This window comes from Bacillus rossius, chromosome 3 (genome assembly GCF_032445375.1).
Source record: "Bacillus rossius redtenbacheri isolate Brsri chromosome 3, Brsri_v3, whole genome shotgun sequence".
Classification (NCBI taxonomy): domain Eukaryota; kingdom Metazoa; phylum Arthropoda; class Insecta; order Phasmatodea; family Bacillidae; genus Bacillus; species Bacillus rossius.
In genome coordinates, this window is record NC_086332.1 from 4887848 (window position 1) to 5389286 (window position 501439).

The 501439-nt window shown below is 40.8% G+C and overlaps 4 protein-coding genes and 1 long non-coding RNA gene across 9 annotated transcripts in view; 3 read left to right on the plus strand and 2 right to left on the minus strand.

The window, feature by feature from the left end:
- LOC134530123 (uncharacterized) overlaps positions 1–116639 on the plus strand; it is a 290742-nt gene extending 174103 nt beyond the window's left edge. Inside the window, exons 4-10 of one of the 5 annotated variants that reach the window (XM_063364731.1) lie at positions 87003–87191; positions 88919–91661; positions 96666–97316; positions 98792–100448; positions 103963–104105; positions 105775–105844; positions 114397–116639. In XM_063364731.1, the coding sequence (XP_063220801.1) occupies positions 87003–87191; positions 88919–91661; positions 96666–97316; positions 98792–100448; positions 103963–104105; positions 105775–105844; positions 114397–114466 (5523 nt within the window). In that variant the 3' untranslated portion in view covers positions 114467–116639. Of the gene's footprint in view, positions 1–87002; positions 87192–88918; positions 91662–96665; positions 97317–98791; positions 100449–103962; positions 104106–105774; positions 105895–114396 lie in introns of all 5 variants that reach the window. The other 4 variants (XM_063364732.1, XM_063364733.1, XM_063364734.1 and 1 more) reach the window with 4 other exon arrangements.
- Positions 116640–152464: 35825 nt separating this feature from the next.
- LOC134530007 (uncharacterized) lies at positions 152465–152902 on the plus strand. The gene has a single exon (XM_063364533.1). The coding sequence runs from the start codon at positions 152465–152467 to the stop codon at positions 152900–152902; it is 438 nt and encodes a 145-aa protein (XP_063220603.1).
- Positions 152903–161525: 8623 nt separating this feature from the next.
- LOC134531385 (uncharacterized) lies at positions 161526–173781 on the minus strand. The gene is made up of 3 exons (XR_010074981.1): positions 173696–173781; positions 173480–173613; positions 161526–161593 (listed from the first exon to the last, which is right to left on the minus strand). It is a non-coding gene; the product is annotated as an uncharacterized LOC134531385 (long non-coding RNA).
- A 1191-nt stretch (positions 173782–174972) lies between these two features.
- LOC134530008 (uncharacterized) lies at positions 174973–486278 on the minus strand. The gene is made up of 3 exons (XM_063364534.1): positions 486087–486278; positions 283906–284111; positions 174973–175071 (listed from the first exon to the last, which is right to left on the minus strand). The coding sequence occupies exons 1-3, from the start codon at positions 486145–486147 to the stop codon at positions 174973–174975; spliced, it is 366 nt and encodes a 121-aa protein (XP_063220604.1). The 5' UTR covers positions 486148–486278.
- On the plus strand, positions 232595–235431 carry LOC134530124 (uncharacterized). The gene is made up of 2 exons (XM_063364736.1): positions 232595–232948; positions 234439–235431. The coding sequence occupies exons 1-2, from the start codon at positions 232804–232806 to the stop codon at positions 235275–235277; spliced, it is 984 nt and encodes a 327-aa protein (XP_063220806.1). The 5' UTR covers positions 232595–232803; the 3' UTR covers positions 235278–235431.
- Positions 486279–501439: the final 15161 nt, after the last annotated feature.

Here is a 501439-nt window from a genome sequence, read left to right on the forward strand (position 1 = left end):
GACCACAGTATGCCCACGGTCCCGACATCGGACCACAGTATGCCCACGGTCCCAACATCGGACCACAGTATGCCCACGGTCTCCACATCTGACCACAGTATGCCCACGGTCCCGACATCGGACCACAGTATGCCCACGGTCCCAACATCGGACCACAGTATGCCCACGGTCTCCACATCTGACCACAGTATGCCCACGGTCCCGACATCGGACCACAGTATGCCCACGGTCCCGGCATCGGACCACAGTATGCCCACGGTCCCGATATCGGACCACAGTATGCCCACGGTCCCGGCATCGGACCACAGTATGCCCACGGTCCCGGCATCGGACCATAGTATGCCCACGGTCTCCACATCTGACCACAGTATGCCCACGGTCCCGACATCGGACCACAGTATGCCCACGGTCCCGACATCGGACCATAGTATGCCCACGGTCTCCACATCTGACCACAGTATGCCCACGGTCCCGACATCGGACCACAGTATGCCCACGGTCCCGGCATCGGACCACAGTATGCCCACGGTCCCGGCATCGGACCACAGTATGCCCACGGTCCCGGCATCGGACCATAGTATGCCCACGGTATCCACATCTGACCACAGTATGCCCACGGTCCCGACATCGGACCACAGTATGCCCACGGTCCCGACATCGGACCACAGTATTCCCATGGTCCCGGCATCGGACCACAGTATGTTCACGGTCCCGAAATTGGACCACAGTATGCCTACGGTCCCGGCATCGGACCACAGTATGCCCACAGTCCCGGCATCGGACCATAGTATGCCCACGGTCCCGACATCGGACCACAGTATGCCCACGGTCCCGTCATCGGACCACAGTATGCCCACGGTCCCGACATCGGACTACAGTATGCCCACGGTCCCGACATCGGACCACAGTATGCCCACGGTCCCGGCATCGGACCACAGTATGCCCACGGTCCCGGCATCGGACCATAGTATGTCCACGGTCTCCACATCTGACCACAGTATGCCCACGGTCCCGACATCGGACCACAGTATGCCCACGGTCCCGACATTGGACCACAGTATGCCCACGGTCCCGGCATCGGACCACAGTATGCCCACGGTCCCGGCATCGGACCACAGTATGCCCACGGTCCCGGCATCGGACCATAGTATGCCCACGGTCTCCACATCTGACCACAGTATGCCCACGGTCCCGACATCGGACCACAGTATGCCCACGGTCCCAACATCGGACCACAGTATGCCCACGGTCTCCACATCTGACCACAGTATGCCCACGGTCCCGACATCGGACCACAGTATGCCCACGGTCCCAACATCGGACCACAGTATGCCCACGGTCTCCACATCTGACCACAGTATGCCCACGGTCCCGACATCGGACCACAGTATGCCCACGGTCCCGGCATCGGACCACAGTATGCCCACGGTCCCGATATCGGACCACAGTATGCCCACGGTCCCGGCATCGGACCACAGTATGCCCACGGTCCCGGCATCGGACCATAGTATGCCCACGGTCTCCACATCTGACCACAGTATGCCCACGGTCCCGACATCGGACCACAGTATGCCCACGGTCCCGACATCGGACCATAGTATGCCCACGGTCTCCACATCTGACCACAGTATGCCCACGGTCCCGACATCGGACCACAGTATGCCCACGGTCCCGGCATCGGACCACAGTATGCCCACGGTCCCGGCATCGGACCACAGTATGCCCACGGTCCCGGCATCGGACCATAGTATGCCCACGGTATCCACATCTGACCACAGTATGCCCACGGTCCCGACATCGGACCACAGTATGCCCACGGTCCCGACATCGGACCACAGTATTCCCATGGTCCCGGCATCGGACCACAGTATGTTCACGGTCCCGAAATTGGACCACAGTATGCCTACGGTCCCGGCATCGGACCACAGTATGCCCACGGTCCCGGCATCGGACCACAGTATGCCCACGGTCCCGGCATCGGACCATAGTATGCCCACGGTCCCGACATCGGACCACAGTATGCCCACGGTCCCGACATCGGACCACAGTATGCCCACGGTCTCGACATCGGACCACAGTATGCCCACGGTCACGACATCGGACCACAGTATGCCCACGGTCCCGACATCGGACCACAGTATGCCCACGGTCCCGACATCGGACCATAGTATGCCCACGGTCCCGACATCGGACCATAGTATGCCCACGGTCCCGACATCGGACCACAGTATTCCCACGGTCCCGACATCGGACCACAGTATGCCCACGGTCCCGACATCGGACCACAGTATCCCCACGGTCCCGACATCGGACCATATTATGCCCACGGTCCCGACATCGGACCACAGTATGCCCACGGTCCCGACATAAGACCACAGTATGCCCACGGTCCCGACATCGGACCACAGTATGCCCACGGTCCAGGCATCGGACCACATTATGCCCATGGTCCCGACATCGGACCACAGTATGCCCACGTTCTCAACATCGGACCACAGTATGCCCACGGTCCCGGCATCGGACCACAGTATGCCCACGGTCCCGGCATCGGACCACAGTATGCCCACGGTCCCGACATCAGACCACAGTATGCCCACGGTCCCGACATCGGACCACAGTATGCCCACGGTCCCGGCATCGGACCACAGTATGCCCACGGTCCCGACATCGGACCACAGTATGCCCACGTTCTCAACATCGGACCACAGTATGCCCACGGTCCCGGCATCGGACCACAGTATGCCCACGTTCTCAACATCGGACCACAGTATGCCCACGGTCCCGGCATCGGACCACAGTATGCCCACGGTCCCGACATCGGACCACAGTATGCCCATGGTCCCGGCATCGGACCACAGTATGCCCACGGTCCCGACATCGGACCACAGTATGCCCACGTTCTCAACATCGGACCACAGTATTCCCACGGTCCCGGCATCGGACCACAGTATGTTCACGGTCCCGAAATTGGACCACAGTATGCCCACGGTCCCGGCATCGGACCACAGTATGCCCACGGTCCCGACATCGGACCACAGTATGCCCACGTTCTCAACATCGGACCACAGTATGCCCACGGTCCCGGCATCGGACCACAGTATGCCCACGGTCCCGACATCATACCACAGTATGCCCACGGTCCCAACATCGGACCACAGTATGCCCACGGTCCCGACATCGGACCATAGTATGCCCACGGTCCCGACATCGGACCACAGTATGCACACGGTCCCGACATCAGACCACAGTATGCCCACGGTCCCGACATCGGACCACAGTATGCCCACGGTCCGGCATCGGACCACAGTATGCCCACGGTACCGACATCGGACCACAGTATGCCCACGTTCTCAACATCGGACCACAGTATGCCCACGGTCCCGGCATCGGACCACAGTATGCCCACGTTCTCAACATCGGACCACAGTATGCCCACGGTCCCGACATCGGACCACAGTATGCCCACGTTCTCAACATCGGACCACAGTATGCCAACGTTCTCAACATCGGACCACAGTATGCCCGCGGTCCCGACATCGGACCACAGTATGCCCACGGTCCCGGCATCGGACCACAGTATGCCCACGGTCCCGACATCGGACCACAGTATGCCCACGTTCTCAACATCGGACCACAGTATGCCCACGGTCCCGACATCGGACCACAGTATGCCCACGTTCTCAACATCGGACCACAGTATGCCAACGTTCTCAACATCGGACCACAGTATGCCCGCGGTCCCGACATCGGACCACAGTATGCCCACGGTCCCGGCATCGGACCACAGTATGCCCACGGTCCCGACATCGGACCACAGTATGCCCACGTTCTCAACATCGGACCACAGTATGCCCACGGTCCCGACATCGGACCACAGTATGCCCACGGTCCGTCAGAGTCAACAGATGTTAACCAGGCCTTGCGCTTGCTTGCCAACTGCACTTCAGCACACCCGCATTTCTGTCTCTATCAGTAAGAATACATGTTGTATTTTGACGCAAGTAGCATCTTAATACACACCACACACTTGTAATACAAGCATAATGTGTAATATGTATGATATGTCTTTGTTTTGGTATGTTGGCACAGTATGAAGTGTGTGATTTGGTGTTATACAATTTGTACTTTTCATTAGCTGTTAGCAGTGAACTGTTGGTCCCATGCTTGCACAGATGTGTGTGGGCTGCAAAACCTATTTTAAGTGGTATACTATTCCTGGAATATCAAATACTGTGCATTAAAATTAGGACATTCAATTTTGATATTAACTAAACAATCTGTCAGCAGCAAAAATGGATAATTTGTGACATGTTTTATTATGCAGCTTGGGAGCACTGTATCGCTCATTATTAGTCTGTGGCCGTGAAATATTCCTGGTGTTAGTTGTCCTGTGGAGCTGAAACGTGTCCAGTGGACAGCTTGGTTAACATTCGCACTTCTGATTATTCATTCCAACTCCTGCGTCGCTGATTGGTCCACGTTAGTGCGGAGTCCTTTGCGCAGATGACAGTCACGCTACTTTAGAAGCACTGAGTCTCTGCCAACCTTCCTACCTGTTCATGACACATACGCTGGAATATAGCTAGCAAATTGTTTGAGGATGAAAAATTTCCTTTCGGCACAGCCTGTAGGCTATGTATGGTAGATTTCGAAGTTACTAATTGTTTAGAAACGTTCCGGAAACTTCTGTAACATTCCATAAACTTCTGAAACATTTAGGAAACTTAATGTACAAAATGTCTTTGATGTTCTCCAATATTCCAAAAGGATCGATTGAACATTTTCTTAAATTCCATGCTGTGAAAAGTTTCAAATGTTTTTCATTTGATGTATCCAGTATTTTTCGTATAATTTTCTCGATGAGAATGACAAGGTCCAGGAACTCTTACCTGGCATTGCACAATTATTTAGGATCTGTTTTGTGCTGCTAGTGAAGACATCGATGAAAATAACATACGATTTTTTTTTCCACAGGCTAATAAACAAACATATTATTTGGCTCCTTGCGATAAAGCTTGAAATTATCAAAAACTTATCATAAAAATATTTTAGTAACGGATTATAAACTTCCTGTCCTTCAAGCCCCTTTTTCCCACGCCTTGGAGTATTAATTAGTTGTTTAAAAATAGTTTTTTTCAATAAGAATTATACATAAAAATCAGAAGGTTTAAAATAACTTTGAACGAATGTCATACTATTACTTCGAAGGGAGGCTTTTTTTTTTACCTTAAAACACTTTTATTTCACCCCCTGCCTTAATAAAAGGCCGTAAAAAACTTAGTTTGATCCAAGGTTGTAAGATTTTTATTAGAAGGCTTTCAAGTTACCTAAATGGATTTGATAGAGTAATAGTAAGGAAGTTATAAATTTTTTAGGAAGACTTGTTTTTTTATTTCAACCTCTGTTTTTTACATCCCCTTACAGAATGATTGTGTGGTCAAAAATTGTTTCAGACATAGTTTTATAAAATGTTTAGAATTTTTACAATAAATTGTTATGGATTTGATATTTTACGTAGGTTGGGAGTTATGATTATTTTTGTCTTTCTAACGCTGTTTATTCCACCCCTAGCATAAATATTTGCTTGTATGAAAACCTTTTTTCGGAAAAGAGCTGTATATAGCATTTGGAATTTTAACAATAAATTGTAACGGTTAAGGTAGTTACATACGATTTTTTATTTATCCTTAAACCCCTGTCATTTACATCCCTTGCAGCAATAGTTTTAGTCAAAGGTTTTAGGTAATATCGATGAAATTAACAAACAATAATATAAGAAACAATTTGATATCGTACATGGTAAGAAAAAAACTTTTTTGGGACGAAAACTGTGTTTTTTTCTAGCCTTACAATGATTTTTATTTATACTAAAATTATTTTAGATAAGTTTTAGATCATATTTATAAGGTTTACAAAAAAACGCACTAATTGATAGTGAGCATACTAAGGATTTATTAATTGTTCTGTATTTCAACCCCGGTTTTTTCCACCACCCATGCAGTTATGGTTGGTCATATCAAAAATGGATTTAGATGATGGTTTTTGATATATTTTTCATATTAGAGAATTATAGATTTTTCTTTTAATTTTAACAAAATCTTTCCTATTTCTACCTGTTCAGTCTTATTTTGTCCATTAACGAACTCGACCGAAATTTATTCCATTTATTTATTTAAGTAATTATCAGTTTGGAAGTGATTTGTGCAAAAATACAACAGATCGTGTTCATAAAACGTTATACCGTGGTTTTCCGAAATCCATCTGAAAAGAGTAAGCCTATTCAAATGTTAGGTAATCCCTTGAAAATTTTCGCGAATTATCTAACAAAAGCTAAAATTTTGTGCAACTTTTGTGATACACGAAAGAAGGGGTCAAATCGCTAGTAACTTAATCAGGACTGTTAAAAAATTGCAATCAATGAAATATGGGCTCCAATATGCAGAGGGTCATGGAGTTTTAGGCATGGCCTTACCAATGGGTGTTCGAAGTAAATTTTTTTTCCATAACGTTACGTTTGTGCTACTTCTGTGATTGGACCACAGTTTGTCTGGAGTACTGTGAGTTCTACGAGGAATCCGCAGTCAAAATGAGTACCGAACCACCTGTATTCCAGTTGAGGCAAAATGCAAGCCAGCAGCCAACGAGCATGCAGACGTAGATCCCGTTTTCTTGTTAACTCATCGCTGTTAGCCATTGCTAGAGACAGAAAAAATTCGCGCTTTCGATGACCTCTATGATAGACTCCACAACCTTCTACATACTCAGACAAATGCCACTTGCTCATTGGCTATTGCCTCGTGACACTTGTCAACTGGGACGCTTGCGATGCGATACTTTTTTGGTTGAAGGTTTCCCATTGGCTAAAAGTCCTTCAGATAAACTGTACGCCAATCACAGAAGCAATATAAATGTACAGTTGTTTGGATTCTAGCATATCGTGAAATGAATCCGCTGATTTTTCCGGTCTCTAGCCATTACGGCCCTACCGCCCTTGGACCACACGGGCGTGGATACGAATCGGGAAAGCGGCCAAGAGCTTTGGCTATGACGAGAGGCTAAGGCCACCCATCCCAGCATCTTCACCCCCTTCGCCCACCCAGCTCACTCAGCTAACCAGACAGCCTCAGCTCTCTTCAGGGTCAGGGAACCCTCCGAGCTTGCTCCAAGCCACAGGAGCGCCGCTACCAAGAGACAAAACCTACCCAAGCTGATCCAGGGCCGACAAGGAGAACTGCAGAGCTCGCAACGAGGGATCATCCAGCACTGCTACCAACCTAGTTGGTGTCTGTACCTCGTGTCTCGAAGCCCGAGAGTGCAGAGTGCTGTGGAGTCTATCCTGGTGGTGCAGACAGCCGCTCCGCCAGTTCGCGAGACAGACGGGAACACTTTCTCTCCGACCGCACACCCTACCCCTCCTCCCCACCTTCGGCGGGGGCGACACCGACCCACTCCAGCGGCCGGCGAGCCAGTCTGGGTCCGCGCGCCGGCCGCGCGCCTCGTGGTCCGAGTGCCTCGCCAAGTGCACCTCACAGCCGGCCGCTGTGCACCTCATAGCCGGCCGCTGTACACCTCATAGCCGGCTGCTGTACACCTCATAGCCGGCTGCTGTACACCTCATAGCCGGCCGCTGTACACCTCACAGCCGGCCGCTGTACACCTCATAGCCGGCCGCTGTACACCTCACAGCCGGCCGCTGTGCACCTCATAGCCGGCCGCTGTGCACCTCATAGCCGGCCGCTGTACACCTCATAGCCGGCTGCTGTACACCTCATAGCCGGCTGCTGTACACCTCATAGCCGGCCGCTGTACACCTCACAGCCGGCCGCTGTGCACCTCACAGCCGGCTGCTGTGCACCTCATAGCCGGCCGCTGTACACCTCATAGCCGGCTGCTGTACACCTAGTGCCTCGCCGAGTACACCTCACAGCCGGCCGCTGTGCACCTCATAGCCGGCCGCTGTGCACCTCATAGCCGGCTGCTGTACACCTCATACCCGGCCGCTGTACACCTCATAGCCGGCTGCTGTACACCTCATAGCCGGCCGCTGTACACCTCACAGCCGGCCGCTGTGCACCTCACAGCCGGCTGCTGTGCACCTCATAGCCGGCCGCTGTACACCTCATAGCCGTCTGCTGTACACCTAGTGCCTCGCCGAGTACACCTCATAGCTGGCCGCTGTACACCTAGTGCCTCGCCGAGTACACCTCATAGCTGGCCGCTGTACACCTAGTGCCTCGCCGAGTACACCTCATAGCCGGCCGCTGTACACCTAGTGCCTCGCCGAAGACACCTCACAGTCGACCGCTGTGCGCGGGAGCCCCTCTGGACGTGTTACACAGGTACGCTCTTCGCAACCTTCACCTAGAGCTCACGAATCTTCCAGGGTCGGTCGGTAGTTTGCGGTTAACCTAATAATATATTTGTTTATTGACTAACGGCGAATTTAAGGCGTTAGGACTTATCTTACAATCAACCACAGTGCTCACACCACTGCACAAAAATCATGCTTCATAAACTTAGAATACATACTAAACTAACCTAACAGAACTAAATTTCAGACATTAAGCACTACTAAAGAACATAAACAAACGCGAGTTAATAACGTTAAACATAAAAAAAGAACTTAAAACAGGAATACAGCAGTTATGTGATTACAAAAATTACACATACACGGGAGCGGCTTTGGCTGTGGAATCATTGGCAATTAGGGACCGGAAAAATTCGCGGGTTCAATGACCTCTAGGATAAACTCCATAGTTCTACGTACACTCGGTCAAATGCCACCCACGCATTGGCTGCTGTCTTGTGAGACGTCATAACGTAGCAGCCTATGATTCGATAAAGCTTTGGTTGGGTGTTTCTCATTGGCCCAGAGTCATCCAGGTGAGTGGTGAGCCAATAGCAGAGGCAGCACTGAGGTATAACTATTTGTATTTTAGCCTATCGCGAAATGAATTCGTGAAATTTTCCGGTCTCTAATCATTGGCGATAACTAGGGCCAGGTATTTTTCGCGAATAAATCTTAAAGCCTATTAGACTGCAACAAGGTATACCCGCACCAGTGGTTTCTCCCTTGTGATTGGCGGCCGTCTGCGGGAGAAGTCATTTCCTTATTTGACCGAGCCACTCAGGAAGCGTTTGCTTCCGCACTGAACTACTGCGATTGGTGTTGTAACAATCGACATTCGCCTGAAAGAAATTCGCCCAATCACGAAACACAGACGATGCTACAGTGTTTTAACTTATAACTAATCTGAGAATCTTTTCGCAAAATAAGCATGGCCCTAGCGATAACCTCACGTTTGAACTTGGGAGAGTGTTTCTGAACTTGGCAACTCTGCAGGGAGCCTGTTTCAGTCGCGCGCTGCAGAAACGGGGAAGGAGTATTGCGTCTGATGGACGGGGATACACAGTTTGTGGGTGCTGCTCATGAATCAAAAATAATAATCAAATTATACAAACAAAATATTAATAAAAGAGTGGATTCTTTTATTCTCCCATGTCTGTGTTTACCTTGTTTGCAAATAAATACAGAACTTGGAAGTCGAAAATAGTTTCTACGAAGACACAGTAATCTGAGCTTATATAATGAACTCTTCTTCATTTATTTCAGTTTAATTACCCTAAAATCCCGTAATTTTACTTTAATTTATAGCAGTGTACCATAAAGTGTGTACCTACATATCTGTACATAGTGATGCATTGTGTGACTGGACCACATGCTAGAGAGCCTAGAGTTAATGTACCTACCTACACATATATACACAGTGACGCATTGTGTGACTCAGCCATGTGCTAGAAGACCTAGAGCTAATGTGCCTACACATATGTACGTAGTGACGCATTGTGTGACTCAACCACGTGCTAGAAGATCTAGAGCTAATGGTATCTCTGTGATGTAGCTTGTTTCAAATATCCCATCTGTCGCTTGCAAAGCATCGCATGACGGAACATTGTCAACCACACGAAATTGTTCACAACAACTTTAGGCTTGAGCAGCAGCGAACAGAAGGTTACCTAGAGATCATTGGTGGGCTTCTGAGAACTGTCAAATTTGAGACAAGAAAACATGACTCGTTTAGCCGCTGGTCAAGCCAATCCATTTGGTTAGGTTTATAGATGGCGATGCACAGTTTACCGTCTTTCCAGTATGTGCAGGGCTGTAGAATTTAGCGGATTATTTTTCGCTCCAGTATAGACTTAAACACTGTACTGTTTAGAATGGATATGTTATTCTCGGTAATGGCCCATAGATAGGGGCAGGGAATTTTCGCGAAAAAATCTGAACGCCTACTAGACTGCAACAAGGTATATCCACACCAGCGGTTTCTTCCTTGTGATTGGTGGTCGTCTGCGAGAGAAGTCGTTGCCTTGTTTGCACGAGCCACTAAGGATGAGTTTGCTTCCACACTGAATTAGTGTGATTGGTTGTTGTAACAATCGACATGCACCTCAAAGTAATTCACCCAATCACGAAACACAGACGATGCTACAGTGTTTTAACTTCCATCTACTCTCGGGATCTTTTCGCGAAATATTTCATGGCCCTACCCAAGATAGAGACTGGAAAAATTCGCGCTTTCGATGACCTCTAGGATAGACTCCACAACCCTCTACATACTCAGGCAAATGCCACTTGCTCATTGGCTATTGTCTCGTGATAATTGTCAACTGGGACGCTTGCGATTCGATACTTTTTTGTTTGAAGGTTTCCCATTGGCTAAAAGTCCTTCAGATAGATTGTAAGCCAATCACAGAAGCAATATAAATGTATAGTTGTTTGGATTCTAGCATATCGTGAAATGAATCCGCGAATTTTTCCGGTCTCTACCCAGGACGTGTTTGCTTCCGCATTGAATTACTGTGATTGGTGTTGTAACAGCAGACATGTATTTGAAAGAACACCTCTACCCCATTCACGAAACACAGACGATGCTACAGTGTTTAACTTCCAGCTACTCTCGGATTTTGTTTTGCGAAAAAATTGCATGGCCCTAGGTATTGGTGTCTGATGTACGTGATGATGCAGTCACTCTGGTTTGCAAAAACAAGCTGTAGCCGCATAAACGTTAATGACAGATGACGAGATGAATATATTGTCCGTGTCATGTTTTCTCGTCTCAGATTTGACAGTTCTCAGAAGTAGTAGCCTACCAATGGTTTCTAGGTAACCTTCTGTTCACTGTTGTTCTGCCTAAAGTTGTTGTGAACAACTTCGTGTGGTAGATAGTGTCCGTCATTCGATGCTTTGCAAGCGACAGTTGGGAAATTATAATAAACTCGCCGGAAGGCGCTTGAGGTGTAGTAGGCTGCCATAATTGACTTAAATTAACATAAACTGGAAAAAATAAGTTATTTTTAACATCTTACTTTCTATGCGTGGTTAAAATAAATATGTTTCGAGTAAATTGTCGCATTGAATAGTAAGTGGCTGTATATGAATGTAAATTTGTATTTTCTCAGAAAGCCAATTTCAAGGAAATCTACATAAAGCTTTCTGACAGCTTTTACGAGAACTTGAGACACTGCATTGGCTAATTTAGTTGTGAGAAACCACTTAACATTTTTGTTGGGATTTTCCATAATTCAGACTCTCTGCATCTGATTGTTGTAACTGGCTCAGATTCATAAGGCACGTTGAAACAAGTGAGGCCCAATCATAAAATCAGGATATGTTTGTAGTCTGCCATATAACGTAAATAACCTATCAAATTTTCATTTATAGCTGTAATACTGTACAAAATACTGAGTAAAATAATTAATTAAAAATAGTAAACTATTAACTCTCTTTATGTTTACCATATATTTTAACTGATTTCTTATCCCTCAATAGGATTTTTTTTTCTAAATAACAAACCAGGGATTACACCTTCAACATAAATTTCGAAAATCAGTGACGTAAAATCTACCATATTGTACGAGAAGTAAAGAATTTTCGTCATTGCAATGAAACATACTAACGCTATAATTACTCCAAATAATTCGATGACATTTACGTCAGTTTATACGGAATTAAGTTATGTATTCTAGTGTCATTAGTTATGACCACGTCTCCTTCGAAAAGTAAATCGTGTACGCAAAAGAGACTGCAATTAGGCATGCTGCCAAAAGAATTGACGAGTTTCACGAGGTTTTTACGCAATTGGAAACATATCAAGGACATAAATTGGCATGGAATCGTTGCGGTTGACAGCGGCTCACCTATATAGCATAGTCCCATGAACCACCGCGTGACCAGACGCCTGGCTTGCTCTCTGCAAACCACGTGTGAGACTGGAAAGTCGGATAACAGGTTTACCGCGTAGTCCCGGGGCCTTTGTAGGACACGTGACGAAATGGCTTTAAATATCGAAGAAAATGGTACCCATTTGTTGTCATGTTATCAAGAATCATTTGCGGCGACAGAGAAATAGATAATGTTTTCCATGATTATGAGTTTTCCTCGTAATCGGGTATTTTATCAACTTTATTTTCCAAACTGTCTGTAGAATAATTTGGACAGCTTTTACAACGACCGATGTCACGATGAAATATTTCGCCGCACACTTAGTGTTTTGGGATCATCTTTAATGAAGACATTGTTTTAAATAAGCTTCCTCTTCTTTGATGTTTGGTATAAGCTTCCTCTTCTTTGATGTTTGGTGCATTTTGTTTGAAGGTCATGCAAGAGAAATACCCAGCAGAAAAAATATTTTATCAAGACTCAAATACACGTAAGCTGGAATTCTGTGTTTTCTACTGAAGCAAATGTATTTGTAACGGTTTAGTATTGGCACCCCAGTTTTATGTATGAATACGGGCGAGATATATCTGAAAATTTACTTCGGTTTGAAGCTATAGTTTGGTGGGCAATAATTAATTTTCTTAACCTATTGGGCGTATTCTGCTAAACCCTTTTGACGTGGTCTTTTATTCAAACAATCTCAACAGGTTTGCAGTTTTTAAACACAAGTTCACTTCACAACCTCATAGTAAATAGTGTTATTTTTTTAATGACCTCCCATTTTCCGACTTCGCTTGAGCCATGTTCCCTGCTCGGTGTTTTATAACGAGTTTTTGCGTGTGGTGAAACCTTCGAAGCAGCCGTCGCTCTCGCGCTCAGCGGCGACTGGCAACTGGTTACTGGTAACTGGTAACCGGTAACTGACCTCTCCCGCTGGTTAGCACTCGCTGCTCGTGAAAGTCCGAGACAGCTGCCAGTCATCTTCGCTTCTCTCGCCTAGTTATCACAACGCAAGCATGAAAACGGGCCTTGTACAGAACACGTCAGAACTGTACCAACAAACCTCGTGTCCAGGTTCGTCACGAATAAAATAATAAAGATCGCAGGCTTTCACGGCCATTGTCTGTATTTTCTTGGCCTCTGGGTGTTAGGCCGTGTCAGATATTGGTCTTGCGACGTTTCGGCAGACATTGCAGCTGCCATCATCAGGTAGACTGAGTCTGACTGACTGGTGCAGAGGATGCAGGTACCTTTTATACCCTGGCGTCTGGGTGGCTGTTTTCTGGTTGGCATCCTCTGCACCAGTCACGTCAGATTGTCTACCTGATGATGGCAGCTGCAATGACGGCCGAAACGTCGCAAGACAAATACCTGACACGGCCTACACTCAGAAGCCATGAAAATGCACGAATAAAATGGGTTGAAAACATATTGTGACTAATAGTTTAAAATACTTCCCAGGCATTTAAATTTGGAACTGACAAAAATTTTTTTACTAAAAAATATATAGGTAGAATTTAATATGGAACCAAAGCATCTGGATAATGTTTAATCAAAGTTCTACAACTTATCGCTGTTGTACAATTATTTCATTGACATAATTGGAAGTAACGACACGTCAGAAAAATGCTTGGAAAATAAATGCTCAACCCCCTAATTATTTGCAATGAAATTTATTCAGCTCCAATTGCAAAAAAAAAAAAAAAACTTACCACCCTTGGCTAATACTTTAGATCTTAAGTGTGATTTCTACTTATTTTTTTACGGGATGAACCTGCACCAGAAGTTTTTTTTGTTAAATTCTGAATCATCCTTCAGAAGAAAACCAATGTGTCTGAAAGAACAAAATTAGCTAACCCAGTTGTTAAAACGTCGTATTATCGTTAGATATTCATGAATCGAAAACAAAGAAAGACTTAATGAAGAATGTATTTTCTTTCCCTCAGTAATTTTTTCTTCACTGCACGTATGTTTCAAACTATACCGGCTTTGTTCGCAAAACACCATATCCTTGGCTAGCTGCGAAAATTAAACTTAAAATCACATCTGAATTTATTAGACAGAAAATAATTTTCTTCTCTACAATCTTATCTATTTGGGGGTACAGTTTGATTGGTGCGTCGTTGCTTCTACGATGCATTATGTATGACATGTTGCCCCGAAGGATTAATTGGTTTTTGATGGGCTTGGGGACTGAACTTCCCGAAGGACTGCGGTCATCACAGTCGCCTCTGTGATAAAATCTTAATTCAGTTACTCCGACTAAATTCCCGCTCGTCGAGTATTCACCTCACGGGGGAGACGCGGACACATATTTCAATTTTACGCTCGTGAACATCCAATTGAGGAGACGAATGGCCGCGATCGAAGAACTCGGCCGGAATGAGAACCACCCGCATTTGAAGGGCTTAACGTACAGCGTGTGTCGTAACGAGGCAGTTGACCGACTTGCGACCTGTTCGTGGGGAGGAAGCTGCTTCCATGCCCGCCGTGCTGGCAGGCGCAGTTTGTGTCCACTCGTGTGAGGTGGGTGACTGCTGTTTCTTACACCGTCCGGGCCTTAAGGCCCCCGCCTACCCGGACACACACACGGTGGGCAGAACTTCAGGGAAAACAACGCGATTTGATAACTACTCAAGATATCCGAGTGGGGTCTGCCTACGAAAAGCATTTAAGAGTTCGCTGAGGGCTGAAAAGTACTCTTGATTCCGGATTAAGTTTTTAAACTGTATTTTTTGAAGAGTTAAAATGACTAAAACGCATGTTTTTAGAGTAATTTTTAGGCGTAAAAAAACCAGTACAGATTCTTGAAAGCACTTAAGAAACTTGAATTACACCTTTATCTTCATTTCTCGGCCATATAATGTTACGGTCACCGCTCAAATTTCACAGTTATACTGTGACAACAAGAAGACTGCGCACCAGCTCAGTGCCTTGCGCTTAGAGGCTATACCGCGCTAGAAATACCAGTGAGAGTCGCGCTTATCATCCCGCCTCACTAACACACATGCACCCCTGACGAGGAGAGCCCCTTAACCGGCTGTAAACCTGTCGGACCGAGGTACGACAGGTCGGAGGGTAGTCCGAGGAGACGAGGACATCCTGTGGAGTAACTCTGAAGAGTGGCGGTCGGCTGGTTTGTTGGCGAACAGTCTTACCGCGTAGACGCCAAATTGGTAGCAGTACGGGAAGAATCCATGAAAGATTGAAAGGTGTCCCGTTGAGGTTTCCTCCAAGGCCCTGGATTCTGATTGGGTAGGACTCGTACTTGGTGGTGGTGCTACGATCGCTTGGAGCAGGCTCCAAGAGCTCCCTAGCCTGATGCGGAGTCGACGTGGTGAGCGACAGGCAGACTTTCTGGAACCAACTGAAGGGTTTGGAAGTGTCGCGTCAACTTGGGCTGACCCGACGCCCGAAAAGTCCAGAATGGCGGTGTTTATAGGCGCCACTCCGCGCGGCGGCCTCGGAAAACCCCGCAGAATCGTCAGGTCGTTAAGGGTAATTGATAATGGCCTGGGACGTGAGGGTGTGTGGGTTGCTGAAGGCGGGAGGGGGGATAGCAAGAACCCTTGTAGTCCGGCCAGGCACACGTGGCATGCCTTACGTCAGTGGACGGCGCGTGACGTCAGTGGCCGTGCGAGGCCGCCAGCCAGCTCCGAACCTGCGCTCGTAACGATATTCTGTACATTTTCTTGTGATTGACTGTTGCAAATCTCCGTGCATAAATGCTGAGAGTACACCGTGGATGAGATCACTGGAGTGGTGAGTCATCGAGGCGTTCAAAAGACCCATTTAAAAAAAAGGGACATTGCCGAGAAGGGGAGAGGGACTGGATTCCTTACGAAAGCACGACGACTCAAGGAACTGTCGCTTCCTCTTGCCCTTTTTTATTTTATTTGGCGGTGGCTGTTGGCACGACTGTAATTTGAGATCGGATTGGAAGGTCGTGACTCGGCGACTCTCGCAGTGTCCTGCCAGCCTCCCCTCCCCCTCACCAATCCCGCCGTCCGCGTGTGCGCGGCGAGTTGGGACCAAGTGTGATCTGGTTCATTGACGTCAGAGAAACATTGTCATTTCACCAGGTAGATAGTGCGGTTATTCTACTGTGAGTAGGGTTCCACGTCACGGTTCAACATGTTTTCAACAACCGAAGACACGTTTGCATCAAGTTTGGGAGACCTAAGATGCACACAAAGTTCTGCCATTCCCGATTACACCCGAACAATTCACCTTCGACTGACTTCGGGATTTGTTTTATTTTTGCGCAGGAAAAATGAATTCAAATATTAAAATTTGTCGGTTAGGTTAGCTACATAAAAACACTTTAAAACACTATGGACGGTTAGTAAGGTTAGTATAGCTACATTAAAATAAACAGAGAAATATAAATATATTTATAAATAAACCCGAGGTTAGCCGAAGGTGAATATTCGGGCGTGTTCGGGCAGGGACAGAACATGATGGACATCTTAGGCTTCCCATCAAGTTTCTAATGCCAAGCTTGGTCTGTGAGACATGGATATGTCGTTGGTTAGGAAAGTTAAGGAGGGGGCTCATTCTTAACATGAATGTAATACATCTAACCATATTGTTGATTTTTTTAGGGACTCTCCATAATGCAATCTCAAATATTTTGATACTGCTTCCGTGATATTTTTTTTTTTTGTTTTTGTTTGACGTTGCATAGAACTTAGCTTTTGCTACATGTTGAAGTCACCACTTGTGAGCTGGTGAGATTATCACGATAGTTGTAGTCACCCGCGTAAAATAAGTTTTTTTTCTTCACGGCCCTTACAAGCTAGTGTTAATTAGAAAAAATTTGTGATTGCAACATGGTATAGAAGGTCTGAGAGATAATATTTATGCCTTGACAACCCCCAAAATTTAGGATAAATAGTTCCATATTGGAAATATTGCATAAAGATTGCGAAGCCAACTGGTAGAAAAAAGATCGTGGATTCTAAAATGTGTGCTCCCAGATGAACAGAAGCAGAATAAATGACGTAAATGGTTGAGTGTAACAGAGTTGTTCGTTTCATAGTGTAGCAAGCTAATATTTAAGGGGTGTGGAGGATGGGCAAGACGAAATGCGCCGTCAGAAATGATTGACCACAGTTCAGCCGAGAGCACCGGCGCTCTAAACAACACGATCTGTTAAACACTGTGATTTCTCATTGCGAAATGTCGCAAGCGGTGGACTTCACAGGCTCCAGTTACGTTTTCCTGTACTTAGAGCAGGCACTTCTTACGTGGCTAGACTCCTCGGCTGTTATTGCTAGCGCGCAGCTAGAACCTCGATCCGGTAATTTTAACCGCTCAAAAGATCGTTTGTTCAACGGGACACATTTCGTTGCGAAATGGAACCACCTTCGCAAGCAGCCTCAAGGTTCGTAAACTGGGTCTTGTTTTATAAACTGTTCGAATGTTTTTGTTCTGTTACGTGCTCGGTAGCGCAAGCTGTGATGTAATTATCATTGAAAAAAAATAGTAGCCTAACCGTTTCTGACAAGTAATCATACTCTGAGCGGTTGTCATGGACGTAACTAGACTAGTTCCCACCCGGGGCAAGATTTCATTTTGGCGCCACCTTTCTTTTTCAAACCAACCAATCAAAACTTTTCCCGGCAACACCTCGTATCGCCACCACATGTTAATTCCACCACACTATTCCAAATATAGTTTTGATTTAACGTAGATTGTAAATAAATAGATTTATTTGCAGTCATTAATTTTTTTATTCACAGCTAGTTGGATAGTACGCGAAAAATACCAACTTTTAAATATTTGACGATAAACAGTTGTTTGTATCTTTCAATACAAATAATTCAGTTCACCTGCCCTCAACATTTTGATGTGTTTATATTCAAGTAAATATCTGTGGTATAAACTACTCTTCCAGTTTAGCGCCAGGAACACCCCCCCCCCCCAAATGCGGTGCCTGGGACACAAGCCCGTCTGCCTTCATTGGTTACGCCCTGCTGGTCGCTTATTTCTTGCGTAATATATATATATTTTTTTTTGGAAAAATACTTAAAACAATTTTTTTCTGGTCTGGCTACTTGAAGGCTAGATTCTCGCCACCCTTAGAAAGTCCAGCAGCTGTTATTGAAGTGAAAGTTCTAAGTTGTCGGTAGGGTAAGTCATCACAAGCATCAGAAGAGAGGAATGTAAAATAGTTTATCGAATAAAAGTGTAACTATCAGGAAGAGAATGGTGTTATTGCAACGCTGGTTGTTGTCATGTATGTTTATGTTGCACTCCTGTGCAATTTCACTCCTGACAATAATTGGGTGTGGCGAGGTCTCGTATAGATGCGGCGCAAGCGTACAATGAGCGTAACGGGACACAGCGTAACGAGTCAATGTGCGTAACGGGACACTTTTTTCGTGCGTGCAGCCGGCGTTCATCGATTTATTAGATGTCACGTCAAAAAAATTCTAAGGTTGTCTTGAAAACAACATGCTTGTTAAGGTGGTACTTAGTGACCGAGAAAACACGCACGGCGTGCAGAGCTTCAGAAGAAACAACACGATTTGAAAATCCCTCAAGATATCCAATTGGGGTCTGTTCACGAAAAACATTCAAGAATACGATAAGGGCGGAAGAGTAGTTTTATTTCCGAATCTCGTTTTTGTACCGTATTATTTGACGAGTGGAAGTGGCTAAAATGTTTTTTTTTTTAAGAACAATTTCTAGGCATATAACACCCGATATAAATTATTGAAAGCGCTCAAGGGACTTGCATTATACTTTTATCTTAATTTACTCATCGTATAATATTATGATTTAAATTTTTTGGTGTGGACATCTTCTAGAATGGCGTTTGTCCACAAAATAATTCTTAAATAAATAGAGACTGGAAAAATTCGCGCTTTCCATGACCTCTAGGATAGACTCCACAACCCTCTACACACTCAGGCAAATGCCACTTGCTCATTGGCTATTGACTCGTGACACCTGTCAACTGGGACGCTCGCGATTCGATACTTTTTTTGGTGGAAGGTTTTCCCATGGGCTAAAAGTCCTTCAGATAAACTGTAAGCCAAATCACAGAAGCAATATAAATGTGCAGTTGTTTGGGTTCTAGCATATCGTGAAATGAATCAGCGAATTTTTCCGGTCTGTAGCTCATACCACGAGACTGCAGTGTGTCCTCCGGGGCAGCAGTGCCGGGACACATTGCCCCACGCGCGCTCTTGACTCTTGGGGGGTTCTGGAGTCGCAGATCCTTCCGGCGGGACTCCGACCATCAGCGGAGCGACTCGCGCGGGAGGATGCGTCGTTCAGGGAAGACGCCTACGAGCGGGCCGCTTCTCGCGAGCGGAGGGAAGTGTCGAGATTTACGGGCGGCCGGGGGCGCAGTTCGTTCGTGGAAGGCGCCTCTATCGCGGGGCCGCGGCGCGCGTAAATCAAGTCATTACCGGAGCGCGGCCAATCACAGCGCAGCGGCCGGCCGCGATGCCTTCTGGGAAGTCGCTGCTGGTCCCCGTCAGAGGACAGCGGGGCTATTTCCAGCCGAGCGCTCTTTCACATTTACATTTTCGAAAATTGTTTTAACGTAAAAATAACGCAGCCGTTTGAAAGTTCTCGGAAAATGTCGAGCAATTACGTGTCTCTCTTGATGCCACGCCCGGAGTTGGAACAATCTGATTCCTTCGTGGACCTGGCGGCCTTGCAGCACTTCGAAGGTCCTGACCGTGCATTGCCTTGTGTGACGTGAAACATGTTGCTGCGCTATCGTTAGTTCTATTCTCACATCAGAATAACTTCTGTTAACTTGTACGTCAGACATATATGATAATGTACGTAAATTATGTTGACGGTACTATCCCAAATTTTTTATCTTGATCTTCCGTTAAATACTTCTTTCGTTTGAGAATACTGTTTAAAATCAGTCTTGCTATTAACTCGTTCGAATCAAAAAGGGGCGATGAAATAATTAATAAAATTAAATATATATATATATATATATATATATATATATATATATTAGACACATTCGTTTTGAATGCCGTGATAACTCAGGTTTCAGGCTTAAAAGGGATGTACATTACAAAAAAAAATCTATCGGAAAAACTACTTTGCATTGTGACAGCAGAATGAATTAAAATAACATTTCTAAAATATGATGTAAATGTAATGATTTTGCATTTTTGCTACAGTTATTTATTTCTTAGACAATGAGCACAAAAGTGTTGTAAAGAAAGAAAAAAAAATCTAGGCGTTTGTAATGAAAATGAAAAAAAAAATAATACCTATATTATTGCAAGTACAGTGATAGTTTATCAATGTTTGCACATCACTTTACATCACGACAGCCACAATTATCTTTTTGAAAGAGTTATGCGTATCCGTATTAGAAATAAAAAATATATATGTATATATCATGCCACCCTTGCAGTGGTATTCTGAGTGAAATTATTCTTATATCCTTGGGTTTTAAATTCATTCCCTGAATGACCATGACTGCATTTGTAACTGTGCAAAGTTGCTTAGACATGCGCTCCTTGCAGACTCGGTCAGCAATGTGGCTGAGAGATTTCTCCTCCGGGATAAATTCGTCATTTCACGTCATGTTAAATAATAAAAAAAGCGTTCAGCCAAATCCTCGTGCCATACAATTTCCCGGTCGTGAGGTCCGCGAATGACGCGCATCTGTGATGTTGTGTCCAGGGGGGCGGGGGGGGGGGGGGGTCATCAGCCTTGCCGCGGGTCACTCAGGAGGGCAGTGGACGCGGCATGTTCGGGCCGCAGTCACTCTGCTCCGCGCCAGGACGCCTCAGCAGGCCTCGGCAGGCCTCAGCAGGCTTCAGCAGGACCCAGCCGGCCACAGCAGGCCTCGGTAGGCCTCAGCAGGACTCAGCCGGCCACAGAAGGACTCAGCAGGCCACAGAAGGACTCAGCAGGCCTCAGCAGGCCTCAGCAGGCCACAGAAGGCCTCAGCAGGCCTCAGCAGGACTCAGCAGGCCACAGAAGGACTCAGCCGGCCACATAAGGCCTCAGCAGGACTCAGCAGGCCACAGAAGGCCTCAGCAGGACTCAGCAGGCCACAGAAGGCCACAGCAGGCCACAGAAGGACTCAGCAGGCCTCAGCAGGCCTCGGAAGGACTCAGCAGGCCACAGAAGGACTCAGCAGGCCACAGAAGGACTCAGCAGGCCTCGGCAGGACTCAGCAGGACTCAGCCGGCCACAGAAGGACTCAGCAGGCCTCAGCAGGCCTCAGCAGGCCACAGAAGGACTCAGCCGGCCTCAGCAGGCCTCAGCAGGCCTCAGCAGGCCTCGGCAGGACTCAGCAGGCCACAGAAGGACTCAGCAGGCCACAGAAGGACTCAGCAGGCCACAGAAGGACTCAGCAGGCCTCGGCAGGACTCAGCAGGACTCAGCCGGCCACAGAAGGACTCAGCAGGCCTCAGCAGGCCTCAGCAGGCCTCGGCAGGACTCAGCAGGCCACAGAAGGCCACAGCAGGCCACAGAAGGACTCAGCAGGCCTCAGCAGGCCTCGGCAGGACTCAGCAGGCCACAGAAGGACTCAGCAGGCCTCAGCAGGCCTCAGCAGGACTCAGCAGGCCACAGAAGGACTCAGCCGGCCACAGAAGGCCACAGCAGGCCACAGAAGGACTCAGCAGGCCACAGAAGGACTCAGCAGGCCTCGGCAGGACTCAGCAGGCCACAGGACTCAGCAGGCCACAGAAGGACTCAGCAGGCCTCGGCAGGACTCAGCAGGCCACAGAAGGACTCAGCAGGCCACAGCAGGACTCAGCAGGCCTCAGCAGGCCTCGGCAGTCCGCACACTCGCCCCTGGCCATCGGGCGAACGCCTCCTGTGTGTGCCGCACGCGATATGCCCATAAGGTCACCTGCTCCGCGGTGCCGTGGCAACTCCTGGTCAGCTGCGAAAAGAACGCTCGCGTAAAAGTATTTTTTGTTTTGTTTAAACTTGCCCGTCCCCAAACTATAGCGCTATTTTACATGTCTCCTCCTTCATCGCACGGTTCAATTCAAATACTGCAGAAATTTTTACCAGTGGATAAACTGAATCAAGTTAAACATCGATAATTGTATATTTATCGAAAGATAATAACTAATGATGTATTTGTTACTTTTAGCACAAATATACATTCTCTTTCTGAAGGTTGAGTTACCTTTCATTGAGATAAGCGTGTTGAATTACGAGCTCTGGCGTTACACAATAGCTAGCAGCAGCCTGTTACACTTGTCCCCGATACTGAGAGTGCGGGGTGGTATTAATCCCGCAGGTGTTACTTTCCAAGTGCAACTAAACTTTAAGTTCGGCAGGTACAGTCCCCGGTCGACAAGTCAGCACGAGGGGTCGTTACCACAACGCCGAAATACCACAACGCCGAACATACAATAACGCCGAATACCATAACGCCGAATGCCAAATTGACCGCAACGCCGACAGCTAGAAAACCGCTGTGTACCACAACGCCTAAATACAGTAACGCCGAAAAATGTTGCTGCGTGGAGGGGGGGCCACAGGAGAAAAATGAAAAACAAATGAATGAATTTGTGTGTGTTTCTTAAATGTATCTTAACGCCGAAATACCACAACCTAGCCTAACCTAGCCTAACCTAACCTAACCTAACCTAACCTAACCTCACCTCACCTCACCTCACCTAACTTAACCTTTGTGGCAGTCCTGCAATGACCTTTTACGGCGTTAATGTATTTCGGCGTTGTGGTAATTCGGAGTTGTGGTACACAACAGTTTTCTAGCGGTCGGCGTTGTGGTCAATCTGTAGGGACCGGAAAAATTCGCGGGTTCAATGACCTCTAAGATGAACTCCATAGTTCTATGTACGCTCGGTCAAATGTCACCCACCCATTGGCTGCTGTCTTGTGAGACGTCCCAACGTAGCAGCCTGTGATTCGTATAAAGCTTTGGTTGGGTGTTTCTCATTGGCCCAGAGTCCTCCAGGTGAGTTGTGAGCCAATAACAGAGGCAGCACTGAGGTATAACTATTTATATTTTAGCCTACCGCGAAATGAATTCGCGAATTTTTCCGGTCTCCATCAATTTGGCATTCGGCGTTATGGTTTTCGGCGTTATTGTACGTTCGGCGTTGTGGTATTTCGTCGTTGTGGTGCGTCCCCGGCACGGGCCGCTCAGCCGGGGGACTTGCCGCGCGGACTGTACGCGCACAGGCCTCGCGGAAAAGCAATCACCACACGTGGACGGGTAAAGCGCGGCGGAGGCCGGCGAACAGCGGCCACGCGGTGCGGATGTCAGCGAGGCAGCTGTCGGCTCGCCGGCACAAACTTCCTCCCACAATGCCCTCGGCGGCAACAAAGGAAATCCATTTCCACGAATTATCCCGAAGAAACTCCGATGATTTTTATTTCTCTCTCTCTCTCTGTGCTTGTTTCCCCTCGAGACAGCGCGGTCCGTCCAGGGCGTGGAAATATATTTTTTATTTTTTTCACGAAATGCTGCGCTGGTAAGTGAGTCAGACTTCTTTTGTCCCGCTCAGACAATGGCCCTGTGGCGCTGAGGGCGAGCGAGGAAGGGCCAAGCCTGGGCCCATTATACTGGTATGCGCATTCATCAGAGACAGTCGCACTTTGTTGGAAGCTGCTGTGCTTATGTTCGTATCCTGGCTTTCTGAAGTTATCTTGTGATTAAAAAAAGGGGGGGGGGGGACGTTTGTCTGTAAAGTCGGTTTACGAACGATAATTTTACGTGATATCTAGAGACAGGAAAAATTCGCGAATTATTTTCACGATATGCTAGAATCCAAAAAAACTGTACATGTATAAAGCTACTGTGATTGGCTTACAGTTTATCTGAAGGACTTTTAGCCAATGGGAAACCTTCAACCAAAAAAGTATCGATTCGCAAGCGTCCCAGTTGACAAGTGTCACGAGTCAATAGCCAATGAGCAAGTGGCATTTGCCTGAGAATGTAGAGGGTTGTGGAGTCTATCCTAGAGGTCATCGAAAACGCGAATTTTTCCAGTCTATACTATTGGCTGCTCACACGCGAAATTTTTTTCCATTTTTTCTTCGCTGATAATTTTCCAGGTTGAGGGTTCCTTATTACGTTCGTAATTAAATCTGTATTCTAACCACATAAGTCGCAAACATTTGAGAAAGTTAGAATCAAATAGTGATTCATCATGAGAGTCTGTAGATCGTTGGCTCTCAGCTCACATCTTTAGATTCTGAAATTTCGTCAGTCGGTGTTATTCCGGTGACTCTAAGATCACGTCACTTGAAATTTATCTAGCCATTTATTATAATTATTCATACCGATAAAACTTAAAAAATAAAGTACCTTTTTTTTGTAATTTTTCATTTCATCATCGACAACCGAACTCCTGAATGTTCGGTGGGATGCTGTGTGATTTACCACAGTTCTGCCTGCAGGAATAGCCTACGGAATCTCTGATCCGGTTAATCGCTGTCTTTGTACTGACCGTATTTTAGGTCTGGTTTTTGGTCTCAGAAATATATTTCCTGTAGCCAAATAGTTTCTAGGTGCGAGTTACACATCAGTGCACATAATGTTCGCAATACATAAACATATGTAGTTATGATGTTTAGTTTATGTAAATATATGCATAAAATTGTGTGATGTTTTAACAATTTTAGACTGCTATCCCACAAATATTTTTACTCATTAATCGTCAAATATATTTTGTTTTCTCCTTATGATCATAATCGTTTACCGTAGAAACCACCACCGCAGAACACAGAAGTTAGCTTATTTTATTTTGCTGCGTCAATCACCGTGGTTTGGTTTGTTTGTAGTCTTTTCAACTTTTATTCGCTTCAAGGGAGTAGCCCCCCCCCCCCCCGCTATATTTTAAAGCATAATCCTTATCCTTATTTCGCGGATTCCTCTTGCCTCAGGATAGAATTCAAAGTTATAGGCCTGCTCGACCCATGTTTACTTTCCCATTGGTTGATTTCTTAGCGAGAACATTTTTATCCTTGTTATTTGACACTACCTGATTCGCTTACTTCTCTCCTAGCTGGACATCGTTGGCTCACGGTCGTAGAGGGGCGTGTCTAGATAACTGTGGTCCAATCATGAACACAGTGCGACAGTGTGGAGGTTTGCATTCTAGCTTGCGACTAAATGAATGCGCGAAAATTCCGTGGCTCTAATAATCCTTCCCCAAATCTTTAACTACAAACATGGAGTATACTTTTTTTTTGTCAGACCCCCATTATTTCGTTTCATAACAAAGAAAATTTCAAGCGCGCTTACTTTCGAGGCTAACTCTTTTTTTTCCACAACTTAATTCACCGTAAAGCAAAACAACAAAATCAACCAGAAAAAAAACCGAAGGACTGATCGGCAGATACAGTGCCAAAATGCACAACTAACCTCCGAGATGACGGTGTACCAACTGCAGTTTTTACAAGAAGAAAATTTACCAGGCTGCCATTCTTAGCAGGCAACCAACTTAACATAAATTTGAGCTTCTAAGTCTGTAGCGTGGAAAGTTATTTCGGCTACCATATAGTTACCATAGCAGTGCTTGTACGTACATGCAACCATAGCAGTGCTTGTGTTGTCACTTGTATCAGAAACGCTCACGTTAGCAATCATCTTAACATCGACTTAAGTATGCAATTGTATTTTTTAATATGTACTGTAATTCACAGAGGAATTATAATTCGAAGGGCTCTACATAATGATTTTAGTCATTCAAATATTTACATGCATTGATGAAAATGCTGTTTCAAAAATTCAGCTAGTTCTGCAGTCACTTATGGACGAAAGGAGAGACTGTTTGAAGCTAGCAATTCTTAATCTAAGTTTGACTCACATTAAATAAGTAAACGTGTTGAAGAACTACAGCAGTATTACGACAAATGCAAATGGCCCCCCTCACAACAGGTCTGCCTACGCGTGACCTTAAACGATGCTTTTGTTTTATTGGTCGTTTCGTGGCTGGTGTTTTTCCATTGTCTTACTGATGTCACCAACTATTTAAGGTTTCAAAAAAAAGTAACGTTGTTGAGTAGAAATGTGTTAATGGCCTTTGTTTTTACTAGTATCGTTATTAGTGTGATGCCAGTGGCAGCACTGTAGGCGTAAAGAGGGCGACACGAGTTACTAACTATAGTACACTATATCCATAAAATAATGTTCCAGTTATAAATTTTAATAGTACCAATTGTAAGTGTTGAAGAGTGTTGGTTCAAGGTCACAATAAAAGAGTAACTCAAACAGTTTTAGATAAGCGCATGCGCAAATACTACTTTGTTGTGTTCTCGCCTGCAGCGCCACCTACGCAAAATGGCCACTTCCAAACGTAAAGCGTTCAGAGTTCTGAAATTTTGTTAAGAGTGAATCTGTAATTTCAGTTCAACGTGATTTCGTTTAATGTCCATACCGGTTACAGTTTCTGCATGCTTTGAAGCCAGATGGCTGTGGGATTGGTCGTAACGGTCGAGACGATAGAGTTCGTTTTCGCTGGCCTCCACGTTCCGGACTTTATAAAAGATCGTGTCCACATTCCGTCGCTACCTAATGATTCGCAAGAGATTTTTCAGGAGCTACCAGTGTCGAGGGTGACGGGATTCGAAGCCTGATCTCCTTTGTCGGATGCCGGATCTCCTTTGTGAAATGCCGGATCTCCTTGGTCGGATGCCGATATCCTTGGTCAGATGGCGAATCTCCTTGGTTTGATGGTGGATCACCTTGATCAGATGGCGCATCTCCTTGTTTGGATGGCGGATCTGCTTGGTCGGATGCAGGATCTCCTTGATAGGATGCCGGATCTCCTTGGTCGGATGCCGATTTCCTTGTTTGGATGGTGCATCTCCTTGGTCGGATGCCGATATCCTTGATCAGATGGCGAATCTCCTTGGTTGGATGGTGGATCTCCTTGATAGGATGCCGGATCTCCTTGGTCGGATGCCGATTTCCTTGTTTGGATGGTGCATCTCCTTGGTCGGATGCCGATATCCTTGATCAGATGGCGAATCTCCTTGGTTGGATGGTGGATCTCCTTGGTTGGATGCCGGATCTCCTTGGTCGGATGCCGGATCTCCTTAGTCGGATGCCGATATCCTTGGTTGGATGGCGATATCCTTGGTCAGATGGCGGATCTGCTTGGTCGGATGGTGGATCTCCTTGGTCGGATGCCGATAACCTAGGTCGGATGGCGGATCTGCTTTGTCGGATGCCGATATCCTTGGTCAGATGGCGGATCTGCTTGGTCGGATGGTGGATCTTCTTGGTCGGATGCCGATAACCTAGGTCGGATGGCGGATCTGCTTTGTCGGATGCCGATATCCTTGGTCAGATGGCGGATATCCTTGGTCGGATGATGGATCTCCTTGGTCGGATGCCGACGCGGGCTGACACAGGGTGGTACACGAACTACGTCACGATCGTGCGTCTCAGGTGGTGGTGAACGCGAATTTAATTACAGCCACGCAAGTCGCCCCGGGCTCTTGGAGGGGAGAGACGGGGCTGTCGTGGCGCGGGACGAGATAGCCGGCGAGATTGCGTCACCTGCGGGGTGAGGGAGGCATGCGAGGTGGTATGGAACCTATCACTGATAGCATCACCAATTCGCCGCGGTCCGGGAAGCAATTCCGCGGGAACAAAGCTCTCAGTCCACGCCATCTGCTCGGTACTCAGGTTATGACCGCAATGTACAACGTACTGTAAGGTACGTGTAGTTTCACAACAACATTATTTGAAAACGTTTTGACATAAAAATATAATATAATTAAAACCCTACAATCATACATTCACATGAGGGTATATGCCACTAACTGTTGCTCTGAACAAGCAATTATTAGAGACCGGAAAAATTCGCGGATTCATTTCACGATATGCTAGAATCCAAACAACTGTACATTTATATTGCTTCGGTGATTGGCTTACAGCTTATATGAAGGACCTTTAGCCAATGGGAAACTTTCAACCAAAAAAGTATCGAATCACAAGCGTCCTAGTTGACAAGTGTCACGAGTCAATAGCCAATGAGCAATTGGCATTTGCCTGAGTATGTAGAGGGTTGTGGAGTCTATCCTAGAGGTCATCAAAAGCGCGAATTTTTCCAGTCTCTTATAATGTGCTGTTTTTAAACTGATATTAAATACGCTTGACTTTATACAGTTGTATACCTAATGCTTAGGGACCGGAAAAATTCGCGGATTCATTTCACGATATGCTAAAATCCAAACAACTGTGTATTTATATTGCTTCTGTGATTGGCTTACAGTTTATCTGAAAGACTTTTAGCCAATGGGAAACCTTCAACCAAAAAAGTATCGAATCGCAAGCGTCCCAGTTGACAAGAGTCACGAGTCAATAGCCAATGAGCAAGTGGAATTTGCCTGAGTATGTAGAGGGTTGTGTAGTCTATCCTAGAGGTCATCGAAAGCGCGAATTTTTCCTGTCTCTACTAATGCTTGGGGAACTGTGAAAGGAAGGAGAATGATATAAAGATTATCTGCCCAAAGCGCTGGTTGTCTGGGGTCGGGGTCTGGCTACAAGGTTTACTAAACAGTTTTTATGTTGGGTTCACGTCTACAGCTAGGCCATGTGTATCTTTGAAAAGTTGCAATTAAACCTCAGGGATTACATTCAACCCGGTCTAAACTGAAATTACTTCTCGCAAGAGTAACCGTCAATGAGAAGTTAAATGAGTGATGCCAAATCCATAGATAATATAAAAAAATTATTATCTATAATTATCTTTATGATAGACTCTACAGTAATCTGTATACTGAAGACAATTGCCACCTTTTCATTGGATGCTGGCTTATGAGGTTCGTGACTCAGTACTTCTCCGATAGAGAGTTTCTCATTGGGGCCACAGTGCCTCAGTGGGCCAACCACTAAAACGTAAAGGTGAAGGTATTTAAATTTTAAACTTCCGCGAAATAAAACCCCGAATTCTTTTCGGTCTCGACCTAGATATCTAGCACTGAAGTCACAAATGAAGCTTTCTAATTTGGTTGATAACAGTTTGAACCTTTAAAGATTTTTTTTCTTTAATAAGAATTTCAGGAAATCTTTTAATCATTTACTAACATTTATTTAAAACGGGCACATACCGTGCGATTATTTTACTGTCAGTGGTTTAATTTCGATTTGATTGCTATTTGTAAAGCGATTGTATGCACTTAAAAGCTGCGATTAAAAAAGTTTATTTCAACGTTTCTGCAATAGTATTATACGATATGAACGTAAGTCTTCCTCAGTAGCAGCTTCCACATGACGTCATTACTATTAGAGACCTCGAACCGCAGCGTCGATGAATCTGCCGTAGTTCTTCAGACACGACCCCCGCGACAAAAAAAAAAGGTCGGTGAAAGCCGATTATAACGTGAAAATCCTGATTCATATTCAACTTAGTCAAAAGGAATTCTCCAACGGAAACGCAAACGTGGCGTGAGAACGGTTCTAGTGCGCCGTGAAGCCAAAGCCTGGCAGCGAGAAAAAAAATATTGGTTGTCTGTAAAGTCGGTTTACGGACGATAGTTTAACGTGACAACGTCATAACAAAACATTGATGAAATTATTGCATACTTTTATGAATAAAATTGAATCATTTTTATTGAATTATCACTATTTTGTATGGATACAAAGAAGGAGTGAAATTAAATCTACAATTTAATTAATTAGTATACTTTCATTTGCACTCATTAATTCAAATATGTTTATTACTTTAAATAAGAGATTATTTTAACTAAAACTTTTATACATGTTTGCTATTTAACTTCTTCCAATCTGTGTTATTCTGTTAAAGATAGGACGATGATAGGAAAAGTAGGAAACAAATGGGAGTGTTTCAAGTTTAATGTGCCTCGAAAAAGTCAAATCGATGGTTGTTCCAATCGAGTGGAATATAGATAGATGCGGCGCAAGCGTACAATAGACGTAACGGGACACAGCGTAACGGGACAATATGCGTAACGGGACACTTTTTCGTGCGTATAGCTGGCGTTCATCGATTGGTTAGACGTTGTCACGAAAAAAACCCCGCATAATTCACGAGGCTGCGAGAAAGAACAGCTTACAATCTTTCAGAAATATTTTGCCGGGAATTCAATAAATATTTTGTTGAAGGCACAACACATCCTTCAGTGGGCGCTCGGCTGTGGACAGCCCCACGCGAAGGAGCAGTCTGTCTCGTCGGGCGCCGATACTTCGGGGACGACCGCCGTCTCGCAGTCGTAACTTCCTTCCCCCCTCCCCTTTCTCTTCCTTCCCCTGCTGCCTTGCCATTGGTCACCGCCCACGTGCTCACTATCCCCCGTCTCAAGGGCCGAGAGTAGGTATAGTCGCTTCGCGGCCAGCTGGACCTTCTGGAAACTGCTTGCATCTTTTAGCTTTATTTATAGAGACCGGAAAAATTCGCGGATTCATTTCACGTTATGCTAGAATCCAAACAACTGTACAATTATACTGCTTCTGTGATTAGCTTACAGTTTATCTGAAGGACTTTTAGTCAATGGGAAACCTTCATCCAAAAAAGTATCGAATCGCAAGCGTCCCAGTTGACAAGTGTCACGAGTCAATAGCCAATGAGCAAGTGGTATTTGCCTGAGTATGTAGAGTATAGTCGTGGAGTCTATCTTAGAGGTAATCGAAAGCGCGAAATTTTCCAGTCTCTATTTATTTACTATTTTGAAATATGAGCAGGGCCGTCGAGAAAGTGGGGCAGAAAATGAGGAGATGGGAATCCCGGAACACTTGGTGCAAGGGGGGGGGGGGACGATAGATTTTCTAATGCATGAGTTTACCTTGAAAGAATGTCAAAATTACAAGTCTATTGCTATTTTTCATTGAAAAATCTCACAAGTTATGCTGTACGGTCAGCACACATTTACAGTTTTGGCCACTGGAACGTGTACAGTTCAATTATTTTTTTTAAGTGTGGGGTTTTAAATATTTCTACTCAAATTAATGGGGGAAGGCTTTTTGATCCCGGGCCCTTGGTTTGTATTGAAGGCCATGCTCGTGAGCTCATTTCACGCTGTTATAATATGATATCTGTGAACAGACTCCAGGTTGTAACCGCCACGCCAGGAGGAAACCACTGACTACTTTACGCGAGTGGAACAGTTACACTAAGCCACGAATATTCACACGAACAAGGGTACAGAACTAGCTTCTAAGGTTTGTCGAGACATATAATTACATCACATCTAATCCAATATGGCGTGGTATATTCACCTATAAACCCGCGAATCTTCCCGTCACGTGTCGAAATGGTGTGGAGGATCGGAATTTTCCGTGATTCATCAAGCGCTGATCTTGTATCGACGTTCCCGTGCCTCTGATTTATTTGCGCGAAATAAATCATAGTGACGGGTGGGCCGTACATAGTTTTATCACTCTTCTGTTAGCTGATTACCATTGGCTCAGAATCGTAGAAGCTGAGAAAAAGGTACTAAGACCTGTATCAAATGATGGTTCAAAATTTTGGTACCTGGCGATTGGCAGATTATGCTAACACAGATTATGATTCAAACAACGGCATCCAATACTTCGATTGAGTTCATGCTCTAATGCCGAATGAATCCATAGAGTGTACTAGTTCATAACTAGGGACCGGAAAAATTCACGGGTTCAATGACCTCCAGGATGAATTCCATAGTTATACGTACGCTCGGTCAAATGTCACCCACCCATTGGCTGCTGTCTTGTGAGACGTCCCAACGTAGCAGCCTGTGATTCGTATAAAACTTTGGTTGGGTGTTTCTCATTGGCCGAAAGTTCTCCAGGTGAGTTGTGAGCCAATAGCAGAGGCAGCACTGAGGTATAACTATTTATATTTTAACCTATCGCAAAATGAATTCGCGAGTTTTTACTGTCTTTATTCATAACTAGTTGCAAATCCAGAGTGGCTGAAATGCGGGTGTTGCAGGTGAATGCTGAAATTTTCGTGGGAGGGCAAGGCAACAAGCAAAGATGTAGCTAAACGTGTTGGCGAGAACAAGATGATTGTGGGTTGTTGGGGGAACAAAAGTAACATATAAGTGTGATCGTACATAACTAAAGACACACAGTTATTTGACGTATCACGTAGTATACGAGACGTGCTGGCCAAATAGGCATGCTCACTCAGTAGGCGCCGGGTAGGAATGGTGACTTGGAGTCAAACCGGTCCCAGTACCGATGACTCGAAACAACCTCGAGCTAATGGACTTTCAAGAACACGGGGACTTTGTGCGCAGTGAATCACCGTCTGTGACAAGCCGGCCGTCGCAAAGCCGTTTCCCCTGCTTGTCTCGTAACTTCACCGGCGAACAAGGCACGCGGAACGCCTTCTTCTTCGGTATGTGGACCATTACATCCGCGGAAACTATCCCGGCTTCCTCTCCCGTGCAGGTTATACCTGCTAGAAACTAGAAAATTAGGCTATGATTAGGAGCAGGTATTTATTGCGAAAAGATCTGGACACTTATTAGACTGCAACAATATATACCCGCACCAGAGGATTCTTCCTTGTAATTAGCGGCCGTCTGTGAGAGAAGTCGTTGCCTTGTTTGACCGAGCCACTCAGGACGCGTTTGCTTCCGCGCTGAATTACTGTGATTGGTGTTGTTACAATCGATATGTACCTGGGAGAAACTCACCCAATCACGAAACACAGACGGTGCTACAGTGTTTTAACTTTCATCTAGTCTCGAAATATTTTCGCGAAATCTGCATGCCCCTGGCTATGATGGATTACAGAATTTCAGAGGTATGACTCGTACCTACGACAAAAGGTTTTGCTCTATTTATTTCTGTATTCCTAATATTATTTGTTTTTAGTGATGCGTCGAGGTTCGCAACGACACATCACTAGAGACTGGAAAAATTCGCGCTTTCGATGACCTCTAGGATAGACTCCACAACCCTCTACATACTCAGGCAAATGCCACTTGCTCATTGGCTATTGACTCGTGACTCTTGTCAACTGGGACGCTTGCGATTCGATACTTTTTTGGTTAAAGGTTTCCCATTGGCTTAAAAGTCCTTCAGATAAACTGTAAGCCAATCACAGAAGCAATATAAATGTGCAGTTGTTTGGATTCTAGCATATCGTGCAATGAATCCGCGAATTTTTCCGGTCTCTACACATCACTTGTTTTGTTGCACGACGCAGAAGTCTGCTCTGGTTCGCCCACGTCCTGCAGCTCCGCGGGGCAAGACCTGCCGTGTGGTCGCTGTCTCCCCGGGCAGTTGGCGGGAGAGCCACGGACTGCGCCCCCTTCCGCCTGTAGCACGTCACCAACAACCGCCACACAGTGCCACTTCAGTGCCCCAGTCCTCAAGTTCTCAGCGCTTCTTGCGTGCGCGCGGCGACATTCCCAGGAGTGTCAGTATTCATGTCGTTATTCATTGTTTTATTTCTGATAAGATTCACGCACAGCCCGGCCTTCTCGAGATCAAGCTACATCGACTTCTGGGAAACAAACTTGCGGCGGAAGTACTTTCTTCTTATTCTTCTGCGTTTTAGGAACCCGCAGCTCGCACGGTGAAGTTTCAGTCGTGCGTGAGTCATTCCGGGGGAGGTAGCTTGGCCTCTGGGTTGTGGCCGTGTGTTCTCGGCGGATAATTCACCGAAGTTTCGGTCGACATTGCTGTCGCCATAATCAGGGAGCAGTTTACCTACTGAAAGCCCTGCGAAAATTATTCCAGGAGGAGTTGTTGGCGCGTGTGATTGCTAGAGACCGGAAAAATTCGTGGATTAATTTCACGATATGCTAGAATCCAAACAACTGTACATTTATATTGCATCTGTGATTGGCTTACAGTTTATCTGAAGGACTTTTAGCCATTGGGAAACCTTCAACCAAAAAAAGTATCGAATCGCAAGCGTCCCAGTTGACAAGTGTCTCGAGTCAATAGCCAATGAGCAAGTGGCATTTGCCTGAGTATGTAGAGGGTTGTGGAGTCTATCCTAGAGGTCATCGAAAGCGCGAATTTGTCGAGTCTCTAGTGATTGCCGCCTGGGAGGGACCGACGAACAGCCATGAGCTGCGTATCGGAAGAGGCGGATCACCGGGTCGCTGATGCGCGGGGTCACGGGCCGCGCTAATGTCACCTCACGCGCTCCCTGCAGGACGGATTAGAAAGCTCGCAAGCACCCGGACGGCATCTCCCCGAGGACCGGCTACCCTTTAACGAAGAGCGCACGTGAGAGGTTGTTCCTTCGCGAGGCTGCTAATCTCTCCGCGGCGAGGAATGTGGTTGTTCGAATGATTCCTCAAAGGAGGTAATGAAAACATGCGGTAAATGAAAAAAAAATTGGTTGTCTGTAAAGTCGGTTTACGGACGATAGTTTAACGTGACAACGTCAAAACAAAACATTGATGAAATGATTGCATACTTTATGAATAAAATTGAACAATTTTTATTTTAATAATAAAAGAATAAATACTTGAAATGATACTAGTAATCAGATTTATAAAATGCAAGAATAATTAACCTTTATTGCCGAAATTGTTGTTGTAATAAGCAATGAAAACAACATTAACTATTCACATCACTTTATAAACAGTCGAGTGGAAGAGAGATAGATGCGGCGCAAGCGTACAATGAGCGTAACGGGAAACAGCGTAACGGAACAATGTGCGTCGCGGGACACTTTTTCATGCGTGCAGCCGGCGTTCATCGATTTATTAGACGTTGTCACGTCAAAAATAATTTATAATTGAAATTATTCGTTTAATGAGGTGGAAAATTCAAGCATGTACAAAACTCAAACATTGTATAGATGCTTAAAAACGAGAGCTAAACTCAGGTCCTGAATTGTACATTTTCTTTAAATTGAAGACAAAGCCCAAACGATTCCAGCAATGTCTCCGTGTTTTTCCCCCACTCTTCCGGATTCGTGGTCGCTACAACGAGGCTAGGCGACCATTGACTGATCAGAGGGACTATGCCACTAGGGAGAGTTAAAGTAGCTTATTTCAATTAATGTTCAATTTTACAACCATAAACTAGGTCGGAAATACCACACTATAATTGTTCTAGAAATGACAGAAAGTTTTATAAACTACGTCCATATTATCTTCGAAAGATTCGTGCAATGGGAGTGCATGACTTGATGTAAGCTTTTAGACATACGCCATTGCTAAACACGTGTATGTCTGCAGAAGAAAACTACAAAAAAACCAAAAGACAAAAACACAAAATAAGTTCTCTTAGTTCAATTTTCTTTGTTTTTCTTTGTTTGTAGACCATATTCCTGTTATTGAATTTTATGTGCTGTATATATCCTGTTGACAACAGCAATTTCTTTTGCTTATTTTGTGCTTTTGTCTTTTGGTTTTTTGTAGTTTTCTTCTACAGACATGCATGTGTTTATGCAATGGCGTATGTACAAAAGCTTACATCAAGTGGTACGTCCATATTGTCCGCTTGTGCACTACTCTGTTGCTGGTCCGACGTTTTTTTATCCGGTTGACCCGTTACACGACTGTTCGTTTGACCTTTCTCTGCTCATTTCTCGCGAGCGTGTACGTCAGTGGTCACTTCGAAAGAGGGCCCGTCGAAGGTTCCAGTGCTGTCGTGCTTTGTCACTGCAGTGACGCCCACTCAGATTCCAGAGTGACGGGGTAACTAACGTGTTTGACTTGTGCACCGCGAACATTGGCCGGTCTGTCGGCGGCCAAGAACCGTTGCGGTGAGAGAGCAAGTCCAGAGGAGTGTCTGTATAAGGCCAGAACATGGCGTCAGCGCGCGTTCACCCCGCGCAGCGCCGCTAGCGCCCCGGGCGGCCGGGCCGCGAACCCTAATGAGCTAGTCTGGCCACCCGCTGGCTCCCGGCTGTTCGAGGCTCCACCTGGCTTGCCTCAGTGTCGTGCCAGCAGTAGGGACCGGAAAAATTCGCGGGTTCGATGACCTGTAGTATGAACTCCATAGTTCTACGTACACTCGGTCAAATGTCACCCACTCATTGGCTGCTGTCTTGTGAGACGTCCCAACGTAGCAGCCTGTGATTCGATACAGCTTTGGTTGGGTGTTTCTCATTGGCTCAGAGTCATCCAGGTGAGTTGTGAGCCAATATCAGAGGCAGCACTGAGGTATAACTATTTGTGTTTGAGCCTATCGCGAAATGAATTCGCGAATTTTTCCAGTTTCTAGCCATCAGGGGTTTGTGCCTTACGCTATCTGCTGCTTGTGACGTGCCCAGCGACTATTCATCAGCAATCACGTGTTGCTTGATTACTTGCGTTAGGCTACAGCTGGCTACAGTGTTCCTACAGCTGGCTGACGCTTACAACTTAGTTTTAGTTGCCATGATTTTCGAAATATTTATCCGTAAAAATATTTTAATAAACAAAACACCAAAAGTCGTAAACGGCGAGTGAGATAGAGTTTGTTTCACGATAAGTGAGGTAGAGTGTCTGCTTTACGGTGAGTGAGGTAGTGTGTCTGCCTCACGGTGAGTGAGGTAGAGTGTCTGCTTCATGGTGACTGAGGTAGAGTGTCTGCTTAATGGTGATTGAGGTAGAGTCTGTTTCATAATGAGTGAGGTAGAGTGTCTGCTTTACGGTGAGTGAGGTAGAGTGTCTGCTTCATGGTGATTGAGGTAGAGTCTGTTCCACGGTGAGTGAGGTAGAGTGTCTGCTTCACGGTGAGTGAGGTAGAGAGTAGTATACAATAGTATTTCCGGAAACAGGCTTCAGGCTGTGGAGCCGAGAGCCGGCTCCGCCATCTTGGATTTGTGACGTCACGGCGGCAAAAATTCCTCAAAATTCCTCAAAAATGACTCAAAATGACTCAAAATTTCCCGTTTTAAGAAAAATTTTCCCGTTTTCGAGGGAAAAATTCCCGTTTCGAAGGAAAATTTCCCGATTTAGTCCTTAAAAATCCCAACGGCTAGAAATGTCCTGATAGAGGCTTAAGCATCCTTAACTCAAGCCTCAGTTAAGCCTCTATCAGGATGTGACCTTGACCTTTGACCTTGACCCCGACGGCCATCTTGGATCCACCATCTTGAATGACGTCATTTCGTTTTCTCGAACATTCCGGCATTGTGTTATCGGCCATTTTGAATTATGACGTCACCGTTGCAATTTACGTTACGGCCGCCATCTTTAAATTTATTATCTGATTTTATGAAAAAAAAATTTAAAAATTATAAAAAAAATTAAATAATAAAATTTTTAATAAAATATTTAAAAAACAAACATTTACAACACGGAGCTCGGAGTCCTCGGTTCAAACCCGACGAGTGCAAAAAAATAAAAATGGCGACCGATCCTTCCCCCGAGGTGGCTGCAGGCATACTGACTCCCTCCACTTTTTTTTCAAAGCATATATATATCGTCAGGTAGTATGACATCATGTCCGCCATCTTTTCTTCATCCACTGGAGACCACCATCTTGTTTTCGTCTGCTAGAGTCTGCCGATATCATGTAGTATAATTATCTGGTCACCACACCTTTGACCTTGACCTTGAACATTGACCTTGAAATTTGACCTTGACCTTGAACTTTGACCTTGACATTGAACTTTGACCTTGAACTTTGACCTTGACCTTGAAATTTGACCTTGACCTTGAAATTTGACCTTGACCTTGAAATTTGACCTTGACCTTGAAATTTGACCTTGACCTTGAACTTTGACCTTGACCTTGAACTTTGACCTTGACCTTGAAATTTGACCTTGACCTAGAAATTTGACTTTGACCTTGAAATTTTACTTTATCCTTGAAATTTGACTTTGTCCTTGATGTCCATCACGGATCCATCATTTTATGTTCAGTACATGCTACCAGGAGCGACCACTGCTGGAGTACACCATCTTGTGCGTGTACTCGTATTACCATCATGCTAGTTTTATTCTAACATGCTACAGTGCAGTAATCATTTATTATTACTGAGGTACCCACCATCTTGAAATTTGACCGCCATATTGAAATCATGTAATTATTTAGCTAGAAATGCGGGAAAAATTCCAATAGTCTCCGAAAAAATCATTTATTAATTTACAAAACGAATCGATGGATCCCTGTCCACGGTTAGATTCTTGACCAGAGACAGTTGTAACTAATTATTAAATAAATGTTAGGTTCTGTTTTCCATTACCTTTCGCGGAGTTTATTAATCATTCACTCTACGAAAATCAACTCAAGTCAATATACCGGACCAACGAATTAAATCAGTGCCGATTAGCCTATTATGAAAGTCTAATTTTTCAATAATCTGAATAACATATAAGCCGTTCATGTAAAAAGCCACACATATAGATCAATTGCCTTCAGTCCATGAGACCGAGTCATGTCATTATCAGACGTATAGGCTAGTCATTTCAGGACCACAAGATCTTCGTAATCCATCGTGACATTTTTATACATTCTAAAGAACCAAGTAACCTTGTAAAATATTTTAGTAACACCAAGAGGTGATAAACTAGTAAATATTCAATCACTACATTTTGTACTACGCGCAATCAACAAAAAAGGAAGCACCAATAACGAAAAGGCAGCACATTTGGAAGCACCGACTACGAAAAGGCAGCACATTTGGCAGCACCGACAACGAAAAGGCAGCACATTTGGAAGCACCGACAACGAAAAGGCAGCACATTTGGAAGCACCGACAACGAAAAGGCAGCACATTTGGAAGCACCGACTACGAAAAGGCAGCACATTTGGAAGCACCGACTACGAAAAGGCAGCACATTTGGAAGCACCGACAACGAAAAGGCAGCACATTTGGAAGCACCGACTACGAAAAGGCAGCACATTTGGAAGCACCGACAACGAAAAGGCAGCACATTTGGAAGCACCGACAACGAAAAGGCAGCACATTTGGAAGCACCGACAACGAAAAGGCAGCACATTTGGAAGCACCGACAACGAAAAGGCAGCACATTTGGAAGCACCGACTACGAAAAGGCAGCACATTTGGAAGCACCGACAACGAAATGGCAGCAAATTTGGAAGCACCGACAACGAAAAGGCAGCACATTTGGAAGCACCGACAACGAAAAGGCAGCACATTTGGAAGCACCGACAACGAAAAGGCAGCACATTTGGAAGCACCGACAACGAAAAGGCAGCACATTGGAAGCACCGAAAACGAAAAGGCAGCACATTTGGAAGCACCGACAACGAAAAGGCAGCACATTTGGAAGCACCGACTACGAAAAGGCAGCACATTTGGAAGCACCGTCATCAAAAAGGCAGCACATTTGGAAGCACAAACAACGAAAAGGCAGCACATTTGGAAGCACCGACAACGAAAAGGCAGCACATTTGGAAGCACCGACAACGAAAAGGCAGCACATTTGGAAGCACCGACTACGAAAAGGCAGCACATTTGGAAGCACCGTCATCGAAAAGGCAGCACATTTGGAAGCACCGACAACGAAAAGGCAGCACATTTGGAAGCACCGACAACGTAAAGGCAGCACATTTGAAAGCATCGACAACGAAAAGGCAGCACATTTGGAAGCACCGACAACGAAAAGGCAGCACATTTGGAAGCACCGACAACGAAAAGGCAGCACATTTGGAAGCACCGACAACAAAAAGGCAGCACATTTGGAAGCACCGACAACGAAAAGGCAGCACATTTTGAAGCACCGACAACGAAAAGGCAGCACATTTGGAAGCACCGACTACGAAAAGGCAGCACATTTGGAAGCACCGACTACGAAAAGGCAGCACATTTGGAAGCACCGACAACGAAAAGGCAGCACATTTGGAAGCACCGACAACGAAAAGGCAGCACATTTTGAAGCACCGACAACGAAAAGGCAGCACATTTGGAAGCACCGACAACGAAAAGGCAGCACATTTGGAAGCACCGACAACGAAAAGGCAGCACATTGGAAGCACCGACAACGAAAAGGCAGCACATTTGGAAGCACCGCCAACGAAAAGGCAGCACATTTTGGATCCATCATCGAATAAGGAAGCACATTTGGAAGCTCCATCAACTAAAAAAGGCAAAAAGGAAGCACAAGTTACGAGATCTACGTCTTAGTAAGAAATCATAATACAAGAAATAAAAACATTACATTCTTATAATTTAAATTATTTATTTTATTGCTTTACATTATACAAATGCAAGTAAAACAAGTCAATATTGTATGTAGCCAGCATTCCTCAGTTCCTTGAGTATGAAGGATATTTCTTTGATGCACGAATAGTTTCCTGCACAAAGATAACCATGTAGAAGTCTTAGCCGATCAACCAATATGTTTGGATCTTTCCATGATGTGTAATCATTCTCTTCTACCACCATCTTCCTTGCACCTTTATAATAAATATTATGATCTCTGGTGTCTTCCGTTTTACCACCAACCTCAGAGTAACTTTCATGTTTGAGACGGTGATCATCACAAGCTTGATCAGATTTATTTAATATATCACGTCGTTTCCATCGTTTCGGTCTCAGGACACCGCCACATTCTTCGATCTTGGCAGCTTTAGGTGCTTCATCATAGTCTATGTCTTTGTCAACAGCCTCAGAGTCACTGTAACAATCACCGTAGAAGGAATCGTCTTCACCCAATTTACCGTAATAATTCAATGTTGATGATGTTGAAGTGTCTTCATCGTCTTCGTGCTTCCTTTTTAGGAGTCCATCATTTTTACAAAGTAGGAAAGATCTACTTGAATTCGGCTGGAATATATTCTCACTTTTCACGTTAAGGATTCTTCCATTGTCTTCATTCTTCCGTAAATCATCAACCTTCTTCAATTTAAGTTCTTTGTCGAGATCGGAAGAGCCAAGAAAATTATTGTCGTAATGCAGATCACTCTTCCTTAGGCTAGTAGATTCATCGTTGTCCTCTAGCTTGTACGCAGGCTTGGCGCTACAAGTTCTGCCATGTCTTTTTAGGCTCTCTCTCCGCGTAAACGACTTGCTACATCGAACACAACTTATCATATTGCGCAGTGGATTTTTAACACAGTCATTCTTCTCGTGTTGTCTTTTATTCTTTCTCAAGATAAACTCTTTACTGCAAAACTTACACCTATGTTCTTTCGATACAGCGTCAGATCCCAAATCGGAATTCATATTAGTTACTGAGACTAATGCCAGATACCAATTGAGTGTTTTAAATTAGATTCAATACTTAAATAGAAATTTTTTCATATTTCATCAGCGAGAATTAATATATCTCATGCAAAAGTACTTTATGCATGTAGTTCTGCTTTTCAACAACAGATGTCGCCACATGTTGCTTGCAGGTAAATAATATTTAGTTATTTTATGCGGGATGCGGGATGCTCACTAACGAACGCAAAAGAAGGATGGCTTCGTTAGACTCCAAGGAAAAGGAAGTTCGTCTTGCATGTTGGTGCTCCACAGATGTCTCATGGCGTAATATTAATTTGACTGAGTAATGATATTTGTTAATTCCACCTGATAAAAATATTGCAAGTTTTGATTTAGTAGCATAAATTATCGAATTAAATGTAACTCCAAATAAAATGACATGTCTCATTAGAACAAAAAAAAATCCATGCAGAGAGCGGTTTCTCAGAATAGTCAGAAACACTTGAAGAAACCACAGGAATGATTGCAAGAACACGGGAAAAACCATCAAAATATTGTCAAGAATAATCAGGAGCACACTGAGAAAACCACTATAATATTAACAATAATAATCGGAAGCACACGGAGAAAACCATCATAATATTGACCAGATTAATCGGAAGCACACAGAGAAAACCACCACATGTTTTCTTTGATATCATAAAATTACAAGAAAAAATATTTAAAAATAAAAATAAATTAATAAAAAATTTAAAAAAATGCATAAATGTCTGGCTTGTACAAGAACTCTATCTTTGCTCAACAATGATAAGTTTACAAGCCAGAAATTTATGCATTTTTTTTTAAATTTTTTATTAATTTATTTTTATTTTTAAATATTTTTTCTTGTAATTTTATGATATCAAAGAAAACATGTGGTGGTTTTCTCTGTGTGCTTCCGATTAATCTGGTCAATATTATGATGGTTTTCTCCGTGTGCTTCCGATTATTATTGTTAATATTATAGTGGTTTTCTCAGTGTGCTCCTGATTATTCTTGACAATATTTTGATGGTTTTTCCCGTGTTCTTGCAATCATTCCTGTGGTTTCTTCAAGTGTTTCTGACTATTCTGAGAAACCGCTCTCTGCATGGATTTTTTTGTTCTAATGAGACATGTCATTTTATTTGGAGTTACATTTAATTCGATAATTTATGCTACTAAATCAAAACTTGCAATATTTTTATCAGGTGGAATTAACAAATATCATTACTCAGTCAAATTAATATTACGCCATGAGACATCTGTGGAGCACCAACATGCAAGACGAACTTCCTTTTCCTTGGAGTCTAACGAAGCCATCCTTCTTTTGCGATCGTTAGTGAGCATCCCGCATCCCGCATAAAATAACTAAATATTATTTACCTGCAAGCAACATGTGGCGACATCTGTTGTTGAAAAGCAGAACTACATGCATAAAGTACTTTTGCATGAGATATATTAATTCTCGCTGATGAAATATGAAAAAATTTCTATTTAAGTATTGAATCTAATTTAAAACACTCAATTGGTATCTGGCATTAGTCTCAGTAACTAATATGAATTCCGATTTGGGATCTGACGCTGTATCGAAAGAACATAGGTGTAAGTTTTGCAGTAAAGAGTTTATCTTGAGAAAGAATAAAAGACAACACGAGAAGAATGACTGTGTTAAAAATCCACTGCGCAATATGATAAGTTGTGTTCGATGTAGCAAGTCGTTTACGCGGAGAGAGAGCCTAAAAAGACATGGCAGAACTTGTAGCGCCAAGCCTGCGTACAAGCTAGAGGACAACGATGAATCTACTAGCCTAAGGAAGAGTGATCTGCATTACGACAATAATTTTCTTGGCTCTTCCGATCTCGACAAAGAACTTAAATTGAAGAAGGTTGATGATTTACGGAAGAATGAAGACAATGGAAGAATCCTTAACGTGAAAAGTGAGAATATATTCCAGCCGAATTCAAGTAGATCTTTCCTACTTTGTAAAAATGATGGACTCCTAAAAAGGAAGCACGAAGACGATGAAGACACTTCAACATCATCAACATTGAATTATTACGGTAAATTGGGTGAAGACGATTCCTTCTACGGTGATTGTTACAGTGACTCTGAGGCTGTTGACAAAGACATAGACTATGATGAAGCACCTAAAGCTGCCAAGATCGAAGAATGTGGCGGTGTCCTGAGACCGAAACGATGGAAACGGCGTGATATATTAAATAAATCTGATCAAGCTTGTGATGATCACCGTCTCAAACATGAAAGTTACTCTGAGGTTGGTGGTAAAACGGAAGACACCAGAGATCATAATATTTATTATAAAGGTGCAAGGAAGATGGTGGTAGAAGAGAATGATTACACATCATGGAAAGATCCAAACATATTGGTTGATCGGCTAAGACTTCTACATGGTTCGCTTTGTGCAGGAAACTATTCGTGCATCAAAGAAATATCCTTCATACTCAAGGAACTGAGGAATGCTGGCTACATACAATATTGACTTGTTTTACTTGCATTTGTATAATGTAAAGCAATAAAATAAATAATTTAAATTATAAGAATGTAATGTTTTTATTTCTTGTATTATGATTTCTTACTAAGACTTAGATCTCGTAACTTGTGCTTCCTTTTTGCCTTTTTTAGTTGATGGAGCTTCCAAATGTGCTTCCTTATTCGATGATGCATCCAAAATGTGCTGCCTTTTCGTTGGCGGTGCTTCCAAATGTGCTGCCTTTTCGTTGTCGGTGCTTCCAATGTGCTGCCTTTTCGTTGTCGGTGCTTCCAAATGTGCTGCCTTTTCGTTGTCGGTGCTTCCAAATGTGCTGCCTTTTCGTTGTCGGTGCTTCCAAATGTGCTGCCTTTTCGTAGTCGGTGCTTCCAAATGTGCTGCCTTTTCGTAGTCGGTGCTTCCAAATGTGCTGCCTTTTCGTAGTCGGTGCTTCCAAATGTGCTGCCTTTTCGTTGTCGGTGCTTCAAAATGTGCTGCCTTTTCGTTGTCGGTGCTTCCAAATGTGCTGCCTTTTCGTTGTCGGTGCTTCCAAATGTGCTGCCTTTTCGTTGTCGGTGCTTCCAAATGTGCTGCCTTTTCGTTGTCGGTGCTTCCAAATGTGCTGCCTTTTCGTTGTCGGTGCTTCCAAATGTGCTGCCTTTACGTTGTAGGTGCTTCCAAATGTGCTGCCTTTTCGTTGTCGGTGCTTCCAAATGTGCTGCCTTTTCGATGACGGTGCTTCCAAATGTGCTGCCTTTTCGTAATCGGTGCTTCCAAATGTGCTGCCTTTTCGTTGTCGGTGCTTCCAAATGTGCTGCCTTTTCGTTGTCGGTGCTTCCAAATGTGCTGCCTTTTCGTTGTCGGTGCTTCCAAATGTGCTGCCTTTTCGATGACGGTGCTTCCAAATGTGCTGCCTTTTCGTAGTCGGTGCTTCCAAATGTGCTGCCTTTTCGTTGTCGGTGCTTCCAAATGTGCTGCCTTTTCGTTTTCGGTGCTTCCAATGTGCTGCCTTTTCGTTGTCGGTGCTTCCAAATGTGCTGCCTTTTCGTTGTCGGTGCTTCCAAATGTGCTGCCTTTTCGTTGTCGGTGCTTCCAAATGTGCTGCCTTTTCGTTGTCGGTGCTTCCAAATTTGCTGCCTTTTCGTTGTCGGTGCTTCCAAATGTGCTGCCTTTTCGTAGTCGGTGCTTCCAAATGTGCTGCCTTTTTGTTGTCGGTGCTTCCAAATGTGCTGCCTTTTCGTTGTCGGTGCTTCCAAATGTGCTGCCTTTTCATTGTCGGTGCTTCCAAATGTGCTGCCTTTTCGTAGTCGGTGCTTCCAAATGTGCTGCCTTTTCGTAGTCGGTGCTTCCAAATGTGCTGCCTTTTCGTTGTCGGTGCTTCCAAATGTGCTGTTTTTCGTAGTCGGTGCTTCCAAATGTGCTGCCTTTACGTAGTCGGTGCTTCCAAATGTGCTGCCTTTTCGTTGTCGGTGCTTCCAAATGTGCTGCCTTTTCGTTGTCGGTGCTTCCAAATGTGCTGCCTTTTCGTTGTCGGTGCTGCCAAATGTGCTGCCTTTTCGTAGTCGGTGCTTCCAAATGTGCTGCCTTTTCGTTATTGGTGCTTCCTTTTTTGTTGATTGCGCGTAGTACAAAATGTAGTGATTGAATATTTACTAGTTTATCACCTCTTGGTGTTACTAAAATATTTTACAAGGTTACTTGGTCCTTTAGAATGTATAAAAATGTCACGATGGATTACGAAGATCTTGTGGTCCTGAAATGACTAGCCTATACGTCTGATAATGACATGACTCGGTCTCATGGACTGAAGGCAATTGATCTATATGTGTGGCTTTTTACATGAACGGCTTATATGTTATTCAGATTATTGAAAAATTAGACTTTCATAATAGGCTAATCGGCACTGATTTAATTCGTTGGTCCGGTATATTGACTTGAGTTGATTTTCGTAGAGTGAATGATTAATAAACTCCGCGAAAGGTAATGGAAAACAGAACCTAACATTTATTTAATAATTAGTTACAACTGTCTCTGGTCAAGAATCTAACCGTGGACAGGGATCCATCGATTCGATTTGTAAATTAATAAATGATTTTTTCGGAGACTATTGGAATTTTTCCCGCATTTCTAGCTAAATAATTACATGATTTCAATATGGCGGTCAAATTTCAAGATGGTGGGTACCTCAGTAATAATAAATGATTACTGCACTGTAGCATGTTAGAATAAAACTAGCATGATTGTAATACGAGTACACGCACAAGATGGTGTACTCCAGCAGGTGGTCGCTCCTGGTAGCATGTACTGAACATAAAATGATGGATCCGTGATGGACATCAAGGACAAAGTCAAATTTCAAGGATAAAGTAAAATTTCAAGGTCAAAGTCAAATTTCTAGGTCAAGGTCAAATTTCAAGGTCAAGGTCAAATTTCAAGGTCAAGGTCAAAGTTCAAGGTCAAGGTCAAAGTTCAAGGTCAAGGTCAAATTTCAAGGTCAAGGTCAAATTTCAAGGTCAAGGTCAAATTTCAAGGTCAAGGTCAAAGTTCAAGGTCAAGGTCAAAGTTCAATGTCAAGGTCAAAGTTCAAGGTCAAGGTCAAATTTCAAGGTCAATGTTCAAGGTCAAGGTCAAAGGTGTGGTGACCAGATAATTATACTACATGATATCGGCACACTCTAGCAGACGAAAACAAGATGGTGGTCTCCAGTGGATGAAGAAAAGATGGCGGACATGATGTCATACTACCTGACGATATATATATGCTTTGAAAAAAAAGTGGAGGGAGTCAGTATGCCTGCAGCCACCTCGGGGGAAGGATCGGTCGCCATTTTTATTTTTTTGCACTCGTCGGGTTTGAACCGAGGACTCCGAGCTCCGTGTTGTAAATGTTTGTTTTTTAAATATTTTATTAAAAATTTTATTATTTAATTTTTTTTATAATTTTTAAATTTTTTTTCATTAAAATCAGATAATAAATTTAAAGATGGCGGCCGTAACGTAAATTGCAACGGTGACGTCATAATTCAAAATGGCCGATAACACAATGCCGGAATGTTCGAGAAAACGAAATGACGTCATTCAAGATGGTGGATCCAAGATGGCCGTCGGGGTCAAGGTCAAAGGTCAAGGTCACATCCTGATAGAGGCTTAACTGAGGCTTGAGTTAAGGATGCTTAAGCCTCTATCAGGACATTTCTAGCCGTTGGGATTTTTAAGGACTAAATCGGGAAATTTTCCTTCGAAACGGGAATTTTTCCCTCGAAAACGGGAAAATTTTTCTTAAAACGGGAAATTTTGAGTCATTTTGAGTCATTTTTGAGGAATTTTGAGGAATTTTTGCCGCCGTGACGTCACAAATCCAAGATGGCGGAGCCGGCTCTCGGCTCCACAGCCTGAAGCCTGTTTCCGGAAATACTATTGTATACTACTGTAGAGTGTCTGCTTCACGGTGACTGAGGTAGAGTGTCTGCTTCATGGTGATTGAGGTAGAGTCTGTTTCATGGTGAGTGAGGTAGAGTGTCTGCTTTACGGTGAGTGAGTTAGAGTGTCTGCACATGGTGAGTGAGGTAGAGTGTCTGCTTCACGGTGACTGAGGTAGAGTGTCTGCTTCATGGTGACTGAGGTAGAGTGTCTGCTTCATGGTGACTGAGGTAGAGTGTCTGCTTCATGGTGATTGAGGTAGAGTCTGTTTCATGGTGAGTGAGGTAGAGTGTCTGCTTTACGGTGATTGAAGTAGAGTGTCTGCTTCACGGAGAGTGAGGTAGAGTGTCTGCTTCACGGTGAGTGAGGTAGAGTGTCTGCTTCACGGAGAGTGAGGTAGAGTGTCTGCTACACGGTGACTGAGGTAGAGTATGTCTCATGCTCAAATTGCAGTGCAGAGTAAACGGCAAAAACTTTTGCCAGTTGTTAAATTAAGACTTATTTCGTATGCCATCGTTTTATAATAAGTTTTAATATATTTAACATACTATTTCTTGATTTTTCTAAGACCACGAACTAGTGTCTACTGACAGTATCATCTGACAGAATCAATAATTAAATGCTCAACCTCAATTATTATTTCTCTACAGTCAGTCTCTATCAATAACATTCCATGAAAGTATGTGCAGTGATGAAACAAGCCAAACTTCTTAAAATTGGATGAAATAAACAAAATGTTAACAAAAACTGTTGAAACCAAGATGGCGTCTTTCAATTACATCTCCTTAGAAATAAAAAAAATAAATTAACAATAATGTTCTTGATGAAATGTAGGTACCAGGAAAAAGCATTTCCACAATTATTCCAAATTATACCTTAAAAAAATAGAATTTTTCTTTTACATTAAATAAATTTTCATTACATTACAAATTTGTGTCTAAAACGTTTGTGCTCTATGGCGTGATCGAGCAAATAGCGCACCGAAACAAGGACAGCTCTTATGGCAGAAATCGTGCATTGGATAGAGAGAGGAAACGCACAAGGTGGACAGTGTAATCTAAGGATGAGATGCGCTATTATTAGGGACCGGAAAAATTCGCGGGTTCAATGACCTCCAGGTTGAACTACATAGTTCTACGTACGCTCGGTTAAATGTCACCCACCCATTAGCTGCTGTCTTGTGAGACGTCCCAACGTAGCAGCCTGTGATTCGTACAAAGCGTTGGCCGGGTGTTTCTTATTGGCCCAAAGTCCTCCAGGTGAGTTGTGAGCCAATAGCAGAGGCAGCACTGAGGTATAACTATTTATATTTTAGCCTATCGCGAAATGAATTCGCGAATTTTTCTGGTCTCTACCTATAGCATAACTCCATTGCCTGTTGACCTATGGCAGCACCTTTTTACTTTATTACCACCAACCGGAGATACGGCAGACTGATATGAACTTACTTCCTCTTCCGGAACCAATGAAGTCCTAACTTACAATTATGCGCGTGTGTTCAAACACTCCAGCGTGGCCTGGGCTGAAATCGAACCGCAGTTATAACTGGTATTCTTCGGCTTTCCTCTCTAAGCTTTCTGCCGTGTCGTGTATGCATGTGGAACAGGCATTCACAAGACATCATGTTTGAAAATATTTTTTTTTTTCAGATGATTGTTCACGCCCCTTGCAGTTTATGCACACGACCCCATCACATCTTTATTTAACTACAGACATTTTGACAGATAATTACTACACATATTTTTATATGCTATAAGGCACAACTTTGAGGCAATATTAATTTTAACACTGCGACTAGCTGTAGTATTTATAATGTACAGTAAAAAAAAAAGTCGTTAATCGTAGACTATACTGCGCGCTTTGTGGTCTTCCCTCGTGACTGGTGTATACGGTGGCCTATGCACCAGGGGGTTCAATCACGTGCTCACATATGCAACCCGCCATGCTGCGCTGTTGAGATGGTTGCCGTGTTACCTGCGGGGGCTACATTTCTCGAGCGTTACGAAAATTCCGATCGCACGAGGGGAACAGTGTTATGTACGTCAGCGGCGACGCCACTCCACCGCATGCACTAGCGGTCGAATGGGAAGATGGAGGGGGAATGATAGGTACATAGCGTAGCATTCTGTATGATAGTTTGTTGTAACCGCTGGAAGGGAAGACAGCAGGGGAGAGGTAGGAATGATGTAGCAGTGATGCTACAGAATTCTCTTAACGCTGCTTGTGTTTGTCTTCTCCATAGTTTTCAATAGTTAACGATTGACGCTACCATACTGATTTTTATTAAATTTAAATTATCTACAAATATTTTCATTCATGTGGAAAAGATTTATTGATTTGTGCAACTAACTTTATAAGTATTATTCATCTATATGTGAATAGTATGACTGAAAATGTAGAGAAGTCGTATAGACTTCTTGCCCTGTGCTGTACCCCATGATGCACAACACTAGACGCTGGTTTTTAATAACGAGCGAGAGAAGTGTTTTGCGTACATATATAATTTTATTTTCTAATAAATTTTCCAACAAACATAAACATTGACCATGGTCTCTGGTTTGCACACCGGTTCTTGTAGTGGGAAGAGTCTGTGAACTCAAGAAACACGTTTTTACACTGTTGGTGAAATATGATTACCCAAATTATAAAAAGACCTTGGCTTTTAATAATTATTCCTACCAGTTTTTCTGCAAAAAATAAACAAGGTCGTAAAATCGTACGTTTTAGTTCATCTGAACTTTAATTATGATTTAATTTTACCTTAATGGATCGTGTGTCGTAAAATTTACACATAAGTGATAGCGTAATTAATTTTTGAAACTCTTACAAGAGTAAATTCCAAATAATTTACAAATTTACCAATTGACTTTTTGCAACTTGATAAATTTAATTCAAATGTATTTTAAATTGCGATTTAAAAAAAATAACTGGAACTCTGTGAAAACTTTTAATAGTGTTACGAACGTAATCAGAGCTGCGGCAGAGGTGTGGCCCAGCGAGGTGTGCGGTGTTTAAAAACGAGTGACTGGGGAAGCAAAATTTTTAAGTGCAATTGATTATTTGGCAATTTAGAATATTATTTGTTAGTGATGTAAATAGTGGCAATAAATAAAACTGTGTAGTAAAATCTTAATTGGGCTATCCTTTACGAACCCGATCGTAACAATAGTTTCGACGTGTCTTTTGCTAGTTGAAACTCGCTCGCGATAAAGAGTTTAAATAATCTGTCACTCGCCCTCAGTTCCGGAGTAATGTCCGTGGTCTCGCCGGGGCGACTAAAATGTTGCCCCTTGGAAGGGCAGCCCTTCAGGATATCTTTAACAGTGGTATTTTTGAAAGGTTGTCTGAATTGTTGCCCCTTGGATGGACAGCCCTTCAGGATTTTTCTGACAGTGGTTAGTTTGTAAAGTGACCTAACCTAACCTAACCTAACCTAACCTAACCTAACCTAACCTGACCTAATCTAAACTGACCACTGTCAGAAAAATCCTGAAGGGCTGTCCATCCAAGGGGCAACAATTCAGACAACCTTTCAAAAACACCACTGTTAAAGATATCCTGATGGGCTGCCCTTCCAAGGGGCAACAATTTAAGGATTATAAAATTTCGAAAATAGACACATTTTAAGATACTGGAAGGGCTGCCCTTCCAGTCGCTTTACAAACTAACCACTGTCAGAAAAAACCTGAAGGGCTGCCCATCCAAGGGGCAACAATTCAGATAACTTTTCTAAAACACTATTGTCAGAAAAATCCTGATGGGCTGCCCTTCCAAAGGGCAAGTTTTCAGGATTATTTAAACACTTAAAGAAACATGTTTTCAGAAATTGGATGGGCTGCCCTTCCAGTCGCTGTTCAAACAAACCATTGCCAACAAAATCCTGAAGGGCTGCCCTTCCAAGGGGCAAGTTTTCAGGATTATTTAAACACTTAAAGAAACATGTTTTCAGAAATTGGATGGGCTGCCCTTACAGTCGCTGTTCAAACAAACCATTGCCAACAAAATCCTGAAGGGCTGCCCTTCCAAAGGGCAAGTTTTCAGGATTATTTAAACACTTAAAGAAACATGTTTTCAGAAATTGGATGGGCTGCCCTTACAGTCGCTGTTCAAACAAACCATTGCCAACAAAATCCTGATGGGCTGCCCTTCCAAAGGGCAAGTTTTCAGGATTATTTAAACACTTAAAGAAACATGTTTTCAGAAATTGGATGGGCTACCCTTCCAGTCGCTGTTCAAACAAACCATTGCCAACAAAATCCTGAAGGGCTGCCCTTCCAAGGGGCAGCATTTCAGTCGCCCCCTTCAGTTCCGGAGTAATGTCCGTGGTCTCGCCTGGACAGCCGGCCCGCGGGGAAGACCCTGGCTTGGCGGTGCGGCTTCGTGTCGGCCTGTGTCGTGGCGTGAATGGTTCCGTGCCTTTCATTCGTCACAGACGTCAGTTTTTATTAGCGCATGACCGAGGGAAAACCATCGTTACGAGAGCGGCGGTGTCGTAATCGGGGAGGTGGGAAAGTAAACGCGCTCTTAAACGCCCCGTGCAGAAATTGGGAAAGCTCATCCGAGTGTCTTGTTTCTGCTTTCTTTGGACCACGACTTGGCTGATGTCCGTGTTCCCACGGAGAGTTGGACTGACGGACATCAGACAGATTGGTGCTTTGTGGGAACCACAATCCTCTGATCACAGCTCTCCAAAGTTGGTTTTATACGGACAACAGTAATCTGGGTTGGAGATAACATAATAGTTACGCAGAACAATTACAAACTATGGTTTACAATGTTCTGTACGCGTGTAACTATGTTGCTGGTAATGAGTCACTGCCTCATTGTGAACCTGTCAGTCGACACATTCTTCGAACCACTCCGTGAAGACAAGGTTTGTCTTCCTGTGAGCTGGTTACATGTGTGTTTGTTCTCACTACTGTAACGGCTCATTAACACAGATAATAAATGGCTCACACACAAACCATAAATTGAGACGTTTTATGGTGGGAATTTTTTTTATCATTTTTAGTATTCTATATATTTTGTAAATAAATAAATAAATAAATATATATATATGTTTTATTTAAGGCGAAAGAAGTTAACTCTAAATTGTATTGGCCAATGAGAACGAGTATTGCAGCATGTCAGTGTTTCGTTAGACAATAACTACGCAATGTTATAATATGTATATATTTTAACTATATCTTAGCAAAACAAATTGCGATAATTCTATGATGTAAACTCCGTCTATTTCGCGGAGTCGTTTTGTGTAAAGGTAAATTTTACAATCCTGGGAGGACTCTTCTTTAGGCACTCTTTAATTCTGATTGTGGTGTGCGTTAATCACTAGCTCTACTACTCAGTGTCACTGGCTGGCTCACTGTAGTAAGGAGGCAAGACAAAATAATGGTGTGTTTGGTAAGTAAAGCGAGTGGCAAACAAACTCACAAATACACCTTATGACGAAGTGTCCTGGCCACTTTTAATCGTCTCTGATTATGAGTAGAGACTGGAAAAATTCGCGCTATCGATGACCTCTAGGATAGACTCCACAACCCTCTACATACTCAGGCAAATGTCACTTGCTCATTGGCTATTGACTCGTGACACTTGTCAACTGGGACGCTTGCGATTCGATACTTTTTTGTTTGACGGTTTCCCATTGGCTAAAAGTCCTTCAGATAAACTGTAAGCCAATCACAGAAGCAATATAAATGTACAGTTGTTTGGATTCTAGCATATCGTGAAATGAATCCGCGAATTTTTCCGGTCTCTGACTATGAGTCGTCTGGCTACTCGTGACAGAAGAGGAATGCAAGCGCTCTCGAGAAGCGGTTATGTCTCATCGTGCCGTACGTCTCGTAGAACTTTACTGAGTCACTGTCTGGTCTGGGCGCCTCTAAGTGCTCTTCCCTTGCAGTTAGTCTCGTTGTTGCATTGACTCGCTTCGTTCCTGAACCTCCAAAAACTCCTCCCTTCGAGGATTAAAAAAGTTCTAGAAACAACACAGCCGAAAATGTGCGTGTATGTCTAAAATATTGCTCTTTGACGATGCCTAGAGTGCACTGAGAGTTATATCGAATTGTCAAAAATCCAAAATCTGTGAAACTTTTGTAAGGTTATCCGAGTCAAAATAGATTACATTCCAATTAATTGCTAAACCTTCGCAAAATGAACAAACAGTATGATGAAAATTTTGCTACAGCTTAACATTTGTAATGCTACAGCTGTCCAAAGCTCTAACCCGCTATCGATTGTCGCTTTGTAAGGGAGTAATTAGTTGACTTGGTTGGTGGCTCAACTAAATCTGAATGGAAAATCTCTTTACACAATCAAAAACAAACCAACCAATAAAAGCTGTGTGGAATATATTGAATACGTGTATAATTTCTTTTTTGACGTGACAACGTATAATAAATCTATGAACGCCAGCTGCACGCAAAAAAAAGTGTCCCGTTACGCAAATTGTCCCGTTAAGCTCATTGTACGCTTGCGCCGCATCTATTTCTCTTCCACTCGATTGGAACAACCATTGATTTGACTTTTTGGAGGCACATTCAACTTGAAACACGCCCATTCGTTTCCTACTTTTCCTATCATCGTCATATCCTTAACAGAATAACACAGATTGGAAGAAGTTAAATAGCAAACATGTATAAAAGTTATAGTTAAAATAATCTATTCGTTAAAATAATAAACATATTTGAATTAATGAGTGCAAATAAAAGTAAATTTATCAATTAAATTGTAGATTTCATTTCACTCCTTCTTTGTATCCATACAAAATAGTGATAATTCAATAAAAATGATTCAATTTTATTCATAAAAGTATGCAATCATTTCATCAATGTTTTGTTATGACGTCACGTTAAACTATCGTCCGTAAACAGACTTTACAGACAACCAATTTTTTTTAATGCATCTGTCTCTACCTATGTGGTCGCCCTTCAACACGACATCTCGCTGTCGTGCTGTAGGCTGTGCAAGGAGGTTTCGTTGACCTTCAGTACGCCCAGCACACACTTCGGGGACAAAAAGAATACGAACTTCACTGTCTGACCTTTGGGCGCAACTGCCACTCGAAGTGTTACGTCATCGGTTCGACTGCATTTCGAAATCCGCATCCGGCCGAGTTTCCCACCAGACCTTGGCTTGGTTAAAGGGGGTCGCCGTCAGCCCTGGTCCCCGGGTGCGCGTTGCTTCAGCTGGCTGATCTGTCACTCCCACAAATACACACCCTACCAAGTAAGAATGGTGAAAACTAAATAATTATACAGTCTTAAGACATCACTTACTAGTAGAGACCGGAAAAATTATCGGATTCATTTCACGGTATACTAGAATCCAAACAACTGTACCTACATTTATATTGCTTCTGTGATTGGCTTACAGTTTATCTGAAGAACTTTTAGCCAATGGGAAATCTTTAACCAAAAAAGTATCGAATCGCAAGCGTTCCAGTTGACAAGTGTCACGAGTCAATAGCCAATGAGCAAGTGGCATTTGCCTGAGTATGTAGAGGGTTGTGGAGTCTATCCCAGAGGTCATCGAAAGCGCGAATTTTTCCAGTCTCTACTTACTAGCCACTTCATGGCCACTACAAAACTATTTTGTTGTGACACCCAGATATTTAGCAAGGATGCAGTGACCAAAAAGTATGACGGCGGTTTTTCTTATCGCCGATATAATGGTCGCTTTATTATTTTCTCCCCGGGGAATTTTTCATGCAGGATGTATTTTACAACCTCAAATATCTTTTTAATAACTGCATGATTGCAATTTTGTTTTGGATAGTGTTTTGTCTATTTTACTTAGTTAGACATGCTGTCTTATCGAGGGGAAATGTGAAACTTTGTTAGGATATTGTACTATTACATGGTGATAGCACAGACATCTTCGTGTTTATTAAGATATCTGCTATGAATGTTTAGTAAATATTTCGCCTTATTACAACCATAAACTTTTCATCTGTGGAACTTTAATAATATTAATATTTTTTTTTCTTTCATCTGCATTGTTGTAATTTTCGTTAATTTTTTTTTACCGTTTATTTTTTTATTCTGACCATCTGTTTAATTTGTAAATTCAATTAATTTTATTCTAGTTCCTTACCGTATTGTTGTAACCAAAGGCCATGAAAGGATGTTATGAACCATATATATTGGGTATACACGTATCTCAGCCACACAGGAACAGGAAGTAACTTAAAAAAGTGTGATTTTTGGCGTTACTACGTGTAGGCTAAGGCCTGACGCCTGAACAATTAAAATTATTAAAAATATGAGTTTAGGGTATCGTCGGTTGTGTACATTAATGAAATTGTTACAACTAAATATCTTAACGAACTGTAAGTAATATTTACTTGGATTTAAAGCAGTTATGTCAAGTATAAGCCAATTTAAGAATTGCTTAGCTAGGGACGCCATAATTAAGCAGTGTCGCCATTGTTCAAGGCTTAAGCGGCCAGTATAAATTTGCTTACATGCTTATAAATACGTGAGATTTCTAGCCAAACAAACTATATTGTTGCAAAAGTTGATAAAACTGAACTTCAATTAGATTGTGTATATAACATAATATAAAGAGAAGTAATTCTACTTAGACACCCAGAAGTCCTACTTTTAAGATAATCGTACTCCCGCTGAACTAAAGCCGTGTAATTCTATTTAAAATAGAATTTAATTTGATATTAAACTCTCTAATTTTTAACTCACTTTGAAATCATTTGATTTATGAACGATATAAATTTTGAAACAACTACTGGACTTAATTAAATCACTTTTGAACTTTTGGGTGTGATCTGTGCCAACATACATCCTAAGACATTTGAACTGCAAATAATCTCCAGGAAAGATTTGTCACAATATAAATTAAGAATTTTTAAGTAAATTCATATTTTATTGTTGAGTATTAAAATTATTATAACTCCACCAACCTTAAATTCTTATACACACTTGGAAAGGATGAATATATACATTTCTTATAATATTTTCAAACTTACAAAAGATTCCTAATTATATCGTTGAATAATATTGTTAATTTTCATATGTATCAAGAGTCAGGTTCAGGTTATGTATGTCAGTGTATGTTTGTTATTGAAAGTGTTGCTGTGTTATGTTTACTATCTATGGTTCAAACTATTAAACTTCAGATTTTTCACCACTCTTTAAATAATCAATTTCCTATCCACATAATATACAAATTTCTTACTCCATAATTAAAATACTATATATTTCCATAGTAAACTACAGATTGGATTCGTCAGTTGTTACCGTCTACTATTGTTTATTTGTTAGAGCATTGTTTCTAAGGTTTTTATGCAATGTTATATTATTAAGTTTACGAAGGTATCAACAACACAGTACCTACACTTTTTTCCTCCACCCTGTACTGCCTTCTCTCCCTACTTCAACAATAAATTAAAGAAAGAGAGAGATAGAATTATTAGTGTAACAAAGGGAGGTGCAGAACAATATCGTATACTTCGTTCACGCATTCATATACTTATTACACTCCCGCAATTTTCCCGGGCCGATAAATATTTAGCTGCTGTGATGTAGGACGTCGGGAAGTAACCACCTCGTGTTATGCCATCATGAGCCCATATGCGTAGAGGGATATGTTATAGAGCTGTTTAAACAAATGTGGCTCAGCATATTCTCGTGATGTAGCGCCATCTTTGTCCATCGGTCTCTCAAAGCAGTATTTACTTTTATGTTGGCCAAAAAAGCGTCGCCATTTAAAATTTAAGTATGACAAGAAACGTCTCATTAGAAATGGGTTATTCATCATCAAAGGCCTATGGTTCGTTCAAACCGAGGAGCAGTTGATTCCCTCGCGTGACTCGCCACGACTCGCCACGACTGGCGACTGCAGGATGCGTGACTCGCCTCGACTTGATGCGTGACTCGCCACGTAGGCAGAGCACACGGCCGCATCCTGAGGCCGCGGACCCGGCCTAGCAGCTGCAGGAACAAAGAGCAATCGTGGCAGCATCCGAGCTACCACTTCAGATGCGCGACTGCCAACTAGGCTGGGCGACACAATCTGGCGAACTGAAGTATGACTTCACTGTTTGCAGCTTGACCCAACACGTCTCCTGCGGCTGATTGGTGAGAATTAGACGTAGGATCAAGATCCAAATAAAGGACCCACCTGGGCCGATATTCACACATTTTAGTTGATTGGAAGAACCTGAACTGTTTTAAATTTCTCCCTTAATTGTTCAAAAGAAGTTGGCGCCCGTAGAAGCTCAAGCATTTCGTGGTTTCTTCCGGTAGCAGCACAGACCTGAAGCACGCGCACATCTGCTTGACTGAGGAGTTATCTTGAACAAGCACTAGAGTACCCTGAGCCAGTACCACTTCAACAGGGAGAAGTACTGGTCTACTCAAATACACCTCGGCGACTTGGAGTGGCTTGGTATTGTATGGAACATCTGACTGAGCCTGGCCTGAGCGGAAAGAATCTGCAGTTAATTGTGGTTCTAGGTTTCATAAAAGTAGCACTGAGTGAGTCCCTTTAGCTTGAGGAAACCATTTTTAGAATTTAATACAAATTTGAAATAAAATGAGTGCATTTTTATTAACAAAGGTGCAACACAATGCATTTTTCAAAATGACTTTTATGACAGTTGGAATACACCTAAAAAGTACAGGTTTTTTTTAACTCATGAAATTAGGAAATTTGAATTATATTAACAGTAGTTGGAAATAGGGGGTTCAAGCACAGGCGCAGGAGCCAGGAGCCCGCCATCTTGGATGACGTCATCGGCCGCCATCTTGGATGACGTCATCGGCGGCCATCTTGGATGACGTCATCATGACCTTTGACCTTGACCTTTGACCTTGCTAATCTATGCTAATCTATGCTAATCTATGCTAATCTATGCCAATCTATGCTAATCGATGCCAATCTATGCCAATCTATGTCAATTAGTATGCCAATCTATGCTAATCCATATGTTAATCCATGCTAATCCATATGTTAATCCATGCTAATCCATATGTTAATCCATGCTAATCTATCCGCCATTTTATATTTCTAGAAATTTCCACCAACTTCGAATCGTGACGTCACCGTTGCACTTTTCGTCACGGCCGCCATCTTGGATTCGAATTTTTTTTTTTCGAACTTTTGAAATTCGATGTAATCATCAGCCGCCATCTTGTTTCGTCTGCTGGTGGCCGCCATCTTGTTTTCGTCTGCTGGTGGCCGCCATCTTGTTTCGTCTGCTGCAGGCCGCCATCTTGTTTCCGTCTGCTGGAGGCAGCCATCTTGCAACGTCATATAGTTCTGTTGGTCGCCACCAGATAGCAGCAGGGATTATTTTATTTTTTTCTTTAACTAAAATATTTTCAGTGCCGAGGCTGGGATTCGATCCATGGGATGTGAAAACGTCCAGGATGTCGTGGTTACGAGGCGGACACCTTGACCACTAGACCACGAGACCAATTGGGATATGGTGGAATAAATAATCTATATATGCCACGTACTGACGTCAAGTTTTATGATAAAAGGGGGGAGGGTGTCTTTGCCTTCCCAAATGCATGAAATTCAAATTATTATTATACCATCGCCATCTTTAATTCCAGCACAGACTACCAGATGGCGCCAAATTCAAATATTAGTTAGGGAGTCGGCAGGCAGGTGTCGCATGCCGCCATCTTGGTTCTCAAGTTGGCTGGTAGATGTCGCTAGTATCGCGCGCCAAATTCAAAAATTAGTTGCCAGAGGCGCCGCCATCTTGGTTCTCAAGTTGGCTGGTAGATGTCGCTAGTATCGCGCGTCAAATTCAAAAATTAGTTGCCAGAGGCGTCGCCATCTTGGTTCTCAAGTTGGCTGGTAGATGTCGCTAGTATCGCGCGCCAAATTCAAAAAATTAGTTGCCAGAGGTGCCGCCATCTTGGTTCTCAAGTTGGTTGGTAGATGGCGCCACCGTCGCCATATTTTAGTTAATATAATCGATACCAGATGACGCCACCGTAGCCATCTTTAGTTCCTAGTGTTGCTACCAGAGTGTGCCAAATAAAGGTTCTATATTTAAAATAATAAGCAGTATGTAGGTATTATCATATTTATTTAAATAACCTCGAACGCTACAAAACAAATTCTGGAATAAAGAAAAATACATACACATCAAACGAATCTATACAACAAAAAATGAAACCATATAGCAAAAATGGAAACTATACAACGAAAATGGAAACTATAAAACAAAAAACGGAAACTATACGACAACAATGGAAACTATTAAACAAAACAAAACAGAAACTATACACCAAAAATGGAAACTATACACCAAAAATGGAAACTATACAACAAAATGAAAACCATAAAACAAAAAATGGAAACTATACGACGAATGGAAACAGAAACCAAACTACCAAACTATTTACAACAAAAACTATTTACAGAAAAAAAAATTACTCGTCACCTCCGATATAGCCGTGGGGGACCGTGCGGATGCCGTCTTCACAGATTAAACGTTTGTCATCCTCCCACGTTATGGCTAGCTTATTGCTGTATTCGCTATACAGCACATGCTTTCTCGACCGTATGGCTCTAACACCTGCCCTCCTTGTGCGGTGGTCTTGCAGGGCATCCAGGTAATCACCGAATGTGATGTGGTTTTTGACCACACAACGCTGGATGCCCTTAGCCTTCTTCTCAACCTTGCCACCGCACATGTATGCATAGAGTTTGGCCCGCATACTGACAAACTCGCTCATTACTTCTCCCCCACATTCATCTTTGAATTTGCCAACAACTTTCTTGTTGATGGGGGAGAAGCATGGGTGGTCAGGAGGGTAGCAGCTGGTGTCAAATTCAGACATGAACTTAGGGTCGGCTCTTAGATCATGGTAGAAGTCCTGTGTTTGAATCTCATACTCAAAGCTGTCTGTATCCATATATAACAGATGAATATTTTCCTGATATTTTGGTTTCATAGTATTATAGTGGAAGTCGTACATGAGTGTTTTTGATAGATCAAGTACTGCGAGTCCGGCATAAATCGGCTTGTCGAAAATTATGGTCTCATGGTTCAGGTGGACAAGAGACAAGTTTGGCTCATACATCGTGCGGTCCTTGAAGGACGGACGACACACCAACTTCTTAAATCTCTTCTCAGAGCACACCAACTCCATTTTGAGCCTACGCCTCTTGTTTTCCATCAGTTTACCAAATGTAGAGTTCACAGCGAGCTTGAAGAACTCCTTCTCGAACTCGTTGGATGCTGCTTTGCGCTTGTTGGTGTTCAGCCGAATATAAGGCTCCAACCATGCCGACTGCTCAAACTGAAGAACTTTATGTAATATTATGATTTTTAGACCATGCGATACTGCTTGCTGTAGGTTTTTGTAGTGAACGATGTAGTGCTCTTTATTTTCCAGCGTTGTCATCAGCTTTGAGTGCTTTGAGCCGGGCGGACACTGATTCACGGGGAGAAACGGAAGGTCTTTGTGACTTTCGTGGAGTTCGAGAGGGTACTCCACATCACACTCGATAATGTAGCCTGTGGGTGAATTTTCCGGAATAGACATGATATCAATTGATGTGTCTGTCCATTGGAAATGACGAATGGGGAGCGGCAGAGACATCGCCCACCCGTACAAGTTGTTTGCATCAATGTACTCCAGGAATGTGGATGGCTTGGAAGCATCGTGTGTTTCTGGTACGTATGCGTTATTGGCTACGCAATGACGTTTAATGCTTTGAGCTACACCACCACGAATACCAGCCTCCACAAACATATACATGTCGTAATCTGTGAGTAGCTCTAGCTGTACACCTGTGGTTCGAAGCATCGCGTCGAAAGCGAACCCAGGACAAGAAATGTAGTGAGATGGATCTAAACTATATGTTTCCAAGCAAAGACTGCGAAAATTCTCAAATACATCCGCCAAAATCAGAACATCCGTCTTCAGGTACAAGTCAGCGTACTCCCCCAAAGTAGCACACTGAAACTTGTCCCAGACATTTTGTGCGTGAGCGTAATCCGCCTCGGAAATACCAGTATCAGTCAGAATATTAAAGAACTCATCGATGGATGGAAGACTAGTATCGTCTAGTCGAGAAAAAGAATCAACGAAGTCGTATGGGAATACTCCTTTGCGGGTAACCAACTCCAACTCATCAGGAGCGAAAAACTCAGCAGTACTTATAAACTTGTCTGCAGGCAAGAACTCGGCGAGCGAAGCAAGACCCCGACTCATAAAACGGAAAGTATCAACAAACTGGATACTGAACTTATCGCATAACTTTTTGGAAAAAGTTATCAGCTTCTCTTCTGAATTCGGAATTATGAAAATATCTTTAGTATCATACCCCAACTTCCTGATAATGAAGTTCTGGTCGTATGCCAGGTTGTGGAAGAACACAATCAACTTTTTTGGTCTGCGCCTGAGAAGGTTGCAGTCATTACATGCAGAACCAATAAATTCACCGGTGAAGTGATTATGGTCACGAACTTTCTTTACAGTTCCTCCGAACTTTCCCCCACAGTAGCAACAACACCTTGCTTGCAGAAAAGCAGTGTTCTGTGCATGTGTGAGCGGAGTCATAGGAACAGATGTAGAAAAGATTTTCTGTACGTCATGTCCAATCTCCACAATGCGGGATATGAATTTATCTTCTGCATCACACCCCCTGTATACTTCAGGCTGTGAAGGAAGTGCAGAAGTGAGGTGTGCTGGAATGACTGTATTATCTGCTTTTACATAAATACAGTAGCTGTATGCTTTATGCTTTTGGTATTGCAGCGTGTATGACTCATCAGGATTCGGGTGACAGGTATGGATTTTCTCTAGAATAGCTTCAAAGTCACAATATACCACGATGGGCATCTTATCAGCATGATGGAAGTTTTTGAACTGCAGAACAGGAGGCTGGCCATTTTCATCAAGCTGTGGCATTTCCATCCTAACAGCAGCATGCTGTTTGCAGAGCTCACTGTGTTTTGCCAAACACTGAAGACCAGAGAGCCCACTAACCCTTTCCCGATCATCATAATGCTTGAAGCATCTTTTACATACATGAATAGCGTCGTGATGTGTAGTGATTTGGGACCGAACCAGGGCAGAAAAATTAGTGATGTAGGTGAAATGGGACGAATTGTCATTAACCAAGAGCAGAAGATCGAAATGATGCTCTTTTTCTTCCGGAGAGACTCGTGCAGGTACAATGTTCTGGTTCTCATCGATACTGTAGATGTTGATGGAGACTCCAGGGTTCTGTTTTTCGAACAGTGGTATTTGCTTGATTGGAGTAGGAAACTCGATGTTGTTGAAGTTAAACTTCCCCTCCAAGTCATGGTAGCGCTGGTTGACACGTTCAGGATTCCATCCTTCCACATACTTGACAAGAATTGACCACTTAAAGCACATGTGGTCTTCGAGGTTTTGCGGATTGATCACTGCGAATTTGTCTTTGATGGAAGTAGGTAATTCGATGTAGGAGCTGGCACGGAGTGGATCGAGCTTGTTTATTCGTAGTTGAAGTCGCTTAACGGCCGACAAAGTCCATCCAGACCCCTTCCCCATGTAGTCTTCCTCCTCCTTGCAGATCTTAGAGATGGATTCAGTAACTGCTTCCTCCACCTCATGAACTGCGTAGAGGGGAACATTCATGGTTTTGAAGGCCCTCTTGTCTTCACAGGCATCTACTGGTTTTTCGTAGTCGCACTCAAGAACGACATTAAACTTCAGCGGTCCATTCTCTTCAATCTCCTCCTCAAGTTGGCTTATTATTTTTGCCTTGATGGAGTCCAGGTACGTACAAATGTCCTTGGCAGAACTTGACGTATTTACAGCAACATAAGTCTTCAAGTTGCCCTTGAATCCCACTTCGGCGGTGATGAAGCCATGGGTATTGGCCAAACCCGCGCCGGTCACCACCTTTGTTCGGCTGGTCGATGGTTTAGGCAGTACTGCTGGCTTAACTGCTGCCATCCTCTGCTTCTTTGTTGGAGGCGGAGCAGACCCCTTGCACACCTTAATGTGGTTGCGAAGAGTGTCAGCCCTGACGAACTCTTTAGCACAGTTCGTGCAGGAATGTGCTATGCGGTTAGGGTTAAGACCGCAAGCCGACTTCTCATGTAGTCTGGCGACATCAGCACGGGCGAAGGCCTTATGGCAGAAGCTACACCGGGTGCCTGATGTCGTGGCGACAGCACCAGTACATGTTGAAAGGTGCTGCTGCATCTTGTCGCTGCGTGCGACCATCTTCCCACACAGGCGGCACTGCTGGAAGTTACGAAGCTGATTCTCAGCACACTGACGCTCGTGCCGGTAGCGGTTGTTGCCTGCCGTGAAGGTAGCAGGACAGAAACGGCATTTCTGCATGGTTGATGCCATCACAGCTATCTGTAGTCCGGTCTCGACGTACGGAACACGCGAAGGAAGCTCGACGTACGGAGAACTGTAACAAACGAATAAAGAAAACAATGTAGCTAGATGTTACACGAAAAAGTTGCAAACATAACCTCAAAACTCTAACCCTCAATCTTATTAACCCAAACTGTTGGCAATGTTACTAAATAAAAAATTTGCAAACATAACCTCAAAACTCTAGTCCTCAAGCTTACTAACCTAAACTGTTAGCAATGTAACTAAATAAAAAAGTTGCAAACATAACCTCATAGCTGCTCCTTCATGTACAATCCAAAAAATGGTATAATATTTAAAGTACTGGTAAAAGTTAAAGCTGAAAAAGTATTCAATGTTAACTAAAAATGATTGATTACATAACCTCAAAACTACTCTAATGCACATCCCAAAAATGCTAGAATATTTAAAGTACTGTTAAAAGTTTAAGCTAAACAATTCCTGTTTACCCACACATAAGTGTACAGAGAAAAAACTAGCTATCTTATAACCTACAAAAAAGCTGAGAAACATAAAAATATTAACGAAACATGTAGCATACCTCAGAAAACGTTGAAGTGGAGCTGCAGAAGATGATGTAGCGTTGGCGGTAGGAATCGTGGTAGCAGCGAAACTCACTCACGAACTAACTCACTCAAACTCTAAGAACACACTGAAGCTCCGACAGCTAATCCCGGCCTTTTATAAGCAGTTCTGCTTTTCAACAACAGATGACACCAGGTGTTGTGTTGAGTCATAATTTATTTAGTTCTTTTATGTGGTATGCGGGATGCTCACTAACGTTCGCAAAACAAGGATGGCTTCGCTAGACATCAAGGAGAAGGAAGTTTGTCTTTCATGTTAATGCTTCTCAGCTGTCTCAAAGCATATTATTTGTCTGAGTAAAGTTATTATTTTTTAAATCCACCTGATAAAAATATTGTATGTTCTGATTTATTGACAGAATTTCACTGATTAAATGTAACTCTGAATAAAAATGACATGACTCAGTAAGTAAAATATTCTTCATGCAGAGATAGATCTCTAACAAATAATCAGGAGCACTCGGTGAAAACCATCAGATGTCTAGCCAGGAATAATCAGAAACACTTGGAGAAAGCCATCAATATAATATCAAGATTAATCAGAAGCACTCGGAGAAATCCATCAGATGTCTAGTTAGGTATAATCAGAAGCACACGGAGTAAACCGCCATAATATTGTCAAGAATAATCGCAAGCTCACGGAGTAAACCACCATAATATTGTCAAGAATAATCAGGAGCACACGGAGAAAACCACCATAATATTAACAATAATAATCGGAAGCACACGGAGAAAACCACCATAATATCGTCAAGAATAATCGGAAGCACACGGAGAAAACCACCACAAGTTTTCTTTGATATCATAAAAATACAGAAAAAAATATTTAATAAATAACTAAAAAAATTAATAAAAAATTTTAAATGACAAAATAAAATACAAAAATACATAAAATTCTGGCTTGTACTAGAACTATATCTTTGCTCAACAATGAGAAGTTCACAAGCTAGCAGAATCTGTTTATGTAATTTTGTATTTTATTTTGTCATTTAAAATTTTTTATTAATTTTTTTAGTTATTTATTAAATATTTTTTTCTGTATTTTTATGATATCAAAGAAAACTTGTGGTGGTTTTCTCCGTGTGCTTCCGATTATTCTTGACGATATTATGGTGGTTTTCTCCGTGTGCTTCCGATTATTATTGTTAATATTATGGTGGTTTTCTCCGTGTGCTCCTGATTATTCTTGACAATATTATGGTGGTTTACTCCGTGAGCTTGCGATTATTCTTGACAATATTATGGCGGTTTACTCCGTGTGCTTCTGATTATACCTAACTAGACATCTGATGGATTTCTCCGAGTGCTTCTGATTAATCTTGATATTATATTGATGGCTTTCTCCAAGTGTTTCTGATTATTCCTGGCTAGACATCTGATGGTTTTCACCGAGTGCTCCTGATTATTTGTTAGAGATCTATCTCTGCATGAAGAATATTTTACTTACTGAGTCATGTCATTTTTATTCAGAGTTACATTTAATCAGTGAAATTCTGTCAATAAATCAGAACATACAATATTTTTATCAGGTGGATTTAAAAAATAATAACTTTACTCAGACAAATAATATGCTTTGAGACAGCTGAGAAGCATTAACATGAAAGACAAACTTCCTTCTCCTTGATGTCTAGCGAAGCCATCCTTGTTTTGCGAACGTTAGTGAGCATCCCGCATACCACATAAAAGAACTAAATAAATTATGACTCAACACAACACCTGGTGTCATCTGTTGTTGAAAAGCAGAACTGCTTATAAAAGGCCGGGATTAGCTGTCGGAGCTTCAGTGTGTTCTTAGAGTTTGAGTGAGTTAGTTCGTGAGTGAGTTTCGCTGCTACCACGATTCCTACCGCCAACGCTACATCATCTTCTGCAGCTCCACTTCAACGTTTTCTGAGGTATGCTACATGTTTCGTTAATATTTTTATGTTTCTCAGCTTTTTTGTAGGTTATAAGATAGCTAGTTTTTTCTCTGTACACTTATGTGTGGGTAAACAGGAATTGTTTAGCTTAAACTTTTAACAGTACTTTAAATATTCTAGCATTTTTGGGATGTGCATTAGAGTAGTTTTGAGGTTATGTAATCAATCATTTTTAGTTAACATTGAATACTTTTTCAGCTTTAACTTTTACCAGTACTTTAAATATTATACCATTTTTTGGATTGTACATGAAGGAGCAGCTATGAGGTTATGTTTGCAACTTTTTTATTTAGTTACATTGCTAACAGTTTAGGTTAGTAAGCTTGAGGACTAGAGTTTTGAGGTTATGTTTGCAAATTTTTTATTTAGTAACATTGCCAACGGTTTGGGTTAATAAGATTGAGGGTTAGAGTTTTGAGGTTATGTTTGCAACTTTTTCGTGTAACATCTAGCTACATTGTTTTCTTTATTCGTTTGTTACAGTTCTCCGTACGTCGAGCTTCCTTCGCGTGTTCCGTACGTCGAGACCAGACTACAGATAGCTGTGATGGCATCAACCATGCAGAAATGCCGTTTCTGTCCTGCTACCTTCACGGCAGGCAACAACCGCTACCGGCACGAGCGTCAGTGTGCTGAGAATCAGCTTCGTAACTTCCAGCAGTGCCGCCTGTATGGGAAGATGGTCGCACGCAGCGACAAGATGCAGCAGCACCTTTCAACATGTACTGGTGCTGTCGCCACGACATCAGGCACCCGGTGTAGCTTCTGCCATAAGGCCTTCGCCCGTGCTGATGTCGCCAGACTACATGAGAAGTCGGCTTGCGGTCTTAACCCTAACCGCATAGCACATTCCTGCACGAACTGTGCTAAAGAGTTCGTCAGGGCTGACACTCTTCGCAACCACATTAAGGTGTGCAAGGGGTCTGCTCCGCCTCCAACAAAGAAGCAGAGGATGGCAGCAGTTAAGCCAGCAGTACTGCCTAAACCATCGACCAGCCGAACAAAGGTGGTGACCGGCGCGGGTTTGGCCAATACCCATGGCTTCATCACCGCCGAAGTGGGATTCAAGGGCAACTTGAAGACTTATGTTGCTGTAAATACGTCAAGTTCTGCCAAGGACATTTGTACGTACCTGGACTCCATCAAGGCAAAAATAATAAGCCAACTTGAGGAGGAGATTGAAGAGAATGGACCGCTGAAGTTTAATGTCGTTCTTGAGTGCGACTACGAAAAACCAGTAGATGCCTGTGAAGACAAGAGGGCCTTCAAAACCATGAATGTTCCCCTCTACGCAGTTCATGAGGTGGAGGAAGCAGTTACTGAATCCATCTCTAAGATCTGCAAGGAGGAGGAAGACTACATGGGGAAGGGGTCTGGATGGACTTTGTCGGCCGTTAAGCGACTTCAACTACGAATAAACAAGCTCGATCCACTCCGTGCCAGCTCCTACATCGAATTACCTACTTCCATCAAAGACAAATTCGCAGTGATCAATCCGCAAAACCTCGAAGACCACATGTGCTTTAAGTGGTCAATTCTTGTCAAGTATGTGGAAGGATGGAATCCTGAACGTGTCAACCAGCGCTACCATGACTTGGAGGGGAAGTTTAACTTCAACAACATCGAGTTTCCTACTCCAATCAAGCAAATACCACTGTTCGAAAAACAGAACCCTGGAGTCTCCATCAACATCTACAGTATCGATGAGAACCAGAACATTGTACCTGCACGAGTCTCTCCGGAAGAAAAAGAGCATCATTTCGATCTTCTGCTCTTGGTTAATGACAATTCGTCCCATTTCACCTACATCACTAATTTTTCTGCCCTGGTTCGGTCCCAAATCACTACACATCACGACGCTATTCATGTATGTAAAAGATGCTTCAAGCATTATGATGATCGGGAAAGGGTTAGTGGGCTCTCTGGTCTTCAGTGTTTGGCAAAACACAGTGAGCTCTGCAAACAGCATGCTGCTGTTAGGATGGAAATGCCACAGCTTGATGAAAATGGCCAGCCTCCTGTTCTGCAGTTCAAAAACTTCCATCATGCTGATAAGATGCCCATCGTGGTATATTGTGACTTTGAAGCTATTCTAGAGAAAATCCATACCTGTCACCCGAATCCTGATGAGTCATACACGCTGCAATACCAAAAGCATAAAGCATACAGCTACTGTATTTATGTAAAAGCAGATAATACAGTCATTCCAGCACACCTCACTTCTGCACTTCCTTCACAGCCTGAAGTATACAGGGGGTGTGATGCAGAAGATAAATTCATATCCCGCATTGTGGAGATTGGACATGACGTACAGAAAATCTTTTCTACATCTGTTCCTATGACTCCGCTCACACATGCACAGAACACTGCTTTTCTGCAAGCAAGGTGTTGTTGCTACTGTGGGGGAAAGTTCGGAGGAACTGTAAAGAAAGTTCGTGACCATAATCACTTCACCGGTGAATTTATTGGGTCTGCATGTAATGACTGCAACCTTCTCAGGCGCAGACCAAAAAAGTTGATTGTGTTCTTCCACAACCTGGCATACGACCAGAACTTCATTATCAGGAAGTTGGGGTATGATACTAAAGATATTTTCATAATTCCGAATTCAGAAGAGAAGCTGATAACTTTTTCCAAAAAGTTATGCGATAAGTTCAGTATCCAGTTTGTTGATACTTTCCGTTTTATGAGTCGGGGTCTTGCTTCGCTCGCCGAGTTCTTGCCTGCAGACAAGTTTATAAGTACTGCTGAGTTTTTCGCTCCTGATGAGTTGGAGTTGGTTACCCGCAAAGGAGTATTCCCATACGACTTCGTTGATTCTTTTTCTCGACTAGACGATACTAGTCTTCCATCCATCGATGAGTTCTTTAATATTCTGACTGATACTGGTATTTCCGAGGCGGATTACGCTCACGCACAAAATGTCTGGGACAAGTTTCAGTGTGCTACTTTGGGGGAGTACGCTGACTTGTACCTGAAGACGGATGTTCTGATTTTGGCGGATGTATTTGAGAATTTTCGCAGTCTTTGCTTGGAAACATATAGTTTAGATCCATCTCACTACATTTCTTGTCCTGGGTTCGCTTTCGACGCGATGCTTCGAACCACAGGTGTACAGCTAGAGCTACTCACAGATTACGACATGTATATGTTTGTGGAGGCTGGTATTCGTGGTGGTGTAGCTCAAAGCATTAAACGTCATTGCGTAGCCAATAACGCATACGTACCAGAAACACACGATGCTTCCAAGCCATCCACATTCCTGGAGTACATTGATGCAAACAACTTGTACGGGTGGGCGATGTCTCTGCCGCTCCCCATTCGTCATTTCCAATGGACAGACACATCAATTGATATCATGTCTATTCCGGAAAATTCACCCACAGGCTACATTATCGAGTGTGATGTGGAGTACCCTCTCGAACTCCACGAAAGTCACAAAGACCTTCCGTTTCTCCCCGTGAATCAGTGTCCGCCCGGCTCAAAGCACTCAAAGCTGATGACAACGCTGGAAAATAAAGAGCACTACATCGTTCACTACAAAAACCTACAGCAAGCAGTATCGCATGGTCTAAAAATCATAAGATTACATAAAGTTCTTCAGTTTGAGCAGTCGGCATGGTTGGAGCCTTATATTCGGCTGAACACCAACAAGCGCAAAGCAGCATCCAACGAGTTCGAGAAGGAGTTCTTCAAGCTCGCTGTGAACTCTACATTTGGTAAACTGATGGAAAACAAGAGGCGTAGGCTCAAAATGGAGTTGGTGTGCTCTGAGAAGAGATTTAAGAAGTTGGTGTGTCGTCCGTCCTTCAAGGACCGCACGATGTATGAGCCAAACTTGTCTCTTGTCCACCTGAACCATGAGACCATAATTTTCGACAAGCTGATTTATGCCGGACTCGCAGTACTTGATCTATCAAAAACACTCATGTACGACTTCCACTATAATACTATGAAACCAAAATATCAGGAAAATATTCATCTGTTATATATGGATACAGACAGCTTTGTGTATGAGATTCAAACACAGGACTTCTACCATGATCTAAGAGCCGACCCTAAGTTCATGTCTGAATTTGACACCAGCTGCTACCCTCCTGACCACCCATGCTTCTCCCCCATCAACAAGAAAGTTGTTGGCAAATTCAAAGATGAATGTGGGGGAGAAGTAATGAGCGAGTTTGTCAGTATGCGGGCCAAACTCTATGCATACATGTGCGGTGGCAAGGTTGAGAAGAAGGCTAAGGGCATCCAGCGTTGTGTGGTCAAAAACCACATCACATTCGGTGATTACCTGGATGCCCTGCAAGACCACCGCACAAGGAGGGCAGGTGTTAGAGCCATACGGTCGAGAAAGCATGTGCTGTATAGCGAATACAGCAATAAGCTAGCCATAACGTGGGAGGATGACAAACGTTTAATCTGTGAAGACGGCATCCGCACGGTCCCCCACGGCTATATCGGAGGTGACGAGTAATTTTTTTTTCTGTAAATAGTTTTTGTTGTAAATAGTTTGGTAGTTTGGTTTCTGTTTCCATTCGTCGTATAGTTTCCATTTTTTGTTTTATGGTTTTCATTTTGTTGTATAGTTTCCATTTTTGGTGTATAGTTTCCATTTTTGGTGTATAGTTTCTGTTTTGTTTTGTTTAATAGTTTCCATTGTTGTCGTATAGTTTCCGTTTTTTGTTTTATAGTTTCCATTTTCGTTGTATAGTTTCCATTTTTGCTATATGGTTTCATTTTTTGTTGTATAGATTCGTTTGATGTGTATGTATTTTTCTTTATTCCAGAATTTGTTTTGTAGCGTTCGAGGTTATTTAAATAAATATGATAATACCTACATACTGCTTATTATTTTAAATATAGAACCTTTATTTGGCACACTCTGGTAGCAACACTAGGAACTAAAGATGGCTACGGTGGCGTCATCTGGTATCGATTATATTAACTAAAATATGGCGACGGTGGCGCCATCTACCAACCAACTTGAGAACCAAGATGGCGGCACCTCTGGCAACTAATTTTTTGAATTTGGCGCGCGATACTAGCGACATCTACCAGCCAACTTGAGAACCAAGATGGCGACGCCTCTGGCAACTAATTTTTGAATTTGACGCGCGATACTAGCGACATCTACCAGCCAACTTGAGAACCAAGATGGCGGCGCCTCTGGCAACTAATTTTTGAATTTGGCGCGCGATACTAGCGACATCTACCAGCCAACTTGAGAACCAAGATGGCGGCATGCGACACCTGCCTGCCGACTCCCTAACTAATATTTGAATTTGGCGCCATCTGGTAGTCTGTGCTGGAATTAAAGATGGCGATGGTATAATAATAATTTGAATTTCATGCATTTGGGAAGGCAAAGACACCCTCCCCCCTTTTATCATAAAACTTGACGTCAGTACGTGGCATATATAGATTATTTATTCCACCATATCCCAATTGGTCTCGTGGTCTAGTGGTCAAGGTGTCCGCCTCGTAACCACGACATCCTGGACGTTTTCACATCCCATGGATCGAATCCCAGCCTCGGCACTGAAAATATTTTAGTTAAAGAAAAAAATAAAATAATCCCTGCTGCTATCTGGTGGCGACCAACAGAACTATATGACGTTGCAAGATGGCTTCCTCCAGCAGACGGAAACAAGATGGCGGCCTGCAGCAGACGAAACAAGATGGCGGCCACCAGCAGACGAAAACAAGATGGCGGCCACCAGCAGACGAAACAAGATGGCGGCTGATGATTACATCGAATTTCAAAAGTTCGAAAAAAAAAATTCGAATCCAAGATGGCGGCCGTGACGAAAAGTGCAACGGTGACGTCACGATTCGAAGTTGGTGGAAATTTCTAGAAATATAAAATGGCGGATGGATTAGCATGGATTAACATATGGATTAGCATGGATTAACATATGGATTAGCATGGATTAACATATGGATTAGCATAGATTGGCATACTAATTGACATAGATTGGCATAGATTGGCATAGATTAGCGTAGATTGGCATAGATTGGCATAGATTAGCATAGATTAGCATAGATTAGCATAGATTAGCAAGGTCAAAGGTCAAGGTCAAAGGTCATGATGACGTCATCCAAGATGACCGCCGATGACGTCATCCAAGATGGCGGCCGATGACGTCATACAAGATGGCGGGCTCCTGGCTCCTGCGCCTGTGCTTGAACCCCCTATTTCCAACTACTATTAACCTTTGACGAAAATGTTTAGTGCCAAAAATTTTGTCTGAAATTGGAGGGATAAATTTTAATATCATATATCTACTAATATCAGAATAATTTATATTTTCTTCAAAGTTTATGGTTAATAAAGCCTGTAAAAAGTTAAAAAGAAAAAACTTTTTTTCAACATATTATGTTTTTCAGAGGTATTGTTTGAGAACTTGTCAAACATATATTTTATGACTTTCAGGTGACGCTAAATTTTCTATTGAATTAAAACTGATTAAAGTTAAAAATTTCCAAATGTTCGAAAAAGTGTGTAGAAGCATCAAAATATTTTTTTATATTAACTCTTCGCGTTTTATATATTTTTTGTGAGAACTAAGGGAAGCCTTGCTTACACTTCAACGCCGTGTGCAGCTGAACGAATGAAGTCACGTTGCCTGCGGAGCACCGCAAACCAGTGGCTAGTGTTGTTCGCTAACAAGGCGTTAAAGCGGTTGGAATGCCACATTTCCTAAGAACGTTGTTGCTAATGCGATCCTTCAACCACGACGAGGCGTGAGCTCATCATTGCAAGCGTAGCCTATGGCGCAGAGCGTTTACCTTCAACTTTGCAACTGACTAGACGGCACACAGGTCGGCGGGACTCACGGATCAACAGCTATATTGGCGAAACTTTCAAGACATATCCGTGGCGAACTCGGAATCCTGCAGACTTATTCAACCAAGAAGTAGCTTGGCTTCTGGGTTGTAGCCGCGTCCTTGGCGAATAATTCACCGACGTTTCGGTCGACATTGCAGTCGCCATCATCAGGGAGCAGTTTAGGTAACTGCTCCCTGATGATGGCGACTGCAATGTCGACCGAAACGTCGGTGAATTATTCGCCAAGGACGCGGCTACAACCCAGAAGCCAAGCTACTTCAGACAATGGCCGTGAAAGCCTGCGAACATTATTATTCAACCAAGGTTACTCGACGTTTAGAAGAAACTGAATCATGTGCAATATGTACAATATGTACAATATGTACAGCTCAACAGAAACAGCGACTCGTTTCTCTTTTCTCACAAAGAAATCGACCTATGCTGTGTCAAAAATACAAGAGTACCTATGTGTCCGAAAGTAAAATAATTCCAGCATTGAGTCCAGAATTTATTTATTGTGTTTATGTGGTTCATTTATTCTCTTGGCACCAGGTTAAATGTTTTTGTCATCGCAATCCTTAAGGTTTTTAATTTTATTTTGAATAACTGCCTTTGATCAGAAGCTTCTCTTACATTTGAATGAACTGTTTAAGGATCTGCTAAATTCGCATTACAATTCACGTTACAATCCTGAAAGTGTTCCAATCTCTGCGAGTCTCAGAACTTATTTAAAACGGAACTGTTAGGGATCACTCCCTCATGTTTGATCGGGAAGGTGTTAGAGCTTCGGCAATGACCAGAGGCAGGGGCCACCAACCCAGCATAGTCACCGCCTCAGTCCCGTACATCGCTCAGCTGACCAGACCGGTAGATGTACTCCGACCTTTCGGCGGGCATTGCTCACTTATCCCCTCCCAATGTGAGCCCTACCGGTAATGAGACGAGAGTGTATCCTTGACTGAACCGATGGGTAGCGACCGGAAAAATTCGCAGATTTATTTAACGATATGCTAAAATCCAAACAATTGTACATTTATATTGCTTCTGTGATTGGCTTACAGTTTATCTGAAGGACTTTTAGCCAATGGTAAACCTTCAACCAAAAAAGTATCGAATCGCAAGCGTCCCAGTTGACGAGTGTCACGAGTCAATAGCCAATGAGCAAGTGGCATTTGCCTGAGTATGTAGAGGGTTGTGGAGTCTTATCCTAGAGGTCATCGAAAGCGTGAATTTTTCCAGTCTCTAGTAAGAAGTGAACTGTCGGGAGCCGTGCCTCGGAACCAGTATAACCGGACGACTCGTCAGTTAGAACTGGAGACCGTTCACCGAGGAGGTACCATATGGTTCACGTTTTAAGTGCGTTCGCGTTTTTTTCCCAAGCCGAGTCGACCATGCGCTTGGCAACGTCCATGTAGGGAAACAGCCAGAAGACACAGCTGGACTTCAAAAGTTCGCTCATTCGACCGCGATTTATGCTCAAGAGATGTAGTGAGTTCACGAGTTCGTTTAACTGTAGCTTGAAGCCTGTGCTCCTAACGCGAGGCTCCGAATTAATTATAGGCATTTTCCGGTTTGTAATGCAAATACGTGATCATTGCTTTTAGATTACACAGACAATCCCATTTGTTTACTTTCGAAAACCTAACTTGTACAAGCTGCGACAGCGACGTGGCCTCGTCACTTGTCATGGTGGGCGGGCCCATGCCGCGCGAGTTATAGGTATGGACCGGAAAAATTCGCGGGTTCAATGACCTCCAGGATGAACTCCATAGTTCTACGTACGCTCGGTGAAATGTCACCCACCCATTGGCTGCTGTCTTGTGATACGTCCCAACGTAGCAGCCTGTGATTCGTATAAAGCTTTTGTTGGGTGTTTCTCATTGGCCCAGAGTCCTCCAGGTGAGTAGTGAGCCAATAGCAGAGACAGCACGGAGGTAAAACTATTCATATTTTAGCCTATCGCGAAATGAATACGCGAATTTTTCCGGTCTCCAAGCATGAGCATGGCAGACGACATGCCTACCGAGAAACTGCTCATGTTCCTGGCATACGGCAGCCACTCGCAGCACGGGCAGGCGGGGTCAGGCACCTCCCAGCCACGTGTGCTCCTGGGCCCGTCGTGACGCACGCTCTTAGAGAAGCGGCAAGCCGGCGCGAAAGGGCCCGACCAAGTTCATCGACTTGCAGAGATGCAGTGTGAGCCCCCCTCCCCCTTCTCCATATGTCCAGCACCGCCGGCCGCTGGGCCAATGACTTACACCCGGGCCTCGACCATCTGCGGCGAATCGTCCAATCGGCGTCGCCGGCTGCGCGGTCACGTGCTGACAACAACGCCATTATTCGCCGCGCACATTCGCGGACACAGAGCAGCGGGCAGTCCAGATGCGGACACGTTAGACACTGGAGCAGTTCAGAGCCTTGTAGGATAGACTGCACAGTCCTGTACGCACCCGGGCGAGTCTCCACTGCCCGTTGCTCGTTATTGGTAGAGACCAGAACAATTCGCGGATTAATTGCACGATATGCTAGAATCCAAACAACTGTACATTTATATTGCTTCTGTGATTGGCTTACAGTTTATCTGAAGGACTTTTAGCCAATGGGAAACCTTTGACCAAAAAAGCATCGAATCAAAAGCGTCGCAGTTGACAAGTGTCACGAGTCAATAGCCAATGTGCAAGTGGCATTTGCCTGAGTATGTAGAGGGTTGTGGAGTCTATCCTAGAGGTCATCGAAAGCGCGAATTTTTCCAGTCTCTAGTTATTGGATGCTTCTTTCGATGAGCGTTTTTCATTGATCGTGGACCTCCACATCAAGTGGAGGGACCAACCGCAGAGATTACGCCAAGATCAATATCGCTCGTATTTGATATTGTCGCAAAATGAAACAGCAAATTCTTTCCGCTCTCTGGTTGTCGTGAGTAGTATAGGAATGGGGCTACTGGGACATGGCGCTGGCGCGTGGTGCCGGTGCCGGTGTCCGCCATCTTGGATTGTGACGTCACGGCGGCCATCTTGGAGGAGTGTAACGGGACATAACGTAACGGGACAAGTTTGACCTTGACCTTTGACCCTCAAAATTCGCCAAAATTGGGCAAAAATTGCCCAAAATTCCTCAAAATTCGTCAAAATTTACATTTCTGTGAAAAAAAATTCCGCCAAAAAAAATCTCAAAAAATTCCACAATTCAAAAATTCCCGTTTTCGAGAAAAAAATTCCCGTTTCGAGGGAAAATTTCCCGTTTTTAGTCCTTAAAAATCCCAGCGGCTAGAAATGTCCATATGTAGGCTTAAGCATCCATGTCTACAGCCTACGATAAGCCTCTGACGTCATCATGGATTATGACGTCACTGTTGCATTTTCCGTTACGACCGCCATCTTTAACTTTTTTATTTATTATCCGATTTTAATGAAAAAAATTTAAAAAATATAAAAAAATTCAAATAATAAAATTTTAATAAAAAATATTTAAAAAATAAACTTTTACGACACGGAGTTCGGAGTCCTCGGTTCGAACCCGGTGAGGGCAAAAAAATTAAAAAATGGCGACCTATCCTTCCCTCACAGTGACTGCTGGCATACTGACTCCCACCACTTTTTTCATAGCATATATCATCCGGCAGTATGACGTCGTGTACGCCATCTTTAAATTTGGACGCCATCTTGAAAATCTTTATTTATTATCCGATTTTAATGAAAAAAATTCCAAAATTCATCAAAAAATTAACGTATTTGAATTCTGTTTGATTATACCGATGTACGTCCTTGGTTCGATTCCCGGCGAGAGTAAACGGTCGATCCTTCCTCCATGAAAGCTACCTTGACTGATCTACCACCACCAGTACCAAGGTATATATCGTCAACTGGTATGACATCATGTCCGCCATCTTGTCTTCATCCGCTGGAGACCACCATCTTGTTTTCGTCAGCTAGAGTGTGCCGATACCATGTAGTATAATTATCTGGTCACTATACTTGTGTCCTCAACTGTTGACATTGAACATTGACCTTGAACTTTGACCTTGACCTTGAAATTTGGCCTTGACCTTGAAATTTGACTTTGTCCTTGTCGACCATCATGGATCCGACATTTTATGTTCAGTACATGCTACCAGAGGATACCACCTGCTGGAGTACGCCATCTTGTGTGTGTACTTGTATTATAGAGTACATTTCCATCTAGATAATTTTATTCTAACCCGCTACAGTGCAGTAATCATTTATTACCGAGGTGCCCCCGCCATCATGAAATTCGACCGCCATCTTGAAATCATGTAATAATGTAGCTAGAAAAGCGGGAAAAAATCCAAAATTCATTAAATAAATCACTCATTAACTTACATATCGATTCGATCCTCGATCGATGCAAAACATTTAATTTTATGAAAAAAAATAATAATTCCAATAAACCATGTTCAACATTCATAAAGAGACTTTAAATCCTCTACTACCATCATCCTATCAGACGTCAAGACTACCATATTGGAAATTCGTAATTGTAATGCTAATGCTAGAGATTCGGGAAAAAGTTAAAAACTCATTAAATAAATTTGTAATCTATATACTGATTAGATCGACTAAGGTCCTTGGTTAGATCCCTTGTCGATACAAAACAACTTTAATTTTAAAAAAGTACCAGAAAAGTGTAAGGTTCGAGGAATAAAACACCTAAAAGTCTTTTACAAACATAATATTTATTACACAATTTCTATCCTACTACAGAATCACTTGCGAAAGCCAGCAATCTTATAAAAATTTAGCCCTGCATAGACGTACAACGACTACTTCTTAGCTCCAAATGGCTCCAAATGCTCCAAACGGCCTCCAAATGGCTCCAAAAGCTCCAACAGCCTCCAAATGCTTAACATAGTTCCAAATGGCTCCAAATGCTCCAAACGGCCTCCAAATGCTTGACAGCTCCAAATGTTTCCAGCAGCTCCAAATGCTCCAAATTCTTGACAGCTCCAAATGCTTCAAAAGGCTCCAAATGCTCCAAATGACTCCAAAAGGCTCCAAATGCTCCAACAGCTCCAAAAAAAGGCTCCAAATGCTCAAACAGCCTCCAATGCATAACACAGCTCCAAATGGCTCCAAATGTTCCAAACGGCGTCCAAATGGCTCCAACAGCCTCCAAATGCTTAACACAGCTCTAAATGGCTCCAAATGCTCCAAACGGCCTCCAAATGCTTGACAGCTCCAAATGTCTCCAGCAGCTCCAAATGCTCCAACAGCTCCAAAAAAAGGCTCCAAATGCTCCAACAGCCTCCAAATGCTTAACACAGCTCCAAATGGCTCCAAATTCTTGACAGCTCCAAATGCATAACACAGCTCCAAATGGCTCCAAATGCTCCAAACGGCCTCCAAATGCTTGACAGCTCCAAATGTCTCCAGCAGCTCCAAATGCTCCAACAGCTCCAAAAAAAGGCTCCAAATGCTCCAACAGCCTCCAAATGCTTAACACAGCTCCAAATGGCTCCAAATGCTTGGCAGCTCCAAATGCTTCAAAAGGCTCCAAATGCTCCAAATGGCTCCAACAGCTCCAAAAGACTCCAAATGCTTCAAAAGGCTCCAATTGCTCCAAGAGCTCCATCTTCAATTGGTTCCAACTGATTCCTATTACTTTTATCGAACTTGGCATGATTACTAACATGTCTTTATCAGTATACATTTTGACTGGCAGTGGTAACGTTTTTTACACCTTTAAGTTATAAGTTTTATTTAGAAATCAGATTTCGATAAATGATAGCTTCCATCTGGAAAGAAAATATATTAATTTATCTTCAAGTTTATACACATACATTTAATTTAATCCATTATTGTATGTAGCCAGCTTCCCTCAGTTCTTTGAGTATGAAGGATATTTCTTTAATGTTCGAATAGTTTCCTGCACAAAGCGATCCATGTAGTAGTCGTAGCCTGTTAACCAATATGTTAGGATCTTCCCATGAGGTATAATCAATCTCTTCTGCTGCCTTCATCATCCTTGCATGTTTATAATAAATATTATCTCTGGTGTCTATCGTTTTAACACCAACCACAAGGTCACTTTCGTCATCTTGCCAGTGATTATCACAAGCTTGATCAGGATAATTTATTTTATTACGTCGTTTCCATCGTTTTGGTCTCAAACCACCATCACAGTCTTCGCTCTTGCATGCTTTTGGTGCTTCAGTACAGTACTCAATCATGCCAGCTTCTGATGTGTCACCACAGTCTTAAATCATGTCAGCACCACAAACTTGATCAGGATAATTTATTTTATTACGTCGTTTCCATCGTTTTGGTCTCAGACTGCCATCACAGTCTTCGATCTTGCCTGCTTTAGGTGTTTCAGTACAGTACTCAATCATGTCAGCCTCAGATGTGTCACCACAATCTTCAATCATGCCAGCCTCAGATGATTCATCAAAGTCTTCGACCTTGTAAGCTTCAGGTGGTTCTCCATCTTTCACATTTTCATGGAGACGACTAGATATTGGAGTAAATATATTTTCATTTCTAATGTGGTTACAACTTCCTTCGTTTGTTTTAAATTTTAAATTATTATCTTGATCTAGATCAGTAATTTTAGCATTAGCTTTTTCGCCTTCGTTCCTCTTCAGCGATGTTGTAGCCCAGTCTTCGTTATCTTTATTCATCTTAATTGTACAGGTCTTGTAATGTCTATCCAAGTAATATCTTCTACCAAAGGATTTCTGACACTGACTGCAATTAAATGGTTTTTGACAAGGACCCAAATTACACTCGCTTCTCTCATGTCGTTTAGCATTCTTTCTCAAGGTAAACACCTTGCTACAGAATCTACAGTGATGACGTTTTGATACAGCAACAAATCCCGTTTCAGGATTCATATTAGTTATTGAGACTAATGCCAGATGCAAACTAAGAGTTTTAAATCAGATATATTACTTAAATAGAATTTTTTAATTATTTCATCAGCGAGAATTAATTTATCTCATTCAAAGGTACTTGTTGCAAGTAGTTCTGCTTTTCAACAACAGATGTCGCCACATGTTACTTGCAGGTAAATAATATTTAGTTCTTTTATGCGGGATGCGGGATGCTCACTAACGATCGCAAAAGAAGGATGGCTTCGCTAGACTCCAAGGAGAAGGAAGTTCGTCCATCCTGTTAGTGCTTCTTAGATTTCTCAGAGATTATTTGACTGAGTAATGATATTTTTTTTTTAAATTTCCACCTGATAAAAATATTACAAGTGCTGATTTATTGACAGAATTTCAATAATTAAATGCAACCTTGAATAAAAAAATGACATGACTCATTAAGTAAAAAATTCTTCATGCAGAGATCAATTCCTCATCAGTAACCAGAAGCACTCGGAGAAAACCATCAGATGTCTAGTCAGGAATAATCAGAAGCACCCAGAGAAAACCATCATAATATTGTCAAGAATAAACGGGAGCACACGGAGAAATCCACCATAATATTGACAAGAATAATCAGGAGCACACGGAGAAAACCACCGCAAGTTTTCTTTGATATCATAAAATTTCAGGAAAAAAAATAATAAAAAATAAAAATAAATTAATAAAAAATTAAAAAAAAATAAAATAAAAAATACATAAATATATTCTGCTAGCTTGTGAACTTCTCATTGTTGAACAAAGATAGAGTTCTAGTACAAGCCAGAATTTTATGTATTTTTTATTTTATTTTATTTTTTAATTTTTTATTAATTTATTTTTATTTTTTATTATTTTTTTTCCTGAAATTTTATGATATCAAAGAAAACTTGCGGTGGTTTTCTCCGTGTGCTCCTGATTATTCTTGTCAATATTATGGTGGATTTCTCCGTGTGCTCCCGTTTATTCTTGACAATATTATGATGGTTTTCTCTGGGTGCTTCTGATTATTCCTGACTAGACATCTGATGGTTTTCTCCGAGTGCTTCTGGTTACTGATGAGGAATTGATCTCTGCATGAAGAATTTTTTACTTAATGAGTCATGTCATTTTTTTATTCAAGGTTGCATTTAATTATTGAAATTCTGTCAATAAATCAGCACTTGTAATATTTTTATCAGGTGGAAATTTAAAAAAAAAAATATCATTACTCAGTCAAATAATCTCTGAGAAATCTAAGAAGCACTAACAGGATGGACGAACTTCCTTCTCCTTGGAGTCTAGCGAAGCCATCCTTCTTTTGCGATCGTTAGTGAGCATCCCGCATCCCGCATAAAAGAACTAAATATTATTTACCTGCAAGTGACATGTGGCGACATCTGTTGTTGAAAAGCAGAACTACTTGCAACAAGTACCTTTGAATGAGATAAATTAATTCTCGCTGATGAAATAATTAAAAAATTCTATTTAAGTAATATATCTAATTTAAAACTCTTAGTTTGCATCTGGCATTAGTCTCAATAACTAATATGAATCCTGAAACGGGATTTGTTGCTGTATCAAAACGTCATCACTGTAGATTCTGTAGCAAGGTGTTTACCTTGAGAAAGAATGCTAAACGACATGAGAGAAGCGAGTGTAATTTGGGTCCTTGTCAAAAACCATTTAATTGCAGTCAGTGTCAGAAATCCTTTGGTAGAAGATATTACTTGGATAGACATTACAAGACCTGTACAATTAAGATAAATAAAGATAACGAAGACTGGGCTACAACATCGCTGAAGAGGAACGAAGACGAAAAAGCTAATGCTAAAATTACTGATCTAGATCAAGATAATAATTTAAAATTTAAAACAAACGAAGGAAGTTGTAACCACATTAGAAATGAAAATATATTTACTCCAATATCTAGTCGTCTCCATGAAAATGTGAAAGATGGAGAACCACCTGAAGCTTACAAGGTCGAAGACTTTGATGAATCATCTGAGGCTGGCATGATTGAAGATTGTGGTGACACATCTGAGGCTGACATGATTGAGTACTGTACTGAAACACCTAAAGCAGGCAAGATCGAAGACTGTGATGGCAGTCTGAGACCAAAACGATGGAAACGACGTAATAAAATAAATTATCCTGATCAAGTTTGTGGTGCTGACATGATTGAAGACTGTGGTGACACATCAGAAGCTGGCATGATTGAGTACTGTACTGAAGCACCAAAAGCATGCAAGAGCGAAGACTGTGATGGTGGTTTGAGACCAAAACGATGGAAACGACGTAATAAAATAAATTATCCTGATCAAGCTTGTGATAATCACTGGCAAGATGACGAAAGTGACCTTGTGGTTGGTGTTAAAACGATAGACACCAGAGATAATATTTATTATAAACATGCAAGGATGATGAAGGCAGCAGAAGAGATTGATTATACCTCATGGGAAGATCCTAACATATTGGTTAACAGGCTACGACTACTACATGGATCGCTTTGTGCAGGAAACTATTCGAACATTAAAGAAATATCCTTCATACTCAAAGAACTGAGGGAAGCTGGCTACATACAATAATGGATTAAATTAAATGTATGTGTATAAACTTGAAGATAAATTAATATATTTTCTTTCCAGATGGAAGCTATCATTTATCGAAATCTGATTTCTAAATAAAACTTATAACTTAAAGGTGTAAAAAACGTTACCACTGCCAGTCAAAATGTATACTGATAAAGACATGTTAGTAATCATGCCAAGTTCGATAAAAGTAATAGGAATCAGTTGGAACCAATTGAAGATGGAGCTCTTGGAGCAATTGGAGCCTTTTGAAGCATTTGGAGTCTTTTGGAGCTGTTGGAGCCATTTGGAGCATTTGGAGCCTTTTGAAGCATTTGGAGCTGCCAAACATTTGGAGCCATTTGGAGCTGTGTTAAGCATTTGGAGGCTGTTGGAGCATTTGGAGCCTTTTTTTGGAGCTGTTGGAGCATTTGGAGCTGCTGGAGACATTTTGAGCTGTCAAGCATTTGGAGGCCGTTTGGAGCATTTGGAGCCATTTGGAGCTGTGTTATGCATTTGGAGCTGTCAAGAATTTGGAGCCATTTGGAGCTGTGTTAAGCATTTGGAGGCTGTTGGAGCATTTGGAGCCTTTTTTTGGAGCTGTTGGAGCATTTGGAGCTGCTGAAGACATTTGGAGCTGTCAAGCATTTGGAGGCCGTTTGGAGCATTTGGAGCCATTTAGAGCTGTGTTAAGCATTTGGAGGCTGTTGGAGCCATTTGGACGCCGTTTGGAACATTTGGAGCCATTTGGAGCTGTGTTATGCATTGGAGGCTGTTTGAGCATTTGGAGCCTTTTTTTGGAGCTGTTGGAGCATTTGGAGCCTTTTGGAGTCATTTGGAGCATTTGGAGCCTTTTGAAGCATTTGGAGCTGTCAAGAATTTGGAGCATTTGGAGCTGCTGGAAACATTTGGAGCTGTCAAGCATTTGGAGGCCGTTTGGAGCATTTGGAGCCATTTGGAACTATGTTAAGCATTTGGAGGCTGTTGGAGCTTTTGGAGCCATTTGGAGGCCGTTTGGAGCATTTGGAGCCATTTGGAGCTAAGAAGTAGTCGTTGTACGTCTATGCAGGGCTAAATTTTTATAAGATTGCTGGCTTTCGCAAGTGATTCTGTAGTAGGATAGAAATTGTGTAATAAATATTATGTTTGTAAAAGACTTTTAGGTGTTTTATTCCTCGAACCTTACACTTTTCTGGTACTTTTTTAAAATTAAAGTTGTTTTGTATCGACAAGGGATCTAACCAAGGACCTTAGTCGATCTAATCAGTATATAGATTACAAATTTATTTAATGAGTTTTGAACTTTTTCCCGAATCTCTAGCATTAGCATTACAATTACGAATTTCCAATATGGTAGTCTTGACGTCTGATAGGATGATGGTAGTAGAGGATTTAAAGTCTCTTTATGAATGTTGAACATGGTTTATTGGAATTATTATTTTTTTTCATAAAATTAAATGTTTTGCATCGATCGAGGATCGAGCCAAGGACTGGAGCGGATCGAATCGATATGTAAGTTAATGAGTGATTTATTTAATGAATTTTGGATTTTTTCCCGCTTTTCTAGCTACATTATTACATGATTTCAAGATGGCGGTCGAATTTCATGATGGCGGGGGCACCTCGGTAATAAATGATTACTGCACTGTAGCGGGTTAGAATAAAATTATCTAGATGGAAATGTACTCTATAATACAAGTACACACACAAGATGGCGTACTCCAGCAGGTGGTATCCTCTGGTAGCATGTACTGAACATAAAATGTCGGATCCATGATGGTCGACAAGGACAAAGTCAAATTTCAAGGTCAAGGCCAAATTTCAAGGTCAAGGTCAAAGTTCAAGGTCAATGTTCAATGTCAACAGTTGAGGACACAAGTATAGTGACCAGATAATTATACTACATGGTATCGGCACACTCTAGCTGACGAAAACAAGATGGTGGTCTCCAGCGGATGAAGACAAGATGGCGGACATGATGTCATACCAGTTGACGATATATACCTTGGTACTGGTGGTGGTAGATCAGTCAAGGTAGCTTTCATGGAGGAAGGATCGACCGTTTACTCTCGCCGGGAATCGAACCAAGGACGTACATCGGTATAATCAAACAGAATTCAAATACGTTAATTTTTTGATGAATTTTGGAATTTTTTTCATTAAAATCGGATAATAAATAAAGATTTTCAAGATGGCGTCCAAATTTAAAGATGGCGTACATGACGTCATACTGCCGGATGATATATGCTATGAAAAAAGTGGTGGGAGTCAGTATGCCAGCAGTCACTGTGAGGGAAGGATAGGTCGCCATTTTTTAATTTTTTTGCCCTCACCGGGTTCGAACCGAGGACTCCGAACTCCGTGTCGTAAAAGTTTATTTTTTAAATATTTTTTATTAAAATTTTATTATTTGAATTTTTTTATATTTTTTAAATTTTTTTTCATTAAAATCGGATAATAAATAAAAAAAGTTAAAGATGGCGGTCGTAACGGAAAATGCAACAGTGACGTCATAATCCATGATGACGTCAGAGGCTTATCGTAGGCTGTAGACATGGATGCTTAAGCCTACATATGGACATTTCTAGCCGCTGGGATTTTTAAGGACTAAAAACGGGAAATTTTCCCTCGAAACGGGAATTTTTCTCTCGAAAACGGGAATTTTTGAATTGTGGAATTTTTTGAGATTTTTTTTGGCGGAATTTTTTTCACAGAAATGTAAATTTTGACGAATTTTGAGGAATTTTGGGCAATTTTTGCCCAATTTTGGCGAATTTTGAGGTTCAAAGTTCAAGGTCAAACTTGTCCCGTTACGTTATGTCCCGTTACACTCCTCCAAGATGGCCGCCGTGACGTCACAATCCAAGATGGCGGACACTGGCACCGGCACCACGCGCCAGCGCCATGTCCCAGTAGCCCCATTCCTATACTACTGTCGTGAACTCCAGCCACATAGCACGACGAGGCACAACTAGCAGATGGGTGCCCAGAGGCGGACAAGAAGACCCCGACCAGCGGGAGATCTCCCACAGACACGAGTAACCAATCAGACGGCAGGGCATCTCCACAGTTCCGCTCAGCAAATGATCGACCGAGCATCCGCCTCGCTGTTTGGCTTCTGTGAGGTCGCGTGTTCCGTGGCGGAGGCCCCCAGACAATGCCTGCTCCCGAGGCACGCAGGCTGCCAGTTCGCCTGGGACCCGGGCATTCACGTTGCGTGCTTTCCCGAGGAGACCAAGGAAGACGACTGCACCTCCTCAGTTGCGGAACCACGACGGCACTGCACGCGCGCAGGCTTGGAAGCTCCCAGTTGAGCGGGCCAGTGCGTGTTGGGATGCTGCTCGGAGGTTATTACTAGCGACTGGAAAAATTCGCGCTTTCGATGACCTCTAGGATAGACTCCACAACCCTCTACATACTCAGGCAAATGCCACTTGCTCATCGGCTATTGACTCGTGACACTTGTCAACTGGGACGCTTGCGATTGGATACTTTTTTGGTTGAAGGTTTCCCATTGGCTAAAAGTCCTTCATATAAACTGTAAGCCAATCACAGAAGCAATATCAATGTACAGTTGTTTGGATTCTAGCATATCGTGAAATGAATCCACGAATTTTTCCGGTCTCTAGTTATTACACAGCAAGTATCGCTAATATCCGGTGCATGGCTGCCGTTCATTTACAGGACGACTCTCGTGGGTCCACTTCTTCGATGAAGCCTCCGCATAGTACAATCACTAGCGCACCATTTTCGCAATCGAGCCGTCGAAATGAGCGGATGCAAACAGTGACGCGCGTGGTTGTTTACAAATAGTTCTCCCGTGGAACCACACTTGAGTTCAGAATTTTTTTTTGCGACGCAGAGCGTATTATATTTGGTTGTACGTAGCGACTGAAATTGAGAAGCGCCAAGTATGACCCCATCAAAGAGTCGGACGCGCCTGCCATGAGACACACGCTCTTGACAGTACAGCTCTACTGGTTAGCAAGTCCCGCGATGTTGTTTGATGTTGCCCGTGGCACCGGTAACGGAACTGGGGGGGGGGGGGGTTGCTTGCCCCCCCCCCCATCCTCGGTTCACGTGCGCTCCACGGTCAGCCCCTGTCGGTTGGGGGGGGGGGGGGGGGTTGGTCAAGGTCACCGCCACGACGTGACGGACCACAACTCCGGTCCGAGTTCACTTGCGCCTTCCTCAGCCGTCGTCCCTGGGACACGGTGGGATCGGCGTGTAGAGACCATTAGTATTTAAAATACACTAACAGTTCATGAAGATTAGGACACGCATCTTTATTTCTCAAATGTGGTTGTCACAGCTTGCTTATTTTATTATAATATATATATTTTTTAGCTGGAAATATAATAATACCTAGTTTTGGGCACTTGCAGATGTTAACATTAGTGAACTGGTGTAATGAATAGAGACTGGAAAAATTCACGCTTTCGATGACCTCTAGGATAGACTCCACAACCCTCTACATACTCAGGCAAATGCCACTTGCTCATTGGCTATTGACTCGTGACACTTGTCAACTCGGACGCTTGTGATTAGATACTTTTTTGGTTGAAGATGGTTTCCCATTGGCTAAAAGTCGTTCAGATAAACTGTAAGCCACTCACAGGAGCAATATAAATGTACAGTTGTTTGGATTATAGCATATCGTGAAATGAATCCGCGAATTTTCCCGGTCTCTATGAATAAAGTAATGGACACGGGTGTGTCGCACACGTGCTGGCGGGTGGCAGTCTGGAAGGACACGGGTGGACACGGGTGTTAGCAGGTGGTGGACTGCCGCGCCAGGAACGCGGCGGACGGCAGCCTCCAGCAGCGACACAAGAAGCAGCTGGAAGTGTTCCAGGCGCAGGGTCCAGGCGGCAGCCTCCAGGTGATCCGCACGCAGAGCGTCACATCCACCAGCTCGGGCAAGGCGTCGCCCTGGCTCAGCCCGGCCTTCGACAACCTGCAGGTGAGGCCTGCCGCGGCGCTTCTTCGCGGCTCGCGGCTCTCTACTCACACCTCACTGCCCACAGCTCACTGCTCACAGCTCATTTCTCACACCTCACTGCCCACAGCTCTCAGTTCACTGCCTACAGCTCACACCTCACTGCCCACAGCTCACTGCTCACAGCTCGCAGCTCACAGCTCATTTCTCACACCTCACTGCCCACAGCTCACTGCTCACAGCTCTCAGTTCACTGCCTACAGCTCACACCTCACTGCCCACAGCTCACTGCTCACAGCTCGCAGCTCACAGCTCATTTCTCACAGCTCACTGCCCACAGCTCACTGCTCACAGCTCTCAGTTCACTGCCTACAGCTCACACCTCACTGCCCACTGCTCACAGCTCGCAGCTCACAGCTCACGGCTCACTGCTCACAGCTCACTGCCCACAGCTCACTGCTCACAGCTCTCAGTTCACTGCCTACAGCTCACACCTCACTGCCCACAGCTCACTGCTCACTGCCCACAGCTCACATCTCTCACAAGAATACGCGCGAACTTGTGGTTACGAGTGGGTTAACTTGCAGGCTTCCATAGACACTGGGTAGCTTGTAATCGTGTAGGCGACACTTGTTTATTACTAACTGGCGAATAGCTGCGGCTTCTTTCGCGCAATGTCAGAGTAGTGCTGACATCTTACTATCGAAAGAAAAGTATGTGATTAATTCCAAACATTTTTTAGTAATTAAATAGACACGATAAATTTTCACATGCATAAAAGATTAAATTCATAACAAAACCTTTTAAGAATATATTTTTTCAAGTGACTGATTGTTGTGGCTATTTTTAAAATTTTTAGTATAAATTAAGAATCTGATTGTATAACTTGTGTTTCAGAATGTTCGAGTATACCTAGAATTTAAATTTAAAGAAATCACAATAGACAATTAAATAATTATTAGACTCTCACACATTTAATTTTAACTAAGTTATCCCATCGTTTACATTAACACTTTTATTTACTATAGTTAAATGTTTCTTAGAATAATTAAATAATTTCACCTTATTACAAATAGCTCAGATTTTTTAAAGATACTTGATTCATTCGCATCTTTATTTAAAATTTAGAGTACTGATCAAATTTCTTATCCACCATATTAGTTGTTTCTTAGTTATGCCTAGTGTTACAACATTCCCAAATTTTTTATCCCTCTCCAGCTTTTCCCTCAGGGATACCTATGAAAAAAATGCAGAAATAAGTATGTACGTTAACCAAACCAAAAACCAGATGGTACATCAGAATTCAATATGACGATTGTAACGAAATATTCAATGGTGATGTCATTATTCAAGCTGGCTAGATGATGTCACAATCCAAGATGGCCTAACCCATCCACAATCTGAAACCTGTAGCAGGACCTACCAATTTATATATATATATATATATAAATATAAATATAAATATATATATATATACTACTTTCTTTTCCTTGTAGTAAAGGTTAGCTCATAGGTAGGGGGCAATAGTAGCTACATTGAGGGTTATTTTGGTTCTTTTTCTAACCGCAAATATTTTACATTTTTTTATAACAAGATATTTAAATATTTCAATCGCATATTTGGTGCCATGATAGATCTTTGAAAGATCGTAGGACATAATTTAATGTGGACATGCAGGTTGTTGGAGATTTAGGTCAGAAGTCAGCCCACCCACTGTGCACATAGTTGCAAACACTTGTGGCTTGTTCCAGCTCACTCTAAACCCTTTAGACCTGAGCTCCCAGAAGACGAAGGCGAGCGTGGGCCGCAGCGGCTCCATAGGCGGCCGGCGACCGCCGTCCAGGCCGCGCAGCCTGGTGGACCGCGCCATCGACGAGGAGACGGGCGCCCGCCTGTCGGAGGTGTCCCGGCTCTGCCAGCAGATCCACGAGGACAGCGGCTCCTTCAGGAGGTCCGTGTCTGAGCGGCGGTCCTATAGGAGCTCCGGCTCGACCGGCTCCTTCAACGGCCACGAGGCCGTCGGCAGGAAGAAGAGCTCGTCCACCGAGGACCTCCCGGAGGAGGTGGACGAGTGGCGGAGGTCGTCCAAGGTCAGGAGGTCCTTGCAGCTGTCGCCGAGGTCCTCCGTCGCCGCGGAGGACCTTCCCCCCAAGGGCAGCGTGCAGAAGCTCAAGCAGGAACTGGAAGGCAGGCGGAGACTCGACATAAAGAGTCTGCGAGGCCACGAGGCTTTTGAGAACGTGCTCAAAAGGGGCGAAGACATCATAAACAGCGAGGCGCTGGGCTTCCGCGTCGTCGGCGAGAAGCACGAAGACGCCGCGCCGAAGAAAAACAAGCGAAATTCGTTTGTGACAGTTGAGTCGTTGAAAGAAGTGCGAGAGAGACTGCGTCGCACTGGATCTCCTGTCGAGGACCCAAGCAAAGATTCGGAAGAAACTGACGACGGTATTGTGACGGAGGATTTCACCAAGGCAGACAACGACGAGAAAATGGAGGACGTGCCGGCATCTCGTGTTAAATCATACGTGTACGGCATGGAGACACAGACTAAAAGTGGCCGGGAGGTGCGTAAACCACCACAAGGGACCGGTAGTTTAGAATCGAGGACGTCAAACAGATCCAGCAGCAGTGGAGGAAGCAGAACTGAAGAATGGTACAACAGGAGAAAATCGTACGGTTTCGAGCAAGTGCACGGCGGACAGGCGCCCGAGCAGCCCAGCCTCGCGAAGCTCAGGGAGAAGAACAGAGTGGAGTCTTCAACTGACAGCGGCATATGCAGGTCGACTGAAGCTGTTGGTCTTCTGCCGTGGCATCGAGCTTCTCCGACCAAACTAAAAAGTGATGATGCAGCTGCAAATAACTGGCGTGAGCCTCATAAAGTAAGTCGCATTAACAATTTAAATAGCGTTCTTGTTCATGACGAAAAGAGTTTCGAAGGACGAAGGACAGTTGTAACTTTAGGGGTAGAGACAGCCAATAAAGATAACGCTCTTTTTATTTCCGAACCTTTGTTGGAGAAGCCGAGCAGCGAGGGCACTGTCGGGATGAAGAAGTCAGCTGAAGGTTCTAAAGGTGTGCAGATACTCATTGACAACCTCATGGCTAGAGAAAATCGGCGTTTGTCAAATCCTGTTACTATAACAATCCCGATAACCTCAGAGGACACCTCTAAGGAAAAGGGAATTGTGGATAATAAAAGGCAATATTTCCAACAGCTGTCCGGCAGTGCTGTTGCCAGGAACTGGAAAAGAACTCCCGTCACATTGAATGGACATGATGGCAGTCTTAGTACTAAGCAGTGGAAAGATGGTGAAGCATTACAACCCACAGAATGTGAGCTGAAAAGGCACTCAATAGCTGTCGATGAGTCCAAGTATGTGAGAGGTACCTACACTGATTACAACACTGAAAATGGCTACAGTAGTGGAATAGAACAGTCTGGTGTGAAATCATCTTTAACGTCTACATCGTCACCTGATTTTGCAAAGCGGCATGGAAACTTGAGCTTTGCATCGTCTTGGTCGAGGGATCCAATTGGTCCAGGCATCCATGTGTCCTTCACGAACAACACCGCAGAGAATAAAACGACTGCCGAGGAGGAGGATGACAGTGACCAGATGTTGATGGGGAAGAAAACGAAACGAGTCGAGTTCTGCAAGACGGAAGTTCATTTCGCAGCAGAGCCCGGTCGTTTTAACATCGTCGAAACCAATGAAAAGCCTCCGCCTACAAACATGTTCCGCAGGAGGCGTAGGAGCAATCCTGTTCCCGAACAGCCAAAGAGTGGACTGCCAGAGGTGAGATTTGGCGATTCTCCATACGAAAAGTCCCTCCTTGCAAGTGCAGATGTCACAGAAACAGTATCAGCGCCAGATGCTCCGAGGAATTCTAACAGTCGCAGAGAGACATTTGAAGAAACTGGAGAAAAGGAAGATAGTGTTTTCACTGAATCAAACGCCACTATATTTCCTCCTGAGGAATTAGGGTTTTCTGACCAAACTAACGAAAATCAGGATAATTTGATGTCAGCCGACAGCCAGCCAAAAGGAATACTGAAAAACAATAGGAAGCCCCGACCATTCCATTTAGGTGAGGAAACTGATCTACTCACAAATGAAGAAAGCAGCAGCAAGTGGAGTACGCCTTTGAGATCTGTCCAGGTCAAGGAGGAAGAATCTCGGGTTCCATGGAGATCCAACGTGATGCTGAGGCAGTCTGCAGACAATGTGGAGACCAGAGAAACTGAACTACAGAAGTTACTGAAATCTCTGAGGCCTGCGAGTCAACGACGAAGTTTCGAAGATTCTCAGGAGAGGAAGAGTGCCTCTGAAGTGAAGATATCCGTAGCCGACCGTGTACGACAAGTGGAGAGCAAAGGATACTCAACCAAGGTCAACTTTGGAGTTGGTGAGGCGACAGTTGTCGAGCATCCTCCAGAAGATGGAGACCGGTCCAAACCATCCTGGCTTTACAAGGAAGAACCTGAAGGACAAGGTACAGTTTACAGTCATGTTCCTTTTAATCAACAACTTCAAGAACCTAATATCTTTGCAATAATCCATATATGACTCAACATTCTGTTGTTATTATTTTTAAAAACCCCTAAATTTTATTTACATTATTATTTGCAATATCACTAACACAACTCATATCAGTCTAGCCATTTAATGATTGTAGCTTACAATACCTTGACCCATTGTGTTCTATGGATAAGTAAAAAAAGCTCGCACTAATTTTTAATTACATCTGTAAATATATTTTTCTATTTTATGCTGATGTCTCAAACTAGTAATTAAGCATTCTAAAATTATATTTTCTTAGTTCATAATGTTGCTGCACTGCTTTGGTAAGCTGTTTCTAGTAGTAGCATAGTCAATAAATATATATTTATAACATTTTAAATATAGTACCTGGATGACAGAGCTTTGCTTGGTTTTTTTTTTGTTGGTAAATTGGGTTTTTAAGAACTTATATTTAAATACGAATTTCATACTGATGAAAAATGAATAATCTTTTTAGATCTTACTGACAAAATAATAAGTGTTTTTTTTTTTCAAAGATAGTTTAGGCATTTTTAAGTGAACACATGAGTTAAAAAGACACAAAATATATAAGTAAAAAATTGATTTTCTTGGTCTAACCTCAAACCAAACACTCATTGGCTTAGTGTTGCTTAACAACGCCATCTACTGGAGTAGCTTTAGTGTTGTTGGGTCATTAAAGCAGATAGTTGCTCCCAATTAAAAAAAAATGGTATTATTACTCGCCAATAGATGTCAGAAGAGTCATTTATGTTTAAGTTGATTATAGATAAAGTTGATTATTGAAAACACGGATAAAACAACATTTTCTAAAAATGAATCCAAGCTAGATTGATTTATCGCCCCCGAAACCCCCTGCATACTAATCATTGGAGCCGTTTCCAAAATTCAGATTTTATATATATATATATATATATATATACACACACATATATATATATATATATATATATATATATATATATATATATATATACATACATATATATATATATATATATATATATATATATATATATATATATATATATATATATATATACATACACAAATACACACACATACATACATACATACATACACGCACAAACACACAAGAATTGCTCGTTTAAAGATATAAGATTTTCACTTCATCATTGTTCAAAAGTTACTTTGGTTTATATTGAGGTGCTCATAATTTTTATAAACTGGTAATTTTTTTTTGTAAATACTGTTTACCTTCTTCTTACACATAGGACCAGAAACATGGATGAAGTTATTTTGTGAAAGGGGTTGAAATTGGCTCAAATTTTTCCTTGAAAGTTTTTGAAGCTTATTTTAACAGGAAAGTAATAATTTAGGTGTTTTACGGCTGTATCGATGGATGAAAAACTGCTTTTTTTTTCTAGCGTTTTAGCTGAATTATAGGCTACCTACCTTGAGATTTCCAACATAAAAAAAAATTTGATGAAGGTTCTGTGTAGTTGAAACTGCATTGTTTGCTAATTTTTTTAAAAATTATTTTCATAATATTTTGCATCCATGCTGTGTATTTGTATTTATACTGCTTTTTTATTGTTGGTATAAGTAGGTACATTAGTTTATTTGGTTAAAAATGTATTGTTTATATGAATACGTCTTCCATAAAATGACCTACACGTAGTTACAATAATGTGCATTTAGGGTGGTGGGTATGTGGGGACTACTGCAAACATCCTTCATCGAAGGATATTATCACATTTGTTTGTGATTATGGCACTAAGAAAAATATAAAAAACATGCTAACTTAGAGTGCAAAATAAATTGATTTGAACGGAATACTATCAAAGATTTGACAGACAAAAACCCGTCAGGCTAACAATATCCTCATCTTGTTCAGCAGATATTTAGTGACTCATTGTTTTTTTTAAGTTTCACACCAGAAATTTATTCTTTTCATATTTACTTTAAATTATTATCAGTACAAATAGTAAAAGTTTCATCTACAAATAATAGTGGATAGTTTTTTAAAATTACTTTATGATTCCTTGATCAGTAATTTCCTCTAAATAAATTTATTCCAACCAACCCATTATTTATGCCATTACTTCATAGTTATAGAAAAATTACTTTCTTATATACACATTCAAGTACTTAAAATCATTTTCCATGTAATGATCAAAGCTTTCAGGAAGGTAAATTATGGATAGTTGATATATTTGTATCCGTAAGTTTCATTATATATTTATTGTATATTATATAACATTGTTATCAGCTATAATCTATGTTACTTATTTAGTTTTTGAATAGAACTATAGTTTGTTCACGTATGTGACAAGGTAAGGTTGATGATTTGATTCTAGCCTCATGCAACTTAATGAGCACTACGTCAAAAGCCACTTGGTTCTAACCCAAGGACACACCACTAATCCTTTCTGTGGTAGCTGCTCAACATCACACTCTCGTCTTGCTTTCATATGTTTGTGGTATTCGATTTAATATTAACCTACAAAAGGGCAAAGGACGATTAAGTTTTACTTTTAAAACTAAGTTAAATATAATAATTAGGTCCTTTTTTCAACACGTGGAGTGGCACTTTAAGTGTATAATGGGTACAAAATATATCTGTGTTTAAAAATTGTATGATTTTCCACAAAAGTTTAAACAAATTTCTTTAAAATCTTTCCTACGGTCACATATATGTTTGTTTCAGTTTTTCTTCTGGGATAAGTAAGCCTAGCAGTTAAAATAGCCAGAAGTTAAACATTCCCAAATTTTTTTTAAGACCCACTAACGTGTTAACAGTAGTACCTATATATATGGTAAGTTTGGCACATGTTATTAGGGTGTGGATTGTAGATGGGGTCAATGGACGGCCGCCATATTGGATTGTGATGTCATGGCGGCCATCTTGAATGACCTTGATCCTGGCCACCATCATGAGTAACCTCAACCCCAGCCGCCATCTTGGATTCCACCATTTTGTTTTATAGAACTATTCACCATGTGGATTGATATCACAGCCACCACCTTTGATTCCACCATTTTGTTTTCTAGAATTTTCCATCATCTTGGATTGTGTCACATCTGCCATATTGTTTTATAGAACTAACCATTTTTGTTGTGGTGTTACAGCCACCATTGAAAATCTGCTATTATTAATAATAATATCGGAAAACATTTTAAAATAACAATTTTAATACAATTTTAATAATAATCACAAGACATGGACCTTGGGGGTTTGGTGTGAATCTCGCGTAGAGCCATTTAATAAATTTTAATCAAACAATTTGAAAAATTAATATAAAATATTTCAATAGAAAGATGCACTTACGACATGAACATTGGGGTCTTCGGTTTGAATCCTGATAAGGGAAAGGTAGGTACCTAATAAAATAAACTAAACAATACGAAGCAAATTTAAAATTAATAAAATATTTAAATTAAAAATGTACTTACATTATGGTCCCTGGAGGTACTGGGTTTGGACCCTGTAATTTTTGTTCACTCTTAAAAGTAACTAAAAATAATTTAAAGAGGAAGATGTATGTAGCATACTGAGTACTATAGATGAACTTTATAATTTTACTGTACGTACATGTATGATTTAAAAATAAATATAGCATGATTTCATTTCTTTATATATCCAATATGGCTGCCAGTATTAACCAATCCACACCCTAATACCCCGTGCCTGACTTCCCATATATTAACTACTTTGAACCATATTTCTTGTTTGTTTGATAGTGCTCACTAGCTACCTGAAGAGTTGTGGTTAAGACATAGATTGGTGAAAGTGTTATATATACGTATAGTATATCAGCATTTTTAAGACTTCGTGGTGTTATAATAATGAATTTTATGAATGAACAATGTATAATTTTGGTTTATTAATTTTGCTATGTTTGTCTCCAAACCTTTTTCTGTGGCTCATGGCATTCTTTCACTTACTATCTATAATTGCATGGGAATGATAAAATTTTTACAATCATATTTCCTTACAAATTGATTTAAATAAATAAGTTAAGTTCTTCAATCACATTTCTTGAAAAATGATTGCAAATATTTTAATTTTCACAAGTGGCAAGTGTATTCATTCAATTTGTATGTATAAGTTATAACATATTTTAACATACCTAGTAATATTACACAAATAAGGAATACAAACATCTTGATGCAAAATAAATATTAGAGCAATACATGAACACCAGACTTGGTTGCTTAAATGTATAGCCTGTTAATTTAATGAATATGGTTGTCACACTTGTAAAGCATGGTGTTATTGTTGTCACCAATGCAAGTTAACCTCTAAAATTTTTTAAAATAAGTTTATTTAATTGTTGTGAAATTATAGGGATGCTTGAATCTGTCACTACAAACATAGATATTATATTATTGAAAATTTTTGTAACGTTCATAATATGTTTGTAAGGCACAGAATAAAGTTCATTTATGCTGTATGAGTAATGAGTGTTGTTGTCAAGAAAATTTTATAATTTTTAATTATAGAAGAAAACTTGGCCACTAAGTATGTATGTGCCACTTATAACTAAACATACAAATTAAAATATTTTGTTCATAAAATTTACAAAATAATATATTTAATATTAATTTTAATAAAGGTATAATGTAGTTATTCATGTTTTGTTGTAATTTATTAACAGTTCTAGAGTGCATACGTAGTTAGAATAACCTTGATGTCCTTCTCTTTTCTGTCGTACTTTGTTGTTCTTCCACTCTTCCCACTCTGAGTTCCCGTTCCTTGGAGCAAGTGAAAGTGTAGATCACCACGCACGAAGCATGAAGATTCTCTAACTCGAGGCTATGCATGGAATCTTTCACTCAGTTGCTAGATGCTTGCGTATCATAACTGCCCACCGATGCTGCCTGTGCTTGTGTACCATAACGCTACGAACAATAACCCGAGATCTGCAATAGGAGTTGATGGCTTGTCGTGTGAAGCATGTGTGGTTGCCCTGACGTGCTGGTCCATTTGCAGATTCACGCGAAGACAAAGGACTTGTCATTCGAATCGGTAAGGACAGTAGAGAGAGACAGACGAACCGAGGGAGGTCGGGCATAAAGCCGAACCTTCCCAAAACTAGAGCCGAGGAATGCCCGAGAAAGACTTCGACGACCATCACAATCGACCTGACTCCTTCGCCGGTGTCTGAAGAGAAACCCGGTGCCCTGTTCGGAAGTTCGAAAGTCAGGACCAAACTCAAGTGCGCCGCGGACTCGGGGAAGCCGGAAGTGTTGCAATCGCCTTCGCTCATAATGAAGACGATCGGCAAACCGTTCACCCAAGTTCAGAAGTTGTCGAAGCAGTTCGAGGAGAAGTCCACCAAGAGCAGCCGCTCGGTGAGCCTGAGGACCATGTCGGACGAGGGGGAGTCCGTCGCCGCGGAGGAGGGCCCGATGGCGGTGCCGAGCCAGTTGGCGGCCCTGCGCGAGCTCTACGGCCAGAGCGACGACAGCGAGCAGGCGGACGAAGAGGTGCGCTCCATCCTGAGCGGCGGGGGAGATGAGCAACCGGACAAGGACGAAGACGACGAGGCCAGTGTTCTGTCGGGCAGCTGGAGTCGCGTGCGAGGCATCCGCAACGTGCGGCACCATTTCAGGACGTTCAGTGGGGCGTGCGCAGGACAAGGTACCACTCACTCGTACTTAACCACCCAGGTCCTCACCAACTTGTAAAATACCTATCTCAATAAGTGCATGCCACCCTCAATTTTTGTGTTTGTACTTTAAAGCATGCGTGTGTATCATGTTATCAAAAATAATTTAAGTATATATATATTTTTTTTTATTTCTTGTTAATTTTTTTATTATTTTGGTTTGTAATTTTTGTGTGAATTACAATTTTGTAAGGTATTTACATATTTTATGTAGTTTTTGAAGCTTAAGTCCAAATATTAAGTACAGAAGTTAATTTTTTAGCAGAAAGTTAATGGAAATTTTTTTTGTTGTAATATACTGTGCACAAATAATACATAATAGTTACAGTAGGTACCCATCAAAAAACAAAAATACAAGCAATAGATTATTTTAAATTATGATTGTACAAGAAATAAAATATTGTTAGCACACACAATAAATACAAAACATTTTGTAATATTTTTATCTCAGCAGAATTGCTGGTTTTTCCTAGCAGGAATATTGATGGGGCAGTGATGGACCCAGAGGTTTGCCACGGAGGCACTCATAACAGTATAACTGACTGGAGATAATCCACATTTAACCTGCTTTCATGTTACCAGTGCAATTACTGCATTTCAGTTTTGAAATGGAACTGGGTTTTAGTTATATGCACTGACATGTCTCTTTGTAACAGTTTTTAATGCTACAACGAAATTATTGGAAGGACTGTGTAGGTACCTGAAAATCGTAGGTTGTATACCTACCTATATATCATTTGACGTTTAGTTGTTTATTTTCTGTATTGTGGCACTTTTGAAACCCAATGACTGAAGTTTTATAAGGGTGGTACCTGCCCTTGATACTCCAGCTTGATCCGCCCCTGATGGTGACACCAAGACATACATTTACACCTTTAGTTTACATTTTCAAAAATAATTATTATGTTAACTAATTTTAACAGAATAAATAACCTTTATCTTAATGTTACCCAGATTTGAACAATACTAACCTCTTTAGATATCATTGTAGTTATAGGTACTTTCGTATTTCATCGGTTTGGGCCGCTCTTTACCTAAAATCCTGACTGTGCTACTGCACAGTACATACCTTAATGTTTTAAATTCATTTTACTAACAATGCCATTTGGGAACGGTAAGTGAATGTTGCAGTATATATATATATATTTGGAAATGCTGCCAAAATATACTAGAAACATATAATCTTCTAACATTCTATTTTTAAAGAAGATGAAATTTATTTCAAAAGGAACATTGAGTACTTAATTGTAAGAACATAATAGTTATAATATACTAACTGCAATAACAAATTACATTTACATTCACTATATTCACCCACTTGTTTTTAAGTAAAACATTTTCTTGATAATTGATGTATCGTTACTGAAAAATAATTTTTTTTTCAATTGATAAATTTTTGCTGTGATTGGTGGATTATAAATGTATGGTGTAATTCTTTGTGTCGTAGATGCGGCCCCAAACGTACATCGTCAGCACCAAGTATCCGTCGCAACTGCGGTGCTGCCATCTTACGCGGACTCTGACAGGCTGAGATCAGTCGAGACTTTGGTGAGCACGAGGTCTGGGAGGCCGAAGATCACATCCATATCCCTGAGGTATGACAGCGACCATCCGACGCCACAGTCGGACCGACGTCGCTCCGCCAGACCGGAGTTGTCGCCCCCGCGCGGTGAGGCGGCGCAGAAACCAGCCTGTCGAAGCCAGGATGCCTTCATGCAAACTGATTTCCTGGCCGAAAATCAATCATCACAGCAAAAAAATGAAAAATTTCACAGTTCTAGTTCGGTATTTAGAGAGAATGTGTACATGGGCCACCCGAAAACTATCAAACTATCATCTGTTAAAAAATTTCCATCCCCCCAACCTCCTAAAAGCTATCTCACTACTGAAGAAAAGAGAAGTTCTCTACTTCGTGATGAAAAGAACTTCCAACATGTATTTCACCCATCAAGAAAAGAATTGTCATCCCCATCCAACAGAAAGTATGAAAATGTGCCACTCCCATCTTCCAAGGTAAATAAATACGATGATAGTGACCATGACTACGAGGAAATCATGCCACTTCCCATCTCACAGACGCCAGTGAGTGTGCCAAATAATGCTGAAACTCGTTCATCTGTCTTGTCAACCGCATGCGACAGAAAGGTAGCCGTGACGAAAACTACCGCAAGTTGTCACAGGATTTCTCCGAGCAAGGAAGCCCCTGATGTCGTGAAGCCTTCTCGCAGCTCTTCCGCGACACGAGGATCGACCACGCCTGTCCACCACAGCGGCCACGAGAGGAAGCGCTCTCCGTCGCCGCGAAGCTCGAGCGTGCAGAGGGGTGAGGAGAGGAAGGCCTACTGGGCACGGGAGGAGCGCGCGGCGAGGCACCGGTCCACCTCCCGGGGCCGGCAGGAGGCCCCGAGGACAGCCGAGCAGAGGCTGGAGGACGACATGCTGGCGTCGGAGTCGCGGGTGCACCAGAGCGCGGAGGCCTGCCGGCGGATATCGGCCGGCAAGGACGCGGACTCCGCCATCTTGGAGGAGCTGACGCGCGCGGCCGACCAGATCCTGCAGGCCGTGAACGGCTACACGGACGAGGAGTCGCGGCGCGCCAGCAGCGACGAGGACGGCGACGCTCGGCACCGCAAGGGGAGGAAGGCGGACCAGGTGAGGCGACCGGCCGCCACGTTGGGGACCATCTCGGAGGGGCAGGCGACGCGGAGGAGGGCGGAGGCGAGACCCAGGCCCGGGCCGACTCGCGTCAGGACGTCGCGGCTGGGGCCGACCTCCTCCACCTCGTCGGTGGAGAGCTTCACGAAGGAGACCCGCAAGACATCGATGGTGCAGGCGCGGTTGCTGTCGAAGAAGGAGAAGTCCGGGAGCCTGGAGCGGCCTGGGCGGACAGCGAGGCTGCTCCAGAGGGCCACCAGCCGCGAGCAGCTGCTGAGCCACGGCAGTTCCTCTGAGGACATCGCCCCGGGAGACGTGGCCCGGAGACCCAGGGCCCCGAGGAGGAGTCGGCCCACACCCTCCTCCGCCGGTGACAAGAAGGAGAGTCTGACGCAGACGAGTGCCAAGGCCAGGAGGGAGCCCACAGAGACATCGAGGACCAGAGACAAGTTAGTGCACTGTGCTGTCCATTCAGGCTTATCCAAACACTTATCAAATAAATTGCTTAAATATATCCCTGCACATATTCACCCTGTTAGGATAGCAGCATATTGACTTGTCCCGGGCTTCTGAGAGGGGCACAGGGAGCAGGGGTCGCTGCCCAAGAGCAGGGAGTGGTAGGAGCGGTCCCCCAGAGAGGTCGCTGCCTACCAGAGGAGGAGGGAAGGAGGAGGAGCGGTCCTGCAGAGAGGTCGCTGCCTATCAGAGAAGGAAGGAAGGAGGAGGAGCAGTCCTGCAGAGAGGTCACTGCCTACCAGAGGAAAGAAGGGGGAGGAGCAGTCCTCCAGAGAGGTCGCTGCCTAAAACAATACTGCTCAAATATTCAGTCACTTTTATTGGCCCAGAAATACTGGGAAGAGCTTTCTGCTTAGCTCAGCCAGGGTAAATATACAAAATATGTACATATTCATTAGGGAGGGCACATCTGCACCCTTCCTGTGCATACATATTCGACTTACAAAACTCTTTACATTCACTTGTATCATTAACAGTTTCTTGTAACAACACCATATATTTACATATTTGCCCTGAGTTAGACGGGGCAGGTAGACAAAGTCACCTTACTTTACATTCCCCTTTGTCTGCCATCTAGGGGCGGGTGGCGAACTAAATGTCCTGCCCATAGAGTGTGTAGGAGGGGTGGCGCACCTGGGGCTTGTGCTATTATACCAGCCGAGGCCAAAATGGTGGACATGACAATATCAAGAAAACTAGTTCTGTGACTAAAAGTCTTAGGTACTAGAGTTCAGTGCTTAGATTTTGAGACCTTTATTATTATTATTATTATTATTATTATTATTATTATTATTATTATAGTTGTGTACAATAGAGCAGGATTTACAACGGTAGCAATAATTTTATATTACAAACAAGGGCTTAGCAAGTGTAGAAGTTTAGTTTAGTTTTTTGCATCCATTAGAAGTTATTCGTGTGTAAAATCTTTCGCAAAGATATTGGAGAAATCATGTTTTAAAAAATTGAATAATACAAGGACAACAAATATAATAAACACATATTTCTTCTTACTATACACTGGTTATCGGTATACATCTCATTAAGATAATCCATGAAATATAGGTACATTTGTGCATTTGTAGACATACTTCTGATCTTTTTTTTTTTTGTTTTGTGTTGTTTATCGTGGATGCATTTAAAATGTCAGTTTCAAGCCTACCAGTTTAAAAAAAAAATTGCTGTGAAAACCATTGATTTGTATTATTTATTGTTTTGGTTGAAATTTCCAAAAAAAATATATCTCCTGTAAAATGAAATAAAGGCCATGCCTGCAATAAAGAAAGGTATTATAACTTTGTACAACACATAGCTATAGTTGTTTTTGCATATATGAAATACATTTTTTTTTCTCTCGAAATAATACCGAGTATTTCTTACGAAAATTGGCGCATAATTTTATGTTTCAACTGATGTTTCAGTCAAGATTTTTTTATCACGGAAAAGTTAATGAAATATTCACAATTTGACTTTGTTTTTTTGTACCATGCTTAATATGTGTGGAGTTAATACAGGAAAGCTATTCAGAGAACGGTTTACAAATAACCTTTAACAATTGTACTACCGGGACAACACAAAGCCCACAGGCCACTGTACTCATGGCAACACTGCGTAGTCATTCGGTGGAAGGACTCCGTAGTACAGTACACTCCTGATTATCCGCGAAATTAAGTGGCATGGCCACTGCGGATAGTGAAAATCGCGGATAATACGCAAAAAGAAACCGAAAATGGGAAACAAAAAAGGAAACATTAATTTCAACTTAAAAAACTAAAAATTTATCTACAGTAAAAGTTACAATTAACAGTAAAAATATTTTAAATGATGCTAAAATTTTAGTATTTTACTAAATAATTAACATACAATACATTTCAGTAGGGGTGGACGAGATCCCTAAATTCGGGATAAAAGTCGGGAAAAAAACCATTCCCGAACTTCGGGAAAAAATTTTCTCTTTGGGATAATACCACGGGTAAACAAAATTTTTTAAATAGTAAAAACCTTCGTCGTACTAATTTTTATATTTAAAAAATACGTTATGTATACCTACGTATTAAACTAACAAAGTACAAAGACATCACAAAAAATAAACTACATATTATAAACAATACCGTAAATTCAATACTCCACCATAAACATAGTTTAAAATAATTTTTTTTTTTTTTTTTTTAATTTTGTGGCCTACAGCTTTTCGCCAACAGCCAAAGGGTCATTATTTTCAGTGTGAATCTCAATTTCAACTCGTTTTTTCAAATAGCAGAATATGTATGGTACACCCATGCCTTACCCGGGACTCGAACCCAGGACCCCTCGCACCGTAAGCCGGTGTGCATCCGACTACGCTACGGAGGTCGGCTTTTAAAATAAATCTCTGACTAAATAAAAAACTCAATGTTGAATATTATTTTTAAGTTTGGCGAATGTTAACATCTTTGCCGTATTTTTAGGTTATAATTTGTCTTGAAAATTAACAAGAGCATCAATAAGCAGTGTTGCCAAGCACGTAATATTCGAAACGCTTATAAACTGAAAGACGCCATCTTGGTTTCACATGTTTATGCCATTATAAACGTCTTTCATAAACATCAGAGGGTTTTACGTTTTAGTAGTTGGTCATTATGTAAGAACGAAAGTGAACAATTAAAAACAAGTGGTACTTTTAAAGTACGCGTGAAAATTATTTCCTGTAAATTACATTTAATAAAAGTGGGTAGTTTATACACTTGTGTGAACGATGGAGCCTGGCATTCCAGGCAGTAGAAAAAGTGAACCAGGTGTGTCTTCTGCGCCTATTTGGAAGTTCTTTAAGAAATTACCAAATAACAAGTTGCAATGTACTTAAATTAACAAGTGAGCATGTTTCTTCATGAAAATTTTAAGTAGAGTAGGACACAAGGTGTTTGTATTTATTACATTTTATATTATTTATTATTTGTATTTGTGTCTTTCCTTTTATGTGATTTGGACTATAAATGTGGATGGTTTATTAAAAAAAAGAGACTTAATAATACGCACATTTTAAAAGTAAATATAATTTTCTGTGCATCAAGCTAAGAGACAATTTACTGCTCTTGCTCCCGATCCCGAAAATCTGATGTATTTCCCGACCGAATCCCGTCCCGAAGTAAAAATGCTATTCCCGTCCACCTCTACATTTCAGTAATGTAAACATAAAAGTGGTCAACCATACCACTAGAAACAAAGTGTGACAGAGACAAAAATAGCAACGCATGCCAGCCTACTGCGTGAGTTCCGAGAAGGCCTGTGGCGTTCCACTGTATACTGCACTCATTACACTCGTCAGTAGAGTTCAAATTTGCTCACTTGTAATAAAATACAGGTTTACATATGTGCTGTATTTTTTTCGTAGCGTGCGCGGATAATAGGGAGTTCACTGTACCCAGGTCTCGGTGATTCAGGCACGCAGCACCACTAGCGACCTTGTTCCAGGTCGTCGACAGCTGCCAGGTCGACGGCTGCTGCGACCAAGAGGTCCGCCGACGCGAACATCTCCTCGCGCGCCGTCAGCTCCCGGGACCACGGCGCGAGGCTGCGGGAGGAGGTTCCTCGTCGCAGCCGGACATCCACTCACGGTGAGTTCTTGGCGATAAACCTTCTACGGGAACAAAAGTTGAAGCACAAGTTCTTAACAAAAAAAAAAAAAAATGGTTGTCTGTAAAATCGGTTTACGGACGATAGTTTAACGTGACAACGTCATAACAAAACATTGATGAAATGATTGCATACTTTTATGAGTAAAATTGAATCATTTTTATTGAATTATCACTATTTTGTATGGATACAAAGAAGGAGTGAAATGAAATCTACAATTTAATTGATAAATTTACTTTTATTTGCACTCATTAATTCAAATATGTTTATTATTTTAACGAAGAGATTATTTTAACTATAACTTTTATACATGTTTGCTATTTAACTTCTCCCAATGTGTGTTATTCTGTTAAGGATAGGACGATGATAGGAAAAGTAGGAAACGAATGGGAGTGTTTCAAGTTTAATGTGCCTCGAAAAAGTCAAATCGATAGTTGTTACAATCGAGTGGAAGAGAGATAAATGTGACGCAAGCGTACAATGAGCATAATGGGACACAGCATAATGGGACAATTCCATAACGGGACATAGTCCATAACGGGACACTTTTTTGTGCGTGTAGCTGGCGTTCAACAATTTATTAGACGTCACTTCAAAAAATAAATGAAACAAGTGCAGGAAATTAAAATGAAAGTCATATGACTTCACCAACCCCACTACTTGGAACAGTAAATCAGAAGAAAACGAATTTCTTCTCTCTGGCATATTCTGATAATTTTTCATGTTTATCATAGAACATGTAAAAATTGTCAATAATTTGACTCAGAAACATTTCATATTACTGTTTGAATGTTTATTCAAGTGAAAACGTGATGTATATAATAAAAAACAGCATCTTAGTATCCTATAATTACATGTAACGTCTGTATCTTTCATAATTTAATTTTCAAAACACTAAACATCAAATAATAAAGTTGGAAACACAAACCGAAATGTAAAAAGTTTAAAGTTGGCCGATGTTGCGTATTAGCATGTGGCGTAATTTATAATCAGGCATCTGGAAAGTTTGTTTGTTATTATTTTTGTGTGTGTTGTGTTAGTTGTGTACTAAGGCAGTGTTGCTATTGTGTGTTGCCATAGTTGTGTACGGGTCATTACCACAATGAATAACCTATAATAACGCCGAATACCATAACGTCGAATGCCAAATTGACCGCAATGCCGACAGCTAGAAAACTGCTGTGTACCACAACGCCGAAATACAGTAACGGCGAAAAATGTTGCTGCGGGGAGGGGGGGCCACAGGAACAAAATCAAAAACAACTGAATGAATGTGTGTTTCTTAAATGTATTAACGCCAAAATACCACAACCTAACCTAACCTAGGCTAGCCTAACCTAACCTAACCTAAGCTAACCTTTGTGGCAGTCCTGCAATGAAATTTTTTGGCGTTCATGTATTTCGGTGTTGTGGTAATTCGGCATTGTGGTACACAGCAGTTTTCTAGCTGTCTGCATTGTAGTCAATTTGGCATTCGGCGTTACGGTTTTCGACGTTGTGGTATTTCGGCGTTGTGGTGCGTCCCCGTTGTGTACCAAGGCAGTGTTGCTATTGCGTGTTGCGTTAGCTGTGTACCTAGGCAGTGTTGCTATTGGGCGAGGTGCTTGTGGCGGAAATTGCGCTGATCGGGAGGAGGCCGTGTGTTCGCAGCTGGAGTGCTGTCGACGCGCCGTGGCACGGAGCGCCCTGCCCGCGGAGCCGAGAGGAGCTGTGGCGTCGCGTACGTACCAGCCACGCACCACCAGCCTTGTCCGTGCGTCTGCTCGTGACGTGTGTGTCTCAGCCCCCAGAGTGGTCCCTGCACGTCCCGCCCGGCACGGGGCCCTCAGTAACCCGCACGCAGCTGGGCCGGCGGCTGGCGGCAGGAGATCCCCAACGATCCCACAACGTTCCTTCCGGATGAAGCCCCTTTCCAACATCAACACTGACTTTATAGCTGCAGTGACAGAAACACACTTTATGCTGGATTCACAATTGAAAAAATAACAGTAACAGTAGGTCGTGTGCATAGGATATGAACGCCATGTTTCCTAACCTAACGATTCACAATAGCAGAAAGTTTGTCGTGTGCATGGGAACGTGGTCGTGCGCACAGGAGTGAAATGAATATATTTTATTTCGGTCGCGTACGCACGGCACAGCAGCCAATGAGAGAAGAGCAGGGTGCTTTTTTGGCGGGACTAGAAATATGTTTATATTTACTAACCATATTGTGGTAAGGAAATGTCGAGGTAATAATAGTATTGTCGTTATTTTGAAAGTTAATATGTTTATTTACTAACACTGCTAACAGATGTCGCATAGTTCGCGAAATTTCATTGGCTAAAATTAACAGTAAGAATTCAATTGTGAACCGATTTCGCAGTTCGCACAAGTCGTGTGCATGGCTTGCTATGCACTCGCTTAATTTTTTTAATTGTGAACCCAGCCTTACAGTACAAAACATTTACAAAAGATTCGTGCAGGAAAAAAAATCTCATATTTTTCCGCACAAGAAAGGTTCCCAAACCTCATAACACTTGTTTAGGGCGTGAAAAATTGTTCCACCGCTGTCACTTTGTCCAACACACAATAATTATCAATATTGGTAAATTGAAGCCACCAAATTAGAACATTTACTGATGTCAATGATGAAAAATTATGATAACATATCAAAGAGTCATTATTAAAAGTATTTCTTTAACATGCAGAACCACAGCTAATTAAAAAAAGTTTAATTTAAGACCATACGCTAACAGAAAAATCTCATCCACTTCAGTAAAACAATGTTAAAATCACAAACACCATGAAACAGCACAAGTAAAAACTTTTGCAACACGTATAATAATGATATAGAATTTATTACACAATTGTTATCTTTTATTGAATTACAAAAGTAACTGTGTCATAAAATTATTAGTACTAAACATACATCTTTTTTTATTCTTGTTAAAAACTATTTTTTTTAGCTCAGTTCCTACACAAGTAATAGAAAGAAAAGTTTACTTTTATTCTTTATACATTCCCTCAAAACATTTTGTATAGAATACCCGAAAATGCTTGTTTTCATGTGCAAGTCATTTTCCCATAATTTTTACAAATTTCTGGCCAACAGGCAGACTAGAAATGTAAATTAACAAAAATACAATATTTGATCTTTTTGCTGTTCCCGGGACAGTAACAACTGATGTTGCAGCAGGACCTGTTTATTAAGACACTGCGATTCCCTCTCCTGCCGCTAGCCACGCTGCCCACGTGACTGTAGTTTCTGAAGTAGCACTGACCGACTGACCGCATGTCTCTTACGGCAACGTGCCGCTGTGTAGTTAGACCTCCTGTCGTACTCACGTGCACGAGTGGAATATTGCATTACCTGCATTGCCTGTTGCAGTTGTTGAGTAGTTAGCAAGCAACATGCACTTCTTAGCACGTTTCAAACCAGTTGGTTTTAATGTCTTTCACCAGAGTGACTTGTCTCAATAATCTGTGACACCATAGATCATTTTTGGAATGGGGTTGGATTGGACCAAGGCATTTATTTTAAATAAAAGGGTCCCATATTTTTCCTAATAATGTAGGTTCCTTTCTACATATTTAATATTGCTAGAAAAAAACCAATAATTAGAGATTTGAAAATGGTACCTTAGTGCTTCACATTGGTTTACCGTACAGTGCTTAAAAATTATGCCATACATGTGTGTGCGACTGTGTGTTTGTGTATGTATAAATGTATATGTGAGTGAAGAGTTTAAATCATACTACGACTTAAGGTATAAAAGTGTTTCCCAAGACTGGTGTAAGCCTTTGAAGATGCAGCGGAACCAGACATTTGTTTTAAATTAATAAAGAAAGTATTAATGATTGAACACCAAGCGAGACTGGACAGAGTCTAATTGCTCAAAGTGTTACAGACACTGCAAATCTTGTCACTGAAGTAAAATTGTTTAGTTGAAATAATACTTAGGGAAAAACACTTATTTTACATAATTCTTTTTGTTATGCAGAGGAAAAATGTGGTTTTTAAAGTCTGATTATTAATGTACATTTTTCTTTGTTGTACTACCCTTCACTCCTATGTTTTCGAGAAAAACTAGTATAAAATTTAGAACGAAATACTTTGATACCTGGTAAGTACCTAACACTCATAATACTTAGTTTCAAATGGATGCCAGAAATTAAGGGTGTTGATTGTTAAGTGATATATTCACCAATTTAGTTAGTTAGAAAAAAATTGAAATAATAATTCAAATAAAGTAACTGCAGACGTAACTTAAGGCATATAAACTTGAATGCTGAACAAACCACATGTGTAATCGTAACACCACAAAGAAAATATTAGGCTGCACCTTTATTTGTGAGGAAACATCTTGTCAGAAAACATGAATATTGAAGGACGTTTTACTTTTCCATACTACAGTCATCAAAATTTAGCACGTAAAATTTGAGAAATTAATTCAAATTCTGGAAGTCAGCACGCCTGAAGACATAGCAGCTGGAAACAGGGTGTCCCACAAACCACCGGAACACGTACGTTTATCATGCATAGTATGGACAGGCACTAAGTAGTTGCCCCCCGAGAGGCACAACTGAACAAACACAAAAACTTTGCTTGTTGAGTCGTATTTATTCATGAGTAAATCAAACACACAAAATTAAAAATAGGTGTTTGGAACAACGCATGTTCTCTTGATCTTGTATACAATCTTCTGCTTTAAGAGATTCTTGGCTGGTTTTATTCCTGACTCGGCAGCTCGACATGGGGTTCTTCACTTGCAGGTTTTTCCTTCCCGAGTCCGGGACTGTGTTGAATTGTGTTTTAACTTCACCTTCATATTATCTTTGAAAGATTTGTGCAATGGGAGTGCATGACTTGATGTAAGCTTTTGGACATACGCCATTGCTATGCACATGTAGGTCTGTAGAAGAAAACTACAAAAAACACAAATGACAAAAACACAAATTAAGCAAAAAATTGCTGATGTCAGGATATAAACACCACACAATACTCCACTACAGGAATATGGTCAACAAACAAAGAAAATGGACCAACAGAACGAAAAAAAAAATATGTGCTGTCATCATTTGTGGTTTTTTTTCCCCATTCTGTTGGTCCATTTTCTTTGTTTTTCTTTGTTTGTTGACCATATTCCTGTTGTGGAGTATTGTGTGGTGTTTATATCCTGACATCAGCAATTTTTTGCTTAATTTGTGTTTTTGTCATGTGTTTTTTGTAGTTTTCCTCTACAGACCTACATGTGCATAGCAATGGCGTATGTCCAAAAGTTTACATCAAGTTCACCTTCATCTAGTCCAGTCTTCCCTGGCTACGCCATGGTAACTCCCCTGTGACAATAGCTGCAGATCCAGTAACAGGGAAGTTTGTACTGTCAGTAGATACATGGGGCAACATGCCTAATATGTAATATACAAAGTTTATGTGCTCTAGAAATTTAAAACTGGACAGTATGATGCTGGAAACTATTTTATTCCATCTTAGTCAAAGAACTTTCAAAAATTCCTGGTAGGATGGTTTCAGCTTAAAACCTTTCTCACTCGCACCTTTTCCCCCTTGCAAAATCATCTCTGAAAGGTATCACTTTTAAAATAATGATGATGTCAAAATCTTCTAGGGTTTTTCTTTACTTCTAATTACAACACAGGCATTGTGGATTTGTTGTATGGTCTTATTTATTCTATTAACTTAAACCAATTGAAAGTGCATACAGTGGGAGATTATTCACTTTTCTATTCCCAACTAGTGATGGGTCGTTCGTGAACGATTCGTTCAAAAAGAACGAATCTTCGAGAGAACGAAATCTTGCGATTCGTTCGCGATGTAAAGAACCGGCTCTTTGAGAGCCGGTACCTTGAAAGATTCGGAAGAACGAAAACGCGGAGAGAACGAGATGAGAGAACCGGCCACGCGCCCGGTCTGATTCGTTCGTGAAATGATTCATGACGTCAGGAGTCTGAAGAATTAGTAATCACAGCGTGCGCATGTTCACAAGAGCAAACGATAACTGATCAAATAAAATAGGGTAACATGAAAAGTATCTATACCTGAAAATGTCAACTGTTAAGTAGTGGTTTAAAATTGCTTTTTCATATTCACATACACAAATTTGGAAATAAAAAACTAATAAAAACCGTATGAATTAAAAATAACAGGGAAAGTAACTACAAACGTTCACACTTACAATTTTTGGGTTAATTAATGTACTTCATTTGTCTCTCTTGATACGGTACTGAATCGCAGTAGTACTTAGTATTAAATTTTTCTCTTTTTTTCTCTAAATGTGTTGGTCTACATGTAAACACTTTACTATCACTAGAGTGTAAATAGCTAATATTTGTAACTTTAAAAGTAATAAAATATAAATAATCTTTTTTCATATACGCAACTGTGATTCACTGGCTACGAAAAGCAATGTTCAAATACAAAAATACGTAGCTAAAACTCTAAAGGATGAACGAGTTACGACACCTGATAAAAGAGCCAGATCCCATACACAGAAAAGAACGAAATGATCAAGATGAACGAATCGTTCTGAACGAATCATTTCACGGAACTGACCCAAAAGAACCGATTCGGTCAAAAGACCCGTTCTGCCCATCACTATTCCCAACCATCACATTATGTTAGTAATGCACATTACAGAGCCTCTTGTATATTTTGAACTATAAATTATTACACCAGTCATTGACTAAATTGTTATGTCATTCTTATATTTTATGCATATATTTTTCTTCATGTACTCACACAAATATATACAAGACTCTATATTGGTAAGTCTTTACAATAATTGTATTCAATTAATATTTTCTCAGATTTTGCTCTCAATACCAACTTGCAAGTTGCATGTGTATTACATCTGCTTTTTCTTAATCCTTTTGCTTTTGTTTTTAACTAAAGTAATTAGCATAAGGAAAGTAGCTTAGTGTGTGCTAATTTATATTGTAGTGACATTTTATAATTAAGAAAATGAATCCATGGTATGTGCTTTTAATTCACAAATGGTCAAAGAAAATATATTTTGTGCCGTTAATTAGTAAATTCGACACAATATATTTTAAATTTTTATTATGACTTTAAATTTTTGTGTGGAAATTTTATTTGCCCTACTATAGTGTAATTTTAATTTGTTAGTCTGGTGTACTCCTCTGAGTTAAACTTTGTCTCAGTGCCCTGAAGCCCCTTTCCCATCGGCGTATCGGATATTTTGCTGGCCTAATCCCTGACTGGCAGACAGCTTACCGTTTCCCCCGCCTTCAGTCTCGCCTCAAGCCTGTAATATCATTTCTCTTCGTGACCCTAACTGCATAGAGCAGCTTCTGGGCTGCAAGCCGCTACTTCTCAGAGAGCTGCTGAGAGAAGTAAGTCTGGTCACGAATACGTATTAGGTTCTCTCCTCGAAAAGCACGTCATGGACGCTTGTTCTCAGCGTCGATGCACTTTTACCCTCCCCCCCCCCATTTCTCCGTTCCAAGTAAGACCAATGACCGGTCGTAACCCCCTGGGCACCAGTGGCCGTTCCCAAGGTCTCTTCAAAAAAAAACGTGCGCGCTAAAACTGAGCACAAGCGCTGCCTAGCGACCAAGTCGCGAACTTCTCCGCTAGCCTACCCTCTAAGGCACCAGAGAGCAGCACCTGCTCCCCCTTGAGTTATATGGACGCCAGCGGCGAGTCAATTGTTTTCAACTCAGGCCCCCCCCGACAGAGCACTCTACTGTCGCCCAGTGATGCCAACTTCAAAACTACTGGCAAAGGTTTTGTCCGCCCGCATTCGGGCAAGTTCGGAATCTTTCGGCGGCCCAGACCCCCTCCACCTGTTAGAGCCGGCGGGCACTTTTAATTACGAGACGCGGTTTGCCGCGACACAGATCATCTCGCGTCGCGCCTGCAGACAGATCTCCAGCGATTATCGGCGAATCGGCAGACTTCATCCGACCGCTAACGACTATGTAGTCGCTTTGTATAAGGGATGCTATCCCTCAAGTCAATTCTAGTAGATTAGTCTGTCTGCATAGTTTAGTTATTTGCCTTAGAAATTTTTCTCTTTTATATTTAATCATGAAGAAATCATCCGCGTCCTGCCGCGCAATTCGCGAGCTCCAGACCCTGGCTGACTCCACGACTACAGCGTGCTGAGCAACTCCCCTGTTTTGGTGAGTGATAATTCGCGACCCCCCTTTTTTTTTCCTTAAATTTTTTGGGCATTTTCTGCCCCATAGACTGCCTGTATACAAGTTCTAATCAGTTTTGATTTGGACTGTTGCAGACAGGGTTGATGACGGGGAGAGATTGATTGCTCCCATCTCGTGCCCCCCCCCCCCCACCCCCACCCCCCTTTCTGTTCCGTGGGTCACATTAGAAGAAACGTTTCGACTACCCGACGTGATCGTTTGAAGACCCCGGGTGGTAATGTAAATTCAAAATTTCCCCTTCACCTAGCTACGAACTATCTTAAGCGGATGACCAACCCACCAGCGACCAGTGTTTTTCTCAAAAAAAGGTAGAACGAATAGAAATAACTATCCATGTAATCATCGGATCCATCCAACTTTGAGTGTGAAACTTATAATGCAAATGTTTATATTTCAAACTAAGAATGTAAATTGTTTTAAAGAATCGCGGGCTAGCCTTTTTCGTTTCTCTTTTTGTTAATCTTTGAAACTTGTTAAAACTTTTGTGTGTAAAATAATGGAAACAAAAATACTTCATCAGGGCAAATAAAACAGGGAAAATATAGATCAAGTGAATCGTGTAGTTTTTATTTATTGATTTTAACGATCCACCCACTTCCTCCTTGCTTGTTACAGGAAGTTCCTAAATTTTGTTTGTTCCCCACCTCGTGTCGCCTCTGGTAATTCAATTTATTTAACTTTTTTTATCCAGCAAGTTTCCAAGGCTCCTTTTAAAATAATTCAATTTTGAGGCACGAGGGGTGTTACAATTTTAAATTTGTTAAGTATCTTAAAACTTCTTATTGAAAAATTGTTTTTGCAACTTAACTATATAAATTCAATTTATATTAAGAGCACATTTTTCCAACTTCGTTGTATACTGTCACAGCATATGCTTAAAAATTTTTTGACAAGAATTTTTTTAATGTAATTTGTTTGGAAGCACTTTGGAAACCAGTGTAAAATTCCAGTAGCCAATCAACATGTAATTCCACACTTGTTGTAGCAGCCTTCTCTACTTAGGGTGAAGAAATACAGATGTTTGCTTAAAACATCATTTGTAGAATGCCTCATCTTTGTTGTACCCTCCCCGTATATCCACTGCCATGCACAACAAACCCAAATGTTTGGTTTATTCAACAGATGTTACAGCCTTTAATAATATTTAGGGAGGCTTAGTGACGTGTTTTATCGCATAATCGTTACACATTTAATATTAAAATAAAATTTAAAAAGTAGGAGTGCGATTTTTCCGTGAAGATTTTTTTTGTTATGTAAAATTATTCATAGAAAGGACGTTTATTTAAAAAGTGGAGTATACAAGAGCACACCAAACAATTGAAATTAATAAGTCATGCAACAAAAACCTTTCTTAAACTTAAAATATAAAAACAAAATCTAAGACCCCGAATGTGAGCCTGAACTAACGCATAACTATAGTCGTAGTACACACTTACCACGAAAGAGTGCGGGCCAACAAATGTAGTTAACTCAGCACTAGACAGAGAGAGTGCGTTGGATGCAATCGGTGAGATATCAATATCGATATTCAACTACATATGTGTGCGTGCTCTATACGGGAACCAACAACCAAACATGAATGCGCTGGCTACATTTTTATAAGCGGTATACCGCGGCGACACAGACGAACAGATAAAGTTTATAACGTTTAAAAAATCTTTAAAAGAAAATTTACACATCAGACAACAACTTTGTACTTCCGTTAATTAAATAAGTGGTAATGTCCGAATAAATATTAGATTTCTACTTTAAAATAAATCTTTTATATGGAAAAAATACTTACACAAAGCACTCGGAATCTAATAGCGGGACCAAAAACATCATGCGACGTTTACACGAGAGGTTTTTTTTATCCAAATGTTGACGTCCTAAAATATCGGTGCGACGATTATGCGCGTGAAACAATTTTGTGATAAAGCAGGGTACGTACCTGTGTTAGAACAGGATTTATGCGTACAAAAAATTAAAGTTTAGTTGAAACACACCATAGACTGACAAGCTTTGTTAGTACATAAGTTTAGATGTGTAGCTTGAGTGGTGTACAAATGATGGTTTAGTTGAGCAGGCAGGCGTGTGCTTGTTACCCAGAGAGAAGAAGAAGACGGCCAGCGAGAGCCCTGGCAGCAGCAGACAGCAGAGCAGAGCTCTGAAGTACTGACTCCCGTCTCTGCAGCGCTTGGACCAGGCGCGCAGTGCGACATCTCTCCGATCTCCTTAATTAAGTGTTCGCAGCATCACGTGTGATGTTTTTTTTACTCAAACATGATTAGATTGTATCATAGATTTTTATATATTCATATACAGATTTTGTCTTTAGTCACAGATAAATATGTAGAGTTGTGTTTTAAAAAATTTAAAAAGTCGTTGTAAGATTGCTTTGTTAAAGATTTCATTTTAGACAGGAGAGTGTGTAAATTTACTCATGCAGCTTAATTTTATATTTATCTATACATCTGAGAACTGAAAAGTTTTGTTGTGCTATAAGGTTTCAACTTAACAATGGCTTTTTTTTTTACTGGGCCGAACTGATCAGATAGTAATAGTTATATTCAAATTTAAAAAGAGCTCTTTAAATTGTAAAAAAATATCTCCAGTTTTAACAACAATAAAATTTGTTCAGAATAAAAAATTTTTTACTATATTGGCATTACTTAAGGTGTGAATATATTATTATATGCCGAGTAGTAAAATTCCAGATATCACGTTTTGTGTAACTACAGTTCATTGATTTTTGCAAGCCATTTGTTTAAAATAATGTGTTACTGGATTATAGACCTGCTTTTTGTTAAATATAATTTTTATATTATTTTAATGTTTGATGAGTTTATTAGTAAAATCTTGCCATAAGTGTGTAATTTTTTGTGCTGTAACTTATAACTTTAATATATTACCTAAATTTGTCACCGAACACATTAATGCAAAATATTTTTTTGTATGAAAAATTTTATAAATGAATGTTTAGCATTCACAAGTAGTAATATTATTACAATTTAGGTGTAGGAGTCTTTGATGCTGTGATTTCATGAACATACTTAAAGCACAGTTATACATCACTTATTTGTAACTATTATTGTAGAGATATAACTGATTTGCAAAAAAACATTAGCCAATTTAAACTGTTAGTGACTATTAATTCCAATTATGTACTTACTTTAAGGTTTAAGACTTAAACTAAGTAAATATTATGTTCCTATCGTAGGTTCAATCTGTTAAAGAAAATATGTCCAGGAAAATTAATTTGTGATAACTTTTGCTAACAATTATGTATATTTTAAATGTAATATTTGTTAAACTGGTCTTCAATAAGTTAAACAAAACTAATTTTTTTGATATAAGAATGTGTGCTATTATGTTTTTACTTGAAGCTTTTAAACTATCTATTTTGTGTTACATAAAAAACTCTGCCACATTCAGTATAAGACTATTAATTTTGTAAATTTAAGTTTTGCATTTTGTACTTTTTTTTAAGTATAGTAGTTATTTTATGTATTTCTTGTTTTAGGATTCCATACATAACATTTACAGTATGACAAATTTGGTTTGTCTTTAGACAAAAACATTTAACATTATGGTATATAAAAATTTACATTTTTAATTCGTGCAAAGGGTATCAACATCAATGCATTAGAATATTGGGGTCCTATTGCAGCTGTTATTGCTTTTTTTGGTAAAAAGAATTTCATTTGATATTAATTTATATTTAAGTAGATTCTACCATTTTTGAGTTTAATACTGCAGAATGTATGTTTCTGATAAAAGTGAATGTAGCAACTATTTGGTTATTTGGTCAGTCTTACAAAATTGCAAGGATTGTCATTTTTTAAAATTAGCACACAAAACACCTCTTTCATTTCATAAAATATTTTTAATGTAAATTATATTGTTAGCTCATTATAAAACATGGGAATCAGATGGTAGCTTTATCCACTTTGAAGACTTATAATAATGAAACAGCAAATTGTTCAAATAATTATTTTCAGAATGTACAAATTCACATGCTAATTGTAAAATTTCTAATTACAAATTACATTTACTTTTACCTCAAATTAATGTTTTTGTTTGTATTTTATGTTAATGATTAAGTGTATGCATTTAGAAATTATGCAAGGCAAGACCTTGCATAATAGTTGGTTTTGTGATTGCTGAGCAGTGTTATCTTTCATATACAGAGGACTTGTTTTCAGATAAACATAATAAAATAATATTTTGCTTTCCATGGATTTTGAAATTTTTATTCAAATCCGGTTTACTGAAAAAATATCAATATTGGTTTCTTCTAAAATAAAATTGTGAATGTGTAATTTCACAAATAAATATAAACCTAATTATTACTTTGTGTATTTAATCTTCTGTTCTCTAATTGTATAACCATTTTTTTTTTCGTATGTTTCATTTCAACCTGTATTATAACTCAGAAGTTCTGACGATGGTGTCCTGCCAGATTGAGAAAGAGCCAAGAAATGAAAAAAATCAAGAAATACCACTGTAGTCTGTACTATGAACTAGATACACATTCCACAGTACATGCAAGTTACAGCTGAAACATTATCAGAGGAATATAATTGCCTTGCCAATATATAATTGCATGCATGTCAGGGGTCATATTGTAATCATAGTGCTAGTATAATTACACAATTGCAAAATTAGATCTATGGATGTATGGTTTCACTGTACGTATTTGGTATTTTAGGACATTATATGAACATCCCTTAAGCACATACAATCATATCATATTGCAAGTACTTAAATTGATCATGGTGCCCAATTACACACTATTGTATGATGAAATTTGTATACATATTTACATACCACATCATTACAAGTTAACACATAAATAATAAATAATTATAAAATAAAGACAAAGAGCAGTCAAAGGGAAATTACAGTGGTCACAACAAAGTGGGGCCAGGTTGATATATATTGGAATAGTTTTCTTGATATATTTAGATTTTTTTTTTCTCCGCATTTTATCTAGTCTGAAGATGAGTAAGGGAGTGAAGTTAGTATTTTGTGTGGGAAAAATCAAATAAAGTTAGTGAAATAGAAGAGGAAGAAAATACTGAGGGGTGTAGAGATACATCAGTTGAGTCAAGTAGGAAGGTACCAGCTGGGTTATCTTTGTGACTAGGGGTGTCACTTTGGGCCAGGGAGTAATTTCTAGTGTAACCACTCAGAATTTTTACGTTTGATATGTTTGTTTTGCAGATATTTGTTTCTTAATGTAAAATTTTAATTATTATAATGTTTCATAATTAATTTTACCGAGTGTTATAGCAAGCTACCCTTCATTAGGAGTGTTCGTTAACATTTATCAGAAGGTAAATTTCTTCTAGTTTGTTTTCTATATTTATTTTTATAGTTAAATTATTTTATTTTGTACTGAGTCTGCACTAGTTACACATTCTTCGTAAATTTACACCTGAACACAGTTCGCCAGGTAGAAATTGGATCATCGAATATTTCTCACAGCAATGTGAATGTGAAGTTTCTGGTAATAATGCAGTTTGAGGGATCGTCAGAAAGAGTTGCTTACTAATTGTACGTGGGCAAGACGTCTCCTGTGTGTGGGGCGGGACCCCGCTCAGGAGGCAACAAGACCCGCTAGGACCGCGGAGTTGTTTGGTGTTCTTCAATATAAGTATAACTTTAAGACATTTGCATTTTTATCATGTCAGACTGAGGGTGCAACGACGAGGTGCTGTGAACTTCCGTCATCTCAGGCTGGAGGTTTCGGCCATGTCACCGACAACGCCCTGTACCCTGATCCGCGATATCGTCTTGGTGAGATTGTACCAGAACATTAGCAGTTTCCAGCATCCCGTAGTTCCAGACATCTGCTGTTGTAGTTATAGCTGGCGTTCTGGAGACTATGCTGTCCACCTGGTAGCCCTGTCCATACATTCACCACCACCATCGCACACATAAATCTTGAAATATTAGCAAGCATATAAGATTGTTTCATTCAAACATACATATTTGCTATAAAGTGGAACTTCAGTTACTTGTACACATGACAAATATAGGTATTACTGTATAAACTGAAGGTCTTCAGTACTGTGTGTAATTATACGATTGTTTTAACTTTGAACATTCAGTTTAAAATTTTGTTTAAATTAAAACTAGTAATATTCAACACTTTACATATTTATTTTCTTTATTGTTATATTTTTACTAATTCATACGTAATTGAAAGTATCTGAACTCGTATGTGTTCATTATGTGCTATTGAAATTCACACCACAAACACATTTGACACACTACACCATCATCATTAATTAATTACAATTAGATATTCTGTGGGCTGGAATTGGCACATTGACACGAGATTATGCACGCAGCCAGGGCAGGGCCATCCAGTCACGGCCCAACTTTACGGGGCTAGTTGTCACACTCGCAATCATATTTTTTTGTACTCGCTACCTCGTGGCATTTATTTCGAGGCTGCAGTTGCACTGGCGGGGTAATGGTAGTCAACTGGTGTGTGTGGAAGGCAAAGCTCGGCAGCAAGCGAGTGGGTGACTACGTTGGGGATGTGTGGGAGGGTGAAATGTAAATGTCGCTGGAAAGTGTGGAGGAAGAGGGACATATACGTGCAACGATTGGTTTCACTTTGCTTGTGGAGGTTTGACTGAGGGTGTTGTGTGTGTCTTGAGAATTAATGAGTGGGTTTGTAAGAAGTGTGACTTACAGTAAGGTATGTCAAATGCCGAATGTACAAAGGATGGGAAGGGAGTCAGGGCTGTCAGTCGGTTGTAAATCAGGGGAGATGCGGAAAGAGGAGGAAGCTAAGGGAAAGAAACGCTACGTGAAATCAGGCAAAAAACTAGTGGGACCATTGTAGTGGAAATGGAATGGTCAGAAGAGGGGGGGGGGGTGTGACATCAGGGGTACCGCAGGGGAGCTTTATGGGGTCCCTACTGTTCCTAATATTGATGAACTATGTTGGAGAGGAATTGGATAGTAATCTGAGACTGTTAGCTGATGACTGTGTGATCTGTGAAACTGTGGAGGATGCAGCACACCTACAGAATGACTTTAAGAAGCTGGAATTTGGTTGAGGGCAAATGGAATGGGAATAAAAATATCAACTAAACGAAGGTGGTCAGAATCACAAGGAGATGAAAGATTAAGCAAACATATAGTTGGAAGGGGCAAGAGATTCAGGAGGTAGGGGATTACAAGCACCTGGGAGTAACCCTGCAGAGTGACCTAGGCTGGGGAAAGCCAGTGTAGCGGGTGGTAAATGGGAGGAGGGGCACTGAAGGGGACAGGGCGGAGAGTAAATAAGGAGAAGATGTATTCAATGTTAATGAGGCCAATGCTTGAATATGAAGCGGCAATTTGGGACCCACACCTAGGGATAGAAATTAAGGAACTGGAAAGAATTTAACATAGAGCGGCTATATGGGCAATGGGTATGTGGAAGGGGAAGGGGCGAAGGGGGAGACGCATTGCCATCTGTGATGATGAAGGAGCTGGGGTGGGACACACTACACAGGAGGAGGGAAAGTTGTTTAGGGTGACAAGGGGCAAGGGAGACTGGAGATGCTGGGAGACAGGCTGAACAAAGGGGTGCATAGAGCGAGGAGGGATCATGGGTGGAAGGTTCACAAAGTGTGGAGAAGAACGGAAAGAGGAAGGCAAGTATTCCTGGTGAGGCCGGGGTGGGAGTGGAATGGGATTGAGGGAAAGATACTGTATGTGCGAAGAGGAAAGAACTTGAAGAGACTTAAGAAATTGGGAGAGTAGGGGAACTCCTTGCCATCGGGTGGGAACCCAATAACAAGTGTATCAATCAACGATTCAAACAATCAACTATATGTTGCTTAAATGCATTTTGAGAAGAACATGTTTTGACATCTATTTAATGTGATAGTAATGTTTTTAATACTTGCATAGTAAATTTTCAACACTTGGTGGCACTGTCTCAAAGTGGTCCCAAAGTTTGCCTAATGTGTTTTACCAAATAATTTTCCTCAGGTTTTTACGAATTCAAACAAACAACCATGCCGAGAAATCCAAAAGGTGCTCTTGGTACACAGCCATAAAAAATTACACTGAGGAAAGTTGCAATGAAGACTTGCAAGCTGTACAAAACAAATGTTGATTCGCAAAGCTTCATCAAAATGTGGTATTCCGAAAAACACCTTGCACTTTAAAGAGCCAGGAAAAGGTATTTGAAAGCTGTCGTCTGGGCTACAGTATTTACAAATGAGGATCTGCAATTCGTGGTCACATTGTAGTCACGTCAAACTAAGGATTCCCTGTGGAAGTGTTTGACCTTTGATGTATTGTCAAGTCCTACCTGGACCGCTGTGGAAGAAAGGAGCAATGATTAAAAAAAAAAAAGATTGGGCGGAAGGGTTTATGTGACGGCACAAAGCAGTGTCACTGCCCTTGCTTGACCTTATCAGAAATTAGAGATGGGTCGTAAAATCACAACCTGTGATTTAGTCGCAGGTATCAAAAAATCTGCAGTCACAGTCTGTGATTCACCATACGAAGTATCTGTGATCAGAGTAGCAATATCATCATGCATTGCCTTGTGTGCGACGTGATCAGAAAACTGTGATTTCTTCCATACCACCAATGGACAAGCGGCTTTCAATAAACTGTGACTGCTCTCAGACCACCAATAGCAGGACAACTTCAGCGCATGTGAAACTGTGATTGCTCTCAAATAACCAATGGCAATATTGCTTTTGTTTTTAAGCTCTTCCACTTCCCTTCCTGCACCAAAGCACGATCTACGCGCTGGAAGTTTGAACTAAACAGTGATAATTCTCAGCCTACCGATTGAGTGCAGGTTCTGCACAAGCCACATAAAATTTAACTTGATTAATTTAACATTGTATGCGTTGCTTTCTCTAATTCAGTTGATAGTTTTAATATAGGTATAGTAAAATAATCTGTTTTGAATATAATTTTAAGTATTTAATATTTAGACTTTTGATGGATTCTTCTGCTAAGATAAGGAAAACGAGTGATATTTGGACGTTTTTAAAATATTATTGACAGTAATTTTGCGGAATTCAAAATGTGTAAACATAAACTGTCTTCCAAAACAGCAAAAATAAATATAAACTTTTAGTGATTAAGAAAGCAATACATTTTATTTGGAATTAACAACTTTAGTCATCTTATAGAAAGAATATTTTGCATTATATATCTATCATCTTAGTTTGGGAGGTAAATATGGCAAACAGAGGCGTTTCATCTTTAAATGTTAAATAAACATATGGTTTTTCCCCTCTACACACTAATTTAAATTGTTTATGATTTTAATATTTCTGTTAATTTTTGAGTTCATCGACAGTGATTTACAAAAACCAATTTGGAATATTTCCTTACATGTATTACCATTATTAATTTTATTAGTTGATTTTGTGACAAAATTTAATTTTATAGCACAATTTAGGTAATTATATTAGTTTCTATTCATGCATGAAATGTGCTCTTTACCTATAAATATTTTGAAAAGATATACAAATGTCGCGTTATGTTAATAAATAGAACGTGCTGTTTACTCAAATACTTTCCATATTACAGCAGATAGCGCTCCAAATACAGGAGTTCGGAAACTGTGATTGCGCCCATACCACCAATGACAGAGCAGCATTCAGTAAACTGTGACTGCTCTGACGCGACCAACAGCAAGGCAACTTTAGATCCCTAGTAACTGTGATTGTTCCCGAACAACCAATAGCAGAGCATATAAAATCACAACATGTGATGGATATCGAGCGATCGCAAGACTAGCACTTAGTCGATATGGAAACTGTGATTGCTCCTTTACCACCAATGGCATGGCCGCTTTCACCAAACTGCGAATGAAACCTGCAATTGCTCCCAAATCACCAATAGCAACGCAGCTTCGGTTCCTGTGAAACTGTGATTGTTCCCAAACATTCTATATCTATATGTATATATTATTTCTTGGATACACCGAAGCGCTTAATGGAAGAACTACACGCTAATGGTTCTTGACTTGTCGATAGAGCGCAGTTCCTGTTACCACTGCAATAAAAAAAAACTTTTAGTCTCTAATACTAAATGCTTTTATTTGTATTTTACGATTGTAATAATCTTTTCTGGAGCAATTATTTAACATTAGATAATTATTATAACTGTTGTCAAATAGAAGAAGGATGCAATATTTTGAAAAAATTTTATTATTAACATATTTTCTAGGCACAATTTGAATATTATTTTAAATGTTAACATTACTAGTTACACACATTTTAGGTTTAAATTAACATTTTTTAAGGATTGTTTTCATTTATAATTGTTTTTTGTAACAAAGTTTCTTTTGCAGCATACTTTAATTATAATACTATAAATTCATTAAATAGTGTATTTATGTTTAAAGTTATGTCTTAAGTACTTGCCATTTACATTATTATTACTCTCACCATTACAGCACAAAAATGCTTGAACTGTGATCGAATCACAGATAAAAATCACAGATACTCTAAAGGAGCAGTCGCAGTTTGAACTATGATCAGAAAATATCGGTTTGTATCATTTCTATCAGAAATCACCATCCAGAGACAATGCAGATGGTTCACTCTCTTTAAATGTAATTTTTATTGATAGTAAAAACATGAATGAAGGTCACCATATAACTGCTTTATCATTATGTTTGCACATTTTGTTGTAAAAATATAAAAACTCTGTTGGAAATTGCCATAGTTGCGTGGAATGACTTAGGCTGCTGTTGTCCTGAGCTCTCGGTCCCGGCAGCTGGATTAAGCTAACTTCTGCTCCGTTTTTACAAGCCAAAGATGGTTATGTATTGAGAAACTAAGTTAACCTAACATCGTTTTAGACCACCAACACTGCCTCTATTAAAATCTTATAAAAATCCTTAATTTTTATGGCAATGAATATCAAGACCCCAAAATTCAAATTAGACAATATTTTATTAAAAGTTTAAATGTATAAAAATGCCCTAGATCTTGAACACAAAGATTGCTAGGGAGAACCTAGATCCTGATATATACATCGAGACAAAACTAAGTTTCTTTGGTTTTATGCTGTGGTTGGTAGTGTGAGAATCATTAGTGGCTGATTTCAGAGAAAAATATAAGGAATTATGTTTAACCCGGGAGTGAAATTTCTGTTCCAACTTCTTTACTCTTGGCACCACAGCCAACACTAAGTTAGTTAATTTAATTTACTAACCGGCAGTCCCTAGTTCCTCCTCGCCAAGTCATTGATTAGTATAAATGCTCGTAGAAATACATATACAGTATGTATTTTCAATGACAATGTCTACTGCACCCTGTGTCTAATGACAATAAATATGATCAAATATCAATCAATTATCTTTATTCGGATGAATCTGGTCACCATCACCCACTTCTCTTCGCAGATAACTCAAATCGCCAAAACTTACGTTTACTTTGCAACGGTGAAATAATAAAATTTGCGTCACACAATTTAACAAGCGTGACCCACCAGTAATAAAAATATATATATATATATATATATTTCCAAACAGACCAGGCACATGATGGAAAAACTTGTTTCTTCGTCACCAGTGACTTTCCCATTATACATGGAGAACAGCGAAGGAATGTCATCGAATTGCTCCAACATGACATAGAAATAATTCTGCCAGAGAAATTTTGCCAATCTCACTCGTATATAAAAAACGACGATTTTATCGTTTACTGTTATTTACAAAAGAAAATGTGGAAAATTTTAAAGAAACTCATTTTATCGATTATTATGAAACTAGGTATCAATATAAACTCAAACCTAAGTGTTTTAAAACTACGTTATATGCAAAGGGAGTTCAACATAAAGGTATTACGCTTTTTAATAAGTTGCCTAAAAACTTATTAAGCTTCTAAACAATCATAATGAATTTAAGAAAGAACTTAGAAATTTTATAATTAAAAAATTTTTTTATTCAATATCAGATATCAATGATTTTTAACATGTTATTATTATGTAATACAGGCCTTTTGATATATTTATAATATAGGAAACTTTATTCATTGATTTTAATCTGTGATTGTAATTTGTAATGAGTGTTGAAAAAGGAATTTATGTATATATTGTAAATATGCATACTTATATTAATTTGACTAAGCCCATATCCCCAAGTGTATTATGAAACACAGGCCTTTTGATAAATCTATAATATGGGAAAGTTTATTCTTTAATTTTAATTTGTGACTGTAATTTGTTATGAGTATTGAAAAAGGAATGTATGTATATATAGTAAATATGTATACTTATATTAATTTGACTAAGCCCATATCCCCAAGTGTAATGCTTGTAAGGGGATCTAGTGGTGGATTTTAATAAATAAATAAATAAAAAAATAAATAAATTGTAATCCACTATACATCATAGTATTTCGCTGCACTTACTCCAACTGCCTCGCTTCATTACTGCTCAATTCCCTCATGCTCGTGCTACCTTTACGACAACAGACTTTTAAAATTGAAACTTTTAAAGCAATTTCTTTTGTCATTTAATGCTCGCAGTTAATCGACGACAACAACAAAACTCAACCTCCCTCAGTTGTTCTCACTCGAGCACCACTACCAACATCCTAACAACACACGATTTTTTTTCCTAACCTAACTAAAACCAGTGTATTTTGGAGGGGTCCGGGTTAGGGAGGGACCTAGGTGCGTCTCAGGCCGAAGCCTATACGCCTAGTCATGCTGGGATTAGCCATGCAGGGAGAGGGTCGCATGCATCGTGTGCTAGGAGGGGATTGGCCAGCCATGGCAGCAATTAATTGATGCGCCATTACTAACTCCCCTCACACATAAATCTAGACTACAACTGGAGGTAGGTTGGGCCCAGGTAAAACCTGCATAGACACAGGGAAAACCCTGGGCACATTCATGCGGGATGCAAATTGGCATGCATTACGTGTAGGAATTTACAGGAGACAGAGGATGGTCTGGATGAAGTGTTGGACAGAGTAGAAAAGAGTGTACCATGCGGGGGTTGGGCACTTGGACTCGTGGTCCGCCTTGATAATTGTCCAGCACTGGATTTAGTGACCAGGGACGCGAGCGCCCCTGGTCCCGCCCGCCCGCCCGGTTGTGCTCACAGACCCACGCGCTGTCGACACAGAACTGCGCGCAGGCAGACCACATTTGGTACGACAGCGCACAAAATCCACACTCCTAAACCTTCCCTCCATGAGCAACAAAGAAAGAGATCACGAAGATGAACATCAGCCTACTCGGTAGTCCCCAAGAGGAAATAATAATAATAATAATAATAATTAATTCCCCCCTTTTTTAACACTTTGTTAACAATATTCGCTTAATTAACCAAGACATTTAGAACCAACTCAAGAAAGCAAGCTTTTATGTGAGTGCATTAAGTCACTTCAAATTACATGCGGTATTTTGACAAATGTAAACATTTATAAATGTATAATAACTGAAAAACAAATATATAAAATATAACCTAAGAAACCTTACATTAGTTTTATAAAGATGAAAGTTATAAAGAGTAATTTATTAAAAATTCAATATAATGTATAAACAAAAAAGTATAAATTATAACATTGTTACATGAATAAATGAAAATATATTTCAATAAAAAATAGTATTTAAAGTAAAGTACAAGTACCAAGTTATAGCAATATATATATATAACTTGCTTAAATACTAAAGTCATCTCTTCATCAGTTAAATTATCAAGCCAAACATTAACATATTTTTTTACGCGAAAATAATTTTTAGTCAGGAAGAATAACAACAATGTTTGGAAGCAACAATTGTAAAGATCTCTGAGATATTGTTTTATGAAATACAAGGATTGGTAAATTTATGTATTGTCTATACCGTGTAGGATAGTTATGATCTACATAATTTAACTGATTTTCCCTTTGATACATATTAATTATAGCAGCTCTGATCAACAATCTTTTAATATCAAATACATTTAAGAGTTTAAAAAATTCCTTGGATGTGTACATGTGTTTTTTTAAGCAACTCGTAAAATAAGTTTTTGAATAATTGTTATAAGTCGCTTGATTAACATTTTGCTCATCCCTCCCAAAGCTAGAATACCATACTGAATAACAAACAGAAAATTAGCAAAGTTAACCATTCTAATACCTTCAATAGATATTTTGATCTTAGTTCAACATATTTATACACCATTTTTCGAATTTTGTTCGTAAGATAAGGAACAAAACAAAAAAAAAACACCCACATTGACGTACAGAGAAGAGACTCCCATATCTAAAAATGCATAAAACAATCCCACCCAGCTAAGAAAAAAAAAACAGAAGAAACATCGAACCCTTACAAGCCACAGGAGTGATCCAAAGGACACTAGAACGCATTTGAACCCCAAGGACTAACTGAACAGCAAGGAATATTCTAAGCTGACACTTTTCCATCCCATTTTAATTTTACCTCCTACAGCCACTGATCGTGGCTTACTTATGAAACGATTTAAGTTTCCTGATACTGAGAATATCTCGTTGGACTGGAAATCGTGTAGTGCGTTTCTCACCCAAAAAGTTAAATTGCGATGAGAATTACCATTTTAATGTACGGCGTGCCGAACTGTTATTTGAGGAACGTCAGTTTTTCTAAAAGTTAACCATAATGGAACTCCATACAAACTTTAATACAATGCCATGGCTTAATAAGTTTTAAATTGGCATGGCTATATTGGCATGTAACATGTTTAAATTGTCTTAAATTTGTTAATGGTAATTTTTAGTGGCAATTTTTTTAAATTACTTGGTGCACCTAAATAGCATCTTTTTATATAAATCTTTCAAACGTATATATGTATATATATATGTATATATATATGTATATATATATATATATATATATATATATATATATATATATATATATATATATATATATATTTAACAGTTAGAGTCAAGTTTATATGTAAATATTGCAGTATATTTATCAGAGTAAAATCATTGTAGACTTTATCAGACTATTATTCCTTTTTTTGCTACTGTGTTTATTAGCTGTCTTTCTGATTTTATAAAGTTTAAAGAGTTTGTGTCTTTTTTTAAAATATAATAAATTTTAAATGTGCTCTCAAAAGTTCAAATTTGGATGAGAGTAGGCATCATTGTTGCATGTATTTTTAGTAGCAGTTTTTTCTTCTCATGTTGAAGTTTGGTGCGATAGGCTGGGGGAGTCGTGGTTCGGTAGTGGTAGTGAGCAGGAAACTACTCGCACCTCAATGAAGTAGCAATCATACACAAGAAATGAGGGACGCTGGCTACAAACAAACATGACTTGTTTTACCTGCATTTATAAAAAAATAAAAAATAATTTAATAATTTTTTTATATTCACAAATTTTTTTCTCTCTCAAAATATGATTTGCATCTAAGACTGGGTTTTCGTAATACAGATTCAATTTTTTTAATGTGCTTACTTTTTCTGAATGTACTTTCCAATGTGCTTCCGATTGTGCTTCCTTTTTTGATTGTGCTTTCGATTGTGATTCATTTTCGCTGATTGTGCTTCCAAATGTGTTTCCAAATATGCTTTATTTTTTAAATGTGCTTCCAGATGTGCTCCCTTTTTTAATGTGCTTCCAAATGTGCTTCCTTTCACATGTATACTTTCCAATAAGCTATCAATTTTTTTATTAAAAAACATCATATATACACACCTTATAATGAAAATGTATGCTGTCATCTTAAAATTTATGGCGTGATTGAAGATGACGATTAATGATTAATGAATCATCAGCCATCAAAGGTATGAGCTGTGGGAAAGGTAGCGGGAAATAGCGTGATTGTTAAATGCGACGCAAGAGACGGCCAGTTTGACGGCGCATGTGTTGTGGCGCCCCGTGACGCAGTCAGGACTGCCTTAAGGGCGTATGTCCCGTACGAGGTCGTTATTTTATATTTACGTCTCACACGGTTAAGCTAGCCTGTCAGCCGCGTGCCATGTGGCGAGTGTGTGCGCCTGGCAAGCAGGCAACCCGGTCTGACACCTGAGTGCTGCGTGTTGCTGGCAAGGTGGCGTCTCGCTAACTAGGATCATCACCTTCCTATTTTATACTAGCGGCTAAAACAAAACTGTCTGCCTGGGCGTTTCAACAAAGTTCATTAGGTTTGCAGTTATTTTTTGGACGCCACTTATTACCACACGTATCAAGCATAAGTAATTTCACGATAACTATTTTAAATGCAAATTGTTGAGAATATACATTTTGTTTACTAAGAAATCGACGAACGACAGAATAGTCATAATATCTAGAAAAAAATAGGAGTTATAATATTAAAAACAAATAATGCTAGGAAATAAATGTTTCCAGAATGAATCATACATACACCAGAGACATTTATATTAAACAATGCAGAGCAATTTTTGTAAACATTAATATTTAATTCAACTGTTACTGCTTCAAAACATTGATAATTATTTTCTAATTATTCTCCCGCTATTTCGAGGCAGTTGTTGATTGAAATAAGCTCATAAAAAACTTAAATATTTTTTTGCACGTATTTGTTGCAAGAGGTTATCAAAAATCAGGAATTATTTGCAATGCTTTTCACCGCTAAATGCCCAAATGAACGAAGCATACTCCCGATTATTTTAATAACCGCACATGGCTCCTGTCTTAAATGAGAATAAATGTTCCTTACCCAGCGAAGGTAAACCTCGCAGCGAGTATATTTCTTTTCTTTGCCTCTTCTCCGCCTTAAATTTCCCCCGCACAGAGAGGAGGTGGAAAATAAGAGTTCGCACTTAAGTCTTATCTTGCACCGAGCGGCTACGAAGTGTTCCGTTGTAAATTCTGATGACTTCTCTTTTTCCCCCGGCATTCTTATATTTCCGTCTCCGAGTCGGACAGAGAACTGGCGGCGGCGCGCTTGTTCCACGACTTCCGCCCTTCTCCCCTCCTTCCTGCCCTCCTTCGTTATCTGCCGCAGTTTTAAAAAAGACGACAGGACGAATAAGGGACGAAGAAGACGAAGATACCTGGAAAGTGACCATCATTGAAAAAAAAGGATGAAGTAAGAGTGGTTTTTATCTTCACGTGCATTTTAATTAAAAAGTCCTCTTCCGTTACGATTCTTAGACCCGACTGTCCCTTACCCTCTTCTCGCCCTGTGCATCCACGGCGTGGGAAGGAAGGGAGGTGAGGAGGGGGCTCGGATGAAGGAGGTGGGGACAGCAGGCGAAGCTAGGAACACCCCAGCCCCCCACCTTCCCCGATAATGAAAAGAATAAAGTCCGTTAAAGGGTCTAACATATTTTGCTCATGTACCTAGTTTATAATTAAATTACACGGTATCAAAAATATGAAAAGATTTTGAAGTACTAATTTTTGGCAGAGTACAAACCCTAATTTTGAATCATGAAAATGAAAGACATATTCGAACAAATATCGTAATTTTACATCAATTGCTGTTTTAAATGTTTGTAGAGAGGATTAAATTAACCTTTCGACGATATGTCACTTGATTATTTCATAATATTATACGTTAACCTTTTAAATTTTAGTTAAAATTAGCTAGAATACAAACTAAAATATTACAGAGGAGACCAGTGCCCCATTTGAAAGAAAATATAACATAGTATTATTTTTTCTTCAAATTATTTTTACTTATTTATTTTTACTTTTGGAACAAGATTTTAATATATACTATTTAAATTTATGGTTAGAATATCTTAATAATAATAATAATAATAATAATAATAATAATAATAATCACATTTATTAAAAATAACAAATTATTAATTACAAGAAAAAGAGGAAGAGTTAAGAACCTAATAGTGTAGGCACAAAATTGCAAATAAAATGTTGTCCTTTCAATTAAAAATAAAGGTTTATTAAGAGTCAGCCGCGGGTCGAAGCTCTGCTTCACAGAGTCTCGCGCATGCCGCAGTGAATACAATAAGTTACAAATAACACGAGTAAAACTATTTTACTTTATTTATGGTTAAGATTCAAACCAGAGTGGACCTAAAAATTGCGACTGAAATATTTTGACCTGAACACACCGACCGGACTAGACCACAATGGAGGCAGAGTTCCCAGTTCAGGATACAAGGCTGGCTGGAGTGGAGAGAACCCAGTCTAGGAGACAAGACTGGCTGAAGTGGAGAGTACCCATCCAGGATACAAGGTTTGCTAGAGTGGAGAGATCCCAGTATAGGAGACAAGACTGGCTAGAGTGTATAATCGGGATTAATACTTCGCCCTCAATGCTCAGATCGCTCTGGTAGTGGAACAAGGATAAGAGACGGATAGTCGGAAGAGTCTTGTGTAAAATGAGATATTAGTGAAAAGTGTTGAATATGTCTAAGCCAGGAATTAAAAAAGTTATTTTTTTTAACTTGGAAAAATTAATTTCAATCTTATTGGTTAATTCGTATTAGGGTGAACCATACTGTGCGCAAGGTATGTTCAAAACGTCACAGCATCCTTCAAGCTGAACCAGCCAAGGATGATTTAAAAAAAAATTGTAAAAAACAAGGTTTCTTAAGAAAGCAGGAGGTGTAGGGGTAATTACGGCGCACCATCTAAAGAATAACCCAAGATCTATGCAAGACTAATATTTATTCACATTAGCAACAACCTCTAACATAACAAATATATAAACCGATGTCTCAAGCATAACAAAGAATTAAAGGTTAATACATTAAGTTGTTTTATTAGTAGTCCATCATGATTAAATGATCAAAGAAAGTTATCCTAGCTTTTACCATAAAGACACACATACGATGCTCAAGACATACGTGTATACAACTAGGTATACTTTAAACAATACATCTAGATCATGGCGCAACAATTACCATCAGGTGGTGACGCAATCGGTAAACGAGATTAGAAACCAATATCTGTAAACCAGCCTACTTTAACCAGGTATTTATAATGTTTCCCAGTGACCTGCAGTCAGACCAGATATTTAAATCAAAATCACAACACACACTATATATTGACGGCGCGTGAGCCATATGGTCATGGGCGAAGAGAGAACAACAGATGATAAACGAGAACTTAAAACGAGACCAACGAAAGGGAAAATTGACAAACACAACTTTAGGTTAACTAGCCACTATATACCAACACACACTTATTAAAGTTCTATGTTACTCACGCCCATGACCACGGCTTCGACGTCACCAAGTGCACAAGTGCACACACCAAACGTCAAGGCAGACTGCAGGTAGCGACACCGCTAATAGCGTGTTTATATACAAGTTAACTAGGGGCGGAGTAAGCACACAGGGGAGAGGGGAAGGAAGAGGGGAACTAGCCCGAACCGTCCAGACTGAACCGGCTTGACCGAGCACACACCAGCGGAGGGAAGGCAAGGAGCGGCAAGGGAGGTGAGAAGGAAGCAACCACAGACACAGAGAGCGCAGTCACGTAGCAGCCGGAGGACAGTGAAACGTGAGTAGACACGTAGCAGCCGGCGGACAGGTGAGACATGCGTAAGCACGGCTCAAGGGTTAAAATATCACAAAACAAAACACAACCATTATATGTTTTTAAGACCAGGTAGGCTGTAACTGACGTGTTGTGGAAACTCGCTGTAAATGTAACAGTTAATCCATGTAAATCTGACAAGTTTTCAAAAAAAACTAATTGCTTTACGTCATTTGTTATTTTACTGGGCTAGATATTTCATTCTACCTAGTAATATTTTATTGAAATACTTTATTTATAATATTTTTTTTAAGCTAATGCACTTAATTTAATTTTTTATTATATTTTGCATTTTATATTAGTTAATATATTTTCTTCATTGTTTGTTAGTTTAGTCATATGGTTGTTTAACTATATTGTTAGGTTGTTGGACGTTATCGTTATCTATATTAGGTAAAGGTAAAGACTTGCTCGAATTCCCCCCCTCCACCCCCCCTGAGCAGTCATCCTGGAGCCGCCACTGGTGGAGAGCTAGTTCGACGTGTGGTAAGGACCAAAATGCACGAGTGGCTCTCGACAAGGCTGTGACTGTTCGCCACGAGCTTGCATTGCCACGCTCGGTGCACCGCTGACTTCGACGCGAACAAGGCACGTGAATGCACCCGAGGGACAAGCGCCAAGTATCCTGGTGGTTACTCGCTTCAAGTTTCCCCCCCGCAGTTCTCTAGTCGAGAGAGTGCCATGGGTACGGCAGGGGGGAGGGGAGGGAGAGTGGCATGGCGCACTACAAGTGGCGCAATTTTGGAGGCCGGTTCATTACCTGCAGCTTGATGAATACCTTCGGCGGCGCGCGCTCTGGAATTCCCGCCTGATTCATCATGCGGCGCACGTGGTCTGCAGTCCCTCAATTCCACCCGAGGCGGCTGTCAGCGCGCCTGGCGGGCGGAAATACAACTACTAGTACGTGCAGGGGGTCCGTGGTTCGTGCCCGACCCGTGCATTCCTCAGGCGCTCGCTACCCTGCAGCCTTGCATGACTACATAGTCACATCAGGGAAGCCTTCATTTCACAGACGAGAGAGCCACACCCGAAGTTCCCCCAAGTTCATGCTCGCTTTTTTTTCCCCGTACCACAACAGGTGTGTTTATTTGGGATGTAGCTTACTCATACGTCATACGCCGTTCTATCTCATTGTAATAACCGGTGTGGCATTAAATTTTGCGGTCGATTAAGATAGGTTAGCTACATTATAAATACTTTAAAACATTGTGGATGGTTGGTTATATTAGGTAAGTATAGCTACATTAAAAATACTGTAAAATCATTTCATGGTTGCTTAGCAAATAACTTTTTAATATGTAGCTCTCCAGGGCTAGGAAACCGTTTACATGATTTCAGAGTATCTTTAATGTAGCTATCCTAACCAAATCAACCGTCCACAATGTTTTAAAGTATTTATAATGTAGCTAACCTAACCTTTTACAATGAACAAAAAAAAAAAACCCGAAGATGCACGATCGGGCGTTTGGCTCTCTCGTCTGTGAAAAGAAGGCTTCCCCCGGCATGCGCTGTGCCTACAATCACGTGACCCAGTCGCTCGGCCAATACCATATTCATGGGCGTGCGTCAGGACATGAAACCGCGAGAAGTGACAATTTCATCAGCGAACATAACTCAAGCTGTACGTTAAAGCTGCTTGGAAGGAGCTAGTTAGTTGTCAGGCGCCCGAGGCGCCCGTTGAAAAATGATGAATTTTAACAATCACTTTAATTTAATGCACACGAAATTTTTATCAAAAATTCCATTTCTTTTAATATTGAGCTAATGAAAATATTCCTAATATATGTGAAATTATAAAGAAATTAGTTTGATTTTACTATTTTTGTTTACATTTTAATTACTAAGTGTTATTGATTATTTGTATAATGTAGCAAAGAAAATCGCTCTTTTATTTGATGCTAATGAATTCATTTTAAGGATAAAAGATAAATCCGAATATTTAAATTGATTTTCAGCGATATATTAACTATTTACTTATTTTGCAAATCTAAATAATAAAATTTGTGAAGTAAAAGCATGATTAAAACTCACAAATAAAAAAAAAAGTCATTTGGTAAAAAATTCAAATACACTTCATAACACATACAAACAAATATGGCGCGAGAAGCAGAGTAAGAAGAGTAATTATCGTACGTGGTGGTACAACACTGAGTCACATACAAACAAATATGGCGCGAGAAGCAGAGTAAGAAGAGTAATTATCGTACGCGGTGGTACAACACAGAGTCACAAAATCAGTCAGTGAGTCAGTGATGAGCGTTATTATTATCATTACTTCAACTTAGTAACTCACACACCTTTGGTGGGAGAGCGCGGTTTTGATTCGTGTAGTTTTAAGGAACATTTAACGAGCTTTAAGAATTTGTGTAGAGCAGGGGCGTAACCAGGCGGGGGGGTTTAGGGGTTCCACCCCTTCCCCTTAGCACCAAATCTTTAATTAATTTCTTATTCATCACTCAAACAAATTTCATATTAAAATTAATAACATTTTTACCATTACAACATTTAAATTTAAGTACCGAAAACTGCTAAAAAAGCACTATTTTACAACTTAAAATCCAAACCCGGACCCCCGTTTTAATACGTAATCGTAAAATTGTCTCTCCTTGAGTCATACACCAGCCTTTTTCTTTTCCATTTGACAGTGATACAACCGCGATGCTTAACGATGCAAGACTTATAATTAGCTTTTCACAATGAACACTTTTTTTTTGCGTCGTGGAAGGGAATGAAGTACGTACCTGTTTTAATCAGACTTCTCGGACAGCGGGCCTGTAATAAAGAATTCACGCCCATGCTCGCTAGAGAACGCGGGTTACTGCACATACAATACATAATATTTTTGTCCGCGCTAATTGAGAAAGGCGGGTAAGGGGTAGCGCGGAAATGAAGCCAGCGACGGAGTCAGTGGTGGGGGGGGGGGGGGGGCGAAGGAAGAAAGGAAGTCCTTTGTGAAGCGCCCACAATCGCGTCGCCCTAGGAATTGTTTTAATTAACGGGCAGCCGGAATAAAGCGTTAATCTGCGAGCTGCTCCGCTCTCGACGACAAGCGCAGATATCTTACCGCCGGTACTCAGGGTGCGACAGAGCTCGGTAAACACGCTAATTGGGTCTCGCAGCTTCGACGCGAGCAGCCGCAGCGGAGAAACATGTCAGCAAGCGATGTGGCAGGAGCTCACAAGTTCTATCAGTTTGTTTACTCGATATTTTGACGTGACAACGTCTAATAAATCAATGAACGCCGGATGCAGGCACAAAAAAGATGACTCATTGTCCCGTTACGCACATTGTCCCGTTACACTTATTGTACGCTTGCGCCGCATCTATCTCTCTTCCACTCGATTGGAACAACCATCGATTTGACTTTTTCGAGGCACATTAAACTTGAACAGTCCCATTCGTTTCCTACTTTTCCTATCATCGTCATATCCTTAACAGAATAACACAGATTGGAAGAAGTTAAATAGCAAACAGGTATAAAAGTTATAGTTAAAATAATCTCTTCGTTAAAGTAATAAACATATTTGAATTAATGAGTGAAAATAAACGTAAATTTATCAATTAAATTGTAGATTTAATTTCACTCCTTTATATCCATACAAAATAGTGATAATTCAATAAAAATGATTCAATTTTATTTATAAAAGTATGCAATCATTTCATCCATGTTTTGTTATGACGTTGTCACGTTAAACTATCGTCCGTAAACCGACTTTACGGACAACCAATTTTTTTATTATAAAAACACCGTTTTCCTTTGTTAAAATTTCTCTCAGTGAAAGAAATATAACACTTAAATAATATCATTGTATATTTCAAGGTTTTTTTTGATAAACATGAACGAAAAAAAATAACTCCGGGGAAGAAATTAGTTTCCAACTGTTTTAAAATTTCAAGTTGTCAGGTTCGCGTGCTTGTAAACGCCGTCATTGCGTGCTTTGACGGAGTTATGCGTTATCACGTCGTCGCGTGCCTTGCGTCCTCCGTGAAGGCGAGTTGAAACACTGCAGCATCGCCGCGAGACGAGATCCGTGACGTCACACGACGCCAGGAGCACCGGGGAGCAGACAACAGCTAGGAACAACGGGGACGCACCAAAACGCCGAAATACCAAATTGACCATAACACCGACAGCTAGAAAAAACTGCTGTGTACCACAACGCCGAATTACACTTACGCCGAAAAATGTCATTACAGGACTGCCGCAAAGGTTAGGTTAGACTAGGTTAGGTTAGACTAGGTTAGGTTACACTAGGTTAGGTTAGGTGAGTTTTGATTGTGGTATTTCGGCGTTAAGGTACATTTAAGAAACACACACAATTTCATTCAGTTGTTATTTCGGCGTTGTGGTACACATCAGTTTTCTAGCTGTCGGCGTTGTGGTTAATTTTGACATTCGGCGTTATGGTAACGACCCAGGAACAACATTAGGAGGAAGATGTGAGAAAGATGTGGCAGGAAAAAATGACTGACCGTGGGTGGCTGGCGGCGGGATGAGACAGAAATGTTTTGGTGATAAACGAATGTGGTGGGGGAGAGAGAGTTTTGTTTCCACCGAAGGACCTCGCGGTGCAAGTAGGTGGGTTGGATGAGGAGGGGGGGGGGGGGGGGGAACTACGCACGTGCTCTGCGGCCAAACACGGCCAAAAGGGCCGGGTCCGGGATTTTGAAGGGATTTTTGGTCGCCGGTGGCCCCGGCTCTCCGATTTGCAATGCAAATGAATCTCCGCCTAACCAACCACCTTCGACCCCTGCGGGAAAAAAAGCCAATTGAAGTGGAGGGAGGTGACCTCCTGGTGGGGGATAGGGGGCAGTTGCTACGTGTGGTGTGTGGCAGGAGGGACGGGGGAGCCAGGGGGAGGAGAGAAAATCCTTTCTTTCCCCCGGCCTCTTCCCCTCCCTTCACAGCGCTAGTCACGCGCGCCTTAATCCCGCCTCGTCCCTCACAGCGAGCTGGTTCAAGGCCTCCGAATACTTCTAGAAGCGTCAACCTGGCGGCGGAAACAGATATAAAAAACAAAAACAGGAAAATCAGAAATTCTAAAAAAAAATAGATCCGCAGTAAAAATGTTGCGAAGTAAGTGTAGCATTATTAACAAGAGCGCCTGCCTACGAGCCGGCCAGAGGCAGACTTCTGGGACCGAGTGAACAGTATGTCTCAGAGCGGCGACGGAATGCACAAACTAGAGGAGGACGCGGGAGCACCCGGAGAAGACTCCGCTGTTGAACTGCAACTCAGCGAGGGCCTGGGTCGGGCTGCACGAGGAGTAGAACCTGGCACGGTACTGATGTCCGATCACATCACTTGTGTCACCCCGCGGGACAGACTCGCATCCCGGCATCCTGGCATACTTCGGGCGGATGTACGTCACAGTGCGGTGGAGTGTAGGACGAACAGGACGCATCGTCTGATGAGCGCGAACTGACTAAACCCCTCTCCCTCTGGTTGCACTCCCAATGCGCGCGCAGCTCACAAACAATCTGTAGGGACCTGAAAAATTCGCGGTTTCGATGACCTTCAGGATAGTCTACACAGTCCTCTGTATACTCGGGCAAATAACGCCAGTTCGTTGGCTGCTGACTTGTGAGTCGTCTCTACTGGTTTGCCCGAGATTCGTTACTTCTTTGGTTGAGGGATTCTCATTGGCCCAGAGTAGCCCAGACGAACAGTGAGCCAATAGCAAGAGCAGCTTAAAGGTATATGTGTATGAATTTTAGACTATCGCGAGATGAATCTGCGAATTTTTCCGGTCTCTAGCCATACGTAATCACAAAATGTGGTAAGGCTGGGTTTTCCGGGCAAAGACGCGCGTGCGAACTTTTAACTCTCAGGAAAACTAAAGCGGTATCCTTCCGTGAGCTTCATGTCCCCGGCCAAATGTGGCGAAGGACTGGAGTTCCAGCGGCGCGCCCCAGAGTTGCTGTGTCGAGTCTTCCTCCCTTCCCACCAGCTCTCGGCCGGAACTCTGGGTGTGCTCCGCTCCCTCGACCTCTCCCTGCTCATCGCGCCCGCTTTGCTGAGAGTCGCCGTGCACTGGGTACACTCCCGGGCACGGATGCTGGGCCGCCGGGATCCAGGGGTGTCCGGGCCCTGCAGACCGGACAGCTCGTCCACGTCTTGGCCCGGAGACGAGACACTCTTTGCGCCCAAGATGTATCCAGGTGCGGTGCTTGCCAGAAACTCATCGGACTTTAATGAACAGCGAGACAAAAGTTATCCTGCTGCTTCAAGTTACAGATTTAAAAAATCCATTTTGAATAAATATTTATAAAGTAAAAAATTAAAAATAATTATTTTGTAAGATATTTTTTTTAAATATATGTTCGCTGATGCACACACATCTTTGACTGTGCTCTGAATTCACACTATTTTATAACTATATTTTACAATCATAGGCGTCAAAATTTTAAAGTTTAAGAGAATATCAGAAGTGAAAGATATTACATGATAATGAAAAAAATGGAAAATAATCAAGCGTCATTAGATTATATAACTTTAGACTGGCATGAATTGAATTTGCGATTTTAGGGCAGCCATATTCTTCATGTAGTTATTCTTGAGGAATGTAAAAAAAAAAAAAAACAATCTGTTTATTTACAACATAAAAACTTATTGGTTAAAATAATGAGTGAGGATTGTTTCGCAGTTTATTTTACATGCAAGATGGGTTTACAGTCATGTGGTTGCTCAATTACTTTATTTAAGCTGCTTTTCCTGTTAAGGGGCCCGCCTGGTCATAGACGTATCTGAATCGGCGAGGCGGGATGATAAGCGCGACGCTCGCTGGTGCTTCTAGCGCGGTGTCTCCTCTGGACTGGCGCGCAGTCTTCTCGTCGTGCACATTAGCGGTGACCGTAACATTATATGGCGGAGAAATGAAGATAAAGCTGTAACGAAAGTCCCTTGAATACCTTTAAGAATCTTTACCGGGCGTTTCAAGTATAAATATTATTGTTAAAATACAGCTCTTAAAAAAATGCAGTGTAAAAACACAATCCGGAAAAAGAACAATTCATCCGGACTCAGAGTATTCATAAATACATTTTCGTAGACAGACCCAACTTGGATACCTTGAGCAGTTATTAATTCATGTGGTTTCTTGTGAAGCTCTGCTCGCCGTGTAGGCAGGGGCCTTAATGCCAGCCACGTGGAGAAGTGCTGCTCGAGTCCACGGGGGAGAAACTCTAATTACCGAGACTGAGACCTCGTTTTTTGAAGTAGTTATGGGCCCGTCCGGTAGATAGTAGTTTTCATAATGTATTGCTGACATAACTAAATTTATTTATTAGCAGAAGTAACGTATAAGCTATTATCAGGCAAACAAACCAGTGAAAATTCACTCTATTTAGGTAGCCACTAATTTTGTGGTGTGTAATACAATGAGTTTTTGCACCTGCTACTCCTTTATTTATTACATGACGGTTTATTACCAAACAGCATTAAGTATTTTCGCATCGGTTGAATTAGTTTTGCGCCGCCAAGGAGATAACTTGATATAACCAAAAAACGCAAGGACCGGGCCCGAGCCAACGGACCCGGCCGCACCATCACATCATCACCACCCTCACCACCAAGTGTAAATAGACACTTCACCTCACACAAATCACCTGCCCCCGAGGACTTGAATGTTGGAAGGGACAAAAATGTATGTATCTTTAGTTGTAAATTCCTAATGTAAGTGTATCGGATGTTCTCTTCCATGTTTTCTATTTGTATTCTCCTTTTTTATAATAAAGAGCTAATTTTTGGCGGGGCTGACCCCCTGAGGGGGTCCCCCATTTATATAAAAAAAAAAAAACTTTGTATAAGAACCTCTATTAGCTGGTAGTTATGGGCCCGCCCAACAGATAGCGACACATGTCGCGTGAAACATGGTTTCAGTTTCCACTGTGAGTCGCACTTGTTTATTTCCCTCCTTGTTCTGTGCTCGAGTCTCAGCCCCGCACAGGAGACACGTGTAGTGGCTGTGCCCAGATGTGATGTCTAGCAGCGAGGCGCAGGAAGCGGTGAGCAACAGGCCGGCTCGAGACAGAGACAGAGAGAGCAGTGTTGCCGGATGTCCTGCCGGGAGGAAGGAGCAGTAGACGGCTCTGTGGCAACACTGCAGCACCATCGCCGGGGCTTAGCGACTCCCGGGGTCTCTCGGCGGCGGGTAATGAAATAGACTTACCCGAACTCGAGGGCCCTTTCGTCCCCGCCTCGGACCGAAGGCAGAGGGTAGCGCCAAACCGGTACCAACAGAACACGCACCAGGGTCGGTAATCCTTCCAGCGGGATCACAGCCTTCGCGTCGGCATCATAACACTAAACCACGAGATAAGCCCGAACCTCGAAGAAGCCCCTTGCAAGCTACAGGCGCGGCGCAGTTTGGGAGTGTGTGATCAACGCAATCCCTGTAACAGCTTGGCCAGGGACTTTCGACAACTTTGCGATAGAAACTGATGCAAGACTACGTTGCTCTTCCGCGTTTGAACTGTTTCATTTCTGCTGCTCCAGTGAGATGCATTTAAATTGACTGCCCAGGATAAACGTGTAATGAAACAAAGATGCTTTTCTGAACGAAAAAGCTTTTTACACGATGGTGATAAAATTGACATGTTTGTGAATTGTGCGTGTGGATAGCATTGGTTAGTACGAGAGGTTATTTGTCATTATCTTTAAAAGATTTGTGCAATGGGAGTGCATGACTTGATGTAAGTTTTTGGACATACGCCATTGCTAAGAACTTTTTCTGTTGAAGAAAAACTAATAAATAAAATAAATAAATAAAAATAAAAATACTCAAAAAAAGATACAAAAACACACAAAATTAAGCAAACAATTGCTGTTGTCAACAAGGATATGAACACCACAAAATATTCCTGTTTCGGAATATTTTGTGGTGTTCATATCCTTGTTGACAACAGCAATTGTTTGCTTAATTTTGTGTGTTTTTGTATCTTTTTTTGAGTATTTTTATTTTTATTTTTATTTATTTATTTTATTTATTAGTTTTTCTTCAACAGAAAAAGTTCTTAGCAATGACGTATGTCCAAAAACTTACATCAAGTCAGGTTATTTGTCAGCCAAAAATTTTGAAATTTTACAAAAAAAAAAAATTGGTTGTCTGTAAATTCGGTTTACGGACGATAGTTTAACGTGACAACGTCATAACAAAACATTGATGAAATGATTGCATACTTTTATGAATAAAATTGAATTTTTATTATTTTAATAATAAAGAATAAATACTTGAAATTATACTAGTAATCAGATTTTTAAAATGCAAGAATAATTAACTTTTATTGCCGAAATTGTTGTTGTAATAAGCAATGAAAACCACATTAACTTTTCAATTCACTTTATAAACAGTCGAGTGGAAGAGAGATAGATGCGGCACAAGCGTACAATGGGCGTAACGGGACACAGCGTAAAGGAACAATGTGCGTAATGGGACACTTTTTCTTGCGTGCAGCCGGTGTTCATCGATTTATTAGACGTTGTCACGTCAAAAGTAGTCGGTTTACGTAGTCCCCATTTTATACACAACATAATTGGCTGTATACCAGTCTGTGATTCTACCAAGCTTCTACGTTGTAACCAACGGGGACTTTGTGTGGAGTTTAGCTTAATAACTTGGCATGCAGGCGCGGATAAACCACCAACACCTCGCGAAGACGACAATGTAGGCGCGGGTGTGGTTGTTCAGTCCCCGATATGAGAAGTGATTTGTGTCTTGCGGCGGAAGTTACATACATAGAAATCTTTGACGCCTATTTTACATCTATTGCAACTTGGCAATCGTTTATGAAGGGTGCGCAAGTGCTCATAACAAAATGGTGGTTGGCGGGCCAGGTTTTAAAGAGATTGTTCATAAGAAACAGGTGCCTTATTTTCCTCAGTGCACAGAACAAGGAGGGAAATAAAGAAGTGCGACTCTTACAGTGGAAACTGAAACCATGTTTCACGCGACATGTGTCGCTATCTGTTGGGCGGGCCCATAACTACCAGCAAATAAAAAATCGGTATAGAGGTTCTCATACAAAGTTTTTTTTTTATTTTTTTATTGGGGACCCCCCACGGGGTTCACCCCGCCAAAAAATCACTCAACTTTTTTTGAGTCAGCAAGGTACATGATTGGAAACACTGGATGAGTAGGCCTACATTGATTAAATAGAAAAATACAATACAATATAATATACACTGGGTGAGCCCCTCCCGACGTTAGTATATTTGTTTTTGTTTAAAAAAGTCTGTAAATAGTCACCACAAAAAAAACCTTGATATTATTGAGCCGATTCAACAATATTATTATATTATAACGTTACTAAACAAGGAATAACAATATCGGTGCTTGAGATTATTAAGCGCGCTCTCTACCGCTGTGCTAGCAAGCCTCTTAAGAATTTAGAAGGAGATCATGTATTATAACCGTAATATTGCCAGTTTCCTTATGTATTTTTCAACTTGTGATTATGTTTTACTATGGTTAATTTAGTATACCAAATATATTCGAGGATAGTTTCACTATCATTAGAGACTGGAAAAATTCGTGCTTTCGATTACCTCTAGGATAGACTCCACAACCCCCTACATACTCAGGCAAATGCCACTTGCTCATTGGCTATTGACTCGTGACACTTGTCAACTGGGACGCTTGCGATTCGATACTTTTTGGTTGAAGGTTTCCCATTGGCTAAAAGTCCTTCAGATATACTGTAAGCCAATCACAGAGGCAATATAAATATACAGTTGTTTGGATTCTAGTATATCGTGAAATGAATCCACGAATTTTTCCTTTCTCTAACTATAATAAAGTTTAATTGGCCACACCAATACGTTTGGTATGCCCCCTAATGTTTACATAAGTGACTATATACGGGTTTGTGTTGCTACACGTGTGACATTTAAGTTCATCGATACGTTCCATTTTTACCCGACTACGGCGAAGCCACAAGGAATGGTTATGATTTTAGCAGTCTATGTATCATGTATGTATGTATGTATGTTTGTTTGTTTTTACGTATGTTCCTCCGTAGCGCCTAAACCATTAATCCGATTTTTATGAAGAAGGTGTCAATAGATTCGTTATAATGGCCCGGGTAACATAGGCTACATGTTAACCGACTTCAACAATAGGAGGAGTCGATTTTACCTTGTTAACACCGATTTTAACCGATTTAATTCTTTTATTTTTTTATGACAAATACCTACTACTACCAAATGCCGTACCCCGAGATATAAGATGTTTACACATCGATAAGTAGTTTTGATGAGACAATATAGTAATTTTGTTGCCACGACAAAATAATTTGGTATGTTGTATATTTGTTGGGCAGGAAGGGGGGGGGGGCGCCTTCTTTTCACAGACGAGAGAACCAAACGTACGATCGTGCATCTTCGGTTTTTTTTTGTTCATTGTAAAATGTTAGGTTAGCTACATTATAAATACTTGAAAACATTGTGGACGGTTGATTTGGTTAGGATAGCTACATAAAAGATACTATGAAATCATGTAAACGGTTTCCTAGCGCTGGATAGCTTCTTATTAAAAAGTTATTTGCTAAGCAACCATAAAATAATTTTACAGTATTTTTAATGTAGCTATACTTACCTAATATAACCAACCATCCACAATATTTTAAAGTATTTATAATGTAGATAACCTATCCTAATCGACCGCAAAATTTAATGCCACACCGGTTTATACAATGAGATAGAACGGGAAAAAAAGCGAGCATGAACTTGGAGGAACTTCGGGTGTGTCTCTCTCGTCTGTGAAATGAAGGCTTCCCAAAGAGCAGGGGGCAGGGGTCTGATCCTCACTGCTCATCCCTTCAGTGATCCCCGCACAGACAAACAATCACGTCAATATGAAAAATAATTTTCTTTGACATTGGGGGATCGATTCGTTCTAACCCCTGGGCATCCTCTACACTAACTTCACGGCCTTTCAGGTGCTTTCAGAAACATGCTCGGGTCAGAAACCCCGCCGGCTGTTGCCGAGGCGGTAATGTCATGCAAAATGCGGAGTTGCGTCAAAAAGCAGACAGATTATTCAGCGCGAGTCGCGCCTGCGGCTAGGTTTTAGCCGCCGCCCCCCCCCCCCCCCCCCCCAGGTTCACAAGCTTCAAGTTGCGTGGCTGTTTCACCCCCCTTCCCACCCGCAAACAAAACACAGTCCCCTGTGCCGTATAACAGACTTATTCTCAGCAAACACACGAAGGAAAATAATTTATGGATTTTTGAAGATTTTTTTTTTTTAAATTACATTATTGCAGTCTCGTCTACAAATGTTTCCCCCGTGAAATGCAGATAGCAATCAGCATCACGACACAATCGAAATTTTTTAAACTATTAGAAAATCTCCTATAAAACCCCGGCTTTGGGCGTGATTTTCGGCGAGGAATTATATGAAAATACTGCTCATCTTATTAAAATTCACTGAACAGTTAATATAAAGTTTTTGCACACGTTAGAAGTTATACTTCTATTGCATTGCTAAACTATTAACCTAAACATTTTAAAACACGTATTATAACACTAGATACATGTTAGTATATTTGTTTTTTCTTAAAAAAAACGTGTTTCATAGTTAACAATCTGTTACGTGTGCCATGTTTTTTTTTTTTGCGGGTATTATTGAACATTAATAACAAAAGCTCTTTTTTTCTTCTGTTGTTCGACCACTTATTTATCTCACCTGATATTTACGGAACTTTACCCGTGATATGTACGATATCACACGAGTGATCACAATTGTCGACTCTTGCTTGACTTTCTACTGCTATTATATACCTCTAGTTGCATACCTGGCAAAACAGTATATGTGACGAAACATAAAAAAAAAAAGAATTTTTTTTATACATTTACAATAAAATTTTTATTTAAAGATCATTTACGTGAAAATATAATAACCAACACGCCTTAAGTATTTAGAATACTGACGCCTCCCCCTTCCCCAAAAATAGTGTCATGGAAGTTTTGCGTTGCGAACAACATGGCGGACACCGCCGCTGTTCTGCGAGTTTCCTCGGGGTTTTCCTGCTCATCTGCCGAGCGAGTGCTGTAGGGATGACGGAGGGCCATGAACCGCGAGACAGACACGGGAGGTCCGGTGCCGTCTGCTACCACGGCGGTCTGGTCGCGACTTGCAGCTTTGTGCGCGACTGTGTTGGCTGCAGTGTTGTGGCACTTGTTTGATTTAAAACTAGCGTGCGAATAACCGCATGTTGATGCATACTCTAGTGCTTTTAATATGCAGAGAAGAGGTAAAGGTAGGATTATTTTCACGGCCATGTTGGATTGTTATAATATCAAGCACAGCAGGCAGTACATATATATATTTTTTAATTTAATTTTTTGATCTTCAAACCACAAAAAAAAATGTTTTAGAATCTTGTTGACGTCAACATTCAGGGCTTGTTGTAACTGTTAGTATACTGTAGTTGCCGATGATGAATAATAAGTTATTTCTAGAGATTGGAAAAATTCGCGATTTCGATGACCTCTAGGATAGACTCCACAACCCTCTACATACTCAGGCAAATGCCACTTGCTCAATGGCTATTGACTCGTGACACTTGTCAACTGGGACGCTTGCGATTCGATACTTTTTTGGTTGAAGGTTTCCCATTGGCTAAAAGTCCTTCAGATAAACTGTAAGCCAATCACAGAAGCAATATAAATGTACAGTTGTTTGAATTCTAGCATATCGTGAAATTAATCCGCGAATTTTTTCGGTCTCTAGTTATTTCATTCCGTAATTACAGAAAAGCACTAGAGTATGTATGATGAAGTGAGAAAGTTATCATCGCTCGTCAAACAGTTATCGATTGTGATAGAATAAATAAATTATAATACGTATGTGGTACATAGTAATATTGGTAGAAATGTGTGTTGGTAGAAATGGGAGCTCACCCTATATTGGTTACACTTGTTTGTGAACAAATGTGGTTTAGTTGTTATATCTCCGGCTCCCGTCACCGTAGCGAGATACAATACATCACCAGTTTTTAATACTCATCACAAACCTTTAAACACTAATCGTTTCATCAAAATTGATCCAGTACTCAAACAAACATACAAACAGACAAATATTCAAAATTAATAAAGAAATTCAATAAAAAAATTCAATAATAAAATATTTTTAATCAAACTATTATTAGTCAATAATAATTTTTTTAATGATACCTAATATATATGGATTAACTGCGTGGTTTTAGAAATGAATACTAGTCTTATAAAAATTTTACTTCAGAGATTCATTCATCAGGAAGAAAAGAAATTAATTTCCTCTATCAGTAATTTATCCTGAACAATTTCTAGGTCTCTCACTTATAAGGAAATATTATCTTTATTTAACACCATAAATTAGCAGATAAATAACTGATATCAAGAAAAGGAAGTTTTAATCTAATTGCACGAGTACAAATTATTTTTTCCTGAAGTTTGATAATAAAAGACATGAGGGAATACAAATGAAATTTGAGCCAAATTTGTGTTATTTAGTGGATGAAGTCCAGATTTTTCAATAGTTGAGTGAATACACCAGTGGCTGAATTATTATATCACTTAAAACTATAAATTAACTAATCAGGTACGCCATTAAATTCCAAAAGCTGGGTGATTGGGAAAAAACGGTAAATAATCTTTGCTAATTCTTTATTCACACGGTACAAAATATATTGATATGCATTTTAAGGAAAATGAAACCACACATAGTTTACGAGACTTTAAAAAATGTTTCCTTCAAAAAAGGACTGATTTGGTAAATAAACATGTATCTAAATGTTATTTCATTGTGCTAAGATGTTAGACCCTCGAAATTAGGTAAAGCTCCCTGTGATAAGTTTCGAGAATGTGAATTGCAACGAAAGAAATGAAATCTAACGTTTCTACTAATTCATACGAGACTAAGATATTGTTTAACATATATTCTCAAAAATGAATTACTAGTAGGAATGGATATAAAAATATACGCGTTTGTTTATTTGGTTGCATGCATATGCGATACATATACTCGGAACATTTTATTTTTCAAGTAAGATCATTAAAAAAACCCATACTCCAGGGAGATAAATACAGATAAATGTTAACTGTACGCGAATGTTTCATTACTCTTCGGAGGCAAACAGTTACAGAAGTTGGACTTGCTGCACTGAGACCACGTGCAATAATCGTTAGTGGTTGCGGCAGGGAATAACTCACGGTGCAGTGTAGTTAATGCTGCACGTATCTGCGAGCGAGCAGCGCAGCGGAGCTCCCTGGCGGCCGCAATGCGAGTCACCCTCGGACAAGCATCAGCAACAAAACAATACCGCGAGTCGTTATCCAGTCCAGAAATCACGTCAGTAACGGATTATCTTTCGCACGGTCACACTCTTCGTCAGAACCATTTCCTTCCCCCTCCCCCCCCCCATTTTTTGACGTGACAACGTCTAATAAATCGATGAACGCCGGCTGCACGCACGAAAAAGTGTGTCCCGTTACGCTCATTGTTCCGTTACGCTGTGTCCCGAACAGGAGCCTCACCAGGCGAGGCTGTGCTTGCAGATGTGGCGGGAGCGCTGCGACTGACGACCACAGGGGTGGCAGGGGTGGCAGGCGCTGACCACACTGCCGTGGCGGTGTCCCGGAGACCGTCGCGACCACGTCACACTCGTGAGGCGGCTCCAGTCACTGAGGTCACAGTCTGCCGCCCACTGCGCCTCGCGCACGGCGGCCTTGACCTCTCCGATGTGGGGAAGCCTTCCTTCCACAGACCAGAGAGCCACACCCGAAGTTCCCCGAAGTTCATGCTCGCTTTTTTCCCCGTACCACAGCAGGTGTATTTATTTGGGATGTAGCTTACCCATACGTCATACGCCGTTCTATCTCATTGTATAAACCGGTGTGGCATTAAATTTTGCGGTCGATTAGGATAGGTTAGCTACATTATAAATACTTTAAAACATTGTGGAGGGTTGGTTATATTAGGTAAGTATAGCTACATTAAAAATACTGTAAAATCATTTTATGGTTGCTTAGCAAATAACTTTTTAAATGTAGCTATCCAGGGCTAGGAAACAGTTTACATGATTTCACAGTATCTTTAAAGTAGATATCCTAACCAAATCAACCGTCCACAATGTTTTAAAGTATTTATAATGTAGCTAACCTAACGTAATTGACCATTAGTTGTCATGAGTTGTCATGAGTTGTCCAAAATAAACATTCACGGACACGCGGCAAACGAAAAATATGGCGGCGTACAAATAAATACCGTTGCCTTGTTTTTGGTCTTTCCTTTTATCAACACCGCCATATTTATTTACAATGAACAAAAAAAAAAAAAAAACCCGGAGATGCATGATCGTCTGTGAAATGAAGGCTTCCCCTCTGATGCGAGGACTAGTTGCTCTGCTCGCCGCGGCAGGGCGCTGGATGCGTCTGTCTCCCCCGGGGCGCAGTGCTCGTCTGAATATCTCCCGGAGCCCTTTTCACTGCACCTGTGCCGTGATGTAGTAAATTACTTTCTCAGTACGATTACTAAACAGAATAGCTTAGCAAACAGGCGTGTTAAAAAAAATTGTAATACTTACTGTCACATACTAGAGCCTTTCGCTGGAAAGAAAAATTAAACATATAGATATTTTAAAACTATTATAATGGATGATTTTTAGTTTGTTTTTGGGGGACAAAAATTTAAAATAATTTTATTCTTGTCATAATTTTGGGAAAGCTATAAAACATTAAAAACAAATGTTATTATAAACTTTGCACACATTATGTATTTGTCTGTGTTATGAGGTCACATATATTGTCACTGTATGTTATTTTTAATTTAATGATTGTTTTAACAATGTGTTTGTTATTATATGTTTTATAAATTTGATTTACATGTGTCATTATGTTAGTGGCCTTCAGTTGTTGGGATGGTACATAAAACCAAATAATTAAAATAAAAGGAATATATGGAATGATTAAATTTTTTCTATCAAGTGTTAATTACTTGTTTGATGAGATATAAAACGAAGTGACCACAGTTTCTGACAGTCTGAAAACCTTTTTAAACTGCTGTATGACTTAAAAATTACATAAGATTGCGAGAAACAATCATAGGTATAAAAATTATGCTAAACTATGCACAAACACGCGCGGTCAGTATGAAGCAACATAAAGAACGCAAAGAAAACTAATTTAATGTCACTCCTTCAGATTATTAGGCCTAGTAGAAAAATAGCGAAATAAGTAATTTATAAATATAAAAAAGGTTTTAATTTAAGAATAAAACTATAGTGAATTTCTTGATACTATACTGAATGTTTTCTGTGAGTGAAAGCTTATACTCTATCTGTAAAAAAAAAAAAACATAAAATAAACTTTTTGGACCGAAAAATGTAATAGGCTCACTCCAGAGATTCCTGAAGAGTTGTGTCAGCGACATTAAGCTTACGGAAAAGAAGAACATCCCCTTCTTTGGACAAATATACTCAAAGTTCATCCGTGTTTCATTGTATATATAAAGCATTTCTATACATAGCTCTGCGCCTCGGAGCTTAGGATGAGACTGAGAGCAGTCGATCCAAAATGTATACGGAGAAAGAGAGACGGAAGAAAGTTTTTTCCTCTCTCCCAGTGAAGCACTCGATTGTTTTGACTGTATAGTTTTCCGCGCTTCTAGTCTTCTCATCCCCGAGAGAAAAAAAGTCAGGAAGACAGCACAGCAGCTACCATTGGGAGTGAAACAAAGGGGAAACATATACGGTGAAAGAACAACAGACGAGACCTTTTAACAACATGAAGCTAACCGGAACACGTATCTGTCAAGCTTGAACGGCACCGTCCAGTTCAAACATCTTCTGTTCTCGAGGAAGATTATTTTCTGTCCGCTGCGCCGAGACTTCGCCGCGGGAAGACTCCATGAGTAAGTGTGCCATGTGCGTCTCTGCCTGAGGATGGGAGCAGATAGCAGTTCCCGAAACGTCGCTTGTTTCTGTTTTGGTAAAACTATTGTGTTCGTTTCGTATTTTCGTTTTGTCGTGTTTTTGTCTCGTTTCAACTGTTGTATTTATTTCTTTATTATATTTTTTAGTTTTTCTTCAACAGAAAAAGTTCTTAGCAATGGCGTATGTCCAAAAACTTACATCAAGTCATGCACTCCCATTGCACAAATCTTTTAAAGATAACACCATTTTTCTTTGTTTTTCTTTTTTCGGTTGACCATATTCATGTTATGGAATATTATGGGGTGTATACCTATATCCTGTTGACAACAGCAATTTTTGCTTAGTTTGTGTTTTTTTTTGTCTTTTGGTATTTTGTAGTTTTCTTCTACAGACATACGTGTGCTTAGCAATGGCGTACGTCCAAAAGCTTACATCAAGTCATGCACTCCCATTGCACAAATATTTAAAAAACAATGTCCAGGAGTAAAGCCCGGAGAAGAGACTGACTCCTAGCCGCCTGCTTCGCGCGGGAAAATTGAGCACCTGGCTAAGGCGACGAAGGGTCACCGACCCTTAACCATTACTGATATTTATGGGCATGCAGCCAGGTTTTATTACAGTTTGAGACGGAGAGAGGCCTCGCCAGAGATGCGGTTGGAGGTGGGTTTCTGAAGGTATTCCGCAAGATTAAACCTAAGACACACCGTCGGGGAAGGATAAATTGCCGCGGGCCATCTCTTGTCTGCGCTCTGGAGGGGTGGTAGAAGGGGGGGGGGGAGAATGCCTGGCGAAGGGCTAAGACTGGTGACGAGGTAGTGGAAAGACGAGCGCCATCCCCCAGGGACGTATTTCACGCATTGCCCGCCGCGGAAAGAGACTACGGTTTGGAATTTGCAGAGTTTGTGGGAATGCGCAAGGCAGACAAGCCTTGAGGCAGGCAACCCGCTTGGTTTAGTTGAACAGTTAGCAATTCCACAAGTCATGTTTTCTGGACAGTGGGGAACAGGAATTACCTACTTACATAGCGAATGAGGAGGTATAATAACAAAAAAAAATTGGTTGTCTGTAAAGTCGGTTTACGGACGATAGTTTGACGTGACAACGTCATAACAAAACATTGATGAAATGATTGCATACTTTTATGAATAAAATTGAATCATTTTTTTTTAATTATCACTATTTTGTATGGATACAAAAAAGGAGTGAAATGAAATCTACAATTCAATTAATAAATTTACTTGAATTTGCACTCATTAATTCAAATATGTTTATTACTTTAACGAACAAATTATTTTAACAATAACTTTTATATATCTTTGCTATTTAACTTCTTCCAATCTGTGTTATTCTGTTAAGGATAGGACGATGATCGGAAAAGTAGGAAACGAATGGGAGTGTTTCAAGTTTAATGTGCCTCGAAAAAGTCAAATCAATGGTTGTTCCAATCGAGTGGAAGAGAGATAGATGCGGCGCAAGCGTACAATGAGCGTAACGGGACACCGCGTAGTGGGACAATGTGCGTAACGGGACACTTTTTCGTGCGTGCAGCCGGCGTTCATCGATTTATTAGACGTTGTCACGTCAAAAACTACATTTTGGAAAATAAACAATATTTGTGAGCATCCAGACGGGTCGGAAGAAGAAAAAACGCCGAAGACAAATGAGCGTGCGCCGCGCATGCGCAGTCGGGCGTGTTCGCCTCGCTCGTCCGGAGCACGCGGAGGAAAGCTCAGGGGCAATGCGGCCTGACATCGGCAAGAAGGAGTCTCACTGTCGACGGAGAAAATCTGTAAGCTATGAAAGCTCGAAAGTAAAAAAAAAAAAATTCAAAGCAGTCATGAGGAATGCCGACAGAAGTGAAAATTTAAAACTATAATCAAACAGTTGTTATTTTTTGATATCAAAAACAAATTTTGATAAAAATCAGCGACTGTTTAGCAATTTTTACGGAAAAAAAAATTATTACACAACAAATTTGTTTTATCGCTTTAGTAAAATAACTCCTAAATTACTATAAAAAACTCATTGCATGGTAATTTTAGGTATTAAAAAAATAATGATGTTCTTAATTTTTAGGCTTTATTGCTACAAAGACTCCGTTTTCTTAGTTATTCGAACTATATATCTATATGAGAACATTAATATATTTTATACTCACTTTTTACTGAATACACAATTTCGATTCACATATGCACAGCACTGATGTACAGGCACTGAAGACGCGTATTAATAAGATATGTATTGGTATATGTCACGTGCATTACTTGTCGACCTGTGTTGTGTGTACTGGCTGCGCGCGCACCACTGAGTATATATATATATATACATTCACAGCTGACGTCACGTGACAATGTCGATGATGACTGACATGAATTTACTCCATATCCAAACCTTCCTACAGAAGTTTTCACTTAAAAAAAGACAACTTTCGTGAAATTATTTGCAGGCTTTAAAATATTTAATTTTTGTATCCCCGAAGATTGTCCATAGCCATTTTGGCTAAGACGTCAAGTTGATGCCAAATACCGGCATTGATATTAATTCTTGAGCACTAAAGGAAAACAGAAGGAAAAAAGGACCAGACACTTCCATAGTCACGGTGGTACTGTCGTGTCAAGCCATTCAGTGAAAACTGAGTTACCTAAAAATATGTACTTTTCTGTTACTTCCTCTTGCTTGTATATTTCCCCTCCTCGGAGCAGGACTGGCAGGAGGGGGAGGGTGTGGTACAATGCAGCGATATTGCCCTCCTAACTACCCGGCCTCCATAGAGCCGCTGCCTCCTGGCCAGACCATCACAGAGCTGCGTGATTGTGTCCGGCATGACTCCGGACACTGATACGTCCTTGCGTCGCTGCCCGCGGCGTGTACATGTGCGCTGCTCCCGGCCCGTGCTCCAGCGTGCTCCAGCGTGCTCCGGAGTGCTCCAGAGTGCTCCAGCGTGCTCCGGAGTGTTCCAACGTGTTCAAGCGTGCTCTAGCGTGCTCCGGAGGGCTCCAGAGTGCTCCAGAGTGCTCCAGTGTGCTCCAGAGTGCTCCAGAGTGCTCCAGCGTGCTCCAGCGTGCTCCAGCGTGCTCCGGAGTGCTCCAGAGTGCTCCAGCGTGCTCCGGAGTGCTCCAGAGTGCTCCAGCGTGCTCAGGAGTGCTCCAGTGTGCTCCAGAGTGCTCCAGCGTGCTCCGGAGTGTTCCAGCGTGTTCAAGCGTGCTCTAGCGTGCTCCGGAGTGCTCCAGCGTGCTCCAGAGTGCTCCAGCATGCTCTAGCGTGCTCCAGCGTGCTCCGGAGTGCTCCAGCGTGCTCCGGAGTGCTCCAGCGTGCTCCAGCGTGCTCCGGAGTGCTCCAGCGTGCTCCAGCGTGCTAACCGATTTGATTTCAGACGAGTCGAGCCTCTACCAGTACGCTTGTTTTAAAATATCACATGTGCACTAGTTATTTAAATGATTCATAAAGGGGGAATTTTGGATTGATACAGTTTCTTGGAGACACGCAATTGCAGTTTTGCACTGTTTGTCGTGAAAAATATTCAAGAATACAAAAAAATAAGTGAAAACTTAAAACTTTGTTTTTAAAATAATGTGTAATATGACATCATTTCTACGTCAAATGTACGCAAGAAAATCATTTTGGTATTATATCAATAAGATGTCAGCATGATATCATTTATCATTACATATTTTTTTTATTCACAACATATGTCAGTGGTATGTCAAAATTACGTAAAAATGCATTACCTAGGTATGACTTACCAGTGATGTCAGACCTAGGTCTTGTATTCAAGTGGTCAAATTAACTTCACTTACTGCTACTACAGCATGTCGGTGACGCGAACTCACAAGATTTTACCCATCCAAAAAAGATTCCAACACGCACATGATACAGTCGAGTATATACAATGTATTAGTGTATATATGCGTGTACATGTACACAGGCCGCTGCGCGTCACCAGTCTGGCGCAACACGTCACTAGCAAGTTTTGCCCTACCATAAGTTTTGCCCCTACCAAAAATTGCTCAATGCGGCTAAAACGTAATTAATAAAAAAATGTAAAAATATCGGTTGGTGAAAGAATTTTGTAGTCACTGACAAATAGTTTCGTGATCAGTACAGACACTGCCCAAGTCAAACTGCCCAACTTGTTAGCTGAAAAACGCCTGCCGATTACCAGTGACCAATGAAATGACGCTTCAGTACGTGCACATAGAGGCGTAGCTGTGGCATTTAATATCCAAGAAAGATTGCCAATCACACGTCATTTTTTATTCTCTGCTGGTGAAACTGGTGTTTGTTTTAAGGAAATGTCTGCGCCCGGCAGTCCATGACAATGAGAAAAAACCAAGTGGAAGACTGTGTGACCACATTTACGTTCACGAAGAACGCATTCCCATTGGCGCACACACATTCCACTGAGTGCGCTATCGTTCATTCCCTTTTTTTTCCAGTTCCTTCCCTGTACCTGTACTTTACTTAAATAATAATTTTTATTTAATTACATTTTCATTTATTCATTAACAATGTTATAATTTATACGTTTTTTATTTACACATAATATTGAATTTTAATAAATTGGTATTTTTAACTTTCATATTTATATAACTAATGTAAAGTTTCTTAGGTTATATTTTATATATTTATTTCTCAGTTATTATACATTTACAAATTATTACAATCGTCAAAATACCGCATGTGATTTGAAGTGACTAGATGCACTCACATACAAGCTTGCTTTCGTGAGTGCTAAATTTCCTTGTTAATTAATTGAATATTGTTAACAAAGTGTAAAAAAAAATGGGAAATAAATTATTATATCCTTCGCCTCACGTCCTGTCTCGCGGATTCTGTGGCGAGAGGAATGGGCTACCCGCGTGATGCCTATCCTGAGGGGTCACCAGACAGCGAGGAGTGTTTGGCAAGGGGATGTACGTTATTTCTTCAGCGTCCATCCCCCCCCCCCCATCATCACCACCCAGGCCACCCCCGTCGGTCGCAGACGGAAGACCGGCCTTGAGGCGGCGCGAGGTTCAAGCGGAAACTGCGCACAGGGGGTTTTTCCACGCGGAGAAAAGAAAAGAAAAAAATAAACGTTTGAATATCGACAACCCCGCCGTGCTGTTGACGCCTCGCGCGAAGCGGAAATGAAATGCAGTCCTGAGGTGCGACGGCTGGTTCCGAGTCAGGCTCGGCTCGGCTCGGCCTGGCGTGAAAGCTCGGGAAGTTTTTTTTTTTTAACTTCCGCGGTACAGAATTTACGAGTTTCACCAGTTTATCACTTTTTGATGCGGTAACAGCTTAGCTCCCAGTATACGGTACTTGTCAGGAGTGTTCTCGTGAAAACGGAATGGAAGTGGATGAACGGGAACGTGCCACAAAGATGGCGGATCCACATTTAACGCTTTCGTAGACATTGAGGGACTTACCACACGTAATTATTGGCATGCCAAATGTAACTTTATTATATTAAAACTACCCTGGAATATATTCGGTAAATTAAAATAGTCATAGGAAACAGCTAGCGACTGGAAAAGTTTGCGCTTTCGATGACCTCTAGGATAGACTCCACAACCCTCTACATACTCAGGCAAATGCCACTTGCTCATTGGCTATTGACTCGTGACACTTGTCAAATGGAACGCTTGTGATTCGAACTTTTTTGGTTGAAGGTTTCCCATTGGCTGAAAGTCCTTCAGATAAACTGTAAGCCAATCACAGAAGCAATATAAATGTACAATTGTTTGGATTCTAGCATAACGTGGAATGAATCCGCGAATTTTTCCGGTCTCTAGAAATAGCAATCACAAGTTTTAAAATACCTAAAAAAACTGGCATTAAAATAATTATAATACATATACTTCTTCTAAATTTCCAAGAGGATTAGTAGAAGAGCGGCAGAACACGCGTTTTCTAACCTCAATGAGCGTGGTTCAAATCTCGCCACTAGGAATCTGTTTTTACTTCCTTAAAAATACAACAATATAATAATTAGATAATAATGTTGAATCACCTCAATAGATCAAAGTTTGTTTGTAGGGAGTATTTTAAGGACCTTTTTTAAAAGCAAAAACAAATATACCAACATATCATTAGTGTTAAAATATGTTTTAAAAAGTTTCAGGTTAATATGTTAGTGGTGCTATAGATTTACAAGTTCTAATGTATGCGAAAACTTTATGGTATTAATTTTTTAGTGCTTTTTAACAAGATGGGCAGTATTTTAATAAAAAAATATTGTTAAAAATCAGGTCCCAACCAGGGATTTTATCGGAACTGTTTCTAATAGTTTAAAGTTTTCGGTTATTCATAATGATAATTTCTATCTGCATATAGTGGCTAGCAACATTTACGTTTCAGGCGGCGAATTCTAGGTGGTTGGGAAGGGGGGTGGTGGTTAAGAAAGTATGAGTGATATTCACATCCAGAAATTTTGATATTTGGAAAGTGGTATTTGTTTATGAGTTTATTTATCACGCTCGGTATTATTTTAAAGAATTATACACTAAGTTTCGTATCCCAGTTTATTTTATAAGTTTATTTGCAACATGAACAACATGAGAACACATGAGTTTCTCGTTACCGTAATTAGGTGCTACCATATCACTGGCAAGTACTGGATGACTCACTCTCTTTTTTTTACCAGTGCTTTCTTTTCCTTTCTCTCAGCTGTCAATACCGACTGTGAGCTTCAAGTCTTATCCCCATTTGTTGTAAGTCTACTAACGTCTCTTTGTCTCTTGCTTTCCCCTGGTCAAATAAATCGCTATAAATCGCTATGTTTATACTGCTTGTAACATGAGACTGAAAACCTTAATTTTATTTCCTAGTTACGTCTGATTTTTTTTGCAATGCATTTAGGGAGAAAGCGACATAGCTCAAGCAGAAATCAAAATTTTGATCCTTGTAACAAAACTTTTTTTCTACTCCCTCTTCAAAACACTATGAAAGTAATTTTTTATATATTTTTCTTAAAAAAATGATTCTTTATTGTCAAATTAAACCAATATTTTAATTGTTATAAACTATATGAATATCTGCACTTTCATAATATGTTTATTGAAATGATTGCTACAATTTAATACCTAAGAATTTTTACGTTATTTAAATGATTCTTGCAATAACGAAAAATTGCTCTGAGATATTAGATATTAAGTATACAATAAAGATTGACGCATTGGTAAGATATATTTTCTTTTATTTCTCAAGTTTCAAGCACATAGTGAATAACCCTTTTTTGTTTTAAAAATAATATTTTTAACATCTTTGCAAAATACCATTTGTTACCTTATAAAATAATTTCGAGTCTAAAATATATCAGCCCATATTCATGTCTATGACAAATATGTGGACAAATGTGCTTCATTCAGACATGTACCCAACAGCCATCTACAGTATAATGTACATTTGTATACTGCTATATTGGCAATGTTCCAAAAATTATTTTGGAGGCAGTTTAAAAAAAAATAGTAAATTCAATTTTGAGGTTAACAAATGCTCGTCTTTAAAAACTAGTTATAAAAAATTTAAATTTTTTCCCTTGAAGAAGGTCCGAGTGAAAATGGAAATTATCGGTAGTCATAAACGCTCAGGCACAACAGTTATTTGACAATGGATTTTATTTGGATCCCCGACATTTCTCAATTTATGAGCACCAACTTGAAACTCCAGAGATTTTAAGTCCATTAAAATTTTAAAGTTCTCGTCTCTTTAATTCACCATGCTTGGCTGTGTGAAATAAGACCCTTACATTCACACCTTTTATGTTGTTTATATGCTCAACAGGTCCTTGAAATTAGCATCATTTTAAAGCGCAGGGGAAAGAGCTTTGACGAATTACAGCTAAGCGTAAAAGGGAAGTTTTGCTCTTATTAAAGCTCACACCACACGCCCTGTCTTTTCTCGCTGAGAGTTTGTCGTCAGGAACCATCCACTTGTGACATGGCTTCATCAGTGTTCATCCAGGCCAGCAGAGGGAGGCGGCGAGGGGAGAACTTTTCTTCTCACTGCAGGGCCCCTGCCGCTAAATTAGCATCCGCGAACCGATACCGAAGTTGCGACTTCACTCGATCCGCTTCAAGACTCCCACCTCCTCCGCGGAACACAGCCCCGAAGACTTTATTCGCACTTTCTCTCTTTCCGCTCCTCGCAAGTTGGCAGGCGAGTGGCATGATTCATGAGCCCGGCCGTGCCTGGAGCCTTATTCCCTTGACGAGAGGCGAGGGAAGTTATTATAACTGGCAAGATCCTGAGCGAGCCTGCCTTCGAGCTGGGATATTTATAACTTAACAGTTGGTTGAATGGAGAAAGGTTAGTATGTGGTATGGTTGAGGATGGGTGGGAGGGAGGAAGAAGCAGAACTTCCAAAAATGTTCTCCAATAAAATTACTCGTTCAATCACATACATGTATTCAAACAGTTGTATTTAACGCTTCGGCACAAAGTACATAACATTTCAAAAATTACATAGACAATATAGGTCGTGTCAACACAGCATAAATTCTACCTTAACGGCAAACTCACGGATTTACAGAGTGAATTAATTCGTTCCTTTTAATGGGGCAGTTAAAATGTTCTATGCCGGGAATACGCACCAAACAGAAGCACTAGAATTTTACAAAGTAAACGTAGCTTTTAACTCTAACGTTTTCTTCATACAAACAAAGAAAAATATAATGCATACATCTAGTGTCAGTATTTTACAATGCATCACCTAAATTAGCCGAGTTCATACACTGCTTTTTATGACAACTGTCGGGAAAGTTTATCTGTCTACAGGCATTTGTATTCAATACACACAAAAAGAAACACCGATATAATATCTGAAATGAACAATAAATAACATTACTATTACATATTAATCAAACAAAGTGATATTTTTCTTAATGTACATATTTACAAGTTACACTAACCGATATAAGCTATCCAGTATCCACAAGTAAATAACAGAATATTCATCATAATTTTCATTCCATTTTTTGCAAACTTGTATGAATCTACGAGTATACAATTGCAATATACTGTCGAATCAGTCCCATTTATCCGTTGGTATTTACTAGGTATATAATAAAAACACGCTTTAAAATTCAGTTCTTACTTAACATCTTCATAAAAAAACAACTGACACGGGATACAACTCACATAATATTATTTAGTTTTAAAAATATTAAGAATGTAAGGTAAATATTATAATTTGCTTATTTTTATTGCTACGTATGAGATACAAAATTTTCAATAATAACCAATTATGATTTTATTTTATTGAACAAATAAATTTTTTTAAGCCAAAGTGTAGTTAATTTATAATGCACTTTTAGGGTAGTATTAAGTAAATTAATGCTGCATAGCTCATCATGAGATATTAGAAAAACCGTTTATATTTTATTTATGAATATGTAAATGCATGTATAAATATTAAAGGTTATATGAAATGGCAAAAAAAAAAACATAGGAAACTGCATTTACTAACTTTAAAAACACCCCGGAAGTGATTGGCTCACATTCAAACAGAGAACCAGTAAACATGCATTTTCCCAAGTTTCATTAACGCTGACAGCTAAACAGCATCGAAAGTTGCTTAGCTTCTGAATTACAGCCACGCCGGAGGCCAAGATTTCATCGAGTTTTGGCTCACCTGGCAGTCACAATTCTCAGGGTAGCAGTTATCTACTTAGATTCTTGAAATTCACTTGCCCTCAAATACTCTCGTCTGAGAAAGAAGTGTTTCTTGATTGGCTACAGCTGCGGGACAATCAGAGCTCTCCTTTCTTTCTGGTTGGCTGGTTGGTATGGATTGGTAGGGGAATTTAGAGAATATCCAGAACCTCAGTAGTTTACTGCTACTCTAAAGATGGTGACTGGATGGTTTGGCCGAAACGTCTGTGAAATCTTTTCCTTCGACGTGGCTAGTACGCAGAAGCCAAGCAACTTCATACAATGGCCAAGAAGCCTGTGACCCTTACCAAACAGCATCAATCAAATTTTTTGCCAATGTTTTTATGAATGCTTGATTTACATCTACAACAGCCAAGTGGACGTCCAACTTCACCAGTGGCTCTTAAAAAAACCATTTAACTTCTCACTGACGACAAAATAATAACAAACACCCCATTTGACGGCTGTCTCAACACGGGGTCTCAGCGTCTTGCAAGGAAGAACAAGCAAAACTCTCCATTTTCTCAGTCATATCGGGAGGGACTGCTCATGGAATGTCGTGAATCTTTCGCTCGCTTCTTGTCACGCTCTTGCAAGTGCCATCGAAGACTTCTCACAACTCTCACAATATAGTTTTTACCCTGTCGGTAATATACATATTGTTCAGTCCCCGTGCTTTTGGTGGTCGCCAGAGACCCAAAACCTAGAAAAGTTTCGCTCAAGAGTGCTAATTTTTTTTTGCTGAGAAATGATTTGAAAAACACGAAAAAGAGTATTTAAAAAAAGATGGTCTAGAAAATTAAATAAATATATTTTTATTAAAATTAAATTTAAGATGTTTAATAAAGAAGTTTTTTTTTCTTCAAAATAGGCAGTTGTTTTACACTTGCACCCACTTCTGAAATGAAAGTGACGAAACAGCAGAACTTGGATCAGGCGAGTGCACAGAGTCCGCGCTCCAGCGGCCACGCAGGACAAGCAGCGGTCGGCGCGAGGCATACCGGCCTCTACGTCACGCCACGAGCTCCGGCGGCGCAGTGGAGCCACGCTACCTCCCCGCGGCGGCGATCACGGCGCCGAGGCAGCTCGCGCAGAGAACCAGCAGCGACTGCTGAAGACTGGCCGCCAGGTCTGGAACACCACCAGCCTGCATCACTCTCTTCCCGACAAGATACAAGCGGTTAAACACTGTTATAATTAGGGACACCTGATTTCTCGCGAATACATTTCGTGTCAAGGTATTTCACAAAATACTGTAGCTTTTCTCCTGTGGTTATTGGCTGAGGTCGGTGAGAGGTGTCGTCCCGCTCTTGACGGGGCCAATGAGAATGTGGTCACCGTACTGCTGCACCCTCACAATTTGCCAAGACTCTTAGTAAAAAGCTAAAGTATTTTGTGAAATACCTTGACACGAAATGTATTCGCGAAATACATGTGTCCCTAGGTATAATACATCGATAAATATGAAAAAAAGATAAATAAAACAATCATACATATAATTTAACACGTTTTAGTAATAGAATATCAGGGAAAATTATAATTATTAATACAGGGCAGTATTCAGTTTAAATTTCATACACAATAAGCTGCAAACTTATTAAACATTCAATTTCAAAGTGATTATTTAAATTAACAAACAAATTTCATCAATCGAATTTAATTAGTACAATTATTTATATTTAAACTGTAAAAATTATTATTTTGTTTACTAATTTGCATAAACAAAAAAAAAAGTTGGAGAACCCACTAGTTGAGCAAATCCCGAAATAGAAACAATATAAATTTGCCAACTTACTAATAAATTAAAAAAAAAAAAAGCAAAGGAAACCCAAATAGGGGAAAAAAAAAGAAAAAAATCATGAAAATCTTACAAGAAGTCAATATTCGTAAAGTATTCAAATGTGCACACATTTGGAAATATATACTATGAAAAAAAAGACTATTAAAAGGGTAAGAAACAGTTTTGTGAATAAAGTATCACTGTAGACTCGGTAAAGAAATACACACGAGACAATATAGATGAAATAAGGGCAGTGTTAAAGCAACAAGTGACGTGGACAGGGCGGGCACTCACTGAGGCCGGCAGGCGCCGTGGGCCCCATGACGGGCGCCAGCTGGGGCGAGTCCTCGCACAGCTCCACCTCCTCCGTGCGGCGGTACAGCGTGAACAGCGTGGCCAGGCAGCGCAGCTTCAACCGACCCTCGCGGAACACCCCGCTCGAGGCCTCCAGCTCCAGGCTGGCGCTCGTCCACTCCAGCTCGTCCGCGTGCTGGTGCACCACCTTGCGGATCACCACCTGCTTCGAGCCGAACACCTGCGCACACCGCCACACTCTCTCCTGCTGCTCCTGCTTCGAGCCGAGCACCTGCGCACACCGCCACACTCTCTCCTGCTGCTCCTGCTTCGAGCCCAACACCTGCGCACACCGCCACACTCTCTCCTGCTGCTCCTGCTTCGAGCCGAGCACCTGCGCACACCGCCACACTCTCTCCTGCTGCTCCTGCTTCGAGCACAACACCTGCGCACACCGCCACACTCTCTCCTGCTGCTCCTGCTTCGAGCCGAGCACCTGCGCACACCGCCACACTCTCTCCTGCTGCTCCTGCTTCGAGCCGAGCACCTGCGCACACCGCCACACTCTCTCCTGCTGCTCCTACTTCGAGCCGAACACCTGCGCACACCACCACACTCTCTCCTGCTGCTCCTACTTCGAGCCGAACACCTGCGCACACCACCACACTCTCTCCTGCTGCTCCTACTTCGAGCCGAACACCTGCGCACACCACCACACTCTCTCCTGCCGCTCCTGCTTCGAGCCGAGCACCTGCGCACACCGCCACACTCTCTCCTGCTGCTCCTGCTTCGAGCCGAGCACCTGCGCACACCGCCACACTCTCTCCTGCTGCTCCTGCTTCGAGCCGAGCACCTGCGCACACCGCCACACTCTCTCCTGCTGCTCCTACTTCGAGCCGAACACCTGCGCACACCGCCACACTCTCTCCTGCTGCTCCTACTTCGAGCCGAACACCTGCGCACACCGCCACACTCTCTCCTGCCGCTCCTGCTTCGAGCACAACACCTGCGCACACCGCCACACTCTCTCCTGCTGCTCCTGCTTCGAGCACAACACCTGCGCACACCGCCACACTCTCTCCTGCTGCTCCTGCTTCGAGCCGAACACCTGCGCACACCGCCACACTCTCTCCTGCTGCTCCTGCTTCGAGCCGAACACCTGCGCACACCGCCACACTCTCTCCTGCTGCTCCTGCTTCGAGCCGAACACCTGCGCACACCGCCACACTCTCTCCTGATGCTCCTGCTTCGAGCCGAACACCTGCGCACACCGCTACACTCTCTCCTGCCGCTCCTGCTTCGAGCCGAACACCTGCGCACACCGCGACACTCTCTCCTGCCGCTCCTGCTTCGAGCCGAACACCTGCGCACACCGCCACACTCTCTCCTGCTACTCCTGCTTCTAGCCCAACTCCTGCGCACACCGCCACACTCTCTCCTGCTGCTCCTGCTTCGAGCCCAACACCTGCGCACACCGCCACACTCTCTCCTGCTGCTCCTGCTTCGAGCCCAACACCTGCGCACACCGCCACACTCTCTCCTGCTGCTCCTGCTTCGAGCCCAACATCTGCGCACACCGCCACACTCTCTCCTGCTGCTCCTGCTTCGAGCCGAGCACCTGCGCACACCGCCACACTCTCTCCTGCTGCTCCTGCTTCGAGCCCAACACCTGCGCACACCGCCACACTCTCTCCTGCTGCTCCTGCTTCGAGCCCAACACCTGCGCACACCGCCACACTCTCTCCCGCTGCTCCTGCTTCGAGCCGAACACCTGCGCACACCGCGACACTCTCTCCTGCCGCTCCTGCTTCGAGCCGAACACCTGCGCACACCGCCACACTCTCTCCTGCTGCTCCTGCTTCGAGCCCAACACCTGCGCACACCGCCACACTCTCTCCTGCTGCTCCTGCTTCGAGCCCAACACCTGCGCACACCGCCACACTCTCTCCTGCTGCTCCTGCTTCGAGCCCAACACCTGCGCACACCGCCACACTCTCTCCTGCTGCTCCTGCTTCGAGCCCAACACCTGCGCACACCGCCACACTCTCTCCTGCTGCTCCTGCTTCGAGCCGAGCACCTGCGCTCACCGCCACACTCTCTCCTGCCGCTCCTGCTTCGAGCCGAGCACCTGCGCTCACCGCCACACTCTCTCCTGCTGCTCCTGCTTCGAGCCCAACACCTGCGCACACCGCTACACTCTCTCCTGCTGCTCCTGCTTCGAGCCGAACACCTGCGCACACCGCCACACTCTCTCCTGCTGCTCCTGCTTCGAGCCCAACACCTGCGCACACCGCCACACTCTCTCCTGCTGCTCCTGCTTCGAGCCCAACACCTGCGCACACCGCCTCTCTCTCTACTGCTGCTCCTGCTTCCTGCCGAACACCTGCGCTCACCGCCACACTCTCTCCTGCTGCTCCTGCTTCGAGCCCAACACCTGCGCACACCGCCACACTCTCTCCTGCTGCTCCTGCTTCGAGCCCAACACCTGCGCACACCGCCACACTCTCTCCTGCTGCTCCTGCTTCGAGCCGAGCACCTGCGCTCACCGCCACACTCTCTCCTGCCGCTCCTGCTTCGAGCCGAGCACCTGCGCACACCGCCACACTCTCTCCTGCTGCTCCTGCTTCGAGCCGAGCACCTGCGCACACCGCCACACTCTCTCCTGCTGCTCCTGCTTCGAGCCGAACACCTGCGCACACCGCCACACTCTCTCCTGCTGCTCCTGCTTCGAGCCCAACACCTGCGCACACCGCCACACTCTCTCCTGCTGCTCCTGCTTCGAGCCCAACACCTGCGCACACCGCCACACTCTCTCCTGCTGCTCCTGCTTCGAGCCGAACACCTGCGCACACCGCCACACTCTCTCCTGCTGCTCCTGCTTCGAGCCCAACACCTGCGCACACCGCCACACTCTCTCCTGCTGCTCCTGCTTCGAGCCCAACACCTGCGCACACCGCCACACTCTCTCCTGCTGCTCCTGCTTCGAGCCGAGCACCTGCGCACACCGCCACACTCTCTCCTGCTGCTCCTGCTTCGAGCCGAGCACCTGCGCACACCGCCACACTCTCTCCTGCTGCTCCTGCTTCGAGCCGAACACCTGCGCACACCGCCACACTCTCTCCTGCCGCTCCTGCTTCGAGCCGAGCACCTGCGCTCACCGCCACACTCTCTCCTGCTGCTCCTGCTTCGAGCCCAACACCTGCGCACACCGCCACACTCTCTCCTGCTGCTCCTGCTTCGAGCCGAACACCTGCGCACACCGCCACAGCCAGGTGCAGCCACATTCTCTCTTACTGCATATACTTAAAGCCGAACATCTTCGCCTATGGCTACAGTCAGATTATACTACATTATATGCTACTGCAACCTGCATAAAGTTGAACATGTGTGACTATGGCCACAGCCAGGTGTAACTTCACTATCTTTTGCTGCTCTTGCTTCGAGCCGAAGATTTGTGCATAAAGTCACAGTTGTTTGTAACTACTATCACTTCTACTGTACCTGCTTCCAGCGAAACACATGAGTTTAGAGTCTCGACTAGTTGTAACTGCATTGTCACCGAATGACTCTAGTTCGATTCGAACATCTGCACGTAGCACTCCATACAGATGTAGTTAATTTCCCTGCCTTCTGGAACTCCTTTCTGTTGCAACTGTTTCCAGTAGATTAATTTCTCACATTACCATAGTCCACTGTCATGATACTCCAACCTGCTGCACTCTCTTCAAGTAAAATAACTGGATACAGCGTCACAGTCAGCTACCTCTACACCTACTCTTAATGAACCAGCTTCTAGTAGAATAATTGCACTCATGGCTACAAACGTTTGCACGAACGTTTCCAAAAATATTTATACAACAGTAATACGTTTTCTAGACTTCCTGTTCACATACCATTTGCAAATGCCACTAAAATCTACTTTGATCATATTAATTCATTTGTTTATGATAAATTACTATATTACCCTCAAGTACCAACATGAGTAGATTTTTAAATGGATGTTCAATTAATTTTATTCGGAAAGTTTTTAGCTTTCACAAAACTGAAAAAAAGTAATGTTTAGTGCTTATTATTAAAACATTTCGATAACTTGGTTTGCTTGAAAGTATACATATCGAAAATTGTTTAACGAAATAATTATGTAGTGTTCCGAAAGTTGCAGTACGTTTAAGTAATTATCTAATTATGTGTTTTTATTGAGTGTTTGGGAAAACCATATATGAACGTATAACCGTAATAACCGAACTGGGATTTGAAACTGTGCACTCTTAAGGAAAAAAGTCTCACGTTTTATTGCGTCGTTTTACTCTGCCCTACGTTGTATGAAAAATCTGTGTAGATGATTCGACCTGGATTGTTGCTCCTACGATCTGAAAGATAACCGCAGTTAGGTCTGACAACCCCTGCGATCACCCTCCAGGCATGTCACTGTCCGTGTGCTTCGCAGGTGACAGTCACAATTGTCACCTCACCTTACCGCTTCCCTTCCGAGCCGCTCCAGATGCTCCAGGGCTGAAATCAATAGTGTTGCCTAAAAAACCACGGCTGTAACCAGCAGCACTCGGCTGGATTGTCTCTCCCACAAAGTCAAATACAACAGCGTCGGTATCCTGTGTTTCCCTGCACTCGTGAACAAATGGCTACATTTACCTGCATAACAGCTTCAAGAGCGAACATTCATGTCGCTCTGCGCTTTGCACAGCTGGTTTAGTGAAATGGAATAAAATATTGGCACCTGATTAAATTCTTACGCATTTTGGAAGGGTCTTAAAACATAAGCGTGTTTTTAAGTTAACATACGATAATCAAACCTTGCCTTGTGCAAACTCATTCAAACTATTTTATGCATAGTTTAATCAAGAACAAATATTCGTTTGTTTTGAAATGAGTTATTTTATTTGAGCTTTATTGGATAATTAAATTTAATTTTTCTAGTATTCAGCTCTAAAAGAGATAATTTTTTTTTCAAATACGTGTTTTTAAAATACTTAAACATGTTGTAGAAATGTTGTAGGCGCGCCTTTGCAAACTCATGGTCGAACTAATCTCCGTAGCGGAAGTTGTGTGATGCTAATTGAGTTAACATTTATTGACAGACAAGAATGTAACATGGTTTTAAGTCCTTAACGAGAACACGTCATCCAGCCTGAAATTCTCTTGTCTGATTTGAACTGTCAGGCTGAGCGATGCTTGGTTGAACGACGCAAGGCTGCATGAATAAAACGACATTCACACAGGGAATATTGCAGCGAATTAATACAATTTCTTGGACCTTCGCCACTGCAGTTTTGCACTTTTCATCATGCAAAATACACAATACACAAACCCACAGAAAACAAGCCCAAATCAGCCGATGCCAAACAGATAAACGCAACGATAACACAACGATGACAACACAGACGAACACCTTCAAAGTTAAATATCTGCCAGAACAATAATCCCGTGGGCGGAAATAAGTCATGAAAGTGTAATAACAGCACAGATGAACACAGTGGGACGAAAACGTCCAGATAGTTTAAAGAATAATGGTGAATGCAGATGGACGTACAAACTGGCCAAACAGTGCAAAAATGCAAATGAAAATGTATTAAATCATAATCCTCCACAGCATGGAGGGAAGCCTTCATTTCACAGACGAGAGAGCCACACCCGAAGTTCCCCGAAGTTCATGCTAGTTTTTTTTTTTCCGTTCCATCTCATTGTATAAACCGGTTCGGCATTAAATTTTGCGGTCGATTAGGATAAGTTAGCTACATTATAAATACTTTAAAACATCGTGGATGGTTGGTTATATTAGGTAAGTATAACTACATAAAAACTATTGTTAAAATCATTTTATGGTTGCTTAGCAAATAACTTTTTAATATGTAGCTATCCAGGGCTAGGAAACAGTTGACATGATTTCACAGTATCTTTAATGCAGCTATCCTAACCAAATCAACCGTCCACAATGTTTTAAAGTATTTATAACGTAGCCAACCTAACCTTTCACAATGAACCAAAAAAAAACCGAAGATGCACGATCGGACGTTTGGCTGTCTCGTCTGTGAAAAGAAGGTTTCCCCTGCACGGATCACTATAACCTGGAACATGGCAGTGGTCGGGGCTGATCACGTGACGCGGCCCTCTGAAGGACGTGACGTCACACGTGGTCTCGAGGCGAGGGTACGAACCCCCGTCCGCCCCTCTTCACCCCTGCAAGTTCTTGAGTCGCTTTAATCAGCGCGCCAGGGAGTTAACGAAGCAGTCGGGAAGCTTACCCCTCCCATCTCCCACCCCCCAACATCCTCCTCTGCCGTCATACAACCGCTCTTAATAAGCCACTCTGCCGGCCAGGACCGTGTTAAGCTACGTCGGTTTTTGCTAGAGGACGCGTTTAATAGCCACGTTTAAACCGCGTTTGTCGCTGGTGACTCTCTGAAAAGTAATGGAATATATAATAACACATTTGAATCATTTACACATGCACTGGCTATTAGAGGCCAGTTTACAAAGGCGTTTAAAAAAAATTGCAAACGAAGATTTTTTGACGTGACAACGTCTGATAAATACATGAACGCCTGATGCACGCACGAAAAAGTGTCCCGTAAAGCACATTGTCCCACTACGGATGTGTCCCGTTACGCTCATTGTACGCATGCGCCGTATCTCTCTTCCACTCGATTGGAACAACAATCGAAATTGACTTTTCAATCATGATTTCGTCGTTTTAACTATTAATATTATATAATTTAACAATCGTCCACCGATTTTCAGCACAATCGGTACGGTTATTTAAAAGAAATGTTGAATTTTCAAATACGTTTTTAACGAACAATGGTGTTTTAAAGTTACACATAATAATTCAAATTACACCCGGGATATTTTGCACAATGTTTTAAAAAATATTGTAACATTATAAATAAGTTTGGTGTATTTGGGATGCATATTTGTTATAAAATCGTATTATAAAAACGAAATAATATTCCCCTACGGTGCTGTTATCTACGGTGACGGACGCGAACCGAACGAATCGTGCTCTCTATCAGCTGCCGCGGGAACCAGGCACTCGTTAATACATATTTTCCTTTGTTTATCGCGATGGGCGTTATTTTTAATGAATTATAAATAACATTTCGTGCCCGGGGCCACAATTGCATATCATTTTGAGCACTGGAAGACATAAAAACGTAAAATATTCTCGACGAATTTTAATCTGTGGTTTTTATTGCTTATTACAACAACAATTTCGGCAATAAACGTTAATTATTCTTGCATTTTAAAAATCTGATTAATAGTATAATTTAAAGTATATATTATTTTATTATTAAAAAAAGTAGCATCTGTCGGTGAGTGCAGTAATAATAGGTCATGTTAGATATTTGATTACAGTTTATTTATATGAAAACTTGTTCATAATTATATTTAAACGAAAAGTTAATGTGGTTTTCATTGTTTATTACAACAACAATTTCGGCAATAAAGGTTAATTATTCTTGTATTTTAAAAATCTGATTACGAGTATAATTTCAAGTATTTATTCTTTTATTATTAAAATAAAAATGATTCAATTTTATTCATAAAAGTATGCAATAATTTCATTAATGTTTTGTTATGACGTCACGTTAAACTATCGTCCGTAAACCAACTTTACAGACTACCAATTTTTTTGACATATACATCTTCAGGCACTGGGATACTGTCCAAAATATTCCCATGTTTATCACAACTCCGTTAATAAACACTTTCTAACCTACCTGATATCACAGTTTGTGGTAACTACAAAGTATGTGGTAACTAGATTAGTAAACATCCTGATAAATGGTTTGTGGCGATGAAAATAATTTCGCACTGACTCACGGGACTAAAAAAAATAAGTCAAACATTACGTTAGTCAGTATGAAATATTTTGTAGTCGCAACCAAAAATATGGACGAATAGTGGTTTCATCAAATATTTTATAATTTAATAAAATTAATTTATGTTATTTGGGTGATTGGATGCAATATATTTGGGACTTGGTTTATTGAAAAAAAAAAAAAACCCGTTCATTCCCAGGAAATATATTAAAAAAGGTTCCACAAAGGGAGTTAGCAGAGAACCCGTAGTTCGCTGACTGTTGTGGAAATGTCTAGGATAAAAGTCCGCCATTAACGAGTTATAAATAATAATTATGTTTGCGCAAAAATTTATAGCAATCATTGATGAGTTAATAACCTGGGCCAGGAATTACGTTGGATCGGAAAAGCAACACTCATTACTTACTTTCCCCTTGTATGAAAATGTATTCGATATGTCTGCATTTTCATGATGACGTGTTTCCAATTAATGTTAACGGCTACGTGAGTAATGCACGGATTAAAACATTAAATAATCCATTGCCCCATGGACATCAGAGTTTAATATAGTAATCTGAACAAAATAATTTTACAACTATACCGGAGCTGTCACGTCACATCAGTCAAACACATATTATACCCCTCCCTCGCCATAGTTACCTACCAGCCCACTTAATGGTCGCCTGATCTCCACACAAAGCAAAAGTGGGAGGAAATCATGCTGGAATTATTTTCAGGAATTTGCAATTCAATTGGAGTCCATAATACTATGGCATTTTTTTAATATTTCCCTTTTCAAATTTATTTGCCGGTGGCGTTAATCGAAATGAAATATTGAAAATGTAGATTAATGAAACGGGATGTTTGTAAAAGAGTGGCCAGTGTATCGCGAAGGGGGGGGGGGGGGAGTTTAATAAATGCGATTGGCGTCTCACTTTTCCGAACGACGAGAAAAGAGTTTTTGTTATGGTTGACACTTTTGATACGCGTGATCAATGACTTTGATGGTTTTATCAGAATACACAGATTTAACCAACTTTAATTGCAATTACTAGCCTCTGATAATAATTACTCTCTAACGATGCCCTTTATTAGTGCATTTTTTACCTTCCTCATTCGTAAGCTATTTTGCTGTAATTTTGGTGTACAGTTTTTTATCCTTATATTTGGCATTGCAGAGTTCTTTTACGTTGTTAAATCTGCTATTAGTTTAAACTTCAGTCTTAAACTGATTATTCAACGCGGGAGTCCTCAAATGGTATATAGTAGCTACATTTATCCGCGAATTTAGACTTTAACAAGTGTTCAATTCTTAGTTCTATGCTTTGTCGGCAAAAATATTTAATCATAAATTGGTCTCAGCTCTATAGTATTAATATTTTGGCATAACTGTATTTTTTGTTGCATTTAGACTTTTTATTTAATTTGTTTGAAGATATTAAATAATATTACCATCTGTGCAATGGAAGTAGCGTAATAGTGTGAGAAGTAAATGGGTTTTAAAAAAAAGAATGAATGAAAGAATGAATTAGAACCACGCAAGCTTTGGAAAAGTGTAAATGTTTCAGTACCAAACCGCAATAAACTTGTCTGCAGGTTGTATGTCACTTGGAGGGGGACCGACAGAAGAGGAAAAGAAGGAGGGATATATTTTCTCGATACAATTTGCGGGGGCAGAAAGAAAGGGGATTTACGTGCGAAGTGAGCAGTCGAGGAGCCGGGAAACAATCCGCTCCCTGAATCTGCCCGGGGCGCCGGCCCGCAGCGAGTTATTACTAAACATGCAGCGGCAACGAGAAAAACAACTGCTCCTTCCGGCCTGCAGATGAAAAGAAACACCCCCACCCCCTTTCCCAACCCTCCCCAAGGAGAACAGAGGGCTAAGAAACTAGAGGGTGATGAAGTTGTGCAGATGTTTCTTCAGAATGTAACATCTCAGAGCCTAACAAAATAAAGACATTATAAATGATACCATGTTATTGTCCAAGGAATGATTTAAATAAAATATATCCTTCTTACTCTGGTCTTCAAAAAACGAGAATCGCAAATAATTAAAAAATATACGTACCTACATGAAAATGGTGCTAAATATGTACAGCAGCAGTTTGTGTTTATCGATCAGTTGAATTGCCCCACTCTAGACTACATCAATGGTAAAACAACTGCACATCCTAGAGGCTAATTTCAAACCTATGTTTTTCACTACAACCATTTTTTTATGCCCGCTCCCTTTTTTTGGGCATCTTACAAGTACCGTTCGTGTGAAGTGTGTGAAGATAGTTCGATGTATAGACTACTGATATCCTAGTGGTGTCAACCACACCCCTCCGGCTACTTAAGGGTTGTTAAGCACCTGTCACACGAGGCAGCACTGTGAAGGCTTGCTTGCAGCGAAGCCTCACATCACTCGCAATGTCCATCCCCCAAGGAGTCTGTATTAACATTGGCTGTCTGTAGAAACTCTTCACTGCACCAAAAAAACTTCATCTCTCCCCCCTCCCCCAAATAAACTTTACGAGATACAAAGAACGAAAGAAAATATAACAAACGATAACTTAAATTATGGAAGGAGGGTGTTGGAGATTATGGTATTTGGCTGGAGGCGGGAACACAAACAGAAGTTTTCTATGTAACTTGTTTCTTTTTCCGGTTTATTCTCGCACGACGCTGAATTCACTGAAACATTTATAAAGTTTTATTTTTCTGTTTCATTGGATCACCGGGATAAAAAGGATAAAAGAGAGCACAAAAGGAAAGCTGATGAGAACCCAAACCTAATATTCTGCCGTATTCGTTCGTCTTTCGTGACGAGCGTGGAAAAGGCGATAGCAGATTAGAAATACGGAAGGCTCTAGGGAATTATCTGAAAGGATGGACTGGTGTATTTAAGGGCGCTCATTCAAGTGAAATGTAAGTTTGCGGATAAAGGAAGGGCCATAATAAAATTCAATAAGCTTATCTCTAAAATTATTTCCCATCAGTGTTAAACTAAGACGAGCTTTATCTAATAGAGAATTTTTCATACATTCAGAACCTGTAAATAATATATTTTTTATACTTTTGCGATCTCATAAATTGGAGCCAAACCAAAAATATCACTAAAAAAATTGTTTGATCAAAAATAACCCTGAAAACAGAGTTAACATTAAGTTAGATTTTGTAGGAAAGTATATTAATGACTTAACAAAATGTGGTTATCGAATGAGATTGAAATCGCGATATTCATTTTGAAAATTGCAACACATTTTTTCCAAAACAATTTTCCGCTGAAGATAGTATTTATTACAGTTTTTTGTTCTTATAGAGTGCATTAATATTCTTCTATTAGTTTAAAATAAAACATAACTACTTTTAGAAAACTTTTATTTAATTCTGGGAGAACGATTTAACTATATCCAAAGTCTTGTTCGAGTTAAATGTGAACGTATTTTTAAAGAATGGCTAGTTGGTATGGGACGAAAACACTATAAACCTGAAACGGCTACAGTTTATTCTCATTAATGGAAGTGTTTTGTGGCCTTGTCCTGTGAACGAGGCTGCTAAAAAATTGCTTGATTAACTGTACACCCTTCTGCAAGCGCTGGCTGCGTAGCGGCGTGGCGCTACATCGCTCCCAGTCGTTGTACCTGTTGAAAGGGGAAGATTTGTTACCCCGAGGGTTGATGAGTTACTGCGAGTTTCCCTTATCCCGCCCCTCTGCGCCACAGAGCATTGTTGCTTGCTCGCCCCGAGACGATCACAACTGCTCTTTTGAACGTTGCCACAAACCGGTGTCAAATTATTCTTACTGATTGGGGTGAAAAGACAACAAATAGCACTTATATACGTTTTATATGCAAAAATACCTTTCATAAGTGATTTATAAAACATGTCTTGATGTCGGCTACAAAACTGTTTTTTTTTTTTTACTTCAGTGAATACTTTATATCACACGAAACAAAGTTTGCTGAAAGAAAGCCATAAAGTAAATACTGGAGTTAGTTCAACTTTGCTAAAAAAAATTGACAATGAAACAGTGAGAATAAATATCGAAGTAACTAACTACAGCTTTGTTAGAACAAATCATAGTGACTTTGTGAACATGCATGAGTGAATCGAATGTACTAAAATAAATAATTTAAAAAAAACTTTTCTTATTGAACATGAAAATAGATTTTTTATCAACTCAACTATGAACCAGGTCATTAAGACTTGCTTTTGATTATATAAGAATCATGCTCATGAGTTCTGAGACCGAACATTTGTCAGAGCTCTCGTGCACACCCTACTCGAGGCGAGTGCAGCGGGCGAAGAAAGAGACGGGAGCTGACCTGCTGGCCGTTGATGAACCAGGTGAGGTTGGCGGCCGGGTAGGAGGGCCGAGAGCTGCAGTTGGCTCGCAGCCTCTCCCCCAGCGAGTACTTGAGCTTGCCCACCTCCAGCACCGGGTTCTCGTCGGGGAACTCTGCACACGACACACCGCCACGTGGCAGGTCACACACGGCCACACCCACACCCACCCGGCCAGCCGCCCACTCCCGGCCTACCTGTGACTATCATGAGGGCGGAGCGGATCTCCGTGTGGAAGGACGGCGCGTCGGCAGTCACCTCGCACTTGTAGAAGCCCGTCTGGTTCCTCTTCAGGCCCCACAAGGTCACCTCGCGGGCGTTGGACAGGTTGATCTGCAACACCAGCACCGTTGCCTCGTCACACCCAGCACGTGGCTGACACAACTGAGCTCATGTAGGAGTCCTGGTTCCTCTTCAGGCCCCACAAGGTCACCTCGCGGGCGTTGGACAGGTTGATCTGCAACACCAGCACCATCGCCTCGTCACACCCAGCACGTGGCTGACACAACTGAGCTCATGTAGGAGTCCTGGTTCCTCTTCAGGCCCCACAAGGTCACCTCGCGGGCGTTGGACAGGTTGATCTGCAACACCAGCACCATCGCCTCGTCACACCCAGCACGTGGCTGACACAACTGAGCTCATGTAGGAGTCCTGGTTCCTCTTCAGGCCCCACAAGGTCACCTCGCGGGCGTTGGTCAGGTTGATCTGCAACACCAGCACCATCGCCTCGTCACACCCAGCACGTGGCTGACACAACTGAGCTCATGTAGGAGTCCTGGTTCCTCTTCAGGCCCCACAAGGTCACCTCGCGGGCGTTGGACAGGTTGATCTGCAACACCAGCACCATTGTCTCGTCACACCCAGCACGTGGCTGACACAACTGAGCTCATGTAGGAGTCCTGGTTCCTCTTCAGGCCCCACAAGGTCACCTCGCGGGCGTTGGACAGGTTGATCTGCAACACCAGCACCATCGCCTAGTCACGCCCAGCACGTGGCTGAAGCAACTGAGCTCATGTAGGAGTCCTGGTTCCTCTTCAGGCCCCACAAGGTCACCTCGCGGGCGTTGGACAGGTTGATCTGCAACACCAGCACCATCGCCTAGTCACGCCCAGCACGTGGCTGAAGCAACTGAGCTCATGTAGGAGTCCTGGTTCCTCTTCAGGCCCCACAAGGTCACCTCGCGGGCGTTGGACAGGTTGATCTGCAACACCAGCACCATCGCCTAGTCACGCCCAGCACGTGGCTGAAGCAACTGAGCTCATGTAGGAGTCCTGGTTCCTCTTCAGGCCCCACAAGGTCACCTCGCGGGCGTTGGACAGGTTTATCTGCAACACCAGCACCATCGCCTCGTCACACCCAGCACGTGGCTGACACAACTGAGCTCATGTAGGAGTCCTGGTTCCTCTTCAGGCCCCACAAGGTCACCTCGCGGGCGTTGGACAGGTTGATCTGCAACACCAGCACCATCGCCTAGTCACGCCCAGCACATGGCTGAAGCAACTGAGCTCATGTAGGAGTCCTGGTTCCTCTTCAGGCCCCACAAGGTCACCTCGCGGGCGTTGGACAGGTTGATCTGCAACACCAGCACCATCGCCTCGTCACACCCAGCACGTGGCTGACACAACTGAGCTCATGTAGGAGTCCTGGTTCCTCTTCAGGCCCCACAAGGTCACCTCGCGGGCGTTGGACAGGTTCATCTGCAACACCAGCACCATCGCCTCGTCACACCCATCATGTGGCTGAAACAACTGAGCTCATGTAGGAGTCCTGGTTCCTCTTCAGACCCCACAAGGTCACCTCGCGGGCGTTGGACAGGGTGATCTGCAACACCAGCACCATCGTCTCGTCACACCCAGCACGTGGCTGACACAACTGAGCTCATGTAGGAGTACTGGTTCCTCTTCAGACACCACAAGGTCACCTCGCGGGCGTTGGACAGGGTGATCTGCAACACCACGATTCCTGGCACATAAAAGTCTGCTTAGAATTAGAAGATTACAAAATAAATTATACTAACCTCACAATCATTCTCAATCTAAATAAATTACGTTTTAATAACTGAAAGTTAATGTCATTATTGATAAAGAAATGATGTAAGAATTTGTTAAGTAATGTTGTCAGATTATGTAAGGTTGTGATGTGATACGGATATTTAGGCTTCCCATTCACTTCGTTTTGCTGCCTTATTTTAATAAGCAATTCGTGAAAAAGGCCCTCACATACGATCAGTCCAGATCCCAGTTTGGACTGATCAGACTGAACTGACAGTTTGGACTGAATTGAAGCCTTTCGCATACAGACTTGTTGTTGCTGTCACTGAAGAATGAATCGTTTCATCGTAAAATATGGACGAAACTTTGCTTGATGTAATTTCAATTGCAATTTAATTTGAAAAAGAGATGAGAAAAAATACCAATTAGCCAAAGAGCATAAACAAAGATGTTTGCCATGCCACTCAGCTGATGAAAGGATGGCCTGATTGGTAGGAATGTTAGTTTGGACTGACGGGATGCAGTTCCCACGCTCGGCAGTTTCGGACTGAGTTTTCGCGAGCCCACAGTCCGATTTGACGGGAAGCCACCAGTTCTTGAGTCAATAGGTTCCGACATATCGGTCCACCGTCCTTGCACACACGCCACAGTTCCGACTGTGGGGGTCTTCGCGGCTGTGCGCGCCGTCCAAGGCAGCACTGCACTGCCCACTGAGTTTGAAGACACGGAGACTCGCCAACCAACTGCCGTCGCCGCTGGTGATGCCCATTGAGTAGAATGTCACGGGGACGCACCACAACGCCGAAATGCCAATTTGACCACAACGCCGAAATACCACAACGCCGAAATACCACAACACCGAAATACCACAACGCCGAAATGCAAAAAGACCACATCTCCCACAGCTAGAAAACTGCTGTGTACCACAACACCGAATTACCACAACGTCGAATTACATGAACGCCGAAAAATATCATTGCAGGACTGCCACAAAGGTTAGGTTAGGTTAGACTAGGTTAGGTTGGACTGGGTTTGGTTAGGTACGGTTAGGTTTGATTGTGGTATTTCGGCGTTAAGGTACATTTAAGAAACACACACAAATTCATTCAGATGTTATTTCGGCGTTGTGGTACACAGCAGTTTTATAGCTGTCGGCGTTGTGGTCAATTTTGACATTCGGCGTTGTGGTATTTCGGCGTTGCGGTACACAGCAGTTTTCTAGTTGTCGGCGTTGTGGTCAATTTTGACATTCGGCGTTGTGGTATTTCGGCGTGGTGGTAACGACCCGAATGTCACCACTCCACAGTACCAGGCTGCTTGCTAAGTCTCTGATCACCCTGAACGGTTGGTTGCACTAAAAAGTTCCCTGAAAAATTTACCTTCACTGAGGTCACTGAGTTCAAGTTTTTTGTGATCGCAGTCACATTTTTCGTTTTGCTTGTCAGTCGTCCATCATTCTCTGTATTTAACCTTGCTTGTTTTTCATTGTGTGGTTACTTATATGGTTTCCATTTACTCGGTTTTGAGTTTAAAGCTGAGACCTTGAATTTGTGTTGTTCTTTCTGAAATATGTATTATAAAATATTTTTTTTTAATTGCAAAATTTATGGTTGTAGGATTATAATTTTTGAGTAAATTTTATGATGGAAAATTGTAATACTTTGTACATGTAAAGATATATTTTAAAGGTTCCTCCTTAATATTATTTTATTTCTGAATAAATTATTTTTACGGCCTTGTTAACATTATAAAATTTTTTATATAGTTTAAAAACTAAAGTAGGTATTTGTCAATCTGACGATTTAGGTTTGTAATATCATAGTATTAAAAATATATATTGAAAATAAATATTAATTTATTTTGCATTATTTAAAATAATTTTATATCCGGATTTTTAGACATTTTTGTGACCTTTAAAAATTACCACGCAAAGATTTACAGGTGGGCGTGGCCCGATATTTTCGTTGGTGGAATATTAGTTTGGAAAGATTGTGTTAAAATTATTTTCTATACCACGACAGAGGATAAACATTAGGTGACTGAACACGCAACGTTTTTGCATCTCTACCAATATTTTTTTTTCCTATAAAATCTTATACCAGGTACCTTGAAACAAATATGGTAATTTATCTACATTAATTTTGAACAAGAGTTGGAGTTTAATGCAGTTAATATTTTGAAAAAGAAATAATTTCAACATCAGTTGTTAATAATATCAATTATTAATATTTAACTTTAAAGTTAGAATGATTTAAAATTAATTTATGTTCAAATAAATTTATAATCGTGTGTTCACCAAGTCATTATATCCCGTACTCGGTTATTCCAAACCACTGTCTACCAGAAGACTTGGTGACCCAGGTGTCGGTTGCGAGGGTAACCCACACCCCTGGAGTGTTGTTTTTAAAGAAACTATGGCGCGGTTGATTTACGCTTTCATGCAATATGCATGCGACGAATGGCCCTGAAAAAACTCGGGCTACCAGACACGATATTCATCAGACGATATTTATTTTAGGTTCGTCTCTTGGAGAGTTACTGCATAATGTTGCGTAAAATGTTTTTTTTTTGCTTACATTCCATTTTCTCCTGTAGTCTTTTATTTTACTTACTGAATCAAACGTAAATATGGCATAATGCACCATAACAGACACCGTATATTTAATTTGACCACAAAGAAGGTTTTTTTTTGATACAAGAACAAATTGAAAAATGCAGTGAATGACTGTGGCAAAAAAATTGATGGTAGTAAAATTATCAAGCAAAGTAATAAACAAATATTAGTAGTGCTGTTTTGTCAATTGTCTCGAGCTGAATAATACTTAAGTCGCGAGCCACTTACAGTCTTTTCAAACAGCGTAAATTGCTAACAGCAACCTCATTTAATTTGAATGCCTATCATTACTTTACAAAAATGGGTGAAATTACCTAAAGTTTAAAACTGTTATAATAAACCTTTATAACATAAATTATCAAATTGATTTTCCACTCAAGCAGCGCTTTATATTCGGGAGACTCCAGAACATATGTGCAAGTCGAACATTTGGAAACTGAGTTAGCCACATATTTCATTGATAAGTTCTAACTGTAAGTGATATGGCAAACACAAACGTACAAAATTCTTGACTTACACCACTATAACACAGAGGAAAACTCTGCAAACGAAATCAGATTCAAACAATTTAATTTTGCAGCACCTCTGTTGCTCGAACCACTAAGAAAATCCGCCCCTTTTAAGTGTTCATTAATCCAGTTTTTTCTTTTCCTACACGGCAAGAATATAGCAGAACAGTTACATTTGTGACTGTTATAGGTTTTAAAACAAAAAAATTGGTTGTCCGTAAAGTCGGTTTACGGACGAAAGTTTAACGTGAAAACGTCATAACAAAACATTGATGAAATGATTGCATACTTTTATGAATAAAATTGAATCATTTTTAATGAATTATTACTATTTTGTATGGATACAAAGAAGGAGTGAAATGAAATATACAATTTAATCGATAAATTTACTTTTATTTGCACTCATTAATTCAAATATGTTTATTACTTTAACGAAGAGATTATTTTAACTATAACTTTTATACATGTTTGTTGTTTAACTTCTTCCAATCTGTGTTATTCTGTTAAGGATAGGACGATGATAGGAAAAGTAGGAAACGAATGGGAGTGTTTCAAGTTTAATGTGTCTCGAAAAAGTCAAATCGATGGTTGTTCCAATCGAGTGGAAGAGAGATAGATGGGGCGCAAGCGTACAATGAGAGTAACGGGACACAGCGTAACGGGATACTTTTTCATGCGTGCAGCCGGCGTTCATCGATTTATTAGACGTCACGTCAAAAACTATATTCGGTATAACAAGGCCATATATGTAGTACAATAAATATTCACCTGAGATGAGAGATGTCCTTAATACATTTTAAATTTGTAAAACAGAAATCAGAATAATACAGCCACATGTTGACATGCGGCTTTATTATTCGTACAGCTGAGGGTGGGTTTGAATACACCATGGCCATATTTTTACTTTTGTCATAGAAACAGTGCCGACATTATGCACTTCCTGATTGCTGAGGCTAAGAATAAACTTTCAATTATTCACTCTGCTGTAAAATTTAGTTTTTTTGAGATGTGGCCCTATTATTCTCGGTGTGCGATATAACCTCGGTAACAAGCGAATACATATGATCTCATGTTGCAAATAAACTTATAAAACGAAACGAAACTCGGGACACCAAATTAAACGCATAGTTCATAAAAATTAAAAGTTCGATAAAATTACGAAAAGTATTCATTTTATGGGAAAAACTGTAAAAACAAATATAACAGTGACTTAAAAAAATACATATAATCTACTATCCAGGAAAGTTGTGTTTAGACAAACATGGCATCAAATATATTTATCTTTTTATTGTTCTCTAAAGCATAACGTGGCGCTATATTTCAGGCATTTTTCAAACTAATAGTTTCAGTCCAATATATCCTGGGTTAAGGCTTGATTTTTGAAAAGGAATTTTACCATAATACTGCCCATCTTGTTAAAATTAATTAAAAAGTTATTACTATTATTTTTTACACAATTTAGACGCTATTCTTCTATGTCATTACTAAAATATTAACTTGAAACATTTCGAAATACATATTATAAAATTAAGTAAATGGTTTATATGTCGTATTTTTCAAACGACTGAATTCCGTTTGTAAACAATTCCTACGAACAAACCTTAATTTTATTGAGTTGATTCAGCTATATTATATTATAATATTATTAAAAAAGTCAAACAAATTCCAGTGATGAGATTTGAACCACGCCCCTTGAGGTTACCATGCGCGCACCCTACCACTGTGGTAATTTTTAAACATGTTTTTAAAATATTTGACTGGCCAATGATTTTCATCACAAGCCAGCAAAACATTCCCCTATACATTTTTTATTTTTTCCCCTTATAGTTTCACAATTTCGTGTGGCGGTTTCATTGACTTAGACAAATTAATGACAAATGTAAATATTACAAATTTACACCCATGACTTACCCGGAACTCGAACCCAGAACCCCTCCCACCGTAAGTCAGTGTGCATCCGACTACGCTAACAGTTAGACTTACTAAGCCGCTTGGGAATTTAGAAGAACATGTATCACATTCCTTAAAGTGGAAGTTTTATTAGGTATTTCAATACTTATGATTACTTTTTGACGTGACAACGTCTAATAAATCGATGAACGCCGGCTGCACGCATGAAAAAGTATCCCGTTACGCTGTGTCCCGTTACGCTCATTGTACACTTGCGCCGCTCCACTCGATTGGAACAACCATCGATTTGAATTTTTCGAGGCACATTTAACTCCCATTCGTTTCCTACTTTTCCTATCATCGTCCTATCCTTAACAGAATAACACAGATTGGAAGAAGTTAAATAGCAAACATGTATAAAAGTTATAGTTAAAATAATATCTTCGTTAAAGTAATAAACATATTTGAATTAATGAGTGCAAATAGAAGTAAATTTATGAATTAAATTGTAGATTTCATTTCACTCCTTCTTTGAATCCATACAAAATAGCGTTAATTCAATAAAAATGATTAAATTTTATTCATAAAAGTATGCAATCATTTCATCAATGTTTTGTTGTGACGTTGTCACGTTAAACTATCGTCCGCAAACCGACTTTACAGACGAACAATTTTTTTACTATTATTATTTTAGTTTTCCAAGTATATTCCACGGCAGTTTCACAACCATAAAGTTACATTTGGCACACCAATAAGTTTGGTATGTCCCCTAATGTTTATGATAGTGACTATAAACTGGTTTATATTGCTACACGTGAGTCCGCCAAATTTTTTGGCACATTTCCGTTCATCGACTTCTGTTCTTTTTTCCACGAAATTACTCCTATAAAATGTAGGGAGAACTAAGATGTTTACGCATCGAACACATTTGTCGTTTTTTAAAAACTGCATTTCCAGGCGCTTGAGGGACCGTGCAGGCAGAACGCGTGACCGGCGGGCATCGCGGGTTGCAGAGCGTCGCTCCGGCAGGGGCTCCCGGCGAGAAGAGGGCAGACGCGGGACAGAGCAGGCGCAGGGACTGGCTCGAGTGACAGAGGCGGCAGACGACAGAAGGCCTCCTCCGAGGCGATGGCTGGCTCAAGAGACGCTGCTTGGGAAAACACGACCACCGATAGCGTCTGGTTCTTATTTCCCCCGCGCGCCGCGCACATGTCGAAGATGCAGGTGGAGAGAGAGGGGTGGAGGTGTCTGCCCGCCTCTGATAGCACCGAGTTATTAATGTTCGGCACGTCGCCTCCTGGCTAGGCGGAAGGGTGGGGGGAGATTCCCACGACCCCGGAGTCACGTCACACAGGTAGCACGGGGTGAGAGCAACAGGGCGACGATGGATGAAGCAGAGAGAGAGAGTGGCAGACGCGTGCAGGTAGAGGGTTCCAGAGGGCGAGGATTCAGCAGACACATCCAATTACCGGATGCCGGAAGATGTAAAAGCAGCAAGGCCAAGGTGTTGGCAGAGGGGGCGGGGCGGAAGTCACATTTGACGTGTCCCGGAAGGAGGGGCAGGTCTGGAGGCGACTCGGGAAGGCAGGTTCCCTCTCCAAGTCAGGGTCAGGACACCTTGTTAACTCGCGGACTCCTGGTGGATGTTTGGGAGCCGTGGTTGTTCGGGAGTTCGGAAAATATGAGAATCGTTTACTGACTGGCGACAAGCGCCTCTTTTCACTGACGACAGATGGGGATGGTTAACTTCCGCTGGTAAACTGTACAGTATTCGGCCGAACATTTTTTTTTAATAGAGTGAGAATTCCCCTGATAATTAAGTAATTTGCCGATTCTAATATATCACAACATAAATGTTGGCGTAGGTCATGTTCACAGAAGCCACCCGGCCTCATCACAACATGAATATGGAACTTACAAATCATTTCCAAAAATAAAAGGGGGAAAGGAATTTAAATTCAACGCATTATTAATAAAGAAACAGTCATTGTTATAAAAGTTCAGACTCCCAACTTCTTGCACATAGTGGGACACGTTTTTATCCAATGTTAATCAAAACAATTTAATCTTATTTGCTTTTAGTTATGTTAAGTAGCACGTGGTAGTTCGAATATTTCTGACAAAGTTGCATTTTATCGTGTGCAAACTCTTTTGAAATACACACATAAGGAAAGTTATAATTTTCTAACACCAATAATTGCATCTGCCACTTGCAAAACTGCATGGCATGGCAGATGATTGGCATCATGACTTACTCCCCTAAATTAGAACTATGCTATGGGACGGAGGGCAGCGAAGAAGACCGACAGCGGCCGAAGTGACGGCTGCCCCCACGACCCGTGATCGAAGCCGGACCAGGCTGCGATCCAGAGTCGTGTACCTTCACTGCAGGTGTCCGTGTGGGAGTTCATTACAAGTTCCCCGTTTATTCCGTCGTAAGCTTTCAAGCAAAATTATTGTATACAAGTAGCTCAGTAACACACCTGAACTATTTAGGAGAGTGAATTTTTTTATGGTAATTAGTAGTATAAAATATTTAAGCCACCTACAGTTCAGCCTAATTTCTGAGGACAACAGTCGTTCTTGAATATTTTAATAATGTTATTTTAGTAATGATATTGATGCGAAATAAAGAAAAATGTTTGAAATTAAAATCAAATAACAAGAATAGTGTTTCATTATTCAGAGTTATTGTAACTGTTTGCAAACATCACCTTTAGAAATTGATGTATATTTGATTGATTAATATATGCTATTGTACAACAGTTAAAAAAAATGTCGCCTCAGAAAAAATATTCCAGAAGAGTATTCGAAAAGCCTGTATATTATAAAATACAAAAAATTACACAATTAGATGAGGACACATTAGAGAAAAGAGATAAAAACTTATTTTAAAAGCCGAGTTATTTTGTCACGCTGTAATAAACTCAAAGGCAATCTGTATGTTATATAATCGATCTGGCAGAAGTCATACAAGAAGTTTCATTCCAAAATCGGTTTTCACTCTAATTTATATAAAATATCTGAAATGAACAGTCTCCAGTCGCCTTAATTTGCAGCCTTAGCACAGACCTGTAACTAACGGAAACTGTCCGCATGCACGAAAAACGTCTCAGCCAATGATAATACGTATTTATGTTGGCTGAACAGCCGCCAACCGAATTTGTTTGGTGCTCGGTTTCTTACATTTCTCTTTGATATTGTCAAACAAAACAACGAGCGATGACATTCCTAATGGAACTTATTTTGCGCAGAAGTCGGCCGATGTTAAGAGACTACTGAATTTAAATTCTGAAACAATCTTAACGATTTTAATATAAGTGCACTCATTCAATTGAAATTTTTTTAATATTTAACCGTTTGAACATTTTATTCTTTATTATCTTTGAAAGATTTGTGCAATGGGAGTGCATGTCTTGATGTAAGCTTTTGAGTCGCACCTGTGTTTTCGTACCATGTGCGTCTCTGCCTGAGGACGGGAGCAGATAGCAGTTCCCGAAACGTCACTTGTTTCTGTTTCGGAAAAACTGTTGTGTTTGTTTCGTCTTTTCGTTTTGTCGTGTTATTGTCCCGTTTTGACTGTTGTGCTGAATTTTGTTTGGTTTCAATATTTTGGTGCTGTCATCATTTGTGGGGGTCTTTCGTTCTGTAAGTCCATTATTCTTTGTTTTTTCTTTGTTTGTTCACCATATTCCTGTTGTGGAGTATTGTGTGGTGTTAAATCCTGACAACAATAATTTTTTGCTTAATTTTGTGTTTTTGTCATTTGTGTTTTTTTGTAGTTTTCTTCTACATACATACATACATGTGCTTTAGCAATGGCGTATGTCCAAAAGCTTACATCAAGTCATTTTATTCCTTATTAAAAACAGCCGGAAGCACTTGTTCGTGCACGACGGCCCGCCTCTCAGGAATTCCAAAAAATAAGTTACGATAAGCAACCTCCCTGCCGTTGTCGTTCGAATCGACGAGAATTCTAGCGGCGGTAACGGGCACTAGAGCCACGCGGAGACAGTTGCTGCATCCTCCAGCATCATGCAGCATCATACAGCATCCTCCAGAGCGGACGTTATTCTGAACGACAGTGCCTGGTGGTCCGTGTACGAGGCTAGAGCAGAGACCAGCTACGCTTCCCGTGCAAATGAAAGAAGATACGCCGCTTGGGATGTGACGGTGTCTGCGGTCTCTCCATCCCCGTCCCTTCTTCATGTCTTCATACCCTCACTCCCTTGCTCCCTGTCCCTTGCTATGACACATTTTATCTGCTTCAAGCCCTCGCAAAGACAGGTGGGGCCACACAATAGCCTGCTGCATAAGGGATGAAAGGAGGGTGTCCGCTTACAAACTGCCTTTTTTAACGCGATGAAGCTCCAAGTTTTGCTCCCCCGACAAGGCACGGTAACTAGACTGATGGACGACCGACTTTGTAAATTCCTTTATTAAAATAATTCTCCCGTACTACTTTTATAAAATATCAACATGGAAAATGTAAAAAAATTTTTTTTAACATTTCAATTTCAAATCATCAGGGAAAATCGATAATTTAACGCATCCAAGAGGATATTTTTTGACGTGATAACGTCTAATAAATCGATGAACGCCGGCTGCACGCACAAAAAGTGTCCCGTTACGCACATTGTTCCGTTACGCTGTGTCCCGTTACGCAAATTGTTCCGTTACGCTCATTGTACGCTTGCGCCGCATCTATCTCTCTTCCACTCGACTGTTTATAAAGTTAAGTGAAAAGTTAATGTGGTTTTCATTGCTTATTACAACAACAATTTCGGCAATAAAGGTTTATTATTTTTGCATTTTAAAAATCTGAATACTAGTATAATTTTAAGTATTTATTCTTTTATTATTAAAATAAAATGATTCAATTTTATTCATAAAGTATGCAATCATTTCATCAATATTTTGTTATGACGTTGTCACGTTAAACTATCGTCCGTAAACCGACTTTACAGACAACCAATTATTTTTTCGAATCAGCTGATTACGGAGACGCGTTGATCAGAGTACCCAGGCACACGACACGTGTCTGCCGCTACGGGAGCACCGACCCGGTGTCACGGGACGCCGATATGAGGCCTGCCGCATCGTGTAGCAGCGCCTCGGGACTATTGGGGCGGAGGCAAGCGAACACACCTGCAGTTAAAAGATACTATCTCTACTCGGTCGTCAGTTTATAGTCAATAAGTAGGGCCATGCAAATTTCACGAAAAGATTCCGAGGCAAGCTGAAAGTTAAAACACTGTAGCATCGTCTGTGTTTCGTGATTGGGCGAGTTTCTTTCAGGTACATGACATTCTTTCGCATGAGTCTGCTTACGCATGAGTCTGCATTCGCAGTATTCGCTGGACTTGGCTGCCACCACCAATCAACGAGGTGATCCGCACAGCTGTCACGATGGCACCTGGTGAGTGGACGAGTACGCCCGGACAGCACGACTCGCGGGGCGAGTAGGAACTCGCTCCCGCCGCGACGCAACACAAGGCAGGTGACGAGCAGAAGTCAGTTCCACACCTTCTGCTGATGTTCATTTACATCACGTAACTATAATAATAATATGATAATAATTTATTTCCCATTTTTTAGACTTTAACAATATTCACTTAATTAACCAGGAAATATAGCACTCACGAAAGCAAGCTTGTATGTAAGTGAATCTAGTCACTTCAAATTACATGCGGTATTTTGACAATTGTAAACATTTGTAAATGTATAATAACTGAGAAATAAATATATAAAATATAACCTAAGAAACTTTACATTAGCTATATAAAAATGAAAGTTAAAAAGAGCAATTTATTAAAATTCAATATTATGTATAAATAAAAAACGTATAAATTATAACATTTTACATGCATAAATGAAAATATAATTCAGTAAAAATTAGTATTCAAGTAAAGTACAGGTAGAAAGTTATAACAATATATAAAACTTACTTAAATACTAAAGACATCTATTCATCAGTTAAATTATATAGCCAAATATTATCATATTTTTTCATTTGAAAATAATTTTTATTTTTTAGTTTTGCAGGAAGAATATCAAAAATTTTTGGGAGCAAAAATTCTAAAGATCTCTGAGATATTGTTTTATGAAATTGAGGGATTTGTAAATTTATATTCTGTCTATGCCGTGTAGGATAGGTTCAGTGATACACTACACTTGACATACCTCACATAACGGCACAACGTAAGATTCTGGCTGAGACTTTCGTATAATTTTAATATCATCTTGTAATTATGTAAATATTCAGATGATGACTCTTAACAACTGAATGTTTGATAGTATAATTGTAACTTATTCCTTCTCTTGTTTACAGATGTTTATGTATATTATCGTATGTGTAAAAGCAATTGAGTTTGAGGAAATTTTGCCGGGTTTGTAACCGATTGCTATTAAATAATTGAAACATTTTCTAAGTGGAATAATTTCTGACCCAATTATTATATATATACTTATATTGTTGTGTGGGTGTAAATTGTGATTATTTGCTATTTAGTAATTTATAACAATTGTGTTGCAGTGCTGAATCAAGTAACCGTGGGTGGAAGCTTACCAGTCAGCTTGCTGAGAGAAGGGCAAAGCATAGTGTTGAATTATAATTTAATATAATAAATATGTAGCATCCGCCTTGTTCTATGTTCTTTCCGTTGTGAGCCTACAGTTACAACAAAATAATTCAACGTTTAAAAATGGAGGGTGGGGAGGCAGAGTGCCAATGGTGTAGTACACCTCGTTATTTAATTCAATTAGCCAATGATACAATTTCTTGTAACACCGGACAAGCGTAAATATTTATTTTGTTAGTACAATGGCCTAAGGATTTTTTTAAAAGGAATTTTGAAATATTTACATTTTCGATGTGCAAGAACTAAGCTCATGGCAATGTAATGTTCATCTTTCAATGGGAAAATTGAAAGCGTTTAGGACTTAACTTAGCGGAGCTTTTAAGCTGTCTCAAATGCGTTACCTTTCTCCATAGTTACTATAATAGTTTATTACTATTTACACCTAAATGCTAGCACAACAACCCGATTTATCACTAACGAAACAATTATAATATTCTCTAAACGCACTTACTAAAAACATCATCTGTAATGTTTAGAACGTATAGCAGTTAGAATAATTAAAAAATATATATTCAAAACGTTTATAATAACCATAAAACATATTCGATCTAACAAAGATCACATGGGAAATGTAATAAAATTTAATAATTGTTTGCAGGGAAAAAAAATCTGTCCTATGAGTTTAGTGGGAATAAGTGAAGGATGTATAGAGTCCTTCACTACCATTAAACTGTGAATGTGTCAATTGTAATCTGATATAACTTACACTACGATCTCCTTTATGCCAATACATATTTTATGTAAATATCGTAAAATAATACACACAAATATTAGTAAGTAAATTATTTTTCGTAACTAATGATAAAATTCCATTTCGGGAACACCCAACCATAACTTCACTATTAAAATGAAAAACCAAATGTAAAAAAAGGTTTTGAGTTTTAACAAACAATATCACGGAAGAAATTTTAAGTAAGATATTTATTGCAATGGAAATACACGTAGGGCTGAATATAAAGTTGAATGTATTTCTAGTGCGAGCGAAACATTAAACTAGACAAGAACACTATAATTTTATTTTTGTGAATTTGTGTTGGAATCTATCAACACGACATTCGTATGTGGTATACCCACTGTACAACCTCACCCCAGAATGAGGTAATAATTATTCTGCGTTTCATTAGTCTAATTATTAATATGTAGCCATGAAAATTGTAGAAGTGATTTTGGCGTCACACGAAACACTGAACAAATAAAAAAAGAGGAAAGTTAGAAAATTGTTGAAAACCACGGGACACGTGTGTTGTAATTACACGCGACTGCAGGGCGCAACTGTGCAAACACCGCAGGTCTCTGCGCGCCGCACCGCTCGTTTGAGGACGCTCGCTAACTGATGACGTGCGGCCTTTATTGCGCGGCTAAACATTCCCAGCCCTTTTTCCTCTGCGACGTAGTGACGTTATGGCGTTTGCGGCTAATGGAGCGAGAAGAGCAGTCATTTTCCTGTACTCGCGACCAGCAACTTCATCCTGCAACGAAATAGGTTTATAAAACGTCTTTTAAACACTTGTATGGATTGTGCTGTGCAGTGAATGCGATCATGTATCAGGAACATTTGAAGGAAATTGGGTTGAGAGCGGGATATTCAGCGCAGGTTTGCAAGAAACTGAGGAAATCGCTGCTTGAACAATGGAATTATCAAGAAAAGCCTATAAAAATTAGTAAAATTTGTTAGTTAAAAAAATCACTAAGTTTTAGCTTATTGTATACATCAGAGCGCTTGCCACAAGTGTGCCAACAAACCAAACTGATTTTTAACTCACTTTTATTAACCTAACTTGTAACTAACTAACCGACGAACTATATAACCAAATCTGGGAAGTGATTTTAACCTAATTTTTTGATGTACACTCATCAAGCAAATTTGATGTGTTACTGATTGAACATTGTCTTCTGGTTTCGAGCTATATTTAGTTGAATTCAACCAATTTTGCCTGGACACAAGCAAAAATTATTTCAGTCCTTATTAAATGTATCATATGCCTGTTAATGTACATAAAATACTTGTTCATAGTACAGAGGTAGTAAAAACTGCATTCGGAAAAAGCCCAGGAAGCTAGGAACACATATTGTCGCAGGTATCGGAAGCACAGCACCAGAAAGCGTTCACGTATTTCTACGAATAGAGACTTACTTGCCATGTTGGTTATAACATATGATCCTCCGAGAGGTTCCTAGAAGTAAGATGGGTAGATTGTGTTCAGAAGTCTTAAAGCTGATCGTGACCCCTGTCAAAGAGCGTCATCCTCTGTCATGCTCAAGCCTGACTCCCCAAATTGAGAAAGACTATCACATAACTCATACCTTGGACGATTCTGGTGACGAGGATTAGTTACAGAATAATTTTTTGTTGTATTCAATGTCTAATAATGTGTATTTAAAATTGCCTAAATTGTTAATTATTGTTTTGGATTTCTTTCTATTATTGGTTTCTTCGTTTATTTGAGTATTTATTAGTATTTTTCTACCACCTTAATGGTTACTTGATTTTTCTGATTTTTCATTTTTTAAATAGAAATACTCAATAACAAAGTTTATTATAAATGAGATAGTTTTATATTCTTATTTTATTACCAAATAAATCTATATAAATTCAAAAATGCAGAATAATAATTTTGTCCACATGGGCTGTTCGGATGAATCACTGTGTGGATTGCAGGAATCACAGATGTTTGTTTGAAATCTTTCCCTAGTGAAACAACTTCAGCCCCACATCCGTAGCCTCGATAATGCAGGATACATCGTCTTGATCACCCCGGGGGAGAAGAGTGTTTTAAGAACTAGTTTGCAAACTTTTCCCCACTTATACTTCCTTCCCTCAGAACACGAGACACGTAAAACGTCCACCGAAGATTTGTATATGATATTCAGAAACTCTTGAAGCTATAACTATATTATGCTTTTCTTCCTCTACCAAACTTTCTTCTTTGAGTAAATTTCCCTTATTCAGTGAGATTAAATCTGATTAAAGAGGTTATCACTTAGTGTGTATGGCGATGGGGAATCCTGACGAAGTATTGCCTGCAGGGCTGTGAGGACAGCTGAAGGAATATAAGCTTCATAAATAATGGATAAAGTCCCTTTACGTAGCCCTTAAGCTCTCCTTCCCCACCACTCCTGCGCCGCCAAACATAGCAGAATTTTCCAAAATATTCCAGCTTCTTTTGAAAACCTCTAATAATGTGTTTATGTCATGGGAGATTCTACTATTTAAACGAATCAGCGAAATCTGTTGACAATAATCGGGACTACTTGCAATTAGAGACCAGAAAAATTCGCGAGTTCATTTTGCGATAGGCTAAAATACAAATCGTTATACCTTAGTGCTGCCTGTGCTAAAGGCTCACAACTCACCTGGATCACTCTGGGCCAATGAGAAACGCTTTATCGAATCACAGGCTGCTACGTTGGGACGTCTCACAATACAGCAGCCAATGAGTGAGTGACATTTTACCGAGTGTACGTAGAACTATGGAGTTTATCCTACAGGTCATTGAAGCCGCAAATTTTTCCTGTCCCTACTTGCAATGCATACACGAACATGCAATGGATAGAGACCTGCAAAATTCGCGGATTCATTCGGTGATAGGCTAGAATTCAAACACATACACCTCTTAGATAATTTTGCTATTGGCTTACTGTTCATCTGGACGAATCTCAACCAGTTATAAACCCTCAACCAAAGAAGGATCGAATCACAGACAAACCAGCTGAGACGACTTACAAGTCGGCAGCCAATGAACTTGCGTTATTTGCCCGAGTGTACAGGGGAATGTGCAGTCCATCCTGAAGGCCATCGAAACCGCGAATTTTGCAGGTCTCTAGCAATGGATAGAGACCTGCAAAATTCGCGGATTCATTCGGTGATAGAATTCAAACACCTATACCTCTTAGCTAATTTTGCTATTGGCTTACTGTTCATCTGGACGAATATCAACCAAAGAAGGATCGAATCACAGACAAACCAGCTGAGACGACTTACACGTCGGTAGCCAATGAACTTGCGTTTTTTTCCCGAGTGTACAGGGGTATGTGCAGTCTATCCTGAAGGCCATCTAAACCGCGAATTTTGCAGGTCTCTAGCAATGGACACGTAATGGACACACGGTACACACACTGGACATAAAATGGACTACTTGCAACACGTTATTTTGCATGAGAAAAATAATCTCTCGCAGCTGAATGGCGTCAAAGACAGATAAAGCCATGTAGTCTCGTAGCCTCGTAGAATTGTAGCCTCGTAGACTTGTAGCTATATAGTCTCGTAGCCTCGTAGACTTGTAACTTCGTAGACTTGTAGCAGGAGGCCAGTATGTCGTTGGCTTCTGTGAAGGAATGATCCTTCACCATTTTTTTTTGCTTTCTTTCAGTTCAAAACCGAGTACTTCATGATGTGCGTTTTTAAATTAAAATTTTATTGATTTTCTGTTTGAATAATTTTTTTACCAGATGAATTTTTTTCTTAATTTCTAGCTAAATAATTACGTATTTTCAAAATGAAGTCATAATTTACAAATAGTGTAACGGTTTAATCAAAATTTAATTATTTATTAATTTTAAATTATTCACCGATTTTCAAGCGTAAAAACTACTGAATTTTAAGACGGCGGTCGTAACGAAAAGTGCAACGGTGACGTCATAATTCAAAATGGAGGCAAGGACATCCTAATGGTCGAGGTCATGACCTCAGCGGCTTAGTGCGGCTTGCTGAAGGCGAATTTAAGCCGCTCTGGGGAATTTTCAAGCCGTTGACATTTTTGAGGACTAAAACGGGAAATTTTCCCTCAAAATATAATTTTTCTTTCGAAATATGGAATTATTTATTTTTAATTTTTGGGCACATTTTTTTTTTAAAATCTGAAAAATTAGACGAATGTTTGCGAATTTTGGACAAATGTTGAGGAATTTCGTGTCATTTTTGAAAATGTTTTGGCAAATTATGAATGTCAAGGTCAATATTAAGGCAATAGGTCAAGTTCAAGGTCAACCAAGATTTACGCCATGCCGTCACAATAGAAGATGGCGGCCGACACCACTGACACCACACCCTGAACCCTGGCGCCGGACCCTATACTACTCAAAGAATTACATAAAATTAAAAAAAAAAAAAATAATTTCTAACTGAAAAATCCTGATCATAAATAATAATTTGTTATGTTATTCAAATAAGAAAGAAGATTTCATATTTTTTGATTTACCTGTAGCTATATAAGTTAACCCGATATTCTTATTTAAGTTAAATAGAAATGTAAAATAAAAAAAAAACAATATGATACCATACAATTAATAGTTCTTTCAAAATAATTTATTGAAAATAGTAAAATTCTAGTGTCAGATAATGCCATTTGTTTCATTTGTATAAATACGTTTGCCGAATATGCGTGACAATTTCCGATCATAAGGAATTATTGCCAACAGGCAGTTACCCCATGAAGCACCATTCGTTAAACCTGTTATGGAATTTAATGAACTCTCCATAATCCTGGGAGATTTCGGAAGCCGAAAATTCAGTTTTGCCGCTTCGCGTTTCCTCGTGAATTGGTGACTTCCCCCCTCCTCCTCCCCACTTCTCGTGGAACAAATCAGCACCGCGACGCGGCACGCAGCTTTCTCTCTCTCTCTCTCTCTCTCTCTCTCTGTCTCTCTCGCCTCTATCGCTCGGGAATTATGTCTATTGAGTTCGGGAATTTGTGGCCAGCGAGAGGATTACAAACAAAACGCGCAGGCGATTTCATTTAAAACATCCGCTGTATTCCACTTCGTTAATGATTGGGACAATGGAAGGACTCTACTGTGGGTTCTGCTATAAAGCCGAGGAATAAAATTGATTCGGTTTATTTTCAAAACAAATTATAGCGGAAGTGCGAGAGAGAAAAAATATTTTTTTTTCTCATATCTCTAAAGCGAACACAAGAAAAACTTCTCTATTAATTTTTTTTCCCTCGGATAAATAAATAGTTCAACAACACCCGTCGGTAAAATTTGATAGTGTATATGAATGCACTTTTAACTTTTCAATATGTTTAATAACAGTTTTTTTTAAAAATAATAACTAGCAAACTTGGTCCATTACGGTACATAATGTAGGCAATATATTAATGTAGTTCAGTTGAAACCAGCATTCCATACAAACACCATCTAGACGTATTAACATTGTTAATAGAAAAAAAAAATAATTATAAATACTTACCTGTAAGAACATGTCTACATCTGTCAGAGTTGAGTTTATTTAATGGCATTAAAATAATACCTCTAAATCGTTATTTATGTAAACTTGAATTGTGCATGGCAATTTATTAAAAAAAAATCATAATTCATATGCAATAAAAATAGCTATTTAAATGAGAAAAAAAAGTTTTAGAAGTACTCGAAGTATTGCACAATCTCTATGAGAGAGGTCATTGAAGTTCTGAGATTGTTGATATAATTATTGTTTCAGGTTTGTTGTGTAGTTGAATATTCCAAGGTGAGTCACACCATGACCTTGTGGTGTCTCATGGTTTCCCGAATACACACCAGAAATATGCTACAATGGCTCTCTCTCTCTCTCTCTCTATAAGTAGAGACTGGAAAAATTCGCGCTTTCTATGACCTCTAGGATAGACTCCACAACCCTCTACATACTCAAGCAAATGCCACTTGCTCATTGGCTATTGACTCGTGACACTTGTCAACTGGGACGCTTGCGATTCGATACTTTTTTGGTTGAAGGTTTCCCATTGGCTAAAAGTAATTCAGATGAACTGTAAGCCAATCACAGAAGCAATATAAATGTACAGTTGTTTGGATTCTAGCATATCGTGAAATGAATCCGCGAATTTTTCCGGTCTCTCACTATAAGTGGAGGTCGCATTGCCTTCTGGATCTCTCCGTGGCAGTCGGTGCCTGTCCTTTTGTCTGAGGCCAGATGTGTCACACCGCCAGCCACTGCTCCCAGGTACTTCCAGGCATGGGGAGAAACTCTACCTGCCGAGACTGAGACACAGTTCTCTGAAGTACTTCTGGGCCCACCCGCTAGATGGTAGCATTCATAATGTATTATTAACATAACTAAATTGATTAAAATAAAGTAATGCATACGTATTTATCACGCAAACAAACCAGTGAAAATTAATTGACTTTATTTTGGTAGCCACATATTCTTAATAATGTTCGCAGGCTTTCACGGCCATTGTGTGAAGTAGCTTGGCTTCTGAGTTGTAGTCGTGTCCTTGGCAAATGATTCACCGACGTTTCGGTCGAAATTGCAGTCGCCATCATCAGGGAGCAGTTACTTACAGTAGGTAACTGCTCCCTGATGATGGCGACTGCAATTTCGACCGAAACGTCGGCGAATCATTTGCCAAGGACACGGCTACAATCCAGAAGCCAAGCTACTTCAGCCAAATATTCTGTGGTGTGGCATACCAGATATGTGTACATCTCCTACTAATTTAAAAAGAACATCCTTTTTTATTTTATTACAAAACAGCATTAATATATGTTACCAAGCAAAAAAATCGTCAATTAGTTAAATTAAAACTGTAAACCTAAAACTTTGGATAGGAACCTTCCGTCCGAGATTTTATTTTCTCTGCAAGTAGTTATGAGCCCACCCAACAGATAGCGTCATATGGTTTCAGTTTGCACTGCAAGAGTCGCACTTCTGTCTGCCTCCTTGTTCTATGCTCCCTGGTACTCCCTGCTGGACGGGAAGCCTTCGTTTCACAGACGAGAGAGCCACACCCGAAGTTCCCCGAAGTTCATGCTCGCTTTTTTTTCCCGTTCTATCTTATTGTATAAACCGATGTGGCATTAAAATTTGCAGTCGATTAGGATAGGTTAGCTACATTATAAATACTTTAAAACATTTTGGATGGTTGGTTATATTAGGTAAGTAAAGCTACATTATAAATACTGTAAAATCATTTTATGGTTGCTTAGCAAATAACTTTTTAATATGTAGCTATCCAGGGCTATGAAACCGTTTACATGATTTCACAGTATTTTTAATGTAGCTATACTTACCTAATATAACCAACCGTCCAAAATGTTTTAAAGTATTTATAATGTAGCTAACCTAACCTAATTGACCATTAGTTATCATGAGTTGTCAAAAATAAACATTCACGGAATATGGGGCGTCCCGAGAATATTTGTGGAAGACAAAAGACTTCGTATATTTTATACGGTATAAAAAATATACAAATCCACGAAGTACGTTTTTTCAATTAGGTATTTTCCTCTAAAACAATTACAAATAAATACCGCTGCGTTGTTTATTATCTTTCCTTTTAACAACACCGCCATATTTATTTACATGTACATTAGGTTCACACCTCAAAATTTGCATCAATACTCCCCCAGACAGGTAATCCCATTAGGGCATAGTCTTGGTTAGGAGAAAGATGGGTCTTTTACATGCTAGACACTGTTACCAGAGCCTAACATGGGTTCCTAGAACCGGGAAATGGATTCGCCATTTCCAATCGCGGCATGTTACTGGAGAGCGCCCGGCTAGGTCGAGAGGTTGAGGAGACCCATCCCAACTTCGGCCCCACCGAAACACCACCAGCTCCGCCGTCCACCCCCAGACCTCCAACAGAGCCAGCCCCCTCTGAGGGATCTGAGTAGCAACGACACGGAACCATACCTCTCACATCCCTGGGACCCCTCGGTCAGCCAGTTACTCGTGATCCAGCTGAGGCCTATCCAACCTCTACTAGCTCAGCAGGCTAGTACCCGAGCTTAAGTAGCTCAACACTTCCACTCGTCAACAGGGCGGGGACCCTTCGGAGTGTTCTCCAAGCATAGGAGGACCACTACCACCACGTTTCCTACTCCAATCCTGATCCTGAGCCATTAGAGGAAATCTCAGCAGGGAACTATCACAGTAAAGGATCAGTCCCATGGCATCCTTCATCTTCAGGTATAGTGATTTCCCAAGCAGCCCCATAGCGGGAGAGCACCCCCTAATCCGGACTTTGATGTCCTTGGGTACTTCAATATCAGCATATCCCCCGCCCAAAGGTTACAGCTTTGCCAGAGCCCGGGTAGGTATGGTAACACCAAACCCAGGATTGCCTTAATTACCATCCCTTAGACTATCCACCGCCCGAAGGTTACAGCCTTGCCATAGCCCGGGTGCCAGGACAGGGAGCGATACCCCGCCACGCTACCGCCCTTCGCTATTCCATATGCATCCTGGATTCTTCACGTTGAATCCAATGCTTTGAGACACCACCTAGGGTTTGGGGGTCCAAAACCCCCCGGTGGACTTTCTGCAGGAGCAAGTCGTAGTCACCTGCCCACAGCTTACTAATCCAACAGAATTCCCGTTCCGACATACCGAGGAAGTCTGAGGAGTGGGCACCCCCGGCATTTCCCATATTTTTTTAAACACTGGCGCCACGAGAAGGCTATGGGTTGCCGTAAGCGGGAGAGGCTATATATTTGCATCGCACGCCCTTTTTGGATCTTGCTGAGAGCTTCACTCAGATACTAGAGCCGACTACAACTCCGACACTTCATAGGTTCGCTCTTCATCCCACAAGGTTGACGGGAAACCCTGTGGGACGCAAGACCCTTAAGCCAGCCATATCTCTTAGTTTCTTTCAGGTCATCGACTCTTCAATCTTCCGGAATTATACACGCATGTTCACCTGTGTCTTTGAACACACATTATCGACTTGCTTTTTTTCTGTGTATGTGAGAGCTTCTGCCACATCTCGGGGTTTTATCTTTGAAAGATTTGTGCAATGGGAGTGTATGACTTGATGTAAGCTTTTGAACATACGCCATTGCTAAGCACTTTTTCTGTAGAAAACTATTGTGTTTGTTTCGTCTCTTCGTTTTGTCGTGTTTTTATCTCGTTTCAACTGCTGTGCTGAATTTTTTGGGTTCAATATTTTTGTGCTGTCATCATTTGTGGTTTTTTTTGTTCTCTTTTGTTTTGGAAAACTATTTTGTTTGTTTCGTCTTTTCTTTTTGTCGTGTTTTTGTCACGTTTCAACTGACGTGCTGAATTTTTCTGGGTTCAATATTTTTGTGCTGTCATCATTTGTGTTTTTTTTTTCGTTCTCTTAGTCCATTTTTCTTTGTATTTCTTTGTTTGTTGACCATATTCCTGTTATGGAATATTATTTGGTGTTTATATCCTGTTGACAACAGCAATTTTTTTGCTTAATTTGTGTTTTTGTCTTTTGGGTATTTTTTAGTTTTCTTCTACAGAAAAAGTGCTTAGCAATGGCGTATGTCCAAAAGCTTACATCAAGTCATCTCGGGGTTTATGCGGCACACACCCAATCTTTTCAACTGTACCTAGCGAATACTTTTCATCGGATACACAGAATAACAAAACTATCACGTTATATTCACTCCCCAGATATTTATATTACTTTGTATATCGCCAGTTTATCCTTTATCGCCACGAATATAAACAGGGTGGCAAAATAATTATGTATCAGTACCGTTTACAGATTTCCATCAACATTTTATAATGATTTACGTGCTTATGACTCTTTTCTTCAGGTAAATTTAAATATATATTTTACCATAACTTCTCAAATGACTGGTTTTATTTATTGTTTCTAATTTTGATGTGAGGTCATGATCGGTGATGGCCCGTATTTTATAGACCTGGCCAAGACGGTCTCTTTCAAGTGCATTTTTTTTATATAATTAAATTTCGTTTTTTAAAGGAACATGATATTAATTTCTTACGAAATTTAATAAATGCAGTTGTAATGATTGCAAATTTTGTTACAAATGTATGTGTTTTAAAGGCAAGATTTAGCAAGAGATGTTTCGTAGATTGTTATACAGAAAAAAAATCTGCTAAACTAGTAATATACTAGGAAATGCTTGAAATGGTAGTAATTTTAAAAAAAAGGTCTTTGCTTGTGTTTGACCTAGGCAGACTTAAATTTAATCATTTCAATTTTATTTAGTGCCGCAATTAAAGAGAACTCTGAACTTAATATATTTTATTTCTTCACAAACAACAGTTAAAATAATTTCAGAACGCATTATTCTCATGGCAATTCTGTCTGCCTCCAACTTCTTCATAAGAAAACCCGGGCACTTATCAGAGGGCACTTTCTCAACTTTATCTCCAAGCATCCAGTTTTAACTCTTACCTCTGATCATATCAACTACTCTTCATTACTTTCACTGCGCTTAATTCTCTCCTCAAGTAATAAACTACCACCCTAAATTACCGTTTTATTTCATGCCGGCCAGAAATGCAATGGTTTCAGTTCTTAAATAACTTGCCTTAAGAGATAACCTGTATAATTTTGAAGTATAGAATGCTTGAAATTTTTTAAAAAATATTTTCGTTAATACGAGCTTGTACATCCTTTTCAGTAAACGTCGAACATAAAGGTAATTTCCATTGTAGAATTAAAGTCAAATATTGAAACAATATGTTAGGATTGTTTCATTTGTATTTTTAACACTCGCGACAATACAATAAGCTACATTGAAAAAATTAACAAAAAATTGGAAGTATAAACGAAAGCAGATAGTGATGATTTTTCGTATATAATATCAGATATTAAAAACATCTTTTTAACTGAATAAGAACTATCCACAACATAAAAAAGGTTGAATAAAAAAATTAATGTGTTTTCATTTAGAGTTGCGTTATTAATTTTTTATATGATTAAATAAACGTAATCAGTTAAAAATAACTTTCTAAGTGAATGATTTGAAAATTTATAGCTTATGACTAAGAGAAGAGAGACATTTGAAAAACCAAGCGTAAATAAGGTTTTTTCAGATAGTATTTCTTTGAGAAGAGCATGTCTTCACAAGTTAGTGTGTAGTACGATATGTAAGGAATAATATTTACAATAAGCAATATGAAATAAGGTATTTAATTGAGGCGTTTTTAGAAATTTAAAAAAAACCACGCTTCATAGGTTTACAGTGCTAATTGAAACGCAATTTACGCTTGTCTTCTTCAGAAGAGAACACTTTCACCAGTTCTGTAAGCAAACAAAAAAAAATAAACGGTAACATCATTAAAAGTATTTCACGTAGTTAACCCGAAAACTCATCAGTTGGCTTCTCCGTCCATGACACTTGTATTGCTGAAGTGAATAATTAAATAATTCATCTTGGCCGTCCTTTTGTTAACAGGGTGAAAAATGGCGTAATATGCAAAGTCTGTGTGCTGGAGAAGGGGGTGAGAAAGACACTCGTGTAAAAATATAAAACGCGGTATGTTCACAAAAGCCTCTGGGGAGACCCCCTCCCCCCTCCTCCAAGGGCACTTCCGCCCGCGCCAAAATGGCAATAACAGTAACAGTGGTTTGCAATAAAACTCATACTCGAGTCATTAACCCCGTGGTTTCATCACCGAAACTACCCTCGTTTCTCGTCCCCACAATGCAGGCTGCGGGCTGCAGACACGCGGAGACTCACGCAGCAGATAGCGCAGGCAGAGCACGTTACAATAGCGGTTTTGAAAATCACGACTGGGTTCAACAAACTATTTTACTTTTAACCATCACAGCTGTCGCTACTATGTCGTATTTTGACTTGATGTAAGCTTTTGGACACACGCCATTGCTAAGCACGTGTATGTCTGTAGAAGATATAAACACTTGTGTTTATATCCTGTTGACAACAGCAATTTTTTTTCTTAACTTGTTTTTTTGTGTTTTTTTTTTTTGTAGTTTTCTTCTACAGACATGCATGTGCTTAGCAATGGCGTATGTCCAAAAGCTTACATCAAGTCATACACTCCCATTGCACAAATCTTTCAAAGATAATGACGTATTTTGAAGTGTAAAATCTTTGCTGAGGGGGCCCACAATTTTTGAACGTTACGAAAATTCAGATCGCATCAGGGGAAATAGTTAGGTACGTGGAGGGGGAATCGGTGGAAGAGGAGGCGGCAGGGGAGAGGTAGAAATGATGCAGCATACTTCCACACTTGAATACTTTCACACTTTCTTATTTGCGCAATAACATAATTTAGCGCTCGCATACTTGCATATATTATTCTTAGGGGCAGGCATTTGTCGCGAATAAATCTGAACGCCTATTAGACTGCAACAAGTTATAGACACACCAGCGGTTTCTTCCTTGTGATTGTCGGACGTCTGCGAGGGAAGTCATTGCCCTATTTGACCTGAGCTACTCAGGACGTGTTTGCTTCCGCACAGACTCACTGTGATTGGTGTTGTAACAATCGATATTGACATGAAAGAAACTCACCCAATCACGAGACACAGACGATGCTACAGCGTTATATCTTTCATCTAGTCTCGGAATTTTTTCGCGAAATATGCATGCCCCTAATTATTCTTTATCTGCAAACTCAGCCAATAGAATAATTTTCCTATACCAAATGATATCATTAGAAAGAAGTTTCGCTTCTTAGGCGCGTGAACTCAACGCACACATTTTTTGTTTGTTTTCCTAGTCTTCCTCTTAAAGGGAAGGCACTGCGGGAGAAGTTGACCAACCAGGGGCGTTGTTGGAATCACTATGTCCTTATTTGATCCTTTGTATTGCTTGCGACACAGTAATTGGCCATCCTAGCATTTTGCTAGGTAATTTAAATAAACCAATGAAAATTTATATGAAGATGAATGTACATTTACTCCACCCAGGCATCATAAATATCAGTCCATTATCTTACCACCGCAATTCCTCGCTGCATCATTTCTTTAAATATTAATCAATTGCATCGGAGATAATGACAAGGAGGTATTTGTAATATCGTTTTTGATAATATATGGTGGTACAAACAATGAAAAACTGTTTTCGGCAACCCCAAAACATTTTGTCGACATACACGGCATGCAATTATTTTTCAGTGTCAAAGAAGTGGCTTGTTAGTAACATAAATTGTTCTATCATTAACAAATGGTTTTAGCAAGACTGTAAATTACTTTGTTGGCAATCAAACAATTTGGTAGGGTTGGTATATACATTATTTTTTTTAGTATCCAAAAAAATTGCTTTAATAGTACGGTCCTCCTAATACATTGAAAAATTCTGGGTAAGCTTCATTTTGTACTACAGCCACCAGGGGGTTGTTTCATGAATTTCCATCGCGCTGAACCGGAATGTTATGAAATAAATAAAAAAATAAAAAAACGGAAAGTGGTCTTGAATACAGTAAGGGTTATTTTTTAGTTATTTGCTGCGGAACAATCTGCCGGTCTTTCTTCTGTTGCCTTACGGGTGTGATTCTTGAGAGTTAGGTGGCTGAAAAATAATTGCGACACCAAACTGTGACAAACTCGGCCCATCGTTCATAACTCCTGGCCCAGCTGACTCCATATCAACATCAGAATAATCAGGGAGCACATCCACGTCAATTATCAAAAACTATTCTTCAATACCGTCGCATTTCGCGAAGCAGACGGCTGAGGCTCGCTCGAGCGCAAATTTCGCGCCTCGTTCGGGGGCTCGTTTTGCCCCACTGGCTCATTTCTCTCGGCTACTTTTTTGCCCCATTTGATATCTACGACACTTCTCTGGACATTTAATTTACTTCTGCTCGGGCAAGTGCTTGGTTCCTGTATGTCCTTCTAAGTGCTTGGTTCCTGTATGTCCTGCTGAATGCGTGGTCCTTTATTTCCTGCTGAGTTCTTGGTTCCTGTATGTTCTTCTGAGGGCGTGGTTCCTGCATGTTCTTCTGAGGGCGTGGTTTCGGTATGTCCTTTTGAGGGCGTGGATCATGTATGTCCTGCTCAGGGCGTATTTCCTGCATGTCCTGCTGAGAGCGTGGTTCCTGTATGTCCTGCTTATTGATTGGTGTCTGTATGTCCTGCTGAGTGTGTGGTTGCTGCATGTTCTGCTGAGGGAGTGGTTCCTGTATGTCCTGCTGAGAGAGCTGTTATTGCAAGGCAAAGAGGACCCTCCCCACGTGAGGAGCTGCTGTCTGGCGCGGCTGTGACGGCGGCTGCTCGTAATGTTCGACCCCTCTCTCGCTTCCGCATTCCTCCCCGGCAGTCTCACGCCCCGGTTAGTTACCATTCGCCGGTCGTTAGGCGGACAGCACGTCTCCTTGTATTCCCCCCTCCTCTCCACAACCTCCCCTGCACCGGGAACAGCCTAGTTACTGACTGCTTGATGGAGCACCGAGACTCTGCGATCTGCTGTGATGGGGCCAGTGGCGTAGCCAGGATTTGTGTATGGGGGGTGTTAAGAAGCATGGCCCCCCCCCCCGTATTAAAGCGGGGTCCGGGGGTCCTCCCCCGGGAAAATTTGGATTTTAAGGTGTAAAATAGTGGTATTTTAGCAGTTTTCGGTACTTCAATTTAAATATTGTAATGGTAAAATTTTTATTAATTTTTAATATTAAATTTGTTTGAATGATGAATAAGAAATTTAATTAAAGATTTGGTGCTAAGGAGGGGGTTTGATCCCCTAAATCCCCCACCCCCTGGCTTCGCCCCTGGATGGGGAACCGAGTGTTTCGGAAGCCAGGCGATCTTGCAACATCAATTATCGCAAAGTCTGGTTACATACTGATTTAAAAGTCACGTAAATAAGTTAACTGACCCCAAAAGATATTTTTGAAAAAAATAGTCCTGAAACGTCGCTAAGGTATGATTAAGCATTCGTTAGCTAATTAAAAACTTCCTTAAAGTTAGTTATATGCAGTGCTCTGTAGTTTCAACAAAACAATCAACCTATAACTGTTAAGTTATGAAGACACTGAGTAAAATGATTTCAGTATTTATTATTTCATTATTACATATGAATTAATTTTTGTATTTGCAAAGAAAGTTGACGTAATAATCATTTCAGGACCATGCATGTCAGCTGAGAACGATATTACTGGAGACCGGAAAAATTCGCGGATTCATTTCACGATATGCTAGAATCCAAACAACTGTACATTTATATTGTTTCTGTGATTGGCTTACAGTTTATCTGAAAGACTTTTATCCAATGGGAAACCTTCAACCAAAAAGTATCGAATATCAAGCGTCCCAGTTGACAAGTATCACGAGTCAATAGCCAATGAGCAAGTGGCATTTGTCTGAGTATGTAGAGGGTTGTGGAGTCTATCCTAGAGGTCATCGAAAGCGCGAATTTTTCCAGTCTCTAGGTATTACGCATTATTCATTTAAAGAGGGAAATTTTCAAGAGAGATATGTTAAGATAGGAAATATTTGCTATTCGCTGACTGTCGCGGAATGCTATACTTCCTGGAACAAATTGTGCGTGTAACCGGTAGTGGCTGCGTTCCATATATAGAAGCCACAAACTTTGCAGCGGCCATTGATATCGGGTTCCCAATTCACTTTCAGAAGCCATTAAATGACCAGAATGGGCTCGGCAACGGAAATAATTAGCAAACAAAGGAAGATCGTATACGTATCGTCAGTCCAAGTTCCAAATTGACGGTTATTGATGGTGCGGAACAAACTCACCCAACCTGATTCATAGCGATAGCGCCACGGTTGTAGGCCTACATGATACAATGACATGATTTAATTTTAATAACACATCGCTACAGAAATTGCATTATATACATTTTTTTAAATCCATGCCCACAATTTTAACTTAATAAAAGTATTTTTTTCAAACAGTGATTTAATGTTAGGTTTTTAATTGGTTTTTACTTCCGGCATAACTCATGCAAATTGAAAAAAATATATATTCGCAATATGAAAAATTACAATTGTAAATTATTTAATACAAAAACTTGCAAGTATGAAAACTAAAATAATTTGCAGCAAATAGTGAGCGCTTCAGCCTCAGTCTACACTACGATCCTGCGCGCAAACGCCGGATATATAAGGTAACTGATAACAACGGCGATAACCTCACAGTTAAGAAAGATAGTGGGAATTATAATATACCAGATGTTTATAAATATGGATACGCGCATTAGAAGTTATACTTACCTACTTGGCGTAGTAAAAACCTAACTTTAATTTTAATGCAAATAATTAAAAATAAAAAAACACTAAAATGTTATTATAAATACGTCTATTAAAATATAAAGTCAATAAAATTAAAAATATTAATAAATACTTAGTATTCAATATTAATATAAACACGCGTATAATATTAAATATTTAATTCACCAAAATAATCGAGATAAATTTTTATTAATAACAAAAATCAATAAATATTCCCAATGTTTATTTAAATTTATTAAATGTAATTATTTATTAAATAATTATGTAATAATTTATCATTCAAACAAATTAAACGTACGAGAACATAACCTCACGGATTTAAATGAACTTGAAAAAGTTTATAAACACTATTAATATCACTAATATTCACAATAAATTAATGCTAAATTATATGGACCATTATTAAATATCAATCACTTAAGTATAACATATTAAAGCAAATATATAATTTTTATTTGTATGTAGCTTTTTTGTATGTAGCCTTTTATTTCATCCTGTGAAAATTTCGCATCGTAAAAATTTACTCTCATCATTTTTTCATAACGCGCCTAAAGAAGTTTAACTTCAAAATCTCTTTAAAATAATATATTAAAAGAAACTATATTAAACAGTTACCATAGTAATTAAAAAAATAACATTTTGGATAGTAAATTTAGCGAGAGCAGTTATAATTAACATTCCTTGAAACTTTAGCAATATAAAACATGTGACAGCTATAAGGCAATATAAAAATACAGTTTGAGGAGTTACATTAAACCAAATATACAGCTTTACCTATGGAAATTTTTTTCAACTAAATAACTTGGGTATTTTAAAGTCTAAAAATTACACAGGTAAGCATACCAATTTTTTTTTTCAAATACATCGCTCGAGTATAACACAATTTCTAATATTATATGTTCTAAAGTAAAACAACTTGCTATTGTGATTGAATAATGTGTTTTAATCTAACAAACATCTATAATAGAATTTCAAATTACATTCAGACTACAGTAAACAGTTGCATGCAACTACAAACAAGACACTAACGCATGTTTTAAAATTTTGCTCATTTTACTACATAGGTGAGGAATTTTTTTTTCAGCTAAACTGAATAAGAACAAAGCAAAAATTCAAGGATGCAACAAAATTATCATCATACATGTTTCAGTAATGAAACTGAACCAGTAAATCATTATCTGACACGTGAATATTTAATTTAAAATAATATGTTATGGCGATCTTAAACGGTAAAGGGAATGCTTTGATCTTTTAATTCATGTCAATAGCGTTTTTGTTTTTTTAATTCAGTTCGTTTCTGTCACGTTACATTACAGCTCGTGTTCGGAAAGAACTCTTCATCACGAGTGTTTGACATTAAATTCATTGAAAGTGTGCGTCCTCCGGTAAAAAAAAAGTGTGGCTGTGTCATGAACACAGCCATGTGTTGTACGTGAACTTAACAGGTGATATTTCCTATACAAAATATAAAATACACTATTTTTTGTATGTTATAATCATGTTTGAAGTCGCGTACAGGCCGACATTATATATTTGTGATTATATATATTTTTAACACCATATATATTCACTGTGACTATTTTACACTAAATTTTTATATATGCAATAGATAGATGACGATTGAAACTCAAATGAACGTCGTAGCTTCTCCGAGTCAAAAGTTATACTAAATGGAAATCTCGAAAGGCAGCAAAATGACATCAAAATGGAGGCGCTCCCTCCCTCCGCTGCGCGCGATGCGTCACAGTCCTCACTTAGCGCAACGAATACTTTGATCCTTTAGCTGTACAGTGGTGTAATTAAATTTTGGATAAGATGATGGATATTTAGCTGCAACACCAAATTTATCCCCCGATTTTGCTATCATTTTTTGTTTGTTTCTCACTGTAGAAACAATTTTAAAGACGTATTCACGTCAAAAAATTGGTTGTCTGTAAAGTCGGTTTACGGACGATAGTTCAACGACACGTCATAACAAAACATTGATGAAATGATTGCATAGTTTTATGAATAAAATTGAATACTTTTTATTCAATTACCACTATTTTGTATGGATACAAAGGAGTGAAATGAAATCTACAATTTAATTGATAAATTTACTTTTATTTGCACTCATTAATTCAAATATGTTTATTACTTTAACGAAGAGATTATTTTAACTATAACGTTTATACATGTTTGCTATTTAACTTCTTCCAATCTGTGTTATTCTGTTAAGGATAGGACGATGATAGGAAAAGTAGGAAACGAATGGGAGTGATCCAAGTTTAATGTGCCTCGAAAAAAGTGAAATCGATGGTTGTTCCAATCGAGTGGAAGACATATAGATGCGGCGCAAGCGTACAATGAGCGTAACGGGACACATTGTAACGGGACAATGTGGGTTACGGGACGCTTCTTCGTGCGTGCAGCCGGCGTTCATCGATTTATCAGATGTTGTCACGTCAAAAAGATAAAAGAGTATTGAGTTGGAAGACTGGGAGAGGGAACGAGTGTGAGCTGCGCGCGTGTTGCCGGCGAGACGAGCCACGACCACGGGCCCCAGTGACCCCGAGGGCAGGTCGATGACCCCCGCAGCCCTGCAGGGCCTAAGAGAGGTCTCCTCCCTCAGGAGTGGTCATCCCGCTGTCCTCCCGGCCACAGTCTTCAGAACACTTGCGGCCCTTCCTGTCCCAACATCGCGAATCAACTCTCCTCACCAGTAAAGTCATTAGCAGGGACCGGAAAAATTCGCGGATTCAATGACCTTTAGGATAGCCTCCATTGTCCTCTGCATTTCTCAAGTAAACACGCGTGTTCCATTGGGTACTAAATTGTGAGGCGACTCCACTGGGTAGCTTGTGATTCGACGTTTCATTTGTCGATAGTCTCTCATTGGTCCAGAGAGCTCCAGTTAAACTGCGAGCCAATAGCAGAACCAGCAGAATTGTACACATGTTTAAATTTCAGCCTATCACGAAATTAATACGCGAATTCTTCCAGTCTCTAGTCATTAGTAGGGGCAGGCATTTTCCGCGAATAAATCTGAGCGCCTAATAGACTCCAACAAGGTATACCCGCACCAGCGGTTTCTTCCTTGTGACTGGCGGCCGTCTGCGAGAGAAATCGTTGCATTATTTGAACGAGCCACTCAGGACGCGTTTGCTTCCGCACCGAATTACTGTGATTGGTGTTGTTAACAACCGACGTGTACCTGAAAGAAACTCACCCAATTACGAAACACAGACGATGCTACAGTGTTTTAACTTTCAGCTAGTCTCGGAATCTTTTCGCGAAATATGCATGGCTCTTGTCATTAGCAATGGAATCATATAAAAAAAACAGAGCGCGTGTAACTCAGTACGTGTCATAGAAGTGAAACTACTTTGGCAATTCGAACCTTGACTCGCAAGTATAGCGTAATGGGCAAAACGGCACAAAAGAGAGAGAAGTGAAAGAAGACAGTTATCTAAAAAATGATCAATTTACAATAAATATTACTCACTGATTAAATACACCACAAAGAAAAACTGTGTGTGTGACTGTTTCTTCAAACAATTCTGCCATTTGGAAAACTGCAAATCTCTGAATTAAATATAAAATCCATAACATGTAGCGTTATCCATGCGGGAAATGCAGGGACTGTCTCTCAACAGCGCTCTCTACGCTGCTGGTTGAACAAGGAGGAACTAGTGGCAAATATAAATTTCAAGGCAGTCACAGCTGATACTTATATTTTTTTCTCAAACAAAAATTCATGCGTACACTCGCTGTTTTATTCTTTCGTTCATTTATCTCTATCGGTTCTAGTTATTTTTTTTTTTGGTGGGGACGAATCATCACACAAAGAGGAGAAAAAACCGAGCCCAGCAAATAGCATAGTGCTCGCTTTATATCTCTTTGGCCAAGTAATTATTCTCCGTCCTTTTCGCTTCAGAAACGTTTCACAACAATGTTGTTCAAAGATCTTTCATTTCAATAACGCGAGGAATAATTCCTGCATTTGCCTAGAGTGAATTCAGAGAACGATATGAAATGTAAATTAGGAAATTTTCGACCGGTATTCTAACTAAGTTTCTCCTATATCGATACAATTTTTAACATTCCACTGAATTGCTGGTGGATCGTTGGAACGCAATGGGAAGAGGCGAGCACTGTCGCCTCACGACACGCTGTTTCCCTGAACGAGCCTCATCATCGCGTCGTTGGGATGATGTAAGACGCGCTGGTCGCCCCCCGCTGGTGTGGGCGGGAGGGGGGAGGGTGAGCGATGGGGTGTGTCGCCGCGAGGGTGGCAGCCCTGGGCGAGGCAGCAGGCGGGGCAACCTGGCCCCGCAACATTTCTCGCTACATCGGCGCCGTTTGTAGCCGACAACAGGGTCGGTACCTCGGCAATCTCCACGGAGACTCGTTATTATTAAAATTAGCCGAGCGAAAAAAACAAACATGTCTAAATAAAATATATATATTTTTTTATAAAATGTTAAAGTTTTATTTCCGCCCAGCAGGGTCGAAACCCTGCACACTTGTAGCCAGACCGCAACAGAATGTTAAACGATATGAGCAGTCAGAAACTCGACAAAAATAGTAACAGGTTATGATTAAAACTTATCCCAGTGACCTGTACTCATGGCAGGGGTTGACCACTGTCCTCACACCTCGGACACGTCACTCAGGGACTTAACTTCAGGAGGGCAGACGGAGTTCTTGCCCTGGGCGCGCTTAACTGCCAGAGTAATGTCTACTATAGACATTTACTTGAATACCGTAGTGTTGGAGGTCAGATGAACTGAATCATTTGTACTGAAAGATACATAAGTGTGTATCGTCAAATGTTTAAAAACTGGTATTTTTCGCGCACTATCCACAATGCGATTCATAAAGAATGAAATGACTGCGAATAAATATATTTACCAGATAAGTTGAATAAAAATATTTAAATAGTGGAATTAATATGTGGTGGAGATAAGCGTTATTGTTGGGAAGTGTTTTGGTTTGATTGGCTTAGAATAAAAGGTGAGGAGGAGGTATAAAATGAGTTGTTTCCTTGGGTGTAAACCAATCTCGTTACATCCCTGCTCATAACGCAGCGATACTTAGTATTCGCCCCTCCCTGCACGCAACGCCTGGCAGATGGATCAGCTCGATGCTAACACGATGCAAGCGGCATCTACTACACAGCGGCGAAGCACTGAAGTGTCGCGCCAGCCGCGTTGCATGTATGCAACGCGCAATGCTGGACGGCCACGCGTGCTGCATACCGGCTAGGGGCAACGGCCGGAGATAAACACTGCGGCGGATCACCTCGTTATCCCTGCAGCTGCCGCGTCGCGCGTGGACCGGCGTTCCGTTTCCTCCGCGCGCTCGTGCATGGCGCGTGATTGTGGATTCACCGATCGAACCGACACTGCATCATGATGTCCGGTGCATGAGACGAACCTCACAGATTTATTAGACGATTACTAGAGAGACGGAATTTTCGCGCATTCATTTAGTCGCAAGCTAGAATGCAAACCTCCACCACACTGTCGCACTGTGTTCATGATTGGACCGCAGTTATCTGGACACGCCCCTCTACGTACGACCTTGAGCCAACGATGTCCAGCTAGGAGAGAAGTAAGTGAATCAGGTAGTGCTAAATAACAAGGATAAAAATGTTCTCGCTAAGAAATCAACCAATGGGAAAGTAAACATGGGTCGAGCACACCTATAACTTTGAATTCTATCCTGAGGCCAGAGGAATCCGCGAAATTTCCGGGACTCTAACGATTACCAATGACTTTCGCAAATGAAGATTCCCCACAGTTCATGCACGGAAAACTGAGCCAGAAATCTTTTGTTACACCAGTCTCGCATTACCATCGACTACCTAGTTGCTAAGTAGCACTCCCAGTGGGGCGTAGCTATATGCAGTGCATTCGTTCGGTTTTTCCATCGAAGAATGTCATTTGATCAGATCCACAAGCCCGTTGATTTAATTTTGTGCTACCAACTAATACAATCGTTTCTGTAGCACAAAATATGCTAGCGCCAAGGATTATTGGTTTGTTACAGTCACTCGGCGTCACTTGCAGTTCACCGGGTCGTCATGCGAAGGTTTCGGAACACAGCGTACGATGCGCTTCGTGCGGGGAACGGTTCGAGTCCATTGACGGCTCCCCCCGGTACTGGGTAGGTGGGGAGGGGGAGTGTTTCATGCGCGCAGCAATTATGCGAGCTCTCGCGTTAGGAGGGGTGAGGGGTTGTCGCGTTTGTAATAAACAGAAGCGTCGCACCAGCCCCTACTCCTCACGCCTGACCCGGGCCAAGGCGCGCAATCACGCTGAAAGCCCCCAGGCGCCGTGATTACACCCGGCAGCTGTACCACCCGGCAGCTGTACCACCCAGCAGCTGTACCACCCAGCGCCTGGCCGCGACTCCCCGGTGACACCTGTCCCACCCTGGAGTCCCTCGTCGCAGGCACTACCCCTTCCCGGAGCCCGGGGCAATCACGACCAACCAGCGGCGGAGAACTCACTAGCGATTCACCCAAGAGGAATCCGAGACCCGGCCATAGTTTTGGAAAACTATTGTGTTTGTTTCGTCTTTTCGTTTCGTTGTTTTTTTTGTCTCGTTTCAACTGTTGTGCTTAATTTTGGGGGGTTCAATTCATCATTTGTGGTTTTTTTTTTCATTCTCTTCGTCCATTTTCTTTGTTTTTCTTTGTTTCTTGACCATATTCCTGTTATGGAATATTATGTGGTGTATATATCCTGTTTACAACAGCAATTTTCGCTTAATTTTTGTTTTTTGCCTTTTAGTTTCTTGTAGTTTTCTTCTACAGACATACATGTGCTTAGCAGTGGCTTATGTCCAAATGCTTAGATCAAGTCATGCACTCCCATTGCACAAATCTTTCAAAGATAATACCGGCTACAAGGATTCAAACTTGGAACGTCATTTCAGTTGGTCTGGAGACTTCACAGTTACAGCAGAAGTTTATGCCACCAAGCAACATTTAACTTCCTTTGAAGTAGCTTGGCTTCTGGGTTGTAGCCGTGTCCTTGGCGAATAATTCACCAACGTTTCGGTCGACATTTGCAGTCGCCATCATCAGGGATCAGTTACCAGTTGGTGGTGATGATGACTGCAATGTCGACCGAAACGTCGGTGAATTATCTGCCAAGGACGCGGCTCAACCCAGAAGCCTAGCTGCTTCAGACATTGGGCGTAAGCCTGCGAACATTTTTAAATTTCTTTGTTAATTATTAGAAGAGAAAGAAAGAGAGATAAACAATTGCTGGATGCAACTTTTAATATGTCAAAACAATTTTTTTCTCCATAATGTGGTATCAGTCATGGGCCTTTGTTAGAGCAGAAATGTGCAAATTAATAGATATCTGAGCACGAAGGAGTAAGCACGGATAATATTACTACAGCCGTGGACATAGGTACTGGGGGGAGGGGGGGCCCTGGAAGCACAACCCTCTCACTGAAGAGGCCTGCTTATGCTTGCAAGACCGTACTTGTGAACCGGGAACCCTCAACGTAATCCCTCAGTCTCCCCCCCCCCTTTACCATCGGTGAATTCTATAGATTTTTGCCCCTGACTGCAGCTGTAGTCATTATTAACAATGTTTTTTCAGTATTGAATAGCAATGTTTTATTTCAAGGAAAACATCGGTTGCAGTCAATTACTGAAATAAACTTACAAATAAAACAGTAATTTTTTTTAACGTCTTGAAAACAATTTTGAATAAGAATAACGTATTCAGTTTTTTCATACCCTCTTCTTGATTGAAAACGTTATGCAGGAAATTAATTGTTCGTGATGCAACTTTACCTTGAGCAATATAAATGTATTCATCAATCACACAATATTACATCTATTTACATTGTTTTGTAAATAATATTACAGAGAATTTACCATGTTTACTATTTGCAGCCTTAGTAAAACCAAGAAGAAATTTGCAGCTAAACTTTTGTAGAACATTTTCTTTAGACACTTTAACGATCGAAAAACATTATTTATTAATGTAAAACTATAAAAACACTACTGAAGCCTGACATCAGGCAGTTCTTTGCTCACTACTGGTCATCTTGAACAGTTTACAATTCCAAGTAATCATCTCAGTTTCTCCTCTATGTAACCTTCTCTGCTGGAAGCTGCGGGTAGACGATTGCAAACACCAGTAAACTCTAATAAAGATCATCTCAGGCTTTCACGGCCATTGTCTGCATTTTCTTGGCTTCTGGGTGTAGGGCCGTGTCAGGTAATTTGTCTTGAGACGTTTCGCCAGTCATTGCAGTTGCCATCAAATATCATGATGGCAGCTGCAATGACTCCCGAAACGTCGCTAGACAATTACCTGACACGGTCTACGCCCAGAAGCCAAGGAAAAAAATAAAGTAAACTGTATTTTATCTTTGAAAGATATGTGCAATGGGAGTGCATGACTTGATGTAAGCTTTTGGCCATACGCCATTGCTAAGCTCATGTATCTCTGTAGAAGAAAACTACAAAAAACCCAAAAGACAAAAACAAAAACACAAATTAATCAAAAAATTGCTGTTGCCAATAGGATATAAACACCACATAATATTCCTTAACAAGAATATGATCAACAAACAAAGAAAAACAAAGAAAAATGGACTAACAGAGCTAAAACAAACCCACAAATGATGACAGCACAAAAATATTGAACCAAAAAAAATTCAGCATAACATTTGAAACGAGACAAAAACACGACAAAACGAAAATACGAAACAATCACAATTGTTTTCCAAAACAGAAGAGAAAAAAAAAAAACCACAAATGATGACAGCACAAAAAAAATTGCTTAATTTGTGTTTTTGTTTTGTCTTTTGGGATTTTTGTAGTTTTCTTCTACAGACATACATGAGGTTAGCAATGGCGTATGTCCAAAAGCTTACATCAAGTCAGTTAAACTGTATTTGTTCCGCGCTCACAAGTCGGTAGCGCACTCACGGGATAACGGAACAATGTTTTTGCAGGGTTGCAAGCTGATGCGTTCTGGAGAGGAGCGAATCAGTACCACTTCATTAATTTATTTATTTCACCCTCGGGCAAAGCCATCCGGGTAATAAGCCCCTCATCTCGCTTCTGCCGTCCACCGGCGCTAATTAATTTAAATCTAATTAACTGGTTTGTAGAGTCGGGCCTTCAAACTGCCAACTTTTCAGGTTGCGGCCGCGGATTCCCCCTGTAAAAAAACCACAAAAACCATCCCCTCCGCGCGTTCAGGATTGATTACCGAGTCTGTTTCAATCCCCGTCCTCGTTAGTGGTTTGCCGACCGTCGGGGTAATGCCCGCGGAAGCCACGCTGACCTCCGAGCAGCAGGGCTGCCAACCTGACGGCCCGAGCTGACCTCCGAGCAGCAGGGCTGCCAACCTGACAGCCCGAGCCGACCTCCGAGCAGCAGGGCTGCCAACCTGACGGCCCGAGCTGACCTCCGAGCAGCAGGGCTGCCAACCTGACGGCCCGAGCTGACCTCCGAGCAGCAGGGCTGCCAACCTTACGGCCCGAGCTGACCTCCGAGCAGCAGGGCTGCCAACCTGACAGCCTGGCTGCTCCCGCGACGGGCTGTCCCAGAACATTGGCGCGTGGTGGCGCCTGCCAGTCGCCGCCTGTCGTGTCATGGCACAGATCTCCTTGTGGTCGTATCTTGTGTACGTTTGTGATATTTTTGACGTGACAACGTCTAATAAATAGATGAACGCCGGCTGCACGCATGGAAAAGTGTCCCGTAATGCACATTGTCCAGTTACACTTTGTCCCGTTACGCTCATTGTACGCTTGCGCCGCATCTATCTCTCTTCCACTCGATTGGAACAACCATCGATTTGACTTTTTCGAGGCACATTAAACTTGAAACACTCCCATTCGTTTCCTACTATTTTTCTATCATCGTCCTATCCTTAACAGAATAACACAGATTGGAAGAAGTTAAATTGCAAACATGTATAAAAGTTATGGTTAAAATAATCTCTTTGTTAAAGTAATAAACATATTTGAATTAATGAGTACAAATAAAAGAAAATTTATCAATAATTAAATTGTAGATTTCATTTCACTCCTTTGTAACCATACAAAATAGTGATAATTCAATAAAAATGATTCAATTTTAATTAATAATTTATAATACCATATATTGCATGATAATTTGTTATATCGAATAATTATCATATAACTATTTTTATACTTAGTTGTAATATTCTTTAGTTCAATATTTGTATTTGTTAAAACTGAAGAAACGATTTTTTTAATACAAATTAAAACTATATTTTTATATAGTTACATAACTCAAACTAGCCACTTTAATCAAGGAATCAGATTCACAATATTAGCACACAAAATAGAAAAGTTGTGAGTTACTAGTGTGTGTAAACTTTTCGTGAGACCACATTTGACAGCTAACAAACCTAACCCATTCTTATCGTGGGACAATTTGTCTGAAAGGTTTTTCACACACTGAACAAAATGTATCTCTATCTTCAGACGATTCAGCTACATGAGTGTATCTGTCATAATTTCCTTGATTTTGAAGATTTTGTGTTTTTACTACGTAGATCTAATGAAGGTAGTTTCCTTTACACTGACGTTTTTTTTTTCCTGCATACAATGCATCTCTTACCGGAGTGTCAGGGAGGGTAGCTGATTTTCTTGTTTCTATTTAGAGACAGTTTGTTTTCTTTCTCCAGCATTGGAAAAAAGACTTACATGTTCCGGCGAGAATGAAGTTGAACTTTTACTAGATAAATCAGGAGACATGGAATTGTCCAGTCCTGAATCTTAACGTCACTAGAAAAAAGGCCCCAGAATTCCCTATATTTGATTATGTAGTAGATACATTTGGATTCGGTCTTATTGAGACAGAACTAGGAAGGAAGTCTGTATCAGAAATGGGTTGTAGGGAAAGATCCCCTATGTTTTGAAACATAATAATATATTGCTTAGAGTGATGATAATGTGCAGAAGTGCTGTGGAAGTTATCGATGTAATATCATATGTGTATAAGCTTAGAGTTGATCCAGGGAGGTTTATTAACTACGAATATCAAGCAGTGTTAACCAACTTTATCAGAGTTCCAAACACATTTAAATCAAGAGGGTGGAGTTTGTGAGAACATTGGGGTGGAAAAGATAGAATAACGATGCAGTGTTATTTAGCATAATCCAGAGTTGAGACATAAAGATAAGAACCATGATTATCGATTAGGAGGAGGTTGGGATCAATTTTTTTTTCACTTAACATTTTCAACAAAATGATGAATGAAATCCAGAAAGTTTTCTTCTTTCATACAACCAAAGTGATTTGCTGTTTCTTGACATCCTAATGGACCATCGCTTATGAAACGCTGTTTAAATTTGTGCCCCCCCCACCTTATACCGGGGTAGTTGAACACGTCCGCACTCGCCACGCCAGTCCTTTATACGCGTCTCCACTGACATATTGATAATGAAAGTGTAGTAAAATTAACTTAAATAGACGCGCATGGACTGGCTTAAAATTTGACCAGTGCGCAAAAGGAATCATTAACGTACTAAATTGACCGACAGCCCTGCCAAACTTATTGTGATAGTTATAATATATATAATGAATTACCAGAAATAAAATGACCAACATTAAGTACTGTAAAAAAGGAAAGGAACCTATAAATTCAATTCGTGATACCATTTAAATTGCTATAATTAAATTTAACGTACGTTGGTGACATTTGCATACAAACACTCTTACACTATACTTAAAATAAACCAAAGTCCCATAAAGTCTATAACGGAGGAGGGGAGGGTGGAAAAACGAAATAGTGACGTCCTTCAGTCTAGATAGTTCTACCAGCAATTTCCATCGCCGCACTCTGTTTTTAAACACGTTGCCCGCAAGTCAAACCAGCCGAACAAAAAGTACAAATCCAGTTCTCGCACTTACTTGTTCTAGAAGCATACCTCTGTAGTCGGTGTCTGCCGGGGTCGGATGTAAACCCCGCTCACCTTTTAGCGCCTCTAGCATCGCGCTACATTGATGGCCAGTGCACTAGGTCCACGATATCGCATTCTCATATACCACCACTGGTGTTACTTCGCCGAGGGTGTCGTGGCATTACCGTCATCTTCAATATTAATCACGTAACGTAACACTCGTAGCTCATCGCTGAAATGCAAACTCTCGTCTGCACCGAGTAGTTCCGCGGCCGGCGGTCAAACACACACTTCATGCAAAACAGCTGGCCGTCGCCTCACTTTCTCACGTCAGCTGACGTCACCCCCCTCCTCTACTGCCACTCCTCACTCCGCTCGATCGTTCTCGTTATTTCTAGCGGGTCCCACTACCGAATAAGAATAATAAGCGTACAATAACACAAGTATATGATTAAAAAATAACAATAAATAAATAATTTACATACACCACACTAGTATAATATTATAAATAATATTATAAAACAATTTACTCATCTTAAAACAAACTTTACGCACCATAAAAGTAATAATAAAAATCAAGACGACTGAGGCCGCCACAAGTATTAATTGTCTAAAACTAAACAATGGCACCTTATTATTTTGTGAGTTGATAAAATTACATAAAATCTTATCGTTGAATTGAATGGTTGATTGTTAAATTATAATTTCAAAAAATCCCCTGACATAAGTGGTTGCCATTGTCATCAGCCAATTTATGAAAGACAGTTTGATACATATCCATAACAGTTTATACAAACAATGCAAATATTTTAATTTTAAAAAGTCAGTAAGCTATTTAACATTTCGTCTCAACATGGGGAAAGTTTTAAAAATGAAAACTAGCCCCAGATCAACATAATTCTTTAATTTTGCAAATCTATCTAAAGTTTCACAAGTGAATAAAATTTCTGTACATTATTTTAAAGAAAATTGTTTATAGAATATGAACATGTTGCTCAATTTCTTAACTTATTTCAAGGAACGCAGTAGGCTTCCTAAGAAACAGTCAGTCTATGACTGTCGATGGGACTAGATCTCAGTTCCCGAAACATTGAAACTGTTTTCTTAGTAATACTTCTGTGTTCGTCTGTGCTGTTGTCGGTGGTGGTGTCCAGGATATCTGTTTTGACGCCTGTGTGTCTCTGTGTCATTGTGTTGTCCAAGGCTGTTTCTTTTCTTTATTTCCTGTCTCTTTGTTGTCGCTCACCGTGTCCGTCTGTTATGTAATAATTTTTGACTAATTCCTTCTACGGTATTTTCTGTGTTATTATTTTTATTTTTGACACCACCTGACTTAGGCTTGTTTTCCGTGTGTTAGCATATTTATCTTTCTTTTTTGTTGTTGAGGTTTCTTTTTGACATGCAGTGTAATAAGCAATGAAGTTTGTCCAAAAATACACACCCTGAATCATCGATGCCATTGTTATGACAAGTGTTTAAAATCCTAATCTGTTGTTGCTGCTAATGTTCATCGTCCCTAGGTTTTGGGATTGAGTGATTATTCAGAGTTCTTTGGTGCTTTCACGTCACGTGGCTTTTGATCATCTGTATTTTCTTGGCTGTTGTTATTTTGACGCTTTTAAAAGAAAACAACCACGTACATTCAGAATATGTCGCAAGCTGAAAAAAAAACAGAAATAAAAGCGATCCACCTCAAATAATAGTTAAAAATAAAAAATAAACTTCGCCTTAATGTATAAAGGTTTGTTCAAAAATTTTGGATTAATTTTGTTCTGATAATTTAAATTTTTTTTTGACGAAATAATCGCTTCGTTGTAAATGTGCCACACAATTAAAAACTTCCACGAACTCATGTAATGACTGCTAAGCTTGAAGCCACTTATTCAGTAGTGTTCAGCTCGCGAATGATTCACGGTTGATTGACGAGCCGTGAAGCACCCTGATGGAGCGACGGGCCATCACCAGTGGAAGCAGCGGATCATGCACGCCTGTCAGTGCAATGGCATCTCGCTGACAGCGGCTAACGAGCAGTCTGCAGCGCTGCCATTGTCCAATAGCCCGCGCAGCCGCTAATTTACCTCCCGGTCCGTAGGTACGAGTGCATGCGTGGTATTTATTTATGAAAGGACCGTACCGAAATAATTGCCAATTTTTTTCTACTTCGGTGGAATGGAAATAATAGCATCCGAGATATATAAAAAAAGGCTGTTTTGGTTGTTTGCCTGGCTGTAATTTTAATCCTTTACTTTAGCAGGGACTAGACACGTTATCATGCAGTAAATAACCTGCAGCTGAACTGAATTCTTTGAACAATCATGCTAACGTCACTTGATGTAAGCTTTTGGACATACGCTATTGCTAAGCACATGTATTTCTGTAGAAGAAAATTACAAAAAACCCAAAAGACAAAAATACAAACTAAGAAATTTTTTTTTGTCTTTTGGGTTTTTTGTAGTTTTCTTCTACAGACATACATGTGATTAGCAATGGCGTATGTCCAAAAGCTTACATCAAGTCATGCACTCCCATTGCACAAATATTTCAAAGATAATTTCAAAGATAAAATCATGCTAACAAATGACAGTTAAACAATAAACATTCAAGAAGTAGAAATTATACGTAAATTTTACGCCATTTTGAGACTTCAAAATTTGAAGATAAAATTTTTATTACAAACAAAACATATAAGAACAAGAAAGAAAGCAGAATTTAAAAAAAAATACAGTAAAAATAAACAGTAACCACTCTTCTTGTTTGATGGCACTCAGGTGGTTTTGTTCAAGTTCTTCTAAGGTTTACTTCCGTACGTAGCTTGACGCTTGACTTTACAACCTTCCCTCTGCCCCTCCATCCGGCGACTAGGATGTCCACAAGGGAAAAAATATTTCGTACCAACTTAGACGAGAAAAAATACTAGATTTGAAAAAAAAGTACTAAATTATAATGTATTATGATTTTAACAATTTAGGAAGTTATAATGAAATTGCAATGCTCTAACTTAAATATCACACCACACACACTAACATTCCATAGTTTTTAAAAATAATTACGTTTAATAATAAAACATATTGGAGGTACTGTAATATTATTATATTAAAGAAAAAAAGTACTAGATCTGAGCGTAAATGTACTAGACCACTTGTGGCCAACCCCCCTTAAACCGGGGTAGTCGCACACGTCCGCACTCGCCACGCCAGTCCCGCGTACGCGTCACCACTGACATACTGATACTGAGAGTGTAAAGAAATTAAGTTTAACAGACGCGCATCGACTGGTCTAACATTTGGCAAGTGCGCAAAAAAAATATATTAGCATACTAAATTTACCGACAGTCCTGGAAACTCTATCGTGATGGGTATAATAATGAATTACCAAACCAAAGATGCTCAAACATAAATACTGTAAAAAGGCAAAGGGGCTTAAAAGGTAATTTCTAGGTATCATATAAATTGGTATAATTAAATTCATGACATGTAGCCACATTGGTATACAGACACTCTTGCACTATAATTAATTCTAATCCAAAGTCCCAAAAAAATCTATTACGGTGGAGGGGGGGAGGAATCGAAATAGTGACATTGTTCAGCCTAGATAATCCAACCACTAAATCCCGTCGCCGCACTCTGTTTTCAAAACACATCTTCTGTAAATCGTACCAGCCGGGGAAAAAAGTACAAAAATCCAGTTCTCACACTTACTTGTTACTGAAGCATACCTCTGAAGCCGGTGACTGCCGGGGTCGGGTGTAAACCCCACTCACTATTTGCGCCTCTTGCATCACACTGCTTCTGTGGCCCGTGCACTAGGCCCACACTATCACGCTCTCGTATACCACCACTTAGGGCGCGGTTACACGGGACCCTGAACTACTTCAGGTGAACATGTTTAAGTGAACACGTTTACAAACGCGAAAGTGTGCGGTTACACGGTAGTTGCTGAAAAGTGTGTTTAGCTCTAAAACCGATTGTCTACTGTCAACGAATGACTGTGTTGTTGATCTCTATTTTTTAATTGCATCCAGAAAACGCGGGATTTTCTCACTTGTTTATACAGCATTATCAGCAGAAATGAAATGTGTTTACATATTGCTCAATATTTTTTTACAAATCGGGAATTCAAACATGCACAGTAAAATTTGTAAACTTATTTTTATTATTTTTTGAGCGAGAGTACCTATCTCTGTTTTAAGAAAATTAAGGTCAGGATAAATTAAAAAAATATGTATAGTTATCTGTTGGTTTTTTTGTTGCATTCGGTAAAATATTACTCGAACTTGTGCCAGAAACACTTTCCATCTAGAATTACTGCAAAAGACTGTTTATATTCTAACCAGCCAATCAGAGGCTAATGTAGAAGATATGTCGATCTGAACTACTTTGCCAACCTGTTTAAGTTAAATGAGAAATGGCCTCGAACGAAACATGTTCAGACTGTGTGTAACCGCACTCAACAGCTGAACATGTTCACCTGAAGTAGTTCAGACTCCCGTGTAACCGCGCCCTTATTTCGCTTCGCCAAACGTGTCTTGGCATTACCGTCATATTGCCGTTAATTCTTGTTCACGTAACGTAACACAACTTCCCCATGGCTGGGATGCGATTTCTACTCTCCACGAGCAGTTCCGCGGCCGGCGGTCAAACACACACTCCCCTCGCAAACAGCTGGCAGTCGCCTCCCCTTGTCACGTCAGCTGACGTCACCCCCCTCCTCTACTACCACCCCTCACTCCGCTAGATCATTCTGGTTACTTCTTGTAGGTCCCACTACAGAATAAGAGTACTTAACGTAAAATAAACCAAGTATACTATTAAAAAGTTACAATAAATAAATATTAACATACACCATTAAATAATATAAGCACATAAATAGTGTTATGAAAAGATTAACTCATCTTGAAATAAACTTTACGCAAAATAAAAGTAATAATAATAACCAAGACGACTGAGGCCGCCACAAGTGGCCTCACACTAAAAAACTTATAAAAGTACTAGATCTAGTAGGAAAGTACTAACTGTGGACAGCCTGCCGGTGACTGGAGCTATCACGCCGCTAGCCGGAGATATGTAGCTGCGGACATGTTGTGATGTCACCCGAATTCCCCCCCCCCCCCCCAATCCGGAGCCGGCGTGCAGGTCGAGACATGCCCCGAGCCGGAGTCCAGACTCGCATGACATTCGGGTGATGGCCGTTTTAAAAACATTGTCCTTCCGTCCCTACTCGACAACTACACGCTAACCTTCACCAGGCAGTATCAGTTTTTTTAAAAAATTCTTATATGGCAAAAATTTAAAGATTTTGGGATATTCCCAAACAAAATTTTGAAGAAAAGATTGCGTTTCTATAAAAGAATGCATTGTCTAAGAATTAATCTTAAAAAATTTGTCTACTTAAGATTATAGAGAACAAAATTAAATATTGTACACTTTACTATTAATATTTTCACGACAAAATACACAAATTCATAAACAAAATATAGTTTGTAAAGTTGTAGATTCATGTTCCTTGAAATGGTTTTACATGCACTAAAATATGTATCTTAGATGCCCGCACGATCAAATACTTGAAATGAAGTAAGAAAGGCGGGCTAAAAGTTACTATGGCATCAATCAATGTTTTAATTTTTTCATATCCAGCTTCCACGGACAATAGTTGAACAAGCAGCCGCAGATGTGATCTTCCCGCGCGGCGAGGCTGTTGTGTTGGCCCCTGAGCCAGTGTCCAGGGTGTTCCAGAGGTGTGCTTCCAGCGAGGCCATGGACAGCCCTCGGTGGTGTCTCCTCTCCAGCAGACACCAGCAGCGCGGAGTGGCTCAGGCGCGCCCAAATGCCCGATAATCCGGGAGCTCCGGCTGACCCCGGCTGACTCCGGCTGACTCCGGGTGACTCTGGCTGACTCCGGCTGACTCCGGCTGACTCCGGCTGAATCCGGCTGACTCCGGCTGACTCCGGCTGACTCCGGCTGACCCCGGCTGACCCCGGCTGACTCCGGCTGACTGCGGCTGACTCCGGCTGACTCCGGCTGACTCCGGCTGACTCCGGCTGACTCCGGCTGACCCCGGCTGACCCCGGCTGACTCCGGCTGACCCCGGCTGAATCCGGCTGACTCCGGCTGACTCCGGCTGACCCCGGCTGACTCCGGCTGACTCCGGCTGACCCCGGCTGACCCCGGCTGACTCCGGCTGACCCCGGCTGAATCCGGCTGACTCCGGCTGACTGCGGCTGACTCCGGCTGACTTCGGCTGACCCCGGCTGACCCCGGCTGACTCCGGCTGACTGCGGCTGACTGCGGCTGACTCCGGCTGACTGCGGCTGAATCCGGCTGACTCCGGCTGAATCCGGCTGACTCCGGCTGACTCCGGCTGACTCCGGCTGACCCCGGCTGACCCCGGCTGACTCCGGCTGACCCCGGCTGACTCCGGCTGACTCCGGCTGACTGCGGCTGACTCCGGCTGACTCCGGCTGACTCCGGCTGACTCCGGCTGACCCCGGCTGACCCCGGCTGACTCCGGCTGACCCCGGCTGACTCCGGCTGACCCCGGCTGAATCCGGCTGACTCCGGCTGACTCCGGCTGACTCCGGCTGACCCCGGCTGACTCCGGCTGACCCCGGCTGAGCCCGGCTGACTCCGGCTGACCCCGGCTGACTCCGGCTGACCCCGGCTGACTCCGGCTGACCCCAGCTGACTCCGGCTGACCCCGGCTGACTCCGGCTGACTCCGGCTGACCCCGGCTGACTCCGGCTGACTCCGGCTGACCCCGGCTGACCCCGGCTGACTCCGGCTGAGTCCGGCTGAATCCGGCTGACCCCGGCTGACTCCGGCTGACTCCGGCTGAATCCGGATGACCCCGGCTTACTCCGGCTGACCCCGGCTGACTCCGGCTGACCCCGGCTGACTCCGGCTGACTGCGGCTGACTGCGGCTGACTCCGGCTGACTCCGGCTGACTCCGGCTGACTCCGGCTGACCCCGGCTGACCCCGGCTGACTCCGGCTGACCCCGGCTGACTCCGGCTGACCCCGGCTGAATCCGGCTGACTCCGGCTGACTCCGGCTGACCCCGGCTGACTCCGGCTGACCCCGGCTGACCCCGGCTGACTCCGGCTGACCCCGGCTGACTCCGGCTGACCCCGGCTGACTCCGGCTGACCCCAGCTGACTCCGGCTGACCCCGGCTGACTCCGGCTGACCCCGGCTGACTCCGGCTGACCCCGGCTGACCCCGGCTGACTCCGGCTGACTCCGGCTGAATCCGGCTGACCCCGGCTGACTCCGGCTGACTCCGGCTGAATCCGGATGACCCCGGCTGACTCCGGCTGACCCCGGCTGACTCCGGCTGACCCCGGCTGACTGCGGCTGACTCCGGCTGACTGCGGCTGACTCCGGCTGACTCCGGATGAATCTGGGTGACCTCGGCTGACTCCGCGGAACACCTGGCAGCTCCGGGTAGCTTAGGTCAACAACGAGCGACTTTTGGCAATTCCAGGTATTCTCAAATAAGGTGCGCCCACACCTCGACTGTGTTCTGTGCATATCATAGTATCTAATCTATATCATATCATATATCCATATCATAGTATCTAATCTAATCTAGCTTTTCTTTCTTCTCTAGTTTCAAGTACTGGCTGGTAGCGGTGTGAGTGGCCAGTGTAGCAACGCACCAGCAAGCAATGTGTAAGCGCCAGCAATGGGTACAAAATATGAAAGTGGACTATGCTTCCAAGTGCACCAACCACCTTCCCCACTCGCAAGATGGACTCTATTCTAATCTGCCCAACTCTTCATCCAGACCATACTCTGTATCCTGTAGACTCCTACGCAATTAATGCTTGCCCTTGCATCCCGCATGTATGTGCCCAGGATTTTCCCTTTGTCTATGCAGGTTTTACCTGAACCCAATTAAGCATTGTTTTAAGCTAGTTTTATGATAGGGGTAATAGTCATGGCAACAATCGTTGCCATGGCTGGCCAATCCCCTTCAAGCACACAATGCATGGCTAACCCCAGCATGACCAGGCGTATAGGCTTCGGCCTGAGACGCACCTAGGTCCCTCCTTAATCCGGACCCTCCTAAAATACACTTCGTTTTAGTTAGATTAGAAAAACAATCCAGGTTGTCTCGGGTAGGATGCGTACAGTTGACATGGATGAGAGCCACACCCGAACAGTTCCGAAGTTCCCCGGAGATCGCCGATCGCTCGTAAATAAACACCATATTGCAAGGGTTTATATATTTTACGGCCATTAAGTGTTTTAAATACCACCAACCTAACCAACCTAATGGCTGAGTGAGACACAGTGGCGAGTGATATGGTTGGTTTGGGGGGGGGGGGGCATATCGGCAGCCACAAGATTTTCAGATTGTCTCCTAATTCCTTATCATAGTTTACCAAACTTACTAAATTGTTATTTATTACATTGCACTGTTATACTCGCAGATGATAATACTTTTTTGAACCGAAAATAAAATTCACTAAATATCCAATTCTTAATGTATTAGAAAATTTAATTTGATCCTCCTTTATCTATATCTCTGGATTCGACCTTGAACCAACTTTTCATTTAAGTAACGATAAACTTACGTAACCTGAACTTCCTTCGTAGGAAAAAAGAAAATAACTATTATTTATTACACTGAGCGAACCTAACCTGACCTCTTACTTCGGTAAACTTCGGAAGTGTTCGGGTTGTGGCTGTCCGTCTCGGGTTGCTCCGAGACCTGTCAGCCAACTCAGGAGGCTTCGCTGAACTCTGGGAAGTCCCGGGGAACTGTGGGTAGCTTCGTACTTCTTGTTATAAAAATAATTGGTTGTCTGTAAAGTCGGTTTACGGACGATAGTTTAACGTGACAACGTCATAACAAAACATTGATGAAATGATTGCATACTTTTATGAATAAAATTCAATAATTTTTAATTTAATAATAAAATAATAAATACTTAAAATTATACTAGTAATCAGATATTTAAAATGCAAGAATAATTAACCTTTATTGCCGAAATTGTTGTTGTAATAAGCAATGAAAACCACATTAACTTTTCACTTCACTTTATAAACAGTCGACGAAACAGTTCACGTGTAGATGACCTGTAATTGATTTTAAAAACTGGCGTTTAGCTATAAAGTTTAAATATTATTATGAACAAGTTTTCCTATAAATAAACTGTAATCAAATATCTGTCATCAATTATATGCATCACCATAATTTTTTAGTCAATTGTAACATAACCTATTATTACTGCACTCGCCGACAGCGTAACGGAATAATGTGCGTAACGGAACAATGAGCGTAACCGGACACAGCGTAACGGAACAATGTGCGTAACGGAACACTTTTTCGTGCGTGCAGCCGGCGTTCATCGATTTATTAGACGTTGTCACGTCAAAAAACATTTTGAGCACGTCTTTCAGTACTCGCCAGTGATGCGTGAACATGCAACCTCGGTAACCAGCAAACTCAGATGTTCTCATGTTGTTCGTTTTGCGAATAAACTTATAGTACGACACTCGGACACGTAATTTAACTTTTAATTCGTTAAAATACTACCGAGCGCGGTTAAATAAACTGATAAATGGTCGCTTTTCAAATACCAAAAATATCTGGATGCGAGTCACACACCTACTTTCAGCGATGATACCCAGCCTTTAGTCATGATTTTTGACAAGGAAATTTATTAAAATACTGCTCGCTAAACAGTTAATACCATAAAGTTTCCGCAGACTTAGAAGTTATACTTCTACGGCATTACTAAAATACATATTATAGTACTAACCTTAACCTTATTGAGCTTATTCAACATTATTATTATATATTATTAAATTATAACATTTTTAAGGAGGTAAAAAGAACCTGTGTCTAATTTTAAACATCTCACATTGAGATTACCAAGCAATACTACTGCTGTGCTGCTAAGCCTGATGAGAAATTAGATGGGGCATATGTGTTACTTCATTGTAATGCTAGTTTTCTTCTTTTTTTTTTAAAAAATAATATTACTTTTTACTATGAATATTTTACTTTACAAAATATATATTCCAGAGTAGATTCATTATCATTAAGTCTTATTTGTAGGAACTGGAAAAAATCGCGGTTTCAATGACCACTAGGATAGACTCCACGATTCTCTATGTACTCGGGCAACTATCACCTGGTCATTTGCTACCGACTCGGGACACCTGTTTACTGCAATTATGATGATACGATACTTCTTTTGTTGAGTGTTTGCCATTGGCTCAGAGTCCTTGAGGTAAATAGCGGTCCAATCACTGACGCAGCATTAAGCTAAACGAGTTTGGATTCCAGCCTGTCTCGAAAGGAATGCGCGAATTTTTCCGGTCTCTATTTATTTGGCACACCAATACGTTCGGTATTTCTCCCCGATGTTTACGAAATTGACCACATACGGGTTTGTGTTGTTGAACGTGGGTCAGCCATCTTTGTGACACATTTACGTTCGATGACTTCCGTTCCATTTCCACGAAATTACTCCTATCAAATGTCGTATAGCGAGAGCTAAGATGTTCAGACATCAAAAACCCATTGTAAATATCATATCTTGAGAAATAATTAGTGCGTGTCTGTCTGGATCTCCCCATGCAGCAATTTGGTTTGAGGGCAGCGTGGGCCCCTGGGTCTCGTCTGCGCGGACTGCCGGCGGTGACTGGTGCCACGGGAGGGGGTGGGGGGTGGGGGGTGGCATGGCTCGTTTGTCGGAGGGCGAAGGGGTAGTTAGCCGGCCCATTTGTCTCCCAGCTCCACCCCAAACAAGCCGCCTCCTCCGGGAGCGAGCATCAGCTGGGCCCGGGGTTCCTCTGCCACTCTGGAACTCCATCTTCTGACCACGTCCTCAAAACCTGGCCCGGAAACTGCCGTTACGAACAAGCGAAAACACTACAAGCCTGCTTTTGTTTTCTCATGCAAGTTTGTGACGCGTTAGCGATTTCTGTCGCCGAGGACCCTACATCAGTGTGAGTCCGGGCCCCATCAGAGTCCCAACTCCCACTGCAAGCATCAACTCTCGTTACCTCCCACAAGGTAAACACTTGCCCAGATGGGGCCTAACCTGCATATTAAATTCAAACAAAGGGATAAAACCTATGCTGAAAGTGTAAGGCGGCAGAACATTGACCAAACACATTAAATTAGTTCCAACGTTTATTGTTAATCTTTAACATATCTCATAAATAACTTCCAGTACAAAAATATTTATATCTGTGATGACTAGTTAGTCCAAACAAATATTATAATTTACACACAATAAATACTATATACATGAGTCGTGATGTCACAAGATGTCAGTTTATTCCTACCCGCTAACATGAAAGGTAAGTTTATTCATGTCCTTGAATGTTTGTGTGTAGAATCTTAAATTAACGTCTCGTGACCATACACGGTCTCAAGTGGTTCCCAAACGTTTTGAGCTGGCGACCCACCTTTCCTTATAAGAATATCTCCACAGCCTATCGGTCCATTGTGGAGTAAAAAACCTTATATGTATCGTATCCCTTCCTTATGTATATATAATTAACCATCAAATATTGCAAAAAAATATATATATGCTTTTTTTTAGATACAGATTGATTATTGATAGACAATTTGTGTTCTGATTTGAAAATGGTTGACAAAATATAAGAACTTTGTAGCAAAACAGTTATTTATTCAACAATATTTGCACACAATTCGATTTGTTTCGATTCTTCTTATTTTTTTCTGATAGTTTATTCGATGGTTTCTGATAGTTTTAGGATCGAGTCGCGACCCACCTGTAACCCACTAGTGGGTCGCGAACCACCGTTTGGGAACCACTGCTCTACATGAATGTTAAGTTTACAACTAGTCGCAGATAAAGTGTTTAATGCTCTATTCCTCGCCCTTCACCCCCCCCTCCCCGGGTAAGAAAAATGTTGAAGCGCTAAAATATTTCCTAACTTTACATATTTCAAACTGCGTTCTCAGTGCCTTGTGGTTTTGACAATTGTGTAAGAAATCTCCGCTGTATTTTATAACTAGAATGTTCGCGCGCGCTGTGGCCTTTAAACTGTTATCTACGCAGTCACAGAGGCCAAGTATGCATGTTTAATGTATTGGGACCTATAAAATTATGTTATTATTTGGAAAAATATCAGGCTGCGGACGGTTATGAGTTTAAAGACATTTGTGATTGGGTCACATAGTTATTTGACCCGTTCCGAATCTTGCAGACAACGTGTGAGCCGGTCATGCTTTTCCAAAACGGGAACTACAACGAGACAGCCTCTTTTGTTAAGTGACTCCGCTCTGGCCATCTACAAAGTTGTGGAGTCTATCCTGGGGACAAATTTTGCATTAACGATGCGTTTATTATAATTCTCTATATATTAAAGCTGTCTCATGCAGTACAAAACACTCACATGTAAAGTAAAATTATACCGAAAGTGTAAATTTAGAAACAATGATAAATTAGTGCCGGATTTAATGTCTCAGCTATCCTTTTCGCCTCTAAGAAACATTAGTGTGTAAACAACTCGACACTTATGTCCTATTCAGCTGGATCATAAAACATGGGCCTTATATTAATTTGTTTGGTTTCCGATAATAATTGTATTTACGTTACTAGAGATTTACCATTGTTTTGTCTAAGACATGGTTGCTGTAGCTACCATCGAAAACAATATGTCAGGACGCGTGTTTCAAGAGCTATCTTTAAGGGTGAACGGTTTCAGATGGTTAGGGGAGAGAAAATTCGTAAAAAAAAAAACTGAAATTGTAATCATTTCCCATCACATATCTCGACGATTAAATGAATGAAGTATGAAGATAAGATTTTCATGGATTTGCCTTTTTCACGGTACTGCATTTTAATCAACGCGTGGGTAATTTAAAATGCCCTGCTCCACCCCTGCCAACGGCGAAGGAAAATGTCGACATATTTCCGGCCCCCGGTCGCGTGCCAACCAGTTTCCTGCGCCAACATGGCGGGCGTCAGTGCTGCGCTCTCGGCGGGCGAAACGGGAACTGCAGGAGGCGAGAGCGGAAGAAGGGCGGAGACATGTTCGAAACTGGTGGAATCACAGAGGGAGTGAGTTAAATGGTCACAGCGGAAGCCCGGTTTTAGGCATCAGATCAAAAACTCCGCACAGTTGGAAAAAAAAAAAAACCTCTCCCGCCGTTCCTTGCCTGTTCAGGAAAAACAGGGACGCTAAAAAGCTACGTTTGTGAACGTCAGATTAGTGACTTCCAACGTACCGGAGTGATCTATACTGCGGAATGTTTTATTGACCTGTTGGGGTGGCGAGATGCGTAATGCGAAAATACAGCAGCCGCAGTTGTGTCGGGAAAAATGTTTGATCTCATTGCTTTGTTGGTCACTGTTGCCCGATGCATGATGGGAGGAGGCTTCGATCAATATGGTGTACATATATAACCAAACTTCCCGCACTCCACTGGGACATTGTCTTAATAACACCGCCCACAGCTATTAATAAAATTCATGAGCAAGACATTATTTTTGGTGCAAGAGAAACTAAATCAATATAATTCAATATTACACCTTCATTAGTCATTTTTCAAAAAATTAACAAATTTTAACTAGCTCTGGGCCTTTACCAAAAATTTAAACATTTCAAGTTGCTTGGCTTCTGGGTTGTAGCCACGTCGAACGCGAACATTTCACCGAATTTTCGGTGGAAGTTGCAGTCGCCATCATCAGGGAGCAGTTTATTTATTTCGTTATACATATTTTACAACGTTTTTAATAACTCACTTTCTTGTCGATTTGTTTGTTCCTCTGGTCGATAAAAGTTTTGCAATAAATTTTAAACCAACTTCCCGATGAGCTAGAGATAGCTCAGAACTGCACGACGCACATAGATTATCCTTAAAATTTGTAATTTTAAATTTTTTTACCTTTGAAAATATTTGTAAGATTTAAAACAATAATCGTGGGGCGCATGCGAGAGATAATAATGAGTATAGGGAGCAGAGGTTGAATGGGCCCCACGTTTTTGGTTTAAAATGTTACAAGTATTTCCATAGCTCTTCAAAATTTACAATCACAAATTTTCAGGACAATCTTTATGAGGTTAGGAATTTGAGTGGGGTTATAAGTCAGTATGGGTTTAGGAGAAATTATTATATTATACTTTTTAGTCCGTTTTAAAACCGCCGTATATTACAAAAATTATTTAAGTAATTCTGTTGGCATAGATTTAAAGAATGGATTTTTGCTGATAATTTAGTTGTGTCTATTCAATGGTGTCAAACGCATAACAAAGAAACCAAAGAAAGAAACTGCTCTTTAACCACAATCGCTTTTAATATATATGAATGATAAGGGATAATTAACTTACAGGCAAAACAATCCGCAGTATATACAGGTATCCGACTATAAGTACATGTAGTAGTCCTGTTGCGTATCTTTTTGCCGGCATCTTAAACTAAAAGGAAGTATGAGCATGATTACATTCAGTGGAGAAAATTAATTTTCTGCAGCTTCATGCATTTATTTGCTGAGAATACACTTTAACTGTCCTCCATGTCTATTAAACTTTTAAACTCCTTGTAATTAATTAAATGCCCCTCGAGTTTGTGAAAACGTTAAGATAGTTCACAAAATACGCTAGCTATAATTATTGGTAAGGTATTGTTTCACACGGTAGATATTTATTTAAATAAAATAGTAACCGCCTTATAAATGATTTGTTGAAGTGTGGTGAAGAACTTCTCACCAAACACAGCCCACTAGAAAATGAATTTTTAAAAGCGTGCCTAAGTCTGACCAACAGTAACATTTCCCCCGCAAGCAAAGCACTGGATTCTTCATCAATGAACCAAGCATGTAAAGCAAAAATTTGAGCTGAAATAATCCCGGGCGTGGATTCGGCCGCAGTTAAGGCCGCAGTCGCTGAAGCTGAATGGCGCTGGGTGGAGTGGAGTTGTTTGCATTCAACACCGGGCATTATGACCTCCCCTCTCACCCCTCGCGGGGCCGTAGCGCGGAGGACTCTAGATCCGCGCCGACCAGCCGTGTATTACAGGAGGATCCAGGGAGGGTTAACTTTATTTTTTTTTTTGGGGGGGGGGGGGGTGAGAGATACACTAGCCTCTGAACATAAGCCTCCTCACCTTTTCCCGTTTTTCATAACTTTCGTAAATGTCACTAACGCTGTTTATGATCAAAAACTAACAAATCCTCACGATGCGTAATTAAAAAAGGAGATACTATTTTGATAATGGAGGAACTAGGGGATTTGGCCAGAGAACAAATAAAAGGGTGAATATATAACTGTGTGAATGATTGACGGGCAGATTAATGTTACTGCAAGATAACGAATTAACTGAATAAAGGAGAATACCATAATCACGTAATCCTGAGATTTTCAGAAAAAAAAACTGTTTCAGATACATTCCGTGACAAGCTATAATTTTAAAGACTGTTTTTTTAAAGAGATATTTTCTTAACTAAAACAAGGACTGTCTGTGCTGAGCCAGTATACGCTCTAGGTTTGCACTGATGGTGCAGCCAACATCTAGAAGTGTCACATTAATCTCGTCTGTCCTTTTACAAGGGTGAAGAATGTCTCATTACGAGAACAACGCTCGAGTATGTTGAGGTCCAAGAAGCCCAAGGAAAATCCAGTTTTCAGTGAAAATCCCTTGCAAAAAAATCATTAACATGTTTTACTTCATCATCAAGCATTGAAGCTTCATCAATATTGAAGCAGAAAAATAATGATACTACCCTACATATTATATTTGGCTTTTAAGCTTACAATCTGCTACATTACTCCGAAAAAAAATAATTTTTTTTGAGGCTAAAATTAAAATCTGCTTATACTTGAATTACTTATTACATACAAGAACATTAAACGTTGCTAATATTTTAAAACCTTAACTCAATATTTAATTTTTTTAATTTTGTAAACAGTAGGTACCACCTCATTAGGATTTAGAATGAGCTTATGAACGCTTAATTAATAATTAAGTAGAATTAAAATCCCACACAAATATTAAGCATATATATATTTGCTAAATACTATGAAATATATTGAGTTCAACGGAATGTAGGTTATACATCACTGTATTGGTTTAATATTGCATTAGTCATATCTTTAATACCTACTGTCCTCTTTTAGAAACCTTCTATATTGGACATAGTTTTAGCTCTTATTTCCCGAGTTTTTATGTTGTGTTTTTTTAATTTTTATGTTCTTGCTAACTTATGAATGTACAATTTTTATACCTCACTATTAAAAATTCATGAACAGCAGCGATTGGGAACTCCAAAAACTCGAAACGTAATATAATATTTTAGCTCCTGTCTATGGATAATTTCTGTGAACAAGCTACTTCGTCACGAACTTTTATTTCAGGGCAAATTATGCACGCAGAGTTGGGAAACTTCAGACAAAGTCGGTCTTGGGTTAACTCTGAAAGGTTTGGTCTCGGCTACGGGCAAACGAGCGGACGCACACCTGCATTCACGTACAGTTAAACTTGACGTTCAGAATGTCTTGAAATATGCATGCGTTGCCACGTCTGCCAACCCTTGTGCTCAACATTTCCCCGCTTTGACTCAGTCAGACCATGCCGTATTCCTGAAGCTCTTGCCCACTCACTCACTCTTTTCACGCGCGCACCAACACTCATGACTTATTAACACACCCGCGGGCTACCTGAAGTCCGGTGAATTAAGGCCCTCCTCACACGGGGATACTGAAGTTGCTTAGATACCGCGAGACTCGGCGACCGAGCGACTCGTCATGTAGATAGGCATGGCGTCACTCAGACGGCGATACTGGAGTGGCGGAGACTGGAAGTCGTAAGCAACGTAAATCCCGGCGACTCAGCATGCTGGTCTCCACGCTACTCCAGTAGCCTACGCGGCGCGATACTGTATTGTAGCGAACAATGGGCGAGCAGGCGTTTAATATCAAATTTGTAAACGAAGTTGAGAAACACCCAGAACTCTATAACTACAAGTTGAAAGGGTATTCAAAAAAGGATGTGACTGACAAAGCATGGAATGATGTCGCAAAAGAAGTGCAACTCACAGGTAAGTTGACAATATCTTAAACAACAATAATTAGATATAAAATATCTATCATAATAAACTAACTTGTGAAAAACCAAAATGTATATGTAAACAGCATGTTTTATATTTAGTATCTCACAAATACATTATTAGTAAAAGAAATATAGTTTTTATACAATGGTTATTCGTCCTTCGAAGAAATACCTTATTCTAAAACGTTTGTAACGTATAAAAATTACTTTCTATTGATATCTTTTCTTGGTTCCCAAGGGAATTACGCATGGTTTTTACGAACTTCGATAAAACTTACCACATGTTCAAAGTTGTTGTCATACTCACAGTAACCTACAAAAACACATGAAATACTTTAATACCTAATTAGTTATTGTAACAGTATTTCCACTGCCATGGAACAGAAGCCCGGGGTGTTAGAAAATAGTTTGCCAAGTAATTCCGCACTTCATGAGCAGTAGACCGATCATGTAACGTTAGGTCTTCTAGTGGCTGTGGATTGATGTTGGGCGTTTCTGAGTTGCCAAATGGTTCACCAGCAAAATATTTAATACCTTCACTTTTCCGAATGAAGTTGTGAAGAATGCAGACAGATTTTATTACATCAACCACTCTTTCCGTAGTTCGGCAGCGAATAGCAGTGTTCAACACTTGGAACTTTTCTGCCATCATTCCGAAAGCGCACTCCACTGTTTTCCGTCCTCTGCTCAATCTGTAATTGAATATTCTTTTAACATCATCAAGTGTTCTCTGAGGGTAAGGACGCAGCAAATATTGTGACAATGGAAAGGCCTCATCTCCAACAAAGTAAAAAGGAAAGTCAATCTCATTGTCGTCATCTGGTAATCGTGAAGGCGGTGGTATGTCTAGTCCTCCATTTGCAATCCAGTGTTTGACAGCTGATGCGCGAAACACTCCTCCATCGCTGTTTCTACCTGCATAGCCAGTTTCAATAAGAGTGAAGAAACCATCTGCATCACTGCTAGCCAGCAGCACTATTGAGTGATACATTTTGTAATTAAAGTTACTTGAGCCAGTTCCAGGTAATTTTTCTATTCGAATATGCTTACCGTCCAATGAACCCAAGCAATTGGGTAAATTCCACAGTGAATAGAAACGCTGTGCTATCATTCTCCACTTTTCTTCTCCTGGGACAGGCATGTAGGACTCTTTCAACGATTCCCAAATTAATTTGGTAGTTTCTCGTATGATGTTGATAACTGTGCTTTCTCCTCTAGCAAAGTACATCGACAGCGATACAAATGTACCTCCTGTTGCCAAATACCTGCAACAAAGTTAAATTAAATTTTACTTCATAATACATTCCCCATGTACCATTTATATATTTTTTCTTCAAATAATAAACATATGTTGTATATATCTGGATTATACTTAATACTACTTCACTTTTGTATTTGTTTTTTGTTTACTGTAAATTAGTTAGGAATTCATCCATTGCAACGATTTATATTTATGTGAACAATGTTGTTTGTTTTCAGTTAACGAATGCAAAGAAAAATGGAAAAATCTCCGTTCAGTTTTTGTCCGTCACATAAAGCCACCTCCAAGTGGTTCAAGTTCCAAAAATAAGAAACCATATTATCTATCGGAGGCAATGAAATTTACCCTACCATTCATAAAAACGCTTGGTACACCATCGGGGAATTTGCCAGAAGTCATCAATGAACAAAACCTGGAACACAGTTCATCTGACCCAACACAAAATACGGAAGACGTTGCGGCTGAAGAGGAGGAATATATCTCAGATAACGCAATACTAACTACAACACCACAACTTTCCCTTCCTTCACCTATGCTGCCAAATACTGACTTCTCGCAAGAACATGCTCATCATTCCCAACAAATGACTCATGATCCCTTTTCCAACCCAAAAGATAATTTATCAAAGCGTAAAAAGCAAACAGTGACGGAAGTGGACAAGTCCTTTATGGAATACATGAATGCAAAGAAAAGGAAACTTGAATCGAATTCAAACGATGATAGGCAAGTAAAAAAGTCGTTTCTTCTAAGCCTTTTACCAGAAATCGAACCTTTGACAGATGCACAAATGAAATCATTCCGACGTAGGGTTCTGCAGCTTATTGATGACATCACGAATCCAAAAGACATGCACCAACACGTACCAGCTTACCAACAGACCCCAACTTACTCCTACAGTGTTTCCACGCATTCATCGTTGGCTACAGATAATGCTTCAATTTGTTCGTCGCCTGGAAATCAAACTATTCCACAGAAAGTACAAGATACTGAAACGCAACAGTATTTTGAAGTCATCCAAGAGACTTTACAATATGAGCAGGAACATAATGTGATGTGATGTTTTGTTGGGTGTGTAAACATATAACTTTGGTGTACGTGTTTTTATCTCTATTATGTTGTTTATTTTTGTGTTTACAGTCATGATTTGAATGTTTGTGTAATGGGTATTCTTTAAATAGTTTATATATATACATTTTTTCTTTTGCAGTACATTATTTGAATGTGTATTTCTTAGGTATATTTGAATTAAACATTGGAATGAATTTATGCATAAGATATGTTTATACTTTCACCTTTCAGTTGACTGGAATACTTGGGTATAAATAACTTTAGATTATTTAACCTGTTAACGTTAAAGTGCACATTCTTAAGATCCATACAACAGCCATTTTCCACAGATAAAATAAGTAATTGCGGCCTCAAGTTAAAATGCATACATTGTTTTTATTCGCCAAGCATCAGTATATACGTTAAAATACTTGGAAAGAAATAGATTTGTGTTGAAGGGAAACATTTAGAAGTGCCTTAACAAAAATTCGTAATAATTTGTATTTCTTAACTTACTTACCTCAAAGTTATCAGCAATCGTTCACCGGGGCTCACGCATTCCCTCATAGTGGTATCCCTATAATACATCGCAGGTGTAACAATTTCCGTTAACATTTGGTAAGTCTCCTTCGTCATTCTGTAGAAAGCGATGAATTTTGAGTCTGTCTCTTGCAATTCTTTGGCCGCGACAAATAATCTACAATTAATGTTCCTTTCTATATATGGATGAACCCACAATCTTTTCTACTTCGTTTTCTATAATGTTGATAATATTGGATAACAATATCACTATCGTCACTGCTGTTATCACTGGACATTACATACAATATATAGGCACTTCACGGTTCCACAAGATACTCGGGCTGTACTCACGATGCATTTTTTCCTCCCAGTCTCTGATATTTTAGTAGCGTCGTGTGAAGATAACGGGCGACTAGAGTCACCCAGTCACACAGTTGCCTAGTCTCCAGGCTACCAGCGATCGTTTTGTAGGCAACTTCAGTATCCCCGTGTGAGGAGGGCCTAAGCGACACAGGCTACACCGTAGAAATGCGCAGTTGCTACTATCGGTCCTGAAAATATCAGATAACCTTTAATACCCGCGGACGGGAAGCCTTCTTTTCACAGACGAGAGAGCCAAACGCCCGATCGTGCATCTGCGGTTTTTTTTGTTCATTGTAAATAAATATGGTGGTGTTGATAAAAGGATACTAATGGTCAATTAGGTTAGGTTAGCTACATTATAAATACTTTAAAACATTGTGGATGGTTGATTTGGTTAGGACAGCTACATTAAAGATACGGAAAAAAAGCATGAACTTCGGGGAACGTCGGGTTTTGGCTATCTCATCTGTGAAAAGAAGGCTTCCTCCCGCGGACTGTACTGAAAAAGTGCGCAGTTGCTACTATCGGTCCTGAAAATATCTGATAACATTTTATACCCGCGGACTGTATTGAAAAAGGGTGCGTGTGCTACAATCGTTCCCTAAAACATTTGAGTCTCCGGCAGTACCCATTAGTAAACGCACGCATACTGACGTATATTACATGCCCACTGCTATTATGTATCTTGAAAACATTTAGGGGTATCCGGAAGTTTTTTAAAGTTAAATTTGTTAACTACAGTCCACCAAAAACACAAATATTTCCGGATGATGACTACTTAGATTTCCTGTGCGTAACTCTTTTAAGAGAAACTGTTTTCAGCGCTAATAAGAAAACACACCTAATGTGTTACATTTACTTTAATTCATTGGCGTAACATGGAGAAAATGACCACTTTATATTATTTCTTTAAACGGTGTCATAATAAATTTTAACTTATCTAGATTTCTTACCTGTAGCAACAATAAATAAACATCTGAGTACTTTAATCTGGAGCTCGCAACATCTATACAAGAATGTATTATCCATTTATTCTACTGAAAACACCAGTGATAACCTGGAAGTCAGCCCACACACGTGGACGTCAGCGTGACGCAAAAAGTCCCACGCCGCGCCCAATTGAAGCCACTGGACGCCTTTTTCCCGCCTGTTGACATACGGGAAGCCTTCATTTCACAGACGAGAGAGCCACACCCGAAGTTCCCCGAAGTTCATGCTCGCTTTTTTTTTTGCCGTTCTATGTCATTGTATAAACCGGTGTGGCATTAAATTTTGCGTTCGATTAGGATAGGTTAGATACTTTATAAATACTTTAAACAATTGTGGATGGTTGGTTATATTAGGTAAGTATAGCTACATTAAAAATTACTGTAAAATCATTTTATGGTTGCTTAGCAAATAACTTTTTAATATGTAGCTATCGAGGGCTAGGAAAAGGTTTACATGATTTCACAGTATCTTTAATGTAGCTATCCTAACCAAATCAACCGTCCACAATGTTTTAAAGTATTTATAATGTAGCTAACCTAACCTTTTCAATGAACCAAAAAAAAACCGAAGATGCACGATCGGGCGTTTGGCTCTGTCGTCTGTGAAAAGAAGGCTTCCTTCGACACACAGGCTACAGCGCGAAGTCCATTACTCAACAGAGATGTTTCGCAATTATTAGACTTGCAACTTTTACCGTGATTTATGTTGAGATTGGAACATGAGCGAGGCTCCACCGCCACTTGGCTTTCCAACGAGAATTCAGAAATCCTTAGCGTTTCTCAAACTTACGTCGTCCTGCAAATAGTGGGCTTCCCCGCTGGAGTCAGCAAAGCAACATTTTTATGAGAAGTAGTTAGTAGCAGTAGGTGTATATAGTTCGTTCTGGTGCACCAGCTGATAGCTGGGGAGCCGAGGAGCCACGGTGGCCATCTTGGATAACGTCACTTCCGGCATCAATCTCGTATTCCGACTGTTTGTTTTCTAAAACATTCCACCTTTTTGTTTTCTATAACATTCCACCATTTTAAATTATGACGTCACGTTCACCATTTTGAAAATTCACAATATTATTAACTTCGAAATTAGGAAAACCTTTTTTAATTTATAAAAAAATATATTTCAAAAAAAAAACATCGAAGTCATTAAGTTTTTAAAAAAGAATATTCTTGCTCGTGGGCTCATAATTATAATACGATGTGTGTTTTAGTTAATCAAATTAAAATTCATGATAAATAATTACCCTGTCAAACTAAAACGTAAAAAGCATTTTACCAGCAAGAAATATCTAGTTACACAGCTAAAACAATACTCATATAACACTTTTTAATAATACTGTTTTACACAAGTAATTAAAGAAATACATACTTGAAAGAACACCATTTTCTTGCGAATATGACCAGTGCCACGGTGCACAACAATAAGCTCAAACCCCGTTGTGTTGCCCTCTGCCCAAACACTCCCTTGCTGGATGCCAGCAAGTCGGGTGGCGTCAGGCACAGGCGGGTCCCGCCTATCCCTGCAGCATGGCGGGGTTCAACCTGAGCCGCTCAAGGGAACGAGTTCTCTGCACCGTCCGCAACCTTTTAGCGTCAGACAACGTTTCACAACAATGTTTCACTGAGGCGACAAGCGATCTGAAGCTATAGTTCCTCCGGAGTAAGGCCCACGTTTCAGCTCGCGGATAATAAATTAACGTAATTAAAACATTTAATGCCCACACATGCGCTACACACGTCACTTAGTTTTAGGATACAACTTAGTTCTAAGTCTCAGCTGGCTGGCAGTTGGGTGGAAAACGACTAAGTCGCCCCCAAAAAACCAGTGCATTAAACCACCCAAGCGGACACAACTGTCCAAGCGCCCAACCCCCGCATGGTAGACTCTTTCTACTTTGACTAACTCTTCTTCCTGAACCATCCTCTTATTCCCGTAGCCAACCAGCTCGTCATTAATGCATGCAATTGCATTCCGCATGACAGTGCCCAGGGTTTTCCCTCTGTCTATGGAGGTTTTATCTGGGCCCAACTTATCTAGTTATAATCTAGAGTTAAAAAGGGGAGTTAGTCATGGCGCCAATCGCAGCCATGGCTGGCCAATCCCCGAACAAGCACACGATGCATGCTCCCTTGTCTGCATGGCTTAAACCCAGCATGAAAAGGCGTAAAGGCTTCGGCCTGGGACGCACCTAGAGTCTTCCCTAACCCAGACCCCTCCCAAACAAAATACACTTAGTTTTAGTTAGGTTAGGAAAAAAAACAAACAAGAAAATCAATGTTTCACGGAAAAGTTGTATGGAAATTTTGATTACAAATTTTACTCCCATTGCGTCCAAAGAAGTGTCACTTCATACAAGCAACATCGTGGCCATATATGTACGTAACATCTGGTTTTTAAAAGTTTTCGGAACACGCCAGTAAAAATATTGTTACGAACGTGACATTGGCCGCGACACGTGCAGGTGCAGAGCTGGCTGGCGACTGCCGCAATATGATATGTGCCGCGCGCGCCTGCCTTTGACACGTAACTGACATCGTACAGCTGGGAGTTACGCGAGCCGCCAACACGTGTTTTCGAGATATTTCTGCCGTCGGGACGGCTCGCGATGACGTGACTGGCCCCGGCCGCTCTCGTGAGTTCTGGAATTGCGTCGGGGCCTATATATATGCCCGAGGACGTCAGGGCAGAGAGTCAGTTTGCAGTGTTCAGTAGGGAGTCCTCCCGCGTGGGAGTTTCCGGGCGATAGAGTTGTGGGCGCGGCGGAGTCCCGAGCGAAGTTGCGAGCGAGGAGTCGAGCGGATCCTCGGCGAAGGGGAAGTGCGTCGGCGGCGGCGGAGTGTGGCGACGGAGTCCCGCGGCGGAGACCCACGAGGGGTGCTGCGGCGAGAGTTTCGCCAGAGGTGCGGCCCAGCGAGGTGTGTGGAACGAGTAACTGGGGAATAAACCTTTCTTTAAGTGTAAATAATTATTTGCCATTTTAGAAGATTTTTGTAAGTGACATAAGTAGTGGCAATAAATAAAACTGTGTATTGTAATAAAATCTTTAATTGGGCTATCCTTTACAAACCCGCGGTAAATCGTAAAAATATGGATGGCGCAACGCAAGCCGAAACGAAATTATTTGAAAGTTTAAACGATGCTAACGTTGTGTTTCTGCGTTTTGTATAGTTTATATACGAGTGTTTGAAAACGTCTTTATTGCAATTTCGAGTCTTGCGTTTCTTGCACTATTGAGAAGATTATAAACCTGACATTACTGTGCCACCTCGCTGAATGGAGTTTGCCACCACAAATTATACGCAAGTTGGTAGTGGCACGGTCCTACTGAAAACATGTCACGTTTGTGAGTTGGCAACACTGCGAACTGCTTGTTCGCAGCGCAGCAGCCGAGAAGACACACTTCATCCCATGTTCTTTTCTTGCGAGAACTGATCTGTCACCGATAAAGTTTGCGGGCCCTTCAAGGGCGCTACTTTCTATCCAACATGTGGTGTGATCTTGGTGGAGGAGGGGTGTAAAGGGGGGGGGGGGGGGGGCGTGTCTGCACAAAATGGCGGCGCGCTTTTGCCACTTCTGTTAATCTGCAGGTCGCGGTCGCTCTGCGGGATTGCCTCTCCTCCAGGGGTCGCCGTGCTAAACACGGGCGCCACATTACCCTGCACTTTCCCTGCTTCCAGCGGGGGTTGGGAAGGTGGTGGAGAGGGGTAAACACCCAGCACACGTAGCAGCTGCGAGACATTACCGAGGGATGCTGCCGCCGAGGAGATGGCATTAGCCAGCTACCCCTCCCTCTTTGGAGCGACATTCGCATGGAAAATGTTCAACCCCATTTCCCGTGCGTGGGGGCGCGAGACAATCGGAATCGTTGTTTCGTTGACAGTTGGAAATACAGTTACGGGGCCGCACCTGGTTGAAGGGCTAATTGTAACTAAAAACTCTCGTGAAAATAGCTGGCGGGTAATCTGGATTAAAACGCCACGACGATGTGTCTACACAAATTGATTCTGTCTTCACGCGGTATCTAACTCTGATGCAAAGGCGGAATAAAGTGCTAAAGAATAGGAATATAATACTCTCCTTGAATATAATCATGCATGGTTATTACGTAGAGTTTTGGTTTATTAAAAATAATTGTTTCTTCTCATAACCCTTATTACTAACAATTTGGAATCGACGTGAACACAAGGCGGTACGGGCCTGCTGGGGTTACTGCTGATTGACACGTCACGTTTCTTCAACTTCGACGAGGCCTTTACTCAGATTCACACAATGGCTATGGAAGCCCACAAACATGGCTTTTTTTACATTTCTTTTTAGTACCTTTCTTGAGAATAGTGGAGATATAAAATTTCTTTGAAATAAATTGTCCTAGAGTAAAAACTTCAGAAACACTCCAAATCACACTGTTTTACTTCAATGTGAAGTGAATTATTATTTTTTTTATACCCCGAATGTATAAAGTGTTAGAGAAGGAAATACAATATACTACTAATACAATACTTCAGTGGGCAACATCAATATACTTTATTATACTTAAATAAGTGGTATAATGGATTGATTAGAATATCGATGCTTTTCTTGACAAGTTTACAGTATTACCAATGTTATAATAATAATACGAAGGTAATATCAGAAATAAAATTTTATTAATGTTTTATAAAAAAATATTTTCAAGCAAATGTACTTTTTCTGGGAATTTTTTTTTCTCTGTAGGTTTGATTTTCGTTCGTCAAAAAAAAAATCATGAAGACGCGGTAGAAAATGAAGCAGCAAAGTTAATAAACTTAGAAGGTTTCTTAACTTACATTTAAATAACGCAAATTAATTCAAACAGCCCTTTTTACTGTTGAAGCTAATACATTTAATTTTATGCCCCTAAAAACATTTTTTCAAGGAAAACAAATTAATTCTTGGTGCAAATTTAAGCTTCACAGTGGTACTTTAAAAGTAAAATGCTATTTACAAAGACAACGCGATGGTGGTATAATACCAGTTAGCTGATACAAACATATTAATCGCGTTATCAATAGGTGTGCACAAATCACGCCGTTAAAATGTCAACATAATTTTTTTGTTTAATTTTGTCAATTTCTCTGCGCTATGATAGTTTTCGAAATAAATAATTTTAGACTGTGATAATGATTCTCAAATATTCTATATTTATTATCGTAATAAATACTTGGGATTTTTAAAGGTTGATTCCCTTTAGTTCAAAGACATTCAAGTCATTTAATTTTTCGTTCTTATTATATTTCTGACGATTACAGGGGGGAGATATATTTTACAATATTAATTAAATATTAATTAGTAACATATTTTACTGAGTATTTAGACTGTGATTAATTTTCTTCATCATTTGAAAGACAAATGATAGTTCAGAGATCACCCTTTAGTTAAAATCATATAAAGGTGTAAAAAATACACCTGCTTTACATACATTTATCTATTCTTTTCACTATTTTCATCAGATTAACTTGTTTTTAGGTCAGGAAAGAGATATATTGCATTAAGAAATCATTCCTCATTAAACATATCAGACTCGCGAAATGAATTATGACACTTTAAACATCGTGACACGCATAGTTTTATTAATACAAATTAATATTTTACATTTTTTAATTGTGCTTGACTGTTATAGTCAGACGACACCGTTTCTTATTGTTAACCTGAAAATATATTCAGCTTTTTAATTAACGGAACTTCAAGTAAGAATCTCTTAAATAAATTTATATTATTGAAAAAACTTTTACCTTAAGTGACATTTTAATGACCACTTAAATTTAATTGTTTATTAGCTTGGGTCATCCAAATATATTCCAGCTTTGTAAACACACAACACCAGCAGCCAATGAACAAACGAAATTTGCTGGAGTACACAAATGATAGTGCAGTTGGGCATAAACTTTATTAAATAGAAAACATGCTTTTAATCCTTTCTACCCTCTTATGCACTCTGCAAATTTTTAAAAGTACATTAGCGCAGTTTTCAGTAATGTTAACATTGTTAAAATCAATCTATTCTCTTAATTAAAATAATGGTGAATCTCTGCGACTACAAACACCACGTTATCTTATGCATGTTTCTCTTTAGTGACTAGTGCATCAGTGAGATGGCCTTCTCATAAGACACTGTTTACTGCAACATAATCTGCTTACAACCAGGACTAGAAGAGAGCTGTATCTCAGACTCAAAGCAAATTGAATTTCCGCGGGAGTGCTTGCAGCTATGCTGAGTGTGTAGCCTACTCTCCACTAGGAAATATTGTTTTTAATAACCAAGAGTTTATGAAAAGTCCTTAAAAGGATTATTTTTAGTTTTACGAAGCAATTTTTTTTGTGATTTTTGGATTTTCCAACCGATTGGAAAATGTGACAAAGTTAATGTTAAAATTTTTATCTTCAGAAAAAAGTTCAGCCTATTTTTTGGGGGGAGGGGGAGTTAAGTACCTTAATATTAAACTATTAATGCAAATAAAATAAATCGTTAAAGGTCATCCTTCTAACTTTAAAAGGACAGACTAAGAATTATGTTCTGTTTGCTTGAATAACACCTAGTTTGAGGACATCTAGGAAACAATTCACTGTTATATTTGCTAAAAATATTCAGGCATATATATTTTATGTTTCGATGATGATGAACCTAGTTACACTGCAAGATAATAACACTCCCAGTAACCACTAACGTGACACATTTACTTTCGTATCTTTGTATTAAGCGCGCAGACATGAGAAATTATGTACTTAAATGATTGCAGCAATTTATATTTCCATAAGACACTTTTACAAACTAATAAAATCACTTAATCTTGAACTATTTCCTTTCTAAAAACGTGATTGATATGAGTCACTTTTTGTATACACTATTTGGGATTAAAATAGCTGGTTCATATACATTTAAATTTAATAAACAATACGACTATCATTAATAAGAACAGTGATAAATACGATTTCCTGTTGCATTGGTCAAATCATTGGTAAGTTGCCGTTAAGCAGCATTATACAAACACTATCCAGGAAAATTCAGTTTGAGAAGAGAATCTTTATTAAGTTTTCAACTTTGATTCTTGTAAATTATTCAGTCAGACATGAATGTTCACCGAAATTTTCGTGAAATATGGTTGCTGAAATATGGCGGAGTACAATGTGTAGTCGAAGCAAAAACCCGGAAACTTTCGTGAATCGTAGCAAACTGTCGTGGTCGCATTCCACTCAGCTTTTGCCAGGCGTAACTTTGAGGCCCTTAAGTTGGGAAGTAACTTCCCTCAAGTATTCCGTGGACCACGAGAGAAAACACGGGCCTGTCCGGCCAACTTCTCCGCCAAGTTGTTCAAGCCAAGATCGATTATCTGGTCGTGATAAGAAATTCTGAGAGTGAATTAAGGAAAAAATATGGACGGAAGTTTTTAAGTTGATCAGATTTCATATGATATTTTCTATAACATTCATAAATTTACTTCACTATATTTTAGTCCTTTTTTCTTTCCCGATTTAGTTCTTATGAAATCCTGTGAAAAATTGTTATTTATTAACATAGGTACCTACTCTTCAGTGCATCAGAAAAACATTTTCACACCATTATTTGGAACTTAAAAAGATTACCTGATTTTCCTTTACCGATGTTTTTTTCTCTCCAGTTTTATAACTTTTTTTGGGTTAGTTTTGCAATTTAAATGCAAAATTTTAAAAAATCTTGCTTTAACAAAGCATGTGTTTACACACAAGTAACATTTGGTCCGCTCTCTCAATGAAATCGTACGGATCAGGTAAACGTAAATTTCTGAAGTATTAACCTGATTCAAAATGAATTTTTACTTGAATTGCAATAAACAGTACGGAATCAGATTTTAGTTATCAAATATCAACGCGTTCTAATGATCCACGAACCAACAAAAATATTTTTTTTTTCGAAACGAAATTGATTGACTTATTCTTGGAAGCAAAAATAAATTCGGAAGATACTGTCACCAAAATTTCTAGCGATTTTAAACATACAAATTAACTTCATTTAGTTCTGAGTTCCAAGAAACCTCAGTAAATAGTTCGGCAGCAGAAAGAAAAAAATGATGTTCCGTTTCATGGATAAATAACTGTACGTTCTTTGAATGCGTCTTGAATTGGGGGAGCTTGATTAAAATTGCTAGTTACACTGCATGCCATAGAGAACCCTCAATAATGGACAAAGAAGACACAGGAAACAAGCCAAAATAATATCCGATGTTCAAAAGTCGAATGTAAAGACAGCACAGAGAATGCCGTGGAAGGACTTAACAAGAAGAACATCACAGCACAGATGAACACAATGCGCTGACAAAGACGAGACAGTTGTGACAAAAACAGCAAATTAAGACAAAATAAATATAAAGTGTAGGAACTTTGTAAAAAATTGGTTGTCTGTAAATTCGGTTTACGGACGATAGTTTAACGTGACAACGTCATAACAAAGCATTGATGAAATGATTGCATTTTTTTTATGAATAACATTGAATCATTTTTATTGAATTATCACTATTTTGTATGGATACAAAGAAGGAGTGAAATTAAATCTACAATTTAATTGATAAATTTACTTTTATTTGCACTCATTAATTCAAATATGTTTATTACTTTAACTAAGAGATTATTTTAACTATAACTTTTATACGTGTTTGCTACTCAACTTCTTCCAATCTGTGTTATTCTGTTAAGGATAGGACGATGATAGGAAAAGTAGGAAACGAATGGGAGTGTTTCAAGTTTAATGTGCCTCGAAAAAGTCAAATCGATGGTTGTTCCAATCGAGTGGAAGAGAGATAGATGCGGCGCAAGCGTACAATGAGCGTAACGGGACACAGCGTAACGGGGCAATGTGCGTAACGGGACACTTTCTCGTGCGTGCAGCCGGCGTTCATCGATTTATTAGACGTTGTCACGTCAAAAATACTTTGGACAACACAGCGACCAAACCAACGATGATACTAAGCACATAATCTGGACAACACAGACACATACAGGATAACCCAGCGATGTGACTGATCAAAAATACTCTGGATACCAAAACGACGAGAGCGCAGACGAACACAGTATAGGCTTCCAAAGACAAAACCTTCGCGACGTTTCGGGAACTGGCGTCTGCTCCCGCAATCAGTCGCTCATTCACGGGACCTGTGAGCTTGTAGAGCGCTCAGCGCACCGCCTATCATCGATCAGAGATGTGCTAGCCTAGGCTGGAACCGAACCCACGACCTTCGGTCCGCCAGTGCTTCACTGCGGCGACTCCGGTCGCTGCGGACATCGGTGGACCCGGGGCGCGCGACTCCAGGGAAAGTGAAGCGAACATCAGGAAGGAAGTTCTGGCTTGGCATTCAGGCCGGAGACCCGCGCTCATGCGACGCGGGCCCTTGTGGGCCTAGCGAGCCCTTGTGGGACTGCCAGGGTCCCTGGGCGAGGTCACCGGCGCCGCCAACTCGATTTATTTCCCTCCTCCCCCCTCCCCCGAGAGGCTCGTCTAGCCAACTTCAACACGTCACGTTTCCCATCCCGTCGAACCGACCCGTTTTCAATCCCGCATCGTCGTCTGGAGGCAAGTACAACCCCTGCACTCTCGCCTCTTCGAGCGGCAATCACAGGCGTATTCAATCACATTTATATTTTTGAATTGCCTTGGCTTAATTTTATCATTTCCGATTAACAAAATAAATCTATTTTCCATCTTTAAAATATGTCAGCAAATTTTTTTTTTTAAATGCGAATGTTTTCATGATAGTGACTTTTTGATGAGTATCTTTGTATTTTAATATCAGGAATAACTTAACCAAACAGGATTCCATGATAAAAAAGCGCAATAAATTATCCATTTAATAAGTTTTAGACAATTCAAACTAATGAAAATAATTCAAATTGTCCACTTTTATAAGCTACAACTGAAGGTTCATTTTATGCTTATTTGAATATTAAAAATTATCTGTGAAATGAGGATGACACCCTCTTGGTTTTTAAACAATGCGTACGATAATGTCGAACATTTTATCACAGATTAAATACTTATGTTAATAGAAATTTTATTCACCAATTATCTGTTAGAAACAAATGTATTCCGTGTTTAAACAAAAATAGTCACGCATGAGAACCTTGCAGCTAATCACTTTAGAGAATGCGCTGTAATAATATTCTCGTCCTGTTTTCTCGTGCGACATCATCAGTCGGAAGTTGTTGGTGTTTATTAGCAACATAGTGTTTATTTGTAAATAAATTTGGGTCAAAGGAAATTAAGGAATTGTAACATATTATAGTACAGAGCCTGCTGCTAAACTGCTCTGGCTGAAACGACAAACTTATCAGACAAAAAGAGGTCGTCTAGGCGTAAACCAAAGCGGACCTAAATGGTCAAAATTCGAAAAGCCAAGCATAATACAACCAAATAATTGTTTCTCATTGCCGGATATATTGTTACGTATATGCGAACGGGATGAACATACACTGCGAGCATTTCTAGCGACCAAAATAGACCACAGTCCCGTCATGTGTGAGGTATCTGATGGCGTGACGTGAAACATAAATCGGAACTGATATTGCGTGGAGGTTTCATGAAGTCAGGGAGTGTGTTCGCTGCACGGGTTGGAAATGATGGAGCAGTCATAACTGTCGCTCGCGGGAGCTCGTGTTTGACAGACGCCGCAGCAGAGGCGGTGAGGGATAAACCGGACAAATAATATCATCGCGCTATCGATCTGGCTTTATACACGGTGATAACATGCTTGATAACATTCACAACAGTACAAATGTTGCATAGTTTCCACAGATATCTTTTGTAAACTATTACTTTACCAAAAATTTGCAATAAAAATATTATATCAAAGAAAAATATTGCAGAAATGCACGGAATCAGTAAACTCGAGACAGCGTGTTAGAAAAATTCGAACAAGTAATTTTTAATTCATGGTTACTAGCACACGCAAGAATAATTGTGTCCGCCAACACGTTCTCCAAGCATATGGAAACTAAAATACGTTCTCCAAGCATTTGGAAAGTCAATTATGCTCTCCAAACAAACGCACGCGCACTTAAGAATGAAATAGCGGAATTCACCTATCACCTGGTAAATATATATAATCAATATTGCGGCAATGAACGAGACACACCCGCAACCGACTAATCGGCTTGCTGACCTTAATTATGTACTGTACAGGCGCGATATGAAGAGCTAGGGGAGGGGGCGTGGCCATAGCTGTGTATTAAACACTCGGAACGCCAGCTCCCCCCAGTTTGGTAATCTAGAAGCAATTGGCATGAGCCTGGAAATCGATAGCCAACAAGTAAATAATAATCTCGATTTCCCCCCCACCAGGTCTGTCGCTCGGCGAGGCTGACCTGGATGCTCTGTATAGTGCAGGTCCTTCTGTTCCGGCTGTCGGCGACACTACAGCCGAGCATCAGGAGTGGAACTGCAGGTGATTGGCAGCAAGTGACAGGTTACTTTATAACCACCAACTAAATAAATCCTACCAGGTACATGCTCCCTCGAAGCCCACACACTATACCGGTAGAATAAAGCATGACAGAAATCCTTTACGTTGCCGTTAATAAGCAAATTAACACGGAATTCGAGTTGGAGGTGGTACATGACATGTGGCCAGACCACCTGCATGTTCATGTAATATTTGATGACGTGAACACAGAATCGAACCCACCCCGCGAAGTTAAAGATAAAAAATTGCCGATTGGATTGGCTTTCAAAATTACTTAACAAATGATCTCCGAGACGCGACTGAAAGTAACAGAGATGTTCCCGGGGCTGAGATCACAGAGCTCGCAGACACGATCTAGGACGGCACAGCCAAGTGAATTCCAGAAGAGGAAATCAGGTTAGTACATTAAGAACTGACATATGCCCATTAATGTCACGTCCACACCGCGAATACACACGACGCATGCAGAGAGAAACCAAGCGAGAAATCAACGAAATACAGCCTGTATTTGCATAGGAAATTGCATTGCGGCGAGACAGCACACGGGAAGAAAAAAGAGCTAGACTGAAGATTCAGGACAACAGCGCCTGGAACCGACTCCTTAGTAAATCAGAAGAAAAAATTCCCTCCACTCCAAACCGACACTGGAATAGCTTACCAGCCCCACTTCAAGGCAGAAGCCCTCGCAAACACACTGGAAATTTCTTTCCAGCCTAACAACCGTCCCTGTGACAAGCAATTCCCTGCACACATACACAGGGAATTACATCAGCCAGTGGCGGAAGAACCATTCCCAACTCAAGCATAAGAATTTGAAAGGATAATTAAAGTGCAAGGCCCAGGAAATCCGCGAGGAACGACGCACTCAGGCTGTCATTATCAAACAACTCCCAGACGAAGCCCTGGGATACTTAGCTGCGTGCATCAATGCAATCCTAACATCAAACAGCTTCCCTTCTCATTGGAAAGAAGGCAATGTCATGGTCTTTCATTAAAAATTGAAAAACAAAACACTACCGCAAAGCTATAGGCCAATCAGCCTACTGAAGTAGCCGAGTGTATACTACTACACGGACTGAAAAGGCACGTACAGAACAATAGCCTGCCCGATGAGAAGTCTGGCATGAGTAGTGCTCACTTCACAGTACAACAGCTCGTTCGTCTTGCAGAGGAAATAACAAGAGATTTTAATGTCCAGGATTATGTAGTGGCTTCCTGGACGTAGAAAAAGCTTTTGACCAAGTCTTTAATGCTTAATATATAAACTGTACGAATTAGGTTTCCCTGACTGCTATGTAAAGCTAGTTACCTATTACCTAGCTAACAGAACATTTAGAGTTACCTTAGAAGGCTCTAAATCTGACCTCAAACACAAGGCAGCATCCTGGGCCCTGTGCTATTCAATATTTGCGCAAGCTGCATGCCTAAGCCAGAGCATCGCCTTGTAAACTAGGCTGCTATGTGGACGACACGGTCCTGTTTTGAAGGTCACATAACCTACAATTAGCCATTAACCGAGTGACAGTGCATCAGAGGCAGTGGTGTTTACTCGCTGAAATCTACCGCCAGTTGATCACAGGCTTCAAAGTAACCCTTTTTGGAGAACACTCTCCCCACAAGGATGTTGCGAAGTACCTGTGTCCTGTTGGATCGCAAACTACTGTGGCGAACCCGCATAGACTCGAAGAGGGAACAGGCACGAGTTCAGTGCAGACAACTATAGAGATTTAAAAGTTCCCCTAAATTGTTAATTATTTATTTATAATTATTCTCGAGTTTTATATATTCGTTTTTTTTGTGTATGTGGTAATTTATTCTTTGTGTGTGTATTCAAATAAATTGTATTGTATATGTGCTGTAATTATAGGTGATTTTAATTATCTTTGAATGTGTTCTTTTTAAATTTCTAGTTTTTTTTTTTTTTTAGAATTTTTGGTTTTTAGCTTCCAGTCTCTCGATACCTGCACGGGATTATACATACTGGTCTATAGATACCTCTGAACTCTACTCAATCTGAGCTATGTTGTTTTAGACAGACGAGCTACTAAGGGTTTGTTAGCTACCCCTCTCCCCCCCCCCAAAATACGCACGTGACAGTTATGGTAATCCGAGCAGTAATGACACACGCAGCCCCAGTGTGGGAAACTGCAGCCAACACGCATTCGCAGACACAGCCCGGTCGAGAAACTACACCGCGAGGCGAACACAGAAACCTTGCATGATTTCTATGTCCGAACCGCGGAAAAAAGTTTTATGGCAAATGCGAAACACATCCAGACCAAACTTGTTTCATCTCTCGAAAATTACGAACCCGACGAGATACAGAAATACAAACGTCCTAAATGGTGCTTCCGCACCGACCACCGTGGTGCACTGTGATTGGCTGAGCCGAGAGCCCTCAGCCAATCAGAGCGCAGCAGCTTCCCGCGAGCAGACCCTACCCCTGGCGAGAGAACTCTGCCCCATGCTTTAATGACGAGCTGGGCAGTGCGCGCTTAATTTCAGATTTTAAGCATACCCAGCGCACTCAACACAATTATGCTGGCAGTTCATAAACTTATACTAAGCTGTTCTACAGCACGTACAACGCCGTAGAAGTTGAGGCTAGGGCATCGGGATGAAGGACTCGACAGTTATTTCTCTAACCGACAGACTACCTACTAGTCGCTACAGGTCAAACTGCAGCTCTGCCCTTTCCTGGGTGTGTCCCGATGCACCAACTAGCGGTCAGGTGATTTTAAATTAATCAACTAGTAGCTACTGAGGCTGAGATGCTGGGACTAAGGGTTTGCAATGACAGATTTGGTAATTTCACCAAGTGCCGACAACCTTTTACTGGCGACAGTCGACCTGGGGCTCCGTCCCTTCTGGAGCGACGTACGACGCGCCAGCTCGCGATTAATTGACGTAAGTACATTAATACGATATTGTTACATGCGCTGAACACATTCTTCCTTCCTAGCTCTAAGCACACGCGCTGACTGGCAACCTGAAGGGCTACGAATACTGTCAACCCCCCCCCCCCCCTTCCCAGATACAAACAAGCACCAATGCGGACCGCAAGGTCCAAGCTCTCAACCCCAGCATGTTTGCAACTTCCTGCACCGACCAGCTCTTCTGCCTGGACCATCCTTCTGTCCTGTACTGCACGCATGAATGTGCCCGGGGTTTTCCCCGTGTCTACTCAGGTTTATACCCGGGGCCAACTTAACTAGCTATAGCCTAGGTCTAAGATAGGCGAGTTAGTCATGGCATCAATCGCTGCCATGGCTGGCCAATCCCCGAGCAAACAACATGGTGCATGAAAACCCTTCCTGCATGGCTGAAACCCAGCATGATTATGCCCGGTGCCACACCTACAGTCTTCGCTAACCCAGACCCCTCCCAGACAAATACACTTAGTTAGATTAGGGGGGAAATAGCACCCTCGCAGACGGTACGAAGGCAGGAAACAAAGAAAACACGATAAGAAAAGGGACAATGCCAAAAAAAATTGGCAGAGTAGGACAGAGGTAGAAAGGAAACAGATTAGCGCTACACCGTGACCAGAATTTGCAATCGCTTTCTCTCAAATTTTATTATTTGTCGCTCCGAAAAAAAGGTTTTCCCCCTTTTGGAACGCCTCCCTCAGTCCCTTTCACCGTGTCTTAATGTGTATTTCGTCTTTTCTCTCTTCCCTCCTCTCCCCTTTTTTTCCAATATGGTCCCTGGCACGTACGTTACACAGAATCCTTCTTCCATTTCCTAGCCGTTACTTTCTCTCTCTAAAGGGGTTAGGAAAGAAGGTAAAGGAAAGAAAATGAAAAGTAACGCAGTCTGGCTTAAAATTTAAAATATAATGGGGAAGAGGAAGAGAGAACATACGCCCATGTGATTTTGCTAACGTCTCTTTGACGATAGTTTCATTTCAAAACTTTTTATTTTTTCTATAACTACGTAGGTTTTACCTGTGCTCAATTTTCAGGGCAACTCAGTTTTCTCTGCTCGTCCCTGTGTCTGTGAGCGTGTGCATTGCTACTGAACAAGATTCTCCTTAATTGCCATCATGATTGCCAGAATTTATTTTAATTTTAATTCAGTTATTGATTTATAATATTTGTTATTAAATATAACCATATTAAACTAATGTTTACTAATACTGCCTATTATATTAGTTATACTTGAGGTCATCTCTCATGTTCGTTAAATTATCTTATGTTTAAATAGTTATGTATTATAAAATACATTGAATGGATTTATTCTAAATATAATATCTTAAAAATTACAAAATACTTGATAGCAAAAGAATTATTATTTTTTTTATTCTGACCGGTTTTGTTAAAATAAATCGTAATAGGGACGATTATATTAAAAATTTACTTTTTATGCATATTTCTTTTCAAGTGTATACATATTTGTGAATTTAATGTAGTTTTATATTTTATTCAGGGTTCTAAACAAATATATTGAGAATAGTTTGAAGCAAAAGTTTCTAAGGGGTATGGTAGTCATAGACGTGAATGTTTAACAAATAATTGAAGTACAGTATGTCCATAAAAATGTCTCAGTTATAAAATTTAAAAGGTTTGTCTTGGTTATAAAATTTAAAAATATTTTCTGTAAGCTTTGAAAAGTGTTGATTCAAGATGACGATTAAAGAGTAAAACAGTTTTAGATTAGCGCATGCGCGAATACTGCTTTGTTGTTTTCTCGGTTGCAGCGTGAAAGAAATGGCTCTTTCCCAAATTAGTAGATGATGAACCTGTAAACTTTATTTAGCAAAAGTATGGAGCGCCTCCCCAATAGAATCTCTTTTATTTAGAGAGTGGTTGAACGTCGAAGTCACTGACCGTTGGAATGATCATAATGTTCAAGACGACAGAGCTCTTTTTCGCTGGCCTCCACGTTCACCTGACTTAACGCCATGCGATTTTTTTTCCTCTGGGACTTTACAGAAGATCGCGTCTACTTTCCGCCACTAATGATTTTCCAGAGTTGAGACGTGGGATTTAAGAAGCTATTGCTTCCATCACATCCAGACGTGCACATGTGGAACACTTGTATGAAAAAACTAGGTTAGTTCAACTTCAATTTCATGTATGATTTGTTGTAAATATTCTAAATTGAACTGTTGTTGATGTGCCGTTGACACTGGGAAGTTATCATCTGGACAGCTGGTAGTATTCAATAAGCATCCCCCGTGAAGAAGCAGACCACGCGCTTGTCGGCAGGAGGTGCGATGGCGGCTGTGATCAGGACCTCACGCGCCGCGCAGGGAAAGGACAGGAGAGGGAAGTCCTCCGACGTGACAGGGCGAGAAGTGCCCCCATTGGGCCGGGGCAGACATGGTCGCTATCACGGCCTGCACTGATTGCCTCATTCGTCAACAGCAACCCCCTCCTCCCCCCCCCACCCGGGGGGGACAGGACCCGTCAGGCTGATTGGCTGTGCCAGCGTGTAGGGACAATCGGCGACCCCGTTTGACCCCCACTCGCTCCCCGCGACGGGCGCATGTGACGTTTTACAAGTCCGCGTGTATCGATCACTGCCAGGGAGGATGAAACCTCGCCGTCAAGAGCAGATTGAAAGAACCATATTTTTTTTTATGAAACCCGTCCGGTAAAATTTATCTGGTATTTACGTAATTGCAGGCACACTTTCGGAGGATCCGTAAAAATTTATATTACTAAAGGGGCAGGTAAATCTTACCTCTCATTAGACTGCAACAAGTAAGGCCCGCGCTGTAGATTGTTCCACCTGCCCGGTCCACCTGATGACGAGCAGCCCGGAAGACCTAGCCCACCGAGCATTACCGGAGTCAGCCGAATAGCGCATAGTTGGAGTCCCTGACGACTTCTCGGTCCTCCCTGATCCGACAACAAACCCCTCGCGAACTCAGCTTCTGCGTTCCGCTTCCCGCGGATCGCCGCGCGGGTTCCGGGGTTGCAGAGTTGCTAACTCGGCCTTCCTTGCTTCCTGGGAGGGGTGATGCTCATGCAGCAAGGTAGTGACCGACATTTACCAGCGACGACTTGGATTCTCCAAGTGGTCTAGCGCTCGCTGTAATAATCGTGGTACCATTACTTTTAGCCTCTGAGTATTACTCGTAGCCCCTGAGCATTGCTCTAAGCCTCTAAGCGCTACTTGAAGCCTATGAGCGTTACTCTTAGCTTTTTAGCATTACTATTAGACTCTGAGCATTACTACTAGCCTCTGTAAACTGCTCTTAGCCTCTGCGCATTACTCTTAACTTCTTAGCATTACTCTTAAAATCTGAGCAATTTTCTTAGCTTCTGAGCATTATTCCTAGCCTCTGAGCATTACTCTTAGCCTCTGAGCATTAAGTTGTGTCGTCATTTTCTAGCCACTCTCCAATTTTTTACTACTATCTCTTATAGTGTTCTGGACAATGCAGATCTGCGTACATAAATTAATTTCGAGGTTGTATGAAGTAAAGAAATCATAAGTTATTTAATGACCACGATGCGCCTTTACTAATTGCAGTATGAAGATGTGCGCGCATGACCTACATAAATTATAGAATTAAATTTCAAAAACTATCAGAAACCCGATGAGTAAGTTGCATTGAATATTTCATCTTGCATCAGGTGCATCAGGAACTCCCTCCCTCTGGCCATTCCTTGCTGGAGCGCCCCTGGCCACTCCTCCCTCGTCCCAACAGCACCTCTACACACCGGTGCTCTAACTGGCCGCCGCAGAGGCCTGATGCCGTAGAGACGAGGGAACAGGCGGGCTGTAAATCAAGGAGGCTTCAAGACCCGCTGATCAGTTCCCCCCCCCCTCCTCTTCTATGAGGACAATGGCGGGGAGATTGGAAAAAAGGGTCGGAACAGGAGGAGGAGGGTGTGTGTGTGTGTGTGTGTGTGTGTGTGTGTGTGTGTGTGTGTGTCAGTCGGGAGTTGGGCTGGAAGTCGATATGTCTGTCACTATCCATCTTCCGGGCGCACCGCGCATGACTCCGGCCTTTGCCAGCTAGGAAGGCGGGTGGTCCTAGAATTTGGGCGGCGGCTGCGACCGAACACAAATAGAGCGAGGCCTTTCCGCACGGTAAACACAATTAAAAGCTATTCTATATACTCCTGGCATGAGTCCCCAAACCAGGCTATGGTATTAGAGTAGCTTTAAAGTTCATGTAAATACTTAAAACTTTACAATAGCAATGGCATCTTAAGCTTCAAACACATATTGCAAGCTCTAGTCAGCCATATTTAATATAATTTCATTGTAAATGGTATTGTTTGGTATTTGCTGAGTAACGTGTATTTGAATCATTATCATTATTACCATTACCCAAAAAATATTTTACACATCTAGCAATTGACGCTGTTACGCCGAATATGTATAGGTATAATTTAAGACATCTACTTATAACAGGCGAATAAGTGACTACTGAAAATTAATATCGTATATCTTTGTGCGGTTTTAACAGATTGACGTATCTGCCAAAGTTTTATCTTTCAATAGCTCAGAGAAAAATATTTTTGCTTACTTAATTGATTGCTTAGAAATAGCAAGTACAACCCTGCAATTAACATATCTTCTTCTTCTTTGATTAAGAACACAGCTGATTCCTTGCAGTTGGTACACAAAATAAAGTAAGTTGATGTGTGTTGTTCCGATATATGCTGTCTAAAGTTCTGTTGTTTTGGTGGGTATGGATAAGTGGATTGTAAGTTTTATATAAGTTGCGAGCCTCCCTAAGTTCAGAGCGTCCGTCGGCCGCAATCAGCCGAGCAGCACTCGGGGGTCGGGAATGCCACGACCTGGGTTGCACAAGGCAGGGCGAGGAGGGGGCGGACTGCACACCTGACCAGGTCTCGGTGTACAGGGGCGGAGGTGTCGCTCAGGGCAACTCACACCGGCCCGCTCGCCCTAGGCTGAGAGTGTGATAACACCAGACACTCGCGCGTCATTAACAGTCCTCGGAGGTCCACCGCCTCTCTCTCTCTCTCTCTCTCTCTCTCTCTCCCGCGCCACGGCAGGATACCCCATGCTCGGGAGAAGGAAGGAGTCCTCACTTCATTCCCTCTCCCACTCTCTTCACCTCTCCCTATAGAAACCACCCTCTCTCCCTCTTTATTTTGCATCGCCAAGGGTAATGCCTGGCTACAAAGGTATTCCCTCAAATCTCCCGCGGCTCCAAATGAGTTATTTAGCAAAGGCTTACAAGGAAAATAGAATAGTATTATGGTTTTCCCTTTTGGTCTGGCTTCGCTGCGAGGCCCCCGCGGGAACCCTTTGGGGGAGGGGGGGGGGGGAGAGACGGAGAGGAAGAGACCCAGTGAAGAAAATGATCGTCGGCCAATGGAACTTGACAGAAATACAACTGCGTGATTAAAAAAAATATATATATATATGAAAACCGGGGTTTTTGTTGGATATTTATTTGCTTGTTTCTCTGACTTGGCGCTTGCGCCACTCCGGAGAGAGAAGTGTCGGGACCGGAGAGCTCGGGAAGGCAGAGAATGTCGTTTCCTCGTCCGTGAAATCTGCAGCCGGGCGAAGATAGTGGCCGGGGGAGGGGGGGGGAGGGCGGAAGCTATAAATCTAATCCCGAGCCGAGATTCCGGATTAAGGCCACTCGCCTCCCGGCGCGGCGGGGCGCCGAAACTGGGAAAAAGCGGTCGGGTGTGAGGATCGTAGCGGCGAGAAACTTCCCCCGGGGTTAATTTCCTTGACGCCGCCAGTGTTGCGAATGAGCAGTCCTGCGCGGGCCACGCAGCTATTGTGCCGGCACTGAGCAACTTGCGGTGGAACTGCGATCTGGTCGCTTCAGAGCAGCTTGTTTTGTTCCCAAGTGAACACCAGTTGTCAAGTTAGCGTCGGTGAGAAAATACTTCTTTAAGTTATGGCCCTTATTTTTTTGGCCAAGCGGTTAATGTTGTTAGTCCTTTGCTTGTTCTGTAAGAGTCAAACTTTATTACGATCTGTATATATTACAGAAACTTTGTTGGACATCTCGAGTGCAAATAGTAATAATATCATTCTTGTGAATTCTGACCCCATTTAAGTTAATGTTTTGGCGATTAGTGACAACCAAATTTTTAAGAAGCTTTGTTGTTAGTATATTTTTGTAAAGAAAACATATTTTAATACACATATCAGTATGAAAACTTGAAACGGGGATTTTATTCTTTAGGCGGTAATCGGTAGTTACACCCGATATCTTGATTAGTTTATTTCTTTCGAATTTGTTATTTTAAATAGCAGTTACGATATACAATAAATTTCAAATTATCACAGATATTTTATTGCGTATAGTTATTATTATATTCATTAGATATTATGTTTAGTTTTTACTTGGCTCACATAATTTTAAATGTTTTAACGTCACAATGACACGGTTATATTATATTAATAGTTGATAAGGAAAACAAAGATAGGTGATATCAGTACCATTGTTACTTGTAGTTTTCTAAACCATTAAAGAATTTTTTTTTGTTTCAAGTCCCCAAGTCGTGGCTGGCTATGCATTGGCTCTAATTGCACGACGCCACACGCCAGACAGCTCCGCCTTAGTTGCTTGGTCCCTCGCCAACCAACCACACCGCACCTGCTTTAAGCATACTTTTAACTGTTATGTTAACTGCGTTAACGTACATGGAGATCCAGGAATCAATGAATAGGCGATGCTATTTTAAAATCAAGTTTTTCGCATGCGTTAAAATGTATTACAGGTAACGTTTAAGTATAATAAGTCGTGAAATAATAAACTCGTAGTGCATTGTTTAAAACCAACAAACTCCATTGCTGGAGAATTCATCGCAAGATCGTTTAAACTTTTCGTTAGTACACAAACAATCCATTATGTCAGAGTAACATCATCACCATCATCGTGATCAACTGATTGCAGCCTGTGGCTGTAAAAAATGCTTCCATGTTCCTCTGTCTCCTCCTTCACCCTGTTCCATTCTTCTCCTCTCTCCTGCACTCATTTAACTATCTGCTCTTCCCGACTCCTCTTTGGTCTTCCTTGCGGACTTCTTCCTGTGTTCTTCAACTCCTCTTAGGCAGCCTCTCTTTTCCGATTTGCTGCAAATGGCCATACCATCTCATTCTTGCTTTTTTCAATGAAATCATTAGAGTCCTGTAATCCTGCTCTTTCTTGCACGATATCATTCCTGATCCTAACTCGTCCAGAACTGCTAACATACTCCTCAGTAACTACACTCCTATTGCTCTGATCTTCCCAGCATATCTCTCATCTACAGTCCAAGTACCTGCTCCGTAGAGTTGACCATGTAGAGACCAGAACAAATCGCGAATTCATTTTGCGATAGGCTGAAATATAAATAGTTATACCTCAGTGCTGCCTCTGCTATTGGCTCACAACTCACCTGGAGGACTCTGAGCCAATGAGAAACGCCCAACCAAAGCTTTATACGAATCACAGGCTGCTACGTTGGGACGTCTCACAAGACAGCAGCCAATGGGTGGGTGGCATTTGACCGAGCGTACGTAGAACTATGGAGTTCATCCTGGAGGTCATTGAACCCGCGAATTTTTCCGGTCCCTAACCATGGGAACATTATAGTTAATGTATTGTCCGAGGAATAGAAAAAAACTGCTTTTCGTAGGCGACAGCGCTCGCTGAATATTCTAAGATAATAATGTAATCCTTCTTTGGCTTACAGTTACGGTTTTCACTAGCAATTTTTCGAGCCTGGAATATTGCTTATTTTTATGAATAAAGTCGCTATAGCTTCACAACAAACGGATCGAGATAAGTCGGTGCCATTGCGACGATTTACCAGAGTCCAGGAAAGAAACCCATTTGACCAAAGCGTTTTCTAACGCAGTATACAGAGTCATATATATATATATAAATAAATTGATGTTATATATGACGTGGATGAACTCCGACACCGTTTGACCGATCACAATGAATGTTGGCATATCGAAAGGGTTTTTTTCATGGAGAAAGTTTCAATGCCATCCACTTTGCTATAAATCGCCACTAGATAGCGATACAGCGCATCAACTTCTAATCCCTTTGAACCAATCGGCATCGAAAATTGGTAGATTGTGATTTTTTAATTACCTCGAATCTAAAAAAAACAAACAAATAGTGATTCTGACTGTGATTAGTATTAGGCGAGTGAGTTTATAATTGACGTAACGTTTCAAACTATTTGTAGATTCTAGATTCCATACAGACCATAGAGTCAATGAAGTTAGCACAGGCAGGACGTGTGCCGGGTTCTGCTAGAGTGAAGCAACTCTGCTGGAGGCCACGCCACGTGACCTTGAGGCCAGGCGCGGTGCTGCTGAGACAGGCTCAGACTAGTCGCTCAACCAGGCAACACCGCCACAGGGTGAGCTGCAACTGTACTGTCGTCACAGCCACATGCGGGCCTCGAGGTCCGAGTGCAAGATCCGGGCATCGAACCGCGGGCCTCCGGGTGGAGTTCCAGGCCGCGGATTGCCGCCCCACTACCTCTGGTTGTGAACATAGATATTAGGTTTTAACGGTGATGTAGATAACGGATGTTTGGTGGCCCTGAGGTGTTGTGAGTTGGGTGGTTTGGCCGGGGGTTGCAGTCAGGACTCGAAGGGGACGAGATTCTGCTCCCGAGGAATAGTCTCGGTGGTCGCTGCTCCGTCCGTGAGGCCCGCCAGGAGACGCCGCGCGGGGACGCACCACGACGCCGAAATACCACAACGCCGAACGTACAATAACGCCGAAAACCATAACGCCGAACGCCAAATTGACCGCAACGCCGACCGCTAGAAAACTGCTGTGTACCACAACGCCGAATTACCATTGCAGAACTGCCACAAAGGTTAGGTTAGGTAAAGTTAGGTTAGGTTCGGCTAGGTTAGGTTAGGTTAGGTTAGGCTAGCCTAGGTTAGGAACACAAATTCATTCAGTTGTTTTTCATTTTGCTCCTGTTCCCCCCCCCCCCCCCTTCAAAACAACATTTTTCGGCGTTACTGTATTTCGGCGTTGTGGTACACAGCAGTTTTCTAGCTGTCGGCGTTGCGGTCAATTTGGCATTCGGCGTTATGGTATTCGGCGTTGTTGTACGTTCGGCGTTGTGGTATTTCGGCGTTGTGGTGACGACCCGACGCGCGCGTGTGGGCGGGAAGGACGCCAGCTCCAGGCGGGCGGAAGAGACGCAGCATCCCTGGCCTCCTGCTGGACCACAGCTGCTGCTGCCGCGCGCCACAACAAAGCGATCACCTCCGACATGCGGGACCATCCTTTTGAGAGCAGGCATGCCCTCTTGTGCTTCAAAGTTGAGACATCTGAATTCTTGCGCGATTAACAGAAGCCGCAGGGGTCGATGCAAAAGGGGCTCAACTCTACATACGCTCAATTAGTAGAAACTTATTATCTTTGAAAGATTCGTGCAATGGGAGTGCGTGACTTGATGTAAGCTTTTGGACATACGCCATTGCTTAAACACATGTAGCTATGTCTGTAGAAGAAAACTACAAAAAACCAAAAGACAAAAACACAAAATAAGCAACAAAAAAAAACAGCAACAGCAGCAATTTTTTTTGCTTATTTTGTGTTTTTGTCTTTTGGTTTTTTGTAGTTTTCTTCTACAGACATACATGTGTTTAGCAATAGCGTATGTCCAAAAGCTTACATCTAGTAGAAACTACTGGACGAACCGGGATATCGGTAGTTGAAGTGAGAGTTACATACCACGTATAACCTAGGCTACGTTCCTAGCACAAGCGGGAAATTTAGAGGTTTTATGTAATAAATTTAATTTTAATAATTAACTAAGTTTGCAAATAATTGCACTCATCTTCAATAGGAATGGAAATACCCCAATATTATATTTTTAATTATGTATGATCATAATAGCAAATAATAACCGTTTTACCCTCACTTGTTAAATAAAAATTTGCGTTTCATTCTGAAGTTTTTTTCGAAAGGGAAATGAGCAAAATCATGAAACATTATAATCGTGTATAAGTATTTTAAACTATTCATTGAACAAAAGTTTTATGGCTATTGTTACTTAAATAAAAAATTACCAGTCATACAATATTGTTCGCGTGTAAAAATCCGAAGCAAAAATTTTTTTTTTCAACATTACGGACTTCAATTAACATTGTTTATTCTTTATCATTTATTTAATGTGTTCTAGTATCACACAATAATTAAACCATCAAATTTAATTTAAATTAATTTTAAAAACTAAATAAAATTTTTGTTATACATCTTAAATGCACCTCTGTGTTTTCTGCAAAATTTAAATTGAATATTTTTAATAGATGTAAAAAATGAAATTATCAATGATGTTTTATTTTACTAACTAACAATAACTCCGGCCAAGTTGGAGGTGTGAAGTTTCGTGTATTAAATAAAATATTTAAAGAACTGTCTCAAAATTCTGCCATAAGGAAATACGAACTGTATAAGTTGGTTATTTTTACAAGGGATCAGTGCATATATAAATACACAAAGTTAAACATGCGAAATTAAAGTAGTATATAAGCGGGGTGATATTTTGTCAATAAGGTTAAGCGTATTTACAAATTACAACAATTGTGAATATGTTACATTATTTATTTTTACTACGGAGCTGGAAATAAAGTAAAATGCTTACAGTCAATCTCAAAAGATGTCATGTAAGTTGATATGTCACTTGAAGAAACATTTAGCATTGAAAAAAAATTACTAGTGAAAAACTTAGCACTACATCTGGCGTTAATAGCACAATGTAATTATAAATGTACCCTATGTGAATGTTTGTGCTCTTATATTAACTGGGGACATATATAAGACTATAATTGCGATCTATACCTATTTTGCTATTTAAAAAAAATTATGGAATCATCACACAAATTTAACGATGTTTCAGTATTAATCTATTATATTATTTTAAAATCCACGTGAATGACCAACGTGGGGGAGATATTTCTGAAATTAAATCTTAAGGTTATCAATCTTCGCATTCTTGAACATCTTCATGAAAATACTGCACTCGAGTTCAGAGCCTTTTGATTAAAGACGCTGAATTGTCTGATGCGCCAACAAGCGGATTATCCGAAAATATTGAAATATCACATTCCAGCGGTCATCTCAAGATGAAATTGAAAATATTTTGTCATATTTATGTATGTATATAGCTATTGTGGCCTGCCGCTAGCAAAAACTAATAAACAACATGGGTATAATATTAAGGGAATTCATCGGCCAACGGGGGTGGGGTTTAAAAGAACAAAGAGGAAACTCTGCATTTGATTGATCGTCCGAATTGAATGGCGGCCAACCAGATGGCTAGATAGCACGGGGCCTGGCTTTTCATGCCACCAGCAGTCACCCCGGACCGCTTTAATTACAAGGGCATAACAACCCGTTAAGCCTTCCCTTGAAAACACCCCCTTGAACATGAGCGCCCGCACTTTGTCACCCACCCCTCCGGGGGTTTGCGAGACCTTGACGAGAAGGGGGGGGGGGGGGAGAGGGCTCTTCACGTCACTACCGGCCGTCGGATGCAGTTGCGGCGAGGACAACATATTAAAAATGGTTGATTGTTTCACTTCACTGGATTTTATAAAAAAAAAAAAAGTACAGGGGCCAGAGACCCAAACGGTACAAAAAGGGGCTCAGGGAGTTCACAGAGATACATCTGTTACTGCTCCTCCGCTCTCTGTCTTGGCTTAGAACAGCGTCTAAGAAACGTTACATGCAACTATTGGTGGGATTGTTTCGTTTGTGATTACTGGAGTCCAATGACGCGTGGTGAAAAAAAAAAAAAAAATATTTTGTAGATTAGTTTCTGAATGAGTAGTTTCAGTTTATGTATACCATAAAGATTATTGTGTATACGCACGTAGAGTTAGACTTCAATGCTTACACAAATTAAAATGTCACAGTGACCAAGCGGCACAAAAAATATACTGCATGTAAGTAAGTGAGTGTAGAAGTAATGAGGTATTCGATGACATCTTGATGACTCCAGCTAGCTAAACTTGATGACATTAAGACTTCAATAGACTAGACACCGACTGATTCTGGAGGGACATGGATTTGAAAACTGGCATGATCTTTCTGGATTCTCACGTAGATGAGATAATCACCCCTGAACATCCATGCATAATCCTGCACAACCACAAATATGAAGTGACAGCCTCTTACGTGACAACCTCTGACGTGTATATATAGATATACATTTATACATGTACATTAATATATACATTTACATGTTTATATATACTTATATTATTATACATAATACATACATGCATGATGGCAGCGTCTTCTAGCAGACGATGTATGCACTAGCGTTCCTCTTATCGAGTATTGAAAACAAGATGGCGTCAGCGCTCTCTATCATACGACGTTTACAAGTCCGAATATGTGTGTTATTTTTATATACCTTATTTAATTCTCGGTCTGGTAAATGTCTCGATGGCCATGTGAAAAAAGGCGAATTTTTCCAACCCAGAGGCCCGAGCTGCCGTGGTTCCAGTACCTTGTGTTTTGTATGAAAAATTTAATTTAATATGTCTATAAGAACCATAACAACACTGGTAAGTAATGCAAATTGACCTTACGCACATGAGAAAACGTGATGCTGGCAATCTCTAAGAACAAACAGTAGAAATAAAGATGTCGGCATCCAAAATGGCGACCTCCAGCAGAAAAAAAATTCAAGATGTCGATAATGACATCATCCAAGAAAAACAATTATGGAGGATATGATATCACAATCGAAAAAAAAAAAGTTTCTTTGATGTCAAACCAAGATGGTGGACGTGACGTCATAGTACAAAATGGATTTAGGATCTACCGTAACGAAAAGTACAACATTAAAGAGTGGGGCACTTTTTTTAAGATGGCAGTAACCAAGATGACGACTGAGGTTAAAGTCAAAGGTAATGTGAATGTCAAAGTCATCCAAGATGGATGCCGTGAAATAATACAGGTTGATGTAATATATACATTGATATTAGTGATAGGAGGTCAGTCTGTTGCTAACCTCCGTGGAGAAAGGACCTGTCGCAATTGTTTTGCTTTCACCGGGTAAAAACCGAGGACTACATGACGTGGTTGCGTATTTTATTAGTGTTTTTTAAATTGTATTTAACTAAAATAATTTTTTTCATGAATTTCAAAACTACTTCTGATTTTCTACTTTAATATTTACTTATTTTCAAGATGGCATCTGTGACATCATAATTAGAAAATGGAGGCCGATGTGAAGGTGATCAGCGGCTTAGGGTGGCTTGTCAATGACGAATTTTAGTTACTTTGAAGACATTTCCATTTTTTGAAATTTTTGGGGAATAAAACGAGAAATTTTTCCTCAAAAAAGGGGATTTTTTCCCTTTTGAAGAGAATATTTGATTTTTCATATTTTTTGCGAATTTTTGTTTTTAAAACTGGACATTTTGTGTCATAGTGGCGAATTTCGAATAAAATTTGGAGGTCAAGGCCGTTACGATATGGCGACCGACAATCATCAATCCATATTCTGAACCCTGCCGAAGGAAGAACCAATATATACTTTTCATAACTATTTTTTTGTAATACACAAGCATAAGATTGTAAGTTGAAACTTATCTACTATGTTTCCATTTTCATAAATTGCAAAACCCTAGTATCGTATTCTATGTATTTTACAGAAATGCGTTCTAAAATTTAAAATGTTTAGCTTGTATTACACAAAAAAAAATTGGAACTATATTACAAACAATTTTGTGTAAAATCATACAAAATATAAACACATCAGAATACTTTCCAGCTTAATTGGTATATATTCGTCGACATACAGTAACGTTTACTTACAAATTTCGCGTATTTGTAAGACATTTAATTGTTAAGCGCAAAGATTCCAACATTAAAATAAGTGTCGTCTTAGTTTTTTTAAGACACTTAAAAATATTTTTTCTAAAAATTCAGCTCAAAAATTTAAATAATTACATTTCTACTGTCTGCACAGCCAAAATCCCAAAACGAGAGAGTATCTTCATACTAAGACACTGATTAAGCAGACTTTATAAAACCTTTCCTGTAATAATTATATCGTTTATGTTATAACAAAAAGAAAATGTACCAGATAATTTTAAAAAAAAATAATACCTAAGTGTAAATATTATAGCTAATGAAAACACATTCTGTATAAAACGAAATTAAACCAAATACTATTAATTAAAATTAACTATTTTCAAAAATATGTGGCTGGAATTTTCATATTTATAAATAATCTATTTTGTAATGTATTTTTGGTAACAGGGCCTAATTTATATTTATATGAAAACTAATCTTTTAACGTTTCTTGTGCTTCTAAAATATATTTTGAGTCTCTACTTTTCGCTTTCTTTTCCATGTGGCTATAAATTTCAGACATAATTAAATCTAAGTAGAATGACGTCATCTTTGGTAGCATTCTTAAAAATTCTTTGAACAAAACGTCATTGGTGCTGTAGCCACGAAATCGCAATTGAAATGTGTGTGATGTGGCGTGAGATGACCATCATATCTCTCAGCATATAGCAATTGGTAATTTCGTGAATGGAACACAAATGTGTAACGTGTAGTTTTGGCAGTATTAAAAAAAATTACTTGTAAAAAACCAGGTCATTAGTCATAGTCTATTTCGCTTTTATCGGGACTGTTTCATTATACAGTTTAAAATGGAATCATTTTTTAACCGACGCTGAGAAAACATTTTGCGTATATTATTTAAAAATGTACTTTAAATGTTGTGTCCGAGATTTTATATTATAAGTGTATTTTCCCAGGCGAGTACTAAAACACTCTCTTAGGTATTTTTTTGTAATAACCTACATGAGTACATGATTGCTTCCATAATTCAACTGCCGGAATTAATCACGTGTTTATGACAAAACAAAATACGGTAAACTCTTGGAATAACATCATGTCAGTGTTAAGAAGGCTGCAAGTATCCGCTCTACCACTCTGGATCTGGGGCAGAGCGCCTGCCTGGTGACTTGTAGGACCCGGGTTCGCGCCCCGGCTCCTCCAAGGCGGATTGTCTCAGGCAGATGGTGGCATTTCTCTTATAGGAATACAATCCCTTGCAACAAGCCAGGCTGCCAAAGAGACGGTGGGTGGAAAAAAATGGCTTCCAAATGGGGAGCCCGTTTCTTTTCTGGGGAGACCATCCGGGGGTTTCTCCGGGGTCGCGGAAATTTGAAAAAAGATTTGTTAATTTTGCATGGGATGATTGTAGCATTATTATCCAACCATGTAATAAATAAGACTCAATAAAATGAGAACAATTACGTAAATAATATTTGCTTTTAAAAATAAAAAGTGAGCGGGTCGCACGTTGAGATGTAATTAAATTAGTTTTACTTTTTTTTCCAGATTTTAATTACACTTCGTTGGACGCTTTGGAAAAAAAACCAATATTCATAACACTTATATTCATAATGAATAAATGTTTTTAGTTAAACGGACCAGTGATTAATATCAATCCCACATCAAAATAAATTTTATTGTTGCCCAATGAGAGAAAACATTACTTGAAAGGTAGCGCGAAGGGGTGTGTTTGGGGTGACAAGGGGGCGATGACCCTCCACGTCTCCTCGTCAGCGAGTGACATCATATTTCATGCGCGATATCCCACCCTCTCCCACCCTTTTGTTGGGGTGGAAATGAGGTAGCATTTGTGCTCTCTCCCGATAAAGGATTTTCATAACACGGTTACCTCCCCCTGCTCCGCCTGCCGCTGACGCCAGGATATTGAGGAATTTCTCCAACAATAGCTAGGGGCGGGAAGGGAAACGCTGCCTGGTTTGGACAAGGACGAGCTGAGCCACCCTCGTCCTTATTGTCACGGGCGGTAAGGGCGAGAGTCAACGCCCTTGCAGGCTCGGTGGCAGGGGCTCGATGAGACATCCATGCGGAGTCCCGTCAGGCCTCGGTGTCTGCCGCGTCCAGGACTGTGTGGAGAGTCGGGCGTGAAGTCTCTCTCTCTCTCTCTCTCTCTCTCTCTCTCTCTCTCTCTCTCTCTCAACACGCACCGCGCTCATGATCGCGAACCAACATGCGCAGTGTGTTCCCTTGCGATCCGCGACACTTGAGAGCTACATGACGTCGAAGGGACAGCAACCACTGAATAATAAACGCGTGCGTTAAATGAACGATTTTGTCAGTGAAATACAAAAAAATAATAATTAATTAAATATGTAAGTAGTATGTATTGGCCGGACCAGCGCCAGGCGCGTGGTAGCTAGAGTGGATTCAGTTACTTACCCTCAGTTCTGTTCAGAACGAGAATGCTTGGGAATACTTACGGATTGAGTCAAAACATTTTACATAATTCTAGAATTGAATATGATTTTTTTAAGTAAACAAATAAACCTAGATTTGGTCTTTGTAACAACACAAAATGATATCAACCAAACAAACAGCTTATATGATCTGTTACATACCTATGTACGTATATATGATAAACCCAGATCATTATACAAAATAAATTAAAACAGCAAACAAAAAAGGTGGAAAATAGACGAACAAGGATACACCATTACATTTAAGTACAGTCAATAATTTCTCGACAAAGATACTAAAAAAGCAAGAAGACGTACAGTAGTGATAACATATATTTTTGGATTTCTTAGCGAAGACAGCACAGGTGAACACAGTGATGTCGTGTCAATATGTAAACTTTCAAAGGGATTGTTAGCAGCACTCCCCTATATTGCTACAAATACATGGAAATACGAGCAAACCAATATTTTCACTGACAAATATATGATTTTTCTTTTTGCCTTATATTGGCCTCTAGTGCAGAAAGTTCTGTAAAAAGCACGAAGTTGAGTTGCTTGCTTCTCATTCATTTAAAGCTGATTGGCTAACTGTACAGAAATAATAGAAATTATGTACTGCTCATATTGCTGAAAATTTAAGTTTTGAATGAATTATTCATTTGTTGTGACAATGTTAAAAAGTCATAGGGAGACGAGACAAACGCTTACATAAATCTTACATAAATCACATATTTAAACAGTTGAAATAAAAATAAAACTATAGGGACGTTTACACATTTGCCGAGAGCTGTCCATAGAAGGTTCGAGGGATCAAATGAAACAAGGGGTTGTCGGGGAATCGAAGGCGTTGCTTCCGCTCAAAACGTCTCCACGACACGTGCGAGATATATCGTCCCTGCATCAGCGGGGTGGGACTGGTCTCGCTCCAAACTCCCTCCACCCACCCCACCACGCGGCAGTGGCGTAATAAATAAGAACACATCAGGCGGGGGAGGGAAACTGGACGAGATTGGGGTCGGCCGAGAATCAACATCGGGGCCGATACAGCCTCCCGTCGGCAGAGGGGGGCAGGTACCCCTCAGACTCCCAGAGGAGGTAATATAAGAGTCCAGCCCGTGTGTCTCTGGCAAACAAGCGCCCCGGTCGACGAAGAAAGGGAGGAGTTACAAAAGGTCCTGGCGGGTAGGAACACAGATAGGAAGAATTAATGTTCATCGGCACGAGTGTCAAAGAGAGTTGTTGTGGCGACGTTCAATTCAAAAGGTTTCTGAAATGTTTTTTTTTTTCCTTGAGATTGGGGGATTGGTGTGGAAACGAATATCCTTGCGAAAGTTCGAGGGATCAAAATGTTGTTATTGTACATAGAAGATGAAGACTTTCATGCATTGAAGTGGTTCTCACCCGACCAAGTTACTAACTTGTGTTTCCACATTCCTCCTGTTTCTCCGTCCGTTCTTATTAACCTCCCTTACTCAAAATATTCTTCTGAGTATCTCCTTCTCGACCGAGCTTCAATAAACCAGGAAGTTGTTTAATATTGCGTCGGCAACACACGCGCGCGTGTTTGCTCTAGTTTCAATCCATCCGCTGCTCCTCATTAAACTTCGCTCTTCTTGACCTGTCCTCCTCTACCACGCCGCCCTTCAAACCTTTCTTTTCCCGAGAGTCGGGATATGAAGCACTAATTCGCCTTTCTTTGCCGCGAGAAGTTCGGTGGTGTGCTCGTGAAACATTCAGAGGCAAGTTTAAGTTACTGGGCTGCAGAAACGTTTCATACAACCCTCCATGCGTCCTAATCCGAGTTAATCGTGTCATTCGCCTATGATTATCACTTCCTACAGCTGCGTTTATATAATTTTTAAACTCCAGCCTTTACTAACGACATACAAATTTAATCCTAGACTGTATGTTTATTATTTTCGACCAAAATAACAGCAAACGAAGTTATAGGTATCTGTGTGTTTGTGATGTATGCGTATTGTGTATGTTTTTGAATGAAGTGGTAAATATAAAGGTGTACGTAGTAAATGAAGGCATGTGTGTGCAGGTTATATAGTTTTCGTTGTATATGCATGCGTGCATGTATGTATATGTAGATGTGTAGGCTATGTGTCTATTAACTTTGCTTCCTCTAAACCGATTTAGACAAAAATCATATCTATGAATTTTTCATGTTATTGATCTGAAATCCGTATAAGTCGTCAAAATCGGTTTGCAAACCATGGAATTCTACTTAGTCCCTAAATGGCTAATGCCCCGATAACTTGCAAACTTAATTGTATAAAAAACGTGCATGCACACGACAAAATTTTTTTAATTTCAGTTGTACATCTAAACAAAATTCAAATTCCGTAATTAAATGTGTTCAAATAAGAAAGGTTTTCGTAGAAAATGGTTCGCAAACTTCTGAAATATATTAATTGCATCAAAACATTAATAGGACTTCAACTAAAAATTTTCAGTCCTTCATAGTCAAGAAGTGGGCTTTCCGGCGTTTTGAGAGTTTCAATGGATCAGAGAAATGAAAAGGAAAAAAAGCCACGGAAGAGGCGACTGACCAGCTGTGTTGAACTGGCTTGTAATTAGTTTGCTTCAGGCGCGCTCAGATATAAAATTGATTGACGAAAATATTCCTTTGAAGCACGCAGGAATATTAAAAAAAACAACCTTGAAACTGGTTTATGTGGGCAGACGTCCAAATTCATAATCTTTTCAAAAATATTTGAAAGATTTTATTGATAATTTTGATTTACATGATTACTGTTGGGCTATTTATTTTAAGCGATTGAAATATTTAATGTGAATGTATTTAAAAAAACGTGCAGTATCCACATCGAACAATCTTGATAACTGAATATGTATTATACTTTTAACAACAAATTCTATTTTCAATGTAGTGAGTACACAATTACCCAGTCCAAAAAAAAAACGCAATTATACGAAAATGTAGGAACATAGTAAAACAGTGGTACTGCAGAGATAACATTCAACCTTGATTGTGATGATATTTTTGAGCTTTAAAATGTAACCATAGTACATATACGTTAAACAAAGAGAATAAATAATATAATCGTTATTTCCTACAATATACCGCAAAATACTTTAGAGTTTCAGGATTATGTAGTAGGCATACAACCATTATAGTATGTTTTAAAATTGTAATCCCTTAAACTTAAACACTGTTTAAGAAAAAACGTCATGAATGATTCATTAATTGCGACACTTAACTGTGCAAAGTGAATGAACTCCGTTTGCCTGTGCGTGGCTGCTGTATCCAAATACTTCCTGTGTTAAGATGAACCATGGACCCGGTCTTCCCAGAGCGTAATACTGGCCGAAGTTTGGCGAGTGTTTGTTTGGAATGTAGTTCTTGTTCGAGTCGCGCAGTCGTCGGTTCTCCAGCGCCTGCTGCCGATGGATGTTTTTGCTATCTCTTTGTTTCCTTCGGAACGGAATTCCAGAACGACGGTTTTTTTTCCCAAGCAAGGACCCGCGTCTGGATTAATTACCGAGGCCTTCGTCGCCGAGCGAGCCCGTGCGTGGGACGCAGACAGGCAGGAAGTGTAGCCGAAACAGGAAAAGCGGGGAAGTTGGAGGAGGCAGAAAGTGGGATAAAGTTGTTTGTCAGCTCGTGTCTTAATTACCCCAGCGAAAGAGAAGGAGAAACTCTGCGAGCGAAGAGCAGACGCAAGGAACAGAAGAAGGCCACTTTCCTCCCCGCGCCGACACCTAGGGCGCGAAGCAGTGATCATAATCCCTTTTATCTTTTTTTGTACGCCCGGCAGGCGGAATAATCACATTATAGGGATTTTTCAAGACTCAATTTTTCTTACAGTTCCATCTCTATTTTTCTCATACTCTACCCCCTCCTTTATCGTACTCAGCACGCCTTCTTCGTTTCCGCTAACTACCTTATTGAGATGCAAAATACTTGGCAGATCGCTTAGTTGGAAAGAGGGTGACTTTAAATGATATTTCATTCTTTTCTCGCAGGCAAGCGAGGTTAGCGGCGTGAGAATTCTACCAAGAAGTCCGCGTTGTGAAGTTATATACAGGCTGATTTTCGCTGAGCTCGAAGAATGTTTGTTGGAAGTCAAACATTTAACTCCTCATATAATTAAAAAAAATTGTTTTGAGATTGAAAAACGAGTCACAATAATAATTAGTGTCAATAAACCCTACTTCAAAAGTTTGAGAAAAAATATTCAAAGATTATGTTTGTATGCTTCTGCTGTCAAGGGATCGTGCTTTTTCGTTATGTTAAGGAGGCAGGCGAGTGCAACTCACATGTACGTCAAAGTTCACTGCAATGCGGAGCGTGTTGAAGTTTCTGTTGCAGACTCACGTGTCTGGAAGTGTCTTTGTCGCATTCCTGGTCTCAGTATCGCTGTGTAGCCGCCGACAGCAGAATCAGAAACAACGGACCGTAGTTTACGTTTATGATTAGAGACCCGTAAAATTCGCGGGTTCAATGACCTCCAGGATAGACTCCAATATCCTCTACACACTCGGGCAAATGCCAACTGTTCATTGGCTGCTGACTTGTGAGTCGTCTCGACTGGGTGGCCTGTGATTCGACACTTCTATGAGTGAGGGTCTCTAATTGGCCCTCAGTCCTCCAGATTAACAGTGAACCAATGACAGAAGCAGCACTAAGGTATAATTATTGGAATTTTAGGATAACACGAAATGAACTCGCGAATTTTACGGGTCTCTATTTATGACTAGTAGAGACCTGCAAATTTCGCGGGTTCGATGGCCTTCAGGATAGACTGCACATACCCCTGTACACTCGGGCAAATAACGCAAGTTCATTGGCTGCCGACTTGTAAGTCGTCTCAGCTGGTTTGTCTGTGATTCGATCCTTCTTTGGTTGAGGCCATTGAGGGTTTATAACTGGTTGAGATTCGTCCAGATGAACAGTAAGCCAATAGCAAAATTATCTTAGAGGTATGTGTGTTTGAATTCTAGCCTATCACCTAATCAATCCGCGAATTTGGCAGGTCTCTAATGATTAGCAATGTATAAGATTCCGTTCTGAAATAGCAGCAAAACAACCATTTAAACTGCCGACACAGCACATTTACCAAGTATTCATCTTGTTAAAAACTTTGTGGTTAAAGAGAAATAATAACTTCATTCGACGTGACTTGAAGTTTTACTAAGCCAAAATTATAATTTCACTGAGTGATTCAGTTTATTACAAAATACTGACCAACAATTATTCAATTAAGCTAACGAGTTGTCATTAAAAAAAAAAGTTTATGCAGACTATTTTCCTTGTCTAATTTGAGATGCTAATAAGGCCGCATACAAGAACGACGGTTATGCGCAGGCAAAATTAACAAAGTTTAACAGATGCAATGTTTTGCTTGATTCTCGATACAGTAAGTTGCCACCTGCTTTTCAGACTGAAATCGTCAACATCTCCGCTCTCTCTTTGTCCTCTCTTTATCTTTCTCGTTACACGCGGAAGGAATCCTCAGAGGAAACACGACAAAGCACACCTGCGTGTTTCCTCCAGTCCAGGCTCGGAAACGAACCTCGCACTACAACGGCAACAGTTTCTACCCGCTTTCCATCCATCTTTCCCTTTGCGCAGGGAAATTCACTTCCCCGGCGAGACTGTGCGCTCTCTCCGCGGGGGGAAAAAAGTTGTAGCTCATTACCGGAAGTGCTGCCAACAACCGGAAAGCGAAGTACGGAAGAAAAGAAACCTTGTCGCAACGTCAAGATTCGAGTTTCAGTTGGGGTCAACGAGTCGCGCCCTGAACCCCCCCCCCCAACCTACCCTTTTCAATCCTCCCCCTTTTTCAATCTCTTTTCCCCTCGCAAGCAAGCCTCTTCACCTGCACAGCCCTCCAGAAGGAATTTCGACATGGTCGTGAACATTGTGAAAGATTTCAAAGCTTAAATGGAAATGAAATCACTATCGGAATTTAAGTTTGCGTATCAAAAGAATTTCTTCTGTGGTTATAAAATGCGATTTGTTTTGTATTAAATGTGAAGATAACAGTAAATAAACTACTTGAAATTTCTACAATGGTAGAAAAAATTTTTGGTAATGTCATTGATAAATAAATCAACAGCACTGATAAAATTATATACAAACTTAAGGCTATTGAAAATATAACATATATTTTATGTTACAGACACTATTTATGAACTGAATTTGAATTACTGGCCAGGTTTTACAGAAAAAGATCCACAAAATTTTACCATCAAATGATTACTATGTACATAGTTAAAATAACACATAAAATAATTTAATTAAAAAACTGAATCATTTTTAACGACATGAAAATAACAGGCATATAGTTCATTTACTTTATACCACTTGTGAGTCAAATAAGGTATATTCAATTATCTCATTTAAAACACTTAATGCACCAGGCAACTTGAAAAATTCCATAAAATCAACAAAAAACAAATTTTTGGATACAACCATTTCATTATAAAAAATACTTTGAGATATACGGTTTTTTTTTCACTGCCTGAAATATCTTTCTTTTTTTGCAAAAATCATTCAAAGCAAAGGATGAAAAACGGCACATTTTTGGCCTGAAAATATTAACAAACTCCATGCTTCTTAATGAAAATATAATTAACTGTAATATGTTAGCCAAAATCATTGACATAACTATGCTATTGTAGTAAAATATGTAGACACGTTAGTTATTTTCTGTGCAGTATGTGACGAGAGACTTAAAAAATATGTTTAATATTCAGTTCATGTGGATTTAATTTATTTGGAACGGAGAAAAATGTACTTTTAACCAAGGTCATGGTAATTTTGTAACTGCAAAATTTCGGGATTTACATTGTATGTTCCCTTATTACAAAACTCCCATAAGCTCTTCAATTCAAGATTGTTTGAAAGTAACTTTTATTCGAGTAATTGGAAATGTAGTAAAAATTTGGTTAATGTTTAGAATTTCACTGTTTAAAAATCGTACAAGTACTCATCTGGAAAGTGTTGTTGATTGATTGCAGTCCCCTGGGGCTTCCATAAATAATGGCTGTTTAATTTGTTCATCTAGGTACACTTACACTAATCAAAGAAACATATATATAAATGTGCTCGCTCCATAAAATCAGCATCTTTAAAACATTTCAAAACTTTTTTTTTTAACTTGGGCAGTTTCAGAAACAACTCTTGAAAAATCCATGCAACATGAAAATAAAAATGGTGAAAAAAGAAAATGAACGCTGTCTCCTTGGCTACTTCTCTCCAGCCTGGCATTGGAGGCACCAGGTTCAACTGGGAAACTAAGTAAGACGTTAATCATAAAAACTGTCACTGTCATGATCCACATCAAAAAATTGATCAACTTCAGCAAGACACTTTACTCTCTTCAAGTTTTTAACTATAATGATTGAAGACAAAACTCAAAGCTTATTCATTTTGCATTGATTTCATTATATTTTTTTTGCTTCCTAATTCAAAATATTTAAATTTAAGTTATAAATTTATAAATCTATACGAAATGCCAAAGTTTGACTTTCCTGAAATGTTTTGAAAGAAAGCGGAAGAGATGATTCGTTCTGGAAGTGGGGCGTGGCATATCTTACTGCAAAATTATATGTTTGATATATTTTAGTTTTTTTTTTTAATTTAAATAGCTGTAGGCCTACTATAAACAAGTACATACAATTTTTTAAAGACTGACAATATTCAAACAACTATATCATCAAACTATGAAAATTATCGCTTGATTAAAACGTCTGTGGCAACTTCCCACCTCAAGGAGCACGAACAAAATATCACATAAACATTTTTATACCATAAAAAATTTTAGGAAGTTGTTTTTCAGTTTTATTTAATTGTTTGAAACTGAACAGTTAAATTTATATGTTATAAAAATAAGTTTCAAAGTTGTTAAAATAACAAAATATCATATATGAATGAAATTCACAGAAAGAACAGTTCATTCAGATGCCATATCCCTCCAATATCTAACTTTTTTTCCTCCTTAAGCCATAAAGCAACAATTGTGTATATTTTCGGTTCGATGAACTTCGGACTATAGCCATTATGAATATTGTTCGCAGGACAACTAAACATATTTAACTGATTTTCAATAAATATTTTTTTATCTTGCTTTTATTCAACATAATTTTACTCCATGACTTGCTATCACTGACTTCTGTAATAAAATACATTTGAAGGCTTTTTCTTCATAAACCGGTTGTTACTCGTTTCCTTAGCCCAAGAGTTTCTTCGGAAGAAAATTAATTTTAATATAATGAGCTAAAATATTCTCTGTATGAAATTTTTACACTGATAAATATGTGTATGTGCATTAAAAATACATTAGTTGTAGGATGTAATTTATCCAGTCATTTTCGCAGTTTAAAAGTTTTATTTTTATTTATTCTTGTAAAAGTAGAAAAAACAATTACCAAAAATATTGTTAAAAGGGTTATTAACACATAATTCGCAAACCGGAACATTTTAAAAAGTGTTTTAATCTTTATGCTGGAATTTGAAATGGGTGGTTTCTTGTAGAATATCTACGTTTACTGTAGAATATTGTAACCTATATCTGAACTATTTTCAAAATTGCATTACAAATTTTTATTAATTTATATATTTACTCAAACGTAAGTTTTATTCATCAAATGGTTAGAAATCATAACAAATGATATTGTTTTATGTTTTGCATATAATATAAAATGAATGTATGTCTATAAATCTTGGTACACGAATGTTGGATATAAGTTATAGATTAGGCAATGCAAAAATTTTAAATATATAGAGTGTATTTCGAAATACTTACATTTTATGAGAAATTATCTGTTTTTACTCAACAGTCTGATAAACATTGAATTTAGCATAATTATACATAGTAAATATTTTACAGTAAGTACTATTTTCCCCATAATATTTTAATCTGCCTGTAAAATGCACACCCTTTACATATTTTAACATAAAGAATGTTTACTAAAAGTATATCTTAAGATATTTTCAGCTTTTTATATTATATTCTTACCATGAAATATTGTCACAAATATTTGCTTTTGTTATTACGTTTCGATATTTTTATTTGTTACTTACATTATTCATTAATCGAAAAAATCACATTTACAATCCTTAGGTTAAAAAAATATTCTGGAGTACCTTCGAATGGTCTTTGGTTCACTTCCTTAAAAACATTTACTTAACAAGGAGACTGTTATAAATGTAAATCGAACAAAAATCTGTGTTTGGAAACTTAAGTCGATCATGTAGTGATAGTTACCTCACCAGAGATGCCAATGCTAACTTAGTCACTTCTAATATATTCTCTTCAAAGGACAGAATGATTTCATAGCATTAAAATAAAAAAACTACATATTCCAAGGCTGAATTTATTTATTGCCCAATCGATAGAGACTGGAAAAATTCGCGCTTTCGATGACCTCTAGGATAGACTCCACAACCCTCTACATACTCAGGCAAATGCCAATTGCTCATTGGCTATTGACTCGTGACACTTGAAAACTGGGACGCTTGCGATTCGATACTTTTTTTGGTTGAAGGTTTCCCATTGGCTAAAAATCCTTCAGACAAACTGTAAGCCAATCACAGAAGCAATATAAATGTACAGTTGTTTGGATTCTAGCATATCGTGAAATGAATCCTCGAATTTTTCCGGTCTCTACCAATCGAACTTTATTCTTGCCTGCCAATATGAAACAATTAACCCGCTGTTGTTCGTAAGGCCACACCAACTAATTTGTAATAAATCTTTATATGTAAATATACAAACACCAATATATCCTTCTCGGGGTTTTGATTATTGCTGAACTCGCGCCCATTTTTTCTCTGATCTCTTCGCGCTCTGCGCTCTGGTTCCACCTCGCTGCTTTGCAACGTCAGCAGAAAAGCTGGAGGAAAACACGCTCCAAGAGCAGGGAAACAAATTTTTTTTTGCACGCATCCAAAATCGGGAGATTGCTGATTTCATATTAGTCTTTTGTGCCTTCCTCTCCTTCATGTGTACGTTCCCCCTCGCAACATCGCGGGCGGCCCAGCATTCCCGCCTCTTTGTGCGCCGCCTCCTTTTGCAATCACGCGCCCTTTTATATCTGTTTTCTTTTCTGCATACTGGCTGCTGGAAGAGAAGCACAGGCTCCAATAAACCGTATCTTCATTCCTAGTTCTCTCTCTCTCTCGCTCTCCGCATGCATGAAGTGTGCGGAAGGAATAAACAAAGCAAACGAGTTATTCCGAAAGGAATTTTCCGGGGATAAATATACCGTACGGTTGGGGCAGAAGCAGTATACACACACATACACTCTCTCTTTACTCGTTACTCGTTACTAGTTCTGTGACCCATGCCATTTTCCCATCAACATGATACTAAAAATAGTCACGTATTTTAACGTAGCTTTATTTTAATATAAATTCTGCAATTTTTTACAGTTTAATTTAGGCAGCTCATATCTTAGGCAGGCAGGGCCGTATTCACGCGCAGGCTATCCAGGCTGTAGCCTATGGGCCCGCAACACAAATGGGAGCCCTCACCACAGGACACTGCGATGTGGATATTCTCATATTCTTAAAATACGCGTCGACATAGTGTCCAGTTGTTTTGTGTGGATTAATTGCGCCGAACTGAACTCTTCTGCATAAATAATTTTCGATTATTTTCATTGGTTTTGGTGTCACTTAATTCCTTAACCTCTAAATACTGTTTGGTTAAATTGTCTTGTTTAATAATAAACTAATGTTTCCAAAATAGAAAATTGATAAAAAATTATAGTTTTGTAGGTAAATTAAAATAAACTACCCACCCAAACCCAGGCAAGAGGCACCCACTGTTTCACTGGAAGGGGATACTCAATATACCCCCCCCCCCTTCCTCTTAGAGAGGGCCCGCACCACAGACACAGACACAGGCAGTAGCCTAAATCCGGCCCTGTAGGCACGTAGTGTTTGCATGTATGTATGAGATTTAAATATATATATATATATTTATTTATTTAAATATGTCTAAATATGCTTTCGAATTGACGTATTGCGTGTTTAAGCAAGGAGTCTAGGTGAGGGAAACATGAACTATTTAGTTAGTGGACCTGCGAGGAGCCGGCAGTGGCGCGAAAGTGCTTGAAGTGTTGATCAAGTTGCGAACTAAATACTCGACAGGTGGCAAGACTGTGGTGTGACATAGAAACAAGTGACGGTGAAGTGAGCAGCCAATTGCGCGCCGCGCTGAGAGCAACGGGGGAGAACTCTCTAGTTGTTGAGACAGAGACCTAGTTTTGACGTGAATACGTCTTTAAAAGTGCTTCCATAGTGGGAGGCAATTTTAAAAAAAAACAAATGATAACGAAGTCGCACCTGTGAGTCGCACTTGTATTTTCGTACCATGTGCGTCTGCCTGAGGACGGGAGCAGATAGCAGTTCCCGAAACGTCGCTTGTTTCTGTTTTAGAAAACTGTTGTGTTTGTTTCGTCTTTTCGTTTTGTCGTGTTTTTGTCTCGTTTCAACTGTTGTTCTGATTTTTTTTTTGGATTCAATATTTTTGTGTTGTCATTATTTGTGGTTTTTTTTTTCGTTCTCTTCTGTTTTTTGGAAAACTATTGTGTTTGTTTCGTATTTTCGTTTTGTCGTGTTTTTGTCTCGTTTCAACTTTTGTGCTGAATTTTTTTTTTGGTTCATTATTTTTGTGCTGTCGTCATTTGTGGAGGGTTTTTCGTTCTGTTAGTCAATTTTTCTTTATTTTTCTTTGTTTGTTGACCATATTCCTGTTATGGAATATTATGTGGTGTTTATATCCTGTTGACAACAGCAATTTTTTGCTTAATTTGTGTTTTTGTCTTTTGTGTTTTTTGTAGTTTTCTTCTACAGACATAAATGTGCTTAGCAATGGCGTATGTCCAAAAGCTTACATCAAGTCATGCACGCCCATTGCACAAATATTTCAAAGATAATATCGAAATCGGGGCATACCGCTTGGTGTTGCAGCTACATATCTATCATCTCCATCCAGAATTTAATTACACCACTGGATAGCTAAAGGATCAAAGAATTCCTTACGCTAAGTGAGGACTGTGACGCATCGCGCGCGGTGGAGGGGGAAGCGCCGCCATTTTGATATTTCCATTTAGTATAACTTTTGACTCGGATAAGTTACAACGTTCGTTTGAGTTTCAATAGTCAGCTCTCGATTGCATATAATAAAAAATTACTGTAAAATAGTTACAGTGAATATATATATGGTGCTGAAATAAAAATATTACCTATTACGTACACGTAATCACGTACAACACACGGCCGTGTCCATGACACAGCCACAACCCCTTTTTTGTTTAGTTGTTTCGGGCCCATCCTCTATATAGTTTATGTGCGTGTATTTTGTAGGACTTTGTGAAAAATGTCTCACGGATTCTTTCGACACATTCATCACGAAAACCTGGTTGGCTACTCCTTTTGCGATCATGCACGCTACCAGTTTTTGGGTAACATTGTTGTCAGTCTCTTAGCGCATAGTCACTCGGAGGTTACTTATTGAAAATCTTGCATAATTTTCATTGAGTCTGGGTGACTGATTTTGTTTCAAAAGAGCCACACGCCACATTACGCGCGCGCTATTGAATAGTCGCCAATTCGAAAACAATTGACTGAGACAAAGACTGCAACTCATGGAAAAGAAAACTGCCAGGATTCAACTTCAATTTGCTTCGAGCGGTATGTAGTTTTTTTTTTTAACGATACATTAAAAATGCCCTTAGTGGACTTTAAAGACACGTTGTATTTTTTTGACGTGACAACGACTAATAAATCGATTAACGCCGGCTGCACGCACGAAAAAGTGTCCCGTTACGCACATTGTTCCGTTACGCTGTGTCCCGTTGCGCACATTGTCCTGTTACGCTGTGTCCCGTTACGCTCATTGTACACTTGCGCCGTATCTATCTCTCTTCCACTCGATTGGAACAACCATCGATTTGACTTTTTCGAGGCACATTAAACTTGAAACTCTCCCATTCGTTTCCTACTTTTCCTATCATCGTCCTATCCTTAACAGAATAACACAGATAGGAAGAAGTTAAATAGCAAACATGTATAAAAGTTATAGTTAAAATAATCTCTTCGATAAAGTAATAAACATATTTGAATTAATGAGTGCAAATAAAAAATATTTATCAATTAAATTGTTGATTTCATTTTACTTCTTTGTACCCATACAAAAGAGTGATAATTCAATAAAAATGATTCAGTTTTATTCATAAAAGTATGCAATCATTTCATCAATGTTTTGTTATGACATTGTCACGTTAAACTATTGTCCGTAAACCAACTTTACAGAAAACCATTTTTTTTTTAAATTGGGTTACGCATGATTTCGATGTATTCGTCGCATCGTAGATATGACATTCATGTAATTATTGTATGATCACTTCTAGGTTACAGTGATTGGAACAACTAGTTTCCCGTGTCTGGCGGACCGCTCCAAGGACCGTGGTTTGCCTTCGAACGGACCCTCGGTCAAAAGGGCTGGCCACTGTTGGTCTAGGCTGCGCCTAGGCGCGCCAGGAGCAAGCATCACCCTCGCCTGCAGGTCGGATATCGCTGGGAGCGCGAGCCAATAGCCGGGCGCAGACTCTGATAACCTCGCACCGGGCTGCCTCAGGGCCAGGGGCGGGGAGGGGGCGGAATATACGAGGGTGCTCCGGCCGCCATCGCTGCTGGCAGGACAAACTTGGTCCCGCGTTCTCGGCAACACTTTGGTAAAAGGTTAGGCCACAGAATCAACAAAATCCCTTGGATGCTTACGAGTAGAGACCGGAAAAATTCGCGGATTCATTTCACGATATGCTAGAATCCAAACAATTGTACATTTATATTGCTTCTGTGATTGGCTTACAGTTTATCTGAAGGACTTTTAGCCAGTGGGAAACCTTCAACCAAAAAAGTATCGAATTGCAAGCTTCCCAGTTGACAAGTGTCACGAGTCAATAGCCAATGAGCAAGTGGCATTTTCCTGAGTATGTAGAGGGTTGTGGAGTCTATTCTAGAGGTCATCGAAAGCGCGAATTTTTCCAATCTCTATCGATGTGTCGTCTTTGAAGACCGGCGCGATACTGGCGATACGACTATGTCGCCCGTAAGATTCTCATCCCCCCCCCCCCATCAATCCCCTCGTGCGTCTTTCACCCGCTTTCCCACAAATCTTTTTTTACATTCATTTCCCCCCTTTATCATCACTTTTCCTCACGTGGACATCAGGGCAAAGAGATGGCAATGTGCAACAACGGTCTAAGCGACTGGGAGGAGCTCTTGGGGCGACGTCAATATCATTTTGGATATTGGGCACTTCATGTTGTTTTTGCACAAAATTTAATTGTTTGCAGTTATCCACGTTTATTAAAGGCTCTAATTTAAATTGGCATTTTAGATTATAAAGCATTATTCAACCTGAAAGAATAAAATAGGGCACCCACGCTTGAAGAAAGTCACAGAAAAATTCCGTGGCGATTCGTTGTTGAAGAAAATGGATTGAATAAGCTCAGAAATAAATGTGAGAAACCACGTGATTACTAGGGTATTTAATCAGTTGCTGGTTATTTTCGTTAGGTTCATTTATAACTTAATTGAGATTTTTCAGGGAGTTTTTGGGCCATTATTATGTTATTTGTGTCGTAGTTTTTATTTTAAATTTAATAAACAAGGTATTTATTAACTTCATAATTCATACTTTTCTTAGCCTGAGTTTTCGTCTCGATTTGTTACACAATTATGATTTCAATATTTTATGAAAATAAATTTATACTTAGTTTCTTCCAAGCTGCTTGGTATTTAGCTCCATGTTTATAAGCAGGGTTTTTAAAAAAAATATTGTGACCGTACAGGAATTCTTTGTAGGTCAAATTCCGTTCACGTATTCATAAAACAATAACCGTCATTGTCTGAGCTGTAAACAACCGCGTATATACAGATTAAATCTGAATTTTACAAAAAAATTCAGTTGCCAGTTTACCACATATAAATAAGTAGAGACCGGAAAAAATCACGGATTCATTTCGTGATAGGCTGAAATTCAAACATGTGTATAATTCTACTGGTTCTGCTATTGGATCGCGGTTTAACTGGAGCTCTCTTGGCCAATGAGAGACTATCGACCCAAGAAGCGTCGAATCACAAGCTACCCAGTGGAGACGACTCACAATTTAGTAGCCAATGAACACGCGTGTTTACTTGAGAAGTGCAGAGGATAATGGAGGCTATCCTATAGGTCATTAAATCCGCTAATTTTTACGTTCCCTAAAAATAAGTTTAAACATGTGTACGACATATGGTATAAAGTGCTTCCGAAGACTGGTTTACACTGCTTTGAAGTTGCTGCTGAACCGGCAGTTTTTTTTAAATAATAAAGAAACTACATATTTATGAGACACTAAGCCTCTGTGTCATGTCTGATTCAACTAAGTTCTGCAAACACTGCAATTCTTGTCAGGAAAGTAAAATTATTTAATGTAACTAATTTACAGTAACACCCTTATTTTCCAAACATTTTGATGACCCGGAGGAATAGTTTGGTTTTAAAAAAATTATCATTTATCAAAATCTCAAAGGTAACAATAAAAAGATCGCGTTTTTGTACTACCAATCACCCCAAAGTTTTCAAGAGAAACCAAAATAAAATTTAGAAGGTAATACTTCGACATCTAGTAAGTGTGACACATTCACAACACTCAGTTTGAAACAGCTGTCATAGATCATGGACGCTGGCTGTTAAGTGACGTACACGCTAATGAAGGTATTTCAGAAAATAAAATAAAACCAATCCTCAAAATTTTGGGTGCTAAATTTTGTAAACTGTTGAACTTAATGTGAAACATGTTTTAATCAAATTGTAATGTTTTATTACGACTATTTGTCCAGGGAAGCCAGTCTCCCCTGCCCCCAGGGACAAAATCCCGTGGCTGCGACGTAAGCTTGTATAACTTATTTGATATATTTATATATTTTTTGACATATTATATCTTCATTACAAGTTATAGTGAAACAATTTCAAACTAAAAAAAAAAACTTAAAATAAAACTTTTACAGAAAAATTGAATTTAAACATTGAAAGATACTTGAAAACATCAGTCATATAAGATATGGGAAGAGGTACTCACGTCCACGTTAATGCCCGGCTTGGGGAACACCTTGGTGGCAGGCGACTCCTTGGGCACGTAGCGGTAGAACTCCTCATCGCTGCGGTACCACTTGATGGTGTAGAGCGGCGAGTCCTCCAGGTCGTAGTCGCAGGCCAGCTTGGCCGTGTCTCCCGCCCGCACGGCCTCCGGCACCCGGATCCTCACTCCCTTCAGCACCTCCACGCCTGCAACAACACCTCGCGTCACTCCCTCGTGCCTGGCCTCTGGCACCCGGATCCTCACTCCTTTCAGCACCTCCACGCCCGCAACAACACCTCGCGTCACTCCCTCGTGCGTGGCCTCCGGCACCCGGATCCTCACTCCCTTCAGCACCTCCACGCCTGCAACAACACCTCGCGTCACTCCCTCGTGCGTGGCCTCCGGCACCCGGATCCTCACTCCCTTCAGCACCTCCACGCCTGCAACAACACCTCGCGTCACTCCCTCGTGCGTGGCCTCTGGCACCCGGATCCTCACTCCTTTCAGCACCTCCACGCCCGCAACAACACCTCGCGTCACTCCCTCGTGCGTGGCCTCCGGCACCCGGATCCTCACTCCCTTCAGCACCTCCACGCCTGCAACAACACCTCGCGTCACTCCCTCGTGCCTGGCCTCTGGCACCCGAATCCTCACTCCTTTCAGCACCTCCACGCCCGCAACAACACCTCGCGTCACTCCCTCGTGCGTGGCCTCCGGCACCCGGATCCTCACTCCCTTCAGCACCTCCACGCCTGCAACAACACCTCGCGTCACTCCCTCGTGCCTGGCCTCTGGCACCCGGATCCTTACTCCCTTCAACACCTCCACGCCTGCAACAACACCTCGCGTCACTCCCTCGTGCCTGGCCTCTGGCACCCGGATCATCACTCCCTTCAGCATTTCCACGCCTGCAACAAAACCTCGCGTCACTCCCTCGTGCCTGGCCTCTGTCACCCGGATCCTCACTCCCTTCAGCACCTCCACGCCTGCAACAACACCTCGCGTCACTCCCTCGTGCGCGGCCTCCGGCACCCGGATCCTCACTCCCTTCAGCACCTCCACGCCTGCAACAACACCTCGCGTCACTCCCTCGTGCCTGGCCTCTGGCACCCGGATCCTCACTCCCTTCAGCACCTCCACGCCTGCAACAACACCTCTTGTCACTCCCTCGTGCCTGGCCTCTGGCACCCGGATCCTCACTCCCTTCAGCACCTCCACGCCTGCAACAACACCTCTTGTCACTCCCTCGTGCCTGGCCTCTGGCACCCGGATCCTCACTCCTTTCAGCACCTCCACGCCTGCAACAACACCTCGCGTCACTCCCTCGTGCCCGGCCTCTGGCACCCGGATCCTCACTCCTTTCAGAACCTCCAAGACCGCAACAACACCTCGCGTCACTCCCTCGTGCGTGGCCTCCGGCACCCGGATCCTCACTCCCTTCAGCACCTCCACGCCTGCAACAACACCTCGCGTCACTCCCTCGTGCCTGGCCTCTGGCACCCGGATCCTCACTCCCTTCAGCACCTCCACGCCTGCAACAACACCTCTTGTAACTCCCTCGTGCCTGGCCTCTGGCACCCGGATCCTCACTCCCCTCAGCACCTCCACGCCTGCAACAACACCTCGCGTCACTCCCTCGTGCCTGGCCTCTGGCACCCGGATCCTCACTCCCTTCAGCACCTCCACGCCTGCAACAACACCTCGCGTTACTCCCTCGTGCCTGGCCTCTGGCACCCGGATCCTCACTCCCTTCAGCACCTCCACGCCCGCAACAACACCTCGCGTCACTCCCTCGTGCCTGGCCTCTGGCACCCGGATCCTCACTCCTTTCAGCACCTCCACGCCTGCAACAACACCTCGCGTCACTCCCTCGTGCGTGGCCTCCGGCACCCGGATCCTCACTCCCTTCAGCACCTCCACGCCTGCAACAACACCTCGCGTCACTCCCTCGTGCGTGGCCTCCGGCACCCGGATCCTCACTCCCTTCAGCACCTCCACGCCTGCAACAACACCTCGCGTCACTCCCTCGTGCCTGGCCTCTGGCACCCGGATCCTCACTCCCTTCAGCACCTCCACGCCTGCAACAACACCTCGCGTCACTCTCTCGTGCCTGGCCTCTGGCACCCGGATCCTCACTCCCTTCAGCACCTCCACGCCTGCAACAACACCTCGCGTCACTCCCTCGTGCCTGGCATCTGGCACCCGGATCCTCACTCCTTTCAGCACCTCCACGCCCGCAACAACACCTCGCGTCACTCCCTCGTGCGTGGCCTCTGGCACCCGGATCCTCACTCCTTTCAGCACCTCCACGCCTGCGGACAACACTTCGCGTCACTCCCTCGTGCGTGGCCTCTGGCACCCGGATCCTCACTCCTTTCAGCACCTCCACGCCCGCAACAACACCTCGCGTCACTCCCTCGTGCGTGGCCTTCGGCACCCGGATCCTCACTCCTTTCAGCACCTCCACGCCTGCAACAACACGTCGCGTCACTCCCTCGTGCGTGGCCTCCGGCACCCGGATCCTCATTCCCTTCAGCACCTCCACGCCTGCAACAACACCTCGCGTCACTCCCTCGTGCCTGGCCTCTGGCACCCGGATCCTCACTCCCTTCAGCACCTCCACGCCTGCAACAACACCTCGCGTCACTCCCTCGTGCCTGGCCTCTGGCACCCGGATCCTCACTCCTTTCAGCACCTCCACGCCGGCAACAACACCTCGCGTCACTCCCTCGTGCATGGCCTCTGGCACCCGGATCCTCACTCCTTTCAGCACCTCCACGCCTGTGGACAACACCTCGCGTCACTCCGGCCCTGGTGCAAGGCCTCTGGCACCCGGATCCTCACTCCTTTCAGCACCTCCACGCCTGCAACAACACCTCGCGTCACTCCCTCGTGCGTGGCCTCTGGCACCCGGATCCTCACTCCTTTCAGCACCTCCACGCCTGTGGACAACACCTCGCGTCACTCCGGCCCTCGTGCCTGGCCTCCGGCACCCGGATCCTAATTCCCTTCAGCACCTCCACGCCTGCAACAACACCTCGCGTCACTCCCTCGTGCGTGGCCTCCGGCACCCGGTACCTCACTCCCTTCAGCACCTCCACGCCTGCGGACAACACCTCGCGTCACTCCCTCGTGCGTGGCCTCTGGCACCCGGATCCTCACTCCTTTCAGCACCTCCACGCCTGCAACAACACCTCGCGTCACTCCCTCGTGCGTGACCTCCGGCACCCGGATTCTCACTCCCTTCAGCACCTCCACGCCTGCAACAACACCTCGCGTCACTCCCTCGTGCGTGGCCTCTGGCACCCGGATCCTCACTCCCTTCAGCACCTCCACGTCTGCGGACAACACCTCGCGTCACTTCCTCGTGCGTGGCCTCTGGCACCCGGATCCTCACTCCCTTCAGCACCTCCACGCCTGCGTACAACACCTCGCGTCACTTCCTCGTGCGTGGCCTCTGGCACCCGGATCCTCACTCCCTTCAGCACCTCCACGCCTGCGGACAACACCTCGCGTCACTCCCTCGTGCGTGGCCTCTGGCACCCGGATCCTCACTCCTATCAGCAACTCCACGCCTGCAACAACACCTCGCGTCACTCCCTCGTGCGTGGCCTCTGGCACCCGGATCCTCACTCCCTTCAGCACCTCCACGCCTGCGTACAACACCTCGCGTCACTTCCTCGTGCGTGGCCTCTGGCACCCGGATCCTCACTCCCTTCAGCACCTCCACGCCTGCGTACAACACCTCGTGTCACTCCCTCGTGCGTGGCCTCTGGCACCCGGATCCTCACTCCCTTAAGCACCTCCACGCCTGCGTACAACACCTCGCGTCACTCCCTCGTGCGTGGCCTCTGGCACCCGGATCCTCACTCCATTCAGCACCTCCACGCCTGCGTACAACACCTCGCGTCACACCCTCGTGCGTGGCCTCTGGCACCCGGATCCTCACTCCCTTCAGCACCTCCACGCCTGCGGACAACACCTCGCGTCACTCCCTCGTGCGTGGCCTCTGGCACCCGGATCCTCACTCCTTTCAGCACCTCCACGCCTGCAACAACACCTCACGTCACTCCCTCGTACGTGGCCTCCGGCACCCGGATCCTCACTCCCTTCAGCACCTCCACGCCTGCGGACAACACCTCGCGTCACTCCATGGTGCGTGGCCTCTGGCACCCGCATCCTCACTCCTTTCAGCACCTCCACGCCTGTGGACAACACCTCGTGTCACTCCCTCGTGCGTGGCCTCCGGCACCCGGATCCTCACTCCCTTCAGCACCTAAACGCCTGCGGACAACAATTCGCGTCACTCATTCGTGCGTGGCCTCTGGCACCCGGATCCTCACTCCATTCAGCACCTCCATGCCTGCGTACAACACCTCGCGTCACTCCCTTGTGCGTGGCCTCTGGCACCCGGATCCTCACTCCTTTCAGCACCTCCACGCCTGCGTACAACACCTCGCGTCACACCCTTGTGCGTGGCCTCTGGCACCCGGAATCTCACTCCCTTCAGCACCTCCACGTCTGCGGACAACACCTCGCGTCACTCCCTCGTGCGTGGCCTCTGGCACCCGGATCCTCACTCCCTTCAGCACCTCCACGCCTGCGTACAACACCTCGCGTCACTCACTCGTTTGTGGCCTCTGGCACCCGGATCCTCACTCCCTTCAGCACCTCCACGCCTGCGTACAACACCTCGCGTCACTCCCTCGTGCGTGGCCTCTGGCACCCGGATCCTCACTCCCTTCAGCACCTCCACGCCTGCGTACAACACCTCGCGTCACTCCCTCGTGCGTGGCCTCTGGCACCCGGATCCTCACTCCCTTCAGCACCTCCACGCCTGCGTACAACACCTCGTGTCACTCCCTCGTGCGTGGCCTCTGGCACCCGGATCCTCACTCCCTTCAGCACCTCCACGCCTGCGTACAACACCTCGCGTCACTCCCTCGTGCGTGGCCTTTGGCACCCGGATCCTCACTCCCTTCAGCACCTCCACGCCTGCGTACAACACCTCGCGTCACACCCTCGTGCGTGGCCTCTGGCACCCGGATCCTCACTCCCTTCAGCACCTCCACGTCTGCGGACAACACCTCGCGTCACTCCCTCGTGCGTGGCTTCTGGCACCCGGATCCTCACTCCCTTCAGCACCTCCACGCCTGCTTACAACACCTCGAGTCACACCCTCGTGCGTGGCCTCTGGCACCCGGATCCTCACTCCCTTCAGCACCTCCACGCCTGCAACAACACCTCGCGTCACTCCCTCGTGCGTGGCCTCTGGCACCCGGATCCTCACTCCCTTCAGCACCTCCACGCCTGCGTACAACACCTCGCGTCACTCCCTCGTGCGTGGCCTCTGGCACCCGGATCCTCACTCCCTTCAGCACCTCCACGCCTGCGTACAACACCTCGCGTCACTCCCTCGTGCGTGGCCTCTGGCACCTGGATCCTCACTCCCTTCAGCACCTCCACGCCTGCGTACAACACCTCGCGTCACTACTTTCGTGCGTTGCCTCTGGCACCAAGATCCTCACTCCCTTCAGCACCTCCACGCCTGCGTACAACACCTCGTGTCACTCCCTCGTTCGTGGCCTCTGGCACCCGGATCCTCACTCCCTTCAGCACCTCCACGCCTGCGTACAACACCTCGCGTCACTCCCTCGTGCGTGGCCTCTGGCACCCGGATCCTCACTCCCTTCAGAACCTCCACGCCTGCGTACAACACCTCGCGTCACTTCCTCGTGCGTGGCCTCTGGCACCCGGATCCTCACTCCCTTCACCACCTCCACGCCTGCGTACAACACCTCGCGTCACGACCTCGTGCGTGGCCTCTGGCACCCTAATCCTCACTCCCTTCAGCACCTCCACGCCTGCAACAACACCTCGCGTCACTCCCTCGTGCGTGGCCTCTGGCACCCGGATCCTCACTCCATTCAGCACCTCCACGCCTGCGTACAACACCTCGCGTCACACCCTCGTGCGTGGCCTCTGGCACCCGGATCCTCACTCCTTTCAGCACCTCCACGCCTGCGGACAACACCTCGCGTCACTCCCTCGTGCGTGGCCTCTGGCACCCGAATCCTCACTCCCTTCAGCACCTCCACGCCTGCAACAACACCTCGCGTCACTCCCTCGTGCGTGGCCTATGGCACCCGGATCCTCACTCCCTTCAGCACCTCCACGCCTGCAACAACACCTCGCGTCACTCCCTGGTGCGTGGCCTCTGGCACCCGGATCCTCACTCCCTTCAGCACCTCCACGCCTGCAACAACACCTTGCGTCACTCCCTCGTGCGTGGCCTATGACACCCGGATCCTCACTCCCTACAGCACCTCCACGCCTGCAACAACACCTCGCGTCACTCCCTGGTGCGTGGCCTCTGGCACCCGGATCCTCACTCCCTTCAGCACCTCCACGCCTGCAACAACACCTCGCGTCACTCCCTCGTGCGTGGCCTCTGGCACCCGGATCCTCACTCCCTTCAGCACCTCCACGCCTGCAACAACACCTCGCGTCACTCCCTGGTGCGTGGCCTCTGGCACCCGGATCCTCACTCCCTTCAGCACCTCCACGCCTGCAACAACACCTCGCGTCACTCCGGGCCCTGGTGCGTGGCATCTGGCACCCGGATCCTCACTCCCTTCAGCACCTCCACGCCTGCAACAACACCTCGCGTCACTCCCTGGTGCGTGGCCTCTGGCACCCGGATCCTCATACCCTTCAGCACCTCCACGCCTGCAACAACACCTCGCGTCACTCCCTCGTGCGTGGCCTATGACACCCGGATCCTCACTCCCTTCAGCACCTCCACGCCTGCAACAACACCTCGCGTCACTCCCTGGTGCGTGGCCTCTGGCACCCGGATCCTCACTCCCTTCAGCACCTCCACGCCTGCAACAACACCTCGCGTCACTCCCTCGTGCGTGGCTTATGACACCCGGATCCTCACTCCCTTCAGCACCTCCACGCCTGCAACAACACCTCGCGTCACTCCCTGGTGCGTGGCCTCTGGCACCCGGATCCTCACTCCCTTCAGCACCTCCACGCCTGCAACAACACCTCGCTTCACACCCTCGTGCGTGGCCTATGACACCCGGATCCTCACTTCCTTCAGCACCTCCACGCCTGCAACAACACCTCGCGTCACTCCCTGGTGCGTGGCCTCTGGCACCCGGATCCTCACTCCCTTCAGCACCTCCACGCCTGCAACAACACCTCGCTTCACTCCCTCGTGCGTGGCCTATGACACCCGGATCCTCACTCCCTTCAGCACCTCCACGCCTGCAACAACACTTCGCGTCACTCCCTCGTGCGTGGCCTCTGGCACCCGGATCCTCACTCCCTTCAGCACCTCCACGCCTGCAACAACACCTCGCGTCACTCCCTGGTGCGTGGCCTCTGGCACCCGGATCCTCACTCCCTTCAGCACCTCCACGCCTGCAACAACACCTCGCGTCACTCCGGGCCCTGGTGCGTGGCCTCTGGCACCCGGATCTACACTCCCTTCAGCACCTCCATGCCTGCAACAACACCTCGCGTCACTCCCTGGTGCGTGGCCTCTGGCACCTGGATTCACACTCCCTTCAGCACCTCCACGCCTGCAACAACACCTCGCGTCACTCCCTCGTGCGTGGTCTATGACACCCGGATCCTCACTCCCTTCAGCACCTCCACGCCTGCAACAACACCTCGCGTCACTCCCTGGTGCGTGGCCTCTGGCACCCGGATCCTCTCTCCCTTCAGCACCTCCACGCCTGCAACAACACCTCGCGTCACTCCCTCGTGCGTGGCCTATGACACCCGGATCCTCACTCCCTTTAGCACCTCCACGCCTGCAACAACACCTCGCGTCACTCCCTGGTGCGTGGCCTCTGGCACCCGGATCCTCACTCCCTTCAGCACCTCCACGCCTGCAACAACACCTCGCGTCACTCCCTCGTGCGTGGCCTATGACACCCGGATCCTCACTCCCTTCAGCACCTCCACGCCTGCAACAACACCTCGCGTCACTCCCTGGTGCGTGGCCTCTGGCACCCGGATCCTCACTCCCTTCAGCACCTCCACGCCTGCAACAACACCTCGCGTCACTCCCTGGTGCGTGGCCTCTGGCACCCGGATCCTCACTTCCTTCAGCACCTCCACTCCTGCAACAACACCTCGCGTCACTCCCTCGTGCGTGGCCTATGACACCCGGATCCTCACTCCCTTCAGCACCTCCACGCCTGCAACAACACCTCGCGTCACTCCCTGGTGCGTGGCCTCTGGCACCCGGATCCTCATTTCCTTCAGCACCTCCACGCCTGCAACAACACCTCCCGTCACTCCCTCGTGCGTGGCCTCTGGCACCCGGATCCTCACTCCCTTCAGCACCTCCACGCCTGCAACAACACCTCGCGTCACTCCCTGGTGCGTGGCCTCTGGCACCCGGATCCTCACTCCCTTCAGCACCTCCACGCCTGCAACAACACCTCCCGTCACTCCCTTGTGCGTGGCCTCTGGCACCCGGATCCTCACTCCCTTCAGCACCTCCACGCCTGCAACAACACCTCGCGTCACTCCGGCCCCTCACAGGCGCGCAGCTAACATGTGGCTCTCAACTCTGAATTTTCTGGTCGAACATCAGAATGTAGTTCTGACGTCTCTGTGTCCAGTTCCTGTAAGCAACCAATGAAATCCAAGAGTACAACTACGAAGTAACTTTTTCAGTGTTTAGGAACCTGCAATTACTTCTAGGTGTCCAATAATATAGCCATAACGTTTCTGTTAGAAGTCCATGCAGAACGGTTGGATACTATTGATGTTTACTACTACAGATTCATAATCCCTATTTGAATTCCATGTTGACGCATTTAGGAGCTGTTTATGTACGATAAAACAGGCACAACATCCCTGTGTTAAGACCATGTGAACAAGTAAGCTACTGGTAATGACCAAGAACCTTTCAATTTCACTTAACCTGTACGATACTGAAGATGTTCAATAATGCATCTATGTACAATGTCCCTGTGCCATGTCATGCAAACCTGTAAGATACTGGAGATTTCCAAGTCTACAATGTAAACTCTCTGTATCTATTCTACGTGAGCCTCAATCTTCTGGTGATTTCTAAAAATACAGTGACAAAGATCATGTTTTTCATCTATGTGAACTTGTAAGCTACAGGGATCTCCGAAAAATCAGTGACAATCACTGTGTCCAGTACTTGTGAACTAACCGCACCCGTCCCAAGGGACAGTTGTCAGGATATTGACAAGGCTTCTCACTCACGTGACGAGGGACAATGGCCTTACACTATTTAGTAGTCATGTGGTTCGAACGTTGCTTCGACTGTGCATGAGGTGGCTTTGTCACTTTCCCTTTCGCATTTTTTAAAATTTAAGATGTTGTTGATTTTACTTTGCCATGTAAATATACATCAATTTACTGCATTTGAAACATCATGACACTATAGTCCTCCAACTGTTATTGGCTCCGAAAATTCATAACAGCAAACTGTGGTAAAAAAAACCGAGTAATATATTTATAAAATAAGAAGTAATTACAGCACGCCTGCGAATATTGAGGACCCGTAGAAAAATTAATGGATATTCCAAAATTGCAAAAATATCTAGGTCCTGGGTTGTTGTTTTTTTTTTACCTTACCGGTCTGTGCGAGGGCGTGCGTGGGACTATGTCACTCGGGAAGCTGACGAGGGTTAGATGTAAAGGGCTATCTGTCTGCCGTGGCATGTCCCTACACGCATGACAGGGCGAGCCCTTGTAGCCATGTCATATGTTTAGCAAAGTAAATAATTTTTGACGTGACAACGTCTAATAAATCAATGAACGCCGGATGCACGCACGAAAAAGTGTCCCGTTGCGCACATTGTCCCGTTGCGCTGTGTCCCGTTACGCTCAGTGTGCGCTTGCGCCGCATCTATCTCTCTTCCACTCGATTGGAACAACCATCGATTTGATTTTTTCGAAGCACATTAAACTTGAAACACTCCCATTCGTTTCCTACTTTTCCTATCATCGTCCTATCCTTAACAGAATAACACAGATTGGAAGAAGTTAAATAGCAAACATGTATGAAAGTTATAGTTAAAATAATCTGTTCGTTAAAGTAATAAACATATTCGAATTAATGTGTGCAAATAAAAGTAAATTTATTAATTAAATTGTATATTTCATTTCACTCCTTCTTTGTATCCATACAAAATAGTGATAATACAATAAAATTGATTAAATTTTATTCATAAAAGTATGCAATCATTTCATCAATGTTTTTTTATGACGTTGTCACGTTAAACTATCGTCCGTAAACCGACTTTACAGAAAACCAATTTTTTTAAGGAAAATAAATTTTAGATGCTTATCTTTATTTCGGTTGTAGTTTATCTTAGCTGTACCAAACTGACCCTATCTCTTATTTTCTGCTGTAAAGATTTTTTTAAGCTTTTGAATTAATTTTGGTATTAACATTTTGTAATATTTTCTTTAAGTCTGCTCCCATTCTGATTTGTTGGTTTCAGACGTGGTTTTGGCTCTTGAATTGTTAGTATTTTGGGCAGAGCATTTTTTCTGCATTTAGATAAAAAAAAATTTATACACGTTAGTTCCCAGCTGGGGGTGGGTATTGTGACCTTTGGCTGAAAGTGATGAGCAAAGGTTACACCCTTTGATTGCACAGCCCCGGCGCCGAGTGGGTGTCTGTGCCCGGGACAGGCTGCGGTATTCGACACAGACCACTGCCGTCGACGCCTCGAGGACCAGTTAAACTCTGTGTGCGTCCCGGTGTCCGGTTCAACAGGCGCGACTGTGGAGTCGCTTTGACTGACTGCGCCCTGTCCGCTTGCGATACGAGACACGCTCTTACCTTTCCCCCCTCCCCCCTTGCGGGCAGTCTCTGGGCGTGACTGAATGGCTTTCAGAGAGAATCAAAACTAATTATACGTGTAGCTCAATAAACTAAAGTTGACAAACACTAGGATTTTTCTCATGCCTGTAATCACATGGTCAGAAATATCTAGAGACAGGAAAAATTCGCTGATTTATTTCACGAAATGCTAGGATCCAAACAACTGTACATTTATATTGCTTCTGTGATTGGCTTACAGTTTATCTAAAGGACGTTTAGCTAATGGGAAACCTTCATCCAAAAAAGTATCGAATCGCAAGCGTCCCAGTTGACAAGTGTCACGAGTCAATAGCCAATGAGCAAGTGGCATTTGACTGAGTATGTAGAGGGTTGTGGAGTCTATCCTAGAGGTCATCGAAAGCGCGAATTTTTCCAGTCTCTTGAAATATCTGGAAAAAAAAACATTTACCGTAGCTATGAGGCCTTACTTAAGGCGCTCGAGTTTGAAGTCGGAGATCGCAGAAGGGAGTACCAACTAAATGCAGTGAGAAATACGGTCCCTAGGCAAAAAAGAATGACCTGGATAATAATTGAAAACATCACTGCCTGTTTACTATTTAATATTCCCGCTTGGCATTGGCTTGGTACATTGAATACAGAACCATTTACACAAATCTGCAGATCTAGATCTCGCATTAAAGAAAAGGACATCTAATGTAATCACTCATTACAACCACCATATTACGGGTATTTTTACAAACATTAAGAAAGCATTAGTTTTCCCTAACAGGTCCGTTGAATACAATCCTGGATGACGTAATTGTCTATAAATGTTGTTTAGGCACATTCCCAATATTTTGGTCAAACCGGTCTCTCGTTATGACGTAATTATGCGAGTCTAACATCCCGCACCACAGCAACGTGTTAAGTCTGGCTTGCAGTTTACGTAGTTTCTCACGTAGCGTAAAAAAAAAGAAGTAGAGTTTAATTCACCACATTACGATTCAAGATGCTAGCAAGAAATGAATTAGAGTTTATGATCACTCAAGTCTCTCTGCTTATAGTTTCCTTAAAAAAACCAACCCGGTCTCTGGTTGTTAATAACGGTTGCGTCGAGGCTTACTTGTAGTCTCGCAGCATGGTGGACGATAACCCGGGCTGGGCACTGGTCGATGCGTAGGTGAATGGAACAGCCTTTCCATTTTAGCAGCGGCGCAACACGCCTGCACCCGCGAGGCGAAGTCGACTCCACCAGCCGCCAGCACCGTCTCTCCGCTCGCCAGCCGCAGACCCGTCGCAGGTTAACGCCTCACCATGACGTCATAAGGCTCAGCGCGCAGCGCGGTGTTGGCTCGCGGAAACACACACACGCGCAGCGCCGCGAATGTCCGTAATGCTTTTGTTTTAATCAAGCTTGAGGGCGAGAACGAACCAAGTGCCAAACAATCTATAATAACATATGATGTAATTAATACCAAATCAAAAGGACGTTAAAACAAACAAATAATAAAAGTGAATTTAATGGAGGCGTGGCAAACGCCTCAGCTATTCGTTACAAAAATAATTATATGCGATCCTTAATTAATTAAAAAATATATATTTGTTGTCAATTTTAGACCATATATCGCCTATTCTTTGAATATGACAGTCGAAAATTTCTTTTTAATAATCACAGTTATGATTATTACAGATTTTTTAACGTAGGCTGTTTAAATATAAGTTTATTTTGAACCTTTTCTGCTTAGCTTATAACTATTTATTAATTCATATATGTATAGCGTTTAGTAAGTTTTTAGAAGTATTTTGAATTTAAAGAATGAAAAATTTAACATTCTACTGAATATGTGTTATAGATTATGCATTATGGTACCTAGTACCTTCAATGAATTCCACTGTGGGAAGCACTATATAAATTTAATTTTTTTAATAAATTTGAAAACACAACTGCCAACGATTTTAAATATAAAGCATTTCTTTCTCAGAGACAAAACTAACTTTATTAAATACCTTAGATACAAATTTTTGCATAACCTCTTCTGTTCATTCGTACAGCGAACCTTTGTCAATCTACGCTGTGTTTTAATCTAATGAAATACAAATTATTTCTGTCAGTAATTCTGTGTGGGTTTCGGATCTTGTTCAATGCACAAATTCAAACCTTAAAATGAAATTTTAAAATTTTTAGGCAAACTATATTTCTCGCAAAATAACACCGTTTAGAGAATTCGTTATTCAGTATGCTTATCCATGTCGCATGAACGAAAAAGGCAGACAAGGAAACGGTAAACGTATTCTTATTTCATCATATCGGCGTCACGTCTCTAACGTGGAAAAAAACGTGGCGACACGATTATCCACTCTTGACGGAGAAATGCGTGTGGACGTGAGGCTTCAGGCGGTAATGTCCTCTTCCTTCCGACGTAAAAAAAGTCTATGGTAATTACTTATCGAACAGGACGCAAGGTGCAGCCAGTAAGAAGGGAGACGGGAGCCTAATTGCAAGGGAAAAAAACAAAACTTGCCAACCCCAAGTTTGCTAGGCAGCTTTAATCTAGCTTCTCTCGGGAACGTACAAGACCGGCATTAATGCTTAAAAATAAGCGTCACGGTACTTTTTTTCCGAGCTTATTACGAATCCCTTCACTTCAGTTTGTTTTTCTTGTGGAACTGGAAAGCTCATGAAGATGAAATTACCATTTAAAAAAATGTGAAATTACTCGCAAGTTAATTACCTGAGCATCGTGGGAACATTGGAAAGGATTTTTCAAGGGGAAAAAAAAATATTGTTATGTAAGCTTACAGAACGCTGTCTTTTTTTATATTAATTATAAAAATCAAGAATTTTTCTTCGCAGAAAGAAACAAAAGAATAATTTATAATTACCCTTCATGTACATTTATCAGTATGTCAGTCTTCGTATTTTATTCTTCCCTTTTCTTGTTTTTTATGATAAAAGTTTTAAAAAAGTACTTAAAATTATTTTAGAGATGAAAACCTTTCTTGACACACACGTTTGAGAATAATTAAGAGCGTGTAACAAACGCGAGGAACGTGCGGATAACGTTTTCAGTGTCGAGAAATTATTCCTAAACGCGTGCAATGAATAAAGTGAGTTCCTTTACTCCAGTTGCTTTCTTCATTTGTTATGCTACGTCTCTTAACTGTTATCTGCAGCTTCAATTTCCGGCGTATATACACCTTAATATTTTTAATTTACAATGACGTATTGGATGAATTGTTATATTTTGATTTGAGCAAAGTGGCAGAATATTTGGTCAGCACAGTGAAAGTTTGCAGTTATTTGTAATGAAAATAGTTATTGTACTTCGTTACATTTCCATACATTTTTATGCACATTCTTTGCCAAACATTTGCAACAAACGTTTGGGTACAGTACTGAAGGCTCTGCATGCCAGCTGGTTTATTGGTTTTCTTGTGCGACATAGCTGTAAGGGCTGTGACTTGGGGAGAAATTCTGGACGATCGCCATTTCACGTCGGTCTTCATTTTCCGTGACAGATAAATTATCTCCAGTTGCGCGTGTCACTGTTTTATGAAATAAGCAACTCAACCCAAATGCAACAAACTTCTAAAGTTCTAAGTCAGTGTTGTCTCCGCCCACAAGGCTCTGAACTGGTAAGTTCTCTCCGTCGAACTCAACTGTATGGCTATACTGTATACGTAGCTTCATGCATCAAACTTATTATTTTACTGGTGTGTTCCGCGAAAGTTTTGAGTCTGCACCAGATCGTTATATAATAACGCAGGTTTTGTAGACTTTTCCTCGGCACGTTGGTGTTCTCCGTTTATTTCCCCTGAAAGTTAACTTCTAAATCTGCATGCCACTGTGGGTCGAGTATAATTTTTTTTTTTAAGTTATAATACTCTAGGCGAGTTACGAACAAAATAATGAGAGTGAATTTTTTACATGTGTTAACACCATACAATTAAATTTTTACAGGACGAAAAAAAAAGTTACATACAAAAAAAATTAATTACATGTGTACTTTTAAATCACATACTTTTAGTAATTGATATTGAATACTAGTCCATACAATTAAAAACATATATTTATTGTGAATTTTTGTAATATAATTTATGTTTATAACCTTTTCCTAGTCTATTTATATAAGTGAAGTTATGTTACCGTATGTATAATTTATTTGCATTATAAATTATTACATCATTATTTAAAAAAATTAAATTAATTAATTAGAATAAACATTTAGCATATTTATTGATTTTCATTATTAATTAAAGTTCATAGATATATATTATTTCACTAAAATTAAAATATTATTTTTATACACATGTTTATATTAATATCGAATGCTGAGTATTCATTTAATTTTTTTTAATTTAATTGAATTGATATTTTATCAGCCATATTTGTAACATAACTCCAGTCACTTAATTTTTTTAATTTCTATTTCATGCTATATTGACGTTAGTTATTTTTGACGCGACAACGTCTAATAAATCGATGAACGCCGGCTGCACGCACGAAAAAGTGTCCCGTTACGAACATTGTCCCGTTACGCTCATTGTACGCTTGAGCCGCATCTATCTCTCTTCCACTTGATTGGAACAACCATCGATTTGACTTTTTCGAGGCACATTAAACTTGAAACACTCCCATTCGTTTCCTACTTTTCCTATCATCGTCCTATCCTTAACAGAATAACACGGATTGGAAGAAGTTAAATAGCAAACATGTATGAAAGTTATAGTTATTAATAATCTCTTCGTTACAGTAATAAACATATTTGAATTAATAAGTGCAAATAAAAGTAAATTTATCAATTAAATTGTAGATTTCATTTCACTCCTTCTTTGTATCCATGCAAAATATTGATAATTCAATAAAAATGATTCAATTTTATTCATAAAAGTATGCAATTATTTCATTAATGTTTTGTTATGACGTTGTCACGTTAAACTATCGTCCGCAAACCGACTTTACAGACAACCAATTTTTTTTGTTACTAAGCCAAATAAGCGGACGTGAACGGGAAGGACGCGCGCTGTGTGACGTCACACGCCGGCGGCTCCGGAGCAAGCGCCTGTGGCGGAGAACACGACGAGCTTCGCGAATAATAGATGAGGCACAGGGCTGGACCAGGGGCAGGGAGGGGTGAGGGGAGGGCGAACATGATTATCAAGTCGGGGGCTGCGATGTTCCGTCGCGGCAAGAAGAAGACGTGGCGGCAAGAAAGGTTCGCAAGGACCGTTGAGGAGAGGGGGGGGGGGAGGAAGAATAAAAAATTTCCTTCGCAATTAATAATGGAAGTGGGATCATTGATTTCGAGGAGACACACACACCTCGTCCTACACTCCTCTCCTCTCCAAAGGAAGGCAGAGCGTGGAAGAGTTGAAAGAAACGTCGTTTGAGGCGCGCGGAGTGATAAATGTTCGTGCTGAAGATTAAATGCGAAGTAATAATTTTAAAAACATTTTTGGTACGAGCAAGTGAGAAGGTGTGTCGGTTTTTTTTTTAAAAAAAAAATTTGCTCTTCCAAAATTTCAGTCGAGCTTGTGACGACCACATCATCTACGACGATTTTCATTACAGGACATCATTCATTTTCGTTTGGCAATCTTCCTTCGTTTTACTAGCATGATCGGTAATTTTCCAAGAACAACTTTTGCCAGCCGTTTGGTGAAATATATAGTTTTGGTGCCATGACTGTCATTATTTAGTTTTATTTTATTGTTGGCAGTTGTAATAATTATGACATCACACTACTTTCTCGATGAGGCCTACTTTAACGAGCTGTTCTCAGATCACTAACTGTCGTTTTTTGATACTGTTTAAGAAATGAAATACAAATTAATTAACTTGTGTTTTTCATACTTTATTACGTAGTACGTAGATAATTCAATTTGTTTTTAATGCATCCCTTAGCTTTTGGAAACAGTGCATTTGAACAATGGACGTGCACTATTTAAACGTATTCCCATATCTGCAACCACTACTCACTTGTGCGGTTTGAAGCAAAATGAATGTTTCACTTGAACAACACTTGCACATGCCCTTCTGTATCACGCTCCGAAAAAACAATAAATAAAATTAGATAATTAGTTATTTTTAAGATACAGCTGAAATATTCAGAGACATGTATATGTTTCTGGTACTTTATTCTACCGCGTGTTGAGACACTTTATAAAATGTAACCAGAAACATGCAATAACAAATTAACAAACTTAAAGTTTTAAAAAAAAATAACTTTTATCGTTGAATGAATTAAAAATTAAATTTAAATTTGAGTTTTTTGTCCAACAGCCAAATAATGCACGCCAACTTGATATAATTTGTCTTACATTTTCTATTAGTGACAAACCACAAAATTTGTAATAGATTTTCTATCACTAATTTTAGGATATATTCATTCCCAAAATTTTAGGATATAGTCATTTCAAAAATTGTAACATATAGATATTACAAAAATTAATATTTGAACTAATAGCAATAATGCACTTAAAATTAGAAATTGGGTGCTTCAGGGGTGCAATCTGTAGGATTCGAAAGTGCGGCTCGCGGAAATTATGGTTAAGGAGAGGGGGGGGGGGGGTGAAACTTTTGTACATGAGATAACTCGTCACGAAGTATCTGGATGCGGTGCCCATATGCTGTACACTGTCCATATTTTGTCCTACATGCATGCAATAAGTAGAAAACTTACAAATATACAGAAACGTTTCAAAAAGGCATAGCTATTTCATCAAACCCGTTTAAAAAAAAGTCACGTTTTTTAAAGTGCAGGCCGGCCCATCTCAGTGAGGGGCTTCTTAATTCCAGCCACCACCCCCTTCCCCCACGAGATACGCTCATCCCGCGGGGACACACTCGTAACGGTTATCACGGAATCTATATAAATATCAAAAGCCAAATGGTACGCAGGCCTCGCGTCAAGTCGTCACTGTGGTGTCTGCAGCAGCGCCTCTCTATGAGGTCCTCGCGTCTAGTCGTCACTGTGGTGTCTGCAGCAGCGCCTCTGCTATGAGGTCCTCGCGTCTAGTCGTCACTGTGGTGTCTGCAGCAGCGCCTCTGCTATGAGGTCCTCGCGTCAAGTCGTCACTGTGGTGTCTGCAGCAGCGCCTCTGCTATGAGGTCCTCGCGTCAAGTCGTCACTGTGGTGTCTGCAGCAGCGCCTCTCTATGAGGTCCTCGCGTCTAGTCGTCACTGTGGTGTCTGCAGCAGCGCCTCTCTATGAGGTCCTCGCGTCAAGTCGTCACTGTGGTGTCTGCAGCAGCGCCTCTGCTATGAGGTCCTCGCGTCAAGTCGTCACTGTGGTGTCTGCAGCAGCGCCTCTGCTATGAGGTCCTCGCGTCAAGTCGTCACTGTGGTGTCTGCAGCAGCGCCTCTGCTATGAGGTCATCGCATCAAATCGTCACTGTGGTATCTGCAGCAGCGCCTCTGCTATGAGGTCCTGTGTCGTGGACTGCTCCATCATCTCATTTCACCCGCCTTGGGCTACGTGCATTCCAGTTGTCAGGAGTGCGTTGCTTGCTGGTACTCCTTGCGCGCTATCTTCTGTGTTCAAGGCCCTGAACTGGCGCGCATGGGACAACTATGACTTTTTATGGTGGTAAAATTAAGATAAAGTTTTAATGCAAGTCTCTTGAGTGATTTAAGGATGTGTAGTGGGCTCTTAAATGTCCAAACGTTACTCTGTAAACACACATACATAATATATATGTGGTAGTTGTTTACTGTAGTGATTACGTAATTTGTTTTTAAAATGTATGACAAAAAGATTAATTTTCGTCGAGTTGGGTCCGAGTTAGATATATTTATTGCATCAGAAAACAATTGTTTTGAAAGTGTAAATGAAATCGTTAGAGTTGTTTTTGAGAACGCAAATACATACCTACCGGAATTGCTCGTTTAAGAGTAAAATATATTTTATTTTGTAACATCTCTCTGACTGATAGTTCTCACGTCTTTAATATTTTATACGTATTACTGGAAATCTGCTGGAGTAACTGCTACAAAAAAATTACTTTTATAAATAAATACCGTTCAAATGTTAATCTTATGTGATGTTGCAGTTTTACCTATCATTGCTATAACTTACCGTTGTTAGGTTTGTATCTTTTTTCTATTAAGTTATTTTTATTCAGTTTCTGTAGCATATATGTTTTTTTTTTTCACTTTTATTCAAATAACGTCATGTGTTGAAGCTATGTTTTCTTCATAAAAATAAGTAGGAGACAGTGAAGTATACCACAGTTCGCGGCTGAGTGCATTGAAATGTGTAGTAAACTTCACTGTGTAGTAAAGTAAGACCTGGACTTTAAAAGCGAAATTCACTAGCATGCGTCTGAACTAAACGTCCGCTCGAGGTTGTAGGAATTATTATTTTAAAAGAATGCGTGCTGCATGTCGTTTTTTTTGTCTTCGTGCCCTCACCCGAAGACGCTCATCGATCCTGCTGTGTTGGCAGGGGAGGGTGAGGGGGGCAGGGAGGGGTGGTAATTTGCCAACAACCCTCACCGTGCATTACCCGCGATGATTGCAGCTGCAGCCTCCCTCCCCCCTCCCCTACACACCCGGCAGCCCCATTATTCGGCTCTCTCGGAGCGGAACTGACTCCCCTCCCTGGAGCCGGTGGAGCACGAAGGAGCACGCCGTCTCCGAGGAGTAGCAGCGTGGAGCACAGGCGAGTCTTCGTGCGAGAACTAACGTATTAATTTAAAGCAGTTTTTTTTTGTTGGACATACGCCATTACTAGAGACCTGTAAAATTCGCGATTTCAAATCCCTAAAGGATAGACTTCATGATCCCTCCATGCACTCGTGCAAATTACATCTGCTGATTGGTTACCGACTCGTAACACCTGTTGACTGGAATGGTCGTGTTTTGCTAATTCTTCTGTAAAAGATTTTTCGTTGGCCCAGAGTCCTTCAGATAAACTGTGGCCCAATCACTTGAAGCAAAATAATGTCAAAAGTATTTGGACTCTATCCTATCGCGAAATGAATCCGGGAATTTTGCAGGTCTCTAGCCATTACATAAATCTTATGTGTTAGTCAGTGCTATCGTTGCCGTGTTGTCCACAATACTTGGTTTGGTTTCATCGTTGGTTCTGTTTGCCCGACATCGGCCGATACAGTCATGTTTTCTGTGAATTTTTATTATCGTCATATTTTAATTCATTTTTATTTTTTAAGAAGTTTCCATGACAAACAGTGCAAAAGTGCATTGGCGTGTGTCCAAAAAAACTGCATTAAATCAAAATTCCCCATTACTAGAGACCGGAAAAATTCGCGAATTCATTTCGCGATAGGCTAAAATACAAATAGTTATACCTCAGTGCTGCCTCTGCTATTGGCTCACAACTCACCTGGAGGACTCTGAGCCAATGAGAAACGCCCAACCAAAGCTTTATCGAATCACAGGCTGCTACGTTGGGACTTCTCACATGATAGCAGCCAATGAGTAGGTGATATTTGACCGAGTGTACGCAGAACTATGGAGTCCATCCTGGAGGTCATTGAATCCGCGTATTTTTCCTGTCCCTACCCATTACATGATTCATTTAGAGAACGAGAACTAACGTGCATTTCTCTCTACTCTAAACGATTTTGCAGAGTTTTATAATCACGCCGGTGTTTGTTCCCTAGTTCCCAGTCGAGCCTGGCACATTCATCGCCACACTCAAACAACTTCTCAATTTATTAAGAAAGCAGGCGATGTGTTTGATTGAAAGAAAATTAAAATGAACTTAAAGATTAAGGGATATATATTTTTAGTGGTTACGTTTTTGAATCAATATAACTGAGAGGGCGTAAATACGACCAATAAAATAACTAAGTAAATTAAATGGCATGTTTTGCTAGTAAAAATGCTTTTACCTGTGATATTGTTTAGAAGGCTTATGTTGAGGCGCCTAACGTACTCTGTTGTTAACATAGCTGATATAGCAAATCCAAGAAGTATGCTAGGACAATATTATCTTTGAAAGAATTGTGCAATGGGAGTGCATGACTTGATGTAAGCTTTTGGACTTACGCCATTGCCAAGCACATGTATGTCTGTCGAAGAAAACTACAAATAAAACACAAAAGACAAAAAACACAAACTAAGCAAAAAATTGCTGTTCACAACAGAAATTTTTTGCTTAATTTGTGTTTTTTGTCTTTTGTGTTTTATTTGTAGTTTTCTTCTACAGATTATGTTGACAACAGCAATTTTTTGCTTAATTTGTGTTTTTTGTCTTTTGTGTTTTATTTGTAGTTTTCTTCTACAGATTATGTTGACAACAGCAATTTTTTGCTTAGTTTGTGTTTTTTGTCTTTTGTGTTTTATTTGTAGTTTTCTTCTACAGATTATGTTGACAACAGCAGTTTTTTGCTTAATTTGTGTTTTTTTGTCTTTTGTGTTTTATTTGTAGTTTTCTTCTACAGACATACATGTGCTTGGCAATGGCGTAAGTCCAAAAGCTTGCATCAAGTCATGCTAGGACAATGTCCATCCACCCATGGCCTCCCTCTTCCGGGGGAAAGGCACACCTGGTTGGGCGCCCTAGCCTGTACGGCTACCAGGCTGCGAGAAGAGGGTTCTGAGATGTCGTGTGTGTCTGCTGGTTCACCGGGGATACAAGTGCAAGAACATTGCAGAGGAGTTGGGTTTATGAGCCGAGTAGCGACGAGAGTAACCAGGGCGAAGTCCAGAGCGCTTACTCGCCGAATTATGTTGCCTTCCCGAACCAGGGCCGGGAGAGAAGAGTTCGTATTCCTGGAACTTACTCCAGAAAGGGTTCGCAGTGCCGAGGATGTTTCCAATTTCCCGCTCCCTCTCCTCCTGTCCTCCTCTCCTCCTCTCCTCCTCTCATTCTCTATTTCTCTCCTCTCCTTCTCTCCTCTCCGCCTGTCCTCCCCTCCTCACGCGCGGAAGGATGCGCCGCTACTTGGCGGAAACATTCGTCCAAAGACAGATTTCGGAGAAGGGGAAAAAAATGTGTCAACAAAACTCCCCGGAATTCTGAACGACTCTTAACGTTGTGTACGATTCGGAAATCGATTTGAAACCTTCACACGACTTCTGATGGAAGGAGGTTCCTTATTTTCCTTCCCGATTTTCGGAGGTCTTTAAACGCACGAATTTCCTTTCCGGGAAAACCCCCCCCCCCCTCTCACCCGACATTTGCGAACCAGAAAGATTCCGCTGAAGGGTACATTCATAAATACACAATAAGGAAAAAAATAATATTCTTTGACACAAAATTAACAAACCAGTTTCTTTGGCAATTTGTATTTTCAAGAGTTGGCAAAGATGATCTGAAATATGTTTGAATAATTAGCCGCTGCAGCTCATTGGTTAATTATGGAAATGAAATGTTTTTTTCACGTACGGAGGATGCCATCGTTGACTTACGAATGGCAACAGAATAGTTGAATTGAGCTGATATGAACGAATCCAGTTACTCTGTTCTGTTTTTTTCTACAAAATGTGGTTTTAATAACATAATTTTTGTTTAAGTTATTATATATAAAGTAGTTATTTGACGCAGAAGATATTTAAATGCTAAAGTAATGAAATTTCAAGCTCTTATTGCATTAAAACCAGACATACTCAGTGCTAAGAGACAGCAATAACATGCTTTGATGCATCTTCATTGACACGCGTTTCTGACAGTTCTATTGGCAATATCACTTGTTTCCATCACAAACGTTATCTCTCTGTTCTTCTGGATCTGAAATAAAGCACACTGTGCTGTATATTTTATGGAAACTACGCAGACAAATACACGAGGAGAGGAGAATTCTCATATAATTCAGCACGTGCTTTAATGCGATCTGACAGGACTGATAGACCACCAGCTGAAAAATAGATGGCAAGTAACTTTGTCCCCTCTCCACTTACTTCAGCTAGAACTCTACAATCTCATTCATACATACTATAATCTCAGAAAAACTGATACCGCTCTGGCTGGGTCATTTGCTAGCCAAATTGAAAATCCAGTCCATTGAAGGTCCCTGGCGAATCAATTAACCCCATCTATTCTTACTGTCATTGTCTAACTCAAAAATTTTTCATACTGAATGGTTTTATTATAACTATGAAAATTTAACTAGTTTTAAGAAATAAATTTTCTCCCCGAATTTGATTCACAAGCTTCACATATTTTCGTTGTGAATATAGGTACCAACCACGACCAAGATTTTATCTAAACCATTAAAATACACACCTGGCACAAACAAATTAAGAGCAAAATATTCTCAAAATATTCTCAAAAATATTGTTCTTAAAATTATGCTAGCAGTAACATAATGTTACTTAAATTCCATAATGGTTTTATAGTGAAACCAGTAATCTTACACATTAATTAGACAGCAGCTTATTACCACTTTAATTTTAATTTTCGGGTTTTGCAGTATACTACTTTTGTCTTCCTTGTGCTGTACATCCTTTGCTGTGTTCTTTAAGTCCCACGGTTTGCCAGCAACCAATTGCCGCCGACTGTCCACTTTGTTTTTTTTAAATTCTTTAGTTCTTCACACTTCTTCATCATCTCCTTGTTCTGCTACAACCTCAACTGCTCCTTCTCAAGCCCTAATGCCTTCTTCCTGTGTGCCTCGACTGCAAAGTGGCCCACTTCAATATCATGTTGACGCTACTGAGTTCGTTCTTAACAGAGCATATCACGAACTGTGGGGAGGAAAAACTTATCACGGAAAAGCACAGAAATCCAGCTTTAACTTTATTGAAATATATTTGCAAACATTAGAACTTACTCTGATAATATCATAGTTATAATCATGTACCAGTGTAACCATATAAATCCTAAATAAAAGTTCCCTGATTACTCCCAGATTAAAAATTTAACTTTACCTAGCTTTTTATTAATAAATTACCAGTTTTGATATCTTCTGAAAATGAACGAATCCATTGTCCACTATTGCCATAGCTGGCATAGTTATCTCTCCACTTTCTTTATTTTAAACATACCCTTGCTACGCCTTTTTTTAAGTGTGTTTGACTATGCTTTAAAATACAATGCTTTCATAGTGTGGTTGATAAAAGACTGGAGCATACATTTATTCTTAAAATTATTATCACTGAGAAATATCCATTAATCTCGCAGGATTGCACGCAAATTCCCTGACTTTCCCTGACAATTCCAAAAGAGATGTTCAATGTTCGGCTAAAATGGTTTTTGCTGCGCCGCTTGCATGCAAGGTTCGTATCCATATAAGTCTATGATGAAGCCACGAAAATTTTATTTGGAATCTGTAACACATGGAAGTTATCTTTTAATGACCCTTTTAAAGTGCACTGTTCCTCGAGATGAAATTATCAAACAATATTTTTGATAACAAAATCTCTCATATTATAGGTTAAAGTTACCATCTGATAATTTATTTTGGTTATTGCAACAGCATTCCCCACTATGTCTCCCGGCACTTACGGAAATTCAACGTGTTCTAATGAAAATAACTTTACAACTGTATTTGACAGACTTTTTTTCTCTTATTCGGTTACTTTCCGAAGAACGTCCAAGCAGTATGGAAGGAAAAAGAAGGGAAGAAAGGTGGAGAAATTACGATAGATGTTTCCTCGAAGCCTTGATGCAATTATCGACGCCTCGACAAGATTTTTTTTTCGGCACATCCCCTTAGTTAAAAGTCAAGCGACGGGCCTAACGCTACACTCTTACAAATCACTTTTTCTCACCTCGGAAACTTCTCAAGCTAAGGGCCTTTTTAAAAGCAGATAATGAATAACTGCTCCTTACTTCACATTCCAGAACACCTTCTGCCACTTCCTGTGTCCCATTCCCTGCCCTGCTAAGCTTTCGAAGGAACCAGCCTCTCTCACTTCAAGATGTGCGAGGAAATGACGTCTGCAGGTCTTATAATTTTCATGCTCCAAGATGAATGGTGGATGAAAACAGGAGTGAATGAAGAGTAGACTAATCTAGGCTGGGTTGTTTGGTATATTAAAAATTAGAAAGAGTTGATGATCAATTCTTGGAAATTTCTGTTATTTACTCAACTAGGCTAAAAAATATATCATGTAACATTCACGACTGAGTGTGTTCTATCCATATGCGAATGTTTTACAGGGCAAATCTTTATTTTTTATTTGACAAACTGCTTTACCAGAATTATTTAAGAAATAAAAAATGTTTTAATAAGTAGTCTAGCAATCGGCCAGAATTCCATTTCTTCCGAACGGAACCACCGACCAGACAGGTGAATTTACGAGCCTCACCTACAAGTGCCACACAAGCTCGGAGAGACAGCGCCTCTGCGCGCGGGCTGGGACACTAGGAGGGAGCCTGGCAGACGCACCAGTGACAGGAGGGAAAGTGACTGAGTGTAGCCGGGATCAGCACTGCACTGGCGGCGCCGCGCCGGGTTCATCTGTCTCCGCTCCTGTCTCCCGACTGCCATCATCAGTCTCCTGCCTCGCCTCACGACTACACGGCTTCCAGCTGGGAACAAGAAATTTTTCACGTTCTTCCGTGCATCTGGCACAAGCCCTTCGCAGCCTCGCGCCTCTCCGGAGACACGTCTGTGCAGGAGCTCTAAGACATGCCCTCCAACTCCCACTACGCTGTGATAGGGGAATGTCATTCTAATGTCTCAAACCTCTCCCGCAAACGTCTGTGCATGAGCTCACAGAAATGTACTCCAGCCCCCACACCGCTGTGATAGGGGAATGTCCTCTAACGCCTCAAACCTCTCCCGCAAACGTCTTTGCGGGAGCTCTAAAACATGCCCTCCAACTCCCACTACGCTGTGATAGGGGAATGTCCTTCTAACGTCTCAAACCTCTCCCGCAAATGTCTGTCTGTGCGGGAGCTCTAAGACATGCCCTTCAATCCCCACTCCGCTGTGATAGGGGAATGTCCTTTTAACGTCTCAAACCTCTCCCGCAAACGTCTTTGTGGGAGCTCTAACACATGTCCTTCAATCCCCACTCCGCTGCGCTCAGGGCCTCTCTTCGCGGACACTCTTTTTCTCGGCTCATGTAGCACTAATACACTGTTTTCAAAATTTAAATTTTTTTTTTCAGAATTTTTACAAGGTGATGGGCTTCATAATTCTTCAGAGTAATACAAACTTTAACAAACTTAAGGCTTATTTTAGAGTTACTATCTCAAAGTTAATTGCGTGTAGAATTAAAATTGTAGAAAAATCAATTACTTTTTTAACTTGAGCAATTAAAATATATAGAATTGTGTAAATCTATGATGAGCGTACCTAATGAAGTGATGAAGTCATGTTTAACAACTAGATAATGTTATTAGTGCACCAAGTTTTCATTCACTCGGGTTGGGCATCGTGAATCAACATCTTGAAAGAAATGTCTCAGATAAATCAAATTATTTATATCATTTTTGTATCATTTGTACTATTATGTGAACAATATGCCTTCCATTCATTGGGTTATCAACGAATTACCAATATAATTACGAACGCATTTACATTTAAACTGGATGGAGTTCACATTAGGATTCCAATGACAATAAATGTTGCCCGATTCTTTCCATACCAAACAGCATCTCAATCACAAATTATTCAAATGTTAATCTCAAATAGTTACTTATTAAAAAACTTTGATTCAATAGTAAATATAAGTATATTCTCGGGCTTAAATCAACGTTTGAAGAATCTGAGTTTAGAGTAATCAAGTTAAAGAACATGAATCAATTAAACAGTCTGTGAAGCAAAATGTAAAACTCTAATGTCGTCAGGTTAAATAGTTAATTATATTTCTTGGTAACGATTAGCATCAAAATGATCGTGGTCAAATAAGGTGCTAACAGAATAAGTTGGAATATGTTTAACTAACATGGTATTACCTTATGTTTAGAGACCCGGAAAATTCGCGGGTTCATTTCGTGTTATGCTAAAACTCAAATAATTATACCTTAGTGCTGCTTTTGTCATTGGTTCACTGTTAATCTGGTGGACTGAGGGCCAGTTAGATACCCTCACTCATAGAAGTGTCGAATCACAGTCCACCTAGTCGAAACGACTCACAAGTCAGCAGCCAATGAACAGTTGGCATTTTCCCGAGTGTGTAGAGGATATTGGAGGCTATCCTGGAGGTCACTGAACCCGCGAATTTTCCGGGTCTCTACTTATCTTTGACATCAGGTCAATAGCGAAATATAGTCTTTGCAATCACAGACAGCACCTTTAAGGATATTGTGGTATCTACCAGAATAATACTTGATGATTCTTGACGAAGACTCGACGTATTGGACGGATACACGCAGAGATTACCACACATCACGATCCACGATCCTACCCTTGATCCTGGAGTTCAGCTGGTATAGATCAGCGAAATGGTCCAACGATGGATTCGACTGCAGTTGGATTTCGGGAATAATCAGGCCAAGTCGCTTCATTCCTTCCTTCCTTTGGTACACGGAGTGGATTCATTTTTAAATGATGTAGGCCTACTGGACGTCTTGAAGTTGAATATCTATTTCTAAGTCACACAGCTAATCTTGGCTGTATAGCTGTGTCTCGTTTAATTCACTAGTAGAATAGTCTTCTACCTTGAATTTTACCGTGAACATAGTATCGAAGTGAACTTCGGGTTTCTTTTGTATGATCACACGTCGATTCACATTTTATAAGGATTATTACAATCCGTTAATTAGTATTGTTACGATTCATAATGTGGGGAGAACTGGGTTCGTAAGGGATAATTAAGTTTTATTACAGTTTTACTGAGTACTAATATTTACATTACATTTACAATTAATAATATTTACATTACTTAAAAATGTTTATTCTCAAGTCACTCAATGTCTGTCAAGTTCCGCAGCTCGCACTCCTCTCTGGAGCTAGACTCAACAGTGGTTCGCCCCTCACCTCGCGCCTGTCCACTCACACAGTCTCGCGCCACTCAGTCGCACTCTCACGGTCCCGTCGCTCCATGTAGCGCCGCTCTCAGGGGGTCTCTCACCCTCTTCGCCCATGTCGCACTTCCCTTCGCTCGCGGAACTCTCGGGACTCCGGTATTGAAGTGGGACTCCCGCGGAGGTCGGCGTCGCTGCTTAAATACCTCAGGGGCGCCCTTCTCGCACCGACGAGAGCGGCTGTGGCGAGTCGCGGGCCGACCCCGACACCCCGAACAGTCCAGAAGAGCGGTGTTCATTCGCGCCACTCCGCGCGGCGACCCGCGGAATCTCCAAGGCCGCTCAGCGATAGGTAACAAGCGCCGAGGCGGGACGATGCGCGGGGATCGGAGGTTGGAAAGGGGTTTAGCGATGACCCTTGTAATCCAGCCGGGCGCGCGTGGCACGTCTTACGTTAGTGGACCGCACGTGACACGGCGCGTGACGCCAGTGGCCGTGCAGGGCCGCCAGCCAGCTCCGAACCTGGCATCGCGGTCTGGTCTCTCGCGTTCGTAACAATTTATGTTAAAATTACTTACTGATTATCGTAGTATTACTCAGTAAAGTTGTGTAGAATATGTATTAAATTGTTCAGTTATCCTTTTATTATTTTTATAACAATATTCACCATCGTCGAAATATAGTTCTGATCTCAAGGATGATTTCTTACCGACTCATTTTGTTCTGGAATCCTTTTTTGTTTATTTTACCTCAAACATTAGCAATAAAAATAATATTTACTAGCATAAACTGTTTTATTTAAATTGAATAGATAACTCTCCATAATTTTGTGCTACTCCCTTTAATACGATATTTAACACAATTTTCATTTATCACAGTGAACACATTCATAGATAGTCTTTACTAACAAACAAAATTGTTTTGGAAATGTTGCTGTTAAAATATTTAACAATATTTGGGCTGGTGAAATGTATTTAAAAATATAAGTTTTTATTAAAAATGAATTTTTAGCGCACTTAAAACATATTTCACTTAAATTTGAATTTTTTTTTAAAATTTAGCTCAGTTTTAAACACCGTATATGTATTTTTTGTTTATTTCAGGAAGTTATTTACCTGTACACAATTAAATATTTTTGTTTCTATGGAATATTATTTAAAAAATAACATCTTAATCAGCTACAGTAAAGGAATACAAATAAACTCAACTCAATGTCTGGATCATCTTAATTGGGTTTTGCGCTAGTTATTACTGAACAAAGAACGGTTGAAGTGGTGTAACTTTGGGTAAGTATTTCCTGGTACTACTTTAGTGGTGATATTTTTTCATCGTTCTTATTCAAATTTAGGATAGGATGTTGGAATACGCTCCAACGTTGTACATCAGAACATTACAATACAGAGTGACCAAACACAAATGTTTTCGACTGCGAAATGACTCTTTATGACATCGCTGAAACGCTGACTAAGCAGAGACTAATTATAATTACTAGTGCATATGTCACATAGAATTTAATTCCCACGTTCATTTGAATTGTGCCAACAACATTACTGCTTTCGAATTACAAGCATGGCCACACACGCATACAGTTCAAAATAATTCCGCGTGGCTGAATGTTGCAAATGACGAGTGGAAACTCGATTATGAATGCAAAATTTGCTATTCGCACCGCCACAGACGACAGAGACAAATGGGAGGAAATCGGTTTATATTTTAATCACAATTTTGAACTTGAGCGAATTACGAAACGAGGCACGAAGCGGGCTTTAAAATGGTGCATTCAGTCTAGTTTTCTCCGCCGAGCACATTGATAGTAGTTTGTTTCCAAGTTTAGCTGAGATGAAATCTACTCTAACGCTTGCATTATGCAATTTCAATCATGTGGTCGGTGGCGCAGTAGCCTTTGATGTATTACAAAAGAACTGCCAAAACTTAATATAGGCCTCCATGTTGTATTACAACCGTACAGCCGTGACTTAATACTGGCCTCCCCGTTGTATTACAACAGTACAGCCGAGACTTAATACTGGCCTCCATGTTGTATTACTACAGTTAAGCTGTGACTTAATACTGTCCTCCATGTTGTATTACAACAGTACAGCCATGACTTAATACTGGCCTCCATGTTGCAGGGAAACCTTACCCTTGTCACGGTTTCTTGTTCCACTTTGTCTTGGGTGTTTTTAGGAACTATTATTTACAAAGATATTCCCCACTAATCCTTTCGGTATAAGGTGAAGATGTCGATATGGTTCTAAAAAGATTTTAAAAATTACATTTTTAGGATTCGTTACACTACACTCCATATAACCTAGAAAAAAACGAACAGCGATATGCGAAAAAAAGCAGAATTACCAGTTAAAGTTTCCTTACAAAATGTGAATTATGTCAACGGAAACATTTTCACTGCAAAAAAAAAAACTGAAGTACGAATTATCACACATTAAATGCTTGACCGTTTTACACTGATGCACACTTAAAATTTGGCAGTATAGTGCAATAATGTTTAATTAGTAATACATTTTAAAAATTCATTTGAAGATTTATTTAGATAAACGCAGACTATTAATTCTATCACTTTTGTATAGTGAGACAATTTTAAGTTCATGTTTTATCACATTTTATTTTAGTGTTTTCTCCATAATAGTTCTTCAGTTTATTTTATGCGAAAAATGATAAATAATTGTTTAATTAAATGTCAAAGATCTGGAGCGAATAAAATTTTCAAACACATTAAAATATAATTACATTATGTTATAAAATTATATATAAACTTAGAATTATTTTTGTTATAATTATGACTACATATCTAAAAAAAAAATTGTTCTGAATTTTTTGCCACATGAATGTATTTTTTAAATTATTTTATGGCTGAATTCCTACATGAACTCTTTTCAAAAGTAGTCACACATATATATTTTTTTAATTAGATATTTCCCAAGAGCTTTAAACTTTCCCGCATCATTCCTATTTTTTTATTATGAAACAGTGAAAACTTTTTATATTAATTCTTTAATTAAAGTCGTAACTCAAACAATAAACTGGCTTTTTTACTTCTGACCACATTTCCCTCCTGTCTCGGGAAGCCGGATGGATATTGCGTCACTGAAAAAAAAAGAGTATGAATTAGCAAGAATTAGGTATACTGATTGTAAGAAAGACAAATTTTAGTTAATTTTCAGTTAAAAGTCAAATTTCGTATACATTTAAATTTGTGCCTTGTAAACTTAAGTGCTAGTAGTTTTTTTTTAACTATTATCTCCCATTTACTAGCTTCCATGGCCAGTTTCCCTTATATTTGATACTAAGTAAAAGACACACGTCAAGTATATTAGCAATGTCTAGAGGCCCGGGAATTTCTCACATTCATTTGGTCACCAGTTGAAATTTAAACTCTGGCAGTGAAGCAGCGGGTGGAAGGTGATATATTCACAGACCCTCTGCAACCTCGACCCAAAGGTTATCAGCTGTCAGCAAAGTAAGGGAAGCCCTTACGTCCCACTGAAAGAACCACACTTGTATGGCAGCGAAAACTGCCAACGTAAATATAAGTGTTACCTATTGCACTAACTCAAATTTAATCCGTGCAGCTACAGGGTCTTTAACAAAGGAATTGTACACATATGTTTGTTTGCCGTGTTGGCTCAGTGGTTAGAGATCCTGCCTGCATAGCCAACGGTGCTAGGTTCGATTCCTGGCCGGGTCGGAAAACAAAGAAAAATTTCTTCGCGGTTCAGAAACGTGTATAATTAAATTTCCTCAGAGCTAGCGACAGGGATTCCACCTCAGCGCCCGTGACAGGAATTCCATCTCAGCGCTAGTGACAGGGTTTCCACCTCAGCGCCAGTGACAGGAATTCCATCTCAGCGCTAGTGACAGGGTTTCCACCTCAGCGCCAGTGACAGGATTTCCACCTCAGCGCCAGTGACAGGATTTCCATCTCAGCGCCAGTGACAGGAATTCCATCTCAGCGCTAGTGACAGGGTTTCCACCTCAGCGCCAGTGACAGGAATTCCATCTCAGCGCTAGTGACAGGGTTTCCACCTCAGCGCCAGTGACAGGATTTCCACCTCAGCGCCAGTGACAGGGTTTCCACCTCAGCGCCAGTGACAGGGTTTCCACCTCAGCGCCAGTGACAGGAATTCCATCTCAGCGCTAGTGACAGGGTTTCCACCTCAGCGCCAGTGACAGGATTTCCACCTCAGCGCCAGTGACAGGGTTTCACCTGAGCGCTAGTGACAGGGATTCCACCTCAGCGCCAGTGACAGGGTTTCACCTGAGCGCTAGTGACAGGGATTCCACCTCAGCGCCAGTGACAGGGTTTCCATCTCAGCGCCAGTGACCGGGTTTCCAACTCAGTGCCAGTGACAGGGTTTCCATCTCAGCGCCAGTGACAGGGTTTCCACCTCAGCGCCATTGACAGGGTTTCCATCTCAGCACCATTGACAGGGATTCCATCTCAGCGCCAGTGACAGGGTTTCCATCTCAGCGCCAGTGACAGGGTTTCCATCTCAGCGCCAGTGACAGGGTTTCCACCTCAGGGCCAGTGACAGGAATTCCATCTCAGCGCTAGTGACAGGGTTTCCACCTCAGCGCCAGTGACAGGATTTCCACCTCAGCGCCAGTGACAGGGTTTCACCTGAGCGCTAGTGACAGGGATTCCACCTCAGCGCCAGTGACAGGGTTTCACCTGAGCGCTAGTGACAGGGATTCCACCTCAGCGCCAGTGACAGGGTTTCCATCTCAGCGCCAGTGACCGGGTTTCCAACTCAGTGCCAGTGACAGGGTTTCCATCTCAGCGCCAGTGACAGGGTTTCCACCTCAGCGCCATTGACAGGGTTTCCATCTCAGCACCATTGACAGGGATTCCATCTCAGCGCCAGTGACAGGGTTTCCATCTCAGCGCCAGTGACAGGGTTTCCATCTCAGCGCCAGTGACAGGGTTTCCACCTCAGGGCCAGTATCAGGGTTTTCCCCTCAGCGCACGTTGAACTTAAATTAAAGATTCTCTCTCAGGAGGCACCATTTCTAGTAGTTGGCGCTGCACGCGAGAAAACAACAAATAAGTACCTGCGCTTGCGCTTATCTAAAAAAAAACTTGACTTGCTCTTTAATTGTGACCTTGAACCAACATTCTACAATGCTTACAGGTGATACTATACACATTTATAACTGGAAAATTATTTTGTGTACATACTGTAAGTTGACCACCTGACTGGCTAGGAAGGCAAGTTTGGGATGACAGCTGGCTACTAATAGCGCCAGCCCCGTTTCGACATTGTAGACATCGTCACTAGTGGGTCACAACACGTGGGTTTCGATGTTCCCTAGACTCCACACTCCTGCCTCACTCGACACATGGAACACTGTTCACTGAGTCGGTAGGCATCAACCTCTTTGGTACGAACCACGCCCACCTAGCTCGAGGACCTCTGGGGCCGCTGAAATTAGCACGTGAAAGGAAACCTCGCCATTTATAATAGAATGACCCTCACCGTGTTTGGACCCAGTACATTTTTATAAACTATATTATCAATATTTTATTAAATGATTCTTTATGAATTTTAAATTTTGCTCGATTTTCTAGCTTAAAATTTATTTCCAAGATGACGTGTCCATTTTAAAAATGGCGGAATCAAGTTTTTATAATAACATAAAATAAAATAAATTTGTTTATAAAGCTAGTTTAGAATCCAAGATGGCGGAATAAACGGAAAGTGAAACGTTAGTGAAGTTTGAAGTTCTTTACCAAGATCCTTACCGGGGTCAATGTCAATTTCAAAGGTCAAGATCAAGGCCAATGTCAAAGGTCTAGTTCATTAAATGATGGTCGCCGTAACATTACAATCCGAGACAGCGGTTGCCATTTTTGTAACCTCCTTACGAAGCTTCTGCTCGGATTACCATTTCTATACTACTTGTGTTACTAGAAATTTGATTAAAATTAAGATAAATTAATAACAATGAACAAACAAAATTATTACTCACTTTGAAATAAATACTCAGGATATATTTACTTATTTATAAATGAATAATGATTAATTAAAAAATATATATTACTCACTGTTGAAATATTAACTCCATAAAAAAATGTGCGTGTTACTGATTTTCCAAACAATTCAGCCGTTTGGAACACGCCAAATCTCTGAACGAAGTATGCAAATCATAACAGATGGTGCTATCTATGCAGGGAATGCAGGGACTGTCTCGAAAGCTCTCTCTACGCTGCTGGTTGAACAAGGAAGAACGCGAGCACACTGGTAGCAAAGATAATATTCAAGGCATCCACAGCTGACTGTATAGGATACACACATCTATTTTCTGAAACAAGCTCATGCGCACACTCTCTGTCTTATTCTTTCGATCATCTATCTCTCTTGGTTCTATTAGTTTTTTGGGTGGGTAATGAATCATCCCACAACGAGAACGAAAACGAGCCCAGAAACATATACAGCATAGTGCTCGCTTTATATCTCTCTTTGGCCAATAATTTATTCTCTGTCCTTTTCGCGTCAGAAACATTTCACGGCAATTTTTCACGAAAACGTTGCCTGAAAATTCGGCCTTGAAATTTTATCTCTCGTCGCTCTAAAAGTAGTTTAATTTTTTAAAAAAAGTAATAATCAATCTTCCCCAATTCAAGAACCACTCAAGGAACGCAATGTACACAATCCTCGCGAGCAGAGGATGAGACGCAGCATCCCTGCGACTGCCTCGCTGTACCAAGGAGCCACTGACGAGGTCGAATGGTGGCTTCGGGAGGTTGAAGCACGTGACTCCCCCCATCGTCGCTGAGTTCAAAGTCGCTTGTTGATTAATTGCGTTACGCGAACTGGGGGTTTAAGGAGTTGGGAGTTCGAGGCACCCTTGAGGAACTTGCTTCTGGGATCTGCCTGATGCGCGGATGTCTACCAGGGGCACGCCTTCCTTCCCCGTTCCCCGCAACATCGGTGAACCTCTCCCCCCCTCCCTCTCCATCCTGCCCCACTCGTCAACATCATCCGTAAACTCCCCCGTGCATGATTCAGCCCCCGCGAGGAGGCTTTAGAGACTTTCGGGGAGTTTTGAAGAACGTTTGCATCAAGTTCGCCGAGATGAACCACCCCGCGGGAGGCGCGCGGAACTCTGTGAACTAACACTAGCTCGTGGTCGGACTAGGAGGTGTGCTACCAGGCAGTCCGCGGCGGAGGAGACATCAGCCCACGGAGGTGACATGACCAGTGTTGCCAGCCACAGTCCACACGAGCTGGGTACACACACCTCTGCAGCTGGGCGCTTCTCAATTGGGGAAGTTCTAAGTTCACGCGTTCTTCAGGCAATCTTATTCATAAAAAGATTCGGTGGAATATATAGATGTTCAGCGTTTATTTTAGTCTTGACGTACCAATTATTTTACCTAGCCTCTAAACTCTTACAAAGAGGGTACTGCAAACATTCAAGTTTTTATTGTATGCTATTCAGAGACAAACGCTTACACGATACTAACGTAGCGTAACAGTTAAGAGGTAGTCTCCTACCGACAAAGCAAATAAAGGCACCGCCAGGACTCGTCAACAGCAAGTAAGCGCACTATCCAGTCTCGTCAGGTTTAAAACTAGGGAAATATTAAAAATAAATTGGTTCTGTTGAGCAAAATCGTCTATTATATCCTCAAAGTCAATTGTTTGAAGGATGTCACTTTCTATGCACATAATTGACCAATTACTTAGTCGTTCTTGTAACATTGTTGTTCGCAATTCATTTTTTCGTCTTGTAAGCTGCGAAAATGAACGCTCTCCACTACAATTGGTAGCCATTAGGCAAATGAATATTCTTGTAGCAACTTCAACGTTTGGAAATGTTTCTTGTAATTTATCTGAATTTATTAGTTTATGTTATGTTGAGGTATTTAAATCCGCTTTTTGCTTTGTTGTGTTTTTTTTTTAATATTGGCTTAAATGAAATCATTATGTTTTGAGCTCATATGCATTAATGTCTTCATGATAAAATTCTTCAAATTCTTTGCATTTTTTGGTCAACTCTCCAGATTTGATTGTTGTTAACTGACAAAGAAAACTAAATCGATTATCAATTTCTTGGTATGCTGCTGAACGTTTTTTTAATGTGTATTTAATGTGTCAATACGATATCTACACCATATTTTTCCTTGCCTCTCAACTGTGCAGTCTCTGATGATCCTTCAAAAAAACTGATGCGTGTGCTGCGAATTATTTTATCGGTTTACGGACGATATTTTAACGTAACAACGTCATAACAAAACATTGATGAAATGATTGCATACTTTTATGAATAAAATTGAATCATTTTTATTGAATTATCACTATTTTGTATGGATACAAAGAAGGAGTGAAATGAAATCTACAATTTAATTGATAAATTTACTTTTATTTGCACTCATTAATTCAAATATGTTTATTTCTTTAACGAAGAGATTATTTTAATTATAACTTTTATACATGTTTGCTATTTAACTTCTTCCAATCTGTGTTATTCTGTTAAGGATAGGACGATGATAGGAAAAGTAGGAAACGAATGGGAGTGTTTCAAGTTTAATGTGCCTCGAAAAAGTCAAATAGATGGTTGTTCCAATCGAGTGGAAGAGAGATAGATGCGGCGCAAGCGTACAATGAGCGTAACGGGACAATGTGACAATGGGACAATGATTCATCCTTTTTCGTGCGCGCAGCCGGCGTTCATCGATTTATTAGACGTTGTCACGTCAAAATGAATGTTTGTGTGTGTGTGTGTGTGTGTGTAAGTCTTCCATACGTTCGCGCATTCTTCATCCGACTGAGTTGAAACTTTGCAACACTTGACCTTCGGAAACATGGGGAAAGTCACTGTCTAGGTGAGAATTTCTATAAAAACCAATTCTTAAAGCAAAAATTAAGGTTGTGCGTGAGTAGTTTTGGATAATTAACAGTTAAGTATTTTATGCCAGTTCCTCTTTTCTATGGCCCGAACAAGACTGGTGCCGTGCGAGTCGAGAGAGAGACATAGAGAGATAAAGAGAGAACGCTATGGAGATAGAGAGATATATAAATAAAGAGAAACAGAGAGTAATGGAATGAGACAAAGAGACGGATAGTGATATGTAGTGATAGAGAAATATAGAGTGATGGAGAGAGATTAAGATATATAGATAGAAATACAGAGAGTTTTATAGATAGAGATATAGAGAGTGATATATAGCTGTAATGATTAAGATAAATGTAGGCCTATATATATATATACATTGAGGAGATAGATATATTGAGATAAAAAATAAAGGGTTAAATGTAGAGATAGAGATGATTAAACAATTAAATTAATATAGAGATGGACATACATGCAGAGACAAAAAGAATATGAAGATACATATAGAAATATAGGAAAGATATATGGATATAAAGTGATATAAAGAAATTGAGAGAGATGGAGTGAAATGGAGACATGAATATATATATATATATATATATATATATATATATATATATATATACTAAAAGATCTATATAGTTACAGAGATATAAAGAAAGATTTAGGTAGAGAGATAAGCTTTGTGTGTGTGCACAAACTTCAAAAAAATTACAAAAAATAATAATAAAATAGGCATTGAAATGCATGCCGAGCATTAGCTAGTACATAATAAAAAGTATGAAAACAAATTCAAATATATTATAAACTGTTATGTTAAATTTTATAATAGCATGTCATTATACAATTTTTTTTAGTTTAATGCAATATTGACTGAGCTGCTTAGGCCCGTGCGTAGAATTTTAAAATCCGTCGTTTATAGTTTATGTAAGTAGGGAGGAGGGGGAGTAATGTGAAAGTTTAATGCTGCTCTTCCAGCCACATGTGACAATTTTTATTTTTAAATTTAAAAAAACTGTCCAATTATTGTTGATATTACCTGTTATATAAATATGGCAACATAAATTTGTATTTTGCCTTAGTAGTGTAGCCGAGAATATTTTCAGTGAGAGATATCCCTGATACTGTTGCCGCTTACTAACAGCAACTTGTAACTTGATACTGTGGTTCTCCAGAGGTCCTTAGGAATATGGCGCAGCCGAGTCTGTTTTCAAAAAGGCAGGGGTGTGTAATGTCAATACCTTTCTAACAGGGCAAAGACTGTTTTCCACCCTAATTGGTTTTTCATTCCCAGTTAATATTGTTCGATGTTTTTTTACTATTATTTATTTTTGTTTTTCCTGAATTCAGATACATTTGCTTACCCGAGCGGATATTCTCGTGGACAGTTAATCTTCTATAATTAGGGACCGGAAAAATTCGCGGGTTCAATGACCTGCAGGATGAACTCCATAGTTCTACGTACACTCGGTCAAATGTCACCCACTCATTGGCTGCTGTCTTGTGAGACGTCCCAACGTAGCAGCCTGTGATTCGATACAGCTTTGGTTGAGTGTTTTTCATTGGCTGAGAGTCCTCCAGGTGAGTTGTGGGCCAATAGCAGAGGCAGCACTGAGGTATAACTATTAGTATTTTAACCTATCGCGAAATGAATTCGCGAATTTTTCCGGTCTCTATTTATAATATCAAACAGGTTAAGACGAGCATTTTAACAAATTTTTCGTGATTATATTTAAACAAATTATTTTAATTATATGTGCAAAAACTTCAAATAATATTTGAAAATTAAAAAACTATGCAATTTTTGATCAATGTTTTCTTATGACGTTATCACGTAAAATTCCCGGCTGAAAACCACTTTACAGACAACCCCTTTTTTTTTGTAGGATGATAGTTGGAAGTGAAACCCGATTTTATTCTCTGTCTTATTTATGCTCATTAAAGCATGCATTTTCCCAGTTACTATATACTACACGTTTCTCGTCAATCTGGTCCTTCAGTGTTATGTTCTTTGAAACAATTCATAAAATATTCGTGACAAAATGACTTTGACCCCATTTGAGTTTTTGGGTTCGACGGCTAGGTTCGAAGTGTGGTAGACTGTAAAGCGTCATGTAGTTCGTTGTGATGAAAACACGTGCCGGCTGAAAGTTCGCGAAAGCGCCTTCACGTCATACTGCCGAAGGCAGCAGAAAATATCAGAGGAATCAGCCCAGGACACTGCTGGCTAGGGAAGCCATCCAATCTCCTGGTTAAGAAATCGCATAATAAAAAAAACTTAAAAAAATTATCGTAAATTATGCGCGTACATGAGTTTTTTTAGTTAACGGTAAAATTAAAAAAATATATTAATTATAGGTAATTAACAAGTAAATGGCTCAAACAGTATGCTTGTGATCTAAAGTATTTTTTTAACACTTATAACTTGAAACACCTGTATTTCGCGAATACATTTCGTGTCAAGGTATTTCACAAAATACTGTAGCTTTTCTGCTGTGGTTATTGGCTGAGGTCGGTGAGAGGTGTCGTCCCGCTCTTGACGGGGCCAATGAGAATGTGGTCACCGTACTGCTGCACCCTCACAATTTGCCACGACTCTTAGAAAAAGCGACAGTGTATTGTGAAATACCTTGACATGAAATGAAATCGCGAAATACAGGTGTTCCTACTTATAACACCTCTTTGAAAATGAAGTGTAATGGTATTTCACTGTAACCATAATAGCGCTATCGTCTCGAGACGTGGTATGGTGCGAGGAGTGATGAGTGTCCACCCAGAAGAGTCACCCTAGGAGGTGCGTGCCCACCCGACCTCTCCAAAGTCTGCCCGCAGTGTCGGCTTGTCCGCAGACCGCCACATCGTGACTTCCAGTCGTTAAGCCCTCCACGGCTTGGTTAAGTCCTCAATGTCGCCGCAGGGTGAAGTTTTCTCGTTTCGCTTCTACGCTGATCTTCTATCCGCGTCACGTCTGTGCCGAAGAGTCCTCCGCAATTACTTTTCTTTCTTCGCTCTTCTTCTCTTTTCCCCCTTTGCCGCTCATTTGATCCAGTTTGCCTGGTGCGAGAGTTTTTGGGACTTTGGCCATTGCTTGCAGACGGCGGTCTGGTTAAACGAACAATATTTCGGGGATGCATATTACGATGTTTCATATTCTGGACGGCAGTCCGTTAAATGGTATTGGCGATAAATACCCCACGGGGCAGTCGTGACTTGTGTCCAAGTAGAAACGCCTTCCCCCTGGCCTGACGTGCCACCCCCTCGACTAGCGCCGACCAATCAGCGAGGTCCAGCGGGAAGCTGTGGCCGACCACCCGCCAATACGAGGCTCTGATAGGAGGGCGGGGGAGAGTCCTAGTCGCCAGCTTTCAAATATACGTGGAATACAACACAACAAAACGCTGGTGAAACTATAAATAAATGTTGCCTACAAATAATACCACTTTCGCATGCAAGAAAAATCTCATTTCTCAGCCAAGAATAATATCAAACACTTATTTAGTAAAGATTATTGATGACAAGACAATATTGAATAATATTATCTAAACGTGAATTGAAAAAATTTATATGTATATATATATATTAAATTATATTATATATTATATATATAACCACACACCTGTTTATTGATAGTAGGAAACTGTGTCTGATATTTATTTAAGGGAAAATTAAAGTCAGGGTCCACGAATTAATTAAACGAAACAATATCGGTGAATTTTTTTTTTTTTTTTAATTTCAGGTGTTTTATATTACATAGCATTCGTTAATGGGCTCTACTAACGTGAATTCTGACTCCAAATGCTCTCAGGCATGTATTTCAAAATCACGTGTTATTTTTTCCCCTCATGTAGCGGACTTAGTAGACTAAATAAAAAGCGCTGGGAAGGTCCACTTTCCATAAGATATATCCTCGGTGGCATTATGTTTGTTTTTTAGCAAACAAAATGGCAATTTTTTTTCGTTCGTAACAGTCACTTACCTCTCTTCACCCTCTTTTTTATTTATCTGATCTCCACTTTCCAAGAATTTTTTTTTCTCGTCCGCCTGTTATGAATACGGGCAAAAAAGTCACAGATTATTTCCGAGATGTCAGCTACAATTTGACAAGCACGCTCTCTTCATTCCGCGAACGACACGACGCAGCCATACTTCACAACTCTACGCTTCAGCCGCAGTTTATGTCCCTGATGCTCGGAGCGACCCTAATAAATCAAAACCTGTCTTCGAATGGTTGCTTCTGAGAAGTAGTTACGGGATGTTTCAGAATCACGTTCTTAAAATTTGACAACAGCATATATGGTTATAAATACGCAATAACTAAGTAATTTCCCAATTGTAATATTATGTTGTAATGTTTAATTTATACTATTTAAGTAGTATATAAAATTATGTCCTGCTTCAGGGTTTAGGGTGAGGTGCGAGGTTCCGACCGCCATCTTGGAATATGGCGTCACGGCGGCCATTTTTGGTGTCCAATTTTTTTTTCAAAATTATTCTAAAATGACTCAAAAATCCTAGAAAGTTAATTATTTTCAGGGAAAAATTCCCGTTTGAAGGGAAAATTTTCCGTTCCCCCCCCCCCCCCCACAAATGCCCACAAAACAGGACTTTTCCCTCTAAATACGATAATTTAGAGTAATTGTAAGAAATTTTGTGTGGATTTATGTTATTTTGAGGAAATTTGACACTAAAAATGGCCGCTATGACGTCACAATCCAAGATGGTGGTCGGCACCTCATAACTTACCTTAACCCTGCAACAGAACTTATTTTTATATACTACTTATTTACAACAAATCATACATAAAATTGAAGGTAAACTAACGTAAATTTTCTTACAATTATTCAATGTGTGCACCTTTAGTTAAGCGACCTACATTCAACCAAAAGTCAAATTCTTCCCACACTTTCTTTAACAAGTCCAGGGTAATGGAATCACTATCCTCTTCAATTCTGTGTTTCAACTCTGGCAAATCATTAGGAAGCGGCGGTGCGTAAACACGATCTTTTATAAAGCCCCAAGCGTTATGTCAGTTGACTGTGGAGGCCAGCGAAAAAGAACTCTGTCGTCTCAAGATGCATATACCATCGGCTGAATGTTTATGCCACATAAGTAGAGACCTGTAAAATTCGCGATTTCAAATCTCTTAAGGATAGACTCTATGATCCTCTACGCACTCGCGCAAATTACATCTGCTGATTGGTTACCGACTCGTAACACCAGTTGACTGGAATGATCGTGATTCGCTAATTCTTCTGTTAAAGATTTTTCATTGGCCCAGAGTCCTTCAGATAAACTGTGGCCCAATCACTGAAGCAAAATAATGTCAAAAGTATTTGGTCTCTATCCTATCGCGAAATGAATGCGCGAATTTTACAGGTCTCTACACATAAGGTATAAAAGTTAAATGTAAACGAAACGCACGTTGAACTCAAATCACAGATTCTCTCTTAGAAAATTGTCGAACACTAAACGCTTTACGCTCTGGAGTCGCCATTTTGCGTAGGTGGCGCTGTAAGCGAGAAAACAACAAAGCAGTACTTGCCAAAAAACTTGTCTAAAACTGTTTGAGTTGCCAACACTCTACAGCACTTACAGTTGATAATTTAAAAATGTATAACTGTGACGTTCTTGTATGGAATCACTGTTTTGTATTTGGAAATTACATTTCTTACTGTGCTAAACTACAGCTCGTAATAATAATGTTCGCAGGCCAGGTAACTGATCCCTGATGATGGCGACTGCAATGTCGACCGAAACGTCGGCGAATTATTCGCCAAACGTCACGGCTACAACCCAGAAGCCAAGCTACTGCATCTCATAATGTTTTGCAGCAATGTCAGGAATATGCAGCTGTGAGTATGAACAATAATGCACTCAATGTTTGACATCACAAGGCAATCAAATCTCCTTGCAGGCTATTAAAATGATGTCGAAGGAAGATCATAACCCACCATTAAACTACAAGTTGTTGAAAAAAACGTATACTGACAGTTATGTACCCCTAAGCAGTGCTGTGGGATTTTCAGTGTAATTTTATCTGCTCTTCAAAAATGACTTTTCCAGGAACTTCAACTTCGAAGATTATAATCTTTATCTTTCTCTCAAACATATTATGATGTATATGTTCCAACAAAAATCATACAGACATGTCGTACACTTGCATCTCCTGGTAACTACTAGTGAAGCAGACATCTTCCAGTGTACATTCCTTTTGAAAGTAGCTGTTACAGATACTCATATATCAGTGAATATTCGAATATTTGTATCCCAATTTATATTAGAATGATGAGGGGAAGGGAAATAGCACGCTATAAAATCGCAGACCTCCTGTCCGGCTCAAATAACTTCACTTGGACTCGCAAACTGGATGGGAAACGCCAATGGCATCAATCGTAATTCTCAACGAAGATGTTTGTTGTATGTGTGTCGCAAATATACAGGATGAATCTCTACTGGTGACGACTAACTGTTTCCACCTAGGTCGGTGTCATTTAGTTCTGGTCTGTGGTTATTTTTATTGTTTGAGATGCATTGTCTTTCTTTAAACGATTCGTGCAATTGGGAATTTTGAATTGATGCAGTTTTTTTTGACAAACGCCATTGCAGTTTTGCAGTGTTTGTCATGGAAAATATCAGAAAATCCAAAAATAAATAAAAATATGAAGATAAAAAAATTTATTCAAACAAGTGTCTCGTCCTTGTTAGCACAATGTGTTCGCCTGTGTTGTTATATTATTTTTCCTATGACTAAGTTCCTTCAAACGGAATTCTTGTGCTGTCTGATATTTAGATGTTTGACATTTTTTTTTGTCCGCGATGTCGTCTTTGTGTTGTCCATAAAACTTGTTTAGTTAATCGTCCAACATCAGCTGATTTTGACAGGTTTTTTTTTGTAAATTTTTTAACTCCATATTTTTGTTAATTTTTTTTTGTTTTCGGAGTTCTTCCGTGACAAAACAGGAAAACTGCAATGGCGCATGTCCAAATAAAAACTGCACTAAATTTACTGTCTTGTCTTAATTTTGTGGATACCAGTACGTCAGGTTATAAAATTGTAAATCATGATTTAAATCATTGTTTTACTGCTCACATTAAAACTTACGGATGGAACAAAGAATGATATTAGGTTCTGCTGTCAAGTGTTCAGACATTTGTTGACATTTTTTTCTAACACACGTAAGATTAATTTGATTTTAGAAAAAAAAATACTCTCAGGAGAATTGTTTGGATGAAGAAAATCAGGGTGTGTTTGAAAGAATAATGTAGGTTTTGGTGTTTTGCGAGAAAAGAAAAAAAGAAGACGAGGAGTTGGAAGAAGAAATAAAGAGAGATGTGGACCGCGAAGTAGAAGTAGGTTTAAACGTACCAAAAAGTTCAATTTTTCTCCAGGAGGGTTTTGTTTTTTGCTCCCGTTCGGCGCGGGAACAGGAGAGACGTGGAGTGGAATGAGGGTGTCCGCAGGGGGGTGAAAAGGGGGTGGGCAGGAGTGTTTGCAATCCCAGACAGCGCTATCTGCCTCGGGACGTCTAACTGGCTTACCGCGGCCCCTGGAGAAGTAACCGGAGCTTCTCCAAATCTTCCCGGCGACAAGACGGCCCCGGAGATAAGGCCGAGCTGGGAGGAGGGGTGGGGAATATTGTCCTCTCCCGGGGACTCAGGTCTGGACCCAGGCCCTGAAGGGGCCCCCCACCCCTACCCCCTTGCGGGAGGAACTACAGCCAATAAGAGCACGAGCCAGAGTGATCGCGGAAAGGGTGGACCGAAGTCACCGCGAAGAGAAATAAAAACAAACTAATAATGCAGTTTTATTGTTCGGCCGAATTAGACGCGGCAAAGTGACTAACCTCATCACGTGTTCCGCAAAGAGGCGTGGAAGGAAGAAGACTGTTTGTTCTGTTCCCTCGGGGAAGCAACATGAACCTGGCGATGTGAGACGACATGCAGTTAAACCGTACAGCATCTGACCCACGCGGCATTACTGTGCTAGAGGAAATCCCGTCAACAACTCACATGAGCATTTTATATTATATTTGCTTCAGATTAAAAAAAAAGAATATTACTGGATAAACCTACACTACATGGCATCAGTCATTTGTGATAAGTCAGGCACGCAATCATAACTTAAACTCAGGGGCTGATTCAGGATTGTTTTAGAGGGGATGGAGAGAGTAGATAGGTATAGTATGACTTGATGTAAGCTTTTGGACATAACGTCATTGCTAAGCACATGTATGTCTGTAGAAGAAAACTACAAAAAAACCAAAAGACAAAAAAAAAACACAAACTAAGCAAAAAAATTGCTGTTGTCAACAGGATAAATACACCACATAATATTCCATAACAGGAATATGGTCAATAAACAAAGAAAAACAAAGAAAAATGGACTAAGAGAACGGAAAAAAAAAAACCACAAACGATGAATTGATCCCCAAAAAATTCAGCACAACAGTTGAAAACGAGACAAAAACACAACAAAACGAAAAGACGAAACAAACACAATAGTTTTCCAAAACAGAAACAAGCTACGTTTCGGGAACTGCTATCTGCTCCTGTCCTCAGGCAGTGGCGTACATGGTACGAAAACACAGGTGCGAGGGTTTCACCCTTCTTGCAGTTTGGTTTTTGTGTTCTTTGATTCGGGTGGATATAGCTCTGCCAGTTTCACTTACGTACATGTGGCCACATTCACAGGGGATCTGATACACACAATTGTGGGTTTGTAATTTTTCTGTGGCTGTTTTCACCTTGGTAACAATACTTTTAATAGTAGATTTAGAACGGAATGCTGTTTTAAGTCCATATTTGTTTCCCAGGCATCTTATTTTTTCTGAAAGCCCTTGAACGATTGTGTTCAAGCACAATAGATTTCTCATCAGAACAAATAATCTCAGCTTGGCTGGTTGTGTGTGAATTTTGCCAGTTTTTGTTGACATTGGCTGAACAAGATGTAGTCCATTCTCTGATAACTGTTGTTTTGGGGTGGTTGTATGCAAAATTAAGGCATTGGTCTGTGTGCGTAGGTTTCCTGTATACTTTAGTTTCCAAGCTGTTGATTTTCTGCTGACTAGTACATCCAGGAAAGGAATGCTACCATTGGTTTCTTTTTCATAAGTGAACTTTATTGATGGCCTCAGAGAGTTAAGGTGGTTCACAAATACCTCCAAAGTTTCATGTCCATGTTGCCAGACAGTGAAGGTGTCGTCTACATAACGGAGCCAGATTTTAGGAGGGCTATTACTTTTGCTGAGTGCTTCTTGCTCAAAGTTTTCCATAAATATACTAGCCATAATTGGTGAAAGAGAAGAGCCCATTGCCACGCCATCGGTCTGTTTATAGAAAATATCCTTGAACTGGAAATATGTTGTGGTGACACAACGTTTACAACATAACTTCAATAAACCGGCGAGGCGCCAAGCGCAAGGGAGTAATTTCCGTGTTACTCTGCGCCCGAAAGGAATTCGCCGCGTCGTGATCAGGACGAGCCGGTATCCTTTGTTGCCGGCGCGTGACGTCATGCCTGACGTCTGCAATTTTCATGCGGCGCGGTTGGCAGCAGCTCAGCAAGCTTTAATCAGGCCCCGTCCCGCGGGAGGGCGCCGCGCGCAGCCAATCACGTCCCCCCGCGACAAGGCGCGCTCTGTGGCTGGCCCGCGAACTACTGCGCGCACCGGCGGCTCTGTTGCCAGGCTGGCGCGGTTGGAACTGGAGCGAAGCTGTAAACAAAGCTGCAGACTGTGGTTTTCAGGATAGATAGTATTAATTGGAATAGTCCGGATAAACTAAATCCCATAATATCTGAAAACAACAATGTTATGTTTTAGTGATAGACTTTTGGTAAAAACAATATTACACAAAACTACGTTAAATAATGGAAATATAGTTTTTTTTCCTCTATATTATTTTATTGTATGAATGCTATAGGAAATTAAAAATTGAAATTAAATAACGATGCGGTTCATGAGATTTATACCAAAAAAATATAAGTGGTGTTTAATTTAATTTTAACATGAAAATTTGTATTTATAAACCTATTTCCTTGCGGGATTCACTAACACATGAGTATAAGAAAATGATTTATCCATACACAAGGTAGTGCTTTCACTATAGCAGTTTTAAACTTCTCACTTCAGTTTCGCCACTTGATGATCGCTCTCACACACAACCCATGTTGTTTTATTTATCTTATCGTCGTTAATATTACTGAAGGACCATTTCTGTAAATTTTAACACGAAACCTCCGCTGCATTTTCTGTTTCGTCATTTTCAACAGATATTCACTGAGTGCAATGTAAGAATGGATGTGAAAAGTTGTGCAAGTGATAATAATTATTGCCAGCGAGCATTTGCGCGACCTTTCACATCCATCAGATAGCACTTAGTTAATAGCTTTTGAAAATATTCGTGACATAAAAACAAATCCAAGGGCGGTATCGTGTTAACGTTTAGAGAAAAGGCCCTTAAATAAAAGTAATAACAAAAAAACCTGGAAAAAAAATCTAAATGTAGTACAGGGACTCAAACCCGCTTGCTGTACTCCAGCTCTAACTGTAATGTTAGAGTGTGTATGACAGAAGAAAAATGATTTATTTACCTGCACAAGTAATGAACGTCTCGTGAAGATTTGCCATTATTTATTCTTGACAAAACTGCAAAATATATCCCCTGTAATAGAAAAAGGTTTTTAAAATGTTTTAGAAGTATATTTCCGTGCATTTTAACTAACATATTCTCTAGTTTACAGACTAATTTAAATATGCATTGTAACTTCTTTATTGAAACACCTCTAAACGTCTTTATTATTTAAAGAATATATTAACTTAAAGGGCATTTTAATTGTAAAGAAATATCATGAAATCTCTTCTTTTTTTGGACATTTATTGGCATTATTTGCATTCCGGCCCCTGTCCTCATTAAAACCATATTATAACATTTCTTGAAGCTTTTCAAAAATATCTATCACATGTTTTGGTACTTAACATATTTTCAAAAATTATATAATGTTAATTTTAAGTAAGTCATAATAATATGAGTAAAACATGGTAAAAGTTTTTCGTTCTCTTTGAATTCACATGGATAAATAGGCATCAATTATTTTGACTTTAGATACTTGTAAAAAAAAGGGGGGGATTGTCTGTAAAGTCGGTTTACAGACGATAATTTTACGTGATAACGTCATAAGAAAACGTTGATGAAAAAATGCATACTTTTTAATCTTAAAATATTATTTACAGTTTTTGCAAATATAATTTAAATAATTTGTTTAGATATAATCACGAACAATTAGTTAAAAAAACTCGTCTTAACCTGTTTGATATTATAGAAGATTTTCTCGCACGGTGGTTTGGCCGGTTCTTTCACGCTCGGCTCAGGTGGAAGGTGACAATGAATCAGGCTTTTTTCGTGCGTGCAGCCGGCGTTCATCGATTTATAAGTAGAGACCGGAAAAATTCGCGGATTCATTTCACGACATGCTAGAATCCAAACAACTGTACATTTATATTGCTTCTGTGATTGTCTTACAGTTTATCTGAAGGACTTTTAGCCAATGGGAAACCTTCAACCAAAAAAGTATCGAATCGCAAGCGTCCCAGTTGACAAGTGTCACGAGTCAATAGCCAATGAGAAAGTGGCATTTGCCTGAGTATGTAGAGGGTTGTGGAGTCTATCCTAGAGGTCATCAAAATCGCGAATTTTTCCACTCTCTATTTATAAGACGTTATCAAGTCAAAATGGAACGATATATACATGTGTGTATCCGTAAACTTTCCAAGCCGCGAGCAGAATGTTCTGCCGTGTGAAGCAGGTCTGCGGCTATCGGAAGTGCTCTGAACTTGTTCGGGGATCCGGTCACGGGAGTTTCCCGCGCGCGCTTATCACACTCTCGCAGGGCGGGCGGGACAAAGGGCGGTTAGGGACACGCGGTGCCTTATCAGCGCCGCGGCGCACAAAGGTGAGCAGGTCGAGATACCCGCTGATCCGTCAGGACAATGAGGCAGTTGTGCGGTGCGGGCCTGCGACTGCGAGGTTTTTCAACTAAAGAGGCCGGTCCACACGCAACGTTTTTGTACACAGTTTTGAATGCGCAGGCAAAACTGTGCAAACAAAAGGTTGCAGTTTAGCCGTGTCCACACAACACAGTTTGCAGCCAAGTTTTATACTATCAGTTGCGATAATTCCTTACTTTGGCCAATTCTTTCCGGTATACCGACCTCAAAGAATTATTGTTATTTTTGTGATTTTATCTCTGTTAGACGCGATGTCAACCTCTTTGTATTTTTGCACAAGCGCTGCATACGCTTGACTTTTTTTTTGTCCCTATAGCTATATTATTTTGATTTGACCCGCCACAAACACGGAAAGGACTTGTTCAGACCAATGAACTCTGTTAGAAATTCACGTGAACACTGTCGCAGATCGGTCATCGTTGAACAGATTACACTGTTCCGGCACAAACACCGAGTTAGAACTGAGCCCCGTGGTACGGAGAAGACGGAGGAAGTGTCCACACGCTACGACAAGTCTGTGCAGGTCGACTAAACTGCGCGGACATAAATGCTCTTGGCCACAGCTTTCCTTTTCCGTGTTTTGTCTCCGCGCAGTTCACAAAACTGCGCAGTTTTCCTGTCTGCACGCTACGTCTTGTCTACAACGATGTGACCTGCGCAGGTAAATCGTTGCTAAAAACGTTGCGTGTGGACCGACCTTAACAAGTTAAACTGCATTGTTCTATCAGTCCGTAAACTAGCGAACATGCCAATCGTACCGTAACATGCTACCTACAATGCACGGAAATAAAATTTTAAAACCCTTTGACATCGATATCCGACAGGAAAATGAATGTTTTTAATCTCGGGTGTGTGTGTGTGTGACTTATACTGGGGATTCGACGCTGATTAAGAAGATTCAGAGTTGAGGTAAATATATCCGAGTAGAGCAGACTTTGCTCGTGGTCGTAACGCACGACTCACCCGATCAACATTTGCAAGTGTTGACGTAATGAACGGTGTTGTAGAGCGTGAGAACAACAGACCGATTTGCGTGATTTAAACTTTAATTTGCTCTTGAGAAATGAGTGGTGCTAGTTGAGTGGAATAACTACAAAATTACTAACTTCTTTTGTTTTGTAGCCATTAATCGCAAAATGCCTAAGCAAAAACGGGTTATGTTAGTGGTAAGAAGATAAAAAAAACATGTGAAATTTCCCGAGCAGAAGCAATTAAAACTGCAGAGGAGTGACGTAGGTATTGAATGAGGCTAAAAGTAGCCGAGAGAAATGAGCCAGTGGCAAAACGAGCTCTAAACGAGGCGCGAAATGTGCGCTCGAGCGAGCCTCAGCCGCCTGCCTCGCGAGAAGCGACGGGGAATGCAGATCATGGTTAGGCGATGGGCGTGGATGTGCTCCCTGATGATTCTGGTGTTGTCATGGAGTCAGCTGGGCCAGAAGTTGTGAACGACGGGCCGAGTTTGTTGCTGTTTGGTGTCGCAATTTCATGGTGCCGCAATTTCTCTGGCGTGGCACCCCGACCGTCAAGTAAGACGTTAATTGAATTGACTTCAGAAAATAAAGCAACATCGGTGTTGTTAAATTTTTATTTATTTAAAAAACACAACATTCCTGTTCATAGAGATGGAAATTCATTAAACAAACCCGTGACGGCTTTAGTACAAAATACAGCCTACAGCGACTGAGAGAGAGAAAGAGAGAGAGAGAGAAGACAATTTTCTAAATAAACATGAATTAACAAAATTTTTACTCACTTGAAAATAACTTATCAGGATATAAATAATTATTGATCAATTATTAATTATTAATTAGTAATAAATATTACTGATCGTCGAAATAATTACACCATTAAATATAATTAAGATTTTCAGGACCCCAACTATAACATGAAAACCATTCTAACTACTATTTATACACATTTTATTCTCAACCACTATAATAATGTTACTTAGTATTACTCAGCTAAACTCGGTAAACTGGTGCTCACCAAAAACATACCTATTCATAGAGACCGGAAAAATTCGCGGATTCCTTTCGCGATAGGTTAGAATTCAAAAACGTTTCCCTTTTTACCGCATCAGTGATTGGGCAACAGTTTATCTGAATGACACTCGGCCAATGAAAAACCTTTAATAAAAGAAGTATCGAATCACTAACGTCCCAGTTAACACGTATCACGAGTCAGTACCCAATGAGCAGATGTCATTTTCCCGCATGCATAGAGGATCATGGAGTCTATCCTACAGGTCATTGAAATCGCGAATTTTTCCGGTCTCTACCTATTCATCACGAACTAGCGAAATTTAAGGAAATAGTGGAAACAAGGACAGTCAGTACCTTCTGACTTACAGCCAACAAGGTTTTGAAGCATTTGTGAGATAAATAGCTTTTAGCTGCTAAGTGCGAGTTAGTCGTGACTGTCTCATACATGTCGATTACTAACAGATTGTTACAACTCGCATTTTAAACTGTGGAATACTGGAACCTGCTTGAAAGCACTACAGTTTGATTTCAGAGCCGTTAAATTGGCGTTGAATTCAAACATTAAAAAAACTGCAGATCTCTAACGAGAGGTATTAACGGTGAGGTATGCTTATTTATTTTCAAGTGATTGTGTCCACAAATTATTCTATTTGAATATTATATGATTAATCAAATAAAAAATACAGCACACCTTAACTTTACAACTAAAGGACGTAGACCAATATTATATATATATATATATTCCTGAAGGAATCTAGCCGTTTTCTCCCATAAAGATATGTATTTGATAAAGCAAATATTTAACATGTAATTTTTATTTAAAAAGATGAAGTGACAATTCAATTTAAAATATCTTCTCTGCAGGGCTTACATATTTTCTTGAGATTAAATAAGTATTATTTATAATAAAAAAAATATCATTAAATTGTCTGTTAAGATGTATGAAGTTCATCCATGTAGAGGTATGTTCTCAATAGCGCAATTTAAATGCGCATTTATTTTTCATTTCCACTAAACCATGTTCCTGCCGCACCGCTTCTTCATCCCTTGGTGCTTCACTTTTTCAGACGCCATGGAAAAATAATCTTTGCGTGTATCAGCAAGCAGCTGCCGGAAATGAAGATGAATCTTTCAGGATTTTACGATTTAAAATGTTAACGTTAGAATTAATCTAACACTTGTATAAAAATCAAGTAGGAAGTTTCACAAAGTTTTAATACTTTAATCATAAAAAAAATACGTGGTTTCATTTTGAATGAACATATGAACATGTTTGCATATTTATATCTGCGGAATGTTTTTATTTTAATTTATAAAGTATTAGCAGAAATGCTCGGGTCTGCACCAGCTTATAAAGCAAAGCTCTCTAAGAGTTATTTATACTTTTTTTTTTAAATAGCACAGCGGAGATTTAAATAGCTGCAGTAAATTTAGAGTGAGTTTTGTACGTACATGTAAAATATCTATATATTTTTTTAATAAACACAGTCTTTCTTTTATTTGTTGCAGTGTTGAGCCAAATTTCACATTAGAAAATTTTAATTAACCAAACTTCTTCCCAGTTAATCCCTCGGACAGAAAAGTAGCCATGGGAAAGTTATTGGGATACTGACGCTCCCTTCAAGGCTTTAATGTAAAAAATAATAACTAAGACAAAATAACAAAATTGCAGCAAACTAACTACATAAGAATAACATACATATTATTTTGGAATGATTTTTTTAATCCTTAGTGGGCTGCAATATTTATATACTCCTTGTTATAGCTCGCCATGCCTCACACACACAAAAGGACCACACATTTTTTTTTACAAGCAGTAGATATTTAATAGACTACCATTTGCACACCTGTTTTTGTAAGAATTTCTTTCACCCAAGCTTGACACGAAAGTAATATAGGAAAGGGGCTCCGGGGACAGTGTTCAGGGTGTGGTTTGTGGCGGTTTCTGATTCCTTGGAACCTACATCTCCGATGACGTCACGGCGGCCATCTTGGATGACCGTGAGCTTGACCTTGACCTTGACCTTGGTGGCCATCTTGGATCCGCCATCTTTAAATCGAGCGCCCCACTCACTCTTGATGAAATTTTCGTCACGGCCGCCATATTGATTTTTTTTTCTGTTCCGCTGGAGGCCGCCATTTTGGATATCGTCGACTTTGTTTCTGTTATTTGTTCCTAGAGATCATCAGCGTCCCTCTTGATTTTTTTTTCTGTTCCACTGGAGGACGCCATCTTGGATACCGCCGACTTTGTTTCTGCTGTTTGTTCCTAGAGAGCGCCAGCGTCACTCTGTCTCATCACATAAGGTCGATGTTACATTACCTACCAGAGCTATTATGGTTCTTATCGACATATTGAATTTAATTTTGTATTAAAAATACATTGGAAGTGCTGTGATTCGAACCATTGCCGCTCTTAACTTTAGGTTGAAAAACATACGCCTTTAATCGAGAGATGCGCAGGAAACAACAGCTTGTTACGAGGCGCGCTCCCAGAGCTTGCGTCGAGCGACTCGACTCTTCGACTCGCGAGGGTCTTCGGGAAGAGCACTCACGTGAAGAGTCGCAGTTCACCGACGGGGCGGTACCGACCCTTGCGCCGCGCGACGCAAGCCACCCTAGAGCAGGGGGGTGGGGTGATGGGTCGGCTCCAAGAGGTCGAATGGGGCGAGGAAAGAAGAGGCGAGGCCCGCTAATCGGGTTCTCGCCTCCTTCTCCACCTCCCCTGCTGGACTCCTCGCGGGTCCCTCTGCCCCATTCAACCACTCGGCTGGCCTTCCAACCAGGGAAGCCTTCTCTTCACAGACGAGAGAGCCAAAACCAGAAGTTCCCCGAACGAAGTTCATGCTTTTTTTTTCCGTATCTTTTATGTAGCTATCCTAACCAAATCAACCGTCCACACCATGCAACGAAATTTTCACAGGATAAGAAAAAAAGGCAACATACAAATAAAAAATATATATGTTATTTTAAATAACATACTTTTGTGATTGATATTGAAATCTGGACCAAATATTTAAGAACATTTATTAATTATAAATATTAATGATAGAAATTGTATTTATAAAATTTTTCAGATGTATTTATTTACGTGAGGTAATGTTTCCGTATGGATGAATTATTTGCGTCATAAATTTTAAATTATAGCATTATTATTTATTAATTAAAATTAATAAAATTTAATAAACATTCAGCATGTTTATTTTTTTCCTTAATAATTATATTTTATTTAAATTATATTAATAAATTAAATAATTCATTTTATACGAATGTTTATATTAATATTAAATTCTGAGTATTCATTAAATTTTTTTCAAGGTTTTTGAATTTATACTTAAAACCCAGTGTTTTTAATATCACTCCAGTCCTTTTATTATTTTATTTTCTATTAGTTAATTGCAGAAACATTATAGTTAGTATTTAAAATAAAAAATAAAAAAACAAGCGTAACTTCTAACGCACTTATATAAGTACACATGCCCTTTTTTTTAAGATAAGTGTAAGATGGTTTTTTAATAATAATAATTAGAGACTGGAAAAATTCGTGCTTTCGATGACCTCTAGGATAGACTCCACAACCTTCTACATACTCAGGCAAATGCCACTTGCTCATTGGCTATTGACTCGTGACACTTGTCAACTGGGACGCTTGCGATTCGATACTTTCTTGGTTGAAGGTTTCCCATTGGTTAAATTCCTTCAGATAAACTGTAAGCCAATCGCAGAAGCAATGTAAATGTACAGTTGGTTGTATTCTAGCATACCGTTAAATGTATCCGCGAATTTTTCCGGTCTCTAATAATGTGTGTGTCCACAGCACGTTCTGCAGAGAACGTGATGGCGAAGGGAGGCCGAAGGTGATGACGTCACGAGGGAAGGTGCACCCCGGGGGGGGGGGGAGGGCAGCCCCTCGGAAACCCCTGCACCTCGCACTCGCCACTAAGCCAATCACGGCGCGGCAATTGGGACAGAGGAGACGAGCGCCAATCCATTTGCAGCCTTCAAGCTCGCCCGAGCTGCCAACAGCGTTTGTCTTCAACACCGTCTCCCATTTTTGGGAGTGGAGTTTGCTTGTCATCGAGGTCTTAACATATGTCAACACACACACACAAGCACACTTACACACGCAATGGAAATTTTTATGGCAAATAGAAAAATATCCAAAATTCTTTGGGCGAGATGAGAGTAAAATTTTCAAGGCGGAATTCTAATGCAAACTGTTTTTTTTTTTTTTAAATCGTTGTTGTGAAATAAAGATCGCAGGCTTTCACGGCCATTATCTGCATTTTCTTGGCCTCTGGGTGTAGGCCGTGTCAGGTAATTGGTCTTGCGACGTGTTTCAGCAGTCATTGCAGCTTCCATCATCAGGTAGACTAAATCTGGTTGACTGGCACAGAGGATGCCAACCAGAGAACAGCCATCCAGACACCAGGGTATAAAAGGACCTGCATCCTCTGCACCAGTCAGTCAGACTGAGTCTACCTGATGATGAAAGCTGCAATGACTGCCGAAACGTCGCAAGACAATTACCTGAAACGGCTTACATCCAGAAGCCATGAAAATGTTGTTATGAAATGTCTCTGACGCGAAAAGGGGAGAGAATAAGTACTTGGCCAAAGAGATGTAAAGAGAGCACTATTCTATACCTATTAGTTGCTAAGTTCGATTTAGTTCTCCTCTTAGTGCGATGATTCGTCCCCACCCTAAAAAAAAAGAACTAAGAGTGATTGATGAACAGACGGAGAGTGAGCGAACGCGCTTAATAGCTATAGGCATCCTGTACAGTCAGCTGTGAATGCCTTCAATTATGTATATGCTACCAGCGCACTCGCGTTCCTCCTTGTTCAACCAGCAGCGTAGAGAGCGCTGCTGAGACAGTCCCTGCATTTCCTGCATAGACCAGGAGGAACAGTACAGTACCTAACTAGCAGGAACACTACAGTACCTAACCAGGAGGAACAGGACAGTACCTGACCAGGAGGAACAGTACAGTACCTAACTAGCAGTAACACTACAGTACCTAACCAGAACAGGATAGTACCTGCCCAGGAGGAACAGGACAGTACCTGACTATCAGAAACACTACAGTACCTAACCTGGAGGAACAGGACAGTACCTGTCTAGAAGGAACAGTACCTGACTATCATAAACACTACAGTACCTAACCAGGAGGAACAGGAGAGTACCTGAATAGGAGGAACAGGAAGGTACCTGTCTATAAGGAACAGGACAGTACCTGACCAGGAGGAACAGAACAGAACCTGTCCAGGATTCGCCAGGAATGATTCGGGGAAATCATGGAAAACATACATCAGTAAGGTTGCGCTGGAGCTAGAACCCGTCAGCTCCGTGAGTTGTCTACCTAGCTGGAGGTGTCTTCGACTGCTCGTCGACTCTAGCGCACTATATACGGGCGAGGAGAGAACAAGCGTTGTTTGCGTAAACAGGAGCACCGAGAGAAAACACACCGGTGCACAGCAACGGCACGGGGAATGAAAGCATTATCGTCTCGGTGGTAGGCAAGAGATATGACCACTGAACCACCACTGCGTCTACAATATTTTCAGGTATGGATATTTATCTAAATCTGAAAGCCACATAGTGGGGAAAAACTGTAATTTTTTAAATGAAAATCTAGGAAACTCAGTGGCAACGCAGAGTTTTGTGCCATTTAATTTGGTGGAAATCTCTGCCTTGCAGTTTTTCAAGTTAAATCATCGGTAACTGATTTACAAATATGTTCCTTGTAATAGTTTTAAAACAATTTTGAGTAGAATGTGATAAGATCGCAGCTTGAAGCCAATCACAGTGCTCCGACAGGACGGCAGTGTCTTGTACGTGGAGGCTTACTGCTCCGGGTAGATTTCAGAAACGCATAAAAGTTTAATAAAGAATGCAGACAAGGGTCCGACTACTTCGATGGAAGCGTCGATCCCGCGAGACTGCGGACCTGTTCCACGTCTGCGCTGAAGCCAGCGTACAGAACACGCAGAAACATCTTTTCGACAGGAAAGTGTGTAGCTCGTAACTAACATTCTGTTCGAAACTGACTTCCCAACTCCACTGCGATCATGCGAGTTAGTGCTGGGGCCACATTATCCACGCTTGCGGCCCGCGGTGTCACGCAAATGTTGGTCCAAACTGTTTGTTCGTTTTGCTGTGCAAACACGGAGGTGGCTGATTTAAAGAGCTCAGGTCTCTGCTCCACTCTTGTGGGCTGATTAGCGAGCTCTTGCTGTTTCCTCGCCGGAGAATGAGTTACAGCGACGTTGATGTGTCATCCTGCATTTCTTCCCTTGTCGAGTTGCATCCTTTAACCATCAGGTTGGTTTAAAAGTCACCACACAAAGAACGAATCCGTACAGACGTAAACAGTGAAAAACCACATTGCAGTCGACGAAGAAAGAGCCAACTGAGATCATCCTCCAAATCTGGCAGTTGCATAAATGTCCCCCAAGGTTCCAACAGGGAAAAAAATCTTTATTGAGGCATCTGAAGCATACCAATTATTAATTTAACCACTTGATAATCATTCACTGTTTCCCAGATAAAACTGTAGTTGCCTTACAGCAGCCGAGAGTGTGCTGGCGTGAACGAAGACTGGCTGGCCTACTCCAGGGACAGACATGTGTTTTTTTTTGGCCTGTCCGACATGTCCCTAGATGAGGTTATTGACCTGTGATGGAATGTAGCGGTGTAACAGGGGGGGGGAGATATTTTAACCACGATCGCCCACAAATAATCATCCCCCATTCCTCGCCATGACTCTTATTCAACCACAACGAGTAAAGTTGTTTGGGGCCGAAGCCCGGCTGAGCCTCACCACCTCCTCCTGGAACTGAACCCGTCAGGGTACACCAGGAGTACTACTTTGTCTGTTCGTCCAGATGTCAACCGGTGGTTTGCTGGCATCTGGACCACTGGCCTCAGTTGTACCATGTGCCAAAATTTTAGAATGGTGTGTACCATTCCTTTTTGCCTCAACCAGAAACAACTTATCCATTATTTTTTAGCCGCCGTGCCTGCAGCCAAAATATAGCTTTGTCAGATTATAATATTTCCTTGTCCATTTTGCATCCATGCTTCAAACACACGACGGCTGATGTTAAAACACCACTGTCATTCCTTGTGGGATCTCTTGCATGCCATTGCTCCGGGACGGTTGACCACAACTACTAGTACCACAACGAGTCAGTGTAACGCAGCGGTTCGAAGCGGACTGTTTTCCGTTGAGTCTCTGTGCGTACCTTTGCAAACTGTAGTTTTGCCGTTTCCTACGCCGCTCCCGACAGTATCCGTATATGTACCCCACTAGCGAACAACCCGTAGAGCTGCGGCCATATCATATACGGTGGCCCAGTGAAAGTGGTTAGTTTGGTTTTTGGAGAGGGGTGCGTTTATGGGGTACAGGCAACCATTTGACGTTAGACCCTAATTTATTCGTTCATTCTCTACATCCACGTATGTAGTTTAAATTTAAGTGTGAATTTAATTTAAGTCTTCCTATCTACTGCTCGAATAACCGCAAATCTGGGCTAGTCTTGTTGCTGCCCGCAGAAAAAGTTTTTTTTGCTTTGCAATAATAATTAAAATCCATTGAGCGTCCTGGTTTGCCTGCAAAATCGTAGTTTTCTAGAGCAACAACGAATATCCGACGATAGAAATACGAATATTGCTGTTAACCCTGCCTCTTTCACACGGAGCAAAACAAGAAAATTATTATTAATATTTACGAATTCAGCAAGTGTGATATCGACAGCAAGCTGAAAACAAATGTGATGGTTTGTTTGGAGGGGGGCGAAAAAAAAAAACTGGGAAAGTGGGGTGGAGAGAATGGGGAAATTTATAGTCGTTTTACACTCCACTTCCTCACTTCCACCCCCTACTGGCTGGCAGTTTCCCCTCCGCGTATCACTCTTTGCTCCGCACAGCACCCCCTCCCCCCATCCCACCAAACCTCCCAGATCCCCGCTCTCCCTCCAATTTGCGACTGCGCCGGGCTTGACAAACCTGTCAGTAATAGGAAGGTCGCTGGGCCATTATCATCGGCGGGATTGCCTATAAAACTGCCTCGCGCCCGGGCGAAGGAGTGGGGGAAGACGCACGACCGCTAGGTGGGGGTAGGCTAGGACGAGAAGTGGAGAGGGGGGGATAGAGAATTACAACAGAATGAAACATGCCCAGCAATAAAAAAAACACACCGGGGTCAAAATGAAAAATAAAGTAGCCGGCCATAATTCCTTTCTCTCTCTCTCTCTCTCTCTCTCTCTCCCTCCCTCCCTCGTTGTATTTTTATATTCGCCACAAACCACGGGGTCGTATCGGGAGCAGTTTTCTGGTCGGGGGTTGTTTTCGGTGGGCCACTGCTGAGTCCAGTCGTAACATTTGGCGCGTTGGGGGAGGAGGGGGGGGGGGTGTTGGTTTGTTTCTGCAGGACAGCGGGTAAAGAGGTGATAGCTCCCAGCGGGCTCTGATATGTCGCGTTGTCTTTTGCGCTCTCGCTCGAGAAAGCCAATCGTAGACTAAACACGGGTGTAGACCTCGCCCGAGTAGAGAGTGTCTGGGTCCAACGCTGAACAGCTGATTTACTAACTGAATCTTCAGCTAAAATGTGATGAATATGACTCAGCCGATGCGCCGTTCAGGACGCAAAACCTCGTACCGCTTCTATTTGCCTGAGTTATAAAGCAGTTAGTGTTTGAAGTTTCATTACTAGAGCAGCGAAATTTGTTCAGCATTCAATTAAGTCTTAACAAAATATTTAAGTATAAATTAGTTATATAAAATAGTATATACCCCAAATAAGTAGCCTTAAGTTAACACAGAAATTACTATAGCTTAATATGAATATTGATTTTTTCTTGATTAAACACAGTTTCTTAAAATTTATAATAATATCTTGTTTTTAATATTTCAATGTTATCAGAAGTATGACCCTAAATAATCATGTAATTTTTAAGAATTTTAAATACATTTGTGCTGTAATCAAAATAAGGGAACTTCAGTACAATTATCTTTCCATTTCCTACTTTTAATGCCTTGATTTGTTGTTTATTTTCTCTTATTGTTACAGAAAAAGTCGGGGTCATATCTGCCCTTCCATCGTCTAAACTCCGTGGCTGTCAGAAACACCCGCCTGCCCTGGAAATAACCTTTCCAAAGCGCGGCCATAAAATTTATTTGGAGGGCGACACGTCTGAGTTCCTTTCCACTTTCTTCCACCTCTTCCTTCCTCTTCACCTCTGCTTCCTCTCGACCTCCCTTCGCTCGCGAGCGGGTATTGGCAGACCCCGGCGCTTGGCCTGCTGCGGTCGGACCTTGCTGCTGACAGGGATTGCTGGAAGCAGTTGCATGCAAAAGCTATGCGTCGAATTTTTCCACGCAATTTGTTACACACAACTGCGAACGATTCCCGAGATATCTGTCCGCGGCTTCCCGCGCGCTATAATTCAGCAATCACTTAAGATCTACCAGTCCTAGATAAGTTTGGTGGATGGATATTGGCTTGAATTCATAAATAAACCATATTTATGACCATATTTTATAATTTTTTTAAATTTAAACAAATTCCCACATTATGTTTACAGAACTTATTTAATTTATTTTAGCTGTTTCAATTGCCAGTTTTAAATTCGTCGCAATCGTTGTATTAAGTGGTTAAGACGTTAATCTTATAATAAATTCTTTTGTGTGTGAATAAGCTCTGTAGTGGAAGTAGATTTTGGTTTTTATCCTATATATGTCGATTGGTTTAAAAACCTAATCAACCAGGTGTGTGTAACTACAGTCACAGGAAAATGTTGAATTCTCTCTCTCAGAGGTTTAACATTTCAGTTGTCGTGGCCCGTCATTTCCTTTTTTTTTTTTTGACGTGACAACGTCTAATAAATGGATGAACGCCGGCTGCACGCACGAAAAAGTGTCCCGTTAGGCACATTGTCTCGTTACGCTGTGTCCCGTTACGCTCATTGTACGCTTGCGCCGCATCTATCTCTCTTCCACTCGATTGGAACAACCATCGATTTAAATTTTTCGAGGAACATTAAACTTGAAACACTCCCATTCGTTTCCTACTTTTCCTATCATCGTCCTATCCTTAACAGAATAACACAGATTGGAAGAAGTCAAATAGCAAACATGTATAAAATTTATAGTTAAAATAATCTCTTCGTTAAAGTAATAAACATATTTGAATTAATGAGTACAAATTAAAGTAAATTTATCAATTAAATTGTATATTTCATTTCACTCCTTTGTAACCATACAAAATACTGATAATTCAATAAAAATGATTCAATTTTATTCATAAAAGTATGGAATCATTTCATCAATGTTTTGTTATGACGTTGTCACGTTAAACTATCGTCCGTAAACCTACTTCACAGACAACCAATTTTTTTAACTTGCGTTGGAGCTGCTGTCGTCTAAGAGACTACAACTTGAGCATTTGCATGCCCCCTCCCGCCCCGCTGCCACTGCTCGGCGGAGCGAGGAAGTTGTGTTCGCGAACTGCTCGCGACAACGGAGCAGAAGTTTGTGTCCGCCGCTGCGTGTGTCTCCCCCCTCTGCCCCAGCCACAGTTTCCCGAGGCCCTTTGAGCCCGCGTGGACTGAGTCCAGGTGGATGGAGGCTGCAGTCCGCCCCGAGTGGTGGACAGAGGCGGGCTGTCTGACCGCAGTCCCATGCCAGGCCCGGCCAACCAGCGCCTCTTATCTCTCCCCTCCCCTCTAGCCCCAGCTGTGCGGGAGCGCGGCCAACCAGCGCCGGGCATGTTGGCTCCGGGACGCACCTTCTCCTTACTTCCTTCCTTACAACCAAATCCATGCTGTTAAACAGCAATTACCGGATCCATAACCTCCATAAATTATATTATTTTAATTCAATAGGCTATATAAAAATGTAACTATATTATTCAGCATTATTTATACAGTTATTAACTCCGTATGCGTTCCCAACCATTATCCGGATAATTTTTTTTTTGATGAGGGAGTTCCACCAAAGAATTTTACATCATTATCGTTCGCATTCACGCTCGCACTCTATTTCTATATTTTCGCAATTATTCATCCCGTGATTATTTATTGCACACACTCGTGTGGTGTATGTACACATTCGCACATGCAGTCGCTCTCATCAATTTTAATTTCGCAATTATAAGTTTTATTTAAGGTTATGTTGTTATGTTAAGACTTTAATTTCGACCAGTACTTTCCATGAATGGAAATTTATAAAGTGTTGTTGGCCTGCGCACAAACACATAAAACTTAAAAATTTACAAGAAACGAAAGGTTTTATTGATCTCAGGTATTTTCTTACGGTAGAAATCACGCAGTAAACATTCGCCCAGCTGTAGCGTGCTGGGAGATAATCACAATCAGTAAGCTCCAAAACCACGCGTTTAGCGAGAGAGAGAGAGAGAGAGAGAGAGAGAGAGAGAAGTTATACCTCGTTCTGGTACAAGGCCTGAATGTATATATTTTGGTGAACTATGATTTTTTTGAAATCAAATAATGACACACGGGAAGTGAAAGGCAACATTAAACAATTTATTTATATCACCAAAGAAACCTTATAGTTGGACTGTAAATCATCAAGTACAATTAGGCTCAAAGTGAAGTTTACATGAATGACATAAACAATCACAGCAGAAGACGTTCAAACTGCGTGAATTTGCAATACTTCCCAATGGCAATCAAATTAATTGATCTACACAACAAACTAGTGCTAAACAAGCGATCAAAACAGGCGCCATTGATTACAAGGCTGAACATCAAAGTAAAATATTACTTTACAACGAGAACAGTAAATATAAAAAAATAGTGCGTGGAGTCCCTCCCCGCGGAAGAAGTGAAACTTCGTAATGTGGAAATGAAAATAGGAAGGAGTAGAAATAGATTTTTAGTGAAATCATATTGTAGCAAATCAAACAATAAAAGAAGTAAATGAAAAAATGAATATTATAAATTAAAAGAGAACAATAAAATATAACAACAAGTACGTATTTCAGCTAATTTCACGACGCTTACATTGTTTACTTCGCTGCATAGCCAGAATACCACGCACATGTGCTTGGAATATTGGACGCTACTCCTTGCTAACGCTCGCGCTGGCCTGTAACAAGTATACTACGCGCATGCGTTCGAGTGCCACGCATTCACTCTCGCTCTGTCTCTTTCTATTCCCCCTCCCCAGGAGCGTTGAACGTTTAACGCAACAGTGCTTTCATACCCCCTCCATGGTAGCGTTAAACGTTTAACGCAACTTTGTTGGAAGTCGCATTAGAAGTTTCACTTCAACAAGCTGTGTAGTGTAGCTTGCCACTCAGGGATAATTAAGCTCAAGCTCAGCTCCAGCGAGGAAGACCTTGCTGCACCGTAATTACTGGATTCAACCAATATGCAAATCGAACAAGTTCGGGGATTGTCATGGCGCCAACCGAACAGGGCTCACGGCGAAACAAAAGTTAACCGAACAACAGTTCAGGTGGTGGCGGCGGCCGAAACGGTAATTTTGACAAGTAACGATTTAAAGTTACCCTACGTTAAGGGCGTGGTCAACTCAGGGAGACCTAAGATGCACATAAAGTTTGGACCCTGCCCGAACTTACCCGAAAAATTCACCTTCGGCCAACCTCGGGTTTATTTTCATTTTAATGTAGCTATACTTACCTAACTAACCGTCCATAGTGTTTTAAAGTGTTTTAATGTAGCTAACCTAATCGAACACTCTTAATATTTGTAATTCATTTTTCCCGTGCAAAAATAAAACAAACCCGAAGTTGGCCGAAGGTGAATTAATCGGGGGTGTTCGGGCAGGGTCCAAACTTTATGTGCATATTAGGTCTCCCGTCAACTCACAGCATCGAAAGAAACATGTCGGAGCACTTGCCGAAGCTCTGCTATCTGATGGTCGTTGCCAGAGGCAGCCAGAAGTACACTTGACATCCCTCATTATGTCCACATTAGGACACTTCCGCGCGTGCGTGAACAGCCCACATGTCGGGGGGTAAGGGGAGGGAAAACGAGGGAAAGCAAGGTAATTCTGTACAGGAGAGGGGAAAGAGGGCAAGGAGGGGAAGGAAGACGTACGAAGACTGGCGTCTCGACGTCTTCGGCGTCGTCTTCAGCAAAGGTTGCACATTTTACAGCTTACACTTGCAATTCTTGTTTTTACAACGAACAGAGAGCTCGCTAATATCACTTTCCGGAGTCGGTTAGTGTTTGAAAAACTGCCTAAAACCGAGTTGTGTAACAAACACGAAGGAATTGAATTGCGCATGTTTACTCAGATTGACGAAACGGTTGCCATGGCACATTGTAAACAAAACGGGAGACCTACGCACGTAAAAAAAAGTTACTAAATGTTATCATATTCACTCTGAGATGATCTTCCGGGTTTTACGTGCGGGACCTGGAAGATAGCACGAATCCAAACTTTGTGCATTAAGGAAGTAGAGTGAAACAGCGAACCATTGCGTGATCACCTTCAGTTAATTCAATGAGAAGTCTTATATGAAGGAACTGCGCCAATGTGGAAAATAATAACCACTTCCTCCCCCCACCCCCTTTTATTTCAGGAAACGCCACCCAGCTTCATTGGATGCAAAACAAATCACAGAACCAAACAATGATAACGTGCAGGATTCATGTTACGCAGCTCTGAAACATCTGGAGTACGTCAACAGAAGGTAGTTGTAAGGCCAAATACACTACATATGTACGTATTCACTGGCTGCTGGTTGTGTCCGCCGAGATGTAACTTGATTTTCACCAGGTTCAATCGCAATTAGGTAGGCGAATATGCAAGACTTGACATATGAAATATTATTTCATAATACGATATGCAATCTTGCTCACGGTGGTAAAAAAATAAGATACAGTTACACATTTTCCATTTAACTCCTGCCTTATAACTGACAATTATTTAATCATAAATTTATTTATTGGCTATACCACCTATAACATCATGCTTGAAAAGGTTGAGTTTTATGTAATTTTTTACAGAGGTTTTAAAAGAATATAATAAATGTTTGGACAGGTAGCTACGGGATGTCGATAATAATCGCGCTGCACCTGTCGATAGGCAGGTAATAGCCATGGCTGCTTGACGGGTGGTGTGGCTCGAAGGGGTATTGATCCCTTTCATGTAGGGCCCCCAATTACTTCACACAGCCGCCTAGTATGTAGGCAACACCACTTCATTAATCATCGTCTCGTGGTCAACTAGGGATGGTTGAGCTGTTTGTCGTCAACTGTCGTCAGCTCTGCTTAAACCATCTCCGCTATTATCGCCTCACCTCAAACGCCGGCCTTTCATTGGCCCGGGAGATAACCAACAGCCACGCCGATGTAATGTCATACCTGCATTCCTGACATTCTTTACAGCTTGAAGCATTTAACTGGACGTCTATGCTGACATACACACTTACTTTATATGAGCGGTACTCTTATAGGGCACTATAGCCACTGCTGTAACAACTAGAAGGGGAATTTATAAATATCCTATATTCATTATATAAATCACTGATATTGCCATTTATTTTTTGTCTAGTTTTAACCCTAGTGTTTATGTTATAAAAAATTTACAAACCTTTTACTATTGATTTCCATTATTTTACCATAAATGATTTTATTGAATCATATTATCGTTTATATATATAACGCTTTCTTATTCAATAAAAAAAACTGTGTAGCTATAATAGTAATCTATCATTGTATTTACATATACTTTATAGAGAGATATCTGATAGTAAATTATTACAATTTAAGCGTAATTAAACTAAAAACAGGCATACCTAAAAATAAACTAATTTTTTTCTAAATTCAATACCATTTCATTAAATAAGGATTGACATTTAAAGAAATCTAAATCTACAAGATAAATATCAATAACAAAAATGAAGGAATGTTTTTCAATTTCAACTCTAGTGGAAATTTCATTAAAGTGTTTTATTTAATTCGTCATTTGAAATTTCCTATACTTTTTGATGGTACTTTTCGATCTAATAACATTGCATGTGTGAACAATTTAATGTGCAACCACTATCCCTCTTAATAATCATTCTTACAGAGCGTATATCATTCTCAGAATCGCAAAGAGGTCACAAAAATATAAGAATATCGGGACAGGTAAAAGAGAAAATAAAGGAAAAACTACATTTTTACTTTCTTCTCCCTGCCTCTTCTCTGCTCGTGAATTTTAACAATTCCGCCTAGTCTACAGCTTATTTTATACTCTCGGTAACTTTTTACTTGGCAGCCCTGAATGGGAACTACGGCCAATAAACTATATCTCGCGTCTATAGGACGCCATAGGGATGGGATATACACGCCACAAAAGTTGAGTTCACCCAAAAATGATGTGTCCATTCTTTCCCTACAAAGAGAGCAAGGGAAGGGAAAAAAAAATTCTGTGGTTTATAATAGACGAAGGAAAATTTTCGGTAGATATTCAGTTTCGAGTATAGTTTATACAGCCCACGATTTACTTTCTCTATTATCTCTGAATATAAGCTAGCTTCCAAACTCTCGAGGGAGCTGAATGTAAAAAAAATAAAAATATTGTCGGAGTATGGAAAAACTAAAACACTTCCAAGCGTTATGAAGTTAATAACTAATTGTGTGTGTGTGTGTGTTGCAGAACATTGTCTTTTTTTTATAAACCAACAATTCTGATTTAAAACTAATAAAGTCACATACTAAACGACGCAATTGTTTTACCATGACAATGATTAAATTATTTTATGTGTCAATAATCAATAAAGTGACATATTATTTGTTGTAAAAACTGAAATCTTATATTTTTCTGTTATGTATTTTTATTGACGTTCATCTTTACCTCACTGTTAGAAAATAAACTGCCTATTTATGTTTCATCACCCTTACAACGCCAAACAAAATTACACTGAGACTTTTTCCACATTCTATTTTCATTTTAATACACCTCTAAAATGACTATTAATTCAAAAGCTTAGTGGAATTTAAAAATTTAATTTTTTTTAATTGTATGGTTTTCAATTAATATAAAATATTAAAACATTTAACTTAAAATAATTCCGTACAAAGAAAAAGTAGAGCTTTCTCTAAATAGCTAACACCAATACAAAATTTAAAGGTGCCTATAACTACAGTTTCCGTAAAGGATATTCTAGCACTGGGAACTCCTATCAAATAGACCAGCACTTAGCCTATAACTACAGTTTCCGTAAAGTACATTCTATCACTGGTTCTTCTAGCAAATAGACCAGCACTTAGCCTATTACTACAGTTTTCGTAAAGGATATTCTAGCACTGGTCCTCCTAGCAAATAGACCAGCACTTAGCCTATAACTACAGTTTCCATAAATGATATTCTATCACTGGTTCTCCTATAAAATAGACCAGCACTTAGACTATAACTACAGTTTCCTTAAAGGATATTCTAGCACTGGTTCTCCTAGCAAATATACCAGCACTTAGCCTATAACTACAGTTTCCGTAAAGGATATTCTAGCACTGGTTCTCCTATAAAATAGACCAGCACTTAGACTATAACTACAGTTTCCATAAAGGATATTCTAGCACTGGTTCTCCTAGCAAATATACCAGCACTTAGCCTATAACTACAGTTTCCGTAAAGGATACTCTAGCACTGGTCCTCCTAGCAAATAGACCAGCACTAAGCCTATAACTACAATTTCCGTAAAGGATATTCCAGCACTGGTTTTCCTAGCGAATAGACCAGCACTTAGCCTATAACTACAGTTTCCGTAAAGGATATTCTAGCACTGGTTCTCCTAGAGAATAGACCAGCATTTAGAAGGAGACAGCTCTAGTCACCCATGCGCGCCTCGTGGCATGGCTTGGAACTTATTTAATGGAACTGTTATACCCTTAATACATCAAATAACTATTGATGTTACTTATCCCTATTAATATTTTTTAATGCAAAGCGTGTTTGTCTGTCCTTCTTTCACACAGAAACGGAGCAACGGATCGACAAGATTTTTTTTGAAGTTTTACTTCTTTAGGCGCGTAATGAAAAAATGATGAGAATGAAATTTTAAGATGCGCGCGCATCACTGTAACACAAAATCAACAGGTTGAAGCTGCGCGCGCACCACGTGACGACATTTTCACAGGAAGATGGTGGACCCACGTGTATGAATATAAACCCACATTAGGGGACATACCAAACGTATTGGTGTGCCAAATGAAACTTTATGATAGTTAAATTACCGTGGAATTATTTTTGGTAAACTAAAATAGTCATAGTAAAGAGTAAATTCCATGGTTTAAAAAAAAACACATTATTTTGGTAGTACATCAAATATAATACACATATTCGTCGTAACCTTCTGTTAGAGCAGTGATTATACTGCGCTGTCAATATGCTGAAGGCCGTGGATCAAACCTCTGCGATAGGAATTTTTTTTAACCATTTTTTGAAGTTATACTTCTTTAGGCGCGTTATGAAAAAAATGATGAGAGTGAAATTTTAAGATGCGCGCGCATCACTGTAACACAAAATTAACAGGTTGAAGCTGCCCGCTAAAGCGCTCATTAAGACGCGAAAAAAGCTACCAACAAAATAGAAATAGAACCTCTATTAGTCGCGCATATTGGCACGCTCGTCGCCTCTGATCACTGTTTTCATATTTATAATATTTTTCCACATGTTTCTAGTTTCTACATTCACAACACGTGTTTTAGTTTCATACAAGTGCGAATTATATATGCGCTAATAAATTATATTAAGTAGTGATTTAAATTGAATATTTTGATTAACATTATTTACTATTCGTAAATATTAGTAAAACAAATTGTGCTTATATACTTTTTCAAGTGCTCCAATATAATTGAGGTTAACCATCCGTATGTATTATTTATTGATAAAAATTAAAATATTATTATTTAATATGATTAATACTAAATATTATTAAATTATTAATGTTAAATATTTATTATTGGTTATTTAAAAATTACAAGATAAAGAAATAAATTTAATAAAACATTTATAAAAAATTTGTGAAAAAAATTAAAATCGAATATCAAATTAAAATATTAATTTTAATATTTATTATTAAAATGAATAAATAATAAATATTTATAAAAAATAATAAATAAATTGAATGAAAACTTTTGATAAAAATGAAAAGGTAATATTAAATTAAGAAAATAATAAATATTTAAAGAATGAATAAACTGAAATCAAATTTTTGAAAATATTATTGAATTTATTTATTTTCTTTTAAAATATTAAATAATCAATAATAAATATTTAAAATTAAGAATATTATAATATTGAGTAAAAAATATGTCATATATTTTTATTATTCTATAAATTTTATTTATTTATTTTTTCAAATGTAAACTGTGCTTTATTGACATTGTTGACAATCTTTTTCCAGCCCTTTTATTATTTTATTGTAATTAATTATTTGCATGCAATTAAAAACTATTTTTAATGATGCCAAAGAAGTATAACTTCTCACGCGCGTACATAAGTACACGTACCCATTTTTTTTTTGTATATAGATAGTTTATGAGCCGGAGAATTACATATATAACATATAATTATAAATTTATATCGCTAAGTGACTGAAAAAGCAGTACATTCAGTTTATAATGGAAAATAATAGGAGTCATGACATAGAAACACAAACAGTTTGTGTCATTTCTCTATGTCCGCCACACGGTCATACAGTAAGGTCTGGCAACTTCTTATCCTTCTTCGTGGTGAAACCCATCCGCTTGGTGAAGCTCGCGGCTGCTAGCGAACTAAAGGCGCTAATAACGGTTCAGTTTAAAACTTTGTCAGTATGGCGTTGCATTGAATTTGTAACGCGCTATCGTTTGGTGCGTCCGTCACGTCTTGCCAAGGGGTTACCTGCGTTACCACATAAATAAAGCTGAAGATTGGCGTCCCGGTTTTGCTGATGCGTAGCCTTAATGCACAGAGATTGTGCAATCAATGGGACTTTAAAAATCAACATTTCTCGTTTTTCAAGTGAATGTCCTACAGACTTGAAACTCGGTAGAGATGTTTCTTATACGTATCATGATGTGTTTATCTCGGGCAACGCCATGTACTTCGGCTAGTATAACATATACATAGAGACTGGAAAAATTCGCTCTTTCAATGGCCTCTAGGATAGACTCCACAACCCTCTACATACTCAGGCAAATGCCACTTGCTCATTGGCTATTGACTCGTGACACTTGCCAACTGGGACGCTTGCGATTCGATACTTTTTTTGGTTGAAGGTTTCCCATTGGCTAAAAGTCCTTCAGATAAACTGTAAGCCAATCACAGAAGCAATATAAATGTACAGTTGTTTGGATTCTAGCATATCGTGAAATGAATCCGCGAATTTTTCCAGTCTCTACGTATAGAGTATCGATCGTTTGAGCTGCGAGTCCGCGGTAGAGGCGTCTTCATTCTTGTTCGCAGACCTGTGCGCTGCGGCTCATCAGGCGTCCTCGTCCAAGGAAGACGTCATCGAGCCCAGGAGGCCGGCCTTCCAGGCCACGGTGGATGACGTCATCGCATGTGGCTTCACGTGCCACCGACAGCGATGTCATCAAAGTTGGTGTCAAAACGTTACAATTCAAGGTGACGCGGAAAGTAATAGGATATTGTCCTCGGAAATGAAACGCAGTAGGTCTATAGGAAAATGTCCCATTTATAAAATATATTAATAGCATCAACTGTAAGCGTTGTAAGCACTGTTACAAGTTCACAATTAAAAAGTAACTAAACAAATTGTTTGTCTGTAAAGTCGGTTTACGGACGATAGTTTAACGTGACAACGTCATAACAAAACATTGATGAAATGATTGCATGCTTTTATGAATAAAATTGAATCATTTTTATTGAATTATCACTATTTTGAATGGATACAAAGAAGGAGTGAAATGAAATCTACACTTTAATTGATAAATTTACTTTTATTTGCACTCATTAATTCAAATATGTTTATTACTTTAACGAAGAGATTATTTTAACTATAACTTTTATACATGTTTGCTATTTAACTTCTTCCAATCTGTATTATTCTGTTAAGGATAGGACGATGATAGGAAAATTAGGAAACGAATGGGAGTGTTTCAAGATGATGTGAAGGAAAATGGCTTACCCAACACCAAGATGCAGTCAAAAATAATAAATTTGCGCCACGGACTCTGCAGTAATGCTAGGAGGAACGGGTTAGCAAAGAGCAATGAAAAAGTTACATTGAAATGCATGAAAAAAGAATTACGCCACGGACTCTGTCGCAATGCTAGGAGGTTCAGGTTAGCAAAGAGCAATATAAAATGAGCGTAATGGGACACAACGAAACGGGACAATGTGCGTAACGGGACATTTTTTCGTGCGTGCAGCCAGGTTTCATCGATTTATTAGACGTTGTTACGTCAAAAAGTTTTAAATTAGTGCATGCGCGAATACATCCTCGTCGTTTTCTCGCTTGCAGCGCGAAAGAGTGGCTCTTTACATAATTAGCAGAGGTTGAACCTGTAACCTTTAATTGGAAACAGGATGGAGCCCCTTCCCATTGTAATCTCTTTGTACGAGAGTGGTTGAACGGCGAAGTCCCTGACCGTTGGATTGGTCGTAATGGTCGAGACGACAGAGCTCTTTTTTTTTTCCGGCCTACACGTTCACATGAAATAAAGCCATTTGATTTTTTTTTTCCTTTGGGGCTTAATAAAATATTGTGTCTGCGTTCCACCACTATATAATGATTTACCAGATATGAGGCACAGAATTGAAGAGGCTATTGCTTCAATTACTCCGAACGTGTTAACCAAAACGTGTGGAGAATGGGACTTTAGGCAGGATGTGTGCCATATAACTAATTGATAATTTATAAAATAAACTAGGTTAGTTTACCTTCATTTGCTGTATGATTTACGGTAAATAGTCTAAATTTAACTGTAATAAAATAACTTTGAAACTGGGACAGTTTTTTTATGGACATCCTGCATTCCAGAGTTTGCCTTAAGTTAACTGTAGATTTCAAATTTGAGTCTTCCAGAAAATGAATCATGTTGGGTACCACATGCACCGCTTCAGTACACTTCGTGACGTGAAGGAGAGATACATGCTACGGGCATGGAAGTAGCCAGTAGGTTGAGAGTGCTGGGCGTCGGAGTGAAAGAAGAGGACCAAGCCAGGACGACGTAAAAAGTCTGTAACCGGTTCACGCGTTAGTGGTGACAATACCAGTTCAGTAACAGCGACAAAATTATACAACAGTTACATGCGATGCAGGAACAGTTATATGGTAGCTACCATCAACCAGCCTAGTGCTTTCCCAGTGCTAACAGTCTGAGAGGGTTGTGGGCAAATAATTTCGGTCCATACAGTCCTGTGTTTTCCTGAGAGTGAAAAATTAAGGGCGCGTGTGACCTGCTTCGCCAGGAAAAGTAAAGCAGTAAAAAGGCTACACCCGTTTTCGTTTAATCAAAAACTTTCCCCGGCTGATGACTGGGGAGGTGGCGGGGGACCGAGAGAAGTTTCCGAACGCATGATCGGTTGTAGCAGGCTGTCGCAAACGACATAGCTCTCCGCGCGTGAGGCCGAGGGTTTCGGAACTTACACTTCCCGCTTTCTTATTCACCTCTCTCTCTCTCTCTCTCGGTTCCCTATTTCCTCTGTCTTGTAACTGCCTCTCGCTCGAGGTAACGTCTCTCTGCGTCTCCGGCAGAAACGCGTCGGCTGCGAGTCGAGGCGAGAATGCCAATTTCTTACAGAAGAGGAAAAAAAAGAAGTAAATCGCTCTTTGGAAGTTGAAGTTTTTAACAGCACTTATACTTTTTTTGCCACGCCAGAGCACGAAACATGCGGCACTCGAAAAATCTCACCTTCAACTCTCGTTTGACTCGTTAAGTCATAAGAAGCAGGGACCGATGGTGATTCATATACTTTTTCGAATTTCTTATTCTTGTTCTTCCCCGTTTCACATTCCAATTTCGAAATGATTATAACAATTTTCAACGCTTTGTCAGGAAGATTTTTTTACGTTTCAACAATAACTTAAATTTTTTCAACATACAGTAATCGTTTTTTGAAAAAATTCATTTTGGAACTTACTTTAAACCATATAAAATAATTATACATTTCAGTAAACTTTATATTGAAATCTTATACTGGCCAAACGCTGTGCTTTTTAACAACCTGCACTGTTTAAATCGAAAACACTTCTTTAACGGAACTACTATTAGCTTAAAAAAGAACATTAATGACAAGTTTCTCTTCAAGAAATATTAATGTGACCACTGCAAAAACCCATAAATGCATTTAGCCAAACGAAATGTTCTCTACCTTGCGTGTAAGGGTGACATGGTGCTTCATGTTGTGCCAGTGACACACTAATCGCTCTGTTGCTTCTGCAAATTAAAAATTCCGAATGGCGGGAACTTAGTGCATTGATACATCTTAATAGTAGCATAAGGGCGGCTTTCAGAACCAGGTAAGTAAAATCCAAGAAAAGTCTTTGCAGTTCAGTCAGATTGTCAAATACTTTACTTTGCCTCGAGTCACAACAGTGCAAGATAGCCAAATTCTCTAAACGTTGTTGGCAAAGCCGATTAGAGGTATTTTTAAACGTATAATGTTTAGCTTAAATACTGTTAAAAAATTGTTTTTTTTAGATATCCATAAATTTGTTTCGCTCAAAAAACACCTTTTAATCAACGTAGCTAGTCAACACTGAGTCAGCCACACAAAGGAAAACTTTTATTGTGGCACCGAAATATGTGTTTGAACTTAATACTTATTTAAATTAAACATTGTAAAAACATAGCTACATTTCAAACCAATTTTATAAAATGACTATTTTAAAATTTGACGTGTATTTGACATACACGAGTACAAACACAACTTAAATCAGCATGTGTTAGATCAAGCCTCTGATAGCAATGTGGCTACTGCATCTGTGCAGTGTTCTGGTTATGCTGTGGATATTGCAAAGAGAACCCCCGTATTGCTGAAAGCTATTGTTGGCATGACTCGAGACGCAAGTAGAGTGAAACGAGTCAAGTTTAAGCAGGACCGGAATTACGCATCCAATAACAGCTTCTTTTTACGAGGAAGCAAGAAGATGACTCTGGCGCTGAAGAGGTCACCAAAACGGCGCCACTTGACGACGTCGCAATTTGTCGGGACGTCAAAGGAAAAAAGAGCAGACAGCAATTTGTACAGCTCTCGAGCCAATGGCAAGGAGTCTCTGATTTTTGCATTCCCGACCCACTTCCCAGAGATGCCAAAGTAGAACGCAGTTCCTGGTGTATTGTAAATGTACATCTTTTTTTATATTTCTTCTCGTGTAAAACAAGGTTCTAAATGGACCTGCTTACGCATGCCAGAGTACAAGTCAGGGTGAAGTTGCTTGGCTTCTGGGTTGTAGCCGTGTCCTAAGCAAATAATTCACCAACGTTTCGGTCAACATTTCAATCCCCATCATCAGGGAGCAGGTAACTACTGAGGTTCTTACCAGTTGTCCTGACTTCATATACTCTTGGCTGAGGGGAAGGTGCTGATTGGCAAAACAGCCCAGCCAACCAGAAGAAAGGAAGGCTCTGATTGGCCCACAGCAGCAGCCAATCAGGAAGCACCTTCCCCTCAGCCAAGAGTATATGAAGTCAGGACAACTGGTAAGAACCTCAGTAGGTAACTGCTCCCTGATGATGGCGACTGCAATGTCGACCGAAACATTGGTGAATTATTCGCCAAGGACACGGCTACAACCCAGAAGCCAAGCTACTTCAGACAATGGCCGTGAACGCCTGCGAACATTATTAACAAGTCAGGGTGACACAGGAAGTAATCGGGCAAGTCCTGTGGTGACGAACCATGCAAGCGTTCTCATTGGACTGACTCCGGGGATGAATGCTAAACCCACATCAGCCTAGGTGGACAGGAGTTCCGAGACAGACCCTCGCAAACACGAGTTGCTACCTGGCGCGGTGAGTGAACGAGTGAACGACTCTAAAGAATTGAACGACAGTATTCTGCAGCACACTCGCAGGTAGTTAAGGTCCAGATGGAACATAAAACATATCTCAGGGGTGAGTAAGAATTTGAACACGAACTTCACACTCCTCGAAGTAATCTGTAATTTTAAGAAAAAACAAACGCAGACGGGAGGGTAACTGTTGCCGGATGTGTCCGCTCTCTACCAGGATCCAACACTGCGCTTTGAGTTTCGGTCAGCTAAACGGCTGGCATATCTATTAATCTCAAACATCCTTCGGAAGGTAACTGAAGTAACATATGCATTTGTAGAAACTGTTGCAAAAATAATGACTGTTGGTCGACTCAACCAATAACAGAAGTTTTCACATGCCAAGACATTAGATGTGATCAGAAGTGCAACCATTAGCGTCCCCTTTAGTTGACACCATCATGTCTCTGAGCCGGCAGCCCGACGTAATGACTTGGATTTTAAATTGCCCGCCGCGGGACTGTTGATTTCCCCTCCTTCAGGTCCGATTTTCCTTCCTTACCCCTCCTGAGTTGGACCTGTCCACGCTGGGCATGCGCCGTTGTCATGTCGAGGCTATATAAAGACGTCAATTTGGTTAACTCGGTCTTCTTCGGCGTACTTTTGAATTTATCTGTCATAGACCAACCCTAGTCGCTAGTGCAGGCGGGTGCGTGGGCAGCACTCAGCGTGAAAAACGATCGTTAGGAATACTTCTACTTTTTCTATCTAGTCACTTTGTTTCGGCTCGCCCTTAGAAATTGACTTAATGATGTGTTTATTAGAGTTAATATGATATAATGTATACATATATTTATAAAGTATATATATTTTTTACATTAGTATGAACTCTCACCAACGACAAGTACGCATCCCTGGGACAAAGAACGGGCCGTAGTCCCAACAGATGGAAGAGTGAATAAGTGACGCTCTCTGCCTTCGCACGGGCAGGGTCGCGCACTTGGGAAGTGCAAGATTAACGTTCTTGCTTTCATCCCCGCCACTTCCCTCCCCCCTTCAACTCGAGCCATGTACCAACCTCTCCACGACCCCCTGAGAGGCCCGCTGTAAGTGAAGGAAGGGCCTAATAGGTTAAATCGCCCGTGAAGTTTCCCGCGCGGCTCGCTGAGGGTAGCGAGTGATTGCGGGGGTGGGATCCAGAGAGGGGGGTCCCAGGAGGAAGGGGTGGCTAAGCGCAGATTACACCCCCGGGAGAGATTTCATTCGCCGGGGTCTTCCCACCAGCATCTTCACTCATTAAAATGTAAGGCGCGGTGGAGGTCCCTGGTCGCGGGAGACGGGAAGAAGAATGTCCGTATTAAAGCGAGAGGACTGTGTAGCGAGGGGAGAGGGAAGTGGAATACATCACGGCTCTGGTTGGCGCTCACGCATGTGCTGGCTACAAGTGGGGCCACCATGGCCTGTCACTTCACGAGGAGGGGAGGGGGAAGTGGAATACATCACGGCTCTGGTTGGCGCTCACGCATGTGCTGGCTAACAGTGGGGCTGACATGGCCTGTCACTTCTAGAGGAGGGGAGGGGGAAGTGGAATACAACACGGCTCTGGTTGGCGTTCACGCATGTGCTGGCTACAAGTGAAGCCGCCATGGCCTGTCACTTCACGAAGAGGGGAGGGGGACGTGGAATACATCACGGCTCTAGTTGGCGTTCACGCATGTGCTGGCTACAAGTGGGGCCACCATGGCCTGTCACTTCACGAGGAGGGGAGGGGGATGTGGCCTACATCACGGCTCTGGTTGGCGCTCACGCATGTGCTGGCTACAAGTGGGGCCGCCATGGCCTGTCACTTCACGAGGAGGGGAGGGGGAAGTTTAATACATCACGGCTCTAGTTGGCGCTCACGCATGTGGTGGCTACAAGTGGGGCCGCCATGGCCTGTCACTTCACGAGGAGGGGAGGTGGAAGTGGAATACATCACGGCTCTGGTTGGCGCTCACGCATGAGCTGGCTACAAGTAGGGCCGCCATGGCCTGTCACTTCCCGATGAGGGGAGGGGGAAGTGGCCTACATCACGGCTCTGGTTGGCGCTCACGCATGTGTTGGCTACAAGTGGGGCCGCCATGGCCTGTCACTTCACGAGGAGGGGAGGGGAAGTGGAATACATCACTGCTCTGGTTGGCGCTCACGCATGTGCTGGCTACAAGTGGGGCCGCCATGGCCTGTCACTTCACGAGGAGGGGAGGGGGAAGTGGCCTACATCACGGCTCTGGTTGGCACTCACGCATGTGCTGGCTACAAGTGGGGCCGCCATGGCCTGTCACTTCACGAGGAGGGGAGGGGGAAGTGGCTTACATCACGTCTCTGATTGGCGCTCACGCATGTGCTGGCTACAAGTGGAGCCGCCATGGCCTGTCACTTCACGAGGAGGGGAGGGGGAAGTGGAATACATCACGGCTCTAGTTGGCGCTCACGCATGTGCTGGCTACAAGTGGGGCCACCATGGCCTGTCACTTCTAGGGAAGGGGAGGGGGAAGTGGAATACATCACGGCTCTGGTTGGCGCTCACGCATGTGCTGGCTACAAGTGGGGCCGCCATGGCCTGTCACTTCACGAGGAGGGGAGGGGGAAGTGGCCTACATCACGGCTCTGGTTGGCGCTCACGCATGTGCTGGCTACAAGTGGGGCCACCATGGCCTGTCACTTCACGAGGAGGGGAGGGGGAAGTGGCTTACATCACGGCTCTGGTTGGCGCTCACGCATGTGCTGGCTACAAGTGAGGCCGCCATGGCCTGTCACTTCACGAGGAGGGGAGGGGGAAGTGGCTTACATCACGGCTCTGGTTGGCGCTCACGCATGTGCTGGCTACAAGTGGAGCCGCCATGGCCTGCCACTTCTAGAGGAGGGGAGGGGGAAGTGGCCTACATCACGGCTCTGGTTGGCGCTCACGCATGTGCTGGCTACAAGTGGGGCCGCCATGGCCTGTCACTTCTAGAGGAGGGGAGGGGGAAGTGGCCTACATCACGGCTCTGGTTGGCGCTCATGCATGTGCTGGCTAAAAGTGGGGCCGCCATGGCCTGTCACTTCACGAGGAGGGGAGGGGGAAGTGGCCTACAGCACGGCTCTGGTTGGCGCTCACGCATGTGCTGGCTACAAGTGGGGCCGCCATGGCCTGTAACTTTACGAAGAGGGGAGGGGGAAGTGGCATACATCACGGCTCTGGTTGGCACTCACGCATGTGCTGGCTACAAGTGGGGCCGCCATGGCCTGTCACTTCACGAGGAGGGGAGGGGGAAGTGGCCTACATCACGGCTCTGGTTGGCGCTCACGCATGTGCTGGCTACAAGTGGAGCCGCCATGGCCTGTCACTTCTAGAGGAGGGGAGGGGGAAGTGGCCTACATCACGGCTCTGGTTGGCGCTCATTCATGTGCTGGCTAAAAGTGGGGCCGCCATGGCCTGTCACTTCATGAGGAGGGGAGGGGGAAGTGGCCTACATCACGGCTCTGGTTGGCACTCACGCATGTGCTGGCTACAAGTGGGGCCGCCATGGCCTGTCACTTCACGAGGAGGGGAGGGGGAAGTGGCCTACATCACGGCTCTGGTTGGCGCTCACGCATGTGCTGGCTACAAGTGGGGCCGCCATGGCCTGTCACTTCTAGAGGAGGGGAGGAGGAAGTGGCCTACATCACGGCTCTGGTTGGCGCTCACGCATGTGCTGGCTACAAGTGGGGCCGCTATGGCCTGTCACTCCACGAGGAGGGGAGGGGGAAGTGGCCTACTACACGGCTCTGGTTGGCGCTCACGCATGTGCTGGCTACAAGTGGGGCCGCCATGGGTTGTCACTTCACGAGGAGGGGAGGGGGAAGTGGCCTACATCACGGCTCTGGTTGGCACTCACGCATGTGCTGGCTACAAGTGGGGCCGTCATGGCCTGTCACTTCACGAGAAGGGGAGGGGGAAGTGGCATACATCACGGCTCTGGTTGGCACTCACGCATGTGCTGACTACAAGTGGGGCCGCCATGGCCTGTCACTTCACGAGGAGGGGATGGGGAAGTGGCCTACATCACGGCTCTGATTGGCGCTCACGCATGTGCTGGCTACAAGTGGGGCCGTCATGGCCTGTCACTTCACGAGGAGGGGAGGGGGAAGTTGCCTACATCACGGCTCTGGATGGCGCTCACGCATGTGCTGGCTACAAGTGGGGCCGCCATGGGTTGTCACTTCACGAGGAGGGGAGGGGGAAGTGGCCTACATCACGGCTCTGGTTGGCACTCACGCATGTGCTGACTACAAGTGGGGCCGCCATGGCCTGTCACTTCACGAGGAGGGGAGGGGGAAGTGGCCTACATCACGGCTCTGATTGGCGCTCACGCATGTGCTGGCTACAAGTGGGGCCGTCATGGCCTGTCACTTCACGAGGAGGGGAGGGGGAAGTTGCCTACATCACGGCTCTGGATGGCGCTCACGCATGTGCTGGCTACAAGTGGGGCCGCCATGGCCTGTCACTTCAAGAGAAGTTTTCGCTGCGTGCCAAGCCCCTCAGCACCGGGCAGAGTCACCTGACAGTTTTCCGACCTCCGAGAATGTCATTCACGACTACAATCATCAGGCTGGTTCCGTTCCTATCCTATCTTTACGTGCCACTCTTCAAATGCACTGTCAAACGAATTTTGCTTCTTCTCAGACTACCAAACATTATTCACAGCTTTATTAGAGTTTTCCCCTATTTTAAATTGATCATAACTTCATACAGTTATCTTATTGCGTATATTATTTGAGGAATCATTCACTTCTGCATGGTTTATTTTTTTCCCTTTGAAATCGTCTTTATAATTTCTTAAATTACCTCTCTTGTCATTATATAAAATTTTTTTATTGTTCTATATAACTTAATATATGAGTTTAGTACTTAAAATTTTCCCCGTTAGGGCGCATACAATTTTATGACTTTTCATTTGAGAAATCATATTAAGGTCCCATAATGAAAATGATATATGTTGTTTTTTTTTCCTTGTTTCTTAAACCAGAGATGATGAATTTTATACCATGTCACGAAAAACGGGATACAATTATGATGTTTTTTTGTTATATTTTAATTTTATTTAAGAAAAAAATATAAAATAATAAAATATTAAGGGTATCTTTCCACCTTAATGCGTACAAACTACAAAACTAGTAATTTTTTACTAACATCTTTGATACGTGAATTCCTATACACAGGGACACTTGTATTTCGCGAATACATTTCGTGTCTAGGTACATCGCAAAACACCGTAGTTTTTTTCTTGTAGTTATTGGCTGTGGTCAGCGAGAGGTGTTTCCCCGCACTTGACGGGGCCAATGGGAATGTGGATACCGTACTGCTGCACGCACACGATTCGCCATTAGCCCATTACTCTAAAAAAAACAAAAAAAAAAAAAAAAAAAACTACACTGTTTTATGACGTATCTTGACACGAAATGTATTCGCGAAATACAGGTGTCCCTACACACAGATTTTCCAGTTCCATAGAAGTCTGCAGCACTAATTTATTTTTACGTGTATTTGCTTATATTCTCTTAAAGGCGTGGTTTCGACCAAAACCAAAACATTGAGGTTAGTTAAATGCCTTGCGCGTAGAGGCGTTGTGGCATGTGATGTATGTGCTAAAGTCGCCCTTAGAGCTGCTGCGCTCTCCGATGTTGAACGTACAAAACAGATCCCTGCAAATATTCTTCTTAGGCTGTTCAGTGAATTTTTGTTTCTGGATGGTTGTGAAACATCTCACTTTTATAAATTCTGTGTTGGATATAGTTTTCTCTATATTTTTTCAGCATGTTTGCTTTTAACAAATATTTTTAATGTTTTAATAACTCGAGTTAATTTTAAATGATAGTAAAAATCAGTGGGAATATTCCGTGTTTTACTAATAGTATCACGAGCGCGCAGCAGGAAAGGGAGGACATTGAGATCGCTTCTTAGTTTTGATTCGTCTCCGTGGAACAGGGATGCCAACTTCCTCCTCCTCTGTATCTGCTCGCCCGCCATCTTGTGCAGTGACGCAGGCTGTTTCCAGTCCCGGTGTTCTGAGCTGGGACTGAGTTAGTCGCATTGTGCGGGTGTTGAGCCTGCCGGGGGGGGGGGGGGTCTCGACTGGAAGACGAAGCGAGAAACTAGCGGGGACAGGAGGAAGCTGGGTTCGCAAGTGTACTTTTATGAGGGGGGGACGGTTAGATTTATTGTGTTGGCTGCAGTGGAGAGTACCTGGGGTCGCTGTGGCAGTTCGCCTGCTGTTGACGATGCTGTGTATAACTTTCAGTACCAGCAAGTTATGATACTTACTAGTTCTATGATACGATTTAATTTTCATTTTTAGGACAAAACAATTTAATAATTTTAATGTAAAAATTTGTTTTAATAAAACAAGCATTTATTAAAATTCTAAAAGTTAATTTTTAAATAAACTCTTACATTATCAATCTTTTATTTTACAATTACTGAATTTAAAGATGGTGGACAAAATTCAAAAAGGTGGAATAAGTTTTTTCAAAAACATTTTTATAGATTAAATTGAGTAATTTTTTTATAAATTATAATAATTTTTTAATAGCGAATTTTTAAAATGGCGGAATCTCTGTACATCAAATCAATTTATTGTTATCAGAACTAAGCAAGTATGTAAAATTTCAGCTCTCTAGTTTAACCGGAAGTGGTTTGAATTTATATTGCAATATTTGAACTAAACAGACAAATAAACAAACAAACATGTGAAGTTAAATATAAAATTGTAAAAAAAAAAGTGTCAAGGCAGTTCATATACTTCAATACTTGAATCTTATCCGAATAAATGTATTTTATTTTGTTTCTGTTATTTTACAAAATATCAAGTCGTATCGTTGTTATGGGTTTGAGTATTAAACAACCAAATGCTGTTTTTCGTATTCGGAAGGGGGGGGGGGGGGGTGGAAGTGCGGTGCTTTACGTCTTGTCAGCAGTAAAGTTATTTGAGACAACACATAACAACACAGAACAGGCATAGTGAGAAATGATCTATGTCCATAAAAGCCTGAGAAACTGTAATCAGGGAGGTATGACAATAATCGACCTCCAGTCCTCTGTAGAGCGAGTCAAGTGCCTTATTGCTGCAACATCTATCTCCACGGCAATATCAAAAAGACTAAAGTTGATTGTTACTGTCTGTATGTTTACTGTATGTAAACGTATATTTTTTATGTTGGATATCCGAATTGGGATTTCAGTGGATTATTTTAAAAAATTTAATAATGAACATCATTGCCGCAAATTGATGACTCTCTTTTTAACTAATTTGGTTATATTGTTTAAATAATATATTATTACACACATTTATTGTGAGAGGTCTTTTTCAAAAGTTGTGCGTTATTTCTTTGCCAATGTAATTGGATAAAGAAAATTTATTACCACGTTGTTTTATACTTTTTGCGTTATATGTATATCTTACAAACATCTACACAAAGATGCGAAAAAATTCATGGGAATGCCCCTTCATTTAATAATATGTCATTCATTGAAGTAAAATTTTGCGAGGAAAACGCTTCTAAATCGACAATAAATTACAGCTGTCATATTTTATGTGCGATTTAACTGCCGAAAATTTGTTTCGTTCATTTCCGTTTATACAGTAAACATTTTCAGAAGCCTCCTAACAAATTATATCATTAATTTCCTCTCAGCCATTTCAAACGAAAACAGAATTGTCATGCTATTTATCTTTACATACACAATCATACTATTTGAATCAGATTATTGATGATTATAAATTGGCACATTTACTAAATGTAGTAATTTATTTTCAAAATAAAATTGCTCGGTAAGAATTAGAAACAAGGGCAACTTTTATGGAGCTATGTGGGAACATTACCTACATCTAGAAATATTGTGCATAATATTAAAATACTAACTACAATAAAATAAGCTCACAAACAGTTAATTTTCTCAAATTTTGGAGGAAATACTTTAGGTGTATTTTCCCTAAAAATGTCATTGAATTCCTTATGAAAAACGTTTATTATCACGTTACATAGTATTTTCAAAGTTTATACTAAATTATGTTTAGTTTGACATTTTTGTTTACTGAGCTTTTAAAAAAATATATTTTAAATAAACCAGTGGTCTCTACATTATTATATCATTAACATTGTCTATCGATACAAAATGTTATTGAGATACACTAGCAAAGGCGTATATATAAAAAAAATTAATCAAACTTCTTAGCTGCAAGGACCATTAAAAATAGTATTGTCTATAGATTCTATTTAAATTTGACATGGATAAACGACTAAAGCTGTATAGTGTTGTTCACTCTTAATCTTACATTTATCTCTATCTTCTCTAAAAAAAATGCTATTCCACGGACAGCCCTATTTTTTCAGTGTATCAGACTGTGTGTAACCTATGACTGTGTGTAGACGTATGAGTAAAAGTAAGTTAATATGGTTGTTCTTGGATGGAGTCATACTTCGTAACGAAAGAGGTATATTAAATTTATGCAAGAATTTATTTAGTAAAGAAATTTTTTTTTTGTTGGTCTTGAGCCCCATAGCCTCCCATGCCACCTTATTACTTAATTTTGTTTGTTGCTGGATCCTACACCCACACAACAGGGAAGGGCGAAGTTTTTTTTTTCTTTCTTTCCTGTAATAGTGGAGTGTGGAAGGTTTTTTTTGTAGATCCCCAGTAAGGTGAGGTCTAGCTGTAGGCCGGGGCTACATGGATGTAGTTCCCGACACTTTGTAAGGCTCCTTCCACACGGGAGACATGTCTGCCGGCGACAGCAGTTACACACGCAGCATTGGCAGTGTTCACGCAGTAGACAGTCGCCACCGTGTCGCCGGGAGACAGGCTATCAGTCGCCGGGTACCTGCTGTCGCCGAGAGACTGAAGACTCGCATTCAGTAGCATTGTTGCTGTCACACGGTAGACTTGTCTGCGAAGGCGTCCGGTGAAGTGTTTTTTTCGATACTGAAAAGATTATTCAAGAAATTCGGCAGCGACCCGCACTATGGGACATTTCGTCAGCAGATTATTCAAATAAAACCAAGAAACAGGAAGCGTGGGCGGAAGTGTGCTGTGAGTTTCATCAAGGTTTTGATTCCTTAGAAAACAGAAAAAATGAAATAGGTATGTTCAAATGCTGTTTATTAGCATGATGTACATAATATTTGCGTGTATTGCGTGCATGATATTTCAGCTTGATAGAGTATAGTACTACTGAAATTAGTCGGAGATTGGAACCTATATGAAATAGTATGACACAGAGGTGGTTTGCAGAGTATCAAACTGCTACTTTGTAACTGATACACGCCTGTATCAAGTACTGCAAACGAGTACACTATTCAAGTACCAAGTACTTTAGTATCAGTTTAGAATTCGCCTGGAACACCACCACGGCCTATGTGCGCAGAACCCGATCGCAGATGACGGTCACTTGGGCGGAGCTTGTGAAAGGGGAGGGATCGGCACGACGAATAAGGGATAAAGAAGGGAAATAATGTAGGGGAGGGGGAAGTCTAAGATGTACATCAAGTTCTGTCCCTGCCCGAACACGCCCGAATATTCACCTTCGGCCAACCTCGGGTTTATTTATGTATATTAATATTTCTCTGTTTATTTTAATGTAGCTATACTAACCTAACTAACCGTCCATAGTGTTCTAAAGTGTTTGAATGTAGCTAACCTAACCAACCAACCACTTTTAATATTTTAATTCATTTTTCCTTCGCAAAAATAAAACAAATCCCGAGGTTGGCCGAAGGTGAATATTCGGGCGTGTTCGGGCAGGGACAGAGCTTGATGTACATCTTAGGCTTCTCATCACAGTACGCTCAGTGCGCAGTGCGTGCTCCTTGCAAAGATTGAAGACTCCGATTACGAAAGGCGTGGAAAGAGAACACCGATACCTTTTTTCGACTACGAATAATGTAGAATGAGAAAACTGATACCTTTTTACGACTACGAATAATGTAGAATGAGAAAACTGATACCTTTTTACGAAGAACGTGTAAAGAGAAAACTGATACTTTTTACGCTTGTGATGACGGCACGGAGGATGTGTAACCTGTAACGAGAATGCTGATACCTTGTTGCTTCCTGGGACCGCTACTGCTTAGCTGATACATAAGTATCAGCTGCTTGTAACCAGTACATTACTGTATCAGTAACTGGTTGGAACAGATACCGAAAATTGCTGTAACAACCCACCCCTAGTATGACACGCATGAAACACGTGAAGGGTGCAGCTGGGGCGCGACCCACGACGGGGCACTCTCTAAGGGCTGGTCCGGGCTCCTGAGGGGGTTGTTTCGCCGCCGCGGCCCGGGGGACGGACACACGCGCCCGGAAGTTTCCCCGTGGCCTGCGGGCGAGAGGGGGGGGAGGGGAGAAAGAAAGCCCGGCGCTCAACAATGGCCGCCCGGGAAGTCCCGGCTCCCCCCACCCCCACCCCCTGGGCGAGGGGAGGCTTACCGGCGCCGCGCTGGGACGGTGGAAGGGGTGGACTGGGAACGGGGGAATCACACAAAGAGGGAGCCGGCGAGACAGAGGGAGGGAAGTGTTTTAAAGGGATGATCCCAGGAAGACGGGAGGGAACAGCCGATTGAAAGGAGCGACAGTGCGGACGGACGTCCTTCTCCACGGCGTCAGCGTGGGAAATGCACAGAGTTTAGGCCTCTCTGGGAGTAGCTAGGTCAAGTGCAAGATTGGTCACTGTAAAAATGCTCTTGGAAATCCTTGACAAATTTTAATGTGGCTTAAATAGACCAACATCTGTATATTTAGCTAATTTATTTTCAAAATTTTCTTTTTTAAAAAAAATACCCTAATTTTTATTAAATTTCAAAGGGAATACTAGTGGTATCACTAATTATTCAAAGGTAATTCAGTCTACACATAAACTAAAGAGCAGTGAGGAAATGGTTATAAATGTTATGTAAAAATGCATATTATCTTTGAAAGATTTGTGCAATGGGAGTGCATGACTTGATGTAAGCTTTTGGACATACACCATTGCTAAGCACATGTATGTCTGTAGAAGAAAACTACAGAAAACCAAAAGACATTGAATATTATGAGGTGTATATACCCCGTTGACAACAGCAATTTTTCCTTAATTTGTGTTTTTTGTTTTTTGGTTTTTTGTAATTTTCTTCTACATACATACACGTGCTTAACAATGGCGTATGTCCAAAAGCTTACATCAAGTAAAAATGCATATTCAAGCTGGTTACTATAATTACTGAATCAAGCAGTTGAGGATGTGTGCCGTAAGAGGCAAAAGTGATGAACATCGGGTCGCAATGGCCACGGCATGTAGAAACCAAAAATAGACCACGTTGTATTAATCCAAAAGGAACTTCATCCCACCAGCATGAATCTAGATGACTCAAAGAAACAGATTTCCAACCGTAAACAAGGGTTTTGCTCGCAGTTGGGGACGGCCGTGGCTCAACCTTGAACTCGGAGCTTAATCGCGCCCGCGATTAAGCTTGGCTGGAAGCAGAGATAAGGGCAGTGTGAAGATGGAGCACTGCGTTGTCTCAGAGCCGGGCCAGAGGCACCCGTTCGTTTGTATCCTGGCTGCAGTAAAACCGGCATATCTTAACCATCTACGAGCTTTGCAATGAAGACAAGATTTGGTTGCGAAGAATACATAATTACGATCGTTTATTTAAACAGGCAAGAACAGACGATAGAAATGAAAGCTAACGACTGTCCTAATGGTACGCGAAATAAGAGGATAAGTGGCCATTGAAGCGGCTGCTATTTGGGCGGCTGATGCTTAGGGCATGTATTATTCGAAAAAAATTTTTTTTCGAGATTAGCTAAGAGTTAAAATACTACAGCATTGGGCGAGCTTATTTCAGCAACATGTCTATTGCACAATTTTCAAATTTTAGAAATTTTATGTCTCTAACCTCACCCCCCTCCCCAGGGGCACATTCAACCCCGGCGAAAATTTCCACCATGTCCCGTCATCATAAATACGCAAAAAGCATACTAATAGGTTTTTTAGACCCCCAAACTCCTCACTCCCCCTTAACACTGAGGTCTTAGGTTATCAAAATATTGTAATGTCACAGATTATTTATATGCATGCAAAGTCTTAAGTCATTCGTACGTCGAAACTTGGGTTAAAATGGAATGGAAAGATTTTATTACATAGTCCATTCATACACACGTACAGGTAAAGCTAATGAAAACGTGGTAAAAAATAAAGTAACAGCCAAAGATTTGCACGTCCATCATCTCTTCGATAGCCAGGCCTAGTGATCTGAAGTCTCTCGCGGGGGTTGGTTAGCGACTCGTCCATGGGACCAGGAGGGGGGAGGGGCGGTGTCCCAGCTGAAGCTGCAGCTGCAGAGGGAGGACACGGCCAGCAGGAGGGGCAGTAATTGTCCGGCCAGGAGTCCTCCAGGGAAATGAGACGGCCCTCGGCGCTGCTGGGAGACTGTAACTAATGACAGCGAGGAGCCGGCCGCTCAACTTCCCTCCGTGTTCCCGCAGTTGGCAGCCCTGGACACGTGACCGCCCGCAGCGCCCCTAGCGAGGGCCTCGCCAACTACTGCAGACCTCCGTCTCCATGGACAGTTCTGCAGGAGTTCCAACAGTTTCCTGGCCACCGCTCGCTGTGGATATACAGCCTAACTTATTCGTGCCATTTCTAAACACCTTGTTTTCTTTTAATAACATTAAAAAAATCGTATATTACAAAAAAATACAGCAAGAATCTTTAAATATTCGTGATTTTATTATTAAAAACCTAGGTTCACGTACTTTCTATTGATATTTTTGTATATATATTTTGTACGTGTATTTTAAAAAACGTTTTTTTTTATATTTACGCTATTTATGGTTACTCTGTACGTCATTAAAAAAACCTCAACAACGTATAACAGAAGATGAATATGCAAATACACAGATATCAAAGCCAAAATCAACCGGTGGCAAACGTTAAACATATAGACAGCTCAGAGAATTCCGTTGAAGGAAATTGAGAAATGATCACAGCACAGGACGACCACAGCGGGCTGACGACGATACAGTTGAGACACGAACAATGAGTAAAGACATAAAACGATCTCATACTAGACAAGTGACGAATAGGCGATGATGCTAAACAGATAATGAATGTGGACAACACTGCGACAACACAAGAGACTCGCGGGCGAACCCAGCGCTGATTGCCCCTGCGCCTGTGTGTGGTCGAGGCCTGCAACCCGCAGTACCGCGCTGCTCGCCGGGTCCCCGAGCACACTCGGCTGCAGGCGCACATACATCCCACCGTAGTTAAATTTGCACGAGGCCGCCTTTGGAGACGGCACTCTGAGAACAATATTCGCGCTGATTACATTTTTGACGTGTCAACGTCTAATAAATCGATGAACGCCGGCTGCACACACGAAAAGGTGTCCCGTTTCTCTGTGTCCCGTTACGCTCATTGTACGCTTGCGCCACATCTATCTCTCTTCCACTCGATTGGAACAACCATAGATTTGACTTTTTCGAGGCACATTAAACTTGAAACACTCCCATTCGTTTCCTACTTTTCCTATCATCGTACTATATTTAACAGAATAACACAGATTGGAAGAAGTTAAATAGCAAACATGTATAAGAGTTATAGTTAAAATAATCTGATTTGAATTAATGAGTGCAAATGAAAGTAAATTTATTAATTAAACTGTAGATATCATTTCACTCCTTTGTATCCATACAAAATAGTGATATTTCAATAAAAATGACTCAATTTCATTAATAAATGTATGCAATCATTTCATCAATGTTTTGTTATGACGTTGTCATGTTAAACTATGGTCTAGAAACCAACTTTACTGACAACCAATTTTTTTTTTAATTGAAAATCATTCAGTTATAAGCCTATAGAGATCCAGTTAAAGCAGTTCATCTTCTGAAAGACTGCTTAATTCATTGGCTCTGAGGAGGAACTAGAAATGTCATTTATTGAGGTGAATGGAAAGTAGGTATTTCTTGTTATTTTTTCCTCTCTATTATAAAACTCGTTTAAGATATTCATGAGAATTGAAAATACGTTTACGTAATTAAAACTCTTCATACCTGAAAAATTCTCGTCTGAAATTCAGAAAGAATTATGAAATATATCTTTACAAGGATAAGTGCTTTTACAAAAAAAAAATTCCTTTTCTCAGAAAGCTTGCATTTTTACAAGGGCGTCGTTTTACGCTGGCGTCCGAGAACGAAGGGCTGATAAAGGGGAAAAGAAGGGTGGAGAGATCGTGTTCCCTTCGACGGCCGGAGTCGAGTCGTCTGCACGTGCGACCCGGACGCCCGCGCGATGGAAACACACGAGGCGGCGTGCTCCAGGGCAAGATGGCGGCGGTAAACAGCGGTAAACACGAGGGCGGGAGAGATTCCCGGGTGACGTAGAGCCGGGAGGGGCGGGGAGTGGAATTGGCCCCTCTCCGCCGGCGCTCGGGAAATAGGTTCCTCCCGCGCGTACTGGCGGCGCCCGTTGTCCTGCGCCTCGCTTCTTTCAAACCCACTCAACTACTGTTCGGCCGAGAGAGATATCGAGATTTAGAGGCTTGAAAGCTAGACGTAATTGAACTATAAATTTGACCCATCTAAAGTAGATAAGTACACCACTCTTTTTTTTTTCGCATACTGGTGGCGTTGGTTAGCTTGACCTTAGAAAGGATGGTTATCCTTAATTTGATCAGAATATAAGAAGAAATATATGAATAAGTCAGTCAGGGGGGTGGAGGGGGAGAATAAGAGGAGACGTATAGTCGTCTAAAGTAAAAGAGGTCCAATAATGGGACTTGAGCTCACAGAACCAGCGGAATTTGGTAAAATGTGTATCTACTACATCCCCATATTTAATATTTCCTAATATATTTGAGATGTAGAAAATACATGAAGTGTGGTTTTCAAAACCTATTTCATAAGTTTCAATATTGAAAAGCTTTTATAAAATATTAATCCTTTGAGAAATACGAGAACTTAAATGTTTACTGTTAAGTAAAAATAGTTCTACAGTCACAAAGGGTAATGATAATTGATAATTATTCTTGACGAAAACCGGCAGAAACGGGTTTTGTATTTGGGATGAGAACAGCAACAGACATTTAAAAAACTCTCCCACCGAAATTGTTCATATCAAACATAACGTCAGAACTGCTCACGGCCCTTACATCTTGCGCGCAGAAAACTACACTTCAATTATGTACCATATAAAACATTTAATTGTATAAAGTAGCATGTTAACTCTCATACATTTACTTATTTCCTTAATACTAAACCTTATTTACTTAATACTACCGAATTTTCAAATTAAAAAGTGTAATTATAGACATAATAAAATACTTGCATGAAACAACAACAAAAAACCCCAACTGTATATGTGAAACAAAAGAGTTAACTGCCAACAAGTAAATGCTTGGTGTTGAACTGCCACCATGTGCAATGATTAAATAGCAGCGTTCCACCTTGGATTAACAGCCGTTCTGTTGAGTTCATTTTGATGCCATGCAAACAAAATTCCGAGATAATGTTTCGACAGAGCGACCGAACTGAAACGCCCAGGCAACACACAACTTTGCAACCTAGGCAAAGGATTCAGGCACGCGGGAATTGCGGTCACGTGATGAGCCGGGATTCCCGGCGTCGAGGCAGCCGATATTCCAATCAGCGAGCGCGAGTGAGTTTGGCACGCGGCTACAATATTGGGCGCGCGTGGCATACGTCTTTCATTATCGTTTCCGGTCACAGTCTTCCGACTCGGAAGCTAGAGCGGCCCCGCTATCTGTAATACAGCTGGTGAAGTTTGCTTCCAGCTAGTGAGATGAAGCCATCAAACCGGCAAAAATGACTCATGCGAATCACTAACTTAGAATTTTCCTGAGTTTTACAATATTGTCATTTAAGTGCATTCCACGCGCCTTAAACCTGAATTCCCCTGATATGCAGTTTTGCAAAAACTTTATTAAAAATGTAAAAATTTACTTAATAAAAATTCGTAACTTTTTAATCATGCCGATTACAAAAAGGGAAAAAAACATTAAATAGTTTCATGTATTATTATAAATCATATCAAAGAACATTCTACGCGATCAACACTTGAGGCCAAGTTTCTGTTTCAATAAATTTTGAACGATGAATATTCAACTACTGTGCAATAGACATAATATGTTTCATAGTAATTTAAATTTAAATGGCTAAGCATATCATTAAAAAGTTTCAATTATGATCGCGCAAAATCTATTGTGTTATTTTTAATAAGTTAATAACATGTAATTCTCATTTTACTTACTTTTTTCTTAGCTTTTGTTTGGTAGTTCACGAGTGTTAGTGAACCTTATTCATGTCCTAGGATCGTGTTTTCGAGTTTCAGCTATGATATGGGTATGAAATGGACCTCTGATATGGCATTCGTCCCTAATTATGCGCTCCTTGATACCATGGCAGTAATATAAGCACGGTACTATGAAATTAAAATAACCGTTTTTTTTTAGATCAAAACTTACAAATAATGAGCATTAAGTAATTGTACGTAAAAATTTAATTTTAACTACATGTTATCATTTGCAGGACCAAGCATTTATGTCATCTGAAAAATCTTTCTAGTTATGTTAACCAATTTAGCAGTCATCTTGGACTTATATTTAACACCTTCAGATTTATCACCTAATTTCAGATCTTCATTAGAGTTAATATTAGCAAATCGGCAGTCCTCCTCGGGCATTTTCTACTTATAGTAAGTTTTAAAAAATAATTTCTCCAAATACCGTTTGACTGACATATTTTGAGATATATTGTAACAAAAACATGTTTTTTTGCAATAGTCCAGGTGATAAGCACAATATACAAAACTAAGCTTTCCAACAGTCTCTAGTATGTAATTCACAATGGTAACACTAACTGTATAGCGCAAAAAGAACCTAAACTAATATTGCATGTTAAGGAATACGAATTCAGATATTTTATCTCAGAAAATGGTCACTTCTCTTATCTATCTGCTGATTGTTAAAACAGCGAGAAATGTGATTTACAACAGATATCTAACTCCAATTATTGTCATATGATAGTGGACCAGTATGGATATGGCTGAAAGTACAGCTGTATGATTGTATTTGAATTTTCTTATGTCCAGTGACATCAAACTAAGCCAAACGTGTACTTAAGCTTAAGCACAACAAATTTCTTGGCCGTAGAACAAATGACAGTTTATATTTTATTACAAAATTTGTTCTTATTTTTATGATTAACGTTTGCTCGTAGTCTTTCAGGAATGATCGAAAATTTATGAAGATACAGTTATGCAATTGAAACCTGAACTAACTAGAGATAATTTCTGCACACCAGATTGGTCGTCACGTATCTATCTCCGTCGTGATGTTTATTGGCACAAAAATCCTGAGGTACGAAAATTTAGTACTAAATGTTCGATTGCGTTCCAGGATGACGGTATAGTGTTACTTTCTGTGTCTTTTGAAATACTGCCAACCGTGTGTCTTGTGTGTGTGGGAGGAGTGGGGGACTCGATGCCGGCACAGGGTGACATGTCCACGGAGCACTTGCATGGACCTGCTGAGGACCGAGAGAGCAGACTGCTCCCCTGTTCCCCTCGCCCAGAGAAGGCATATCACTCGCCGAGATCCCCTTCTTGACATTTCCTACCTCTGTCCGCCGCCTCTTCCCTGCTCTCCCGTCGCTGTAGACTTCACCTCTCGCCTGCCTCGTCTTCCGCTGCTTCCCGCCCTTCTTCTTCTTCTTCTTCTGGCCCGTTCTCCGCCAAACCTTTCTCACCGCGCCTCTCCCACCCTCGCCGCTCGTGGCTGTTGTTCTCTGCGACCGCCCCGGGCCTCGCTAGCTCCCAGCCGTCTTCTGTCTCGCGCCCCGATTCCCGCAGCCGTGAACCTGGGCTTTCCGCTGGCGCATTCCTGTCCGCAGCGGTGCGAACACCGTTGGATGACATCCCGAGGAATTCACATATGCGATACGTGTTACCCCAAACATTCAGGACAGTGCCAGCAATAAAAAAAAAATTGGTTGTCTGTAAAGTCGGTTTACGGACGATAGTTTAACGTGACAACGTCATAACAAAACATTCATGAAATGATTGCATACTTTTATGAATAAAATTGAATCATTTTTATTGAATTATCACTATTTTTTTACATACAAAGAAGGAGTGAAATGAAATCAACAATTTAATTTGAAAAATTTACTTTTATTTGCACTCATTAATTCAAATATGTTTATTACTTTAACTAAGAGATTATTTTAACTATAATTTTATACATGTTTGCTATTTAACTTCAAGATCGTCGGGGAATGTTTTACGCTTTTTCGCAATTAAACACTTAACGACGAAGTTTTTTCGTCGTGAAATTAAACGTATAATTTAATAAAAATGTCCTTGCAGTTAATAAAATAAGTATTAGTGAGTTTAGGAAAGAATTTTGGCTGGGGCCAAGATGAAAATTAGTCGAGAATATTTGACGTTTTTTGATCTTCCAGTGCTCAAAATGATATGCATTTGTGGCCCCGGGCACGAAATTTTATTTATAATTCATTAATAAGCACGCCCCTCGCGATAACAAAGGAAAATATGTATTAACGAGTGCCTGGTTTCCATGGAAGCGGCTAGATAGCGCGATTCGTTCGGTTCGCGTCCGTCAACGTAGACGACAGCACAGTAAGGGAATAATATTATTTCGTTTTTATAATACGATTTTATAACAAATACGCATCCCAAATACACCAAACGTATTTATAATGTGTTACAATATTTTTTAAAACATTGTGCAAAAGATCCCGGGTGTAATTTGAATTATTATGTGTAACTGTAAAACACCATTGTTCGTACAAAAACGTATTTGAAAATTCAACATTACTTTTAAATAACCGTATCTACCGATTGTGCTGAAAATCGGTGGACGATCGTTAAATTAAATAATATTAATAATTCAAACGACGAAAACATGATTGAAAATTCAAATCGATGGTTGTTCCAATCGAGTGGAAGAGAGATAGATGCGGCGCAAGCGTACAATGAGCGTAACGGGACACATCGTAGTGGGACAATGTGCCTTACAGGACACTTTTTCGTGCGTGCAGCCGGCGTTCATCGATTTATTAGACGTTGTCACGTCAAAAAATAAATACTTATTGGCCACCATGCGCGTTAGAAGTGAAACTTCGAAGATAGAATAGGAAATTTCTAGCGTTCGAAAATATTTTAAAAACGTGTTTAAGAGCAAGAATATAAACGTATAGGCGTGTGTAAGGGTATGCGAGTGTATAAGAGTATGCGCAAGTATCCGAGTGCGAAAGTATGCGAAGTAGCAAGAATGTAAGTGCGAAAATTCCCAAGTGCGCAACTACACAAGTGCGCAAGAATGCAAGAGTAATATAATGCAATAATGTAAATAAGCACTTACGCTGCCATGTATGTTTTCAGGTAGTAATTTGACACAGCTAAAATACGATACAGAAGTTGCCTTCAATATATATTCACAATGGAGGATCACACTGATGCTTCACCGTGGTGCTTCACACTGGAGGTTCACGAATGTAACAAACACGGCGTCGATAAACCTCCAATAGTCTTACAGAATTCTGACTTAATTATTAGAGACCGGAAAAATTCGCGGATTCATCACACGATATGCTAGAATCCAAACAACTGTGCATTTATATTGCTTCTGTGATTGGCTTACAGTTTATCTGAAGGACTTTCAGCCAATGGGAAACCTTCAACCAAAAAAGTATCGAATCGCGAGCGTCCCAGTTGACAAGTGTCACGAGTCAATAGCCAATGAGTAGAGACTGGAGAAATTCGCGCTTTCGATGACCTCTAGGATAGACTCCACAACCCTCTACATACTCAAGCAAATGCCACTTGCTCATTGGCTATTGACTCGTGACACTTGTCAACTGGGACGCTTGCGATTCGATACTTTTTTTGGTTGAAGGTTTCCCATTGGCTAAAAGTCCTTCAGATAAACTGTAAGCCAATCACAGAAGCAATATTAATGTACACTTGTTTGGATTCTAGCAGATCGTAAGATTAATCCACGAATTTTTCCGGTCTCTAGTCGTCAGGATTACTGCGGTCCTCTGGCACCAAGTTGCTCCCCTTGTCACTCTTCCTCAGGTCGTGAGACGCGTGACGTGAGACGCGAGACGTGGCAGAGAGCCCCTGAGAGACTGGCGGTGAACTGCTGCAGACTCCACGACTCCCCACACAGTCCTCTCCCAATGGACAGAGGGGTTCGTGCCACGCTGTGACCACAGCGAACAGAACCACTACAGATGCCAAACCCTAGTCTAGTCCACAGGGGTGAACACGTACACGAGACGGAGAACACACTCACATACCCACGCTACCGGTGACCCACCTCGCCGCCTGCAGTTGCGTCGAGAGAGCTGCTTACGTTAATTGAGTTTGAAAACTAGGTTTTGCAAAGTGAGCGTGCATTATTTATCTCGGCGAGCGAAACGAAACGTACACACCGGACAAAAAAATAATGTAAAACTAGACTTTCAGGTACTCGCCAGTGATGTTTGAACACCTAACCTCGGTAACTAACAAAATCGCGTGTGTTCGCTTGTTTTTCGTGTTGCAAATAAACTTATAATTAAAAATTCAGACACAAAATTTAAAGTATAATTCTTTTAAATAATGCTTAGACTGATGTAGAAATTTAAAAAAATTGTTTGTCTGTTAAGTCGGTTTACGGACGATAGTTTAACGTGACAACGTCATAACAAAACATTGATGAAATGATTGCATACTTTTATGAATAAAATTGAATCATTTTTATTGAATTATCATTATTTTTTATGGATACAAAGAAGGAGTGAAATGAAATCTACAATTTAATTGATAAATTTACTTGTATTTACACTCATTAATTCAAATTTGTTTATTACTTTAACGAAAAGATTATTTCAACTATAACTTTTATACATGTTTGCTGTTTAACTTCTTACAATCTGTGTTATTCTGTTAAGGATAGGACGATGATAGGAAAAGTAGGAAACTAATGGGAGTGTTTAAAGTTTAATGTGCCTCGAAAAAGTCAAATCGATGGTTGTTCCAATCGAGTGGAAGAGAGATAGATGCGGCGCAAGCGTACAATGAGCGTAACGGGACACACATAACGGGACAATGTGCGTAATGGGACACCTTTTCGTGCGTGCAGCCAGTGTTCATCGATTTATTAGACGTTGTCACGTCAAAAAAATAATTAAACAGTCGCTTGACAAATACCAAAATTTATGGACGCGAATCACACGTATACTTCCTGCGCCCGCCACTATAATTCGCTGCTTGAATTGTAGACATTGCTTGAACGCATTACGCGCAGATATCAGCATGAAACAGCAGGAAATTTTAAACTGTTAGAAACGGCACTGATAAATATATTTGCGTTCACCTAATGACATAGGATCCAATAATTAACGATGTTTCATTTATTTATGGTAGCATAATTTTTTTCACGAGGCAGGAATCAGTTGTGGAAGATTGAGGCTCAAGGTTAGGGTAAATAGCCAAGAATATTTTCTTTGTTATTTTGGGAATGTTATATATTTTCAAGTTATATTGGTTGAGTCTTAGCAGATCCAGTCCTCTCTCTTGTCGGAGGGAGTGCTCGGGAATATGAAATTATCATTTCAAAGTATTAAAATTTGTTCATGTATATTTTTCGCAGCTCCAGGTCCTGCAATTGGACGTAGCTACTATCAAACTCAAAGAAAACAGAAATCAGTATTGGCTATGTACGTTAAGGTCCTATATGTGTACATACTTTATTTGTTACATAAAATGCACTCCCCTTACGTTATTGTTTAAGCTGTTAAGGTTAGGTAAAACACTCCCCCCCCCAAAAAAAATTATTATTTTTAAATCGTCAAATGAAAAATAAAATATAATAATTATTTTTAATTGAGTGTTTTGAGAGGGAATTGCTTTGCGGATACGGCTTTTTGTAGTTCGAATACAGGGACGTAGAATTTACAATTTTTTATTGGCTATCATTATCTTACTATTCAAGTATTTTTCTTGTATCAGCGGTTCGAGTACGCTTTAGTTTACGTTAGCAGTGCTTCCATCACATGGCTACACGCACAACAAGAAAAAGAAATTTTACCCAGAAGATCAATTTCCATTTCTCCATTTATCACGGATGCGTGTTCTTTTATATTCTGTCTCGTCCACAAAGGAAAACTCTCTTTTTCTGCTTTTATCCCATCCACTTGGAGTCAGTAATCCAGCCAGAAGGCGTAGTCGCCGGCATTATCGATTTCTGGTACTAAGATGCGGGCGACATAGCGCCTGTGGGTGAGCAACCCGCGCAGCTAATTGTCGATGCAGGGAGCCTATGTCTCCAGGGACTCAAGATGGTAGGTACTATCTGTACCGACGTTTCTTGTGCGCAAGAATGATAAATACCTAACATTTATAGTGGATTTGTTTTGTAACCTTTTCTGTAATAATTAATCCCAACAATGACGAACCTTTTTAAGTGCGTATGGCTAAAAATATCATTTACTTAGCGAACCAAATTAAATACAAAAATCCGTTCTTTTTAACGAAATTTAGATTTCATTGAAAGTTTTAATAGAATTGGATCAGAAAAAAAGTCATTATTTAAAAAAATTATTATTTAACAAAATAACATGTTGAAAAATTCCTGCTTGTGGCATAAATACATTTGTGTTTGCAATAATATTTGTACACAGAAACTTTGTTACTACTGAGAATATATATTGTTTACTAATTTTAATAGCTTCATAGCGGTTTTAAACTTCTAGCTTTTAATATAAATATGGTTATTTGAATAAAAAAGGGGTCCAAAATAATTCGTTTCAGAGAAACATTACTGGACGGATTAAAAGTTATCTCTTGTTCTCTCGTGCCAAGCGCGCACATGTTCCTTATCTTTTGCGGCTTGTCAGGTATCAGTTTATGTCGCGATAGTGCACTCAATGGCAAGTAAACATGTCGCATCTCAGTTTTGTTACACGGTGTGACGTGGCGGAAATCATGATAATGGGTCTCGATCGAGTTCAGGTAGTATTTGTTGTGTGGATTCAGTGTGTTCATTATTCATAATTTATATTATCTTTGAAAGATTTATTCCATGGGAGTGCATGACTTGATGCAAGCTTTTGGACATACGCCATTGCTAAGCACATGTATGTCTGTAGAAGAAAACTACAAAAAACCAAAAGACAAAAATACAAATTAAGCAAAAAATTGCTATTCTCAACAGGATATAAACACCACATAATCTTCCATAACAGGAATATGGTCATTCAACTAAGAAAAACAAGTCCATTTTTATTTGTTTTTCTTTGTTTGTTGGCCATATTCCTGTTATGGAATATTATGTGGAGTTTATATCCTGTTGACAACAGCAATTTTTTGCTTAATTGGTTTTTTTGTATTTTGGGTTTTTTGTAGTTTTCTTCTACAGACATAAATGTGCTTAGCAATGGTGTGTCCAAAAGCTTACATCAAGTCATTCATGATTTATACTTTATCATCAGCTAGAACTTCAGAAAGTGTTTCTTGTGTGTAATTATTTTCATGTCCGTCATTTTTAACTCCAGAATTATCTGTAGATATATCATTTACTGTTGCAAAATCAAAATTACAACCTTTTCATCCTACTTCGCGGTCGAATTTTGAGTAAATGGGTAGGTCATGGCACGTGCATGGCGCAGTAGTAGGACTCGCGCTACGGTCGAGCCGGGCCTGGTTGGTTTCGCAATACGGCCATTGTGGTCGTGTGTTTCCCGGAACCTCCTCCGACAGTTGATGGGACGATCGTCGCTACAGAACACGACTGATTCCTTCTCACTGTCCCTGGTCTGTGATGTGAGAGGTATGGTTCCGTGTCGGTGCTGCTCAGATCCCACAGAGGGGGCTGGCTCTGCAGGTGGTCTGAGGGTTCACGGCGGAGCTGGGGGCGGGTCGGTGGGCCCGAAGTTGGGACGGGTCTCCTCAACCTCTCGACCTAGCCGGGCGCTCTCCAGTAACATGCCACGATTGTAAATGGCGAATCTATTTCCCGGTTCTCGGAACCCATGGTAACAGTTTCTAGCATGTAAAAGACCCACCTTTCTCCTAACCAGGACCACAACTAACGGAATTATATGCCTGGGGGAGTATTGATGATTATGAGGTGTGAACCTAATGTACATGTCCCTGGTCTGTGTTGTTTGTGCGCCACCACCTCCAGTGGCCCACTGTCAACGAGAAGTTACCCACGTGCACACAGCATCATGCCGCGAGTAAACTGGGCTGTCTTCACCCGTACCTATGGGGGCGTGTGGTTTCTTGCGAACAGGACTTGGAGACCAGTTGGGGGTCAAAGCGCTGCAGCTTCCTCTGTGTTCCGTGAACGGGCGAGTCCCATGTCCGCTGTTAGAACACCAGTCGCGGTACTTCAGTGGCCCGGTCAACTCAGGCGATGGCTTCTAATGCAGACGGCCCGCCAATCGCAAGGAAGAAACCTCTGGCGCAGGCGTAACATATTGCAGTGTGATGGGCTTAACATGTTTTTTTTTTCCGTGAGAAATGCCTGTCCCTAATCACGAAAGTAGTATATAATAGGGCATCCGAGCGCACGGGTTCTGGGTGTGGAGCCTGAGCCGGTGTCCGCCATCTTGGATTTGTGACGTCACGGCGGCCATCTTGGATGGTTGTGACCTTGACCTTTGACCTTGACCTTGACCCCGGCGGCCATTTTGGATCCGCCATCTTGGATCCGCCATTTTGAATGACGTCATTGTGTTCTCGAAAATTCCGGCGATGTGTTTTCCGCCATTTTGAAATATGGCGTCACCGTTGCAATTTCCGTTACGGCCGCCATCTTTAACTTTTTTATTTATCATCCGATTTTAATGAAAAAAATTTTAAAATTTATTAAAAAATTCATTTAATAAAATTTTAATAAAAAATATTTAAAAATCATACATTAACGACACGGAGCTCGGAGTCCGCGGTTCGAACCCGACGAGGTCAAAAAAAAATTAAAAATGGCGACCGATCCTTCCCTCGTGGTGGGTGCTGGCAGACTGACTCCCACCACTTTTTTTCAAAGCATATATAACATCATCTAGTATGACGTCATGACCGCCATATTGTCTGCGATGCTGGAAGCCATCATCATTGTATCGTCGGCTAGAGTACGCTGACGCCATGTTAGTTTAATTCTTACCCGCTAGAGTGCAGTAATCATTTATTATTGCTGTGACACCCGCCATCTTGTCATTTGGCCGCCATCTTGAAAATCCGTAATTATTTAGCTAGAAATTCGGGAAAAGTTCCAAAATTCCTTAAATAAATCACTCATTAATTTACATATTGATTCGATGGATTCCTGTCCTCGGTTCGATACCCGATCGATGCAATAATGTTTAATTTTATGAAAAAAAAACAATAACTTCAATAAACCATGTTCAACATTCTTAAAGAGACTTTAAATCCTCTACTACCATCATCCTATAAGCCATCAAGACCAACATATTGGAAATTCGTTATTTTAATGCTAGAGATTCGGGAAAAAGTTCAAAATTCATTAAATAAATTTTTATTCCAGATAATGATTGATTGGATCGACTAAGCTCCTTGGTTCGATCCCTGGATGATACAAAACAACTTTAATTTTAAAAAAGTACCACTAATGTGTAAGGTTTGAGAAAATAAAAACACCGCAAGTTCTATTTAAAAAAATTTATTACATACATACTACACTACTACAAGTACAAAAAAAAATACACAGACAAATTACTAAAGTTTTTTGGATTCCTCGATTTCCGCATCAGCCACCCACGAATTAAAGCGAGGTGGAAAGCCCCACCACTTGACGTAGGACCGTCCATTTCTTCGTTTTACAATCTTCTCCACCAAGTACGTATCGGGATACTACGTAGGCTGAATCTCTTCGGCATAGAAGCCTCCATGGATAGGTTTGTGGTCCAAATCTTCGAGGTAGTAGGTCCTAGGCTCTGATTCACGAACATGTGTCACACGGAAAAGTTCGGGACTCCAGTTCGCAGTGAAACCTTTCTCGAAGATACCTTTCTGCTTGGAGATTCGCACAATGTCACCGACGTTAGTTTTTTGCTTTCGTGGATCTTTCTTCTTCGTGTTGGGAAAAACTGTTTGAAGCAGGCGATTATCCTTTACGTCCTTTGGCTTCATTTTCGTGGTAGAATGCACAGTGGAATTATACTCGCTTATTAGTTTCGGCAAGATGTCAAGCCACTTGTAATTTCCGTTAGCCGTGAACTGCCGCCACATCTTGGAACGCAAAGTTCTGTTAAACCTTTCGACAACGGAGGCTTTGACGTTACTAAATGTAGAGTAGTGTTTGATGCCATACTTCTTCATCAAAGCCTTGAAGGTTGCATTGTAGAATTCTTTCCCGAGGTCCGTTTGCAGGTGCGACGGTACACGACCATCACGCAAAATATTGTTCATGGCCTTGGCTACGTCAGTTGCAGTCTTTGATTTGACAGGTCTAGCCCAAGCGAACTTGCTATAAACATCGATGACTGTCAACATGTACTTGAAACCTTTATTCAATCGGGAATACGGTATCATCTCAACAAGGTCCGCCTGGAATAAATCATCAATTCCACGAACTATGACTTTGCGACGAAGGTGTTGTGGCCGGCAGGGCCACATTTTTACTTGTAATTTATTTTTGTTGCTGGTCTCTAGTTTTATATGGTTTTTTATTTCACGTATTTTTACGCCTTTTTTAATTAATGTTAATTTATCTGTAAATTTTTTTAATTATATTTGTTTCTGTTAATTAGTTATACGCCGTTTGGTAGCTATCGATTATGAGTTTAAGAATATCGATTGTGTTTCACGTAAATACCACTTGGTGAGCGCCCGGCGGTTGGCTGATGACGTCAGACATTCGGCTTGCCGGGAAGAAAAAAATCAGCTGGGGCGAGTGGAGTTGGTGCCGAGCGACCGTCGAGGACAGAGCCATGTGACGGCGCGGACTGGTATGCCGGACGGCAACGGGCGACGAAGAGTATTGGGTTGGAGGCTCCACGATGGGTGACAGGGCAAATGGATTGCCCTGTGGTACAGAAGAAATCAAGGTAAAGAGAGGCCGCGATTTTGATTTTTACCCTCGTGGTGCTGCACTGGTTTTTGGCAAACCTAGTGAACTGTGTATTTTCCCATACTAAATTTTATTTGGACGGAACTTTTATTAGCCTGTTTGGTGAAGAGGCCCATTTGTTTCACACGTTGTTCCAGTGTGGGATTTTTTAATAAGGTCGCCCGTTTGCCTGTAGTTGTAATAAAAGTATAAGTTTGGAAGAAACGAACATTTTGCAATTTGTTTTTGAGACTTTGTCTTCGGAATTTGCATACTTAAAGTTGCATTTAGCTAATATATCAGCTTGTGCAGTATAATTAAATGTATGCGATCGGTATTGGACTACATGCGCAGCCTGATGTTGGTTGGTGCGGCCATTCTACGTTTTTATAAAATCATTGGCAAGTTAATAAAGAAGTAAGACTTTGTTTGAAGCTGATGATAAATACTTCTGTGGTAACATGGTTATGTTACGTGAAGAGTTTTTGCTACATTTCCCTTAAAAATAAGATATTTTTTTTTGATCATCGTTCACGCCTTTGTGAATTCGTACCTATGGCCCGGCGTGGCATTAGACTCTGGAGTTGGTGAGGAAGGTCAGGAAGCCAGCGCACGCCTAGGATATTAACTTTGTTTTTTTGGCAAGTCTTTAGCAACGAACATCTGAAGAAAGACTAAACCGTTGATTGAGAGTTTAAGAACTTTGTTTAAATAAATTTTTTGTACTTCAGTTTTATTATTGTAATATTTTTTTATATATTTATATATTATATTGATTGTCTTGTTTGATTTTTGGTATTAGGGCAGTCAGTATATTTTGATATTTTATAGTGGCCACGCCTCACGCCCTTATATATTTTTATACTTGTTGTTATCAGTATTTATATTTTTACGATTTTTTAAAGGTTATTGTTAGTATCGCAAATGGGGATAAGATGCTGCCATTATTAACGTCAGCTTTTGTAACTAAGCTTGTATGGTTATGTATAGTAAAAATTATTTTTGCAAATTTCTATTTTTTAATAACATACGTCCAAAGTCTTGCCTCTTGTTTGTTTAATGGTTACTCTACTATTATATCCTTTGAATTTGTTTGGCCTGACCCCTGGGCAGTGGTGTGGGGAATTTATATTGTTTAGCTTTTTATGCCTGGTTTTAATATTTATTTTTTCCCTTCGCGCCCAGAGTGAGTCGGGGACGCAACCCCTCTTCCAATTAAGGAGGAAGAAGGGTTACAACCTGCGCCACTCTGCTTGGCAGAGACTTTGGACTTTTGCGATTTTGCTGACTTTTTTGATTTTTTTAATAATGGCAGTTTCTTGGATTTATAAACTTCCCAAAGAACAGGTTTACGCTAATTTGCAAGCAGCGGGAGTAGAGAGTGGTCTGGAGGATGACATTGATACCTTACGCAGGAAATTAAGTACCCACATTAAAGAAGGGAGGAAAAAACCTGTTGAGGAAAATGTGGAGAATTCGGAGATCAGCCAAGTAAATTCATTGAATACTGCTATGCAAAGTAAATTGCTTTTTAAGGAACTGGATAGGTTGCCATCTTTATGCTCCGGTGGGCCAAGAGATTTAATAAAGTTTTGCTTGGGGGTAGATAGTTTGAAAACTAATTGTTGTTTACAAAATGAGCAAGAATTGTTAAGGTGTATTTCGACTAAATGTAGCGGGATCGCTAGAGACGTGATTACGTCAGGTATAAATAAGTCTGTTGGATGGTCGGTAGTGAAAGAGAATTTGTGGGAATATTTGTGCCCTAAGAGGGTGAAGGACGATCTAATTAAGGAATTGATTTTCCGTTTTCAACGGGAAAATGAAAGCACCTTAGAATTTATACAGGATATTAGAAATCACGTTAATGTATTTGGTCTGCAGTTAGATGATCACCGTTTTGTAGCTATTATTTTGGAAAATCTAAATCCTGCCATCAGACACGAATGCGCATTTATTGGCAGACCTAATAGTGTGGAGGAACTCAACACTTGGGCTATCCAGGTTGATAATATTTTTTACGCTAAATGTGAATTCGATAAGTGTAAAGGCAAAATCAATTTTAAACCGGTTTGTTTTAAAACGCCGGGTAATGAAAAAATTGATAAGACTTGTTTTAAGTGTAATAAGGTAGGGCATTTTGCTAAGGATTGCTCGGTTTCGGAGGTTAATAAATTTGTTTGTGGTTTTTGTGGCAAATATGGTCTTTCAGAAAAATTTTGCTTTAAAAAGAAGCGGGAGCAGTAGCAGGATCAGCACCAGGAATTTTAGTGGTCTTTTAGATTACCAGTGATCATTTTGATATTTTTTTCCTGTGAGGTTATAGTTTTTATAGTTCTTTGCTTTAGTTTGCAACCTTTAGTTATTGATAATTTTGAGAGAGAAGGTTTTGTCTAATACGTTTCGGTCTTGACTTTGGAGCTTGTTTGTTTTGTTTTGGCATACTTAGATCCCGTTTGTTCGGTTTGTGAGTTTAGTTTGTCTTTTCCGTTACTTGTTGGAAAATCCTTCTCTTGTTTTTTTTTTTTTTTTTGAGCGTTGAAATTTTGACTGAGGCTTTGGAGGCAAGTTTTCCTTGTTGCAGGTTTGTTTGTTTGAGTTTGGGCTGGTTTGTTGGATTAGAAGTTTTTGAGAATACTTTGTCTCCAAGTCCAAGGTTTTTTTTTGACGTTTTAGTTTTTTAGGGTTGCTGTTTAAATTTTTTTTTTGTTCAAGGCGGAGGTTGTGGCCGGCAGGGCCACATTTTTACTTGTAATTTATTTTTGTTGCTGGTCTCTAGTTTTATATGGTTTTTTATTTCACGTATTTTTACGCCTTTTTTAATTAATGTTAATTTATCTGTAAATTTTTTTAATTATATTTGTTTCTGTTAATTAGTTATACGCCGTTTGGTAGCTATCGATTATGAGTTTAAGAATATCGATTGTGTTTCACGTAAATACCACTTGGTGAGCGCCCGGCGGTTGGCTGATGACGTCAGACATTCGGCTTGCCGGGAAGAAAAAAATCAGCTGGGGCGAGTGGAGTTGGTGCCGAGCGACCGTCGAGGACAGAGCCATGTGACGGCGCGGACTGGTATGCCGGACGGCAACGGGCGACGAAGAGTATTGGGTTGGAGGCTCCACGATGGGTGACAGGGCAAATGGATTGCCCTGTGGTACAGAAGAAATCAAGGTAAAGAGAGGCCGCGATTTTGATTTTTACCCTCGTGGTGCTGCACTGGTTTTTGGCAAACCTAGTGAACTGTGTATTTTCCCATACTAAATTTTATTTGGACGGAACTTTTATTAGCCTGTTTGGTGAAGAGGCCCATTTGTTTCACACGTTGTTCCAGTGTGGGATTTTTTAATAAGGTCGCCCGTTTGCCTGTAGTTGTAATAAAAGTATAAGTTTGGAAGAAACGAACATTTTGCAATTTGTTTTTGAGACTTTGTCTTCGGAATTTGCATACTTAAAGTTGCATTTAGCTAATATATCAGCTTGTGCAGTATAATTAAATGTATGCGATCGGTATTGGACTACATGCGCAGCCTGATGTTGGTTGGTGCGGCCATTCTACGTTTTTATAAAATCATTGGCAAGTTAATAAAGAAGTAAGACTTTGTTTGAAGCTGATGATAAATACTTCTGTGGTAACATGGTTATGTTACGTGAAGAGTTTTTGCTACATTTCCCTTAAAAATAAGATATTTTTTTTTGATCATCGTTCACGCCTTTGTGAATTCGTACCTATGGCCCGGCGTGGCATTAGACTCTGGAGTTGGTGAGGAAGGTCAGGAAGCCAGCGCACGCCTAGGATATTAACTTTGTTTTTTTGGCAAGTCTTTAGCAACGAACATCTGAAGAAAGACTAAACCGTTGATTGAGAGTTTAAGAACTTTGTTTAAATAAATTTTTTGTACTTCAGTTTTATTATTGTAATATTTTTTTATATATTTATATATTATATTGATTGTCTTGTTTGATTTTTGGTATTAGGGCAGTCAGTATATTTTGATATTTTATAGTGGCCACGCCTCACGCCCTTATATATTTTTATACTTGTTGTTATCAGTATTTATATTTTTACGATTTTTTAAAGGTTATTGTTAGTATCGCAAATGGGGATAAGATGCTGCCATTATTAACGTCAGCTTTTGTAACTAAGCTTGTATGGTTATGTATAGTAAAAATTATTTTTGCAAATTTCTATTTTTTAATAACATACGTCCAAAGTCTTGCCTCTTGTTTGTTTAATGGTTACTCTACTATTATATCCTTTGAATTTGTTTGGCCTGACCCCTGGGCAGTGGTGTGGGGAATTTATATTGTTTAGCTTTTTATGCCTGGTTTTAATATTTATTTTTTCCCTTCGCGCCCAGAGTGAGTCGGGGACGCAACCCCTCTTCCAATTAAGGAGGAAGAAGGGTTACAACCTGCGCCACTCTGCTTGGCAGAGACTTTGGACTTTTGCGATTTTGCTGACTTTTTTGATTTTTTTAATAATGGCAGTTTCTTGGATTTATAAACTTCCCAAAGAACAGGTTTACGCTAATTTGCAAGCAGCGGGAGTAGAGAGTGGTCTGGAGGATGACATTGATACCTTACGCAGGAAATTAAGTACCCACATTAAAGAAGGGAGGAAAAAACCTGTTGAGGAAAATGTGGAGAATTCGGAGATCAGCCAAGTAAATTCATTGAATACTGCTATGCAAAGTAAATTGCTTTTTAAGGAACTGGATAGGTTGCCATCTTTATGCTCCGGTGGGCCAAGAGATTTAATAAAGTTTTGCTTGGGGGTAGATAGTTTGAAAACTAATTGTTGTTTACAAAATGAGCAAGAATTGTTAAGGTGTATTTCGACTAAATGTAGCGGGATCGCTAGAGACGTGATTACGTCAGGTATAAATAAGTCTGTTGGATGGTCGGTAGTGAAAGAGAATTTGTGGGAATATTTGTGCCCTAAGAGGGTGAAGGACGATCTAATTAAGGAATTGATTTTCCGTTTTCAACGGGAAAATGAAAGCACCTTAGAATTTATACAGGATATTAGAAATCACGTTAATGTATTTGGTCTGCAGTTAGATGATCACCGTTTTGTAGCTATTATTTTGGAAAATCTAAATCCTGCCATCAGACACGAATGCGCATTTATTGGCAGACCTAATAGTGTGGAGGAACTCAACACTTGGGCTATCCAGGTTGATAATATTTTTTACGCTAAATGTGAATTCGATAAGTGTAAAGGCAAAATCAATTTTAAACCGGTTTGTTTTAAAACGCCGGGTAATGAAAAAATTGATAAGACTTGTTTTAAGTGTAATAAGGTAGGGCATTTTGCTAAGGATTGCTCGGTTTCGGAGGTTAATAAATTTGTTTGTGGTTTTTGTGGCAAATATGGTCTTTCAGAAAAATTTTGCTTTAAAAAGAAGCGGGAGCAGTAGCAGGATCAGCACCAGGAATTTTAGTGGTCTTTTAGATTACCAGTGATCATTTTGATATTTTTTTCCTGTGAGGTTATAGTTTTTATAGTTCTTTGCTTTAGTTTGCAACCTTTAGTTATTGATAATTTTGAGAGAGAAGGTTTTGTCTAATACGTTTCGGTCTTGACTTTGGAGCTTGTTTGTTTTGTTTTGGCATACTTAGATCCCGTTTGTTCGGTTTGTGAGTTTAGTTTGTCTTTTCCGTTACTTGTTGGAAAATCCTTCTCTTGTTTTTTTTTTTTTTTTTGAGCGTTGAAATTTTGACTGAGGCTTTGGAGGCAAGTTTTCCTTGTTGCAGGTTTGTTTGTTTGAGTTTGGGCTGGTTTGTTGGATTAGAAGTTTTTGAGAATACTTTGTCTCCAAGTCCAAGGTTTTTTTTTGACGTTTTAGTTTTTTAGGGTTGCTGTTTAAATTTTTTTTTTGTTCAAGGCGGAGGTTGTGGCCGGCAGGGCCACATTTTTACTTGTAATTTATTTTTGTTGCTGGTCTCTAGTTTTATATGGTTTTTTATTTCACGTATTTTTACGCCTTTTTTAATTAATGTTAATTTATCTGTAAATTTTTTTAATTATATTTGTTTCTGTTAATTAGTTATACGCCGTTTGGTAGCTATCGATTATGAGTTTAAGAATATCGATTGTGTTTCACGTAAATACCACTTGGTGAGCGCCCGGCGGTTGGCTGATGACGTCAGACATTCGGCTTGCCGGGAAGAAAAAAATCAGCTGGGGCGAGCGGAGTGCGTGCCGAGCGACCGTCGAGGAGAGAGCCATGTGACGGCGCGGACTGGTATGCCGGACGGCAACGGGCGACGAAGAGTATTGGGTTGGAGGCTCCACGATGGGTGACAGGGCAAATGGATTGCCCTGTGGTACAGAAGAAATCAAGGTAAAGAGAGGCCGCGATTTTGATTTTTACCCTCGTGGTGCTGCACTGGTTTTTGGCAAACCTAGTGAACTGTGTATTTTCCCATACTAAATTTTATTTGGACGGAACTTTTATTAGCCTGTTTGGTGAAGAGGCCCATTTGTTTCACACGTTGTTCCAGTGTGGGATTTTTTAATAAGGTCGCCCGTTTGCCTGTAGTTGTAATAAAAGTATAAGTTTGGAAGAAACGAACATTTTGCAATTTGTTTTTGAGACTTTGTCTTCGGAATTTGCATACTTAAAGTTGCATTTAGCTAATATATCAGCTTGTGCAGTATAATTAAATGTATGCGATCGGTATTGGACTACATGCGCAGCCTGATGTTGGTTGGTGCGGCCATTCTACGTTTTTATAAAATCATTGGCAAGTTAATAAAGAAGTAAGACTTTGTTTGAAGCTGATGATAAATACTTCTGTGGTAACATGGTTATGTTACGTGAAGAGTTTTTGCTACATTTCCCTTAAAAATAAGATATTTTTTTTGATCATCGTTCACGCCTTTGTGAATTCGTACCTATGGCCCGGCGTGGCATTAGACTCTGGAGTTGGTGAGGAAGGTCAGGAAGCCAGCGCACGCCTAGGATATTAACTTTGTTTTTTTTGGCAAGTCTTTAGCAACGAACATCTGAAGAAAGACTAAACCGTTGATTGAGAGTTTAAGAACTTTATTTAAATAAATTTTTTGTACTTCAGTTTTATTATTGTAATATTTTTTTATATATTTATATATTATATTGATTGTCTTGTTTGATTTTTGGTATTAGGGCAGTCAGTATATTTTGATATTTTATAGTGGCCACGCCTCACGCCCTTATATATTTTTATACTTGTTGTTATCAGTATTTATATTTTTACGATTTTTTAAAGGTTATTGTTAGTATCGCAAATGGGGATAAGATGCTGCCATTATTAACGTCAGCTTTTGTAACTAAGCTTGTATGGTTATGTATAGTAAAAATTATTTTTGCAAATTTCTATTTTTTAATAACATACGTCCAAAGTCTTGCCTCTTGTTTGTTTAATGGTTACTCTACTATTATATCCTTTGAATTTTTTTGGCCTGACCCCTGGGCAGTGGTGTGGGGAATTTATATTGTTTAGCTTTTTATGCCTGGTTTTAATATTTATTTTTTCCCTTCGCGCCCAGAGTGAGTCGGGGACGCAACCCCTCTTCCAATTAAGGAGGAAGAAGGGTTACAGTATTTCCGCCTAGCAGGAGCATGAAGTTCGCGAGCGATTCCGGTTCGACTCATTGTATGTAGCCGGCTTCCTTCAGTTCTTCAAGTATGGAGACTATTTCATTGATGTGCGAATAGTTTCCTACACTAAGCGATGCATGTAGAATTCTAAGGCGATCAACTAATTCATTAGGGTCGTCCCAATATACATAGTCAAATGTCTGACCACTTTCTAGCTTTTTTAAACCTTCGCCATGTATTGTTAGTTCACTGAAGAGATTAGCGAGAATGTCGATTTTTTCATGATCTACGTCTTTATATACACCACTATCTGGATCGTTATCGCGAAAATGTGCATTGGTTAGCTCTAGAAGTTTTTTGTACTCTTGTAAGTCGTTGTGAGAATATCCTTTAGGCTCCCTGCGAAACAGCAATTCGTACAGACCCGGAGTCCCACGCGTTTTGAACTCTGCTACGCGCACGATATTTCCTGGTAGAAAGTCTATTTCTTTAGCACCGAGGAACCATTTATTATGTTTTCTGTACACTCCGTAGGTCGTGTCATTATTCCGGCTCGTAAACGATATCAGGTATGGTCGGACCATTGCATTAACTTGATGTCCCTTTTTCGGTATTTTTTTCTTGTGCATGGACTCTGTACTTGTTAAGTCCTCTTCTTCTCGATCTGGTTCATACTTTCTCTTCTTTACAGTCGGCATTTCATCTTCAACTTCTGTCTTCACAATGAAGGCTGGTTCTTCCTTGTTTTTAAGTTCGTCGAGGCGACTAGTGATTGGTTTAAATATCTCCTCATTTTCCATCTCACGTGCAAGTCTGGTTCGTCTAGCAAGTAAATATTTTTCGCGAACAGACTGTATAGCTCGATGAAGGTCACTGGCCAGGTACGACATTGTACTGGCTGAAAACTTATTGCAAGACCTCCTTTTATACTTTTCTATTCGTTCGCAGAAACTTCTTTCTTGTGTTTGGCCAAATCTGAATTTGTTGACGATTGAGATAGTGATGCTTTCAGACTACTTTGAAAAGTCCTCAGATCGTCCCGTCTTTGTGCATTCGAAACTTCGATCATGTCGCGAATTCGAGAATCCGAAGCTTCCACGCGCTGGTCTATGGCTACGAGGTACACGATTATTTCGTCCTTTACGCGTTTTATTTCCTGGCCGAGTAGCGAAATGTATTTGCGGATAACGTCGTCATGAGACTTGAGAGCAGTACGTAAGTCTCGACTGCTACGACCGAATTTCGAAATGCTATGACTCATGTTTGGTGATAAACTGATCGAAACCTCGTCTGTACCTGCCCTTATATAGAGGCCAGTCTTTGACTATAACTAGGAATCCGTGTTCTTCTTTCCAACACAAGGAGCACATGTCTTTGAATTCCTGGAATGTCATGTCGGTGTTTACGTGATCATCATAAGCGTGGCGTAAATTAAGTTCGTCCATGCGAAACAAAACTATGACATTTGCGTTGTCTCGTAGGAGATGTTTTGGAATACGACTGTACGTCTGACACAGGTAAACGCAGTCTACCTTGGCGTGTCTGCCCATGGAAAAGTACTCTTGTATTATGCCTTGTTCTCGCACATTACATCGTCGAAAACAAACACGGAATTGGCTTTTGCTTCGCTTGGAGGTACAACATCGGTATTATCGCTAAACGGAAAATACTCCAGACCATCCACGGATCGTAGAACAGTTGCTAGGCGCTGGTACTTTGGCTGTTGCAACGACTTGGAATACAAGTAAACGTTCTCGAACCGAAGACCATTTGGTTCCTCCAGTAAACTCAGTAAAACACACGTTTTACCGCAGTTGGACGGACCCGCCATTATGCAACGTACGGCAGAAGGCAACAGTAAGCCATGTCGTGATTCACGCGCACTAAATACATCGTCTTGCGTAATGCGCACGGGCAAACACACGTCTTGCTTGACGACCTGCATTGTACTAAAGTAATTGTATAAAATCAAACACATTTATACTTTCTGGTCAGTTGTGCGTAATGACTCGAAGAGGTAAGAACAAAAAACACATCGGCGCAGGACTCGTGAACTCTCTGATAAACAATCTACCATTCGAGCTACACATTCCCGGCTACAGATTTTGCGGCCCCGGCACGAAACTAGCGAAAAGGTTAGCTCGTGGTGACGTGGGCATTAATTCTCTCGACGAAAAGTGCAAGCAGCACGATATCGCATATTCATTAAGCAAGGATCTGGAATCCAGGCACCGGGCCGACGAGATATTGGCACAGGAAGCCGAAGATATAAGTAAATCGTCGAACGCGGGACTAGGAGAGAAAATCGCAGCGTGGGGCGTATCTAAGATCATGAAGGCAAAGACGAAATTAGGACTGGGTGCTCGTCGAACCAGCTACATCAAGTCAAAGACTAACTCACGCAAGACCAAGAAGCGCAAGATCGGTGCAGGCGTGCAAAAAGCCAAGCAAAAACTACAGACTCTCGACAAGAAGATTATAGGAGGATTTCTTCCTTTGCTTTTGCCTGCATTGGGTGCTCTCGGAGGCCTTATCGGTGCAACGAGCGGTATAGTGCGGGCAGTCAACACTTCGAAGAATGAGCGCAAGCAGTTAAAAGAAGCACAGCGACACAATGCCAGCATGGAAGCCATTGCCATCGGTAAAAAAAACGGCGCAGGACTGTACTTGCATCCTCACAAGACAGGACGAGGCATGAGAAAGAAACGTGTAAAGAGAAAATCCTAAGTTCCCTACCGAAACGACCGCTCACCAACGTATATTTAATAAAGTACGCACGCAAACTGAAAATACCAAATTTCCGCGGCGTGTTTATGCGAGACACTTTGCCCAGCAAGCCAAAGGCACGTGAGTGCGCCATAATTAATTTAGACACGTCGGCGGGTCGCGGCACGCACTGGGTGGCGTACATAAAGTCTGGAAAAAAAGCTACTTACTACGACAGTTTTGGAAATTTACGCCCTCCGCCCGAACTGCGACAGTACCTGGGCCGGTCCACTACGTTGTTTTACAATTACGAAACGGAACAGAAGCCTAATCAAACAAACTGCGGACACTTGTGTCTTCGCTTTTTAACAAACAAAAATTAGCTGACAAATAAAAATTGCTACTTAAAGGTTGTGCAGTGATGTTAATTTATTAGTCATGTCGATAACACTTACCCTGACAGGTCACGCATCTGAGCTGCGGGCGGTTCATTTCCCGCCTCTGGATTTAGACGGAGAATGGAGCATCGGACTCGTAGATTTTCAAACGTATAATGCCATACCTAATATCAACGAAGAAAATTGCAAGATCTGCTTCCTGAAAAGTGATGGGACCGCTCATGAAATACGGTTACCTGTTGGCTCTTACGAAATTGACGACATTGCAAATTACATCAGGGATATGTTACCACAGGATGTAGACTTTCAACTGCGTGGAAATCCAAACACTCAAAAAAGCATTCCAACATGCAGTGAAAATGTCGACTTTACGAAACCTGGCACCATAGGTACCATGCTCGGATTCGAATCAAAGGTTTATGATACGGGAAGAACGTACGAATCTACACGCGCAGTAAACATTTTGCCTGTGAATGTCATAAGAATAAACTGTAATTTGGCAAGTGGAACGTATCTCAACGGAAGACTAAGCAACATGCTGCACGAGTTTTCGCCGATGGTCCCGCCAGGATATAAACTGGTCGAAGTACCGCAAAGTATCATTTACGTTCCAGTCGTCGTGAAGTGCGCACACGAAGTCGTCGTCCGAATCGTTGACCAGCGAGGACGATTGGTGAATTTTCAAGACGAAGAAATTACATTACGTCTGCACTTGAAGCGATGGGCATAAAGTTCGTAACACCGAACAGTTATAAAAGAAATCGTATTGGCGTGAACAAGAACAGTTCTCTACCAGACATCGGTGCATTAACACCTGACAACATAAAGTATCTTCTCAGTATTGGACAAGTACCGAATAAATATGGAAGACGAAATCCTCAACGTGGAAAATCCAGTCATTTTTGATGACAGCATTACGAAAATGGAATTGCACGAGTACCAGCCTTTCCTGCTCGGACCGTACGCACTACCATCGGAAGTACGCATTGCAGTACAGCACCAAGATATTTGTACTTTACCTTCGCAGTCATTTCTACGTATAAGAGGCACGCTTACAAAAGCGGATGGTACGCATCCGACAACGACGTCAATATCCTGCAATGGTATTCTTCACCTAATCGAGCGCATTACTTATGTACTCAATGGCGTCGAGGTAGACCAGACGAGAGATGTAGGCATAACATCTGCTATGAAAAATTACCTTTCGCTCACGCCAAATGAACTGTCTGCTGCAAAGATGGCCGGTTGGGCTCTCGAGGATGAATATAAGCTTCCGGTTTATGCCGAAGGGAAGTTCGAAGTTTGTGTCCCTCTGTCCATGCTTCTTGGATTCGCTGAGGACTACAAGCATATAATCATTAATTCGAAACAAGAGCTCGTACTGCTTCTAGCCAACACGCACATTAATGCAATTGTCGCCGCTGCAGAAAACCCTCAAGATGTCTCGCTAACACTACAGTCTATCGAGTGGATGCTGCCCCACATCCAAGTGAGCACCGTTGAACGAGTCAAGATGTTGAAGAACATAGAAAATGGCAAGAACTTCGATGTACCATTCCGATCCTGGAGTCTGGAAACTTATCCTGGCTTGCCTCATAGTCAGCGTATCAATTGGATAGTAAAGTCCAGCTTCGCTACGGAAAAACCAAGATACATCATCGTCGGGCTTCAGACCGGAAGACAGCTCAATGCAGGAGTAAGTCGCTCCGTATTCGATAACTGTCTAATACGCAATGTAAAAATATTTTTAAACAGCGAAAGTTATCCGTACGTTGACATGAACATGGACTTTGAAAGTGGAAGATTCCTTCTAGCATATCAAATGTATGCCAAGTTTCAGCAAGCTTACTATGGGCGGAGACAGTCACCGATACTGAGTCCCGACAGTTTCAAGAACAAGGCACCGTTAATGGTGTTTGACGTTTCCAAACAGGATGATCGAATAAATTCAAACATCATCGACTGTAGGATCGAGATAACGACTAGCGGAAATATTCCACCAAACACCTATGCTTTTTGTCTGATACTTCACGATCGGCTTGCTTCGTACAATTGTCGAGACAAACTTGTGAAAATTCTGACATAAATACTGTTTCGTTTTCGATAATAATTTAGTTACGACCGAGCATTGCTAGCGACAAGATGTACTGCAACCTGCAAGGTTTCCAGAGCCAAAATGGGTTCGTGCTCAAGGAAATTAGCGTCACCTCCGGAGACAAGACTCGAACCCGCAGCTTCCGACCTCCGTATCCGTGGAAACTACTAGACGAAAAAAGTAAACGGTCGAACGAATGGCTATGTAAATATTATCACGGACTAGAGTGGGACGAAGGAAAAATTCCGTACCACCAAGTGAAAAACACTATTGGAGATTTACTAGTTCAAAACGAAATAATCTACGTTGCCGGACCTGAACAGAAGAAATGGCTACGAGAACTGTGCGACGTTGGAACAGCTGAAATCGTAGATATACAGACCGACTACGGCTGTCCTTCCCTGCGCAAGCTTAGTGCAATATATGACGTGCAGTCATGTGACAAGTTTGAACGTGTCTCTGCCTGTACAAACTCGCAGCTAATGCAGAAATGGCACACACAATGTTAGTAGGAGCCTGCATATATAAATGGCGTACATACGTACGTGCCTTCAGTTGACGTTCGACCTGCAAGAAGATGTTTACGTTTCATCCTGCTAACGTGTACGTGAGCGCAAGACCTAGCTTCAGCAGTGTCGAGTACAGATACTGGGATTCCGGATATCTACGTACATATACAGAAACCTGTGATGGAGGTGCTCAGCATTGGCGGTTTGCGCACTTTCCTGTGTCCTACGAACCGACTCAGCAGCTGGTAGCTTGTTGCGAACCTGGAAACTGTGCCGTCTATCACATGAGACCACACACAATCCTTCCTGCTAGCATCGCTGAGGTAGTCGCCTCGTCTGCATGTGCAACACCAAACATGAGCGTGTTGCAACCTGTTGCGACCTGTGATGCTTCTACGCAGACGCCCAAACGGTGTGTGTCTCGTCGTCGCAGTTCAGGCAGTGAATCTGTCCCAACTAGCACTGAGCCAAAGCCCAGGCGTAGACGTGGTCACAGACGTCATCGACCATGTCTTGTCGGAGTTGTCAACGTCACAGAAGATGACCAGCTGGAAACCTGTGTTCCTGATCCTGTGGCCTGCGAACCAGTTGGAACCGGAGTCAACGAACCAGTTGGAACCGGAGTCAACGAACCAGTTGGGACCGGAGTCGACGTGTCAGTTCGTGCGGCATTAAAGACTTTGCTTACGAAAATGCTTGATTCCTTAACCTAACATGCATTTGTGTAATTTTTATAAATAAATGTGTAAAACTTGAACTCGTATGCTTTTTATTTCTACAATTTTTAGGTACCTAATAGGAAAAAAAAATAATTTTAAATACAGACATTATTTTGACTCATGAGGTATACCAGTAGACCACGGGTATATAAGCGAGGTTCAGACGACTGGACCCGCAGTTCACCTCTGGTCGCGGTGCACTACGGACGTGCTCTCTCCATTAAGTTTCGTGAGATTTAGTTATGTCGACCGGAATAGAATGTTTACCGACAGCAGCTGGGACCTCGATGGCAGCAACGATGATGGAGTCGGAGATCCCGATACCGACTGCAGAGGAGACCACGGCGGCGGTGGAGATCCCGATACCTGCTGCAGAGGAGACAACGATACGTGCTGTTCCATCATCAGCTGAAGTTTCACCATCTGCATTCCAGACTTCAATTCATGAAGAGCATACATCGCATCAATGCAAATATTGTGACGCATCATTTACTTTCACTTCAAATGCGCGCAGACATGAAAGAAGCAGCTGTCAGAATAATGCTCAAAGAATACTGTTTCAGTGCAAAAAGTGCAATAAACTAATTTCACGTCTCGATAGCTTACATCGTCATTATAAAAAATGCTCCGAGACGTATAATGAACATGGTTCTTGTTTTGACTCATGTGTTGTACCGGCTAATGAGACTATATAAGTGAGACCCCAGGTGATATGGACTTCAGTCCGTCTCTGGCTGCGGTGATGAACGGCTCGGATAGTTAGACTTGTATAACATAATGGACCAGTATCTATCTATTATTGAGAACTCGATGGCATCATTACCAGTATCAACACCAACCTGGATCGAAGGTCTACCATCATCAGTGCAGAGCACGATGACAACGACGTCTACAGCTACACCTACTCTCTCAGCACAGCGGGAGATTTCGACGCGTGCAACATCTTCTGCGGAGCAGACCTCAACGGCTTCAGAAGTTAACATGTCAGCAGTGTTACAATGGTTGCCAACAGTTCCAGTGGCATTGATGAAGGAAGGTGCATCCAACGGTGTTCCATCATCCGGCTGCACGTACTGCGAGAAGATCAAAAACTTGAAATTACGTGATTATGTAATACACAATTGTAGTGATAACTCTGAACGCATTAAATATCAGTGCAACAGATGTTTAAGCAAGTTTGTACAATATGGAAGATTAAAACGGCACCTCAGGAATTGTGATAGAGTGGCTGTACATTCATCGGAATCAAGCTGTATATTTTGTAACAAAACATTGGCAAATATTCAAAGTGCACAACGACACGAAATATATCACTGTCCTTTTAATGAAGTCGATAATTCTGCTTTGTGTGCAAATTGTGGTGTACCAATATGTCGACCTGATAAACTGAATAGACATTTAAAGTCATGTACAGGACTTAGTCTGTATAGTAAGAAGACTGTTTCAATCGAGAAATCCAAAAAACTTTAGTAATTTGTCTGTGTATTTTTTTTGTACTTGTAGTAGTGTAGTATGTATGTAATAAATTTTTTTTTAATAGAACTTGCAGTGTTTTTATTTTCTCAAACCTTACACATTAGTGGTACTTTTTTAAAATTAAAGTTGTTTTGTATCATCCAGGGATCGAACCAAGGAGCTTAGTCGATCCAATCAATCATTATCTGGAATAAAAATTTATTTAATGAATTTTGAACTTTTTCCCGAATCTCTAGCATTAAAATAACGAATTTCCAATATGTTGGTCTTGATGGCTTATAGGATGATGGTAGTAGAGGATTTAAAGTCTCTTTAAGAATGTTGAACATGGTTTATTGAAGTTATTGTTTTTTTTTTCATAAAATTAAACATTATTGCATCGATCGGGTATCGAACCGAGGACAGGAATCCATCGAATCAATATGTAAATTAATGAGTGATTTATTTAATGAATTTTGGAACTTTTCCCGAATTTCTAGCTAAATAATTACGGATTTTCAAGATGGCGGACAAATGACAAGATGGCGGGTGTCACAGCAATAATAAATGATTACTGCACTCTAGCGGGTAAGAATTAAACTAACATGGCGTCAGCGTACTCTAGCCGACGATACAATGATGATGGCTTCCAGCATCGCAGACAAGATGGCGGTCATGACGTCATACTAGATGATGTTATATATGCTTTGAAAAAAAGTGGTGGGAGTCAGTCTGCCAGCACCCACCACGAGGGAAGGATCGGTCGCCATTTTTAATTTTTTTTGACCTCGTCGGGTTCGAACCGCGGACTCCGAGCTCCGTGTCGTTAATGTATGATTTTTAAATATTTTTTATTAAAATTTTATTAAATGAATTTTTTAATAAATTTTAAATTTTTTTTCATTAAAATCGGATAGTAAATAAAAAAGTTAAAGATGGCGGCCGTAACGGAAATTGCAACGGTGACGCCATATTTCAAAATGGCGGAAAACACATCGCCGGAATTTTCGAGAACACAATGACGTCATCCAAAATGGCGGATCCAAGATGGCGGATCCAAAATGGCCGCCGGGTCCAAGGTCAAGGTCAAAGGTCAAGGTCACAACCATCCAAGATGGCCGCCGTGACGTCACAATCCAAGATGGCGGACACCGGCTCAGGCTCCACACCCAGAACCCGTGCGCTCGGATGCCCTATTATATACTACTCACGAATTGTCGGGTTGCTTAGTTCGGGCACCAGGCCTCTAGGGTGACTAACTCGGGTCGTGTCCTTCACTTGTGTTGCATCTCCTTCCCGGGTTTCGGACAAGGTGCTGTGCGGCCCTTCGCCTCCGCTCTGCGGAAGGCAATAGTGAACCATTGCCACGAGAACCCCAGGTAAGCCACCGTTTCCACCACCGCGGCGTTATCTCCGCGTGGTTGTGACCGCAATTCGGAATATTCAGTGAAATTGCAATCATAACGAGTATCAAGTGTGCTATTCTTACTCTGGTACCCCATTGGTAGAGACTGAAAAATTCGCGCTTTCGATCACCTCTAGGATAGACTCCACAACCCTCTACATACTCAGGAAAATTCCACTTGCTCATTGGCTATTGACTCGTGACACTTGTCAACTGGGACGCTTGCGATTCGATACTTTTTTGGTTGAAGGTTTCCCATTGGCTAAACGTCCTTCAGATAAACTGTAAGCCAATCACAGAAGCAATATACATGTACAGTTGTTTGGATTCTAGCATATCGTGAAATGAATCCGCGAATTTTTCCGGTCTCTACCCATTGGTTGTACGAGTGTTTGGCAACCTTGACCTTCAACAACGAACAACGCCAAGTGAGCCAACGTGAGAATTGCACTCAACTCGGACCGAGGGTTGAAGCCACCCTCCTCATCCACAGCGCGGTGGGTCATTTATAAAACTAAATCTCTGTATCATTAGTTTAACTCCAATTATTAAAATAGTAAGATACGTGAGTTGAGTCCGAATCTCAGCGAATGTTCGTTTTATCAAGTTATTAACATTCCCGGGTTGACTAATGCGAACGCTGTATGATCTGTTCCCACCAAACAACGACACGATAGCCTGAGAAGCGGGATTTAGTCTTTTTTTCCCTTACTTAAGTCTTCAAAAAAATAGTATTTTAATTCAATAAAATACTATTGTAATAATACGGATACTCTTTGCCATCAGCAAAAAGTCAGAATCACGTGTATGGAGTTCGTATTCGAATGATCGTACTAAATTTCTCGAAATTCCCGTCATTGTAAGAGTCTTGTGCAGCAAGTAACACTAGGGATGAACTGAAGATCTTCGCACTGTAATTCTGTAACATAGATTAGGTATAAAACGCTGTTTCAAGAAAATTGCAAAATAATATTTTTCCCAATGTTTTACACTTCAGAACTTTGTTTACTCTTTGTCTTGGATTAAATTGCACGCCGAACACGAATGCCTTTTACAACACCCTGTCAGAACTGACCCCGAGAAGCGTGGTTTTCACTTGTCAAAACACCTACTGGTCAGCTCACCTACAGGAGCTGCTGGTTTTATCAATTACTAAACAGTCTTAAGGACAAAATGTTAGGAAATAATCTATACTAACGTATGATATCAGACCATGGTACATATTTGCTCAGGGAAAAAAAATTAATCTCACAAATATTCACTACATTAGTACAGTTATGTTAACAACTTTCATTAGCTATTCAGGAACATTTAAAAAAATCAGTGCATGACAGCACAGTGTCCGTGACGTGACGTTCATTTTGATGTGTTTGTCGCCTTGAGGGATGAAGGGCTTGTGCTATGAGGGGTTCGAATTAATAACGACGTGGAGTTTACAGCCCCCCTCAGATGCCCATCCTCGGGGCAGGCTCTCGTTACCGCCGCGTGCCGCCGCCGGAGGGGGGTGGGGGGGTGATGGATGTCCCAGCCGCCGGGGGGAGTGGGGGGTTAGAGGGCTGACGGATGGGCCGCCAGGGAAGATGGAGCAGACAGTGTCTGCACGGCCGGCTCTGGCATCGCTCAGCTCGCGACCACCGAGCTACACCCCCCCTCCCCTGCCCCTAGACCGCAACAGGCAGCGGGTGGCTCGTCGGGGAAGTTACCCCGCGCAGGTATGTCTGTCTGCGGGCTGGCTCCACATCTTTAGGCCCTCCGCCGCCACTGAGCATTCAGCCTGGAACCAGCCCTCGCTGTCGGTTCAAAGGACAACGTTTAACCCAAAAAAAAAAAAATTGGTTGTCTGTAAAGTGGGTTTACGGACGATAGTTTAACGTGAAAACGTCATTACAAATTTTTGATGAAATGATTGCATACTTTTATAAATAAAATTTAATCATTTTTATTGAATTATCACTATTTTGTATGGATACAAAGAATGAGTGAAATGAAATCTACAATTTAATTGATAAATTTACTTTTATTTGCACTCATTAATTCAAATATGTTTATTACTTTAACGACGAGATTATTTTAACTATAACTTGTATACATTTTTGCTATTTAACTTCTTTCAATCTGTGTTATTCTGTTAAGGATAATACGATGATAGGAAAAGTAGGAAACTAATGGGAGTGTTTCAAGTTTAATGTGCCTCGAAAAAGTCAAATCGATGGTTGTTCCAATCGAGTGGAAGAGAGATATATGCGGCGCAAGCGTGCAATGAGCGTAACGGGACAATGTGCGTAACGTGACACTGTATCGTCCGTGAAGCCGGCGTTCATCGATTTATTAGACGTTTTCACGTCAAAAATGGACATTCCCTTATTTGCAATAACCATGCGAGTTTTACTGTACATAGACATATGTCTCGTACAGGGGGGAATGATCTAAGCCTTGATGTGAACCTTTTCACCCTTGATTCATAGTTCAATGGGGCGACTTTTTACAAGCCTGTATTATGAAATTATCAATATCTTCGTTGCTTTTAATTTTTATGGCTATCTGTCGAAAGTTCATGTTTAAAATTGTAGAGTGAAACTGATTGAGGGAAATGTAAAATTGCAATTCTTATGAACACTTTAATTGCACGAATATAATTTCTTGACATCCCATCAATTTTTTTATTTTTTTATTTATCTTTAAACAAATTTGAGAAACATTGCTCTAAAATGAAGTTGCGGAATACATGGTACACGCTACCATGAAATGTATCTGAAGCTTTTAACTACATTACACTCATTCAAAAATTAGGATTGAAAAGTTCTACCTGCCTATTTAGTCTAATTGATTTCTTGCATTTTTTTACAAACATTTTAAAGTCATCGATACACCTAACTTGTAACTGCTAAGGAATATCATTCGTAAAATATTTTCCGTTAACTGTGTAATTTGTTCTTCTATTCAGTTTACTATTGTACGTAAAATAGAAACTATAAGAGGTGTTTCCCATAGTTAACACATGAAAGTCACGGAGGATAGTCTTCGAAAGAAGAAAAGGAAAATGGGCTTGTACTTAACTTTTGATTTATTTTCACTTTAATATTTTTTGACGTGATAACGTCTTATAAATCTATGAACGCCGGCTGCACGCACGAAAAGCATGACTCATTGTCACGTTCCGTCTGAGCCGAGCGTGCAAGAACCGGCCAACCAACGTGCGAGAAATATTCTATAATATCGAACAGGTTAAGGCGGGATTTTTAAAATGAGCCATTTAAATAATATGATTTATTTGTCCAATTTAGTCATTTCAAATTAACAATTTATTGACATTGATTTTATTTAAATTTTTTATAACTAATTGTACGAGATTATATTTAAACAAATTATTTAAATTAAATTTGCAAAAACCTGTGAATAATATTTGAAAATTAAAATGTATGCATTTTTCATCAATGTTTTCTTATGACGTTATCACGTAAAAATTATCGTCCGTAAACCGACTTCACAGATAACCCCCTTTTTTCTCGTGGTCGAATAACGTAGGAACCAATGACGCGATAAGGATAAGTGCCTTGAGGCATGACTCGTTTGTGAAAACACCACTGTTCCAGGCCTAGAGCACGACTGTGAGTCTCACGTGCATAGTTCTCTTATTTATAAAGGAGAAAATTACAATTCATCATAATCAATCTGCGTTGGCGCGGATCTTATCCAAAGATAGCTCTAGGAGAAAGAAAATCCCACGCTGTAAATGCCTGGGAAAAGTTTTTGGGATGAATTACGTCGCGGAGAGCTGTAACTCACCATTAATTTGCCACTACATCTTTCACTGCGAGCGCGCGCGCACACGCGTGGCGATAAAAAAAAAATAACGCAAGGTTAGCGTCCACCTTCCCCGGCGCATTATGCGGGAAGACCGCCGCATATATCACTCTTACTTCCTCCCTTGCCTCGTGCGCCCTCCCCTCCACTTCCAGCCACGCCTCTTCCGGATTGCCGACACTTCCAGCCCGGACACTGTCCAGTGACGACCCTTCGACCTGCGCTGGAGCAACCACGTCCGTGTTTCATGACATAGTTCAGTCGGTCACAAACAAGTAACCTTAGCCGGCAATCATGGTGTTTCACCGATGAAACACGCTGCTTCGAGTGAAGTTTCAGGCTTGAATTGTTTGGCCTTATTGATTTTTTTTGTTGCTATTTCAAGGTTTTCTGAAGCAGTTTTTTTCTAATATGCCAAACAGAGAAGCAATTATAATTTTATCCATTCGAGTAATCACGGGAAATGCGTTTCTAGTGTGTTCCAGGGAAATTTTTAGAAATAATATTTGATTCAATTTATGAAAATAGTATGTAATTTTAATGTACATATGGTTTAAAAAAATCATACAAAATATGCTTACATAATGGAACATTTGTATAGATGGTTAGGAATAAAAAAATTAATGACGTTGAATGCGATAGCTCTGAGATGGCGAGTGAGGAACTGGGCTCGTGTGTCAGGCACACGGCCGTGTGCGCCGTCTCGCGGCCTGGTCCAGTCTGCAGGAGTCTAGCCCAGCGGTGGTCGGCGGCTATCCGGGTGTCAATACGTTTCACCCCATTTGAACTTAATGACTTAAATAACTTCTTGTTGAATCTCTTTACGCAAGTTTGTATTAGCACCGTCAGTATAACCTGTAAGTACTAATACGCCGTGCACAGCAGTGCTACAATACTGCTACAACTGACGGCTTGGCAGACTCCAAGGCAGTGGGGGAAGAGCTGAGTCTCGCGAATGTAGCAGCTCGTGGCCAGTTGCAACATTCTGCTCTTCGATCGGTGATCCGAGATCTTGGCCCAAAAATTATCTTTGGATCATTCCTCTAAACGTTGTGCAAACACATACTGGGACCACACCATCGTTTCTCGCGTGAAATGAAGATCATAAACTTCCAATCTGCGAAAACAGGCAGCAGCAGTGTCGAAGAAATGTTAGGTGCATTTCTATTGGACGACTGAAAATGCATACCTCACTACATATCTATTGTGACACGGCTAGCCTATGATTCATACTGTCCACACAAGATAGCAACACATGCGGCTGGTGGCTTACTTTTAACGACTGAAAAAAAACATACCGTATTTTAAAAGTTAAAACAAATGAAGGTAGTCTTATATATGTATAGGGTCTGACTAAAAAGCCTCTATTTAATAGATAAAGTAATAATGACGAAATGAAAAGTCTAATTAAATTGTTAAACAAAATATCAAGCAATTCGAACACTTAAATCAGGGTATTTCCAGTGAGAAGTGGTTGTAATATTAGAAAAAGCAATTTTTACACATGTATTATGAATTTTCTGATATTTTGTAAAAAATGAAATGCTGTGATATTTACGTTTGATTAGATTAACCTGCAGAAAGTCAGTGAAAATTCCGGACATGTCCGCCCGCGCATAGTCCATCAGAGAACATCGACCCTGACAATCCACGATCGTCGGTTCGTATCCAAGTTTCCAGTGATATTGGTTCACTTGATGTAAGGTTTTAGACATGCGCCATTGCTAAGCACATGTATGTATGTAGAAGAAAACTGCAAAATACCCAAAAGACAAAAACACAAATTGAGCAAAAAATTGCTCTTGTCAACAGGATATAAACACCACATAATATTCCATAATAGGAATGTGGTCAACAAACAAAGAAAAACAAAGAAAAATGGACTAAGAGAACGAAAAAAACCCACAAATGTTGACAGCACAATAATATTAAAACCAAAAAAAAAAAAAATCAGCACAACAGTTTAAACGAGACAAAAACACGACAAATCGAAAAGACGAAACAAACACAATAGTTTTCCAAAACAGAAGAGAACGAAAGCAATTTTTTTTGCTTAATTTGTGTTTTTGTCTTTTGGTTATTTTGTAGTTTTCTTCTACAGACATACATGTGCTTAGCAATGGCGTTATGTCCAAAAGCTTGCATCAAGTCATGCACTCCCATTGCACAAATCTTTCAAAGATGATATTGGTCCAGCTTTGGAAACACAGAAGTGCGCCAGTTGCACGCTAGAACTGAGCGGTGCCGCTGGCTACCAGTCGCTGACCCGCAGCGAGCCGCCTCGGCCCCGAAGCGAGGATTGAAAGCGCCGCGGAACCGGCTCGTGCAGGCTAAATGCGGCCGAGTGGAGGGAGAGGACTAAATCCAAACCCGATTAAAAGTTACGAAAGCTCTTTTAGCGCCGCTGGTGGGTGGGAAATAACTTAGTTTCCGGGACAAAAAAAAAAAGTGGGTTGGGGAGGGGGGGGACTTACTTCGAGAGAGGCTGGTGTAGACCGTCGAGGTTAGGAAAAAAAAGTTGTTGATGGCTTGGGAATAATTACTCCAGGACCCCTCCTGGTAATTGAAAACTTGACACTTGGTCTGATGAGACGCGCTTACTTTTACAACCTCTTTACCTAAATGCACCATTTCCCCCCTCCCCCTTTTCCAGACCTGTTTCTATCGAGCGACGGGGTTTCAGCATCCAGCCCTTACTGGTCCTTCGAACGACCTTCGTGTGACAGGAACGACCCCCCGTCTTTCCATTTTTGCCACATTCACGCCTCCTCCTCCCCCCCCCCCTCCGTTCAGACAGACAACAAGGGACGGAATTCATCAACACACTGGCTTCAAAAGCGCTTTAATTAAATTTTGCCAGCCCCCCCCCCCTTCCACCCCATCTTTTCACCTACATTTCACCCACAATCCTACCAACATCAGGCACCTGGAGAGAGACAAGATATTGCAAACTCCGCCTAAAATAACTTTCGTATTATCTTGTAAGCCTAATGCACAAAATAGGCAGCAAAAAGTTTCGAACTCATTGTTTTTATTTAACCAAGCAGTAGGTAATTTTTATACAGAATATTTTAAACCACTGCCTGATGTCATTCACTTTTAACTAACCAAGGCATTATATAATCTGTGAGGCTAAAAATTAAATCTTGCATGCTTTAGAGAAACAATTTGTGGTAAAGGACTTTAAACTATAGATTATTGTAAGCTTCTGAAGCTTTTACTGTATAACATCCATCATTATTATGACGAGCGTTTCTGCAGGGATCTATTGAATTTGAATTAATTGATATCAATTAATTTTGATGTTAAATTCCACCCGCCCCCCTTTCCTCATAAAGAAAAATATATTCAGCATTCAAAATTAATCTATAAAATTTCTAGAAAAAGACAAATACATAAGACATATTTTACAGATTTATAGTAAATGCTTACATTTTCTTCTTTATCCGTTGAATTGTGCTGTAAAATTTGTTTTTAAAAAGGTTTTTTTTTAATGTGTATAAGTTTTAGATCGTCAGGACTTTTTAACGTCTAAGATTATTTCGCCTACAGGCTTAATTGGAATGGCTTACATATTCACCTATTTGACCTAATCTTCTGTAAGCAGGTATTAAAACCTAACTGACTCCGTTACGGACTCGAACCCGCGCCTTTTCAGACGAATGGCTCAGTGCTCACAGTTCCCGCGCAGACCGAACATACTGATCAAGCCTGGAAGGAGTTGTATATTATATGCTATGACTAGAGACTGGAAAAATTCGCACTTTCGATGACCTCTAGGATAGACTCCACAACCCTCTACATAGTCAGGCAAATGCCACTTGCTCATTGCCTATTGACTCGTGACACTTGTCAACTGGGACGCTTGCGATTCGATACTTTTTTGGTTGAAGGTTTCCCATTGGATAAAAGTCCTTCAGATAAACTGTAAGCCAATCACAGAAGCAATATAAATACACAGTTGTTTGGATTCTAGCATATCGTGAAATGAATCCGCGAATTTTTCCGATCTCAAGCTATGACTGACGCAAACACTTTGAAAATGAATTATTTGTATGAATTGCTCTTAACCTTGACAGGCTAATATGGTTGCCGCAATTTATTGGTTCGTATTTTTTGGTAAGCAACTTTCAGGTAACCACGTATGTCTTACTTATTGTTATTGTGAAGATTTCAAATATACCAGCGACAAGTGGGCGCACTTACGTAACCAGGAGCAAACTACAGCTTCTGAAATTTTTTATCGTGGTTTAAAAATATCAAGACTAGGAAACTACTTTATAAACGTATCTTTATAACAATATTTATGCCTAATAATGTAGCTGCAATGTAAGAGAACAATTTTATTTTTGTGAAAAAGGCTGTAGATCAGTAAAATATTTTGTATTTGGTACTTTATTTCATAACTGAGACTAATTTGCTGTGGTGTTTATTGAGGCAAGGTTGCAGGTTTTTCCAATGCATAGGTATAAACATAAATTTCCTTTTTTAAAAGGTTTTTGAAAGAAAAGTCTTACACTCAGCATAGTTTTAAAAATAACGCAAAAAGTAACGTTAACACTGTTCTAATGTTACAACCTCCTATGTAGAGTTTTGGTTCTGAGTATTTCTTAAATATTTTTTGAAACTTTGGTAACTTCTTCACGTCATATTTGATAGATATCAAGCGAAATGTAGAAGAACTTTATCTCTTAGAAATGCGCTTCTTTTCGTGAATCAGTGAAGCTGCATTTAAAAATGTTTTATTTGTATCATTCTACTGTTACGAACGCGAGAGACAATACTGCGATGCGCGCCAGGTTCGCAGCTGGCTGGCGGTCACTCACGGCCACTGACGTCACGCGCTGTCCATTGACGTGAGGCATGTCACGCGTGACTCGCCGGATTACAAGGGTCCTCGCTACCCACCAACCCCCCCCCCCTTACACTCACCCCGCACCGTCCCGCCTCGGGCTATTGGCCACTTCAATGGCCTGGGAATTCCGGGCTTACAGAGGCCGCCGCGTGGAGTGGCGTTAAAAAGCGTCGCTGTTCTGGGTGTTTCGGGCGTCGGGTCCGGCCCGGGAAGACGCGACACTTCACAGCCGCTCTCGTCGGTTCGAGAAGAACGCCACGGGTATATAAGCGACGACGCTGGCCTCCGCGAGAGTTCCAAGCGAAGAGCGGAGAAGCGGAGAGAGTCTCCCCCTCGGGCAGTGATACTGGCGATACCAGCGAGAAGGCCTGGCGAGCCAGTCGGGTGCAACGAGCGATAGTTGGGGACTGCACAGTGGTGTGGCGTGGGTGTGCGAAGGAAGCGGACAGAAGAGCGAGCCACTGTCGAGCCAAGCTCCAGTGGAAAGTGTTTATGTTTCAGTGTAAGACTAATATTGTAGTGGATAGAAATCTTGAGCATCAATTAAATTTATAGTGTAGATATTAGTAATAAATAAAATAATTGATCGATCCCTTACGAGCCCAGTAGTTCTTCCCACATAAATCGTAACAGTATTCTTCCAAAGTTTTTTTTATTTTTTGTATTTTATAATATCGTGTTTCTCTTCGAAAGAACGTCTAATTATTTTTAACGCATACATACCTCTCTATGAAGTCTTCGTGCTTCTCTGGTTGCTTTATGGTTATTGTCCGCTATAATCGCTGCAACCTACGTTTGGAATTTTTTTTTCCAACTTTTGACGTGACAACGTCTAATAATTCGAGGAACGCCGGCTGCACGGACGAAAAAGTGTCCCGTTACGCACATTGTTCCGTTACACTGTGTCCCGTTACGCACATTGTTCCGTTACACTGTGTCCCGTTACGCATATTGTTCCGTTACGATATGTCCCGTTACGCTCACTGTACGCTTGCGCCGCATCTATCTCTCTTCCACTCGACTGTTTATAAAGTGAAGTGGAAAGCTAATGTGATTTTCATTGCTTATTACAACAACAATTTCGGCAAAAAGGTTAATTATTTTTGCATTTTAAAAATCTGATTACTAGTATAATTTCAAGTATTTATTCTTTTATTATTAAAATAAAAATGATTTAATTCTATTCATAAAAGTATGCAATCATTTCATCCATGTTTTGTTATGACGTTGTTACGTTAAATTATCGTCCGTAAACCGACTTTACAGACAACCAATTTTTTCCTTGTTTCCTTTTCCCTCTCTCATCCATCTCAAAATCTGACATTTATATCTCTTGGGCTCCCCTCTTCTTGCACTGCTCGCTGTGACACTGTCAGAGTCGCGGATCAATGAGCCCTGCCTTTGAGCGAGCATTTAACCACGTGACGCCCGCAGTAACTTCTGTGGGGCGGAGAGCCACGTCAACCCGGCATTGCGAGTGGCTTCCGGAATGCGTAAAGGAACCTCGTAGGAACACGAACAAGTAAAATATTCACCCACCCAACTTGACCTTTTAAAATTCTGTCACGCCATAACAAAAAATTGGTTGTCTGTAAAGTCGGTTTACGGACGATAGTTTCACGTGACAACGTCATAACACAACATTGATGAAATGATTGCATACTTTTATGAATAAAATTGAATAATTTTTATCGAACTATCACTATTTTGTATGGATACAAAGAAGGAGTGAAATTAAATGTACAATTTAATTGATAAATTTACTTTTATTTGCACTCATTAATTCAAATATGTTAATTACTTTAACGAAGAGATTATTTTAACTATAAATTTTATACATGTTTGCTATTTAACTTCTTCCAATCTGTGTTATTCTGTTAAGGATAGGACGATGATAAAAAAAGTAGGAAACGAATGGGAGTGTTTCAAGGATGATGTGCCTCGAAAATGTTAAATCGATGGTTGTTCCAATCGAGTGGAAGAGAGAAAGAGAGATAGATGCGGCGCAAGCGTACAATGAGCGTAACGGGATAATGTGCGTAACGGGACACTTTTTCGGGCGTGCAGCCAGCGTTCATCGATTTATTAGACGTTGTCACGTCAAAATTTTGCATTTAAGGATTATCTTTTCCGCCAACCTACGACAGAGCCATCAGATCACTACTGACCACTTGTGTGACTATATTCAAACTAAAATAATCTACAATACACAGTCATCTGACTCAGAATATGTTTCTCACTGCAGTGTTCTTTGTTTAAAGTTGGATTTCACTAAGTAAACTCTCTTAACCTTTTCCCATGATTTAAAACCTTTTTATTTTAATTTTTCAAAATATTTTATCTAATTTACCTGAAGATAAATTTTCTAGAGACGACAGTTATTTTTTCAAATGCCACAAAGCAAGTTTAGGATTTTTTTAACATTCATATTTCAATTATATTTATGAAATATTTCAAACAAATAATTTACAACTTAAGTATCATAATATAATACAATTACTTAATACTCACTCTCTATAAGCCTTAGATGCGTTCTTTTTTCTTAAGTGTTTTTCTAATATAATTGTTTTGAGGTTTGTAATTGTCTTGGTTTTCGTTTCTGCTATTGGTTTTATGGAGTTTGCTGTTTCAGATCTAAGTCCAAGTCTATTTTTTTGTTTGGTCCAGTGTATTTTTTTTTATTTACTAAATTATGATTTCATGCCGTAGTTTGTATTTTTGTCTCATTTTGGAAAATAGTTAAATTCAATTGTGGATAGTGATCACGTTAATTCTGCTATGAGGAAATTTTTGTCAAATATTCTCATTGAAATAGCTTGGTTTATAACGAAAACTTTCGTCTAGTTAATAGTGCAGAAGATTTTGTATAAATACATAAATAAACTGTTGCCTTCAAGTAAATCTGAAGTGCACGAGTTTGGAGAGGATACTGCCCGCAGAGCCACGTGGTGGGACGAGGATGACAGATCTCTTTACCGCAGCCCATCGCAATCCTAGGATACCGCTACCTCGCATCGCCATGTCCTGTTTCCCTCCCGTACCCCTCCTCTAACCACTTCCACCCCTTCCGCCCCTGCGGCATGGCAAGACCGCCTCCAGCACAAACATCCCCGCGAGGGTTTGAGCGGGTAATAATGACTTCAGAGGGTTCCTCCCCTAGTTCACTCTCTTACTCGCGAGGTCGGAGTGAACTACAGCGAAAGTTAAAATCTGCTCACTGCACCATGCAGTCGTAACGAAGCTAGCTACGAACTCATTTCTATTCCGACGATCCAATTCAAACGTTATTTCCGATCCTCGCTAGGAAATAGGAAGTTTCAAGTAAAATACAATATTAAAAATTTAAAAAAAAAAATTCTGAAAAAGAAAAAATATATATATTCTTTATGAAAAAATATTATAGATTCCACGTTTGTGGGTTTTACGCAGCAGTTAATACTGCAGTTCGTCATTTTTAGTTTTTCACCAAGTTTTTAGCTGTATATCAGCTTGTGAGATCGCTAAGATATCGGACCACAAAAAGATTGACTGAAAAATAAATGTGTGTATGTAGGTGTATATATATACACTCGCAAAACGATCTATTCGTTAAAAGAACGACTCGCAAAGATATCTACTCGCAAATAGATCGTCTCAAAAAGAGATCACTTCGCAAAGAGACTTACTCGCAAAGATATCGGATCGGAAATATATCGGTTCACAAAAGAAATCCGCTCGCAAATAGATAGGCTGACAAAAAGATCAGCTCACAAAGAGTTCTGCCCGCAAAGATATCAGCTCGCTAATAGATTGGCTCACAAAGAGATCAGCTCACAAATAAATACACTCGCAAAGAGATCAACTCGCTTAGCTTCGTGGCGTTTCACCTAGCGTTTACGTCCTTCGAAGTCCAGAGATTTCTGTAAAAGTTTACTGCAGCAAAATTGACTCGTAGATCAATCGGTTGGTACCTAGCACTTTAAGTGGCCTGTCTAAAGTAGATGAAATAAACTGTTGTAGATGTGACAAAGTATACAGTTGGTTCGGCTAAACAGCATGGTATAACGTGTTTAGTGTTATAGTGTGGTTGATAATTTTAAGTGTTTTAGAATGTTTCTAAATAATTAGTGGTAAATAAGGTTATTATTGTTGTACTCGGTAAAAACACGAAAAAATCTTAAACAGGCCTAGCGCTAAATAATTGCAAGAATTAAAAAAAATTGTGAGATTAAAAAAAGTGTAAAACCTTTGTTGTAACATTTTTTTTAATTCACTGTAAAAAAATTATCTCTCATTTTAAATCAACTTGTGCCTTATTTATTCATAGGTTTGTTTTAGTTTAAAATTAATAATTAATTGATATTTGATCGTTAAAAAACAATTAGAAAAATAGATACATAAAAGTTAACATAAAAAATGCGAATGGAATCATGTTGTTATGATTAAGAGACAGTATATATCCCAACTTCACTACATTCTGAATGAAGAGGTACTCTAATTTAATTTATTTCAAATCATAAGAGGTTTATTGTGATCACGGACGAATAACTTATTATACTTGTCCCAAGACTGCACAATTTTTTTCTTCTTTATTATTCGCTGGAAAAGTAGAACTGACCACGTTCTTCAGACACAAGATAATAAATAGCCAGTTAATACAAGGAGTGTAGTAGTTCCATAAGAACTTATTTTTTTTTACCTTTTACTGGCAAAAAAAGGCAACTACACGAGAGTGTTACGCTTTGCTGCTTTTTACACATAAAGAACAAAAAAAGGAAGGAAGTAATTACAACACGGAAAATCTGAGCGAAACGAGGTTGAAAATTGGAGTAGTACGACCGTTAAGGTACTTAGCAAAAAACACGGTGTTCTCCCGTGTGGAAATGTAATTAAGGAGAATGCGAAGCTTGAGTTCATCCTCACTTATTTTAAAAGTAGCATTCAATGGGTGAAGTGGAAAAATAAGGCTGTAAAAATACTTTATAATACATAATTTCGAAACACAATTACACACATATTCAACTACGTACACAAGTTGGACATCTTTAGGTAATAGCAGTTTGTCAAGAGAATTAAACTTAATAATTAGGTTCTAAAGGAAAAAATAAGACCATCTAACGTTTCTAGATTTAATTAACATGGTATCTTCCTATGCTCTATAATACATCGACAAATCTACTTTTTGAAATAGACGTTATTTTCACTAAATTGTGCTTTCATCACACTGTTACAAGTAGCCAGACTGAATTAGTCACTATAATACAAATGTCTGTTATAGTTTCAAAGTATCGCAGAGCCTTTTGGTTGAATGAATGCTTGTTAACAAACATGAAACAAAAATATAAATTGATGATGCTTGACGTATAATTCTTTATGTTTGGTTCAATACAAATGGGCTCATAATCAGTAAGTTGGTATCGAAATGTTTGAATTTCCCTGCAACCTTGCAAGATCTTGAACTTTGGCCTTGCTACGCATGACTGTGTAGCGCTTGAATGCTTTAATTAAAAGCGCCACTTCGAATGCCGTACAAGCATTCGATCTTTTTTTTTTTTGTATTTTGTGTAATATGCTAAATAATGTCTCTAAATGTGATTTTATGTTTGCCATTAGTGAAAAAATCTTGTTAAAAAATAAATTCATTATTTTAAACTAAGTGTGGAATTAATTATGTACAATTAAAATTACATCCTGAAGTTAATTATGTTTTTAAATAAATAACTAATAAATATTAATTCGAATTAGTCATTAAAACAATCAAAATATTATTGATAATTTTTTATTCCATTAAGTAGATACATTTATTAATGAATTAATAGTTAACATATGGCGTATTTAAATAGCGTCAAACCAAATATAAGTATTAAAAAATTTAATTCTAACATATAAGCGATTATATTATACTGTTGAGCAAAATATAATTCCAATTTGAATAAGTTTGAATGAGACAAAATAAGTTATTAAAATTAAATATTTGGTTTACTTGACCAACCATTATTTGTTTGCCACAATTTAAAAAAAAATATATAAAGAATGGCCTATAATATGTGTGTGCGAATGAAGTTCATCACATGGTGGGAGTAGAAAATAACTATGCCGGGCCTTAATGCATCCGTGCACTTTGCGTAAGTCACGCTGTGCAATAAATGTTTCAAACGCTGGTCTACAGGAAAATGCTGGACTTATTCACAACCCGTTTTCCTACGAAAACAAAAATAAGTATCTTTGTACTACGCAGGATGCGTACTTTTAAGATACTTAGCGTTTGGTAAATACTAATTTGGCACTTCAACTTGGCCAAAAAAGCACTTTCAACTCTTCTTCATCTCAAAACTGTGTGACTGAATATCTACAAAAAAATTGGTTGTCTATAAAGTCGGTTTACGGACGATAGTTTAACGTGACAACGTCATAAAAAAACATTGATGAAATGATTGCATACTTTTATGAATAAAATTGAATCATTTTTATTGAATTATCACTATTTTGTATCGATACAAAGATGGAGTGAAATGAAATCTACAATTTAATTGATAAATTTACTTTTATTTGCACTCATTAATTCAAATATGTTTATTACTTTAACTAAGAGATTATTTTAACTTTAACTTTAATACATGTTTGCTATTTAACTTATTCCAATCTGTGTTATTCTGTTAAGGATAGTACGATGATAGGAAAAGTAGGAAACGAATGGGTGTGTTTCAAGTTTAATGTGCCTCGAAAAAGTCAAATCGGTGTTTGTTCCAATCGAGTGGAAGAGATAGATGCGGCGCAAGCGTACAATGAGCGTAACGGGACAATGTACGTAACGGGACAATGAGTCATACTTTTTCGTGCGTGCAGCCGGCGTTCATCGATTTATTAGACGTTGTCACGTCAAAAAACCGAGGCTACACGGTAAATTTGCTACATACTATTCAAACGCCGCTTTTAATCTCATGGTTGCTCACAGCTCGACTGTAAGACTGCTCGCCAGGTCACTGCCTAGCGCTTAGAGACGAGTGGGCCTTTGACGTGCGTGCCGGTGTCGACCTTAGCGCTTTCTTACGTCTCTTCAAATAAATATAATACGTGTCATGAAGGAGAGCTCCTAAGGTAACAGTTATTTTCTAAGCATAACGTAACAAAAGAAAGAAATAAAAATGCAACAAATTACCTATCGACTATCAGCGCAAAGTTCCTAAATAATAAACTTGAAGTTAGTGTTTAAATCACATTCTTATATTGCGTATTAAATGGTTAAGATTATAATATAGCTCAGATATTTTATAAAATCTAGATGAAAGCGTTACAGACTTGGTTGAAGATTTGCCTCAAACCCGATATTGATCTGGTCTGAATGCCACCGAGCGTTTTTTTATTATTAATAATACCGCAGTCAGCGGGTATAGTGATAGGTATACGTTTAAAATAATTCTGTAGCAGCATTTCGTCCATGTTCGTCAAGTTTTATATAAAAATAACAGCTGCCTGTAAGTTGTGAAAGTCATCACTTTTAAACAAACCTATACTCTTACATGTATATACACATATTTATATATATATATATATATATATTGATATGTACAAACAACATACATTTCCTTTCGAAAACTCGGATTTATAACTGTTGTTATTTAAACAAAATATATTTGAAAAAATTTTGTATTAATGTGACATTGTACAAAATAAATTTTTAGAGTGTCCAAATATGTTTTTTTAATTGCCAATTTATTGTTTATAACATTTCTACAGACGTTTAACGAACGTTAATATCAGTTTTAGCTTGTTTTCAGGTTAATATTACCGCCTTATTCATACATTGTGATTATTTCCCTCACACTTAGACACTTAAGGTTACAACACTTATTAAAAAAGAAAGTGGTAAGAAACGCAGTCATTCTTTTCGAAGGGTGAAAAGAGAAACAGGTGTATATGAATCTACGCCTTACATACTCTTCTTTTCATTACAAAGTCAGAGCTACAAAATGAGTTTTGTAAGCGCGCGCTAACTTAAAAGTACATCAGGATGAGAAAAGAAACAAAAAAGAAATATTAGTGAATGTAGAATTTATGAAATAATATTTCGGCAGCATTGCCGGCGCTTAGATATCTGTAATGGGTGAAGGGGCGATGTGTTATTCATGCCGTGCAGTCGTGACCACGGCTGCAAGGGGGGGGGGCTCCCAGGGGCTGCGATCACGTGTTCTCGGCCCGCTGACCACTCGCTAACGACGCTCGCAAACAGCCATTCCCGGCCGGGCGCGAGGGAGGGGGAGTGTACCCGAACCTGCGCTACTTCTCTACTCACACTGCTCCGGGCCGAGGCTTACCCCGCCCCATTACGGCGGCGGCGGGGAGAACAGGCGGCAAGCGGCCGCGGGTACTTAAAAACAACCCGTAAACACCCTCTGGAGACAGGTACGAAATGGCTAAGAGTTCTCCTTTTCCTCTTCTTTGTCCGCGCCGTGCTCAGGAGTGCAGCGCTCCTTTCCCGTGTTGCTCTTTTTACTTTTTTTTCACGAACAGAGGTGCGTGAAAACCAAACAAAATTTGCGAAGGCAAGGATTAGCGTCACACAGTCACGAGAAATGAGTAGAGACCGGAAAAATTCGCGGATTCATTTCACGAAATGCTAGAATCCAAACAACTGTACATTTATATTGCTTCTGTGATTGGCTTACAGTTTATCTGAAGGACTTTTAGCCAATGGGAAACCTTCAACCAAAAAAAGTATCGAATCGCAAGCGTCCCAGTTGACAAGTGTCACGAGTCAATAGCCAATGAAGTGGCATTTGCCTGAGTATGTAGAGGGTCGTGGAGTCTATCCTAGAGGTCATCGAAAGCGCGAATTTTTCCAGTCTTTAGAAATAAGGTTAAATATTTGTGGACTTGACAATATTGCCGTTACGTAACCGAATCGCGGGTAGGAATCGATTCATCGATATTCGCTTCGTCACACGAAACACGCAGAATCGAGTCGGAAGTGCATTTTGAGTTACTGCTGCCACGAACGGAAACTTTATTATTAATGTATATTATCGGTCAATTTATTGGTCACCCGAAGTCAAATTGCATCCGTGAATGTTCAAAAGCAACATTACGCTTGCAAAAAAAAAGTTCTCTAGCATAAACTTCTAAAAAGTAATGTAGTTGGAATCGCACAGTCAAATTCCTTAATGAGGAGTTCTAATTATATCTTTAGTAAAAGTGCAAATGTTTTTTTTTTTCAGGTTAAAGTTAACAAAAACGAAACCCTGCGTGTTTCATATTTCATAGATGATGCCCACTTTCCCCTCTACCGTCTTAAACTGAAATATGTATTATTTTGTAATGGTTGACTAAAACATTTTATTCCCGTCGCAAAATAGTTATAATTGCGGGGATCACAGGACTAACAAATAAAATATGTGCAAAACATAATCAAGATGGCATTGGTAGCTTACTGGCAGCTGGTGTATGAGAAATTTAAGCGTTTTTTTTAGGATTTTTCACAATGTTTTATTAAATAAGTTTTTTTTCTAAACTAAACACTAAGTATCTACCAGGGATCGAACCAAGGACAGGAATCGATCGAATCAATTGGAGACTGGCAGATGAGGAATTGTTTTGCCTCTTTTAGGATTTTTCAACATATTTTATTAAATAAGTATTTATTGCCTAAAATAATCCTTTTGCATCAAGCAAGTATCTAACGAAGGAAGCTAATCAATTTAATCAATCAGTAAATTAATTTTTTTTTATTAATTTAGGAATTTTTTCGAATTTTTAACTTAATAATTACGGAGTTTCCAAGATGGCGGGTGTGGAGTCATCTAAAAAGGCTGATGACCTCCCTATCATAGACATCGACGGCGAACACACCAGAATATTCCTTACGACTGGCAAGCCACCACAGCGATCGACCACAAAGCCGTAATCCCATTTGAATATCATTGCACCAGAATCGGCTAGTATATACTACTTACACTATTTTAACGATTTATATTTTGTAAAGTAGGAGTAAGAAGCATATTGCTATAATATTAAGGTGTCAAAACTGTTTTAACAACTACAGAGTTGTAAAGAAGCTTTTTCAAACAAGAGTTGTGTTCTTTTATCTTTACCGCACAGCGAGCAGTAAAATAATATTTTTATTGCATTAACAAACTATTTTATGAATTTATGGTAAGAATTTTTTTTCAACACTTTAAGTAAAGTATGGTAATTTTTTGAATATGTTTCTAAAGCGTTCATATAATTAGTTCTCTCTTAGAAACCAAGCTTAATGTTGCTATATTTAAGATACATATAAAAATTAATCATCTTTCAATACAATATGTTGTTTGATGTGTCCTACTTAATTTATATTACTATAAACCAGTAATTTAAATGTGTTTCCATATGTGTTCATGTGTGTTTAAATATTTTGACGGCATGACTCGTGTGCTTCGTTAGAACAAGAATGTGAAAAATCCAGTATAAATACAATTTGTATAGACTATCCGTTTTAGCGTATCATTTATTTTAAAAAAAACGTGTTTTTCAAACACGTTCACGTTCATTATATATTTCAGCTATTTGACACGAACCGGTTGAAATATAAATCTACGGTGGACATTTAGTTTTTAGTTACATGAATTCGGCTTAGCAAAACTGATTTGTGAGAACATAAACTTAGAGATGTGGCAGGTGGTAAATAGTTTACTGGTTCTAAAGTGAGCAAACAACGAGGTGCATGCGCTGGCAATGAAACAGTTATTTTAATGGCATGGTCCCTGAAAATAAGTGGATTTCAGTCAAGATATTTCTTCCTGTTTATATAATTAGTAAGCGGCTCAACCGACTATCATACCAATGAGATGCAGTTTGGAAATGGAGGATACAGCTAGAAGCTACGAGATTACAAGTAGACGCAACATAACTCCGAGCCTGGGTGACGGTTAGAAAATCGATGTGTGTATGTGAGTCACGATAATAATTGGGGAAGGCAGACGTGGCGCGACAACGAGCGATAATGTGTAACTTGATAACAGGGGCTACACGCTACTGCACAGAGTCGAAACTTAGTCCTTCGGTGAAATCCGACGAATACGTTGGTTAACACATCCGTGGTACTTACTAAACGTTTTCGTTTACAGTTTGGATCTGAGGTTTGTGTGCATGTAGAGTATCACTTTTGTTCAGAGCCAGTGTTACATATGTAGTGCAGTACTTCAGTAAAGTACAACTTTATACATAAAATCTGCTTATACCCCCTCCTCATCCACCCGACCCCGCACACGTGTTGCAGTCCCTACTCCTCGTGTGTGACGTAGCTCAAGCTCGGAGTTATATTGCGCCTAGTGTACTTGATGGTCCATTTGCCATCGCTTCCTCTGGGCCAAGAAATAGGGAACCGCTTCTGGCGTCGTCAGAGTGATACGGCGGGCGACAATAAAGAATGTTCCTCTGCTAGGGGCGCATGCGAGCCTGCTTCCATTACGCAGCTAACTCCGCCCTCCCGTATCAGATCCTGGCGCGTCGCCAACACTTTGCTGAACTTAACAGAATCTACTCCCCCGTCGCCATGTTGCAAGGGTCCCACCCCTCCCCTCCATACCTCCCCCCCCCCCAGGCACAATCTCCCATTCCGCTTTATACATCCCGAGATGGAAGTTACTCTGTAGCGAGAGAGAGAAGGTAGGAACTTGAGCTTTCGTCCGACATCAAGAGACAAGACGGGGTTCTTCGTCACAACAAAGCCCGCATCAAACTACCTCGACTGAGTCAGTGTGCATTCGTGTCAATCGAAATAAATTTCGAATGTTCCAGGAACAAACACGCCGAGACAGCAATTAATTGTTATGGAAGAATTACGGGTGTTTGCTTTTGGTCCATTTCCTAACTCCACCGTTTGAAAACATAAGGCGTCAGAAATTGCGCAGAAATTCATATCTTTGTTTAAGTGTCAGTTCTGTTATACTTCATTAACTGCTTTTTTAAATCTCAATATTAAAAGAAATGTGCATCACATTTGATTCAATTAATCTGTTTGCAGAAGGAAGTGAGTACGAAAGTAAGTACTTTATTGACACAGAAAATATACATGAAAAGGCGCCTTGTTTGAGATGCTACCCTTAATACATATCGAATATAAACATAATTCATAAACATGTGAAAAACTAATAAGTATTAATTATATTGCTTAGAAAAACATTTTTCATGAAGTTTTAAATTATATAAATAGTGCAGACATAAAATAAACCACAAAAAGTTCTGAAACATTGAGAAATTATAAAGACCTATGGAGGATGAAGTTTCTTGCAGTCTAACATTCATCGATGTTTTCGGGTTTCAAGACACTTATCTTGAGACAGGTCACAAATTGGAGGATTATTGCGTCTCAAATCTTTCCAAAACAAATCCTGGCATTCTTGTGAACGGAGTCTTGTAGAGCGGGTAGCTGGGTGTCTTCTAGTAAGGTTCTCGTGGGAGTATATAATGGCATCACCAGGATAAGTCTCAGCGCCTCACGATACGTATTCCTTGTAACTTTCCACACGGAGAGCGAAACACGGGTCCTCGTGGCTACCGCAGTGGTAGAATGCGTGGTTAAGAAACTCAAAGCATAACTTTTGATATTGTTCCAACCTCGTGACTTGAAAAACATTTTTTTTTTTAAATATTTTAAATAACATATTAGTAGATTACAGAAAATTTGCATTAAACAAATATATATTAATACATTTTATTTGTTTAGCTTATTGCTATCATATTATCAAATACATAGATCAGTCCATTACATGCAGGCAGGCCAAATTAATAACAGTAAATTCGCAAAATTATTAAAATAATACTTTAGAATAGTACAACTAGCCTTAATTCATTGTTATAATTTTAAGTCATCTAAAGAATGCAGAAACATTTAACTGTTTAGTGAATTATAAAAATTTAGGCAGTATTTTAATCAAATTCCTTGTAGAAAATCAGTTCCAAAGCCGGGTTTTAGTATTTTTTTCAAGTCTTTTTCGCTTTTATCGGGGCCTTTTATAGCCGCTTAAAATTTCCCTGTGTTTCGTGCTAGTTCATGCTGACATCTGTGCGTAATGGTGGTATTTAACGTTTATGATTCAGGCAGCGAGTTTTAGCGGCGCGTGGAGAAAGTACGTACTTGAAAAGTGAATATTTATCACGCTCGTTATTGAATAGCGCGAGGCATTTTCGTGTGGTTTTTTCAAAAGCCTGGTTCATAAACTATGGCAAGAAACGCAATAACGCAAGTAACGCATATTATAAGTTTATTTGCAACATGAAAACGCGAGAATTTGCTGTCTGCCGAAGATAGATGTTTACACATGAGTAGCGAGTATTGAAAGACTCGCTCAAATTATTATTTTTTTAATTCAGAAATTATCAACTGTTCTCGGCTTAGGCATTGAGTTATAAGACATTCTGCATAGAGCTTTGCCCCCTCCCAGCTCTACACATGCTACTGCGATATTCTTCCTGCGGAATTGTTCTACCTTGAGAGCAAAGGTAGTTTATGAAACTTTATGTGTTGCACTACTTACGTGTGTCAATCACTATGCTTTATCTGATTCTGGACATTGCGGCAGTCTACTGAAATAAGGGAGTTTAATTATAGACATGTGTGATTAATATCTTTATATATATATATATATATATATATATATATATATATCCAGTGTCCTGATGTTTGTTTCCAGTGAACTCTTCACCAAGTCAACCGATTTCGATGAAAATTGGCATTTATATGTAATTTTTTTTTCAACTTGAGAGATAGGATAGTTTTTATTTCGATTAATGGTCTTAATAATTTATAATTAATAATAAATAATAAATAACCGATCGCCATGGGTAAACAAAAAATCATAGATCATAAATATACAAACAGTAATTGTGTGACATTTCTCTATGTCCAACACACTTTCATATAGCGCTATCCAGTTTGCTTTAACTCGCAGACAATAAAGCTCCATGTTTTTAGCCCGGGCAACGCCGGGTACATCAGCTAGTGTGTTTATAAAGTATTAGATTAAATTCCTAGATTACCACCCAATATACTAAAATCCCTTTCCAGATTTTTCCCACTCTGTGATCTAACTTAATACTTTGCTTTAGTTATTTTACTTCATAAGTCGTAAAAACTTTACATGAAATACTACGTATAAATTTGGTTTGAGAAATGCAGGTGGCTAGGAGTCGAAGAATCATCACTGGTATATTTGTGAACATTCTTATTTTATTCCATTAATCAATAAACATTGAACAATCAATTTTTATTGCTGTTTTAGATACAAAAATAGGTCTCAAAACCAATTTTTCTTTGGGGCCAAGAAAAATGTAAGTTTTCGAGGGACAATGGTAATCTTTAGTTGATTGGTGAAGAGAGGCTAAATGTTTTGCCGAGGAAGGTTTTTGTATATTTGACCACTTCTGCATAATTTTTAAAGGAAATAAATTTAATGGTTTTGAACATTCAACAGAAATAAAATTTAAATAATAATGACAAAATAACTACACCCTTACAAAAACGTAAAAAAAATAAAATAAAAAATAAAAAATTAATGATGGGGCTTGGATGGAAGTGTACTGTTGTATTTATAATGCCTAAAATTGTATTGTATTGTCGTTTCTAAATGCGGATAGCAATGGAGTACAACGGCATTCTGAAGGCCTCAGCTGTGGGAATTATCCAGAGCCCCGAGACTGCGAAGAATGGAAATAAAGACGCGCCCGGATTGAATCCGTTTTCGATAACCTCGCTGGCACTCGTGGAAGTTTCTAGTGGCAGGATTGTGGTAGGATAGTGGGGGGAGTGGGACATGTGAAAGTGAAAGTTGTGGAAAAGCTTTCTGGCAATTTCGAGGTCCTCTGATTTCAAGCTTTCTCGATGGGAAGGGATGCGTTTCCAGGGCGAAATTATCCCCTAGGGATTGAGGGAAGAGGGGACTGCTTTGAAATACTCCTCGACAATACTTTGACCACCATGGCGGAGGCACACATGCTCTATCTCTCTCCCATTCCAGAGTAAACTCACGTTCGTGCACACACCTTGATGGGCTTCCTATTGGCGACGACTTTAATCCGTTCAAACACCACTTCTCACCCCCGGCAACGTCCCTTTCTACTCCCCAACCACAATTCGTACCAGCATTGAAGGGACAAAGCAGTCTGGAGGAGCCTCCACCCCCGGCACTCTCTTTGTGACACTAACAGATGGTCTCCAGCTAAGAGCCGGTCCCTGTAGTGGACGCTCTGCTAGGTCCACCGCCAGTGCCACTTCCTTTCACCCACAACTTTCCCGTCGGAACAAAAATCACAGTTTGCTCTCGCCAAGAGCGAACCGGGGCGATTCGGGGAAGGCATTAAAAACCAAAGAGCGAGATAGAGATGGAGATATGTGCTCGTTCATTGGCTGGACGCCCAGTGCCCCTTTAATTGACGCCACTCTTCCCACCCTCCCTGCTTAGGCCCTTTCCCCTCCACCTTCCCCATTTCATCCGCAAACCGAGCGATGGCAGTCCTCGACATGAAGAGCTTCTTTTCCCTCACTCCACGGCTTTTTTTTTTATTCCCTAACTAGTTCCCAAACCAACCCCTCTCTCCCGGTCCGGGGGAGATTAGGTCGGCCAGGCCGGTGGTTGTTTATCTCGAGGACATGTTCGGGGTGATTCTCTGTGTTTGTGTGTTTCCGTGTAAGAGTTTTCCGGAATATAAAACCGTGGGATTCTCATCTGAGCTCAGCCACCCCCTTATGGTCATGTTTCACCCAGTACGGGGAGGGAGGGGGTATACTGGTGAAGACTGAAGGATAAGGATGTGGCTCCCGAGTTTTCATAGCCTGGACAGAAAAGGGTCATTTCGTGGTAGTCGGGAGGGGCAGGGATTTCCATCCTTCCTGCACTTCAGTGTTGTTCCGAGTACCCGGTTCCGTACTTCAGTGAGACTCGACATATACCACCGCTGCTAGCATCGCCATGTTGTTTGCCCTGTCCTTTTCTTCCCCTTGCACCGCATCAACCTGAGTCCGTCTGTGACTTCCTTCTCGAAGGGAAAATTATTTCTTTCTGCACGAAACTACACCAGAATTGAAATTTGTTACCAACAAGTGTCCAGCACGGGATTCGGTGCATGTTTTAAGGTGTACTAGTCAAACAGATAACTTTCCTGGCGCACCAGATGTGTAAGTCATTATCCACGCTTCCAACTGTTCAAGTGGCAAATAAACCTTTCAAGTTTGGGAACACGAATATATCAGTGTGCAGCTAGGTGCACGCTCCACGCCTGTAACCCCTCCTTGGTCGCTGCGGGCTGCGAACAGGCGTGGAGCCTGTCCGCCTACCCCTCGCTTGGGGGTTAGGGTGACACACTCCGCGCCCTGCTGCGGTCATCGTGGGCAGCTCGCTGCAGCAAACACCGTCCAGACCCGTTCCTCGGACACTTCAGTGACCAGCCTGTGTGGAACACTTGCTCGTGTTTCCAACCCGCCACTGCTTCAAACCTGGCTGACGCGCCGACAGTACAGCTGTCACGAGGGTTAACGATATGTTCCAACCTCGGGGATAAGTACAAGTATTTACCAATTAATGTAATAGAAAACTGCAATAGAACATTAGCATTGAAGAAGAAAGGTGCCTAACGAAGGACATGCGAACTCTTACCCAAAATAATACTTTCCAAGGAATTTTACCTTCGTGCTGCCCACACACGTTGGACACGGAGAACTACCTGCTACCCAATGAATTACATGTTGCCTCGTTCGAACCTGAAATAATAAGAACGTCAGGCAGCCGTTGCAACCACCAGGGCGACCGGCCACTAGAGCGCATGCGCAGGGAGAAGACTGGAGTAGGGGAAAAGGAGGGGAGGCAATACAGACCACCAGGAAGGGGGCAATAAGAAGGAGAGTATGAAGGAGGGTAGATTCTTGTTTAGAGATGACGTCACACTCATAAATGTCTTCTTGCTGCCGGCACAGATAGTTACTGTCTTGATAGAATAAAACTAGAGCCATAATAATTGCCCACAGTTGTCAACTAGAACACCAAGGAGAAACATACCTTTTGGATGTACCAGTCGATGACTCACGAGGCAAAGCAAGACGTGGACCCCCACAGTTGAACTCTCTCCAGCAGAGAGAGGCCCATAGCTAGGCGGACATCTCTAAAATACCCACCATACAGAGAACAATTGTACAAGCTGTCCATAAAAGAATGTCCCAGTTTCAATGTTGTATTATAACAGATAATTTACATTATTAACCTAAAACCATACATAATATTAAAGTAAACTACTTAGTTTTCCTTAATATGTCCAATATGTGTACGTGTATTTATACGGCACACATTCCACCTAAAGTCCAATTTTGGTTAACAATTTTGGAATAATGGAAGCAGTATCCTCTTCAATTCTTGTCTCAACTCTATGAAATCATTAGGTAGCGGCGGAACGTAGACGCTATCTTCTATAAAGCCCCAAAGGAAAAAAAATCGCATGGCGTTATGTCAGGTGAATGTGGAGGCCAGCGAAAAAGAGCTCTGTCAACTCTACCATTACGACCAATCCAAATGTCAGGGACTTCGACGTTCAACCACTCTCGTACAAAGATATTCCAATGAGGAGAGATGAAACTACATATTCATTATTAGCAAATTGCATAACAGAAAATCCTTCACGCTCAGGAGTTGCCATTTTGCGTAGGTGGCGCTGCAAGCGAGAAAACAACACAGCAGTACTCATGCATGCATTTTTTCTAAAACTGAGTTACTCTTTAATTGTGACCTTGAACCGAAAACTCTACAATGCTTACAACTGAAACTATAAAAAAATTTATAACTGGGATATTCCTTCGTGGACACACTGTAGTCGCTCTTGGCGGGGCTGTGCTGAAGAACAACTAGCGTCGAGCAGGCTTCATTCCACTCTCGGCGGGGAAGTCAACTCGCTCTCGCCACGAACAGAAACAAAACTGAGTGGTTCTGGTCAAAGTGGCGGCACAGAGGGGACGCAGAAGTTATTATTCCCCGCGTGAAAAATGAGAGAGGTGTCCCAAGTCCTCTTATTTAAAAACAGCAGCCATAATTTTCCGCGTGACACATATTCAACAAGGAAACAAAAGACCAGTTTCATGCAGTTGCCGAGCTCGGGGACGAGGCAGAGAAACGAAAGGAGGTCGTGTGTCATATTTTAATTTTTGCTAGTGGGTCGAAGAGGAGCGAAGGGTGAATGTGAGGGTGGGAAGCGAGTGAGATGGCGAGAGCGGGAAAAAAGTATTTTTAATGAAAACAGGGGGTGGGCGGGAGTGTCCATCGGGGAGGGCGAGTGTTCCCTCTGCCTGACGGAGCGAGGGAAACAGGAATAACTGAAAAGGGAGAGGGGAAACAGGAAAATAGCTCTGTATAGGTGACAGGAACGCTCACGAAAAAAATCATATTTTGGGAGTGGAAGTTATTTTGATTGAATCGCGGTGCGCTGGGCGTGTTGTTTACAGTTACGTGAATGCGGAGCGGACCGCTTCGCGAGAATTGAATTTCGCTCGTGCATGGATTCGCGCACTGCGCGCTAGACAAACAAGTGCACTCGCGTGTATTGACCGAGTGTTTTCACTGGCAGCCTTCTGCTCTGCCGGAGAGAATCACTTCCAGCGTCTGTGGTGGAGCGACAAGAGCTTAGTGAAGCAACAAGAGTGCAGCGGAGCAACGAGAGTGCAGTGGAGCAACAAGAGTGCAGTGGAGCAACAACAGTGCAGTGAAGCAACAAGAGTGCAGTGGAGCAACAAGAGTGCAATGATGCAACATCTAACAAACCACGTGGTTACAGTTGCACATGCCTAGAGACTTTCAAAATTCGCGGTTTCGATGTACACTCGGGCAAATAACGCAAGTTCATTGGCTGCCGACTTGTAAGTCGTCTCAGCTGGTTTGTCGATCCTTCTTTGGTTGAGGGTTTATAACTGGTTGAGATTCGTCCAGATTAACAGTAAGCCAATAGCAAAATTATCTAAGAGGTATATGTGTTTGAATTCTAGCCTGTCACCGAATGAATCCGCGAATTTTGCAGGTCTCTACACATGCTTCTTTAAGTGTTAGTAAAACGTTTATGCGTTGCATTGGTTAGCGACGGTAAATATTTCCTTCCAATTGTTTGAAAACTTTTCCACGTCCACAAATACCGTGCCCCACAGGAAACATTACACTAAATTATGCAATTTGTAACTTTTCTGAGAAAGAATGTAATGTTAAAAAAACACAAGTTCTGGTCAAGCGTGTGCTACTGTTTACAAATTAAGTACGCAGTTGCCCGCATAACGTTTTCAAAAAAGTAAACTGATTCAAAAGATAGTAGGTATTATTTAATCAAAAAGCTTTAAAAATCAATCCATAAAGTCGCATTTATATTTCTTCCAATGTTTAATATATGTGATAAACATAAAAAAATAAACAACAAAACACTCGCAGCCAGCTCAATCAAACTCGACACACAACATACATAGGCATATTCAGTTGATACGTTAGAAAGACGTTTATCACTGCATTCCCATACTCAAGCGTGTTTCGTGATCCGTGTCTTTCTCCCGTGTCATGCGGACACTAGTTTCATTGGGTCAAGTAAAGATCGACGAGGCTACACTTCTGGACATCACTGGTCCTGTCAGACAGACAGTCGCTGAGCTCCCGGGGGAACATGATGCCCTTGCAGTCATGACAGCAGCTGGACAGCGCCCCGTGCCGATATTAAGGCCGGTCCACACGCAACGATTTACCTGCGCAGGTCACATCGTTGTAGACAAAACGTAGCGTGTAGACAGGAAAACTGCGCAGTTTAGCGAACTGCGCGGAGACGGAACACGGAGAAAAAAAAACTGTGGCCAAAGAGCATTTATGTCCGCGCAGTTTAGTCGACCTGCACAGACTTTTCGTAGCGTGTGGACACTTCCTCCGTCTTCTCCGTACACGGGGCTCAGTTCTCCCTCGGTATTTGTGCCGGAACAGTGTAATCTGTACAACGATGACCGATCTGCGACAGTGTTCACGTGAATTTCTAACAGAGTTCATTGGTCTGTACAAGTCCTTTCCGTGTTTGTGGTGGGTCAAATCAAAAGAATATAGCGATAGGGACAAAAAAAAGTCAAGAGTATGAAGCACTTGTGCAAAAATACAAAGAGGTTGACATCGCGGCTAACAGAGATAAAATCACACAAAAAAAATAACATTAATTTTTTGAGGTTGGTATACCGGAAAGAATTGGCCAAAGTAAGGAATTCTCGCAACTGATAGGATAAAACTTGGCTGCAAACTGTGTTGTGGGGACACGGCTAAACTGCAACCTTTTGTTTGCACAGTTTTTCCTGCGCAGTCAAAACTGTGTACAAAACGTTGCGTGTGGACCGACCTTTACAGGGAGACTGCGGGCTGGTGTTCCCTGTGGCCTGCCTCATGAGGTCCGTCCCAGCGACAATCAGCTCTCCTCGTCACCACCCCTCACGGCGACAATCAGCTCTCCTCGTCACCACCCCTCACGGCGACAATCAGCTCTCCTCGTCACCACCCCTCACGGCGACAATCAGCTATCCTCGTCACCACCCCTCGCGGCGACAATCAGCTCTCCTCGTCACCACCCCTCACTGCGACAATCAGCTATCCTCGTCACCACCCCTCACTGCGACAATCAGCTATCCTCGTCACCACCCCTCACGGCGACAATCAGCTCTCCTCGTCACCACCCCTCACGGCGACAATCAGCTCTCCTCGTCACCACCCCTCACGGCGACAATCAGCTCTCCTCGTCACCACCCCTCACTGCGACAATCAGCTATCCTCATCACCACCCCTCACTGCGACAATCAGCTATCCTCATCACCACCCCTCACTGCGACAATCAGCTATCCTCGTCACCACCCCTCACGGTGACAATCAGCTATCCTCGTCACCACCCCTCACGGCGACAATCAGCTCTCCTCGTCACCACCCCTCACGGCGACAATCAGCTCTCCTCGTCACCACCCCTCACGGCGACAATCAGCTCTCCTCGTCACCACCCCTCACGGCGACAATCAGCTATCCTCGTCACCACCCCTCACTGCGACAATCAGCTATCCTCGTCACCACCCCTCACTGCGACAATCAGCTATCCTCGTCACCACCCCTCACGGCTACAATCAGCTATCCTCGTCACCACCCCTCACGGCGACAATCAGCTCTCCTCGTCACCACCCCTCACGGCGACAATCAGCTATCCTCGTCACCACCCCTCACGGCGACAATCAGCTCTCCTCGTCACCACCCCTCACGGCGACAATCAGCTATCCTCGTCACCACCCCTCACGGCGACAATCAGCTCTCCTCGTCACCACCCCTCACTGCGACAATCAGCTATCCTCATCACCACCCCTCACTGCGACAATCAGCTATCCTCGTCACCACCCCTCACGGCGACAATCAGCTATCCTCGTCACCACCCCTCACGGCGACAATCAGCTGTCCTCGTCACCACCCCTCACGGCGACAATCAGCTATCCTCGTCACCACCCCTCACGGCGACAATCAGCTATCCTCGTCACCACCCCTCACGGCGACAATCAGCTATCCTCGTCACCACCCCTCACGGCGACAATCAGCTATCCTCGTCACCACCCCTCACTGCGACAATCAGCTCTCTTCGTCACCACCCCTCACTGCGACAATCAGCTATCCTCGTCACCACCCCTCACGGCGACAATCAGCTATCCTCGTCACCACCCCTCACGGCGACAATCAGCTCTCCTCGTCACCACCCCTCACGGCGACAATCAGCTCTCCTCGTCACCACCCCTCACGGCGACAATCAGCTATCCTCGTCACCACCCCTCACGGCGACAATCAGCTATCCTCGTCACCACCCCTCACTGCGACAATCAGCTCTCTTCGTCACCACCCCTCACGGCGATAATCAGCTATCCTCGTCACCACCCCTCACGGCGACAATCAGCTATCCTCGTCACCACCCCTCACGGCGACAATCAGCTCTCCTCGTCACCACCCCTCACGGCGACAATCAGCTCTCTTCGTCACCACCCCTCACGGCGACAATCAGCTATCCTCGTCACCACCCCTCACGGCGACAATCAGCTATCCTCGTCACCACCCCTCACGGCGACAATCAGCTATCCTCGTCACCACCCCTCACGGCGACAATCAGCTCTCCTCGTCACCACCCCTCACTGCGACAATCAGCTATCCTCGTCACCACCCCTCACTGCGACAATCAGCTATCCTCGTCACCACCCCTCACGGCGACAATCAGCTACCCTCGTCACCACCCCTCACGGCGACAATCAGCTCTCCTCGTCACCACCCCTCACGGCGACAATCAGCTATCCTCGTCACCACCCCTCACGGCGACAATCAGCTCTCCTCGTCACCACCCCTCACTGCGACAATCAGCTATCCTCATCACCACCCCTCACTGCGACAATCAGCTATCCTCGTCACCACCCCTCACGGCGACAATCAGCTATCCTCGTCACCACCCCTCACGGCGACAATCAGCTATCCTCGTCACCACCCCTCACGGCGACAATCAGCTATCCTCGTCACCACCCCTCACGGCGACAATCAGCTCTCCTCGTCACCACCCCTCACGGCGACAATCAGCTATCCTCGTCACCACCCCTCACGGCGACAATCAGCTCTCCTCGTCACCACCCCTCACGGCGACAATCAGCTATCCTCGTCACCACCCCTCACTGCGACAATCAGCTATCCTCGTCACCACCCCTCACTGCGACAATCAGCTCTCTTCGTCACCACCCCTCACGGCGACAATCAGCTATCCTCGTCACCACCCCTCACGGCGACAATCAGCTATCCTCGTCACCAACCCTCACGGCGACAATCAGCTATCCTCGTCACCACCCCTCACGGCGACAATCAGCTCTCCTCGTCACCACCCCTCACGGCGACAATCAGCTATCCTCGTCACCACCCCTCACGGCGACAATCAGCTATCCTCGTCACCACCCCTCACGGCGACAATCAGCTCTCCTCGTCACCACCCCTCACGGCGACAATCAGCTATCCTCGTCACCACCCCTCACGGCGACAATCAGCTATCCTCGTCACCACCCCTCACGGCGACAATCAGCTCTCCTCGTCACCACCCCTCACGGCGACAATCAGCTATCCTCGTCACCACCCCTCACTGCGACAATCAGCTCTCCTCGTCACCACCCCTCACGGCGACAATCAGCTCTCCTCGTCACCACCCCTCACGGCGACAATCAGCTATCCTCGTCACCACCCCTCACGGCGACAATCAGCTATCCTCGTCACCACCCCTCACTGCGACAATCAGCACTCCTCGTCACCACCCCTCACGGCGACAATCAGCTCTCCTCGTCACCACCCCTCACGGCGACAATCAGCTATCCTCGTCACCACCCCTCACGGCGACAATCAGCTATCCTCGTCACCACCCCTCACGGCAACCAGCGGAGAGCTCGCCGAGCCACCAATAATTAATTCCAGCGACAGCTAAATCTCCACCGGTAACGTAATCGCGATCAAATGATTGACTGTCAGTTGGGGGTCCCGCCGGCAGCGTGGCTGATCGGTGATAGTAGGTTCTTGTTCAGGCAGAGGGGGGGGGGGGTATTGATAACAGAGATCGGAATAGGATTACTGGATACAGGGGAAAAAAACAATCGTTTATCGATCACGTCAACATAAAATTATATTCACTCAAGGTATTTCAATCACAAATAAAAATTACGCGGTCAGTCAATCGTAACAATATAATGTAAAACTCTCGTGATTTCAAACGTATCTAAAAAAAATTCCAATAAGCCAAAATTGTTTTTGAGTCACCCCGAAACAATTTTCAGTTTATTTAATTTAAAAAAGGGGGTTTAAAAAGGACTAAAATATTCTTACTACGAAAATATGGCAATCACGTAGGCAAAATACTTTAAGATCTAAATAAGTATTGGTGGCAAAATAATTGAAACTCTTTCGTCAAAAGTTCCTTCGTGCAAGGATATGTGATATCTTGCAAACTATTTCGAACTCTCGCGTCACTGTATCCCACCAAATAAAAAAAAACTATTGAACCAGCGAAGGGAATAAAGGTCAAAACAAGAACGAAAGTACGGTCTTACGCCCTTCCTGATTCACATACAAACATAGTAATGAGTAGAGACTGGAAAAATTTGCGCTTTCGATGACCTCTAGGATAGACTCGACAACCCTCTACATACTCAGGCAAAAACCACTTGCTCATTGGCTATTGACTCGTGACACTTGTCAACTGGGACGCTTGCGATTCGATACTTTTTTTGGTTGATGGTTTCCCATTGGCTTAAAGTCCTTCAGATAAACTGTAAGCCAATCACAGAAGCAATATAAACGTACAGTTGTTTGGATTCTAGCATATCGTGAAATGAATCCGCGAATTTTGCCGGTCTCTAGTTATGAGCCTCAAAGGTCTCAAGCTAGTTCACAGTTGCTTGTAAGGAAACAAAGAGGGATCCATGCAAATAGCATTATATTTTCTGACAACAGGTCATAACTCACGCTACAGCACATAGATCACATCTGCACAGCAGACACGAAGTAAATCGTATGAACAATTCAATAAACATGTTCGAACCTTCTTGATTAGTTCCAAAAGACACTCCACGCGCAATCGCAAAAAAAATAATAATAACCTAAAGCTTTCGCTTTGTCAACAAAGAACAATATTTACAAAACATTTGCCATCGGAAAGAGGTTGAGGTTTCGAGAGGCACCGTGGAGGAAGATAAAGCTTCGACTCGCGGATCTCGAAGCAAACAAGGACCCGGGGCGTCTGGGAGGGGGAACCGTCTCTGGTGCCGCGAGCCCTTGTCAGCAGAACAATGCCTCGCTCGCGACTAATGAGCTGCGACTCGTTAATAACCGGCAGCCCGCGCCTCGCCGAGTTTCCTTCGCAGTTGCTTCATTAGCACGCCCCGACCTCTGTTATCACGGGGAAGGCGTTATTGCGTTTCGTGTCGCCGAGAAAGTTGATGGCAGAATCCGGAGGCTGCTGATAGCTGGCTGGGAAGTTATCTGTTGTGCTGGCGACACGACAAAGACACGTCTCATTACCTATGATCATGGACTTAAATATGCCTATATACCACGCGCCAACTGCGCAGAGGAAAATTTTTGAGTCCATTTTGACGTCTTATGTGCCAATAGAACTGTCAAGATTGTCTGTCGCGGCGGACGCTACTAGTACAATTTCAAAATTATGACATTTTTGCAACGCTTTTTTTTTTGTCCAACAAATACCATAGCTGTAATTGTGTGGATTTTTTCTGGTGAATTTTAATACAATTTTCATATAATTATTTATCTCTATTTTAATATTTCAAACAATTAAATTAAGTCTTTAAAAAAGTAAAGTGTTTAATACTTCAATCTTGACAAATCTGATGGTCAATCGTAACCCAATTTTAGACTTCTTCGCAGAATTATATTTTGATATACCTGTTCTCAAAACACACTCACCGCCATCAGTCTCACATTAGCGTCCGATTTCGATTATTTCAGCTCTGTCCAAACTGCTGGAGTACAGTTTACTTAGTCCAATAAGCTTACTTAGCTGACATGCCGTAGGGTACGAATACTAGTCAGGGTTTAGAAGTCTGAATGTGCAAACACTTGACATTTAAGAAATCAATCGATGACATTCGACGTGAAATTGAAAAAAGAAAATTTTACACTGATTACATTTTTAGACTTCAAAAACGCCGTTGACATCGTTTATTACAATGTTCTGCGTGCCAAAATAAAAAAGTTATTTTAATTTCTCTCAGAATTCTGTTGCGTTGTTTGCAACATACTTATCCAACACATACCCGTGTATGAAATCCCGTAATTATTTGTACACCTGGAGCCTATCAGCTCAAGTGTTCCCCGGGTTCTGTACTTGACGTTTTCATTTTCATTACACATTACTGATCTTCCTTTAGCCATTCAACACTGTCAGTACCTCCTACATGCCGATGATTTAAATGTTTACATATCCTTTCCACCTCATGATGCAATCAATGGTACGTGTTAAGTTGAATGTGGAGCTTGATAGTTTCTTGAACGTGTCAATAAATAACTGTTTGCATATTAATCCTTTTAAGTCACAGGTCATGATTCTAGGGACAAATGCTGTGTTGTCTATTTAATTCGTTTAGCATCCCTTATATAGTCTTAGATAAACAAAAATTGTACATTTTACTAACATTTGAAAATTTAAGTATTACGCTTACTAGTTGACTAAACTGGTCTCAGCATATAATATTGATGGGCGTTTGGCACTTTGAATGGATATAAAGTCTGAAAAATCGTCTGTCAATTCGTCTCAAAAAATATTTTGTTCAGTCTCTCGTGAACCCGATTTTTGATAACTGTGATACAGTTGATGGCGAGTAAACAGAGGAGCAATGTGATTCAGAACATGTTTCCGTTTTATTGTAAATGTAAAGAGTCCCCATTATCTTTTCTCTTCTTGCAGTAAAATTTAAATAAATATCCGACAGTTTAAATAAACAATGCTGTATATGATCTTGATTATCCTGTGTTTGTATTTTGAAATGTAATCATTGTGTTGGACGTGTATTAATCGTATAGCCTGTCGTGTTTGCTTGCAGTGCTGTGTTCTGACTGAGCATCAACAAAGCACGTCGAGGCAGTGAACACGCAATGGGCTCCTCAGAATTCCCAAACCAGAATACAAGCACACAATAATTACTAACATGTTTCAATACACTACATTTCTCATAACCACAAACACGCTTAATATTTTGCTCTACTAACCCATATACAATGAAAGAAGTACAATTTTTCTATTTCGGTTATAATTCGTATTATCATCTGGCATGAAATCATGCATGAGACGCTTTTAATGCGAATGCAATCGGTAATAAAAAATATTGGTTTTGAAAATTTACTAAAAGCTGAATTAGCTGTGTAATGCTTTAATCAGCGTGGAATTCATAAAAAAAGCTCCAAATTAATTTTAATCTCACTATAATACAAAGAAAAATATGTCAGTTATTTTGGCAGTGAAGATTTATTTAAAGTTATTATGAGAAAACAAACATCGTGCACTTCATATTGTGAGGGAGGAAGGGGGTGGAAATATATTCGTAACTAAAATTTTAATGTTAAAAAAATATGACGGAAAAAAATTTCCTTGGTAAAAAAGAGCATTAGTCAACTTTCTTTCAGAGCCTTCTTGTGGGTTTCGGTCGCAACTACGCCGGTGCCATAAACCTCGGAGGCAGCATTGTCTCAGCGCCACAGCGGGGACTTCACTCCCTGGAGGGGGGAGGGGGGAGGTCTCCTGGGTCACGCCCTCTGTCCCCTGGCAACTTTCTCTCCTCATTATACACGCCCCTCACCCCGCGGGCACTTCATTACCCGCGCAGCCCGGCCATTGTTGCAGGCTGCAGTCTTGTGGGCCCGCCCTCAGTCGCCTGCGCCACGGCCCTTTTGTCATGCTGATGCATGTGTAGTCTTGGCGCGCCGACCCTGCCTTCCACCCACACTCACTTCTTGCTGCTGGAGGCCGGCGCCTTCAGTCAACACTGCCTGGACTTGGAGGGCTTCCTCTGCAGTCTGGACTTCTTTAACCACCTTCACTCCCTGCTCATCACGTCTTGTCCTGCCTTCCACCCACACTCACTTCTTGCTGCTGGAGGCCGGCGCCTTCAGTCAACACTGCCTGGACTTGGAGGGCTTCCTCTGCAGTCTGGACTTCTTTAACCACCTTCACTACCTGCTCACCACGTCTTGTCCTGCCTTCCACCCTACACTCACTTCTTGCTGCTGGAGGCCGGGTACTTCAGTCAACACTGCCTGGACTTGAAGGGCTTCTTCTGCAGTCTGGACTTCTTTAACCACCTTCACTCCCTGCTCATCACGTCTTGTCCTGCCTTCCACCCACACATACTTCTTGCTGCTGGAGGCAAGACCTGCAGTCAACACTGCCTGGACTTGGAGGACTTCCTCTGCAGTCTGGACTTCTTTAACCACCTTCACTCCCTGCTCACCACGTCTTGTCCTGCCTTCCACCCACACTCACTTCTTGCTGCTGGAGGCCGGCGCCTTCAGTCAACACTGCCTGGACTTGGAGGGCTTCCTCTGCAGTCTGGACTTCTTTAACCACCTTCACTCCCTGCTCATCACGTCTTGTCCTGCCTTCCACCCACACTCACTTCTTGCTGCTGGAGGCCGGCGCCTTCAGTCAACACTGCCTGGACTTGAAGGGCTTCCTCTGCAGTCTGGACTTCTTTAACCACCTTCACTCCCTGCTCATCACGTCTTGTCCTGCCTTCCACCCACACTCACTTCTTGCTGCTGGAGGCCGGGTACTTCAGTCAACACTGCCTGGACTTGAAGGGCTTCCTCTGCAGTCTGGACTTCTTTAACCACCTTCACTCCTTGCTCACCACATCTTGTCCTGGCTTCCACCCACACTCACTTCTTGCTGCTGGAGGCCGGCGTTTTCAGTCAACACTGCCTGGACTTGGAGGGCTTCCTCTGCAGTCTGGACTTCTTTAACCACCTTCACTCCCTGCTCATCACGTCTTGTCCTGCCTTCCACCCACACTCACTTCTTCCTGCTGGAGGCTGGCGCCTTCAATCAACACTGCCTGGACTTGGAGGGCTTCCTCTGCAGTCTGGACTTCTTTAACCACCTTCACTCCCTGCTTTTCACGTCTTGTCCTGCCTTCCACCCACACTCACTTCTTGCTGCTGGAGGCCGGCGCCTTCAGTCAACACTGCCTGGACTTGGAGGGCTTCCTCTGCAGTCTGGACTTCTTTAACCACCTTCACTCCCTGCTCACCACGTCTTGTCCTGCCTTCCACCCACACTCACTTCTTGCTGCTGGAGGCCGGGTACTTCAGTCAACACTGCCTGGACTTGAAGGGCTTCCTTTGCAGTCTGAACTTTAACCACCTTCACTCCCTGCTCATCACGTCTTGTCCTGCCTTCCACCCACACTCACTTCTTGCTGCTGGAGGCCGGCGCCTTCAGTCAACACTGCCTGGACTTGGAGGGCTTCCACTGCAGTCTGGACTTCTTTAACCACCTTCACTCCCTGCTCATCACGTCTTGTCCTGCCTTCCACCCACACTCACTTCTTGCTGCTGGAGGCCGGCACCTTCAGTCAACACTGCCTGGACTTGGAGGGCTTCCTCTGCAGTCTGGACTTCTTTAACCACCTTCACTCCCTGCTCACCACGTCTTGTCCTGCCTTCCACCCACACTCACTTCTTGCTGCTGGAGGCCGGCGCCTTCAGTCAACACTGCCTGGACTTGGAGGGCTTCCTCTGCAGTCTGGACTTCTTTAACCACCTTCACTCCCTGCTCACCACGTCTTGTCCTGCCTTCCACCCACACTCACTTCTTGCTGCTGGAGGCCGGCGCCTTCAGTCAACACTGCCTGGACTTGGAGGGATTCCTCTGCAGTCTGGACTTCTTTAACCACCTTCACTCCCTGCTCACCACGTCTTGTCCTGCCTTCCACCCACACTCACTTCTTGCTGCTGGAGGCCGGGTACTTCAGTCAACACTGCCTGGACTTGAAGGGCTTCCTTTGCAGTCTGAACTTTAACCACCTTCACTCCCTGCTCATCACGTCTTGTCCTGCCTTCCACCCACACTCACTTCTTGCTGCTCGAGGCCGGCGCCTTCAGTCAACACTGCCTGGACTTGGAGGTCTTCCTCTGCAGTCTGGACTTCTTTAACCACCTTCACTCCCTGCTCATCACGTCTTGTCCTGTCTTCCACCCACACTCACTTCTTGCTGCTGGAGTCCGGCGCCTTCAGTCAACACTGCCTGGACTTGGAGGGCTTCCTCTGCAGTCTGGACTTCTTTAACCACCTTCACTCCCTGCTCATCACGTCTTGTCCTGCCTTCCACCCACACTCACTTCTTGCTGCTGGAGGCCGGGTACTTCAGTCAACACTGCCTGGACTTGGAGGGCTTCCTCTGCAGTCTGGACTTCTTTAACCACCTACACTCCCTGCTCATCACGTCTTGTCCTGCCTTCCACCCACACTCACTTCTTGCTGCTGGAGGCCGGCGCCTTCAGTCAACACTGCCTGGACTTGGAGGGCTTCCTCTGCAGTCTGGACTTCTTTAACCACCTTCACTCCCTGCTCACCACGTCTTGTCCTGCCTTCCACCCACACTCACTTCTTGCTGCTGGAGGCCGGCGCCTTCAGTCAACACTGCCTGGACTTGGAGGGCTTCCTCTGCAGTCTGGACTTCTTTAACCACCTTCACTCCCTGCTCACCACGTCTTGTCCTGCCTTCCACCCACACTCACTTCTTGCTGCTGGAGGCCGGCGCCTTCAGTCAACACTGCCTGGACTTGGAGGGCTTCCTCTGCAGTCTGGACTTCTTTAACCACCTACACTCCCTGCTCATCACGTCTTGTCCTGCCTTCCACCCACACTCACTTCTTGCTGCTGGAGGCCGGCGCCTTCAGTCAACACTGCCTGGACTTGGAGGGCTTCCTCTGCAGTCTGGACTTCTTTAACCACCTTCACTCCCTGCTCACCACGTCTTGTCCTGCCTTCCACCCACACTCACTTCTTGCTGCTGGAGGCCGGGTACTTCAGTCAACACTGCCTGGACTTGAAGGGCTTCCTTTGCAGTCTGAACTTTAACCACCTTCACTCCCTGCTCATCACGTCTTGTCCTGCCTTCCACCCACACTCACTTCTTGCTGCTCGAGGCCGGCGCCTTCAGTCAACACTGCCTGGACTTGGAGGTCTTCCTCTGCAGTCTGGACTTCTTTAACCACCTTCACTCCCTGCTCATCACGTCTTGTCCTGTCTTCCACCCACACTCACTTCTTGCTGCTGGAGTCCGGCGCCTTCAGTCAACACTGCCTGGACTTGGAGGGCTTCCTCTGCAGTCTGGACTTCTTTAACCACCTTCACTCCCTGCTCATCACGTCTTGTCCTGCCTTCCACCCACACTCACTTCTTGCTGCTGGAGGCCGGGTACTTCAGTCAACACTGCCTGGACTTGGAGGGCTTCCTCTGCAGTCTGGACTTCTTTAACCACCTACACTCCCTGCTCATCACGTCTTGTCCTGCCTTCCACCCACACTCACTTCTTGCTGCTGGAGGCCGGCGCCTTCAGTCAACACTGCCTGGACTTGGAGGGCTTCCTCTGCAGTCTGGACTTCTTTAACCACCTTCACTCCCTGCTCACCACGTCTTGTCCTGCCTTCCACCCACACTCACTTCTTGCTGCTGGAGGCCGGCGCCTTCAGTCAACACTGCCTGGACTTGGAGGGCTTCCTCTGCAGTCTGGACTTCTTTAACCACCTTCACTCCCTGCTCACCACGTCTTGTCCTGCCTTCCACCCACACTCACTTCTTGCTGCTGGAGGCCGGCGCCTTCAGTCAACACTGCCTGGACTTGGAGGGCTTCCTCTGCAGTCTGGACTTCTTTAACCACCTACACTCCCTGCTCATCACGTCTTGTCCTGCCTTCCACCCACACTCACTTCTTGCTGCTGGAGTCCAGCGCCTTCAGTCAACACTGCCTGGACTTGGAGGGCTTCCTCTGCAGTCTGGACTTCTTTAACCACCTTCACTCCCTGCTCATCACGTCTTGTCCTGCCTTCCACCCACACTCACTTCTTGCTGCTGGAGGCCGGCGCCTTCAGTCAACACTGCCTGGACTTGGAGGGCTTCCTCTGCAGTCTGGCATTCTTTAACCACTTTTACTCCCTGCTCATCACGTCTTGTCCTGCCTTCCACCCACACTCACTTCTTGCTGCTGGAGGCCGGCGCCTTCAGTCAACACTGCCTGGACTTGGAGGCCTTCCTCTGCAGTCTGGACTTCTTTAACCACCTTCACTCCCTGCTCACCACGTCTTGTCCTGCCTTCCACCCACACTCACTTCTTGCTGCTGGAGGCCGGGTACTTCAGTCAACACTGCCTGGACTTGAAGGGCTTCCTCTGCAGTCTGGACTTCTTTAACCACCTTCACTCCCTGCTCACCACGTCTTGTCCTGCCTTCCACCCACACTCACTTCTTGCTGTTAGAGGCCGGCGCCTTTAGTCAACACTGCCTGGACTTGGAGGCCTTCCTCTGCAGTCTGGACTTCTTTAACCACCTACACTCCCTGCTCATCACGTCTTGTCCTGCCTTCCACCCACACTCACTTCTTGCTGCTGGAGGCCGGGTACTTCAGTCAACACTGCCTGGACTTGGAGGGCTTCCTCTGCAGTCTGGACTTCTTTAACCACCTTCACTCCCTGCTCATCACGTCTTGTCCTGCCTTCCACCCACACTCACTTCTTGCTGCTGGAGGCCGGCGCCTTCAGTCAACACTGCCTGGACTTGGAGGGCTTCCTCTGCAGTCTGGACTTCTTTAACCACCTTCACTCCCTGCTCATCACGTCTTGTCCTGCCTTCCACCCACACTCACTTCTTGCTGCTGGAGGCCGTCGCCTTCAGTCAACACTGCCTGGACTTGGAGGGCTTCCTCCGCAGTCTGGACTTCTTTAACCACCTTCACTCCCTGCTCATCACGTCTTGTCCTGCCTTCCACCCACACTCACTTCTTGCTGCTGGAGGCCGGCGCCTTCAGTCAACACTGCCTGGACTTGGAGGGCTTCCTCTGCAGTCTGGACTTCTTTAACCACCTTCACTCCCTGCTCATCACGTCTTGTCCTGCCTTCCACCCACACTCACTTCTTGCTGCTGGAGGCCGGCGCCTTCAGTCAACACTGCCTGGACTTGGAGGCCTTCCTCTGCAGTCTGGACTTCTTTAACCACCTTCACTCCCTGCTCACCACGTCTTGTCCTGCCTTCCACCCACACTCACTTCTTGCTGTTGGAGGCCGGCGCCTTTAGTCAACACTGCCTGGACTTGGAGGCCTTCCTCTGCAGTCTGGACTTCTTTAACCACCTACACTCCCTGCTCATCACGTCTTGTCCTGCCTTCCACCCACACTCACTTCTTGCTGCTGGAGTCCGGCGCCTTCAGTCAACACTGCCTGGACTTGGAGGGCTTCCTCTGCAGTCTGGACTTCTTTAACCACCTTCACTCCCTGCTCATCACGTCTTGTCCTGCCTTCCACCTACACTCACTTCTTGCTGCTGGAGGCCGGCGCCTTCAGTCAACACTGCCTGGACTTGGAGGGCTTCCTCTGAAGATTGAACTTCTTTAACCACCTTCACTCCCTGCTCACCACGTCTTGTCCTGCCTTCGACCCACACTCACTTCTTGCTGCTGGAGGCCGGCACCTTCAGTCAACACTGCCTGGACTTGGAGGGCTTCCTCTGCAGATTGAACTTCTTTAACCACCTTCACTCCCTGCTCATCACGTCTTGTCCTGCCTTCCACCCACACTCACTTCTTGCTGCTGGAGGCCGGCGCCTTCAGTCAACACTGCCTGGACTTGGAGGGCTTCCTCTGCAGATTGAACTTCTTTAACCACCTTCACTCCCTGCTCACCACGTCTTGTCCTGCCTTCGACCCACACTCACTTCTTGCTGCTGGACGGCGGGTACTTCAGTCAACACTGCCTGGACTTGGAGGGCTTCCTCTGCAGATTGAACTTCTTTAACCACCTTCACTCCCTGCTCATCACGTCTTGTCCTGCCTTCCACCCACACTCACTTCTTGCTGCTGGAGGCCGGCGCCTTCAGTCAACACTGCCTGGACTTGGAGGTCTTCCTCTGCAGTCTGGACTTCTTTAACCACCTTCACTCCCTGCTCATCACGTCTTGTCCTGCCTTCCACCCACACTCACTTCTTGCTGCTGGAGGCCGGCGCCTTCAGTCAACACTGCCTGGACTTGGAGGGCTTCCTCTGCAGATTGAACTTCTTTAACCACCTTCACTCCCTGCTCATCACGTCTTGTCCTGCCTTCCACCCACACTCACTTCTTGCTGCTGGAGGCCGGCGCCTTCAGTCAACACTGCCTGGACTTGGAGGGCTTCCTCTGCAGATTGAACTTCTTTAACCACCTTCACTCCCTGCTCATCACGTCTTGTCCTGCCTTCCACCCACACTCACTTCTTGCTGCTGGAGGCCGGCGCCTTCAGTCAACACTGCCTGGACTTGGAGGGCTTCCTCTGCAGATTGAACTTCTTTAACCACCTTCACTCCCTGCTCATCACGTCTTGTCCTGCCTTCCACCCACACTCACTTCTTGCTGCTGGAGGCCGGCGCCTTCAGTCAACACTGCCTGGACTTGGAGGGCTTCCTCTGCAGATTGAACTTCTTTAACCACCTACACTCCCTGCTCATCACGTCTTGTCCTGCCTTCCACCCACACTCACTTCTTGCTGCTGGAGGCCGGCGCCTTCAGTCAACACTGCCTGGACTTGGAGGGCTTCCTCTGCAGTCTGTACTTCTTTAACCACCTTCAATCCCTGCTCATCACGCCCTTTGTCAGTGCAATAATCAGACCTTATAAGATACGGTGAGTCCGAAATATAATTTTTGTTTGTTTATTCTGGTAAAACTGAAAGAGTATAGACTGGATTTCCATGAAACATTCTCTGTTTGTCAGGGCGTTTACGAATGAAACACTAAATTATATGGTCTGTCGAAATTCAACCCTTAAATGTTGTAAATATGGTTAAACAAAATTGCAATGGTGTGAAAACTTGAAACCGCAGTAACGTGCTATTTATTGTGTTTTCATGGTGAAAATAATATTATAATATGAAAATTCCTCTCCAAATTTAACTTTGTATTCTTTAAAAACAATGCCGAGCTTGAAAAATATATTAAAAGTATTAATTCTAGTGAAAAAAAATGTAAAAATATTTCTCCTTTTTATAACCTATATATAAATAAATCTTTTTTAACAAGATGGCACTGTCGTTATTAGGGTTGTACTACTTATTTGGGTTCATTGAGGGCGAAATTTTAGTATCCATCAGAAATGCAATGAAATGCGTGCGTATGAGACAACAGAAATCTGGCTGGTTGAATGTCTAATGCTTATGCTTGCAGAAACTGCTATAGGTACGAGCCGAGGTCGTCAAGATGGTGAACCTACAGGGGATATACTATGCGTATTGGTATGTCAAAGTAAACTTTATGGTAGTGAAACTATACGTACTGGTATTCATTTTGTAAACTTGAATATTCATAACAAAATACAATAATAAACTTTAAAAATAACTATAATTTATAGCCAGGAAATTTGTGTTGGGATGACAATGGCGTCAAAGATTTTTAATATTCTGTTTGGTTCTCTAAAGGATTAAGAATGGCGCTATGTTTGAAGTATTTTTCAAACTAAAAGTTTCAGTCGTATAATATAAGTTTAGGACTTGATTTTTAACAAGGTATTATATTAAGTACGGCCCGCCTTGATAAATTCATCCAATAGATAATTCTATAACATTTACACGCTAAAATATTAACCTTAAATATTTTTAAAAATATAACACTAAGAATATTTTTGTGTGTTCGTGTTTGCTTAAACTACTGAAATAAGTTTGTTAAAATATAATAATAGCTTGAAAAAATATAATTATACTATTTTACATATTCCATTCTTTTATGAATTTGACCTGTGCATGCTTATTCACGAGAGTGAAAAATCGAAACGATATGATGTGAATACATCATAAATGCCAAGACTCTAAATTAACAGAATATATCTGGCAGCGCGAAATAAATACAGCAATGTGCTGTGCTTATTTACACACAATATTTTAATGAGTACCTTGATGAAATTTATGTGTATATAGCTTTCTGGGTGCTAATTAGTCATGTTTGATTGCTTCCCTGTCCGATTTAATTTCATTTCCGTCGCTAACATAGTGTATGAAATTAGCTCAGGCATACGTGTAATTACAAATATTAAGTTTACTTTTGTGACTTATTGTCTCTGTTTAACTGTCGAACTGGTTCAGACATGTGAAAAAACGCGTGTGTTGACAACGGCACTGGAATATGGGTGGCATTTCCCCAATATTTACTATTAGAGTAAATTAGTTATTTTACAAGCACTCAAATGTCTTGTAAACTAATAACCTCGCTTTAAATACCAGCGTCACACCACTATGGAAATATTGCATGTTTAATTAATAATATAAAGTCGTATATGTTGTTTTAACTGCATTATTTTATTAATATTTGAACTTTAATATTTACAAACCGTGAGCAAATCTATAAAAAAAAAATTGCCAAATGTCCATATTTTCCTTTCATGAGTTCTCAGCTCAAGTGAATTTCTCTGAGGGTATCTCTCTAGCAAAGAATTGTTCAAACCTTTTGTACATGATTCTAACCAAATTATGTGGAAGATTTCGTTATAAGTAAAGAATGAATGTTTTTTAATGTGTTTCAATGGGATAACAACTTATAAATCTCAACATAACCGTTGGAACCTTAAAGATGTGTTATAATAAGTAATACCCTCCATGCTCACATATAAAGAGGCAAAATAGAATGATTCGTGCTGAAAATGAAGACTCATCAGTTGTGAACAATGGTTAACTTTTTGTTCGGAGAACACTGTAACATCGGAGTTTCCATCTCCATAAGCATTTGTTATAATATATATCCATGCTTTAGTTACAAGAGTACATACATAGCCGTTCAGTATAATTTTAATATTTATACCCATATTTAAAGATCTAGACATAACAATAACGACTTTGATGCCATATACATAGATTTTTTTCCATTACATAATATTCCCGAAATAGTAATTTATTATAATATTTAATCAATTTGAAGTAAGGTTTAAAACTATAAAAAATAGTATTTCAGCAATTATTTTATGAGAGTTAATTTTTTTGTGTTCCAAAAAATGTATATTATTCTTTGGCAAGTGAATTTCAACGGTCTTGTGACGCGAAAATATTTAAAATAAAATTGTTTTAGTTCTACCAATAAGTTATAGCACAGGCGTTTGGTTTGACCCGCTTGGTAGCGCCCTGCGCGAATGTAGGAAAAGATCGTTTACGAAGGACTTGAACATTTCCAACACAGTTGGAGTTGATTTGTCTCCAAAGTGACAGCTAGTGAACATAAATCAGGAATGCGTTCTACACAGTTCGAGAGTTGGCACCTTTTAAAAATAATTATCCAGGAAGTTTGAATTTTTTTAATTGAAAGTATAATATAAATTTTCTAACACATTGCTGCTTAACGCACGAGATGTATTCTGCATGTTTGTGTGTCTTAAATTTGGATCCTTTTGAGTAAAGCATCGGTTTCATATATAACACAGGAAAATATGCGAATTGTAAAATTTACATTGTTTAGCTGATTGTTTAAAATAAACTTGTTTTCACAAAACTTAACAGTTTTTTTACTACAGGTTTGCTATTGGATGAGAATAAACCATAAGCAAATAAATTAATTAAACATAGAACATCTTTAAAAAAATAAGTACGTAAAATAGTTTTAAGACAATGACAACTTGCGAATATTTCAAGATATTAGTTATGTGCCTAAGAGTGAAATTCTTTAGATTATTTTTTTATTCTGCAAGAGATTTCAGTTTAAAACATTTGAAACTCACGTTTAATTCAACAGAGCTGAAATATAGAATGACGGAATAACGTGCATATATATATATGTATAAGTACTGAGGGGCATCGAGGTGTATACACACACATATATTTCCATTCCTACAAAGGCACGAGCGGAGAAAATGGGAAAAGTTGGAGCGGGTATGTTATTTCACGGGTCGCATACATGAGTGATTTGTTCGCATCGCAAAGGCCTCGGTAACGTGAGAGTCGGCCGGATAAGCTTCGATGCTGATTGGTCCACATCCTTCAGAGCTTCCCGCCGCGGCGCAGGCGAGCTGAGAGCGAGTTTTAAAAACACGCCGCCCTTCTGCCCTCATTTACCTTCATAAATAAGGCTTCCCCGTCACAAGGACTTCAAAAACATGAGCGTAAAATATCAGCGTGGGAGAGCTAAAACAAATTTGTACTTTTAGGAATGTGAACGAGAAAAAAAAGGGTGCGTTCACCGCTAACTCTTGAGGGAATCGCTTTTATATAACTCGCCTGAATTATTTACAGAACATAAATCCCTAGATATAGGGGAGGGTCGTAAAATCATCTGCGAAATCCATCTCAAGGAGTATGGGCTTCAAATGTGATCGTAAATACTGACACTTTTCGTTTTACCGCGTAGCCTAGATGTGTCAGTGAAATATTTGAAACAGTATATTCCAAGTCGAGTTGCTAAGTCACCTACATACCGATCTTTTAAAGTATTAAATTTCAAGTCACAAGATGATTTATTATCCTTGTGATGATTTCAGAATATTCGTTAGGAATATTTGTATTTCCAACACAACAAATTAATTCAAACCTAACCTTTATTATTAACAAATAAAGAATCCTGGGAAATTTGGAACAAATTGCATCCTTAAATTTTATGCGATTGATGTTAGACAACAAAAACGTCTTTAAAAATTCAGTTAATAGAAAATTAAACAAATATATTATTGCGTCAAAACAACTGATAACTTAACGTTTTGAAAAGAAGACCACAAAGTAAATACGACAATACGAGTGAGCGAACCATCGCCGAACTACTTTCTTGTCTCATGAGTCTACATGGATCCACATCTCTGTTAGGTTAGAGGCCTTTACTCATCCATCTCCATAATTTATATACCTAAGGAGCATCAACTACAAGTATTAACATATACGGATCTAACAAACTTAATGTTTGATAAATTTTAAAAGTTTCTAGGTTTTAATCACAAGGTAGCAATAACCAACTACGTGAAGCCACAGACTATAATAATGTCTAAGAAACTCAACAAGAAAATGCGACCAAAACTATTTCAAGCGCTGTCGAGACACAAAATTCAACATATGTCAGTATTGCGGGTTATAAATACGTAGTAAGAAAATAAAAAATAGTGGGTATTCTTAATTTCTCAAATTTTTCGGATTTATATTATTATTTTATTTATTTTCAATTCATTTCGTTACATTTGGTTGTATTTCATTTTCATTTGTTTCGTTTTATATTATTTCTATTGTTTCACTTTGATATGAAGAGTTAGGTATAATTTCAATATATTTCAATCATTTGTATTGATTTATTTAGTTACAATTCAAAAGATCGCTTCATTAAATTCGTTTCAATTCAAATCGTTTTATTTCATTAATATTGGTTTATTTAGATTCCATTACATATAGTTTCACTAAATTTCATTAATTTCTCTTCATTAAGGTACATTTATGTTTGTTTATAGTGTTAATCTTTTAAATTGATACATTAGTCTTCCATTCATTTCGTTATATTTGGTAGTATTTCATTTACATTTGTTTCGTTTTAGATTACTTAGGTTGTTTCACTTTGATATGAGTGTTGATATAATGTGTTTGTGTCAGCCTTTTTTTTTATCGTGGCGGGGGAATGAAGTAGTAAGACCCAAAAGAAAGCTACCGCGTTTCTGCAATTGACTTCGTTGTTTGAAACCTTACAGGTTTTCTGCTAAAGGACAGGGAGGTGGCCACAAAACGGAACTTTTCTTTCCCTCGCCTTTCCTCCTCGAGTGGCTACTTTAACAGCCGTTCACCTACGCTGGGAGACGCCAGCTGGTGCGAATTGTTCTGAGAGGTTGAGAGGGGGGGAAGCAGGGGTGGGAGGGACCGAAAAGTGCTGGTTGAGGTGTGAAGAGGGGGGGAAGGGGTGGGGTTGACGGATCTCACACTTCCATCTCCTCCCCCCCCCCTTCCAGAGCCCGCGAGCAATCAGCGGCCGCCTGCCGACGCTGGCGGCATCTGTCGGCGCGCGTGCGGAACTAAAACAAATGTGGACTCCCCCTTAACCCGCCCCTTCCCCCCCCTCGACCACTCACGGTAGAGGACCAAAAACTCGCGCGCTAGCGAGCTCTCTGGACCGGACTGAATTTAAATGAAGTCCCCGAGAGGCGAAAAAAAAAAATTACACCCTTCTCATTCCCTTATTCGCGGCAAAGTCCAGTGCTACTATCAGTCAACCCCGATTAATACTGCTTCTTAATGTCATTTTATTTTTTTTACATAATTATTTGTCGTTCTCCCTTTTTTATTATTTACTGGCAATATAAATTATTAAAGTCAAGGCGTGAAGTATATTTGGAGCACATTTGATTAGTCAAAGATGACAAAAATAATTTGAAGTTTTTTCACTTAAAATCTCGCGAGACCCTAAAATATACAGTAGGCAATATTGATAAATTATGTCGAATGTATTGAGTGAAAACAAAATTTTTAAGAGGTAATTTTTATGCCTCTTTTATGATAAATAGGCAATAATGAAAGTTAAGATATAAATAGAGTTAAATAGTGTTGATTTTAAAAACAAAATAAATCTTTTTATTATTTTTGATGAAACATTGCGAGCTACTGTAATGCACCGGTTGATATGCCGCAATATAACATAAGACGTCAACATTTTTAATCAATCTGCGTTTTAATTACTCAGAATATTGCGTTTAGTATTGTCTCGAACCTTAAAATATTTACCGTTTATTTAAGAATTTTTTTATGTTTGGGGGTTCTTGTTATATTGTCTGGTGTATAAAAATTATTTATTTCAGAAACTGCAGATGAAATATTATACAATATTAAGGACATACATAAATCCAGTAATTTAGTAAGCGCCACATAGATTCATAATTTTTATGTGGAAAACGTTTTGGTCATTAAAAAAATAATGTTTATCATTTTATAAGATTAATGATCTCACTATCAACAACACGTTAAGTCTGGGTGAAAAAATTAGGTTCAGGCCTGAGATTTAGTTTTTATATAATAAAATAATATCATAACAAAAAAACTTCCTTTCGACGTTAGCTTTAAGAAATGCACATAAAGTTTTGTGAAAATTTTAAATTTACAACTATTTTAATGAATAAAAAAGGTTTAAATCCATTTTACAAAGTAATTTCACTGAGTATATTTCATTGAAGAACTCGATACGCAACTATATGCGTGCATTTTAAATTTTAATAGATATAATGTAATTTTCCCATTTGCATTATGATTAACGTCAATGTAAGACACTGTGACTTTAGAAAAAAGGATGGTTGGAAAATTTGGCGACATGATGTAGGAATATTTGATATTTAAAATAGCATACAAACATTGTAGTGACTTCAAAGAAACAAATGGAAAAACTGAGTCAAGTCATCTGTAACGCGAGTTCAGCGCTTTACCACTGCGCTACCTTGTCCGCCATCAAAGTTTCTCCTCAAGATAAATTTATGTGACACAGCTGGCCAGTACGGTTTTGATGAAAATGGGAGATGGATATCTAATGCGGAATAAAGGCTCTGCGACTCTCACTGATGTAAAAGACGACATGACTTTTTTTCCCCTCCACTAGGAAACCAGTGAACAAAGAGAAAACGCGCAGCAAAAAACTAAGAGTCAGCTGTTTCCTAGGATTGGCATCTGACGTCACAGAGGAAGAGAAACTCTTCCTCCCCATTTTGATATTCGCTTTCCGCCACTGGTCACCATGTATGTCTCTCACAGGACCATTTGGCCAGGAAGTTAAATTCATAACGGGAAAAAACTAAGGACTGGAGGAACTGAAAACAAATTTTCCATCTCCCTCACACTTTTTTTTTTAACCATATGCGTCAAAACGGTGGAGCTACTTTTATACTTCACCTCCATTTTTAGGGATACCTGTTCACTAGCTCATGCGTAACTTATTTTAGAAATTTCTTTCGGCTGTAACCTATATGTTTACCAATTTAATATTTAGCTGAAATGGTTTTCCATGTAGACATAGCTTTTTAACACACACCTACATACTGCAGCTGTTTGAAAATCTCACCAAGGAAGATATTGTTCAACCAATCACCTACCTTGACATTCAATAGTTACGGGAAGCTTTAAAGTTACATCAGTATGTTTCAAAAAAGCATTTAAGACAAAATTTTGCGTATCTATACGTGTGGCAATTTATTTTATACTGCGTAATTGGGTATGCACTAACATTGACCAAATGGATACTTAATACCTAGATTTGAATTGTTATTGAACATTTCATAGCTATAGGATAGTAGAAGGAACTATTGTCGTTTGTCACGTGCAGCATGATCCTAGGGTGAACTCTTAAAGTCCCACAACTGCAGGCAGAACTGCTTTTTAAAATGGGGGTTGTCTGTAAAGTCGCTTTACGGGCGATAGTTTAACGTGACAACGTCATAACAAAACATTGATGAAATGATTGCATTCTTTTATGAATAAAATTGAATATTTTTATTGAACTATCAATATTTTGTATGGATAAAAAGGAGTGAAATGAAATCTACATTTTAATTGATGAATTTACTTTTATTTGCACTCATTAATTCAAATATGTTTATTACTTTAACGAAGAGATTATTTTAACTATAACTTTTATACATGTTTGCTATTTAACTTCTTCCAATCTGTGTTATTCTGTTAAGGATAGGACGATGATAGGAAAAGTAGAAAACGAATGGGAGTGTTTCATGTTTAATGTACCTAGAAAAAGTCAAATCGATGGTTGTTCCAATCGAGTGGAAGAGAGATAGATGCGGCACAAGCGTACAATGAGCGTAACGGGACACAGCGTAAAGGGACAATGTGCGTAACGGGACACTTTTTCGTGCGTGCAGCCGGAGTTCGTCGATTTATTAGACGTTGTCACGTCAATAAGCGTGCGTTATGCAACGAAAATACATCAGGTTGAAATTCCAATGCGCATGCATGCAGAAACTGCTGTATCCACGAGCTGAAGTCTTTGGGATGGTGGTCCCACTTGTGGCAGCATGTACTCGTATACATTAACTTCCGCGAACATCAGGGAATGTACTAAGTGTATTGGTGTGCCATAGCAAACTTTATGGTAGTGCACCTATCCTGTAATACATTCTGTAAACTTGAATCATCATAACAAGTTATAATCTCATCTTAAAAATTACCTTATTTCATTAGAAAGTCAAATGGTTTTGGAACAAACATATTTTCAAATATTTTACATTTTGTTGGTTCTCTAAAGCAATACGAACGCGGCGCTAACTTCTAAGTATTTTACAAACTGAAATTTGCTGTCCAACAGATACATTAAAATACATTAACTTGAAACATTTTAAAACATTAAGTAGGTATATGTATGAATTTTTGCTTAAACGACAGAAATCAGTATGTTAATACATCCTACATAAAAACCTTAAACTTATTGAGTTGATTGAACATTTAATATTCCACAGTAAAAATTTTATCATGAAATTATGTTATTCAACATGGCGTCGAATATATGTGGGCTAACATTTTATTGTGTCTGCAATATGAAAACGCATTCGACATTTCAATGTTAACTAAGGATTCTCCAATTTATGCGTATTTTTAAGATGTCATTATTTGTTTTCATTGATATAAATTTGAATATAAAGTATTAAAATATGTTTGAACTGTTGTAGAATTTAGTTTGGCACACCAATACTATTAGAAAATCTTCCGATGTCAGCTTAAGTTAATATATAAACGGATGGATCACGTGGGTCCACCATATTTTCGTGAATTATGAGACTTCCACAGTTGGCAGCACCGAGGTGACACACTTCACTTCCAATCGACTTCCCTTCCATTCAATATACTTATTACTCCTACCAAATGCCGTGTACCGAGAATTTACATATTTACTCATCAAAATTCGCTGTTTTTTTACGTATATGAGTTTTAAGGCATTTGATTCGCATGATATTATTTCTGTCGTTGTTTCCTTGCTCCTGGCTTTAAACACGCAATATATAACAACTAGGAAGTTCTAGGGAACCTAACGCACCCGTTGAAAAATGATGAATATAACAAACAATTAGAGTTAAAGTATAAGAAATTTTTATTCAAAATTCAATGTTTTTAATATTGTGCAATTGAAAATTATTTCATAAATGCATTTAAAATACATCTGTGCTATTAACAGATAATTTTAGTTGAAACAATTAAGTGACTACAAAGAAGAATATATGAAAATTCAAAAGTGATTAACTACAAAAAAGCAAACCTGTAACAAAAATCGGGCATAAAAACGTATACAAAAATTAATACAAAAATAACACCGGTTTTTTAAAATAAAATATTAACTACAAATATATAAGCATTTTTAAAAAAAATGAAAAATAAAATTTTAGAAAGGGCATAAGCAACAAATTCAGAATATCATAAAAATATTCCCAGCACAAGAACTTAAATTTCCTAAAAGGGAAAAATTATGACCGTTTATCGTTTGGAGCTAAACTTGCTAAAATTTAAGCTTTTTTAATAATTATTAGGATAGTTATTCGTAAGGCAACATTTAAATTTAATAATTATGGCGTGTTCCACTTATTGCTGAATTTCAAATGTTTCTCTATTGTTACAATTCCATTTCCTAGTTTATACACAGCTCTACGTAGTAGGCTTATATTTGTGCTTCATTTGTGCTTGTCTTCAAAGTAGACGTATATATGTTTAGCGTTACAGAGTCAGTGTGTAGGTGATGAGTGTAACTATATATAGGCTGCTGACCACTTAAAATTGGCGATCTTGTGTAGTGATTTCAATATTACTTGGGGTTGTTAAACTCAGTAGCATCTAGGGCCAGAGTAAATTAATAAAATCTATCGTTGTTTCATAGTTATTGTAAATTCCTACGTGATCTCTACCGAATCACTAACAGCTATACCAACCAAGTAGTCTATTTCGGTCGCACTGCGTTTGTAAAGTGGCGAAAGTCCAAAATGTTTCTGAACAGAAGTCATGCACGAAAACAACTCAGGATGTGATTGGTCACACTTGCATGGCAGAAAACGTTTAGGCGATTTTGCAAAACGTGTGATGGAAGCCATATACATGTTCATTGTATGGGCTGTTCAACCACACAAATGGTACATTCCCCATGCAAATGCAGGGGAGATATCAATTATTCATTGCAAATATGTTCACCCACTGTTAAGGTTGCCTGTTTAGGGGCGTTACCGAATATAATGTCCAGTATATGTTCGGTTTATCATTTTATTGGCCCCGATGTAACTAGCCAGCAAGGAAATAACAGAAGGTAATATCGTGCGGGGTATCGAGAAAGGTCTGTCATGGCCCGTCAGGAAACCCACAAGCGTCCAGAACACAAACCAATCCAAACCACGCCCGAGCGAGACGCCTTTCTTGGCGTCCCCCTGCTGCGTCTTGGTTCTCGCTTTAAAGACCTCGTGAACGACAATAAGGAATCTCTCAATAAAATTTTTATGGATTGCTGACAACATGAGCTAGTTTGTTCCCTCAACACAGCCCCACGAATAACCCGTTGCGACGTGACACTAATTTCCTGGAAGAAAAAGGTTTCCAGTTGAGGACAAGAGATGATGGACAGCTTGCAGCTTGCAGTTCGCCTCTCCGCCTAGCTCTGGAGCCTCCAGCACTCTCCAGACCGAGGCTAATGCAGTCCCTCCGCCGGCTCTGACGTGTGTTCCTCTCCCCCAGAGGAGCGAGAAAGATTCACAGACCCACGGGAAGGCAGGCCCGGATGCCGAAGCGTCAGATATGAGCAGCCAGGGGCATTAAATTGATTTAAGAATGGCGAAGATCGTGGCAAGAGCGGTAAGGGGGGCGATGATAAATGTGCTCTTCAAACGGCAATCCTTTTACTTTAATTTTATTTTCCCGCTTCTTCCTCTCGGCTCGCTGGGGAGAAATATGGAGAAGGCGGTTGCGCCGCGGGAGTGGCCGAATAATCATTTCAGGCAAGTATCAGCTGCCTCGCTGTCTGAGAGACGCACGTGAATCAACAATGTACCGCTTCTGTGACTGTATTAAAATTATCTGAAGGATTTCCAGCCAATTAAAAACCTTCCCAGTCGATATGTCTCACGAGTCGATAGCCAATGAGCAGCTGGTATTTGCCTGTATATTAAGGGGATTGTGGAGTCCATCCTCGAGGTCGTTGAAAGTGCAAATTTTTCCAGTCTCTATGTATTCCTCTCTACTTTCCCTGCACTGGTCTGTACGTTCTAAAAAAACCACCAAAATACAGAGGATTTCACCGTTAACACTAGTTAAAAATAATTCATAATTGATCACATTTACATTTTTATAGTTAAGATCTCAATATAAAATTTTATTAATTACTGAAACGTCCCTGAAAAAACTGTTAATATTTCTTCATACATATTCAATATAGAGCAGTTAAAAGATGTTCCCACTGAAATTCCAATAAGCCGCATTATTTTGGACAATTTCGTGTTAAGAATATCCGTGGTAATTGATAAATAGCTCAGGAAAGAAATGTTTCAACCTCGAAAAAATTAGTGAAAAGCTGAATTTTTTCACAGTGGTACATTCTACTATGTTTAATTACATACCGAAAGTTTACCGCTGTAGACCTTATGCGCAGGTATTCCCGAAAACGTGAAGATACGTCCTAGATGAAGGCGACATACAGCAGCCCATTGAAATGCTTTCCATTTACGCAGTTTTTAAAGCATACTCTCCATGAACTTACCAAAATAATCTAGAAACGCTATTACACACATTCATGTTGAAAAATGTTCCGAATATTAAAACTAAAGGTAAGATATAAATCGATTAGTAAATGAAATAAGTTTTTTTTAATCTCAGTCATAAAAACCCGATTCAAATAAAAATTAATGGACTGACGTAATAAACACGTTTACAAAAGTTATAGCATATTTCTTGAGGTCTAAAGAGAGATTTTTTTTCAAGAGGCCAGCGTAATTTATTGCATCGCTAGAGTGTTCCGAACCTTAGAAGTGTTGTGTGTGTACGAGCTACAACCGCAAGCGCTGGAGCGACTTTCGCTCTTACGAAATCGAGGTTTTTTAGTCTCTGGAAATTTTACCCAAACGTAAATTTAGTAAAGTTGTAATATCGACTTTTCTAGTAACATGTGAAAAATTTACGCCCGCAAACCTTGTGCGTCACAACGAAAACCTGCATTTAGGTCCTAAATAATAGCTTTTTGAGTGCTCCACAATATTGCACTCCGCAAACTTTATTATTATAGATGACCTTCAGTAAACCAAACCATAATTAAATGTGAAATTATATTCTACGTGATAAATATGCAAAACGTTTCGAAATGTTTTCATCTTATATTAAATATTTACATTCGGATATTTTTTAACATTAATATGTGTAATAGGTTTTTCTAAATATTTTTGGTAATTTTCTGGAGAGTCTACGTTAAAGACTACATAAATGGGAAGAATTTTAATGGACTGCTGTATGTCGCTGCATCTAGGATATAACTGCACGTTTTCAGTGATACGCACAAGGTATACAGCGGGTAACTTTCTGTGTGTAGTTAAGCATAGTCGACTCTAACACTGTGCAAAAATTTAGCTTTGGAAAAAAAAAATTGGTTGTCTGTAAAGTCGGTTTACGGACGATAGTTTAACGTGACGTCATAACAAAACATTGATGAAATGATTGCATACTTATGTGACTAAAATTGAATCATTTTTATTTTAATAAACAAATAATAAATACTTGAAATTATACTAGTAATCATATTTTTGAAATGCAAGAATAATTAACCTTTATTGCCGAAATTGTTGTTGTAATAAGCAATGAAAACCACATCAACTTTTCACTTCACTTTATAAACAGTCAACGAAACAGTTCACGTGTAGATTACTTGTAATTGATTTTAAAAACTGGCGTTTAGCTATAAAGTTTAAATATAATAATGAACAAGTTTTCATATAAATAAACTGTAATCAAATGTCTATCATAAATTATATGAATCACCATAATTCTTTAGTCAATTGTAACATAACCTATTATTACTGCACTCGCCGACAGATGCTACTTTTTTTAATAATAAAAGAATAAATACTTGAAATTATGCTAGTAATCAGATTCATTTTCTTACGTACATTTGACGTAGAAATTATTCATATTAAACATTTATAAACAAAGTTTTAAGTTTTCACTCCTGTCGGTGCGGCGCAAGCGTACAATGAGCGTAACGAGACACAGCGTAACGGAACAATGAGCGTCACGGGACACAGTGTAACGGGACAATGTGCGTAACGGGACACTTTTTAGTGCGTGCAGCCGGCCTTCATCGATTTATTAGACGTTGTCACGCCAAAATTTTTTGGGTTTTTTTGCTTTTTGAAGTGTTCGTATCCTGGACTAAAAACCCTCGCTGTCGTGAGGTTGAAACGTAAGCCGGAGTGTCGCTGGATGACGCCGCAGGAGGTAGGTCGCCCATTGGCCGGGCCTCGCCGCCTCGCGCGGGGATTGGTGGCTGATAGCCGCGGCAATCACGTCCCATCAACCCCCTCTGCCTCCCCCCCCCCCCCCCCTGGTCGTGGTCGGGCCGGCGGACACAGAGCGGCGAGCACAATCGCCCGCCACCCCTGAGCCGTCGTCTAGGGCGAGGCGCCGCGCTCGCCTGCTGGCCCGCTCGACCTTACGGCGGGAAGGCACCCCTCTCTCTCTCTCTCTCTCTCTCTCTCTCTCTCTCTCTCTCTCTCTCTCTCTCTCTCTCTCTCTCTCTCTCTCTCTCACCTTCCGTCAATCTCGCGGTGCGCGGGGAGGCTTCCCCCGCTTTGTGCCTGGAAAATGCTTCCAGCGTTTATCGCACATCCGCGTCATTTTGGGGAAAAATCCCTTCTCCGTCCTCACGAAATATCGTTTTTTTTTTCCCCTTGCTTCCATTCTTTAAGCGCTTATCCGTTTTGAGCCTGGTCGTCTCTCTCTTTCGTCTAATTTTCATACGTTACATTATCCCTTTTAAAAAAAAGTATACGTTGGAAAACTCCTCATGTAAAATCTGTTTATTTTGTTTTTTAAACAAAAGAGGGATTATAAAACGTTCCATGTTACAAAATACTCTGTAGAGTATCTTTCTCTCGCAATCACTTGCTATTTTATGTGTGACGGAGGAGAGAGTTTAAATGTATTTATATGTTAAGTTTATTTCTAGGCATTAGCAACGTAACGAATTGGTAAATCTAGCGACGTAGTTATAAAAAAAATTGTGATATCTGTTAGGCGCAAGATTGGAACAGGAAGCCGTTCCCTAGGTTCAAGCAAGGTCGGCGCAGAGAGAAAAAAAATCGCTACTCTTGCTGTTTCTGGGGCGAGTGAGATTACTATGATAGGGCTCACCGTTGCTTGCCGCGGAATTACAGCGAAATAATTAACGAAACTCCTTGATGGGGTTCTCGCAAGTACTCGCAGCGTCACGTGACCCGGAAAATACCGAACTCAACCGGAACAGAACAATGTGTCTTTAAAAAGACAGTCTCGTCGCTTGTCTGAATATATATATATATATATATATATATATATATATATATATATATATATAATACATATATATATATATATAATATATAAAAATGAATCGCAAAATGTGTTTTGGTAAGCGCATAACTCAACAACGCCTGGACCAATTTGGCCAATTTTTTTTTAAATGTTCGTTGAAGTTCAAAGATGGTTTTTACGGCTAGAAAAATTCGAATAATTGCCGGGAAAACCCTAAAACCAGCCCTTTTCTTTTTCCCATACAAACGTTTTCTAACTAAAACGAGCACTCATTGTTGTTTAAACAATGTAGGTATGTTCCTAACGTCAAAGAGTCAATTTGCACTTTATTACCTCTGTACAATGTTCAATCATATATATCAAAACAGTGTGCGTTGGAGCACAGATAAATAAAAATAAATAAACCGAAATCGAATAGTTCAATTTGGTCGGCTTCGCGATATTATTTCATTTGTTTTACTTTAAAATGCATCAGTTTTCAAATCATTACATCAGTCAAACAAAACCAGCGTTACCAAAAGTATTTCATAAGTTTAAGTTTTTATTATTTCTTTTCCCTATTTTAAATACGGCTTGAAGGATTTGACTCCAGGTCATATCAAATTAAAAAAAAGTTGAAACAACAACAAACTTTCAATGTCAGTGTTTTTTTTTCCTTGGATTTTAGATTACCTACCCTAATGAGTTTGCTTTTGTCAACTTATACACGAAACAAATTCTTACCTATATAGTGTTTTGTGCAGTGTTTATTTACCTATGATCGCTAATTATTGCATGTGACAAAATAATCTATAATATAGATATGCCTCCTATTAAACGAATCAATTTAGGTAGAATAACCCGAAATGCTACAAACCAAGTTAATTACCGATCTAATCATGCACTACAATGATAATAAAAATTATTATGTTTCACATGATTAACAATAAAGAGATTACTTTTTTTATTTATCTTTTTATTTATTTCTTACCTATATAGTGTTTTGTGCAGTGTTTATTTACCTATGATCGCTAATTATTGCATGTGACAAAATAATCTATAATATAGATATGCCTCCTATTAGACGAATCAATTTAGGTAGAAGAACCCGAAATGCTACAAACCAAGCTAATTACCGATCTAATCATGCACTACAATGAAAATAAAAATTATTATGTTTCACATGATTAACAATAAAGAGATTACTTTTTTTATTTATCTTTTTATTTATATGTTTTATTTAATCATGCACTACAATGAAAATAAAAATTATTATGTTTCACATGATTAACAATAAAGAGATTACTTATTTTTTTATTTATCTTTTTATTTATATATTTATTTAATTATATTTCTTATTCACAACACCCTATCACCAGGGTGACAGTTCTGTTCAGGAGAAATTTTTGCCCCGACTATAAAATATGTAGGAACAAAAAAATGTCACATTACAAATCATTTTGACAGGACTTTATTACAATTTAATTAGGCAGTACGAAGTCTGCCGGGTCAGCTAGTATATATATATGCATACATACATACATACACTAGGTGCAATATAACTCCGAGCTTGAGCTACGTCACACACGAGGAGTAGGGACTGCAGCACGTGTGCGGGGTCGGGTGGTTGAGGAGGGGGTATAAGCAGATTTTATGTATAAAGTTGTACTTTTCTGAAGTACTGCAATACATATGTAACACTGGCTCTGAACAAAAGTGATACACTACATGCACACAAACCTCAGATCCAAACCGTAAACGAAAACGTTTAGTAAGTACCACGGATGTGTTAACGAACGTATTCGTCGGATTCCACCGAAGGACTAAGTTTTCACTCTGTGCAGTAGCGTGTAGCCCCTGTTATCAAGTTACGCATTATCGCTCGTTGGCGCGCCACGTCTGCCTTCTCCAATGTCGTGAATCACATACACACATCGATTTTCTAACCGTCACCCAGGCTCGGAGTTATGTTGCGTCTACTGTACATACATGCATACAGGGGAGCAAATCTCTAGGATTCGCAAGGGGCCCTGCGTTCCAAGAGTTCTGCAATTGGGGTCAATCGACACAATACATCTCTCTGGATACGGTGCTTGTTCGTTGTATACTACTCATACTTACATACACTTTTTGACATCAGACTCGTTTCACAGTCACGCTTTTGCAAGTGCAGGAAGGCAAACACAACCCTCCCCCCCCCATAACATCCTCAGTGAGGGGGGTTCTTAATTCCATGGGGGCCCGGGCCCCAGACAAACACACATACGGGATGTCCCATAACTCAACGTCAAGCCTTGAAAACTTGATAAGCCAGTATAATACAGTTCTGAGTTTTTAAAAAAATAATTCGAAAATGGTCGCAGTTTTCGAGTTATAGAAAAAAAATTTCTAAAGTTTTTAAATTCCTGTCCTGTGAATAAAAATGTTTGCAATGCAATCACAATTAACTCTAGTATTGATAACAATTCAAAATTTAAACAACCATACTATACGTTAGGGGAAGGGCGGGGGGAAATCTTAGCACGAACTTTGTGACAAGAATTTTTAATCGGAAAACTGACTATTAACCCTGTAAAAAAAATTTGTTTTCTTAGCAAGTTATTTTCTTTAATTAGCCATACGTTCGATTAAATTTAATTCAGTAATAAGTATTAAGATCGATGACAGAAATTGAAAGAATTCTAAGGCTAAATGTAGTAAGGAATGACGCTGTAAAGGATTCACTAATAATCACGTTCACTGAGTTTGGAATACAATTCAGGGGAAAGGAAACAGATGACTACAATACTTGAAGAACGTATTTTGCTGGAATTATGCATTTAAATTATAATGAGTTACTTATATTTTATAGTAACAACATTTATTGTGCTTCCCTTGGATCTAACTCACAGCTATTGCAATATTATGCGACTTTTTTTAAAACCATGGGCACCCCTGGCTCAATATTGTAAAAGTCACATCAAAATATCGTAAAAGTACGTGTCACATAAGCTTTATACGTAAGTATACAATTATGCTAATCTTAAAACTTGTAGCCTTTCTTCAGTTCCTACGCCACAAGACAAAAAAAAACTAAAATTAAAAATTCAAATGTATTTTAATATACTTTTCCCAAACCTCAAATGCAAGCATTAGAATACATAACTGCGTATTTTTAATGTCTGATTACATAAATGAAAATTCAAAGGAAATAAATCAGTCACTTTTTTCTAAAAAAAAAAAAGGAACAGAAGTGTGTTAAGGCTTGTAGCCTCCTGGACACTAGTTCTTTTAGAGCAGGCTGTGGACTTAACGGCGACTGAATGTTCCGAGGAAACTCAGTACGTTCCACACTTCTTCGTTAATGTATAATCCGGGATTACCTCATCAAAAATCGAAAAAGAAACGCTTTGTTGGGAGCTGGCTGATCTTAGCAGTCGACCACTGTAGCTTCCCTGACACCGTGGCGACGCGCTGAGACCGATAGAGGTGAGCCAGTCGCCTAAGGTCCGCGCATTGATTTGGAAACCAGTCGCTCTCCGAAAACACTTGTGTTTTTATGCGGCGTCTTCAGTTGGGCCACAGAATAACAGATCGTTTTTAAAAAGTGGAAAAAAGGTTTAGTGTTGTACTTTAAAATTAATACTTTTCATACATTCATCAATCTGGGCATTGTTTTAAATAATTATTCCTTAAATTCGGTGTCTGAGTTTCGTAGAAGTTTATTTTCAACATCAGAACACACGAATTTGCTCTCTACCGAGTTTAGTTCCTTACACATCACTGGCGAGTACTAAAAGACTCGCCCACAATTTTTTTTATGTTTACTGTATCCATCAAAATATCGAGCACCTTACATAAATTTGGAATATCAACATTTTTTTCATCGCGGAATATTCGTTAAAAGATATTGCCTTCGTCTTAAGAAAACTGTTATGTGCCTGAGGCTTTAAACTACCGCACAGGGTGGGCCTCAACTTAAATATTGGATGTAGACCAGCTGTAATCTCACAAAAAATCGACCAATTAAATGCGCTGTCTACACCCACGCAAACAAGCAGAGTAAAACAAATAATAGCGGAGAATATTATGAGAATAATTCGCACAACGTTAGGACCTACAGGGTGTACTAACAACTTACAATGACTTGTTCTTGGATTCTGAGTGGGATACATTTATTTTCAAACAAAAGCTTGACTTCATAAAAAGCAGCAGTTTTACACGCATGATCTTACACGTCTGAATACAAAATGATTTACAACAATAACAAAAAAAAACAAAGATATTACAGTACGTTCAAAGATAGAGTCCAAGTCCGTGGGTTGCACTCGTACCAAGATGTTTGACGGAAATGCAAAGTCTGAAAGGCCTTTGATAGTCTATTGCAAGTTTACTTGTTGGGTGACATAGCGTACGGATTTCTCCACAGCGTTTCGCAGTTGGAAAGGTGCGCAGGTTACACGTAGTGACGTCACGAAGCGTGCACAGCAACCGGTGTTAAATGGGTTGACCTCGTTATTAACGAAAAAGCTGAAGTGGAGAAATTAAATGATTTAAACAAAACATCCTGTCTTTAGCATTATGAGTCCTCTTAATTACGTTTTTCGTGAAAGCTAATCTTGCGGCTAATCAACTCCTCAAACGTTAAATTCAATGTAGAAATATCACTACATCATTTAAACGATCAAAGTTCGGAGACCGAATCTTTCAGAGGTGGCGCTCAATCAGCACAGACGAGTATAAAAAAAAAGTTTTTAAAAAATCTCGGCGACTCGTAATATTGCATGGGAGTGCGTTAAAGACGAGTCGAGGGGTGGGCAAATGGCGACGACCTTACTTGAATGTCTCGTAGTTTGCAGTTGTCGAAAGGCCCCAGCTCAGGCCCCGTTGGGTGTGCTTGCAGCCGTCTGGGTCGCGTGCGCCTCGCACACGACTGCTTCAGCGACCACACGCGCTGTCCGGTAACTCGCTCCCTGCTCCGGGCATTCACTCCCGTCGCGGATCGCAACTGCCGCGCGTCGGCCCACACACTCGTCTGTGTCAGTCATTGACGTCACAGCCGCCAGCAGCGCACTGGTGCTACGCGTCACACGACACTTGCTACCAACTCTTCCAAAAAGGTACTGACCATTGCCAACTGTCACTTGTGCTCACTCAGGTACTGCAACCCAGCCAAAGTCTCTAACGCGTGGTACGAGTGTAATATATATTTTCCCCCACGTCTCTGTGCAAATTAGTGTACCCATATGAATATGAACACAGTATAATAAAAACAGACTAAACACAAACTACTGCTCAGTAGACATTACAACTAAAGGGCAACTAGAGCTAAAGAAAGAAATAAGTCCTAAATGACAGTAACAGAGTTATAGCAAAACAAAGTCAAACTCACGCGAGGCGGGTCACATGCATCATGCCCCTTAATCGCACATTATGTTATTAATTCTAGTGAACATTTTTCCCAGAAATGAATTCATATAACAATAAATGAGACCTTGTGCAGCGAGTAAACGCTCATAATTGTCTTGGATTTGAAAACCATTAGTTTATCACTATTAAAGAGAAGCGTAATCATTGGAACATCCATTTGTTCCAGCAAGACATTATATAACCTATATAAAAACACGGTTATACAGTATGTTTGTAAAAGGATTTACCAGTTACAATAATTAATAGTTTCAAATTTAAGCGTTGTAGATTGTTGGTTAAAAGTTACAATTTAAGAGTAATTCAACGAATTTAAACAAACGCGTGCGCGAGTACTGTTTTGTTGTTTTCTTGCTTGCAGCGCCACCCAAGCAAAATGGCGACTCCTGGGTGTAATAAGTAGAGAGTGAACCTGTAAACTTTATTTGGCAACAGGATCCCCATTGGAAACTCTTTGTATGAGAGTGGTTGAACGTCTAAGTACATGACCGTTGGATTGGTCGCAATGGTCAAGACGACAAAACTCATTTTCGCTAGCTTTCACGTTCACCTGACGCCATGTGAATTTTTTTGTCCTTTTGGGGCTTTATAAAAGATCGTGCCTGCGTTGTTCCGCCGCTATGTAAAGATTTTCCAGAGCTGAGACACAGAACTGAAGAGGTTACTCCAAACATGTTAGCCGAAGTGTGGACAGAACTGCATCTGGGTTGGATGTGTGACGTGTACCTAAAGGAGCACGTGTTACTAATTTGTAAGAAAAACTAGGCTAGTTTACTGAGGGATAGTTGCTTAACTTGGGGCTAGCAAGCATTATAAAAGAAATTGGCGAGATATCTTTATTTGATACAACGAAATCCAATTTCATGTTTTCATTTCATCTTTGAATGGTTGAAGAATGATTTCTTTTTAAATAGGTTTTTTTACGATAAACGAGTGCTAGTCAAATTTTAGCTTATAAAATGCGTAGAAAAGAATCGCGATAACATCTTAGTGTTGTTCTCACATTCAAGCTGGACCTATTATTACGTACGTCTGCAGATGGAAAAATTTTCAGTACAAACTCATGAATAATGCAGATGGATGTGGAGCATATAATACATTATTTATACTCCACTGGTAAAAAGAGGGGGGGGGGGGGGGTTGAAAGTACGGAAATCATTGTGAGGCATGAAACACAGAACACGCAGAGTGTGCGATTTACATACTACACCTGAGTTCTCTGCGTTCTTAATCTCCGCGCGGGCTTCGAAGCGAACACGTGGTCTGACAGTTGTCCGCCTGCGCTCCTGCAGTACCGCCGTCACGCCACAAAGACAGAGTCAGCAAGTCGAGTCTCGGGAGGTCTAGTGCTTCGTCGGCGCTTTTTGACTACAACCGTATGAAAAAAAAAATTGGTTGTCTGTAAAGTAGGTTTACGGACGATAGTTTAACGTGACAACGTCATAACAAAACATCGATGGAGTGAACGCATACTTTTATGAATAAAACTGAATCATTTTCATTGAATTATCACTATTTTTTATGGATACAAAGAAGTATTGAAATGAAATCTACAATTTAATTGATAAATTTACTTTTATTTTCACTCATTAATTCAAATATGTTTATTACTTTAACGAACAGATTATTTTAACTATAACTTTTATACATATTTGCTATTTAAATTCTTCCAATCTGTGTTATTCTGTTAAGGATATGACGATGATAGGAAAAGTAGGAAACGAATGGGAGTGTTTCAAGTTTAATGTGCCTCGAAAAAGTCAAATCGATGGTTGTTCCAATCGACTGGAAGAGAGATAGATGCGGCGCAAGCGTATAATGAGCGCAACTGGACAAAGCGTAACGGTACAATGTGAATTACGGGACAGACACTTTTTCATGCGTGCAGCCGGCGTTCATCGATTTATTAGACGTTGTCACGTCAAAAAATATATAGAACAATAAATGCTGTATACATTTCCAGTGCACTGTGAATGAGCATAATGCATGTGTTGATCGCATTGGTTATAACAGTAATTATAGACGTTTATTAGTCTTACCCATTGCTATATTAAGTTTTAAGGAGTCAATATTTTTTTGTCCCTTTAAATGATATTTATAATTAGGTTCAATTTTTCTCTAGTATTTATTCGCGATGGATGTTAGGTTTGTTTCCTGAATGAGACACCGGCGAATAGTAAAATTACTGTAATCTTCCTGATCGAAGCAGCTTCTTACCTTGTAACTGTTTCGATTTTTATTATCATTTAACTGTCCATCATTACTCAACGCAGCAACTTGGACTTTCATAAATGCAATTATTTCGATAAAAAGATGATAAAGCATTAATATTACTTAAATATAAGTTTAATTCAAAGGACATATTTAAAAATAATTTTTAAAATACCCAAACATTAAAAAACTTCTGTAAACTATTGTACAGATAGTCTACAATTCAATTTACACCTTTTTATGTACACAGATTTTTGAAACGGAAAAAAAAATTACCACACTAATATTTAAAACTCTCCTGTTTATCATTGTTTCTCGGCCTAAGAAGCATCGGATTTTTTAATATGCGTTTTATATATTTAACCATATTACTTATGAAATTTCGTCAACTGATTGCGTTTGAGCCTTTTAGAACACTAGGGCTATAGCTATGAAACAGATATCATTCTCATTTGCGTCGTTGTTAAATATTTTAAGACAATTCTGGCAATGAGCTGTAAGGGAAACTGCTTCCATTTTTCCCCGTTGAAGGTTTCCTCGTGAAATAAGAATGTATGCAACTGGAATAGTGGCTATTTTTTCTCCCTAACAGATATTTCCCGCCATACTACTCTTCCAATTGCTTTCTTTGCATCTTCATATAGGAAATGAAATAAAAAAACAAATCGGTACGAAACGCCCTTTTTCTGTTTGTTTACTGGGGACGATTTGAATATATATTAATGAAACTGCCGGATAAACATTTTACGGAGAATGCTTTCGTTTTCTTTTTCGCTGCTGTAATCACGGGATTGGACCTGGAACGAAGGAGTGACGCAGAAACACACTGAAAGATTTAGGAGACATCTTGCAGCGCTGAGACTCTGGTTACAAACGAATGGGAGAAACCAGAGCGAGGGACAGGATAATACGTCTTGTTAAACCTCCTGTTTCTGCCGGGCGTAAAAAAAACACGAGACATCAAAGTAGAACATTTCCATCTTCTCTCTAATTTCCACGAAGATATAACTTGCGGTCCCAAAAGCAAGACAGCAATAAATAATTCGCCTAGCTGTAATCCACTTGAATTGAACTAAATAATTAAATTGTCTTATCCCAATGAAAGAGAAAAATGCATCGGTAAAAAATATTGATCACTTATTTAATGGATTAGTTCTACTCGTTCGGTTTTGTGGTTTCAACTTATGATGCAGTGAGTTTCCTGAGATTTAGTGCCAAATTCATGTCAACAACACAGCATTTAGCATCACCCATACATTATTAAATTGATTGACGGCTTTCGTTACGTAATTCTCTGTATAGAGTGACATTTCAGATATGACTATTTTAAGTACTTAATATTTATGATCACTAACTGTGTGTGTCGACCTTTTTCCTTATGTCTCCGCTTTCTATAAAATGCAATTAATACATGCTTGCTTAAAGTCTGATGAATAATCTTTCAGTGAGTCCGGTAAGCCATCACTTAAGAATACACTCCCCAAAGATTTTCTATGTCAAATTTTCTAACGTTTTTTTTTATATGAACTACTTCTGCGAAGTGGTATGAATACCTTTTTTTTATCTGAAATAAATTTTTTTTCGAAACCTTGCAAATGCATTAACCTAGTTTGTGTAAAACGTGAAAGCTGCCGAGTAAAGTTGGTTACCGCCGTCTCCCCCCCCCCCCCCCATGCTCCCAGTCCACGACCCACCGGCGCGCGATCAATGGAGCGCATCACGCGCCCCTCCTCCAAGCAGTTTCCCGCGCGCCTATTGGCCCGAGACTGCACGAGGCCACGGGTTCGAGTCCCCGAGTGTCTCCGCGAGTGGGCCAATGGCATTCCTTCGGGGGACCGCTGGCCTAACAGCATGTGTGTTACTACTAAACAAATTTAAAAAATAGGGGGGGGGGGGGTTGTCTGTAAAGTCTGTTTACGGACGATAATTTTACGTGTTAACGTTACAAGAAAACATTGATGAAAAATTGCATACTTATTAATTTTAAAATAATATTTACAGTTTTTGCAAATTTTATTTAAATAATTTGTTTAAATATAATCACGAACAATTAGTTAAAAAGACCACCTTGATGTTGTGTGATATTATAGAAGATTTTCTGGCACGGTGGTTGGTCGGTTCTTGCACGCTCGGCTCAGGCGGAACGTGACAAATTTTCGTGCATGCAGCCGGCGTTCATCGATTTATAATACGTTATCACGTCAAAAGTTGCTATTGCTTGACGGGTAAAAAAAAGTGTAACGTTCGCCAGGACATCATACGAGGGCTATTCGTAAAGTAAGATCCGTGTGGTCATTCAAAAATATAAAATAATGAGAAAAAAGTTTTTACTAGCAGTTTTTGTTTACCACATATCTACTTCACATTTTCAAATAATCTCCTTTCAGTTCCAAGCACTTTTTGAAACGCTGCACCAGTTTCTCTAACCCCTCTGCACAGAATTTCGCCGCCTGGGAATGGAACGGACGCCTTGGCCATAGGCATCATGTACTACTAATACGCAATGCGTGTACCCTAAGTACAGGCGCTCATTTAACATCTCCGGAAAACTTTTAGCTATCTCCGTACTCGAGTCAAAAATGCTGGTTACCGATTTTTTTTTTTTTTGAGGGACGAAAAGGATATCATTTTTATTGATACAAAGCAACGTGGGTCAGTTAATAATTACAGCAAAATTTTAAAAACTACTATTGTCAAATGGTTTGATTTCCAAGCGGGGGTTAAATAAACTGGTGCAGTGTGGCGAAAAGTGGATGGAAATTAATGTCGATTATGCGAAATAAGAAGTAGATTCGTAGTAAACTTAAAACTATCAGTAAAAATTTTTTTTCGGAGTTAAATGTTTTTATTGACCAAACAAAGCTTACTTTACTAATATCCCACCCATGGCCTGCTATAGCAACTTGAAAACATACTTTGTTTATTTCGTCCGAATAAACGTATGGGCTATAATTCTTCGAAGTTTGCAAGTCACGGGTTCAACACTTTTGTGCTGACATCATTTGTGTTTTTTTTTCGTTCTGTTAGTTTTCTTTTGATTTTCTTTGTTTGTTGACCAAATTCCTGTTATGAAATATTATGTGGTGTTTATATCATGTTGATAATAGAAATTTTTTTTGCTTAATTTGTGTTTTTGTCTTTTGGGTTTTTGTAGTTTTCTTCTACAGACATACATGTGCTTAGCAATGGCGTATGTCCAAAAAACTTACATCAAGTCATGCACTCCCATTGCACAAATCTTTCAAAGATAATACGGAACATTAACAAAGGACAGTGTGCACGTCAGTTGTATGTCTGTTCGGTCAGGAAGGATGTCCTGGGTTCGAGCCCGGGTGGGGGTGTCACCGCCGCCTTCTCTGCTGTCAGCCACCCGGGTGTCTGACCAATCAAGTCTTGCCTAGTCACACTAGGTCAGGGTGGGCCTCCGGTGATAGCTGTCTTACAGCGACCTGCTGGAGTGTAGTTACATCTGAACAATGAAGTGGATTTTCAGACTCGGAAAAAAAATTTACGCAATATGTAAGTTTAGAGGTGGAGGTTTACTTCTCGTTAAGCGCAGAGGCTGGAGACGAAACCGAACATTTTGGCGAACCCCGAACACAAGTCACGCCGCTGTTCTGGACTCCAACCCACGACCCAACGTCACACGGGAGATGCCAAATAACCGCCTGCGCGGTTTACACTATTACCGGACAACAAGCAGATTTATATTCGATAACAAGTATATTTTTACGTTGCCAAATAAAGTTGTTACGCAGTTTCGCACTGCGTAACTTTGATGAATTTCAAGACCTCGCCCCTGCCTGTCGCCTGGATACCAACCGCAGCACAGGGGCGCGCACTGTTCGAAGTCTGCGCGCCTCACAGCAAGCCATCGGGCCCGCTCGGGTCCTTTCGACTCAGATCGGCTTCGCGGGCTTGGCACCGCAACTACCGACGAGCCGAACTATATGCAAAAGTAATTTACTATCCCTGTCGGGTCCAGATAATGGTCCTAATAAAACTTGTGTAAATTTGTACTTAAGGGTAGGCGTATTTAACAATTGTTATTTTTGTGTTCACAGAAACGTGGCACTTCTCATGGTGTTATTCCTCAAAGTAATGTCTCCGGAATTTAATGTCGAGCTTATTTCATTGGTGTATTGAAGGGTGATGTTTACTGTGTAAACCTTTGTTAACAATAAACATTTATTTCACGTACTTTTGCACCACATCTCTGTGATTGAAAATCTTGCCCTCCCGTCCCTCTTCACCGGACAGGGGGTAACATAGTTTTGTAATGTTTCATTTTATTTTTGCAGGTTAATGTTTCGCCAACATAGTTGCCAGCTGAGAAAAAGTTTTTTTTTTCATCCGTGTTCCTGTTCTTGTGTTTGTAATAATCTATTTCTCATCGTCTTGGCGCCTGTTATACTCTACTAGAAGTTCCGCGGTGCTTCGCGGACATTACGACTGGGGAATCTGGCCCCAGCCGCGCTTGTAACTCACCCGTCAAGAGATGCGTGAGATCGCATTATCCGCGTCATATCTCATTCTGCGTGCCTCCCCTTTTTTCCCCACTGAATAATAAAGCTGGTTTTTATTAAAAATCCGCTTCACGACCACTTCTTTTCTCTCTTTCAATTTTTTTATATTTTTTATTTTTTTCAAATGGAATGTTTCTGGCCGCGGGCGGGAGTAAATCACGACCCAACTGCCGTCGGGTCGTCGCGCGGATCTGTGAGATATGATTGGACGAGCGGCGCCGATGGGGGGGGGGCCAGTGAAAACACCGCCATTCCTCATCTGGAGGGGCCGCGAGTCCTGGTGTCACGTGACCCCCCCCCCCCCCACTTATCCCAACTACCCCTACCACACCGCGGGGGTCGGGGCTGTTTGTTGCCTACCCCTTCCGCGAACATCGGGGAGGGATACACACTTCTTCCAGCTTCTCGGCGGTGCAGACCTCACTGCGCTGATTCACTAGGCGTGGCCTTAACGGCACACGCTCAAAGAACAGACACTTAAGGGCCCCCGCCTACCCGGGCACGCACACGGTGTGCATAGCTTCAGGAAAAAACAACGAGATTTGAAAACCACTCAAGATACTCGAGTGGGGGTCTGTTTACGAAAAGCATTTAAGAGTTCGCTGAGGGCCGGAAAAAGTACTTTTTGTTTTCGGATTAAATTTTTTAACTGTATTTTTAGAAGAGTTAAAATGGCTAAAACGCATGTTTTCAGAGTAATTTTTAGCCGTAAAAAAACCAGTACAGATTCTTGAAAGCACTTAAGGGACTTGCATTACACCTTTATATTCATTTCTCGGCCATATAATTTTACGGTCACCGCTCAAATATCACAGTTATCCTGTGACGACGAGAAGACTGCGCGCCAGTCCAGAGGAGACACCGCGCTAGAAGCACCAGCGAGCGTCGCGCTTATCATCCCGCCTCGCCGACACAGATACACCCCTGACGAGGCAAGATTCTTAAGGTGGGGATCTTCAACTTCGGTAATACTCGGTGCTCACGAACTTGAGTGATACCAGGACGTTGAGTTGGAACCGGCGACACTTTCCCAATGAGAGGGACCCACTAGCAATCTTGAAGAACGAGGACACCAGAACTAAAACCTTTTTTAAACGGATCGTAGTCTTCCCTTAATTCAGTAGCTAATAAAAAAAATTGGTTGTCTGTAAATTCGGTTTACGGACGAAAGTTTAACGTGACAACGTCATAACAAAACATTAATGAAATGATTGCATACTTTATGAATCAATTTGAATCATTTTTATTTTAATAATAAAAGAATAAATATTTCAAATTATACTAGTAATCAGATTTTTGCAATGGAAGAATAATTAACCTTTATTGCCGAAATTGTTGTTGTAATAAGCAATGAAAACCACATTAACTTTTCACTTCACTTTATAAACAGTCGACGAAACAGTTCACATGTAGATGACTTGTAATTAATTTTTAAATCTGGCAATTAGCTATAAAGTTTAAATATATTTATGAACAAGTTTTCATATAAATAAACTGTAATCAAATATATATCATCAATTATATGAATCACCATAATTTTTTAGTCAATTGTAACATGACCTATTATTACTGCACTCGCCGACAGCGTAACGGAACACAGCGTAACGGAACACTGAGTGTAACGGGACACAGCGCAACGGAAAAATTAGCGTAACGGGACACAGCTTAACGGAATAATGTGCGTAACGGGACACTTTTTCGTGCGTGCAGCCGGCGTTCATCGGTTTATTAGACGTTGTCACGTCAAAAAAGGAAGTTTGAAGTTAGAGGATTGGAAAATCTACGCAGCATGTCACTGATACTATGGATTTTTCCTGATCTACCGAAATCATCAAATGATTTTGAGTTCTATTAATTTAAATAATATTTATTTAAATCTCGGAACGTGGAGTATTGAGCATGTTTCCTCGTACAACAGGGAAGAAGAGCAGGTTGCCGAACCATCAGGCGCTGCCGCTAGCGACTTGAGTCGCTCTGCACACACCACCTTCTTTAACGTGGCATGGGACAACGTTAACTTTTGTAGGAACTTACAACCTACAGAGTCAGGTCGACTGACTCCAGTGAGAGTAGAATATCTGGCCTCATTCCCAGAGCTGATGAACGCTTAGTTTCATGTCACGGTACACATTCCCAAATATGTCATCGTATTTGCAAATAGAAGCTCTTCCAAAGGTCGAATTTCTTTATTAGAGTTAATTAATGTTTGGGCATAAAAATAAGTAGTTTTTAATACATTATATATTATATATAATTAAAACACTAAAAATTACTAACCACACTAAAAAAAGCAACTTTTAAGAAGTACCTACAGTAATTAATGCAACTATTAAATTTAACTTGAATACAACCATTTAACACTTATTTTTACACAAAATTTGATCGTTTTTAATATGACAAACACCGCTTTGAAATATAATGACGTTTTTATCAACAATTCATTGTGAAAATAGGTAGCAGTGAAAAGTTCCTACAAGAAAAACACGGTATTACTAAGGACTTCTAATCATGGTCATACGATTGAAAGCTTTCTAAAGTTTATGCAGGAAAACAACTTCCCTGAGAGTGCTGGGCGCTTTGATTCCGTGCCGGGAGTTCATTGAGGGCAGGAACGTCGCTGATTGGTCGAACCAGCGGTGGTCTCGCGTGACAGGTGTCGGCGCTGAAACAGTCGGCGATGGCGATAGCGTGCGCCGCACTTAAGAGAACGTGTTCGCAGCATTTATCTTCCCCGCCCCCCGCACTCATTTCAGAGCGTAGTAGCGTGGGGAAACGTGCAATTTTCGATAAGAAAATAACTGCTAAGTTGGTCATTTAAGTAAATGGTTCCTCTTAGCAAATTACGACAATCTACGAAAGTCTCAAAGAAAGGAAAGTAAACCTGTCGGTAAACAGCTCCACCAAAAATGAAATGAAAAGACATTCGTTTGATTTGATTTAAAAAAATGTTTTTTTATCTTTAAATAAAAGAGGTATTGAAAAAAAACATTTTACTATTTATTATTCTTAAAACATATACAATCATGTTTCACATGTTATCTGGTTGAGGGAGGTTCCTTAAGTTTTTATGTGTAGGAAGATTTGTAATATTCTTACAGAAGAAACACTAAAAAAATGAGAGCGTGTAATTCAGTACATGTAATAGAAGTGAAACTTCTTTAACAATTATAATCGAGGCTCATAATTATATTTTAAGGGGTAAAACGGCAAAAAGAAAGAGAGAAAGAGAAAAAGAAAAATTAAAATAAAACCTTACACTAATAATAGGATCAGGAAATTATATAAAATATTAAAACGAAAAAAAATTCAGCCAAAATATCAGTTATAGTTTTTAATTTATTTCCTCGGTATTTACAATAACGGTAACTAAAATATGAAACGAACGAAAGCAACTGTTCACACTTTTTTTTTTTTTTTTTTTTACAAAATTTTAAACGTAGCTAAGCTAATCCAACTGACCGTTCACACAAGTCTATAGTATTTTAAATGTCACTTACTAACCGAATCAAATCTTTAAGCTGTTAGTTATTTGTAAACTACTTAAAATATTTAAAAGCCATTTTTAACACAATGATTACAAACAAGTGCCTCTTCTGTGACCTTTCCGCGTCAGAAACGTTCTGCGCCAGAATTCGGCCTTGGAATTCTTCTCCCGTCGCCCATGAGGAAGGTAAAGATGGTAGGCGGGGTCGTTACCACAACGCCGAAATACCATAACGCCGAATGTCAAAATTGAACACAACGCCAACAGCTAAAAAACTGTTGTGTACCACAACGCCGAAATAACCTGAAATAACAACTGAATGAATTTGTGTGTGTTTCTTAAATGTACCTTAACGCCGAAATACCACAATCAAACCTAACCTTACCTAACCTAACCTAACCTAGCGTAATATAACCTAGCCTAACCTAACCTAGTCTAACCTAACCTAGTCTAACCTAACTTAGTATAACCTATCCTTACCTTTGTGGCAGCCCTGCAATGACATTTTTCGGCGTTAGTGTATTTCGGCGTTGTGTTAATTCGGCGTTGTGGTACACAGCAGTTTTCTAGCTGTCGGCGTTGTGGTATTTCCGCGTTGTGGTGCGTCCCCTGGTAGGCGATGAAGGAATGTCCCCCTCGCAGCCCCTCACCCAGGGGATGTCTGCTGTCCGAGCGGCAGGGGTGTCCAGCCTAGCGGGACACAGGTCAAGGTCACGTCGAGCCGGCGGCCCGCCTCCAGTGAAGTGACTCGCCGAGCAATTAGCGCGAGTTTGCCGGCTCGCTCGGCGCTACGTCAAAGGGAAGCGGTCTGAATGCGGCCTTGCGCCTTCTTCGAGCCTGGCTGCCGGTTAATTACCCTCCCCGCTGCCTTCAGATTCGCTCCCACTGAATTAACTGTTATTGTGAGACTGCAGCAGCAAGCCAGAGAAAAAACAAAAATTTTGAGGGGAAAATTTAATTGCTTTTGAAAGTTTACTAGAACATCAATTCAAAGAAATATTGTTTACAGAAACTAGAGACTCTGAATTTAATTAACTTTTCGGTCATTTTAATTAGCTCTCAGAAATTGTATAAAAAATATCTGTGTGAGGGTTTGAAGAACGTGAAATTTATTTTCTAGCAATAGACATAGCATGACATCATGGTTAAAAGTATTTATTTGAGTTTAGTAATAGGCATAGCGTAACCAATGGTTGAAGTAATTTTTTTGATGTAACACAAAAAGTGGTAACACAAAAAAAAAGTGAGCGAGTCTAGCAGTTATCGCCAGAGATGTGTAACTTCTAACCGCGGCAACGAGCAAATTCATGTGTTCTCGTGTTGCAAATACACTTATAATACGTAACCCGGACACGAACTTTAACGTAGAAGCGAAAAGTATATTCGCAATTTGGGTTTTCAACTAGATTGTTTTGGCTTTGTATTTAAGTATAGATCATAAGTGTCAGGAATAACAAAATAAATAAGTAAAATCATAGAAATTTAAGTTTTGAAAAACATTCAAACATTTGAAAGCTTCTTAAGAGGTACTAGTGCATAAATTTCTTCCTAAAATATTTTCCTCATATCTTTTTCCTTGAATTATTAATGGTATTGGCCAATCCTTATCATAAAATCTTCATGAGGGTTCTACCTCTGAACTTCAGAGATATAAAACACTAGTTTACCAGTATTTTACCAATGAAATAAAAATATTGGATGCCTAGATAATTATATGTGTATTAGATAAAAATTGCATTCCATTATCAACATGAGCTGCATTCACAAACTGGAATGCACGCAGTGTACAAAATTTAGCCAAAGAAGAAGATATTTGGATATATCCCCTTTCTTTTCCGAGATTCCTAGGAACAGAGGCATGCTGTGCTTTTATTTATATATATTTATTGTTTCCGCCCCCTCCCCCTTTTCATATTGAAATCGTTTCCTGAGCAGCTACGTGGACTAGCGTATCATTCGATTTTCAAAGCGAAATGTTAAACTATATAATGATAAAAGTGAAGAAGACTTCAGAAAATAACCAAATTCCTACTTTGGACCTGAGTTTTGGCGAGTAATTTGATTAAATTATGCCAATCTTGTACAAGATTCATTAAACAGTTAATACTATAGAGTTTACCTTTAGATTTGTGAACTCTAGTTCACGCTAACCACCACAGATAGTGTTTACGCTTATATCACGCCTATCAAATTCCGCTCCGAGAGCTAAGATGTTACACACAAAAAAACATTTTTCAGTGAGTTTTTACTGTTCAGTATTTTTTTTAATTTTGGCTAATGATAGTCCAGATTAAAACTTTTAATCAATTTTCTGAGGTTGCCAAACCTCACAATTTTCTTCAAACCTAAAAATATAAGCGTTCATTTTTCCTTTTTCGCCTCTGAAGTGCATCATGACGCGCAATAACGATGACGTGTTGATGGCTGCATTGTAGGCGGGGCGGTCTCTGTCGAGTGCCTCCCCCCCCCCCCAAATTTCAGTGCGACCGGTTTCACATGGATTAACGTCCACGCATGAGACGACAAAAGGATGCACTTCCGCAGTCTACTTAACACTAGGCTTGCCATACCTTGTGTGACACTGTTCCCCTCGACTCTCAATTACCTCTCCCCCCCCCCGGTCCAGAGCGCGCGCCCGTCAAAGGTTCAATTGGCTGTTATCAGTTTCCATCAAATGTACCCCCGATTTCATATCGCCCCTCCGCCTGGATTGGCTGTGGGCCATTCATTCCGCCCGCGTGACGTCAGCTAATGAACGAACCCAGAGCACACATATCTCTCTCTCTCTCTCTCTCTCTCTCTCATACCACCAGTTCTCGCCCTTCTCTTTCTACCCTTTAAATCCTCGTCCTCTGATAACTCCCGCCGACTCTTTGCGTGCCAAATCAGTAAATTAGCTGCGTGGAATTCGAACGTATCGTGAGCCTACCTCCCGCTCACACGGACAACGTAGGCCGATCTGGGACAGAATTGTAGACGGAAGGATGTGCGGAAATTTAAAAAAAAAATGTCGCTTTCCAAGTGATTTACTTCACAAATTGTCGAAAGATTAATGTTTAATCCCAAAACGCGATAAAATAAAATCAATCACACATTCACTTTACGCAGGAATGGAAGCATGAGAATTCCGTGTGCTTCGTTCACTGGGGCGTAGGACGTATCGCTAATTAGTTTTTTTTTTCAAAGTTTTCCCGCAGTACACAGGAACGTGAAAATAATGTTTTGAGATAATAAAAATATATATTCCTAAATTGTATTCAAGAATATCACAAAAGTTAAAATTAACTGTTATCGAAAGCACACGCATAATTTCTTGTCGGTAAAAATACGCGTTTTAATTACTTAACAATTAACATTTTATGTGATAGGTACCTTTTCAGAAAAATCAATTTGCATCTTTAATATTTGGTTGGTTAGAATCAAATTCCTGACAAATTAAATTAATATACTAATGACTCTGGGATTCAGAACGAAACTTTAACCAAATATTTAATAATTAGAGACTGGAAAAATTCGCGCTTTCGATGACCTCTAGGATAAACTTCTTAGCTCTCGGTATGGCATTTGATAGAAGTGATTGCGTAAACACTATCTGTGGTGGTTAGCGTGAAGTATAGTTCACAAATCCAAAGGGAAACTCTATAGTATTAACTGTTTAATGAATCTTGTAAAAGATTGGCATAATTTAATCAAATTATCTTGAAAGATTTCTGCAATGGGAGTGCATGACTTAATGAAAGCTTTTGGACATACGCCATTGCTAAGCACGTGTATGTCTGTAGAAGAAAACTACAAAAAAACCAAAAGACAAAAACACAAATTAAGCAAACAATTGCTGTTGTCAACAGGATATAAACACCACATAATATTCCATAACAGGAATATGGTCAATAAACAAATAAAAATGGAGTAACAAAACGAAAAAACCCCCACAAATCATGACAGCACAAAAATATTGAACCAAAAAAAAATTCAGCACAACAGTTGAAACGAGACAAAAACACGACAAAACGAAGACGAAACAAACACAATAGTTTTCCAAAACAGAAGAGAACAAAAAAAAACCACAAATCAAATTACTCGTAAAAAATCAGGTCGAAAGCCGGAATTTGGTTTTTTTCTCAAGTATTCTTCACTTTTATCATTATATAGTTTAACATTTCGCTCTGAAAGTCGAATGATACACTATTACGACGTAAGCTTCTCAGGAAACGAACTCTAATGTGAAAAGGGGAAGGGGGGTGGAAACAATGTGTGATTCACGCCAAAAAATCTAGTTGGAAACACAAATTGCGTATATACTTTTCGCTTCTACGTTAAAGTTCGTGTCCGGAATACGTATTGTAAGTAGAGACTGGAAACATTCGCGCATTCGATGACCTCTATGATAGACTCCACAGCCCTCTACATACTCAGGCAAATGCCACTTGCTCATTGGCTATTGACTCGTGACACTTGTCAACTGGGACGCTTGCGATTATATACTTTTTTTGGTTGAAGGTTTCCCATTGGCTAAAAGTCCTTCAGATAAACTGTAAGCCAATCACAGAAGCAATATAAATGTACAGTTGTTTGGATTCTAGCATATCGTGAAATGAATCCGCGAATTTTTCCGGTCTTTAATAATAATTTAAAACTTCATACACACTTTCAAGCAGTGTTCATAAAACTGTGATTGTGCATTAATATTCATGGTGCTAATGGTGCGACGGTGTCAGGTGCGAGTAGCCCATGGTGTTCGACCATGGTGAGTGACATGGGTCGTGTGTTCGATCCCAAGCCCCGGCATGGCCCGGTCATGTGCCACGTGGTTCGGCGCCCACTGTGGTCCAAAAGGCCTCGTCACTATCCGCTGAGTGGCACCCTTAAGGCCCCCGCCCACCCGGGCACACACGCGGTGCGCAGAGCTTCAGGGAAAAACAACGCGATTTGAAAACTTCTCAAGATATATGAGTGGGGTTCGTTCACGGAAAGCATACAAAAATTCTCTGAAGGCCGATAAGTAGTTTTAGTTCCCGGATTACCTTTTGACGTGACAACGTCTAATAAATCGATGAACGCCGGCTGCACGCACGAAAAAGTGTCCCGTTACGCACATCATCCCGTTATGCTGTCTCCCGTTACGCACATTGTACGCTTGCGCCGCATCTATCTCTCTTCCACTCGATTGGAACAAACATCGATTTTACTTTTTCCAGGCACATTAAACTTGAAACACTCCCATTCGTTTTCTACTTTTCCTATCATCGTCCTATCCTTAACAGAATAACACAGATTGGAATAAGTTAAATAGCAAACATGTATAAAAGTTATAGTTAAAATAATCTCTTCGTTAAAGTAATAAACATATTTGAATTAATGAGTGCAAATAAAAGTAAATTCATCAATTAAAATGTAGATTTCATTTCACTCCTTCTTTTTATCCATACAAAATAGTGATAATTCAATAAAAATGATTCAATTTTATCCATAAAAGTATGCAATCATTTCATCAATGTTTTTTTATGACGTTGTCACGTTAAACTATCGTCCGTAAACCGACTTTACAGACAACCAATTTTTTTTATCCAAGCTTGTTGCTTAAACTTAGTCGATGGAAAACTACACAAACTACGCATGATTCTAACTCATGGACCTTCGGTCGATAAAAGACTGTGTAAACAGTTTCATTGCAGAATAGAGATTAGTAATAAAACGCCCCTTTCCTAAAAACTAAAAATAAAAATTGGGATGTTATCTGCAAGAATCAGTAAAAATATAAATTTGTTTTTTTTTTCCCCTCGAAATCTGAATATTTCAAGGAAATCTTGAGCAGTTTGTAAATGGCGCGTGAACGCCCCGAGCGCGGTGTAACTGGTGTCACGCCTTGGTTTTCAAGGCCACGCTGGTGATCCCGAGTGCGACATGCACCAACGGCGCTCTCTGGGGCGAGAAGCATAGCACGCACGACGTGACAAGACAGCTCCAGTTGCCTGACTGGTCTGTTTCTTGCGCTCGGCCTCGTCCGAGAGTTCTGACCGTTGTCATATCTAAATACTACACAATATTTAAGTAACTTTAAATCATTAGATTTATTTTGACACTGACGCATTCAAATTATAAGAATTTTTTATAGCATCTTCCGTGAAACCTTTTAATGTGTGCCATCTGATTAAATGAAAGCTTATTTTAAGATATAATTAATGTGTGAATTAAAAAATATTTATACCATTTTTGACAGATTATTTAACGTCTCTGACTATTTTGAAGTTTTAAGAGGTACCGGGAGTCTTTCAGGCGGGTGATCACAGCCGGGGAGAATATTCACAAGGTCGACACACAAAGCCTTCACTGAGAGCTTCTCGCCTCTATGGCTGGCGAGTGGAGAACTTTAGCGATATAATTTGTGGAAGTTACCTTACACAACGGGGATTAGCGTACATTTGCGAGTTTATTAGTGTTGTGTACTTACTTCCTGATGTCGTAGTTAAAAAAGTGTTTTTATCTACGCGACGCTTTGAAGACGCTTACAACATCAAAACGTTGCAACTTTTTTTAAACAGTTCAACCATTCACACATCCCTGGTTACATGCTTGTCCAGTTTCCCACTAGAACAGCAACAGGCTGTCTGAATAAAGTGGTATTGGTTGCGGAAATGTGAACGGTGTTGATCATGTAAATCATGAGCGACCACCCACTGGTGAATGACACTGCGTGCATCCAAGCCGTCCTTCGAGCTCGACTTCAGCAGTCCGGGAGCAGGACATAACGCTTCTTCGTGGCATATGGTCATCAGCATAATCGCGTGTCAAAAAAATTGGTTGTCTGTAAAGTCGGTTTACGGACGATAGTTTAACGTGACGTCATAACAAAACATTGATGAAATTATTGCATACTTTTATGAATAAAATTGAATCATTTTTTATTTAATTATCACTATTTTCTATGGAACAAAGAAGGAGTGAAATGAAACCTACAATTTAAATGATAAATTTACTTTTATTTGCACTCATTAATTCAAATATTTTTGTTACTTTAACGAATAGATTTTTTTAACTATAACTTTTATACATATTTGCTATTTAAATTCTTCCAATCTGGGTTTTCTGTTAAGGATAGGACGATGATAGGAAAAGTAGGAAACGAATGGGAGTGTTTCAATTTTAATGTGCCTTGAAAAAGTCAAATCGATGGTTGTTCCAATCGAGTGGAAGAGAGAAAGATGCGGCGCAAGCGTACAATGAGCGTAACGTAACACAGTGTAACGGGAAAATGTGCGTTACGGGACACTTTTTCGTGCTTGCAGCCGGCGTTTATCGATTTATTAGACGTTGTCACGTCAAAAAATTGGCATATATCCCATATTTATGCTACCAATTCTAAAACACAAACATAAATACACATTTTTAGCCTAACTTAACTGCTAAAGTATAACGCATATGATCTCCTTATCCCTACAAGGAAATTAGATGTATAGCTTAAGCTTTGAAAATAATACTCTACTATCTTCAATGTAAAAATTTACAATGTAAATACATTTATATTAAAGTGCAAAAATATTGGGTTTTCGTAGAGTAGAAACAGTTTTTTTTTTACTTACCTGGTTCTTAACATTTATTGTACAATTTGTTATTCAAAAACTGAAAGACTGATATTGAAAACCTTCACTGTATGCTGTTGAATGCATTTTGTAACAAATGGCTACATAGAACGTAAACTACGTGTTTTACATACAACTGAGGGATATTGTTTTAAATTATTTATTTTGTTTAATAAATTTATTTAATGAACAAATATAATTTTTGCAAGTGGCAAAAGTAAGCGTTTCGTTCATACAAAATAGTTTTTAATGTGTTTCATGAAAATACGTTATTACATTGCGCAGGACACATCTTTTCTGATATAATACAGTACGTATGTATACATAGACGCTGGTTAAAAAATTAAAATTTATATATATTTATTTTTCATCCATCATTGAGTATAGCACATCAATTTTGTTATTATTTGATATATTGAATGTCAATAGCTATTGTACGATTGTGTTACGTTCCTACAAGGTTCAAAAATTATGTCAGAGCTCTTGGAGGACTTCGAGTTCACAATAAAAATATGCGACTTTAAATACCTCAATAACTGGGACAACATAATAAAATTAGTATCTGGTAACATTGGCAGTAAATAATTGCCAACTATCGGTCGCTTCTAAAGGGTTTATTTTATCCTTCCGCCTAATAAATCCACAAACAACCTTAGTCTCTGTACCTATATGATCTTACTTACATAGTTAGAAACTACAGTAAATTTACGGACTTTTGAAAGAAGAATTGAACACAAATAAGAATAAAATTCTTTGGAATTTGAAATAACTGAATATACGTACACACTACGCCGACTTCGACTTCCGAACTGTAAATTTCGTTCCAAACAAACGTATAAACACACAAAAAGGACAAAATAATAGTAAATAGTTGACTTGATGTAAGCTTTTGGACATACGCCATTGCTAAGCACATGTATGTCTGTAGAAGAAAACTACAAAAAAACACAAATGACAAAAACACAAATTGTGTTTGTTTCGTTTTTTCGTTTTGCTGTGTTTTTTGTCTCGTCTCAACTGTTGTGCTGAATTACTTGGGTTCGGTATTTTTGTGCTGTCATCATTTGTGGGGTTTTTTTTTTTCGTTCTGTTAGTCTATTTTTCTTTGTTTTTCTTTGTTGAAAATATTCCTGTTGTGGAGTATTGTGTGGTGTTAAATCCTGACAACAGCAATTTTTTGCTTAATTTGTGTTTTTGTCATTTGTGTTTTTTTTTGTAGTTTTCTTCTACATACATACATGTGCTTAGCAATGGCGTATGTCCAAAAGCTTATATCAAGTCATGCACTTCCATTGCACAAATCTTTAAAATATAAGTTTAAATAGTTAAGTTTTTCAATAAACGAAGAATATTCATTTGGATCCATGTACACAGTAAAAAAATCAGTGTCCGTAAATTTAAGAAGATCCCTGGATAGTTTGTAGCCAGCGTTCTTCTGAAATTAGAGTTGAAATTTTTAACGGGCAACTACAGGCAAGTGCTGGGAATAGTCCGAGCTGCTTAGTAAACCTCGAGGAATATCAAGCAGAAGACACCGCCGCGCCGGCAGAAAGACGTCCTTCGAACTCTGGTAGCGCGAGGGCTAGCTGGATCCGTCACAGCCCGTCCAGTGACATGGGGACAAGGAGCGACATGGGGACACGGAGAAACATGGGGACACGGAGCGACATGGGGACACGGAGCGACATGGGGACACGGAGCGACATGGGGACAAGGAACGACATGGGGACAAGGAGAGACATGGGGACAAGGAGTGACATGGGGACAAGGAGCGACATGGGGACACGGAGCGACATGGGGACACGGAGCGACATGGGGACAAGGAGCGACATGGGGACAAGGAGAGACATGGGGACAAGGAGGGACATGGGGACACGGAGCGACATGGTGACAAGGAGTGACATGGGGACAAGGAGCGACATGGGGACAAGGAGTGACATGGGGACAAGGAGTGACATGGGGACAAGGTGCGACATGGGGACAAGGAGCGACATTGGGACAAGGAGCGACAGTGGACAAGGAGCGACATGGGGACAAGGAGTGACATGGGGACACTGAGCGACATGGGGACAAGGAGCGACATGGGGACACTGAGCGACATGGGGACACGGAGCGACATGGGGACAAGGAGCGACATGGGGACAAGGAGTGACATGGGGACAAGGAGTGACATGGGGACAAGGAGTGACATGGGGACAAGGAGTGACATGGGGACACGGAGCGACATGGTGACAAGGAGCGACATGGGGACAAGGTGCAACATTGGGACAAGGAGCGACATGGGGACGAGGAGTGACATGGGGACAAGGAGCGACATGGGGACAAGGAGTGACATGGGGACACGGAGCGACATGGGGACAAGGAGAGACATGGGCACAAGGAGCGACATGGTGACAAGGAGAGACATGGGCACAAGGAGCGACATGGGGACACGGAGCGACATGGGGACACGGAGCGACATGGGGACAAGGAGCGACATGGGGACAAGGAGAGACATGGGGACAAGGAGTGACATGGGGACAAGGAGTGACATGGGGACAGGGAGTGACATGGGGACAAGGAGGGACATGGGGACAAGGAGCGACCAGGGACAAGGAGCGACATGGGGACAAGGAGCGACATGGGGACAAGACAAGGGGGCGGAGCGCGGGGACTCACCGGAGCCGGCGGCGGGACGCAGCGCGCCCAGAGCGAGCAGCAGCGCGGCCAGACCCCGCATGGCGCCTCTGGAGCTCTTCCTGGCCCAGGCGCGGCTACATGGGCACTAGCACCGCCAGTCCTACTGTGGCACCACTTCACAACTGGTCTCAGTTCTTCATTACTCCTGGGAGGCGCACTACTCGCGGCGCGCACAGCTCACTACTGGCGCTACTGACGCCTGCACCGGCCGGGGCGCTACTGGAGGCTGGCTCGGACCGCTGCCTCCCCTCTCCACCTGCTCCACCCCCTGGCGCCTGCGCGCCACGCAACCCGCGCGGCGCGAGAGTGTGCCGGGTGGCGGAGTGGCGCCGGAGATACACTTACACCTTGAGTCGGTATTCTACGTCAAATTTTTTATTTTTATTTTTTGACTTTATGTTGAATAAAAAAGTAATGAAAGCATGAGTTTGTCAACCAGTATTGATCAATCAGGAATTAAATGAGAACACTTAAAACAATTTCCAACAAAATAAACAAATTTAGATGGAATATTTGTATATTGGTATCCAATTCAAATTTTCAACAAAATAAGGCTAAAATTTCGTAAACTAAGATCAAAATAAAATTTTAAATGCAAGATATTTATGAATATTTAACATAATAATCAATTGAGATCAAAAGTAAATGTTAGTGTATTATGGCAAAATTCCCATTAAAATTTTAAATAGCATGAATACTTCATTAAAGAGCCATAATTTTATAACCAATGTTCACCAATATTTCTTTGAAAATATTGGAAAACACTAATTATTGAATTATATTGGAATGGTATACATAACAAAATACAATAACCTATTTCTTTTCTATTAAAGAGTAATTTTTAAAATCCTTAATAAAATTTTAATTATTTTTTTCGATAGAAAATAATATTTTAATACCGTGCGTATTTTGCAAAACTAAAGAGTAGTTGACCATTTTAGGCCTTAATAAGGTACTAGTGTTTGCAAACCAATTTTGAACAAATACGCAAAATACTATTCATGAAGATAATCCCCCTCACACATTAAATTTCATCGAAATCGTTTAAACGGGAGGAAAGTAAAAAAACATGTACACACATTCATACAGCGATGCATAGCCAAAAGGTAATCTCGTAATTTTTTTTTATTAAAATAAGGCTAAGAATAAAATATCATACCATTGCACAGAGTAATAAATATGATAAAACTGTTGTTTTATATGGCTGTGAATTATGAGCATTGAAATATATTACCAAACTGAGATAAAAGTTTCGCAGATAAAAGAGCTGCAAAGCATTTTGGTGCGTTAATTTCCAGTACTAAATTTATTGATAAAAATCGTTTTCGAAACACTACATTTTATACGTAACGTACACTATGAGTATATACATGGTTTTAAAATAATTAAATTTTATGATTTGCTAGATTAAAATTAATTACAGCATTCGGTGATATTTATCAGATGTTTCTAACTGTTTTGTGTAATTTAATTAGCATTTATTTGTAATAAAGTGATATAATATTTTTTATTTATACGTTTTGTACAAGAACATTCAACCATTTCCACCATAATTGCATTTGTAACCATTCTTTAAATTGATAAAAAGAGCACATAGTCATAATTAGTTCCTACAATCCTTATAATTTATGTGTGACACTTTAGCAGAGAAAATTTTGAGATAAATATTGTGAATATCTATCACGACTCATAAAGTTTAAAATTTCATGAGAAGTGTTAATTCGGATGCTTAAAATAGGCTAAACGACTTCCTGGCGTATCCTTGATGACAATGGTTTACAAGCCACTGTACATAATTTAGAAACTGAAAGGCATCGTTGATAAAATTCGCCAAATGAGATTCTGATCGTAATAAGATTAGGAGTGAAATTAATTTATCCCCGATTCTCTTTTATTCCAATCCTCACCTTCTCTTTCCGGAGAAGGACGATTTTAATTTGGAGGTTCACTGAAACGAGAAAGCGGCGAGTATAAATGAATGAATGGTTGAATGGGGCCGGGGTGTCCTGGCGACAAGCGAGGCGCAGTTATCAGTCGCCAGCAGACAAACTGCGAGGGACTCATCATGCGCCAGGCTTTATGAGCCGTCAATATGAGTCCTTTCACCAGCACCCCCCTCTACCTCCATTCCTGTCATTCAGTTTACTCTCACACTACCTACCCAGTGGCTCCCAACCAGTGCCTCGATAGACATAACACAGGAGAGTGCACTGATGCGACATGAAAGTTGTTCCGATTTCTACTTACATTCCTCATTCTGTACCTGCGCAGTGGAAGAGTAGGCCTACTCTTTAAAATTCACGAGGCATGGAAACTTTGTTTTTTTAGTGTTGTGTAAAAGTAGAGTAATATATTGTTGAATGCCAGGAATAAAAATATTGTTCACTTAATTATGGTTCACCTACTTTCGGAAAAATCCTTACGTACCTTAAATTATAGTCTGCTCACGTCGATAACTGACTTTTTTCTTTATTGCCTTTGAATTTTCATTACCACTAAAACCTGACCGGAACATTACGTGTGAATGTACATGTAACCAGTTATAGAAAAAGTTTTGAATATAAAACACTTCGTATTTTCTACAAACATGTTAGGTGTTTTATCTACATATTTTCAAGCTTGCGTATAACTATTCTAGTTTTGCACTTCTTTATTTGCCTGGAAGGAAGGAATAGTATTAATACAAAGTGTGGGGTGCCTTGTAGTCAAAGAACTTATTTGAAACAATTTTAAAATCCTGTAATTTTTTTGCACTTAGTATATAAGATTCCGGCAAAGGTAAATTATAATTGGTAACATCATTCTCTTAACACTCGGTTGCTTTGCTTTTCCTGCCAAATCTTAAAACTAGGCCTTTTTATATAGGATTTTTGCTACTGGCATATACTACTAGCTACATGGTATCTTAAATATGTAAATCTATATTTTATAGGGGTTTTAAAGGTATAATTATATATTCTATATTTAACTATCTGTAGGTTCGGTATGAGACGTACTGGTAATTGCCATATATACAAAATTGTAAATTCATTGCCATACTTTGTATTATAATGAAGGCTTCTCTAGTAAACCTCTCTATTTGCGTTTATTATTTTTTTTGTATTTAGTTACCAAAGACTAGCCCTTAGTTTGTTTGCTACTTCTTTATGTTTACGCCTGGATACTCGGGTAAATAGTGATTTTGACATTTATTATTATTTAAAGTGTTTGTGGGACAGTATAAAATTTACCCAGAGTGTTTCGGGGACGCAACCCCCCTTTCTTCGGGGAAGGAAGGCGGGTTTCAACACACAAAAATAATTTTCAGCGCCTAGCTTTAAGTAACGTAAAGATGGAAATTCTTTTCAAACAGGACGAAAGTTTCTGCGTATGACTTTACGTACGTCTTGGAAGATTGCGACTTAATTCCCATTCACCGACCTTGTGCGAGACATCTCCATTTTTTGAGTCGTAAAACACCTGGTTTACTGCCCTGCACTGTGTCTCGTCGCTTCCTGCACTCCCGCCTCGCTTCCGGTCGTCAGACAGCGCGCCGGAAGTCAGCGCCGCGGTGGCCGGAAGGTGCTGCACTTCCGGTCTTCGTCTGGATCACGTGGACATGCCGTGTCGACCACAGGGCAAGCGTTTCCAAACAGGAATAAGATCTGTAAGATTAATAAGGTCGAATTAGGAAACTTTTACGAAGAAACCATGATCTTTAGTACCTCTTATTGAATAAGGCTGTTCAGCGTGGTTTTTGACGTGACAACGTCTAATAAATCGATGAACGCCGTCTGCACGTACGAAAAAGTGTCCCGTTACGCGCATTGTCCCGTTACGCTCAATGTACGCTTGCACCGCATCTATCTCTCTTCCACTCGATTGGAACTACCATCGATTGGACTTTTTCGAGGCACATTAAACTTGAAATACTCCCATTCGTTTCCTACTTTTCTTATCATCGTCCTATCCTTAACAGAATAACACAGATTGCAAGAAGTTAAATAGCAAACATGTATAAATGTTATAGATAAAATAATCTTTTCGTTAAAGTAATAAAAATTTTTGAATTAATAAGTGCAAATTACAGTAAATTTATCAATTATATCGTAGATTTCATTTCACTCCTTTGTATCAATACAAAATAGTGATAATTCAATAAAAATAATTCAATTAAATTCATAAAAGTATGCAATAATTTCATCAATGTTTTTTATGACGTTGTCACGTTAAACTATCGTCCGTAAACCGACTTTACAGACAACTAATATTTTGTACATACGTGTAAGGCCTTGCAGTTGGAAACAAATTGTTTGCTGTCATTTCATCAGTACTGGTTTTTAAGATCTATGGAGAGTAATTAAAAACATATACATCTAGAACTCGATACTGCAAAACGTGCAAATTAAAATAATCATGATATTTTTTCATGTTAAATATAAAAATCGTTTAAATATAAATGCTAATGCATAATACAACTTTTATAAAATTCTTGTAAAAAACTGAAATTGGGTATGATAATTTAATTATTGTCATCAACTTAACGTTTTTTTTTTACGTTCATAGTACCTACTGTTTTTGACGTGACAACATCTAATAAATCGATGAACGCCAGCTGCACGCACGAAAAAGTGTCCGACTACGGATGTCCCACTACGGATGTTCCTGTTTGCTCATTGTACGTATGCGTGGCATCTCTCTTCATGCTCATTGTACGCATACGTGGCATCTCTCTTCCACTCGATTGGAACGACCATCGATTTGACTTTTCAATCATATTTTCGTCGTTTGAATTATTAATATTATGTAATTTAACGATCGTCCACCGATTTTCAGCACAATCGGTTATTCAAAAGTAATGTTCAATGTTCAAATACGTTTTGAACCAACAATGGTGTTTTACAGTTACACATAATAATTCAAATTACAACCGGTATCTTTTGCACAATGTTTTAAAAAATATTGTAACATCTTATAAATAAGTTTGGTGTATTTGGGATGCGTATGTGTTATGAAATCGAGTTATTAAAACGAAGACCTTGTTGTGCTGTCTGCAGGAGGAAACGACGTATATAAAAACGAAGCTTCAGCAGCAGTGATTAAATTGAAACACCTATTACTAAATCTTTGCAACACGAGGGTAGCAGTCTGCAACATACCAAGAAGGCATGACCTCAAAGAAGAATCAGTAATCAATCGTGAAATAGAAATTACAAATAAGCGATTACAAAATTTTTGTTCAAAATTTCAATCCGTTTGTGTTATTGATGTATTTAATTTGCCAAGAGACTGCTTCACCAAACATGGCTTACATATAAACTTAAAAGGTAAAGTACATGTTGCCAAACAAATTGTTAGTGTATTGCAATCCAAAAACAATATAAACAACGTGATTCCAATTGGTTATGATATTGGTCCAAAAAACTAAATTATATTAATGCTCCACCAGCAGATTGTTTTCTAAACCAAAATAATACTCTCCTGTGTAATGCATCTTATGCTAAACTAAACAATAAATTCATTAGTAGACAGAGTATTTGTGGCAAACTCGCAATTATGCATCAAAATATACATAGTATTAAAAATAAAAAAGACTTATTTTATGAAGCAATAAAGTCATGTAATCAGGGAAATAAGATAAATTTACATGTTTTATGTTTATCTGAACATTATTGCAAATCTTATGAAATAGAACAGATTGTAATCCCTGGATACAAACTTGCAAGTTTTTATAGTAGAAATGAGACTACTGGTGGAGGTGTATGTATATACATTCAACAAGATGTCAAATTTGAATTAGTTAAATTTGATATAAATAAATTATGTATTGAAAAGGATTTTGAATGTACAATGGCTTCTATAGTTTTGCAGGATAGAAAGGTCTATCTAATTGTCACTTATAGATCTCCTTCTGGCAATTTTTTAATATTTTTAAATGGTTTAGAATCTGTATTAAGCAATTTAATCAAGATCAAAAGTAAAAATTCTGACATAATTTTATGTGGTGATTTTAATGTAAATTTTATGTTAGACAGTGTTAACAAACATAGATTATGCTCATTGCTTTTAGTATATAACTTAATACCTACTGTTGATTTTCCTACCAGAATTAAAGGCCTCACAGCAACTGTAATAGATAATATTTTTGTTGAGGCTCATAATGTTAAAAATTGTTTTACTATACCTTATATTAATGCCTTGTCAGATCATGATGCCCAACTATTATTTTTTAGTAATCCTCAGTTTGTTATTAGTTTTGAAAAACCTTTTAAAAGTACAAGGATTAGAACTATCAATAATACAACAATTTCATTTTTTAGAGCTAAATTACTTTTGGAAAATTGGTATGATGTTTATACATCAAATGATGTTAATTTACAATATAATAAATTCCACTCAACTTTTTGTAAATTGTTTGAAGAAGCCTTTCCAAAAAAAGTTGTTAGAGTTAATAACTCCTCTCAAAATAAATGGATAACTACTGGTATTAGAAATTCGTGCAATAGGAAAAAGGAACTCTATATTCTGGCTAAAAATGCAACTGATACCAGTATTAAGACATTCTATAAAAGATATTGTATAATTTTGAATAAAGTAATTAAAAAGGCCAAACAGCTTTATTTTGACAGACTTATCAGTAATTCAACTAATAAAGTACTAACTTCGTGGAAATTAATTAGAGCGGAAATGAACCGTGTACAAAATAATTCCACTTTGGTGAAACTAACTGTGAATGATAGAACTGTTCAGGAACCAATTCATGTTGCTAATATTTTTAATTCATACTTTCTTAATGTTGCAAAAAAACTTAATAATAAACCTAAAATAGGCATCCAGCCAAATATAATTCCTCATCACGCTATCAACAAAACAAATAATGAGTTTTTCATAACACCTACTAACATAATAGAGATCTGTAAAATTGTAAAAGCTTTTAAACCCAAAGCATCCTCAGGAATTGATGAAATTTCCATAAAATTATTACAGCAATGCATTGACATAATTAGTGAACCTCTTACTTTTATCTTTAACTCTTCCTTGACATCAGGTATATTTCCTGATAGACTAAAATGTTCTGTGGTGACACCTCTTTATAAAAAAGGTAATAAAGATGAAGTATCTAATTATAGACCTATTAGCCTAATCTCATCTTTTGCAAAAATACTGGAAAAATTAATGAATAATAGATTAACAGATTATCTTGAAAAAAATAATATTTTATCTAAGTCTCAATATGGATTTAGAAGTGGGAAATCTGTTAATGAAGCTTTTTTTAAATTTTCCTCTACTATTCTTAAAGCACTAGATAATAAAGAGAATGTGGCAGGTATTTTTTGTGACTTAGCTAAAGCTTTTGATTGTGTTGACCACAAAATTTTGCTAAATAAACTTCAATTTTATGGTATTAGAAATACTGCGATCCACTGGTTTACATCTTATTTGTCAAATAGGTATCAACTAGTAAAAATTTCTGATAATAGACATAGTACAGTTCACTCAAATAAAGGGTTAATTAATCTTGGTGTGCCTCAGGGGTCGATCCTGGGACCATTATTATTTTTGATTTATATAAATGATCTTCCTTCTTTTATAACTGATCAGTCTGAAGTAATTTTATTTGCAGATGACACTAGCATATTGTGCCATAACATTAAAAATCAAGAATTAATTCAAACATTAAATAGTGTATGTGATAAATTAAATCAATGGTTTAATGCTAATAATCTTACTCTAAATATTGATAAAACAAGTATCTTAAAATTTCACTTACATAAACAGTCTAACCCTGTAGTTCAATTGAATTATAGCGATACTAAAATTACAGAAGCAAATAGTGTTAAATTTTTAGGCTTGCATGTAAACAATACCTTGTGTGGCAAGGAACATATAGTTAAAATGATACCTAAACTATGTTCAGCTTGTTTCGCACTTCAATCGTTATCAGCAACTGTATCTGTTTTTTATTTAAAACAAATATATTTTTCGTTTTTTCATTCTGTAATGTCATATGGGATCATTTTTTGGGCATCATCACCCTATGCTAATGATGTTTTTTTACTACAAAAAAAAATTATTAGAATAATGTCTAATGTTAATCACTATGATTCTTGTAGACCATTGTTTAAGAATCTAAGGATACTTACTATGATGTGCCAGTATATATACTCATTAATTAATTTTGTAGTTAAAAATAATCATAGTTTTGATAATAACAGTGCAATACACACTTATGACGCCAGAAATAAATCCGACTTGCATGTGCCAAGTAATAATACATCAAGGTATCAAAAAGGTGCACTGTACTCTGGCATAAAACTTTTCAATGCACTCCCTCATAAACTAAAAGCAATCTCCCATTGCAACCCAAGACTATTTAAAATTCTACTCAAAAACTTTATTAGAAAATTCATTTTATACATTAAATGAATATTATAATAATGTTTAGAATAACTTATGATGATTTGTTTGTATATTGATGTATTTAATATTTTTGTTTTAATTAGTACTAATTTGATGTGATATTATGATTTAATTAATTTGATTGTTTGTATTGTTCATTTTTGTTGACTTTATTGACATGTTCTATATTCTTTTAAGAATCTGTTGAACGAATTTTGAAATAAATAAATAAATAAATAAAAATAATATTATTCCCCTACCGTGAACAAAATGATTATATATTGTATATACCATTTGAAACTTCCGAAATTTATGTATGGCCTCGTGGCTGAGCGGTCAGTGGCACATTTCTTTAATCGTAAGGTTGTCGGTTCGAATCCCGGCGGGCGCGAATTTTTTTTTGAACTTGTAAAAATAAATACGGCGCACGTTACATTACATATGTAATAACTATATTTGAATAATGAATGCAAATTAAAGTTAATTTATTAATTAAATTGTACATTTCATTTCACTCCTTTGTATCCATACAAAATAGTGATAATTCAATAAAAATGATTCAATTTTATTCATAAAAGTATGCAGAGGTAGATTTTATCATACAAAAGATAGAAAAATTAAAAAAAATCTTCCTCAAAGAATATAATATTTTTAAAGCCTAAATGGTTTGGTTGCAAAAACCTATTACGGCTCAGTCTCAGGCCGAATATGATATTTCCTTTTCTTCTGGATCAATCATTTCATCAATGTTTTGTTATGACGTTGTCACGTTAAACTATCGTCCGTAAACCGACTTTATAGACAACCAATTTTTTTTTAAATAAATTTTTTACAGTTTATTTATTTTTATTTTCACCCTTCTCTCGCTAAGTAAGCTGACACTTCAGCACTCTAGTTCTGAAACAGAAAGTGTGAAATTCTGCAGTATAATCACAGAAATTGGCACGTAACTGTCTGAAAACCATACAGATAACCATTCTCAGAAAAGTATATTACTACTTCTATCTCTTCCTTCAACATTTCCTACTTAAAGCTATAATCGCCTACTTTTCTTTAAACGATCGTAAACGCAATACAGTGCTCCAAAAAGTCCAACTTTATGGTTATTGTTTAATCCTAAGTAAATGACACAATTCTCGTTACTTTTTTAAGCGTCTTTTTTTTTTGCTTTGGACTTTAAATACATCCCAAGAATGAGAGGAAATTTTTAATAATTTTTCTAAAATAAAATAATAATACGCCTTGAAATCAGTGTGCAAAAAATATGACTTTATAATTCTGTATGTACCTATTAAAAATCATTCTCGTCGAAAGAAATGTCTTATTCAGCTGATTGATTAAATGAGCAGCATACTTAAAAGTATACAACAAATATGTCAGTGAAGTATTTATTGACGCTGGAACATGTTGCAAATGAGATACTCGCATATGATAAAGCTCACATTTGGAACATTATATAACTTAAGCCTTTCTCGATTGATGAAAGTGTCTATTACTTCTAGGTCATACTTTAAGAACGCATGAACTATATATAATACCCATTAAACCACACACCCACGATTTTAATGTACTCGGATAATGCGTACAATTTGTACGTCACCTAAACGTCTTTAGAGAATTTACAGGAATTATTTAGTTTTTTAAGGTAAAGTTTTTAACAATGTTCAATCAGAAAAAAACAACAAAAAAACACTCATTTTCGTAGAAAAAACAATAGTGTTGATATTTTAATGTACCTTGCATTTAAATTTCTAAAAACAAAAATTAAAAATAATGGTTTGTGACAATTTGAATTCAATATTTTATGGTCTGAAACCACTTTTTGTACTACCATATATTAGCTAATATTAGCAGGTTAGCAAAGGTTAATGCTAATCAGAAAATTAAGTTTATTTATAAATAAATATTTTTATAAGTACTGTTTATTTATAAATTTATTCTAGTTTATCAATCGAAAGCAGTTGAATAATTCATTCATTACTGAAAAGACAAGCGCAGATGTTACATTCGCATGTGGTCGGTCTGCGGGCTACAATCAAGAGATCGCAATAGAATTCAGTAGTTTGCTTCTTTGAAGTGACTTTCTTAATCAGCACATCTGCGTATTCGCCCTGTTATGGATTCATGAACAGTTCAAGTATTTGATTTAATTGAATTGAAAAATATTTAGTAATGGATTTACGGCAGCTTTTGACGAGTACCTTTAAAAGCATCCTATGTAGTTCCGCTCATCACTGACTCACTAACTCTGTAACGCCATAGAGATACATATGTCTACCTTAGAGTCAAGGGTATCATAAAGCACAAATGTTATCCTGCTACATAGAGATGTGTATAAAATAGAACATAGAAGTGCAACAATAGAGTAACATTTGACATTGAGCTGCATAAGTCAAACACACCTTATTTATTAAATTAAAGTGGTGCCTTACGAATAACTATGCTAAAAATTATTTTAAAAAGGCTTATATCTTAACAAGTTTAGCTCTAAACGAAAATCGGTGAAATTTTTTTCCATTTTTTAAAATCTAAGTTTTCGTACTGGGAATGTTTTTATTGTATTCTGAATTCGTTAATTTTTCCCTTTCGAAAATCTTATTTTTTATTTTTTTAATATGCTTATAAATTTCAAGTTAGTATTTTATTTTTAAAAACCGGTGTAATTTTTGTCTTTTTTGTAGTTACTCACTTTTGAATTTTTATATTATATTCTTCTTTGTGGTCACTTAATTTCTTACTGCTAAAATTATAGGTAAACAGCAAAGATGCTATATGTGTGTGCGTGTCTCAAATATTTGTCTTCATTTAATACATCAATAATAATTTTCATGTGCACAATATTGAAATTAATTAAATTTTCTATAAATATTTTGGGTATATTGTATATTAAATTCAAGTGTTCGTTATATTCATAATTTTTCAACGGGCCTCGTAGACCTTACAACTACCTGGTGATTAATAATTAGTAACTGCAGTGGTGCGGCGCATTCTGCCGCACTATTCGCAAATCGTGAGCCGCGCTATTAGTCCACCCGCCTCACAGCGGTGTCGTGAGGGAGAGGGAGATACAGACGCTGGCCCTGTATCTCTATTCACTGTCGGCTGACTTCTTGGAAGAAGGCATCGAGAAGCTTGTGTCACGATATGACACATGCCTCGATCGTTTTGGCGATTATGTAGAACAATAAGTAAGACACCGCTGTACTTTTGGTGATAATAATATTATTATGTTGTGTAAATTTGTATTTTTTATTGCTCATCGTTGGTTGAAAAAAAAACAGCCTTCTTATTTTAAAAGGTTATATGTAAATGGCTATTATGGTCGAGTTGAAGGGCTCCAAATAAATATAATAAAAAGTTTTCTTTTAGTTTTATTTAAAGTAAAGCTAGATAATTACAACCCGAAAATTTTCAATACTTTTATTTGTTTAGTTCTTATTTCTGTGTCCCAAAATGTTAAAATTTGGACTTCGAAAGATAATTATGCAAAGAAAACATTCAAAAGCTAATTTATATTTCACTTCATTAAAATTAGTCACTGTAAAAGTTAGCACGTTTAATGTACTGCACAAACTTCAATAAATGAGCTGAAATGAGATGAAGCAATCACTATGGCGTTTAGTATTATTAATATTATTTATGTCATGTTTATGTAAAGGAACTAAAACTTTTAAAAAAATTCCTTTACATTAAATGAGACAGAAAATGTTTTGCAGAATATTTATAAAAATCATTACGTTTTTGCTCTGTTTTCGGCAGTAAAAGGGTCGCCAAGAAACGGAGAATTTTTTTTGTAAAATGTATTCCTGGAAATTGCGGGTGTATAATGAGGAGATATGTTAATAAGGCGGGAGGGTGAGAGCAGAGAAGGAAGCGGACTGGAGCGACCAGGAGAAGGGTGGGTGGCCAGATATCTCTCGGCAGGATGATCACCTCCATGTTATTTGAATATTTCAGAATCAACCCCTCTCTGCTAGAGCGGGCTGGTGTCGCTGTAACCGTCTCGAGGGAGGGGAGGGGATAGCGAGGGAGGGGGTGGTGAAGGGGGAGGACGAGAGTGTCGGAACACACCCGGACTTCCCCGCGGCCATGACCCGCCCCCCGAGACAGAACAACAGCTCCGCCAATGAGATCTCTCTCGCTCCAGTTGGGGATGATTTCTTCCCGGCAACCCCCGCGACCCGGTGACGTCACGTCCTGCTATCTCTGGAGTGGCGCGGCTCGACCAATCAAGGCTCTGGCTCGGGGTCTTATCTCTGACTGCCGCGAGCCTAGGAGGACAGACGAGGAGTCCTCCAGGATGTGGCTGCAGGACCTGTCAGGAGCCTGCATCGCTCCGTCCACGACTACTTCAGTACTGACTTGATGTTAGCTTTAGGACATACTCCATTGCTAAGCACATGTATGTCTGTAGAATAAAACTACAAAAAAAAAACCAAAAGACAAAAACACAAATTAAGCAAAAAATTGCTGTTGTCAACAGGATGTAAACACCACATAATATTCCATAACAGGAATATGGTCAACAAACAAAGAAAAACAAAGAAAAATGGACTAAAAGAACGAAAAAAAATACAAATGATGACAACACATAAATATTGAACCCAAAAAATTCAGCACAACAGTTGAAACGAGACAAAAACACGACAAAACGAAAAGACGAAAAAAAACACAATAGTTTTCCAAAACAGAAACAAGCGACGTTTCGGGAACTGCTATCAGTATTGCACGAATCTTTCAAAGATAATACTTCATTACTACTAAAGAATTGACTAAGAGGGAGACATATATTTGTATAAATCATTATTTCTGATAAACACACGCATGTAGGTTTTTACCTGGAACGTATCCTTTTTTTTATAGAATTTTAACTGTCCGGGCGAAATTTATAATAAACTAGCCTATGTCCTTTTTTCCAGTAGAAGTAAAAGAAGGAAGATTACTGATATTATGTTTTCATTCTCTATACAGTTAAACTCTTTGGCAAAATAACGCTGTGCACACATAGCGATCTACCGTAAAATATTAGTCACAATCAGTTGCAACGGTATATGAAGCTTTTTAATTTGGAATAAAAAGTAAAGTTATGTGCCATTTACTCATTAGATTTATCTGCATTGTGCGCTTTAATTGATTTCTACGCACGCTAATATTTTACTTCAATAATAAACTTTTCAACATAATTCTATTATTACTTGTCCTATTTTGTGCTGTAATTTTTATGTCCATGTCTTTTTCTTTAATCTGATTACCCTATACAAATTTTGCTGTGGTAAACTATTTAACGTTAGAGATAGGTTTTATTTGCTTATTCCAGATTATATATGCGGTCTTCCAATCCTATAATTGAATAAGTGCTTATTAATAATTTTGGCTAGTCTGGTGTCAGTGTGACAGAACGTTGCAGCGTTTGAATTTCCCTCAGTGAGCGACATTGTCTTACGAGTTGCACGAACAGCAACATATTTCTTCAAAGTACAACAAGAAATGTGACCAAAAAATTGCCCATAATGAACTGCTGGTGTAACATATTGTTATGAGAGGGGTAAACGGATTTGTAAGGATAGCCCAATTAATTTTGTACAGTTTTATTTACTAATAAAATTTACGTTACTAATTAAATCATCTTACTTAAAAATATCTCTTCACAAGTCACTCAATGTCTTGTCAAGTTCCGCAGTTCGCACTCCTCACTGGAGCCAGGCTCGACAGTGGTTCGCCCCTCACCTCGCGCCTGTCCACACACACAGTCTCGCGCCACTCGGTCACACTCTCACGATCCCGTCGCTCCACGTAGCGCCGCTCGCATAGGGAAAGTCTCTCATCCTCCTCCTGAACTCGCAGTTCACTCGACTCACCTGGTGGAACTCTCGCGGAGTCCGGCGTCATCGCTTTTATACCCGTTGGCCAGTTTTCTGGAACCGACTGAAGCGTCATCCCGGGCTGCGCCCGACGCTCGAAGCATCCAGAACAGCGGCGCCTTATTCCCGCCACTCCACGCGGCGGCTTCAGTAAGCCCGCGGGATTCCCAGGCCAATGAGGTTTAGTAACAATGGCCCGAGGAAGGAGGGCGCGGGGGAAGGGGGGGTTGGCGAGGCCGGGCTTTCCTAATCCCCGAAGGTATGCGCGCGCGTGGCGTCAGTGGCCGTTCAGGTACTTGGCGCGCGTTGCCGCGCTGTCTCCCGCGTTGGTAACACTGTTATGTGGGCAAGACTAAGTTTTATTACAATATAAAAATCATTTTAAATTGTTATATCTAATAAATTATTTTAGAAAGTAAAAAAAATCCAAGCAAATTATTTTGCTGAATATTTTTTTTTTTTTAACTTGTTTAAACATTCTTAGATACACCCTATTAATAGTGTCGTTTGTTTTACTTACCTAGATCTCTTTTCGTGCAGATAAAATATTTTATTTCGTGTAGAGACTGGTGTTTATGTAGGCTACCTTATTGTATAGTTGAATTTAAAAGCTTATTGACACAGCATAATTTTAAAAAAAAAAGTGTTTTATTAATGGAAGTTCGTGAGCATTTTACGTACTTTACTGAGTATTGAATGAAAAACGCCTCTTTGTTTGTTTGCATGTATGTTTTTAACATCTTCAAAAGAATTGACTATTGTCTGAATGCGTTAAATAATTTCTTTGAATGTTTATGGAACTTCTGAATTTTGATTCAAGATGTAATTCATTCCTGGTTTTACTGTATTTCATAAGAAACCTCTATAACAAACAAAAAAGAATATTAAAAATTTATGATTATACAGACACGCGGAAAACAAACTAAAATCAGCCTTTGTAAAAAAAATAAAACACACAGCACATAAAATTACGCGTAAGAAATTTCTCAAAAAGTTGAAAAACAGTACAGACGGACAGAGTTAGCTTACAACGACGAGACAGTAGCGACAAGGAAAGTAAATAAAGACAAAATAAATACCTTGGTCAATACA

What these genes read in the sequence shown, in the direction of transcription:
- LOC134530008 (XM_063364534.1), bottom strand. Translation starts at nt 486,147, where the DNA reads ATGCGGGGTCTGGCCGCGCTGCTGCTCGCTCTGGGCGCGCTGCGTCCC. An exon ending in GCGTCCCGCCGCCGGCTCCG is followed by an intron (nt 284,112 to 486,086) that starts GTGAGTCCCCGC and finishes GTGTTGTTGCAG; the next exon opens with GCGTGGAGGTGCTGAAGGGA. An exon ending in AGCCGGGCATTAACGTGGAC is followed by an intron (nt 175,072 to 283,905) that starts GTGAGTACCTCT and finishes CTGGTGTTGCAG; the next exon opens with ATCAACCTGTCCAACGCCCG.
- LOC134530124 (XM_063364736.1), top strand. Translation starts at nt 232,804, where the DNA reads ATGGGCGAGCAGGCGTTTAATATCAAATTTGTAAACGAAGTTGAGAAA. An exon ending in AAAAGAAGTGCAACTCACAG is followed by an intron (nt 232,949 to 234,438) that starts GTAAGTTGACAA and finishes GTTTGTTTTCAG; the next exon opens with TTAACGAATGCAAAGAAAAA.
- LOC134530007 (XM_063364533.1), top strand. Translation starts at nt 152,465, where the DNA reads ATGACTCCGGACACTGATACGTCCTTGCGTCGCTGCCCGCGGCGTGTA.